Source organism: Dicentrarchus labrax, unplaced genomic scaffold, assembly GCF_905237075.1.
Source record: "Dicentrarchus labrax unplaced genomic scaffold, dlabrax2021, whole genome shotgun sequence".
NCBI classification, from domain to species: domain Eukaryota; kingdom Metazoa; phylum Chordata; class Actinopteri; family Moronidae; genus Dicentrarchus; species Dicentrarchus labrax.
The window spans coordinates 7,095,853-7,584,974 of NW_026136721.1; the positions used below are offsets into that span (position 1 = coordinate 7,095,853).

General features: G+C 40.7%; 31 protein-coding genes, 7 long non-coding RNA genes and 2 other non-coding genes across 60 annotated transcripts; 20 read left to right on the top strand and 20 right to left on the bottom strand.

Annotated features, from left to right (window-relative positions):
• Positions 1-8,575: 8,575 nt before the first annotated feature.
• On the top strand, positions 8,576-14,337 carry LOC127355355 (uncharacterized). Its single transcript, XM_051386160.1, has 2 exons — positions 8,576-8,721; positions 13,198-14,337. Exon 2 carries the CDS (start codon positions 13,203-13,205, stop codon positions 14,073-14,075), a length of 873 nt encoding a protein of 290 aa, XP_051242120.1. The 5' UTR covers positions 8,576-8,721; positions 13,198-13,202; the 3' UTR covers positions 14,076-14,337.
• A 1,932-nt stretch (positions 14,338-16,269) lies between these two features.
• LOC127355377 (ladderlectin-like) lies at positions 16,270-17,481 on the bottom strand. Its single transcript, XM_051386193.1, has 4 exons — positions 17,323-17,481; positions 17,080-17,205; positions 16,829-16,925; positions 16,270-16,668 (listed from the first exon to the last, which is right to left on the bottom strand). Exons 1-4 carry the CDS (start codon positions 17,464-17,466, stop codon positions 16,598-16,600), a joined length of 438 nt encoding a protein of 145 aa, XP_051242153.1. The 5' UTR covers positions 17,467-17,481; the 3' UTR covers positions 16,270-16,597.
• A 162-nt stretch (positions 17,482-17,643) lies between these two features.
• Positions 17,644-40,002, bottom strand: LOC127355365 (regenerating islet-derived protein 4-like). Its single transcript, XM_051386178.1, has 13 exons — positions 39,903-40,002; positions 39,713-39,766; positions 39,235-39,285; positions 38,812-38,856; positions 38,672-38,722; positions 38,525-38,557; positions 37,946-38,040; positions 20,975-21,100; positions 20,781-20,880; positions 18,870-18,969; positions 18,688-18,788; positions 17,799-17,846; positions 17,644-17,685 (listed from the first exon to the last, which is right to left on the bottom strand). The coding sequence occupies exons 1-10, from the start codon at positions 39,970-39,972 to the stop codon at positions 18,902-18,904; spliced, it is 693 nt and encodes a 230-aa protein (XP_051242138.1). The 5' UTR covers positions 39,973-40,002; the 3' UTR covers positions 17,644-17,685; positions 17,799-17,846; positions 18,688-18,788; positions 18,870-18,901.
• LOC127355385 (uncharacterized) lies at positions 26,464-27,138 on the top strand. Its single transcript, XR_007881743.1, has 2 exons — positions 26,464-26,879; positions 26,984-27,138. It is a non-coding gene; the product is annotated as an uncharacterized LOC127355385 (long non-coding RNA).
• Positions 33,198-35,370, bottom strand: LOC127355374 (ladderlectin-like). Its single transcript, XM_051386189.1, has 9 exons — positions 35,253-35,370; positions 35,071-35,171; positions 34,729-34,776; positions 34,574-34,615; positions 34,435-34,485; positions 34,247-34,338; positions 34,003-34,128; positions 33,752-33,848; positions 33,198-33,591 (listed from the first exon to the last, which is right to left on the bottom strand). The coding sequence occupies exons 2-9, from the start codon at positions 35,132-35,134 to the stop codon at positions 33,521-33,523; spliced, it is 591 nt and encodes a 196-aa protein (XP_051242149.1). The 5' UTR covers positions 35,135-35,171; positions 35,253-35,370; the 3' UTR covers positions 33,198-33,520.
• An 11,696-nt stretch (positions 40,003-51,698) lies between the features above and the next one.
• On the bottom strand, positions 51,699-54,717 carry LOC127355371 (galactose-specific lectin nattectin-like). The gene is made up of 10 exons (XM_051386185.1): positions 54,606-54,717; positions 54,438-54,507; positions 54,248-54,277; positions 54,109-54,153; positions 53,817-53,888; positions 53,677-53,709; positions 53,493-53,584; positions 53,107-53,232; positions 52,879-52,978; positions 51,699-52,008 (listed from the first exon to the last, which is right to left on the bottom strand). Exons 2-10 carry the CDS (start codon positions 54,484-54,486, stop codon positions 51,938-51,940), a joined length of 618 nt encoding a protein of 205 aa, XP_051242145.1. The 5' UTR covers positions 54,487-54,507; positions 54,606-54,717; the 3' UTR covers positions 51,699-51,937.
• A 932-nt stretch (positions 54,718-55,649) lies between these two features.
• On the bottom strand, positions 55,650-182,038 carry LOC127355362 (uncharacterized). 3 transcript variants are annotated; one of them, XM_051386174.1, is made up of 7 exons: positions 181,758-182,038; positions 173,343-173,741; positions 170,875-171,006; positions 169,236-169,286; positions 168,269-168,334; positions 168,047-168,138; positions 55,650-55,665 (listed from the first exon to the last, which is right to left on the bottom strand). In XM_051386174.1, exons 1-6 carry the CDS (start codon positions 181,807-181,809, stop codon positions 168,068-168,070), a joined length of 771 nt encoding a protein of 256 aa, XP_051242134.1. In that variant the 5' UTR covers positions 181,810-182,038; the 3' UTR covers positions 55,650-55,665; positions 168,047-168,067. The 3 variants fall into 3 exon arrangements, with proteins under 3 accessions (XP_051242134.1, XP_051242133.1, XP_051242132.1); XM_051386173.1 differs by lacking the exon at positions 55,650-55,665 and adding an exon at positions 147,605-147,622; XM_051386172.1 differs by lacking the exon at positions 55,650-55,665 and having other exon boundaries at positions 166,028-168,138; positions 181,758-182,037.
• On the bottom strand, positions 57,788-60,176 carry LOC127355370 (ladderlectin-like). The gene is made up of 10 exons (XM_051386184.1): positions 60,060-60,176; positions 59,892-59,961; positions 59,702-59,731; positions 59,563-59,607; positions 59,271-59,342; positions 59,131-59,163; positions 58,947-59,038; positions 58,561-58,686; positions 58,343-58,442; positions 57,788-58,064 (listed from the first exon to the last, which is right to left on the bottom strand). The coding sequence occupies exons 2-10, from the start codon at positions 59,938-59,940 to the stop codon at positions 57,994-57,996; spliced, it is 618 nt and encodes a 205-aa protein (XP_051242144.1). The 5' UTR covers positions 59,941-59,961; positions 60,060-60,176; the 3' UTR covers positions 57,788-57,993.
• On the bottom strand, positions 64,949-65,037 carry trnay-gua (transfer RNA tyrosine (anticodon GUA)). The gene is given in 2 exon segments: positions 64,949-64,984; positions 65,001-65,037. It is a non-coding gene; the product is annotated as a tRNA-Tyr (tRNA).
• On the bottom strand, positions 68,320-75,504 carry gstt1b (glutathione S-transferase theta 1b). Of its 2 annotated transcripts, none has more exons than XM_051386177.1 (5): positions 75,337-75,504; positions 74,370-74,457; positions 72,760-72,910; positions 70,122-70,298; positions 68,320-68,869 (listed from the first exon to the last, which is right to left on the bottom strand). In XM_051386177.1, the coding sequence occupies exons 1-5, from the start codon at positions 75,446-75,448 to the stop codon at positions 68,672-68,674; spliced, it is 726 nt and encodes a 241-aa protein (XP_051242137.1). In that variant the 5' UTR covers positions 75,449-75,504; the 3' UTR covers positions 68,320-68,671. The 2 variants fall into 2 exon arrangements, with proteins under 2 accessions (XP_051242137.1, XP_051242136.1); XM_051386176.1 differs by having other exon boundaries at positions 68,320-68,887.
• ddt (D-dopachrome tautomerase) lies at positions 78,171-84,012 on the bottom strand. The gene is made up of 3 exons (XM_051386197.1): positions 83,843-84,012; positions 80,645-80,820; positions 78,171-78,534 (listed from the first exon to the last, which is right to left on the bottom strand). Exons 1-3 carry the CDS (start codon positions 83,948-83,950, stop codon positions 78,462-78,464), a joined length of 357 nt encoding a protein of 118 aa, XP_051242157.1. The 5' UTR covers positions 83,951-84,012; the 3' UTR covers positions 78,171-78,461.
• chchd10 (coiled-coil-helix-coiled-coil-helix domain containing 10) lies at positions 84,771-88,221 on the bottom strand. The gene is made up of 4 exons (XM_051386196.1): positions 88,041-88,221; positions 86,537-86,762; positions 85,778-85,919; positions 84,771-84,982 (listed from the first exon to the last, which is right to left on the bottom strand). Exons 1-4 carry the CDS (start codon positions 88,076-88,078, stop codon positions 84,963-84,965), a joined length of 426 nt encoding a protein of 141 aa, XP_051242156.1. The 5' UTR covers positions 88,079-88,221; the 3' UTR covers positions 84,771-84,962.
• LOC127354987 (uncharacterized) lies at positions 90,335-109,788 on the top strand. The gene is made up of 9 exons (XM_051385403.1): positions 90,335-91,077; positions 92,582-92,712; positions 95,657-95,842; positions 101,496-101,562; positions 102,846-103,797; positions 105,778-106,046; positions 107,564-107,712; positions 107,948-108,053; positions 108,420-109,788. Exons 1-9 carry the CDS (start codon positions 90,783-90,785, stop codon positions 109,613-109,615), a joined length of 3,351 nt encoding a protein of 1,116 aa, XP_051241363.1. The 5' UTR covers positions 90,335-90,782; the 3' UTR covers positions 109,616-109,788.
• Positions 110,433-119,684, top strand: LOC127355339 (zinc finger protein 358). 2 transcript variants are annotated; one of them, XM_051386126.1, is made up of 4 exons: positions 110,433-111,287; positions 113,683-113,759; positions 114,544-114,655; positions 115,391-119,684. In XM_051386126.1, exons 1-4 carry the CDS (start codon positions 111,011-111,013, stop codon positions 116,455-116,457), a joined length of 1,533 nt encoding a protein of 510 aa, XP_051242086.1. In that variant the 5' UTR covers positions 110,433-111,010; the 3' UTR covers positions 116,458-119,684. The 2 variants fall into 2 exon arrangements, with proteins under 2 accessions (XP_051242086.1, XP_051242085.1); XM_051386125.1 differs by having other exon boundaries at positions 110,434-111,287; positions 114,541-114,655.
• Positions 124,455-140,816, top strand: si:ch211-89o9.6 (protein sister of odd and bowel). The gene is made up of 8 exons (XM_051386119.1): positions 124,455-124,944; positions 128,666-128,769; positions 128,907-129,024; positions 129,737-129,876; positions 132,799-132,895; positions 134,039-134,154; positions 137,402-137,801; positions 139,586-140,816. Exons 1-8 carry the CDS (start codon positions 124,650-124,652, stop codon positions 140,275-140,277), a joined length of 1,962 nt encoding a protein of 653 aa, XP_051242079.1. The 5' UTR covers positions 124,455-124,649; the 3' UTR covers positions 140,278-140,816.
• Positions 140,859-154,049, top strand: LOC127355392 (uncharacterized). Its single transcript, XR_007881750.1, has 2 exons — positions 140,859-142,136; positions 153,677-154,049. It is a non-coding gene; the product is annotated as an uncharacterized LOC127355392 (long non-coding RNA).
• Positions 144,654-159,932, bottom strand: tmem132a (transmembrane protein 132A). Of its 2 annotated transcripts, none has more exons than XM_051386090.1 (14): positions 159,390-159,932; positions 156,418-156,509; positions 155,237-155,463; positions 154,416-154,628; positions 154,100-154,299; positions 151,885-152,025; positions 151,504-151,767; positions 151,248-151,400; positions 150,210-150,405; positions 149,972-150,115; positions 148,193-148,395; positions 147,676-147,895; positions 147,363-147,554; positions 144,654-147,254 (listed from the first exon to the last, which is right to left on the bottom strand). In XM_051386090.1, exons 1-14 carry the CDS (start codon positions 159,443-159,445, stop codon positions 146,301-146,303), a joined length of 3,255 nt encoding a protein of 1,084 aa, XP_051242050.1. In that variant the 5' UTR covers positions 159,446-159,932; the 3' UTR covers positions 144,654-146,300. The 2 variants fall into 2 exon arrangements, with proteins under 2 accessions (XP_051242050.1, XP_051242052.1); XM_051386092.1 differs by having other exon boundaries at positions 159,711-159,931.
• Positions 182,039-195,201: 13,163 nt separating the features above from the next.
• Positions 195,202-213,834, bottom strand: vps37c (VPS37C subunit of ESCRT-I). The gene is made up of 5 exons (XM_051386146.1): positions 213,313-213,834; positions 212,794-212,903; positions 201,715-201,886; positions 199,997-200,079; positions 195,202-199,030 (listed from the first exon to the last, which is right to left on the bottom strand). The coding sequence occupies exons 2-5, from the start codon at positions 212,884-212,886 to the stop codon at positions 198,305-198,307; spliced, it is 1,074 nt and encodes a 357-aa protein (XP_051242106.1). The 5' UTR covers positions 212,887-212,903; positions 213,313-213,834; the 3' UTR covers positions 195,202-198,304.
• A 1,382-nt stretch (positions 213,835-215,216) lies between these two features.
• Positions 215,217-224,101, bottom strand: si:dkey-9i23.16 (uncharacterized protein LOC571915 homolog). 2 transcript variants are annotated; one of them, XM_051386191.1, is made up of 6 exons: positions 223,947-224,101; positions 221,542-221,647; positions 221,347-221,457; positions 218,353-218,409; positions 217,876-218,037; positions 215,217-216,907 (listed from the first exon to the last, which is right to left on the bottom strand). In XM_051386191.1, the coding sequence occupies exons 2-6, from the start codon at positions 221,626-221,628 to the stop codon at positions 216,800-216,802; spliced, it is 525 nt and encodes a 174-aa protein (XP_051242151.1). In that variant the 5' UTR covers positions 221,629-221,647; positions 223,947-224,101; the 3' UTR covers positions 215,217-216,799. The 2 variants fall into 2 exon arrangements, with proteins under 2 accessions (XP_051242151.1, XP_051242152.1); XM_051386192.1 differs by having other exon boundaries at positions 221,551-221,647; positions 223,947-224,098.
• Positions 224,102-224,138: 37 nt separating this feature from the next.
• On the top strand, positions 224,139-236,597 carry tmem176 (transmembrane protein 176). Its single transcript, XM_051386186.1, has 7 exons — positions 224,139-224,289; positions 226,008-226,136; positions 226,299-226,409; positions 226,756-226,812; positions 229,008-229,154; positions 232,171-232,287; positions 234,527-236,597. Exons 2-7 carry the CDS (start codon positions 226,011-226,013, stop codon positions 234,584-234,586), a joined length of 618 nt encoding a protein of 205 aa, XP_051242146.1. The 5' UTR covers positions 224,139-224,289; positions 226,008-226,010; the 3' UTR covers positions 234,587-236,597.
• Positions 236,598-243,945: 7,348 nt separating this feature from the next.
• On the bottom strand, positions 243,946-244,018 carry trnat-ugu (transfer RNA threonine (anticodon UGU)). Its single transcript has one exon. It is a non-coding gene; the product is annotated as a tRNA-Thr (tRNA).
• A 1,839-nt stretch (positions 244,019-245,857) lies between these two features.
• tmem109 (transmembrane protein 109) lies at positions 245,858-250,393 on the top strand. Its single transcript, XM_051386180.1, has 3 exons — positions 245,858-246,270; positions 246,907-247,009; positions 248,719-250,393. Exons 1-3 carry the CDS (start codon positions 246,067-246,069, stop codon positions 249,096-249,098), a joined length of 687 nt encoding a protein of 228 aa, XP_051242140.1. The 5' UTR covers positions 245,858-246,066; the 3' UTR covers positions 249,099-250,393.
• Positions 250,394-251,724: 1,331 nt separating this feature from the next.
• On the bottom strand, positions 251,725-280,734 carry wu:fc21g02 (histone-lysine N-methyltransferase SETD1B). Of its 2 annotated transcripts, none has more exons than XM_051386135.1 (14): positions 280,594-280,734; positions 269,243-269,288; positions 268,371-268,518; positions 268,218-268,275; positions 267,980-268,061; positions 265,768-265,883; positions 263,513-263,681; positions 260,443-260,570; positions 258,207-258,290; positions 258,079-258,108; positions 257,880-257,945; positions 257,390-257,524; positions 256,532-256,663; positions 251,725-256,220 (listed from the first exon to the last, which is right to left on the bottom strand). In XM_051386135.1, exons 2-14 carry the CDS (start codon positions 269,286-269,288, stop codon positions 256,116-256,118), a joined length of 1,299 nt encoding a protein of 432 aa, XP_051242095.1. In that variant the 5' UTR covers positions 280,594-280,734; the 3' UTR covers positions 251,725-256,115. The 2 variants fall into 2 exon arrangements, with proteins under 2 accessions (XP_051242095.1, XP_051242094.1); XM_051386134.1 differs by lacking the exon at positions 280,594-280,734 and adding an exon at positions 270,772-271,231.
• Positions 280,150-293,916, top strand: stx3a (syntaxin 3a). Of its 3 annotated transcripts, XM_051386161.1 has the most exons (12): positions 280,150-280,762; positions 284,062-284,329; positions 285,404-285,441; positions 286,712-286,786; positions 286,896-286,995; positions 287,082-287,156; positions 287,976-288,046; positions 289,632-289,740; positions 290,814-290,887; positions 291,069-291,203; positions 291,707-291,817; positions 292,034-293,916. In XM_051386161.1, the coding sequence occupies exons 3-12, from the start codon at positions 285,412-285,414 to the stop codon at positions 292,109-292,111; spliced, it is 858 nt and encodes a 285-aa protein (XP_051242121.1). In that variant the 5' UTR covers positions 280,150-280,762; positions 284,062-284,329; positions 285,404-285,411; the 3' UTR covers positions 292,112-293,916. The 3 variants fall into 3 exon arrangements, with proteins under 3 accessions (XP_051242121.1, XP_051242123.1, XP_051242124.1); XM_051386163.1 differs by lacking the exon at positions 284,062-284,329; XM_051386164.1 differs by lacking the exons at positions 284,062-284,329; positions 285,404-285,441.
• A 15-nt stretch (positions 293,917-293,931) lies between these two features.
• On the top strand, positions 293,932-294,919 carry LOC127355391 (uncharacterized). The gene is made up of 2 exons (XR_007881749.1): positions 293,932-294,394; positions 294,512-294,919. It is a non-coding gene; the product is annotated as an uncharacterized LOC127355391 (long non-coding RNA).
• A 192-nt stretch (positions 294,920-295,111) lies between these two features.
• Positions 295,112-312,499, top strand: kdm2aa (lysine (K)-specific demethylase 2Aa). Of its 4 annotated transcripts, none has more exons than XM_051386071.1 (26): positions 295,112-295,261; positions 298,162-298,300; positions 298,545-298,623; positions 298,732-298,778; positions 299,095-299,273; positions 299,549-299,655; positions 300,108-300,201; positions 300,726-300,879; positions 300,974-301,089; positions 301,176-301,302; positions 301,401-301,639; positions 302,160-302,237; positions 302,426-302,553; positions 302,651-302,774; positions 302,853-302,981; positions 303,205-303,288; positions 303,572-303,826; positions 306,682-306,717; positions 306,911-307,016; positions 307,156-307,758; positions 307,846-308,011; positions 308,776-309,027; positions 309,133-309,296; positions 309,652-309,798; positions 310,646-310,864; positions 311,689-312,499. In XM_051386071.1, exons 1-26 carry the CDS (start codon positions 295,256-295,258, stop codon positions 311,868-311,870), a joined length of 3,960 nt encoding a protein of 1,319 aa, XP_051242031.1. In that variant the 5' UTR covers positions 295,112-295,255; the 3' UTR covers positions 311,871-312,499. The 4 variants fall into 4 exon arrangements, with proteins under 4 accessions (XP_051242031.1, XP_051242030.1, XP_051242033.1 ...); XM_051386070.1 differs by lacking the exon at positions 295,112-295,261 and adding an exon at positions 295,591-296,295; XM_051386073.1 differs by lacking the exons at positions 295,112-295,261; positions 303,572-303,826 and adding an exon at positions 295,593-296,295 and having other exon boundaries at positions 306,685-306,717.
• A 1,013-nt stretch (positions 312,500-313,512) lies between these two features.
• On the bottom strand, positions 313,513-316,500 carry spcs3 (signal peptidase complex subunit 3). The gene is made up of 5 exons (XM_051386190.1): positions 316,238-316,500; positions 315,397-315,472; positions 315,039-315,113; positions 314,374-314,489; positions 313,513-313,777 (listed from the first exon to the last, which is right to left on the bottom strand). The coding sequence occupies exons 1-5, from the start codon at positions 316,378-316,380 to the stop codon at positions 313,645-313,647; spliced, it is 543 nt and encodes a 180-aa protein (XP_051242150.1). The 5' UTR covers positions 316,381-316,500; the 3' UTR covers positions 313,513-313,644.
• A 1,144-nt stretch (positions 316,501-317,644) lies between these two features.
• LOC127355390 (uncharacterized) lies at positions 317,645-321,939 on the top strand. Its single transcript, XR_007881748.1, has 2 exons — positions 317,645-317,695; positions 318,302-321,939. It is a non-coding gene; the product is annotated as an uncharacterized LOC127355390 (long non-coding RNA).
• A 6,272-nt stretch (positions 321,940-328,211) lies between these two features.
• asb5b (ankyrin repeat and SOCS box containing 5b) lies at positions 328,212-334,806 on the top strand. 2 transcript variants are annotated; one of them, XM_051386154.1, is made up of 7 exons: positions 328,212-328,396; positions 331,883-331,962; positions 332,353-332,460; positions 332,612-332,765; positions 333,346-333,480; positions 333,930-334,121; positions 334,233-334,806. In XM_051386154.1, the coding sequence occupies exons 1-7, from the start codon at positions 328,276-328,278 to the stop codon at positions 334,358-334,360; spliced, it is 918 nt and encodes a 305-aa protein (XP_051242114.1). In that variant the 5' UTR covers positions 328,212-328,275; the 3' UTR covers positions 334,361-334,806. The 2 variants fall into 2 exon arrangements, with proteins under 2 accessions (XP_051242114.1, XP_051242115.1); XM_051386155.1 differs by lacking the exon at positions 328,212-328,396 and adding an exon at positions 328,457-331,360.
• Positions 334,807-335,001: 195 nt separating this feature from the next.
• Positions 335,002-353,787, top strand: galnt7 (UDP-N-acetyl-alpha-D-galactosamine: polypeptide N-acetylgalactosaminyltransferase 7). Of its 2 annotated transcripts, none has more exons than XM_051386121.1 (15): positions 335,002-336,069; positions 338,994-339,105; positions 340,549-340,867; positions 342,410-342,576; positions 343,432-343,562; positions 343,849-343,928; positions 345,624-345,806; positions 347,799-347,916; positions 348,036-348,158; positions 348,500-348,615; positions 349,812-349,914; positions 350,058-350,156; positions 350,643-350,771; positions 350,885-350,915; positions 351,881-353,787. In XM_051386121.1, the coding sequence occupies exons 1-15, from the start codon at positions 335,947-335,949 to the stop codon at positions 351,985-351,987; spliced, it is 1,941 nt and encodes a 646-aa protein (XP_051242081.1). In that variant the 5' UTR covers positions 335,002-335,946; the 3' UTR covers positions 351,988-353,787. The 2 variants fall into 2 exon arrangements, with proteins under 2 accessions (XP_051242081.1, XP_051242080.1); XM_051386120.1 differs by lacking the exon at positions 345,624-345,806 and adding an exon at positions 346,090-346,272.
• A 974-nt stretch (positions 353,788-354,761) lies between these two features.
• saraf (store-operated calcium entry-associated regulatory factor) lies at positions 354,762-360,742 on the top strand. The gene is made up of 7 exons (XM_051386152.1): positions 354,762-354,977; positions 356,076-356,254; positions 357,924-358,122; positions 358,211-358,504; positions 358,730-358,883; positions 359,008-359,105; positions 360,143-360,742. Exons 1-7 carry the CDS (start codon positions 354,911-354,913, stop codon positions 360,166-360,168), a joined length of 1,017 nt encoding a protein of 338 aa, XP_051242112.1. The 5' UTR covers positions 354,762-354,910; the 3' UTR covers positions 360,169-360,742.
• A 747-nt stretch (positions 360,743-361,489) lies between these two features.
• si:dkey-9i23.6 (uncharacterized) lies at positions 361,490-371,819 on the bottom strand. Of its 5 annotated transcripts, none has more exons than XM_051386111.1 (9): positions 370,800-371,812; positions 368,315-369,897; positions 367,041-367,198; positions 364,580-364,944; positions 364,033-364,100; positions 363,833-363,935; positions 363,542-363,651; positions 363,344-363,461; positions 361,490-362,792 (listed from the first exon to the last, which is right to left on the bottom strand). In XM_051386111.1, the coding sequence occupies exons 2-8, from the start codon at positions 369,818-369,820 to the stop codon at positions 363,381-363,383; spliced, it is 2,391 nt and encodes a 796-aa protein (XP_051242071.1). In that variant the 5' UTR covers positions 369,821-369,897; positions 370,800-371,812; the 3' UTR covers positions 361,490-362,792; positions 363,344-363,380. The 5 variants fall into 5 exon arrangements, with proteins under 5 accessions (XP_051242071.1, XP_051242070.1, XP_051242067.1 ...); XM_051386110.1 differs by having other exon boundaries at positions 368,315-369,980; XM_051386107.1 differs by having other exon boundaries at positions 368,315-369,986.
• Positions 371,820-374,161: 2,342 nt separating this feature from the next.
• tmem187 (transmembrane protein 187) lies at positions 374,162-376,568 on the top strand. The gene has a single exon (XM_051386168.1). The coding sequence runs from the start codon at positions 374,276-374,278 to the stop codon at positions 375,068-375,070; it is 795 nt and encodes a 264-aa protein (XP_051242128.1). The 5' UTR covers positions 374,162-374,275; the 3' UTR covers positions 375,071-376,568.
• A 1,902-nt stretch (positions 376,569-378,470) lies between these two features.
• Positions 378,471-387,317, bottom strand: si:dkey-9i23.8 (beta-1 adrenergic receptor). 3 transcript variants are annotated; one of them, XM_051386150.1, is made up of 8 exons: positions 387,214-387,314; positions 383,410-383,549; positions 383,201-383,264; positions 382,881-383,006; positions 380,232-380,370; positions 379,978-380,142; positions 378,805-378,889; positions 378,471-378,681 (listed from the first exon to the last, which is right to left on the bottom strand). In XM_051386150.1, coding segments are annotated over exons 1-8 (930 nt in total). In that variant the 5' UTR covers positions 387,215-387,314; the 3' UTR covers position 378,471. The 3 variants fall into 3 exon arrangements, with proteins under 3 accessions (XP_051242110.1, XP_051242107.1, XP_051242109.1); XM_051386147.1 differs by having other exon boundaries at positions 378,471-378,889; positions 387,214-387,317; XM_051386149.1 differs by having other exon boundaries at positions 378,471-378,889; positions 383,410-383,516; positions 387,214-387,316.
• On the top strand, positions 378,501-482,697 carry LOC127355388 (uncharacterized). Its single transcript, XR_007881746.1, has 3 exons — positions 378,501-378,606; positions 379,939-382,299; positions 481,168-482,697. It is a non-coding gene; the product is annotated as an uncharacterized LOC127355388 (long non-coding RNA).
• ndufs8a (NADH:ubiquinone oxidoreductase core subunit S8a) lies at positions 390,032-396,190 on the top strand. The gene is made up of 9 exons (XM_051386182.1): positions 390,032-390,151; positions 392,130-392,185; positions 392,659-392,724; positions 393,241-393,330; positions 393,612-393,720; positions 394,739-394,802; positions 395,126-395,254; positions 395,490-395,625; positions 395,659-396,190. Exons 2-8 carry the CDS (start codon positions 392,143-392,145, stop codon positions 395,619-395,621), a joined length of 633 nt encoding a protein of 210 aa, XP_051242142.1. The 5' UTR covers positions 390,032-390,151; positions 392,130-392,142; the 3' UTR covers positions 395,622-395,625; positions 395,659-396,190.
• On the bottom strand, positions 409,797-427,276 carry LOC127355387 (uncharacterized). Its single transcript, XR_007881745.1, has 3 exons — positions 426,360-427,276; positions 420,183-420,748; positions 409,797-409,840 (listed from the first exon to the last, which is right to left on the bottom strand). It is a non-coding gene; the product is annotated as an uncharacterized LOC127355387 (long non-coding RNA).
• Positions 421,672-427,668, top strand: LOC127355393 (uncharacterized). The gene is made up of 2 exons (XR_007881751.1): positions 421,672-421,865; positions 427,484-427,668. It is a non-coding gene; the product is annotated as an uncharacterized LOC127355393 (long non-coding RNA).
• Positions 430,482-463,937, top strand: gpm6ab (glycoprotein M6Ab). The gene is made up of 7 exons (XM_051386165.1): positions 430,482-430,670; positions 446,099-446,291; positions 448,146-448,302; positions 449,989-450,142; positions 452,888-452,964; positions 453,066-453,131; positions 457,475-463,937. The coding sequence occupies exons 1-7, from the start codon at positions 430,634-430,636 to the stop codon at positions 457,625-457,627; spliced, it is 837 nt and encodes a 278-aa protein (XP_051242125.1). The 5' UTR covers positions 430,482-430,633; the 3' UTR covers positions 457,628-463,937.
• On the bottom strand, positions 468,658-478,178 carry dok1a (docking protein 1a). The gene is made up of 7 exons (XM_051386124.1): positions 478,025-478,178; positions 477,071-477,149; positions 473,395-473,534; positions 473,195-473,305; positions 472,981-473,050; positions 471,175-471,347; positions 468,658-471,018 (listed from the first exon to the last, which is right to left on the bottom strand). The coding sequence occupies exons 1-7, from the start codon at positions 478,079-478,081 to the stop codon at positions 470,083-470,085; spliced, it is 1,566 nt and encodes a 521-aa protein (XP_051242084.1). The 5' UTR covers positions 478,082-478,178; the 3' UTR covers positions 468,658-470,082.
• Positions 482,698-489,122: the final 6,425 nt, after the last annotated feature.

Here is a 489,122-nt window from a genome sequence, read left to right on the forward strand (position 1 = left end):
AGCTCTGTAAAGCCACTTCAAATATTACTGTACAGTAAGTATGACTACATATGTTGAAAAGGATTAGTACAAAGGTAGATATTTGAAGGCTAACAATTAGCAATTATCATTCTTACTAAGTCATATCATCATACTAACCAATCCCTCCATTGAGTCGCATCTAAGCATCTGACCATTATGCTTTGTGAGCAAAGACCTTTTTTCCCTGTGTCATCTGAGAAATTAGCTAAAGTTAGCTCATTTAGGTTAAGACAGGGCTTACAGAGATACAGTCTCTAAGTGACAAAGTAAACTCATATTACAAAATACCAATTCAATGCAATATTAAAATAATAGTAATACTATAGATGTAAATGCTGAGAAGAAAACCTAACCAATATGAGCCATTTGTTTTCCAATGATTCATTTGACTTTTTTAAACTGTCACAATGCAGAACCGCTCCAATGAATTATGTAAAGAAGTTTCAAACAACATTCAACAACAACAACAACAACAACAACAGTAACAATAATAATAATAATGAAAGGGGATTTACACCCAAGAGCTTCACAGTGAAGGGGAGAAACTCCCCTCAACTATATATAGTGCTAACATGCTAACTGCCATAATGACAAGCCAACCACAGGGGATGCAGGGGAGTAGATAGTGAAGATACTGAACCCCAATTTGCTCCCAATGTCTGGTGCTGTCGGTGTGTGAGTGTGTGTGTATGGGTGAGCTCAGTATCATTGTGGGCGCTCTGGACAGGAAGCGCTATATCGCTCCTGAAGAGCAGGTTGGTACCTTGCATGGCAGCCTCTCCCATCAGTGTGTGAATGTGTGACAAAATGTATAAATACGAGTCCAGCTTTTTCACAGCAGCCATTTTGACAGGAAATAGTAGGGTAAATGCAGGCATTACCAATGACACTAATTAAGGTTCTGTTCCATTCAGGTCAAACAGAGTCACGGTGCTATTAAAGTATGTGTTGTAATACCCTGTGAATTGCCCTGCCACTTCATGTCAAAATGGTTGCTGTGAAAAAGATCTGTACCTAAATGACAGCAGGGGGAATTACATTAGAACCCTATATGTACTATATACAGATACATATAGTATATATCTAGTACAACCTCAAAATGCTGAAAGATTTTGGAGGTATCTGACTGTTAATCAATTGAGCACAGATTACAGCCAAAGCCAGCTCCTCTACATCTAATAAAGACATCATGTTTCTCTCAGAACCAGTGCCTGAAATGGGGCAGTATTCACAGGTACTGAGTACTGGCACTTAAGATTTTTGTCCATGTGAGTACCCTTACTTCTTATTGAGTACCACCACCTCTGTTGAGCATAGGCATACCCACCATTGAGGTCACCAAGGTCTGGACCTCAGGTATATACAAAATTTGTGAAATAATCGCATAAAAATAACTAACGTTTTAACGTATGCCCCAAAGCCCCCCTAGAAAGTTCTGAATTTGGACCTCAATATTTCTAAAACCCCTGCATACAGCAGTGCTGGTGAGGAACTACTAAAAGTCTGTGTAACATTTTGGATTTGGGTACCTGGCACCTTTTTTGATCCAATGTAGGCACAGCTCAAAACTGTCTAAAGAGGAGTGGATGTTGACAACTGTTTGAAAGAATAATGGACAGAGAAGTATGTGTTTATCTTAATTTTATTTATATAGTGTAAATTAATTTAAGTCTTGTAATATTCTGTATTTTTGTTATTGTCAACAAATCTCATGCAGCCTCAAACGAGACAGTGAGAGAGAGAGAGAGAGAGAGAGAGAGAGAGAGAGAGAGAGAGAGAGAGAGAGAGAGAGGGGGGACAATGAAAAGTGATTATAGTACCAATAGTAACTGTAGTAATAATAATAGTAATAATAATAATAACAATAATATCAGTAATATTAGCAATGGGAGTCAAGCAGGACCATGGCAGGAGGCTCCATCAAGATCCATGAGAACCTGCGAGACAAGAAAGCACAAGAACCCCCGGGAAAAAAGTTAAGTTAGTAACATGCATTAATGGGACATGAATGTGTCCAGAAAGAGAGAGAGAGGAAGAGAGGATCTCAGTGCATCATGGGAAATCCCCGGATAGTCTAGGCCTATAGCAGCATAACTAAGGGATGGTTCAGGACTCACCTGATCCAGCCCTAACTATAAGCTTTATCAAAGAGGAATGTCTTAAGCCTACTCTTAAATGTGGAGAGGGTGTCTGCCTCCCGAACCACAACTGGAAGTTGGTTCCACAGGAGAGGAGCTTGGTAACTGAAGGCTCTGGCTCCTGTTCTACTTTTAGAGATAGGAACCACAAGTAGCCCTACATTCAGAGAATGCAGTGTTCTAGTGGGGGAATAGGGTACTATGAGATCTGTAAACTAGGAAGGGGCCTGACCATGAAGAGCTTTGTAGGTGAGGAGGAGGATTTTAAATTCTATTCTGAAAATATTCTGCCAGTGCAGAGAAGCTAGTACAGGAGAGATGTGATCTCTTTTCCTAGTTCCTGTCAGGACTCGTGCTGCAACATTCTGAATTAATTGGAATGTCTTAATGGACTTATTGGGGCAACCTGATAATAAGGAATTGCAGTAATCCAGCCTAGAAGTAACAAAAGCATGGATTTGTTTTTCTGCATCCGTCTGTGACAGGATGTGTCTAATTTTTGTAATATTACCTAAATGAAAAAAGGCAGTCCTGGAGGTCTGCTTTATGTGGGAATTAAAGGACATGTCCTGATCAAAGATAACTCCAAGATTCCTGACAGTGGCGCCAGAGGCCAAGGTAATACCATCTAGAGTAACTATATCTTTAGACAGTGATTCTTGGAGGTGTTTGGGGCCAAGTACGAGAATTTAGTTTTTTTCTGAGTTTAGAATCAGAAAATTGCAGCTCATTCAGGTTTTTATGTCCTTAAGACATGTTTGTAACTTAAATAACTGATTAATTTCATCGGGCTTGATCGACAAGTATTACTGGGTATCATCTGCATAACAGTGTAAGTGATTCCTAATAATATTGCCTAAGGGAAGCATATATAGGCAGTACAGAACCTTGTGGAAGTCCATGACTAACTTTAGTATTTATGGAGGATTCATCGTTAATTTGTACAAACTGAGGACAATCTGATGAATATGACTTAAACGGGCTTAGTGCGGTTTCTGTAATGCCAATTTGATGCTCAAGTCTCTGTTAAAGAATAGTATGGTCAATGGTGTCAAATGCAGCACTAAGATCTAATAATACAAGTACAGAGACAAGTCCATTGTCAGAAGTAATCAAAAGGTTGTTTTTAACTTTAACCAGTTCTGTCTCTGTGCTGTGATGGACTCTAAATCCTGACTGAAAATCCTTAAATAAGCTATGATGGGAATAACGGCGTTATAAATAATTTTTCAGTAACAAGTAATCTAATTGATTACTCTTCCCATCTTAATAACACTGTTACCGTTACTGCCAAAAAATGCTGTGCATTACTATAATTGAAGCTGTTTTTTTCATCAGACCAACTAGATCTCTAAGCCGAGAGGCAAAGATTTTTTTTTACTGTTCTTCCTTGGTTAGTGGGCAGTGCACAAAACAAGCGCATACATGCTGACGATTGGCTGAGGTTGAGTAAAATTTCATGGTAAGCCAATCAGAGGTAGAGTTGGGCGGGTGTTCGAAAGCGAGAGAGAGAGGGAGTGACCGGAGTCTATCTCTTATATCTTTTATTCTGGAGGCGGAACTGGACGAGAGGAGCTGACCGCGCGCGTCACTTCCTTTAGCGGTATTTTGATATTCGTAATTCTGATCTGTGGAAAAGTCAGTGTTCTGTTAAAGAGGATAAAACAAATTGACACCTAGAGATCCCACCTGAGAATCTGAAAAGAACCAGGCTTTCTGTGCAGGAGACTGTCGGTGCCACAGTCTCACCTCCCCTCCTGGGTCAAAAAGGTCAAAGGGAAAGAGGAGGCCTCAAAAACTCTCCTGGTGGAACATAATCAAAATAATATGATGATTGTTGAATTAAGAGACGGAAAGCTTCTCTTGTAGAGGAAGACGAGGACAAGGTCCTACAGTGCTTAACAAGCATAGTTTAATTTTGCCCAGTTGTGGCCTGTTGAGGGGCAATACATTTCAAAAGTTCCAAAACATCTATTGTGTTATTTGTATCGATCCACTATATAAACATAATATCTACATACATGGCATCTGACTGTAGGCTAATCTCACTTTGTCCCACAGCAACATTAAAAAAGTTTGGATTTGTGTACATTGTTTCTGTTAATAATGTATTGTATTAAGTGTCCATTTCATTATAATATTCAGATTTATCATAAATAATTACACAAATCAGGATCAAATAATCAAATAATATAGTTTGTGGACTGTCCCACCAGGGAAAACAAAACACTGGACCTGCTGTATGTCAATGTTAAGGAGGCTTACAGCTCCACTGCCCTTCCTCCTCTTGGAAGATCAGACCACAACCTCATCCACCTGCAGCCCCTGTATAAGCCCCAAGTCCAGCGGCTTCCTGTGACCACCAGGACTGTGAGGAGATGGTCACAGAAGACTGATGAATCTTTGCAGGGCTGCTTTGAACTAACAGACGGGGAGATGCTCTGTGATTCGCATGTAGAGGACCTTGATGATCTCACAGACTGCATAACGGGGTACATCAACTTCTGTGTGGACAGTGTTGTTCCTACAGTGACTGTACGCTGTTTCCCCAATAACAAGCCTTGGGTCACCAGAGACATCAAGGTCCTGCTGAATGAGAAGAAGAGGGCCTTCAGAGATGGGGACAGGGAGCAGATGAGGTGGGTTCAGAGGGAGATTAAGGAGAGGATCCAACAGGGTAAAGACAGCTACAGGAGGAAGCTGGAGCACAAACTCCAGCAGAACAACTACAAACCATCTGGCAGCCAAACAATAGGAGGTGGTACTGAACGAGCCAACGAGCTGAATCTGTTTTTCAACAGATTTGATGAGAGGGCTCCGGACTACCCCTCCCCCAGCTCCTCTACAACCATCCACCTCCAAACTTCCAGCCCTGCTGCCCCCCCTCCCCCTCCGTTCCTTCCTGACTATGCTCTACCTGTCCTATCTCCCCCACCAGCACCTCTCCCCACCCCCATCAACACACATGGCAGACAGACCTTCACTGCAGAACAGGTGAGGAAGGAGCTGTGCAGACTCCGCCCAGGCAAGGCAGCAGGTCCCGACAGTGTCAGCCTGAGGGTCCTCAAAACATGCACAACCCAGCTGAGTGGAGTCCTGCAGCACATCTCAACTGGAGCCTGAGTCTGGAGAGGGGCCCTTTGCTGTGGAAGACATCCTGCCTGGTACCAGTACTGAAGAAGGCACTTCCCAGCACCTCCGCCAACTACAGACCGGTCGCGCTGACGTCTCACCTGATGAAGTCCCTGGAGAGGCTGGTCCTGTCACTTCTTCGGCCCCTGGTCAGCTCATCACTGGACCCTCTTCAGTTTGCCTACTAGCCGAGACTAGGAGTGGAGCATGCCATCATCTTCCTGCTCCATCGTGCCTGCGCCCACCTGGACAGACCGGGAAGCACTGTGAGAATCATGTTCATGGACTTCTGCAGTGCGTTCAACACCATCCGGCCTGCTCTGCTGGGGAGAAAGCTGAAGGCAATGCAGGTGTACCCTCCCCTGGTTTCCTGGATTACGGACTATTTGACGGGTCGACCACAGTATGTCAGACTGCAGGACGGTGTGTCTGACACTGTGGTCAGCAGCACTGGGGCTCCACAGGGAACTGTTCTTTCCCCCTTTCTGTTCACCCTGTACACCTCGGACTTTTCAGTTCCTCTCTGAGTCCTGCCACCTGCAATTGTTGGCTGTGTCAGTGAGGGGAAGGAGGAGGAGTACAGGGGCATTGTGGACTCCTTCGTCGAGTGGTGTGCAACTAATCATCTGCATGTCAACTCCACCATGACTAAGGAGCTGGTGGTGGATTTCCGCAGGAGGAAATCTGCCCCCACACCCATCTCCATCAACGGTGTGACTGTGGATGTTGTCCAGGATTACAAATACCTTGGAGTATACCTGGATAACAAACTGGACTGGGCCAAGAACACTGAGGCTGTTTACAAGAAGGGCCAGAGTTGACTCTATTTCCTGAGGAGGCTCCGGTCATTCAACGTATGTAACATCATGCTGAGGATGTTCTACCAGTCGGTGGTAGCCAGTGCCATCTTCTTTGCTGTTGTGTGCTGGGGCAGCAGGCTGAGGGCAGCAGACGCCAAGAAGATCAGCACGATCATCAGGAAGGCTGGCTCCATCCTGGGGGTCCAACTGGACTCTTTGGTGGTGGTGTCTGAGAGGAGGATGCTGGGTAAACTGCACAGTATCCTGGACAACAACGCTCACCCTTTCCACCAGGTGCTAACCTCGAGCAGCAGCACCATCAGCAACAGACTCATTCCCCCCCGATGTAACACTGAACGCCAGAGGAAGTCTTTTCTTCCTGTGGCCATTAGACTGTTTAACTCATCTACCTCCGGCCGCAAGAGGGACAGTGGAGACACTGTGTCCTGAGCCAAATGTCACTTTGTCACTTTATCATCTTTACCTATCATATCACCTTGTCACTTTATTTTGGGTGTAGTTTCTGTTTGTGATGAGTGTTTGCCATCATTATATAAATGTGGGTGAATGTGGCATGTAGTGTAAAAGCACTTTGAGTGGTTGAAAGACTAGGAAGGTGCTATACAAGTACAGTCAATTTACAGTGACCTATAGAATATGAGACACCCACTTTGTTTCCCAAGGAAAATAAACTTTTCATGCTCCAAACGATTAAAAACTAGGTGCCTGAAAAGGAAAAGGCCTAACAGAGACTCCAGTCAGCCAAGTAGTTCACATACACTTCCCTGATAAACCAAGGAATTATTGAAAGTTACATCAGGCTTCATGATGAGTCATCAGTTTTTGTTTTGTGTCTTAAACATTAATAGGCTGTGCCAAACCTCAAAGAACTGTTGCAACCTCCAGTTACCAGATATATTTCATAACCTAGATTGATAAAATCTCACCTGTTGGCCTACATGTGTTACTGTATAGTGGCAGTATCTGCAGTTACCTTTTGTACTTTAGCTGTAGTCAGCTGGCTTGAACATATTATATACATCTTTATTATGGTCTAATACACTATTTATTATAAACAACAGATGAAAATCAAAGCCAAAACCTTTTTCTACCACCAATACTAGTGCTTTATAAATCCAAGTAAAAAAAAGGAGAAAGTCATTAAAAATGGATACAGAAAGACTTAGAAATCAGGACAGCTGAAGCCCAGCTGACATGAAGAATATAAAATCAAACATTCTTAATAGAATTGACCATGACACACATCTATTTGTGTATTTTAACAGTGAAATACAATGCATGTGAGTGCAGAATTTCAAATATGTATTCTGGTTTAGCTTGTAGGCTAATCTCTTCAGTGTAATGTATATATGGAAAATGGAATGGTAAATGGACCTGTACTTGTATAGCCTTCCTTTCTAGTCTTCCGACCACTCAAAGCGCTTTTACACTACGTGCCACATTCACCCTTTCACACACATTCACACAGTGATGGCAAAGTCCATCGAACAGAAACTAACATTCATACACATTCACACATTAAGACGTATAATATGTGACCTGCTCCATCATTTTGAGTCACTTTGACCCAGAAACATTTTGAGTTTTCTTCATGGCTGTAAAGAGGAAAGTCTCAGCTTTATGGCGATACCAAAATTATTTTTCTACTCCAAAATTGTATGAGACACACTCCGAAGGTTGACTGTCACCAAACCTTGTTTTTGAGAAAAAGGGCTCTAAAGATAGCAATCAACATTCCACCATATTCCAAATGAATTGAAAGACATTTATAAACAGTTTATATTCAAATAAATAAACTTACAATTCAAAATGCTTTATCTAAACTAAACTAAACTGACAGTTCACAGATGACGCAGATGACACAAACACGCTAGCCGGTGTTTTGAAATCTGACACCTGTTTCGTTTTATTTATGCTAGCTATATTTATCCTTTGTATTTTACATTAATTTTGACATTGTATTAAAGCTGAGACTTTATTTAATTAGAAACATGTAAAAACTGAAAATAGCCCAAAATTGTATTTTCTTGTAAAAACGTGTTTCTACACAAACGGGCCGCTGCGACGTCCGACTCATTTGATGGAACGCGTCACATATGATGATTTGTTATGACCAAATTGACGAATTTACTCATCGATAGGCTTAAGTTAAATGAAAAAAATATATATATTTAGAAGATTTGGAAATAAAACATTGTATTGATTTCTAATGCCACCTTTAGATATCAGTGCTTTACTAATGTGCCACAGTAATGTTTTTGAGTTCAAATATCTTGAACTGGGGGCTTTTCCAATCAAATATTTATATATGTTTTTATTTGTGATTAAATCAGCATATATTCTGCCACCCCTTAAAGTGTCCATGCTATATAATCACTGTGTTTGTAGGACAGAAAAATAAAATGTCACTGAACTGACTGACTGTTGTTCCCCGACCCTCCCCCGTTACCTCCCTCCCTTCCTCCCTTCCTCACCTTTCACGTGCCTAATTTTTTACTTTTACTTACTAACACTCTCCTCACATCCTCGTCTATAGCTTCACTTCCATCACTCTTTCACTATATTAATTCTCTTTATCTCATCACCTGACTGGATAATCAGCTCAGCGAGTAAGTAAACACTCTTTTCATTATGATTTCTTCAGCAACTCACATAAACTGAAATGTTTGGTTCTTTGCTAATGATGTTTCCCTCTTATTCTGACTCCATTCTTTTGCTGCTGCCGCTCACGTTTCTTAAAATTGGAATCCATCGACTTTTTTAATTTGATTTCCATTATCTCTTTTATTTAAATATCCTGCCTGGTCAACCCTTTGACCCTCCGCTCACGCTCAGCCCTCCCCTAATTCATGAGTTCTCTCTCTTAACCTCCTTATTTTACTTACTTCCTTTCACCGCGTGTGATTGACTGAATCCATACATATCAAATGAAAAAATAAATAACAGATCAGGGGAAACAGCAACTTTTTTCCCATAATTTAAATATTCCAGTAATACAAAGAAAATTCATTTAGAAAATGTGTAAAAAATTAGGTCAAACCTAAGGCTTTATGTGTCAGAAAAATGTACTACGTAAAATACAAAACATGATGCAACCATCGTTTAGAGTCACTAGTCCGGCTAAAAGCGTACAGAGATTACTCATTACCTCCTACCAGAATGACTGAAGGTATGATTTCTTTATAAAGTGGGTGTTAGTTGCCTTTGACAGTGTTACATTAGTGTTGTAATTGACTTTTAAACAAAGACTCACTCACAAATGATTTACTCACTTGTCAGTCAGCAGGGTAAAAGCAGTTAGGATATATCTGAAGAAATATCTGATTAGGAATGAAACTACAATGGCTTTGATATCAGGCTTTGGAGTCACATTTAAAACAGCTCATGGTTTACAATGGTTAAGCATTTCCCCCACACTGAATATGATGTATTGATGCAGTGGTGCAACGATGCCCGTTACAGAACTCCGTGCTTATTGGCAGTTGCTCATAAATGCAGACCAGTTGCAGGTAGCTGCAAAACCTGATTTCCTGTTATTTCAGGTACAAGGCACACAGACGCAACCACATCCTGAGCCCCTTGGTGCGAGTGTTATGTTTACCTGTCTGGTGTTTTTGTGCTTGAGAGATGAAACTGGGCAGCATATATAAACGTTATGTATGAAAGGCTTGTTTTTCTATGTATTATATTCTACTGTCATCAAATGTAAGCATCACAAACACCGTCCTGAAGATGGCAGCGGGCTCTAGGTGGAGTTTTCATATTAGTGCACTGTTTTACATATACAGTGTTTTGTCATTCAGAGAGAGTGACTCATTTAAAAAGTGGGCTGTTGCACTGTGCTCTTTATGCCCTCCTATACCTGACCAAGTGCAATGAAATGCAGGGCAGCATGCTGCTAAAAAGGCTTTTGAGCAATACTTTTTTTTTTAAATAGTAAAAATACGAAAAATAAAGGATACAAATTCATAGATAAAGACCTCTACATAATATTCAAAATGCTAAAATGTATATTTGCCCAATGTGGGGGTGGGATGTGATGTATTTCAGTATATAAAAATGTAAAATGCAGGCTACATGTCACAATTACAAGGCAAACTAGACAATAAAAATGTGTACATACTTGACTTCAAATATGCAATGTACAGGGCAGTGTATATGATTCTAAAGTAAAAAAGTAAAAATATGAAAAATAAAGGATACAAAGTCATGTATAAAGACTTCTAAATAATATTCAAAATGCAAAAATGTATATTGGCAAAGTGTGGGGGTGGGATGTGATGTATTTCAGTATATAAAAATGTAAAATGCAGACTACATGTCACAATTACAAGGCAAATGAAAGCTGCAAGCAAATACAATAGGGACCCCCAGCGGTCGCTGGCTCGGCCCCTAACTAGACAATAAAAATGTGTACATGCTTGAGTTCAAATATGCAATGTACAGGGCAGTGTATATGATTTTCACTGGGCTTCATTCACTAATATGTGAAGATGTTAGGCATATGCAGTAGATAGAAATTCTACATAACATTGTGTCACTTATTGTCCAAACTCAACCTTCAGGCATTGACAGTTTATATAATGGACAGACCTTCCGGGTCTGAAAAGTATAACCAACACGGAAGTATCTTAAAACCTGCATTCTGTGTAATGGCCAGAAGGGGGCAGCTCTGTTGGCTACAATAACACACCGATACCATTCACTCTAATGGAGAATGAGCCAATTTTTCAGTTCATTTATGAGCATTATCAGAGCAGATCAACACGCAGTACGTCATGTCCGCTGGTTCGCACTGGCTCCGTCTAACTGTCATAGCAGCGGCCAAAACGTGGAGGCTTCAAAACAATACTCCATAAACCAATTGGTGACATCACGATAGGTTCCTTTCAGGTTAACTATAAAAGTACTCTGTTAGGGTATGAATTTATACTCAGTAACATTTTATTTATTATGTAACATTATATATATTATTTATTTATTTTAGTCCTGCAAACATTTCAATGCGTCTAAACCTAGATGTTATCAGAAGGATAGCCAAAATGGTTCTGTGGTTAGGTGCAACCTGCACCAAATTTCAACCTGTTTCCCACAAGGGGTTGTGCTCAATAGATCTGCAACCCCAGGTTGATGAAATATTTGCAGGGTTGACCTTCTTCTGTCTGAGGACATTTGAAATCAAATCCACCCATAATTTCTCAACCTAACTAATTTGGATTTCTACTTTTAGACTGCAAAAAATACCAAGAACAGTAAGCTGCTAGCATTCTCCAAGGTGTGCTCATGTGAGTGACGTAGTGAAGAGATGTGTGACACAGTAGAGCTTCCCCACTAATCTATAGATTTTCACATAGTGAAGTGATTTACCTTGGTAAATTGGTGCATAACAATAAACAAATACAAAATATAAATAATTAAAGCTGCAAGCAGCGATGATTGGGCCTTCGCAGTCCACGCATGTCAGGGTGTGCTGTGGTCACCTCATGCGGCAGCATGCCATGTGTAGTAGTGATGTGTCGGTCGTGAACAAGCCGGCTCAAAGAGGCAGAATGATATGATGAATTTTTATGCTTTTTATAGGTGCTTCTATTTGCTTTTTCTAGCAGAATGGTTCTACAAGCAGGTTAGTGTATTCATTGGGTGGTTTCAGAGAGTTACAAGGGTCTGTAAATGGAATGAAAACAATTGGCTACAGCAATTTATTGATATTAGAAAATTACATTTTTACTTTTGAATACTTCAGTACAAAAGATGTATTGAATATGGTAAAATGAAGAGCCGTTTGGTAGCCGAAAGAGCCAGCTCTTCTTGGTGAACTGAGCCAAATGATCTGGCCACACAAGATTTACTTCTTGTTGCCAGAAGGGGGGCACTATGAATGGATATTGGCATGTAGATGTGTTCAGGGTGGCACTCTCATCAAACCTATGAAGTTTGGTGGAGATTGGACAGCCGTTTTTGCTTGTCTGAACATGATACACTTGTGTACCAATTTTCATATATGTCGGTCGGTCTTGGGGGCTGATTCTAGGGGACATGGCTTAGCCATTTTGCAACGCACATGTGTGGGACCAAAAGAATACTTAAATTTCCCCTACCTTTAAATTTTGTGCCAAATTTCATGAGTTTTTGAACATGCTAAGGCTTCCAAAACTGAGATTCTTCTGGCAGAAAAATAATAATAATTCCTTGCATTGCAATAGTGTCCTTAGTGCCCTAAAGATAAAAATAGAGACAATAAAAAGGGATAATGTATACAAATATAAAAATTAAATGAAGGAAGTTTGTGGAAATCAAGTGATTTAGATTAATTTTGAGCAGATTATTTCCTGAGAATATTGATCAGAGAGATATTTTTAGAAGCCTTTTATACAGCTTTTTACAAATTCAGTGTTTTCTTTTCCCTGACGCTGGCTCTACAACACTGAAAAACCAGATAAGTTAATTTAACTCAAGTGGTTGAAACTGATTACACCAAAAAAATTAAGTAAAACTAACTACACTTTGTAAGTAGTAAAATAAAAAAATATTCTTGATTAAGTAGCTTTAGTAATTTTAAGTGAGAATGTTTGTTCATCAGTTTCAGAAGTGTTTTGAGTTAAATTCTCATCTGGTTTTACAGTGTAGCTCTTAAAACTGCATACTGTTTAATGCAGGATGATTATATATAGGCCTACTGTGTATATTTAGGGAATTTCTATTGCTTTATGTTTCGTTAGATTCATCCAGAGAGGGAGGTTGTGATGATACAGCAGGCTACAGTACATAACAGCAATGTTCCTAAGATAGTTGTAAAATAACACTATTGGTGATGCTGCAACGTGGTAGTGAAAGTAGTGGAACTTTTCAGCTAGCTTATTAACTGCTGACACATCCCAAATTACATGAAGTCACTTTGTTTTGTCAGTGATAATTATGGTTGCAAATTACTGCTGTATCTGATCTTGTTTGTATTCTTTCTGTTGCTGCTTTTCCCCCCCTCTAGAACAGTACTTCATATTATTGTATAATAATGTGTCTTTATAGCGTGCTGCCATTATTCTAACTGGCATTTCTGTTTTTTTGTCTTTTTACTGCCCATACAGTCACCATGGAGACCAAGGCCATCCTAGTTCTGACTGTATTCATGTCAGTTCTCCTGATCCCTGCATCTTCTGCTGCTCATCAAACAAACAACAGCAACACCACCCTCTCGACTCTTTCCATGACTGTGAATTATACATTTGATTCTGCATCTAACAAGACTCAGTTTGTCATGGGAACAGAGGTAATTAATTCATCATCCACAGTGACATCAAGTTTCCAAACAACCGCCCAACTTCCTCCAAAGTCCTCCGCAGCACCGACCATAAGGACAACCCCTGAAGCCAAGAAATCTAAGGAAAAAAAGTTAATAGTCCTTTGGATTCCTTTGGCCATCATAGCTGTGGCGCTGATTGTGGGATTCCTTGAGACCATGAGGAAGGGGGATTTAGGCCAAGACAAGTCTGTCCCAAGGCTCCTACTGGGTGTGAGGCACAGGCTGAGGGCAGCCATCGGTAACCTAGAGCACCAGATGGGGCTTCGCCTCTGGCCAGGGGGGAAGACAGGAGGGGAAGATGATGAGGAAGCAGAGGGAAGTCAAGGTGAAGATGGTGGACAGAGGATGGATGACAAGGGAAATGGATGGGGTTGTAGAGCAAGAAACGAAGGCAAAGGGGAAGACGAGGACGACAGCGACAGTGATGACTCCTCCATTACGGAGGAGGACAAACCAGGGGAGAGCAGACGAGAGGTAGAGGAGAGGAAGCAGAGTGGGAACAAGTACGAGGAGGAAACAAGCAGTGAGAGTGAGGGAGGCCAAAGTGCCGGGGAAGGAGAGAGCTGTGGTGATAAAAAGGTAGGCTCAGAAGAGATAGCACTAGTCAGCTCTCCACAGGAGGATGACCTAAAGGCTGATTTATGTGATGTCACTGTCCTGTAGTAATAAAAGGAGGGATTGAAAGAAGGAGAAAAAGATGCTAGGATTTTAACTGGATGAAATTGCTGATCAGGGATCAAATGTAGAAGAATAATTGTGTTGTGATGGCTTTATACGCATGCTTTCACTGAAGGTTAAAGGTTTTGAATACTTCATGGCATTCTTCATTTTGTGATCATGATTTATAAACTGAACATCTTCTGATGTGTGTTGGGAATCAAGTCTGTGTGTTTTTGATGATCTTCAAATAAACTGTTGAAATATCTTCTGATGTATTAATTCAACATACAATGTGTAATTTCTGCCACTAGGGTGTCTAACATCAAAACAATAGCAAAAGATGACGATGTTTGATGATGATGTGAAGTAGATGGGATCATGGGAGTTGTTGTCTTTACCACCATTGCGGTCATTGCAAGTCAGCTTATCGCGGTTAGGATTCCTTCAGTGTTCATGGTTCAGGAGGTTTCTACCGGAAGCCCAATTATCCACAGAGTTCTCCTCCTCACGCTGATTAAAACCGCTAAAAACACTGAATAAAACAGTTCCACCTTAAAAATTGCTGTTTCACCCACACAGTTGGACAAATTGTGCTGCGAGCCGAGGTGCTGCCAACGTTAGCTCAGCTTTTTCTTCTTCTCTGATAACTTAAGATCCAGACGTCCTATAACTAAAATCCTTCATCAGGTTCAAATCTAGAGTTAAAAAGCACCAAGATCTAAACAGTGGATGGTAACAATGTGGCTTCAGACTGGATAAAAAGTCAATGTATGACAGCTTCTGGCAGACAACCACAACACTGACGCAGGCACAAAGGGGATATGACACCAGCGTTATCTGAATAAAATGACAGATTTCTCTGAGTTTGAACATTGTTGGAAACATTTGGGATAATGGAAGTACACAACTACATATAGAACATAGTTTTAGACTGTTTAATGCAGAAACGTTACAGATTATAGCTTTAATACTGAACAAAAAGTCTTCAATGCAGTGTTTACTTTGGCATCTGATTTTGATTTAGTTTCAGTCAGTTTTAGTCACCAAGTTGAAACTTAAGCTCTAGTATGACATAATATTATTAAATTTGACATTTCAGGCTTTCCAAATGAATGACTAGGTCTAATAATGTTCATGTGCAGACCATAAACTCTTAACAACAGGTGCTTAGGGTGAGAAAATCTTGGATCTCAGTTGCTCTTAAAACCTTTTGAACGTTCTTTTAAATCACTCTAAATATGGAGAATATGTGACAATGCTTGTGGAGTGTAATCAATGGCACCTTTTTGGGCAAGCCAATGTTTGCTTCTCTTGCACAGGGGGAAGTGCCTAAATAGTCACAAATAACCTCAGCATCACACCTCACTGGTGGTTTTAGAGAGAATTTCAGTAAAAGGAAAAATATTTTTAGACAAAGGTGCTTTTTGAAATATTTCTATAGAAATACAGAATTGGTCCTCCAGCAGAAAAAAATACCTTACAGTTCTCCGGAAATCAAGTAACAACATAAATATTACACACTGGAAAAACGTATAAATTGCATCTCTATGAAAAATCTATCCACCTCCTTCAATCACAGTAAAACCTACTCCATCCTGGCCATCATTCATTAATTTCCTACAAACCTAATTCCATTCATCTTGCTGCATGTGTGTATATAAGTGCACACCTTTCGGTAGTAAGAGGCAAAGTGGATTGATTGTATTTCATATAATAACACGCATAAAAATACTGATGTAGTTATAGTGAATTTAGGATTTCATTGTACAGAAAAACAACAAGTTAAAGTTTTAGTTACAACTGAAAAAAAACTGAAAGCAATAAATAGTTTAATAATTTAAGAATAGACCATTGTTTGGGTTAAAGTAAGTACATTAGCTATGTAATTGAATTTACATTATATAAGCCAATGTTGACTTTTGGTTTCACACAAGACACTGACTTATTTTTAGTTGGATACGTAACATAACTTACAATCTTAGTGTAACCAGATGTTGCATATTTGTTATTGCTAACTTTAGCACAGAATGAGCATGTGTTGAAAATATGACACTGCCACAGTGGACCAGTGTGTGTATTATACGCTTTGGCAAGATACCGGGTAGGTAGTAATTTTTATTCCATTTAGCATCCATACTAGGACACCAAGTAGGTAACATTTGCTATCAGGTGCAAATACGGCACAAGAATAACTTAGTCCATCAAACATTGTTTATTATTTGACATGTATTTCAATTTCTAATACAATGTTTATGTAAAACACATATTCTAAAGTTTAAAAAACATCAAAACTGGACGGTGGCCTCTTTACAGATCTGATTTTGCAGTAGTTTGTTTTATATGTACAGCATGAAGTCATCAACAAATCTCATTCAATAATGTCTTATAATACATACAACTCCTCTGATTCTTTTTGCTGAACTCAAAGCTAAGTTTTTATGCGAACACCAATCCTAAATGTCCTGCACCACATTGCAATGAATATGATTAAGATCAGCACACACAGCTGTATCCTGGTGTCAGGGTTAGCAGGTGTCAGTCCTCTTCATGCAGATAGACGGCCATGTATTACTGCAGGCATGATTGGACCAGCCCCCTGCAATAGAAAATGTTCATTCATCAACACTACATGAGCTAAATATTAACTGTAATCATTTATCATCATTAAAATAAACTGAAATGCACTCCCTTAAATCAGGAGTATCATTAGCTGAATGTAACTAAAGTTGCAGTGACAGATGGCAATGTGCTCTTACCAGAGACTCTAAGGTAGACGCATGGGTAGCTGCTGGCAGAATTCACTGTACTCCAGTACGTGTAGCTGAAGGAGCTCTGGTCCACCCACCTCCAGCCCTGGACACAAGACACAGCAAGTCTAACAAGCAGCAGACTTCGACTGGAGATTTCTGTCCACAATTTTCATATTTTTATGCTGATGCAGCCTATCTAGGATGGTGATTCATCTGATATAGTGGCTTTTATAAAATATGTATGAGGGTCTAATAACCTGGAAGTAGAATCCTCCCATCCAGGAGATGGTGTATCCTGCTCTCCTGGTGAGCTCCTGGAGGAAACTGTAATCAAACTGATCATGGACTGAAGCCAAGGAGGCTCCCAGACTGGCACAGTGGGCCTGGAAGGAGCCAGAATGGACATTTCAATGTTAGTGAATGTGAGTTTTTCAGATGTACAGCAAAGAAATACACTTAAAAATTAGTAAAAGTGTGTCTTAATAAAGAATGTAAAGTACCGCAGCACTGCTCCAGGATCTGCTGGAGCTCACTAACTGATAGCAGCTGCTCTTATATCTGACCCAGCCAGAGGGACATGCGAAAAAACGACCTGCAGAGGAGAGAGAGAGGAGCACATGCTGGAACAAAGGCTTTGATTCCATTACACTGATGGACAGACTCAATGTTATATTCAAAGACAGTAAACCTTCAGCTGATGGAGCCATCTCTCCAGCAGAAAACCTCCCAGGCTTTTCCTCTAAACAGAGATGAACAATCCCATTATGACCATGTCACTAATATGACCCAAGATGTGGTGAATTATCTGTTCAGCTATTTACCTTCAGGAACAAAAACTCCAGCTTCATTTTCTGCCTCTGATACTGAAACAGAAAACAGGAGCTGTGTTACAGTGTGATGATACAGTCAGTTCACAGCATCACATAACTTACATTAGAACTGTATCGCAGCTGTTTTCTACCTGAGAGCAACTTACTCTGGTTGTCCTCCTGCAGCTCCTGTGGTGCAGCTTCAGCAGCTCCCACTGAGAAGAAAACATAAGGATTAGGCTGCTGTGTGTCACCTGTCTCTGACACTTCATTCATTTATTCATCCATGTATTCAAACCAAAAAGTACGGAGCCCCCCGGATGTCATTTGGTAGAAAAATAATGACTGACTAGTGATTATTAAACCACTAAACAGATGAATAAACTGTGGGCACTCAGTCAGGTTGTGTTCATGGAAACTTTCCAATATTTCCCTGTGTTGTAAATTACAATAAAATAATTGAATTTTGCTATCAAAACACACACAGTCACTCAGTCAAGATGTTTGCTTTGATTCGATTTTGTAGCCTGCTTTTAAAAGAATATCTGAACTCTCAGAATGTTCAGAGTTTGTACAAGAACCAAATGTGCAAAAGTCAGAGAGAAACAGACCTACTCCTATGCACATTCCCCTGGACAACAGTTTGCACATTCCTGCAAACTGTACAGCTCTTCATTCATTTATTTAAATAACAGTTGTATTGTACATATTGTCTCTTTTCATATCTGTATATATCATCTCTTTTTATTGTCTCTATTTTATCTATATTTGTATTTTTCTATGTTTATTGTTATGTAGCAATTTATCAAGGCAGATTCCTTGCATGTGAAAACCTCCTTGGCAATAAACCCGACTCTGTTACTGTGTGGTTCCAAACCCAGTTCTGCCCCCATCTGGCGGTTAATAAATCAGCCAGAACTCATCAACCATGAAGCTTAAAAGTCAAATTCTGGATAAATCTACATCAGAATCAGAATCAGAGTTAGGTTTGTTGCCAAGGAGGTTTTCACATACAAGGGACACAACAAGGTTTAAATAAAATTTTAAAAATCCGACCTGCTGCAGCTGTGGCTGTAAGAGCCCCGCAGAGCAAAACCGAGAGGAGCAAGAGAGCCTTCATGATGAAGATGAAGATGAGGATGATGAAGTCTGAAGGTCTGCGGGGAGTCAGAGGCAGTCAGACACTTCCAGCATTCACTAACATGGAATGAGACAGAGAGACAGAGCAGGGGTCTTACCTGTCAGGTAAATGTGAGGTGGTGCTCAGGTGTCAGGTGAGTGATGCAGTGATGAAGAGGAGGCTGTCTTGTTCTTTATGTACACACACCTGAAGCACAGCTGGTGCACAGAGCAGCATGTGAATGAATGAACTTTGACCATTGACTGAAGTGGAAACGTGAGTGTGTTTGTGTTCCAATGAGGGCCAATAAGGAAACAGTGACATAAATAAGACTGATATGACTGATAGAGATCTGACTGATAGCATTATATGATACAACACTCATGTTAATGATGTTTTCCTCCAGAAAGACACATCCTAAACCTTCTGATATATTATAAACCTTAAATATAATTTAAATTAACATGTAGTCGAGTGTCCTGTCAATCAGTTTGTTCTGTTCTTCTTGCTTAACTCTGTGTGTGTGTGTGTGTGTGTGTGTGTGTGTGTGTGTGTGTGTGTGTGTGTGTGTGTGTGTGTGTGTGTGTGTGTGTGTGTGTGTGTCCTTAGCTCCCATTAAAGGTCCAGTGTGTAACAAAATGGAAACAACCCAAAAAGATGTTGACTACTTCCCCCTGACTGTAAAAGCAGATTGTATTATCCGGCTGATTTCTTTGTAATCTGAAGGTCGTTCATAAAGACACCTCCCTGCTGTCCTTGAAAGTCTATGTTTGATGTTTAGTCTGCAAATCCTAAGTCAATGCAAGGAACATTTATTATGGCTGACTTTGTCCCAGCTGTTGTTCTTTATGGCACACAGGAAACAGTAAACAGTCTGAACCAGGTTAATTTGTTTCTGCTGTAAACTGCAATGTGATTACATTCAAACAAACTGTTTGTGTTTCCCTGACTGTTCACAGCAAATCCTGTCAGAGGACGTTTCCTTATTATGTGAACAACTCCTGCAATAAATCCAGATAAGGATTTTATACAGCAGTAAACCACTACTGTGGTTGTAATGGAGCTCATATTCTAACAGGGCCAATGTAATAAATCAATCATCCTGTGATTGTATCAGTGGACCAAAATATCATCAACACCCTCATAAAGTTACAAATAAACATAAGGGCACCAACACAGTCACACGTGTACATGAACACACAGCAGGCTGTAGTTTTCATATGAATCATGGGATATTTTGGTATCTTGTCACAGTTTTGTAAATGTTTGTAATCCTGAAAAACATTAAATGACCCAACGTCCCCACGTCATGTCGGACTATTTTTTTCTTCTTTTCCTCATTATAATCAGAATCAGAATCAGAATCAGAAATACTTTAATAATCCCAGGGGGGAATTGCTTAAATTGCGAAATTACTCAAATAATAATAATAATACTAAATTAAATGACTCATGAAGCTTTGGAAATTTTAAGTGACACTGACTTAGAAACTCTATGTTTCTGTACCTTACATAACTAAGTTAGTAGTAAAACGCTGCTTCAAGATAATTTACAATAATGAAATAAAATAATCTAATACATTTTTTTCAAATGTAATCTGGGCTGATTATAGTTACTTTTTTTTTGTAAATTAATGAATCCTTATTACATATAATCCATAATAATAATAGTATCTGTAGTAATAATAATAATAATAACAATAATATCAATACTATGCAATTACATTGTATCCTGTGCAATGACAAATAAAGGCTTCTTCTTAAATAATATTAGCGATGACAGTCAAGCAGGACCATGGGAGCAGGTTCCACCAGGATCCATGAGAACCTGCAAGACGAGAAAGCCTTGGCCCCCCCATGAACCTGTCTCCAGTTCTTTTCCTTCCTTGGACCCCTTTTGATACTGACCTCTGCAGACAGGAACACCCCACAAGAGCTGCAGGTTTGGAGATGCTCTGACCCAGTCGTCTAGCCATCACAATGTGGCCCTTGTCAAAGTCGTTCACTCTCACCTCAGTGTGTTTCCTTACCTTGGCTGTTCAAGTAGATACAGTCATAGGAGCTGCTGCTGGTGTGCTTGTACCAGTTGTTGTAGTTGAATGGTGTGCCATCATCCCACTTCCAGTAGCCCTGTGTGTGTGGGGGAGGCAGTCGACTTACAGTAAGTGTTTGTTACAGCACTGTGGAAAAGTGTCTTTTTGTAAAGCTTGATATCATCTCTGACCTGGAATCTGTATCCACCGAGCCAGGCTGCTAAGAAACCAGCCTTCCAGGTCATTTGCTTCAGGAAATTGTATTCCCATAAATTGTGGGCCAACGCCAGGCTCGCACCCAGACTCTCACACAGGAACTGGACAGAGAGAGGGAGAAGGACACACAAGCAAAGGCATGAATAGAAAAGTGGACAGAGAGCAGCTTCAATGGTTGACTTTGTACTGAAGAAACAGAGGAACAAGCACTAACAGTGGCTGTGGTTGCACAAGCACTAAAGGAACAGTCCAACATTTGGGAGAAAATCTGAATTCAGTTTTGGTGGTGCTGTTGTAGTCTTTGTGCTAAGCTAGGCTATACACAGCCTGAACATACATCAATAAACCAGATAAATCACCTCATCTGACTCCAGTGAAATTATCAGAGCTGTCAGAATGTTCCTTTAAGATGATACGTACAGCGAAAACCTTCAAAGCACTCAGAAATGTTGAAGAAAAAGTGAAGTAATCTATGTTAGTAACCAGTGATGTCTGAAGATGTTTCTTGGACAGGTTAGCATTTAACAACTGTTTACACCTTCAAACGGAAAAAAGATCATTTATTTTCTTTTGTTTCATCTTCCATGTTGTACCTCTGCGTTGGTCCAGGTATATGTAAGGTTGACCAGCAGGTAACAGCTGTTGTGGTATGGCTGCCAGCCTTGAGGACAATGTGAAGATGCTCTCTCTGAAGAAAAGGATTCAAGTGAACATTAAACATTTATTTAGACACTCAGGTAAATCTCCTCTGTGTGAACCTCATGTCAGTAAAGAGCAGCATGCTAACTGTTAGCTTCCCATTTGTCATGGCTCTGCTCCCCTCCTGCTCCCTTTGCTCCTCCCCTTCCCTGTGTGCCTGAGGGTGCGGCCTCCATTCTCCTCACCTGCTGCCTGCTGTCTCACCTGCTCTCAATCATTCATCATGCTCCAGTCTTCAAGAACCCCGGTCTTCCTCCCATTCTTCGCCAGATTGTTTCAGCCTATGTGGTGGTAACTCTCGTGGCTCCCTTCAGTATTTAGTTAAGCGATTCAAGCTCTCTTGTGTTTTCCCTGTGCGTGTCCCCTTGTCTAACCGTTTCTCTCCCGTGCCCCAGGGTCCCTTGTGCTGTTTGGCTTCCTGTGTCCGCTCTCCTGTGCCTCTGTGTCTCCGGTCTCTTCCTCCATCTCACCCACCCGTTCCTGCTCTGGCCGCCCCTCATCCCCCCCTGTGTGTGTGCGTGTGCGTGGAATAAAACCCCCTTTAAACCTTCCATACTGTCTGGGTGTCTGCTCCTGGGTCCAGTCCCAACACCAGCCCTGTCAGAACAATCTGGCCAGCATGGACCCAGCGGACCCAGACTCCGTCCGAAGCGCACTGGCCTACCAGGGACAACGAGTGGGCCAACACGAGAAGGTCCTCGACGAGATCGTGGCAGCCATCCAGGACCTTCGCTGTAGTGTGGCCGCCCTTGGATCCAAGCTCGATCAGGTCTCCACTCCTCCCACAGCTCCTACCACCGCCACTGAAGCAGCTACTCCCTCTGCCTCCCCAGCCATGCCGCATGCAGCCTCTCCTCCCCCCCCGCCCCGGGAACCACACGTTCCTACACCTGAACGGTATGCTGGGGATTTGGGGGCTTGTGGGCGGTTTCTGCTTCAGTGCTCGCTAGTTTTCCAACAACAGCCGCTTACCTACAGCTCAGATAGCGCCCAAGTGGCTTTTGTGATTAGCCTACTGTCAGGGAAAGCAGCTCAGTGGGCTACCGCCCTGTGGGAGAAGCACTCCCCTATTTGTGACTCCTTCCAGCGGTTTTCTGAGGAACTAAGAAAGGTTTTTGATCATCCTGTGCAAGGCAAGGAGGCAGCTAAGCGTTTATTGAATCTTCGTCAGGGATCAGGTTCAGTAGCTGAGTTCTCCGTCGAGTTTAGGATTTTAGCGGCCGAGAGTGGTTGGGGTGAAGAGGCGTTACAGACTGTTTTCGTGCATGGGCTGTCTGAGGTTATGAAAGACGAGTTAGCGGCTAGGGATAGCGCTGCTAGCCTCGATGAGCTAATCTCACTAGCGATTAGGCTCGACAATCGTCTTCGTGAGAGACAGCGTGGAGGAGGGGGGGGCGACCACTAGCCTCTCCTTTCCCTGCTCTACCCAGAGCCACCATCTCGGTAGGTCCCCAGTTAGCAGCCCCATCCAAACACCCCTCGAGCCAGATACCCCTCGAGCCCGTAGAAGAGCCGATGCAATTGGGCCGCACCCGCCTCACCCAGGCGGAACGCCAACGCCGGATTAGGTCCGGTTTATGCATCTATTGTGGCCAGCACGGTCACTTCTTGGCTGCCTGCCCCCAGCTGCCAAAAGATTAGGCTCACCAGAGAATGGTGGAACTCTTGTGAGCCAAGTCGCCACTTCCACCTCAGCCCCCCTTTCTCGCTTGCAATTAAATGCGTCCCTTCGCTGGCAGTTAAACTCCATTCCCCTCACAGCTCTGGTCGACTCGGGTGCCGAGGAGAGTTTCATTGACTCAGCATTCGTGCTTCAGGCAAGAATCCCCACTGTCAAACTCCCAGACAACCAACCCGTTAATGCCCTAGACGGAAAACATCTAGCCAACATTACTCGACAAACCGTTCCTCTCACTCTTATCCTTTCTGGTAATCACCGTGAGGAGATCAGTTTGCTAGTCATTTCTTCACCCAACGCTCCCGTAGTATTAGGCTTTCCCTGGCTTAAGCTCCACAACCCCCAATTTGACTGGTCTACAGGTTCACTCTCTAGTTGGAGCGCCCACTGTCATTTACATTGTCTCCAGTCTGCCAGTGTTTTGTCATCTCCCACTGTTTCCAAGCCTCCTGAGCCCCCCGATCTATCCGCTGTCCCTGTAGAATACCACGACCTTGGGGAGGTTTTCAGCAAACGTCGAGCCGTCACATTACCTCCGCATAGGCCATATGATTGTGCTATTGAGCTGCTTCCTGGTTCCACTCTGCCAACTAGTCGCCTGTATAACCTCTCCAGACCAGAACGCGAGGCCATGGAGAAATATATAGGTGACTCGCTAGCGGCAGGGCTAATTCGACCCTCTTCGTCTCCGGTAGGGGCTGGTTTCTTCTTTGTGACCAAGAAAGACCAGACCCTCCGCCCTTGCATTGACTATCGAGGGCTTAACGACATCACCGTTAAGAATAAGTACCCTCTCCCTCTCATTGATCCGGCATTTGAACCCCTTCATAAGGCCCAAGTGTTCTCGAAATTAGACCTCCGAAACGCATACCATCTTGTCAGGATCAGAGAGGGAGACGAGTGGAAAACTGCCTTTAACACCCCCTTAGGCCACTTTGAATATCTGGTGATGCCGTTTGGCCTGACCAACGCGCCAGCTGTGTTCCAGGCTTTAGTCAATGACGTGCTGAGGGACATGCTGAACAGGTTCCTATTCGTTTATTTAGATGACATACTCATCTTTTCCCAGTCTCAGGAGGAACACGTTCAGCATGTTCGGCAGGTCCTTCAAAGACTCCTTGAGAACAAGCTCTTTGTGAAAGCCGAGAAGTGTGAGTTTCACGTGACATCCGTGTCTTTCCTGGGGTTTATAATTGAGCGGGGGGCAGGTTAAAGCAGACCCAGCCAAGATTCAGGCCGTGGCTGATTGGCCTAGTCCAACCACTCGCAAGCAGCTGCAGCGCTTCCTGGGGTTCGCTAACTTTTACCGTCGCTTTATTAGAAATTATAGCAAGGTAGCTGCTCCCCTGACCAAACTCACCTCAGTGAAAGTACCGTTTGCCTGGTCCCCTGAAGCAGAAACAGCCTTTCTAGCCCTGAAGGAACTGTTTACTTCTGCCCCGGTGCTGCGGCATCCTGACCCCTCCCTCCAGTTCGTGGTGGAGGTGGATGCCTCTGACACTGGCATTGGGGCAGTACTCTCCCAGCGATCCCCCAAGGACCAGAAGCTGCACCCCTGTGCCTTCCTCTCCAGACGCCTGTCCCCAGCGGAGAGGAACTATGACGTTGGGAACAGAGAGCTGCTGGCGGTGGTGGTAGCCCTTCAGGAGTGGAGGCATTGGTTGGAGGGCGCTGCTCTCCCGTTCATCGTGTGGACGGACCACAAGAACCTGGCGTACCTCCGCTCAGCCAAGAGGCTCAACTCCCGTCAGGCCCGGTGGGCTTTGTTCCTTGACCGTTTTGTTTTCACCCTCACCTACCGACCTGGGTCCCGCAATGCCAAGCCAGATGCCCTATCACGCCAAGCCGACCCCGAGACGCCGGGGACTGAACCAGAGACCATCCTCCCGGCTTCTTGTGTGGTGGCTGCAGTGAACTGGCGGATAGAGGCTCTGGTGAAGCAAGCACAACGCTCACAACCCGACCCAGGTAACGGCCCCCCTAACCGGCTTTTTGTTCCAGACTCTGCCAGGTCCCAGGTCCTCCAGTGGGCTCATGCCTCTAAGATCTCTTGCCATCCTGGTTACCAGCGGACACTGGACTTCCTTCGGCGGAAGTTTTGGTGGCCTTCGATGGCGAGAGACACAAGAGCTTTTGTGGCCGCCTGTTCTGTCTGTGCCCGCGGAAAATCCTCCCACCAGCCTCCAGCTGGACTATTACACCCCTTGCCCGTTCCACGTCGCCCTTGGTCCCACATCGCTGTGGACTTTGTTTCCGGACTGCCTACCTCTGAAGGTAATGACACTATTCTCACCATTGTTGATCGTTTTTCTAAGTCAGTCCATTTCGTGCCTCTGCCCAAGCTCCCCTCGTCTCTGGAAACTGCCAAACTCCTGGTCACCCACGTGTTCCGCCTACATGGAATCCCTCAGGACATTGTTTCAGACCGTGGTCCACAATTCGCCTCCCAGGTTTGGCGAGCCTTCTGCCAGGCCTTGGGCGCCTCTGTCAGTCTCTCCTCAGGTTACCACCCACAGTCCAACGGCCAGACAGAACGGGCTAACCAGCAGTTGGAGGCTGCCTTGCGCTGCGTCGCCGCCCGACATCCGGTCTCCTGGTGCACATTTCTTCCGTGGATTGAATATGCTCACAACTCCCTCACCTGCGCTGCCACAGGTATGTCCCCGTTCATGGCAGCTTATGGTTTTCAACCTCCATTGTTCCCATCTCAGGAAGGGGGAGGTGGCGGTCCCGTCAGTACAGGACCACCTGCGCCGCTGTCGCCGGATTTGGACTGAGGCTCGTGCAGCCCTGCTACGGACAGCGGCTAGAAACCAACGCCTGGCGGACCGCCACCGACTCCCTGCCCCCGATTACGCTCCTGGTCAGAAGGTATGGCTGTCTTCTCGAGACCTGCCGTTGCAGGTAGAGTCTCGGAAGCTAGCTCCACGATTTATTGGACCTTTTGAAGTGGACAGAATCATCAATCCTGTGGCGGTGAGGTTAAAACTCCCCCGTCATTACATGTGCATCCTGTGTTTCACGTATCTCTCCTGAAGCCTGTCTCCTCCAGCCCTCTGTGCCCTCCGGCCGACCCCCTCCCCCCCCCGGCTCATTGACGACCACCCAGCCTACACAGTTCGCCAGATCCTGGACGTCCGACGGCGGGGCCGGGGTTTCCAGTACCTGGTGGACTGGGAAGGGTACGGGCCGGAGGAGCGTTCTTGGGTTCCCCGGCACTTCATCCTGGATCCCTCCCTTCTTTCGGACTTCTACCGATCCCATCCTGACAAGCCCGGTAGGCCGCCAGGAGGCGTCCTTTGAGGGGGGGGTACTGTCATGGCTCTGCTCCCCTCCTGCTCCCTTTGCTCCTCCCCCTTCCCTGTGTGCCTGAGGGTGCGGCCTCCATTCTCCTCACCTGCTGCCTGCTGTCTCACCTGCTCTCAATCATTCATCATGCTCCAGTCTTCAAGAACCCCGGTCTTCCTCCCATTCTTCGCCAGATTGTTTCAGCCTATGTGGTGGTAACTCTCGTGGCTCCCTTCAGTATTTAGTTAAGCGATTCAAGCTCTCTTGTGTTTTCCCTGTGCGTGTCCCCTTGTCTAACCGTTTCTCTCCCGTGCCCCAGGGTCCCTTGTGCTGTTTGGCTTCCTGTGTCCGCTCTCCTGTGCCTCTGTGTCTCCGGTCTCTTCCTCCATCTCACCCACCCGTTCCTGCTCTGGCCGCCCCTCATCCCCCCTGTGTGTGTGCGTGTGCGTGGAATAAAACCCCCTTTAAACCTTCCATACTGTCTGGGTGTCTGCTCCTGGGTCCAGTCCCAACACCAGCCCTGTCACCATTTACCCAAAAAACTTACAGGAATAGTTGGATTCTGTGGTTTGGTAGGTAGGTACACCTATTAATTATCTTATCATGAGTTAGATGAGAAGATTGATACCACTCTCATGTCTGTTCATCAAGTATAAAACCCATAGTTCCCATAGTGTCAAACTATTCTTTTTCTGACTTTAGCTTTCACTTCCTGTAGGATATTTTCATATGTATATACAAGATATGTATGTAAACTGCTTTCTTTTACAGCCTGAATAACTAGTGAAAAACTTTTACTTTTGATTTAAAAAATAACAGAATTGTCATTTTTAGATACAATTTTTTTTATTTAAGATTTTGTCATACAGACGTCAGCAGTATCGAGTGACATGTAATTTACCTTGCATGAAAGGAGGAGGAGGAATTCCATTTTCTGGTCAGTGCAGGGAGAGAATACACATTATTTCATTTATTATTTTGTTTTGTTTTGTTTTTCTTTCTGTCTACATTTTAACACTGTGTTTAGTCTTTCCTGAAATGAGCTTACGCAGAGTGTTGTCCTTCAGTAGATCCTTTGGTGCAACATCTGCTGTGTTCTACGGCAAGAAAGACCATGTTTAGGAGACTATTTATGAGAGCAGCAATGATCAATAAACTATTATATTTGTTGTTGACAGACACTGACCTGTGACTGAGAGTTCAGTTTTCTCTTCTTGCACATCTTCTCCTTCTGAAACAAAGTGAGAGTGAAAATATATGTTTCTGTGTGGCCTCAGTGCCCCCATATCCCAAAATGTCCTCACAGCTCACTGTTGGTACTGATCCAGTATGCAACTTCTACAGTGTGAGCCACCAGTGCACATACACTGAAAATGGTCATCTTGTGTCCAGCAGGACAACTTGAAATTGACTAACAACATTTGCATATTCAGATTGTGGGATTTTTAAATCCCATTCATCTAACTTAAAAAGTGATGGAGATGATGCTGAGCATGCTGATAATAATGGCTAACATGTCCAGCGTCCCTCGACTGACAAATCTGAGTACGACCTTTGTCATAGTCTGAAAATAAGACAAAGAACAGAAAGCAGGTAAACAAACACTGACCTGAGGCTGGAAGTTCAGCTTCCTCCTCTTCCACATCTGCTACTGCTGCAGCTGAGAGGAAAACACCGTGTATATATTAAAGAAACAATTCACAATGTAAATACAAAACACATTTCAATTGAGTTTCAAAGTTTCAGCAGTGAGCTGGGATAATAATGTATGTTTTGGGGCTCCAGAGACCTTTTTCACAGCAGCCATTTTGATATTACCCTACTATTTAATGTCAAAACGGCTGCTGTGAAAAAGGTCTGTCAAGATCTGTAAGAAAATCAGGGAGTGTGTCGTTGTGTTCTGATATTATCATGGATGATAATTGTTCAGTTTCCAGCCTGTATGATGCTGATGAAGCAGCAGCACTCATAATCTAATATTATTATTAATAACATTAAATAGACAGACAGTGACAGCAGCGTAAACAAACAGTAGAAAGAAAGGACAGAAGTCATAGAGAGAATACAGGTGTTAAATAAACACTGACCTGGAACTGAAACCTCAGCTTTCTCTTTCTGAAGAATATTTTCCACTGGAACAACTAGGAATCCAAACAGTAGAGTAAACACATCATATTATCAAGTAGTCGTTCATATTAATATCCATACATTTTGAGTTTGTTTGATGCACCCATACAAGAATAGTCAAGGCTGCTGTCTGGAGTCTGATGACTTTACCTGCTGCGGCACTCACACACAGTGTGACACACAGAAGAGAGACGAGTAGATCGGTCTTCATGATGAACATGATGAAGGTCTGGAGGGAAGGAGGCAGACAGTCAGGACATTTCATTGTTTCATTTTTCCTAAATGTTCAATATTTATCCTTAACATAAAATGTACATCAAACAACAGCTGCTACACTTCCAGAGGTTGGAAAAGAGAAAACGTTCAGAGAGAAAGAGAGAATGAGTGCATTTCCAGATCAAAGAGTCACAGTGAGTGTAAGCAGGCCTTACCTGGTTGGAATTAGTGTCAACTATAATGAAAATAAAGCTTGCTGTGCTCTTTATATACTGTCTTTCAGCACAGACTCAAGTGACACTCCAGTGTCACCAGAACAAGAGCTGATAAAAAAGGTTTTCATGTCAGTTTACAGGAAGTGATTTAGATTAATTTTGAGCAGATTATTTCCTGAGAATATTGATCAGAGAGATATTTTTAGAAGCTTTTTATACAGCTTTTTACAAATTCAGTGTTTTCTTTTCCCTGACGCTGGCTCTACAACACTGAAAAACCAGATAAGTTCATTTAACTCAAGTGGTTGAAACTGATTACACCAAAAAAATTAAGTAAAACTAACTACACTTTGTAAGTAGTAAAATAAAAAAATATTCTTGATTAAGTAGCTTAAGTAATTTTAAGTGAGAATGTTTGTTCATCAGTTTCAGAAGTGTTTTGAGTTAAATTCTCATCTGGTTTTACAGTGTAGCTCTTAAAACTGCATACTGTTTAATGCAGGATGATTATATATAGGCCTACTGTGTATATTTAGGGAATTTCTATTGCTTTATGTTTCGTTAGATTCATCCAGAGAGGGAGGTTGTGATGATACAGCAGGCTACAGTACATAACAGCAATGTTCCTAAGATAGTTGTAAAATAACACTATTGGTGATGCTGCAACGTGGTAGTGAAAGTAGTGGAACTTTTCAGCTAGCTTATTAACTGCTGACACATCCCAAATTACATGAAGTCACTTTGTTTTGTCAGTGATAATTATGGTTGCAAATTACTGCTGTATCTGATCTTGTTTGTATTCTTTCTGTTGCTGCTTTTCCCCCCCTCTAGAACAGTACTTCATATTATTGTATAATAATGTGTCTTTATAGCGTGCTGCCATTATTCTAACTGGCATTTCTGTTTTTTTGTCTTTTTACTGCCCATACAGTCACCATGGAGACCAAGGCCATCCTAGTTCTGACTGTATTCATGTCAGTTCTCCTGATCCCTGCATCTTCTGCTGCTCATCAAACAAACAACAGCAACACCACCCTCTCGACTCTTTCCATGACTGTGAATTATACATTTGATTCTGCATCTAACAAGACTCAGTTTGTCATGGGAACAGAGGTAATTAATTCATCATCCACAGTGACATCAAGTTTCCAAACAACCGCCCAACTTCCTCCAAAGTCCTCCGCAGCACCGACCATAAGGACAACCCCTGAAGCCAAGAAATCTAAGGAAAAAAAGTTAATAGTCCTTTGGATTCCTTTGGCCATCATAGCTGTGGCGCTGATTGTGGGATTCCTTGAGACCATGAGGAAGGGGGATTTAGGCCAAGACAAGTCTGTCCCAAGGCTCCTACTGGGTGTGAGGCAGAGGCTGAGGGCAGCCATCGGTAACCTAGAGCACCAGATGGGGCTTTGCCTCTGGCCAGGGGGAAGACAGGAGGGGAAGATGATGAGGAAGCAGAGGGAAGTCAAGGTGAAGATGGTGGACAGAGGATGGATGACAAGGGAAATGGATGGGGTTGTAGAGCAAGAAACGAAGGCAAAGGGGAAGACGAGGACGACAGCGACAGTGATGACTCCTCCATTACAGAGGAGGACAAACCAGGGGAGAGCAGACGAGAGGTAGAGGAGAGGAAGCAGAGTGGGAACAAGTACGAGGAGGAAACAAGCAGTGAGAGTGAGGGAGGCCAAAGTGCCGGGGAAGGAGAGAGCTGTGGTGATAAAAAGGTAGGCTCAGAAGAGATAGCACTAGTCAGCTCTCCACAGGAGGATGACCTAAAGGCTGATTTATGTGATGTCACTGTCCTGTAGTAATAAAAGGAGGGATTGAAAGAAGGAGAAAAAGATGCTAGGATTTTAACTGGATGAAATTGCTGATCAGGGATCAAATGTAGAAGAATAATTGTGTTGTGATGGCTTTATACGCATGCTTTCACTGAAGGTTAAAGGTTTTGAATACTTCATGGCATTCTTCATTTTGTGATCATGATTTATAAACTGAACATCTTCTGATGTGTGTTGGGAATCAAGTCTGTGTGTTTTTGATGATCTTCAAATAAACTGTTGAAATATCTTCTGATGTATTAATTCAACATACAATGTGTAATTTCTGCCACTAGGGTGTCTAACATCAAAACAATAGCAAAAGATGACGATGTTTGATGATGATGTGAAGTAGATGGGATCATGGGAGTTGTTGTCTTTACCGGAAGCCCAATTATCCACAGAGGTCTCCTCCTCACGCTGATTAAAACCGCTAAAAACACTGAATAAAACAGTTCCACCTTAAAAATCGCTGTTTCACCCACACAGTTGGACAAATTGTGCTGCGAGCCGAGGTGCTGCCAACGTTAGCTCAGCTTTTTCTTCTTCTCTGATAACTTAAGATCCAGACGTCCTATAACTAAAATCCTTCATCAGGTTCAAATCTAGAGTTAAAAAGCACCAAGATCTAAACAGTGGATGGTAAAAATGTGGCTTCAGACTGGATAAACAGTCAATGTATGACAGCTTCTGGCAGACAACCACAACACTGACGCAGGCACAAAGGGGATATGACACCAGCGTTATCTGAATAAAATGACAGATTTCTCTGAGTTTGAACATTGTTGGAAACATTTGGGATAATGGAAGTACACAACTACATATAGAACATAGTTTTAGACTGTTTAATGCAGAAACGTTACAGATTATAGCTTTAATACTGAACAAAAAGTCTTCAATGCAGTGTTTACTTTGGCATCTGATTTTGATTTAGTTTCAGTCAGTTTTAGTCACCAAGTTGAAACTTAAGCTCTAGTATGACATAATATTATTAAATTTGACATTTCAGGCTTTCCAAATGAATGACTAGGTCTAATAATGTTCATGTGCAGACCATAAACTCTTAACAACAGGTGCTTAGGGTGAGAAAATCTTGGATCTCAGTTGCTCTTAAAACCTTTTGAACGTTCTTTTAAATCACTCTAAATATGGAGAATATGTGACAATGCTTGTGGAGTGTAATCAATGGCACCTTTTTGGGCAAGCCAATGTTTGCTTCTCTTGCACAGGGGGAAGTGCCTAAATAGTCACAAATAACCTCAGCATCACACCTCACTGGTGGTTTTAGAGAGAATTTCAGTAAAAGGAAAAATATTTTTAGACAAAGGTGCTTTTTGAAATATTTCTATAGAAATACAGAATTGGTCCTCCAGCAGAAAAAAATACCTTACAGTTCTCCGGAAATCAAGTAACAACATAAATATTACACACTGGAAAAACTTATAAATTGCATCTCTATGAAAAATCTATCCACCTCCTTCAATCACAGTAAAACCTACTCCATCCTGGCCATCATTCATTAATTTCCTACAAACCTAATTCCATTCATCTTGCTGCATGTGTGTATATAAGTGCACACCTTTCAGTAGTAAGAGGCAAAGTGGATTGATTGTATTTCATATAATAACACGCATAAAAATACTGATGTAGTTATAGTGAATTTAGGATTTCATTGTACAGAAAAACAACAAGTTAAAGTTTTAGTTACAACTGAAAAAAAACTGAAAGCAATAAATAGTTTAATAATTTAAGAATAGACCATTGTTTGGGTTAAAGTAAGTACATTAGCTATGTAATTGAATTTACATTATATAAGCCAATGTTGACTTTTGGTTTCACACAAGACACTGACTTATTTTTAGTTGGATACGTAACATAACTTACAATCTTTTCTTAAACCTTACCAAACTGCGACCTCTGCAAGCTTTATTTTGAAAGTGTAACCAGATGTTGCATATTTGTTATTGCTAACTTTAGCACAGAATGAGCATGTGTTGAAAATATGACACTGCCACAGTGGACCAGTGTGTGTGTATTATACGCTTTGGCAAGATACCGGGTAGGTAGTAATTTTTATTCCATTTAGCATCCATACTAGGACACCAAGTAGGTAACATTTGCTATCAGGTGCAAATACGGCACAAGAATAACTTAGTCCATCAAACATTGTTTATTATTTGACATGTATTTCAATTTCTAATGTTTATGTAAAACACATATTCTAAAGTTTAAAAAACATCAAAACTGGACGGTGGCCTCTTTACAGATCTGATTTTGCAGTAGTTTGTTTTATATGTACAGCATGAAGTCATCAACAAATCTCATTCAATAATGTCTTATAATACATACAACTCCTCTGATTCTTTTTGCTGAACTCAAAGCTAAGTTTTTATGCGAACACCAATCCTAAATGTCCTGCACCACATTGCAAGGAATATGATTAAGATCAGCACACACAGCTGTATCCTGGTGTCAGGGTTAGCAGGTGTCAGTCCTCTTCATGCAGATAGACGGCCATGTAGTACTGCAGGCATGATTGGACCAGCCCCCTGCAATAGAAAATGTTCATTCATCAACACTACATGAGCTAAATATTAACTGTAATCATTTATCATCATTAAAATAAACTGAAATGCACTCCCTTAAATCAGAAGTATCATTAGCTGAATGTAACTACAGTTGCAGTGACAGATGGCAATGTGCTCTTACCAGAGACTCTAAGGTAGACGCATGGGTAGCTGCTGGCAGAATTCACTGTACTCCAGTAGGAGTAGCTGAAGGAGCTCTGGTCCACCCACCTCCAGCCCTGGACACAAGACACAGCAAGTCTAACAAGCAGCAGACTTCGACTGGAGATTTCTGTCCACAATTTTCATATTTTTATGCTGATGCAGCCTATCTAGGATGGTGATTCATCTGTTATAGTGGCTTTTATAAAATATGTATGAGGGTCTAATAACCTGGAAGTAGAATCCTCCCATCCAGGAGATGGTGTATCCTGCTCTCCTGGTGAGCTCCTGGAGGAAACTGTAATCAAACTGATCATGGACTGAAGCCAAGGAGGCTCCCAGACTGGCACAGTGGGCCTGGAAGGAGCCAGAATGGACATTTCAATGTTAGTGAATGTGAGTTTTTCAGATGTACAGCAAAGAAATACACTTAAAAATTAGTAAAAGTGTGTCTTAATTAAAGAATGTAAAGTACCGCAGCACTGCTCCAGGATCTGCTGGAGCTCACTAACTGATAGCAGCTGCTCTTATATCTGACCCAGCCAGAGGGACACGCGAAAAAACGACCTGCAGAGGAGAAAGAGAGGAGCACATGCTGGAACAAAGGCTTTGATTCCATTACACTGATGGACAGACTCAATGTTATATTCAAAGACAGTAAACCTTCAGCTGATGGAGCCATCTCTCCAGCAAAAAAACTCCTAGGCTTTTCTTCTAAACAGAGAAGAAGAACAATCCCATTATGATCACACTGTCACTAATATGACCCAAGATGTGGTGAATTATCTGTTCAGCTATTTACCTTCAGGAACAAAAACTCCAGCTTCATTTTCTGCCTCTGATACTGAAACAGAAAACAGGAGCTGTGTTACAGTGTGATGATACAGTCAGTTCACAGCATCACATAACTTACATTAGAACTGTATCGCAGCTGTTTTCTACCTGAGAGCAACTTACTCTGGTTGTCCTCCTGCAGCTCCTGTGGTGCAGCTTCAGCAGCTCCCACTGAGAAGAAAACATAAGGATTAGGCTGCTGTGTGTCACCTGTCTCTGACACTTCATTCATTTATTCATCCATGTATTCAAACCAAAAAGTACGGAGCCCCCCGGATGTCATTTGGTAGAAAAATAATGACTGACTAGATAATAAATCAGCCAGAACTCATCAACCATGAAGCTTAAAAGTCAAATTCTGGATAAATCTACATCAGAATCAGAATCAGAGTTAGGTTTGTTGCCAAGGAGGTTTTCACATACAAGGGACACAACAAGGTCTAAATAAAATTTTAAAAATCCGACCTGCTGCAGCTGTGGCTGTAAGAGCCCCGCAGAGCAAAACCGAGAGGAGCAAGAGAGCCTTCATGATGAAGATGAAGATGAGGATGATGAAGTCTGAAGGTCTGCGGGGAGTCAGAGGCAGTCAGACACTTCCAGCATTCACTAACATGGAATGAGACAGAGAGACAGAGCACGGGTCTTACCTGTCAGGTAAATGTGAGGTGGTGCTCAGGTGTCAGGTGAGTGATGCAGTGATGAAGAGGAGGCTGTCTTGTTCTTTATGTACACACACCTGAAGCACAGCTGGTGCACAGAGCAGCATGTGAATGAATGAACTTTGACCATTGACTGGAGTGGAAACGTGAGTGTGTTTGTGTTCCAATGAGGGCCAATAAGGAAACAGTGACATAAATAAGACTGATATGACTGATAGAGATCTGACTGATAGCATTATATGATACAACACTCATGTTAATGATGTTTTCCTCCAGAAAGACACATCCTAAACCTTCTGATATATTATAAACCTTAAATATAATTTAAATTAACATGTAGTCGAGTGTCCTGTCAATCAGTTTGTTCTGTTCTTCTTGCTTAACTCTTGTGTGTGTGTGTGTGTGTGTGTGTGTGTGTGTGTGTGTGTGTGTGTGTGTGTGTGTGTGTGTGTGTGTGTGTGTGTGTGTCCTTAGCTCCCATTAAAGGTCCAGTGTGTAACAAAATGGAAACAACCCAAAAAGATGTTGACCACTTCCCCCTGACTGTAAAAGCAGATTGTATTATCCGGCTGATTTCTTTGTAATCTGAAGGTCGTTCATAAAGACACCTCCCTGCTGTCCTTGAAAGTCTATGTTTGATGTTTAGTCTGCAAATCCTAAATCAATACAAGGAACATTTATTATGGCTGACTTTGTCCCAGCTGTTGTTCTTTATGGCACACAGGAAACAGTAAACAGTCTGAACCAGGTTAATTTGTTTCTGCTGTAAACTGCAATGTGATTACATTCAAACAAACTGTTTGTGTTTCCCTGACTGTTCACAGCAAATCCTGTCAGAGGACGTTTCCTTATTATGTGGACAATTCCTGCAATAAATCCAGATAAGGATTTTATACAGCAGTAAACCACTACTGTGGTTGTAATGGAGCTCATATTCTAACAGGGCCAATGTAATAAATCAATCATCCTGTGATTGTATCAGTGGACCAAAATATCATCAACACCCTCATAAAGTTACAAATAAACATAAGGGCACCAACACAGTCACATGTGTACATGAACACACAGCAGGCTGTAGTTTTCATATGAATTGTGGGATATTTTGGTATCTTGTCACAGTTTTGTAAATGTTTGTAATCCTGAAAAACATTAAATGACCCAACGTCCCCACGTCATGTAGGACTATTTTTTTCTTCTTTTCCTCATTATAATCAGAATCAGAATCAGAATCAGAAATACTTTAATAATCCCAGGGGGGAATTGCTTAAATTGCGAAATTACTCAAATAATAATAATAATACTAAATTAAATGACTCATGAAGCTTTGGAAATTTTAAGTGACACTGACTTAGAAACTCTATGTTTCTGTACCTTACATAACTAAGTTAGTAGTAAAACGCTGCTTCAAGATAATTTACAATAATGAAATAAAATAATCTAATACATTTTTTTCAAATTTAATCTGGGCTGATTATAGTTACTTATTTTTTTGTAAATTAATGAATCCTTATTACACATAATCCATAATGATAATAGTATCTGTAGTAATAATAATAATAACAATAATATCAATACTATGCAATTACATTGTATCCTGTGCAATGACAAATAAAGGCTTCTTCTTAAATAATATTAGCGATGACAGTCAAGCAGGACCATGGGAGCAGGTTCCACCAGGATCCATGAGAACCTGCAAGACGAGAAAGCCTTGGCCCCCCATGAACCTGTCTCCAGTTCTTTTCCTTCCTTGGACCCCTTTTGATACTGACCTCTGCAGACAGGAACACCCCACAAGAGCTGCAGGTTTGGAGATGCTCTGACCCAGTCATCTAGCCATCACAATGTGGCCCTTGTCAAAGTCGTTCACTCTCACCTCAGTGTGTTTCCTTACCTTGGCTGTTCAAGTAGATACAGTCATAGGAGCTGCTGCTGGTGTGCATGTACCAGTTGTTGTAGTTGAATGGTGTGCCATCATCCCACTTCCAGTAGCCCTGTGTGTGTGGGGGAGGCAGTCGACTTACAGTAAGTGTTTGTTACAGCACTGTGGAAAAGTGTCTTTTTGTAAAGCTTGATATCATCTCTGACCTGGAATCTGTATCCACCGAGCCAGGCTGCTAAGAAACCAGCCTTCCAGGTCATTTGCTTCAGGAAATTGTATTCCCATAAATTGTGGGACTCTCACACAGGAACTGGACAGAGAGAGAGAGAAGGACACACAAGCAAAGGCATGAATAGAAAAGTGGACAGAGAGCAGCTTCAATGGTTGACTTTGTACTGAAGGAACAGAGGAACAAGCACTAACAGTGGCTGTGGTTGCACAAGCACTAAAGGAACAGTCCAACATTTGGGAGAAAATCTGAATTCAGTTTTGGTGGTGCTGTTGTAGTCTTTGTGCTAAGCTAGGCTATACACAGCCTGAACATACATCAATAAACCAGATAAATCACCTCATCTGACTCCAGTTAAATTATCAGAGCTGTCAGAATGTTCCTTTAAGATGATACGTACAGCGAAAACCTTCAAAGCACTCAGAAATGTTGAAGAAAAAGTGAAGTAATCTATGTTAGTAACCAGTGATGTCTGAAGATGTTTCTTGGACAGGTTAGCATTTTACAACTGTTTACACCTTCAAACGGAAAAAAGATCATTTATTTTCTTTTGTTTCATCTTCCATGTTGTACCTCTGCGTTGGTCCAGGTATATGTAAGGTTGACCAGCAGGTAACAGCTGTTGTGGTATGGCTGCCAGCCTTGAGGACAATGTGAAGATGCTCTCTCTGAAGAAAAGGATTCAAGTGAACATTAAACATTTATTTAGACACTCAGGTAAATCTCCTCTGTGTGAACCTCATGTCAGTAAAGAGCAGCATGCTAACTGTTAGCTTCCCATTTACCCAAAAAACTTACAGGAATAGTTTGATTCTGTGGTTTGGTAGGTAGGTACACCTATTAATTATCTTATCATGAGTTAGATGAGAAGATTGATACCACTCTCATGTCTGTTCATCAAGTATAAAACCCATAGTTCCCATAGTGTCAAACTATTCTTTTTCTGACTTTAGCTTTCACTTCCTGTAGGATATTTTCATATGTATATACAAGATATGTATGTAAACTGCTTTCTTTTACAGCCTGAATAACTAGTGAAAAACTTTTACTTTTGATTTAAAAAATAACAGAATTGTCATTTTTAGATACAATTTTTTTTTTTTAAGATTTTGTCATACAGACGTCAGCAGTATCGAGTGACATGTAATTTACCTTGCATGAAAGGAGGAGGAGGAATTCCATTTTCTGGTCAGTGCAGGGAGAGAATACACATTGTTTCATTTATTATTTTGTTTTGTTTTGTTTTTCTTTCTGTCTACATTTTAACACTGTGTTTAGTCTTTCCTGAAATGAGCTTACGCAGAGTGTTGTCCTTCAGTAGATCCTTTGGTGCAACATCTGCTGTGTCCTCTACGGCAAGAAAGACCATGTTTAGGAGACTATTTATGAGAGCAGCAATGATCAATAAACTATTATATTTGTTGTTGACAGACACTGACCTGTGACTGAGAGTTCAGTTTTCTCTTCTTGCACATCTTCTCCTTCTGAAACAAAGTGAGAGTGAAAATATATGTTTCTGTGTGGCCTCAGTGCCCCCATATCCCAAAATGTCCTCACAGCTCACTGTTGGTACTGATCCAGTATGCAACTTCTACAGTGTGAGCCACCAGTGCACATACACTGAAAATGGACATCTTGTGTCCAGCAGGACAACTTGAAATTGACTAACAACATTTGCATATTCAGATTGTGGGATTTTTAAATCCCATTCATCTAACTTAAAAAGTGATGGAGATGATGCTGAGCATGCTGATAATAATGGCTAACATGTCCAGCGTCCCTCGACTGACAAATCTGAGTACGACCTTTGTCATAGTCTGAAAATAAGACAGAGAACAGAAAGCAGGTAAACAAACACTGACCTGAGGCTGGAAGTTCAGCTTCCTCCTCTTCCACATCTGCTACTGCTGCAGCTGAGAGGAAAACACCATGTATATATTAAAGAAACAATTCACAATGTAAATACAAAACACATTTCAATTGAGTTTCAAAGTTTCAGCAGTGAGCTGGGATAATAATGTATGTTTTGGGGCTCCAGAGACCTTTTTCACAGCAGCCATTTTGACATTACCCTACTATTTCATGTCAAAACGGCTGCTGTGAAAAAGGTCTGTCAAGATCTGTAAGAAAATCAGGGAGTGTGTCGTTGTGTTCTGATATTATCATGGATGATAATTGTGCAGTTTCCAGCCTGTATGATGCTGATGAAGCAGCAGCACTCATAATCTAATATTATTATTAATAACATTAAATAGACAGACAGTGACAGCAGCGTAAACAAACAGTAGAAAGAAAGGACAGAAGTCATAGATAGAATACAGGTGTTAAATAAACACTGACCTGGAACTGAAACATCAGCTTTCTCTTTCTGAAGAATATCTTCCACTGGAACAACTAGGAATCCAAACAGTAGAGTAAACACATCATATTATCAAGTAGTCGTTCATATTAATATCCATACATTTTGAGTTTGTTTGATGCACCCATACAAGAATAGTCAAGGCTGCTGTCTGGAGTCTGATGACTTTACCTGCTGCGGCACTCACACACAGTGTGACACACAGAAGAGAGACGAGTAGATCGGTCTTCATGATGAACATGATGAAGGTCTGGAGGGAAGGAGGCAGACAGTCAGGACATTTCATTGTTTCATTTTTCCTAAATGTTCAATATTTATCCTTAACATAAAATGTACATCAAACAACAGCTGCTACACTTCCAGAGGTTGGAAAAGAGAAAACGTTCAGAGAGAAAGAGAGAATGAGTGCATTTCCAGATCAAAGAGTCACAGTGAGTGTAAGCAGGCCTTACCTGGTTGGAATTAGTGTCAGCTATAATGAAAATAAAGCTTGCTGTGCTCTTTATATACTGTCTTTCAGCACAGACTCAAGTGATACTCCAGTGTCACCAGAACAAGAGCTGATAAAAAAGGTTTTCATGTCAGTTTACAGGAACTGACAGAGGTAGCTAATATGTGTGAAAGAAGGTCAATGTATGTAGTTGCATTACTGCTTTATAAAATTTAGATCACTGCGAAACAATCCCGTCATTTCACTACACTGCACAGCTGAATGAACTCTTCCTGTAAACTGAAACAGTACAGAACTCCCTGCTCCAAAGTAAGAGCAACAAACCACTCAGAGACTTTAATCACATAAAATCTACTAGATTATATATATACTATACTTATAGTTGCATGTTAGTTTTCATCTGTATTAAGGTGTTAATTAGTTTAGCTAGCTGTTTCAACCTGCTTCCAGTCTTTGTGCTAAGCTAAGCTCATCAGCTCCCTGCTGTTTTTAAGTTTTCATCCATATTTAGCTCATTTTAAATTAAGAGTTTCTCGAAAATAATCAAAAGACAATGAAATGTGAATTATTGAGCATTTCCATTCATTGCTGTGGATGAATATGAGTTAATTGGTTAATGGAGATACACAGGTGGTGGAGCTAATTCTCCATTAGCAAATGCAGAGGACACAACGAGTTGAAAAACTTTATTGTCATTGCACATTGCAAGTACAGGTACTAGGCAACAAAATGCAGTTAGCATCTAACCAGAAGTGCAAAGCAGTGAAGTGCAGAGTAATGTGCATATTTACAAAAATATGTAAAAAAGTAATAATAACGTTATAGATAGATATATGAATATACTGGCAGGATATTTACATAATGAACAGCATTAACAGAATGAACGGAGTGAGATTGACATTATATACAGACAGCGAGATATGATTACACTATAGGTAGTTATGAATACACTATGGGTAGATATAAAAAAAACACAGAAAGAAAGACAAAAAAGTAACAAAATAAATAAATAAATAAACAGTAATGGAAACAGTTGTACTAAATCAATACTCTTGTACAGTTAGTTATTTCCAAAATATCTTTTTAATCCTTTAAAAGTTCTATATGTGATTTTTTTGAAGCATTTTATGTTTTGTATGATTGTGATTGTGTTGTGCATTGATACAGACGACCACCCACCTAGAGCCGAAGGATCTGTCCTAGGTTTCTGCCTTTTAACAGGCAGTTTTTCCTTGCCCTTGTCTCCAAGGTCTTGCTCATGGTGGTACTGTTGGGTCTCTGTAAATAATGTTATAAAGAGTTCGGTCTAGACTTGCTCTATTTGAAAAGTGTCCTGAGATAACTTCTGTTATGAATTGGCGCTATACAAATAAAATTGAATTGAAATTGAATTGATAACTTTTAATTGCCAACGTGTGAACGGGTTGTAATGTAACTTAAAAGACGAGACTTTCTCTGTTTCTATGTAAGGATATTTTTCTGCAAAAATCCAAAGATGCCTGCTCCCTAGTGTCTCTTCTCTGATAGTGTGCAACACTAGCTGATGTTAGCTCATAAATGGAGCCCACTAACATCTGCAAACAACACCCGCTGCAAAGTCCAACACAAAGTCAAAGCTGCAATGGTTGAAATATATCGTAATAACTTGTTTGCTAACAAGAATTGCTAGCTTGCTAACGTAGCAAAATTCTGTCATCTGTCATCCAGACTCCCAGGAATGATCGTTGGTTGCTTTGTGGTGTTGGCTGATGGGGTGATTTGTAAACAGCAAGCTAGTAAGTGGCATGGAGTCAATGATCCAAATAACAATCATAGCTTTGTGATGAGCGCCCCACAATACTCCAGCCTAAGTCCGTTTGTACAGCATAGGGTTCCTCATCTCCTCCTAGAATAACCTGCCTTGGTGCCATAGCTCTAGAGCAGTTGTAGCCTATCAGGAGCCCTATTTCACAGTCCTTCAGTTGTTGGATTTCTTCTGCTATTTCCCTGAGGTGACTCCATTGCTTAGCCATCTCACAAGTGGGAATATGAGCACGGTTTACAGGTATGTAGTCCTTTGTGTAGGCAACTGGGAGATCAACCTGAATGGCAGAACTGTATCCCCTTACACGGAGGCCAAAAACACTCTCACTTGAGAGAACTGTGTTCATTCCAGTCATGGTTGTCAGCTTCAACTTCACTGGATACTTGTCAGCATTTAGACTGTCACTCACTTCTCGGTCGATGAATGTCGTATCGCTTTGAGTGTCAAGTAGAGCGTAGACAAGTTTCTCAGCAGTTGGGTTGTTTTTGGAAGACACCCACACTGGCATCACCATCGATGTGTAGGATGAGCCTTCGCCTGCAACACTGAGCGACGTTGCAGCAGCCCTTTGATTTGTCCCTGCTTCGGATGAAGACTTTTCCTTCCCATAGTTGTAATTGTGGAGGACTGTCGGATGTTTTCCTTTACAGTTGTCGCAGAAGTGACGATGACGTCTTTTGCGCTGTGGCCGAATTTTAGGCATCCATAGCAGAGTTTCTTCTCCTTTACATAGTTACGTCGCTCTACCAACATCAACATCTCTGTAAACTTGGGACACGCATGAAGCTGGTGTCTATTATCTTGACAAAGAATACATGGAGTCTTAACCTTTCTCTGCTCTGACCCTTTGTTCATGATGTCTGTAGCTGCTTGAGTGGTGAAAACACTGGCCTTGTTTCTCTTTGTGTCTCTGAGATTTCTCTTCTCAGCGTTAGAGTCTGATGAGCGAAGAGCGTAAAGAGACGTAATTGGATTGCAGGCAATCTCAGCTTCAGTTGACACATATATTGCAAAGTCCTTGAAACTTGGGAATTCTTGCCTATCGTTCAGGCTTTGTGTGACTTGTCGGTTCCAGCGTGAAGCTGCCCAGTCTGGTAGTTTATGGACAAGCTTCTGGTTCTCCTCGCAGTCGCTTAATATGTCGAGACCCTTGACATGAGGCATGGCATCTTGACAGGCATTCAGAAAATCAGAGAAGTTTCTGAGTCCCTCTGCATCTTTAGGTTGTATCCTTGGCCAATTGGTGAGCTTCTCTCTGAATGCTCTCTGAATGGCAAATGGCTGGCCAAAGCGTCGAGTGAGCTTGTTCCAGGCATCCTGGTAGGCTTCAAAGTTTTTCAGCTGGAGTAATAGCTCTTTGGTCAATGAGCGAGGAAAACGCTGACTTCCATTCAGTGAATCGTATTGGATCACCATCGAAGACGAATGGCTCTGGAACAGGGAGTCTATTCAAGGCTATGCTGTCTTGAAAGACCTGAGCAAGAGAGGAAACGTCTTTATGAGAGGGTGTTGCAACATGGGATAGCGGGACGGCAGTTACAGGCATGTTCTTTGCTTCCTTATCCTTTTCAATGTTGATGCAGTCAGCAGCTTCATGTTCTGTCTCTTTATTATACACCTTCAGCTTGGCCTTAGCTGCTCGCACTTCCTTCTCTGCCTGCAATCGCTCCAACTTGTGCTTTTGTGCCTCTAGAGCTATCCTCTGTTGTTCCTATAACTCTCGAATCACTTCCCTTTGTCTTTCTTTGGCTACCATCATCTCATAATTGGTTTCCTTCACTGCTAGTTCTGCTGCTGCATCCGCACGCTTGGCCGCCATAGACAAAGTCATGGAGTGATGGTCAGACTTGCTGTGACTTGTCAATGACGCAGCGGATCCAAAGACAGACTTTGCATAGTCACGGTGGAGCAGTTCATGAAGGTGGTGTCTTTCTTGCTCCTCATTAAACTCAACTTCATCATCTATTGCTCTGTTGTGGGCAATGATAATGATTTCTGTGGTGACTGATTCACAGGTATCGACTCGTCGTCTGACATCAGTGGAAGGTGTGGCGAGATCTCGCATTTCAAAATACATGTTCATTATGTCTTCCTTACTTTTCTTAAGTTCTTCAATGAGAGGCCAGAGCTCACCATCTGGCATGTAGGACTTCAGTTGATCTCTTGCTTTGCGTATGCTGAGTTTCCATTGCTCGTACATGGAGAGCAGCCTTTTCTCCCTTTTCTTGGCCTCCTCCACTTGTAGTGCACAAATCTTCTCTGTAGATTTCCGTGCACGTTCAGAGCGTCGAGGACGTAACCTGACTTTGACATTATCAACTCAAAACTCAGAATTATTAAGCCAGAAGAAAGCCCCTAAGCAGATACGATCAAACTCTTTCAATAAGCAGCATAAACATAGAATATCAGAAGCTCAGCACAAAAATAACTAGCACAGTTACATTAATGTGCAGACACTCAAATAACTGTAAACGTTCAGGTAAGTACCATGATAAACACAATTTTCAGACAGCATGAAATGTAGAGTTCAAAAAATGTGAAATGTCCTTAATTATAGAGTCCACATGAATGTGTCCGTGTGTATAAAACGTATAAACAGTTCTGCCTTTGTTGTAGATGAGCAGGTGAGTATTAAATATTCCCTGGTTCAATTCAATTCAATTCAATTTTATTTGTATAGCGCCAATTCATAACAGAAGTTATCTCAGGACACTTTTCAAATAGAGTAGGTCTAGACCGAACTCTTTATTACATTATTTACAGAGACCCAACAGTACCACCATGAGCAAGCACTTGGCGACAAGGGCAAGGAAAAACTGCCTGTTAAAAGGCAGAAACCTAGGACAGATCCTTCGGCTCTAGGTGGGTGGTCGTCTGTCTCGACCAGTTGGGGTGAGAGAAAGAGAGAGAGCCAGAGAGAGAGAGAGAGAGAGAGAGAGAGAGAGACAGACAGACAGACAGACAGACAGGTGCACAGCAACAACAGTATTGGCAATGGCAATCTAGCAGGACCATGGCAGGAGCCTCCACCAGGATCGATAAGAACCTGTGAGACGAGAAAGCACAAGAACTCCGGGGAAGAAGTGAAGTTAGTAACATGCATTAATGGGACATGAATGAGGGCAGAAAGAGAGAGGAAGAGAGGAGCTCAGTGCACCATGGGAAATCCCCCGATAGTCTAGGCCTATAGCAGCATAACTAAGGGATGGTTCAGGACTCACCTGATCCAGCCCTAACTATAAGCTTTATCAAAGAGGAATGTCTTAAGCCTACTCTTGAATGTGGTGATGGTGTCTGCCTCCCGAACCACAACTGGAAGCTGGTTCCACAGGAGAGGAGCTTGGTAACTGAAGGCTCTGGCTCCTATTCTACTTTTAGAGACTATAGGAACCACAAGTAGCCCAGCATTCAGGGAGGGGTAATAGGGTACTATGAGCTCTTTAAGATATGAAGGGGCCTGACCATGAAGAGCTTTATAGGTGAGGAGGAGGATTTTAAATTATATTCTATATTTTACAGGGAGCCAATGCAGAGAAGCTAGTACAGGAGAGATGTGATCTCTTTTTCTAGTTCCTGTCAGTACTCGTGCTGCAGCGTTCTGAATTAATTGGAGCGTTTTAATGGACTTATTGGGGCAACCTGATAATAAAGAGTTGCAGTAATCCAGCCTTGAAGTAACAAATGCATGGATTAGTTATTCTGCATCTGTCTGTGATAGTATGTGTCTAATTTTTCTAATATTACGTAAATGAAAGAAGGCAGTCCTAGAGGTCTGCTTCATGTGGGAGTTAAATGACAAATCCTGATCAAAGATAACTCCAAGATTCCTGACAGTGGTGCTAGAGGCCAAGGTAATGCCATCTAGAGTAACTATATATGGTTCAGTTTAAGAAGCTGTTCATGTGTTGCTCACCTTATTGGCAGTACCGTAGACCGTATAATATGGGGTAATACTCATAGTTCTGCGTCAATGAATGTAACTGTACTTGACCATTGCACCGAATCCACGAGACCGCTGCCTGGATTGCCGTAGTGGATCATGCGTTGATATGCAGGAACATGTGCTGCTCGATGAATCCATGTGAACAGCATGGGGTGATGTAGCAGCAGCAGCAGGCATGCAGTGAAGACCCTCCGTCGTGGCCCGTCATGGAGGCAACAAGTCGTCAAATCGATGTGGGTCAAGCTCTTACTGTAGCGAACCCCAGCCAGACAATGGTGAAGCTTACAGATGTTTCAGAAGCCTGGGGCGGCTGGGGCTCAGGGGCAGAGCAGGCCCTCCCCCAAACAAAAGGGGGGGGGGTGCCCCCCCCCCCTGGTGGCCCCCCCCCCAAAAATCCCCCAGAAAAAAAAAAAACACCCCAAAACTCCCCCCGCCCCCCGGCGGGGGGGGGGTGTGTTTTAATGTTTGTTTTTTTTCGATGGACTACCCCCCCCCTTTTGGAAAGAAGGGAAAAAGGAAAGTAAAAAAAAAAAGTTTTAAGAAAAAAAAAAAAAAAAAAAACTTTATTTATGTTCAGCCGTCAGCCTTATTTTGAGCATAAATATTCTTTCCTTCACACCTTTCTTCATAAACACCGTAAGACAGGACAGATAAATAACATAAATTAGCTCTTACACATATACAATTATTACCTGAAGCTAACATTTGCATGGCTGTACAGCAACAACACATTTAAACACATTTTAACTAAAATAAAGTCATAAAACAAATTAAAACACACAATACCTTGTTCCCATTCCAGCTAGGCGCTTATTAATTACTACAAATCGTTTATCTTGCAGAGCAACCCTGTAACCTGGTTTCCTTCCTTCATCACATGAACTCTCTGACCTTTCCGTGTGATGTCAAGTTACCTACTGTGCAATTCAAACTTCCTGCGTCAAAATAAAAGACCCATGACAACAAAAGACACTATCAAAATAAAAGCATGGAGAAAGTGGTTATTTTAACAGACCTTCATAAGAATCATTTACAGTGATGTCCTTAAAATCATTCCACCCCCACAGCCTGTGACAAAGCACCATGTAGAGATCTTGAATGAGGTGTGTGCCAGACTTTCAGGATAAATGCAAATAAGGAAGATGCACCTTGACAAGACAGGAGGAGAGGAGAGGAGAAGACAAAAGAGGAGTGGAAGGAGAACAAGGGGAGAGAAGAGGGAAGGAAACAAGGGAGAGGAGGCATGAGGAGGGTGATTAAGTCAAAGGATGGGTGACAAAAGGAAATTAAAGGAAAGTACAGAGGATGAAAGGTGATAAGAAGAAATGAATATTGAAATGAAGGCACACAAAGGAGGAGGAAGAAGGAAACAATGAGAGTAAAGGATGAGAAAAGAATAGAGGCAGGAAAGACAGGAGGACTGTCCCACCCATCGTTTACTGTTTGATATGTTTGGTCAGTTCACAAGGTTAAGTGCATGTGCACAGACACAAGGTGTGTTTTAGTAAACCTCTCTCTGAGGCCTTGTAACTTTTGTTAGGCCAGAGGCTTGTCTCTGCATGCAAACAGACAGACAGACAGACACACACACACACACACACACACACACACACACACACACACACACACACACACACACTGTTACTGTTATACTTTCCTGTAGTTTGGTTATTAAAATTCAAAACTTCAGTTACAATGTATATCTATTGTGAATTGTGTGAATGTGTATGGATGATTAGTTTCTGTTCGATGGACTTCACCATCGCTGAGTGAATGTGTGTGAAAGGGTGAATGTGCCATGTAGTGTAAAAGCGCTTTGAGTGGTCGGAAGACTAGAAAGGCACTGTTATATTGGGAGTTATATTTGTCCCTTCAACCCCATTACCCTCTTCAACCCTGTTACCCTACTACATCATTTTAATAAACTATTTTAAATATGTTTATGAAAAAGTAATTAAATATTTGTTGAAATCTGTATGAAGGAGGAAACATAAGAATATACATTTTAGTTCAAATTCTGAATTTACATCTTTGATCAAAATTGAGGATGTCACTGTCACAAAATGTGCCCATTTCAGTTTTCATGGAGAAAAAGTGTGAGATTTTATGTAATTTTTATATTTGCAATTATTGAATTAGTGTGAGGGACATCTGATTAATAGACAAATTATAATTTCATTACAAATACATTTTATAATCATATTCAGATACTTCCATTAGTGTCTGTAAAGGGGTTGAAGACTAATATTGCCCACACCATAAAATAAGGACCAATAACAGTAGAGATTTGATGCCTGAGATGGGAATTTATATTTTTCTGGAAGTTGAATATGTAGTAAGTTATGGGGTGTTCAGAAAGTCATACATTTTGGCCGCATGCCGTACCGCATTCGTGGAATGATCCAGTAACAACTGGGCAGTTCATTGATAACTCTATCTATCTTGGCTACGCAAGAACAGTAAACAAGTTACAAAAAAAAACCAGATAAACATGACAAGAACATTACTATGGCTAACATACATAACCAGTGTTTCTCAGTTACTCTGTGGTTAATGGATAAGGACATGTATATGACTGTATGTATACTGTATATAATGAATGTGTCCTAAGCTAGTGTTTGCATTAGTGATCTTATCAAAATACCACCAAGGAGTTGATCCAGGTGTATTTGCAAACAGTGTGTCAAATCCAAATTTGGTTTGTTTTTCAGCTAATAATAGGTTGTCTGACTATTACTGAGGGTAAGAATACTGTAATGAGTTTATTGTGGTTACTAACAATTTTATGTTTGCCTATAGAACTGCATGAAAAATTAAGCTACGCTGGGTTAGCTTACTGTCAGTACAGGGATGGACCACTGGCATAAATATCGACGTGCAACCGGTGCAGCTGCACCGGGGCCCAGACTGTGTCCGGACTGTGTCGTCACGACCGTCAGCAAGCTCTTTTGTTCTTATGCCTTAAGTTTTTTTTAATTTGTGGCACAGGGCTGTAACACTCCTGGTAGCCAGAGGCAGAGTCACATTCAGAGTCAATGTCTGACTGAATATGACCATGTTCTGAACTGCGATCAGAGATGTTGAGTCATAATCTGAAAAGTCCACTCTCTGATCATAATGTTTGGGGTTCACATCTGAGTATGGCTTTCAACAGCTTCTACTTTGAGAATGCCTATCTCGACACAATTGGTGGACCCGGTGGTTGCGCTGGGTGTCCTTATACTGCAGTTTGTCACCTCCCATCGAGCTGTTGTGAGGGTGATTGTAAGATTGCTCGAGCGGCGAAGGCAGGAAGGAAGGGACCCTGAAACTGTTCAGTCAGTCCAATACAGTGAGGATCAGCTCGGCCCAAACCAAAGAAAACAACAAACTAACTAAAAATGAAAACAACTTAGGAAAAAGGTATCTAGAGGTATCAAAAAGAAAACCTCAACTATGCTCTGGTCTATATCCCCTTTTAAGCTTGGGCCCCTGGCAGCCAACAAACTGTGTGGCCTGCTCACCGACATCCTCAAAAGTAGTCTCTCCTGGAGAACCCTCAACTTCTGCTTATATGTGCTATAGCTCCTACTACCACAGGAAGCAGCAATTAAGAAAACAATTAACCTTTAGCATTCATTAATCTAATACCCAATAGTTAAGTGGTATAGATCAACAATAGAAATAACTCACTACACATATCAGGAGAGTAAAATAGATCCCAACTGTTCAAAATAATCAATCTCCCAAACGCCTCCTAAATCTCCCCCTCATCTATAGGACACTTGGCACATTCCCCCAGGAACCTGACCATTAAAGGAGTCCACCTGGGCAGGGACTGGTTTTCCAGTTCCTGGGTCCAAATCAGAAGAAGGCCAAGTGCAATCTAGAGGAGAGGTGAGAAATACACAAATTAATCAAATGGAATATTTTCTTAGGCTTCCTTCTAGAGCTAATGTAACTCAAACATAAACATAATACAATTTCCCTTATCATGTTTCAACCCAATATCTGTACTAATTAGCAAACCCAGACACCTGCCAGCTAGATGGTATGTAAAAAGTGGCTGAGGTGGACAAGCACTCTATGTTGTGTCTCATTTAAGTTACAAGTCAAGTGGCATCCTCATGACAGTTATATTTTGGGGCATTAGGTTTGTGTGACGCTTTAACATTTAAGCTGGCTGGTTCATTTGTTGAGTTGCTTGTTTTCCAAGCGACAACAGTTTCCCAAACCACCTGTGTTATCTTCCTAATGTCTGGCATTGAGGGTTTATCATGCTGTGTCCTGAGTACGACGTGTGTGCGTACACATGGATGCATGTTCCGCAAAAACAAGGATTTAAAGAAGGTGTTGTCTTCTAAACCTGGTGCATTCTTACAGTCTTCTTATAATCTCTGGGATTTTCATGTCTGGAATGTTTAATTAGGGAGGCTGCAACTATTGCTGAGATCTCATCAGCAGGAGAAGAGAACTCTTCTGTCAGGGCTTGACAGAGCTCAGTGTAGTCATTTCTGACGCTAGGAGGTTGAGACTGTATAAACCTGTGCACCGCTTTTGAGCTGGTCTTTCTTTCTCCCTCTGGATTGCATGGGGCAAGGATCGAACCGACAACGTTCTGATTAGTGGACAACCCGCTCTGCCTCTGAGCCACAGCCACCCCTGTGCCATGTCAGGGGGATCTAAGCTAATATTGTACCACCACTGGAGCACTCAGTTTGTGTTCATCGTACAGATTATATCGGGCTGCTTATTCAGCACAATTTGGTATAAGCAAGCGATAACTTAATGCTAACAGCCCACAATCGAAGCACATTTTACGCTACTGAAATCTTACTTACTTTAGTTTACTCCTCAAAAGGAAAGCGGTCTCTCAAAGTTTTATCATAGCTATTGTCTTGGCCCCCAAATGTAAAGTTTTAGTTGTACAACTAGCTACAACAGTGGAGCAGAATACAGTATTGGTGGCTCACCAGGTGCCAGTATCGATCTCAAAACATAACATTAACAGAAAGTACCAAAACCTCATTTACTTACAATTTCAAGTTAAAAAGGATGGTCAAAAGCAAAGTCTGTAATTTTCATGACCAGGAGACTCTGGGTTCAGTCCGTGTGTGTACGGCGACAATAGGGTGATAGGGTGACGATAGGGTGAAGTGTCAGAGCCAGGTTCAGAGTTCAGAGTAAAAGGTTCAGCGTTAATGTTACTGTAATGACACTTACAGTTTTGATTTAGAGAGACTTGGTTTTGACACTCAGTTTTTGTCTATTTGTCAGCTGAGAGTTAAATATAAGGGATTTTACTCTATCCAGAGTATAAATAACTCTGCTTTTGCTCAAATTTCACGTTAAGTTTCATGTTATTTAACATCAAAGAAAGGTAGACTATAAATCTGTATTTACTCGTGCTGCTGGATCATAGCTGGGCTATTGCGATTATCTGTAATGGACAGTTGCTATTAATATTTGCAGGCACGATTGTCGGAGGTACTAGTAGTTATGTTAAGCGTGTGTAAATACATTACAATTACAAGAGTAAGACCGTACAACAACACCTTTTAGTATAATGCAATACAGTTCAACAACAGAATCAACATGTTACACTTACATGCACCTTATTTCATCCAAAAAAAACTTGTTGGGTGATTTGTTCACTTTATAGTCTACAAACAAACCTTGGAGGAGATTTGTTGTTGTTTTCTTTCTTAGAGGGAGTATCAGTCTCCTTTCTTTCCTTCTGGCTTTTCTTATTCAGCAAGTTCTCTTCAACAAAACGTTTACCGCACATGGTCCCATTTTATGTCTTTATTATTGAAAAGCAACAACAAACGCTATTACACAAGTTTATTTGACACTGATCTATAGACAGAAGACAAAACAATAAGAGAGATCATTTCTATAATAATAGAGATTTCATCTTTATAATCAGGAATACACAATGGAACATATGGATTTTGTAAAACTGTACAACAAAGTTGACAAACAAAGTATGGCAGCCCATCCATCACAAGACCCCAGATGTTACCGTGTTAACAACTGAATGGACTTTTAGAGCAGATGAAGCGATGGGAAGTGCTACACGGGGTGTTGACCCAGCCACCTGAAATTTGAAAGAAACCAAAACTTTAACTGAAACCAGGGTGAAGTTCACTGTGAATTGTAATATAGAAGAAAGGAGGAACCTGATATTAGGAAGTTGACTAAAAAATGACCTCTTTGTCAGATTAAAAGCTGGCCTACCCTGATATAGCAGTGAAGGTGAGCTAGTTAGCATAACAGCTTTCCTGGTTCTAGGCCATGAAATACTGAAATACTGTGTGATTTATTGTGTTAGGCTATATAAATAAAACTGACTTGACTTGATATTAATGTTCACCCACTTTTAAAACAACTGAGCAGCACCTTTATGAGCGACATTGCTCGTTTTTTTATTAATCTAACATGTTAGCTACAACTACAATGCTGTGCCAATCCCAACCCACTTGTGTTCCTCCCATAAAAAGTGAAGATGAATGTCTGTTCCTTTGGAGGGAACATCAGGACCTGAAGCAGCAGCTACAAAGTTAGCTGAAATAGCTAGCTAGTAAAAGTGAGCCTTTTAGCCTCCATCTGCTAAATGGAGAAACATTTATTCATCATTATATTCTTGAGTAATATTTTAATTGAAGTGGCTATAGCTAAATTGTTATGTCCTTCAGTGTGATTAACTTCACTATTTACATGCCTATGAATGTCCTGTTTTAGGACACCCAGCCCTAAAACTAGTCAAGGCAATAACACCATGTGCTATAACCAAGAAATGATTCCCTACACACACAATATGTATTGTCTTAGCTAAATTCCATTCATTGGTCTGCAAAATCAGTATTTGTTGAATCCAATGCAGCTCTGCCTCCAAAAACCGTGTGTAATCAATTTAGTAAAAGCATAAACATATAATACTGTGAGCTTTGACAAACAAACTACTTACCGGCTGTGCGTAAGTAGAGGCAGGAGTTGCTACTGGTGGAGTACAGGCAATACCAGTTGGTGTAATAGAAACCTTCACGGTCAATCCACATCCAGCGGCCCTGAGAGACAAAGAGTGTAAGGAAGAATTGTCTTAGTCTCTTTATTTGCTCTTATATGAATCTGGTCTAGACGCCTTTGGACCAGGTCCTGGGCTTGACTGAGGTGGTTTTACTTCATAAATTCAGACCTGCAGGTTGAAGCCTCCCAGCCATGCGATGCTCTGACCAGCTGTTTGTGTGAGCTGCTGCAGGAAGCTGTACTCTCTGGGGTTGGTGGCTGAGGCCAGGTGGGCACCCAGGCTGTTGCAGTGCTCCTGTTGGACAGAGAATGATTATTAAACTTTTTAAAATGTTCCTTATGTTCTATGTGAACATAAAGATCATGGACTGACCTACTAACAGATACCATCACCATCCAGAGGCTTTAGCCATCCATGTAGTAGAACATGTCACATTCATCATGTACCCATGGTAAGTTCTGAAGTATCTTAACTGAACGAATAAAGTCTATCAGATGTTCACAAGCTAACTGTGGCTGAATGTTCATAATAACAGGATACAGACGTTACAGTACCTCAGCACTGTACCAGGACATGGGACTATTGATGAACTTGAAGCAGCGAGAGCCCTGGCTGAACCATCCGTCAGGACAGAAGTTATAACGGGCTACAGAGAGACAGAAGAGAGACAGCATGGACTTCACTTCAACTGAACACTTGATAATCATGAATGAACAGAAATAGTGATGTGGCTCTTACATTCAGGTGCTGCTGCCTCCTCAAACACATGTGCTGCACAAACACAGAGAAACACAGTCAACACAATGTACAGGTATAGCAGCTATGTATTATAAGATACTGCAATATTGTTAAGAGTGACATGTGTCCTTTCTGATTACCGTTTCTGGGAACAAGGACAGAATCTTCTGGCACAAATATTTCCTCATCTTTCATCATCTTGTCCTCCATCTCTGAAACATAAATGGCTTCATCAGACCTCTTTTTAGTTGAGAGTGTTTGACTGTACAGTAAATCACAACTGCACGTCATATTTATCTTCAATTAGTTATTCATATGAATTAATCCAAACAACGTAAAACAAGGAACTGGCCATCCTAAACTTCCTTTATCAATTCATTGAAGCCAAAACCTGGTTCTGTTGTTCTAACACACTGTAAAGAGGACACTAACCAGGTGCAGCACCCATCTGTTCCTTCGGAGCTTCCACTGCTGCTTCTGTGGATGAATCACATTAGTGTTGGTGTCAGATAGATACAGCTCTGACTATCTGTCTGTGTGTGAATGAAAGCAAAGGGACTTCAGTACTGACCTTTAGTCTGTTCTTGCTCTTCAACTGGAGCTGCAGAGAGAAACACAGCACCGTCAGTAACAGCAGTGCAATAGTGTCTTTACAACAGAGTGCACAAGCACCACACCATGGTAGAGGCTTGCTGGCTGACTCATGAGCACATGGATGATAGTGTGTGTGTTCTGTCTAAATGTTCTATGTTGAATCTGACCTGCAAATGCAGCACAGAGGAGAACAGAGAGGACCAGGACAGTCTTCATGGTGATGATCAACAGATTGTTCTGTGTGGAGAAAGAAGAACCACCAATAAACATACAGAGAGAGAGAGAGCAGAACCAGGAGCTCCACTGAGAGAAGAGAACTGCAGCAGGGGTCTTACCTGTCAGGTAAATGTGAGGTGATGATGTTCAGGTCTCAGCTGAGTGATGCAGTGATGACGGTAGGCCGCCCTGCTCTTTAAATACACACCTGAATATGCTGATGGTTGTTTTCTGTTTATTGGGGTTTTGATCAGAAGCGAAGTACAGTGAAGATTTAACCTGTATTCTGATTTATGACCATGCAGCTTGTAAACACTTTTCACAAACAACTTCCGTGGTGTGCAGGATGATGCCAGGTTACTGATTAGAAAGATGCTGGCAGACTTTGGATCTGCAGGTACAATGCGTGGGTTAAATGTGGGTTGGGAATGTTGTTTGGCTGTCTTTCACTCATAGACTGAAGAACTTGGCTGTAAATGATATCATCAGAATACAGTTCCAGTAAAAGTTGATGAAGATGCTGTTAATAAGTAAACGGAAGGCTTGAAAAGGAAACTTAGCCGATATGGTGTTTCACTTCCCTATTATCCCTGTCACCTTCCAGTAAAATAACAAATCGATCAAAACAGGCCACTTATCACCGCCTCAGTCAAGGAAGCAAGATCCATTTTAAGTCAGATCATAAGGAAATATGCTTTATTGGATGGTTTGTTAATGGTACATCGGGGAGTGTGAGCTCCATTTATGAAGACACATGACCTTATGTCATTCAATTCAATTCAGTTTCATTTGTATAGTGCCAATTTATAACAAAAGTTATCTCAGGACACGCTTTAAATAGAGCAGTTCTAGACCATACACCTTATAAAATGATTTACAGAGACCCAACAGTTCCCACCATGAGCAAGCACTTGGCGACAGCGACAAGGAACAACTTCCTTTTAAGAAGCAGAAACCTCGGACAGACCCCGGCTCTAGGTGGATGGTTGTCTGTCTCGACCAGTTGGGGTGAGAGAGAGAGAGAGAAGAGAGAGAGAGAGACAGAGAGACAGAGAGACAGAAAGACAGACAGAGGCAAAGACAGAAGGACAGGGACAGAGGCAAAGACAGAGGTGCACAGCAACAACAGTAGCAACAACTACACTAATAGTAGTGACTGATGGTGATGATGATGATGATGAACATTAAGAAGAAGATGACGACGATGACAACAGCCACAACGATGGGGGACAATGAGCAATGATAATAGTAATAATAGTAACTGTAATAATAATAATAATAATAATAATAATAATAACAATAATATCAGTAATATTAGCAATGGGAGTCAATCAGGATCATGGCCTGATGATAAGGAATTGCAGTAATCGAGCCTAGAAGTAACAAATTACAAATAACACTGTTGATTCTTCATATTACACAGGTGTGATTATGCCTTCTTTCAACAGTCTGCCTATTTCTTTGTGTACTTTCATGCACATAGCATATCTGATAGAACAGATTCGATGGTAGCTTTAATACCTTTCAGGCTGCCCAACTCCTCTTTGAATACATTCTCATGTTTTCTTAAAAGCTATTGTAGTGTTTTTTGTCTGTCTTTATGTGACGCACTGCTCCTTTTAACCACAAGGGGCAGATCTAACTTTTATGCTTGTATTTAACCCTGAGAAGTCCTGCTCCTATCACATTAACAGGGTTGTCCATATAGGTCTCCAAGAGTATTTTTACTGGCTTCAAACAAGGGCCTTTTGTGTCTTTCCATTTCTTTTGTAATGTGTGTATACCGTAAAACTTCTAATAATAGCCCGGGCGTTTATTTGCTTAAATCCCTGAACTCCCCCTGCCTTTATTGGGGACAGGCCTCTATTTGGGACAGGCCTTAATTCCTTTAGCACAAAACTAAACTAAACTAACTGCTGCTTCTCTTGAGTTTTGTTCAGCAAATTTGACAACTAACATGATTATTATGATCGCTTCAGAGGTTTTTTTCCATCTCTCTTGTTTACCATGTTACCGGTAATTCAGAATGAATTAACGCTATACTTTGGTGTTGATAGTTTTCGTAAAATATAGTGAAAGATTGAATTGTGGAGAATCTAATTGATCTGCACAATGTGCATTATGTACATATTGACAGGAGTTTAAACATTTATATTTCTATAGGAGATCAAAACAACTTAAAACTTGCTCAAGCAGGTGACCTGGTGGGTTTTAAGAGGTTTTATACATCAAGATAATTTCTATAAAATCCAGACCACGCCTCTATTGGAGACCTACGTTTATTTGTCAAAATGTGTAGCCACGCCGGGCTTTATAAAGAGACCTGCGTCTATTAGGGACCCTGCTTTTGTTGGAAGTTTTACGGTATATATATTGCTTGGACTTCCACTTTGCCTCTATTGCACTTTTTGGGAACAGCAAGATGAACTCTGCCTCTGTTCTTTCTTGTTCGGCAAGACTGTGAGCTGCTGGTAGCTTTTTATTTAGTATTTGTACTGCTGGAGTGCCAACATGTTTTCCCTACTGATTGACTCTCTCCCATTCTCAGCTAAAGACAATCTTTTTCCACCTAGCCAGAGACTACTAGCAAGCAAAACCTGCAGCGCTGGCTTCCTTCTTGCCATCAAATCCGCAAAAGATACTTTTGCTGTATCTTCTTGCTAGTTTATAGAATCCATTTATTACATTTTCTTGGTAGTACTGACCACACAATTCTTTTGCATTGGTCAAGTGCATTATTTATTTGTATCTCTTGATATTCTCTTGGCAATGAATATACTGAAAGCAATTTTTATTGATAGCATGACTAATAACACTATTAGCTATATGTTTAGTTTGTTTTCAGAAACCATATCATGAACTCAACCTTAATCATTTGAACACAATACTCTGCTTCCGTGTCATCATTGTTTCTCATTGGAGCCCCCAGGGTGAAACAGGCATATGTTAGACCATCACCTCCTCTGAATAATTCCCTATAGGTTCCTTATTTACCTTACAGGGGAAGAACAGGTTGAAACGCTTCAGTCTCCTTTTCCACTTCTAACCTTCATACTTTATTTATTCTGCTGCAAGGCGTTTTTTTATTTTCTGTGATTTATCACACCATTTAAAGCACACAAACCATGCGTCAAAGCATTCTGACATTCATATGTGGGACAATATTTGAACTGCTTTGATACAAGCCAAAGACTCAGAAGAAGGTTTCTTCCCTCTGTAATGACTCAAGTTACTCTTCAGACTACAGCTGGACTTCCACAACCACTTTTCAACCAAGCTCTTAAAGGAAGATCACACACTGTTCCATTCTCACAAGTCTTTATTTTGGAAAGGAGCCAACTGACACAGTCACTAACAAAGGTACTGAACACTTCACACTCATGAAAGCCTTTTAAAAATACACAATGGAAAATACAATAATTCAGCAAGACACACAACGAAGTTTATGAGCTGCTTTTAAACAGAGAAACAATACCAGCTGATCCATCCAGATGTTTAGCATGTATGTTAACAGCTGAATGGGTTCTTGGAGCAGATGAAGCGATAAGCAGAGCCACACTGGGTGTTACCCCATCCATCTGAAATTGAAAAAGAGGAAGAAAAACATTAACACTAGATTCCACATATCCCATAGGGTTAACTGCTAAAACCCTTATTTGCTTTTTTCCACAGAGAATTGAGTGAATCAGCAAAGTACAAGTCAAGATTGACTGTGAACTGCGTCACTTATCAAACATATAAAAACTTGTCCATGACATGAATATAGTTTCACATTATATCCTCTGTGAGAAACTGACAGTAGAAAATAATAGTGAAGGTTTAGCTGACGTAGCTGTCCAGCCAAACTCAGACTTACTGGAGATGCGTAAGTATACGCAGGGGTAGCTGCTGGAGGAGGAGGGCGAGTACCAGTTGGTGTAATAGAAACCTTCACGGTCAATCCACATCCAGCGGCCCTGAGAGACAAAGAGTGTGAGCAAGTGTTGTCTTAGTCTCTTCATTTGCTCTCATTTCCATCTTTGTGTAAGACTAGACCTGGACTGACTGAGGTGGTTTTACTTCATAAATTCAGACCTGCAGGTTGAAGCCTCCCAGCCATGCGATGCTCTGACCAGCTGTTTGTGTGAGCTGCTGCAGGAAGTTGTACTCTCTGGGGTTGGTGGCTGAGGCCAGGTGGGCACCCAGGCTGTTGCAGTGCTCCTGTTGGACAGAGAATGATTATTAAACTTTTTAAAATGTTCCTTATGTTCTATGTGAACATAAAGATCATGGACTGACCTACTAACAGATACCATCACCATCCAGAGGCTTTAGCCATCCATGTAGTAGAACATGTCACATTCATCATGTACCGATGGTAAGTTCTGAAGTATCTTAACTAAACGAATAAAGTCTATCAGATGTTCACAAGCTAACTGTGGCTGAATGTTCATAATAACAGGATACAGACGTTACAGTACCTCAGCACTGTACCAGGACATGGGACTATTGATGAACTTGAAGCAGCGAGAGCCCTGGCTGAACCATCCGTCAGGACAGAAGTTATAACGGGCTACAGAGAGACAGAAGAGAGACAGCATGGACTTCACTTCAACTGAACACTTGATAATCATGAATGAACAGAAATAGTGATGTGGCTCTTACATTCAGGTGCTGCTGCCTCCTCAAACACATGTGCTGCACAAACACAGAGAAACACAGTCAACACAATGTACAGGTATAGCAGCTATGTATTATAAGATACTGCAATATTGTTAAGAGTGACATGTGTCCTTTCTGATTACCGTTTCTGGGAACAAGGACAGAATCTTCTGGCACAAATATTTCCTCATCTTTCATCATCTTGTCCTCCATCTCTGAAACATAAATGGCTTCATCAGACCTCTTTTTAGTTGAGAGTGTTTGACTGTACAGTAAATCACAACTGCACGTCATATTTATCTTCAATTAGTTTTTCATATGAATTAATCCAAACAACGTAAAACAAGGAACTGGCCATCCTAAACTTCCTTTATCAATTCATTGAAGCCAAAACCTGGTTCTGTTGTTCTAACACACTGTAAAGAGGACACTAACCAGGTGCAGCACCCATCTGTTCCTTCGGAGCTTCCACTGCTGCTTCTGTGGATGAATCACATTAGTGTTGGTGTCAGATAGATACAGCTCTGACTATCTGTCTGTGTGTGAATGAAAGCAAAGGGACTTCAGTACTGACCTTTAGTCTGTTCTTGCTCTTCAACTGGAGCTGCAGAGAGAAACACAGCACCGTCAGTAACAGCAGTGCAATAGTGTCTTTACAACAGAGTGCACAAGCACCACACCATGGTAGAGGCTTGCTGGCTGACTCATGAGCACATGGATGATAGTGTGTGTGTTCTGTCTAAATGTTCTATGTTGAATCTGACCTGCAAATGCAGCACAGAGGAGAACAGAGAGGACCAGGACAGTCTTCATGGTGATGATCAACAGATTGTTCTGTGTGGAGAAAGAAGAACCACCAATAAACATACAGAGAGAGAGAGAGCAGAACCAGGAGCTCCACTGAGAGAAGAGAACTGCAGCAGGGGTCTTACCTGTCAGGTAAATGTGAGGTGATGTTGTTCAGGTCTCAGCTGAGTGATGCAGTGATGACGGGAGGCCACCCTGCTCTTTAAATACACACCTGAACCACAGCGGGTCACATCTATGTGGGCGTGTGGCTGGCAGAAAGTGCCGATGATAATGACTCATCTGTGTGCGGAAAGGTGATTGCAGCATGCACATAAGGATCTGAACTCTGATCTGTTTCCTGACAGCCCGTAAACAGTGTGCAAAAACCACTCTCTTGTTGTTGTGGATTCAGATCAGGCTAATGGTTTAAAAAAGATACGTTATTATTCCGGCAGCTGGGGCGCCAAAAAATACTATAAAAATATGTAAGAAGATAACTAACTCATAAAAATATAGTAATTTCCTTTCATTAAAATACCGTTTACAGCTTTAATTTACATAAATTCTTCATAATTGTAATGTTTTTGACTTTTTACACAAAAATAATGAAATTTGCTATAAATTCAGACAAACACTGCTGTAATACAAATAATCTGGCTTAAATGTCATCATCACTTTTACAGTGTAGTCATATGGGAAGAATATGTCCCTGTCAGTCTTATATTACCATACATGATATTATGGGAGCAATCTTACTGATACATTAACATTTTAATCTTCTAATTGTGGTATCTATCACTGTGTACATGCTGTAGTTGCTGTCACTGTTCCACTAGCTTCTGTAAATCAGTGTAATCTATTCCTGAAATGACTTTGGACAGAAGTGCCTTCCAAATGAATGCATTGCAGAGATGTTTGACATGTGAGTTGGAAATGATATTTGTTAGAGCTGAGGTATCATCATCGGGCAAAACGTCCATAATAACCTTTCAGAATATTGTCATTGAAATTGTCAAGTAGTCGCAAAGAAAACTAGACTTCTACATCTCCTCTTGGCTCTGTTTTCAGGCTTTGGAAAATCCAACTCTTGACGGGAGACGTTGGCCAATCACAGATCATTTCAGAGAGACGGCGTTCCTATTGGCTGTTATACAAATGCAGCTGGTTGATGAGTTTTCCCATACCTCCTTCTCCTAAAATGACACACAAAACAGGTGTGTGAACACGTCTCATACCGAGCTTCAGGTTCATTATGTTCAATCCCACAGTCCTCAGTTCAATTTCAATTCAATTCACTTTTATTTGTATAGCGCCAAATCATAAATGGGAAATCGACCTGAACTTGTATAGCGCCTTTCTAGTCCTCCGACCACTCAAAGCGCTTTTACACTACGTGCCACATTCACCCTTTCACACACATTCACTCAGTGATGGCAAAGCCCATCAAACAGAAACTAACATTCATACACACTTGGGGTTCAGTATCTTGCTCAGGGATACTTTGACATGTGGCACCAGGAGCCGGGGATCGAACCCACAACCTTCGGACTAAGGAACGACCCACTCATAACAAAAGTTATCTCAGGACACTTTTCAAATAGAGTAGGTCTAGATTGTATCAATTATAAAATTATCTACAGAGACCCAACAGTTCCCACCATGAGTAAGAACTTAGCGACAGCCGCAAGGAAAACAACCGTCTGCCTCGACTGGTTGCGCAGTTGAGTCCTTCTGCTGCTGAACACTCACATGCCGAGGATTCTTTCACTTGTTGAAAATACTTAACCAGACACAACAGGCTTTTAGTGTATAGCTTTAAGCTGAAACTGAAATGACACTCCGCAAATAAGTGATTGATGAGTTATTAACATTAGTTCTGCTCTCCCAAACTGTTTCGTCATAATGGTCAGTCCTTGAATAAAGCTTATCATGTGAGGCCATGTCATTCCTTCCCGTCAGTAGTTACATATGTAACTGTGTCCACATCTGAAGGATCAGGGTGGGATAAAGAAAGTCTAAAGTCTGTTTATTATTCCTGTATGTCTCCAGTAGATTATCCGATAGAAACACCTCATGTCACTGCCCCAAACAGGGAAGCAGGACTCCTACTTAATTATTATTACGCAATAATTATGATGTTTTATTGTCTGTTTCGTATGGGTATACAGCCATTTATGACTTTAAAGACTCTTTAAAGACTACGTAAATGGTTACTGGATGCTGGGAATGTTACTTTATGATCTGAATGCCCCGGGGTCACTGTGGAAAGAGATGGTCTTCTTTGCCAGTGTGTCTGTGGGAGTGCTGAGGTGCTGAAGATGAATATTCTCAGAACATACTCATTCATCATGTCTGTCTTTGGCCATGAATTTTCCTTCAAGTTGGTTTAAGAAGATAAAATCTTTGTTCTCATCCTTTCTGAGGTGTAATAAGAAATCTAAAATAAGCTTAACTTAATAACTTTGAATGCCAAGAAATACAGGTCAGATATTTACTAATATGTATTGTATAACAGCAGATACCCTATCGCATAGAGTTATGGTATAAGTCTGGCCCACCATAAAGTTTGATTTGGCCCGCCAGACAGAAAACGGAAAACAAATTAGTTATGAAAAATCAAGGTTCATGATATTGTATTTTAGGAGGTAAACATGCACTTCAAATATGTAGGATCTCAAATTTTTTATTGTTTTTCATAATTTAAGGTGGCTGGCAGAGTGACACTAGCAGGAAGTCAGTCAACTAGGGGAACTTGGGATTCCAGTACCATTTTTGCGTCATAACAAAACAATGTGGTTGCTTTTGTCCAGTGGCCTACCATTAAGTGTCACGACCTCTGACTATCTGAATATTGGTGGACCCAAATGCACGACTCTGGCATGGATGAAGTTGCAGGAAAAAATTATATTTATTTATCAAGAAAAGGTGCTCTCTAGGAGGATATCAAAAGGCAAACAAAAGTCAAACTTCAATTGACACATGAAATAACCCCTGGTATAGGCAGTTAGGAATGGCTGGAGTGGCCAGTTATTGCTGATCTTAGCAAAAAACAATCTTAGGTTATCCAAATCCTCCAGTAGAACTTGATAATGCAAGAATGAATTTCTCTTTTAGAATTGGTGGTGTTTCTACAGCAGTCCACAGCAGTGGTAACTAACCTTTTTGCTTAAGGGAGCCCTTATGTAACACTGAATAAATTGACACTAATGCACAATGAATCCAAACAGTGGACACAACAACTGCAGGAAGTTTGCATAAAACCAGAGGTTTAGGGGAATTTTAACATTTTTTTCAGATTACTTCCTGTGAATACTTCGTCAGAGATGGGTTTTTCTGATAACTTTTTATAAAATCCTCTGTCTGATACTGGGTGATTGTTCTAATACATCTTGTTTTCAGGTCATCAAAGTTTAGATATTGAATAATTCACTGTAAAGAGATAAGTTATTTTAACTGAGAAAATTTGTTTTTTTATTTTAATTAATCGTTTAAGATTAAGTCATTTACAGATACTTGATGAAAAATGATTTTTGAACTTGAGTTTTAATCATTTTTTAGTATAATGAACTTATCTGATTTTACAGTGTAATATAAACTTAAAAACAGTTGCATTTAGTTTTCTTTACAGAAATGAATGAAATGTTGAGTTTTGGACTACTGTGTATATTTTCTAAGTTTCTAGTATGCTTTAAAATCAAGAAGACTTTGCAACCCTCTTTGAAGTGTCCAGCTCGAGCTCGGTCAAACGTTTCAAACTTAAATTGCTTTTGAAAGGAGTTTGGAGCAGTGGTTTTGGAGACAGGAGGAGAAAAGAGGAATATCTCGTCAGTTCTTCATGCGTTAACATCTCAGCCATATTCTATATTGTAGCTGAGCCTGATTACGCCTTCACTGGTGGTCAGTTAAATGTTAATTTATTGTTTGTTTCAATTGTAAAACTTAAACTATGAACTGAAGTTACAGTGGGATAAAATTATATTATGTTGTTTCCTCATTCTGATTCTGATTTATGATTGAGGGTTGGAGGGTGCGGTGGAGTGTTGGGAGAGTTCTGACCTCTGACTGAAAGAGATAACACAATTAGTGTGGAGGAAAAGAAAAAGTTAAAGATTTACTGTCATCAAGTGGGTGCATGGCTTCCAAAATAAGACATTATTTCTCTACTTTATCTGTATCTGTATTCTAGGGAGAATATGACCAGTCGTGGTATTAGGACACCCAAAAATTCCCTGACACCCTGAACGTACCCACTGGAACCATTGACATATAAAAGATGGACATTGCGTCTCCGCTTCCTCCCACTGTACAAAGACGAAAATGCCAAAATATCCCAGATATGGATGTTGCCATCTTGCACTAGCGATGTCATCACCACTTCACAGAGCAACGGCACATGTTAATATAGTAGATGAAGATAAAGATCATTCAGAAGGGACTGACATATATAAACAGATTCCAAATATAAATGCAAATGCAAAGTCTATATAGCAGATGTTTCTGTAGAAAAAATATCTCTCTTTTCTCTTTTATTTTTAAGTTTTCACCACGTTATTGAAACAGGTATCATTCAAGTTCAAACATCTTGTGTATGCAGCCTAAAATGACAAACACAGCAGGGGGACTAAAAGTTGTAATAAAAAGCTTAAAATGTAGTTTTTTTAAATTTTACATTCAGATAAAGGAGAAATTTATTGTTTGATAGGGACAGTGAGCTGTGAAAAGTTGAATTTGGATTTGTGAATATACAATTTGGTGACAGTAACAAGCAGATTCATTAAATAGAAGTGTAAATAGATTACATCACATTCAGTGAAATCCAATCGAAACATTTCTCCAAAGTAATATACAGTAAGGACATATGATCAGCAATAAATGGTGATAATTTAAGCAAGACCTAAACAATTGTAGCAGCTTTCCCTGAGTTCTCCACGAATGGATTTCTGTGGCTTTGTTAGTGGGGAGGTTGGAAACGCTCAAGCAGCGCCCCTGTGGGTCAACCGTTCGCGCTGCTTGAGTCATCGAGAAAAGAAACTCCTTCGAGCCGGATTCGAACCAGCGACCTAAGGATTACAGTGGAATACACGCTACAGTCCTCCGCTCTACCAACTGAGCTATCGAAGGGGCGCTGTTGACTTTGGGAATGTCAGTTGACAACAGTCTTTTCCTGTTATTTATTTCAGCAAGCATTGTCCCGACGTATCAAATGTTGTTTAAGGCGAGACGCTACAGGCAATACGCTAATACGCTGGTTAATTTTGATATCCCTAGGCTGTTTTGCCTCCATTAAAAAAACAAGACAGTACAAAACAAACTTAACAATAAGAAGTACGAGTCTGGTCCGTGTATGTTTTGGTCATTGGATTTTCCTTTCAGAAAGGGGTAATAAAAAACAGAAAACGAGTGGTTATTTGATTTTCGTTTTAAAATACAAAAATGAAAATTGAAATACAAGGCGTTTTTCTTTTTCATGGTCAAAAAGGGATGAGAGAAATTTTAAAAATGATTCGATTTTCATTTTCTATGTCATATAACAAAAAATAAAATCACTAGAAAACAGAAACGGAAAAAAGGCCTGTTGTTTCATATTCTGAGACCGGATGTTGTCATTAACAGGACCGTGCTGTGTAGAAGAAACAGTAGGCTAGTAGACTGCGGTCAATCCAGCTGTGAGTCCGATCTCCGTGGTCAAATCAGCCGCACTTAAATTTAGAGTGTACAAGTATTCTCAGCATTATGGTAAATGCGGAGAAACGCCGTATTTACTTCCGGTTTTCAAAATAAAGGTATTTAGAGCCGTAAGCTATAATTAAAATATGTTACATTAAAGTGTTGTGTGCCCCTGATGAATAAAAAAACACTTTATATCAAGTATCTTTACTGCACCAGTGTGGAGAAATACCAAAATAAAAGTCCATATTTGTATCTCCAAGTGGTATTTTCATATATTTGAGCTACTGTAAAAACACTTTGCTCAATAATTCCTGGCTATGGAAGATATATTTGACTTCTACACATCTAAGACTACAAGTATACTTAATATCAAGCATTTTTACTGTACCAATGTGGAGAAATTGAAGAATAAAAGTCCCATATTTATACTTCCAGATTCCATATTTTCTTATATTTGAGCTACTGTAAAAATGTAAACTGTATGTGGAACCACCTGCAACAGCTGTCACACTGAATAATATAAAAAATAATATGTGAGGAAGAGACAGTAGGTACAATGGTGTTTTGAAGTTAAAACTAATTATTTTTCCCTTTTACCTACAAATGGACACAGCAGAGCAGCAAAATAAGAAGAATGTGGACTGGCATTGCATTTTGTGTGAAAAGTAAACAAATTAGAATTGTGTAGGGATTTTGTGTTTAGTGTTTATATTATCAAGATGTTATTAAACATTTGTGTGAAATTTTGTCATTATTACTGCAGCATTATTGAAGTATAATGAAAATGCTTCACCCATAGCCAGGAAATATTGAGCAATATGTTTTTACAGTAGCTCAAATATATGAAAATACCACTTGGAGGTACAAATATGGACTTTTATTGTTGAATTTCTCCAAATTGGTACAGTAAAAATGCTTGATATTAAGTATGTTTGTAGTCTCATATGTGTAAAAGTCAAATACACCATCAGTAGCCAGGAAACACTGAGCAATATGTTTTTACAGTACCTCAAATATGGTCAAATATGCAATCTCTGGAGGCATAAATATGAGGCTTTTATTTTGGCATTTCTCCACACTGGTGCAGTAAAGATACTTGATATAAAGTGTTTTTTTATTCATCAGGGGCGCATGAAACACTTTAATGTAACATATTTTAATTATAGCTTACGGCTCTAAATACCTTTATTTTGAAAACCGGAAGTAAATACGCTGTTTCTCCGCATTTACCATAATGCTGAGAATACTTGTACACTCTAAATTTAAGTGCGGCTGATTTGACCACGGAGATCGGACTCACGGCTGGATTGACCGCAGTCTACTAGCCTACTGTTTCTTCTACACAGCACCGTCCTGTAAATGACAACATCCGGTCTCAGAATATGAAACAACAGGCCTTTTTCCGTTTCTGTTTTCTAGTGATTTTATTTTTAGTTATATGAAATAGAAAATGAAAGATCGAATAATTTTTTAAATTTCGCTCATCCCCTTTTGACCATGAAAAAGAAAAACGCCTTGTATTTCAATTTTCATTTTTGTATTTTAAAACGAAAATCAAATAACCACTCGTTTTCTGTTTTTAATACCAGTTTCTGAAAGGAAAATCCAATGACCAAAACATACACGGACCACAGTGTTTCACAGTTTTTTTTTTATAAAACTCGACGATTTACGCAACGAGTTGACTTGTAATGAAATGTGCTGTGTAATTGCAGTATACTTGTTTTGCCCACCAGGTGGCAGCATTGTTTGCAAATTACCAAGAAACAAGCAGGCATCATTATCCACATGATCCCCCTGCTGCTATATTTTATATAAAAATATAAAAGAAGTCCACTCCAGATGTACCAACCGTTCTTAACCACCCAAATCTGCTCTTACCATGGTGTGCTCTTAAACTGGAGGTGTGTGGTCAATTGTAAGTAACATCACCTAAACACATGCAGATGGTGTGTCGTGTGCAAATACTCTACATCAAGAACTGGAGAAATGCCAGCAAAAAAGCCACCAGATACAGATATAGTGAGTCCTGAACCATCCCTTAGTTATGCTGCTATAGGCCTAGACTATTGGGGGATTTCCCATGATGCACTGAGCTCCTCTCTTCCTCTCTCTCTCTTTCTCTCTTTAATAAAATTGAATTGAATTGAATTGAATATAGGGTATAAGTAAAATAACATAATGCTGACATATTGATGATACATATAAGAAACTGAATGCACACAATATCATTAAGTTTTCAATGGAGCAATATTTCCTTAGCCCACAAATGTAATAATCCTCTATATCCACTATGGCTCTGATTGGTTGTTTTAATTCAGTACCAATGGATTCTTGCGAATGCCATTAAAAGCACTGGGAGGAGTCAGAAGAACCTGATTGTTTCACAGATTATCTGTCTCATGTTCTACTGTCAGGATATAGGGAAAGATTCAGCAAATATGACATTGAATTGATTTATAAAATTGACCTACTGCAGCTTTAAGACCAATGTTTCCTTGCGTTGTACAAACAGCTTGTGGTGGAAACTAGATGTGAGTGCTCTCAATCACTCATCTCAAGAGCAAAACTAGGAAAAACATTATTGAATCCCAGAATGCAATGGGTACAAATCATGGATACGAACAAAAATAAGATAAAATGTGTTCGTATTTTGCTTCTTGCATGAGGCCCATTAATTACAGTGTGATCAACTGATCACCATAAGTGACAAACACAGAGAACACAGTTGGGTTCAAAAACACAAACACTGTTTATTAAGGCCGACAGAGCACAGCTGATGAACTAACTACGTCCACAGTGAAGCATTCAGGAAATATCTCAGCTCACAGAGGAGCAGTTATCTCACATTTCACATTCCTCTACATTACACAATGAGTCCCGGACTGCCTCCTTGGCCCACTATCCTGCACATCACATGCTATCATACTAAACCACTCTAGTGCTTTTTACTTTCCAACAGAGGGGTTCTTCGTACAATAAACTGGGAAAGCATGTCCCATATAATCCAGTCTAACAGTGACACATGATGTAATGAGAAGGAAACTTTGCTAAGACAGTTTGAACATAACAGGCGTTCTCCTCTTCACAAGAATAACTTGAGAATCTTGGGCTTGAAGAGCTGAAGCTTGCTGTGGTCCATTAGCTTTACACTCTCCCTGGCTCCCAGGATGATCTGGTGGGCGTCGTCAAACAGCTCCTTCCCGATGGCGGCCTGGACCCTGTCCCGCCAGGCGCTCAGCTTGGGCCTGCCCTCGAATACGTCCAAGCCGGAGCCCACAGGCTGTCGATGAGAGAGGGCCTGTTAGTGTAGAGTGACTACTGAACCCATATCATTCCCAATTCATTGTTTTAGATCAATCAGTCTATCAGGCAGCCATTGGGATAATTTTTCTCCAGCCACCCAGACATAGTCATTACCAGAGACAGTGTTATGTTATACACTCAAAACACATCAGCCATCCTGAAGGCATTTCCTGTTCTAAAAGCAAAACAAACTGTGAATTTATCCCCTCTAAAATCGGTATTAGTCTCAAAAACCCCCATATCGGTCAGGCCTCTAGTTGGATGGAAATGTATAATTACAAATTCAATTATTACTTTTGCGCATCATGGAATATAGCATTTTAACCGTTCAAATTTTAAAAAAATATGAGGGGGCATGAGCTTAGTAATTTTTCAGACTCTCATAGCGACTTTATTTCTAAAAAGCAACTTGCAACAAACGTCAGAAGAGACCATCAGAAAAAAGAAGAAAATAAATTCAAATATATTGTAATTCATCCCCATGCCTGCTACTCAGAGTAATCGCAGTGCACGGCTCTTCTGCCAGCAGCACTGGGGTCTCTACCTCTCCTCTCGGGCTGTGTGCAGGCAGTCAGTAGGTGTGGAACATTTGACCTTTCTCGCTCTTTCATCCCGGATCTCTGGATTAGAGTGTTCCTATAGCTAAACATATAAATATTTGTTTGACCTTTTCTCTCACCCGTTCTCTCCGGGATCTCTGGATTAGTGTGTTCCAATAGCATATATATATATAAATAGTTATTTTTAAACAAACACTTTCGTGTCTCTTGTGTCTTTGTGTCTCGAGAACATTTCACATTTAATATTAGATGAAAAATATTTATTATATGTTTTCCTGCTTAAGGTATTGGCACTGAAGCTCAGGTGTCATACTGGTACAATTTAAATAATAGAGACTGTAAAACAGAGACACAAAGAACTACCTGTCTCAGATGTAGAAACAAATACATTGGTAAATTGACTGTACTTGCACACCAATGCACAGGTTCAGTATCTTGCTTAAGAACACTTGCAGCAGGAGGATCTGGGGATTGAACCACCAACCTTCTTATTAGTGGATGACCCACTCTACCTCTGGAGCCACAGCTGCGCAGGTAGTTACATATATATCTAAAGCATTGTGATATTCATTAGAAACTGGGTGGCAGTAAATGGACTAAATTGTACAAACACACTGGAGTGGCCCTGAACAATGCTCTAAACTTGCGAGGAAAAACATTTCTGCACACCTGCATGATTTCCACAATGGCGACCAGGTCGGCCAGAGAGATCTGATCTCCTGCGATGAAGGGCTTGTCCTGGATGAACTTTTCTTCCATGAGTTTCAGTGAGCCATTCAGATCCTCCAGGGCACCGTCCAGCTTGTCCTGCGGGACATCCACGCCCAGAATTTTGGGAATGAAAACCTACAGCCAAAACACAAAGATGTGATCAAATAACAACACTATCACTTTGTATTAAGAACAAGCTCAGTTACAGAGGTGAATACAGTGGACGTAATAGTTGCAGCGGCTGGAATGAATGTCCAACACTGGTAACATTATTAGGAATCACTCCATTAACTTTCACTGTTATGCAGATGATATACAGTTATATCTATCGATCAAGCCCGATGAAATTGATCAATTATCTAAATTACAAACATGTCTTAAGGACATAAAATCCTGGATGAGCTGCAATTTTCTGATGTTAAACAAATGAAATTCTTGTTCTTGGCCCCAAAAACCTTAGAGACTCACTGTCTAAAGATATAGTTACTCTAGATGGCATTAACTTGGCCTCTAGCACCACTGTCAGGAATCTTGGAGTTATCTTTGATCAGGATTTGTCATTTAACTCCAACATGAAGCAAACCTCCAGGACTGCCTTCTTTCATTTACTAATATTACAAAAAAGAAAAACTAATCCATGCATTTGTTACTTCAAGGCTGGATTACTGCAACTCTTTATTATCAGGTTGCCCCAATAAGTCCATTAAAACGCTCCAATTAATTCAGAACGCTGCAGCACGAGTACTGACAGGAACTAGGAAAGAGCTCACATCTCTCCTGTACTAGCTTCTCTGCACTGGCTCCCTGTAAAATGTAGAATAGAATTTAAAATCCTCCTCCTCACCTATAAAGCTCTTCATGGTCAGGCCCCTTCATATCTTAAAGAGCTCACAGTACCCTATTACCCCTCTAGAACACTACGTTCTCTGAATGCTGGGCTACTTGTGGTTCCTATAGTCTCTAAAAGTAGAACAGGAGCCAGAGCCTTCAGTTACCAAGCTCCTCTCCTGTGGAACCAGCTTCCAGTTGTGGTTCGGGAGGCAGACACCCTCTCCACATTCAAGAGTAGGCTTAAGACATTCCTCTTTGATAAAGCTTATAGTTAGGACTGGATCAGGTGAGTCCTGAACCATCCCTTAGTTATGCTGCTATAGGCCTAGACTATCGGGGGATTTCCCATGGTGCACTGAGCTCCTCTCTTCCTCTCTCTTTCTGCACTCATTCATGTCCCATTAATGCATGTTACTAACTTCACTTCTTCCCCGGAGTTCTTGTGCTTTCTCGTCTCGCAGGTTCTTATCGATCCTGGTGGAGCCTCCTGCCATGGTCCTGCTAGATTGCCATTGCTAATACTGTTGTTACTGTGCGTCTGTCTGTCTGTCTGTCTGTCTGTCTGTCTCTCTCTCTCGCTCTCTTTCTCTGTCTCTCTCTCTCTCTCTCACCCCAACTGGTCGAGACAGACGACCACCCACCTAGAGCCGAAGGATCTGTCCTAGGTTTCTGCTTTTTAACAGGCAGTTTTTCCTTGCCCTTGTCGCCAAGTGCTTGCTCATGGTGGTACTGTTGGGTCTCTGTAAATAATGTTATAAAGAGTTCGGTCTAGACCTACTCTATTTGAAAAGTGTCCTGAGATAACTTCTGTTATGAATTGGCGCTATACAAATAAAATTGAATTGAACTGAATTGAATTGAATTAACAAGAATGTATTGTTTTCATGATTTTGTCTTCCTGTTACTGCTCTCCCACTGATACAGTCAAAGTGTGCACACACCAGCAGAGGACTGAAAGCAGCAGGAAACCTCCCTCAGTGGCTTTCACTCAGAACAACACTGGCCTGGTGTTTTCCTTCTGGACATGTTCTGATACCATTTTTCCCTTCCTGATTCCAATACCTACACTTCAGCCAATACCGGCCACTGATTTAAAACAAATGTGTTTAAAAAAAATATATCACAGCTCCAGACTGGGGCCACTTAGTCTCATTTTGTGACCATTGGTTATTTTAAAAGGGCCAGTGTGTAGGATGAAGTGGCATCTAGTGGTGAAGTTGCAGACTGCGACAAACTTGAATACCGCTCATCTTCCAAGAAACTATGGTGTAAGAGAAACTATGGTAGATGCAAAAGTCGTCAAAAATATCAATATCAACAAAATTAACACTTGAACAAACATCTGCGTGATAAGAACTACATAAAATGCCAGAAACCATCCTTTAAGCTTTATGACCTATACTGCAGTCAGCCACCAGGGGGCGAGATATATATTTTGGCTTCACTATTGGACAGCTGTCATGTCATCCAGCTTTATATATGTGGATGGATGACGTGATTGGTTCGGGTTAGGTAAAGAATATCAGGGTAAGCCAATCAGAATAAGAGTAGGATGGTTTATCATCCTGGGGGGACAGTGCTGGTGCACAGAAACGCCTACTTGCTGACAAGCTTTTTAGGTCGTATTGGAGGCATTTCCGACACCGGTATTAGTATCGAACAACTCTTCCAGCTTCCTTTACTCCTCAGTCTCTCAGTCTGGAGAGGAGCTGGAGGTTAATAAATTAAAAAAACAGAACAGCATGACATGTGTCAGTGAACATACCCGGAGCCAGAAAATCTTGGTTCCCTGCCAGCGCAGCCCCGTGTGCTGCCATGACAGATACTCATTGACGCGAGCGCGCTGCTGGAGGTCGGCTGGGTACCAGAAGTCTGGAGTCTTAAACTTCTCCGCCAGATACTGCAGGATGGCGACACTACGGAGGCAAACATCACCAATGACACACGCATGTACAGGGTTAGTATCAGAGTGATTATATAATTATGGGTACATACCATGTCCATGGGGTGTATTTATCAATTTGACTAAATATTCATTTCAAGCAACGACCAAATTTTATATTGGGTGATATTTCTCTTTCGTTTAATACAGAAAGTTAAGTTAATTTATTTTGTAAAATATGCAAATTATATACCGGAATTTGCAGTTTTTGTGCCGTCCGATTTCATACATTTCAAGTTTGCTCTTCAAAATTAACCCTAGAAGACATGTTTGTGTATATTATTTTTAGCATTATTTGTTCAAAAATAATCATTAAAACACGATAAAGGTGTTTTTAAAACTATCCTTAATCCTTAATAAAAAAATTAAAAAAAACCTGCAACAAAACTTCACATGTTCGATAAGAGTCCCGCCCTGAACATGTCTATGTGATAATATTCGGTAATGTGCCTAGTGGCAACAGGAAGTATCACGTTTTATACTTTCATGTTCTACTCCTAGCAGGATGATCAGACCCAGCTGAAATTTACTTATAAAATGCAAAACACATTGTTGATTATATGTGATGACTGCGGTGAGGGGGCGTGTCTGTAGCGTGGCGGGAAATTTTGATGTACCACCACAAAACACGAATTTGCTATAACTTGAGTGTACATTGTCCAATCGGCTCCAAACTTCACATGTCTGATAAGAGTCCCGCCCTGAACACGTCTATGTGATAATATTCAGTAAAAGTGAGAGCGCCACCTAGTGGTGAAAGGAAATGTCATTTTTTTATACTTCCATGTTCTACTCCTAGTAGGATGATCAGATCAAGCTGAAATCTAGTCAGAAAATGGAAAACATGTTCTTGATGATATTTCTTGATTGTGGTGAGTTTTTGTTACAGGGCGTGTCCGTGGCGTGGCGTCAAACTTTGATTGCCAGAACACACAAAGTTGCTATAACTTGAGTGTACATTGTCCAATCGGCTCCAAACTTCACATGTCTGATAAGAGTCCCGCCCTGAACACATAGTGATAGCGCCACCTAGTGGCAACAGGAAGTAAGTGCCGCGTGGCGATTTTGAGCTGATTTACGTGAGATTTTCATGTCGTTGTCCGCACGTGTTACGACGGCACATGACGCGGCCGCAGCACGCTACGAGTTGCGTGGAGTGCGAGGTCCCGTCCATCGCTGCTTGCAGCTTTAATTTTAATATGTTCTGTGGAGAAGGGAGACTGGCATTGGTCACGGTTTGGAACGAAAGGGAGAAAACAGGATAGAGTAACACGGCAGATATCACTCATATTGCTCATATCACTCGGCCTATTTTTTATTTTTTTTGACGACGTAGTTAAGCCAAAGTGCTGCGGGAAACCCTGATTTAGCAAATAAGCACAGTGATTTCTTCACTTATAGGTTGATATGAAATGTACCCCTAATTACATCACCTTTCAGCCAGGCAGAAGTCTCCATCTCGCAGAGCGGGGACTTTTCTTATCGGGGTGATCTTCCCAAACTCCTCTCCATAGTGCTCACCTGAAACCAACACACACACCTTCAGTCTGGAATGATCTAGAAGACACTACATGCTGCTCTGCTCTGCATCACAGCGGCAACCACTAGTCCATTCATCCATTAGTTGTCACATATTAATCGCCAACTATTTTGATCACATTTGAAGAAGTCACCTCAAAGTGGGCTCACCGAAACTTTTTTTTTTCCATTTTACGGAACAAACAGCTAATTAATCAACTGTGAGAATGATGACAGATTATTCCATAATGAGAATAATCCTTTCAGCCATAGTCTGCATAAATAGCTACCGGCTGATAGGGCTGAAACTTGACTACTGTCCTATACTGTCCATGAGTACTAAGTACCAGTGCTATAGTCAAGACCACTTTTGCTGAGTCCAAGACAAGTCCAGGACCAGGATTAGTCAAGTCCAAAGAGGTCTGAGTCCGAGTCAAGGCTGAGACAGAAAAAAAGAATGCTTTTGCCATTGGCATTGAGACGGGTTTTGACAGCCAGTCCACTCAGCCTCTGTCCCATTGTCCCCAGTCCACTCAGTCTCTGTCCCACTGTCCCCAGTCCACTCAGTCTCTGTCCCACTGTCCCCAGTCCACTCAGCCTCTGTCCCACTGTCCCCAGTCCACTCAGCCTCTGTCCCACTGTCCCCAGTCCACTCAGTCTCTGTCCCACTGTATACTCCTAGAAGGTTTTTTCACTCTTTAACTCTGCAGGCAGAAGATCTCAGTGGACTCAGCAGTCAATGCTGGAGGCTCTAACATTAGCATTTGAGCATTTAGCATTCAGCCGACCGTCAAACGACAGTGAACGTTACCTCCACCCCCGCTGGTTGGGAAAAGGATAGGGAGTTTTTTTCCCCTCCTCTGTGAGTGAACCTGAACTCACCTTCCATCAGCGAAACTGACTTGAATTCAAAGGGAATGTTGTTCTTCTTGGCGAAGATATAAACGGAGCGGCAGGGCTGAGAGAACATGTCCAGGTACAGCTCTAACGCCATCGTTACTCCCGAGTGCAGAGCTTCCTCCTCTCAGACACTTAGAACTTTATTTGACGAACCAATTTACTTGTGTAGATACTTTACGCCCTCCCTCCTCCTGTGGAGGAAGCAGAGGCAGATTCCTCATTGGCTGCTGCTGTGCGCCTGCGCGGTCCCCAGCTAGTTAGTTAATCAGCCAAAACATTAACTTTCTGAACTTCCACTGGGACATGCAGGCTCTGATCTATGAACAAGCAACATCAAAGTCAATTATTTAGGGTTTTTTATTTTTGCTTTTTATGTGTATTATATTGTTATAAAGCCACCTGGTTGCTTGTTTTTGGAATTACAATTATTATTATTTCATTAATCAAATAAACAAGACATATTTTGACTGATCACTTTGGTTTACCTGGCATGTGTTTTGGTCACCATTGATTCAATGTTTGCACAGATCTTTAAATAAACAGACAGAGTAAATACAGTCTAATAGGAACAACCTCTGACTGTATGTGTGCCTTGTAAGATGTCCAACATTTCTGTCTCCAGTCTTTATGCGGGTCATCTTTATTTTCTAGTAAACGTAGACCTAAAAGGCAGAGGTTGTTGTTAAATGTTTTGCTCATTCTTGAAATTGTGTGGTTGGCAAGAACTGTTCAAACCCACTTAAAAGATCATTTGAACACTGTCAGATGTGTACAAATGCAACAGTTTATTTTCTGGGTGTATAATTTGTGACAATTTCAGCTGCACATGCAAAAATGTGTCCACAGGAAAACATTCTGAATTTTTTCTTTATCTAGAGCAGGAAGTGTCGTCAGCTACAGCCTCTGACCCACAGACCTCAGCTAAGCTTTCTCAAAGACTCTCCACACTTTAAGAGAAATGACAATCCCCAGGCCACTGTAGCTTACTGGACAGTCACATTTAAGCTCCATTTAAAGCAAGATAAAGCAACAATAGACCTTTTTCACAGCAGCCATTTTGACATTAAATAGTAGGGTAAACACAGGTTTATGGTCTAAAGGGGCTCGGCTTTTACATGCTTTCTCCTGCTGATTTCATTCATAGATTGAAACATTTTTGAAACAGTAGCCATTCTTTTGTTGTTTTTTACTCTGTAAATGATTTCCATGTATATTTACAGTAAGTGACTGGCAGTGCAGCTACTGTTATTGTACTGTAATGCAATTTACAGTATACAATACTATATCACGGCAAAACAGTATTTTACTGAAATTCTGCCTATTTCTGATGCATTGTATTATATTGTGCTGTATTATATCCAGTTTTATTTAGATTAATATATTGTTATTACAACAGTACTGTACTGACTAATAATAATTTATTATATAATATTCAGTTACTAATATTGTAATGTTACTATCCTAAAATATATTGTAATATATGATGCATGACAATGCAATATAAACTACAGTATTTTACTGTAATATGAAGAAATATGGTATTTTACATTAGGTTTCTACAGTACTGTGCATCTATATCTACAGTGACATCTAAGAGTGTAGCCTTTCTGAAACTATTGCATTGTTAAATTAATACTTATTACTTTAGAAAAATAACTGCCCCCTCACTATTTTTAACAGCCTGTTCACTCTAAAAAGTAATCCAGTGGACCTTTGTCACTACTTAAATAAATGCATGGTTTCAAGCTAAAACTTAGAATTTATTGATTTTGATAAACCTTTTAAGTTTAACATTATTTTGATGAGTTGCGATGACATAACATGGAAAGACTAGTTGGAAGTTAATTTCTATCAACTAATCAACATTGTAACACAGTGTAGTACCTTTGTTTAACATAATAACACAAGTTGCCATAAATCGTAAGGATTGATGCAAACTGTTACATTATGTTCCCCAAAAATAAAACATAACAATGCTAACATGTGAAATCAGTTGTTTTGGGATGCCGGTAAAGTCAAATCAAATTAATACAGATATCAGGTCATCAAAATTAGTAAACTAATCATTGAATACACTAATTAGTGAATATGTACATGCTAAGCTATTTGTGAAATGGCAACCAAACTAAGCCTGGGATCTACCTGCTGGTTAAATGGCACCAAACTCTATAGTAAAATGTCTACAGGCACACAAATAGCAACAAATATAGCAACTTATTCAGACCATATAGTAAGACGCCAGTTATATATTAAAATATTTGGTAATCCATCCCTATGCCTGCTGCTTCTGCCAGCAGCATGGGGGTCTCTACCTCTCCTCTTGGGCAGGTAGACGTGGGGCACTTTCTCTGTCACTCTTTCTCCACAGATCTCTGGATCAGGGTGTTCTTATAGCTTGTAAATAAGTAAATAGTTTGTTTGAGAGAAGAGAAGAAGAATCCACTGGGCCTGAACGAAAGCAGCCAATCAGAGCCGAGAAAGATAGAAAGACACTTTTGGCTGGTGACTTGAAGATAGTTGTTAGTTTTACTGTCGGTACTTGACGACCTGGGAATGAGACTCAACAATCAACAATCTTTCTTGGCTCTCACAGAAAGGTAAAACTCAGTGTGGATCCTTTCAAAATAAATCAATTACACACACACACACACACACACACACACACACACACACACACACACACACACACACACCAGATAAATAAATGAATTCAATTCATGGAGGCTACATGATTCACTCAAGAGAGTCCAGTTCATCTCAGGAATTGAAGGGAATATTTTGAGGAAAAAAACTTACAACAAAATAAAGACAGAATCTAGTCTCTTCTCCCTCTTTATTCCATGTTCTTCTAGTGTGATCTTCTTCAATAGTGTGTAACACAAGTGATCTCAGAAATGGTAACAATAATAGGGCTTAATCATTAAAAAACAGGACTGATTAACATCACGTTTTACAGCCGTCGGAACAACTGCAGATGTGTAAACTGTAGTACACAGTGGCCTGAAAAGAACTAGCTTTACTTCATTGAGTGATTAATACTGAGATCCAATCTGCTTTCTTCGTCTTCTTCTTCTTTTAGGAATGCGATCGTGTGTCAGAAACATGCTTCACAAGAAGCTCATGACAGTCCCCTTCTTTCCGACCTGGTGTGGCTGCAGTGCGTGGAACTGGATAACAATCCTGTGAATCAGAACAAAGCCATCAATTATTTACTCTGTGTTCGCTCAAATGTGAGAATACAGATTAGGTTCAAATGCAGCTCCAGGTCCCTGCGCTGCTTTTTACTGGTGTGAGGATTAAGGAGTGCTGCTCCTGGTTTTGCAGAGTTAGTTTAACATCTGATAAATAACTTTCCTGTGAGATTATTATCCAAGGTGAGAGTGAGTTACTACACAGATAACAAAGATTATTTCTAAGCATGCAATAATAAAACATGTTAAGACAAGCATCATTCTGAAAACCCTCATTACATTTTCAGGCAAGGTTTAAAGCTGCAGTAGGTAAAATACTATATGTCATATTCACTGAAACTTTCACTATATCCTGACAGTAGTACATGAGACAGATAATCTGTGAAAAAATCAGGTTCCTCTGGGTCCTCCTAGTGCTCCTAATGGTATTTGTAAGAATCCACAGGGCCTGAATGAAAACAACCGCTCAGAGCAGAGAAACATATAAAGACACTTTGGGTTGGAGGCTTGAAGATAGTTGATTGCTGAGTATCAATCCCAGGGTCTGTATTTGACGCTCTGCTCTGATTGGTTGTTATTGTTCAGGCCCAGTGGATTCTTACAAATACCACTAGGAGCACTAGGAGGAACCAGATTAACCTTATTTTTCACATATTATCTGTCTCAGGATACAGTGAAAGGAAAGCAAATATGTCACAATTATTTTCATAAACATTACCAACTGCAGCTTTAAAACAAGAGCCTCATAATGCAAACACACATACAAAACAATAGAATGGTGGGTATATATGTTAGTAGTAATATGGACTAAATAAGTCTGCATTGTTAGACACTGACTAAAACTTGCAGAGCAGAAACACAGACATAAAAAGCATGCACTGTATACATCTGACACAATAAAAGGAATGCATGAAGGTACATGAGGGCAGAGGTTCATTCTGCATAACACAGAGTTCTGCCTGTCTACAGACAAAAAGAGTGCAGCCATATTATAAACAAAGAGTGATGATAACAGCAAAGACCGGGACAAGGTCACATACTGTATCTGGTGAGACGCAACAGTCTTTGGTTCATATAAAGAACCGTGATCTGGTAAGTGTGAGATTGTTCTGAAGCCTTATTGTTAACTGAATGGGTGAACCCAAGCTGGGCAATAATTGCATTATAACTGATTTTTAGTTAGTTTGAGTTGGAAGGAAGTTAGCTTTAGAATTAAGGCTAATTATAAGATAAACCTACAGACCTGTGGGCTGAACTCAGAGCTGTGTTTATACTATAAGGGCAGAGTCAGACCCAGGCCAGCCGCTAGGAATTGGCCTTTCCTAAGTCCCGCCCTTTTTTTCTCTGTGCTCCAATTGCAGTTGAGCAAGCCTTGACCAACTGTCTCCTTTACTGTACTTAAATATGTTACGTGCTAGGCTCGTCTTTGGTGAAAAAACAACCACATTTTGAAGATAGCCTGCCTCCAGCAGGTGGCAATATAATATAAAAGAACATAGCATAATATTATATAATATAATATATAGCCTTATAGGTTGTTTTTTTAAGATAAGATAATCCAGCAGTTACAGCAGCAAGGGAAGTAGAACAAATATCCAGAAAAAAATAAAATAAGTACTATATGAAAAATATACAACAGTGAATGGGGATCCAAGAGTAAACAATGTCACTAAGTGAATTGTGGTGCTTGAGCCCACTTAAAGGACCAGTGTGTAGATTTAGTGGCATCTAGCAATGAAGGTGCAGATTGCAACTAACTGAACACCGCTGGCCCCTCTATTTGAAGACCTGGCAATGAGAACAGGCTGTGAAGCCTGTAGGAGAAACTATGGTGGCCGCAAAAAATGTGAAAGGCCCTATCTACAGCCAGTGTTTGGTTTGTCCGTTCTGGGCTACTGTAGAAACATTGTGGTCAACCGTGGTGGACTATACACGAATGAAAACCTACCTATGAATATTATATTCCATTTCTGCTAATAGATCCTCCTAAATGTTACACACTGGATCTTTAAGGGGCAACCATCGACCTTTGTATCGCCGCAGTGGCCGGCGGGCCTGGTCAGACCATATTACAGTGACAGTCCCTCCTAAGAGCTCACCTGTCTTCTGGCAGACGAAGTTCTGTGGTCAGAAACTCAAAGATCTTGGCACTGTGTTCCTTGTTCTTGTCAGCAGTGTCAGTCACGCCAATAGCAGACACCGACAGCATCACACACGGAGAGCAAGAGCCAGCTATCATCATCAGCAGCCCAGCCTTCACCACCACATTCATCCTCTGAAAGACAAATAATATTGGTAAGGGTAAAACATGACAGAGAGGGAAACAAAAAAACACAGTACTTCATGTGAAAGCTGTACATGTTTTACAAAGTAAGCACATTTCCCCACCAACAAGGTCAGAGTTTATTCTCCAGTGCGTCCTTAAACAACACACTGGCCTCTACCCGACAGAGCCTTTACTTTAACTGTGTGAGAGGGTGAATTTTGAAACATCAAATCCAGTTATTCAGAGTAGAGCCGTTTATGGTAACTGTGTGAGCCTGTTAATCTATAATGAAAATAATCATTAGTTGCAATCCTATAGTAAACATATGTGAGCTATATCACACACACATACTGCTCTACTGTATGTTACTGTATGTTACTCTATGTCACTGTATGTTATAGGGCTGGGCGATATGGCTTAAAAATAAAATCTCCGATTTTCTCACACCAAACCCGATTTACCATTTTAATCGTTTTTTTTGTAGACTGTTTTTTAGCGGGTGTTTGAGGGCTGCGGTCCTGTATATCTCGCAGAGAGCAACATTTCTCCCGCTCGGCTGTATGCCTCTGCTTGAGGTGCTGGAATAAACTTGTTGTACTGCTAACTTTGGTTGCAACAGCTTTCAAACAAACTTTGCAGTGGGTCGTGGTTTGTTCGCTGTCGGACGCCACAAAACCAAACCAGTTCCAAACAACCGACGACACTCTGCCTTTTTTGGGGACGAGCTCATCCTGGCTTGCTGCCATGTTGTGTTTATCTGTGGAGAGGCGGGGGAAGGGGTCAGCACACTCTGACCTACGGGAGCCCAAAGGGAGCGCCGGTGTTGTGAAAGTTCAAGAGAAAACTGATTTTAACCAGAAATAAATCGTGTTTAACTACGAATTCGAATTAATCGATAAAATCAATTTATTGCCCAGCCCTAATATGTTATTGTATGTCACTGTACTGAATGTTACTGTATGTTACTGTACTGAATTTTACTGTATGTCACTGTACTGAATGTTACTGTATGTCACTGTACTGAATTTTACTGTATGTCACTGTACTGTATGTTACTGTATGTTACTGTACTGTATGTTACTGTATGTCACTGTATGTCACTGTACTGAATGTTACTGTATGGTACTGTATGTTACTGTATGTAACTGTATGTAACTATGTCACTGTATGTTACTGTATGTTACTGTATGTTACTGTATGTTACTGTATGTTACTGAATGTTACTGAATGTTACTGTTTGTTACTGTACTGAATGTTACTGTATGTTACTGTATGTCACTGTACTGAATGTTACTGTATGTTACTGTACTGAATGTTACTGTATGTCACTGTACTGTTTGTCACTGTACTGAATGTTACTGTATGTTACTGTACTGAATGTTACTGTATGTCACTGTACTGAATGTTACTGAATGTTACTGTATGTCACTGTACTGAATGTTACTGTATGTCACTGTACTGTTTGTCACTGTACTGAATGTTACTGTATGTTACTGTATGTTACTGTATGTTACTGTACTGAATGTTACTGTATGTCACTGTACTGAATGTTACTGTATGTCACTGTACTGAATGTTACTGTATGTTGCTGTATGTCACTGCACTGTATGTGACTGTCTGTCGTTGTACAGTAATACCACTGCTGCTCTAATGGCATATGACACTTGTAAACAGTATGTCACCCAAGGTCCACAGACACATACAACTTGGTAACCAACCTTGGTACATGATCCATAAATGGCTAAGGACTCTAATCTCTCTGTAAGAGATAATACAGATAAGTTGTATGTTCCATGATTGTAATGAATGGTGAGGGGTCAAAGAAGCACACATCAGCTCCACTAGCTAACATACATTATTTCAACAGTCTTGTGATATGGACAAGAACTCACACACATATCCAACAGGTTTATCCATATAGGTTTCATGGGCAGTTGGCTCTTAAACTACAGGTCCTTAGCTTGAGCTAACACTGGCACACTCATGCAGAGGCACAAACAATAATCCCTGTGTCAAGGTGTCCAGTTACACTGAATAGTTAGTAGAAATGAATAGACACCTTTCAGCCAATTACAATCAAGAATTTCCGGGGGCGAGGATACAGTCCAATAAGATGGCAGCAATAGTGGACGTGCTGGAAACGCCTCTGTTCCATTCACACTAGAGCTAAAGGCTGCTTAGGTTTGGAGTTTGTGGCAAATAAATGTAAAGGTTTCTGCAGAGAATGTCTAATAAGGGGAGAACTTCCACTCTCGGTACACTTCCAACTTCTGAACTGTTGCAGTTCCACTCTGGCTCCATATGAGGGCGCTCACAGGATGAGTGCAGAATGAATGGCGGTCTATGGAGCTATACCCTCAAAATCCACTTTTCTCAGGATAGAATTTTTCGTCTAGTAGTTTGAATGTTGCATTCGAAAGGGGATGCAAAGAAATGACACATTGCTGGGTGTCTTATTTATAGTATATTAGGTTATAATACACAGTGAGTTGTAAATTATAGTATCTAGTATCTGAAGTACACATAAAATAAATCATTTGATGGTCAGGCTTCATCTGTCTAATAGACATAATTGAAGCCAGAAAACAATCACAGTGATCTTGATTTTGGATATCGACGTTTATTTAGTTCGACTAATTCCATACCAGGAGTTGAATTACAGCGTGTTATATGTCAAATCACATGAGGAAATGATTGCCTTGGTCTTTCCGTTCAGTACGTAGTACGACGTTACGACGTACAAAAGAATAAAAGCATTTATTTTGATGGGTGGGCCATGTTGCAAAACCTTGTAGATAATTACAACAGCAGAACATTGCATTAAACAATGCAGTTGTTGTTAGTTTTAATTATTTGGCTGAAAGCAAGAGCAGCGCTGTTTCTCCGTCTTCGCTGAATGAATGCGCGCTCCCGCGGCAAGGGGGAACACTTTCTGTCGGGGATACCTACATTGGCACAACACCGGCAGCAGCTTTGACATTGAGTAAAGCTCCAGTGAAGTGTCAGAGAGGCAGGGTAGAGGCGTACTCACGTCCTCGGGTTTCCCCAGAGCAGCCGCGACGCACGAGCTCAGCTTCTTCACAAAGTCCTCCGAGAACGAGCCGGCCGGTAAATTCGTCTGGAAGTCTATGAAAGGCATGTTCACAACCGAGACTCAGGTCTGCCGACAACTCTGTGTGGGGACGAGGACGGAAGACCAGTGACAGGACAGCGAGCTTAGCCTACTTCCGGTGTAACCTTCAAAATAAGTGAGGTGCGTTACAATAATTAAACTACACTACTGATGAATGCGTTCTGCTAATTTGTTGCGAAGGATGATATAAATGTGTTTTTGTCACATTTGCTATCTGATATTTCACCATGTCCTATGGATGCCCCTTTACACCAGTGTGACAAAAAAAGGATGTTGTTAATCATTCTAATGAGAAAGTTTGTCATTATTTTAAGAAAGTTGAACCCTGAATGCATTAGTTTGTTTAATGGGCTTTACCATCACTGAGTGAATGTGTGTGAAAGGGTGAATGTGGCACGTAGTGTAAAAGCGCTTTGAGTGGTCGGAGGACTAGAAAGGCGCTATACAAGTACAGGTCCATTTACCATTTACCTTGGCTTTCATAGAGCATAAAGCCTATCCATCATTTCACATACTAATTAAAAATAAATTATCATTATGGACCAATTATTTATCGTTTGTATTTAAATAATTTATCGCGCATCCCTAAAGCAAAGTTAGTCCCTTAGGACAGGTAAATCCTACTCGGAGAAACCATTCTTTAAAATTTGGAGTTAAAGTTTGTTTTCTCCAACTTGGGGTTTTATTTTGAAAGTAGAACCGGATGGAGCCTACAGCAAGGGGCCGAGCTCCAGCCTCCTCAGCAGAACCAAGCAGGAATGCCTCTGCTGGCAACTTCATTCATTAGAAATTCCTGGCAAATAATACGAAACAAGACTACACATGGTGGGAGTAGATAGCAGCTGTTTATTAAAAGGTTTATCGCTGTACATTAGCAAAAACATTTCATACATTACATAGTCATCAATCAACAAGACAAACAACAGGCTCACTTCCTGAGGTACAGCGTTCAGATTTGTGTCTACAACATGTCTACAGTATGTTTCATTACTGAAATATGACAGCTGACACCCATCCTTCACACCAGTGATGTCACACCTAGAGAAAAAGAGAAAAGAAACAGGTCATGGTGATAAATACCAAAATCATATTGTGTTGTTTGTGCAAGCAATTGTTGAATCAAAGCAGCACAAAACTGTACAAAAAAGCAAAGCTGGTTAAGTTGGGACAGTTATACATGAAGCTTACATGGAGAATATTATAGAACTCAAAAACAGGTACCTTCTGTTAAAGGGACAGTTTACCCCAAATCAAAAATACCTGTTGTGCCATTTATTCATCTGTGTGAGTTGGTGTGAGTTGCTGAGTTTTGGAGATATCGGCCGTAGAGATGTCTGTCTTCTCTCCAGTATAATGGAACTACACAGAACTGAACTTGTGGTGCTCAAAGCGGCAAAAAAAAAAACATTTGAAAAACTCAACAGCAACATCTCTTTCCAGAAACCATGAGCTGGTTACGCAAGATAGTCCACAGAGCTTGTTGTGAGACGTTTCATGTAGGAACTTTCTTTCTACTATTTTCTTTCTACCGAACAACATCTGCAAACTGGAGCTGAATGTCAGCTACCTCACTGGTGCCAGGTGAGCTTGCTAACGTCTGTGCGGCGATACGTAGAAAGAACATAGTCCCTACGTGAAACTGCTCATAACAAGGACTGTTGAGTTTATGATTTCTGGAAAGAGACATTATACTGGAAAGAAGGCAGACATCTCTACAGCCAGTATCTCCAAAACTCAGCACCTCACACCAAAACTATCTGAATGGTTAAACAGCTCTACAGGTAGGAGGAAAAGTATTTTGTATTGTGGTGCCATCGTTCACCACAGACTCACCGTGGGAGTACTTGCACTGTTTGAGCGCCTCGTTGAAGCCCTCACATAAACTCAGGTCAGACTGGTTGGTGGCACAGTCCAGGAACTGTCTGACCTCAAATTGACAGGGGCCTTGTTGGGCCGTGGCGGGCCGGGGGGGCTCCTGGAATCATACGAGGAAAGAAACACACCTCACATTTATTCAGGGGCTGCTAGAAAGTTAGAAAAGGGCTTCTTTGTGGGAACTTTCTGGTTCGGCCACAACTTCACAAGTTTCATATTCAGATTGTCTCCAGATATTAGTCAGTTAGTGAATCACTGCTACATACATACATACATACATTACATATAGTACCTGAAGCTAAACGAGACCCGGCTTCTGATGTCTTCTTCTCTTAAAAAACAGGTTTATAAGAAAAACTTGACAAAATAAGCCAAAGTTTTCATATTGAAGACATTTTAACATTATTGGATTTAAAACCGCAGTAGATCATTCTTATAAAATAACAAAACAAACATACTAATAATAAGAAAGAAAGTTGTTTGCTGAGTGTCATTCCCAGGTTGTGAAATATCGATGCTTGTACAATGAGATTCAACAAGTGTCTTTTTTTTTTACTAAATCCAAATCCAAATGTTACACTGTATTAAAACAGAACATTTCCATCCAGGTGAGGGGAAAAACAAGTGCAAGACCTAGAACAACCCAGTGATGACCTATTTAAGTTCAGCTAGGTTCAGTGATCCACCTTAATCGTCTGTCTGATCACACTCTCTCACCTGGTATGCAGGCTTGGCTGGCTCTGGACTGCTGCTGCTGCTGCTCCCGCTGAACGCTCCGGTGAGGGCACTGCCGACAACGTGGCCCACAGCTGAGCCTACTGCCACCCCGGCAGCTGTGGTAGCCATCTGGGCCATGAGGCCTGGCCCCTGGGACTGTGTTGGAGCTGGGGCCAGAGCGGCGGGAGGCGGATGAGCGGGTGCTGGAGCATGGGATGGAGCTGGACTACAGACAGGAAACAAAAACAGACGGGCTTAAAGGGATTTAATCTGCAGTAGCCCTTGTGTCCCAGTAGCACTCCTTTCATTCAGCTGTATCAGATGTGTCGTCGCTCTGAAATCAGGGATCTGTTTGATGATGTTTCAAGACTAAAATGTGTCCAAGCTGAGGACATGTTGAGTTACCCAACTGTTACTAGCTCACTCTAACTCTAATGTTAACGTTGTAGCAGGTTCAAACTCCACCTGTACGTGATAAAATTCTGGAAGGCAAACAATGGAGACTGGTGGACATCTTTGGAGAACTGTTTAGTAATTAATTAATTAAGTTAACATTTTGGCTATGGGCTTAAAATTAAAGAAGCATCAGACTATGGAATCTGGATTGGTACGTGATATGCTAAATATGATTATAATATATATTAGATGGGATCAGTCCCATCTCTAGAATAAAAGTATGAATTATATATTCATACAAAGCTCAGCAATAATGATATTTAATCTCAGCCTTTCAGCCTCAGTTGCAGAGAAAATGCCTGCCTATTAGTTTTCTCTATAAATTGTTAAAAATGAAGGTCAAATGTCCATCACAAGGTACCAGACACTACCTTGTTGATCCCAAAAAAAGCGCCTGTCAAACTAAATGATTAATTGTATAATTGTCCTCCCGGGATCAGTTATCCAGATAGTGTTACCTAACTAACCACACAGCGTTACCGAAGGACAGAGTGGGAATTCTAAGTCATTATAATGAGAAACGTTCAATATATATATATATATATATATATATATATATATATATATATATAGATAGAATGTCTCAGTATTTTGACTTATAAGTCAGTACTTTGTGATGTTAAGACAATATTTTGAGAACGTTTCTCTTTGTAGTGATGTACAGAATTTTTCCCATCACTTTACCTTCCATAGTTTTTGATGGAACCTGGATACAGCTGAGAGCCATTTAAAAACTCTTCCTCTTCACTGTACCACCTGACGGGGTTGCCTCACAGAAACCGTTATCTTTAACGTAGTGACCTTGCAAGCCCTAACGTCACTGTGACATGGTGTCACAGACTTGTGACGCAACAACAATTAGACCACGTGCCTTCAGGTGAATAATGTAGTTATATTAGTTTGACTACAAGCGTTACTGTCAATATGTCTGTCAGTCTCAATACAGGAATTAGCTCTACTTCCAGGGCTTTAAATAGAACACACAATATTCCTGAGCACGGACTGAGCCAGCTGTGAAAGTGATGTCAGTCAGTTAACGGTAGTTTACCTGGCTGCTGAGGGACGGCTGCGGCTTCCTCTGGCCATGTCTGAACCGAAACACGCTTCTCTTCACTGGTGAACCGGACTGAAGACCGGGAGAGCTCTGTCCGCTTCTAGAAAGTGCTCGGTTGACAGACCGCTGCTCGCGTAAGTGCCGCTGACCTTGTGCAACAAGTCGGCTGCGCACGAACCAACTCTCGCGAGACTTCGTCTTCTGCTGTGTGTTGAGCATTGAGACTGCGGGCACAGCGCCACCTGCGGGACTGGAGCGCAGCCGCCTCGCCACAGACCAAAGTTAATACTTTATGCCTATTTACCACACATTTCTTCTGGGACAAGGAGGTCTGCCTTTATCCGATAGGAAATGTAGTAACAAAGATGTTGTTGTTTATCCTAACAATAAACCATACATTACAAAATAAATTAAAGATTGTATTAATAGGGAAAAGGTAGCTTTTAGAAATAAAGACAGGGCAGGACTGTCAGTAGTTCAAAAAGAACTGAAACAGCTCCTTACAAAAACAGCACAGGCAAACAATGGAACAGAGCTTTTAAACTTCAAACCATAAAAAACTTTGGGACACTATGAAATCACTTACAAACATGAATTCTGCAAAACAACAAATTATCACTGTGGATGAACAACAAAAGTCAGATGAGCTGAATGACTTTTACTTGAGGTTTGAGACAGTATGTTGTTGTCTTTGCCAGATACTGATGCCACCCACTGGCTGGAAGTGGACCCGCCCAGTGTAGAGTCCCTTTTTAGTAAGGTGTGCACTAATACGTCCACTGGGCCAGATGGACTGCCAGCTTTCTTGCTTAAAAGCTGTGCAGTGGAACTAACACCAGCATAGTGTCCAATATTCCAACGGTCTTTGGACACTCACACTGTCCTAGCTTTGTGGAAGAAGTCAATCATAACACCAGTGTCTAAAAAGCCCTCTGCCACAGTGAATAATGATTTTCGTCCTGTAGCTTTGACCTCTATTGTAATGAAATGTTTTGAGAAATTTGTAGTGTCTCTGCTCAAGAAAGAAGTCGAGCCAGACTTAGACACATGACAATTTGCCTATAAGCACAAACGTAGCAGTGAAGTTGCCATCCTCTGCATTTCACTTTACTTCTAAGCACCTTGAGAACACAAACACCTATGCTAGAATTGTAATTATTGATTTTAGTTAAGCATTTAATACCATGCTTATACAATATGATACCATACCGTACAGTACAGTACAGTACAGTACAGTACAGTACAGTACGATATGATACCATACAGTACAGTATGATATGATACCATACCATACAATACAATGAGATGAAATAGACATTGTTGTTCCCAAACCAGGGAAATTTGCTTGTCACTGCAGCTCAAGATACAACTCAACACAATATATAAGAAAATACACATAAAATAAAATAAAACATAAAAATAGAAAGAAACAGAAATCTTTTATATATACAGATATGTTTGATGGAGCACTGCACAGAGATAAATGCACAGATTATTGAAACACACGTGGGCAGTATTGTGCAGTAAGGCATTACTTGTAATAATATTAGTAACTAGTAGTGTAACTAATTACTAATAAACTTTAGTAATAATATTACAGTTAATCCCCTAAAAAATAATTAGTTAGAACATTACTTTTGTTGACACCTCCCTACTGATTAGAAATCCAACACTCGAGTCACATCCCTGGATTCATTTTTGTAATGGTGGAGGAAACTAGTTTGGAAGATGGAAACACTTCCATTCAGCAGCTGGAAATATTCCATTACTTTGATTTTAACAAACAGAACTGGATTTAATAAGTTTAAATCTGTATTTGGGGAGAAAGGACACAATTACCACTTTAATGGGGAGTAGCAGAAAAGTAATATAACTAATAGTGTGTATAACTGTGAAACTAATTAGTGTTGGCAGGGAGTAATAACTAAAGTAATAATAATACTTTTGAAATGAGTAACGAGTAATGAGTAATAAATTAAGTTTGAGTAACTAGGTCAACACAGTATGTGCAAGTCTGAATTTATGGAATGATTAATTCCATATATTCATCCTTCATACAATAATTTCCTAAAAGGCATTTGTATATATATATAAGATAAGATAAGAGTACCTTTTTTAACACTCTTAGGAGAAATTCAAGTCAGACACAGCAGCATAGAGGAATGTAGTGCAAAGAGTACAGAAGTGTACAAGTACAATAAGAATCACAACATAATAATATTATAAAATATAATAGAAAATATAAGACTATAAATGAAAAATATATACACTGTATGTAATATGTGGTAGTGTGCAACATATTTTGAGCAGTGTATAACTAAAACATGTGCACTTTAAAGATAATAGTTTGTCCACATATATGTATGTAGTGTTGAAGGAAGTGATGATGTTTCTATTTATATATTTATTTGCAGCAGTCACTTTATTTTACTGTCTGTGTTGTATGTTTTCAGCGACCCAGTCTCCCCATATGGATCAATAAAGTTGTACTGTACTGTGGGACAGGTCCGCTCCTGAACACCGGGGGCGCTGTTGCACTTTATTCATCGTTCCTCCTGGAAAAATACTGTCAATATTATCGCTTCCGTGTAGCCATCATATCAACAAAGACTCCACAGCCCCACACGGCTAGCTAGTTATGCATTTCAGATAGCACTGCGACGTTTTTTTAGACCTGTCGGGGTTGTTTTTTAGGACTGAATAGGTTTCTTTCGTCCAAAAGGCCGAGTGTCGACAATGACAATGTCGATAGCCATGGACTTCCATTCTCAAATTGCCTCCATCATGGAGGTGCTGGCTAACGCTGCCGTCGCAGAGATTTGTAAAGTTGTGGACGACGGCTACTCGGTGGTTCATCTGGAAATGTCCCGGAGCCAGAAGGAGAACGAGTTCCTGCGGAGGAAGATCAAACTGCTGGAGCTGCAGGTCGCCAGGTACCGAGCGGAGAGAGTGAAGGGAGCGGAGGGTTCCATCAGCAGCCGCTTCCCCGGATTCCGCCTCCTCCACCGGCAGAGCAGGGACTCGCTGGCCGGTACGTAGCCCCGGTGCTCAGCTCGAACTCCGCTCAGAAATGTGTTCAAAATGTGCTAATAGGTATGTGAGCGCTTTCTGGTGTCAGCATGATGGATAAAGCTGACAGTGTCTTATTTCAGGTTGGTAGGTGGTAGGTTGTGAGATGTCTGCCTCCACCCAGTGCAGTGCAGGTGAATGCTATTTCTTTTATGCTACTCTCCTCATTAAAAGTCTCAGGCACCATGGCTGATTTCAGGCATAGAGTAGTTTTAAATGCATACTATACTTCATTCAAAACAATGCACAGATTTCCTCCTGGACAACTTTTCAGGCTGTGTTTCACCCTGTGTGAACAGTCCCTATGAATATCGTATCGTACTGTATCATGGACAGTAGGGCTGCAAATTGTAAGCTCTTTCCTTAATCGATCATTGGTAATTAACCAATGTCATTTAAAAAACAAAAATGTAGCTTATTTTAAACACCAAATGTGTATTTTTGTCATCAACCAAAGCTTTATTTCAACAGCAATATATCACATCAATTGCATAATGTATAGAGTTGGAAAGGTATAAACATTAAAGCTGCAGCAGGTAACATTTATTAAAAAATAAAATGTCATATTTGCTGGAACTTTCACTATATCCTGACAATAGAACATGAGACAGATGTGTGTAACAATCAGGTTCCTCTGGCTCCTCCTAGTGCTCCTAATGGTATTTTCAAGAATCCAGGGGCCTGAACGAAAACAACCAATCAGAGCCGACAAAGATAGTTAATTGCTGAGGTTATTGGTATTTTACAATCTGGGAATGAGATTCCACAATCAACTAGTGTCTTTCTCGGCTCTGATTGGTTGTTTTCATTCGGGCATGGTGGATTCTTGCAAATGTCATTAGAAGCACTGCACTAAGAAGCTCAAAAACAATGCTCTGAAGATCAATTCTGAGGCTGATCTGTAAATAGTTTTCTAATAAATATAGCTGATCAACTCATATCAATATCAGGGCTAAATTTACAACTTATTTTTGTTTAGTCCTGCCGACTTCCGGTTTAACCCAGAGCATGGAAACAGATCATTTTGTACTCACTCATACCTAATAATGACATCAAATGTGGAATACTACAAGGATAAGTTCTGGATCCTGTTTGGTTTTCTTATGTGTACATGCTTATGTCATCATAACCTCTCTTTACAAATCTCTGACAAAGCTGAGGTTGGAATAATAAGCCACGAACACCTCTTTAAATAAGTACAGCCACTCTCTGGCTCCCTCAACAACAAGTTTGCCCTTAAAAGTGTTGGTGTTAACATGCCTTTAAGTTTCTGTCAACTCTTAAATATCGGTTTCCCCAGGACAGGGAGAATGTGAGGAAGATGTGTGATAGTGAAAAGATAGTGAAAGTTTCAGTGAATATGATAGAAAGTTATTTTTATATGAGTCCTACTGCAGCTTTAACACTATGCAGAGATACATTGAGTTCAGTTGTGGCTAATTATTCTCCTTTTAATGCTCCACAAGGCCCCTCTCTGCAAGGCAGGACCAGGTTTCTGAACCGAGGTCCAGGGACTCAACAGTCCATGCAGAAGACCCAGCCTATCAACCTGGACCAGGATCCTGATCAGGAGGTCGTCACCACCACCAAAACTGAGGTAGCTATCCAACAGTGCACCAGCCCCAGAAAACCATCTTCATATAGGCCCCTTCCAAAATGTCTGACATAGCAGCAGATAGCATCCACGTAGAAACACAACGACTGCCAGCAGTAGGCTCATACACAAGTTTAGCCACAGCTGAACCATTTCCAAATTAAACACTTACAAACCCCATTACTGCTGTCCATCATGTCAGCAGAGTTGACCCTCTTCTCAGTGTCGCAATCCAGAAGGTTTTTAGGGGACTCTCAGGGACAGAATTCATGCTTTTTGAAGGTAGAATTCAGTTCATTTAAGCTTACGCCGGCTCTAAGATTACCGTCTCTGCTAACAGTTTCCTGGAGGAAACCTGCACTTTCTACAGTTGCTGACTGACTGTTAACTGAGTGGCTTCAGTGTATGGAGTAATATTTGGTCAGTTATTGAAAGGAAATTGGTACAGTCCAGTTCTTCAGATGGCCAAGACGCTTAATGTGACAATGACCACTGGAAGTACTGCTCTGCTGCAGTCCCTCCAGAAAAACACGGAGTTGGTTTGTGATTGTTGCGGGGCGTTTTCTTAAAAAACGCGATGGAATATGCAGCAATTTATGCAATTTTATGCGATGATAACGTTCCCATGGCAACAGGGGAAAATGGCTGCTCTTGTGTGAAGTAAACGCAACATTTTTCAACTTTCTGCTAAGATATATGTGACTTTTTTGCAACGAAAATGCGGGGATTATGAAATTGTGCAAGCCGTGCGGAAATTGGCAATTTATGCGGCGAAAGTGCGGCGTATTTGAAAAAATGCGGCCCCCGCATAAATATGCGGACTTTGGCTGATTATGCATTGAATTATGCAATCGTATAATCACGTTTTCCTGGAGGGACTGTCTGCTGAATTATTATATTGGTTTATGTCAGTAAAATACATGTTGCCAATGGCAACACAGTGACTGTGTGTATGAGAGAGAGAGATCTTATTTTATTCCCCACCTTAGTAGAATGCTCTCAACTTAACTGTGGACTTTATAGTGGTCTAAGACACAGCAGTTAATGTCAATTGTTATTATTAGTAGTAGTAGTAATAGTAGTAATAGTTTATGGTAGACATTCAAGGAACAATTTTTGGCAACAACTTTGAGAAGAAGCAGAGAAGAAGAATTTTTAGTTGGTATTTGTGTTGGACATTTGGGACAGTAATCTGCAGTGCTGTACGGCCTTTTAGTCAGATTCTGATTATTTCGAGGCTAAATCAGATTTTATCAAGGTATCTGCATGTCTTAAGGACTTATAAAAGCATTTTGTTTCCTCAAAAAAGTCCAAGTCTTACATCTTGGCTCTTTGCTGTGCAGACATACTGTGGCAGACAGTATGTTAATTTCTAAAATGTCTCGTCTTAAATCTTGTCTCCAGCCTATCCTAACCCTCACTTGACGGTTGGACTGAATGGTGTTGGCTTAACATACTCTGTGTTTTGGTGTCACTTGATGTATGTTTTATGTACCTTGGTCTGTGTGTGTTTTCTCTATTTTCCAGAGACCAAGACAAATTTCCCCCTCTGGGACAAATAAAGCTGAAGTTGAGGTTGAAGTGTAGATCTTGGAGAAGTGGTTCAGGAGCATTTTCCGGTAGTGAAGCCAATGAAGTTCCAAAATGGCTGTTAGTGCTTTTTTTTTTTTTTTTTTTTTTTACTGTTACTGTTGTGGAGCTTCCGCCTGTGCGCAGGGTTTAAAGCAACATTATGTAAGAATTAGAATTTTTGCGATGCCCATATAGTTTCAGAGTGCAATTAAATTAAAATCAGTGTGGTGGACAGCTGTACATGTGCATTTGTTATGATTACATTACTTAGGATCAAGTGACTGGTGCTAAAGTCACAAGCTTTACTTGTGAAAGTAAAGTGTCCATCAAAAGGATTTTGAAGCTGTCATTTTAAGGTTAAAAAGTTGACCAATGGGCGCCCGGTTAGCTCAGTCGGTAGAGCTGGCAACCCATATACGGAGTTGCTGCACCGGCCCGAGTTCGAATCCGACCCGCAGCCCTTTGCTGCGTGTCATCCCCTCTCTCTACCCACCTGAGCGGGTCGTTCCTTAATCAGAAGGTTGTGGGTTTGAACCCCGGCTCCTGGTGCCACCCGTCTAAGTATCCTTGAGCAAGATACTGAACCCCAAATTGCTCCCGATGCCGTGCATCGGTGTGAATGTGTATGAATGAGTTAGTTTCTGTTTGATGGACTTTGCCATCACTGAATGAAGTGTAAAAGCTCTTTGAGTGGTCGGAAGACTAGAAAGGCGCTATACAAGTACAGGTCCATTTACCATTCCTGTCTATCTTCGGCTGTCCCTGTCTAATAAGGCATGAAAAGGCCAAAAAAAGAACTTTAAAAAAGTTAAAAAAAGTTTAAAAAGTTGACAGGATTAGGGCCAAAATAATAATCACGATTCTTTTGATCAATATTGAGATTGCAATTATTTCACAATTGTAAAGCACTGCGCATTTTTCTTTTACAATAGTGGCCAGTGTCAAGCTAACATTGCTAACACAATTGTTGCTTTGTCCTTCTTAGTTCCCCAACTTGAAAAATGCTTGCTAACTAGCTACCTAACAATTGATGTAGATTAGCTAGCTAACCAGTTAGCTAGTGTTTTGCTCTGTAGCAAAGTGCTAACTAACTAGCTAGCTAACATTTCATGTAGATAGTTGATAGCTAGTTTGCTAGCATTTAGCTTACTTTAGCTAGCTTAAGATGTGACTATGTTGCTCCATCTTCAAAGTGTGGTTGTCTTTTCAACATAGATTAGCCTAGCACATAGCATATATGAGTACAGGGAAGGAGAAATTTGACCGAGGCTTGCTCAACTGTTGGAGCACAGAGCAAAAAATGTCGGGAAGGATCAGTTTGTTTCTTTCTGACAAAAAACATGGACCATTATTTTTAATCAGTTTGTCCTCTCAGTCAGCAGAGCCTGAAGATGAGGGGGAGCTGCTGATAGTGAAGGTGGAGGGAGCGGTTGAGACCGGAACCACCAACCACGGCGCCTGCATCAACAGCAGAGGAGGTTCGGACACCGGCACGCGGCTCCCTGACGCCTCGAAGGATGCGAACGACAGACGGCCAGCCAGAAGCCGCAGCGGAATGGAGGTCAGTGGATCCGACGTCATCACCTTTGTTGTCGGCAGGACAGATGAAACTGACAGCATCAATGACAATACCCACAGTTCCCGGCCGGAGCTAACAGGAAGTGATGTCAGAGCAGGGGACAGTGAGTCGCTGAACATGGACGCTGACATGACGCCACACAGGGACACCGTGCCACCATTCTGTGGTGATGTAATGGACAGTGGGAAAGATAATGAGGCTGTGTTAGACACCTCCAAGTCCTCCCTGTCAGAGGTGATAGTCATTGATGTTGACAAGGAGGTGGGGGAGTGTGAGTGGTCAGATGTAGACCAGATAAAGAGAGTAGCAGGCAGAGAGAGAGATAGACATAAAAACACTACATCACCCATGATTCAGTGTCCTGGGTTGGAATCAGCAGGACCCAAGTCAGTGCAGGTGAAGTCCTCTCTGCAGGTAGGGTCTGTTCCCCTTCGTGACACCCCAGGAACGTCTAGCGGTGGAGCAATCTCCAGTATCAACTCCTCCAGTGACACACGCAGCGTGGCTCTGCACCGCCCCGCGAGCAACCAAAAACCCTCCTCCAGCAGCTTCCATCTGGCTTTTTACCACGCCGTCACCATGGAGCGGCCGTACGGCTGCACCAGCTGCACCAAGCGCTTCTTCCTGGAGTCCGACCTGCAGAAGCACATGGCCAGGCACACCAGGGAGAAGCCCTACACCTGCCTGCTGTGCGGCAAGAGCTTTGTATGCCAGAGCCAGCTGGACATCCACCGCAACGTGCACACCGGAGAGAGGCCCTTCAGCTGCTCTGTGTGCAACAGACGCTTTTCCCATCCCAGCAACCTCAAGAGGCACCAGAAGATACAGCACGGAACACAAAGACCAGACCTCCCACAACACTGCTGCACCAATGTTTTACACCCTGAAGAGGACTAGACGAGGCTTTTTTACAGTACTAACCACTTCACTTTTTAACCATGTGACTTAGTTTTTAAGGCTTTTAAGAGCACTTAATTTTTTATTATGGAAGGACATTAGTGCCAATAGCATCGTAGAGATATTGTGTTTCATGACAACATTAAAATGCATGCAAACACTTGGAGTTTGGTCGTGTTAATGGTGTAAAATGAAATTACATTTTACGTGTTAAGGCAACAAATATGTACACGTCAAGTCATTTTGGCATGTTCATACGCAAATACCTGTCACAGTCAATGCATTGTTCAGTTCTTTTCTAAGAGGTGTGTTAGAAGTCTGAAGCACAGATAGTTTTGGCTATTGCTTTTCCCAGCTGAATAGTTTGTGGAGCACACAAACCAAAATATTAGGCTAAGCTATGGCTCAACTTGAGTGCCTGCACTTAACTTTGCCTAACGATGCACTGTTTATTGCATTCAATTTCAATAACTATTCCAAATCTTTGTCTGCTTGCGATGTCGCCAATCCTACCACTAGGCGTCTCTATGCACATTCACGTTTGTGCCATCAATGAATAAAGATGAGTAACCAATACGGTTGTAATCCCACACAAAATACTACAGCGGCATCACCAACCAACATCACCAGCTTTCTTCTGCTTCTGAATCTTCACCCCTGGTAGTTCAAATTGGTTTCTTCTAAACCGCAGCTCTGGCTTCATACGCATAATTTCCTTTGCAGTGTACATAGGTGCCTATAGTGTGTAGGTGCCTGCGTCTGTAATTTATGCACAATATATTCCTTTTCATTTATGTTTGACATAATTGATACAACCCTCCTCATAAAAATGCCCTCATTGGCCCCAACCAGAAAAGACACAGTACCGTATACATTTTTGTGTTAATGTGTAGAAATATGGCCTGTTAATGTGACCAAACTCTACATTACCACGCAGTTTAATGTTGTCTCAACAGAAACTTAATGCATATGGTATTTTATATTTTATTGGACAGGGGACGAGATGGAAGATGCAGTAATCAAGCTCTGATGTTGCATTAACTCTGTCCTTTGACTTGTCTTAGTGCTTCTCCAGTTTGTTTCGTCATCCGATCTGAATCTAGTGCAGGGATGGCAGACTCCGCCACTAGCAACGAAAATTACTATACAGACAGGACGCATTTGAAAATTCTGTATAAAGATGTCGAGTGTGTAGAAAAAGCCGGCTTGTGACCACCTGGTTAACTGGATCTCCATGATTTGACACACTGACATCATCTCTATAGACAAAGAAAATACAATCAGACCATGAAACACTGTGACGGAGCTCATTTTAAGCTGATGAGAAGATTGTTCTCATGTCAGATCTGAGACATCTGTATAATAATGCAGCAACGAGGAAACGAGAAAAAAGAAACCCACAGCAATGAGTATAATCAGACCAGCTGTCAACCTCCTTTTTATTTCCGGCTTTCATGCTGCATCCACGATTTCATGAAAATCTAGCAAAACCCTTTACATACAGCATGTGAGCAAATAGGAATCAAACAAGAGTCCCAACGTGACATCTCATCATTCTGTGTGTCAGATGTGGTATAATATCAGAAATGATGAAAGGTAGATTCACTGTGAGAAGAGGGATGAGCATCCCTCACACACAATGTGTCATTAATTAAAGCTTTAAAGGTCCAGTGTGTAACATAGAGGAGGATCTATTGGCAGAAAAGGAGTATAATATTTATAGCTATGTTTTTAATTAGTGTATAATCACCTGAATGTAAGAATTGTTGTGTTTTCATTAGGGCTGGAACACATCAGATCTCCACACAGTCAGAGACGGTAAAAGTGTGCGTCTTGCTCATAGTTATAAAATCCCAGCTCACCACAGAGCGTCTCTCCTGCCGGGCTGCTGCAGCACAGTCAGCCAAAGAGTCAGTCACAGTGGTCGGCAGCAGAGGAGGTTGGACCACCATCCGTCTGAAGTGGAAGTGGTTTAGCTGACTTTGCTGACAGTTAGCACCGGAGCAGCCAACAGGTCAGAGTTCCGCTGCACTTCTCGTCTCCGCTTCCACAGTTAGTTTTGTTAGACTCTGTAAAGTTTACAGCCTGCCATCATGTGTCAGCTCTGTGTACAATGACACAGCTAAAAGACAATGTGCAGAGAAAGGACCGAGCTGCTTTCAGTTGGTTGCAGTCTACAACCTCACCACTAGATGCCACTAAGTCCTACACACTGGTCCTTTAAAATAGGGTTTGTCCATCAGAGATGCAGCCTGTGAAAGAACACTCCTCACCTTTCATATTATTGCTTTTTACTCCAACTCACCACTGGTGTGATGGCGCTCCCAAATGTGACTGAGCCCTGTCACTCTTTCTGTAACATCCTGTCATATCTGAATGAAGCCTGAATAGTAACAGACACATGTATGTGGAGAGGTTGCTTTTATTTTATTTCCTTTCATGATGTCATTGGGATATATTTTGTGAAATCACACATCAGTTTTTTAGTGTGTGTGTGTGTTTGTGTGTGTGCTAGGGCTGTGTATTGGCAAGAATAAGATACGTATCGCAATACAGGGGTTACGATTCAATGTATTGCGATATATTACAATGTTGTAAACAAGCCGATATATTGTGAATTTTTTTAAAAAAGTCATAGTACTAAGAACACACCACAAAATATATAAAATTGGGGTAAAAAATATATACTATATAGACACACATATATATATTGATAGGGGTGTAATCTCAAAAACACTAAATTGTTATGATTTAACCCCTAACTACTAGACAGCAGTGTTATTAATATAAACTGAGAGCTATAATGTTGGATGTTACAGGAACTTTTTGCTAAATGTTTATGCATTGTGGGCAGTTTTTTTCTTAAATTAGGTCGAAAATAAATCCCAATATATCGCCTTGTTTACAGTATTGCAATATATTGAATCGTTACCCATGTATCGTGATACGTATCGTATCGCCAGATTCTTGGAGTACACCAATACACCAATAAATACCACATTAAACTCTGACCACCTACCTGTAATGGACCTGAGGCTCTTCATCATGAACCATGCAATGTTAAATTATTAAATTATCAATAAAAACTCCTGGAAAATGAACCCATCCAATTCCATCCAGTTAATAAAGATTTGAATGATTTTCGTTATAACACGTTAACCCAGTATGATCACAGTTGTGATGATACTGTCCAGTATACTATATATCTGAATATATACAGCGACATATTCGCATGGACATGGATACTGCATGTGAGCAGTTGTACACTGTAAAATCATATATGTTCATCTAACTCAAAACAAATTTGAAACAGATAACTTCGGATGTTGTAAATAACCAAAACAAAATTTTGTAAATTAAAAAAGCAGCTTTTACCAGTAATTTTAAATGACGTTTAAAAAACAATCCTGATTAAGTACTCTTTACTAGGTATTTTGTACCCTTGTGTCCCTTAAAATAACTGAAGCTACTTGATCAAGAATGTTTTTTTAACATACAAAATTAAGTTAGTTTAACTCGATGTAATCCGTTTCAACATTTTTTGGAGTTAAATTAACTTACCTTTTTTTTTTCTTTGGATTCTGCAGTAAGCCGGTTTAAAAACTATGCTTAAGTTTTCCATGTGTTGATCTCTGTGTGGACTGCTTTTACACTTACTACACATTCTGTCACTCATCCTCTTATTCATCCCATCAGTTGACATGTAACTGCATGTTTAACCATTGAAGTGTGTCCTTATAATCAGAGCTATGAGCTCACCAAAGAAGAGAGGGCAAAAACAAACATTTGTACTCATGTATACAAACAGTGTAAATATGACAATAAATGATATTTTCAACAGTTTCATTGTATGGTGTAGTTTCATCTATTATTTTCTGCTTTAGTCATAGTGAGATAAAGCTCTCTGTTGCTTCTGAAAAGACGATTTATACAAACTGATATGAACTGTGAAATCATTTGATTATGGCTAGCACGAATATCTAACAAATCAACCCTACACTGTAATAAAAATCTGTAGGTTTTTATTTTTTGAATACATTGAAATAGTAATAAAGTGACAAAAGAATTTATAAATTTACATGTCTAATGTAAAATAATGTGAAAATCTCTTACAGTAAACCATAAAATTAGTGCTTGTTTAAAGACAGTTTCCTTTTTTTCACATAAAACATATTTACTGTTTATTTAATAGATTGTGATGTAATTTTGCATGGATTGTTAATTGACAGATATCTTGTATGAGGTTTTATTAATTAAGTTTTCACAACAAAAACATTGACTAAATGTTTTTTTATCAGTGTATAAGCAATGGTAAACTGTCAAAATACAGTTTAACTGAAAACATCATCACGCAGTTCTATAACTTAAAATTCAGATTAAAATAAAAATCAAATTATACCAGCAGTCTTCTGTAAATAAAACCTGATTATTAGCCTGTATTTATAGGTAATTTTTTTGTTTTTACTGTAAATATCTTTTAATAAACATTGAAAAGCCAAAAAGTTACACAAGATTTTACGTAAAATGAAAGCTAAAAACTGTATTTTAATTAATAATAATTAATAAGATAATTGCTGTATTTTACATTATTATTTTTCTTACTGTTAGTGTTCTTTTTTGAGTTATTTTTTAAAAATCTTTTGTTGTTGTTGTTGTTTTTACAGTGTGTTTGAGATAATAAGTCTTACTGTGTCAGAGCATTCTTTGTGTCAGCTAAACACCTCCCTCCTCTTTCTAGGGCCAGAGATACGTGACAAACACGAGCAGCTCTCAGAGCGAGGAGGAAAAGATGGATGGAGTGCAAGGTATCAACCCGTTCTCCTTTCACACCGCCATCCAACCACTGCAACCTGCACCAAGCAACCTCACACACTCACTCTCCAGGCCGCAGTGAGGGCGCTTTATTTTCCCTGTTTCAGTCATTTTGCCAAACTGCACAGAGCATGTCCATATTTACGTCCTCAGTTGTTCCGTGACGCAGAAAACACTCAAACCAACAGTGTGTGTTAGTCCGTCTCTCAATACCTGTGTCTCCAAGCCCATTGGTTCCTACTGAGGACGTAAATCTTTCAAAACACCTCATTATCCCCTCTCTCTCTGCCCCCCTTTCTTGTCTATCTCTCTCTGTCAAATAAAGGCATAAAAGGCCCCAAAAAATAATACTTTAAAAACACCTTACAAATATATAGTTCCTTTAAAAAAATAAAAAATAAAAGCTCTCCTAAAACGCCTGGGGCTGGCCAAAGCTTCATAGGGGGTCGCAAGGCCTGCTTGGTTTTAAGGGGTGCCAGAAAACGTATAGAAAAAAAATATACACAGTAGGCCTATATTTCAACATTTCATTCACTGCTGTTAAGAAAACAAAATGTAACTATTAAAGTTTAGATTACACTTTTAAACCACATAAGTTCATTTAACTGAAAACATTTTGAAACTCATCCTGAAAAATGCTGAATATCAGCAGATTTCTAGTCTAACCAACTGATCTAACGATGTGCAGTATGTCCATATTGACAAAAGTTTAAACATTTATATCTGTGTAACCGATCCAAGCTGCTTAGAACTCGCTCAAGTGGGCGACCCGGTGGGTTATAAGAGGTTTTGTACATCTAAAAAACCTAAAAGAGACCTGCCTCATATTGAAAAATCAATTTAAATATAAATAAATTCGAGATGTCATTATTGTGCATCATTTTATGTCATTTTCATGTAATTCAGATATTTATGATAATGAACAGTGGTGGGCCTGCCAAAGGGTCCATGAGAGTAACAAACATTACCTCTCAGTTTGCTGATAGATTTTTTACAGTACCATCAGCCTTTAGTTCCACTTTAGTTTTTAATGAAAATCAACCTGCAGTGACTGGAACCTTAGCATTTATACTGTAGGTCATCATCTCATCAAATGTCAGTGCTGTAGCAGGAACTACTATACTAATATCCACACTTTCTTACTCAGGAACAATGAACATGATCTGTTCAAAATGTCCATGTATTTAGGTTTTGTAGTTTGTTTTTATGACACCATTTCTCACATTGTTTTCTAACTCTGTTGTCTTTGCTGATGGGTCATTCGGTGAACCCCCAGAGGAACACAGTCCCTCCCAAACGCTGCTGGAATGGCAGGAGAGCGGTGAGACTGAAGATATGGAGCGGCCATCATGCTCCACATATGCACCAGAATCCGTGGCAGGAAACTCATCATTTAACCAAATAGGGACAAACCCCGCCTCGGTTTTCCCTGTGGATTCTAAACAGCCGCAGTGCGCCATGGAGCAGGCGAGGTCCACGTCTAAGCTTGAAGTGGTTGTTGCAACCAACTCGCTTCCACATGCGGCGGAGGACGGCTGCGGCAGGGCGTTGCCGTCCGGACTAAGTGGAGAGGAAAGAGCTGAGGAAGTGACGCCTCTAATAGGTCAGGGCAACAGCAGCCCAAGGTCGCAGTATGGGCCACTGCTGTGCATTCAGATCAACGAGACGCCCAGTGAAGTGTTGTTTGACGGCAGTACAGCCTACAGTAATCACATCTCTACCTTTAACAATCCCCCTGTCACAATGGCAACCGTGGACTCCCAGCAAACCCAGCATTCTTGGTCCAGAATCCGGGACTTAGACAGCCTCCACTTCTCCAGTCAGAACCACCTTTATCAAGCATCTAGCAGCCAGAACCCAGAGTCTGGGTCAGCACAGTCTCAGCAGCCCTGCCTCCCCTACGCCTGCACCTTCTGTTCTCGCCGTTACGCCCACCAGTGCCAGCTGCGCATCCACGAGCGTGTCCACACGGGCGAGAAGCCCTACCAGTGCGTCCAGTGCGGGAAGAGCTTCGGCCAGGTCTGCAGCCTCAAGCGCCACCAGATGGTGCACACGGGGGAGAGGCCGTTCCCCTGCCCCCACTGCGGGAAGCAGTTCTCCACCTCCACCAACCTAAAGGTCCACCAGAGTGTCCACACCGGGGAGAAGAGGTTCCACTGCTCCAAATGTGGCAAGAACTTCTCTTTCCTCAGCAACCTCATTAGGCACCAGGCCCTGCACACCGCCAAGTAGAGCAAGTTATACAGGGACGCCACATCGACCCCCAAATGAACACAAGCAGCCTCCAAAAGACCACAACCTGACATTAAACTGTCCATATTATTGTGAATAGATAAGGTATGTCTGGTCTTCTTTTCAGCAGCATTTGGTCAGTGTCATTTTACATTTAGTGTGACTCTGCTGTTCTTTGGATTTACTGTGTTAAGTTTTAGATAGCATTCTGACAGTCTATGTTAGTCTTCCTGAATCAGCTTTAGGTCTTAAAGGATTTGATGAAAAATGAGCCATGTATTCTGCATGCATTTAAGGTAACTCAAACAGAACGTCTCCTCTGTCTTCACCGCTGCGGGTCATGTTAACAGCTCTCTTTGCTTTGAGGTTGTGTAAATTTAACTGACATTTGCTCACCTTGTTGCCTCCAGGAAAAGCAAGCTCAAAGAGTTGAACAAGCAGCTGAACAGATGAGGTCACACTGAGACCCCGTAAATTTATTACAGTTCTCACATACGGAGGATGATTTCGGCCAGAAATCAAATTAAAGAGAAACGGGGTAAAAACAATAGAGCAGTGAATAAATGAATATTGCACCAAAAGAAAAAAGAATACTAAAAGATACAAATAGATACTGGTATTAGGTTGCTGCAGTATCTACTTCAGCTTATCTACGGTATTGATTTCTACCATGTTGGTGTTATTGAAATAATCTAGGACATAATATTTTGTGAAATTATAATAAAGATTTTGTTCAAAAAACAGCCAATGTGTAATACATTATAATGTTCAACTGTGAAACTGATATTTTCTGAGAAAATGAGAAAAGGTCATACTGTAGCAACCCTAATAATGAATAGAATAAAATGGTCAAATGGAAAAACATGAAATAGAAATGCTCAAAAAAGAAGAAAATACAAATGCAACGTTAAAGCAGCACTAACTGCTGTTTGTCCACTTGGGGGCAGCAGAAACAAACGTGTAAATACGACATTATCACCATTTAAGCTAACGTTAGCAAACAGTTGCTTATTTCCACATCCAGCTAACACAGAGCAACTTTAGCATTGGTTGGAGTTGTGTTTGTGTCCACCTGATGAATGTAAGTCCAGTAGTCATTGTATTTTAGTTCTGGTTTCGGCCTCCTGAAAAAACATCTGGCTCTTCAGCTGCTACATGCTCCATTATGTTCCCCAGCGAACTGCGACTGTGTGCTGGTACACAACCAGCTCATAGGAACCATGAAGCTCTGGAAAGCTGCAGTTATGTGACCCGCTGTTAATATTGGTATGATGCAGTTTTACATTTAAATTTAAGTTGGAAAGGGAAAAAAAAATTCTGGGTAAAGCTAGAACACTACAGTGTCTCCCGTCCACACTGTCCGTGTTGTTTGGGCATTATATCGGGACTGGAAGCGTTGGTCCAACGGGAGTCGTCCACCTCTTATCATCGGCACACAGACCTACTAGGGTTTAGGTCATGTCTTAGCAGCTTTACATTGTACACTGAGAACATGACACAAACATTTCATTGTTATTCAATGGATGCAGTACTTTTAGGATCAGTATTTTCCAAATACATTTGGGTAAAGAACCGTAAACAAGACATTGTCTTTGGTGAGTGGAGGGTAATTCACAGGACTCATACATTTATTTTCGTTCTGACATTAGGAAACAAAAATCGGGAAACAATCCCATGTTTTTGTTTTGAAAATAAAAAGCAGGAAACGAAAAATGTATAAAATATATCTGTAATTCTATTTTTATTTAAGTTTCTTTGAATTTGAACATCCCTCTTTACTCTGGTAATTACGGTAGAAGAAGAAACGACCTTGCGCCACACCCGGAAGTAAACAAACAGCGTTTTCATTGAGAAGAACCGTTATTAGAACGGCAGTCGGTGCGGAGAATGACTCATTGTCTGCTCTCACGGGTCTCCAGTGGGGCTACATGAGGCTGCTTCCATTTCCAACAAACGATTGAAGCCGGACTGTAATTGTGTGGGGACCGTTACAACAGGATGGGGAGCTGCGTGGATTTCCACTCTCAGCTGGCGTCCATCATGGAGGTCCTAGCTAACGCGGCGGTGGCTGAGATCTGTCAGCTCGTGGACGACGGCTTCGCCACCCTGAGGCTGGAGATATCCCGCAGCCAGAGGGAGAACCAGGTCCTGAAGAGCAGACTGCGGCTGCTGGAGGTCCGTTCAGGAGAGCAGGCCCACAGAGAGCCCACCCCCCCGCCTCTGGTGGTGACCTGTGCCAGGAAAGGTTAGACCGCTCCGCCAGCTTTTAAGCCACCAGGGTCCACTCAAAAATATGACATTTTAACAGCATAACGTTGTAGGTTCTCACTGCTGGCCTTGAGTGATGATGCACTCTTTCTCATTCTAACAAGATAGTTTGATGTTAAGAGAACTTTTTACTGTTATGATGACATATTTACTTAAAGCTGCAGTCGGTCCTCTGGCTCCTCCCAGAGGCTAATGGCATTTGTGAGAATCCACCGGGCCTGAACGAAAACAACCAATCAGAGCTGAGGAAGATGCTTTGGGTTGGAGGCTTGAAGATAGTTCATGAAGTCGTGGTGCTATCCATTTGTCTCGTGAACTCGGAGCCCGAGTTGGAAAGTGTAAATCTCGCAGCTATCTCGCGACATTTCACAGAGACACACCCCCTTTTGGTCGTAATTTCAGCCGTCCCAGGGCTCACAGTACACCGAGCTGAACGAGGACCAACATACGACCCGCAAAACAAAGATGGCAGTGCCCATATTAAGATGTATTTTCTTTGTATTTGTACTACATTGGTCATCTTAATGTCGATTTTAAATGCTCTAACACTTGTTTACGGTGCTGCTTTAGTCCGGTCACCAATTTATGTATTGCACGGTGTTGCTGTGCGTGCAATACAATGTAAAGTTTTGTTTTCGAGCTGGTTTGCTAAATAGGCTAATGTAGCTAACAATAACAGTAGCCTGCCACTGCCCCTGGTGGTGGGCCCCTGGTGGCCCCTGGTGGCCCCTGGTGGCTCGAGACAAATGCCACAGCACTTGTTGAAATTGAAATAGGCGAAAATGGCAAAATATTATTGAAATGTAAGACTTGCAATAACGGAATTACTTGAAATGTTAGTGTTTCTGTAGAAAAACTATATTATCTCACATTGAGCTTGTTTAGATGAGCCACAAACAATAACAACACAGCTGCTGCACTTCTTTCCGACTCGTAATGCCCAAAGACAAACTGGAACGTTATAAGTGGTACAAGCCAGGCAATGACGCCACGTTCTCACGGCAGAACAACTCGGCTCCGAGTTCACGAGACAAATGGATAGCACCAATAGAAGTACTATGAACATAAAGTTAAACCAACCAAAACATTGATAGAATATTCTGATCAGTCAGTGAGTGAGAAGACTTTATTCAAATTAAATGAAAAGGTATGATGTAATATAATAAAAAATGTCATTGTTACAGGATGTTGTTGATGCTCCTTTGTTTATGACAGACACTTAAACATGACAATCAGAAGCCAGAACTATACTCCTCACGTGATATATTTATACATTATTCATTATTATTTTCATATTATTTTATATCTAATGAATACATTTAAAGATAGAAAGTGCTCTGTGTTTTAGAGTAGCGAGGGTTACCCAGGCTGAACAGAGACAGCATGGACAACCCTGGTAAAAACTGTTCTGGATAACCCAATGACAGTCCTACATGGCAAACTGTGGAACACAGAACATATTCTAACAAACTCCAGTGATTTTACTTTGAACAGATCATCACTTAGGAGAAGACGGTCTTGTCATCGGCAAAAAAAAAGTCACTCTGGAGAACGCTCAGCGGTCACAGGTCAGTGCTGCTGTCACTGCAACGGTCAGCTTCTCTTCTCTTCTCCCACCTTATCATATCATACAACTGACAAAGGTGAGAAATCCATTCTCACTTGTAACCAGAGGATGTAAAGATTATTATTATATCATAGATTATATTAAGATTACGTTAAAGGGGCATTGAAAGAAGTGTGCGTGTGATTTAATGAATGAAAAACAGACAGAAAGCATCCTAGAACAGTCTCAGCTGCTGATTACTTAGCCAGCACGTATCAGATTTGTAGCTCGGCAGCAGTAATAACTTTACATGCATGTTTCCTGTCTGTCAGCCGTTGGAGCCAGAGGTGGTGGTGCTGATAAAGAAGGAACGGCTGGAGGAGGAGCTGCCAGGCTGCAGTGTGCTGGAAGACCGTCAGACAGTTCCCAACAGCAGCAGTATGTATGAACACCAAACACCAAAAAGAGAGACAGAATTTACATACAGCTCACTACAGCCTCTTTCAAACATGCACTTTATGTGCTGCCAGTCTGCTGCCCCAGAGTCAGACCTGGTAACATTTCTGGCTTGAGTACGAAGTTATTATTTAAATGCTTTTATTATGAATCAGCGAAATTAGGAAGCTAGAAACATACTGAGAGCTGAACAAAGCCCAACATGACTCCTCTATATCTTTACAAAGCACAGAGTTGTGTGCTACTATATTAATGTTTTAAATCTCACATATATTGAACCTTTGAGGAAACACACCATGACCACCCATGGTTCAATAATAATCTGTCTTCTCTCTGTTCATTCTTCAGTTGGACCTCCGTCTCTCTCTCTCGCTGCTGAGGGCGACCGCCCTCTGAGTGCTGAAGCAGAGACCCCCAGAGTCAGCACGTCGGGTCAGGATGAAAAACAGGACTTTGACAGACCTGAAGCTCAGCAGCAGGCTGAGAACGAGGGAGTGGGGGAGGGTCGGTACTCTCATCCAGCAGACCAGAGCCAAAGAGCCCCCCCGAGGGGTTCTGGTCCAAACAGAGCCGGGGAAATGATGCACTCGAACGTAGGAGGCGACAGACAGGTTGTGGATGCCAGTGACTCTCTGTCTGGTCCCGATGTGGAGACTCCAATGATCAAGACCCTGGATTCAGAGCTGTCACTGACAGCAGGAGTGAAGGGTTTGTGTGGTGCTGTGGCAGACTGGAGGGGAGAGGCAACAAAAGTCAAACTGGAGACGCAACCTTCCTGGTCTGAAGCCTTCAGGACCCAGAATCCTTTAGTCGCGGGAACAGAATGTGTGAGTAACTCTAACAGTCAGCACCCAGAGAGCGGACCGGCAGATCTGGACACCAGCAGCCTGGACTCTTCCTCCTTCGATGACCTGTTCTCCTCCCCAGAGGTGGCCAGGTCCCTGACAGCTTCCCTTAGACACTCTGCGGACGGAGTCACAGGCGTAGAGGAGCCGCTATCATCCTCGTCTTTTCCTTTCCTGAGCAGTGGAAGCAGCTTCGGGAACTCTTCGACGTCGGACTCTCTAACCGCCTTCAGCAGCGCGTCCTCTGACTCTAGGAGCTTTCCCAGAGGCACGCAGCGAGCATTCAGCTGCCAGCAGTGCGGCCGGCAATTCTCCACCTCCAGGGACCTGGCGGTGCACCAGCGCTGCCACGGCGGGGAGAGGATCTACCACTGCCACCTCTGCAAGAAGCCCTTCATCCACCCGCACCAGCTGAAAACTCACCAGCGGGTGCACACCGGGGAGAAACCTTTCAGCTGCGCGCAGTGTGGCAAGCGCTTCTCCCAGTCCAGCCACATCAAGAGACACATGAGCGTCCACACGGGGGAGAAGCGCTACAGCTGCGGCCTGTGCGGGAAGCGTTTCTCGCAGGCCTGCAGCCTCAAGGTGCACCAGGCCGTGCACACAGGAGAGAGACCCTACAGCTGCACCAAGTGCGGCAAGAGCTTCTCCGTGCTGGGAAACCTGGTCCGCCACCAGAGCGTCCACATCAGCAAGTGAACACAGAGAAAGAAGCAGAGGGGGACTGAAGTGAGGCAGACATGTCATCATGTGCATATGAAGTCAGTAGGGCTCATTCTAACGTCAGAAAGTGTTTATCAGACTGAATGTTGTCCTGTGCTGTTGTCATTTATACACCTTCATGTTTACAATAAAAAAACAGCCTCAGATGACTGCTGGGTTTTAATTCAGCCTGTGTGACTAAAGTCAGTCCTGGTCCAGTATGCAACCTGTACAGTGTGATCCACCAGTGCACATCCACTGAGAATGGACTTTACAGTGAAGGAGGAGACATCTTGTGTCCAGCAGGAAAATGAACAACATTTACATATTCAGAGATTCTGGAATTTAGAGGTAGAAAATTACTAGAAATTACTTTTTAAGGATTTGAATTAGGAAATTCTACTTTTATGTGGGGGAAGAACAAGTGAGACACACGTTATTGTTCCATATATTTTATTTATAATGCATGCAACTGGAATGAATGCATTTGTTATTTATTTGTTTTGATAATGCACTGTAAAATGCACAATGTAGTTTACTTTAGCTCATAATAAACTATTTAAATGATTTATTTTAAATACGGGTCGTGCTCAGACCCAGGTTCAAAACTGGTCGGGCCTGATTTTTAGGTCCCGACCAAAAGCTCTAGTCTTAATACAAGTCTGGGGGTATCTTAGAAACCGAATCAACAGGATAACACCTGTACTACATTGTCATGGAGACTTTGAAACATCTGTAGGGAATTGGCAGTGTTTATACCAATAAACAGTATACGATGGAGGCCCATTCCCACTAATGTGACCGGGGGGGGGGGGGGGGGGGGTTCTGTAAGTCATTATATGAGACACTTTCTCTAAATATTTACTTACTAGCTCAAAATAATGAGAAACCTTGTGAATAGTTTGACTTTGAGATATTTTCTCATTAGAATGACTTACAGAATCCTCTCCATCACATGGGTCAGTGTTATTCCAGAACCAAAGGCAGCAGCAGGTTCACTGTTCCTCTGGATTATGTCCATTATGTTTCTGATCTGGGTTCCTGGTGTGTGACCCCTGTGAATGTTAAATCACTGTCTGGATCCACTTCATTGGAGAAGAGTACAGCCTGGAGCCAGCAGCCTCCTGTCTGTCTGTCTGTCTGTCTGTCTGTCTGTCTGTCTGCCTGTGGACTGATGCTGAACAACAAACTGACGTCATCAGGAGGCGACTCTCGCACCTCAAGGAGCCAAAACATTGTTGAGCACATCAGAGAGGGCAGACGGTGTGCGTTAGACACCTGGAGCTTGTTGCACAATCGGTGTGTGGATCCGCTCACGCCCGCGCGCCGCAGCAGCCGCAACCGTCCGCCGCGCGCATCTGTCCGCGCAGGAACCGACAGACAGACCTGGCGATGATGGCGGACTGTGTTGGCTTTCAAGCGCAAATCGCCTCGATTATAGAGATATTGGCCAATTCGGCGGTGGCGGAGATCTGCAAGCTGGTGGACGATGGCTACGCGGCGCTGCGCTCCCAGATGGAGCAGGAGCGGCAGAAGAGCGAGAAGGAGAACGACGTCCTGCGGCAGAAAGTGCGAGAAATGGACGTGAAGATGCGGAGCTACGAGAGGAAAATGAGGAGACGGAGTCAGCGGGAGGAAATGCACGCCGTTCATTTTAGGCCACCCGAAGGTAAACAGATGGAGGTGGCAGGAGGCAAGAGGCAGGGCTGCTGCGTGGCAGGAAACATCCTGACAGATCCACATACATCATACAGACAGACAGACTGACAGACTGTCAGACTGACTGTCAGTCATATGCTTATTGATGAGCTGATCGATATGACAGCAGACGGTAGCTTCAAGTGTCCACACTGCTCTAACTTCTGCAGCTCTGCTGTCACACACACACACACACACACACACACACACACACATACACCATTGTCCTCTAATGGCTCCTGCACTAATGTGGACCTCAACATCAAACAGGCACACATTATATCACGTGTCAGTGCATCATATGGCCTTAATCATGGTTACACTGGAGGGAAAGTTTGTCAGAGTTGTGTTCTTGGTGTGGAACAGACTGTATTTGTGTCAGTTCAACAAGAAGGCTGCATTCTAATGTTCCTCTGTATCTTACTACAGTGGGGCAGTTGAGCATAACAATTGTGTATTTTGCAAAGCAACACACTTGGCCTGGATGTAAGTTTATATGTTATAAAAAGATATGTGTATGTGCAAATTGGCTGCCAAATAGATGAAAAATATCCCTGAAAGTTGCAGAAAACAGGTTGTTGACTCTTGGTGATTGCCAAAGTGTGTCTGAACTGATCAGAGTCCAATATCAATACCAGTATTGAATATTCCTCCGATACTGCCTAAAATTGGGTATTGGGTATTAAAACGCAGGTTTTCATTGTCGACAAAACTGTATTATTATCTCGGAGTCTGAACACAGTGTGTAACACAGACTAGAGGTATAGTAGGTAGAGTTTCTTTGTGAGGTGAAACCAGGCTTTCTTCCGTTTCCTCCTTTCTGCCATGGCTCCTTGTTGCAACTATTCCAGCAGAGTAGACTCATGAGTTTGACGTCATTGTTTTGCAATGTGCAACTGTGAGAGAAACATGCTGGCATTGGTAAAAGGAACTGATAAGCTTGGAGGTCTACAATTCTGATGGATTGGACCATTTGGAACCTCGACTCCCACTGATCGGATATGAACCCTTGCTACTTCCCAGCCAGTGTCCCATTTGTCTTTGCTTTTTTCCCCAGGATAGCGAAGTCATGACCCGCCCTGTTCTGACTCTGACAAAGGGTTTCACCAAAGGCAGGCCATACAACAATGATAGCAATCATACAAGCTTAGTAGTACACGCTTGTTAAGAAATAATAATGTATATATAAATATATATTATAAACACACATAACAGATCTGTACTCGAATCTGGTATCGGGAAGGAAACAATGGGAACATCTTTAGATTAGAAATGTTTAACCTCAGAAAAACTTTAAAACCAGATAAAGGAGCATGGTCCCTTCCTTGACTTTGTGCTAGAATGACAATCAGCAAGATCTTCAGCTTTCTACTTGTCTTTTCATTAGCAGTACAACTGGCATTGCTGGAAAAGGTTGTGCGTCAACATAACTTTTTTTTGTTTGGGTATGTGCTTCAGCTTCATACTATATGTTTTATTTTTGCATTGGAATTCAGAACGGAGCAAAGGAGCTGATATTCCTCTGGTCTCTAACCTGTGACCAAGCTGACTTAGTTGAACGTATAAGGAAAGTAAAATCAGTCAGAATTGCTCACAGGATCCCAGAGACAAGCGAGCTAATCCATTGCGGCAAGGGGCCAGCTCCAGTCCCGACAATCAGCTCAGACTCGAAGACCTGTGAGTAGATGTTACAATGTGACCCAGAACTTTATCCAGAGATATCTCTGTTAGAGTAATGCACCGATAGAAAGCTGGAGATCTTGCCCGTCGTTACTCTAGCACGAAGACAAGGGTTTGACCTTGATGTGACCATGCTTCTTAAATGATCTTTTTGTGTTTTTCTCAGGTCAAAAGCTTTTAAATGCACACATTGTTGTAGATATATATCTATATTTTGTAGTGTGTTGCTTTTATTACCTGTTTTTTCCTTTTTAACTTATGTGAAGTGTCTTTGAGTTCCTAGAAAAGCGCTCTATAAATAAAATGTATTATTATTATTATTATTATTATTATTATTATTATTATTATAAGTACTTTTGGGGAACTTTAAGCCTTTGGTTCCCTTTTTGCTGCTGTACACTGATGCTTGTATGTATGTTAGTTTGTTGTGTTTTGTACTGTATAGTACTACATTCACTACATTTTCCTCCCAGTGACAGACTGCAAATCAGATGACATTTGTACATAAGAACAGAGCATTCAAGCTCAGGAAACAGATGGCACGATGTGACTGTCTGAGGAACCTACATAGGAGCTCATTCAGAAGCTAAGAAAGGATTTTTAAGACGGTTGTCGTGCTAAATTGGTAAGCCAAAATCCCATACCTTCAGAAGGCAGGAAAACCTCAGTATTCTGTTATTTTTCAGGACCTGACGACCATCAGCCTCTGGCACCGCCTCTTCCCACCTCCTCTGAAGACAAACCCTTCCATCACATTTCGAAGGTAAAGATAATCAGCAGAATGTTTTAGGCATTCGCAGCTATTTCAGGGCATCCCTTCTACCCTCTGAGCATGTAGACATGAGCGCAGATGACACATACTCACAGGTGACCTGGGAACTTAAACCTCTCTGGTGTAGTGTTTACTCAAGTAGACCAAACCGCTAAAACCACACCGACACACAGAACACACAGAGTTTACGAACGTGAATGTCATGTGACACCTCAACCTCAATTACGACAGGGAACTAGTGCTGCGTATCACGATACGAGGGTCACGATTCAATATATTGCGATACTGTAAGAAAGGTCTTATATTGCTCTTTTCTTTCAAATCTAATTTGAGCAAAACTGTCACAGTATAAAGAACACACCATCATATGCATAAAATCTGAGTCTTCTTTATGCAGCCAGAACAGCGAGATCTACATGGGATCTAACCCTAACCCTATTTATCAGTCCCTGTAACATCCAACATCATAGCCCTCTGTTTTATTTCCAACACTGCTATCTAGCAGTTGGGATCATGGACATATATAATGATGGATGTCATGATAGCTCCCTAATAGTGAAGCCAAAACATCTCAGTCGCCCCCTGGTGACTGACTTGGTGGATGAAAGGTTTTTGCATTGCCTCCTGCTGCTTTCCCCACAATCACGTATAGCACAATGTGTGGTGGAGGATTTCTAACTTTACACTCATGTCTGCTACAACGTTGAATTTCAGCTCGAATTTCAGTGTAATTAAAGAATACATCTTCCAACTGTCTTTCACTGTGTCACAGCAGGATGAAACCAAGGTGTTGCCACTGGTGAAGCAGGAGAAAGTGGAGAGAGACGACTGCAACCTGGACCTCAAGGTGGAGGTCAACATCAGGGCAGAGTGTGGCCTGTCTACTGGTGAGTGATGCATTGAGTGGTCCAGTGTGTAACATTTAGGAGGCAGAAATTGAATTTAATATTCATAGGTATGTTTTCATTGGTGTCACCTGAAAATATTTCATATGCCATGTTGAACCGCCATGTTTCTACAATAGCCCAGAACGGACAAACCAAACACTGGCTGTAGATAGGGCCATTTATGCTTTATCGCAAGTTGTGCGGCCACTGTAGTTCCTCCTATGCACTTGGAAGGATGAGCTATTCAAATGCTTGCAATCTGCAACTTCAGTGGTGATGTGAAGGCTTTACAGATTCAGTCTGAAACCTCCAGACCTGCCCGTCACATGTCTGATATTTAGGTGGTAAGCTTTTTAGCCCTTGAGGCTCACGTTAGTTAGCATACAACTGTTGATATCAAAAAAGTTCTCGCTGAAGAATACAAAAGCCGTGTTGACAACATATTCCCACTATCTCTCAGCCATATTTTATATATTTTTATTTCAAAAATGTAATTTAATTGAAGCAACTTTTTTGAGACAGCGAAAGCAGAATATCTTCTGATCTGACCTAAATTTGTCCCAGAGTCTGATTTATTTATAGTTTTGGATTTCACACTCTCCCTGTCAGTTCTCATCAGCACTCTCTGTCTGGCTGTGAAATCCAGCTGAGCAGAACAGTACAGCAGTAACGTTCTCTAAATGATTCTCTTTTCTTCTTCAACTGCACTCTTCCTGTTTCCCTGTGCCTCCTCAGCCCTGGAGCCCAGTGAGGAACCCCCCCCCAGTGACCTGGTCCTTGACACCAGTGTCACCAACATCACCTCTTCCGTCACCCAGCCCTCCTCCTCCCCCCCCACTGATGCCACAATGGACCTGACCTGCAGACCTCGAGCAAAACGTAAAGCTGCCAAGCCACTGGGCAACAGTTTACCAGTTGGCTGTGGGGGGGTCCAGGCCCCCGACGCCACTCGCAGGGACCTTGGAGGGAGCTTAGCAGACGGTGCTCTGAAGCCAGAGATCCAGACGGATGATACTATTACAGAAGATGAACTTCATCCCTCTCAGCTGTCAGCCCCCGTAGCCTCAGATGAACCCAGCCCTGACCGCCTCAACAGCCTGGGCCTGGACCTGGCCTGGATGCAGGAGAGGGTCAGCCATCTTGGCGCAGCATATGCAGTAGCACAGCTGGGTTTGGGGAACACAGAAACTGGCCACCCCTCTGCATCCTTCCCTTCACAGGGGGGAGGAGACAGTCTAGATGGTCCTCCAACAATGCTCTTCACAGGTGGTGCCCACGAAATGGCCGCTTTTGCTGCTTCCTTTGACATGGCAGCTGCTGCCGCCGCTGCAGCCGCCGTCGTGGCTGCACCGCCTCCACCGCCTCCTCCTCCCCCTCCTCCTCCCCCTCCCCCTACAGCTCCGTCTGCCACCACAACCAGCCAGAGGCGGCCTTACAGGAGCGGCGCCACCGCTGCTAAAGACCCTGTGGTGTGCGCCGTGTGCGGGCGTGTCTTCCCCAGCGCGGCCGCCTTGGAGCTGCACCAGCGAGTGCACACAGGGGAGAGACCATACACCTGCCCCCACTGTGGAAAGGGCTTTGCCCAGCCCAACAACCTGCGAGTCCACCTCCTTATCCACACTGGGGAGAGGCGTTATCGATGTACACTGTGTGGGAAGAGTTTCATTTCATCCAGCCACCTGAAGAGGCACCGCACAGTCCACACGCAGGAGAAGCCCTACAGCTGCTCACGCTGTGGACAGTCCTTCAGCCAAATGTGTAGCGTCCGCAGACACCGGCAGCAGTCCCAGTGTGGCCTGTAGACTGGAGGAGTGGACAGCGTCTCAAAGTGATCCTTGGACTCTGAAAGGGTGAATGATTGAAATCCCTGTATATGGGAATTCTAGCATCTTGTGTAAGCACGAAGAAATGAGAAGCAAGGCTGTATCCTGTGATATCATGGCACGTAGAGTTGATATTTGTCATAGATCATAGCAGTAATATGTGAATTCAGTTTTTTCCCCCAAAGCCCTCTCAACCTTTTCTTACTGCTTGTTTCAAACTGAGAGGATCACAGATTGGAGTGTAAAAGAGTGCCTGAGACAGTGTTGATAACACTGAATCTATCCGTTAGACGTTAAATTCTCTGGACTATCTGGTTTACACTAACACGTGGGGGCTGACCCAGGAGGAGGGGGTCATAGTTTATCTTACATCAATTTGGCTGATCATGATGGTATGCCACCAACATTGCAGTGTACCTGCACTGTCCACTGACCACCTGGTGGAACAGGATGAACACAACCATATTTTGAACACCTGCCAGCTCTATAGTTGACTTATAATAAAAGGGATTTACGTAATTCATCAGCTGATGAAGGCATACTATGCAGGATTTTCCCCAAAATCTATGTGTAGATTCGGCTGCATTGAAACGGCAAATGTGGCTCCCTCCCGCAGGGTTGTGCGAAGGTGTTGCTGTGTTTATTTATGCTTTAGAATGTAGCCGCTGTGAAAAAAAATCAGTAAATAACGTTTTATTCCCATGATTCACTGCTTTGTTCTTGCTAACTTGTTCCCTCTCCTCATTCATTCTCTATGTAGCTCGACCAAAGGTGCTCTCTCTAGCTCACTTGAGCCGGGGAGGAGGGGCCAACTTTGAATAGACAAATCCTGCTCAGTATGCCTTTAAGCACCTGTTCACAAAAATCTATTCTTGCCTTATCCTGTTGTGATTTCTAAAGCCAGTTTCACATTTACTTACTTTTATTGTTTGTTTTAGGACTGCTGGTTAGAGCTGCAACAATTAGTCGATTAATTGATTAGTTGTCAAATATTGAATTAATCACTAACTGTTTTGATTATCGATCAATCATTTTGAGTCTTTTTTTAACAACATTTTTTTATTTTTTTTTATTTCATGGACCAAACAACTAATGGATTAACTGAGAAAATGATGGACAGGTTAATCGATAATGAAAATAATCATTAGTTGCAGCCCTACTGCTGGCACCACAAGATTGAATCTCTCACACTGCAAATGTTGATATGAAAGGATGCAGAAACATCCTCAGTAGAGTTCTGATTGAATTGATGGGATTTAGGATTGTTGCAGACAGTAAGCTCACTGGACAACAAAGGTTTATGATACTTACACTCTTCACAAATCAAAACCACTTATATGATTTTTGAAGTGTAAATGCAGTCGCCAGAAGTAAAAAGCTAACATTAAGCTATAAAAAAGCTACACCACAGTAACATGACTTTAATGTCAATTTCCAACTCATAATTAAATCTTACAATTAAAATCTACAAGGTGGAGTAGATTCAACCAATCTCTGTGAATTCTGTGCAAACTTGCAATTTTGTCCAATCACCTCAACTTTTCCACCAATTTGAACAATCAGTTTTTAATGGATTATACAAAAAATAATTTTTGCAATTTTCACTTTCTCACATAATTTCAGTAAAAATAAATGCCTAAAAACATCGCAACATGCATCGCAAATAAAAAAAAAAAAAAAAAAGCACATTTAGCCACTTGTTAGCATCAGCCTTTTTTAAGATAAGTAAAAGCTTAAAATTCACAGGTGGGGTATCTACTGACGTAGTTTGTGTCATAAAACTAAACATGAAAATCTCTCAAGCTTGTGTTAACCACAGACATCATTTCAGTCATCTGACCAATAATAAGCTAACAAGCTAGCTACTTCTGCTTGCCTCTAGTCTTTGTGTTACGGTAAACTAGACTAACCACGTCCTGGACTTCTCTCTCGACCAGACGCTCAGAAATGATTTAATATCCATCTTCCTTTCTGACTATGGGTAAGACAACAAGACTCTTCCTTTAAAGCACTTTACATGTTCCCATAGCTATGTGTTAAGGCCATGGGCAAAATTTGGAGGCAGCACTGCCGATACACAGTTTTTTGTATTTATCTCATGTAGTCCTCCCTGTTACTCATATTGTAACAGTATCATTAATGAGTGGCCTTCTCCGGGCAGCCTGGTTTTGAAAGGTAAATGTTGGCACTTCTTGTAGTGCAGGCCTGCACTTTCTCATGTGTGATTGTGTTCACTGTTACATCTGTCAGTATATTTATTTACTACTCATTTCTCAATAATAGACGGGATGCTGTAACGTGTTGTCCAGAGCAGTGGTTCCCAACCTGGAGGTCGGGACCCCCATTAGGGGTCGTCAAAGCTTCATGAGGGGTCATAAGGTCTTCTTGATTTCAGGGGGTGCTAGAAAATGTAATAATATACACAGTAGGCCTCTGTATCTCAACATTCCATTCATTTCTGTGAAGAAAACTAAATGTTACTGTAATTTTTACAGTTTAGATTATACTGTAAAACCAGATAAGGTAATTTAACTCAAAAAGTAGTTGAAAGTGAATAAAATGTTATGAAAAACTAACTCCGTTTTGTAAACCTTCTTGATCAAGTGATTTAGTTATAGTAGGAGAGAATTGCATAAACAAATTCCTTAAGAGGAAATAATCTGCTCAAAATTCATCCAAATCCCTTATTTTACACAAACTTCTTACAGTTACTCAGTTCACTGTTTGGGTTCATTGTACAGTTTTGAATATAATGTCACTTAGTCAGTTTATTAAATGTAAACTTAAGGAAAAAGGTTGGGAACCACTGGTCCAGAGGGTTGACCTTTAGGTTTGTTTCCAAAATCAGAATTTTTATTTGTTTTTAGGTATGGTGCCCAACTGTCGCAGGCCTGCAATGTTTCAATCCCCCTTTGTCAACTTTTCACAGGTTGAAGCCTGAGATGTGGTAGTCTTTTTAATGTCAATCATTCTTTGTTCTCTGTTAAATATCAAAGAACAAAGGACTGTACAGAAGATGTAAAGTAAAAACATATACTGTATATCAGAGAGTCGTGTTTGTATGTGTAGGTGTTTGGATGTAATTGGCACTAGCTGTAGGTCGCACAGCTGAAACAAATATTTTGCCTTTTAGTATTCTTTCATGACATGTTCCGGTGTTTTAAAATGTGTGGGTATCATTAAACGTGTAAAAGGTTTGCAATGAACTCGGCCGTGCTGTGGGCATCTTTTGTGTGATGTGATCTCATATATAAAGGACTGGACCTCCTCTCTCATCTAGACTTTTCTGTTATGTTTTCAGATGTTCTAACTAAAATAGGTATGCAAGGAGAACCAGAGGGACGTAAGTCTATCCAACTTTACAGGAGAGCTAAAACAAAAAATGTCAATACTTTGTTTATTGAATTCAATCTTTAATATTAAAATTTAAAGAGCATTTGGATTGAACATGTGTTTAAAGTCCCCCTCCAGTCAAAAAGTAAAAGGAGCATTTGTCTTTTTAAGGATTTTAATATATGTTATATTTGGCAAGAAGCTCCCATCAGGTCTGCAGTGTCACTGCTGGGATCTGTCCTCTGAAGCTGTTCTAGTTAATCAATATCAGATTATGATATTGATTTACTTTGTCTTACTGAGACCTGGTTGTCCCAGGAGGAGTATGTTAGCCTAAATGAATCCACCCCCCCAGTCATATTAATTCTCACATTCCTCGAGGCACAGGCCGAGGAGGTGGAGTAGCAGCTATATATGATTCGAGCGTTTTAATGGACCCTAAACCTAAACTAAATTATAATTCATTTGAAAGCCTTGTTCTTAGTCTTTCTCACCCAAACTGGAAAACACTGCAGCCAGTTCTATTTGTTATAGTGTACCGCGCTCCTGGACCGTACTCTGATTTTATATCTGAATTCTCAAAGTTTAGTCCTTAAATCAGATAAAGTAATTATTGTAGGTGATTTTAATATTCATGTGGATGTTAACAATGACAGCCTTAGTAACGCATTTCTATCATTAATAGACTCAATTGGCTTCTGTCAGAGTGTAAATAAACCAACTCATTGTTTTAATCACACTCTCCAATCCAACTTTATTTGTTAAGCACTTTAAAAACAACCAAAGTTGACCAAAGTGCTGTACAGGAGAATAAATAAGACATCATAAATGTAAACAGTGATGGTGATGATGAAGACCACTGTGAGGAATATAGACAGTGATGGCGACAACACTGGAAAGTTCCCGTGGCAGATAACATGGATGAAGTCCGACGGCGACGAGCTCGATGTCCGGGCTGCAGACGCTCTTTCACACAGTCGTGCCCGGCGTTACACCACCTGTTGTTTATGAGCACGGACAGTCCCCCTCCTTCCTTCATGCCGGTCGCGGTGGTGTCCCTGTCGGCTCGAACCGTCTGGAAGCCGGGAATGGTGACGGTTGGAGTCCGGTATCTGCTCGTGTAGCCACGTTTGTAGGGTTTAAAGCTCCTCTTCTTCATCCTCCGTTTAACCCCCGCTCTGCAGCCTCGTCTCCTCCTCAGCTCCTCCGGTATGGAGGCTCTCTCTCCGGTCAGGATGCTCGGGTACCTCAGGGCGATCATCTGGTCGCGGGTGTAAACAATGCGACTCGCCGTCGCCATGGAGACCCGTGCAAACAAAAAATAAAAAAGTGCTCAAAAACGCCAAAAAAGTATTTAGGCGACGTGAACAAAGTAGTAAGAAAGTAAGAAAGTAAGAAAACAGTTAAAATAGCAAAAAAACACAACACACTGAAAACACACTAAAACTACAACAATGATAGGAGCTGCCACCACAGGCTGCTGCCACCATTCCATGGATGCATGGATGAATGCTGGACCTCGTTCTATCATATGGCGCCATTGATATTGGACATTTAATAGTCTTCCCACATAATCCTTTTCTATCTGACTATTATTTAATAACTTTTGAATTCCTATTATTAAATTATAAGCCACTAGGCAAAACTTCCTGCTGTAGGAAGTTTTACACCATGTCTATCTGACAGTGCTGTAGCTAAATTTAAGGAGGAGATTCCATCAGTGTTTAATTCAATGCCATGTCTGAATGTAGGGACATGAATGAGTGCAGAAAGAGAGAGGAAGAGAGGAGCTCAGTGCACCATGGGAAATCCCCCGATAGTCTAGGCCTATAGCAGCATAACTAAGGGATGGTTCAGGACTCACCTGATCCAGCCCTAACTATAAGCTTTATCAAAGAGGAATGTCTTAAGCCTACTCTTGAATGTGGTGAGGGTGTCTGCCTCCCGAACCACAACTGGAAGCTGGTTCCACAGGAGAGGAGCTTGGTAACTGAAGGCTCTGGCTCCTGTTCTACTTTTAGAGACTATAGGAACCACAAGTAGCCCTGCATTCAGAGGACGCAGTGTTCTAGTGGGGTAATAGGGTACTATGAGCTCTTTAAGATATGAAGGGGCCTGACCATGAAGAGCTTTATAGGTGAGGAGGAGGATTTTAAATTCAATTCTACATTTTATAGGGAGCCAATGCAGAGTAGCTAGTACAGGAGAGATGTGATCTCTTTTTCTAGTTCCTGTCAGTACTCGTGCTGCAGCGTTCTGAATTAATTGGAGCGTTTTAATGGACTTATTGGGGCAACCTGATAATAAAGAGTTGCAGTAATCCAGCCTAGAAGTAACAAATGCATGGATTAGTTTTTCTGCATCTGTCTGTGATAGGATGTGTCTAATTTTTGTAATATTACGTAAATGAAAGAAGGCAGTCCTAGAGGTCTGCTTTATGTGGGAGTTAAATGACTAATTCTGATCAAAGATAACTCCAAGATTCCTGACAGTGGTGCTAGAGGCCAAGGTAATGCCATCTAGAGTAACTATATCTTTAGACAGTGAGTCTCTAAGATTCTTGGGGCCAAGTACAAGAATTTCGTGTTTAACATCAGAAAATTGCAGCTCATCCAGGATTTAGTAATTTAGATAATTGATTAATTTCATCGGGCTTGATTGATAGATATAACTGCGTATCATCTGCATAACAGTGAGAGTTAATGGGGTGATTCCTAATAATTTTGCCTAAAGGGAGCATATATAAAGTAAATAGTATTGGTCCAAGTACAGAACCTTGTGGAACTCCATGACTAACTGTAGTATGTATTGAAGATTCATCGTTAACATGTACAAACTGCGAACGATCTGATAAATATGACTTAAACCAACTTAGTGCGGTTCCTTTAATGCCAATTTGATGCTCAAGTCTCTCTAAACGAATATTATGGTCAATGGTGTCAAAAGCAGCACTAAGATCTAATAATACAAGTACAGAGACAAGTCCATTGTCTGAAGCAATCAAAAGGTCATTATTAACTTCAACCAGAGCTGTCTCTGTGCTGTGATGAACTCTAAATCCTGACTGAAAATCCTCAAATAAACTATTGTTATGTTAAAAGTCACACAACTCTTTGGCGACTACTTTCTCCAGAATCTTAGAGAGGAAGGGGAGGTTAGAGATCGGCCTATAGTTGGCTCAAACCCCTGGGTCAAGAGTGGGCCTTTTAAGAAGGGGTTTAATTACAGCTACTTTAAAAGGACTGTGGTACATATCCTGATAATAAAGAAAGATTAATCATATCCAGTAAAGAAGTGCCAATTAAGGGTACGACTTCTTTAAGCAGCCTAGTTGGGATGGGGTCCAACAGACAGGTTGATGGCTTCGATGTAGAAATTATTGAAGTTAACTGATGAAGATCGATAGCAGAAAAACAGTCTAAATATATATCTGAGTTTACATTAGTTAAAGTTCCTAAACTTGGAAAGCCACTGATAACTGTTGATGGCAGTTGGTGACTAATTTTCTCTCTAATAGTAATAATTTTATAATAAAAGAAGCTCATAAAGTCGTTGTTACTTAAGGTTATGGGGATATGTGGCTCAATAGAGCTGTGACTCTCTGTCAGCCTGGCTACAGTGCTGAAGAGGAACCTAGGGTTATTCTTATTTTCTTCTATTAGTGCTGAGTAATAGGCTCCTCTGGCATTACGGAGGGCCTTTCTATAGGTTTTAAGATTATCTTGCCAAATTGAACGATATTCTGATAATTTGGAAGAGCGGCATTTCCTTTTTCCTTGAGGGAGCCCTAATCTATCACTAAGTAAATTGACAACCCCTGACTATATTCAACAAATACAGAACAACTGATAAACTGTACATGAATAACTGCAGGAAGTTTGTATAAAAGAATTTTAGCATTTTTTCTGATATTTTAAGGAACTTTTTATACAAATCTTCTGTCTGTATTATGTTTTTTTAATTTTATTTTCTATTCAGTATTTTCTTCTCCCTGACACTGGGCCATTGTTCTAATACAGCTTGTATTCAGGTCATCAGAGTTTAGATATTAAATAACACACTGTATTGTGTTAGTGTTAGTTATTTTGACTGAAATTGTTGAAACAGTTTACATAAAAAAATATAAGTTACAAAATTAAATTTTGTTAGTTAAAAACATTCTTGATTAAGTACTTTTACCCGTTTTTTTAAGAATACAAATGAAAATTTCAAAATGAAGTCAGTGTCACTTAAAATGACTAAAGCTACTTGATTAAAAATGTTCTGAGATGTAGGCCTACTGTGTATATTTTAAAAAAGGCCTATAGTGACCCCTAATGGGGGTCCCGACCCCCAGGTTGGGGACCACTGCTCTAGGATAGGGCTGCCCAAAGTGAAGCCCATGGGCCACAGTGGGCCACCATGAGGTTCAATTCAGTTTCAATTTTAACTGTAAAACTACTTTTCAAATGTGTATGATTTTATTATCATTTGTTTTAACTTAGCAATACAACACAATACAACACAGCAGAGTTCGGTACAGTACAATAGAATATAGTACAGCACAGTGCAACACTTCGCTTTTGGCCCTCCAAGGGGAAAAGGTCCTGCCCCTGCTCTCGTACTTACGGTAATGTTTCTATGACCGGAAATGACGCCGGATGTTTGCCGTGGAACTTATGCGGAACAGAGCGGAAGCTACTTTAGCGTAGCCGTATTGTACCTGCTCATCATAAAACGCATATACTGTCTCCTATAATGGTCTGACCGACCCCCCAGCACACCCTAACCCTGCGAGAGGACTCTAACGGTATTTTCACAGCGAGGGAGCAGCCAGCGAGTCACCGACCGGGGGAACAATGTCCAGCCGCCTGGCCTTCCAGACCCAGCTGGCCTCCATCATGGAGGTCCTGGCAAACGCGGCGGTGGCGGAAATCTGCAAGCTGGTGGACGACGACTACGCGGTGGTGAGTTTACAGATGTCTCAGTGCCAGAGAGAGAACAAAGCCCTGAAGAGGAAGCTGCATCTGCTGGAGCTGAAGATGGCCCGGGGGAACGCCGAGAGGAGGCTCCGGGAGAGTGCCATGAACAGCAGCCGACCGAGGGTGCAGATCAACGCCAGCGACAGGCTCCGAGAGTGCTCGCCCTCCGCCGGTAAGAGGACCGTAACAGGAGCAGTGCGACTAGGAGTTGCCATAACTTTATAAGGGGTCGCAAGGCCGTCTTGATTGTAAGACATTGTAAAACTAACACGATTTTGTAAGTAAAAAAAAAAACACTCTTAAACGTTGTGAAAAAAAAAAAACTAGTAAAAAGTTTAGTAAAAAGAATATGGTCAGCGGAACCACTGGCCTATATAGTGTTAACGTTATATAGCAGTTAGCTGCTACACTTTAAATGACTAAAACGTGGCTTTAATACACCTAACTGAACAGAAACAGTCTCCATTTGTATTTCATTAATTGTATGTATAAATGCGCTTATTTACAATTCAATATATTGTGATATGTATTGTGGTATATTCTGATACCGTAAGCATGGTGATATATTGCAGTTTATAAGAGTGAACATTTTTGGAAATTAGAAGAACACACCATCATATACCAAAAATCTGAGTAACTTAAGTTCTACAGTGGGATCTGCATTTGTATCCCTGTACCATCCAACATCACTGCCCTCAGTTAACGTTTACAACACTGCTATCTAGCTGTTGGGGGTTAAAACACCAAAATCAATACAGTGTTTTTGTGAATTGATAAAATATCACAAAACAAACAATATTTTCTTACACCCCGAGTTACAACCTGTCTATCTCAGTCAGGACAGCTTTGTCATCAGGTATGTTTGGTATATAAGGTTAAATGACGTGAAACCATCTCGCTATAACAATAAAGTTTCTTTTTCTGGTGTGGCAGCAGTATGCTGCCGTAGGTAAGTAACACAAATAACACAGGAATCAGGGATTAACCAATACAATTTTTTGAGTGCAAGTACAGATACCGATTATTAGTAATGAAAAAAAACAGTAACCGATATTTGCCACCGATGTCTATTTGCAGGAAAAAAGATACACACTCAACCTTTTTTTAAAATGTAATCATTTTATTGACAATCAGATTAGAAAGGAAAAAAATGGCTAGAAAAAACCCTGAACATCAGATCCATTAGTCTGTCGAACACTAACAGGAATGCCAGTGTCAGTGTCACCATTATTACAAATACAGTATCAGCTCAGACTTTGATATGGTAGGGATGGGAATATTTTATTGTTACAATTATTGATTCTGCCTATCGGTACAATTCTTTGTTGATCTTTATTATTGATTCCTGATCACACGTTTTCAGCCTCAACACAGCTGATTATGTCTGAGTCAGAACGCAGTCCAAATGGAGTGATAGTAGTTTGAACGTTGGATCGTTTCTTCCTCTCCACCATGTTTCCAGCAAGGTAGACTCATGAGTTTGACATCATTGTTTTGCATTGATGAAAGGAGCTGATAAGCTCTGGGACATAGAATTGCGATGACTCCGAAAATGTTTAACTGGTTGTCGATAACCATCTCTAGTATTTAGCCAGTGGCAATGTTGGTTAATTCATTCGCACTTTAGCCGCACTACAAAATATCGATTCTACTACGTAAGTTATATTAACAGTAACCCTTTAGATTATTAGGGCCTGAGTAGCAACAGCTGCAACAGGAAGTCACGCATTTTGATTTTTATGGTCATTTTCGGCCCTTCAGCGTGTCTATATGCCAATATTCAGTCATACTCATAGCATGACCTACTGGAAACAGGAAGTAAGCCTGGCAATCATCTGATTTGTGTGACTTTTAATTTTTCACAGTGTTGTCCACACATAATACTGGTACATGAAGCAACCGCAGCAGCGCACAGACTGCGAGGCCCTGATTATCACTTTAATTATTATTATTATTATTATTATTCAAAAACAATATTGTCACACCGCTGATCCTGTCCTCAACATACAGAGATGTTTCATTTCTGAAGCTAGAATCAATCAGGAAACTAGATCCTGTGTGTGTGTGTGTTGTGTGTGTGTGTGTGTGTGTGTGTGTGTGTGTGTGTGTGTGTGTGTGAGGCAGCTTGATATAGCAGAATGTGGCAGAGTTGGGGACCACACTAAGACACTTCAGGCAAAAGAGAATTAAAATACAAAATGTATGTAAAAATCTAAACTTCCAGCCATATATAACCAACACTGAAGTCATCAGTTCATGCTGTCCTGCTGACTCTAAAGATGTGATTGTTCAGATATTCCATCATTTCAGCTTGAAACACATTACCGGTTTGTCAGCCCCACACATTGAAATCTATTAACGCTCAGTGGTGTTACCGGCATTAAAGAAAGGCTGTCACTACATTATAATAAAATGAATTCTTTCATTTGTTGTTAGGGTTTGTCCTAACTGTCAAACCCCAGCAGTCAGCGGCCAGGTGTACACTGTGGCATTGCCCCAGGTGTTTCATCGCTGTGCAGCACTGTGAGGAGAATACTGCAGTTTTCTGGAAGGGTGGAGCTGAATGAGCCTTCTCGCTTCCTTCTCATCTCTGTTGAGAATTGCTCAGTTCCAATTAGTTCCATTGTTAGTGCATGAGCACAATACATAGTTTCACCCACATCCTCTGTTTGCTGCAAGTGTGAGAGCAAGACCGGTTGAATCAGAGACACATCAATTTCTCGAAGAACATTGCTGGAGTGCCATAACAAGAGCCAACTACATCTCGCTTGCATGAAAGCTAATATGGTCTAACCTCAAACAATAAAACAATTAGTTATGGCTGCACAATTAATTGAAATATTATCAAAATCGCAATATGGCAAATTACAGCATGCTAATTGTAGAAGCTGTAGCTTTTTGACAATGATGATGACAAAATGTCACATTTTACCTTTAAAATTCTCACACTAACTCATATTTTTTATGGGGCCAAGTAGAATTTGACTCTGGGCAAGCAGATTTCTTATCAACTTGGGTAAGTGAAAGAAACTAATGCACCCTGTATCATATGTTGCATTATATGCCTCTTCCCTGAAGCTGGTCAGGATTTAGTGTCAGATAGCGGGAAAGTTGCAAATTGCAACTAACTAAAAACAGCTTGCCGTCCAAGCGTGTAGGAGAAACTACAGCAGCCCTGTAACTCGCGCAAAGGTCAGAGCTAGAGTAGAGGTGTGAATTGTCACTGATCTGCCGATTCGATTCGATTATCATGTCACCGTCACTTGCTGTTCTTGCCTCTGACGTCTCCTCCGTTTTTTTTTTACTCCTGTCAGAAACTTCTCCATCTCTCCTCCCCCGTCAGTCCCCCCTGCCTCTCACGCCCCACAATTTGAGAAGTACTGGTCTAGATGAAACGGGTTAGGCTACTGAGAATGATATTTTTCATTTGAATGTTTATGCCGCGGCCGGAAAATTAATGAGCGACATCATTGCGTTATAATCGATTATGGTCGGCCACTGCATCGATGCAGCATCGTCCATGTCTGCATCGTGATGCATCCATTATTTGATTAATTTCAACACCTCTAAGCTAGAACCAGTGTTTGTCCGTTCTGGGCTACTGTAGAAACAGGGTGGTTCAACGTGGCGGACTCTGTAGATGAAAACGACTCATTCTAAGGTAATGACAACACAACCATTATTTTCAGGTGATTATACAGTAATGAAAACATACCAATAAATATTATATTAAGTTATAAATAGATAGATCCTCCTAAATGTTACACACTGGACATTAAATGGTGAGCAAGACACATTCTGTTGTGTATTTTCTCATCTCTGCACTGCCACCGATCACTGAAGTGTGCACGGTCAAAGTTTCTAAATAGACATTTTTTCTTGTTTTTGTGTAGATGGTGTGTTCGAGCGACGGATGGATGTGGCTCTGTGGTCTGGCAGAGCCACTGCAGGGGACGCCACCAGCAAGCTGATTTACTCTGAGAGCATCCAGAGTAAGGTAAGCACACCACAAGGGAGTCAATGTGACTGTGGAGGACTGGAGACATTAATGCTTTGTGTAGAATAAAAACTGCATTTTGAAACTCAAGAGAGCTCCGGTCTTTGCTTGAGTGCCAAACCTGCCTTGTTGTGCAGTCTCCAGATGTGGAGCTGGTGGAGCCAGAGGAAGTGCTGGTGAAGGAGGAGAAGGTGGAGGCAAACATGTCACAAATTGAAGAAATAGTGGAAGACGTCCCGCTCATAGGAGATGATGGTGAGTACAGGCGACGTGCTGATGCATGTGTACAGTAGACTACCCTGTGTGCAAAGCTGAGTATTAAAAATCAGTGGCCAGATTACTCATCAACGTTATCTCAGCACGTTAGCTGCTACAAAACAAATGTATAATGAGACAAACTGCTGGCAACAAGCTTGAAAGACATTGGTGCTTACATCCAGCAATTAACAAAGAGATGCTGTTGAGTTGCATCATGGGAAATGTTGGTCTACTACAGACTTTTTTTTGAATCTGTCACATTAGAGGCTCTAATATTATGAATAAACACGCTAATTTACCAGTTGATGTAGACTAGCGAGCTAGTTAGCTAACATTTTGCTACCATTTACCTTAAGATGTGATCATACTGTCTGATGGCGCAGACAAGCCTAGCACATAGCATATCTAAGTTCAGGAAAGGAGGAAGTTGACCGAGGTTCCAAAAGGGGCGAGGCTTATGAAGGGTCAGTTCATGGAAATACCCTAACCAAGAAGTCTTTAAGCTAAGTTCAAGCTGTTGAAATGATACAAATACTCTTATCAACAATCTGTAGGCGGACCCTGCAAATAAAGTGGAACCAAAGCTCGTTAGTTCCAGTCTTGGTTTCATATGAGGAGTAAGATTTATGTAAGGAATGTAGTCCGCACACAGAGAATAAAGTATTAACTATTCAGTTTTCTTCTCCATTCTTTGTCCTGTATCGTAAAGGAGTTGTGGAGCGTGTCCCTTGCGGAGCTGTGGGACAGAGACCCGGCCTCGAACAGCAGGACACCCAGTCCACTTCCAGCCAGTCCCAGATCCAGAGCAGCAGCACGAGGCGTGCCGGCAGCAGCAGCAGAGGAGTGGAGGTCAGTGACTCCTCTCCTCTCCTTAAGTGTGAACTCAGTGCCTCTGTTGAGGGCAGAGACTCACTGCAGGAAACTATAGACCCTCCTCAATATATCGATGACGGCAGCAATGACTCACAGTTTGAAGTGTTGTACGACAACGATAAAAGCGCTAACTCGCTGGTTGAGGAGTTTTTTGACGAGCGGTCGGAGGCTCATATGGAAGGAAAGAGGCCATCTTGCTCATACTCGATGGCAGCGGCTGATTTCCCCTCAACCTCTTCCAGTATCAACGGCTGGACTCGCTTCGGCCCCGGTTTACCCCTGCCCCAGTCCTTCGGCGACAGCGGCGAGGTGCGCCGTCGATCCAACGCCAAGGAAAGACTGTTTGTTTGCAGCTACTGTGGCAAGGCTTTTAACCGGCCCAAGAAGGTGGAGATCCACCAACGCGTCCACACGGGGGAGAAGCCCTTCAGCTGCTCCACGTGCGGGAAGACGTTCTCTGAGGCCGGGAACCTGAGGAAACACCAGAGAGTTCACACCGGAGAGAAACCGTACAGCTGTGGGATGTGTGGCAGAGGATTCGCCTGGATAAGAAACCTGAAAACGCACCAGCACAAAAGCCACCCTGAAATGTTTACTGAAGTGGAGACCTGGGATCAGTCCTGAACTGTCTTCTTACCTCAAGGCTGCTGTAGAGTGTCAGTGTTGGCTGTAGAAAGAGACTCATAGGACCTTCTGAAGAACTTTTTTTAAACAGATTTCTACATGTTTCACACAGTGATTAACAAGAAACATGTTTTAAATGTGGCTTTCAAAGAGAGAAATATAGTATTTCTGCCTCTGGTCTCTTGCTATGGAAGATGATTAGGGCCAAATTTGAACATTTCATTAGAATTCTAACTTTTTTTAAACTTTAAACTCAAATAAAAATGTTCACATTTGTCCCTAATCCTCTTCCATACTCAGCCAAGATGCTGAGGTAAAGCAGCTTTTGGACGGACAATTTGAACTTGAATTTATCAGTCTGGTCAGGTGAAGGTTTTCAGTAGTGTATAGGCCTGAAGTGTGTTGTTTCATTTATCTGTTCCCTACACACACGCTTTGGTTGACCCACCCAGGACGGAGCTGCACACAGCCGGAGCTTTGCACTATGAAACATGTTAAAGCTGCGTCCAAAAGGTGAGCCGAGAGGAGCTTTTCTGCTGGATGTCCTTATATGGAGGGGATTTTAAAATGTGGTTTGTTTTCTGTGTGTTCCCCCATTTCCCATCTTAAAGGAAAAGGCTGTTTATAGTTTCATTAACCCTAACCCTGTGTGTGCTTGAGTCCAAATAAACTACTCTGTGTGTGTGTGTGTGTGTGTGTGTGTGTGTAAGGGACATCAGCCACTGCAGCATTGAGACTCATAACTGTATTATATGTTCCGTTGCGATTACAGTATGCTGTATGGTATGCATCGCAACCACTTGGCTTTAACAACACCCCCTCTTCAGCCATGCTTTCAAACACACAGGCTGTGACAGTGCTGCTCACATTTCTTAAGTAAAGCTGCTATTAAAGCTCAACCAAGTCACATAAAGATTATCCGGCACAAATTAAAAGAAGATTTAGAACAAGCAGTGGTAGGTGAAGAAACGCTGGCTGCCTGGTCTGAACATGGTGGAACATAAATATTTAAGATGTACAAATATAGTTTATTTTTAATTAAGGCTCAGTAATGCTCACTGTAGTTTTTAACAAACTGTAGGAAATAATTATTGGGGACTTGTTGTATTCATGGGTTATATGGTTAAAGTAAATAATTAGTACTGGTGTTGGAATTCAGGCTTGGCCAGCATTCAGTCACTTCCTGGGTCTTAAAAGGCTCTCCATGTACTCCTTTGGGAGCATTGTTAAGTGCAACGCATGTCATGTGTTTTATAGTTGAAATATTCCATTTTGTATGCAATATTTCATTTCTGGAATAAAATATGACTTTTAAACCACAAGGAAGTCTTGTTTTATGAGCCTCTTTAAAAGCGGAGTTGAATGATCTGAATCTCCGATGAACATAATCAGATTTGAATTGCGGCTATGAAGCAAAATGGACCTTTTTTAAATGTTTTTTTTATGGTTCCAATTTTATTTTTTTTGCCCCTTCTTCTTAAACAGCTCCGGTCTGCCTTTATTTTTTTTGCCCCTTCTTCTTAAACAGCTCCGGTCTGCCACTGCCTTGAATGTGATCACTGGTCCCGACATGACACACTGTCTCTTATACAAGTCTTTCTATAGCATGAAACGTGCACTCTGGTGGCAACAAATCAAACTGGGTCACACAGTGTATGTACAAAGCAAACTGTCACTCATGATGTCCTGTTAACTAAAATATTTTTAAAACGGGCCTCATTTATTTAACTGTATTTGTTTTGCTAGTAGCACAGTGTTTGCTGTTATTTCTCTTGCGTGTAACTCTTAGTCACTGGTTCGATCCCAAAAACACTGTTCCAAGGGCACTGCACTGCACAAATTTGAAATGCCTTGTGTACATTGACAGTAAGCTATGACTTAATTTAACTTAAGCCCAGTACTGGGTTTGTGGTGCCAATATTGATAATTAAGAGTTAAAAGAAAAGCCAATAACGATACATCTACCAATTCTATTTTTTACAAAAACTCTTATCAATTAGTCCTGATCAATTTCTTTAATCTACTTTGGCTGGTAAAGCTGCGCTAATCAGTAATTTTGTGAAGAACTTTGGAATTTAGAATTACTACCTCACTCTGCAGTCTGATGTGATATTGACTGCATATGCAATTGGATTAATCTCCCTCAAGCAAAGGTTCTCAAATCTTATGGCGTCTCTCCTGATCACATTTTGAAACTAAGCTGTTTCTTTTTCAGTCATCAGTGTGGTGTGTCTGCGCTGCCATTAACGTTTCCTCTCTTCATTGTATGTGCAGAAGGAGGAGGAGGAGCCGGATGTGGTACTGGTGAAGGTGGAGGAGGTAGAACCGGTGACGGGGACTCAGAGCCAGACGGGCCTCAGCATACAGGAGGGTGAGTGCACACACAATCCCAATCTATAATCACACTCTGAGGTGATCTGACATCACCCTTACAATAGGAGGTCCTTTTGCCTTACCCAGTATGGCCACTTGGAAGTACTTATCAGTTTCGGACTGAAAAGCATCTGCACACTCAATCTGTACTATAAAAGGTATTTATGTTTGCGAGCTTTCAGTCAGAGACCTTCTGCAAGGCAGCAAGTGAAAAGCAGCATTAGCTTTAATGCAGAACACTTGTGTCATTAGTTGTATCAGTTGGGTTTGTGTGGCTAGACATCAAGGGAATTGTAGTCCTAGGTAAGATAGACTACAAGTTAAAGACACAGTGGCCCAATCCAAGTTTCCACACTCAGGCTCAAAGACTTTGAGGCACATTCCTGTTAAGTCCACTAGCTGTCCCAGTGATAAATCGTCAAAGGGCGCTCTGGCAGACATTTTAAGCACTTGTTATCCACACTTTCTGACTCAAGTAAATTTACCCATCAGAACTAGGGTCAACTTCCTCCTTTCCTCTACTGAGATATGCTATGTGCTAGGCTAATCCATGTTGAAAAGACAACCACATTTTGAAGATGGTTAAAAGATTAAAGAAGAAGTTAGAAGAAGTTACATATATAGTCACATCTTAAGTTAACTAATGTCAGCAGCTAACTAGCTAGCTAATCTACATCAATCGTTTGACAGCTAGTTTGCGGGTTAGTTAGCTATTTTTTTGCTACAAAGAAAAACACAAGCTAACTAGCTAACTTATCTCTATTCATTATTAGCAAGCTAGTAACATCTGATAGCTGATGTTAGCTATCTAGCTAGCTAAGGATTGAGGTAGATTAGTTAGCTAGTTGGCTAACCTAATATGTGACTATGAATGGACCCCCTTTCTGTGTGTGTGTAAAAGAAGACCTAACCTTGAAAATAAATTGGTTGGAGTCAACATATATTATCTTTTGCTACCCGTTTTTGCCTTGAAGAAGAACTCGAAACAAAGGGCCACGTTTTTCATAGTTTTCCACTGTTGTCCCTCTCAACATGCAGGCTGAATAGGCAGTCCAGAAGTTCCTGTGAAACCTGTAAATGCTCCATTTTATCCTAGCTACAGCGTCTGACAGAGAAAAGCCCTCTCTCTCTTTGTACCCAGGGCTGGTGGAGTCAAGCACCGATGACTACAGAGCAGTTCTGCCGTTTGATGAAACCACTCAAGCCTCCACCAATCAGCTATCTGACCTGCAGGAGTCTGGGCGGGGCTTCTCAGAGGTCAGCTATGGCCGTTCTTCGCTGTGGACTAACGGGGGGGGAAGTTATTGTCAGGACGACAGCCTCCCGGGGCCGTCGTCGCACTGCGCCCCCATCTCATACCTGCCCAGCACACTGATAGGAGCGGAGCCCGGCAGCTCTGGAAGGGGATTGGCTGTTGAAAGCTCCAGAGGCTTCCACACCTCTGTGTCCTTTCAGCAGCAGCATCCTCTTATCGATCTGTCAGAGGAGTCCAGCCCCATTCAGGTTTTAGGTCAGATTGAGGGCCCACAGCAGTTCCTGGACCCAGGTCAAAGTCAGGGTCAGGAGAGTTATAGCAGTGCAGATATGCAGCAGAAAGTCCCCAGGAAGAGGGTGTGCATTTGTAGGTTCTGCGGTAAAGGGTTCAGCTCCCCGGCAAATTTAGAATCCCACCTCAGGACCCACACAGGAGAGAGGCCGTATGGCTGTACCATCTGTGGCAAAAAATTCTCCCAATTCTGGAACCTGAAGATCCACAAGAACATCCACACCGGGGAGAGACCTTACCAGTGCTCGCTCTGCCCCGAGAGGTTTTCTGACCCCAGCAACCTGAAAAAACACCAAAAGAGACACCACCCACAGACATAGACCAAGACCCTAACATCCGTCATTAAAAAGAGCCCCAAATTATAAGCCTTATACAGTAGTTCAAAATCATATCACTATTGAAATATAATAAAGATAAAAAAATAAAAACAAGTAGCTCTCTATTTTCAATTTATTGGTTTCTTGTAAATACCAATAGGAGCACTAGGAGGAGCCAGAGGAACCTGATTGTTTCACAGATTATCTGTCTCATGTTCTAATGTCAGGATATAGGGAAGGTTTCAGCAAATATGACAAAAAGTTATTTTTATAAAAGTTACCTACTGCAGCTTTAAGGACAGGTGGAATTAGCTCTGCTATAATGGCTCACATGGTAAATTTCAACAGCTCTCAGTACAACCACCACAACATAGTCACTGCTCTGCTGAGAACACTTTCTCTTTATTACAAAAATACTGTTTTTATTGAAAAATGTATTTATTGTTGAATGTGACCCGTATCAGATTGCAGTGTGAACAGGTCACCCTCATTCAATGACCCACCTGATGAATGTCAGTCTAGTGTGATACTAGATTCTGAAATGACTGTTCACACTAAGGTCACATTGTAAAGAATCAGACCTGAATCTGATTTGGACCAAATATGAAAGTGGCCCAAATTTAGATCCAGATTTGTGCTGTTCACATATACTGTATACATACATATTAGCCCAAAAAATAGATTTGAGTCACTTGTGCCTGCAGTGTGAACGGAATATACCTAATATAAATGATATTAATCCTCATGGACTATGTGTATTAGAAACAGTATCACTGCTGTTTTTGATTGAGTTTTTAAATGACTTATTCCACATATTTGTCAGTTGTAGAGCAAGAAGGTTGAGCAGACACACATACAGACTGGTCCTTTTAACTTTATTGTAGAAGAAGCGATGTTCCATTAAACACATCAAAAGCTTTGCGTTATAAATCTGCAAGGCTGTTCTAAAGATCAGCTGTATGTGTGATGAGAGCAGAGGAGCAGAAACACTTGCTGACCAGTGCAGAGGAATGCACCTCTTACTCTGAACCAAACATTGGCAATGTTTCTGTTCAAGAATAGGTAATGAGAGCAGCAGAGCGGCGAGAAGGATATTATTATTCTACAGTCTATGAAACTCCACACCTCCTGGACTGATTTTTCACAATAAAAGCCTGCCAGTAACAGGAGTTTAGCTTTTTGAGCTGCTAGAAGGCTCATTGTCCAGGCTTATTGTGAAAAATCTTGTTGACAATAACAGCAATTTAAAGATGCAATTGGAAATAATTAGTGAATGAAACAGTATTTGTGTAAAAAAGCAAAACTCAGAGCAGCAGAGAGAGTATGTTATCAAATATACTTGGGGAACATGGGAATTTAGAGATGTATTTGTACAGATGTACAAAACCAACCAGACTACAGAAACTGGCAGTTACTGACATAATAAGAAATGCTCAATCAGTAATGTGGTGTGCAGTTTTAACATATTTGAATCCTGCTCTTCCAGTAGACCTCAGATACATACTTTGTCTTTGTTTTATCTGCAGGACCGATTCTCTTCTCGAGCAATGTGTTATTTTAAAGTGTGACCTCTTATGTAAAATACAAGCCATTGTAGCATAAACATATACTGCAAATGTAACACTAGCTTTTTTCTATTGTGTCACAATTTTGTAAAACCCTGCTCAATGTCAGTTTGCAATGTAAATCATTAAAACTTTTTTAAAACTCAACATGTGAATTTGTGTTTTTATTATAAATCATACATTACAAAATTGTGACACAATATTATTATCAAACCTGTAACAATTTGTACCAATTATAATTCCTAATCACCATATTTACAGGTTCCTTTAAAAGTCTGTATGCCTCCTAATAGAATTAGATTTAACCAAATATCTGAAGCACATACCTTCTTTTTTTCTGATTTCCAGCCAAAACATTACAGTGCATTGTGATGCAAGCTGCTGTAGTTGGTGCCTGAACATCAGCAGGGAAGTTGTAGTTGAAGTGTGTCTTAGGGTGTTAATGCTATTAATTCTTTTAAAAGGTTTTAAATAAATAATTAAATAAAGGACGAGCGCTGTCATATTTGGGCTGTAAGAGCCTTTGTTGTAGGGATATAAGACTATATGGGACACCAGAACAATCATTGGAGGAACCAGTTTGTCCCTTAATTCTCACTATCAGGATGATTAGAGCACATTAAAACAATAGTCCCTCATTTAAAAAAAAAAAATACACAAGATTAATATAAATCTGTTGTCTGCAGTGTAATTGCATGCGTGGTTAGCTTAGCATAAAGTCTGGAATCAGGTGGAATCAGGTGGAAACAGCTAGCCTGACTCCGTACAAAGTAAAAATATACACCTACCAACACCTCGGAAGCTAACCACTTAACATGTTATATGTTACTTGATTAAAGCTGCAGTAGGTAGGAAAAAAATCGTTTTGGTATATTTACTGCATTTGCAAGAATCCAACAAAAAGAACCAATCAGAGCCAAGAAAGATGTTCGATTGTTTCCGAGTTATCAAATACTGATGCTATGCTTAAAGATAGTTGATTGTCGAGTCTCCCAAAGCAAGCCATTGTTTGTTTCAATGTCATTAACACCTGCTCTTATTGCACCTCTCTTCTGCTCACCCCTCCCCCTCTCCAGTCCACAGCACCTCAGTCGACCCCCGTAACCTCGCAGGACCTCAGCAGTGTCGTGGCAGTCCAGCTGCGGGTACCAGACACCAACACACCAGCTAGCCCCAACACACAGCAGAGATCCAACAACCCTCTCAGCTCGGAGTACTCTCTGTTTGAACTGGAGACATTCTTCACCCGCTGGGCCCCCGACAATGACTCTGTATCGGCCCCCGGTGGCCCTTCGTGCTCTCTGACCGCCGATGACTCGGCAGAGTGTGACCAGGATGGAGTTATCATTGTAGAGACTGAACCTCAGCATGTGTCTCAGCCAGCACAGGGCTCCATTTCCTCAGCGGGGAGGGTGAGTGGAGGGCAGAGTTTCTCCTCTGCATCCAGAGTTCACATCCAGCCGGCGGCATCACAAGGTAAGATATCACCTCCTTCCTTCCGTGGAGGCTTCATGTGTCTTTTGTCTTTCTTTTGTTGTTGTTTTCGCAGTCATGTCATCATGAAGTCTGTGGACTGAGGATGAAATGGAGATGTGTGTCCTCCTTTAGACACAGACATGCCATCAGAGCATCATGGGAACTGCATCTGATGAAGACTAACACAATAATGGTCCTATTATCTATTATCTATTAAAATGACATTTTGTTCATGTTTTATTGTCCACTGCAGCAGGTTGCCATGGGTCTGGAAAATACTAGAAAGGCCTGACCCGAAACTCTACTTAAAATAAATAAATAAATAGTATAAATAGTTTATTACAAATTAAAGTAAACTATGTTGTGTATATAATATAGTGCACATTCTTATCAAAACTGAGCAATAACAAATTCACTCATCAATTACATTACAATTCTAATTTTGTCCCAGCCCGTCTACAGCAGCAGTTTTGGAATGTGTGGGCTTTGTACGGCCCGTCATCTTAAAATTCACATTTGATGCTATTTTTAAATGCTGGGCCAAGCTTGATACACTTTCTCCCTGTCTAAGCATACAGAGATTTGCTGATGGCTGTGCTGTGTCATTGGCTGTTGTGCTCTCTTGTAGGAGTTCCGAGCTCAAATATGTGGCTGACCCCCTTATTTTATTTTATTTATTTATTTTCCTTTCCTTTTATGAGGCATTCATATGTGAAATAAATTGTGTTTTTCTGCACTTTTTTCAACAAAAGAACATTTAGAACAGTATCTTGACAAAATCATTTCCAGCTATTTAGTAATTGTTCACAATAAAGCAGACGGTAGACATAACCTAATTTGCATAATTATTTATCTAAACTAAAACAAAAAAGCCTTGTATTGGGGTATATATTCATCTGGCAAAGTTTCATCCTGATGGAATTCCCTATGTTCCACCATATTCCTGGGTGGTGCCTGGCCTTAAATCTCTACTACTATCTAATTAAGGCTGTGGACACACTTTACTGTTCATGCTACACAACTTTCAGTCTTGTAATCTAGATTTTAAAGGTTGTTGTGGTTTTCACACTATGTGACTGATCAGCAAAAGGGGGTCACACACTGCAAGGTCTTTCACAACCAGTCTGTCTGGTCTCATCGTTTCATCCGGAGTCATTAATAACATCATTACCAGTAGTAAAAAACAAGCACAAAGGGCAACCATTTACAGCATACTGCCATTAGAACCTGAGCACAATTAGCTGATAATGATCCTGATCAGCCAGCATCAGTAATCAATACACATATTATTAAAGCATTAATCAAACTAATAACTAGCAGCAGTCAACATCAGACAACCTCACCATACTTTAGCAGTTAGCTAGTGTTTCTGTAGCGGTTCCAAAATGTAAAACATTATACATATTAGCATAAAGCTCCCTGCACCAAACTCCCTTGAAGAAATATCACATTTTAACAATTCCTAATGTACTCGTAAAAACACGTAACTGTAGAAACACGAGCTGAAGGCCGTCATGTGTCAGACAGTCTGACTGTCAATACAGGATCAATGTCATCCATAAAGATAAACTGTATTCTGTACAAACCTGTCTCCTCAGCTCACTCAGCCTCTGTTGTAGCTGCACTCAACTAAAGGTCAACCATTCAAATCTGTGAATAGCACTGCTGGTTTGTATATGTGAACATCTATGTGGAAAGGGCAATCAACCCAGATTGAAGAATACAGACAGAGAAGCCTAGTGTCATGTTTCCATCATTCATTTCCTCACTCCTTTTCTTTTCAGCGGGGACATCTGTGTCCATACCTCTGAGGATACAGGCTCCATCTTCCCAGCCTCCCTGGACCAGAACATCAGCCGTGGTCCGAGGTGCACAGGCTCAGCTGCTGCAGCATCGTAACAGCAGCAGGATCTCTCAGCAACACCTCAGCCATCCCTCTGCACAGACCTCCACCACAGCTGCCGCCGCTGACACTCACGGTGCTGATAAAACACATGTCTCTGGTATCAGCTCAACCAGTAGGACTCTGAGCTCCACGATGGCTCTGCAGTCAGCATTACCTGCGAGGGGCTCCGCAGCAGGGTTGGCCAGCATTGAGGTGGCTATCGCAGCTCAGCATCAAGCCAACCCCCTTGCCTGTCACAATAAAGGCCAGGCCATCAGCACTGCGTCTGGCGAGCGCCGCAGAAAGAGCTACGTGTGCCGGGCCTGCGGCAAGGCTTTTTCCGGCCTGTCCAACCTGGAGGCCCATGAGAGGGTCCACACGGGGGAGAAACCCTTTAGATGCGACACCTGCGGGAAGCGCTTCTCGGAGGCCGGGAACCTGAAGAAGCACCAGAGGGTTCACACTGGGGAGAAACCGTTCAGCTGCCAGCAGTGTGGGAAGAGCTTTGCTTGGATCTGCAACCTGAGGACACACCAACAGTCTGCCACAGGCTGTGGACCACAGGCCAGGGGAGGGTTGGGTCTAGGCTGATCACACAGCGTGGACTGTGGAGGACAGGACTGTTATAGCTAGTCGTATTTTATTCACACACAGAGGCCATTTCTTCATTCTTAAAGTTGACTAAACCCCTGAATTCTGCCAGCTCCCTTCCAGCTAATTTAAAAATGTGAGCACAGAGTGACTACCGGTCAGAGTAGCAGCTGCAGTCAGTCCGCTGGAGCTTTTACAGTCACTAGAAGCACATTCATGGCCGTTTGTAAAAGTTTCTGTGTGGTAGCTACTTATGTTGTCACATTAGCTAAGCTAGCAGCGCAGAGGAGTGTCAGGTAACGGCTACGTAGCAGGCCACAGTCCTGCAGAGTCGAGACATTGGTTTCAGACATTGCCTCCAGATCATATAGTGAAATCCAATTGCAATAGCCGGGTTTCACCCAGTAGAGGGCGGTCGCTGTCCTTTTTTATAGCACAATATGAAGAAATCAAATACTGTGCGTTGAAATGTCCAGATTTGGAACTATACTTAATACCAATACACACATGTTGTCAGCAGAAAACTGCAGATTTGGGGCTTAAAATTTAAAAGAAAAAAAATTTTTAAAAAAAAATTGCGTTGTTATAGTCATTGTATTCATTTAATGCAGCTTTAAGTGCAGACTGATTTGAAAGTCAGCACTGCAGTTTCAGCAAATATGAATGTTTTATTTTATATATATTTTTAAAAAAGTAACCTACTGCAGCTTTAAGGTTCCATTCCATTCCGGTCCGAGTCTGGGTCCTGCTATTGTGCACTACTCTGCCGCACTTAATGAACAAACCCTTGGTAACATCTGTGTTTACCCTCTTAGTTTATGTCAAAATGGCTGCTGTGAAAAAGGTTTGTAAGCCGACTTACATTAAAAACAAAATCTGACATGATTTTCACTGTGATGCTTTTATTTCTCCAAATGTCTTCAAGTTGATCTGCTGGATCACAGCAGCCATTTTGGCATATAATAGTAGGGTAAACACAGGTGTTACCAATGATACTAATAAAGGTTCCGTTCCATTTTTTCAAAAAGATCTATTGTTGGTAGTAATGTCATTTATACTTGACTCGCGCTAAATGGGATAAACAGCTGCCCGGCCTTCCTCTAACTTGTTAGACAGGTGTGCCACCGCCAGTTAACCTCCCGACTGCAAACACACATGTCCTCATCTTTTGCCCTCTTTATACGTCCCACCACACCACGAGCCTTCGTCGGCGCCCGGGTTTGGGAACCGTTGTTTGAAATGATTTTGTACTGTGAACACATCAAGTATATTTTGTTAATATGTACAATAAACATTTTATGAGGCACAAAGAAAGGATCTCAACCCTCATCCTTGTTAGCTAAGTTCTACCAGCGTACATTGTTGGGGTGGTCTTTTGTCATTAATGGTCACAGCAATAAAATAAGACTCCATCTGGTACATATTATCCATAAAAGGTGGCCTGAGCACGTGTGTTAGCCATTGCCTGGAGCATGTCAGTGTGGTTTTGCCTCTGCTAAATTGGCAAATTACCCGGCAGGTGACAGAAATGCACTAGGAATAACAATCTATGCACTTTGTTTTTTACTGAAGTACCACAGAATTATTCATTGTTGCAGGGTGCATTATTTTGGAATGGCAAGATTTTCTGTTTACAGTACATGACACATTGCAACACAAAAAAATGTACTGTATGCATACAGATGTGCATATTGACTTTCCCCAGTAAACCTTTACCTGCTGTTGAAATCTGAATGGAGCTCAGTGCAGCAGTCAGTGGCAACAAAAGAGTACAATAAAACAGATTTGTATTTGTCCCATTAATGCATGTTACTAACTTCACTTCTTCCCCGGAGTTCTTGTGCTTTCTCGTCTCGCAGGTTCTCATGGATCCTGGTGGAGCCTCCTGCCATGGTCCTGCTTGACTGCCATTGCCAATATCACTGATATTATTGTTATTATTATTATTAATATTATTACTACAGTTACTGTTGTTGCTGTTGTCACTGCTCGTTGTCCCCCATCATTGCTGTTGTCATGTTCATCATCATCAGTCACTACTATTAGTGTAGTTGTTGCTCCTGTTGCTGCTGTGCACCTGTCTGTCTCTCTCTCTCTCTCTCTCTCTCTCTCTCTCTCTCTCTCTCTCACCCCAACTGATCGAGACAGACGACCACCCACCTAGAGCCGAAGGATCTGTCCTAGGTTTCTGCCTTTTAACAGGCAGTTTTTCCTTGCCCTTGTAACCAAGGTCTTGCTCATGGTGGTACTGTTGGGTCTCTGTAATTAATGTTATAAAGAGTTTGGTCTAGACCTGCTCTATTTGAAAAGTGTCCTGAGATAACTTCTGTTATGAATTGGAGCTATACAAATAAAATTGAATTGAATTGAACTGAATTATTTAGAAACATTTCCATGTTTAACTGCTATGGTGAAAAACGTCTAAACATTCTGACAGTGTTTCATTTTGGTGGCCTTTACCAATTTACTGACACAATAACTCAGTTTTGAAGCATGAATTAAATGTTTTGGGTGAATTACTACTGTTTGCACACAGGCAGTAGAGTTGTGAGGTCCCATGAAACAGCTGTGACAGTTGCATTTACAGTTTAGAGAATGTCAGGAAAAACTCATTGTCAGCTGAACTAAACAAACACATGGTTTCCCTAGTGGAGGTGTACTTGCCAGCATGGACATTAATGTTCAAAATATTATTTATCATAAAACCAGCCTGAATAATAATGATCAGTTTCCCTTGACATGTCTGTCTTCCTATGGGCCATGTGGTCGTGGTGATGTCCTTGTTTTGTCTCTCTCCAACCTTTAAAATATCTGGTTGAGATCTAGTGACTGCAAATGTTTATGATTCCATATTTATTTTACCTGAGTATAAAGAGCTAATTACAACAGTTGCTCAACATGCAGCTCCATATACTATACTGCTACTACTACTATACTATAAGTAGTATTTCGGTGGAATAAAGCTTTAAAAAAGGAATGTAGTATTGGGGTATCTTCCGGCTACAACAAGTGTCAAATGGACTCCGCCTCCTCGGCGCACACCGGCGTCGAAAAGGTGCGGCCCCACTACAACGCCCGTGAGTCGACCACTTTAGTATGTAAAAAAGACGTTTCTAGCTAAATGTCACTCTGTAGCAGTTCGGGTTTCCCTCTTCAGCCAAAAGTGTCCTTTTCCAAGTCCTATATAAGGACTGTGGTCAGTTTGATCGTCCATAGATGTGCGCGCGAAGCCCGTTTTATGTTTGTGAATCTACTGTTAAAATATATAGTGATACTATGTAGTGAAGAATAAGTATTTATAGGGAATCTATATTTTAGTAGTTCAAACAGAATCGCAGCTGTACTGTACTAAAACGACTGGATTTAATTTAAAGGAGAAGAAAACGGTTAGCAGAGGATGGTTTCGATCCATCGACCTCTGGGTTATGGGCCCAGCACGCTTCCGCTGCGCCACTCTGCTCACGGGAATCATACCGTGAATATCTTACTACTTAATGTTGGACACTGTCCGTGACTGACTGAATGTCTGGTTATATGACTGAGTCTCTACTACTTGCTGTCATGTCAAATGAGTGTGATGCTTCTTTTTCTTATCTGGCTCTCCATATTAAGTTTGGTGTCTCTATACGCCACTAGAAGGCATGACGAGCTAATGTTTTTGTTATGGTATTGCTATAAAGAACACAAACAGTAGGCTTTTATCTAGTTCAAATTAAGCTGTCACTACATTGCAGGTGGAACATTTGAATTATATGTGTTTGTTTATTCTTAAAATATATTAAAATTGTATACTGTGTAGTTTGTATTAATATTTATGGCTTTTACAGTATATACTGAAAAACACGCACAATTTCTGGAGTGTATTTCTCACACACATTTGTCCATTCAGAATTTACATTTTCAGAACAGTTCACACGCAGGCTGAAAATCGCTTTGCAAAAAAGCACATCATAGTATGAATTGTATCCTTTTCTCCAAAGATGATTTTACAAGAGATAACAAACCCTGCTGCACTCTGCATCTGCATCTTTTTACACTTTTTTCAGATGCACTGTTCTGTGAATTCTGTGAAATGTTTCTATATTAATTGTATTCTTGTGTGCTGGTCGTTCCATGCCTATGAACTGTTGTCAACATGTAAAGCCCAATTCAGACCAGTTCAGATCGTCTGGTTGTATTGGTGTGAACTGGCAGGATTTCAGAATGTTACAGACCAGGGCGCTGCAAGTAGTTGCAAGTCTTTGGTCTGAACTGGGCTTAATACCCACAGTAAGCACAGAGACTAGACTAATTCAGATATTCATTATGATGCAGCTTTCGTACTGCATTCTTTCTTCACCAGAGAACCAATAAAGAATTTCACCCAAACTTAGAAATACTCAGAAACAAACAGTTTTATTGTACTGTATCAGTTTTTTTCACGTCATTCTTTTTGACTGAAACATAACAGCATGGCCCGCCCTATAAATAGTCTGTGAGTGACTGCAAACTCCTCTTCCTCAGGCCCTACCTTCATGGCCTCTCCCCTCAGGTGTCTTTGACCTCTTCAATCCATGCTTGCAAACAGCAACACAGAGGTGGCAGCTTTTATCAATGGATAAGTACGGTGGCCGACAAGGGCAAACGCGCCGCAAATGGAACAACGCTGCAAACACGGGAATGATGCAAAACCAAAACCACACAAACACATAAAACAAATGCAACAGAAAAATGCTGCAATCACAGAAACGAAGCAGAAGCTAAAACTTAGAAACCCAGAAAACAAATGCCAAAGAAAAATGCTGCAAATACCAAAAACACACAAAACCCCAAAACAACTGCAAAAGAGAAACACTGCAAATTCACTCCTCAAAACGGAAGTGCGCCAGGCCACCAGGGGGACCCGACCTGAGGGATGGACCAGTCTTGTGGGACCAGACCCGAAAGACATGAAGAAGAAGAAGAAGAAGAAGAAGAAGAAGAAGAAGAAGAAGAAGAAGAGGAAGAAAAAGAAGAAGAAGAAGAAGAAAGTTGGCTAAGTTTTGGAGAGGAGAGTAAAAAGGTACGTTTTCCTTTATGTCTTTTTTAAACACTTGGCCGTAATCTTTTATAATATTATAATTATAATATTTTATTATATTATTATAATTGTATTATATGTTTATAATAATATAATATTATAGAATAATATTATAATAACTTCTTCTTCATGTCTTTCGGGTCTGGTGTTTCTGTTGCTGTGTTTTTCTGTTGCATTTGTTTTATGTGTTTGTGTGTTTTTGGTTTTGCATCATTCCCATGTTTGCAGCGTTTTGCCATTTGCGGCGCGTTTGCCCTTGTCGGCCACCATAGACAAGGACTGACTGCTGATTGAAGAGTTGTGCAAAGAAGTTTCAAACAGATGCATTAGTGATTCATAACAAGTCATTTCTATCAGCTGTCAATAGATGTTTTCTTTTTGTTCAACGCGGTTAAACACAACACAACATCTGTGTTAAATGTTTTGAAAAAAGGTGTGAAAAACTGTGTGTGACATATAACATATTCTGAAAATAAAACATTCAAGTTTAGAGTTAAACATATAGTTTAACTCTAAACTACTAAGTAATTATTTAACATATTTACACTGTATGGTACGCTGGCTGCCCTCATAGGGGCTGTGAAGATTTTACAAAGTATGATTTATCAGTTTTATATGTGTCAGTGAGGCTGAATATCAATTATCTGAAAACATACTCCTCTAAGTTCCGATTTGTTCAACAGAACCAATTAAATATCAATAAATTCCATTGATGTGTGTAACTAACCACGGATAATACATGGACCAAAACACACTACCTGGATGGACTGAATAAAGACGGGATAAATGGACTGAATAAAAACTGGATAAACGGATTGAATAAAGACTGGATAGATGGACTGAATAAAGACTATTAAAACTAGCTCACTGTTATAATGCAACAATGACTGCTTCGTGTTCCTTGTGATCATTCTATCAAAGTGAGGACAGATTGTGCTGACACTAAGCTCGGCCTGCACATATATCAGCAAATGATCTCTACTTCTTTAACTTCATTGTTCTCCTCCTGCTGCTGCTTTATATTGTCTTCTGCCTTCTTCCTCTCTTCTGCCCCCCTGTCCTCTACCTCTGTCTTCTTCCTCTCCTCCTCCTCTTCTTCCTTTGCGCCTCGCTCTAGTTCTCCTTCCCTCTCCTCGTCTTTCGTAGCCCTCTTCCTGTCTCGCAGGGCGCAGGGCAGACAGTTTGCCAGGAAGAGGACAGCAGAGAGGCAGAGCAGAGAGAGGACAGCGCCCACGCCAACCTCCAGCTCTCGAGCTCCCTGCCCTTCCTCCTCCTCCAACTTCCTCTCTCTTCCTTTCTCCTGGCTCGGGGAGAAGTACACAGCGCCCTCCTCCTGGCTAGGCATCAGCACAGCTCTTTCCAGATTGTTCCGACTGACCATTCCTCCATTCCCCATCTCGTTCCAGTTCCTGTTAGTCATCTTCCCACTCATTTTGTTGTAGTAGTCACTGCTTACATTCCCACTTTCGTCCTCGTCAAAGTTCGACACATAGATATCGCTCTCGGACTCCACCAGTGTGTCTGAAATGTCAAACTCAAACACCTCACCCTCCTCATTCGTGTCCCCAACTGGCTGCAGGAAGCCCAGGTCTAGGTTGACTCTTATCCAACCAGATCCTCTCGCCAGCCTCCTAGTCCCACTTCCTCCTCCTCCGTTGTCCACCCAATCCCCGTCTCCTTCACTGATAGAGTTGGAGGTGATTGGTTGGTCAGCACAGATCGAAACCAAAAGTTCTGCACGAAGTAAGGGCCCGCCTCCATCGCCCTTTGCAAAGATGCGTTGGCTGGGACCAGGCGTCACCACAACCACGGTCTCAGCCAATGAGGAGAGACGCAGGAAAAAGGGAAGGTCGCTGAAGGAGGAAAGGAGGGAGGCTGTGTCGTCACTGAACTGGAGCCAGACGCTAATGGACGCCTCCTGGAGAGACAGGACAGGATATGGATTGAAAGATATCTTGCTTTGAGAATGTACAGTGCCTGCACTCTGAAGCATTCACACATCACAAATCAACCTCTCTTCTCTCACCTGGTGATGGTTGTACAGGATGTTGTAGGCTGTCACTGTTGTTGTGATGATGGAAGGGTGGGCGGGGCTTGCCGCCACTGACATGCCAAGTCCGCTGACCAGCTGTACAGACAGATCCCCGGGGGTGACGGGGTCGGAGGTCACAGTGATGTCACATCTGCCCAGCACACCATCCCACTGCTCAGAGATGATCTGAGAGAAAGAGAGAGAGAGAGAGAGAGAGAGAGGATGATAATGATGAGGATGATGATGATGATGATGATGCTCAGTAAGTGAAGATTTCCAACTGAATTGATGTCCAACTATCACCTACATGGAGTGATGTCTTTCCTGGTCGTAAACCAATCAGGTTGTTCTGGGTGCCGAGGGAAGCCACTCGAGGGTCTTCTATTCTCATTAACTTAATGACCAGCTCGGTAACATCCACAAACCAATCAGATGAGCCCAGGAGGTATGTGGGTCTGCTGCGGGAGTCCTGAGCTGTGAACTGAGTCAGGACCTGGATTGAGGAGCGCTGATACACTGGCACACACCTGAGGAGACAGGACATACATGAGGACCTAAAGGTCTTAACATATGTCTGTGTGTGTGAGATAATACACAGATGCATATGGTCATACTTGTGTTACCAATCCATCAGATAATATATCAATGGTTATTAATGGTAACCCTGAGGATTGTTAAAGCTTTCAGGCCTTAAAGGTTTGCTATGGAGTTTCTGACCACTAGCAGTGAGTGGGAAACACTGCACATGTAGAGAAACACACAATCAAAGGCCTGTAAAGAGGCTAAATAAACCACAGTGAAGACACACTGAGGCTGTCTCCTACCCTTTCTCTGTGAAGTGGTTCCACCCATCAATGGCATTTAGAACAGGGTCTGCCAAGGAAACCCGCAGGGGCACTGAAGGAGCCCACACCTCCAGACATACAGAGCCATGGAGCGCGCCCAGAAGAAACTCCACCACTGCACAGGTATTACCCAATCCCGATTCGCTGCCATCCACGAAGAGGGTGGAGCAATCGCTGGACACCTGTAGTTAGGATGGAGACAGACAGAGGACAAGAGCAAAAACTGGTGATAAAAGGACATACATACATGTATAGTAAGTCAATCATAACATTAGAGAAGATGAGTTTATTAGTGTTTGCCGTGTTCTAAAGCTGCAGTAATCCATATTTTTATATCAACGATGACTCTAACAATAATGTGTAATGTGTTGCTCATAATGACAAACGTACGGAGAATTACAACCAACTCTGCAGTTCCCTTCATCTCTACTGTAACTGCCCCTGGTCCCTATGATCGTACTTGTTTTGGCCCACCTCTGCTTCCTCCTTCCAGGTTCTCTCTGATTGCCTGGTCCCTCCCACCTCACCTGGGAGCCTAATGCTGAGTTACAAGCATGTCCAGATGCTCCGTGCATTGTCCGAAACTTTGGGGATGTACAACAAAGTATTCTGTGTATAAGCAAGAAGTCGACGAGTTTTAACAGCATGCCAACATGGATTCACACACTGAGCTCGTTTTTGCTGAAGAAGAATTTAGCTGCTAATGGCTTTTAAAACGATAAAGGGGACGCAAGAGGAGATGGTCTGTCTGTCCCTTACGTCCCTTATACCCGTATTGTGAGGTGCATGCTTTTTTTCTGATTGCTGCACACATGTAAATAAAAATAAACTATGTAGGCTAACAGGAGCAGCTATCTCTGTTTTATTCCTTAGGGAAGTCTAGTGCCTGAAGCCTGGTGTACATATAATTTTTTTTTCCTTGCAGGAGAATTTTAATAAGTTCACAAAATATGCAAAACCCCCTCTTCCACAATATGGTAATGAAGGCATTTTCCTAATCCTGTTCTTGAGAAGAGAGATCTCAAGATACTTCATCACAATAGCCTAGTCTAATGCCTTTTAAGGAGGGAATTTATAAAGATATATCACAGGCATTCACAGAACGTTTTGTGGTCCATCTTGCTTAGTGACTAGTTCAACTTTGTACTTTTAACACGTTTAAATCTTTCTGTAGCTTTGACATAGTGTGACAGATATATCCCCCAGGAGTTGGTGGAGACCAAAACAGAGCTAAAAGGAGAGTGACTAATGTGGCAACTCCAACTGAATGCTAATGTTGCTCTATGTCTGCCGGATGTGTAAATGTGTAAGCAACTGTTTGGTAGCTAATTAGCAACTGTTTGGTAGCTAATTAGCCACAACAAGTTCATAGGGTGGTTGTATGTTGGATGTTGTGTTTACAGTTTGTTGAGCAGCCCCAGAGTAGACAAAAAAATGTGTTACTGCAGATTTAGCCAACTTTAATTACCGAATATATCCATGACAGCAAACAACCTCTGTCCTCTAGGAAAGGTCACTACTACAGGCTACTGTTGCTTATCTAGTTAACCTATGCAACCTGTCCCTGCTTCCAGTCTATATGCTAAGCTAGGATAAAGTTCAAGTACTAGTTCATTCTTGGCGTTTTTAAAATCGTTGTCTGAGATCAAAGAAGATCCTTGAACATGGGTAAAATTGTTGTTGTTGAGTGATCTTTAAGTTAACCTTTTACATGAAATTATATTTATTTAGCGGAAACTTTTATTAAAAAAAGTGAACCTTGATAGTGTTTTCATTGGTGGAGTGACACGTGACTGCAGAGGTGACATCCGACACCTTCCCATCACGACTTATGGCCAGCACGATGACAGGAAGTGACACCGGCTGGTTTGTCAGTATGGCTGTGTTGATGATCGTGTTACTCTGACGAATCAGAAACACACAGTATATTTAATCAGATTATATGGACCGTTAAAGATTTGAGACATTCTAGGGGTTGAATAAATGAATGAAGCACCTCTGTTATGGGAGCGATTCCAAAGATGTGTCGATCAGCGAATGAGAAGATGCTCATTGCTTCCCTGCGTGGCGATAGGGGTTTACTATGCCCGGAGTACTCCACCCACCAGTTAGCAGGCACCGCCATTGCAACACCAAAGCTCTGCCTCAGGCCATCGACTGACAGACACACCACCTGCTGGAGGAGAGTGGGGCTGCGGGGGGACAGAGATTGTTGCACTCAGTTGAAATAGTCATCATTCTGACACATACAGCTTTACGATCACTGAGGGTGTGCTTGTTGGATTGTCAGTTTCTGAAAGTTCTTTGTGTGTTTTTTTTATATATGTATCCTTTTTGCTGTCTGGATGGTTAAATGCGATGAAAACGTTTTTGATGACGACTGTATTTTCCAAAGGTATGGACTTTTCGAGTCAGACTTGAGCCACAAATTTGATGACTTTAGACTCGACTTGACAAAATCCAAAAACATGTGCAACTCTACTTGGACTTCAACAACAATGACTCGTGACTTCACTTGGACATTTCTCCATACAGTAGATGAGTAACGACCAGTTTGTGGAATTTGAAACTTAATACCACTCACAGTGGTTTCTGACAAGCTGGGAATGAGCACTACGATGTAGTGTTTTCATGCGATATGGCTAAAGTCTAAGAGAAGTCACAAGTCATTACTGCTAAAGTTCAAGTCGATTTGCAAGTCTTTTTTGATTTTGTCAAGTCCAAACATCAAAATTGTGATTTGAGTCCAAATCATTACATTTGTTTAGGACTCAAAACTCAAAGTTTAGGATCTGGGACTTGACTTGAGACTTGTCAGCCTTGACTTGGAATTTGAGTGCAAAAACTTGAGCCTTCCTTGTGACTTGCAACAATAATGACTTGGTCCCACCTCCAAAAGATGGTATTTTCCGACGTTGGAGGTGTCGTTCTCAGTTATCAGTGGATTACCTAAATGAACTCCCTCCGTCTGCCTGTCTTCATTTAATGGCTCACTGACGCACTGAACAGAGGTGGAATCAAGCTCTTGACCTACTTGTGTGTGTGCTTGGGTGTGCTGTGTTTGTGGCAGAGGATAGACACCACGTCGTGTTTGGAGCCTTGGCTTTTCTCCAGGGTCACAGTCCACAGGTCAGAGGTCAGAGTTCTCTGAGCCACCATCGACACCAAGCCCTTCTTCACCTTCAGCCTGAAGACAGATTTTGATTGTAAAACTATAAGAATTAGTTTATCCAGAGTGTGAAAGACAGCAATTAAAGAATGTGAAAGGGTTGTACTAATTTTGTGTTTACCTTATGATGACAAAGTCAGAGCTAAAGTTGGCTCTCAGATTCACAGACACCCTGAGTGGCTGTCCTATCAGGACCGGGCCCCTGTGATAGCGAATCACCACATTGGAGTCCAAGCTAAGCTCCTCCTCTTCCTGCCCATTCAAACAGGTTCCTTCTTGTTTGATCCTGCTCTCCTCTCTTTCTTTCTCTTCCTCCTCCTTCAGTGTCACTGCTTTGATGTGGAAAAGCTGTCTCTGGGACTGAGCCTCTCTGTCCTCTACACATCTGGATTGACGGTCAATGGGTTCAAGGAGATTGACAGATGTTGGGGAACGACAAACAGAAATGAATGAATAGCATTGAAAAAAACTCAGAAGTCAAAGAGTATCTCTCACCACATACCCTTGTGGCGTCAGTCCTCGGTTGTCCACGGTGTCAATGGAGGAGTAGTAAAGCTGTATTTGGTTTCTCGTGGGGCCACGTTGGTATCTAAGGGCCTGTGGAACATCCCCCTGGGTGTCCCCACCAACATCTGAATAGTATCTGAATGAAGGCAAACATTAATCTCACACAGGCAACTGATAAAGGATCATCATCACCCACAACTCATTAAGGAAAACAAGGATCAGTGGAAACTCCTACAAACACATCTGTCCATGCACAGTTTTCATGTTATAACCGTACCAGTTCCTGTCCAAATACAGTGGGCTCCATGCAACAACATTCTCCTATCCACTTTGCAAACCCTCACTTTTTTTGTTTGCCAGTATGTGGCCTTTGTTCTCGACTTTTCTTTGCCTCATTGTGTTGCATCAAGCTCTAATGGTTACATGGATTAAGTAATGGGCTCCCGCCTGAGACCTCCTGAGTCCGGAGACTGGAGAAAACACCAATATACCAAATACCAGCACCAATCACGGGGAAGGCCAATCAAAAAATAAATTAAAAAAAAATACCAAGTTATGGCATATATATATATAGGTATCAAAACACAACCCTTCTTATTTTCAGATGATTGTACACTAATAAAAACATTGAATATTATATTCCAATTCTCACAATAACACATTCATATAATGATCTATTCCAAGTGAGTTTACTGAAATCTTAAAGAATCTTTAATAAATACTACAGTTAGTCATGGAGTTCCACAAGGTTCTGTACTTGGACCAATACTATTTACTTTATATATGCTCCCTTTAGGCAACATTATTAGGAATCACTCCATTAACTTCCACTGTTATGCAGATGACACACAGTTATATCTATCGATTAAGCCCAATGAAATTAATCAATTATCTAAATTACAAACAAAATTCTTGTTCTTGGCCCCAAAAACCTTAAAGACTCACTGTCTGAAGATATAGTTACTCTAGATGGCATTAACTTGGCCTCTAGCACCACTGTCAGGAATCTTTGAGTTATCTTTGATCAGGATTTGTCATTTAACTCCCACATAAAGCAAACCTCCGGGACTGCCTTCTTTCATTTACGTAATATTACAAAAATTAGACACATCCTATCACAGACAGATGCAGAAAAACTAATCCATGCATTTGTTACTTCAAGGCTGGATTACTGCAACTCTTTGTTATCAGGTTGCCCCAATAAGTCCATTAAAACGCTCCAATTAATTCAGAACGCTGCAGCACGAGTACTGACAGGAACTAGAAAAAGAGATCACATCTCTCCTGTACTAGCTTCTCTGCACTGGCTCCCTGTAAAATGTAGAATAGAATTTAAAATCCTCCTCCTCACCTATAAAGCTCTTCATGGTCAGGCCCCTTCATATCTGAAAGAGCTCATAGTACCCTATTACCCCACTAGAACACTACGTTCTCTGAATGCTGGGCTACTTGTGGTTCCTATAGTCTCTAAAAGTAGAACAGGAGCCAGAGCCTTCAGTTACCAAGCTCCTCTCCTGTGGAATCAGCTTCCAGTTGTGGTTCGGGAGGCAGACACCCTCTCCACATTCAAGAGTAGGCTTAAGACATTCCTCTTTGATAAAGCTTATAGTTAGGGCTGGATCAGGTGAGTCCTGAACCATCCCTTAGTTATGCTGCTATAGGCCTAGACTATCGGGGGATTTCCCATGGTGCACTGAGCTCCCCTCTTCCTCTCTCTTTCTGTCCCATTAATGCATGTTACTAACTTCACTTCTTCCCCGGAGTTCTTGTGTTTTCTCGTCTCGCAGGTTCTTATCGATCCTGGTGGAGCCTCCTGCCATGGTCCTGCTAGATTGCCATTGCCAATACTGTTGTTGCTGTACACCTGTCTGTCTGTCTGTCTGTCTGTCTGTCTGTCTCTCTCTCTCTCTCTGTCTCTCTCTCTCTCTCACCCCAACTCGACCACCCACCTAGAGCCGAAGGATCTGTCCTAGGTTTCTGCCTTTTAACAGGCAGTTTTTCCTTGCCCTTGTCGCCAAGTGCTTGCTCATGGTGGTACTGTTGGGTCTCTGTAAATAATGTTATAAAGAGTTCGGTCTGGACCTACTCTATTTGAAAAGTGTCCTGAGATAACTTCTGTTATGAATTGGCGCTATACAAATAAAATTGAATTGAATTGAATTGAATTGAATTGAAAGGAATAATGAAAATAAAAGTGTTTAAGATCTCACCCCAGGGAAGGAGAAGTTGCGTGATGACGCTTGACAGAGTTACTGGGATGATGTCCACCCTGTGGCCATTGCCGCTTCTGCACCCGGCGACGAGAGTGAATGTACCACTTGTCCACATCCTGATGTGACTGGTTGGCATGTTGTTCCTTGAACCATTCACTGGGCAGTGTCAGAGTTACCACACACAGCCCTAGAGGAGGCTGGGAAACAGGAAAGAGACAGAGAGACAAAAAGAGAAGCAGAGGGACATACTGAAGTGATTGAGAGAGAAAGATGGAGAGAAAACACAAAGGTTGAGAGAGAATCTGGTTTTCACCTGTGTGACACAGAAGGCCTTGTGCTCTTCTGTCTCCTTGAAGGCATGCAGGGTGATGCAGGTCCCTCGGGTGCTCGTGTCACCCCACTTGTGGAACAGCGTCCTCACGTTGAACTTCTCCTGCCCTCCCTCATCCCTCTCTCTCTCCACATGCTCGGAAAGGACGGAGACGGACAGAGGGGGAGAGAGAGGGAGGACAGGCTCTGATATGAGCTGTGGAAAGAGGAGAAAGGTACGTAGCTAGTTAGCTTCATCCGTTGATTGGACTTGACCCTTCCTAAGTCCCGCCCCTTTTTTGCTCTGTGCTCCAATAACATAAACTCAACATAATAAGTTGAGCAAACCTCGGTCAAATTTCTCCTTTCCTATACTTAGATATGCTATGTGCTAGCCTAATCTATATTGAAAAAGACAACCACCTTTTGAAGATGGTTAGTTACAGCTGAAAACTAATGCTAGCAAAATGTTAAACCAAACTCAATTTTGAAGATGGTTAAATGATGAAAGCGACATTCACATCCTCCTTTAACTAGGATTTTTCTAACTTTAGTTCTTAGATGTGATTAGCTACGATGAATGTAGATTAGATAACTAGCTAGCTAACCATTTATGTAAACTGCCTAGCTAGTTAGTGTTTTGCTAATATTAACTAACTCACTCAGCCTAGCACATAGCATATCTAAGTACAGAAAAGGAGAAACTGACTTGCTCAACTGTTATTGGAGCACAGAGCAAAAAGGGGCGGAACTTCAGAAGTGTCAATATACATTGCCATCTTCAGTCAACTCACCCACACATCGGTCCTCTCCATTTCTTCTTACCTGCGTTACTGAGTAAGGGCCAAATGAGGCCTGGAGGCCTGGTCTGGGGGCCCGGCCAGGTGGGGACGCCATGAACAGACTCTGGGAGAAGGAGAAGGGGCTGGAGTTGGAGAAAAGAGGGCCCAGCTCTGCCTGGGACAAAGGGAGGAACTGCCATGGAGGAGGGAGGACTGACATGTGGACTGGCAGGGAGAGGGGGAGTAAAGGCTGCAGAAGGGATGGAGGGACTGAAAAGGAAAGAGTGGAAGGAGGTGTTAGAGATTCAGGCATATTAGAAAATCAAGAAAACACAAACCTTGCTCCAAAAATATACTTAAAATGCAAATAAATAAATAATAATAATTTTCTGAAGTGAGTAATAAAAGCCATGCCCATGGGCACGGATACACAGATTACAAAACACAGATTAGGAATTTGTAAAGCGATAGTAGAGATTTTCACACAGCTCTTTTTATTTTCCTCAGTTGACCTCAGGGGGCCTCCATACAGATTAACACCTGCAGGATTCAACACAGAAACATCACAACTACTTTGGAGCCAGTCATGGCCCAGTAAGCAATATACACAGTGTGATGTGGAAACTTGAAGCCACCAGTTCACATACACCATATCAGACACTAATTATTATTCAAAGCAGAATATTAACTAAATACTAAGTGCAACATCCATCATGTAGGTTTAATATAATTGTCATCTAGTTTATTTTATTAGTTTTATCCTAAAAATTACGTTGCACTATGTGTGTTGTACTTTCCCTCTACTTAAAACGTATCAGTACATATACAACAATATATCTTTAATAAAACTAACACTATTTATTTGAGTAGTTTTAAAGTTAAATATCACATGCATGTGAATTACCTTTACCAAGAAAATTAAGTTAATCTAACAATGTAAACTCAACATGATTTTATAGGGTTCATGTTAAATAATGTTAAATGATATAAATAATAGTGTTCATTCAACTTAATAAAGTCTTAAAGTTAATTCAACTAATTCAAAGTTCTTAAGTCACTTTTATGAAGTTAGAGAAAAGCATTACTTTTTTTTTGAGTGAACAGCACTAAAGCTGGAATGAAGATTTCCACAAAGAAATACACAAGATGATGCAAAAGTCCACCCTTCTGTGACTCTCTACCAGAGGCAAAATAACAAAAACAAAACCCACAGTAAAGACTCACGTTCTATGAAAATCCAAAAGAGCGGCAGCATGCCAACTCCTCTTCTGCCCCAACGCGCACTGGCCCAGCTGACATCTGCCATCCCTGCAGACCTGATAAACACAGTATCATGACAAAACGTCACTGAGAATTAAATCAATATGAAACTATTCTGCATTAAATTTTGTCATCCAGTAGCAACATTCAGTACCAGTGCAGGAATTTTTAAAGGTGCACTGTGTAACATTTAGGGGGATCTATTGGCAGAAATGGAATATAATATTCATAAGAGTAAGTTGCCTTCTATGAAGTACGCCATGTTGAACCACCATGTTTCTACAGAACGGACAAACCAAACTCTGGCTCTAGATGGGGCCTTTCACATTTTTTGGCCACCATAGTTTCTCCTACACACTTCACAGCCCAATTTCATTCCCAGGTTGTCAAATACAGACGCCAGCGGTGCTCAGTTAATGGCAATTTGCAAATTCACCGCTAGATGCCACTAAATCCTACACACTGGTGCTTTAATTATTCAACCATATTTCCCTTACCTTTAGGACATAGGGTTAAGTTACCATGAACTCTAACGTTTACCAGGTGCCTGTGGCTGTTATATTTTACTTAATGCTGTTTCATCACTGAATGTTGAGGAAACAGTTTCCACTTGAGGTCAATTTACTCTCTTCTTCTGTAGCTTTCAACAGATCACATATTAATTCATCAGCAGATTCATTTTTGTTTCCAATTGAACTGTCAAGTTCAACTTTTAAGACATTGTGGATGGTCTTAAAAGTGCTCTAAATATTGAAAGTTTGAATAACTTTTCAATTGCAAAGGAAGACTGTGTGATACGAAAAAGTCAAATCAATTGTTTTATCAACTGATGTTTCCATATATACATGTATATTCAATTCAATTCAATTCAATTTTATTTGTATAGCGCCAATTCATAACAGAAGTTATCTCAGGACACTTTTCAAATAGAGTAGGTCTAGACCGAACTCCTTATAACATTATTTACAGAGACCCAACAGTACCACCATGAGCAAGCACTTGGAGACGGGGGCAAGGAAAAACTGCCTGTTAAAAGGCAGAAACCTAGGACAGATCCTTTGGCTCTAGGTGGGTGGTCGTCTGTCTCGACCAGTTGGGGTGAGAGAGAGAGAGAGAGAGAAATAGAGACAGACAGAGACAGAGAGAGAGACAAACAGACAGACAGGTGCACAACAACAACAGTATTGGCAATGGCAATCTAGCAGGACCATGGCAGGAGGCTCCACCAGGATCAATAAGAACCTGCGAGACGAGAAAGCACAAGAACTCCGGGGAAGAAGTGAAGTGCAAAATAGTTGCAGCCACTGTATAAATGGATTTAGTTATGGTAGCCTAATGAACTGAACTAAGCACCCCTTCCCTATTTTCAGTTTCAACAGTTTGATTGGAATCATTCATTCACACAACAGAAATATTGTTAGAAAGTGTCACTTTAAACACTAGCCAACTGTCAAAACTCTAAATAAAGTAAATCAAATGTACCCCCATTGAACATTTTGTTCAGCCATGTACCCATGGCATTGAAGTTGCATTGAACTGCATCTTATTGGTAAGTTGCACATTTAGTGAGAAACATAAGCTCTTTCTTGGTTGCAGGGAGGTGACTGCAGTTGACAATTGATCAAGCTGCAGTCATTACTATTACATATGTTCAACTTATAGTACAATTATTTAAAGAATTATGCATGACTGATATTTATTTATTTGAGAGCTTACAGTCAGGGTTGGATATACAGTCAGGGCGTCCTGGATGTAGAGGCCTGATGTGGTCTAAAAAAAGTTAGAGCTAAGTGGGAAAGTTAATTCTTAGCAAATGGGTACAAGCGACAACTCATGTCTTCATTCTGATATGTTCAACAGAGTTTCAAACAGAAGCTATTTGTATTTGAAAGACATAACAGCCCTTATCTGTTATATGTTGTTAGATTTTTACCTATGGGGCCCCAGAAAGGCTTAGGTCAGCTCTACATATAATAACCTGTTATATAGCCTATTATTGTTATACATTGTAAAAATTGATGAGTTAGTTTAAGTCAGATTGTTTGAGGAAACTGATTGCCTTAAACTGTTTAAGTTTATTAACTCAAACTATTTAAGCATGAAAGACATTTGATTGTACCAATTCCATTCAGTTAATTGAACTTAAATATTATATTATTAAAAATTATACAAAATAAACTTTAAGAAAATGAGTCAATGGAACAAACTGGAATTATATCAGCAATACTTTAAATACCGCACAAATATAAGTGCACTCAAAACAACTGACTTGATTCAACAATACATTCTGAAATAAAAATTAGTGACTCCAATTTGTTTGGAGGATTTATTTTATGTTAACTTATTTTATTAAGATGTGTTGTCAGGTTTTACAGTGTGCAGGAAATTGATGAGAGCCATTACATGTAGCATCATGGACACTTTATAGGCTAACAGTATTTTACAAGAGTGAACATACACACACATACATTCACTCACACACCTCAGCTGGATGGAACTGGGTTAAATTCGGTCAATGTCTGTTCTGCACAGGATTAAAGACCCCACAGTAGAACACAGCTAAAAATATACAATGTGTATGTCATGTACATGTTCCCATATGACAACAATCTCTCTCTGAACAGGTCACATGATACATAAGGTGCAGACACACACTCTCTCACTCCGTTACACACGTTTACTTCACTTTTGCGGACATTGCATAGACTTACATTCATTCATTCATTAAACAAAATACATTCGGTGTGTAATGGCTACACATTTTTACAACTGGAGAATCTAAGAATCATTTTAGGCCTACGACAATGATAAATTAAAATAATATATCTTTATATATATATATATATATTTTCTTTCTTTTTTTGTCAAAGCCACAGGGAGCCAGTTGAGACAGGCTAAAGAGCTGTAAGTTGCCTTACTCCTGCTCTAACCCTTACCCTAATTTACTTGTCCCCTTTTTTAGTTTGTACACTTCTCCCTGGATCCTGTCCATACGGTAGCCTGCTGTGCTGACATTGAGTAGTTAACCAGAGCCAGAGTCTTCCAAATGCTTTTAGGTATTTGTAGTCCCCTGACCTAAGCCTAACCAGCACTTGCCTAACCCTGACCCTAAGCCTGACACTAACCCTGGCGACATAGCTTTTTTCCCCAATCAGACAAGCAAATGAACAAACTAACGGGTCTTTGGTCTGAAATGTGTCCCTGAAGGTAGCATAAGTCAGACTCACACACACGCACACTCCTGTCCTTTTACCCACCTGTATCTATTTCAGCTCCAGATTACATCTTTTCCTCGAGGCATTTTAAGCAGGTTTACAAATAAATTTCACAATGAAATAAAATGAAAATAAAATAAACAGTTATATGCTCTTTTTTGTCTCCCTCGTTCTTCTTCGCTGCTCTGCTGCTGCTATAAACCTCCTCTCTCTCTCTCTCTCTCTCTCTCTCTCTCTCTCTCCCCTCCCTCTCTGTGCCAGATTCACACAATACAGATTTATTCGTTCAAAACGGTAAATAATCCTCCTCCCCCCTCTCTCTCTGTCTGTTATGTCCCTCCTCCCTCCCATTCTTTACAATCATATTTTTTCTTCCAGGTTTTGCCTCACCCCACCCCTTTGAGTTACTCCTTTTGTCCATCCTTATCTGTTGTCCCTCCTCCCCCTCACTCTTGAACTTGTGAAATAAATGCTTTCCTTAATGCTTGACTGTGTGTGTGTGTGTGTGTGTGTGTGTGTGTGTGTGTGTTAGCACTACAGTGTCTGGATGGTGGAGAAGGAGGATTTCTCCATCACACACCAGCTATAATAGTACATATAAAGTTAGGGGTGCACATGAAGTATGTGCTGTAATTGGAAACAAACTGTTTCTCTAAGCCTCAGACAGTGTACTGTATAGCAGCTGTGCATTCAGATGATAATGTGTCATTTTAAGCTGAGCAGTTAAAGCCAAGTGCTTGTCGGAGCGGCCAACTGTAAAGTCTCTATACTGCAAATCCCATCTATAACACTGTCAGCTGGACTCGGACGAGCATGACGGCTCCACATTAGTGCTTCATTTCAGTTGTCACATGGTACGTATTGGATGGCAGCCTTTACCGGTGACCATATTATTTTCATTTATTGTAAATGATCTTGGGTAATTAAGACAAACTACCGCACTGGTAGTTTGTTCAAAAGTTAAGATGTCCTCAGTTTAATATGTTTCTCTGACAAGGAGCTGTAATTAACCCTTCCTAAGTCCTGCCCCTTTTGGAACCTCGGTCAGCTTTCTCCTTTATCGTGCCCGCCTTGTCAGAACCGGTACCGACTAATGGAGGCCAACTGATTTACAGCCAGCTCCGAACAGACACTGGGGATGAAGACACGGCCGGTTCAGGCAGGGACAGGAGGGGCATGAAACAGAGAAAGAGGAGCAAAATGGTAGCGAGTTAATTAGCTAACTAGCTAGCTAATCTACATCAATCGTTAGCAGGGTGGCCATTTCCTCCACATCATAAAGGAGGACACTTTGCATACACGGGGACACGCAAGCAGATATTTGTTTGGTATGATCCGGTTTCAAATTGTAATGTTTTTCAGATTACATAAAGGTGCATACACATACCACATAGCTAATAATAAATATACAAGATACAGCTCATGACAACGTGGCCTTCCAATTCAGATTACATAGGTCTAATAAACATCATACAGAAACTGTTCTTAATGTTTTTATCTGGATAGATAAAGGGGAAAACAAATACAGCACCTTCTGTTTCAGATGTATAGACTTTACCTATCTACATATGAGTATGAGCATTTTCAGAATTTCAGTCCAACAACCGACGTTAGCTCACGTTACGTTCTCTGTCGCTGAGAGTTTGATTGACAGCCTGGTGGTAGCAACTGGTGATCGCGAGGCGAATCAAAGGAGGACAAATGAGTGGGCCTGCAGCCGGACAGGGCATTTAAAAGCTGGACGAATGGCCACCCTAATCGTTAGCTAGCTAATCAGCTAGCATTTTGCTAACATAGCTATTAGATATATATTAGCTTACCATTAATGTACATATTCTACACTTACAGAATAATCTTTTCTGAGTATGGTGGCTGGCTGAACTGTAGCATTGTTAGTGGCACAGGTCTGCTCATTTTCAGTTTGACCCTCAAATAAAGTGATTTATTTATATAAGACTTTACTGCTTTGAAAAGTGTCCTGAGATAACTTCTGTTATGAATTGGCGCTATACAAATAAAAAAGAATTGAACTGAATTTAGATAATTGTCAACTGCTCCGGTGTCTTAAGTCACCGACCTATTACCAAATCTCCACAATTGCTTTGGTGTTTACAGTGTTATCACAACAGAGAGCACCAATGGCCAACGCAACCAGATTCAAATGAAAAGTTATAGGTGTAGCACAAAATTCTGGACCCTTTAAATATGCATTCTCTATGGACCCCTTCCCAGATCCATGGCTAGTCATTCTAGCTTCCCCCCTTACATGATATACGCTGTATACTCATAGGCCTTATCCATCGGCAGGGAACTGCACCTAGTTTTAAACCATTCGGAGCCTTTTGACCAAAAATAAATTGGTAAATTAATTCGGAACCTAAACAGTTGGTTCCCAGCTTGGGAAATATTCTAGAGGTCGTTGTGCAGCGTCCTCTGTTGATTATGCATCCAACTAAAATGGTTCCACTGAAAACTGGTGGGATTCGCGGGCTGGTTCGCTAAGGTTCCCAGAATTTTGAACTTATTTGGTGGAAAAGGGACCAGTATCCTCTGACCAATCTAAACCGTGCCAACAGGACAGCTTCTATCAGCAGACATACAAATGAATGAATGAATGAATGAATGAATGAAACCTTTATTGCCCTTTTGGAATTTTACTGCTTAATCATCTTCATACTCACTGCCCAAAAAACTATAAACAATTCATAATTAAAGAGATAAATATTACTATATATTTCTCTCTCATCGCTGTCCTCTTGCTGTGACAGCTGTGTGTATGTTTGTGTGTATGTGTGTGTGTGTGTGTGTATATGGTGAGAGTGGTAATAGAGGAGCAGAAGGGGCTTAGAGGACAATGGATCCGACAAAGAGAAGAGCTTAACAGAGGAGATACAGAAAAAAATGAAAAACAGCATCAAAATTTCACTAAACAAACCTCCACCTACTCACACTGCCACCATACTTATAACACAGTCCATTCATTCAGCAGTGCTCTGTATTTCCATTACACTAAGGGTATAATAATCAAAAGTTTATGACAAGATGTCGTACAAATGCTCAGTATTACAAGACTATATCCTCTGATAGAGTAAAGTAGAATAAAGTTGGACATTTCAATAGCTATAGTAACAAGTCTTGTTCTAGCTGGGAAACACTGTTACTGCGACAATAAACATGTTTTTTAGGGTGTCAATTAGCCGCATTAGAAATCGCTAACTAACTAGCTGGCTGGCTAGCTGACCTATTTACCGACGTAGTAAACGGCATCAAAGCAGAAAGGAAGTGGTAAAGCCTCTTGCTTGTTTTTATTGGCTGTCTGGGCCAAGTGTGGCGACGTCGAGTGGCTCTGTGCTTTGTGCTGAAAGTTGAAAATGTTGCAACATCTGCACATGTCAACTACATTATGGAACAGTAAGAATTAAACTAAGGTTAAGGTTTGGAAGGTTAGGGTTAGACATTATCAAGGTATTAAGTGTCTCTGCTGATACTTATTGAGCTGCAGGGGAGTCCTGACCTGTTTGAAGTAGCCCGGAGATGGCAATTGTGGAGAGATATTTTGGAAACACTCATGACAATGAGTTATTTGAAAATGTCGTTTTTGCAAGAAACAAATAATATTTGAGGCTGACCTTGTGTGAGATGTGTGTCTGCAGAAACCAATGTCCTCACAAGGCTGCACTGAACAGGGAAATGGCCGCTGTGTAACAGTAAAGACTGTCAGAGCCAACAACCAACAGTCCCAAATCAAACTTTGCTCTTAAACTTAAACACGATCATGTCCCCATGGCTGGATGTCAGCCCTTTTAGAAACATAATATATTTAGATTAAATGTAATCAAATGTTCTTGTTTTAAGCAAAAAAATCTGCCAGAGGGGTAAGAAAATTTGGCTTGGCTAGATTTCTTAAAACTAACATAAAAATCTAACCACTGAAAGACTGCAATGGGCCTTAAACACTTTTTTAAAATAAGTATTTTGGTCACCTTATTGAGCTGAGTTTAAGAATTTGTACCTTTTTATTAACGTTTTTGTCAACTAAAAGGGGGGGAAGAGATAACAATGCAACAAAACAATAAGCCAGAGGTTACAGAAAAGAATATAAATAAAGTTAGAGCTGAAACTTAACGATAATTTGCAACATCGGTCAAACTGTCAATCAAATGCTCAAATGAATAAATAAATCAGTCAATTAAATTTATCAAAAATAAAATAAAAATTTGCATCTAATTGACCACAATCCATTAATATCAGTCAATAAATTATTAGTTTAAGCTCTAAATAGAATTTTGTCTTGACCAGACTTACATGGTCCATATACACTGTACAGACTTTTTATGTTGAACTGTGAATTAATAATTAAAAAAAATTCTTAAACTAAATGTCTTTTATTTATATAATCTTTCATAAGTGTCCATGGTCCGTCTAAGCTGTGATCTCTATAATGCCTCTGCAGAGCTGCGGCTAAAGAAGAGAAGAATATGTATCTTAATCTTAGATTAATATTTCTAAAAAAAAACTAAACAGCTGCTTCATTTCCAACACTGGGACAGGACTACTTGACTACTAATTGAGAAGCTGTGTAAGTGGTCTTCCTCTTACGCTCCAGTCCATTCTGTAATATGAAACATAATGCCCTCCAACTGCAGGGGGCATTATTTACTTCTAACTATATCTACCAACTTTGCTGCGTCATTATTTGCAAGTACCTATGCACATTCACTTGCTCATTTCCCCCAAAACAGAGTTTACTGGGCTTAACGTTCATGCAGGCCCAATTTAGGTTATCGTTTCATTTGCTCAGTGACCTTCTGCTGCGTGAAACACTGACTGTTACACTGCTAATCCCCAAGAACCACCCTTTATATTTTTATCTGCAACTAGCAGTGAAGTCATGTGGCCGGCCTGTCAGTGTGCTCATGTGGGGATCCTGGTGTTGAATTTGGTTTCGCTGGGCCAGATGGCTCATAGCTTACTGTGAATGTAATTTTTTATGTTTTGGGTTTTTGTGCAGCTGTCAATCAAACTTTAACAAGTACAGTTTTCATGATATGAGGATATGAAATGGATGTATGTCTTAATGATCACTAGTAAAAGGGACTGCAGAAAACGTAAAATGTCCTCTCCAGTATATCTACAGCCTATCCTGCCCAAGCTGCTCCTTACTCTTCCTGGTTTTCCTTCATTTTCCGATATCTCTTCATCTCTGTATATGTCTCTTCCATATTTCTCCCCTTCTTCTCCTCCTCTCCCTCCATTTCTATCCCCCCTGTGTCAATCCCCGGCTGGATAATCTGCAGCTGTAATCTGCAGTCATCTGTCATTGTTTCTCTGGATGGGACATTTGCAATGGGCCCAGATTATCATTTCATACCGTGACCTGACTAGGGGAGGACGAGGCACAATACACCCACTCATACACAGATGGACACACACACGAGACACATGCACTCACACACCGAAATGTGACATGTGTGCTGTCGGCTACACACGGGCAAACGGGACAGGATGAAGTACAGATAAAACTGTCTGTGTGTGTTACAATAGAAACAGGCCTGTTTTGGGGAGATAAAAGAACTAGGCAGTCAATTAGAGAGACAATTAAAAATAGATTTTGTCCACTTGGGGGCAGCAGAAACAACCTATGATAAATTATGAAAAATATAAATTAATTATGATGTTGTGTTGTAGTTCACTCAATTCTGAAATATTTAAGCCCCTCAGTCATAGATCAGTGTTTGCTTTTGTTCCTACAGTGTGATGTTTAAATGATGTTTGATTCTAGAAGGATGTTTTCACATTCATCTCTGATCTGATTTTAAATGGCAGGGCAAATAAGCACTGAGAATGGACTTTACAGTGAAGGAGGAGACATCTTGTGTCCACTAGGAAAACTTTAGAGGCATGTCAGCCAAGACAGCACGACAATGTCCAGAGCGTTTAGCTTCTCAAGTATCTCAGGGATATGGGTGAGGTTTCTTCCAAGAAACGCTGCCTCCACCACTGAGGATGTGTTGGACGGGTTCAGCAGTTCCTCAAAAAGGCTCTTGCCCCAGACAGTCGGACCCATGGCCACTGCAGCTAGCACTCACTGCTACATTGGGTGCCAGCTCTACCAGGTTGATAATGTTTGCTTTTAGTGAGTTCCAACACCTAAAGAGCTTTACAGTCATTGGTGTAAAGTTCTTGTATACCAGCAAAGTGTGAACTGATTGTGATGTCATCCATCGGCTCGTGGAATACTGTTTCGAAGCCTCGAGTTTGGTGTACTGCGAGTTGATCTGCTCTCATTGGCTGTGCAGTTTCTGTAGCAGGAAACAACAACACACAATCTCATATTCCAGATAAACAGTACACGAAAATGTTTCTGAAAAACCATTTTAATTTCTGAAAAGATACCATCAATGATACCAGCTGATGATGCTGTTGATTGACAAATTACAAATTCAAAACAATCCTCATTTAAATTGAGCCAGCCAAGAAACAACAACCGGTGAGTCTCTAAATCTGCCTGTGAACCACCAGCATTGACCAACCCGGCCTCACTCCCAAGTCGTAAAATACGGCACTGCCTTTAAAGAACTTTCCATCAGTGTAACAGGAACTATTCAGGGGCAGCTTTCCACAAAGATTTGTTCAAATCCAATCAGCGATGATGATAAATGAACGATTAACCTCAAAGCTGACTTCAACACTTATGAGACGAAAAGAGAAAGTGGGAGGAAGAAAAGAAGAGAAGCAGACAAAAGAAAAGACAAGAGACGGATGAAAAGAACGAGGAGGGACTGGAAGAAACATGAGAAGACTACAATGAAGAAAGAAGAGAAGGAGAGGGGCAAAGTTATCGAGGTTATGACAGAAATAACACAAACAGGAAGTTGGTGTCAACGGCAGAGGAAACCACATCTCTGCACTTAGTAACCACCTTCGTCTCTCACTCTCTCCTCCTCCTCCTCCTCCTCCTCTCTGTCTTTCTGTCTTCTCCAAAATCTACAACATTTTCCATTCACCTACTTCAAAGACAACAAATCAGGTCAAACACGACTTAGATCCTGTTTACTGAAAATACATAGTTCACAATATTAATCAAAAATCACAAGCTGTCAACAAAAGAAATGCAGTTCATTATTACAGTGTCAGTGAATCACATGTTATTGAATCAATGTTCTCAGTAGGTTTTTATGAATGTTTTTATGATTAAAGGAACCTTCTGCCATTTTGGAAACTACTCTTGCTGGTAGCTGCCACTTGTTGAGTTTCTCAGTTTTATTGCCGTTTGCCGAGAGAGGTCCTGAATGTGTTTAGCTAAGCACAAAGACCGGAAGAAAGGGCAGCTAAAAGTGAAAAATACACCTTCTAACAACTTGTTGTTGGAGCTTGCTAGTGAACAAGCTAGTCGGGCAAATATCCAGGAGTCACCTGGACAGAACTTGAAACTGCAGGGCAACACCATTCAGGACAGTTTGAGATGCTTTGTGATTGCTAAAACCAGAATGTACGAGCACAATATACAATGATGGCTAAAAAGTGTGTAAAATATCTCACAGTTATCCCCCAAAATAAAAAATACATATTTTTAACTGAAGTGTTATTTATCCATTCAGATTTTTTCTCAGTTTTGTTGTGAGTTGCTGAGTTTTGGAGATATCGGCCTATAGTTGTCTGCCTTCTCTCCAATATAATAGAATCATTATTTTTTTCTACGTATCGGCATACATCCAATCATGAACGAGAGGCTTGTGGCTGCGCAGAATGTAAACATTGATGATGTCCTCCTCCACTGAGGTGTAATGTTAGCTCACCAAGCACCACTGGGATAGCTAATGTTCAGCAACGATTTGCGGGTGTAGTTTGGTAGAAAGAAAATAGTTCTAACATGAAACCACTCACCCCAAGTTCTGTGGATTAGTTGTGAGTGGTAACTGGGTCATGATTTCTGGAAAGAGACGTTGCTGTTAAGTTTTGAAATAATTTTTTTTTATATCTCCAAAACTCGGCACACCAAAACAATCTAGATGTATAAATAGCATTACAGTTGCTACAGGGTTGGGGTTTAACTGTGCGTTCAACATAACTTCAGTGAGGTTTATGTAACGTTCTGGTTTCATTTTACAAGAGCTGATAAACTGAGTTTAGATACAATATTATACATTGATGGCTGTAAATACCAACTACTGGTTATTATTACAAAACGTTCAGTATCTGATGCAGCAAATGCAGATACACAAAGAGATGAATTATCGCTTTTACATGATCTTAACAGGTCTGATATTACTGCGCAAAGATACAATCCAGAAATAGTCAAGTAAGAATGCTCAGCCCATGTATAGAGGATGACGATGATAATGATGATGATGATGATGATGATGATGATGATGGAGGATGGAGGATGACAAGACGTGTCAGTAGTTGTAGTCACTGTTCCTGTTGGATGAAGGCTCCCTGCTGTCACTGACCGCCAGTCGCTCCAGAGCTGATTTGATGACACACAGGAAGAGCAGCCAGATTTAAACCAACAGAGCGACTGCTGGGGGAGCAGTGAGCTCCTACCATCTGACTGTATGCATGGTCTAACATTGTAAATGTGTGTGTGAGTATGTTACCAGGGTAGGACAGCCTCTTCTCCCCATCATTGTTTTTAACTGCAGTTTTTCCTCGATGGTAGGACACTGAGACAAACGTTAAAATGATCAGTCTGGTGTCATTCTGCACTGTAAAACTGACTGCCTTGAACCGTTTAAATGATTTATTACCTTCAACAATTTAAACATGAAACATATTCGATTAGAGTACAGGTAACTCAAGCATTTATTGCTACGGTAACTTGGGTAATTTAAATTAATTTAAAACTAGAAAGTACATTACACTCCACTTATTGCAACTGCAAATGTAACCACCTAAATTGAATGTACTCAGTTTTCTTCCACTAAAGCCAATTATTACATTACCTGTCAAAACAGCTGACAATTAATCAATTATCAAAATGGTAGCCAAATAATTTTAGGGTTTTGGGGCTTACATTTTTGTAATGATATAAAGTAAATTTAATGAAACTGAGTTGATGGAACAAACTGGAATCATATCACCACTGTACAATGATTGAATACAATTCAATTCAGTTCAATTTTATTTGTCTAGCGCCATTTAATGACAAAGGTTATCTCAGGACACTTTTTAAATAGAGTAGTTCTAGACCTTACTCCTTATAAAATTATATAATTATTATAATATTTACAGTGTATATTATTCTTATTGTTACTGTAGTTTTCATCAAACGCCACTCAGACAGTAGGAAATAGTGCATTTGTTGAGGATAGTTTTTTAATGAATCCATATTTGGTGCTCTAGTGCAGTGGTTCTCATCAGGTCCCACATTTTCCTGTGGTCATTAAGTCTCAACTCATTTTTATAACATTTAAACAAATATGTTTCTCAAATAGGCCAGTAAACAATATATATATAAAGTGTCAGCTAATTTTTAGCATAATATAAACACATACCATCATCCCTGCAATCAGAGCACATAATCTCCCTGCTGCTTATTCTTATGAATATGTGTGAGAGACTCACCACTGTGACTCTGTGTAGGTCCGATCCAGCGATTCTGCCTCCTGTCTGACACTGAAAACCAACAACAGAGCAATCAGACCACTGAACATGCATGTGAATACTGCAGGGCACAGAACTATCATAGAACTACAAAGTCATCAGCAGTGGACTCTAGGGGGCTCTGTCTGTGTGAAACAGGATGAGACCTTGTGTATCTTGAACTGCAGTGACCTACTGCAATATGTGCACCTTTTGTTGACAGTATGTTGGCCATACATTTAAAGGGTCAGTTCAATTTACAAGAAGAAATCTTTTTCTATCTCACCCTTGGTGATATTTTTATCTTGTTTGTGTGCATTAATTAGAAAGTAGACAGAAGAAGCAGACAGGAAATGATGGGAGAGGTGATGATATGCAACTAAGACCCCAGATGTACTTGAACCGGGGTTACAGGACACCCTAACTAATCTATGTATACTGGACATATCAAAGCAGAGCTATCTTTATGACTCTATACCTGAAAAGGTAAATGCGTGGCTTTCTGTGTGAGTGATGGGTTTCTACACGTTCACAACCAGGGACACTGGACACCAGTCAGAGTTGTCCTACTAAATGCTAAATACATGACATTCATAGTTTTTTAAATAAGTTAAATGGAACATGAATTAATAGTTAATGACAACATTTTATAAAACGATGGAAACTTTTTAGCAGACAAAACAAGGCACACCCTCCAATTTTAGGAGTTAAAATAAAATAATACGTGAAAATGTATTTTAGCTTATTGTTGCTTATGGTGAAGTTCTCTACATGCAGTACAGAGCTGGCGCTTTCGGGGCCTTTGAACACAAGGTCTGTTTTTTTGTCCTAAATTTTGCACACTGACTATGACACTTCGTCCATCATTAAAAATTTCAGAACAGGTTCGATATTTTTTGTTTTTGCATTGGACTGAGTGTGCAAGGTTTCTATGTGTAACAAATTTAATCGGATGACGGATTAAAAAACTCACTGCTGTGCAAAGACCTTCAGCCTGGTGTGACGTTCTACAGAGGTGACCTTCCTTACACTGCCAGCTGTCTCTGCTGCACAGCTCTCTGTCTGTTATATCCGACACTGGACCAGAGACCAAAAACCAAATGTCTCCTGTCCTTCTGAGCTGGCAGCATTTACAATGGCTCTATACCTCCCACACTAGGACATCAGTTTCCTGCTGGACGAATCTTTTGAAACACAACCAGAATGTTCTGTGACTCACACCTGGTGCAGACACCCACTGATGATGACCAACAGCTACAGCTTTGACCACACCTAAAGAGCTCTGACTTCTTTCTCCAGACCAAATCAAACCAAAGGCAGCAGGAAGACATGAGAACTGATGGCTTTATACAGGCAAATTGATTTCTGACCAGTAACAGGTTTATTAAGACATCACACTCATTCATATTGTATTATATTGTGTTGTGTATTGCTGTTCTGCTCTGCTGTGTTGTGTCTGACAGAATCTTTGGATTTAAGACTTTCTTGGACATAATCTTTAATCTGAAGAGTCTTAAACTGAAAATATCTGCGTTTTCAGGTCAGTACTGATTGCATGAAATTGCATGTGTGCATATGTACATATGTGCTATGTGTTTGTTGTGTGTGTGTCTGTACTCACATCTCTTCTGCAGGGCTTTGAAAGTGGGTCTGGTGAAGCGGAGCAGTAACAGGACCAGCAGCACACAGCAGAGCAAACCTGTCACCACTTTGTAGGACTTCAGCTGCCCCTGTAGATCTGGGAGGACCTCAGCTGGACACACAAACACACACACACACACACACACACACACACACACACACACACACACACACACACACACACACACACACACACACACACACACACACACACACACACACACACACACACACACACACACACAAAGCAAAATATGGGTGTTGTTCTGGTAATTTCTCCTAACTAAACAGGCCACGCAGAAGCATTCTTTGTTTTCTATCTAAGGCAGCTCTGAGGAAAGCCGATTTCATCCAAAAATGATTAAGGTTCAGAATTTTCTGGTTACTTCTCCTCATGACCCCAAACCTAACAGACTGCTCCAGTATAATCTGCAGGGAATTTGCAATCATTTCCTCAAAGCCCTCAGTCTTTAACACTTTGTAAATATTACAAAACGGCCAATTTTATTGGAGCCTTATAAACACAGACTACATCTCTGCATGCAAGTCTGGAAAACATCCACTGAAAATCTGACAGATGAGTTAGACCAAGATTGTGAGTGTTTAGACGGTTACAGTACACTATTTTAAAAAAATGTTATACAGAATAAAGTCGTTTTCTTATATTATAGCCTGTAAATTACACAGAAAACCACCATCATATCTCATGGCAAAAACCTTTTATACAGCATAGGGAAAAACGGTTTCTTAACTTGTATTTATATGGTAAAAATGTTTAAATCAACAGTACTGATATCATTTTACTGTAATAGTAGAAAAAGTTCTGCCGTATTTATTACAGTACAGTTCTGGCAACCACAGCTGCTAGTTTTTTACAGGAAAAGTAAACCTTTTTTCTTTCTTTTTTACAGTGTACTGCATCTTGAAAATTCAGAATCTAGAGTATCACCCCATATTTATTCAAAAAGTGCTTTAAGTGGTTCCATTCGCCAACATTCGCAGAATGTTTTTCCCGTTTTGAGGCAACCCTGCCAGAATGCTTCTGTTCAATCAGCTGTAGATGAAACAGGAACAGATTTTTAGCCTGTAATTATGATCTGATCAGTGTATCTGATGTTGTTGTAGTAGTACACAGAACAAACAAAAGCAGACAGAAAGCCTGTTTTTGAGGATAAAACTCTGCTCAAACAGCAGCTGCAGGGCTCTCTCTGTGTTTCACTGCTGAGTGTGCGTGAGCAGAAAAGATAGATATCTTTGTTCCAGTTTGATCAGAGGGATCTACACACTACTCATCAGATCAGACGCTATTCAATTAAATTAGATTAAATTTAATTCAGTTTTATTGATATAGCCTCAAATTATAACATCTCAGGACACTTCACATGGAGCATGTCTAGATTCTTTATAAAATAATTTCCAGAGACCCAAAGATTCCCACCAGCTACATCAGCGTTACAGTACGGCTGCTGATTGGACTGGGTTGCTACGGAAACAGCTTGGGTCCAAGTTCATTGCTAGCAAACACTTAAATAGCAAAAACTACTTCTAAAGTTAAGATTGCCATCTTTAAGTAGATGAGACATACTAGATAAAAAGAACTCATTCTAAGGTCACAGATGTAACTTATGATGTTTTCCTAAACCTAACCAAGTAGTTTTTGTGTCTTTTGTGTCACCCATTGGTTTGTAAAGTACTGTTTTGGAGCCTCGAGTTTTGCATTATGGTTGTCGCCATGACAGTTTGACGGAGCCAGCAGAGGTGACATACTGCAAGTAGATTTTCTCTCATTGCCTGCATATTCGACTCGTCCGTAATAACAATGGCAGCTCGCCTGGTCACACACGTTCTCGTATTTCAGATAAACAGTACAGTAAAATATGTTTGTGGAACGATTTTAGAAGAGAAATAGTCAACACAGTAACAGAATCTTAATTCACATTTGAGCAGCACTGCCTAGTTTGACAGTTTGATCTGAGTTTTATGTGTTGAGCTTAAGACACTTCTGTGTTTGCTTCACTTCACAGACCCGGATGTTCTGTCTATTATATATGTATACTGTCAATGGTTGATACCTACCTAATACTTGATTTTCTATTTCTGCCAATAGATTAAGACCTTAAATGTTACACAATGGACCTTAAATTGAGACAATATTAAACACAGATGCATCTTAAAAATTATAGAAAAACAGCATTGTATGTGTTGTTTAATCTGTAGGTGGATTAAGAGTGGTGTTTCACATTGTGACAATATCAGGGTGTCCTCTTCTTTCACATCTCCTGTCATTAAACACTGCATCATGTTTGCTGCTGAGAGTAAAATGTCAAACTACAAGAGGATGTGAAATTAGCTAATTTACACACATACACACACACACACACACACACACACACACACACACACACACACACACACACACACACACAGATGAACAGACAGTGGACCAACCTGTGCACTGCACCCGGAGAGTCTCATAGTGGGACTCAACCATTGTTCCATTCTCTGTGATGTAAGAACAGTTCTGCGTCTTGCCTTTTCTCCAGCTCATTGGGCCTTTACAACCTTTCTTGTTCTTACACACATCTTCCAAAAGCCACTTGTTTGTGTTACTGTTATAACAGATGGGCTGGAAGTTGGAGGCTTTGTAGGAGATCAGCTCAACGTGTCCTTCACAACTACCCTTTTTTTCCCATTGGATTCTGAGGAGGTGCAGGGTAGGTGCAGGGCTGTTGGATCTGGTGGTGGGGCTAGGACTGGTTACTGGAACACTGCTGTTGCAGGAACAATTCCTGGTGCTGTTGGCTTCATTGGTGTTGGTAGTGCTGTTAAACACTGTTTGGTATGATTCTGTAAGACAGAAATAAGTTAGTATGGAGGACACAGAGGTCAACAGTGCTCACAGCACTTAAGCTGTAAGAGTAATAGTGAGTTATTGTGGAATTATTTGCCCTGTGTCTCGCCTTTCAGATAACATACACGCAAGACTAGCTTCCTGGTGGAGAATTTTGGGGTGTTTGCAGCCTGAAAGGAAGGCCTGCCGACAGTAATCTGGGTTTAAAAAAATTCCCCCTTCTCCTCTGCATTTTCAGAGAAAAAAAATCTGTTTTTATTTATAGATAATACTCCTAAAAAGACGCTAGAAAGAGAGGACGGTGCTTTTGTAGTAAAGTTGGAGACATTTATTGAGTTTATAGGTCCCATTGTTAAAGTTCAGAATAGTAGTAAGTAATTGAGGGTTGGGTTGAGATATGTTTCCGGCACATATAATGTACTTTTTACAAAAATAATCCAACACTGACCTCTGAATTTGATTTTGATTTCTCTGAGTTTGAACCATTTTGGAAACATTTGTTGGTAACTTCAAATAAATAAATACATTTCAAGTTACATGAACCTTCATACAATACTCATTTTATGATTTAGAGAAAGTGATTATTTCGCTTTCATGTGCTGACCGGTTATGATTTGTTGGTTTGCTAAAGTTGCTGCAAGCCTAGCGTGTCATTTCACACAAAAGGAGAAAATAAAATATTTATATTCAATATTCTTCTACAGAATATTCTTCAAATATTCCAATGGTTTTGAGTTTGTGGTGTATGCCTGGAGTCACAAACCTTTTGGTTCCAGCAATGTGGAATTACCTTCATTCTGGGTAATAACTGTCTTTATAATCTAATCGGAAGGTTGGTGGTTTGATCCCCGGCTCCTCCCACCACATGTCGAAGTATTCTTGAGCAAGATACTGAACCCCAAATTGCTCCCGATGCCATGCATCGGAATGTGAGTGTGTATGGTGGGTGAATGTGTGTGAAAGGGTGAATGTGGCACATAGTGTAAAAGCACTTTGAGTGGTTGGAAGGCTAGAAAGGCGCTATACAAGTACAGATCCATTTACCATTTACCATTACTAACAAATACTGTCTGTGTATTAAAGCCTCTAAGCCACAGAGCTCCACTGTTGTCCAAAATCTCATCAGCCACACTTCCATTGGTCTGGGTTCTTTCATTACCATGAACACACACACTGCTGTTTATTTGTACTCACAATCCAATCCCTGAGAAATGCACTATTTCCTCCTGTTTGAGTGACGGTTGATGAAAACTAGTGAGATATATATTTGTGAGCCTTTGAAAGATATGCATCTTCAGTATGAACCAATGGGCAATGGAGCTGACAATAACCTTTAAACCCTGTGATAGTCTGGTTTAAACCTTGATCACAGTTATACAGTCCGAACGTCCCGTAGCCTCCCACACTGCACTACTGCACGCCCTGAGGAGGCATCTTTAAAACAAACAACCAACAGAAAAACCTAATTTCTTAAGCTTACTTACTGTATTACTATCTCATTTAATATTCTCTGAAGCCTGACCTATAAAATGTGTGTGTGTGTGTGTGTGTGTGTGTGTGTGTGTGTGTGTGTGTGTGTGTGTGTGTGTGTGTGTGTGTGCATATATGGAACTCAGCTGACACTGAGAACTGTGCTATGCGATCAACAAAACAGCATTTGGTAAGGCCTCTCACAATGAATAAGAACTCTGAGGTGCCAGTACAACAAAATCTTGAACGCCTCTTTAACTTGAACCTGAACTCTGGAACACTTAAGACCTAACTGGTAGATCTAAGAAGCCTCTCTGGACAGTGGAGGCTAAAATTGGGTGATGGTGCAGTGGTCAGAATTTGCACATTTTGAAGCAGAGCTACAGCTCATGTGTTAAAGCAGATTAACAAGGCGTTAATGTTAGTCCAGGTGCTTGAGTTCAGCTGCAAACAATCTGACATCCAGTCTACCACATGGCTAAGCAGCTCTGCTGTGGCCCGCTGTAACTGACATCTTCCTATGACTAATTACATTTCCTAAAATTAGCATTCAGTGTGGTCTGAGAATACAATTGATCCTTGATGTACACCATATAGTATAGACTAGTATACAGTAGTTAGCGCTGTCGTGGACGAACTGAATGAATAATAGAAACAACAAAAAAAAATGATTTAACTTGTCGGATGACAACGCCAGCGCTATTCCGTAAATACCCACCCATTGTTTTAATTATCAAAATCAATTGGAAAGAATGGATTATTTCTACATTATTAACTAAATAATAAAATAAGACACATTCAGTACACTTGACACCAGTAGGTCTTAATTATTAGTTTTCACTTTTATAATACAAAAAAAGGAAACATATTTTCTCATTCACACACTAGAAATGCAGATACTGAGTTTTCACCGGGAACTTTTTAAACTGTTTTCTCAGTAGAAACAGTCACAGCTCTGTCAGTTTTAAAATGTCACTTTTTGATGCTATAAACACCACAAACCTGTTTCGATTCAGCTCCGCTGTGTTGGGGTGGCGCACAGGTTTCAGCGGCATGGATTTCAAAGCCTCTGCAGACAGAACTGAAACCGTCTGCACGGCTAGTTACTATGGGCAAATCTGAAAATATGCTGTTTTTTTTTTTATTTGGGTGGACCAACGTTTGAAAGTTCTATAAAAGGTTTTAGAGACCACTGAAGGTTTGTTTTTTTGTTTGGAGTTTAGAGAGTGCGATTGATGGAGTCAGCGAGCTGTCTTTGTTTCTCGTTGCCTTTGTTCTGTTCCTAGCCCATCACTTTAGATGTATATTATATATGTTTGGTCATTAATCAGACGGCACCCTGCCTATCAGTTCAGAATTGATCAATGCTATCTTCTCTAACTTATTCAGCACTAGTTGAGGCTGCTCTTTCAGCACAATTCAACAAGCTCAGCTCATTTGGTTTGATGTGTTTAACCCATGAATTATATTATTGTACTCACACTGTAATTCAGTGCACAGAATCTACTTCTGCAATTACATTCTGAGAATTTCTAAACACAGAAATGCTTTCTGTAAAGCAGTGACATTTGCTACTATCAAGCCAAAGTGACATTAAGTGTCTCAGTGTGTTGGTGCACTTTGTTTTTTTTTGTTTGGAAATTAATTTTTTGCTGCAGAACCCGGATCAGAAGGTTAACAACAGCAACTGACTTATTTTCCACTTTTCTCTTGTTTGTCAGTGGAATTATTGGACTTCACCTCACATTGTGCGTGTTGTTATTATAATAATTTTTCATGTTATTCTCATTTTAATTTTTTATGTATGCTTCTTGACTTGCAGTAGTTGCTGTCATCTTTATTTATATTTTCTCGCACCGGGTTTATCATTATACAAGGCAAATTCCCTGTATGTGAAAACCTATTGGCAATCAACCTGTTTATGATTCTGGAAAACAAGCAAAACAAGCTTTTAATAAATTGAGCCTCTCTCAAATACATGACTTAGTTTGAAGCCTGATTACGATTATCTTAATATAACCAATTCAGATGCTTAAACTGTAAATGTTTTTAATAGGGCTGCACAATTAATTAAAACATTTTCGCAATATAGCCAAGAGCAATATGCAAATCTCAAGAGCTGCAATATATTGATAAAGATAAATTGTGTGACAAACAGCATTGTAATGTAATGTAGTGCTGCAGAGGCGCCCTGAACTACACATCTCGTTCTGCAGATTTAAGAAAACATGTTTGTTTGGTACAAACCCCCCAAAAAACATTTTTGACAATTTGTGTGAAAATAACATTGTGATAAAAGATAAAAGAATGATAATTACAATGATAAAAACGTGATTGCAATTGCAATATCTGTGAAAAGAATATAGTTCAGTGCAAAAGTTCATATCTTACAACACAAAAGAATTAATATAAAATGTTTAAATAACAGGAATTTGACAGGAAGGGTGGTAACCAGTGGTGGCAGAAGTACTTTGACACTTTTCTTCAAGACAATAACACATTTTACAATTACAAATACAAATTTGAAAGCACAAAAAATGCTTTGAAAATCTTAACTTGAAATTGTGAAATTTTAAAAGTAGGTTGTCATAAACTGCTCACGTTTTGTGCGTAGAGCCTGAATAATAACTAAGTATTTACCTATGTAATGGAGTACAGGTATAAAGTACTTATACATAACAAAAATACCTGAACAATTACTTCAATATACTCCTGTTACTGTTACCTCCCACCCACAAGAGTAATGCCGCTGCCTCCAGATCCCACCCCGACTGACCAGGATGATTTATTGGTACATTTATTAGTTTTTTTCTTCACATATTTGCTGAGTCAGGTTGAAAATTGATTTCAGAGATGGTCTTTCTTGCTTTCATGTCCTTATACCTACATACAGATATATAGTGTGAAGGTATATGAGTGCACTTCACAGATATTGATGTGTGAATGTCTGTAGGGTTAATAAATAAAAAATAAAGAATAATTGTTATTTATACATTGTGGGTAATTATATTATCGTAACTTATTTGTTACATCAGTTTTGCTCCTGAGGGTGATGTTTAAATGTATATTCTGCATATGTGTTTTTGTATATTGTATTTTATATATTTTATATTTTTATATATTTTTATTCCTTTTTTTCTTTTTCTTATTCTTTTTTATTCTTTTTTTTTTTACCTAGAAAAGGTTAAACCATTGATGGTTTTTTTTTAAAGTTTTTTGGGTGGGCGACCTAGCTGTAGGCCTGCTCTCTGCACCATTACCATAGCGGCCTCTTTAATGAGACACAATCAACCTTTAGTATCAATCTACCTTATTCTCTCCATTCATACTGGGAATAGGCGCAAATAATGTGACTGCTGACACATCTGATAAAATGTGTAATTTGTGATTTATTTTTTCCCTGAGGTGTATCTGAATAATGATAAATTACACAAAGATAAAACTTTGCACGAACAATAGCAGCACCCTAAAACATATGAAGCTAAATGGAATTAAGCCTTTATTTATTATTTAATTATCAACACCTCTGCTCTTCATGCTGTCACATGGCAAAATGCGTGCAGTGAAAAATGGCTGTTTAGAAAAGGCAAGCTCAGTCGGAGTCACAAGCAGTCTCTCAACGGTAGGCGCAGAGGTCCCTGATCGGATGTTATCGCGAGAATGAGTTGGCTTTAGATATTCTTTTCATTCTTAAAACGAGTCCAACTAGATTTAAAATCCAAATATAAACTCATCTTACTTCGTTTGTTACATTGTTTTTGCAGTTTAGGTGTGCATTCTGTTTCATGCAGTATCTCTCATCCATGCCCAAAACAATCAGGACGGAAAGCGAAAGCTTGGAAAAGTTTTCCAAAAGATTTCTCCATATTAATTTTTCCAGCCACATTTGTGCCTTGAAGGATCTTGAACTGATGATGAGAATTGAATCAACAAAATGTGTGTGTGTGTGTGCGGAGGTGGTTTTCTTTCTTTCTATTTGACTGTTTGGGAGTGGTGGGTAACGTCCGGGGATCAGTTTGATTCCAGTCAGTCAATCAGTCAAATATAAACAGTAGTGACAAAGTTAGAGAAGGCTCTGGATTCGTCACACACTAATGCGGATATCTCTTATTGTATGACGAGCCAACGCTTGGTTTCAATTTACGGTCAGAAATCAAGACTTTATAGGAAGTCAGTTCTGGTGTGTTTCAAGCTGATTTAAAAAATGAAATCATCATTTCTCATTTAATATTTGATTATATTTACCTGCAAATAATTATCTGCTTGTCAACTAATTGTAATACAGTATCATTTGTTGTTTGTTATGCCTGTTGTAATGCTGTCATAGTGACTCAGTGATGCCTTCAGGGCCCCACTCATAGCAGCTGTTAGGGTTCTAAAACTACCTCAAAGCCCTTGCACTCTGTTCAGACAGAGAACTGCTCTGTATTACAACTGTATCTATGGGAAGGTGTTGTTTTAGGGGAGATGAGGTAATATGACCCAGGATCAGTAGTTTAAGTGTGGGAACCATGAAGTATCAGACAACACTGCCCAGAGGTTCACAATACTGCAGACAGGATTAATATCTGTGGAAAGTTATCACACTGTCTCCATGGTACTGATCCATCAATATTTTCTGCGTTTATGTTCCAAATATTTGCTTCAGTGCATCAATGCAACGCCTTGAAGGACATATTGTTGTGCAGAAAGTTAGGAACAATTATACGTGCATGCATTCTGACCCTCACTGTGCCAACAATGCTTCTCATCAACGTGAATGAGGGACCTGCGTTTGAGCTGTTGGTCTTAACACAGTTTTACCTCTGAGCAGGCATTTTACACATAGACGTTGTCGGGCGTATGTCCAAAACTATTCAGGAAGTGAAGAAAAACCCTGTATTTCTACAATAATTGACAGTGTCGTCAAAGTTAGCTAGTTTTAATACTTTTCATTGGTTGAATATTTGTATTAAAACCCACAGTAAAGGGTGACCGATAGCACTCATTTTTGGGAAAAATAAAATAAACATGACAAAATATGAAAAAACAAGGTTTCCGCCCAACGGAAATGTGTAATCATCATTCTTCTGTTAAAAAATATGTAAGTATATGCATGTTGAATCTAGGGACTGATAGATGCTTGTTTTTTTTCATCCATTTATTTTCTTTATGCAGGCAGACAAATAATTCACGCCCTCAGTGTTTCACTGAGTGTCACAGAAGGCGATTTGACCTGATGTCATTAACATAAACTGTGACACTGTTCCACAACACACAGGAGCAATGTAGTGGTGCAAGACCACTAAATGGAAAGCAGCAATCATAATAAATGTTATCAGTCTGCTAATTAATGAGTCCAAATATCTGCTGTGAGAAAGGTCTCCTCGCTTTGGTAGAATGTTGAGGCGTTCACTGTTGAAGCAGCAGGCCAAGAGGCCTCCGACAGTCTGAGGCGAACGACATTCAGCACCAAAGATACGAGAGGTTGGGCCAACGTGAAAAGTGCTAACGACGTGTGCACTTCATACACACAAGAGGAGACTTCATCACCGGATTGTCCGTTTGAGAGGATGAGGACTGGAAGGGACCATTTCAGAGGATGCTACAGCGCTATTGTTAGCATATAGCAACGTTCGCTAACATTAAAGCAAACAGCATAATATTCATCTGGATTTATAAACAGCTTTGTTATTTGGTAAATAGTTTATATAGTGAACACAGTTGTTGCTAAATCTGCTATATCCCTGGAACTGAGCGTGAATGGAGCCCATGCTATATTTTGATGCAGCCCGACTCTTGAGGTGATTTTACAGGCAGGACATTGGTAGGTAGAACTGGGGGCCACACGAGAAAACATGTTACATTATCAACATGCTCCGACTAGCAGCCCTCGGGCTAGCTTCAGGCTAGTGTCTGCACCCAGGAGTGGACGATATTCAAGACTTTTGGTATCGACACAGGAAACACATTTGTACTATCTGGGTAAGACCTGGATCCAAAATGGAGAATTTGTCATGTTACGTCTTTCATATTCAGTATTGTTTTTCCTCATATTAGTCTCATTTGTTGTGTATTGGATGCACCAAAGCTATTTTCTGTATTTTTGTACAAATCATGCTCAGGTGTCTCAGTGGTAGCCTACTGCTTCTAGTTTTTACACCCAGTCAGTGGGCTAATGCTACCATCACAACCAAACCAGTGTATTATGGCCGCCATAGTCTAACTTCCCGTAAATATTTTTCCACTTCACTCTAAAATTGTGTTTTGCACCGTTGCTTTAGCAAAGCATCTCTCACTCACATTTCAACCGACTGACTAGTGGACAAATTCAATTATAGAGCAAAAAGAAATAATTCATAAAATCAAGAAAATGTAAGAAAACCAAAACTTTCCCCTGTGTGTGTGTGTGTGTGTGTGTTTGATGGAGACTGTGGAAGTGTGTGTTGAAGTTGTCTGTGTGTGTGTGTGTGTGTGTGTGTGTGTTTAAAGTTGATGTCTGTGTTTGTGTGTGAGTCTATTGTTCAATGTTCTACGTGTCCCAAAAGATAAAGTGCACTTACCAGCAGGCACAAGTAAAAGAGCTGAGATGGTGAGAACAGTCCTGAGATCCATCACAGTGCCAGTGAACAACAGGTGGAGAAAGGAGACAGACAGACAAACAGCAGACGACAAATCAGATCAAGACGTCCAACAACAGAGAAACTGATGAGAAAGGAAACGGTGCAGAGGTGTAAACTCCTCAACCCCTCTCTCTCTCTCTCTCTCTCTCTCTCTCTCTCTCTCTCTCTCTCTCTCTCTCTCCATACAGTGAATCACTTCATCCCCGGCCTGCTGCTGCTGCTGCTGCTGCTGCTGCTGCTGCATGTGCAAAAGTGCAGATTTCCTCCCTTCAAAGCGAGCTGGGTGAAGAGAGGCAGAGAGGGGTGGGGAAAATAAGAAATGGTGATAAGAAGGGAGGAAGGAGGAAGAGGTAGGAGGAAGAGGTGAAGGGAAGAGTTATGTGACTCTTGAGTGAATTCACTTTTTTTTCAGCACGCTGTTGAGTCACAGGCCTCCGCTCGGTGAGTGCAGCAGCGCTTCAGTAGGAGAGGCCGAGGGATGAAGAGGAGCATGCGTGATGGAAACTGTGTGTTAGTGATTTTACACAATGAAACAGTTGTACTGAATAATAAATGCAATACTGCAAATGAATAATAACACAATATGATTAATTTTTAATTTAAACAAATAAATAACACATTCATTCATTACAGTTGCATGCATTATTAATAAAATATTAAATATATATTTTAAAATCTTATGACAGCAGTTTTGGGCCCAAACTGGGCCTAAACCCAGTTGGGTTTGGGCAGACTATCAAAGCTCTAGTTTGTTTACCAAATTTAGGTTATATATATGAGATTTAAAACGTTATCATAGCAGCAAACACCTATTGGCTATGTAAAGATACAGTGGAGTCATGATGAGTCCCAAACAGAGAACACGTTACACTCCCTCTCCCAGAGTATTGTTTACTGCTCTGGTCCAGCTAAGCGTGCAAATAAATGTGCAACTGTTGGAGAGCCACTAACACTGCTTTTTCTCAGCCAACTCGGTGTATTAAATATTTATTTTGACCAAAACAGAGCTGATGACTCTTGGAACAGTGGAAAGACTAACAAAGACAGTTTTAGTGAGTTTTATTTTGTTTCTGTTCACTTTGAATGAAGTTATGATCTTACGATTATCTGTAAAGTTAAATTAACATTTTTGTCTATAGAGTCTGGTGGAGAGTGATATTACAGCTGTTTGTGGTTAAACAAAAGGTCTGTCTCTTTAGGGATCCTTTCCATAATGTTGTCAGACACTGAGAATAACAATCTGAGGCTAGAGAAACAGGAAGTTTTACTGGACATATTTTGAGTTCCTGCCCTGTAGCGTGATGTCTAGTCTGAAAGTTAAATACAACACCTTTAAAGTGAACTAGAAGGCACCCAAGAATGTAGACCTCTGTCAAAGCTTATAGCCCAGTCTTCTGTGATACACCAATCTGCACACCATTCATAACAAATTACAATGGCTTTGCAGAGGACAGCAAACCCAGAATTCTGGATTAATCAAGAAGAATCACTCCCCTGATATCTTATTTCTTACATTCCTGCTGCATTTGATCCACAGTGATGTTTGAGGTGTTATTATTTGTTATATGTTTAGTCACAGCATACCCATTACTTTAATTATGTCAGGTTCGCCCATGCACAAAAAATACAGTTAGCACTGCCATGGGAAAGTGGAAACTAATTTGGGTATCAGTCCTGTGATTTGGATCTGCTCCAAAATGGAATGGGTTCTTCCTCGGCCCATGCCACCCCCTTCCACCAAGTTTCAAGAAAATAGGGCTAGTAGATTTTCCGTAACAACAAACAATCAAACATATGGTACTGAAAACATATCCTCTTTGGCAGAAATAACCATACGGTCTATAGTGCTGCTGCTTTATGAACTGGTTTATCAAACGAAAATTTACTGAGGTCCCAGTTTTTGCATTTGCAATTAGCGCCTACATGTAATTCTATAAAAATGACCACATAGCCAATTCAGTGGTTCACTGTATTAGTTTGTACTTTTGTCCCAGACTTTGGCTGTAAAGGTGAGGATCACTTCAGGACCGTGACTTGGAATCTGATATGGGCCACATTTAAAAGATAGTGTGAACAACCAAACAAAAACTGATTTGAGCAATAAATCAGAATTGAGCGCAAAGGCTTGCAGTGTGAACGTAACCTTAACGGCTGGAGAATGACGTTATTCCACACTGTCTGACAGGATCACATATATTGGGGGAATGGGTATAAAATAAGGAAAAAAATAAAAAATACTGACATTTTACTCTGTGTAAACATATATTCATATCAATGAAGATCTGCAACAACAACGACACACATATACAATCAGACAGTGTGGAATAAGATGATTTTAACAGATTCGTGTGTTCTTCATACCGACGTTCTCACTGAGTGAAATCACTGGAAGTATTTTACATTACACATTTCCCCCATACCACGGCTGACATATGACATACTGTATGCCGACAGTGTGTGGGTTTGACTGTTGGTTTGTGATGAGTTTGTAATGACGGGACTAGTGGTGGGCTGCTGAAGGTTCATCTAATGATGCTGTGTTACATATGCAAGGCTTACCTCACACATGGCACCGTAACTATTGCTTTATTGTATTCATTTATTTTGGGGGTTTATTATAGAGGGTATACACGTTGCTGTTGTTGTTAGGACTGTTTTTAATAATATATGCAAATGATCTAATCTAGTGTTTTCTACAGTGTTTGTTTTTTTTATTCAATAACAAAACCTGAATGTGAGCAGTAATAATGCCCCACATACACAATATTTGACATAGGAGGAAAAAAACAACAACGAAAAATGATGTGGAATGACAATACTTTTAGTAAAGTGTCCAAACACTATAATAACATCTGACAGTTGTCTTGGGAAAATCTGAAGAATCTTACCTCATATTTTTCATACTTAATGTATGTATTGTATGTAACATATATATTGTGTATTTGTTGTTTTATGCCAACTGGTAAAAAGAAAAGGAGTATATGTAACTTTTCAATAATATAATTTTATAATAATTCTATTTGAAATGTTGAATAGATAATTTATTTATACACAGGTATGTACATGTATGCAATTTGAACAGTATGTAATATTCATGTAAGAATGTTTGTAACACAATACTGTATACTGCTAACATATGCTAATGCTAAAAATGTATGTAGATTTGCTTCCTAGTTAGATAGTGTTAATGTTAGCTATGCAACTATGTGTCTCTTGTATGCTTTAACCATCTTCATCTTCATATAGCATATCTAAGTACAGGAAAGAAGAAAGTTGACTGAGGTTCTGAGCGAGGGGTCAATTGGTTAAGGAACTCCCCAGCTATACATTTTTGGTTCTAAAAATGTTCAAAGAATGGTACATGCAATTTCTTACTAATGTTTTCAGTGCCGTTTTTATTTGGTTCCCAGAATGTTCTTAAAGGTAGGGTAACATTCTCTAAAAAAACATTAGAAAAAAATTTGGTGATAACTTAAAATGTGTAGTAATAATATATAATAATAAATAACATTATGCCCTAACATTCTTAAACGTTTTTTAAAAAAACAAACTTGTTTGTTCTACAAAAGCTCTGATGTTACCATGCAATGTTCTATGTTACTAGTAATGTTTTCAGCAGAAAGTTTTAATTTATTTTTATTTCCCACAACGTACTTCATCAAGGTAGTGTAAGGTTCTAAACACTGTAGAAATGTTCGGTGATGAACATGATTCCCCAACCATCCTAACAATGTTCAGAGAATAATTGTTGTTATTTTAGAGTAGGATAACATGCTCTAAAAACATTATACAAATGTTTTATGGTAACATTTTTCAAAAGCTAATTAAAGTTGTAAGGAATGTTAGCCGACATTCCTTTCTAGCTGGGCCATTTGTGCCATCAGTTAGAGTTTTAGCAGTAGTGTAAAAGAGGAAGAGGTTACGGGTCAGTGTACTTCGCAGCCAGCAGATTTTCATTTTGAAATGAGAAAACCAAAATCGGGAAAAATCCCGTTTTTGGTTTTTTTGGTTTTAAAACAGAAATATAAAACTGAAAATTAAAAAAAAAACCTGACCCGTTTTCTTCCACATATTGATATATGATAGTCTGGAATTTAGTTTTTCTCATTTCAAAACAAAAATCTGTTGGCTGCAAAGTACACTGACTGTTACGGAGGCTGTACTGTCCATAACCACAACTGATTGATGCCTAACTGATAGGGTATTTTTGTATTTTATTTTATCTCTAACATGCCTTAGCAGCTCTACACAGGGTGACTCACTGAGGGAACTATGAGTCTTGTTTTCATGTTGTTGTTTGCCTGTTATTGCTGAAGATTGTCGAAGTCAACACTAATATACCCTGATGCAATGCTTCACTCCTGTAAGTTTCCAGATGTACTACTAAAGCCTTGTTTATGTAGGAAGAGTGAATGAGGGAGTGCTTTCTGTTCTCAACTCATCATCATCTCCCTCTTCTACTACTGAAATATCTTCTCCTTCCTGACTCATCTCTGGTTTGACTTCACTCAGCACTCTACTCCATCACCTCCGTCATTCTCGTTTTCTCTCATCCTCCACCTCTGGTTTACGGCGCCGTAAAGCCGACAAAAGCCCCGCACACTTTCACCTCCTCCCCCTCCACGTTTCTCATGAGGAGGAAGCTGCTGCTGTTCAAAGCCGGCACGTATCACTCGCTCTCTCTGCTCAGGAGTCAGTAGCATTTGAATAGAATTTGGGAAATGATGGGTGTGCAGTGAAGTTTGAGTTTCCGCTCACAGGGATGACCTTCACTTAAGACGGTAACAAACAGCTTTATGTCTAGAGGACTTAAATGTTAACCAATGAATCTCCTGTCAATCGCTTATAGCTGCACACCACCATATCTAACAGCTTTCTTTTCACACACTCAACACAGAGAGATCGTCAAACCACAGATATCAGTACGTTATGAAAGAAATAAACACATGTAGTTTTAGTCTTGTGAAATCCTGTTAAGTTTACCCGTCCAGACCTCCAATCAAAGAACTTGAAAAGGAAAAATCAGTCTTTGATTCTGTGATTAAACTGTTCAAAACTCAGAGTAATGTGTCCTGTGATGTGGGGAGGATTTGCTGCCTTAAAAATATAGAAATGTTGTCGAGGTATTGGTGGAAGAAGCACTCAGATCTTTAGTAGTAGTAGAAGTTGCAATACCACAATGCAATACGGCATTTAATATATAAATCTAAATATATCTAATCTAATATTTAAGTTATTGACAAAATATACTTAAAGTACCAGAGGCAAAAAGCCCATTTCATAATAATAAACACTATATATATATATACATTATATTACTGTATTAATTAATTATTGATGCATTCATGTGTGCATCACTCTAATGTTGCAGTTGATGAAGGTGGAGCTCATTTTAATGATACTGCTGAGTAGATTCATCCATAATTATACTAATTAACAAACAAAATATGATGGTTACTCTGGTAAATGGGAGTCAGAAACACCTATTAGTAATTTCAATCCACCATTTACGAGCCTCACTTAATGCTACTTAAGGTTATCATTGTAAATGAGAATTGGTTTGAAATGGACTTATCTGGTTAAAAAAAGGTAAATAATAAAATTAATGTAATTAATTAATTTATATTTTATATTAATAATTTGAATTTTGAAAGTAGCTAGTAACTTATTTTGTCAAAAAAAATAAAAACCAAACCAGCAAAAGCTCCTTTCATGTCAGTGCTGTGTGGCAGTCATCATATTTTAAACTGGTCTTACCTGAGTTTTGTGTTTGCAGTTTTATGCAGCTTTCTGATTTTGTTTCGTTTTATTCTGCTGTTTGCTGTTTTTGTTTATGCTCTTAAATGTTATATTCTTCAATTTGTTCTTATTGCTTGCTGTTATGATTTTAAAAATAACTTGAATAATAATAATGTTCAGAGATTTAACAGTAAGCTGAGTAATCAATTAGTTGATAGACTTTAAATGAATCATCAATGATTACGTTGAAAAAATCAGCAGCAGTTGTGATGATTTCACTATTTTCTCACATTTTATGGACCAAATGATTGAATCGATTAATAGAAAATTCTTGGAGGTATACTCTGTGGGGATGGTGCGTAGATGTAAAGGCTCATTAATTGCAAGGAAAGTGATACTTATTCCGTGGCTGCAAAATCAACCCCCTACAGTGGAACAATGGAGACAAATGGCCCCACAATTACAAAATGTAATTCAGTATCTGGCTGAGAATTATTTAAAGACAATATCTATCCCCAATATCTATTCTTAACTTGTGTCATTTTCCTGAGTAATGTTTTTGCCTTTTCTTTGTAATTAAAAATGTTGGACAAGCTTTGAATGTGTGAGATTGTATGTGATTAACTTGATTCTAAATAAAACTAGTTTAAAAAGGGAAATACTTGGCAGATTAAGTGATAATGAAAATAATCATTGGTTGTAGTGGTAAATAGCTCTGTATGTTAATGTATGGCACTGAAGCTCGTCAATCATATTGAATAAGGCACATCTTTTCTTGTCATCCTTCTGCAGAGCGTGGTGAATGGTTTCTAATTTGAATCGTGGTTCATGATTCAAATGGTTGAAATTGTGCAGAACTTGTTTGCTCTGCCAAAACCACATCCTGCTGATAGATCGAACAAAGGGGACAACAGAAATAGAAGAAGAGGGCCGAGGTTTGGCTGTGACATGCTGAGAGTTTGTACTGGAGCTGCAGAGGAGAGAGAGAGAGAGCAAAAAGAGAGACAGTGAGGATGGTGTGAACGGAGAGTGGATAACACTGAACATCATCTTCACAGCTCCTCTTCACAGAAACCATGTCCCCATTACTAAACCAGTATTAAACAGGGCTGCTGGACTGTCCACTGTGAACCCTTTGATATTGGGAATAATAAAAACTATATCTAAATTTCATTTTACAACCCTGTGTTGTAAATGACAATAAAACAACCTTGAATCCTTAAACTAACAAAAACAATAGTTCCAGAGCCGCCCATAAAGGGGAAAAATGGAAGCTCACTGGGGTCCAGCTGCTAAGGGGTTGTTCATTGTAAATGTAGGAGCCATGTTTCTAATTTCACTAAAAATGAAAATGTTATCTTTGTTTCTCCGTTTAATATAAGGTTTCTTAAATTCTTTGTGCTATGGGTTTTTATTTTAGATACAGCAAGCTATTGGGGCTGTTGTATAAACCATACTTTATTTTTTCCCCCTCTCCCTGTCCTCTCCATTTTTCTACCAATCACCTCACAGCTGGGGACTGTCACCCCCCAATCACTGCCACAACCATCCCAGTCATCACAAGATGCCAGGTGAGACAGCAGCTCACCAGGACCCGAATAAACAATGCCAAAGGTCCCGACAACGTCAACCCGAGAGTCCTTAAGGTGTGCGCAGAGCAACTGGCAGGAGTGTTCCCGCATCTGTTTGACCTCTCCCTAAGGTTGAAGAAGGTGCCAAAGATCTGGAAGACTTCCTGCTTCGTTCCTGTTCCCAAAAAAGGATGTCCCAGTGCTCTCAAAGACTTCAGGCCTGTAGCCTTAACATCACATGTTATGAAGACCTTTGAGAGACTGGTTCTGCAGCACCTCAGACCCGCTGCAGTTTGCGAACCAGGCCGACATCGGCGTGGATGATACCATCATCTACCTGCTTCGCAGAGCTTACACCCCTGGAGAAGTCACAGAGCATTGTGAGGATCATGTTCTTCGACTTTTCCAGTGCCTTCGACACCATCCAGCCTCTCCGGCTGGCAGAAAAGCTCTCTGTGATGCAGGTGGATCAGGATCTCGTGGCCTGGATTACAGACTACCTCACTTACAGACCACATTATGTCAGACTGCACAGCTGCTTGTCAGATGTGGTGATGAGCACTGTGCTGTCACCTCTGACTTCTGCTTCAACTCTGGAGCATGCCATCTACAGAAGTTCTCTGATGACTCCTCCATTGTCGGCTGTATCTCAGATGATAGGGAGGAGGAGTACAGAGATCTGATCCAGAACTTCAATGGATGGTTCAACAGAAACCACTTACAGCTCAACACAGGAAAAACCAAAGAGCTGGTGGTGAACTTCCGGCGGACCAAGAGGACCCCCTCCCCAGTTGAGCTAAGGGGGGAGAAGGTAGAGATGGTGGACACCTACAAGTTCCTGGGGGTTCAATTCAATTTTATTTGTATAGCACCAATTCATAACAGAAGTTATCTCAGGACACTTTTCAAATAGAGCAGGTCTAGACCGAACTCTTTATAACATTATTTACAGAGACGCAACAGTACCACCATGAGCAAGACCTTGGGGACAAGGGCAAGGAAAAACTGCCTGTTAAGAGGCAGAAACCTAGGACAGATCCTTCGGCTCTAGGTGGGTGGTCGTCTGTCTCGACCAGTTGGGGTGAGAGAGAGAGAGAGAGAGAGAGAGAGAGAGAGAGAGAGAGAGAGAGAGAGAGAGAGAGAGAGAGACAGACAGACAGACAGACAGACAGACAGACAGACAGACAGACAGAGGAGGGGTTGACACTCAACAACAAACTGGACTGGACGGATCACACTGAGGCCCTCTACAGGAAAGGTCAGAGCAGGCTGTTCTTTCTGAGGAGGCTAAGGTCATTCAACGTGTGCACTCGGCTACTACAGATGTTCTACCAGTCTGTAGTGGCCAGTGTCCTCTTCTTTGCGGTGGTCTGTTGGGGGGATGGCATCGGCACTGGGGGTGCCAAGGCCAGCTCGGTGGTAGGGATGGAGCTGGACAGTGTGGAGGCTGTGACTGAAATGAGGATGCGAGGGAAGCTGAAAGCCATCATGGGCAACCCCTCTCATCCTCTCTACACTGAGCTGAGGCAGCACTTATGGTTCTTTATTTCCTGATCCTCCACATCTTTGTTTTTTCTATTGTTGACTGTAGAATGTCACGAAAAAGTACAGAAGACATGACATCAGTGTCCTCATACGGCTGGAGTGTGGCGGTTCTGTGTGACTGCTGGGGTCATAAAGGTCTGATGAGATTAAAACCCTGGCTAACATGGCTTAAAGGTTTCCATCTGACTAAACACTTACATTCACACTTTGTCAGACACTACACTTTTCTACCCTAGATCTCTGTTGTGAGCAAGAAGGAGATTCACATATTCATTGATATTCCGCCATATAACGCAGCGAGCATCTGACCCTGCTGATAAAGCTCACTCTGATCAAACCTAGTTTTGCTTTTACACTTTGTTCATTTACCAGAAACGCCTTGCTGGCTGGGTGTCACCACAGATCGTGCTGTGTAGGTGAGAATAGTTGTGTAGTGTAGGTGGATGTACAGTAGGTGTGATCGGTGCTCACGCTGCAGCTCACAGTCAAATAATCTAAAATGTCTGATTAAAGTGCTTCACTGTTTAACGTCATTTAATGAGACCAGGCTGACTTCATACAAATTAAAGATTCCCTCCAACTTATAAGACATACATACAGTATACTCCTTCTACCTCATTAAAGAATCTCTGAATATTCAAATGTTGTTTTCCTGCTGGACACAAGATGTCTCCTCCTTCACTGTCCAAGTCCATTCTCAGTGGATGTGCACTGGTGGATCACACTGTATAAGCTGCTCCTAGCGGCACAAATTACATATTGTACATTTAAAAGGATTTGTATTAAAATAACAGACTAACCCCAATAAGTGTCATTTCCTCAATGTGGACCAACGGGCAGCACTTGGAAATGAAGACTCAGAGAGTTCTGATTTAGATCAACTTCTGTTTAATTATTCACAACCCCAAAAGAGACAGAAAACAAAAACAAAAAAGGCTCTTTAACAATCCACAGTCATCATTATCATTATATAATTCATCACCACCAGAAGAACAGATAAATCCATCTGAATGTTATTTCCCTCTGGATAATATTAATGCTAGACTATATTAGAACATCTCCCTTGTGCTTGGTCTAAACACTGTAATACTATTATTACTGTCATTCTTGCTCTAAAGGGACACTGACGTCCTCAGCACAAAGCCACCAGAATCATTCACGTCTTTAAGTCGGATACGTAAAGCTCGCCATGCTCAAAGTGATTCGCCTTTGCACTCACTGGTCTGTGTGGTGAGTAAGAGGTTATAAGACTGAAGTGGAACACAGGCGATATGGAGGGAAGGAGGATGATGTCAGCACCATACTATCAGTAGTGCAGCAACGGGACATCCTTCCTCAGCCTTTTACTCTTCATGCATCATTTCCTGCGAGCAGACCGATGCCTGACTGATCCTCGCACAGCTTCTATACCACGATTTATTGACAGCAGGTCACACCTGAACCCGGCCGGCGTCAGTCTGCTGGCTTGCGCCACCGTGTGGAGCTCTGTGGCTGCAGCGGCGAGTACAGGTGGAGCATGCACCGTCACATGCAGGAAGCATGCTGATAGATAGCATGTTTGTGTACTGTGGGTGAACAAGGCAACCCTTTGTAAAGTGAAGCTAATGGCTTATTAACTGTTCATGAATCATTGACTAATGTTTAAATATTGGTTATTAATGAGGACACATTTTGGGTTGGCAGCTTGTGAAAAACCCCACTGACCTGCTGTATGTTTAGCCTTTCTAGAAGGTAATAATGCAGTTATATAATGTTAATACACGATCATACTCAAAACTGTACATTAACCCAAACGGTGAATTCAGTAACTGGAAGAAGTTTGTGTAAAACCAGTGACCTGGATTCATTTAGAGCAGATTATTCCTTGTTTAGGGAACGTTTTCTACGTCTGCATTTTTATTATTTTTAACAATCATACAAACTTAATAGGATTTTTTTTTTTGGACAAAGTCAGTGTTTGTTCCTACTCATTCCAAACCGCATGAATACTACTAACTTGGAAACACACATTTCTTCACGTGAAAATAAGATGAACATTTAAAAAGACTGCTGGTTCAGGTCGCCTGGTCAGCTCAGTTAGTAGAGCTGGTGACCCATGTACAAAGTCCCGTGTATCTTTGGCTGTCACTATCCAATAAAAGGCCAAAAAAAAAAACTTTAAAAAAATAAAATGACAGGCTAATGGGAAATTTTTCAAGCTGCCAACCCAAGAAGTCGTTCTTATTTATGACCTATAACTTCTTAGATAAACTGATCTATGACTCATTAGTACATCATTCATGAAGCCTTCAGTTACTATGCTTTATAAACGGTGGCTTATCAGAAGGTGGTACCCATGACTTGCATCAGAAATAACTGCTGTCATGCTAGTGGTCTGAACCATCACTCTCAGGCTACAATTCCTCTTTCCTAACCTTCTGTTGATGACATTTTCCCATACTAGCAGAGGGCAGTTGGGCCTGATTCCATCCAAACCCCTGCCCTGTATCACAGCCTTTACTCTGCAGATCAGGTCTGTGATCGAGAGCATCTGGACTGCTGCAACCAGTATATCAGTGATCAGCGACACTTTCTGCTGCAGATTCAACACAATCAGTTGTACTGTCTCTTATGTGCTGTTCTTCTCATTGACAGGTGTAATCAGGGATGGACTGGGCACAAGTATCGATATGCAAACAGATGTTCAAAGGCTTTTCTTGGATTGGAAATGAAGCTTGTGCTCTCGGCCCGTTTCAACAATGAATCTGACGAAAAGAGTTGTGGAGCTACAGAGTTTTATGCATCTGGCCAGGTTTTTCTCGTCACGTTGCTCATCATTTCTATCAGATATGAGAACTGACAGCTCATTCACAGGGAAACAATATGAGCTGTCCAACGGGCAAAAAAAAAAAAGTCTATGCCTAAAAGATCAGTTATTAGCCTTTGAAACTCGAATCAAGATTATAAATATTAATAATAAAAAAGTACTACAGCAATTTACTGATAACAACCTCAGTGGTATCCTCGGTGATGAGGTCACCAGTCGGCCGGTAGCAGGCTGTCACGTGATCACTGATTGGCTGTTGGTCCTGCAGATACACAATGATGAATTTCAAGCTACGACAGAGTCATCACTGCTAAGTCCCGCCCCTTTCCCAACTTGGTCTCGGTCAGATTTCTCCTCACCTGGACTTAGATACGCAACACAGATACATTTTAGCTACCTAGTTAGCAAACGATTGATGTAGATTAGTTAGCTAGTTAGCTAGCGTTCTGCTATATGTAGCTCTTATAACCCTCTTCAAAATGTGCTCGTCTTTTCAGCATGGGCGAGCCAAACACAAAGCACATCTCAGTACAGGAAAGGAGAAAGGGTGAAGTCCCTCCTGACGTAAAAAAAAAAAAAGAGCACATGATTCTCTTTTGAACCCAGTGGTCAACCAGTTCGGACATGCAGTGTCCCGACACCAAAATGACCTGCTGATAAAAGCTGTGTGTTGCTGCTCTGTGGTTGTGTATACGGCACACTGCCTTCCCTTCAGTCACACAAACACTTCTAACTTCCTTCATCTGGCTGCATTAACACCTACCTGCAATTTAATAACCCCAAGTCAATTGTGACCTTGCAACTTGAGCTCCATGCAATGATACCCTTGCTTTGTTTTTGGGGAGTGTTACACAATTGTGGAGGCCAGGGTACATTTGGATTCAGTCTGGTCACTTTGAGATACAGTTCGGCTCATGCTGTGCACGTCACAATATTGGCACTTCAGTTTAAAGACTTCCTGACACAGTTGCGGCAACCCCTGATTTCCCTCGCATCTGCTCCCTTCACTCCTGATGTTCTGAACTGGGAGGAAACTTTACTGTACTGTATAGCTGCTTTTTAACTATAGTGATAATACTAATAAAGTGCTCTGAGATGTAAAAGAGAAAGTATGATTAGTTTAATGAAATGTTACACTGCAGGGTAACAATCGCATGTGATATTCTAGTCAGGTGGTTATTCCAAAGTGAAATTTAGAGGCAGTGTCTATTTGTAAACCATCCATAAATGACCCTTCATCAATCACCTATCGCAATTTCAATGATATTATTAGAATTGATTTATATGACACAGAACTGATCGCCAACCTTTATATCCTCACTCCATTATACTATACACATCATATGTATTCTCACTGATAGTGTGAACTTACAGAAATAAAACTATTTTCTTCTGGTTATCATTGTCAAGCATCAGTTCATGTTCAACGAGCAGATGTGGAGAGGAGGAGGAGGAGGAGGAGGAGGAGGAGGAGGAGGAGGAGGAGGAGGATGGAGTGATGGAGAGGACAGAGGAGTGTTGGCTGGTGGGGACGATAAAGACAAAGTGGGCACAGAAGAAGTAGTGGGGGAGCGTGTTTGGTTCCAACCTGGTCAGTGAAGGACAGAGACTCCAGCAGCTATCATTGTCTCATATATAGTCAGGGTGTTACTACAGGACTACAGTGCTCCCAGCTCCCCCTAAATCTCCATCAAACTATCTATTTCATCGCTAACACCTCCAACCCGTGTAAGACTTTATTATTGGTCTTGCTCTGAGCACAGAAACGCCACACTTTATCAAACAAACCTGTCTGGCTGTTTGCTGGAAAAGGTGCAGTCCTGCCAAAACAAGCTGGAAACCCAAGAATTTAAAAGGTGAGAAGAGCATTAAGACTCAGAAGTCCTGACGTGGTGTTATATTTGTTGGACAGGTGGGCAATCTGCAACATTAGCTGCTTAAGCTAGCTTGCTGTATGCTGTAGTAAACATCTGCCGTCCACAGCAGCTCGTTCTGTAAGCCTTTACAAACATCTGGTAGCTCTACATTCCTGCCCTATCTCGCTAGCTGTTTGTAAGGTTTGTGGAATAAGCTACATGTACTAGAATGTGAGCTATCCTACTGAAGACTGAAGGCTAACAACTGAAAATGAAAGCTCCTTACATGTCTGGCTGCCATCTTTATTTGGGTCAAGGGATGGAGACACTACTGAATTCACTATACACGGGACAGAGAGGTTCATAAGACCCATCCATTTCTTAAAGCTGCACTAATCACTATTTTTATAATAACAGCAGATCAGATGTGTAACGTGACAAACTCCCCTCAGCTCTACAGTCTTTTTTAAAAGCCACTTTGAGCCTACAAACGCAACCCCAAAATAATAGTAATGTTGCTCTGTGTCTGCTGGATGTGGAAATAGACAACTGTTTGCTAACAAGGATTGCTGTATCGGCTTTACAAGGTCGGTGTCGTTACAGTGGAACAAGCTCTCCGCTGCCCCCAAGTGGCCAAAGAAATAAAAATTAGTGCAATAGCTTTAAAGTTTTTCTTCTCTTTGTTTTTGAGGAAAATGGACTCGAGGACTCTAATGTAGGGTTAGCATGCACCATGGAAAAACACATGAAGACTTGGTGTGGTTTAAAATAGCCTTTCCAAAACTATTGCTGGGGCTGCTAGGCAGCTCTCGCTCGGAGCCTGTGCAGTCCCGGCACCAGGCTGATATGTGGCTTACTGAGAGGCATTTACAGTAGCTGTTAACACATTTGTTCCCTCTCCTGCAAATGATTAACAATCCTGAGAACAAAGTACCAAGGACGAGTAAACCAGCACATAGAAAATAGAAAAGAAGCTTGGTTCACAACTGTTGTTCCCAGCTGCCTTGTGTGTTAGCTGGTCAGCTAGCCCTGCGAGTAGTCATGCTTGAATAAAATATTTTTCTGTGCCACTTTCTGGTTTGACCGACCCTTTAGTGATGGCAAGGAAAGTACGGCTGCAGCTAACTTCCTCTTTCAATGTTAAATTAAAAGGAAAAGGTTCTTTGGTTGAAGAAACTAAAGGGTGACTGGTTTGTGGAGTTACTGGTGGTTCTTCTGCCCACTGTCCATGGGTAACTGTGCATAATGAAATGCACCTGCCACCTTTCTGTTTGGAGTAGGTCAGTGTCTGGAAGAGCTGACAGACCAGGCAGTTCCACTCAAAACCCTAACTAAACTGAACATGAGAGCCATATTTTGTGACAGCCATCTACTTTTCCAATATAATCCTTAGTTGCCTGGATTCCACCGCGCACAGCTCTGTGACGCTGCGTCTGCTACTCACTTTTGGTTCATCCCGCATGCAGCTTTGTAACCCACGAGGAGCGCTTCAGAAGCGGAGCGTTTTTGCCCGCCAATTCGGAGTTGATTTCGACATTATTCCTTGATAATGTAAAAGCTAACTTAATAAAAGAAGTAAGTTCACATAACTTTTTCCTCAGAACATTATTTAAATCCATTCATTTCCCATTAATTAAACCCAACTCAAAAATTTTTGAGTGCACTTAAATTTATACAGTATTTTAAGTATTGGTGATATAATTCCAGTTCTTCCATTGACCTATTTTCTTTAAGTCGACTTTATATCATTACAAATATGTAAAACCCACTGATACAGTGCTATAATCCTGTATAGCTTAGGACCATTCATTTTTTTGTTTTTAGTTTAGTTTATAAATCATCATATGCCCAAATATGCATCCAAACCGTTCTAAATGATCCCCTGTAGCATAAATATGTGATGAAAAAACAAGTAGACTATTGTTGACAACTTAATTACAGCAGTAACAATTAGATTAATTGGCTGCTGTTTTCCCCAAAAATGGTAAATAGTTTTAAAATTTCTATAAAGAACGTGCATTTAAGTTAGTTAATTAGTACAATTAACTTAATTTAGCCAAGTTACCTTAACAATAAATACATGAGTTACTTTTCCCTCGGTTTTTTGTTTAACTCAGTCAGGTTTTACAGTGTGTTCAGCCGTTTCCTTTTCGTCCGTTTTTACGATCAGAGGTCGGCACAGGGTGTTTTATTTTGAAAAGTGGCCAGATTCTCTATGCCGTTTCTGTGTCTGAATTCCTTGATTCCGTCTTGATCGTGGTGTTTTTTAAGCGGAGCAGAGCAGAGAGCCGCTTCTGAAACGCTCTGCTTCTGATGGAATCTCAAGCCATGTCTAGAACGGTGGTCACAGCCAGAATGTGTCGCAGCCGGGCCCAGTGGAATCAAGCAGTTAGTTACTGAAACCAGACCAGGACATAAACCTTCCATTACGCAGACTGTGCTCATGAATAATAATGTGAATCAGACAGCTACTGGACACAGATGCAGTGTTACAAAAACTGATTTTTTTTTCATGTATTCGTCATAAGGGGGAGTGCACTTATGTGTTTATAAGGACTTTCTGATTGCCAAATAGCAACACACACATTTGAAATGGAAGGGGAGGAGGGAGGACAGTGAGTGTATGAAGATACAAGTGTTTGAACACCTAAACACAACGCAACAACCTGAGACTAGTGTGGGGGAGTTGGTGGGTTGGAGGGTGACAGAGAAAGGGGGAAAGGAAAGAGAGAAAGACAGAGAGATCAACAGATTGATAATTAGAGAAAGAGAGAAATAGTGCAACAAAGAGAAGTAAAGCAAGAGACCTCTTGAATCTGGGAGCGTGGGAGAAAGGAAGAGGGACTGTAGAAAAGGTAAAAAGACAAGAGGAGGAGAGGGAATTAGGGGTGAGGATTTCAGGGAGGCAGGGAGAAGAGAAGGGCGAGACAGAAAGAAGGGAAGAATTGAGACAGAGGAGCAGTAGTGCTTTCAGGAGTACGGCTGTGGAACTCCGTATCCTGGTCTGTAGATCGGTCTCCCCGTTGGCGACTGAGAATTGGAGTAGGCGGGCCCGGCTGGGTAGCTGTAGCCGCCGTAGCTGTAGGAGGCCGGGTAGGGCGCGGGGCCACTCTGGGGGTGGCTGGGGGTGTACTGGCCGAACGCTGAGCCCGGGTGCGGAGCAGGGAAAGAGGGCTGGGTCGGGTAAGGGCAGGCAGCTGAAGCCGGAGGCCCGAAAGCAGGCCTGGGGCCGGAGTAGCTGCCTCCTGGGGTGAAAGGTGAGCCGGAAACCGGGTAGGGAGGGAACTGTGGCGTGGGGTTGGCCGGGCCAGCGGCTGCTGCTGCGGGGGCCGAGTTGGGGGGGGCGACGGGGTACGGGCTGTAGGGGAGGCCGGAGGAGCCCCCTGCAGATGAGGAGGCCGGCTGCGAGGCGTTTTGGTAGCTGGAGGACTGAGGTTTGGAGTTCGGCTGCTGCTGATTCGTCGTCGTTGCTGTTGTCGTTGGCTGATTCCACGGTGAGGGTGTGGCGGCAGGGTCCTGGCAGATGCCTGCTGATGATGTCATGGCGGTGGGATTGCCCTCACTCCTCTGTCGCAGGATCTCCTGCAGCTTCTCTATCCGCACCCGTCTTTTGTGAGCGAGGGAGCGCAGGGAGAGGAAGTGGTCGAGGAATGAGTCCAACGGCAGAGAGCCCTCCAGGAACTCATCGGCTAGAGCCTGCAGTCAGACAAACACAAACGCTGACAGTGATGCTAACGGCTAAGTACTAACATCCCTGTAAAGCAGCTTTTTTAAAATAACTTGCTTATACATAATACGGCATCTACGTCAGACTGTCCAGTCAGAGTGGAGTATGTATGTATATACATATACATATACATATATATATATACATATATATATATATATATTTCAAAAGTGTCCAATAGCAAAGAAGTGTCTTTGGTTGAAATAGCAGCCAAGAGAGGTTGGGAACCTCTGACATACAATGATAACCATTATATGACCTTGGAGGTGAATCTGAAACCATTAGACATTGTATGTATTCAGATTATCTGTGTAACTGAGGAGGAAAACGCCCCACTGAAAAGACAATATGATGCGGCAGGAATAGTACACTATATTATTTCAGTGCATTACAGAGAGCTTTCAGACAGGCTTTAGTGCATTATAGACAGCTGCGATTAAATAGTTTTATAACAGAGTCTCTGCTGTTTTTCTACACAGAGCCACAGGAAGGCACCAGTAAACGTCTGACAGAAGTGCCAGAGAGCAGAACAGTTTATGGAGGAAGTGTCTGCAGATACGGAGGGAATGTTCTCATAACGAGCGGCGGACAACTGGCATGGCAGGGAGTGTCTGTTTGAGCACTCAGGAGTTGAAGGGTGTATGTCATGTGTTAAACCAGCCACTCTCTTTTGTGTCTGCATTCTTACTTAGAGTACGGACTATAATGTGGTCATTTGTTGCTTTCACCTTTGACCTCCTTACAGCTGCATGCTCATAATATTTATGGAAATATACTGATAAAAATGTGCACTCACATTTAAATGGGCCTCTTTTTATTTATACACTACAGAGCTGTTTAAGTACATTTAAGCCTAATACACTGTGTGTGTGTGTGTGTGTGTGTGTGTGTGTGTGTGTGTGTGTGTGTGTGTGTGTGTGTGTGTGTGTTCTGACCTCTGACTCTTCCTCTGTTTTGCTGCTCTCTGTCTGTAGTCTGGAGAACAATGCCTCTGGGGACACCTGACCAACCATCCCGTCTGAGGAGGAGGTAGAGGAGAGCAAGAGTCGGGGAGAGAGACATAGAGAGTGTGTTAGACATCAAAATAAAAATACATCCCAGCGCAGCACAGCAAAAAGGGTTCTGTTCATCTGGACATCAATAGAATTAGAGTCGATTAGTGTTCAACTATGAAATGGTAATTCATTTTGATAATCATTGAGTCCTTTTTTAAGAATAAAATCTCCAAATTCTCTGATGTGAGCTTCCCAAATCTGAATATTTTCTGCTTTCTTTAGTCCTCTTTGACAGTAAACTGAATCTCTTTGGGTTGTGGTCATCACCAAAAATGATCGTTAGGTTAATCGATAAGAAAAACCATTGTTAGTTGCAGCCCTAGTTATATTGGTGAGTGAGTGTGACTAGAGACAAAGAAGTAGACAAAGCACAGTCAGTCTACATCCAGACCATGTCATACACTGAGACATGATGATGGTGACTTCCACAGTCACGGATGGTGAAAGACTTTTTATCCAACTATCTCAGTAGTTTCGGCGAGTTGACTGTTGTTACTGTGTTTCAGTAGTCACACTTGTCTTTGGGCATTGTGGTCGGTGTACTGTGACATCACTGTTGGGCGTGGTTATAGCTACAACAGAGCGCACTCATGACCACACCCATCGCTGATGTCATATTCAGTTCACCTATTGATTTTGTCTTCTTCTCTATTTATGTGACTAAAAATAACAATCAGAGCTCAAAGTCTTCAAACTGCTTACTTTGTTTTAGTCTGAAAAACCCCAAAAGAATCCATCTGGCAAAAAAAAGAAGCAAATCCTCTCAAAATATGAATCACTTATCAAATAGTCTATGCATTCTACCAGTCAACAGGTGAAAGGTTGAACACACAACACACACCAGCTTGGGGAACTAAAATATAGGGAGAATGCATTGGAAAAATAATACAGAAACAAATACATAAATACATTTTCAAATGAATAAATAATATGCCTATATATTATTTATAATAATAACAATAATAATAATAATAATAACCGGGTTAATACAAATGTACATTTAAAAAAAATGTGTCACATTTACAAATTAATTAATGCCTACATTTATTTTTAATATATTTTTTGGCATATTAATTTATTAAATAAGTCATTTTTTTTATTTTGGCAGTTTTGGCCCTCTGTAGAATGGCAGATAATGCGTTCCTTAATATTAGATAGCTGTTTTATAATTCAAACAATGAAGTTCAGAGTTTAGTTAGTGCAAACCTGCTGGTGCTCTTGTCTCTGTACTGATTCATGATGATATGAGCTTCCTGCAGGGTTGCTCATGTCTGTCCTCCAGCCAACATAAAGATGGAAAACTAATGTTCTTATGAGATGACATTAGACGACGGTGTAGCTGCTTGTGTTGTTAACTTGTTAGCTGGGAATACATCCCCCTCCCCCACAATCAACATTTGATCAGTCAGTATGAAGAAGACTTTCTAGTCTTTCTGGTGGATTGCAGGACAAACATTTTATTTGTTGTGACATTTCCAAGGTCTGCTCCAAGCTGCTCGACAGTCAGACACCATTACAGCTCATGAGTCACTGTTTGAAAGTCCCAGAAGTCTCCATCTCTCACTCTTATTCATTCACCCTTTGTTCCTCCCTCCTACCTCTCAGGGAGCAGTGTTGTCTGTAGGTTTCTCTGACGGCCTCTAGCTGAGAATATCTCTCCACCAGCACCTCCTTCTGCAACTCCAGACGGGGCTTCATGTCCAGGTTTTGCTCAGCCAGGCTGCGATTTGATGCCAGCGCCATCTCTCTCTCCAGCTGAATGTTCTGGATCTGAAGGGGGAAAAGTGAATGTATATATATAAAAAGGGAAATGTGATCGTTATTAGGCTGTACGCTGGAAGGTTTGACTGTCTATAGCATTTCCTCTGGGCTTCTCTGAGAATTCAGCTTGCAGCTCAGAAAAAAATAAACTCACACTGTAAAGGTAGCTGTAAGTCCATTCCACTTCACATCTGGTGTGAACAGCTGGATTGACTGGCAATGGAGCTAAAATGAAATGAGAGCATTTCTCCGTTCTGCTTTGTGTCTGGTGTCGTAGCTAACACTACCAACAGTCGAGTTTCAATCTAAATACACCCCAAAGTTTATGCTGCCAATCTGAGTGAGGGGCTGAAATTAGGGCTGTGTATTGTGTATTTCAATATATTGTGTATAATGTAAGCTAGGCAATATATTGTAATTTTTAAAAAAGATCACATTTTAGGAAAAATGTCACAGTATAAACACACCACCATATGCATAAAATTAGAGTAAAGAAAAAGTTAATATTTTTATGCAACCAGAACAGTGGGATCTGTATTTGTATTGATCACAGTCCCTGTAACATACAACAACACTGCCCTCAGTTTAAGTTTAAAACACTGCTATCTAGCAGTTGGGGCTTTAAACATAAATACACTGTGAAAATCGACATAACATCACAAAACAGTAATATATTTTACAATATTTTCTTACACCCCTAGCTGAAATGAAATTCCCAGGACAACATGGTGTATTTCCAGGATGGCCATTCCATGACTGAAGTACTAGTCTCTAATATTCCAGGACATGTCCAGCATCCTGTCTGCTTATTCTTTCAGATAGTTCCTGATATAAATCAGAGTTTTGCCAGTTTGAGACAATTTTATTTAAGATACGCTGAAACTGCAAGCTTTAGGACTCAATTAATATTTTTTTTCAATTTGTTAAAAGGTGGCTCATATCAGATTCTGCCCCGCATAATGAATGTAGATCTAGAGTTTCGTAAAAGTTACATTCTGATTCACATGCTGATCTGATCTGATCTGATTCACAGGTCAGAAAGCAAACAAACAAATCTGAAATGAAAGTGGCCTGAAACAGGATTGGACAGATCAGATTCCATGTGCTTTGTGCTGTTCACACTATTGTGGAAAAACAGACCATGAGTCAGTACCTGTGTGAATGTACCCTTAGACAAAGTTCTTGCTAAAATTTGTATGTATTGAATGTATGATTCCAGTGAGATGTTTCCAGTGCTGTATTTCTTGACAGAGAACTGATCGAGAGCTTTGTCACATGGTGCAATGACAATCAACATCAGCAAAACCAATAAAACCACAAGTAGTGGTGGACTTCAATGTTGCTGCAAAGAAGCTACAAACAAACATACAATCAGCACAGTTTGAAGGTGGACAACCAAGATTAGTGTCACCAATTCAGTACTTGACCAACTGTGAAATATGATCACAATTTCACAATCAGGAGTAGCATATAGATGAATCTGGGGTAATGGAAGTAAACAAGTCGCCATTACTGCAGTGTTGTCTCCCTACAGTATTGTGTGTGTGTGTGTGTGTACAAAGTGTAACATTTTCTACTTACTTTCTATGTAATCTTACTTTTACAACAATGTGTAGGAATTGGGGAAGAAGCTGTGCAGGTTTCAGCTGATCCAACAGTAGAGGCAAACTTGAGACAAAAACTGAATGTGAAAGACACAAGCCTTTACTTCCTGTCTGAGACCATACAATTGCTCGCATGCTAGGCGATTCATTAATTAATCTCCAAAAAAAGAATTCATATTTGCAACATTTTGACTAAAATAACTAGTCTGTGATAATTAAATGCAACTCTTGATTGATTACGCTAGCCAGCTGGTACATTAGAATTACACAGTACATCACTTGAAATCTAGCTGTCAATATGTCAAGTTTGAATAATGCTAGATTACCATCCATATAAAAGGGCCTTCATCAGTAACTGGGGGCCACTGCTTACCCAACTACCCATGCTGCTGTCACAGAGTCACTACAACACGCCACCTCACTAACGGTACTGCTAGATGGCAGGACACACAAACCGATCACCGGATTTGTGTACTTAGCATGTAGCAGATACATGGGGATAATAATAATAAGGGGATGTAGGAGTTGAAGTCAATTTTAGGATGGGAAAGGAAGATCCATGTCAGATTTGGGTGAAATATGGGTAGCATTTTGTGAGAGTTTGTGGTCTCTCACTATAGTCAGATAGCCAAAGGTTTAATCTAATCAGTTCATCCTTGAGTCCAAGTGGATGCGTGCCAGGTAAATTAAAAATAACCACAACAAGAGAGGAGAGGGACTGCAGATTGGGATTGATAGCCCGCAACTGCGGAAACAAAGCCAGGACAGAATCACTTATTAACAGCTGGTTAACGTAGTGTCATTATAATAACTTTCTGAAACAGACAACAGAAAAAAAAAAAGTAAAATTCCCTCCAAGCGTTCCTGAGATGTGACGTTAAAGAGAATGGGACGGTTGGACAACTCATTAACATAATGCCTCTGACCAAGGCTGCTGCCAGCCCGGAGACTTAAAACTAGTTTCGGTAAATCGTTTTAGTATTGGTGGCAAAACCTGGGTATCATGTCGATACCAGTACCAACAAATATCGAACGAAACCCAGTCCTAGTGGGTAGAGGGCAGGGTGAAGCACTTCTTAAGCGCCGGTGGAGAGCTATTAGAATCACATTACTAGAGGTAGATGTTAGAAAATACATAAGATGTAAAAGATGTGCTTCCAGCCCCATTTCCATGTAGAGCATTAGCCAGTCATAGGGGTAAGAATCTGTGCAGTCCTTTCAGACGTTACATAACGCTGTTACAGAAAGAGTGACAATGCTCAGTGACATTTGGCACCTGGTGCACAGAGGGAGCGCTGTCCCTGCAGTGGTGAGTTGGACAGTCAAAACATGAAGGGTGAGCAGTGTTCTCTCAAAGGCTCTGAGGGACTTTAAACCCTCTTTTTCATTGACTATATTTACATATACAAAATATTCAGTTTTTTCCCCTTATTCAAAAAAAGACAATATTCCAACATGGAGTCCACAATACAGTAATCCTTTTATATTTAAACAATGTCATGTGGTTGTTAAACATGCTATTCAACATTTGGTGCTGTTTCTAATTTAATTTTTATTTGTTTTAATTTTCTTTTCTACCTCTCCCTGCTATTTATTCCCTCTCTGCAACAGTTTTGTTTTAGGTTAATTTTGTTTTTGCTTGGTTGTTTTATGATATACTGAAGGCTTGTATTTACTCTTACTTATTTTACTCCCTTTTTCAAACTGCAGGTACAACATCTGGAGCTGCAGCCATTTAGCCTCTTCGCTTCAAAAGAGTATCTTTTAAAAGTTTTTCACCAGTGGGGGACTTGTTCGACCGTGCAAACACAGCCGGCCACCTTCTTGAAAAGTCTTTTGTACTGTTTAAAAGTAGGCAGGTTTCTCCTTCTGAACAGAAATGTGGGCTTTTCTTTGTGCATGCATTTCTACTCCTGCCTAACAAACAGGGTTCTAGGGCTGTAATCTCCCAGTCGACTAGTCGACAATTAATTTTTTGCGTGTTAATTTATCGTAATTGTCAATTTAAATTAGATGTATATTTAGACTGTTTTTCTGCTTGGCTCCACCAGTTAAATTCATTTTTTTGATTGGTCAATTTTTTGCCGTGTTAATTTCTTATACATCAGGTTGGAAAGCACTAAATTGGCATTAAAGGAACTGCCCTAACCTGGTTTAAGTCATACTTATCAGATCTTCTCAGTTTGTACATTTAATGATGATCTCCATAAATATAAAGTTAGTATGAAGTTCCAAAGTCTAATTGAAAAATATTTACATTATATACCTAAAAAAAAATTAAAAAAAAAAACTTTTAAAAAAAAAAAAAAAAAAAAAAATATTAAAAAAAAAAAAAAAAAAAAAAAAAAAAAAAAAAAAAAAAAAAAAAAAAAAAAAAAAACATAAAATGGGGGTGCAATTTTCTGATGTTAAACTCAGAAAAAGCACCCCTGTTCTTGGCCCCAACTAGAGGCTTGATCAATTTGTATTTAACTAAACAGACCTCTAGACTGCCTTCTTTCATTAGTAATATTAAAAATTACAATTCACAGGTAGATGCAGAAAAAAAAATCAATATTTTTTTTTTTAAAGGTTGTTTAACTACACTTTTTTTTATCAGTTTGTCTTCAATAAGTCCATTAAAACGCTCCAATTAATTCAGAACGCTGCAGACGAGTACTGACAGGAACTAGAAAAAGAGATCACATCTCTCCCTACTAACTCCATTGCCCATAAAAAATAAAAAAAAAATTAAAACTCTCTCCTATAAAGCTCTTCATTCAGGCCCCTTCATATCTTAAAGAGCTCATAGTACCCTATTACCCCCTTAAAAAAACTAATTGCTACTTGTGTTCCTATAGTCTAAAGTAGAACAAGCCAGAGCCTTCAGTTACCAAGCTCCTCTCCTTTGGAACCAACTTCCCCTTTTTGGTTGGGAAGGAATTCAAGTGCTTAAGACATTCCTCTTTGATAATATAGTCCTGAACCATCCCTTGTTTTGCTGCTATAGCCTAAACTATCGGGGGATTTCCCTTGGGGAAATAAACTTCCCCTCCCCCCTCTTCTCCCCCCCCTCTTCCTCCCCCTTTTTTTAATTTTTTTACCCCCCCCTTCCCCCCATTTTTTTTTTTTTTTTCTTCCCCGGTGTTTCTGGTGGTTCTTGGGGGCCCCCCCCCCCCTCCCCCTTCCTTCACACACCCCAAAAATTTTTTTTTTTGTTTTCTTTTTTTTTTTTTTTTCTTTCCCCCCCCCCCCCCCCCCCCCCCCCCCCCCCCCCCCCCCCCCCCCCCCCCCCACCCCCACCCCCCCCACCCCCCCCCAGACCTTTCTTTTTTTGTTTTTTTTTTTTATTTTTTTTTTTTTCTTTTCTTTTTCCCCATTTTCTTATTTTTGGTGTTTTTTTTTTTATTTTTTTATATTTAATATTTAAAAAAACTCCTTTTAAAAATATATATTTAAAAAATTTTTTAAAAATTTATTATTTTAAAATAAAAAAAAAAAAAAAAAAAAAAAAAAAAATAAAAAAAAAAAAAAAAAAAAAAAAAAATTTTTATTTTTTTTTTTTTTTAACAATTATTTATTTTTAATAAAAATCCTTATTTTTATTTTTTTTTTTTTTTTTTCCAACCCACTGGAGACAGATTGAAGATAGCACTAGAAGGCCTTGGTCTGGTGTAATTTACAGTCAGTCCTCCTCTACCAGGTCAAAGACATCGGCAGTGTGGCAGAATTTTACAAAAATAGATATCGGAAAAAAAGTTGAATGCAACAGTTTGCATATCACAGCTCGACTACAAACATGGCATATCACCTAAAAACGGTAAGCTAACTTGTCTGCGTTAGGTTGCCCCGTCTGTTTTGAGTAGGCTATATGAACATATCAGAATTGGCATATTTCAATGTTTTAGTCTAATAATCGTTTCATAACTGCAGGCGCACCCGCCCACAACGACGGTAGCAAAGACACACCCAGACCACGCTGGATGTGAAGCCTCCTCTATCATCCAAACGCAAAAATAATATCACGGAAGGAATTGTCGACTTTATTGCGAGTATTGAGGCCCATTGCTGTTGTGGAGGGCCAAGGTTTTAAGAACTTGTTAAAAGTTTTGGAACCTGGATATACAGTGCCAGCACGCCACACAATCATGCATGCACTAACCGCAAAATATAAGGGACTCAAAGAGAAAGTTTCAGAGTTAATACAACACAGCGAGGCACTGAGCTTGACCACAGATATGTGGACATCTCTTAGAATGGAGTCCTATATGACAGTGACTGCCCATTTCATTGATGAAGACTGGAAAGCACGGAGTCTTGTGCTTGAGACAAAACAAATACAAGAGGCGCACACAGAAGGAAACACTGCTGCGCGACTATCTGAAGTTGCTGGTACCTTTGGAATTCCAGAAGCAAAGAGAGTTTCTGTTGTATGTGACAACGCGTCTAATATGGCACTCTGTGTGGAAACACTAAAGGAATCATGAATGGCCAGAGATGCAGGGCGTCAGGTGCGCCGGGCACACTTTGCAGCTCTGTATTAACACTGCACTCAAACCAGAGCCAATTTGTCATGCCGTGGCAACATCACGTCATCTGGTGGGACATCTCAAAAAGGGGCACAAAGCAAAAACTGGGCTAAAACAGAAGCAGGAGCAGCAAAATGTCCCTCAGCATGAACTAATTCAGGATGTGTCTACACATTGGAAGCGACTGCTGGAGCAATGCATTACCGCAGTGCTGTCTGACCCAAACTTTACGAAGAAGAGCGACAGCAGTACACTGGACCTTACCACAGCAGACTGGTAGAGGACATTAAAAATGTGCTGAAACCGATGACAACCCTGACCGAGCTGCTGTCTGAAGAGGACAACACGTCCCTGTCTGCAACAGTACCCATGCTGGCAAACTTGAAGAAACGTCACCTGGCTATCACGGATGATGACTGCCCCATTACCAAAAAAATGAAAAGCAAGCTGGTCGAAGAAATTGACAGTAGGTGGGAGTTTAAAAACCGAATGATGATGACTAACAGTGTATACATTACAGCTGCAGTAGTAGACCCTCGTTTTAAGCAGCTGTCTTTTCTGGATGATGCCAAACGAGACGAGGCCTATACAGTAGTTGCACAGCTGGCAGAGCGACTGAGTGCACTCAGCGCAGCCACAGGCACAGGTGAACCTGGAGGTGAGGAGCAACATGTGTCAAAAAAACAGAAAACCGACAAAGAGAAGGAGATTGCTATGCTGTTGTGCGGAGATGAGGAAGATCTGGTTTCTACAGAATCAGGTGGGAGAAGCACAGAAGAAATGAAATACTATCTTCAGGACAGAACCAAAATTGACTCTGGACCATTGGGGTAGTGGAAAAAAACCCAAGACTGATACCCGAGCCTGGCCCGAGTTGCAAAGCGACTGCTCTGTATCCCTGCAACATCCACGCCTTCTGAACGCATTTTCAACAAGGCAGGATTTATTGTCTCCTTCCAAAGAATGTGGATATGCTGGTGTTTCTCGCACACAACACAAAAAAGTGTGGATAGTTTGTGGACAGTGGACACTGATTGTACTCTCTGTGAGTGAGTAGCCATTTGTTTATTTAATTGTTTTTACATTATTCCGTTTTGGACATTAATAACATTTTAGAATTTTGCACATTTATTTGAAATACTTGTGGATTTGGGCATTTGATTTATTTATTTTTGTATTTGTTCTGAGTGAGCCTACCTTGTTGTTGTTATGCACTTTATTTTGTTTCGGTTTAAAATTTGGCTAAATAACATGTACTTTTATGGTTCCCTTTTATTATTGTGCACATTTATTTCTAGTATTATTTATTGGATTTGGGCACTTTATTTTTTTTATTTTTTTCGGAGCCTAATGCGCAATTGCACTGTGTCCACTGTTTGTATTTGTTTTGAGCCTATGCTTTATTTTTCAGTTATGCACTTTATTTTGTTTCTGCTCTCGTCTTGATCTGGTTCATTTAATAAATATTATTTTTTAATTAAAGTGGACGTGCCTTTTGTGTTTAAGAGTAAAAGCTTTAAGTTAATAGTCTATTCGTGTCTCAGCCGCGAAGCTGAGCTCCTATGTTGCACAGAGCGGCTGAAATGATAGTGTCTGTCAGTTATTATAACATATGACAAAAACAATTGTCTAAATTATGTTGCATATTCCTCAACAGTTCTTGTGCTGATATCACTAGTTGACATAGTACTATTTTCGGAAATCATAGGCTATGATATTGCGCAGGTGCACGTGATGCAACGCTGTCAGAGCCGACAGACTCGAGTGTGTCATTTCAGTGCAAAATAATTAGGTCAAAAACGATTTAATATACTGCAAATAGCCTACTAGTTTTTTATGCTTATTTATAATTAATTTAGGCAGACAAGGCTACCAAGTACTGCGCAGCTAATTAATGTAACATTTACTCTGACGCACTTCAGGTAAAATACAGGATGTGGTGTCTATAAGACAGGAAATGGACACTAGTTTACATGGATAAAATTATGCTACTCTGTGGTTACAACTTTGCTCTGCAACAAATGATTTTGTGTTAGCATTTAAGTGCCCGGCTGGAACAGGAACAAGGTGCCGGAACAGGCTAATGTATGTCTTATCTATGGTGTGAACATAGAGGCTGAAGACCTGAACATAAAATAACTCTTATAAAACAGCGTCACCATTGTCTGGCCTGAGTTCACTACACACCACAGCTGATCGTTCTGCTGTGGTCTCAGTTTTCCTCCTGCTGTAACATTAATTTGGCCACAGTACCCATAAGTAACAAGTTCAAATCAACTAATAGTGCCAGTTCCTAAAAATAAATGCATCTATCCCATCATTTGAATATGGAAATAGCAACACACATCTCTCCTAGATGATACTCACAGGTGTTCAAATGAGAAGTGAAATAGCTTTATGAAGAATGAAAAAAGAGAACTGAGAGAGAAGTTCAAGGCCCAGCTCCTTTCTCATCTCACTCCTCCGTACAGCAGACCAATCACTGAAGTGAAGTGGATGTGATGTCAGTTTCAGAAAGTTACAGAAACAGTTGGACACAGGCTCCCCTAATCTGAAACTGGACAGGCGTGAGGGGAGGGGCTTCTGAAGCTATTCCATGTGCGACAAGCAGTTCTGACTGAGAATACTGTCTGCTTCATATTGCTGTGTGTCTGTAGCCAGTTCACGCAGCCTAACTGCCGCCCACTGACTAATTATAATGTCCAGAAAATAAATTAACCAGCTGTTAATGAGTGACTCTGTGCTGGCTCTGTTTCTGCAACTGTGGACTATCAGTCCCAATCTCTTGTTGTGGGAAACTAATAGCCAGTTGACCGGATGGAAATGAATCAATGATTGATCAGCTATTAATTATTTACTTTAAAAACAACATCAGTAGTATTTGCTGCTTGCCAATGTGAGTGTTAGCTCACAAAATAAGTCTCCTCGGGCTTTGGTAACTTTGCAATCATCAGTATTAAAAGGGCAAGAAGAGTAACGTGTATACACCATCAGCTGTCTCTTGGTTGCCCACACAGCTTAGCATACACTCTTACTGATGCCGTTGTTTCTGCACTTTTAATATTTTCAACTGTTTTATTGTCTCTGTGTCTGTTAATGTGTCGTTTATTTTTCATGCTGTCTTTCTGCAAAAAAGATTTGCTCCTTGACTTATGGGACAGGTAAGATCTGAACCAGACTGATGGACATTTGTTATCAGTTTAATCCATTTTCAGAAAAGTATTTTGTTAGCAGCTTAGCTCACTTATCTAAAGAATAATCGACAGGTGAATCGAATGTTTAAAGAAATTGCTGTTGTAGCCCTAGTCTAAAAGCTAGGTTCTGGTGGGGTTTCTTTTTAGAAACCCCACTTAATCAATAGATTAGTTGTGTGTTCCATAAAATGTCAGAAAAAGCCCATGGTGACGTTCTCAGAAGTAGGCATGGGACAATGTGAAAATATCATGTCATGATTATCTTGGCAAAATAACTGCATTACATGATATTATCATGATAATGATGAAAAATATACTTCATACTTTAAAAATGGCACTAAAACATATTGGAATATATATCTATTGCAATACAGATAAACACCTCATCTCCATATTCTTTATTTACTATACTATACTATTTCCACACACCAGGTTTTACTTTTTTTTGTGGGGGATCCAACTGGCAAGTTGAGCCTGCAGCCATGGAGACAGAATTTGGATTTTGGAATGACTGAAAAGATTCGGGCTCCCCCTTGTCCCCTTGTAGGTCTAAAGAAACTAAAAAAATATTCACACTGGAGAAGCTCAAATCTGAGAATCTGGACATTTTGTTCTTTAAAAAATGACTTGATTATCAAAATAGTAGGTGATTAAACTGTTGTCAACTAATGCTGTCAGTAATCCAATTAATCACTAATTAATCAATTAATGTTGCAGCTCTAGTCTTTTATCATAATTCTGGTCTTTATATAGACTAAATGATTAACTTATTCATCAAAATAATATACAGATCAAAGGGTGATGGTAGGAACTCTGTATGCTGTGGTATTTATTGCGGTTTGTGTAATGAAACTAAACCAAGTTATCTTGTGTGAGAGATCAGTAACTCTTGTTAGTGCATGTCCACACTTCTATTCCGATTACAGCTGGTTCTTATTCAGTTGCTTACTTGCATGCAATTTTGTCCTCTCAGAGGTGGACGCACCGTTTTCAATCGCACGCTTTGATGGAAATCAACTACGTATCGTTTAAGAATGTCACCATCATTTTTGCAAACATCATTTCCAGACATTTATTATAACTGCCTGTTAAGGAATATTGACCCCATAGCGACCACTGCGCCATTTATTATTATGCTTATCATTATATCAGCAGCATAAAATGGTCTTAAAATGACAATAATATCGTCTATCGCAGTTATTTCTAGGAAAATATATGTTGTTATATTGTTATATTGCAAGTTGGGATTATAAATAGCAGAGTGACAACACCCACTACACCTAAACGTCTCCAGTGGGTGGAGAGTGTTTAAACAAGCAGTGTGAGAGTAAAGAGTAAGGGGAAGGAACACAAGGAGGAATTTACATTAACAGAAACTACCCAGTACAATTACAGTTTTGTACAGTTGGACAAAATTGCTTCTGGTTTCCTCAGTTGTTGCTGAAGAGGGAAACAGTCCAGTACGTTCGAGGCTTAAACTAACCGTACATTTCACTAGCATGTCAGTTTGGGTGGTTCGTATCAGACTTTTAACTTCTCACAAAACCCCTTCATCTGAGAGCTCAGACTCAGACCTGAAAATGCTGCCTTCAAAACAATTCTTTTTTTACCTCGTCAGACTCCAGAGCCATTGACTCCACCCTCTCCGGGTTGTCCAGGAGCTCCTGTAGCTCTGATTGGCTCAGGTCCTGGAGCTTCTCCATTTGATTTGCCAGGATGGCTGTCCGTCATAAAGCAACCAGGAAATCAGAGTTAGAAACAATGTTTGGAAACAGAAAGTGGACAATCAGAGGCCTAAATTACGTGTTTTAATGTAACTAACCTCGGGTAGATACTTATTAGTCACTGACTTATCAAGCTCTTGTTGACAAGTCAAGACAAAACAAACAATCTCACCTGCAGCCACTGTCTTAATACAATAACCAACATGTCGGTGAGATGTAACAAATATTGGCCCTTCCATCAACAGAAGTGGTAGGAACACATTGACAGTGCATTGTTTTGTACACTGCTGGCTAATAGCTAGCTAGCATGTTAAAGTCATACTGGAGGTAAGTGACTGTAGGCCACAAACAGACGAACAGTAGTCAGCGAGGCGGGAAACAGGGAGGAAACAAACAGGTACTTACACGATGCTAGCAAACCAAATTCCGCCTGACACTGACTGGTGGTGACATCCAACACCACGTATTAATTTCAACTGACAGGCGACGTGACACGTCCTCAGGGTCTCCGACCTCAGCCCCGACGGAATCCAGCCGAACGAAAAGCCGTCGAGTCGTTTTCGACGCTCTTTGGCCGGCAGGCTAGCTAGCTACTCGGCCGACGTCCAATCTCACCTGGTGGTTCCGCGTTGAGCAGTCCGATGACAACAACAGTCGGTATGATCGCAATGTCAGGCACTCAGCCACCGTCAACTTCGAGGGAAGCCCAGCAAATTGGCGATTAAAAACAGAGCCCCGGACGACTCCACTCGGTCCCGACGTCGAGTGTCTGACGGCTCTGTATTTCGTTAATGCTTACGTTAATAAACAGACGGCTGAAGTCCACAGAATGTGTTAGAAAATGATAAATCTGTCGTTAAAAATAGGAAAGTTTCATTCCACACTGACAGAAACCGCCGCCATTTTAGGAACCATCCACGTTCCAATGTTTGCGGGGGGGGTGCTCGGGCAAAACAAACATTTTCTGACACAGCACCGGTTAACTGTGACGAACTCTTGATTTACGCGTATATACGTTTTGAATAGTTAGTGTTTGCCGACATATCTAGGTGTAATTATTTAAGTCTGGGCCGTTTTCCCCGCTGCTGTCCCCTATGTCGCTGGGTAATGGTGGGGCCCTGTGCTCAGCTGATATAAGGGGAACCCCTATGTGACGGTAATGTTCCATCTACTGCTGCCAGTGTGCTCCCAACACTTCTGTCAGTGGCAAAATATCAGTGTGAGCTACTCAACGCTGCTTTCTTTAGAAACGAGGACCGCTGAGTCACAACTGGAGGAATGAAAGGGTTTTCTGTGTAAAGAGTTGGCGTAGAGAGGAAGGAAACACTGGACTGGAGACAGGTTTATCCATTAGCTCTGTGTGTCCATGGAAAGCCATAATAAGGGCTCTAATGAGACATTTAGCCTATTGGAATCCTAAAGGTTTTTAGCACATAATGAGAATTCAAATTGTGGTAGAAAGACAGACAGATGTATTGAATGCTGGCACAAATGTATCAGCTGATGAGTCTTGCATGTGAAAACCTCTGTATTGGTATTGGACCTTGAGTCAGTCAAGGAAATCTGATTTGCAGTCACTCATTAGACCCAAAAATGTCTGATAGATGAAGCACAAAAAAAGACATTTGTAGATTCAGCCTCTAAGGAATAAAAGAGAGACTTGTGTGTTGTGTCTTTGTTCTGAGCGTCCTACGGAGAACATATAGTGAGAACACTGCTGGACAATCATGTCAAGAGAACAGGAGATCATTAAAGCTGCAGTAGGTCATTTCTATAAAAATAACTTTTTGTCATATTTGCTGAAACTTTCACTATATCCTGACAGTAGAACAGGAGACCGTTTCCTCTGGCTCCTCCTACTTCTAAATCTTCCAATTTTGCAAGAATCCACCGGACCTGAATGAAAGCAAGCCGAGTAAGAGATACAGATGCTTTTGGTTGGAGGCATAGTTGATTGTTGAGTCTCATTCCCAGGTCGTCAAATGTCAAATATGGACACTTTGGGAGCACTAGGAGGAGCCGGAGGTCTCATGTACTACTGTCAAAGTGAAACTTTACAATGAATATTTCAGGAGATATGACTAAAAGTTATTTTTATCAAAGTTACCTACAGCTTTAAGAATTCAATGAATACATTTGAAGCTGTGATCAGGGGCCTACGTCAGTGCATTTGGAGTCATAGACAGGTGCCAGTGATGCATGTGAACAGCTAATAACAGTGGGCAGAGAAGGAGCTGCTCATTGGTTGGCTGCCCAGGCTCCTGCCATGGAAACAATCCACAGTTTACAGTACAGAATAACACTATCAGTCTTAGTAACGGTTTATTGCATTGCAACAGTTATCACCCCATTGAATAACGCAGTATGGACACATTAACAACACCTGTGTACACTATCATGTAATCTATTACAGCATTCAGCCCTGCAGTCAATGTTATTTTTGTGAGGCGTATATAGTAATGCTTTGTGTAAGGTGTTTGTTATTTTGTCCTCCCCCAACATACATACAGAGGTACAAACAGCAACAAGCAAATGATTATTGAGTTGACTAATATAGATTCAGATACATCATGTATATGTTTAGGATATTTGATTTGTTATAAAATTGTTATACATATAAAACATTATAAAACACGATTTAAAAATCCATGTGAATACAAAATTAACAGGTGTATGTACGACAGTATGTGTCTCCAATAGGGATTGTACATTCTCATAAAACTGCAGTTACATCGGCTAACTTCTATTTCTGTCCCCAAACTGGATTTTTTTATTCATAAAGGGCAAGATTCTGTTTGAATATTTACAGTGATACACTTTTGTCACAGCCTACTCATATTTCCTGCCCTGTAAAGGTAAACCAATCACAGATTAGACATATTCAATCTCTAAATTTGGTCCTATGATCAAGACAATTCCAGATCAAGATCTGAAAGGTCACTGATCGTAAAGAACCAGTGTGTAGGATTTAGTGGCATCTAGTGGTGAAGTTGCAGTAGGCAATTATTTGAACAGCTCTGCCTTCCAAGGCATGTAGGAAAAACCACTGTGGCTGCAAAACTCCTGAAAAACTAGACTAAACTACCTCGTGCAGCATCCATATCCAGGATATTTTTGGATTCATTTTTGTACAGTGGGAGGAAGTGGAGACGCAACGTCAAGCGTATGTCAAACTACTATTCCTTTAAAAATATGAACACATGACATTAACAAAGTATCTCAATAAGGATCCCTTAGATTTGTTTTTTGCTTTTTATTGAGACACATACTGATATGGACATTTTACAGTGTAAAAACCAACTTGTCAGTGCTCTCTGGTGGACAAACTCTAAATTGCCTACTTTGGCATTTCTGTACTGACATTTACCACATAACACTCCTACTGTACAGTATCTGCAATATGCTTACATCAGCCCATATACCAGCTCTCTAGTCTAGCTCTAATATTAGTGATGGTACAAAAATAACATTTTCGTGTATAACCTCACTTATGCCATGGCCACTTTATGTCAAATGATAGTCCAATTTTCAAAGTTAGTTTTATGGCTGGCGGTTAAATCCATTTATTTTCATCATGTTTATTCCGATTATGTTTCATCATTTATTTGTTGACTATTTGATTTATATCATTTTGTCACATCCATGCTGACTGTGCTAAGAACTGATTTCTGCCTGACTCTGTTGTTACCCTCTCAGGACACATTTTGTTTTGAACAGAGCACATTGGATCATGCTCATCTATTATGAAAACTCTCTGCAGTGTCACCAGATCCACTGAAGCACAAATCTGCAGTATTGACACATCTGTGACGGAAAAACAAGCTAGCCTACTGCTGATGAGAAATAATTCAACATGTAGGGCACCTGTGTTTCCCGTATGTGCGTGTGTGTATTAGTCTCTTTTGAGTGCTTTGAGGGCCGAGACAGACAGGAGGCAGTGCAAGACCACGGCCACGGTGTCATAGAGCAGCAGCAGCAGTGTCAAACTCCAGCAGTACCCCTGCAGGAGAAACAGAAAACACATCATCTTCTGCAATAATACACCAGTGATTCCCAACCTTTTCCCCTTATATCATCCTTTTGTCAAGTGACATATTTTAAGGATAGTTCATGTTATAGTCAATGCATAACAATAACAGTAGAGAACATCTAATAAACTGTACAATGAACCAAAAGGTGAACACAATGACTGCTGGAAGTTTGTGTAAAACAAGTTAAGTTCCCTTCAGTTTTATTTATTTATTTGTATACCAATCTCTGAACAAAAACAGCTAATCAGAGCTAAGAAAGACATCCACCAATTTGGGTTAGTGGCTTGAAGATAGTTGACTGTCAAGTCTCATTCCCAGTGTTGGTATTTAACGATCTGGAAATGAGACTCAACAATCAACTGTCTTTCTCAGCTCTGATTGGTTGTTTTTGTTCAGGCCCGGTAGATTCTTACAGATCCCATTAGGAGCACTAGGAGGAACCAGAGGAACCTGATTGTTTCACACATTATCTGTCTCGTACTACTGTCAGGATATAGTGAAAGTTTCAGCAAATATGACAGAAAGTTATTTTTATAATATATATAAGGTTACCTACCGCAGCTTTAACTGCGTACTTTTCTGATGCAGGACATGTCTGTCTGTTATATATTAAATAATAATCTTATAAATAAATGAATAAATAAATGAATCAAATGTTGCGTTAAAGGCCTACTGTTAAGTTGTCTTAAACCCCTTTGGGAACCAGTGATCTACATTATGTAATCTGCACTGGGTCTTATAAGACAGGACTATCTTCCACTTCTCCGCATCTCTTACGTCAGAAACGTGATGTTGCTGCTACCTTCTCATGCATCTGTACAGCGATTTATTTCTCCTTATCATCATCACAATCCTTCCTTCTCGCCCATCTCTTGATAATAAAACAGTTTTTTTTATTTTTGTCTTCCGAGAAGTTTGAAGAGAGCAGCACACTGACCGACAGGATATCCCCGGGACAGCGAAAATACGAAGGTCTGTAGCCACCTTCAGTATGCTCACACAGATCTTTGGGTACAATGCTGAGGTTGTAGCTGTAGAGGCAGAAGGCAAGTGTTGCCCCCAGTAGGCCAGCCACATTACTGCACACACAACCTTGAAGCTGTGAAGGGAGGAAGCAATCAAGAGCCATCACTGTGCACTTTAAAAACACTGATTATATTGTTGTATTGTTTATCATTATTATTCTTATATTACAACAGCCCTGAAAAGACTTGAGCTGCTCCTATGTTGATCTTATATATTATGAGTTTGTATTCTTAGATTATACGATACTAAGTATACAAACACTGAAATTTTACCTACAGAAGTGAGAACACTTCAGGAACTAACCTATAGTACTGCTAGAACCTTCCTAACTTGCTGTTAGATCAAACTCTCCCATTAGCCTTCACATTAGCTTGTTATCTGTACACACCAGTAGTTTGCTGGGGTTCCTCTCACTGGCCATGGTGAACGATCCTGCTGCCACAATCTGCAACACACACACACAAACAGACTGTTAGCATTTTGATCACTTTCTGACATTATCAGACACGAGTCACAAATTTGATGACTTCAGACCCGACTTGACAAAAAAAAGGACTTGCAGTTTGACTGGGACTTTACCACCAATGACTTCACTTGGACTTCAGACTTGATGCCTTCCCCCAAATCCAAAGATTCAATAGTATGTTATTGCATAACCATCAATCAATTTATATCCCCATTAGTGCTTTTCAGCAAATTGATACTCAATTGCCAAAGATCCACTGTGTTTGAACTGATCCAATCAAGTTGCAGGAGAGAACCATAAAGATGTAACTTTACATTACTGAGCACAAGTTGAAAAAAATTATACCAAAGATCATTTTGTTTTATTCTGAACAAAACCAGGTCTATCACTGTTTATAACTCAGCAACAGTCTACAATGCTGTCATTCAACCAGTATATAAGTCCTTTATTTTCAGTCACTTACAGCCATTGTGCATACAGTACAGTATGTGGTGCATCTGCGGTATCATTTTGGACACGTATTGTGCATTATTTTACACAAGGGTCGCACAGCTTGGGTACTGTGCTTTTGTACACATATAAGATCAGTTTCACACTGTCAAACAAAAAGAAGATTTTTAATTGATTAATAATAGAGTTTTTTTAACAGTGCAGTAAAATGCTATATGCCTAGTATAGCCTCACTTTTTTAACTTTTTAAGTAAAGGGTAGTAGGGGAGACCGGGGCTTGTTGTCAAACTTTTTACACTCATATATTTCTTGGAATCAATACATCATATAAAAAAATGTGTACCAGATAAAAATAAGCTATAAGCAAAAAAAGTTATAAATATTTATAAAGTTATAAGCAATCAAATAGAGAGTGTGAACATGTGACATGTTTCCCCACCATCGGGTAAGTTGTCTCACTATATGGGGTAAGATGTCACACTGGATTTTGCAACTAATAAAACAAGGACAAAATTTATTGTTGTTGTTCTTTTTTACTTGAAAGTGAACATTGAAGTAAGAAAAAGTTTATCATTGAACTTGAAAAAGCCATTGAACAAACGTTAACATAAAATAATATGCACCATGCACTGGATTAAAGTCCTTAGGAACTGCTGGCACATAGGCCATGGCTCTCAGACTCAAATGCCTGTTTTACCTTTCTTAAACTCAAAATTCCAGATTGAATTGAATTACAGAAAAAGAAAGCATTGGTTCATTATCAAACTTAAACCGGTCCTGAAATGTGGACATAGTTCCAACAACAACTGGAAGATCCATTCATAAAAACTCAAACAAAACCTGACAAACAAATGTCCTCACTAGTCAGACTCATCATCTGCATCGCAGTTCTGGCATACGTAGACTGATTTGCCAGAGGTGCATTCTTCATGGGCCCATCCTTTGCATAATATTGTATTATATTATATATTATATTATATTATTGTTATATTGCATAATATTCTTATTATAGTGCATAATATAATAATGCACTATAATAATAGTGTTAAAAAATTGCAAGTCAATACATGCAGTGCATTTTCATCAAAATATGCCTGTGACAACTAACCCCAAAATGACTGAGACATGTTGCCCCAAACTACAATGTTTGCTAAGACTAGCTCTAGCTTAAAGTTATCTTAAAACAGAACAATGAGTGAGGTATGACAGGATGCCTTAATCTCTCCTCTAACAAGTCCACATGTATCACTGTTAGGATTTGTATCTGAACGAAGCTTATTTTGAAATATATAAAGTTGATATTTTTACTTTGGGTTGTGCAAAATGGTTACTTGGTGCTCATCTCAGCTCACTATGTGCTATCCTCTTCTCAGACAGGACATGACACCTGACCATGTAAAGGAAGAAAACTAGTATTCCACTTTTTAGTTGCGCCCCTTGGTGGAGAAGATAATTGCAATGTGACAACTTACCCGTGTGACAACAAGCCCCGGTCTCCCCTATTTATCTTATAAGCAGCCAGACATTTGCTTTTCACATTACAGTAGTGAAATTATTAAGCACATTTCAGATACATCATAGGCCCACACTGTAATTCAATAAACTTGAAACCAGGTTGAATATTGTTGCTTACCAGTGAGGGGAGCTCTATAGCAAAGAACCTTTGATTCAGTTGGTGACACAGTCTGAGGACTGAGTGATAAACAGCTGCCAGACCAAGATTGAGGAACATGTGCAGTAGTGACCCCTCTTATGGGTCAATAGCGGTTGAATGACCCACATTTTGATGTATTTGGTGTATTTTGACGATGCATGTATCTAAATGTTGCCTGATCATGGCCTTATGACTAAAAGGTTAAATCCGCAAGGGCTTTTCACCAGGGGTGGATCTAGAGAAATATTCATGTTGTGTCCAGAAGGCAGCATGGAGATTTTAAGGGGTGGCAGAAATATATGCTGATTTTATCATAAACAATAACATATATCAATATTTGCTTATAAAATGAAAATACTTGAACTGAAAAACATGACATTATTGTGGCACATAAAACACTGAATAGAAATATCTAAAAGTGGCATTGGAAATCAATACATTGTTTTATTTCCAAATGTTCTTCATTGAAATTGCATTGTCTCTTACTCCATAACATATCATTAAATACATTTCTCTTTTTTTAATTTTTAAAATTAATTTAAAAAATGTAATTAGTTAGTTAAATTTGGGTGGCCAGGCTTTTTTTTAGGGTTGACCACCCTATGCCACCCCTGCTTGTCACCTTTTGGTATTTTTAACCATGTTTCTTCCATTTCACCAACACTCTTTTAAGAGTGCTAACATTCTTTATTAGCTAAAGTTGACGTGCTTTTCCTTTCTGTGCTAAAATCTTCATCGGATATAAACATATTTACTGGAGGGTGAAACTGCTGTCAGACTGAGAACCAGAATAAGAATCATGGGGTACATACTATAAGTCCTAAGACCAGTGGCAGTATGTAGAGTCTTGGCAGAGTTTCATCTGCAAAAGCGAGCGGAACAGACAGCAGCACCTGGAATAGCCCCAACAGGACAGTCACCACCTGCATGGATACAGAGATTGGGAATTACACTCTGATCCTTTTAAATTTAAATAAAGTTGACTCCTCTCATACTGACTGGTGTACCGAGCTCACCGCAGTAGCTTCAGGGTCAAACCAGGTGAACAGGCGATGTAACCTGGGTCCAGCTGCCGGCCCCACCTCAGAGACCATCTTACTGCACAACTGGAAGCTAAAGTCAGAGACAACAGAACAGTAGATGGAGAAAGGGGGGTATAGAATATAACTTATGCTCTTTAAATTACAGAGTACATATTTCACACATTGGGGGTACAGATGAAATAGCTACAGAGGACTGAGGAGGGACCTGGAAATAAATTAGAACATTAATACTTCACTACTACCTGATACACATTAAAGGTCCATTGTGTAGGATTTAGTGGCAGTGCAACTACGGTGGCCGTGAATCACTGAAAAGCAGCTGCCACTACCTTGGCCGAAATTCCTTAAGAACGCTGTATATCAGTTACATCACATTATAGTCATTTGGCAGTAGGCATGCAGTAAGAGAGTAACCACAGCACTGACAGCCTAGGTACACCACCATGACTGAAAGGGTGCTTGGATAATGCTGCATAGCGTCAGACATAGGGCTGTGGATTTGATACCACAGCCTCCTGTGTTGTAGTCTCTACTAATATCCCTGTCTAATGTAAACTGTGAGCACCTGTTGAAATGTTAACCTTAAGCCTTGCATTAAATATTTATGTTCCCTCTGATTTCCCCTACATTACAACTTGCAGGTTGGATGAAAATGCAACGGTTCATTAAAGTGATTGCACTGTGGGAAGAAAATCTTTTCCAGGGAAATAATGTAGTTGTTAGAGAATAATGTCTGAACAGCTATAATGAGAGAGAAAGAGGAGCAGACTGTACTAGAGAAGAAGAATGAATACACCCAAAGAACAACAGAGACAGACCACGTGATTATGAGACACTTCACTGAAACTGCAGATGGCAAGGATCAGTGGGAAACCGCGAAAGCTAAGTTGTATTTGTGCAAGTGCACTCGTGTGTTTCTGTTGCTGGACAGGGAAGAGGGAATTGAGAAATAGAGACGAGAATGAGGTAGTGAAAGAGGGGAAAAAAAGGAACAGAGAGTGAGTGTGTGAGTACGTTAGTTCATCAAAACCACATGTCGGAATCCTCTTAGGAAAGACAGGAATGCTGCAGGATGAGAAGCAGATGTGGTGGGGGGTGGTGTAGTAAGAAAAGATTGGGGTCTGTGGGAGAGTGGGGGGGGCATGTTGATGATGAAATGGACTGACAAGGCCCTGTGGAAGTAATGGGAAACGTTTTACCATTACTAATCTACAAACAAAGTCACAAATTTTTCTTCACACACACATCTGTCCATATGTTGGCACATTTGTATTTTCACTTAACCTCACAGCTATCAATGTGGGCCTTTTGGTCAGGGAGTTTGAGGATTTACTCGGAACTGGATCTCTATGTGGTCGTTTTCTGTGTCACAAAACAACAGAATTTGTAGGAAGTGCAATTCAAATTTGTCTTTGTCAGCACAAAAATGCTGCAGGTATAGACCATGTGCATTAATATACAGAGGTATATAAAGGTATAACTGTACAGGTACAGAAAGAGGGCATATGTATAGGGTACAGATATACAGAATAAAGACAGGGATGTACCCTAGGTATAGACAAGGTAAATACAGGTATGACAGGGCACATACAAGTACAGACAGGGTATGTATGGGTATAGACAGAGGGCATACAGGGTACACATACAGAATACAGACAGGGTACGTAGAGATATACACAGGGTACATACAGGTATAACAGGGCACCTACTAGTACAGACAGTTTGCCTATGGGTATAGACAGAGGGCACAGAGGGTATACACAGGTACAGAATACAGACAGGGTGCATATGGGTACAGACAGAAGACATACAGGTAGAACAGGGTACATAGGGGTATAGACAGGTTGCATATGGGCATAGACAGAGGGCGTACAGTGTACACACAGGTACAGAATACAGACAGGGTGCATAAAGGCATAGACAGTGTACATACATGTATAGACACAGACACAGTGCATGCGGGAAAAGACAGAGGTGTATTTTTGGTAAAACCATAGAAACCAGAGTTGTTATTCAGCTACTGAACACAGGAGGCAAACCCTATGATACACAATTACATGACACTATGAAGGTAAGAAGTCCCAAAATCAGGTAAGAAAGTGTCACTGACGCACCAAGCTCTATCAAACCTTAATGTGTCCAACACATTCTCGTCAACTAAAATTGTTGTACGGTGAGAAAACCACATATTATTATATTTTCCCATCTGATGTTGACTTAAATGAGGAATCTGACACAGTGTTTAAATGGTGCCAAAACAATAGAACGTGTCACTCTCCCACTTTTGGACTACATGGGCCACTTACTGTTTTCTGTTTACCTTCCAAACGGTCAAATAACCATGTCACAGAAAGCAGTGTGTCACTTACCTCAACTGCAGAGATGCCTGAGATGTCTCCAGATGATACCAACAGAGCACTTTCCTCAAGTCCTTAATTTAGAGAAACGTATAAGGGTGAGAGCGCCGACAACAAAACCATTTCTGGAACTGAAACTAGGAAAGGAAGGGAAGGAGGAGCTCTGCCAGATCTCATCCAGAGGCACAGAACAATACCCCCCCCCCTTCTCTCTCGCCCTAATAAACACATCCCCGCACGAACCCGCTTGCCAAAAAAGAGAAGTCAGGGAGGCGCATCATAAATTCGGAGTGGTCGAGAGAAGCCCAAACTTATAAAGGAGGACATATTTGTTAACTAATCTCGAGAGAAACAGGTAGGAATAAAACATTTTGTGCTTTCTAATACCTTGACAACAACCTACATTTATCTTGTTATCTTGTTCTAAGCTTACGCAAAAATTTGTGCGTAATGTGTGCGTAAATGTGAACGATCATCCAGACTGATCGCAGCGCCCATCGTATCCTTGCAAGATGGTAGCAGCCGTAATGGTGCTGTGTAATGCTCTGACTGGACTCAGGCCGAGGTGGGAGATGGTGTTGGACACATCCCAGTATGTTTTCTGTCCAAAAACAAAGGCATACGCTACCTCCAACTGTATTTGATAAGATTGTTGTACAGTAACATGCTGCGCCACTGGATCATCATCATGTTCTATATGTCTTTAACACTGTGTAACACTGGGCATTTACCCTGGGGAAATAAACCTTTATCGTATCAGAAGGTGGAGACAATGTTCCTCATGAAATGGTCCTTTGCTTTTAGAGAGGCAGCCAAACCCAGCACAAACCTGTTACCACTGGGGATAAAAATATATCATGTATCATGTAACAAGCATGCTGTGATCACTGTTAGCTGTCACAAGTCTCCAGCTCACAGTCTTAAAGGACCATACCAATGAGTTTTAGATCATGTGTCCTTAATGCCCCCATCCAGTCACAACAGTGTTCCTTCTTGCTCCTACAGCGTGCTGTTTGAATGCCGTATGTGCAGAGTTTGACTCTAGAAGGATGTTTTCACATACATCTGCTGAAAGTGGAAAGTTTCTCTTTACTCATTGAACACCTGATTTTTAAGGGGCGGGGCCTACCAGCAGGATTGGTGACATCACAAATAGTTTGCAAGTCAACCTGGTCCAATATGCAACTTAAATGGAAAGGTCTAAAACAGCAATATGGTTGGAAAATGATTAGTTATAGTAGACGTGATGTGTACTAAACAGGCTCAAACAAGATGTTTCAGACAGTTTTAAACAGCTAAGATTTGTTCACATATTTGTTTATCTTTATGAAAATATATTTGAACCTGAACACAGATAAGCTTCAAGTAAGGTTAAGTTAAAGGTCCAGTGTGTAACATTTAGGAGGATCTATTGGCAGAAATGGAATATAATATTCATAGCTATGTTTTCATTGGTGTATAATCACCTGAATATAGGAATCAATGTGTTTTTGTTATCTTTGAACGAGCTGTTTGTATGTACAGATCCCACTAAATCTTACACACTGGACCTTTAAAGAAGTTCAAGAAATCGGGATGATTTAATTTGTTATCCCGAGATAACGGCCGTTCTCGGCTTCCGTAAGTTTCAAATTCATGTCACAACAAATTCATTTAGTTATTACGTGACAAATGCTAAATGCTAATGAAAAAATTGTCCTTTTTAACATTTTTTTCATCATTAACTTTTTTTTAAATTTAGCTATAACACAGTAAATGCATACACGAAAAAGAAATACATATGCCTACAACAATGTTTATTTTATTTCACTTTATTCCTTAGTATGATTTATTTTTATTTAAGCATTTTAAATCTTCTCACAGCAGATATATCCCCTCAGGAAATACAGAGGCGCACATAATAACATTAATGAGGATTGCATGTAGGTCATCCAGTTCTCGGGCCCCGGTATTGTACATGATGGCTTGCTGGGACATTGCAAAGGACCATTAATGAAGTCTCATGTCTGATGTGGGAAAGGGCTACATCTCTGATCGTGCTGTTTGGAAAGTGAGCTCTGCTGTCCTCTGCAGGTGATGGCGGTGGCGGTGGCCAGGGATCTGACAGTGCAGGTGCTGGAGGATGTGAACGTTATGAAGCTGAATGACAGACAGCAGGCTCTGCGCGCTGCCATCCAGAGAGGAGAGCCCAAATGTCTGGGGGTTAGTCTACAACTCGTACACTCTGAAAATAAGAATTGTTGTGTTTATGTTACCATAGAATGAGCTGTTCTACCTACAGAGGCTGCCATGTTGAACCACCATGTTTTCGTGTTGTGGTGGTCACTGGAAATTGATTTTCTTTGTGTGTACGTGTGTGTGTAGGTGAGTCAGGTGATGCTGGGGCTGATGGTCATGTCCTACTCCATTCCTCTGCACTTCACTGAGGCCACTGAGGTGGTCAGGCTGGGAGTTCCTTGGTGGAGTGGCCTGATGGTGAGTCTTGTGTGTGTGTGTGTGTGTGTGTGTGTGTGTGTGTGTGTGTGTGTGTGTGTGAGAGAGAGAGAGAGAGAGAGAGAGAGAGAGAGAGAGAGAGAGTCTTATTCTGCTTTTTCATCTGTTTTGATTTATATTTCTGCTAAAAGAAAAAAAAGTCACAACACAACCTTAAACCTCTTCTATTAAACCTCTTTGGTTTTAATATTGTGATGTAATGTAGTGTTCCTCTGTGCTGACTGTCTTCCTTTCTCCTGTATGTGTGTGTGTGTGTGTGTGTGTGTGTGTGTGTGTGTGTGTGTGTGTGTGTGTGTGTGTGTGTCTGTGTGTGTGTGTGTGCTCCCAGTTCATTACAGCAGGAGTGGTTGCAATCATCTTGGACAAGCAGTGCACCATGAAGATTGTGAGTCTATAAACAACACATACACACACAAATGCAGCTAGACAGTGTGTGTATATCACTGACAGACACATAATGGACAGAGCTTCCAGGTCTGAAAAGGGAAAAACTATACCATGCAGTCTTCTGGAGAGATGAGCCAACTTCACACTTTATTTATGAGCTCAGTAAACAGTTTCCTGATGAGTTTATGATCTCAATCTCTAGTTTCAGTCTTCTTCCATACAGCATGATGTTCATTTAGTAAATGATGGTCCCAGTCAGAGTAAAACAGACCATAAAGCAGGGTATACTTTAGGGCGGGGCTACCTTGTGATTGACAGGTCACTCTCAGTGAGTCCAGCTCAACACACCAAACTCAGATCAACTGTCAAACTAGGCAGTGCTGATCAAATATGAATCAAGATTCTGTTACTTCTGTTATTTCTCTCCTAAAATCGTGTCAGAAACATATTTTAGTGTACTGTTCTATAATACAAGATTGTGTGTGACCAGGCGAGCTGCCATTGTTTCCTCCTACATAAACTGCGCAGCCAATGAGAGCAGATCAACTCACAGTACGTCACGTCTGCTGGCTCCATTTAACCATCATGTTGATGGCCATAAGGCCGAATTTGAGACTTAAAATGAATTATGTGAAACAATCAGGTTCCTCTGGCTCCTCCTAGTGCTCCTAATGGCATTTGTGAGAATCCACCGGATCTGAACGAAAGCAACCAATCAGTACCAATACTACTGTCACACCCCGTTCACATAGGTCGTCCGAACAGCACATAACGGCTGCGTCTCCTACGCGTGTTCAGTTCACACCGAGAGCGGGTCAGCTGCGTGGCAGCTTCAGAGCTACTGCTGACAGCCCTGTGTTTGCCTGTAGACTTTACCCTGTATAATGTTGTCCATGAAAAATTTCAATCATCTTCATTTCATTTACAATATATAGTTTAAACATAAATGTGAAGAGTGGTAACCAAAAAGCATGTGTGGTTTGTTTACCATAGAGAGAGAGAGAGAGAGAGAGAGAGAGAGAGAGAGGGAGACTGAGAGGGAGAGAGAGAGAGAGAGAGAGGGAGATGGGAGATGGGAGACTGGGAGAGAGAGAGAGAGAGAGAGACTGGGAGACGTGCACCGCTTGCTGTAAAAATAGGCGAGACATCAACTCTCTAGTGAAGTGTCACTACATCACGCTAACATCAGCAAACAACCAACATCCACCACAACACAGAGTCCAGCTCAAAGTCAACGCTAACATTACTACAAAGCTTTAAATATATCTTGATAGTGTAGGTTTAGCTAGCTAACGTTAGTTTACTTGCTAACGCAGATGAATTGCTAGCTAGCTAATATAGCAAAATACTGTCAGCTAGCTTCATCCAAACTCCCGGGGCTGATGGAGCTGGCCTGCCGTTTGCAGGTCAGCAGCGGGGCAGCCAATGCCGGATAACGTTATTCAGCAGGGGGCTGGGTTGCAGCTGGCTGGCTAACCTTTGCCTGCTCGTTAACGTTATCGCTTGTAAAATACTATCTGAGTGGATAGGTCAGTTGGCTATGGATAGGTCAGTTGGCTATGGATAGGTCAGTTGGCTATGGATAGCTTGCAAAATTGCTTTACCAGCTAATTGGTTGCGTCGTAGTGATGGCTGGTGGGGTGATTTGGCAAGCTAGTTAGTAGCATGGAGTCAATGGTCCAAATAAAACATAAGAACATTGCAGATAGTAACACTATTCTGAATATGATTGTCATTTACTTTCAGTCTGTCACTTTTGGCCGATGTCATGGATGATGCTCGCTCGCACCTATGCACTGTGTACAGAGTGTGAACAGTTCGCTGACTGCAGTTCACTCAACGGCCACTGGTGTCACAGTGAACAGTCTTCTGAAAGTATAGAACCTTTAAGGTCAAAATCAAATAACTGTTACATAAAACAAAAACTATTATTATTACAATATTTTTAGCTGGAACTGATAATCAGGTATTGTCCATTGGCAACCGGCTCAGATACATGGGAGGCCTCCTCCCTGTGTCTGCAAATATTCAACACATCCAAAGGTCTGTGACAGGACAAAAAAAAAAAAAAAGGGTTAAAGTCCAGCTATGTTACTGCTGTCGTGTTTATATTACTGCAGCTGCTGCTCATATATCTACACTACTACTTCTCTACTCTCTCTAAAAGATGAAATGTTGTGTGTGCTTTTTCAGCTGCAAGTGTGTTTGATAGTGAGCGTGGTGTCCACTGTGCTGTCAGTGGTGGCTGTGATCATCTACTCTGTGGATATAGACCAGAACATTGTAGTACCCTGCACCAACATGCCACTCAACCAATGTCCTGAGAAGCACTACGCCACGGTGGGTACCATCAGCTTCATTTCTCGTCAGTGTTCCTTCTTGTTCCTACAGTGTGCTGTGTGAATGCTGTCTGTGCAGAGTTTGACACTAGAAGGATGTTTTCACATTCATCTGCTGAAAGTGGAAAGTTTCTCTGTGCTCATTGAAAATCAGATTTTAAGGAGCGGGCCTACCAGCAGGATTTGTCAGTCCTGGTCCAGTATGCAACTTGTACATTGTGATCCACGAGTGCACATCCACTGAGAATGGACTTTACAGTGAAGGAGGAGACATCTCGTGTCCAGCAGGAAAACTTGAAACAACATTTGCATATTCAGAGATTCTGGGATTTAATTTTCTGGGATAATGAGGTAGAAGGAGTAGATAACGTTTTAAGTATTTAAATGTGGAAATTAGACAGAATTGCAAAATTCAGTCTAAACAGTCCAAACAGTCAGAGGGCAGAAGGTCAGGGACATACTGGCACTCTGAAATAATGATGACTTTGAAAATAAATTGCTGACTCTCAGCTTTATTTGGCGGATGTGTACACACGTCCTGCAGTTTTAGGGAATAGAAAGCAACTGAACCAGTTAACATTAACTTGGATATATAGTCATATATATTGCCTTGCAAATACTTATGAAGCACGTTTCTGCCTGAAAATGGTTTATGCTACACTGTTTATATATTCCTGTGTTTTTATGTGTTTATGATTGGTTTTGTAAAAGACAGTGTTGGTAGGCATCTCCTGCTATAATGCTACCAAGAAACTCTGTGCCGGGACAAAAAAAAACATTTCTAAGTATAGTGCAGTGAATGTAGTGGACCACTTAAATAAATGCATTGTTGCAAAATAAAACTTCTAATTTACTGAGTTAGATAAACCTTTGAAGTGAATTGTGTTGACATAAATAAAACTAGTTGAAACAACTTAATTTTTATGAGTAGTCTAATCAATTTAATTCTGAACATAATTGCCATAACTCAAACAGACTGATGCGTTTTGTTTTTTTTGCACCAAAACATTCGTTTTTAGTGCGATAACAACATCTATAGTGTATAATACAGCACCAGTATACAGCACAAACTCCTTTAGAATTTTAAAATGCTCAGTATTGCACACTGATAGACTGTGAATGAGCTCATTACAATGACATATACAGTTTATGAGTTATATAATGCATTAAAGCCTAATGCCCATTTGCTCCCATTGGCTCTTCAGGAGAACTCGGACAATAAATGAACATCAGTAACTTTAATAGGATTATAAAGTCATCCAAAAGTGATACCACTCAGCATTAATGCACACAGAAATTGCATGCATTTCTTCAAGATATGATTCTGGAGTTATTCAGTGTTAAATCAGTTTCCTGACTGTGTGAACAGAAGTCACTTGGTATCCTGAGCTGGCTCTGACAGACCTGAGTTGACATCCCCATTTCTAGCTTGTTTCTGTGTCTGTTTTTGCCTTCAGTCTGGCCTGCAGAAGGGAAACACACCATGTTTAATTGAATTGAGGTCAGTTTGAAAAGCTTGGCCAGTCAGTAACATTCCACTGGATGCCACTTAAAAGTCCTGAGTTGCTATGTCTGTATCACAGCCCGCTCCTTTGTCCTAAACCTGGGGGTGTGTGTTATACATTACATCCCATTAATTCAGCTGACACTTTTATCCAAAGCGACTTACAATAAGTGTTGTTTTACAATAGAAGCCATATGTGTTATAAAACACAAAGAATACAGAAAAGGGGGTGGGAGCTCATGTATATACAGTCAGTGGGTGAGACAATGTGAATATAGCTACAGTTAAAAACAGCGCCTTACAATCTCATCACAAAGTAAACGGGTCTTTGAAAGGAATCATGTTCATCATAAATCAGAGATCTTCACTGAGGTCTGTGTGAGGCCTCAATGAGGATTTTGATATCAGTGTTATGCTATAATCTATGTATATGTGGTGAAATTGTAATGCTTTCTGTTTATGTTCTTTTTTCATCATAGCGCTACATTTACCAAGAGGTGGAGCTTCTGCAGCCAGGATGAACAAATAATAAAAATAATAATAATAATACAGTGTCTTTTTAAACTGCCACTTTGTCAGTGTTAAAATGTATAGTCAAATGTGTCTTTCATATTTTAAGATTTAATGTTTAATGCTGATTTTGTGATGGTTTTCGGATGTAGGTTTGTTTTTGTGAACAGATTGTAGCATTCAGAGAAATAAAATCACACAGAAGTGAGGTAGAATTTAAAGAATAAAAGACCACCATCAGTAAAAACAAGTACCAACAATTAAAAAGATAAAACATATTGCAAAACTAACCGCACCAGGGCAAATTCTTTTAAACAATTAAAAGATAAATAATGTAAAGCATAAAATACCCATTGTAATACTAATATAATAGATAAGACATGATGGAAAATTAAACAGTGTGCTAGAATACATAAAAGGCTTTTTTAATAAGATATGTTTTAAGAAGTGATTTTAAAGATGTCACCGATTCAGCAAGTCTTAGACTCTTGGGCAGGAAGTTCGGTCTCCTTTGGTCCGGAGCCTGGACTCAGGAACAGCCAGCAGAGCCCTGGCCGAGGATCTGAGACTGCGCCCTGGCTCATAGGAGTGCAGCAATTCAGCAATGTTGGTGCCGGCTAAACCGTGAAGTGCTTTACAGGTCCAGGTGCAGGTCCATTGCTGTATTCTGTACGCTCTGATGAAGGTCAGACAGGCTGAAAGCTTGCTAAATAAAGGGATATTGATCTAAGTGTGGCAGAAATCCACCCAGCACCATAACCAAGATTTAGCAGGGTAGGTCTTGTCTTCCTGCATATCTATAAATGAAATAAAATGAAACACACTGAATGCCAGTAAATAACATTTATATGCAACTGCTGATAAAACCAATGACTCAATAATCTCTCCTTCCTGATGTCCTTCCAGCTGCTGGCAGGATGAGCCTGCTGTCATACCTCCTGAATGTGTTGTGTGTGTTGTAATGGCAAAAGTCAACATGAGTGCTGTGTGTCTTTTACAACAGAGGCTAAGCAAAGGAGTGAAGTCGTCCCTCCTCCTCTTCACCCTGGCCCAGACGGTCATCTCTGCCATCCTCTGCTTCCTCCTCTTCAGACAGAGAAACGGCTTCGGACAGTACACTGTAAGACTCCGACTCTGTCTCGTAATTAGCAAAGACCTGATTAACCTAATTCTTCTTTTTATTCATATTTTTACATAACCTGGCTTGACCTTAAAGAGTCCCTCTGCTCAACAATGTGTTTTTCTTATGTTTATGTCGTCTAAAATGACCTTGACTTTGTTGACTTAAATGAGATTAATACAATTGTATTATCTTTTCACCGTTATCTTGCTCATTTACAATAGGAATGTGTATCTCGGTCCTTCCATGGTGGATACCCGACTGATCGAGTAAAAATCAAAAAAGTCCCTACTGTAATAACAATATGACCACACGGAAACATCGTAGCAGATATTACATGTTCTGGAAACATTACACATTAAGTTATTTGCCAGCGTGTTGAATACAACCTGAAGTTACCCAATTTGTATCATTTACCACCTAATTTCTCACAGTTAACTGTCAAAGCATGACATGTTCGCCAGACTCTTGTAACATGTTCATTGGTTCAATAGGCAGAGGGATCATTTCCACGTTCACTGCTTTCTCTCTGGGCCTATCAGTGTCCAGTAAACATCCTTCTCTATGGTATCATCCCAGTGTCAGTGCTTGTGTGACAGCATCATTAAATATTGTATCAAAGCTAAATGCGCAGTGTAGCTGAACTGAAGCATAGGGGAATAATAAAGTATATATATCTTCTTTTCTTCTTCTTCTTGTAGCCAGTCAGCTAGTAAAGCTGGTTACTAAAACAAATGAAAGCACTGTCAAGTTAATGGAAGGATAGTCAGCTCTAAGGAGTTGTGCTCAGTCCCTCTTTGCCGTTCAATGGCTAACTTCTCCTCCGTTGTCACTCCTTTCTCACACCACCAAAGCCATAGCAACCTGATGTTAGCTAAACGGTGGAAATCAGGCTACTCGGCCACTAAGGGACTAGCTAACATTGCTAACGTTAACGGTTATCTAGGACACTGAGGTGATTATCAAAATGATAAAAACATAAACAAAAATGTCAGTATTTACCGATTACTGTTTATTTAATCATTTGAACTCATTTGAAAACTCTTTTTACCTCCTTTTTTGGCCTTTTTTAGCACAAATGTCAGTGCACATGAACAGTGCCAGCTGCTGGTTGCCGTCCATGTTTTTTTTGGCACAAGAAAACGCATCAGTTGGGGTTCTTGTAGGATTTTGTCTCCTCTGCTGCCAGAACTCCAGAGTGTTTTCTAGAGTATCTCCTCAGTCGTAAGGTTTATGCTCCTTCCTGTCTGTGAAAGACAAAAAAATCTGTACAAGTCGGTGCAAACAATCTTTCTGTGTTGTTTGTCCGGTCTTTGTAGGTTATAGCTAGTCAAATTTTACATCACAGCAGGCAAGAACACTGTTCAATCCATAGTTTACATTTTTGTTCTTTAGGAAAGGCTATAACATAAATAAACAAACCTTTGTATACAGAGTATCTCTCTTGCACATGGCTTCAACATGTGGAGAAATCCAAAGCTTGACACACAACAGTGGCTAAACTGGGATTGGACAGTCGCTGTTCAGGAGGACAGGTAGCTTTGTGTTTAGATATGTTTCCTGGAACTATGCAAAAAAACTATGTAATATGCTACTAAATATGAGGGAAAATAAAGAAAGTGTTTAATGGGTCCACCTCCAATTAATTAATTTATATTCTCAAGACACACATGCCAAAATGTAATTACTTTTCTACATATATGGAGTATATATAATGATTGAAATTGAGGTTTTCTTTCAAGGAAATTCGAACTTTTCTTATAATTAATACCAAAATGACATACTTTTCTTCTCGGTTACTTCTCAGCAATTATTAGAAAATTACAGACCTCTAAGAAACAGGTCTGTAATGTCAGTTTGATTGCTGAGTCTCATTCCCAGGTTGTCAAATACAGACACTTCAGGACGCCAATGAGACTCAACAATCAACTATCGTCAAGTCTCCAACCTAAAGTGTCTTTATATCTTTCTCAGCTCTGATTGGTTGTTTTCATTAGGGCCCGGTACATTTTTGCAAATGCCATTAGGAGCACTAGGAGGAGCCAGAGGAACCTGATTTTATCACAGATTATCTTTCTACTGTCAGGATATAGTGAAAGTTTAAGAAAATATGACAAAAAATTATTTAATAAAATGTACCTACTGCAGCTTTAAGATACTTAACATTTTGACATGACAAAAAGAGCAAGATGTCCAAAGTTCTGATATGAATGCTGATGCTCTTTCTGTTGTTTTACAGACTCTCACTCAAGCTGCTCAATCAAGCCCCACATCATTCATACCCCCCGACCTGAACTAATCAACCATTGGACCAGTAGTCCCCTAGGTGATGGTGATGGTGGTCACTTTTCATCAGGTGACTAATTACCTGTTGTTCAAATTGAATTTGTCTATCTACTTGTATCAATCACTTATCCACTGTGCTACCTGACCAGCTGAAGAGCATCTGCTTTCAAATTGTCTTCATGAGTGGGATGAAAGAAATAATAACTTTAACTAAACATTGGCGTAACGATTAAAATGTGACACAAATGCATTAAACGAGACAGGGGAAAGATAGAACAAATAGATTCTGATACATGCAGAGACAAAGATATTGTTCTTTCTGGTGGTAGAACTGTCACAAGACACTTCTGTTGCCATGAAATGTGAAAATGAAACCTGACAATGGTGGCTGAGTAGTACAGGAGGGAAGTGGTTGGTATTTTTGTGGCTGCACAGTACACAGTAGCATCCGGAAGATTTTGTCATATAGAAAAAGTAACTGATTGCATAGGGATCCCCCTCCTTTATTACACTAAGCCATAAGACACACATTAAAAACTATGCCCTCTTCTTCTGGTTCCCCGACCGGAGAATTGGCTTCGCCTACTGCTTATCTCGATGAAGCAACTCTCCTAATGATGCCATAGTCAGTAATTCGGCCGTATCAGCTCCATCCACTGATGAAGACAGTGTGATACGGTTAAAAACACCTGGAAAAGCTAGTGGACATAAAGTTAATGTCATGGATTAAATGAGTCAGAGCCGAGCTCAGTCCACTCTGTGGATTTGTGAAGATGAATGGATAAATCAGGATGTCCTCTTGTACAAAGCTGATACGGCCTTAGACTTAAGACTAACTGCTACCAGTGGCCCCCTCTAAATATCGACTTAAATGAGAGGAATACTTATACAATCAGTTATTTTGTGTTGTCTGTTTGTACTTAATCTTGGCCAGAGTTGGATGGATCACCAGTGGCACTGCACTGCACTGGCACTAGTAGTGATGCATGGACTGAACCTACTTATATTATGTGTGTAACATAACTTAAGTTACTTTATATATGTTCGCACTTATTAGAACCCAAGCTACAAATTTTTCTAAACCAAGTAGTTCTCAAACCTAACCAAACTGTGACCATTTAAACTCATAAAATGTGAAATTTTTCTCAACAAGCATTATTTTCAAAGTGTAACTGGATATTGCATATTAATGGCTTCTAACTTGACTGCAGAGCCCTGTACATGGAAAACACATAGGGGTACCTACAGCCTCATAGTTTGAAGTATTGGGTCACTGACAAAGCTGCTGTATTTGACAAGTTGGGAGTAGAACGTGTTAGCGGATCACAGTTATATCTGTTGATAGCGGATGGGTTTGCGGCTGGGTGAAGAGAGACGATGTGTGCAGTTATGCATGACACACAGCAGAGTCTTCATTGATTATTTAAATCTGCCGACGCCTGTCTGTCCTGTTAAGTTTAGTACTACAGTTTAGTTTTGACGATTAAATGTTGCAGTGACATTGCTGCATGCATTAAAACATTCAAAATGACTGAAAGCAGCCTTTCTAATCATTTAAGTGAATTGTTAAAGAAAACACTGGTACATCAATATAAGAAATCACCTGTCACGTTGCTTGACATCTTTTAAAAGGCAATATAGGCTACAGGGATCGGTAGAGGTGGAGAGAATCATTTGTTTTGGTGGCCGATGGGTGGATGGTTTATACACACATGCAGATTTGGATGACATCAGATCCATGTATCACTACAGCCTAGTTCAGCTGAAGAAGAAACCTCACTTCACTCCTTGTACCCACACAGACACAGAGTCCTCTAACTTCTCCTGTCTCTTGATTTGAAAATGTTTCTGTCTCTCAGTTTTGGAAGAGATGTGTGTATGGTACAACATACATTACTATGTGCACTGTTATACTTTGTTGACACTGTTATAAAAGACGTGTTCATCCATTTTGTACTAACTCTTTGACATAGTTTTGTGTATTTTATACAAATAAAATTGTATGTACATAAATATGAATGCAACCTGTGGTCCAGTAAGATTCATTTTGTCATTGTTTGTGAGTGTGCGGCAGAGGAAGCATGGGGCTGTAAAGCCAGCTGAAGGGGTGGGCTGGTGGGATAGAAAAAAGGCCTTCAATTGCATGCCTTTCACATGCAAGCAAAATAAAAACAGAACAAACACACTGCTGTGGTTTACACACAGCTCTGCTTTATTAATTCTAGCAAAGCCACATATGGAACAAATGGAAACATCTAGATTTCCATCAGGATGCCAGATGTTAGTCATGTCAGCTGTGCATAAAATGCTGTTTTTATAAGACAGTTGAGTTAAAAACATCAACAACTAGTGTGTGTTTCAGGCGGTACAGAGTTCACAAACACTTTTTTGTACTTTTGCCTGTGTTAAGTAGTTTCCCTTACACTATGGGGGTATCAGGCAGTCAAAGATATTGTTTTGGGTCAGTGCACTTTGCGGCCAATGAATTCTTGTTTTGAAATAAGCCAATGAATTCTTGTTTTGAAATAAGACACAATGGGGAAACAAGCTTGACACAATGTCAATTACCAATCTAGCTGGATTTTTTATTAAACCAATACCCATTTAGGGAGTAAGTTACTGCAGAAAAACAACATGTTAGAACTAGAATATTTGGTGAGACCACTGACCAAGTCCAAGACAGTAGAAAAAGTAAAAGTACTGCAGCAATGGTTTGGGAATGTAGTCTGGAAGGCAGATCATAGTGATCATTGGAAAATCTGCAAGTATTCTTGGGCAGATTGGAGCAAATAATTCAAGGACTGGCTGAATTTGCATCACAGCAATTCTTGTGATTGCAACATTACAAATTCCTGCTAGGACCGGGTGTAAGCAACTGTTCCCAAACAAGATAAGTCAAGTTATTGGATGGATTTCCATGTTTTGTACATTCATGTTCCCCAGAGACGCCCGCCTGAAGGCAAACTCCACATCGTTAGCCCCCCCTGTGGGGCTCTAAGAATAGTATGTTTCTATTTGCTCTCTCTCTGTCTGTCTCTCTGTTCTGGCCTTGACCTCCTCTTCCTGCCTGTGCACAGAGCTTTCTTTCTTTCTTTGTCTTTCTTTTGCTGAGGAGGAAGTTGGTGTGTCTGCAAGAGTGGCCCAGTACTGTTCTGTTGATCAGCCTGCTGGGAAAAAAAGAGTTGAGTTTTATTCTCAACCGTATCACATGAAGCAGTGTGTAGTGGCTGTTTTACCATGCTCCAAGTTCCAAGGCCAGTCTGCAGTGTGTCTTGTTTTGACTGGTGTTCAACTGAATTCAATTCAAACCCAACGTACTCACAATTCAAAGGCGCAACTTGAATGGTTCACTTGAATATGAATTACAACATCACACCAAGTGATCCAAACCTACATCTAAGTTACACATTCTCATCAAACAGTCAAAAACCTCAGACTTCTCTGCACCTTATTAGCACCACCATGTCCATACTTTTAAAAACTGCATTATGGCGTTATCACCTTTCGTCACCTGCAAAATTGTATTCTAACAATTGGGTCTGACCACAGACACATAGGCTGTGTGCCAGAGCTGCAGCTGATGGATGGTTACACAGTCTGTGTATCTACAGTCCATGTTTCAAATCTAAAGCCTCGTTTTAATGTTTTTAGGATAGGATTTATATTATATACTGCCTATAATATTTTGACACATGGCACTCTTAACTGAAACCGTGTTCATTGTGAAGTGAGCATTTTTCATTGTGTGTGTCAGTGGAACATTGTTGAGTAAAATGCAAACATTGCTGCAACTCAGCAAATAGACTCCAGAGAAACACAAACAGGGAACTTTGTACTAAACAGGCTGTAACTTTGGGAGATATCCACTTGAACTGTTTACTCAGATGGCTGAAGGGGACCTATTATGCTAATTTAAAGCTCTAAATTCTTATTCTGGGACTCCACTAAAGTAGCTATACATGATTCAGCATTTATAAAAATCCTTATTTATCTTATACATGCCTTTTATGCAGCCCCTCACTTCATCCTCTGTCTGAAACAAGCTGTTTTAGCTCTAGTCTCTTTAAGGGCCCCCTCCTTTCTTCTGATTGGCCAACTTGTAGAAGCACACCAAGGGGCAGCGGCTAGCCGGCACAGCACTAAAACTAAGTGTGGAGATCTGGCTTTGTGATGCTCTGCAGCAATCAGTGCTTATGAGCACCGCCCAATCCACTTGCTGATGTGCTGGACAGCTACAGCAACTTAGCTTGGAAAATAGCCGTATGGGACACTGAATTTGATTAATTGTGTATCAGACCACAAATGAGACAAGAATTATGTTGGTAAAAGGACAGACACCACTGGAGCAAAGTGTTTCTGGGGGCTGGGCCTCTGTCAGCTAATAGGACGGCTAGCTACACGTCTAACTAAACTAAGGCACTATAGGCTATATGATAAAAACTAAGGGAAAGCATAATAGGTCTCCTTTAACTTCAGCTCAACTTGCCACAGAATGCTGTGGATTTCTTACTGTAGTTGTGTCACTCCACAGCCAGCAGGGAGAGGATGCTTGCAGACAAATGGGACCTCCATGTTGCTGCAGTGTCACTATGCACTGTCTTACTGACAATATTAACACATTTCCACAATCCCTGTTTTTGTTATTTACTCACCTACAACTGACTGAAACTCCAGACTAACACTGAGTCTCTGGGATTCTTTGGAATCATGCTGATTAATCAGATTTATGAAAGGGGCCAATGAATGAGGGGCTGGACGTGGAAAATACACACTGCAAGAGGCAAGCACTGGATTGTCCAATGTTGCCACCTATTGGATCTTTCTTAAACCTCATCCTGTCACATGTAGAACAGAGTAAACCTTTGGGTTCGTTTGTGTCAGATATAGTTTGTGGTAAAGAACTGTTGACTCTTGAGGCACTCAAGAGGGTAGTGATTTAAAAATCCTCTCATATCTCACTGCCGTTTACTCATAGCTGTCAAAAAACATACCTAGGCGTTTCAGGGGAAGGCAACCATTTTGCCCCTGATGAAGTCCTGAATGGCTGAAACACGTAGGCGTGTTTTTTAACTGTTACTATGAGTAAATAGCAGCGAGATATTTAAGGCTTTTTTAATTACTACCCTCTTGAGTGCCTCAGATTTTTTCAACAGTTCTAACATAGTAGGATGCCCTAAATTAATAGTTTGTGGTAATTTGGTTTAATACAAATGTATTCAGGAATATGGGCTATATAAGGACAATATCAACCAAATGTCTTCTAACTAGACTTCCAGGTCCCTTCTATGAGACAAGGCTTCATAATTTGGTAACAATGTAGGACTCTCGTTTTGGGGAATAGGCAGTGGTGTAGCGGTGCATGCGTGTTTAAAAATAAAAAATTAATTAAAACCATTTACCATACTTTCAACAATCCTTAATGGAACCCATAGTCTTACGAAGAACCCTTATAGAGCCCTTTTTTCAAAACATGGTTTGTCAGAAACAAATGGTTCTGGGGAGAACCTCAGCCCTTGAGGAAGAACCCTTATTTCTAAGAGAGTGTGTGTGTGAGAAGTTGATATACTCTACCCCAAATTTTTTTAACATGGCCCGTCCAGCAAAGGACAGACACCCTCTGTTAGTAAACAGTGACCTGTAAGACTATTTTTAATTTAGCTCACCAAAAACTGCCCCAGTTGTGTTTTCACATTGTCTCTTAACTTCAGGCAGTAAGGAGTGAAATTAACATTAGACAGCAGAGGTGACAGTTTTACAGTGTGGCAATGGGAGAATGGCAATGCCAACATACTCATATTTTTTACCATGTTCAGGGTCTTATGTCAGCATGCTAACATTTGTTAATTATCACACCATGTACAGCTGAGGCTGGTAGGAATTTCATCCGGTCTGCAGGTATTTGGTCATCAACCAAAGTATTGGACACATTAAAATGTTAATGTTAGATGGCGCTAGATGCCAGAGCAGACAGGCTTGTTATTGAAGGATGGGGAGAGTCTCTGTATTGGGAACAGGCCTGCACAAGTGAGGTATGGGTTGGCAAGAGTTTCACTTTCTGTTTCTTGTACTTTCTGCAACAATACTTTGTAGCAACTTTGAACAAACCTGATCGTGGTTATTTTAAAATTTGGATGGAGGGTGAACAACACTGTAAAATCAGTACAGTTAATTTATCTCAAAAAAATTACATCAAAATCTTTAAGCAACGCAAACTTAATTTAAATTTTAGTTTAAAAAAAAGTTATTTTAATGACATAACTTAATTTTGTAGGTTCAATAAACATTCTTGATTATGGACTTTTTACTTTTTGTTTTCACAGTACAAATACAAATTACAAAAATTAAGTCAGTGTCACTTACTAAAGCTACTTGATCAAAAAAAAATTTTTAACTTACAAAATTAAGTTAGTTGTATGTGTTTCATGTGATCAGTTTTAACAATTGCTTGAGTTAAATTAACTTAACTGGTTTTACAGTGAAGAAGAAGAAAATCAACCACGACACTAGTATAGCTGTTACAGTCTGCGTTACAGTAGATATCCTACTGTTCTCGGGCCCTTAGTCCCGGCTAAGGCTCGAAGGAACACTTTGGGAAATGATAGGAGTGAACAGATTCATTTGTTAACCACACTGATTGGCAAAGCAATCTACGCCTCTCCGTGTGTCGCATCGCAGCTCACAGTAAGGAGTTCTAGGATAAGACTGTTTTAATTGGTGTCATGTGAGAGATAAAGGGCTCCTGATATCAGCACACTAACACTGATAGATGATGAATGAATACTGAATACCAACCAGCGATCTGATGAATGAATGAATAAAACTGACCACAGTTCTTCTTCAGGAACTAATGAGATCCTCTACCCACCTGTATATACTGTATTTCCTTGAGCAACACACAAACTGCAAACTGCTTCCAGTGGTTGTTCTGGACAACATGAATACAAGACCTTGATTCTTGACTTCCAGCACACGAATGAAGCCCTACTGTTAATGGATTAAAGCTCTACTCTGCAACATTTCCTCATTAAACAGTCTATAAACTCTAGCTCTATGTTCTGTATGTAGTTGAGTTTTGTCCTTACATTATCCCAAATGTTTCCATTTGTGCCTGTCAATGGCGTTATATCCCCTTTGTGCCTGCGTCAGCGTTGTGGTTGTCTGCCAGAAGCTGTCATACATTGACTGTTTATCCAGTCTGAAGCCACATTGTTACCATCCACTGTTTAGATCTTGGTGCTTTTTAACTCTAGATTTGAACCGGATGAAGGATTTTAGTCATTGGACGTCTGGATCTTAAGTTATCAGAGAAACAAGCAGAGCTAGCAGCTCGGCTCGCAGCCTCACAGACTTTTATTCATTCTAGCATGCTGTTTAACTGCCAACATGTCTTACCTGTTTCATTATTACTATTTATGTTTATTTTTGGGGGTTTACTTCATTTTATTTCTGTATTATTTATAGTCCCTGATTTATTTGCCTCAGTCCTGAGATGCTAATCCTGGTTCAAAGATGGAAAACACTCTGTCACTTTGTTTGTTTGAAAAGTGCTGTATAAATAAAGTTTATCATTACACTATATGATTATATCATGTTACCTTGACGATGACAAAACGTGTTATGTAGCCTACAGTTGTGGATTTGGGACTTTTTATTTTATGTTCAAAAATATGATGGTGCCTTATATTTACTTGTTCAAATATATTTCATGAGTTTGCTATAATATTCTTTTTTTTAATTAAATAACCTTTATGACGACTTACTGAGGAATTATTAACCTATTGTCCTTGTTGCTAGCACAGCACTCTGATGGGAATGAAAAGAAAACTTAAAAGCACTGTAAGTGATCTTTTTGTTATAATAAATATTAAATATTAAATAGCTCTACATTCTGACAGTCATCACAGTGTTTACTCAGTAATATGTCTCCCAATCCCTCCTGTAGTAAACAGAACATAAATGTTCTGGTATCCTGTTTTCATGTCAGGCACCCCCACAATGGATGCACATTAGATCATGGACCCCCAATCTGAGGGATTTTGTCTTGCCAAAGTAGTCATTTTTTAGGTTTGATGATAATAAAGTCTTCATAGTCAATCATGATCAAATTAGAATCACTATACCTTTAACTACCATCCCTATTTCTTTTCTTACTGTACTTTCAAAAATGTGATGTAAAGTATTAAATTCCTCTTTTTGCTGGGGACCCCCTAGAAACCTACTCAAGCCCCCAGTTTGAAAACTACTGGCCTGGTAGTGGTTCCCAACTTTTTTACTGACGGGAGCCCTTTTCTATCATTGAGTTAACTGTCAACCCCTTTTATCAGATCAGAAATACTTTATTGATTCTTTTTTTTCCCCAGCCGCTCAAGGTGCTCACACAACATTAAAGAATAGAAATAATAATTACAATATCTAACAATATAAAAAAATTTATAAATCTGTATATACATATGAAATAAAAATAAAAATAGTAAAAATATAATAGTCCATTATAACACAGTATATGACAATATATAGAGATAGAAGTAAGTGTATGCTACAGTATATGACCAACAGAAGTGTAATGAAAAAATATTAGTGAGTACTGATCATTTTAATAATAAAAGACTGCAGTATTAGTAACAGGGTAAGTCAGAATATTGTACATTCATCCGAGTATTGCACATTAACCAGAGAACATTACAAGTACCAGTTTATTGATTGATTTATTTATGGCCACAGGCAGGAATGACTTCCTGTGGCACTCTGTGGTGCATCTCGGCGGAATGAGTCTTGCACTGAAAGTCCTCCTGTGTTTGACCAGTTCATTGTGGAGTGGGTGGGAGACATTGCCCAAGATGGTTTGAAGCTTGGACAGCGTCCTCCTCTCTGACACTGCTGTAAAGAGTCCAGCTCCACTCCCACAGCATCACTGGCCTTGTGGATCAGTTTATTGAGTCTGTTAGCGTCCGCTACCCTCAACCTGCTCCCCCATTAGACAACAGCAAACAGGATAGCACTGGCCACCACAGACTCATAGAACATCCTCAGCATGGTCCGGCAGATGTTGAAGGACCTCCGCCACCTCAGAAAATAGAGACGGCTTTGGCCCTTCCTGTAGAGGTAGCCCTGTCCAGTTTATTGTCCATCTATTTGTAGTTCTCCACCATGTCTACACTACCCTGCATGGAAACAGTCAGTGGAGCCTCAGATCTAAAATTGACTCCTTAGTCTTTGTCAGGTTGAGCTACAGATGGTTCTGCACCATGTGGTTACCAAGTGATCTCATGTTGTCCATGATGGGAGACTGATATCTCCTCTTCTTCAAACCCCATTGTTTCTCTCCAGCTTCAGCACGATCAGCTGATCCCTGGAGTAAACAAAGTGAAACACAGGCCCTAGTGAGGCTTGAACTCACGACCCCTGGTTTACAAGACCAGTGCTCTCACCACTGAGCTATAGAGCCACATACAATGAGAACTTCTTACTATATTCAACACATAACAATAACAGTAGCAAACAAGCAGTAAATTGTACAATGAACAGTGAACACAGATAGATAGATAGATAGATAGATAGATAGATAGATAGATAGATAGATAGATACTTTATTTATCCCGAGGGAAATTCAAGTATCCAGTAGCATACAAAATACAAAACATACATTAGACCAAAATTAAAATCCCTAACCTTAAGAATAGAATTAAATATAAAATAGAAGATAAAATATAAAGTATTTTATATATATATAATATATAAAATTAACAGTAGCTACAATAAACGGTGCAAATAGTAAACAGTGTAAATGAAAGTAAGTAAAACAGTGCAAATGGATGTGCAAAATACAGATAGAAATTGTCCATTGTCTATTATCTGTTGTCCTCCCTGCCTTTACTGAGAGCTGTTGTACAGTCTGATGGGGGATGAAAGAGTTTTTGAGTCTGTTGGTGGAGCTGGACTGGGACAGCAGTCTGCCACTGAACACACTCCTCTGCCTGGTGAAGGTGTTGTGCAGAGGGTGGTGGCTTGTTTTTGCGTCCATATTTGCTGTCCAGTCCAGCTTGTCGTCCAGCTGCAGCCCCAGATATTTATAGGTCCTGACCACCTCCACATCGACCCCCACCCACCCACCTGGACACAGGTTGGAGATGTGGTTTCTTCCTTCTGAAGTCCACCACCATCTCCTTGGTCTTGGAGGTGTTCAGCTGCAGATGGTTGGACCCGCAACACCTCACGAAGTCCTCGACCAGGCTCCTGTGCTCCCCCTCCCGTCCATCCTTGATACAGCCAACTATCGCAGTGTCGTCCGAGTATTTCTGCATGTGGCAGAGCCCGGAGTTATACTGGAAGTCAGATGTGTACAAGGTGAAGAGGACGGGAGAGAGCACGGTCCCCTGTGGTGCTCCGGTGCTGCTGACCACAGTGTCTGACGTGCAGCCCTTCAGTCTGACGTACTGTGGTCTCTCTGTGAGGTAGTCCGTAATCCAGGTCACCAGGAGTGGGTCCACCCTGATCTCTGTCGGCTTGTCTCTCAGCAGGAGCGGCCGGATGGTGTTGAAGGCGCTGGAGAAATCAAAAAACGCGATTCTCACAGCGCCGCTCTCCTTGTCCAGGTGAGTGTGGGCCCTATGGAGCAGATAGAGGATGGCATCCTCCACGCCCACCTTCTGCTGGTATCCAAATGACTGCAGGTGTGTGAAATATGTGTGTTTTGGAGGAATTTAATTATTTATTTAGATTAGTTTTCCTGATGATTCTAGTATTGTGTATTTTTTCATTTTTAACAATTATACATGATCGGTATCTTTTTTTTGACAATTTCAATGTTTTCTTCTCCCTGACACTTGGCCACGAGCTCTTTGCCTGTCCTGCTTTATCCATGCAGGATGAGGCTGTTTAGCAGAGTCTCTGTGAATATCACTTGTGTTCAGGCCTTCCAAGTTTAGATCTTTTAACCTTTAAAATAACGGATTGAATTGGTGAGATATTGGCCTACTGTATATATTTTTAAAGTTTCCTTACCCTCCTTAAACCTTTCCCAGCAGCATCGAACTGCCAGTCAATGTAACTTCTATGATTTTGAGACCAGAACCTATTTTATACAGTCTATGTTGAGAAGAAAGGATGTTCAATATGGAAGCCCATTTCCAATCTGACGGGAGATACTTTCTCAAAATAAGGACTTTGAAACACTAAGTCAAAATATTAAGAATGTTATTATTTTGAGTAATAAGTTTCTCATTTGAATGACTTACAGAATCATAACATTGGCATACATAGGCTTCCGTAGGTACAGTAACTTCCCTGAGTGAAGAGAGTAAAGTGGTTGTGGACACGTGTTGCACACTGAGCCCAGTGGGTGGCACACTCTTCTTTCCATTCCAACTACAAAGTTTTTCCACATCCTGTGCAGTCTCCTCCCGTTCGCTCCTTCCCTTCAACTTCTCCCTGCCCGTCGTTAATGTCTGTGTTCTGCTGATACCTTATCGTTATCACAGCCTGCACGCTTTCACTATGTCCACCCCTCTGAAACAAAGAGCTCTCGGCGGGCTGTGTGTGCTCGGCGCGTTGTTGCTGTCGGTGTCGGGGGAGAAAGTGTACGAGAGTCGCTCCGGGATGATCCACGAGCTCCGGACGGCGCTGGCTGAGCTGGCCGGGGAGGGAAGGACCTACCTGGGCAGGCTGGCCGGGGAGCAGACGGTGCTGTCGGTACAGAAGGTGAGAGGGAGAAATGGAGTTTGAAGTAGTGATGGGGTTCCGGCTCTTTTTAGAGAACCGGTTCCTTTGGCTCGGCTCACTAAAAAGAGCCGGCTCTTTCGGCTCTCAAGTGGCTCCTCAGATTCTTTTGTTGCTTAAATTAATTTATTACCAAATTATGTGTAAAATGAATAACTAATGTAAATGCATACATTATATCAAAAGTTTATCATTTATATGGATTTATTAATATACTCTACATGGAACAGAGTGCTACAAAAATAAATTATAAAACACAACAACAAAGACCATCTCAGACAAAAAGCTGCTCGATATGAGATTTTCATTTCATTTTTTAGTATATGAGCTTTGCATAAATGTTTACGTTGTAAAATATCCTTTCATACTATTTATGGGTAATTAGACATGTAGCTCTGAGCTTTATTGCCTAACATGAACATTGAATGAGGGCAGGTTGACCTCAGAGTGAGTGTGTGTGTGTGTGTGTGTGTGTGTCAGTGGAAAGTGAGGAGTATGCAGAGTGAAGGGTGTGAACATACTGTGGGTAGAGTAGGGAAAGCAGGCTGATTTCACTGTGTCAACCCTTCCTTATGTAACCTTCAGCACTCACTGTCCTTACACCGCTCTCTCCTCCAGGCTTTCTCTCAGGTTCTGGGCGTTGTGGCAGGAAGTTTGGCTGGGGGTCTGAACGTGCTCCTGCAGTATGTTTCACACTTCCTGCAGGCTGCTGGAATCCAAGGTAAACCTCACACACACACACACACACACACACACACACACACACACACCAAAGACTATACTGTCAATCACCATCATTTACATCATTGGTCTTGGTGTTCATTGACTCACTGTAGTCAGCCATGGAAGCTCTGCTAGTTGTTCCCTGCACTCATATCGGAATAAAACATTGAGTGTTTGGCCACAAGTGCTCATTATTCTTAGTCATTGGTTGAGTTGCTGTTTCTTGTTTATTTCTCACTGTTTGTGCAGTAAATGCAGCAAATTGCAGAGCAAATGCAAACGTGTTTCATAAGTACGTGCAGGGGTGCTTTCCAGAGGGGGGGGCCTGGGGCGGCCCCCCGGGAAATCTCATTGGTCACTGCTTTATCCTTACCTCTTCTACTGCGCACAGTGTTTCAGAGGCTGTAGTAGGCTTCGTATTAAAGCTAGAGTGAAGAGACTGGTATCATATGAAACCTAAATGACTTAACGCATCTGTCAGTACTAGCCATGTTAGCGTGTTGGGAGGGGTGGCTAATTAATGCTCCAAAGTGGGGCAAACTTTTGGCGATGGAAAGATAGCACGGCCATTTTCAAAGGGATCCCTCTGAACTCAGACCTCAAGATACCTGAATGAAAATGGGTTCTATGGGTACCCGCAAGTCGCCCCCATTATAACATTTTTGTGCAGTTTTCTCCACGTGGTATATATCTGTTATTTTCGTCTAGTGTATTTGAATATTTCTGCAGACTGGGGTCCATAAACAGTGTTGGAATTACATAAATTGGGAGTGACTGGGAAGCTGAGACACATACTACGCCTGCATAAGTTAGTGCCCCTCTTGTGCCACTCCAGTCAAAAGGGCATGGCCCTGGGTATATGGCGAACTTTAAATACACACAGTAAATCATCACAAATTTACTACAGAGACATTGTATATTTGAAAAGGTAAAAAAAAAATCTAGGGATGGAGAAGATCAAATGACTATTTAAATATTTACAAGTTCAAACTAAGTGTTTACATATGTAGGTTAAGCTATAGGAACACACTAATCCAGAGATCCGGGATGAAAGAGCGAGAGAGGTCAAATGTTCCACACCTACTGACTGCCTGCACACAGCCCGAGAGGAGAGGTAGAGACCCCAGTGCTGCTGGCAGAAGAGCCGTGCACTGCGATTACTCTGAGCAGCAGGCATGGGGATGAATTACAATATATTTGAATTTATTTCTCACCTTTTCTCAGAGGGTCTAAATTTGTTGTGAGTCGCTCTTTAGAAATAAAGTCTGAAAAGTTGCTAAATCTAGTGCGTAAGTCGGCAAGTTTGCAACTTGCAGGCTGCCTGGTTGATTGTGTGCATCGTAGCATAGAGCTAATGCCCCCTCACAGTTTTCATATTTGAACACCCAACAAGTAAAAGGATTTATATTATATGTGTGTATGTATGTATGTATGTATGTATATATATATATATATATATATATATATATACATAAACGAGACATCCTTGATTTCGAGCACTGAAGAAAACGCCCAAATACACATTTAGGTGTTATTTTACTGCACATTGTCTGTTTGCGTCTGTAGATTTCACCAAAAGTTAGCATTAGATAATGCATCGTTTGCATATTAAACCTAATATTTTATATTAATTTCACAATTAAATAAAAATGTCTTTGTAATCCTCAGTGAATATTCTTGCTGTCCTTGTGTTCCTGTTTTCCACAGGTGGCATTCCCATCAACAAGGTGACCCCAGAGGGCCTGATATTTGTTGTCCAGTGGGTTCTCGTGGCTCTCGTTAGCTACTGGCTGCTCTCCCTCGCCTTCCGATTGGTTGCCTCCACTGTGAGGCGGACCCTGTGGCTGCTGAAGGTGAGCGTGGCTTTGGCCTGTTTCGGACTCATCCTGAGCGACCACAGCGTGGACACGGAAACCATGGCCATCCGATTGGCCGTCCTGGTGTGCGTCTGTGTCCTGTTCGGCGTCGGGACTTTGAGGAGCCAGCCTTCTAGTGCGGCTGATAAAACCGCTCACCTGGAGGAGCAAGTGAGGATCCTGGAGAGAAGGCTGAGGGAGATGGAGAGGTGGAGGAGGACAGAGGAGTGAATTGAGACAAGTGTTTGTCTGTCGTCTTCCCATACCTGGCACCACACGAGGGAGCGCTGCTGTCCTTCGGGGCCTCTGGAACTTCAAGGAATGTTTTTACAGTTTTGAGGTTTTGTACGTGTTCCAAAAGTTATTATTACTCATGATTTTTTCATTTTTAATTAATATTATTACTTCCTGGAGGCAGTGATTTGTTTTTTTTTTACTGCTTCTCCTTTTAAAATGGAAATTTGATCCTGCGTGTTGTGCTGCAGTGGGAAGGTGCAGAGGATGAAACGTTTTCCGTCCAGCGCTCTAACCGTCCTTTAACCACATTAAAGAAACATTTAGAGAAATACTTATATTTGCTTTCTTTTCTGGAGTTTTTCGCTGAGTTACTTGCTGGAACATTTTTGAAGTGGTGCATCCGTCTGCCCAGCACTTCTGTGCAGCATCTCCAGCCAGCGCGGGCTCCCTGAGCGGGTTGATGAGCAGCAGTGTAGAACTCCCTCTGAAACCACAAATGTTTTATTATCTCATCTTTAATATATCCGAGGTGCTGTTTGGAGTACTTTTTAAACTTTTGATAAAGCCAGGCTATCTGTTTCCACAGTTTATGTTAAGCTAGCCTAACCTATCCTGACTGCAGCTCTCTGTACATGATGCACTGCCAGGATATTAATCGTCTTACTCTTGGAAAGAAAGCAAATTAGTGTATTTTGCGAATTCTTTGAAAATGTCAAAATTCTCTTAAAGCTACAGTAAGTAATTTTTCTACATACTTCTTTTAAATATGACAAAAAGAAATAGTAATAATCCATTATTAACCAATAATCAATCCACTGCTATTTCTCATAATGGTTGAAATGTCTCAGGACCGGCTGGTGGGTTACAGCTCGTGTTATTCAGCCTCAACCTGATAAGGTTGGATCCGTGCTCTGATTGTGTGTGGTTCTGTTGAAAAGGTTTTGATACCATAATGCTTTAAAGCCCTTCTGAGAAAAACAGCATGATTCACTTTGATTCAGTGTGATCCAACCAGTGTTTTGACAGATTCCGATTCTTCACTCATCATTTTCAACCATCCTAAATGCTGTTTAGTGCCTTAGATGTCGCTCATTTACCAGTAGTAAGTTGATTTGAGCTCAGAGATTAGCAGGTCATGGTCTGCTGGGATGTATTATCATACTGCTGTAGTGTGTACTGTATGTGTGTACCTTGTTATACACATCACTGTTAAACTCTTGTTATACAGGTACTTTTGGAGATAAATGTGCAGCTATAAATGCCCATAATAAAAACCAAATATAACATTTCACAGGTGTTGAGATGTGATCCTGATGAGAAAAGATTGTGTTGACTCGGCGTACCGAAACACTGGCCCATTCTCAGGTCGTTGAACACACACGTTACCGGGCCCCTCAGCTCAAGGTACCCTGTAGTGTCTGTATGAGAGGCACGTTAACCTCATGTTAAAAAGACACGAGCTGGCTAACTAATGTGACGCTGACATTGAACATGATTCAGATAGTTCAGCTGTCACTAGGTGTGAGACAAATCTGTCAGACCAGTTGTCCACAGGAAGAAGAAAACCATGACTGACCATGACTAAATTGATGCAATAGCGCAAAGTCATTACCAGTGGTGTGATTTTGTGGCTTACAACGTGTCAGCTGACAGCGCCTGCTAAATTGAAACTGCTGACCAAGATAAGGTCAGACTGGATTCTTCTGGATGGAGAACATAAAAAAATTTAAGTTTTTTCACTATATCCTGACAGTAGTACATGAGACAGATAATCTGTGAAATAAATCTGTATTTGACACTCTGTGAATCTTTCTATCTTTCTCTGCTCTGATTGGCTGTTTTTGTTCAGGCCCTGTGGATTCTTCATTAGGAGCACTAGGAGGAACCAGAGGAACCTGATTGTTTCACAGATTATCTGTCTCATGTTCTACTGTCAGGATATAGGGAAAGTTTCAGTGAATATGACAAAACAATATTTTTATAAAAATGAGCTATTGCAGCTTTAAGTGTATCTGCTGGTAAACAATGTTGAAATGGGCCAGAAGAACAGTAGAGTGTTTTTGAAGTTTATTAACAGTAACATATATGGTTTCCAGCTTGCACATTTAAGGCTCGTGTATACTCGCCGTTCCCGCCCTGTCGTGAAAAATGACGTCAAAATGATGTAGCTCTCACTGGCACGCCAGGATTTTGGCCCAGACGCTCACCACTCTTTTTTTCAGCTGAGTGTGCCAAAGCGGAAACAGGAAGATGGACGATCTGTACGATCCTTCAGTGAAGGAACACAGAGATGCCCAGAGGTGCCAGATTTCTCGCCATCAATGTTGGAAAAGAGAAAATTTGGAAGAACCTCAAAAACAAACTTTTTCTTCTTCTTCTAGTGCCTAGAAGTAGCAAAGTCGGTAGCCTCTCCTCAGTAGCGACACCTGTTAAAGAGAAGACTGCATCTAGTGTCATGACCACCATGCGCAAATATAAATAGTTACGGCGCTCCTGTGACGTCACGTTGTCGCGCGACAGGTCGGCAACGGTGAGCATACCGAGTGCTTTACTCTCCAACTCTCTCCTGTAAAAGAATTTAATGGTGAATTTCTTGAGCAGCCAACAACAGCTCCAGAACTTCAGAACTTTCCTTTATTTATGCACTGACACAGAGTTGCACATACGTGTACAATATAAATAGGTATAAAATGAGAGGTAGGAAACCAATTTCAGCGTTCATTGGCATAAAATCCAGAGGTGGATGTGGAGCCAACTCCATCGGCACCCGTAACTGTCAACTACAACTACACTTTGTGAATATCATTGGTTATATTTACACAAAAACAGTACAAATCAGTTCATCTCAGCATTGCTACATGCGAGGAAAATCAGATCTAGGACACAAAGGTACAAAAAACAAGACCTTACTTTGCTGTTCATGTGACAATCTACCCAAAGACACAAATGTTGAAGAGAAAAGAGACCAAAGTCAACTTCACATTGAGAGATGAAAAGGCACCTAAAATGGAATCCTCCCTTTAGTGGAGCACACTGCTTATTTTGTTGTGAACTGCAGACAAGAGTGCAGTCCAGAACTTGTTTGTTCCAGTTTAACAGGGTGTCAGTGGGGTCTTAAATTGTCTTTATTATTTGATTAATGAAGTGAATGTACAAAGTTATAACGTTTTCAGTCGTGCTTTTAAATGTGTTTTGGGGAAAGAATTTAATCATATATCATATCCTTTATACTTTTTTTGCGAAAAAGGTGCATTCATTGCAAGCATGATGGTCTTAAAATCAAACCTGTTAAAACCCGCAGAAACTCTGGTTTAAGGTGTCACGCCGAAGACACTTTTTTTTTTTTTTTTATGGTCAGTGTACTTTGTGGCCAACTGATTTTTAATTTGAAATGAGAAAACCAAAATTAGAAAATGGGCATTTTTTATTTTCGTTTTGAAAATAAAAAACAATCCGTTTTGTTCCACACATTTCTAAATGTTAGTCTGGAAATTGCTTGTTTCATAATTTTGGTTTTCTCATTTCGAAACAAAAATCTGTAATCTCACCCATTATCATATCCAAGAAATAAAGACAACCCAGCCGACCTACGACTGACAGGCCTACATTTGGTCTGCATACCCTGTGGAGACAGCGTGGTAGAGCGGGTTGTCCACTGATCACAAGGTTGCCAGTTTGATCACAAGGTTGCCAGTTTGATCACAAGCTCTTTCTTGTGTCCTTGGGCAAGACACTGAACCCCAAAATGCTCCCAATTGTTAGACCAGCACGGTAGCTCACTGCCATGTGTGAGTGAATGGGTAATTGGGAGGCAAATTGGAAAGGCCATTTACACTGCAGTATCAAGGTTCACTGTATTTACTCACCTCGACAAACAAAATAAAACACTAAAATATGGTAAATAAAATCAGACTTTGGCAGAGAAAGGCATTGTGATGATATTTACAGTTTAATGAGGCCTCTTAGTGGTTTTAATGTGAATGTTCTAGATAAGTGGGAAGGTTTCTGACCTCCATCGTCGATAAAAGGACGGACACGGGAACACTCATCAGTCTACTGTTGGTCAAACTGTGCATTCACTTTTGTAATTATATACAACGGCATCGACCAGTCGGGTAAATCAATTCACAAGTGATAATTAAACAATAATAAAAGAGGATGACAGATCAAAAAGGGGGTGGTGGCCAAACTACATTTCCCTGATCTAGGGTGATAACTGACAAACATGCAGTTGCTACACTGTTTAGTGAATGCTGCTACTTCCTGCTCCACTGTGATGATATACGGGTGGTGTCAGAGGCTCTGATTGGATAATGAGTGATATGTTTTTTTGCTGCAATAGTAAGGAGGCACCCTGAAAGGCAGTCAAAGTGTTTTTTCTGTTAGCATTCCTACGGTTTAGTGGGTTACAAGAGCCTTCACACCAAATCCAGATCATCTGAATGGAATTATCACTAACGGACGAGGGGTCGGGGGGGTTGTGGTGAGTTCAGTTCATCTCATACCATCAAACCCAGACTGTCCCGACAGTGTTGACCTGTGAAGAGGCACAGAATCCAAAAATGAGGTAGCTAGCTCATAAGAAAATCTTATCATGATTAGAGTTCTGATGATTTGACACCCAAACCTGACTCAAGACCGGGGGCCAAGACTGGGTTACCAACCAGGTCTAAGCAGGCAACCGAGACCCCAAAAGCCCAAGGATGACAATTTGTCAGTTGGATTGTGATTTGTCAGTAGCCGTTCACACCGAGATGTGTCTAGAACAGTGGTTGCCAAGATCGCAGGGCTGCGCACAACTTTGTCTGCTGAGGTTGTGAGGTTACCAAAATTATTATTTACAAAAATTAAATTTATAAAATCCCAATAACACACCCAATTGGATAATCAAAACTCTGTATAATCCAAATCAAAACATATTTTTGGTCCACATTTAAATTCATTAAGCTATTTATTACCTATTTAGTGCCTGTATGCGAGTAGGGGTTGGGGTTGGGGGGGCCTGACTTGTCTTGGACACAGGCAAGGGGGGCTTCAAGGAAAAAAGGTTGGGAACCACTGATCTAGACAATAGAGAGAGCCCAACGGCAAGAGCTCAAATTTTTTTTAACGGTTGCGCTTGCGGCCCTGCTCCACAATCTGTGCCCAACGCACTTTACCAAGGTGTTTGGTAAAGGCTGTCGGACCGGCCCCTTAGTTGCGAATATGCACCGCTGAAGCACCACTTCAGCTGATATACTAAAGGCCATGAGGCAGGTTCTGTGTTACCCGGGGCCTATACTCATACGGGGGCCAAAAGACGTATAAAAAAACTGTGAGACATTTGTGAAGATTCTCAGTCATCCAGATCTATTTGGTGTACACCGATCAGCAACACTGTGAGCACTGACAGTGAATAACAGTGATTATCTTGTTATCATGGCTCCTGTCAGTGGGGGGATCTGAGCGACTTTGACAAGGGCCACATTGTGATGACTAGATGACTGGGTCAGAGCATCTCCAAACCTGCAGCTCTTGTGGGGTGTTCCTGTCTGCAGAGGTCAGTATCTATCAAAAGTGGTCCAAGGAAGGAAAAGAACCGGAGACAGGGTCATGGGGGGCCAAGGCTCATTGATGCAGGTGGGGAGTGAAGGCTGGCCCGTGTGGTCCGATCCAACAGACGAGCTACTGTAGCTCAAACTGCTGAAACAGTTAATGCTGGTTCTGATAGAAAGAGGTCAGAACACACAGTGCAGAGCAGTCTGTTGGTATGGGACCACCAGGGTGCCCAGGTGGTCACAATGTTATGGCTGATCGGTGTATCTACAATGCTACTGGACAGCAAACCTGGGACCTAGTAGTATTCCAGGATAGGAACACTGGTTGTTGTCTGGGGCTCCAGGCCAAATATAATTACTGTAAGATAACCCTCAACTAGTTTTTGCTGTCTGGGTCTATACTTTACCAACAACAAAAAGCCACACAGGACTGATGCTATTTCACTGTATGTGGCAGTTTGGGTACAAAGCTTGACAACTTTGTCTGTGACTGGCTTCTTCACAGCGGCATCATGCATGTTCCAATGCTGTCTCACAGTATGTCAGAGGAGTATGGCAGTATCTACACTGTAGTGGGGTTTTTAGTTTGTTTTTTCATTGGGAATTGTAAGAGGCTCACCATCAGACCTGAGGTTGCTCAAGGCCGATTTATTAGCTCCAGCTGACACAGTTTCTAAATATCGTATATATATATACGTAGTAAATATATGTTTTGCAAAGCTGTATGACTCTCCTTCAGGAAATTATGGAGACAACGGAAGAAATAATAAGGGTACAGAGGTCAAAAGTAACAGGAGCTGTATGAATATACCTCAAGGCTGAAACATTTCTCATCTAAGACATCTGTTAGCTACTACTTACTATTGAGTGATTTTCAGTCAATCATTTTCCCAGTGAACTGCTTTGCTTCCTTTTGTTGCATCTATACTGACTGGTAAACCTAAAGTTTTTGTCTTGATTCCTTTGTTTTCCTGGCACTTTAAATTGGGAGTCAGCTTTCGCTAATCGTAAATAGAAACAAGGAATCAAAGAAAAAGAAAAACAGGGCTGGAATCAGTGAAAATGTAGATAGAAACAACAATTATGTGCTAATGACATCTCTTAAACAATTGGTAAACTGAACCTAGCCCTGTATTTAAGCTATTTTATCTCTGTTCCAGTTGCTAACACGTAAAAACCTTTTTTTGTCTCCTCGCCTCTGGAAATCTCCACTAACTCCTACATGCTGACTGCAAAAACACAGCTAAATTTAATACCAGAGAATTGATCATTTGGCCTAAAACACATCATCAAGGCAAGGAGGCACAGAATAAAATCTAATGTCCACATGTTGTTCATCGTATCCACCTGCGCCATTACGCGTCCCTGATTTAAATGCTTGGAGAGAGGAATGCAAAATGGCCACAGAGGGGCACTGTAACATCAAAGTGAGGAAGGACCGGTGAGGAAGCTGCTGCTGCAGTAGTTGGTGTCCCTACAGGAAGTTGGTGGTGGATTTGTCGACCTGGAACTTGTAGGCATCGTCAGAGGAGGGGGCCACAGGAGCTACAGGGGCCACAGGAGAGTATGCAGCTTCAGCCTAGAGGGTGAAAACAGAGTTTGTCAACACATTCATATGAAAACATGTGCATGCCCACAGCATTCATGCACTAGGATTGGCCAGGCACCCATGCTCATCAGGTGACATCCAGAAAGCTTTTTAAAAAAAGCTTTATATGTAGTATTAATAGTGCCAACGCCAGAAAGAAAGTAGTGGTGGATGACAATCGCCATGTGGGTCATTTCAGGACCATAGTGTGTGTTTGTGTGTGTGTGTGTGTGTGTGTGTGTGTGTGTGTGTGTGTGTGTGTGTGTGTTGTGTGTATCTGTGTGTATTCTGTGTGTACATACCTGTGGTGTGGCAGTCAACAGGGGGTCAGCAGGTGAGGGATACATATTCTCCATCTTGAGCTCCTCTTTACCAGGTTCACTAGCTGCTGCTGGTGGAGGAGAGCTATACATGACTGGACCTGGAGCATAGCCCTACCCACACACACACACACACACACCACAAATGAAACAATTAACAACAATTAAAATAACTTTCTGTCATATTCACTGAAACCTTCACTATATCCTGACAGTAGTACATGAGACAGATAATCTGTGATACAATCAGGTTCCTCTGACTCCTCCTAGTGCTCCTAATGGTATTTGCAAGAATCCACCGGGTCTGAACAAAAACAACCAATCAGAGCTGAGAAAGACAGTTGATTCAGCAAATATGAAAAGCTAAATATAAAAGCTATTTTATAAAGGTTACCTACTGCAGCTTTAATAAAAGGCTAGTTTGAGTATGTGTCAGAACTTGAGGTACTACTGGGGTCAGTCTGATTTTTTTCAGATAGTTTTCAAGTCAGCCCTTGATTTAAATTAGCTGAAAGGTCAATGGCCAAATCCTAAATTGACCTGAGGTACATCCCAAGTCTCTAATTTGTCATTTCCTCGATCCTCACTTAAACCAGAAGTTGTTCCGGTCCGCCATCTTGCACCGAGTAGCGAGGAGTGATCTCTGAGGAGCTATGAGCGAGGATACACAAGAGAGAAAGTGTTTTGCCGATCGGCGCGCCCCTTTATTGGATATCAGTTATTATGGAGGGACTAAGATGCAAGGAAATGATACAGGATAAAAGAAAAGTGAGGGAAACATGAATGCAATTAAGCAACATGAGACGCCCCCCAGCATTCCTGTCAGACTAAGTGTCATACCATTGGAGCTCCAGGTCCAGGAGGGTACTGGCCTGGTGGTGGACCGTTCCATTGTGAAGGCAGGGTGGGGGGGTTCATAGCTGGACCGACAGGAGGATAGCCAGGGTTCTGGGGTGGGTAGGCTGGGTTATAACCCTGGAGAGGGAGACATTTAGGGAGGGAGAGTTAGATCAGTAAATATTGAGGGAGGAAGAAGGCAAACAGGAAATCTGGGGAGTCAAAGAAAACATATTAGGCTGGATCAGGTTTATCTATATGTAAAGATCCCCTTCACACATTTTTTAACATAGTCTGCTTGGAATAATAATGTGTGTCTGAATTTCTGCATTTAAGTATATGTTAATGTTGTTCATTTCAAGTTTTAGACATCCTTCTAGATTCACACTCTGCACAGACAGCATTCAAACAGCACACTGTAGGGACAAGAAGAAACACTAAGTTCTGACTGGAGGGGGGCTTTAAAAAAGCAGGCTTGTGGTGTGATACTAACTGGGGAGGGTGGGGGGCCGTTCCACTGTCCTGGGCCTGTCATCGGAGGAGGGTGGAATGAAGGACCCTATGTAGGAACACATACATAGAGGCATATACACAAGTGGAAAAATCCATTAAATACAGTGGTAAGTTGCATAATGACTGTGTAAAAAGATGTTACAGTGTAATAAATGTGTGTTATGTACTGTCTTACATACCATGCTAGGGTCAGGGCCATGGTAGTACACCTGCAAACAAAACACATTCAGTGAGTAAACAGCAGTTCAATACCATATTTTGAGACAGTGATATTAACATATACATTAATGTGTTGGTATTTTCTCACCGCTCCTGGTTGTCCAGGAGTGCTGTAGGGAGGAGCAGGTCCAACAGGACCACCGGGAGGAGGATGGACTGCTTGTGGGGTAGTCTGGAGAGAGAGAGAGAGAGAGAGAGAGAGAGAGAGAGAGAGAGAGAGTGAGTGAGAGTGTGTGTGTGTGTGTGTGAGAGAGTGAGAGAGCGAGTGAGTGAGAGAGTGTGTGTGTGTGTGAGATAGAGTGAGTGAGATAGCGAGAGATAGAGTGAGTTAGTGAGTGAGAGAGCGAGAGAGAGAGTGAGTGAGATAGCGAGAGAGAGAGTGAGTGAGTGAGTGAGAGAGAGTGAGTGTGTGTGTGAGAGAGTGAGAGAAAGAGTGAATGAGAGAGTGAGAGAGAGAGTGAGTGAGAGAGTGAGAGAGTGAGAGAGGGAGTGAGAGAGCGAGATAGAGAGAGAGTGAGAGAGAGAGAGCGACAGAGAGAGCACACTTCTCTTTAGCAGTTGTAAAACTACCAAATATTTAGATTATTGTGAAAAAACAATAAACTATTAATTGCAAAAATAAAACTCTTTTCCAGCCAGTTTCAGACACAGAGTCTCTATTACACACAGAGTGATGGAAACATGAAACCCGGGTGGACACACTAAGTTTGGCCCTCTTTTCCAGGTCTGATGAACGCTGGAGTTCCCGTCATTGGTGCGTAAACAGCCAGGAACATGATTTACTGTTAGTTACAATCTATGGGAACAACAGGGAGAGAGAGCTTCTACTGATTCAGCGGTGTTAAGTTTGAAAGAGAGACTGAAGTAAAGATATAAAACAGTAGCCATTGTAACAAAGGTCCCTGGCCTCTCTGCTGCTGCTGTTGGTGATGTCTAATCCAACGTCTGTGCATGGCTGTCTCAATCTTCTTGGTGTGGAACAACAGCAGAGAGGATCAGCGATACTGAATATAATTTTGAAATGTGTTTCAGCATTGTGTATATGCAATTAGATCGAGTACGCAATACAATAATGAAATGGCTTTGTGAGCCCCTGTACCTTACCCGCATTGCTGTAAACATTGCCTGAATTCCCTGTAGGATAGAATTCTACATGTTACTTTTCTTTGTTTGGATATTGGCATTATATATCAGCCATGGGCAGCTGTGCTTTTTTTAAATATCAGACCTTTAATATTATTTTGACCTTTAAACCAAAAGCCTCATTGTCTCCTGGCAATGGGGTTTTTTAATTTTTTGTATTTTTATTTGTAAGTGGTTCTACCTGCATTTAAAAACCTGTATGCGTGCTAAGCTTGGGGTAAAAAGGGTATAAGTCTACAGTGTGTAAACATGGTATGTTATTCTTACCATAATTCAGTGCTTATTGCTTCATGGTTAATACCTATATTGATTTTGGGGTAAAAGTAATTAATAAAGTACACAGATGCCAAAGAAGCAAGACAACGTGTTTATAAGGACAACTGGCTCATGTAAAAGGATTATTTTGTCAATGTAGAATATTTACAATAATAGAATAGGCACTGATATTTGGGGTTTAGGTGCTGCTCTCACCACTCCCCACAAAAAGAACCAGCACCTCACCAGGGGAAGGTGGCTGCTGGATGGAGGAGCAGAATTTTAATTTCAGGGAAAACATTTAAATTTAAAACATGTTTAAGGTTCCCACAGGGTTCACATACCTATTAAAAGAAGAGGTGGAAAGTATGTGTTTGTTGCACGTACAATAACAAATTATCACCACAACAACAACAAATATAAATTTGATCATTATTATCAGGCTGCATGTACGTGTGACCGTCTGCAGCGTTCCCAAAATAGACTTGATGCCCAAAGTTCACTCTAAGTGGTCTAAACAGCTCTTAACTGACAAAAATGTGCATTCTTCCATTCCACTCTGCATCTGGTAAACCCGCTTTGAATTGTCAATTTATTCTACCAACAGTGGAGTTTCAAATAAAAGATGCACAGGTTTACGTAGTGAGTCAGGGGCTAAATATAATTAAAATGATCCAGGACAACATATTTTATTTCCAAGTGATTCCATGACTGGAAGGTTTCTAAATTTCTAGGTTTTCTAGGATGTGTGGGGAACCTGATTTAATTAGCCCCAATATGTGCCTTTACACTTTGACCAAATGCCAAATTATGGGACATTCCCTGAAAGAGATGTTCACAATAGAGATGTACATTATTTATGTAACAAGTTTGTAAAAAAAGCATCTCCAGATGGAGTCGTACTCGTCTGTGCCTTCTGTTAGTACCTGTAGCGTTGCAGCAGTGTTGGCTTTCTTCTTGAAAATCTTCTTCCGACAACAGCAACAAATCCCAGCCGGGATGCCCAGCAGTAAGAGGAGAGCAATGAGAGGGTTTCCCTGGGACTCATGATGGTCTGCATTGGAAATATAAGTGGGGAGGGGGGTCACAGGTGAGTATGGTTGTATATTTAATAGTGCTGGGGTCTAATTGCCAAAGACAGAACGTAATCTCGGAACCCGCTGGCTACCATCTGATCATGACCATTTAGCTTTTTAAAAAAAGTATCTGCATTCATATACAGATATCTGTTTTAAATTAGCCAAAATGTGTCTTTTTCATCACTGTAGCATATGAAGTTGCTAACTGGACTCCAGAGGAAGTCTTGGCTCACTGGCTACACCATAAGGATGGGACGATATACAATATCATTGCATATAGTATTGGGATAAAAAGCACTTATTATAGCCAAGATTATCGTGACATAAAATGTTCATATGGTCCCATGCCTACTACACTAGAAGCCCCAAAACAGTGGCCATTGCCCCAGGAAGCTAAATTGTTATCAGAGGATAGCCAGTGGGTTCCGAGATTGCTCCCTATCTGACCCTCTGATCAGGACACCAATTCTGGTGACTTTCTCACTTTTGTAGGTTATAACCATGTCCGGAGTCTCTTCAAATTCTCCTAGCACTTTTTCCTTTTCAAACTTACTGACATGTTTCATATTTAATTAACTATTCATTCTCATCTCAGCTGATGGTATGGTCCCTGCTCATGAACTGCATGTTCATGGCTGGTTTAGTTGTGTAACGGATTTACATTGTCATCAATGCTAATTGTATAAAAATTATTTTCAGTAAGTTGCTCAAAATAACATTTGATACATGGAGCATTTGGTTTTATCAAACAAGTGAGTTCATGTTGTTGTGTTTAATTTGCTTTTTCCCTGAGAGTGATCATTTTGCCGTCAGCCCTGCACACTATACAGGTACTTCTGAGTAAAACTTTCTCTATGTAACCTGCAGTTAAATATCAGCAAGTGCAAAATCCACGAGCCTCCATGAGGCTGCCGGTATTGAGAGCTGGGGTTGTTGACATATCAGCAACAGTTAAGTGAATATGGACAGTAGAAACTGGTTTAGCAAGAAAATCACATAAAAAGCAGAAAATCACATAAAAAGTTCAGGCAGCTGCGGAAATATTAATGAATAATGAACACTGTTCAGCCTTAAAATAAGGTTAGCTTTCTCTGGAAGCAGGTCTGGAGTGTTGGAGTAAAATAGGTGGGAGGAAGAGGTTGTTAAAAATAGCTCTAGTTAAAATACCCCCTATTAGTGCACACACACGTCAACTATCAATCAACATGGGTCCCTTCACCTTGGAGGGCGCTATTAATGGCACTGCTGCTGTGTAAGGACTGAGACTGCGGATTATCTTGTTATATTGATGAACTGATCCATTCTTGTACTTCTTTATTGCAATTAAATCATTATCAACTGCAAGCAAACTCCAACTGTGCAGTCCTGTGAGAGCTATTTCATTACTCTGACAGCCTCACATCGTTAATTAGAGATGAGCTTAAGAGGCAGATATAGGACTATTCAAGCCTTTTTGTTAGCAGGAAGCCGGTCTCATTCTCTACAGATCAGAGTCTGACAAGACAGCTGGAGGAGGCAGTGAAGGCACATTCACAGCTGATCAGAACCAGGGTTTGGAATTTGACAGCTTGTTCTGTGCTTCTAAACCTGTTAATGCTCAGTGTCAAATTTACTGGCTGCAGGCAGGGTTGGAAGATTGGCTAAATCAGTCATTTTTTGGGGGCAATTTTTGTGATTTTTATGATTTTTATGTTCTTCCCAGGGTTCCCACTCTGTTTAGGAAATGTTTTTCCAAGACCTTTCCAGGACATTTTCCAAGACAGCACTTGTTCACAAATGGTTAGATATTTTACTGGTAGGTCAAATATTTACACATTTAGTTTTATTCTTCCATTTTTAATGATACACTGTATTAACCACAACAACAAGAAATTCTTCCACTGGGCTTTCATCGGAATTCTAAATGCGGCTCTGGAAAAAATACACTAGACCCTAAAAAGGTCGCTCTGTGTCTGGTAAACCTGCTTTGTGCGATCTGAGTTAGTAAATAAAATTGAAATAAATTTCCCAGGACAACATTAATTATTTCCACGATATTTGGGCATATCAATTTCCAGGTATTCCAGGTTTTCCAGGACACATGGGAACCCTGTCTTCAACCAAAGAATGAGTGAGAGTTGCTCTCATTCAGCAAGCTAAGATGGTAACGTCAGCAAACAGAGGATGGCAATGGCAGACAGAGGTGTGTGTAGAGCCTATAATCTATAATTATCGCATATAATTAAAGGTTTATTTCAACCAAACCAGAGCTGGTGTTTGAACAGTGGAGAGACTAACCAAGACGGTCTTGGGGAGTTTTATTTAGTGTTGGTTGAGTCTGAATGACTCGAATGAAAAACTAGGTTAGGTAATGATGGACAAACTAACAAGAGACAGCCTCCCTCCAAAGCCACTCCTCCAACATACATGAACACGTAGTGCCTGAGAGGAGCACAGTGCATCACTGTCATCGCTAACAGTATCCAGTTGTAGTATGCAGAGGTAAGTAGACTGGCTGGTCAGCCAACCATTGAAATGACTGACAGGACTTACTGCACGCCTGTGACCGCTACAGACACCAGATTTGTTTTTTTATTTGAGGATTTAATGGGGAAAGAACTTCAGCCAATATAACAAAACCCTAGCTTTAACAACGCAATTTAGCTGGTCTTAGTTCAGTGAAAGAGAGAAACTTGAATTCTGAAGGCGAACGGTGGCATTTTGCTGTTTAATAAGAAAAACAGGTGTAATAATAATCTGTAGCAAACTTGGCACTAAGACGTTTCCCAGCTGAAACTACGTGTAAATATATCAGCAACTGCTTGGATTTTAACAACCCTAACTGCAATCACACAATTGTGGACCCCAGGAAGACTAGTGACCACTTGGTGGAACCTAATTTGGGCTCCAAACGAATAATAAAGATCGAGGGACCCACCTGTCAAGTCCATCCTAGTAATAGACACCACCCGGTCCCTGCGATCTTTCAGGGTGTAACGTCCCTCATCAGTGTAGTTCACATTCTTGATTGAGATTGTCGTGGAGTGGATCTCAATCCGGTCCAAGTAATCCGGAAAGCTGTGGGGCACCCAAGTACCATGTTGCACCTGAGGGAGACAAAACTCCTGTCAGAACATCACTCAGGATCGCCAATCACATTTCCATCTGAATCACATTCAGGGAATTTCTTACGAGCTTTTAAAATGTTACAAAATTGGCATCCATGGAGGTGTCTATATACACCTGAAAAGCTTTCAAGAAGTAAAAAAAAGCCTCTTTGCTTACTCTGGCACATTTACAGCAATGTGTGTTAATGTTATTGAAGCTTAAGTAGGTAACTTTAATAAAAAAAACATTTTATCGTATTTGCTGAAACAAACAACAAACAAAGCTGAGAAAGATAGTTGTTTGTTGAGTCTCATTCCCAGACCGTCAAATCAACGCTGGAAATGAGACTCAACAATCAACTATCTTCAAACCACCAGCCCAAACGTCTTTCCATCTTTCTGAGCTCTGATTGGTTGTTTTCATTCAGACCCAGTGGATTCTTGTAAATACCATCAGGATCACTAGGAGGAGCCAGGGGAACCTGATTGTTTCACAGATTATCTGTCTCATATACTACTGTCAGGATAAAGTGAAAGTTATCAGCGTCAGAAAAAATTGATAAAAATTAAATAAAACAAATAAAATCCACTTCCTGTAGGCAAGAAATATTCCCCATCCCACTCAGCTAAAAATGTATCTGCATTCATATACGGATAAGTTTTAGATTAGCCGAAATGTGTCTTTTTCATCACTGTAGCATATGAAGTTGCTAACTGGACTCCAGAGGAAGTCTTGGCTCACTGGCTACACCATAAGGATGGGACGATATACAATATCATAGCATATAGTATTGGGATAAAAAGCACTTATCATAGCCAAGATTATCGTGACATAAAATGTTCATATGGTCCCATGCCTACTACACTAGAAGCCCCAAAACAGTGGCCATTGCCCCAGGAAGCTAAATTGTTATCAGAGGATAGCCAGTGGGTTCCGAGATTGCTCCCTATCTGACCCTCTGATCAGGACACCAATTCTGGTGACTTTCTCACTTTTGTAGGTTATAACCATGTCCGGAGTCTCTTCAAATTCTCCTAGCACTTTTTCCTTTTCAAACTTACTGACATGTTTCATATTTAATTAACTATTCATTCTCATCTCAGCTGATGGTATGGTCCCTGCTCATGAACTGCATGTTCATGGCTGGTTTAGTTGTGTAACGGATTTACATTGTCATCAATGCTAATTGTATAAAAATTATTTTCAGTAAGTTGCTCAAAATAACATTTGATACATGGAGCATTTGGTTTTATCAAACAAGTGAGTTCATGTTGTTGTGTTTAATTTGCTTTTTCCCTGAGAGTGATCATTTTGCCGTCAGCCCTGCACACTATACAGGTACTTCTGAGTAAAACTTTCTCTATGTAACCTGCAGTTAAATATCAGCAAGTGCAAAATCCATCCTCCATGAGGCTCCATAAGTAGAGCTAAGGCTGTTCTACTTAGATATACACCGATCAGCTATAACATTGTGACCACCTGGGCACCCTTGTGGTCCCATACCAACAGACTGCTCTGCACTGTGTGTTCTGACCTCTTTCTATCAGAACCAGCATTAACTGTTTCAGTAGTTTGAGCTACAGTAGCTCGTCTGTTGGATCGGACCACACGGGCCAGCCTTCACTCCCCACCTAAATCACTGAGCCTTGGCCCCCCATGACCATGTCTCTGGTTCTTTTCCTTCCTTGGAGCACTTTTGATAGATACTGACCTCTGCAGACAGGAACACCCCACAAGAGCTGCAGGTTTGGAGATGCTCTGACCCAGTCATCTAGCCATCACAATGTGGCCCTTGTCAAAGTCGCTCAGATCCTCACAGTGCCCATTTTTCCTGCTTCTAACACATCAACTCTGAGGACAAAATGTTCACTTGCTGCCTGATATACGCCACCCCCCCCCACAGGTGCCATGATAACCAGATAATCAGTGTTATTATGGCTGATCGGTGTACACAAATACCTAAATAACATTTGTTATATTCCAGTGCACAGAAACATGCGGGTTATGAAACAAAAGTAACCTCATACTTCTGCACCTTTATCAATCCATCCATAAATACTGCATCCCTCCATCCATCCTTCTTACCAGTGTAAAGTTGCCAGCCTCCCCGGAGAATGAGAGGAATGAGTCAGCCACGTCAATGCCCTCCAGTGAGATGTGGAGACTCTCTCCTGCTACACACTTCACATAGTTATGTCTGGCTAGAATAGAAAGAATAAGAAAACGGAGAGATGGAGAGAGATAGAAATATGGAGTATTTGTGCCTCCATCCAAGGACACATTGCACAGAATAAGGTTTTTGTAAGCACATAAATTATATTTTGCACAGATTATCCGTTACTAGATAAGTAGGGAAGCACAGGGAGAATGGGAAATAGGCACATCATAACCACACTAAGAAATAAATAGCTTTGTTTCATACTTACTTTTATGAACCTTTATTCAATTCTGTGTATGTTCGTCTGTTCCTTAATAGCTCGCAACATTTCTATTTAGGTAGCTAGCTAGGCTCTAGCCCGGTTCACACTGCCTGCTTCTGCCTGCTGCTGAACATTTTTCTGGAAGTGAGCCACACCGTTTTCCCGCAACATATACACCTTTTGCCACAGTTTCAATGTCTATATATGTAGAATATGTTACAGACATGGAAAACATATAAATGTATTATATAAACTCAACAACTTTATCTATTTGAGATCATGTTTCTGTGGACAGAATCCAGTCACATGTTAACGAAGCTTTTATTGTACTGTGTTTGTCAAAGGCTAACTCAGTATAGAAAGACAGGGCTGGCAGCATCAGCTCTGCAGCAGAAACACTCTCTGTGTGGATACCACAGATAGCGAGCTGCAGCAGTTCAGCTGCCACACACTGCTCAGGCAGGCAGTATGAACAGGGTGTGTGACTTCCTGCCCGGCTTCATCGAGACTAGGCACTTGAAAGCAGAGTGGAGCGGAGAGCCTCTTCTGGGACTAGGGCTTGGTAGTATGGATGTTGTATGGTTTCAACAGAACCAAATCACAACCCAGATGTCAGTGTCTCATTTTGGTACCAGAGCTGTCTGTTGTAATAGTTGCTCTCTGCAGATGTTACAGGCAAAAGAGGCATCACCGAATGTGCCTTTGCTAGTTAACCTTACAGCAACTCTCTCACTATACGGCTCTGGCAGCAGGTAGTCTACCGCTAGCTAGTAGCCACTTTAAACTCAAGTGCCAAGCTAATTGCTGCAATCAGCCTCAGCAGCCGTCGTTTTTGTGCCTAGAACGTAATGCCGGTGGAATAAAGTCCAAAAAAACACAATACCGTCTCGCACACTCAGTATTGATGCACAAATATGACACTGTGACATTGTTGCTACATTGTGGTAACAATAAACAGAGACAAAGAAAGAAGGAGAGAGAGATAGAGAAGGTTTGATTTAAAAAAAAGTCTGAAAACCCTCAACCCTCGCTTACTGTATGTTAACATCACTGTGGATTAGTGGGCATCTGAGTGAAAATCCATTTGGGACAAGGGATATCTGAGATCATATGGTTGTCAGCAGGCTCTGTCATTTGAGGAGCCATGAAAGAGCCTCGTTAACACAAACTATACCCCGGGTGGGTCAGTTCACACAACTTCTAAAAAAAACAGCACTTTTTCTCACTGACTGTTTGTGGTATCTAACCTTGCAGATTCACGTCACTGAATTATATCTCAATTCTACATTTCCAAAAAAAAAAAAAAATAATTCTGTTAATCACTTTTTTATTATGAGGGTCCTCAGATACTACGTGAAAAATGTTGTGCGAATCGGACAAAGCGCATGGGGGGACCACGGAAACGTAGTTTATGGACATTTCGTGCTCTAGCAGAGAAAAATTATAGGCGGAAGTGGGCGTGGCCTATATGGGGAGATTCAGCTCCACTCACCGAACGTGTGGATAGTTTTTCTAATGTGCGACAAACTATGCAGAAGTTATTAGCCTAAACGCATTTTTTTATGATAGTAGCGCCACCTAGTGGCCAACCCGAAAGCGATGCATAGAATATCAAATTTTTCACCAGGCCTGACCATTTTGCCAAATAAAATTTACTTTTCATATATGTTCAGGGGGGCAAAAACGCAACCAAAGGCGCTAAAAATAATAGGTAAGAATAATAAGAAACATAGCAAATACAATAGGGACCTTGCCGGTCGCTGGCTCGGTCCCTAATCATTATATTAGCAACAGTTGTTAAGTAGAAGAAAATCAAACAAAAGAACCAGAAGTTATTAGCAACCATGGCTAACTAATACAACCCTCGGCTAACTCACGTATGACGGCCACTTTGACAGTGGAGATCTCTTTATTCCAGAAGTCTTTCTGAGTGTACGTCCCCTGGTCCTCATAGGTCACCTTAAATAAACCCACAAACAGACCACATAAATGCACAATGAAGACTTAGAGTCCGTGGCCATATTAAAAGCAGGTGTTTCGATTTCAACAGCTCATGGAGGACTAAGGTTTGCCTCTAAGGTTTAGGACAGACTCTAAACAAATGACTCTGGTTACCTTGTCAATGTACCAGCGTCGGTCGCTGCCAGTGCCAGACACCCTGCCTCTGTGTCCCCTGTAGGGGACAGAACAACAGACACATGCAAATACATAAACTGCAACAACACTGGAAGCAACAAAGAGCTTCCCTCCATGCTGTGCAGAACTGACCTGTGAAAGCCTTTCTCCCAGTACACCATGACCTGGCTGGGATAATCAGCTGGGATGAACTCCAGCTTTTCAGCACTTTTGGGCAGGTAGATCTTCAGCTGGCGACCGTGGGCCAAACGCTCATGGAGATCATGGACAGTATAGGACTCTGAGTCAAAGGCAGGAGGAGAGAGAAAGTGAGGCAGAATGTCTGCTACTAACATCATTTTGAAAAACAAATCTGGGGAAATGAAAGATGCAGATGGTCATTTTTATTAAAATTATTTTTTTGCTGAAACTTTCCCTATATCCTGACAGTAGTAAATGAGACAGATAATCTGTGAAACAATCAGGTTCCTCTAGCTCCTCCTAGTGCTCCTTATGGTATTTACAAGAGTCCACCGGAACTGAACAGAAACAGCCATACATACGGCATACTTTTTCATGATATTAATAATGATGAGTATTTATGCCAGGGGCAATTTCTCACACCACCTCAGTTTAACTCAGATAAACAGGGTTCAAAGAAGTGGTCCATTAAATCATAGCAGAAGCAATGGCTGACTTCGTGTAAAGAACATTTCCATACAAATTAAGCTGACCTTTATTCTGATTTTGTAACTCTGCACAATGCAGCAGACACTTGTGTGTAGGTGTAAAACTGGACACAACTCTAAAGAATGTACATGCCTCACATTCCTACCATCACTGTCCCTGTTTGTGAGTGCAGATCAGTAGTTCAGAACCCCCCCCAATTAAATCTTAGATCACCTTCAAGTAATCTGTCACATTTAATATACTGTTAATGTACTTTTTGCTGTTGTCGAGCACAAATCCACTAAACAGAGATGTTAGACTGCCTTTCAAAGACAGCAATATGAAACAATACTCACCCACTCCGAGGGCAGCGGCCAGTAGAATCACAGCGCTCCACATCATCTGCACACAAGACACAGATGAGATTTCATGAATCACTAGTCTATTAAATCCACTATGTGATCACTGTAGACAGATGCTCAAAGTACTGTATGTAAAGAGTGTGTCTGAACAATCAGATCAACAACCACTAGCCAGTTCACCATGAAATGTATTAACACCTTGCTCCACATAAGGTGGACCCCTCCCATTTGCAGTGTTTCCTCTATGTTGATTTTGGAGCGGCGGCCTGCCGCTGTTAAATTTCTGCCACCACGGTATCAGAAATGGGGCAGACACACAATGTAGTCCCGGTTGCCTTTTAAATGATCCTGCCGACATAATGCACCCCCGTTGGCTGCCGCTCACAGTGCAATTTAACAACAAGTAGAACTATTCAAAGGTTATTGGGGCTGTCCAGTTTAACTCCACATACTGTTGTGTTGATGGAGCTTATTGTCAAAACGTTCGCTTTCTTCCAAGTCGACTATTAAACTAACAGCTCCACCAAAAACATCACCGCGGTGGGTCTGTTTTAATTGGACAACGTTCAACTTGTCAGTTCTCAGCTCAACGTCCTGATATCAAACATCTGGAAACATTAAAACGGTAAATATATTTGTTGGGCCTGCCCCAACTGCTAAAAAAAATCCTGGAGGAAACACTGCATTTGGTTATCTGACAGCAAACCAACCAACAAACCTTACCTGTATGGGTAAGGGCCTAATAAGCACAAAGCCATCAGTAGGTTTGTTTTATCAATTTTGTACAGTGGTTGCAACAAACATTTTAACATTCAATTCATCATCAAGTTTCACACTGTATGACAGTGTCATCTACATATTCAGGGTTCCCACATATTTCTGCTGCATACTCTCCCGTGAATTGACTACAGTTTATTACAGCTTTCCTTTAACGGTAACATTACTTTGAGCACATCACATGAGTAACACTTCCAAATAATTTTCTATTAGCCTACTTAAAGTTTTTTTTTTTTCGCAAGTACAGTTAACATCGCATGAGGACCCTGATATTGGGTATCAGCATTTGTGTTGTTGTAAAGAGATAACACAAGTGTCCAAAATGTCTGAGTCCATTAGGAGGCAGGACAGCTGCGCAACGAGTTGACAGACACACACAGTGTTGTCGCCTTATGAATTCGATACGGCAAACTGTGGAAACAATTGCTCAGGCAACAAACAAAGCAGATAACATCAGTTCCAGGGAAATTAAAGTGTGTGCTGGCAAGATCACAGCAGTCTTCCAGCACCTCTTCAATCTTTCATTGAGGCTTGAAGAAATCGCCTGAACTATGGAATAGGTGTTGCAACAGTAAGATAAGATTTTCACAGCGTAATAACCATGCCAGAAAATATCACGGTATATGGTATTACACTAATTCAATAGAATGCAGTACTGCAGATAAGCAAATTTACACAGTTTGACATACATTTTCATACCACAGTATACCATGGTACTGGTGTACCACTGCCCTACTATTACTGACCTCCTGCATCGTTCCAGTGCCAAGGATGTCCAAACACTCTCAATAACCCCTTTTACACAGCCTGTTCAAGGTGGAACTGTAGTGTAGCTTACAGTTTGTTGGTGAGTAAAGACCAATACCAATAGCCAACAGTGTGAAGTGTGTTGTTTCCAGACTGAATAGTGTCATACTGTTGAAAAAGCCCCTCTTTTGCTTCCTCACGCCAGCACACTATCTATAACTCACACACTGGGGTGGCATTATGCCAGCGGTTTTTGGTCAAGTGTAAAAAACTGTATCACTCCTGGGTGCCCAGTTAGCTCAGTGGTCCCATGTACCGAGGCTGAGTCCTTGCTGCAGCGGCCCAGGGTTCGAATCCGACCTGCAGCCCTTTGCTGTGACTCATCCCCTTTCTCTCTATGCCCCTTTCCTGTCTATCTTTAGCTGTCACTATCAAATAAAGGCAAAAAAAAGGCAAAAAAAATTACTTTAAAAAAACTGTATCACTCCTAACCCTGCTCAACATCAGCAGCCTTCCACTCTAACCTTTAGATTCCACACCCAAAACCCACTCAAAAGTGCACCCACACACATACCAGAGGTATGAACCCTTGGTTACCGTTGAGAACTAACCATCCCCCATCACTGTAGTCAAATGACATTTAATGGTTTCCCAAGAAACCCTCTAGCCTTTACAAGAAAAAACAAGCCACAAAGATGAAAATGAAATCAAACACACCCACAAGCCAACATGCTGGGTTTAACATGAAAATCGTTGTCCCTGGTGGGGCCTGAGGGTGGTGGCTGGTCATGGTGTTATGGCTGCAATGTAACATTAGCAAATTCTTGGTGACAATAGTGCCCTAAGTAAATATCCTCGGTTTAGGAATAAAAAAGGAATACAAATACAAGCATATTATGTAAAACCGTCCCAGTAATGTTTTAGTAAATTATTTCATAAAAATGGGGCAAAATATCTAAAGGCTGTCTTTCTAAGTTTTGTATTTACTGCAGTAACATTTAGGGTCAGCCAGTCCTAAGGCCGGGTGTAATGACTAATGATGTGGTTTACACACATGAGTGACAATAAAAAAGGTGGTCATTTTTTGTTTTTCCTTTATATGCAAATAGATAAAAGTGCTGATCTCACCAGCCCACCTTCTGAAACAAGACACAATGTCGTCACTGATAAATCTCAGAGCTGAGAGACAGACATCAACATATTTAAAGTTAGAGATCGAAGCATGACTATAAATACCTGCCACAGTATAATACAGAGAGAAAGGTCTCTTCCACAAGACTTTTCCTACAATAAAATGGGAAACAGGACCTGTTTCTATCCAAAAAGCCAAGATTCAACCTCAGTTTGCAACTTCAGTTGTCTAAATAGGTTGTATTTATAATGAGGAGCTTTTCTAAATCAGTGTACCATTTAAAGTGCAGATCTGAAGATTACTGTCAATTTACTAAGTGTTTTTGCCCCATACTGTTGCTACTAGGGAAACCTCCTTATCTCTCTGCAAAGCACTCCACCTGTACTGAGACAGGTCACTAATCTGCTACAGTGTTCAAACATTCAAAAGCAGCACTCAGAGAGGATAAGATAACCTGTGAAAACAAAGCTTCAGTCCACAGGCTGCTCATCTAGGAGTTCTTCTCTACTCAATCATTTGGCTATTCATTCATCATAAAGGTTATCCTTGTTGAGACTTGTTAATGGGATTAAGTAAATAATTTAATTTATATCCTCCTCCGCAGTGACTCTAGGGAGCTGTTTGAATGGGAACTAAAGGCCTAGCGGTTTCAGACATGCACAAAAAAAAAAACAGCCGTTTTCGGATGCTGCTGCCAATGTGTTGTTTGACTTTCACAAATAGTTTGGAGGTCAACCCAGCTCGAGTGGAGTTTCCATACACACCTCTCTATTACAACAGGGCTACCTGCTTGAAGGTGTGTCTTCACAGGTAGAGAGAGCCGCAGTGGTCGAGAGAGTTCAAGATTGAATAAAAAGAGAGGGACCAGCATTTTTTGTTTTCAAAGAAAAAAATGCAATCTACACTCTGCTGATTTGGTGATAAACACATTTAACTTCCTAGAAATTCTTCACAATAAAAGTCTCTGGTTATTTTGTTATTTAAATGCTTTAATTGGGAATCAGCATGGCTAATGGCAAAGCTCTACAGTATGCAACCTGTACAGTGTGATCCACCAGTGCACATCCACTGAGAATGGACTTCACAGTGAAGGAGGAGACATCTTGTGTCCATCAGGAAAACTTTAGAAATGAACAACATTTACATATTCAGAGATTCTGGAAGTTTTAACGAGGTAGAAGGATGAGATGACTTAAAGGAGACATATTATGCCCCTTTTCAGGTTCATAATTGTATTTTGTGGCTCTACTACAATAGGTTTAGATGTTTTAATGTTTAAAAAAAACATTATTTTTCTCATACTGCCTATAGCTGAGCACCTCTTTTCAGCCTCTGTCTGAACCAATCGGTTTGAGCTCCTGTCTCTTTAAGGCCCCCTCCTGAAAAGCCCAGTCTGCTCTGATTGGTCAGCATTATGACGCGTATGACGCTCTGGCCCCTCCAACTTCCACCTCAGCGGGTGTTTTGGCAGGTAGCTCCTCACTGTTACTGAGTTTAGCTGCATTTATATATATACACAGTGGGTACGGAAAGTATTCAGACCCCTTTAAAATTTTCACTCTTTGTTTCATTGCAGCCATTTGCTAAAATCAAAAAAGTTCATTTTATTTCTCATTAATGTACACTCAGCACCCCATCTTGACAGAAAAAGACAGAAATGTAGAAATTTTTGCAAATTTATTAAAAAAGAAAAACTGAAATATCACATGGTCATAAGTATTCAGACCCTTTGCTGTGACACTCATATTTAACTCACATGCTGTCCATTTCTTCTGATCCTCCTTGAGATGGTCCTGCTCCTTCATTGGAGTCTAGCTGTGTTTAATTAAACTGATTGGACTTGATTAGGAAAGGCACACACCTGTCTATATAAGACCTTACAGCTCACATGCATGTCAGAGCAAATGAGAATCATGAGGTCAAAGGAACTGCCCAAGGAGCTCAGAGACAGAATTGTGGCAAGGCACAGATCTGGCCACGGTTACAAAAGAATTTCTGCAGCACTCAAGGTTCCTAAGAGCACAGTGGCCTCCATAATCCTTAAATGGAAGAAGTTTGGGACGACCAGAACTCTTCCTAGACCTGGCCGTCCAGCCAAACTGAGCAATCGTGGGAGAAGAGCCTTGGTTAGAGAGGTAAAGAAGAACCCAAAGATCACTGTGGCTGAGCTCCAGAGATGCAGTAGGGAGATGGGAGAAAGTTCCACAAAGTCAACTATCACTGCAGCCCTGCACCAGTCGGGGCTTTATGGCAGAGTGGCCCGACGGAAGCCTCTCCTCAGTGCAAGACATATGAAAGCCCGCATAGAGTTTGCCAAAAACACATGAAGGACTCCCAGACTATGAGAAATAAGATTCTCTGGTCTGATGAGACCAAGATTTAACTTTTTGGCGTTAATTCTAAGCGGTATGTGTGGAGAAAACCAGGCACTGCTCATCACCTGCCCATACAATCCCAACAGTGAAACATGGTGGTGGCAGCATCAGGCTATGGGGTGTTTTTCAGCTGCAGGGACAGGACGACTGGTTGCAATTGAAGGAAAGATGAATGCGGCCAAGTACAGAAATATCCTGGAAGAAAACCTCTTCCAGAGTGCTCAGGACCTCAGACTGGGCCGAAGGTTCACCTTCCAACAAGACAATAACCCTAAGCACACAGCTAAAATAACAAAGGAGTGGCTTCAGAACAACTCTGTGACCATTCTTGACTGGCCCAGCCAGAGCCCTGACCTAAACCCAATTGAGCATCTCTGGAGAGACCTGAAAATGGCTGTCCATCAACGTTCATCATCCAACCTGACAGAACTGGAGAGGATCTGCAAGGAAGAATGGCAGAGGATCCCCAAATCCAGGTGTGAAAAACTTGTTGCATCATTCCCAAGAAGACTCATGGCTGTAGTAACTCAAAAGGGTGCTTCTACTCAATACTGAGCAAAGGGTCTGAATACTTATGACCATGTGATATTTCAGTTTTTCTTTTTTAATAAATTTGCAAAAATTTCTACATTTCTGTTTTTTTCTGTCAAGATGGGGTGCTGAGTGTACATTAATGAGAAATAAAATGAACTTTTTTGATTTTAGCAAATGGCTGCAATGAAGAGTGAAAAATTTAAAGGGGTCTGAATACTTTCCGTACTTGTACTACGTATGTATGTGTGTGTGTGTGTGTGTGTGTGTGTGTGTGTGTGTGTGTATATATATATATATATATATATATATATATATATATATATATATATATATATATATATATATATATATATAAACCTCTATCTATCACATAATGTTAGTGTTTATACCTTAACTATGAGAACCAACACTGTGTTTTATGCTTGTCTTTACAGGTACAGCAGTGAGCAGTGACCTACAGTCTACACAGCCCAGTTAAGTTAAACATATTATATATTACATAATATTAACAACATTAGTCAAGCAGTTGTTTCTAGTGAAGAAACAGCCAGTAAATGTACCAAAGTAATCAGAGTAATAGTATGATGATTACTGTAACCTCCCATCTGTTATATTCTTTATACACATTAGTTTACTGAGACCATGGAAACAGAAACCTGGAATACTATATCCTGTACAACATGTCAACATAACTGAAGCAATTACTCATCTAATAAAGTAACTTGTATATGTGGTTTAAAAACAGCTAAGTAACCAACTGTTAACGGTACTGTATCCATATTTCATAGTCTGATATTTTAACTTGAAAGTATTATTACCAAAGATAACCTTCAGATATGTGTAAAAGCTGCAATTATGTTTGAACACCATTAAAAATACTGTATATATACTGAATATTCTATCATTTATATTATACATTATGATGTAATTTATCTTCCAACATACTAAAGTTATAATTATATAAAACCACAATTATTACTGAATTTAAAAATGACCAAAACTCTTTTTAAAAGTAAAACACTTTATTTATGTTACTTCATATTCCAGTTATACATGTTGCAAGTAACAAAGCTAGAACTTTGATGTAAGCTGTGCAGATCATGTTCTCCATCAAGGTTTATGGTTTCTAGTATATTGAAGTGTGAGCTGGTAATGGAGCTCTGCAGTCAGTGTTCATCTTCATGCGTCTTCCTTTGGATACCCAGACTGTCCTGATGCTGCAGCTGTCTCTGTCCTCTGATGGGTCCAGGAACACCTGAGCTTCATCAGGTCACCCGTAAAACAAGGCAGATTCAGTGTTACTAGTAAGGCAGCATATAATATACAGTGTAATATAATACAGTACAATTACAACAGCTCATTGTGGCACAAAGTAGTCCTAAGTTATAAACTAAAATAATAAGCAGTGTCTCTGGTGGTTCCTTGTTGCAGCTAACTGTAGTGATGTGTTGTTGAAACAGTCTGAGGTTACCAACACAATGTCTATCTAATGGCAGCAGATACACACACAGGACATTTACTGACTGTAACTGATGTTGTGACAAGTTCCCGGTGCAATAGACATTTAACAGTGAGGCTCTGTGTTTATAATACAATAGGAGATGATATGAGTATGAGATGTTACACTGGACCTGCACTTATATCATCGGTAATACCAGTACTGCAGTAACACTAAACATATGGATCAGAAAACCTTTATTAGTCGCGGTTTGACTCCACAAAACAGCCTCGAAGTTACACAATATTACTAAACTAATGAATCCCTGCAGTTCGACTATTTCTCTCTCACAGTAGCTCTATCGTTAACTCCGGTGCACGTAGATCAAGTTAATTTACACACTGTAACACACACACACACACACACACACCGCAGCGGACCAGAAGTACGGCTCTGGAAAACAACGAAGCTAGCCTCAGCTGGTTAGCACTTTAGCAAGTTACACAAGAAGACAAATAATCACCATAACTCACTCCTGGTATTTTGGTAGCTTCTAACAAGGCCTATCGATCACACTGCCCCTCATATTACAACATAAAGTCCAACAGACTCAGTAACTATAGTAACACAGTGACATCACAGAGCTGCTGTGTGCTAATCAAAGCTACAATGCTACCAAACTAATGACCTCCGCTGCTGAATTTATACACTGTACAAGTACAGTGTCTTCTGATCACAGCTGTATTGATCCACATGGTGAACAGATACCAGCAGATAATAAGTTACCAGGTTAAAGACAATGAAACCTAACTGACGTTATCTTCCCTGTTCTATGCAGCTCAACGAGCTAACAGCTACAGTTTGTTCGCTCAGAGGTTTTCTGCTCATTCTAACAGCGACACACAAACATATTACTGACGGAGCACGTTTAACTAAATACAGACCAACATAAAGCCAATTACCCCGACACAAAACCCACAACAGTTACGGAGTAACGGAGTAACGGAGTCCCCCCCCCGCACGAAGCTTGGTGATTCACGACATAATCTTTGTGTGAATCTCTATAAAAATATCAGCAGGGGAGAATATGGAGACATCTGCTTAATAAATTAACTTCACCTTATAAGTTTCATGTTCATCTTGCACACATTTAACAAACATTTAACAAACAATAACTACGTTAGCATCACTGAGGCTCCTGTTAGCATGTGCTAGCGGTACACGAACGATGAAAAACAGCATCAATTATTAAAAATACTTACAGTTACTTCCTCTGCCGTCTCTCCACAGACAGTTGGTACAGTCCTTCTTCCAGTCCAGTGTTGTACTGACCGAGGTTGTGAAAACAGTCCGACATGAAGTGGTTCACACACGTTCTGGTTTTTCCGACTCTAGCCGGACATTGCCGTCAAAAATAAAAATAAATCCACTGAGCTTATAGATATGTAGAGATTAGTGTTGGGCTGTGCAGCCAATGACTGAACAGTTAGCGTGCTGAAGCCTTTGCCCAGACATTAGGCTGCAGGCTGCTGGCTGGACTTGCTTGTTCTCTGCTAGCTTGCCTTTTATAGTAACAATGGCGGAGCTCCGCTAGACAACATCGAAGTAAAATGCGGTAGGTGGCAACAGTTGAGGTGAAAGGTCGCAATCACGGACTGTGATGTCACAGTCACTGCGAAGTCTACATTGAGTGTTTTATCTCCTGTATTCTGACTGAGGCAGCCCACAAAAACATGACTGAGTCATCTTTTTTCACACTTTGCCTGCTGATAGGCCCTCCAGAGTCCTAAATGCACATATGCATAATATGTCCCCTTAATGTGGAAATTAGACTTTTTTTCAGATACAAATTATTGTTCCAAGCAGACTATTGGTGTATGTGTCTGGATACATGTCTGGAACCTCAGAATCCGAATCAGAAATACTTTAATAATCCCCGTGGGGAAACCTGCGCTTACCTTCATTCACAGCAGACCCCTGATGTGTTTAATGTCACAGCAATTAACTGGTTTCATTTGAACTCACATGACAATGATTCCAATCCCACTGAGAGGGAGATTTTAAATGCGGGGAAGAGAAAGCACTGGTAGCCCTGGGCTGAGACTCAACCTGAGGAATATGGTACGTACATGTTTTTCCTGTTTAACAGAAGCCAGACCTCTAAAATGCATCAGCGTTCTGTTTATTGTATTAACACAATGCAACTGTAAATATGTATAATATACATTACAGTAAAATAAAAATGATGATTTAACTCAGGAACTATATCATCAAATCTGACACACAGTTGACGTTACTCTGTGCTACAGCCTCATTTTGTCCTTTTCCTTCAGACAGAACGTGTTCTATGTTCACGGTTCAGAGGTATCTCCTCACACTGCAAACCGTTAATAGAGCTACCAATGACCAATCACATAGATCTAACTTTTTTCTTCATTTACTCTAACTGGAACAAAAGGTGCAATTATCTTTATTAGTTCTTTAACTAGTAAGTTATCCGTTAACAGAAAGAGGACTGGTCTTTTCCGTCAGTCCGGAAGTGTGTGCACAGGGCTCTGTCTGCAGCTGTCTGCATTTCAGCTGCTTTGCCTGCTGCCTTTCTATTCTGAGGCAGCCCTGGGTCTTTATTTAGCAGAACTGAGCCAATAACATTCCTCAAACTGTTTCATCTCATGCAAATAAATTACAGTTTAGCCAGGGGGAGGTAAAATACAAAATTAACCACAGGCTGGAAGGACTAGCGATCACATCTGTAGTTATATGAAGCTTGAACTAATGATAAACAGAACTACAAAGAAACACCTTAAGGTGCTATGATATTCCAAAGTCATTCAATTCTTCTCTCTAATGGCAATGTACAATTAGATGTTCAATGAGCACTGAAAACTTTCCATTTTCAGTAAATGAATGTAAAAATATCCTTTTAGTGTCAAACTGTGCACAGACAGCATTCACACAGCACACTGTAGGAGCAAGAACAAACACTGAGTTCTGGAGGGGGACATGTATTATGTGAATTCTCCGGGTGGCGCACAGTGGCTATCCTCAGCTTCTAACTGAATCTCCTAAACAGAGATAATATATTAATAATGGTGATTTGGCACACAGACTGCGTGGGACTAAGAAAGTTAGTTTTCTTCTGATATATGTTTTATGATATTGGGCCGCAATGTTTTAATGGTATATATATAATGGCATGCTGGTTAGATGCATGGCGGTATCGTGAATTATTGAATCACCCTCATACATGAATCATAAATGAATAATAGCCTAACTTTACACATGACCCATGATGATGAAGATAAAGAAAGACACAAATTAAAGACATCTGCTAGTCTACCTAAAGTTGAGAGTCTCCCTGAGTCATCAGTGTTATTATTTTACATCTCTGCACCTCTACAGACCAAACTCCACTTACAAATATGGCATTTTAATACTAACATGCATGCTGACAATCACACCTGCTTCCTAAAGGTAAGAGCTACTCTCTAAAATAGCATATGGGCAAGACTCACCATATTTTCACAAATCATGTTGTATGGGGAGTTCCCCCTGGCTGCCCTGTAGTTCGCAGCATGCCCTTGTTACTAATACGTTCTACGGCACTTGAAAGCCTCACAGGCCCCAGCCCGGAGAGGGGGTCTCGCGGTGTCCCCTCGGTGTCCCCTCGGTGTCCCATAAATGTAACGTTGGATAAACATGAGTAAAACAAAGGATGAAAGCATCCAGCAGCGGTTCTCCCGCCGCCTTTAGAGCCGTATGAGCAGTATCTTGCCTCCAGAGAGATGTGTTCGTCAGACGAACAGCGCGGGAGAGGTGTGGCCGCGTGCACAGATAAATAAAAAAACCCGTCGGAATCTGGGTACCGTCCATTGTCGGTGGTCTTCTCACCGAGCGTGCGCTGCACGAAGGGAGGGACGGGGAGGAACGCGCCCTTTAATAACGGGCTAAACCGAATTTAACAAACACTGCACGGACTTCAGAGGCTTTTTGTTGTCGTATTGAGTGCAGAAAATACAAAGCAGAGCAGCAGTCCCCTGAGGATAGACAGACCGACAGACCGGAGACACACGCAGGACGGCAGAGAGCCACATTAGGCTCCCACACGAACCAATTAACGTTAATAAACAATGGGTTGTTTACTTTGTTTCCAATATAACTTCGTCTCTGAATGCGCCCTACTGGAGCAATTCGCTTTATTTTGTCTTGTTGAACCGGCTGGGCTCGTGTCTGACTCCAACCGGTTTGTTATGGTGGACGTTTAGGAACAAAATGTATCGAATCATTTAGTGTTCTCTTCGTTTCAGAATCTTCACAGTAGCCATTAGCTCGTCTCACTTACCTTCAAAGTGTAGATAGTGTGTCTACTGAGAGCTGCTAACACAGTTTAGGTTAGTGTGTCAGTGAGACCGCTGCATCCAGCCAATCCTCCCAGACCGGAGCGGAGATAGTGGGGGAGCGGCCAACAAGTGCTGCCTTCAGGACACTCCCGGAAATATCAGACATATAAGGTAAATGATGTGATTTATGAAGGTCAACGCAGCACATCAGAGATTAGAGAAAAATTAGACAAAATGGCTGTGTGCATATAGGCTGTGCTGTGTATATTATTAAAGTTTTCTTACACCTCTGTGATCCTTTGGCGACCCCCAGGTTGAACCACTGCATCAGGTTAATATTTTACACATTCCTGCAAACTGTTAAATAATGGCTATATTGTATTCTCCCTCTTTTTATATTTGTGTATATTGTCTTTTTTATTGTCTCTATTTTTTATTTTTATCCACTAATTTACCAAGGCAGTTTCTTTCTATGTGAAAACCTCCTTGCCAATAAACCTGATTCTGACTCTGAGGTTTCTCACTATTGTGGTAAAAATGATCACAAAATGGCACTTTGACACACAAACCCCAGTTGATACATGTGGAAGGGTGCTGATAAAGATGTCATGCATCATAAAATAATTGTCCATCATTTTTTTAACAGGTAAATCCTGATACCAGCAGCTGTAGCAGCGAGCAGCATATATATATTTCTGACTCGTTTTCTATGATTAAAATACAGTTTTTAGCTTTCCTTCTATATGCTATACAAATAAGTGCTGAGAGTGCTGGTATGATTCCATTTTTCTTATTTTAATCTCAATTTTAACTTTAAACTTCTATAATTATACAAGATATCTGTCAGTTAACAAATCAACGTAAAATTACAAACAATAATTTTACTTAATTTTAGAAATGTATTAACAGTATTAAACTTAAATTTAACAGTTTTCTCTATTAAATAAGCAGTCAATATAGATTATAGATTTGTTTATCTTATTTTATTTACAGTTCCAGATTTTGACACAATGTAAAAGCTCCTTGGCTTATTCGCATATTTCTCAATAAATACAGGTCAGGTTGCACAATGTAGTTAAAGTTATAGCCCCTTCATGCTACACACACATAGAACACATACACAAATATTCAAAGATACCCTACAGACATGTATTAATGCACATATACAAACAATCTGCTTGGAGCAATTATGTGTGTCTGATATGTTTTTCCGCAAAACATAAAATAAAATTCCACATTAAAATCCTTAAAAAGTAATCTATTCCTTCTACCTTATTAAATATTCCACAATCTATGAATATGTAAATGTTGTTCATTTCTAAAGTTTTGATTTCTGGTTTTAATTGAGACAACTGCTAAATACATTCAGAAGTACCCTGATAACAGAATAAATGATAACAATATGTCATACAAGTGTTTTGAACTTAAAATAAAGATGTCACCGGAAATGAACCCCAGGACCAAGTCCTGGGATGAATGTGAGATAATTGTGTAAAATTACTCTTGCTCCACTAGAGGGAGACACTGACCTTACCTGACTGTAGTCTGCTTGAGAAGGATCACAGTCTGGTGATGAACTAAACTCTTTCAGTAACAGCCTGGCTCTGTTTACACCTGGTATTAATATAGATAGTAGACGGCTATGATAGGTGACCTGATGATGGCGCTAGATGTCAGTTTGACTGATTTGTTCATCCCAGATGAAGCTATCTTGAATAACAGTGCAGTCTTATTTTGCCATAGTACTTTTATTTAACAGCATTTCTGTTATATGAATACTCCCATTCACTTCTATTATAGCTTTCACAAACAGATGAAGACGATGAATATTTAGTGCTTCTACTGCAGCCAGGAATACAATTCTGCAACTTTGGATAGCCACTGATTTACTGTGTGAAAGTTTCTGAGTGGAACACAGTTAGCTTTAACAACTAGAATTTATTGGTAAAAAGGCCCTTAAGCAATAGTTGGAGGGATTGTTGTCTTTATTTTATTTTATATATCTTCTTCTATCTTTGTTTTCTTTTCTTTTTACTTCATTCTTTTAATTTTGCTTGTTACTGTTTTCATATGTTAAAAACTGTCAGTAGGTTGATGGATGCTGTATGTTATTCAGGCTGTACTGAACTGTAACTGCTGAACCAAGATGGCGCTGCGGAGGGCAGCCTCATTGTAGCCCTCTCTGGTACTTGCCCTTTTTTGTTTATCTGTCCAGTTCCGATTACATTCACCAACCTTTGAACATTCGACCATTTAGTTCCAAAACTCCGACCTTTTCAGCGCTCTTCACTGAGCCAGAGTGAAGCGCCTGCTGGAAAAGGGCAGGCACTCTCTGCCTGATGCAAAAACATTTAAACTGAAATGTTTCAAATAATTCTCCTGTTGTTAGTTACCTGAAGATGTAATATTAAAAACCATCAACCAAAACCTTCAACAGCCTGCTTTAAAATGTATATAGCTAGAAAATGACCAAATAGAGCTCTTCCTTTGGTATCGGCTGGTAATTCTGCAGTTCTCATTCGAAGATGTGTGAAAACGCCCAGTTTGACTCCTACAACCAGCAGCCACAATGGGCCACAATGACATTCCAGACTCATAGGGCATTACCTAAGGGCCACTCTAGGTTACTCAAAGGTTTAGTTGTCAAACTACATTTCTGAATTATTTAACCACCTATGTGTAGCCAACACCCTTTTGCAAGGTTCAGCGCTCAACAGTCTCCAACATATCGTCACCAGTGAAAATGGGTTTTTAAAAGGTGTATGTTTACTGTCGATTTAAACATAACAAAATAGAGTAATGATGAAAGATTCTTCTCAGATTATTGGTGCTGACTTTGTACTGAATATAAGCATATGTAGCACTTCAATCAAACTTTAGCTACCAAAAGCACATTTTAGAGGATAGCTAGCAAGCTAATAGTTACATATATGGATTTAGGTCACTTGGTGGATCAAAGAAATATCTGATCAAGCTGAATATGTTAATTTAACTCTTTACTCTAAAAATCAATATTCCAACCCAGAAAGTAACAGCCGGACATCCTCTTGCTTGCTTAGTGTACTTAACGCATCACTTGACATTGTTCACAAAACATCAGTTTTATTTTTGTTGTGTGTTCAGGCTCATTTCTGTTGGTCTGAGATGCTAGTGCTCTGGTGCTCCATCTAGTGGTTCTCAAAGTAGTATATTATTATTATGTTTGGATCACTTAAAATATCATTGTATTTGGATATGTTCTGGTGTGCTGTGCATAACAATATATTCATATTATAGTTTATAGATGTGCCTTAATGAATGGAGTTATCTCAAACTCATTAAATAAAAATGTACTTATGTGTATAAAGACCAGAGATGAGTTTCCACTGATGCTCTGTCCATTCATTCCAGTCTATTCAGTCACTCACCACCACTTACTGTCTGCTTGCACATGCCTGGAATAAAGGATTTCTTTGCTGTTTATCCAATAGTTTCTCAGTTCTGTTGATGGCACTACACAACCCAGCTAAGAGGCTGCTGCAATGCAGACTGTGGCCCAAAGAAGTGGACATGGAGAGATTTGGAGGGAAGCTATAATCACAAACTCATGAAACCACCTCCCTTCTTCATGTGACCAAAGGAGGGAGGCTCAGTAATTCCATTTAGAGAGAAGAAAGGAGGACGCAGTGAGGAAGAGAGAGTTGCTTGCGGTGTAGAGACCACATTGATTAAACGTGCTGTTTTTACATGCTGCTGTATGTAAGTAGTACATATATATATACTATAGTGCAAAATGGCTATTGGCTTTGGGCTCCTTGGTTTTCGTGTTTTTAATGAATTCGATTTTCTTTCTTCTCTGTCATATTCTTTTTATGAGGAAGAACATATTTGTCACATCTGAATTAAATAAAAAACAAAAAAAGCATGGTTTTTGCCCAAAACTGAATGGGATTAGCATAAAGTTGTGTGTCCCATGTTCATTCAGATATTTTGAGGTCAGAGGTCAAGGGATACCTTTGACAATGACCATGTCAGTTTTTCCAGCCTGACTTTGAAGTGTTGTGACACCAGTATCTTCACTCTAGCTTTACAAAGAAGCTTTCTCCAACCTCTGAAACACAGTGGAAGAGGAAGAGGTAGGGATAATGGGGTGGCCAATCAGATTTCAGGGGTGGCCAGTGTCACTGGACACACCCCTGTAGAGGCCTAGAGGGTGCTTAAGTCAATTAGTTCATTGCAATAGTCAATCAAAATAGCAAAAAATAAAATTAATATTTGCTGAATAGGTCTTCTCATAAGTGAAGATTTGCACACTGCACATACTGAGTTTTCTAGCATGCTGGAAACATTTGTTATTTTTTATAAGGTTTGGAATAATATCGAACACTATACCTAATACCTAATAAACACACTTTATTTAAATAGAAAAACCTAGTCAAACCTCGGAGGCTACATACAGCGTACAGTGGACGTGGGAGGGATGAGGGGGGAGAGAGGTTTATCGTCCTGGAAACTGTTGTCCTAATCCGTTCTTAGAGGATAGAGGCTTAGTGGGACTTCAGGTTAGGTTGACCACAAACATTGTCTCAGAGAGGGACGTCCAACCTTCTGTTCATGTACACTTTTGATTTATTCCTTATTCTAACTCACCTTTTTGCACGCTGGCTCTGACAACTCGCTTCCGGTCAAATCTCCTGGATTCATTGAGGGAGCTATGCTAATGATTTCCACTGGGCTAATTTGGAGGCCATTTTACTAGCTGTTGTCTGTTGCTACAGAAAGCTATCTATCTATCTATCTGTCTATCTGTCTGTCTGTCTATTTATTCTTAAGTTATCAAGATGAAGGACCGACTGGCGCAGCTGAAGGAGGTAGGTTTAGGCAGTTTAAATATTTCTCATAGTTAGCCTGTGGAGCACCTGTTGCTAGCAAAGGCCCTAACGTAGCCTAGCTGCTACGATCCACTTACTTAATAATTGGTAGCATAAACACAAGTTGACTCAGGAACATTTACTTATTCCAACTAGTTTTTCCATGTTATTTATGTCAAAACAACTCATTAAAATAATGTTCGCAACTTGTTTAGGTCTTAGCTTTAGGTTGATCTAACTCAGTAAATTAAAGGTTTTATCTTGCAACCATGCATTTATTTAAGTAGTGATAATAGGTCCACTGGATTACTTTTTAGAGTGATGGCATTTTATGAATGTATCAGTTCTCAAGTTTTTGTCGTGCAATATTCAGTAAAAGCTTGTCATATAAACCCAAGGGGTTCAATAAGACCGTCACGTGACAGTGGCATGCACACATGACCTGAAGCACCCACGCAGACTGTAGCTTTCATCATTTTTTTCTTCTGTTCCTACTGCCTCTAAGTCAATAACTAAGAAATCCTCCATGTTTAAAGCTCCCTCCGACTGGAATAATCTACCTGTAAATATTCAGTCTGCTTCATCTTAAAAATATCTTTTTATTTTAGGATCAAGTGTTCATAAAAACACCTTTATAGTTCTGTAAATAAGGTTTGTAATGCTATTATAGCTTCTAATACCACCACTCTAAACTATGAATGAATGATCCATTTTAATGCTCTGCTAGGAGTATGATCTGATCTTATATTGATATTTCCTGTTTTGTTTTTGTCAAATTAAAATAATTAATATATAATTTTTATGTACTATCGGACGCAGATCCCTGAGACCAAAAAGGTTGAGAACCACTCATTTAAAATGATCGAAACTATAGTAAATGTGCTATAGCTGGATTCCCATGTGTCCTAGAAAACCTGGAAAATCTGATTAAATTTTCCAGTCATGGAAAAACCTTAAAATGACTAAATATCCTAATCTATGTTGTCAGGAAACTTTGAACTGTATTTTTGCCCCCCACTCAGGTCTGTGCCTCAGATTGTCTACGTATTTAGTTTGAAACTCGACTGTTGGAAGGATAAACTGCACGGTGTGACACTTCAGAGCAGGAACTTCAGGAGAAAAACTCCTGAAAAATGTCCTGGAAAATGATTTATTAAAAAGAGCGGGAACCCTGTGTAGTTATTCTGTGTGTTTCTGATGTAGAGCGGCTGTTTAATTCGTCCTCGAGTTCAGTATTGACCCCCTTTGTGTGTGTGTGTGTGCGTAACAGAAGAGTGATGCTCCAGGGGATGCTGTCGAGGTTTCCATGGAGAGCGAGGCCTTTATGGATGATTTCTTTGCTCAGGTATTCTGTTTATGTCCGTCTGTCCATTCCTCGCAATCCAGAAAGGAACAGATATTTCTTTCTTACTGATCTGGGCCTTTGTGCATCTGTGTGTGTGTGTGTCTTTCAGATCGAAGACATCCGCACCAGCATTGACAAGATTGATGAGAGTGTCACAGAAATAAAAAAACTCTACTCCACCATCCTGTCAGCCCCCACATCTGAGCAGAGTGAGTGTCTCTGACACAAACACGAACACATTCAGTGCTTAGGTCACTTCTTGCTGCTCCTAATCTGCTCTCACGCTCTCTTTCAGAAACACAAGATGACCTTGAAGCCCTCACCAATGAGATCAAGAAGTCAGCCAACAATGCAAGAAACAAACTTAAGAGTCAGTATTTCTTCCTTTTACCCTTGACAGAAAATGGTTGTCAATTAAAACAGGATGAGTAGTAGAGGTTTATGGAGAATGGTTAGATACACTTGGGCTAAGAGTGGAAATGTGTTTGTGTTTTGGGTGAAGTCACACTTTAATGCTGACCAACCTGTCCTATATGAGAAGCATCTTGAGATTCAGTCGAGATGCTGCAGTGTGAAAACTGCCGCTGTTCCCTGGCTACCTGGCTGCTAGAGTAAATAAATACTTGATGGTAATTATATTTCAGCATTGTTGGAAAAAGAATGTTATTTATGTTTTTACATGTGCACAGTTCTGTGTATTTCTGCACAATTAATCCAAATATTATCAAATTCAAATATGGCCCTGTGCAATATCCAAATAGCAGAAGCTGCAGTATTTTTGATTTGAAGGTAAAATGTGTGACAAACAGCTTTATAATGGAGTACTGTAGTACTGCAGAGCTGCACTGGTCGACAAATGTTGTTCTCCAGTAAAATAGCATGTTTGCATGATTGGTGTAGACCTGTCACATCCTCACAATTTTAGTAGTTATCAGTGAAAATTAAATGAAAATTGTGATGGTTTAATATCTGTCAAATTATTGCAATGTGATTTTTTTTACCATATTGTGCAGACCTAATTTCTAATGAGAAATTTGAAACCCTCAAATTCTCAGTATCTGTGGACTGTCTCTTTCAAAGTACAACAGAATCACAATTTGTCTTTTGTGTGTGTGTGTGTGTGTGTGTGTGTGTGTGTGTGTGTGTGTGTGTGTGTGTGTGTGTGTGTGTGTTTGTGTGTGTGCATCAGCTATTGAGCGCCAGCTTGAGTCAAACACAGATGAGAGGGCGTCAGCCGACCTCAGGATACGCAAATCACAGGTCAGACAATATTAACAACACTGAACTGAGTTTACTTGACCCAGCGTCTACAATATACAGACCCTAACCCTACACTATTATTTCAGTGACTAGAAGTTAGCCCAATGACACAATGTATAATAATGACTACTCTGTTCATGTGTTTCACACTCTTAATCTTCCCTGAGATTACATCTTATCAAACACGGGTTTGCAGCCTGATGTGGATAGATTTGGGGGTCCTTGACCACTGACCTGCAGTACATAGTGTTTGAACTCAAAGGTTAAAGTTGACACATTCTTACATTTCTTGAGGAGGTGGAAGTTCTCAGCCTTCTTCCCACTTGTATAAGCTGAAAAAGACCCTCAGCAAGAACCTGGTGCCCTCTGTGAATCAAAGAGGTTTATAACCTAAAACATACAATAAGAATATATAGAAAGGCTTAGGGCCTGTCCTCACAAATACGTTTTTCTCGAATCCGGATAAATACTTTATCGTAAAGGCCTCTCGTCCAAACGGATACGGCGTTTTCGGGGTGTGAAAACGGTATTTTTTGGAAACGGGTCCCAGAGTGGGAAAATCCGAAAACGCTGGATTGCCCGGAGTCGTCTGGACGGCGAAACGGATTTTTTCCGAAACGATGACGTATTAGCCCCGCCTCTCTAGCCTTTAACCTCAGCCGCCGCTAGACGCATCATAACAACAACAACAATGGCGTACTACTACTACTTGTTTGTAAACAGCGCATGCTCCATGGCTTCTTTTCCGGTTTTAGTGTTTTGGTGTGGCGGCGTCACAGCGCCACATACAGGCCTGGCATATGTACTAAAGCGTTTTGGGTCGTTTCAGTGAATCTGTGTGGACACAGATATTTCTGGAGACGACGCCGTGTTTACGGAGATTTTTTTCTAAACGACATCGTATTGGGTGAGGCCGCGTATTCGTCAGGACAGGTCCTTAGATGGACAGAAGGGAAACCAACTGGGGAGGAAACTATGATTTATTGTGAAACTGGCTCCACCTATCAAATGTATCATATTAAGCAACATGTATCATATTCATTGTAGCAAGGCTCTGACAGTGTGTTAGACTACACTTCCACCCACTCCTGGTGCTTTTCAGCACCATGGATAGCTAACTGAATGAAGCTCTGTGCCTGAGCACTTGCTCTAAATTCTGTCTTTGGTTGTATTTAAACATTTCAGAAACTAAAAAAAACAGAATTTAGGAAATTTTAAGATGACTCTTTACCTCAGATCAGTCATTTTTAGGAAAACTTCCAGAGCTGGATCAGGATCAGACAGGAGTTTGGGTATAAAAGTGTAGTTTTCTCACTTTCCCATGATGGTTTAAATGTGATTGCAGAGGTGTTTGCACCTTGACATGACTACAAAAATGGAGGGTCAATCAGCACATTTATGATGGTTTGAAATTCCAGCACACAATATGATCCCTCAGCCTCCTCCAACCACAAATAGCAGCTGAAAAGATGAACTGGAGATGATCAAAATAATTTCTTAATGACATTCAGGGAAAACTCTAAATCCACATTATGACATATGTTTCATGTAAGTTAACAAGGTATCTGCATTTTCATTCCCCCAGCATGCTATCCTGGCTAAGAAGTTTGTGGAGGTGATGACAAAATACAACGAGGCCCAAGTTGACTTCAGAGATAAGAGCAAAGGACGAATCGCCCGACAGCTGGAGATCAGTGAGTTCCAACTCATTATTACACATTCAGACTAAAGGAGGACATGTTCACTCACATGTGGTTTTGTTGTTGAGTTGAGTAGAAATACTTCATACTGCTTTACAGTCAAACATTGTCACATATCCTTCAAACATGACTTGGTCTTCTGATTACTTTTTTGTATGGCCCATTTCATTTTGTAGTTGTCATCTGTATTTCTGTACAGATCATAGTTTGGAGCAAGGGCCTTAACGGCTTGTGACATGTGATAACATGCAGTTGTCGGGTGTGATATGAAGGCAGTTCTGAGCTGTTATAGTCAGGGTAAACACACTTCTGATTAATCATTTCAATCATTTCACAAATGAACAGGGCTCAGGGCTGTCAATGCTGAGGCCAACCCCCCTTTTTAGAGCTTACATTGAGATATGGCTATTATAACCAAATCTCACATGATATTGGCAGTAATCCACTGATCACTGTTCACAACATAGTCTTTTAAAAGTTCAGGAGGACATAGATCATATATATACAGAACAGCTTTTATTTTGTTTGTCAGTGTGACGGTTCCTCAGATTTCATCGTCATGACTGTGAGATTGCACAGAAGACTCAAACATGAGGTTGTGCATCACTCATGTACCTTTAAGTGTACCTTGTGCCTCTGTCACGTATGGGGTGTTCCCCCGTTAAACTGGCTGTTATACGTGATTAATGAAACTCTAATTTAATTATACACCAGTATATTGTCACATAGGGCTGTGTATGAACAGGGCTCAGGGCTGTCAATACTGAGGTCAACCCCCCTTTTTAGAGCTTCAAGTAAATATATAAAACAAAACCGATCAGAAAGATTAACACTTGAACAAACATCAGTTTGATAAGGACTTTCTAAAATGTAAATAAAATTTCCGCACACCCCTACTGTCACATCTCATGCTTCAGTGTTATGTGTGTCTTATTTTTCTTGAGTCAGGGGCCTGGAAGTTGCTTTAGTATATGATTGTTTCTCTGTCAGTCGATCTACCTTCTGTATTGAACCAGGCCTGTCAACTGTTAACAGTTATTTATTGAAACACTTTCTGCTCATCGCAGCGGGGAAAGCAACGACTGATGACGAGCTGGAAGAGATGCTGGAGGGAGGAAACTCAGCTGTCTTCACTGCCGGGGTAAGGCTGACACTGTGTGGATCTGTGAGGTACAGTAACACAACCAGAGCTGAAACCATCAGTCAATCAATCAATTAGAAAGGACCAGCTATTTTATTATCAGTTCTGCCTCAGATCTTTTATTCATCTTTTTTTTTTTTACGTATTCTTACACTGACTTTGTTTTGTCCTCCCTGCCCAGATCATGGACTCTAAGATCAACCAGCAGGCCCTGAATGAGATTGAAGCTCGTCACAAAGACATCATGAGGCTGGAAAGCAGCATCAAAGAGCTCCATGACATGTTCGTCGATATCGCCATGCTGGTTGAGAACCAGGTACACACACACACAACACGACAAAAACGATACACAATGAAAAATCTCATTCAACATTTCAAAACAACATTGTCTTACACCTGCATTGTAGACAAATGGACAAATTTGACATGAAGAAAGGGTTATGTTGTCTTTTTTTAGCTTGTTTCCTTTTTTAGAAACGAAAACCATCATCATCCACTTTTTGGAGTCAGTTGAACTAATCTTATAATCATTGTGGAAGAAAGTCCTTCCAGCACTGTCAGACCTTCACGCTGTGCGTTAGATTATAAAAGTACTCAATGTTTGATAAAATGCAGGTGAAGTAGACATCCACCAACACAACACAACACATTCCCACTTCCTGTGAAGACAGGAAGTTAAAAGACAAAACAAAGGAGTTGGAGCACTTGTTAGTGAAATGCACAAAGCCAGCATCACAAACATATGCCTGCCACTGTTATCTGTCTGTCTTCCTGTGTTGTCTTCTCCTGCATTATTCCGTTTGTCCTGCCCTCCTCCAGGGTGGCATGATTGACAGAATTGAGAGTAACATGGACCAGTCGGTGGGCTTTGTAGAGAGAGCAGTGGCTGACACCAAAAAAGCAGCCAAATTCCAGCAGGAGGCCCGCAGGGTGAGTTCAACCTGATCCAGCAGGGACATTTTTTAAATCATAACAGTCCCATAACTGATTACAGAGTTTTCTGTAGTCTTTTGTTTATTACTATTTTACAATAAAAATAGGCATTAATAATATTTGCTTACAAATTCATTTATTCATCTATAAATAAATATAAAAAAATAAGAATTAAATATTAATTCATCTCTCTGTCTCCCTCCTGTCCTCCAGAAACAAATGATGATCTTCTGCTGCTGTGTGGTTCTGGCCCTCATCGTCGGTTCGTTTCTCTACAGCTTCATCAAATAGAGGACGTGAACGAGTCCACACACAGTACAGGATGAGAGGCAGGGCGGAACCGCTCTCTCACGGTCGCAAAGCAGAGCCTGTGCTCACTTTACTGTCACCTCGACTCATTCAAAACAGAAATAGAGGCCGAAAATATTTGCATTCATTCTCAGTTATTTCTCAGTGTGTTATGACAACTTTTTTTAACCGTCTCAGATCCACATTTAAAATTCAGTGTCAGTGCAGTGTCTGGATGATTAAAGTTAAATGGAGCTTTGATGAATAAGGTATAAGAGGAGCTTCGAATAAGACTCAAAGGCAATTAGTTTGGATTTATCTGCCTCATACAGATTTAGATCAGTATTCTTGGACAGCTGCAGAACTCATGGAGGGCCATATCACCCCAGAATAACCACCGTTGAACCAACAGAACTCTAGTTCCAACAACAACCTGAATATTATAGGCTGCATAAATGTGAGCTGTACTGTAGAGCAGATAGATTGTATAGCAGTAGTAATGAAGTGTATCGCCCAACAAGCTATCAAGATGAAGGATCAAAGAACACGTAACATATGAGCAGTGATTTCTTTCTTCCCTGACTTCAGCATAATTACTGGTGCAGCATGAGTTTGAATGCTAATAGCTGCAGAGTGGAAACGTTCACCAGACAGTGGCACCAGATTAAAGGTGAACGAGTCGCCAAGATATTTACGTTTTACTTACCTAGGGGCCATGAATACCTACAGCAAATATCATGCTAATCTGGCAGCTAGCCTGTTGTAGCTTTGTCCATTTTTATCATATGAAACAAGAGGATTTCTACATTTCACCTGTGTTTCCCAGTCTCCCTTTAAGATTCCTGACAAAGCTCTCAAACCTGGACGTATTTCTTAAGTGAGCTTCTATAGACTAAAAGACACTGATAAATTGTTTGGGTCCACCTTCACAAATACACTGAAACTGAAAAACTAAGGAGACAGGAATGTTGTCATATCCAAGAAAGAACTGAAAATGATTCTAAATGAATACCAACTGAATGCAGTGTAAGTGAAGCTGTGACCTCTGACAGGAACCCCTGTACTACCACACTGCCCATCATCATGATGCATATCTATGAAGTCCGTATCCTAAGTATTGAGACAGCTGTTCCTATTCTTTTGTACATTTGTTGTTATTTGTGTTTTGATGTGGAAATCATACCACTGTGCCAGTACTTATGCTATCGACTGCATCTAATGATACAACTCATATCATGTTTGTGGATAAGCACCTGCTATGACTCCATAGTGGGCCTTTATTCAAATCACTTTTCAATTTAATGAAGGAAGAAAGTCACTTTCTTTAAAAAAACACATATTGGAGTTTTGATGTTGAAATGATTATAAGGTGACCGATAGTAGACGCTGTATGAGCTGAGAATAGAAGTACATTCTAAGGGTGTTAGAGTAGAAATGGAAACAAACACAGCCCTGCTTCATTTGATTACACTGACACTGCCTTGGGGGTGTTTTACTGCTTTAGGTCTTCGTTGTTTGTGTGTTTATTACAAAGATTGCTTTCATTTTTAATATGTGTGTGTGTGTGTGTGTGTGTGTGTGTGTGTGTGTGTGTGTGTGTGTTTGTGTGTGCCCCCCCCGTCCTTTTTTTAAAGACTACAGCTATATTTCCAAAGAGGCTGTTCTTGTTTCATGCCATGGTCTGGCTCTGGTTAGTCTTCGATGTTTGCAGCCTTCCTCTTTGCTCTGGATCCACCAATGCAGTCGGCTCCATTGCAGGTGTGGGCAGGCACTGACACTGCAGCCCACTCCTGTAGTGTCAGCCTACTCCTAACCCACATTTTGGATTTTATCTTTTGCAATGTTAGCCTTCTTGAGACTAAAACTGGTCACTGGCTCATGCACACATCAGATCAAAAGTAAATGTCAAAGAAATGGGATCAGTATTATGTTATAATGTGGATCCCAAGATAACAGCATTAATTGAAATGAGTGCAGACACAGTGGTAGGTTGTTGAACTATTGTGGGGAATTATTTGGGAGCAATACAAGCAGTGGTGTTTTCTATGGAAAGCCCTTTTCTGCCAAAAGTAAATCATTGTAAAGAGAAACGATCTCAAATATTGACTTAGCATCTCAAAACAGTGAGAATATTTAGAATTAGTATCTCTTCCTCACTTTATGATACTAAGTCATTATTTTGAGATGCTAAGTAAAAATGTTTAGCAACTTTCTAATTATAATGACTTACAGAATCCTTTTTTCCCGTCACATTGACATTATATGGCACAATTCAATGGATAAAATGTATGTCCCATCAATGAGATATGACATCTGGGTAACTGGGACTCTCATCTTCTCACCTGGGTTGCATTTGACCTGTAAATATGGTGACCTTGCATGTTGTGGGTGTCCACATGGCAGCAGGAGGAACCCAATTTACTGACCAGGTTTCCAGAAGGCTATATGTAAAAAAAAATAATAAAAAAAAATTAAAAAATTAATAACCTTAATAGTTACATCTTACAATTAAAAATAAAAACCTTCGGGTGTGAAGTGTGGATTCAAGGGGGGCAGGTTGGAAATGAGTCAAGACTAATGGTCAGCCATGGTTCAATCAGCACTCGCCAGCCTGTTCACCTTTCTTATTGTTAGCTTGTGTGACACTTCGGTAACATGTAGTGTGATTTTGTGTGTCCTCCCTTTCCTGCTTCCATTATTTAAGGCCTGTCACTTTGTAGCGATTTATAAGGGACGTTATTCTATTGTAAAAAACACGTTTTTGTAGTTTTGTCGCCCCCTTTGATGCAAATAAAACCAAGTTGTTATTTATTTCGCTTATTAGTGATTATTTACATTATGTTTTATTCCTAGTGCGCGTCACAGCTTGGCATGTTCCTCTCGCTCGCCGTATTCGAGCAGTACGTATTTGACGGACAAGCCGCTTCCACCAATCACGAGAGCCTTGCAACATTTTCCAGCCAATCGGCGACAGTTTTCTCGCAGTACACTTCCATGTATGGACCTGCACGCACTTCCTCGTTGAGGTGAAGGCTACAAAACGTGTCCCTCCGATGCGAGCCTTCGGGAGTGAAAACACAGGCCGCAGAAGGCGTCACACATCTCGGATTACTGAAGGCGTTTGAAAGTGGACGGGCCTGTGTGAATATGGGGGTAAGTTTTGTAAAACGCATTATTTTTTTTAGCTAATTCGGGTTATCTATGAATGATGACTAGTTATATTTGGGTAATGGGACGGTGGTTAGTGCGGTGTACTATCGCGTGATTGGCCACTTCTCTTAACTGATTGTTCTCTTGTCCACTAATTAACGTTATTGGGATATATTAACCAATGAGGCATACGGTCGTTTTCGAATTACGCTGTTATTGGTTGCTTGCCAGACCTTTTATATGTCTATTGGATATTCTTGTCCAATCACGGTTTACACATATTCCGTGTGAGTGACACTGCTCTAGTCCAATGAATGACCCGCTGGGGGCGTGACATGGTGATGGGACGGAAAATGGCGGCTGTTACACCGCATTAACTTTATGCCATACTAGTATTAACAGCAGCATGTACGCCCTTTTATTGTAGTGTATTAGAAATATCTGAGTATTGTTATTTTAATAAGACTTTAGGTCATGTTGTTTTTTTCTATCTGTACGAGCAGGACGTTTCAAAAAGCTGGATACGACTTGGTATGGTGAAGACAAGGAACAAAGCTCGAGTATTCAGACAGGCTTGATTTTATCATAACGATACATTTCTATACATTTTCACTTGTTACTGAAATTGGCCTCTTTAAATGAGTTTGGCTCCACATTAAGCTTCCCATACCCAGCTGCCTTTGGTTCAGCAAACCCACTGTGAAGTCAGTGAGGTTAGGTTAACGTGAGATGAGTTTTAAAGCTATCCAAAGACAACAAATGACTTACGTTCGTCTCAGTTAGCTAGCCAGGAGACTTTCTTCTGTTTCAACTTAAGCTAAGTTAGCCGAGTAGTAGAGCCACCGTTTGAACAAACTCCCTTCAGCTCCTTGTTTACTATCCGATGGAGCCGAGCGGCGTTACGGTACAGCCGACGGTGGTTGTTCGGAACCCTCTACGTTAACACTCTGCGCTGTTAAATACCCGCACTTGGTTGGGCAGAGCTCCTGTTTCCTGTGATAATGGATGATTCCAAGCCACGGTACAGCAGAAGGCTGGTAAGTTTAAAGAGAGTTTGGCCACAATTGCAACAATTACTCTCGAGATGAAGAAAGTTCTGTCTCATGTTATTTCTCACTGCCCAGGAGGACATGGCTCAAAAAATGGCTCCCACTGTGTTCATCTCATATTTGTAAACAAAAGAAGTTGAAGCTGCAGTATGTAACGTTTATTAAACTAACCTTTGGCAAGCTTGCTGAAACTTTCCCTATATCCTGACAGTAGTTCATAAGACAGATAATCTGTGAAAAAGTCAGGTTCCTCTGGCTTGTTTTAGCGCTTCTAAAGGCATATACAAGAATCCACCGGGACTGGACAGAAACAACCAATCAGACAAGATAAAGATGCTTTGGGTTGGACGCTCAAAGATAGTAGATTGTTGAGTTTCATTTCCAGTGTCCCAAAGATTCGATGCCAAAAGTCTTAAATGTAGTCTCTCGGCTGTAACGTTAGTTGTGAAGTGTTTGTGTATGTTATTGTGGCTGTCTGGTGTAAAGTGGGTTGTTGTTACAGCGGATTGTGTTACAGGAGGCTGTGAAGTCCTTTTTGTGGAGTTTTAGACCCCTACATCAGATCTGTAGCACACAATGTGCACTCTGCTGGTTATAGAAAGCTAGGAAGCTCATTAACTCAGAATGGAACAGTGAACATTTTAGCTAAAAGTTTAATTAGTGAAACATTTTTTAATTGGTTCATCCATCAATCAAGGATGCACGATAATTTATGAGTCGGTAACGAGATCATTCAATTACAGTTAACATCCAACATAAGTTGTTGGTCCATAACAACTAATAATAATAATAATAATAATAATAATAATAATGATATTATTATCAAAGCTAAAGTCTGTCTGTGAAGCTTTAACCTTTCTTACTCATGTGTGTAAAAACTACACGTTATCAACTGATTTTTTTTTAAATGCAAAAATGTGAAATTATGGTCATCTTATTGGCTGAAAAAAGTTTGTGTTGGTGAGACCTGAGTGACACGCTGGCACTGAAGGACACAGGGGCACATATGACACCAGTGTAATAAGAAAAGACTGTATTAAGCTAATCTTATTGCATGGTGGAATGCAGACACTAGTAAAGAAGCGGGAGAGATTATGCAGAGGGGGTTGGGGCCTCAGCCTGGGATTATCCCTTTGTCATCTGTCCAGACCTGGGACCCCAACTGAAGCAGTATTCTCTCTCCATCAATTAGTGCCAATGTGTGAAACCAGTGTTAAGATATTTAGTCTGTTTGAAGAGAGACACATTTTCTAATGTGAGGAGTCATCTACTGTGTGACAGTTGTACCTGATGGATGTTCTCATCCAGTTTTGGGTTCTGGTTTCATCTCCATTGAGGCTATTTTTGCTTTAGTTATTTAATACACAGTGAGTATTTAAAAATGAAGGCTGTATGAAGTATAAAATCCACTTTTAACCACTTCATTTTATTGACTGTAGTAGGGCTGAAGCTAACCATGATTTTCATTATTGATTAATTAATTAAACATTTTCTCGATTAATCAAATAGCTATTTGGTCCATAAAATGTCAGAAAATTGTGAAAACGTGCTTCCCAAAGCATAAGGTGACATCCTCAAAGGTTTGTCCAGAGACATTCAGTTTACTGTCAGAGGACTAAAGAAAGCAGAAAACATTCACATTTCAGAAGCTGAAATCAGAGAATTTGGACATTTTTTCTTTAAGAAAAATCGAATCGATAAATCGATGTTCAAAATAGTTGGCAAGTAACTTTATAGTTGAGTAGTGGTGTGATTGTCTCATTCTTTGACCATTATGCCCGTTCTCTGTCACCTGTCTTTACCATGCCTTTTTATTATATTCTCATCCATCCACCCTCCTTCCCCCTTCCCTAGCGGGCCGGCACCCGGCGACGTTACCATGACGACGGCATCTCAGATGAGGAGATCGATGGAAGGAGAACGTTTGACTTGGAGGAGAAAGTCAGCAGTCAGAGGTTCAGCTCTGACCGGGTCCTTCGCATGGAGGGAAGAGGTAGGCGGGCACAGTCTGTAAGTATGTGGACACCTGATCTCAGGTCAGAGAAGCTCAGTGGTCTAATGTTTCGTTAATAAAGCTGTGGCAGAGTTGAATGAGAGTAGACGTAAAGGCTGTTTGAATCGGGTATCTTAAAAAATCAAACGGCCAGCAGTGAATGATAGAAAACCAGAAGTAAAATGGACGATAAGAAGGACCATACCGTGGTCACATTTTGTTGTGTGTTTTCTCTGTTTCTTAGACTTCACATATGAGTTTGTCCAGAGAGGTGGCCTCAGGGACCCAATTGTCTTTGAGAAGCCTGATGGACTGGGACTGAAGTAGGCGTCCTCTTTATTTCTCTCTACTCCTCATCTACATTACGTACATTACTACGTCTTGTGTTCATTTGCTTGTAATGTGTTGTGTGACCTCTTGTTGTTCCGTAGGATGCCCGGTGCTGACTTCAGTGTCAACAGTGTCAAGATGCATGTTGGTAAGACTTCAGACAATTAATTAGATGCTCTCAGGTTTAGTACTGGCAGTAGCTGTAGGTCCTTCAACAAATTATATTATCAGCTGATGCCTGCACTCCTGGAAAACATGGGAAACCTGGGAATTTAAAGCCTAATTTTCCAATCATGGAAACGCAAAAAAATAAATAGAATTTAAAAAAGTTGTCCTGATAAATTTTAAATGTATTTTAGCCCTTTAGCTTTTGATTGCCTAAGTATTTTGTTTCCAGTTTGTTCAAACTGTTTCATGTCAACCAGATTTTTTTGCTGTGTCTAACCCAAAACATATCCTCTCAGGTAGCAGACGTATGATCGATGTGATGGACGTGAGCACTCAGAAGGGGACAGAGATGTCCATGGCCCAGTGGACACGTTACTACGAGACCCCTCCGTGTCAGAGAGAGAAGCTCTATAACGTCATCAGCCTGGAGTTCAGCCACACCAAGCTGGAGAACCTGGTCCAGAGACCTGCCACAGTACGTACACACACACATCATTAAGGCTTGTGTTTGTGTATTATACATTTTGATACATACCGCATGCAAACAGAAGCATTTTAGCAGCTACTGTAAGTGTGTCTATACCTCTGAGGATAGTTTGAAATGAAAACTGGAAGTGTAATCAATATGTTGTTACCTCAGACAAACTGTAAAGATGGATAGATATACTTTATTGATCCCAAGCTTCTTTCTTTCTTTGTCTTTCCGTCTGTCTTTCTGTCCCTTCCTCCATCTTGTATTGGTGTGTATAGGTAGATCTAATAGACTGGGTGGACAACATGTGGCCTCGTCACCTGAAAGAGAGACAGAGAGACTCGACCAACTCCATCAATGACATGCAGTACCCCAAAGTACAGAAGTAAGTCCCCCACGTTTACGTTCCTCAGGAGTCAAATCTATAGAAGTGTGGCCTGAAAAATGACTCAGAGAACCAGTGTGTAGGATTTAGTGGCATCTAGTGATCAGATTGCTGAAATCCCTTGACTCAACCAAGAACCATGGAGAACCTACAATGGCTGTAAACTGGCCCTATCTAGAGCCAGTGTCTGGTTTGTCAGTTCTGGGCTACTGTACTATGAAATATAGTAGTTGGATACGGCAGACTCCATAGAAGAAGACCTGCTCCCTCTTTAGGTAAAAACGTCTCATTCTAAGGTAACAGAAACATAACTGTCAATAGACCCTCCTAAATGTTACACACTGGACCTTTTTTATTCATCATTTAATTTAATCTCAAAATAAATAAATTCCTGTATTGAATTTCCTTGACATTTGAATGTAAATGCTGCTGCTGTTGGTGTGATCCTGCAGGTACTGTCTGATGAGTGTCGAGGGCTGCTACACAGACTTTCACGTTGACTTGGGAGGGACGTCGGTGTGGTACCACATACTGAGAGGAAGCAAGGTGGGACCAGACGGGGTTTAGCCTGTGTTTGGGAAACACTGTCTCCTGTTGCAGCCTCATATAATCTGATACAGGTTCAGTCAGGGTTCCCACTCATCCTGAAAAAAAAATATGTGTGTGTGTGTGTGTGTGTGTATGTGTGTGTGTGTGTGTGTGTGTGTGTGTGTATATATATATATAGATATAGATATAGATATATAGAGAGAGAGAGAGAGATCCTGGAATAAATAATCTGTTGTCCTAGAGAAATTTCATTTTATTTTAGCCCTCACTCATCATGAGCCCTGCATCATTAAAAAGGGAGGAATCCAACTGGGAATATGTGTAAATATCATGCATAGTTATATGACTGTGCTGTCCTGTATTGTTAAGAAAACCCCAAAAATTATTTCTTAAAGAGTGGGAACCCTATTGGTAAAAGACTGTATTTGAACTAAAAACATGAAAGTTGTTGTAAAACCTATAATAAATAAATGATTTAAAATGTACAGAGTGTGTTCTGAATTCCCGTTGTGTGTTTTCAGGTGTTCTGGCTGATCCCTCCCACCCCTCAGAACCTGGAGCTGTATGAGAACTGGGTGCTGTCTGGGAAACAGGGAGACGTTTTCCTCGGAGACCGGGCGTCTGACTGCCAGAGAATTGAACTGAAACAGGGCTGCACCTTTATCATACCCTCAGGTATACACTCAGCTCTCTCTCACACACTACAATGCTGAAGGATTTCAGTGACATAACAGAAATGCAATATAAATGTGTATATGTGTATACTCAGGTTGGATTCATGCAGTCTACACTCCTGTGGACTCCATGGTGTTTGGAGGAAACTTCCTGCACAGCTTCAACATCCCCATGCAACTTAACATCTGTAATATAGAGGACAGAACGCGGGTAGGTGCAGACACGCTCGCCTATGAGCTGTACATGACAGGAAGTGATGCATTTTGTGATTAAGTGCCTTTTCACCTCCACCTCAGGTTCCAGTGAAGTTTCGTTACCCCTTCTATTACGAGATGTGCTGGTACGTGTTGGAGCGCTACGTCTTCAGCCTCACCAAGACCTCCTACCTCACACCGGAGTTTCAGAAACACTCACTGGGCATTGGTACGTGCACAAACATGGAGGGTAGATGTATGGAGAAAATGTTTTCATTATGGGTTTTTTTGTGTGTGTTGTAAACCAAATGTGTTTCTTTCTGTCAGGTCTGAAGAAGCCGTCTGGCTCAGATCTGGCCAATGAGCAGGTGGAGGAGGAGGTTGGTGACAGTGATGAAGAGGCTTCAGAGCAGCAGTCTGACAAGGCCGCAGTAAAGGTTCATATGACTCCCCTCGAGCTGGAGGGAATGTGGAACCTGCTGGGTAAACTGGAGGCTCTACCCTCCAACAAGAAGTGTGTCCCAGCAGGGATACACAACGCCCCGGCACTCATTACACACATCAAGGTATGACTGTTGTGTGTGCGCTTGTCTTTGTAACATTTAATGTAGTCCTCTTAACTTTGCTGATTTTATATTATTACAATGTGGCTGGTATGCAAATGAACATGTTCCTGTCCATTTCCCAACAACATTCCGCATGCAAAACTCAGATCCAACCTTCAAACTAGACTGTGCGGTTACTGCATTGCCTATATCGCGCCTCAGATGTGTTCAGAAACATCTTTTGGTCTCCCGTTTAGCTTTAATTCTAATAAAAGTCCTGAAATGGAGGATTGGACATGTGTAGCAACGATCGGGCAGGATGTACGGCTCATGAAACTGAGTCAAGATTCTGTTATATCATTGCCTACTTCTCAAATCTTTTCAGAAACATTTTAATTATGAGAACTACATTTTTTTTTCTCTGGTCATGCACTAAAAAAATATTAGCAGATTTCTACAACCCAGTGTTGTGAAAAGAACATCTTTCCTCTTTTTAACAGCTGCTTTCAGTCCCACCACTCTTGTATGTGTTGTCTTGCAGGCCCTGCTGAAGGAACATGCCAATGACAATCCCAAACTGTCCTACACAGGAAAGCCCATCGTCAAGTGGCCAAAGAGAGTAAGCAGTCTTCACTTTAAGGCACACCGCACATTAGTAATGATGGTAATGACACATTCACAAGTGCTAAGTCAAAGACCGATATATGACTTGGATGAAAAGAGTGTAGTGCTGAAAAATGGTAAATTTTATAATGTTTGTAGGTTAACGAGTGTGTTAATGATGAATGTTCTATACTGTATAATCAGCCCTCGTGGTACCAGCCTCCTCCTCCTCCACCGCCACCTCCTCGTCCTAAACTGACCTCCACTCCGATCATCCCACGACCACAGAAGCCAGCCTCCTCCATGTCTGTGCTGAGACGACGCAGGGTCAGGTAACGAAGCGCGCGTGAGAGAGAAATCAACTTTGGCCGATTGTATACCGTTGTTAGCTTTTTGTGCAGTTGTATGATTTATTTGTCGTCTCTGCAGGTGTAAGCGCTGTGAAGCCTGTATGAGGCCAGAGTGTGGGGATTGTAACTTCTGCAGAGACATGAAAAAGTTTGGAGGACCAGGGAAGCTCAAACAGACCTGTGTACTACGACAGTGTATGTCTGTAAGTAACTGTTATTTATTTAGTTAATTGTTTATTTTAGATATGTCTGTTTTGTAACTCACCCTCTGTCCCCTACAGCCGGGCCTTCCTTTGTCTGCAGTGTGTGAGATCTGCAAGGAGCCCAATCAGGAGGAAACTGGAGACTCCTCCCTCACTCTGATGGAATGCTCCAACTGTGCTCAGATAGTCCATCCTGCCTGCCTCACGGTAATACACACACACACACACACACACACACACACACACACACACACACACACACACACACACTACCGTCTGAACTAATTTCTGACACTCAAGTGCGCTTTATTCAGGCTGTAAATAAAATGATTAATATAACATGGGAACTGTTATTACATTTTGAACAGCAGACACTCGATCCTGATGTTATTTCATCCTTTTTCTAATATGGCTGCATCTGTCTCTGCAGGTTCAGGGAGAAGGACTGGTGAATAAAGATCTGCCCAGTTGTTGGGAGTGTCCAAAGTGTGTCCAAGGAGTCACTGACCCAGAGGTACACAATGTCTTATTAAAACATACACACACACACACACACACACACACACAGTTTCAGACTTCTTGTATTGAATACACTGCTGCACACACACACACACTCTTGTGCTCTCTCTTGAGCACAGTCTTTGAACCCGGCGTTCACACACTTGGTTGCAGTGTCAAAGCTAATGGGTATTGTGTGTCTCCTGTCTGTTCGTTTTTCATTGTTTATTTATTTATTTATTTTTTGTTGTTTGGTTGCTTTATTTTCTGTTTTTTTGAATTTAATTTGACTCCGTCAGTCATCAGGCAGCGATGAATCGTTGGCTGCCGGCCACCAGCAGCACATCCGTCCTCATGGCCCCCTGGTCCTCAGGCTGGGCCCCGGGCCCTCTGCTACCATAGGGGGTCCTGTGGGCTCCCAGCATGATGGGGAAGTGGTCCGCTGTGGTTTCTTCCCTCCTCCTCCTCCTCTTCCTTGCTGCTCTTCCTCCTCCTCAGCGTCACTTCTATTGGTGGCGGCCCCTCTGCCTTCTCAGCCAATCAGCTCGAGACTGGTGAGAGGTGCCGCCTACTCTGCGTACTTCCACCCGTCTGTCGCGTGCACCCCACCCCGTTTTCCCTTCCATCTTTTTCAAGAGAACAGACACAACTCTTGATGTAAATATTCCTATTCAAATAATCTTACTGGCAGAGGATGATTTCCTGTTTGATTTCTGTTTCCATGGTTTCTACAAGAGTAGTGCCTCTTCTCTCAGACTGTCAGCTCTTTTCATTTTGGAGCTACCTTCAGCTCTGATTGGTTTCTGTCCAATTTTCCCTTATCATACTTTGTAAATGATTTTTCGCATGGCTCATTTTATGGACATAGTGTGCCCTGGTTTTAAACACTGTTTGACAAAACCAGCACCCTTTTCTTCAGGTTTGGACCACATTCAAACCTTGAAGAGTTGAACTGCTGTGATTTTGTGACTGTGGACACAGCATATTATGCTGTAGCGGATTTCAGCACCTTTAAAAGTGTATCAGTGTGCTACTGGAGTCTCCCCTTCTGCAGTGATCAGTGGCTCTCTTCTCTCAACTTTCAGTTTGAATGCCTGGAAGAGCTGCTGTTGTGCACTGTCCATCCTGTTCACTGGTTTTCCATCACTGCAGTAACCGTGTGGTGTCTGTATGACTTTCCGTTGGGACTGCACAGTTAATTGAAATATTTTGAAATACGGTAGTTCTGAAGAGATGTCCACACAGAACTCCATATCATGATTTTAATGTTTTTTATTTAAAGTGAAATTTTAATTTGTGATGCAAAAACAGTTTTACCATCTTACAACCGTGCTTTTTCACAAATTTGACCAATAATTTTGGTTTCCTGAGCAAAATGTTGAGCCATACGTCACCCAGTCATTTCCTTGTTTCTAATTATTGAGATGCAGATATTTGGGCAGCTCTGATTGGTTACACATCACAAGTAATAGCCAATCAACACTGAAGGCTGCTGTGCCACAGACAGGGAAATGTAAATACTCAAGTACAAGTGCCTTAAAAATTACTTGTGTACAATACTTGAGTAAATGTACTTAGTTACCCTCAACCACTGTATACATTTTTTTTATTATTTATATTTTATTTAATTATACTTGCGCACATTTGAATTATACACAGCTGCCTTGTCATGTAATGGAAAAAAATAGAAGAAAAAGAACTACTAACAGTTTGGCAAACAAACATCAACGATCATGGCATCATGTACATCCACATAGAAAAAACTTAAATAAGTAAACAAAGTTAGTTTTGGCCAAATGAACCTTTAAGCACCTCCTACTGGTAATCCAAAGTAAGCTGTTACAGGAGCTTTGAAAATAGATCTGCCTTTACATGCAGTTTTGCTGTAATTTTCTTTCATTAAATACACTTTCATTAACCTGTGTTGCCATTGATCTATAGTAGGTGGCAGTGGTTTGAGCCAAGAGAGTTATTTTTTTTGCCACCAATAAAAGGATGTGCAATTAAGCCTTTCTCTTTCCACCACTTTATTCAGATTTTCATTTTTACTGCAAAAAGTACACCAGTTCCAAGTATCAGTTATCAGTTTCCTTGATTACTAATAATCAATATCTATATCGTTTGAAACCTATTAAAGATAAGTCACTCCCAGTTTTGTCTCCCACACAAACAACATGAAATATCAGTAACAGAAATACGGTGAATATTCTCTTCATTATGCCGTTGTAGCTCTGTTTCATGTTCAAACTGTACAACTTGGTCCATCTTATTTTTAAATACTTTTCAGTTGGAAATATGATGAGTTATAATGATTTTACTTTCACATTCTGAAGTTAATCATATCCAGTTAAATGTTTGACTTTTGGAACAGTGTGTTTGAAGTTCTGAACACTGCTAGTAAAAGTCTAGTTATTAGTTTCTCTTTCTGAGTTTAAAGTGACTATGTAGTGTTGGAGGAGGTTGTTAAATCAGTGTAAGATATTGTCACCATATCAACTCTTTTATGTTTGGTACATGTGGTACTCAAGGAAACACTGTCCCTTAATGTTTACTCCCTGCACCCTGTTTTGTGATGCTCAACACAACCGTAACTGCAGTTCTGCTTGAATGTCTGTCTGAGAACTTCTCTATTGTTTAATCATTATTTCTTTATTTTAAACCAAACTAGTATTTGTTACATGAAATAACCGGTATATGTTTATCAATTCCGTTTGTTTTTGTAAACTTGTAGAAGCAAAAGTTAGTGAACCCTGAGCTGCATTGCTTAAAACAAGCAGGTAAATACAAACAAGTGGCACAAGATTGTTTGCTAAATGAACCACTGAAATAAGATCTTTAGGGAAGAGACTGGGCAGCACTGTAACAGATTGAAAATTACATTTGTGATGCAAAAATGATCCTTTCCACAATAATTGTGAGTCATATCACAATATCTGTCAAAATATTAGCATTTTGATGTTTTTACCACATCGTGCAGCCCTAGGTGAGAGGAAAATAAATGTCAGACGACCTTAGGAAGAGCAGTAACGGCACATTAGACTGGGGAAAGCTGGGCAGACTGACCACACACACACAAACGTCTGAGCAGCACTCTATATTTAATGTTTCTGCAACTATACTTGATGAGTGTGAGTACATAATAGCAATCCTTCAGTTCTGGGTAAACAACAAAAGCTATGCTGGCTTTCAGTGGAGACTTTATATTGTTTCATGATATGAGGCTTTTCCACAAAACACTTTTTTGTTTATGGGCTTAGAAATGATCAGAATTAGCTATTGATCATCAGCACAACATATTTTTTATCAAAATGTCAAAAATGTCTAATAATGCAGAGCCAAAAGTGTCAGAAGAACTGGCAGCAGGCTTTTTTCTTTTTTTTTACATTTTATATTTCTCCTCTTCCTCCAGCAGTCCAAAGGAGACAAAGGAGAAGGCCTTCCAGTGGTGAGTGTTCTGTGCACTATTTTAACAACTTGAGTTTATTTCTGAATACACTGTTTCTAAAACGTCCTTTTTGTGTCTGTTGTTCTCCATACCTCTTTCCCTGTACTGTCCTTCTTCGTTTTCATCTTTTTATTCTTCTTTCTACCCATCCCTCCATTTTTCCCTCCTTTTCCTTCTTTCCCTGCATATCCAGAAGCGAAAATCTTCCTCCCTGCTGGACGCGCGCATGGCTAAGATTTACCGACGACAGAGACATAGCCGCGATGGGGACGACTCTGCCAGCGATGACGATGACGAAGGTTTGGAACCCACCAGATCACAAAAAATATAAAATAAAAATGTTTTTCTAAAAAGGAAAAAAAAAGAATAGAATTTCAGATTTCTCTTGTTGTGATTGTGACATGATCGTCTGTCCCGTCCATCCGTCCCTCTCCTCAGCCTCTCACAGAAGAAGGATGGTGCTCACTGCCCGAGGGGGGAGCCACTCTTCCAGGAGGGGGTTTGGTGCCAACAGGAGAGGCCTGCTGAGAGGAAGCTCGGCCCACAGAGGAAGCAGAGGAGGTCTCATGACTCCCGGTTCCTCCTCCGCCCTCAAGCTAAAGCGAGGGATGGGTATGAGGGAGGTCGGGCGGAGGGGACGAGGGGTGAGGCTGCGGGGGGGCTCCAGGATGCAGCGAAGGGGAGATGAGTCCGAGGAGTCGGACGACGACGACGAAGACGACGATGATGAAGAAGAGGAGGAGGAGGAGGAAGAAGAGGACAGCGAAGATCAGCGGCATCGTCGACGCAGGAGGAGGCGCAGGACTGATGATGACGAAGACGAAGATGAGGACAGCGAGGGGCAGGAGTTTGACCCTGAAGAGGAGGAGATGGACACGCTGGAAGATGAAGAAGAGGAGGAGGAGGTGGAGGAGGAAGGGCGCTGGGATTCAGACCCAGAACCTCCGGTCCTCCTGGTGTCTGATCTGAACGATGACCTGCTGAGTGGCTCGTACCTGACTGTCACTCTACAGCGCCCCCACAAGGCCAAGAGACAATCTGGTAAGACCGCAAATCCCAGCAGTGACAGCGTAATCAGTTTAACATCCAAAGTTCCATTAATGAACCGGAAGTGTTGTCCCTGCTCAGGCTCCATCGTCCCAAAGCTGGAAGCAGCCATGGGTCCGAGGACCGCTGCAGTGGGTGCCGGTGGTCAGCAGGGCTTCATCCAGAGAAAGACCGCTCTGTCCAAACCTTCGCGACTCAAGAGCGGCGATACCACAGGCGACAGCGTAACCCCCAGAGGACCCGGCAGGTAGAGCTCAACACACGGTCAAACTCAGTTCAATACACTTCTACTACTACTGCTATCTTGTTATTTAGTTCTTTAGGCCTAGTGCCAGTTGAGACACATGGATTATTTAGACATTTAGACTCATGCATGTGTGGCCAGATTTTCAAACAAACCACAGAGAGGCTGCGATAGCAACACAGGCAGAGGGAGTGTGACATCATTCTCTGCTCAGAACACCATGACCTCCCAAATTGCTATAGATATTTACTTGGAAGCAGCCAACAAACAGCCCGGTCACAACAGGTGATGGGAGGATTATATAATCAGGGTCATTTTAATTGATGAACTTGCTATGTAACATTGAAACTATTCTCTGTTAAAAGTATCAGGACTATCTGGGGATGTAAATGACTGTTTTTGTGATCATAGTTTAGTATAAAGGTAACAACTATACTATTGCAGATGTATCGCGTATACAGCATGTCACCTGATAAATGACCAGAAACTGCAGTACAGATATGCCAAAGATATGTTTGAGATCTGCCTTCATGCAGGCTGCATGGCAGAGACCTGTCTTTTTGAGAAGCAACCAATCCAAAATGTCCCATGACAATGATAATATTTTGTTAGGTCAAGCCCTTATGTGATGTTAGTCTTCAAAGAATGGTTGAATAGTTCCCAGTAAATATGTGTTAAGTGTTTTTTTGCTTTATATGTCCATCCCTAATATGCATGTGATGCACTTCATAAACCCAAAACACCGTTTGATATCTTTGATCGTGTAGGCCACGCCTGCGGGGTAACCATGGCGACAGAAGTGCTAGAGATCACTCCGCATCTTCTTCAGAGGAGGGTGAAGCTGCTGCTCCTGCTGCACCCTCCTCTCTGTCACCTCCGTCCCTGCTGTCTCTGCCGTCCTTTAAGGACGTGGGCAACGAGAGAGGAGGGGAGAAGGAGGTGTGGGTGTCCGTGTTCAAATACTTGAACAGAGCCGAGCTGCTGGCCTGCATGACCGTCTGTAAGGCCTGGTACAAGTGGTACGTCACAATTCCACTAACAACTTAGCAACGTTCAGTATGTGTTTGTGTCTGAGTCCAGCTCGTCCTCTCAATAAACCCATCATGCCTCACTGTCCTGTGCAGGAGCTGCGACAAGCGTCTGTGGAGCCACGTGGACGTGAGCCGGTGCAGCCCACTCACTAACCAGGCCCTGGCAGGCATCCTCAAACGCCAGCCCACCTCACTAGACCTGTCCTGGACCCCCTTGGCCAAGAGACAACTAAACTGTCTGCTCACCAGGCTCCCAGGTAGACACACACACACACACACACACACACACACACACACACACACACACACACACACACACACACACACACACACACACACACACACAGAGAGAGGATCCCCTGGGCCCTAACAAAGTGGGTATTAGACAAATTAGGACTGAAAAATATTCCTTTCGTATAGAATTCTTTTTTTATTTCTAGGGTATAAACTGTGCAAAACAATGAATATTTCTTTGTAAACATAAAACTGATTTCTTTGTGCCTTGATACCATGAATTATATTGTTTCATCTGACCGATTTGAGTCTTCACATATTTGAATTGCGATATATCTTTACATTGCTAGTCTCATCACACCTCCTCTGTCTGTTCAGGTCTGAGGGAGCTGAGGGTGACTGGTCTGTCCTGGTCCTGTCTGTCAGCGATGGTCTCTCCCACTCTGCCCTACCTGCGGCTGCTGGATCTGCGCTGGTGTGAAGGCCTTAAAGACGCCCAGATTAAAGAGCTCATCAGCCCGCCTGGTCAGTTGCAGCAGAAATTAGCTCACTGTACACCGAATTTTTCGCAACCAGCATCAGACTGGTGCAGAATAACCACAGAAACATTTGTGTGAATGTGTGCATCAGAGTTGTCTACTTCTACTGTAAATCACTAAACGGTTCACACAGCTCCACAATTAATCATGGGTCAATTAAAACTCCTCTGTAAGATAATAACTCCATGTTCCTGCCAGTCTTCACCCAGTGTCTCCATTAAAACACTGGGTAACTGGGGCAACGGCTGATCACATCTATTCCACAAGTCTGGCCAAAATGTTGCCTGTAGCTCCGTGTCATTATTTACACTACAGGTAGAGATCACAGATAGACAGTGGGTTAAATGTTAGAGTTGTGTTTGCAGAAATGAGAGTGATCCTCATTTATTTGTGGATCATTTCAGAGAAAACTAAGCTGTATATTAAATCCAACTTCCATGTAATTGTTTGGCACTATGGTGGCATTAAACTGCAGGTGGTTATTGTGTGGATCATTGTGATGACACATGAAATTGTGCACTATAACACATGATGACCGAAGGCTCTTGAACATATCCAACAACAGTTTCTGAGAAGAACTTTCCACAGGGTTCCTAAACTGTCAGTGTGTCATTACGGGGAGAACTGGGATGAAAGTGGTGAATGTGATGGGCCACCATTCCCACAGCCTCTACCCTGTCAGCCTATAATGTATTCTTTCTGGTCTCGCCTCACAGCTGTTGGTGGGTGTGCCCCTCTGGCACTGGGCACGGCGATCTGCACCGCGCTGCTGGGTTCGCTAAAAACCTCCATATTGACCTTTCCATGTCTTCCATCTCTGTCCGTCCCTGCAGGTTCAGAGTCGTCTCGCAGCAGACTGAGAAATATGGTGACGCTGCGTCTGTCCGGTCTGGACATCAGCGAGTCCACTCTGAGGCTGCTGCAGCGCCACATGCCCCAGCTGGAGAGGCTGGACCTGGCTCACTGCAAGGACATAACCGACTCGTCCATCGCCCTGCTGGCAGCAGCCGGGACTCACACCCGCAACAACCTCACTGAGCTCACGCTGGCGGGTGGGTGTCTGAGCACAGTCCCCATCCATCTGATTGATCACATGGCCTTTCGTCTAGGTTACAACGCAGTTTGTGCTTCTCCACGGGGGTTTCTCCTCCAGTCAGGGCTTCTCTTTACAATGCCTGGCTGAGGGGTGGTTCCTCCAAAGAGCTGCCATTATGAACTGTCAGTACCGATGATTGATTTAATCAGTTATTTACTTTGTACAGTAACAAGCATGTCATATTGCATGTTCTAAAAGTACAAAAAATGATGTCTTTAGCAAAAATATTCAGTGAGATGAACTGTCCACTAAAATATTGAGTTTATGAAGGCTGCAGTCAACAAAAAAATCTCTCAAATTCAACCTGCTTTAAAACCAATGGATTCAACGATGTCGATGAACTACCACAGTGGAGTGCACTCTACCTGGTGGCTGCTAATCAAACTTACACAACGTTGCCAAAAAAATGAATTCCTGCAGTTTAACCATTTCTTACATAATCAATGTACATCAACATATGTCAGCTCTGCATATCTCCCCCTGAAAAATAATCTAGACGCCTTTTCTCCTTATTAAAGTAACACCGGCGATTGTTGGACAAATGCACATCAACCAAACAAGGTGTCGGCCCAATAGTTGATATGATTCATTCTAATTGATAAGGACATCCTAGTCAAGTTTTCTTGGCCCCATAGTGATCGGAGTCCTTTAAATATTGGGTATCTGCCAATACAGAGTCCGACCCTTACATATACACAGAAAATACTTCAAGTATACGTTATAGATGTGATTTGAAGGAAAAGTGTTTGATTTGCCATGTCTCTGCGTCTGTGTGTCCAGGTTGCAGTGAGCTGACAGATGGCTGTCTGTCCTACCTAAAGCGTCTCTCCTCCCTGACTCTGCTGGACCTCAGAGGCTGTAAGAGCGTCAGCAGGCGAGCCTGTGACGCCTTCATCTCGGACCTGTCCCACGTCGCCCTGTACTGTATGATGGAGGAGAAGCTCATCCAGCGCATAGACTGACAGGAGCACCTCGTTACAGCACAACTTTGTGTATCATGTTCTTAAAATCCTGGAAAGCACCAAACCTGGGGTTAGCTGACCCAACCAGCATCTGTGGCAGTACTTTGGAGACGTCTCCTTTGGGTGCCAGAGCTCCTAAAGACCTCCACTTGCTCAATCTTCTCTGCAAGACTACAAACAAGCATTTCCCAAAGTGACAAAATATTCCTTTAAAAAGATTTATCTTGAATGTTCCCATTCCCTCCATGTCTTCTGTCATGGTTGGAATGTATGTGACGTTTAATAACCAGAGGTCTGGTTACGTGTGAAACTACCTTTATACAGACTGACACAGGATGGAGCGCAGCTTGGAAGGCCATTATTTTTGAGAGTAAGAAAATGGAAAATAGAACACTGATCCTGTTTTCTCACTAAATAGTGTATTATGGAGTCTGTGTGTGTGCGCGCGTGTGTGTATGTATGTATGTGTGTGTGTGTGTGTATATATATATATGTCTTTTACTTTATGTTTCATCCAGGTTAACATTCACACAGACAATTGACTTTGTACATTTTTTTTTTCTACTTGTGTAAAAAAATGTGAATTGTTGGACTTTGTGTAATAAACGGTGCTTCAGTTTATATAAGAATAGCCAGCGAGTGTTCAGTCTGTCCGAGTAGCTCCAGACACAGGTTCATCTATGCGATTAACTCAAGCTACTTGCGTTGAAGCCGCAGTAGGTCATTTTTCTAAATGTTACAGTTGAGTGTAATCCACTTGCCAAAAAAGAGATGTTCCAATATCATTTTTTTTCCTTCCGAAACCTTAACTTTGTATCGACTGATGCAAGTAACAATCCGATACACATAGCATATCCTACGAATTGCTGTGATTGTAAGGCCTGACCGGGTTTTGAGGCTAATGAATGATGTGGTATTGGATCGGCACACAGATGCACACACTCGCAGATTTCTGCATTTTAGGCAGTATCAGGAATTTCTGATACTGGAACAACTGTAAAACACAGTAAAGGTTAAAGATGAATCTGATTTATGGCATTTTGTTTCTCAAATAATCTATAGATATCGCTCATCTGTAGTATTTCTTCAGTAGCTAAAATGTTACATTTACCACATAAAGTAGACCTATGTAGGATAATAGAGTGGCCACCTTCTCAGCTATAGTCTGAGCTGGAATAGTGGGGTTTGTTATATTTCTTTGCCTCACTGAGATAGGACAGCTGAAGACCAACAGGAAGGAGAGAGGGAATGACTCACAGTAAAGGGCCACAGGTTGGACTTGAACCTGTGGCTGCTGCAGGAAGGACTCTAGCTGGGCACCTCAGAGCTGGAGTCAGTGTCAGCACCTGTGTCTGTTAAACCTGAACCTGGGTCTTCACTGGGAACACGGGTGTCATTACAGCTCACTATTACTGAATCCATTCACTCTGATGGTGTCAGCAAACAATACTCATCCAGACCTCTGGAGCTCACTATGTGATAGCTTAACACCGACTGTATGATTGGCTTCACAGTGGGGTTGAATTTGGTGTGTTACATCATGGCTGACAGACCAATAATATCTGCATGTAGGGTAAGTGAGAGCATGTGTTTTTATATATCAACAGTTTACTTGTTATTTATCCTCACAGAGACACAGACGTTCCACTCTCAACTTTTATTACAAACCAAAAATTCTTTTACATCTATGAAGAAACGTGTGTGTGTGTGTGTGTGTACAGTGTGAGTGAGTCTGGTTTCATCAGTACAGTGTGTGCTGGATGTGTGTCTCAGTCTAGTAGCTCTTGGTGGTCTCGTATGTGTCTGGGAACGGGAGGCTGACGTGTCCACTTCCAGCAACAAGAGGCAGGATTCCGGCATTGGGAACAACGTTCCATGACAGTGTCAGAGTGATGTTCTTGTTGGCCCTGGAGACAAGATGTGACAGTTAGTCGATCGCAAACTTATAGTGTAGCTTAACTCCTAAATTCTGCCGTAGTTTGTGACAGCGGCCAGAGTGACAGTCGATGTATATATGTAGAATTCACATACTTTGCATTAAAATGTCCAGATCTGATTTTATAATGACTCACTGGCTGCAAAAGGGGCACAACGGCCATTTTACTCATGAAGTTCATGAGTTTACTCGTCATGAGGAGTACAGCTCAGACTACGAAAACAGAAGCGTCTGTCTCTGATGATATAATGCTGTCATACACTAAGGATGTGGCAGACCATACAGTGAATTTCTGAGCTTTTCTATGTAGATGTTGCACCAATATGACTCAAAGGTTTTATAAAGTGCTTTAAGAGGTACTCAAAGGCAAAGATGGTGGCATTACAGTTATGTGTGAAATGTAGTGAAGCAGAAATAACGTACCACCACTACTACTTTTTATTCATGGTGCCAAAAGATTAAAGCAGTATGATTTTGGTGTTTGACAGTTTATCTAGCGCCACTGCCAGCTCAAACTGGTCAGATTGCCACCAAATGTTCAGTGAATGCAGCGTGTGTGTGTCTAACCTGAGTCCATTGCCGTCATCAAAGAAGAAGTATTTGGACTTCATGTCTCTGAGGTTCAGCTTGGTGTTTTCACCTCGGAGGACAATCTTGTCCCATAGCACCACCTGGTTCAGAGACTGACACACACACACACACACACACACACACACACACACACACACACACACACACACACACACACACACACACACACACACACACACACACACACACACAGATTATTTTCACTCCCAGTATGTTTGTCACTAACAAGGTCCATTCATCAAAAGAGCTGTGAATGAGAGTTAGCTCATTTTCATACATGTATTAAATGAATATGTATTACATACTGTACTGTTTTGCATATAGCGACATTTAGACTTTATTAAGTACACCTGTAACCTCTAATGCAATCCAGCAGCAGCTCAACCATGAATTCTGCTCTTACAAAGACAATAATGATCACTATGGATTGACCCGTCAGAGGGGTTCATTATTGAGGTTGTAGTGTGCAGTGGTGCTGCGTTACATCTAACAAATCTAACCCACAACCGTTCCTGGGTAGCGTTAAATATATATCATGTTATAATGTCTACAATAGTGCAGTTGAATGATGTCTCTGCTAACATACTGTACACACGTGTGTGTGTGTGTGTGTGTGTGTGTGTGTGTGGACTATGACTTACATTGCTCTTTGAGGAGTACTCAGCAGACAGGTAGAGAAACAGCTGTTTTACGTTCCAGTCAAAAATTGGCTGCAAATGTAGGAAAAGTTGAGGAACAACCAGAGAACAGACACTGACACTAAATTGCTTTGGAACCTCAAAGGTTGGTTCCCAGCTGGAACCCCAAAAACAGCAGGTTGTCCATGGGAACCAAGGGTTCTAAGAGTCATTAATGGAGCTGATTTGGTGGAAAAGAGGCCACACAACAGAGTATGAACTCAAAGTGTTCAGACAGAGACAAATCTATTTCTTAGGGACTTCTGCACAAAGTGATCTGAAACTAAAATAAGATCTTTCTTCATTTTGAGTAGCAAAGGATATCAGCTGAGAGGTCAAAGGTGATGAAGCCCAGATCACTGCGCTCCCTGGGTCCTGTGAAGTCGTCAACGTTCTTCCTGTTAAACAGGGAGAGAAGGAAGGATGAAGTGATGGATGAGTTAAACGACAGCCAGCAGACTGGCAGCACAGAGCTGCTGGTATTCACAGTTTAAAAAATATGCTCCTTTGGAAGCTGCACGGCACAGACAATATCAATACACAAGAAAGATAGCTCACTGTGAGTCTTACTCCCAGGGCATCAAACACAGATGTATCGGGACAGTGGGAATGACACTCAACTATCAACTATCTTCAAGCCTCAGTTTTTAGATCCTTCTGGGTTCTGATTGGTTGTTTTCGTTCAGGCCCGGTGGAGCTCTAGGAGGAACCAGAGGAACCAGAGGAACCAGACTGTTCACACATTATCTGTCTCATGTTCCACTGTCAGGATAAAGTGAAGGATTCAGGGAATATGACAGAGAGGTCGTTTTTATCCCAATGACCTAGAGCAGCTTTAAAGCAGCGGACCTCACTCTACAGCTAGCTGCTGAAACTGTAGTCCGGTATCCAACTCCAAACAACAACAACAACAACAACTTCAAACACAGTAAACATCAAACTGAAGCCTGACCCAACACCACCACCACAAGGCCCTGCCAGCTGAGCAGCCCCTCCAACCACCGAGCTAACAGCGGCAGCCACCGAGCGGCTCACTTCCGTGTGCAGTGAACAATGATGGCGGTAATGCACCGGTAAGAGATGTGACACAGCTGTAACACCGTACACTGGGCTCACGTTAACGCTAACAGCTGTGACACACGGTGTTCGACGGTGAACCTTACAGCATGACTTTAGCGACGTGGATGTCCACAGGAACTCTTCTGTCTTTGAATGCTGTCGTGATAAAACAGCCGAATGTTAAGGCCGCCATGACGCTCAGAGAGAAAGCGAACAGAGAGTTAGCTCTGGACAGCACCGTGTTCATCTTTACCGAAGCACTAACGTTACAAGCACAGGGCTGATGGGAACCGCGGGGTTAATATCAATGTATCACACAGGCTGTCTGCGGGAGCTAGCTGCTGGGACAAACAGGAAGCGGAAAGCTGGGACGAATTAACACGTACTTCCTCTTCGTGCGTTTCAAAATAAAGACATTTTGGGCTGCTGGGCCGTTTTTGTGAGCGAAAGATGTGTTGTGGGACAAAAGGGAAATATTTTGTTTAAGAAGATAAACTTTGTATTTAACTCACTGCAGTGTAGTGGTGTCTTAAATTAGTTTTATTCTCCTCTGTGAAAGGTTTTTTAGGTACTTCCGTTTTATGTATCACCGTTAACTTGACGCGAAACATTTGAACGCGAGCGATGAGTAGGCGGAAGCAGTACATTCTTTTTCTTCAATAACTTTATTCATAACCAATTCAAGAACAAGTCTGACTAAATCTGCGCATGTCTGGTGAAATGAGCTAAAATCGAGACTGTATCAAAGCGAGGCATCAACAAGACCAGAGAATTCCTGAATAAAAGCGGTTAGTTCTGGGTTCTGTGGCTTAAAACACAAAGTAAAGGGCCCTTGCCATTTATCATAAAACCAAATGATTCAAAGCCCGGTTTCCCCTCAGAAATGACACATTTTCTCATCTTCACCTCTCTCCTCTCATACTGTAGTTCTTTAGTTGTGCATAAAATAAAATAAAACAGAAGAGCGCGGCCTCTAGTGGCAATCACAGGGAACTGCAACACAATCTCTGGAACAGTCCCTGTCCCTCTTAAGGTAATGGCCTTTAAATCTAAACTTTCTACACATCTCAGGTTGGCCTCTTTCTACACATCTACAGTTCAGTAGGCTTACATTTCTTAAAGTCAATCCAGTGCAACACAAAGTCAATGTGTATATATTCACTTGTATATGAGAGCTTCAGTGTTAGTCAACCCTGTCTTCTGCATTTGCCCACATGTTCTCATCCCCAAAATATTTCATTTCCTCTCTTACAGTACACCTGGGAAAGAATCTGTTTGCATGCCTGATCCATCCCTGGCAATCTTCTGCAGATATTTCCGCACATTCACATTCATTGTGTCCAGGAGAGACATCTGATGGTGTGGACGCCGGTGGTCAGAAATGTTTCACCTCCACAAGGGGAACACTTCCTCTATGAGGGTTGAGGAATGGCAAGTATGAAGGATGCAGCATAGCGTAGAAAGCTGAAGTCTACTTTACATTCATTTTAATGTCCTGTTCTGTGTTAATACAGAGTTTAGCTGGTTGAGAAAACTCCCAATGAAATCCTTCATCAAGTTAGGTATGCATCTGCTCTCATGGAGCTCCACATTCATCTTCTGTCTTAAGCACTCAGTATACTCGCCGTTCTCGACCTGTCGCGCGACAATGTGACATCACAGGAGTGCCGTTAATATTTATAGTTACGCGTGGTGGTCGCGACACTAGTTGCAGTCTTCTCCTGAACAGAGGTGTCGCTACTGAGGAAAGGCTACCGACTTTACTATTTCTACGCACTTTTTTTTTCCAAATCGGTCATGGAGGTTCTTCCAAATTTTCCAGCATATCCTCTTTTCCAACATTCATGGCGAGAAATCGCCATGAATTCTGGCACCTCTGGGCATCTCTGTGTTCCTTCATGGAATGGCGCCAGCGACAACGGCAGCCTGTCATGGCAGCTCCTATCATTGTTGTAGTTTTAGTGTGTTTTCAGTGTTTTTAGCCTGTGTTTTTTGCTATTTTTAACAGTTTTCTTACTCTCCTACTTTCTTACTACTTTGTTCACGTTGTTGCGCGACAGGTCGGGAACGGCGAGTATACAAGAGCCTTTACTCTACCCTACTTTTCCTTCTTCAGCTTCCTTTTTCTGATTCTCTCCCTGACATGTCTTATCCTGCTGCACCCCCAGGTGGTGGAGGACTGATAACGACACCCTGAAGGAATACAGCTTCCAGTTTCCACTTAAAGTGACCTTAGACTGGCTGAAATGTACTTAATACAAGAAAGGAATTGGGCTGAATTGACTCCATTTCTCAAAAATATACAATTTCAAGATGAGATCTCTCTGTAAACTGCATATCTTTCATAACATCTGTGTAAAGCAGGACTGGATGATCCTGTTGAGGGCCCCAGGGAAGTTTACTGCAGTCTGTACATGCTAACACTATCTGGCTTCAGGTTTTCTATGTGTCACTTTGATTGTATTCATTTGATTAAACGCAACTTTATTTAGCAATATGCACAAATAGAGAGTAAAATAATACAGCTCATAAAACTAAATTTTGACACTCTTAAAGACACTCAGGTTGATGGCACTGCAATGGACTGTACTGCACCCTCATAACAAAATAAGCCTTTAAAGCTGTAGTAGGTCATTTTAAGTCATATTTGTTCTTTCACTATATCCTGACAGTAGTACATGATACAGATAATCTGTGAAAAAGGCCACTCTGGCTCATCTTGGTCCAGTTTGTTGTGGCATTAGCAAGAATCCACTGTATCTGAAAGAAAACAACCAATCAGAGCCAAGAAAGATAGTTTCAAGAGTCTCAAGAATCAGCAATCAATTATCTTCAACCCGCCAATCCAGTGTCTGTATTTGATGACTTAGGAGTGAGACTCAACAATCAACTATCTTTCTTGATTCCAGAATAAGTCTACCATGTACTGCACCTGTTTCCAACGGCATCTTACGAACAGGTCATTCTTATCAAAGACTCCAGGGGGCAGAATTGGCTTGGTGTTTAAGAGCCAGATGTGGTTTGGGGTAAGCGGTTCAACGACTGTTCAAGATAACCTCTACTACACACAATAGAGTTTGCAGCCTCTCTTCATCTAGAGTCTGCTGTTTCAAAACAGAATGGAGCACCTGCCGAACAGATCTTATGAGATGCTCCCATACTCCTCCATGGTGGAATGCTCCTAGGGGGTTGAAACTGCACTGTATCATGGTGAAAGCAAGGCTCTTTGAATCCTGTGCAGAGAGGGCTTCTCTCATTTCCCTCTGGGCCCCAACAAAATTAGTCCCATTGTTGGACCTAATATGCTTTGCTTGTCCTCTTATACAAATGAACTGTCTCAAGGCATTGAGACATGAGTCTGTGTCAAGGGAGTTGCCCTAATAGTCATGCAAGTGAATAACACGCCATAGCTCTTCAATATGGTACGTCCTAAATAATAATCAACACCAAACGTTGGTAAATGGGGGCGAATCTGGCTCAAGCCTTTTTCTGTGGCATTCACCTATTGTTTTCCTTACTGCTGAGTTGGCTTTGATTATCCAATATCTTTTGCCAACCTCAGACAAAATGTGGGTTCTTCCCCCATGTCCAGTCTTTTCATGCATGTGTCAATTTTTGTCTCTTCCAGCATAGCTGCCCTACTCAGGCGTCCTCCACTCTGAGCACACCATCCTTTGACACTGGGTCGAGCTTATAGATGTTACTTGTCTTTTTGACACCATTTGTCACCACTTGCAATATTTCCTCTGGAAAGTACTGCTTTTGGGTTTGACAGATGATTGTGTTCTCTGCCTTCTCTAGATCTTTCAGACAAATGATCTGTTTACCCAATGTGGCTTTGACACTTTTCCTTTTCTGGTCAGAAACATTGCCGCTGCCTCCAGTGCTTGTATTTCAGCCACTTGCAGTGGAATGAAACTCTCTGCTTCTGTGCGACAGCAGTTTCAACATTTCTTTGAGCTTCAGAAACCATGCTACTGCAACCTTCAGTGTACTCCAGCTGGAGAATGCATGAGGGGCTTGTCTGTAGGATTCTCATTGCTTACAGTAGAGTTTCTTTTGACTTTTCTGACCACCACAGTATATCATCCCAGATTCTTCATAAATGTGTCTGCATTCTTCCCCCTAGAGGGGGCATCAGTAGGATTTCGCTTTGGGTTCACGTATCTCTGATGATATGGTAAATGGTAAATGGACCTGTACTTGTATAGCGCCTTTCTAGTCTTCTGACCACTCAAAGTGCTTTTACACTACGTGCCACATTCACCCTTTCACACACATTCCTCCAGTGATGGCAAAGTCCATCGAACAGAAACTAACAATCATACACATTCACACAGCGATGCACGGCATCGGGAGCAATTTGGGGTTCAGTATCTTGCTCAAGGATACTTCGACATGTGGCACCAGGAGCCGGGTATCGAACCCACAACCTTCCTCTGAGCCGTAGCCGCCGGATATCTCCCTGATAATGGAGATCCTGTTAGCAATAAATGTGTGGAACCTCGGAGTACTTTATCCACTCTAGTGGCCAATACCTGCAGCAGCCAGCTCCATCTGGAGTGTATTCTTCTTGAGGGGAGCCACTTTTCTCATCATCATTAATGAAACATGAAGGGTGTTTTGTCATTCATCACTCTCAAATAGCCAACAAACCTTGCGCACTTAGTTGTGCCTGCATGTGTCAGCCAAAGTCGTTGGGTGTGAGGCATCTTCTCACCTTGAAGTCAGTGATCCTCAGGATCTTCCATTTAACCCACAGTTCAGAGAACATCTTGGGTACTTCCTCCTCCATAGTTCAGTTTACATAGCTCCTTTAGCAGTTTAGCAGGCAGAGTGAAGGTAGTCCACCACTAAATCCTTTATAATGTTTTTTTCTGCGCGTTATCTGTCCAAGATAAATTCAAGATTAGATTAATTTAATTAATAATAATTAATTTCCACTTCTAAATCAATATGAATACTTCAGCAGACTTGCGTTTAGCATCTTTCTGTTGCAGTCACATCATTCCAATCCCGGTATGAAGTATTAAATTAGGCGCAGGGATGCATTGTAATTTCCTTGCACTGACAATCCGAATAAATTAATAACAATCCAACGTGGAGTAAAATTCATTCATTTCTACTTCTGATTCTGATTCTGATAAAAATCATCTCCTTCGTCTTGCTGGTGTTTAACTGAAGCTGGTTGAGCTCACACCAGCTGACAAAGTCCCTGATGACCGTCCTATGTTCCAGTTCGTTCCCCTCATAAACACATCCACCAATGGCTCGCTCTTCCATTTCTTCCATCAAAATTCTCTCCTTGCTTTTACAAATGTTGCATAAAAAAACAACCACTAAATTATTATTGTAAACAAAAAATAATAAGTAATAATAATAATAAATAAAAAATAAGTAAGCAGATTTAGAGATGACATGCAAGCTGCACAGTCTAAAGACTGTCAGCCACAGCACTGGCTCGCATCTTCCTGCAGGGTTACACACAGTATTAATAAACACACACACAATACAAAATGGCCAATATAAGAAGTGATACATTAAAATATATGAATAAAATAAAATGGGCTCCTACATTATTCATTTATTCTTATATATTTGGGGGGGTCTGTAATAGGTTTGCTTCAGTTGTGAGACCATCCTCTGTGAATGTGTATTTGTTTTAAAATAAATAAAAACTGATTTGAAAAGAAAAGAAATGGCTTTCATGTAAAAGGCTTTGCACTCTGTATCTGCAGCATGTTATTTGATGGGAGTGATGGTTGAGCTGGAATAAAAACACAACTGCCAGTTTGGATGAGATAAATGACCAGTGTAATAGTTAATATGCGGCCCATCATATAGACTTGAGACTGGAAGAACATGTGTTCCAAATGGTGGTAAAGGGGTTCCATGGTTGCTTTGTTTGTCTCCAGGTGCATCATTTATATACAGCATCATTTAAACACAAACAAAACCTCTAACTCTCAAGAAAAGTTGTTCACGACTTTCACAACTTTCACTCGAGGATTTCTTCCAAATGAACCATTCTACTGAGGACTTCTCCCATCCATCAAGACCTAAAGACTCCCAGAGACTGAAGGCCAAACGACAAACTACCATCGTGGAAAATGTAAGATCTGAACACAATCACAGATCAGTGTTCATTTCAAAAAGACCAAACATGTGCAGAAATGGCTGATTCAAGCCTAATAATAATAATAACAATGTCATCTTTCTATGTAACTAATAAATCCTGGCAAAAAGCACAACATAATCTGGGGCCTTATGGTGGGTCCTGCTTCGTTACCTACTTTTAAGACTTTATTTCAATTTTGTTACCATGTTGATTATATATACATATTAATCATTGATAATTCCTGAATATGAATTCTGTTTGTATTCCAGCACAGAAGAACTGTGCACACTAGGAGTTAGTTTAGTTCATTTGATGTGAGCTGTTGGTTTCTTTAGCAGGGATGATGCACATTAAAGGTTCATGGCTACTTTATTTACCCAAACATTGCTGTAAATGAGTCCTGTAGAGCTGTAGTCCCTGGACAGACACTAATGAAATAAAATAGAAGCATAATTCTGGACACCCTTACACTATTAGAAACATTCAACATGAAACCCAGAGGCTCATAATGCAAGAGCACATACAAAAACAATCAAATGATGGGTATTGGTGATAGATAGATAGATAGATAGATAGATGGATGGATGGATGCATGGAGCCAACAGGCAGTGTTCATGCTGCAGGGACAACCAGGTTAGACACTTGAGTTATTGTGAAAAAGAGCTGATGTCCCAGATTGTTCAAAATGTAATCCTGGAGAATTTCAGAATTCGACAGCTTTTTAAAAAAAAAAAAACACATTGTGGATTATCTTTGAATACTTGGAGACACTGTACAGGCCTATTGCACTGCTGATATGACTCTTTTACATTACAGTAACTTTCCTGTTCAAGTTCCCATCAAATCCTTGACCAATTCATAACTTTACTCTGTGACAACTTCAGTTTTCAACTTCAAGTTCATCTAAACTGTCCTTGAATTGAAAAATAAATAAAAAATCTTGGAGACAATCTGTGAAGGGTCTTTTAATTTGAAAAAAAAGGTCCTCTGCAGTGGATCTGATCTAGATTTTTCTCTTGGGAGACTGTAAAAGTATGTTGTTAAGGAAGGAAGCTTCAGTCCACACCTCCACCTGCTGACTCTACCGACAAACTGCAGGGAGCCTCCACCTGCATTGAGAGCAGGTGAGACAGCGCACAGGTAAGGTGAATGGAGGCCACACCCTCATCAGTCACACACAGGGAAGGAGGAGGAGGAGTAAAGGGAGTAGGAAGGGAGCAGAGCCATGACACCTTCTCCCTCCACCTGAAGATTCTGCCAAACAGCTTAAGTCCAAACCTCCACCTACAGCCTAGACCAACAGCTCCATGAAGTGCAGTTTGTGGCATCAAGCTGCAGTACACACCTGCAACTGCAGATTTGTGAAGACAGTCTACTTACAGCCTATACCAGCAACCTGCAGCAGCTACCTCCATCTTCAGATTGTGGCAAACAGTTGTACTATAAACATCTGCCTACAGCCTGTGCCACAAACCTGCACACTCCCTCCACCTGAAGATTGTGTCAGGAAAGCTGAAGTCCAAAGACACAACAACAACCTCTGCCAGAAACCTATAGCTTTCACCTCCATTTGCAAATTGCAGCAGAAGGTTTCACCTTCTTCTACACCCTCTGCCAAACCTCCATTTATCTCTGCAATCAACCTGTAAGCTGCCTCCACCTGTAGATTGGGGTGGAAAGCCCTCCTCCATCTGTAGAAAGTCCTCCTACATTTTCCCAAACATCTAAAATCTGAACCCCCACCTACCTACAGCCTCTGGCATCAACAAGTTAGCTTGCTGTGTTACTTGTACTTGTTCTATAATCCTTTGCGCTGTTGCTCAATAAAGTCCATCAGTCTCTGCAGTCATCAGATCAGTTATTCGAGTCCACATGAATTAGCAAAAGATACCTTAATATTTGAGATTTTAGTAAATTTGTGGAATTTTGAATGGTATTTTAATATTAGAAAAAACGTTTTTATTGCATTTTGCCAGGAGCCATTTGTAATTAGCCTAATTAAGGAATGCTAAAGCCATTGTGACGTTTAAAGGCCCGGACACACCAACCCGATTATCGGCCGTCGGACGTCGTTGGACAGTCAGGCAAGGTCGGTGACTCGAGACAGTTCGGTGTGTCCCGTGCCGTCGTTAGTCGGCGTCGGCGTTCATTTTGGCCAATTCGATATGTAGAATCGGCCAGTGGCCGTCGGCCTCAATGACCAATCTGACTGGTGGAGTGCTAGCCCTTGACTAGCGAATCAGTGAGTGCACGAGAAAACCAGAAGTGACGATGGTAAACATACTACACCAACGCCAGTATCTTGTTATTATTAGCCATCGTATTTTCTGTTCAGCGAGTAATGACAATAACGATCCTTCTTGACTACTATCAACACTCTGATGAAAACAATGACTGACAACAGCGTGCTCTGTGTTTACTAGGTCTAGAGTGATCCGTCAATTATGGTTTTCATTTTTTTTGGGTGACAACACAGATTAGCGTCGCCTGCTGTTATGGGGACGTATTACGCCTCACGCACGCGCAGAACGTACACTCCAGTCGGCGTCGGTTTGGTGTGTTCGGAGGCACTTTTTTGACCAACTTGGGGAGACGTGAGCCGACTGATCAGTCCGACTGCTTTTCTGCCGACGGTCGGCCGTCGGGTTGGTGTGTCCTGGCCTTTAATGTATATGGACTAGTTTACTACAGTAAATTAGTCCTTATAAGGCTTAGTAAATAGTATGTATACATAAGCACAATCAAAGCTAAAATAAATTAAAACCAGTTAGATGGGTCTGTAGCTTAAAACAATGTTTCCTAGTGAGTTTTGGGAACATTTTAAATTCTTTTTGTGGCATTATTACTGGGCTGCAAATTGCACTGAGGTTCCCCTAGTGGTCTGATGTCTCCCCACGCTGGTTAAAACCTGAATCCATGTCAGTTTCACATTTTTTATGATGTACTTCTGTCACAGCCAAATTCTGAAAATTTGTTCTCCCGGTTGTCACAGCATTTACGGTACCAGTGGATGCCAGTCATCTCAGGGAAGCCTAAGCTGAAGCACTGGACGTTCCAGTATCAGAGGGCTCGTCTGGTATACGGAGCTGTTCTAACAATACTAGATATAGATTAATTAAATTTAATCTGGGCACCTTGGTGGTCCCATACCAACAGACTGCTCTGCACTGTGTTCTGACACCTTACTATCAGAACCAGCATTAACTGTTTCAGCAGTTTGAGCTCTGTAGGATCTGTTGGATCGGACCACACGGGGCAGCCTTTACTCCCCATCTGCATCAATGAGCCTTGCCGCCCCCCCACTGACAGGAGACATGATAACCAGATAATTAGTGTTATTCTGTTCACCTGTCAGTGCTCACAGTGTTATGGCTCATCGGTGTATTCTGGCACTGTCCAGGCGGCTGTGGTGCAAAGGCAGAGCGGGTCGTCTGAAGGTTTTTGGTGAAGCCGCAATCTTGTAGTATTTATTTTGTAAACGATTTACATCTCTTTTACGTAAATGTGATTCTTGTATAAGCGCTACATCTATAGTCTTTCTTCTCAAGTAGTCCAGGAATTTAGCTCGTTTGATCGGCCCATCCCTCTTTTAGTCCAACGATGCGTACATTGTTGCGTCGAGATCTGTCTTGCATTTCAGCTAGCTTATGCTCAAATTTCTTCTGGTCATCAACACAGGCATTCACTATTTTTCTCATCTGCCTATTATCCCCCTGTGTCTTGTCCATTCGTTGCATCAGACCACGTACAGTAGTTCCCTGCATCTCAAGCTCTGTCCTGATGTGTTGCAGCGAGGTATTCATTTCTGTTAGCGCTCCCTTTACTGCATTGTGGACCCCTGATTCAAGCACACTTTGTTGCTTCTCCAAGACCTGAGCGATAATGTCCTCCATGCTTAGGTCCGCGCTAGCATCAGTCGCCACGTTAGCAGATTTCTGTTTCTGAGTAGATAGCTTAGACGACAGCGAGACCTGCTTTCTTGCGCTTGAAGGCATTTCACTGAGTCACTGTGATAACTAATAAATCAGAATCAGAATCAGAATCAGAATTTGTTTATTGCCAAGTAGGTTTTTATGCCTACGAGGAATGTGACCTGGTGCAGTTGGTGCATAAAAATATATACATATACATAAAACGATTTGACGTCAAAGAAAAGGGAATAGACCTGATTTTTCAATTAAATAAGGAGGTGGGTGAGGAGCTCTAGCTCTCAGCAACCATTGCGGTTGTTGGTCACGTGACCACCACTCTGTCCAGGTCATTTCTGATGTGACATATTTAACTGTTTTTCCAAATAATGGAAAAAGAATTGGAAATATTTGGTTGCTCTAACAAGACAAAGGCCCTGTGATTTATTTACCTAAGATTTAATTTGACAACCCAAACTTGAGTGACAAGATGGTTATGTAACAGGAGTGGACTGTCAGATATAGTCTGACAATGTTTTTTAGTTCATATTCTTTACAATAAATTAAAAGATAATAAATATATTTTGTGCTTTCTAAAACTTGTGCATAGACTCCCGCATAGTTACTTTGTCGATCACAATCAAGTATACACAGCTTAATTAACCCTATAGCTCTACATAAGAGAATGAGGCTATCAGATTAAGGTGAGGTGGAAGTCCAAATGGCTTTTCCACATGCAGAGAAAACTGTTTTTTATTTGTTTGTTTATTTGTCATATACAAAGTTGAACATTCCCACAGTGATTGTTCATGAAGGAAAAATTACTTTTTGATAGATCACCAAATATAACAAATGTGAATCTGTTAGATTAGAACTGGATCTGAAAGTACAACTACTTTTTAAATGAATGAGAAAGATTTAATTATTGAGAATTAAGCTCCTATTTTTGAATGAAATGAAAACATGAAATTCAGACTGAGACTACCACAGTTTGACCTACTTTGTAAAGTTGCAGATAGTAGCTCCAGTCTATATATACAGCTGCTGCTTAAGTTACACTGCTGTGTTACTTGCGTGTGGTGAGGGGGAATACATACCACTTACCAAGCCTTGATGAGGCTGTTTAAAGTTAGACTGATGTATAAGACTGATATTGGTTATTTGGTGTACCTTGGGGGTGTAATGGAGGCTCCCTCCTGCCCACTACAAACCACTTCTATTTTTTATTAATATATCAGATGTCAGAGAAGACAAATTATGTGGTCTGAAAAGCATTAGAGTAGTGATTCTCAACCTGGGGTCTGGGGACAAAAGGGGTACATATATATACAAGAGATAAATATAGATAATATAATATAGAAATATGACAAAATATACAAAAATAATATTATGAATAGGTATAAATAATATTTGAACTAATAAACATTACATTATTGTGGCAGATTAGTAAAGCAGTGGCATTAGACATCAATAATTAGTTTTATTTCTGAATCCTTTCCTGTCTTTTTTTTATTGGACTATTATAAAACTCATCTATAAAAGATGTAAATTCGTTTGTTAAATTGGACAGCACTTGACACCAAACTGGTGTGGCAGCTGGGGTGGCCAGGCATTTACTAGGGGTGACTGTCACCACATGCCACCACTCTAGATCCGCCCTTGCTGAAAAAAAAAATAAGCCATGATGACACACAATATTGACCACTGGCACATTTAGTAAAAAAAATAAATAAATAACTAAATATACTTCACGTAATGTGTGTAGAGATTGGGATCTGATCAGAAGTCAGATTTGGTGAGAGTCAATGAATGAATCCTACATGGATGACAAAGAGTTAAAGATGAGACAGCGTGTGTGTTGTTATCAGTCAGATACACACACAGTGCTGAAGGCTGTGTGCACATCAGGGTTTGTCCACTTCAGGGACAAAAATAGTCCCTCTCGTCCACACGTGGGAGCGCATGTGAGATGGTCATGTGCGTTGAACACAACAACAACAAAGCCGTTCAGCCAATCAGATTGCTCCTCTCGCTCTCGGCCCTGGCTCGCGCTCCGCCGCTGCAGTCTGTCGCGGTCGTTTGAGCGGTAAGCGCGTGAGCTTCAGCCCTGTGGAACATGCCAGAGGTTCCGCCCGGAGCTCCGGAGATGTCCCGGAAAAGAGCCGCTGAGCCCGGACCAATACTCGAGCACGTCCCGGAGAGGAAGAAGGCCTGCTGGGGCATTCTGACCAGCCAAGGTCGGTACATTGCTGGATCGAGGTACAGGTTGTTTATGGTGCTGGTGCGGGCAAACCTTGAGGATAGAGCAGTCCGGTAAAAAAATAAGTGTAAAATTAAATAAAAAAAACCGTTCTAGTTTGTACAAGTTCTTGTAGCTCAAGGGCTACACTGTGTTTGACATTTGATACTTGGGCCTCACACTAATTTTGCTCCCCTTATTTACAACTCTGACAGCCTCCTTGGCTTCGAGGTCTGTCGAAAAGACAGAAATATGAAAAAAAAACCCAACATTTTTTATATCAAACCTCTCAACAAAGCTTTTATAAAGCACTTTTTATAAATATATATAGAATTATACATTTTTATAAAGATATTTCCTATCCGACATTAGTGAGTGAGTGATATAGACAGTGCAAAGCTCTTTTTCTGATCATTTGAACTGAAATGTAAAAAGGGATATAGTTACAGGCAGGATCCCTTTAATAAGTAATCATACTGTGCATTGTTCTCTTGAAAATGAATTTAAAATTACACAACTCTTTCATTATCCATTCAGGAAGGGCAGTACTGGGAACACATTCTTCCTAACCGTTAATACCTGTGTCCCACTGCTATCAATCATCATATCACTGTCTGCCTGTATCTCCAATCAAGTCTATTCTATCTGTCAAGTAGAGCATTGTGATTAATGTCTGATTAGGCCCTACAGACAGACAGCTTCATAAAACTGTTTAGTGCTGTTCAGAATGTCTGATAGAGTTGGAAAGGTCCTTGGAAGTGGTGGTGGGGTGTGTATTATTGTAATCCTCAGAGTGTAGTGTCCAGCCACTTCCTGCAGCAAATGTTCCTGGCATTGAATTGCTGTATCGTTCCTTACTGTGAATTTATTTAATGGAATGTGATCTGCCAAAAAGTGCTGAAAAATGTAAATGTAGGTTTAGAGAAACTTTTCTTGACATCTCAAGATCTGAGTGACAGATGTTACTGTATAAAGTTGCATTATTTCAAGCTCGTTTTATCACGCTGTAACTACTGCAAAATGAACTGACATGGAACCAATACCCATTTTCTTTTATATTTGTTGTACTTTTCTGCCAGTATAAACGTAAAATGGGTCTTAAATTGCATTCATAAGGGTCTTTAAAAGGTATTAAAAAGTCTGCTGAAACCTGCAGAAACCCCGGAGTGAGAGAGTAAAATGGCATTATTCCTAATTCTGATTTAATGCTTCTTGTCCCAACATTGATTTTAGCCATTTTAAAAAGGTATATTTTAGGTTAAAACTCTAAATAAAATTCAGAATACCACTACTGCTACTGCTAATACTACCACTAATAAAGATATAATATATCACAATTTGATTCAAATATCACAGTAGGGTCAGTTCAGTATAATTTAGGTTAATACTGATTGTAATAATTGTACAATAAATAAGTCAGGACACTTTCACATCCATCATTTCAGAGGTGGATAATAATAACAGCATCATATGTGACTTTTGGGCAATATCAACACCTAATACCTATATATGGTAGGCTACTGCTACAGCTCACATGTCCTGAACATGCTCAAATTATTCATGAACAGAGAGAGACGAGGTGCCGGGGTGGGGGTAAGGGACAGTGGTAGAATGAGAGAAGGAGGAAAATAGAGGAGAGAAGATGGGCTGTGTATTAACTTTGCGCATGTCAGCGTTAATTGCAAGTAGGCCCTTATCTTCTACAAGCCATGCTATTTGCTTCAGATACATGTTATTTCAAGCAAGCTGTGTAGAAGGATGGACAAAATGACAATACTGTGAGATGATATATATTTGACAGATTTAGCATTGCACTCCTGTAATATTGACTCGTGATGGACAGTTTACAAAAAGGACAAGTAGAACCAGAGATATCGTCTTTTTATTACACAAACTCTATTTCCTTGTCAAAACCCAGGGCCTACATCACCCACAATCCAACTTTACTTCTGACAGTTGGATAGAAGACTGGGGGGCCTGAAATCAAGTCTAATTTGTGCCACTTTCATATTTGGTCCAAATCAGACTGGAACAGATCAGATTCCATGTGGTTTGAGTTGTTCACACTGTCATAAAGAAATCAGATCTGAGTCACATACGAGCAAAAGAATCAGATTAGGGTCACTTCGCAGTCTGAGCGCAGCCTTTGACTCCAGCCCAATAACCAATTAAGCAATTCGTTTTCAACTATTAAATTAATCACTAACTATTTTTGCCTTAAGTCATTTAAGACAAAATGTCTAAATTCTCTGATTTCTGCTTTCTTTAGTCCTCTGTGACAGTTAGGTGAATATATTTGGGTTGTGGACAAAACAGGACGTCACCCTGGACCAAACAACTAATCAATTAATCGAGAAAACGATTGACAGATTAGTCTATAATGAATAGAATTGTTAGTTGTTATTAGCATTTTTTCATACATATAATATAGAGCATAAGGTTGCCTTAAAATGTGCGTGAACTGGGACCAATGTGTACTATAATAGATGATATTCAGAAAGGTAGTTAATGTGGGTGGAGTGGAGGAGTCTTCTGTGGCAGTCTGTGCTCATGACCTTCCCAAGATGGCTGCTGGCATGTACCACGCAGATGAGGCACAGGACAGAAATGAGCTCACAGACCATCTAAATATGGCCGCCTCCCTCTGTAAGTGTCTACTCTGAGCAGATTAGATGAGAATAAGAAGGCTTTAAAGCATGTTCTGGTGGTTGAGTCAGTGCGCTGAGCAGATAGGTTGGGTTAGTGTGTCAGAGATTGCTCTGCTTCTGGCAGAAGCATAGATCCAGTTATTTATTCATGTAGCTAGTAAGCTAGCTAGTTGTTATTTTTAGAATTTGCAGGTTGTTGTCAGCGTAGCTGCGAAGGTGGTCTTCCAGTCTGACAGACTCTGCATAAGGACACGTATTCAAAATGTCTTACATCTACCAGTGGCTGGACGTGCCGTGGGGAGACGGAGATATGGGTATGTTGCAGATAAGACTGTGTGTTTATATGGTGTATACTGAGGTGCACTTACTGCTGCCACAGCTGTTGAGAAAAAGCTCACTAGCACTAAATATACCCATAGAGAGCAATGCTAGAGGCCTGCTACACATTCAGCACATATTTTCCTTTCATTCAAAATGAATGGGGCTACCAAACAGCTGTTGTCATTATAAGATATTTTTAATTGAAGCTACTGTAAGTGCAATTTTATGTGATTTTGGTGTTTTAGTTTTGTATCTTTATGTTTTGGCTTATATAAAAGTAAGAAAACCCTGGTGAAAATGAGCTCATTCATCTCAGTGTTATGTGCCACATCTATCACAGTTGATACTGGGAGTCACTAAAGCCAGAAATCTTACACAACTGAAACTCAGTGGCATACTGGAACATTGGAGAGTGAGAATTAGTCTGTTATTATGTCATTTAATGAAACATTTTGCTACAAAACCAATTAACAAACTGTTTTCTTGTGTCTGTGTTTGTGTGTGTGTCCATCCAGGGTCGTGGGCAGATCGCTCTCCTCTCCATGAAGCAGCTTCCCAGGGTCGACTGCTCGCCCTGCGCACTCTGCTGGCCCAGGTAACGGCCTTATAACCAGGGTTGGGGAGTAAAGGATTACATGTAACTGAGTTACGCAATCGGGATACAAAAAAAAAGGTAACTGTAATGTAACAAAAGCACCTCCAACTCCAATGTGAGAGCCATCTGCTTTGTACACTTGAATCTGAATAGAGTTAGTGTTTCAATGTTTGCAGAATGTATACATTTGGAGAGAACATGAAGAATATGATAGAAAATCATATAGTGTGTGATATGTCATGGCGGATGTTTGCAACTGATGTCTCAGACCGGTGACAAGTTTAGCACAGTGTTCTTCCTGAGATACACAAATGCTCAGAATTCATTCAAGACGGACTCAAATGAGGATTTTAAACATCTAAGCACAGTGCTGTGTGCTTTCATTTTCAGGGATATCACGCCAACATTGTCACCATCGATCATGTGACCCCTCTCCATGAAGCCTGCCTGTCAGGACATGTAGCCTGTGTCAGAGCATTAATAAATGCTGGAGCTAATGTAAGTATTCCTCCACTTATCCCCACCATCATTACATAATCACTGTGTCCACACTAGAACACACTTGCATTTGTACACTGCTATATGTGTGTGTGTGTGTGTTCCTAGATATACTGACTATATTGTATTGCTTACATCCGTGTATGTCTAGGTGAATGCTGCTACCATAGACGGCGCCACTCCTCTGTACAACTGCTGTGCCTCCGGGAGCGTCGGTTGTATGGAACTACTGCTGCAGAATGGAGCGCACACACACACGCCGCACACACACTTCCCCTCAGCTCTGCACGAAGCCTGCAAGAGAGGTAAATACTGTTAAACAGTAGCAGCTCAGCATCCAGGGGTCATGTGTTATAGTTGGATTAGTCTGTGTGTGCAGGTGTCCATCCATCATGCATAATATCTCAGACACTACCACAGATTTTGATGGAATTTGGCTGAAGGACTCAACTCGTGCTAAAGGATGCTACGACATGTGTAGCTCCGGTTGTTTTACAACAAACTGTACAGTAGAGACGTCACATCCTGAAAACAGAGAGCACGCATGTACTTCTCACTAAGTTAAAGGTGTTGTATACGACTTTCAGACTAGATATCACACTAGACCTCAGCATCTCTGTCCAAAACTAATAAGCAAGAACTACAGCCCATCAGACTGCATTGACAAAAATACAAAATTTACCTCCCAGATCATAAAACGAGAGAAAAGAGAGAGTGAGTGTGACTTGATTCTCTACTCAGGACACCATGATTCCACTGTATCTTTACATAGCCAATAGTTGTTTGCTGCTGTATTAATCTTCCAAAATATATAGTCTTTAAGAAGCTGGTGCAGCATAAATTGTACCCAATTATACTGTGTGTGTGTGTGTGTGTATGTAATAGGTAATAGCCAGTGTGTGGAGTCCCTGCTGTCTCATGGAGCAGATCCAGACTATGACGTGTCCCACTTGGGCTCTCCTCTCTACATGAGCTGTCTGCACCGACACACAGCCTGCTCAAAGATTCTGCTGCACAAAGGTGTGTGTTTGTCTCATGTGCTGCAACTTGCTGCCATTTCAACTAGTAGCACACCTATGGTACCTCCTGTTACACGAGCTGTTATTGTTTTAGTTTGGATGGTTCAACCAATGAGCTCTCCTCTGTGATTGTTTCGTCTGATGGATTTTTTAGAGCATTTAACAAGAAAAAATTGTACTACAGAAATATTTCTTTTGGAATCCATTTTATGACCTCTACCTCTATGATTATCTTGGGACCCCTTTGTTGGTCCTGGCTCTGTTGTTGGGAACGACTACCTCTGTGAAGAAGTAATGTTTCATTGCTTTCTTCTGACATCTGTGCAGTGGTGTAAAGGGTGCAATTTGACCCTGTCCCACTGCAGTTTCTATCTACACTATAACTGCCTTTACATTGAATCTAATTCATTACATTTTCTTCATCTGTCCTCTTGTCCTTTTCTTTTCCAGGAGCTAATGCAAATATAGGCAGAGGAGGTGACAGTCCTCTGCATGCAGCTGTCAGACAGGACAGTGCTGATCAAGTGTCGGTGTTACTGGACTATGGAGCTGATGTCAACATCAGAGACAGTAACAATCAGCGACCCGTGGAGCTAGCGCCTCCTGGTGGAAAAACACAACAGCTGCTGATGACATTTGAAGGTACTGCAATATCCTCTGCTACCGATTCTCAATACTGATGTATGGCACCACTTGAAAATCAAGCTGAACTGTATCACAACAGTAAGAGGAAATCACTCTGTCTCTCTCCAGTTTCTCCGAGGAGTCTCTGCCAGCTGTGTCGTCTCCAGATCAGGAATCTGATCGGTCGGACCAGACTGAAGCTGCTCCCCGTCCTCCCTCTCCCTTCCTTGCTCACTAACTATCTGGAGCACACGTAGTATGCAGCATGGCAGTGAAAAGCAACCACAATCCAGATTTCTTTTAACATTTTTAATTTGGATATGCCAAGCCCCTTATTAACCACATTTCATGTTAATATATCACCATGCTTTGTCTGCTACATCATTACATCAAAAACACACACTCAAGATTTACTCTGCTGCACACTGTACTGTACTCTGGTACATTGCCTTTGTTTGGGCACAACTGGCACAACCTCGGTTTATTTTAAATATATATTTTTCTTTATTTTTTTCCCTGTCAGACGATTGTCTGACTGATAGTGACAGCTGATCCAGACTTTGAACAAATTTTGTTGGTTGAACACAATATGTCCTTATGTGAATATTGGAATTTAGTTTCCATTGGCAAATGCTGGCCTTCAAGTATCTGTGTGTGTGTGTGTATGTATGTAAATACAAATAAATGATCCATGTTGACCTGAGTAACAGTCTAAACAGTGGGTTCACTGTTCAGCTGCAGGCACCTCAGTCCCTGAGAACACTGTTTGTGTATGTTATCAACATTGTCAAAAGGTCGTTTATCAATGGGGGTCATTGTGTGGATAATCCTTCAGGTGGCTGTATACTCAAACAAACATTTAGCTCGTAGTCTAGGAAGAGTCCAAGTCGTAGGGACTGGCAAGTAGGTTTAACTCATTTCCTGAAGCCATTGTCTAAGGAATGGCGACATGTTAAATGATACCTGAGGATGTGATGTCTTTAGATTGTGTTGAAACTGTCAACGGAATTTACATACACAATCATCTATTGTTGTTCTAATGCTAACATCATCCCGTCCTCTACACTATACACAGTTAGTTATCTCCTTTATTTTTTGATTCAGTTGTGAGTATAACCCAATTGTCATTCCCTGCTTGCTGTTACCTGGGAGTCACTTTAGAGTTTCTCTGCATACCTATTACTATGTGGGCGTTACAACAATGAGCCACATCCTTTATAATAATGAACCTGAACGTCACTTGAGCTAAAACCAGACAGACCTCTTGTTTCTCTTTCCACACCCAATAAAACAGTACAACCTGCTTTCAAGTCCTTGAGGGAACCCTTTTGCACACCACTCCATGTCAGGAACTGCGGGACATGATTGGGATATGTGGATATTAAGAAATATATAGAAAAGATTACAAAAGAATTAATATCTCAGGCAGCATTCTTGCTTGCCAGTCTAAGCTATCTAATTGGGCTACCGACGCGTGGCACCCAGCTAGGCAGAGCTACATCGCGGGGGGCTGCTGCGCTGGAGCGGTGTCAGCAGTAGCAGTAGCAGGTCAGGGAGACAAACTGTCAAGAAGGAGACGGGAGACGGGAGACAGGGATAAGAACCCGGATAGGAGCAGTTTCCACCAGCCTGGAGAAACAAAATATAACTTTAGCAGACATACGCAGTCGCACCGCTGCCTGTCGTCGAGTTACCAGCCTTGTAGTTCAAACTCGCAACATCAGCAGCTAACTAGTCGTTAGCTACCCTGTCAGCAGCCGGTTAGCCCTTCCTTATAGCGGTAGCAGCTAACCTAGCCTAGCTAGCTGTTGGCTGCACGGGCTCCCCGCGAACAGTTACCAAGATGCGGCTGAAAGTAGGGTTTATTCTGCGGAGTTTGCTTGTCATTGGGACGTTTCTTGGCTTGGTGGTGCTCTGGTCTTCTCTGTCCCCGAAACCCAACGATGAAAACCCATTTGGAAAACGGGTGAGTGGACAACAGCAGACGAGTCTAACCGGGAAGTGCACAACAGTTATCAGTGCTAGCATAACTCCAACCCAACACGTCAAAATGTGGGATACTTTTAGCTATGCAACATGAGTGCCAAGTCTGTGGATGGGGACTGATGGCGGCAGAAGGGTCGTAGTGACAGGTGTGCGTGTCTTTAATAGAAAAAGCCTCAGTCCTAATATAACAAGCATGAGGACACGCTTTCATTCAACTGTTTGGCTAGCTTTACCACATTGGTTGTCATGGAGATTGGTTCCTAGCTAGCTAACGTTGCTAACCCTAGCTCCCTTGATACTGAGGTATGTTAATGAATAAACACATTTGGATGTACTGCTATATCTTCCTTCCTTTAGTAGCTCTATTCACATTTTACTGTCAACAGTAACGTTACATTCCTAAATCCCACACATCCAGGATACACATCCGCATATGTCACCACAGTGGTGGCAGGCGTCGCTAAGGCGGAACTGTAGAGTAACGTTAGATCAACAGTTGACAGGAGTTCAGTCAGGGTTTTTTGTATGTATGCGACCAGAAAAGTGGACACTGCGTTTGACTTGACCATGCTGATGACTTTATGAAGGCAGTTGTTTGAATGATTCATCCCTGTATTTACTTATAAGATCAATAAGACCATCAAATTGTGTTGCCTCTTTGTTTTCCTCTTGTTTTTGTTACAGAAAATATGTCCTAACTAGGTGGGATATTTGAATAGGTTAAGGCACATTCTAGGTAAATGCTCCCAGTATATGAAGTAGCATAGTTAAATAGTCTATAACTCATCTATAAATGCTGCTATCATAAAACAATATTTTTCTAACAGCGTTTGATAAAACATCCCACAGGCAGGAAAAAAAGTAAAGTAGATTGATATCTCTGTGCAATCTATAACCTGACTAATCACTATTATTAGATACATTTAAAGCTGCAGTAGGTAATATTTACAATATTTTATATTTAAATGTTTTTGTTATATTTGCTGAAACTTTCACTAAATCCTGACAGTAGTACATGAGACAGACATGGCATTTGCAAGAATCCAACGGGCCTGAACGAATACCACTAATCAGAGCAGAGAAAGATAGTTAATTGTTGAGTCCCATTGCCAGGGTCCCAAAGAATCTGTATTTGATGCCCTGGGAATGAGACTCAACAATCAACTATCTTCATGCCACCAAACTAAAGTGTCTTTCTATCTTTCTCTGCTCTGATTGGTTGTTTTCGTCCAGGCCCGGTGGATTCTTACAAATGCCATTAGGAGGAGCAACAGGAACCAGCAAATATGATGATAAAAAGTATTTTTTATAAAAGTTACTTACTGCAGCTTTAAGGGTATACATGAGTAAATATGTGCAACAAGCTGCCCCTGTTTTCTCTATGTAATCCATTCTCAAATGAATAATTTACAGTAAGATCATTTACCTAATATATTTTAATTACTTTTTAAGCACATCTGTGTTGATTTTTTTCATACCCAGCATTAAAAGAACTAATTGGTTCTTTTAGTCCCATCTGGATATACATCTTGTGTTGACAAGGAGTTCTGGGAACTTGTGAGCTCTATTCCTGTTATTTCATTGCATCAGTTGAAGATGGTCAATCACATCAGCACAAAAATGAAAAGAAAAGCCATTAAGAGTGGAATATTATAATGTCAGCTTTAGTTAAGCAGTCTGTCCTGGCTGTACTGCCTTTCTTGTGAACAACCTGATGTGGAGGAGAATGTGTTATCTGTTACAAACTATAATTAACCTTGGATAAGCACAGTATAGTTATGAGTGAAGTTAATAACAACTTAAAATCTTGCATTTTGCCTTTTCAACCTCATCTGTACCAAGATCTGCAACAGCAGGTCTGTCTCTCCACTAAATGCAGCTTTCTGTATCAGTTTCATAAAGGTATTTTCAGTGTGTATGAATTTCTGATAGTACACTACAAAATGGCCATATGAAGTACAAACACCAGTAAATTTACTACAGCGGGAAAGTTCAGCAAGGTACAGCATATTATCATGACACCAACACTTAATTGGTGTCTACTTATTGCCCAAAGCAAAAGCATCAGAGTTCAGTACTCACAGTTAAGTGTACATGCTTGTCATCTCCACATACTTCTTTCATCCATAAGGTGACATCAAAGTGCAGGGGAGCAACAAAAACATTTGTACAACTTCAGATTTTTTTTGAATGTAGACTTTGCTGATATAGCTATTACATTAGCTTTCTATGGCTGACTGAGCTTTTTTGTCAATTTAAATTCAATCAGTAGGTGCCTTTTTTGTATTGTGTCTTTCTAATCAGTAATCTAGGGATCAAATGTGACACCTGTGAAAGCACAATTTGGCTTATTATTGCCACCTGTAGATCAGTGGAATAATGTAAAACAATTGTGAACAGTGTCACCTGCATGTGCATCCAAAATCTGGTGTCTTCAAAGCTGCATAATCCAGTTTTGGCTCACTAGGCGTGAGTCATTTTATTAGTGCATTTTATTAATGTAGTTTTTTGGGAAGGTAGTGTGCTGTGTGTCTGGCATTTTTGCTGGAAATGGAGGCCCATAGAGGTTGAGTTTGGGTCAGACTCAACCATAAAGTAAATATGCATGTAGATTATAAGATATAAAACCAGATAATGAGCCTTTAAGAGCTCTGTAAGTTTGTTCATATTGACGAACCCTCTGACAATGATGTACCTTGCACTCAGCAGCCCCCAACTGATACTTATAGCTGTTTGGTACTGATCCAAATTGTGTTGTTGGCCCATAGCCACATTAAATCATACCACTTTATTATTTTTTTCATTTCTTTGTCCCTGCATGTTCAACCATACTTGCAAATAATTGTTAATAATGTGCATCTGTGCAGTGTATAATAATAACCTCTGTCGTATCCCTCCATACAGGATGACAGTTTGCTGCCCAAAGGAGACATAGCAGATCAGTTTAAGCCTGTGGTGCCATGGCCTCATGTGGAGGGCGTCGAGGTTGACCTCAACTCCATCAGACTCAAACATGGTGAGACACAGTTCTATTAATAAGCATTCCATAAAGAAACTCTGCTCTGACATTCTCTTGAAATGATGGTGGCTTAAGCAGGAACAAGTGTAAAGGCAACCTGCCATTTTAGAGGTTTTTATACTTCATACAAAAGCAAATGTGTTGATTGTGTGGTCATCACAAATTAAATCAGGCCAGAAAGCCAGGAGGAATGGAGGAGTGAGGCCCTATCCAGAGCCAAAAAAGCAGCCTTTTAGTCAGGTGACAAGGAAGCATAGCGCTCCGCCAGACCAAGACTGAAAGGACACAAAGTGGAGACACCAGTAGAGACTGGAGAAAGACTTCAACACCTCTTGGGTGGTGTTAACTAAATATATGTGGCAGGCAACCCAGAGCTAGGCCTCCCCAATCATGTGTGAGACCACGTAAAAGATGAGCCAAACACATTTTATGCTCGCTTTGATCTCCTCAACAAAGAGTCCACTGTAGAGTCTACTCTGCCTGCAGAGCACCAGCCACTGCCAGTATCCACAGTGGATGTGAGAAGAATCCTGCTAAGAGGGAATATGAGTAAAGCTGCTGGGCCTGATAACATCCTTTGCTATGTACTAAAAACATGTCCCAATTATCTAGTTGATTCTTTTTATCAACTAGCTTATTCTGTCGATTATTCCATCGAAGTAAAGGATCTGGTCCTTTGTCCACCGCTGTTGGTACACCCGCAGCCTAACTGCACCTGTGTGTTACTAGCCAAGCCTTCCCGTTTAAGAAATGTGGAGTGCAGCGGATTTGCTGTGAAAGTCTTTCCCGGTGTGTGAGGGGTAGTTTCGTTACCTTAGTCAGCCATACAGTGTGTGGATAAGCTCAGGTTGCAGTATGCTGTGTTTCCTGCCACAGAAAAGAAATAAAAAGTCCCCATTTCTGTAATGATACAAAAACGTTGTCTTGTACTCTCACAGCAGAGTTGTCAGACTGCGAACAGCTGAGTTAGCTACTAAGCAGCTACGAATCAGGTTAAAAATGATTGATTGGTGGATTTTCTCTTGAGATTTCTTTCCATGATAGCTGCAAGCTAGCTAGCTTTTCACACATGTTTTACTATTGTGGTAGGCTAGTACGGATTTTGTTTTGTTTGAGCTGGAAACAATCCCAAGCTTTGGACACTTTGTTGTTCTCTCTGGCCTGTCTCTTCTCTTCACCCCTCGATATTTTCTCTTTCTAAAGCGTGTTGTGCAACAGTAATTGTCGTCCCTGCAAAACACACTGCACTGTATATCTCTATATAGTTAATATGCTTTAAATTAAGTTTAATTCATATAGATTTTAAGTAATCGAGTCAGTTGAGGAATCATTTTAGTCCAAGTGTGGTCTAAACGACTATCGCTCTGTAGCATTCACCTCAGCAAAACATGTTATAAACAGTTTTTGAGTCATCTTTTGGAATCTACTTATCGTCTCTAGGAGAGGCCAACCGTCCCCAGGACCCTGACCAGCAGCCCAACCAGAACAAGGTGATCCAGCAGCAGTATGTGACATTCAGACCCGACACTCACGCCTACACCAGTCCCATCCTGAAGAAAGGTATTCTGGGGAACTTTGAGCCTAAGGAACCTGAGCCTCCAGGGGTCCCCGGTGGTCCTGGGGAGGGAGCAAAGCCTTTTGTCCTGGGTCCAGAGTACAAAGATGCTGTCCAGGCTTCCATCAAAGAGTTTGGCTTCAACATGGTGGCCAGTGACATGCTCTCACTGGACAGAACCATCAGTGATATTCGTCATGAAGAGTGAGTTCACACTGACTGCAAATTTGACACATTTTTTACTTATCGAACTGTTTGTTTAAACTGATACCAACCCTTGATTTATGTCACCCTTCCCAAATCCTACATCAAATAATACAAGGCCAATCAAATAAAAGCAAACATAATACAAGAATAAATATCACCTCTGCTTGTTTAGCTTAAGTAAAAGACCACATCAAAGGCCAGCCTGGATATGACACTGAGTTTAAATAAGTTATACTAGAGACGACCGTTTCAGTCAAAGACCAGAGGAAGAATTCATTCATGCTTTTCCAATTAAAGTAATATGTCTGCAGATACATACACACGCCCGCCTGATTGTTTGTCTAATATATCCGTCACCAACCAGCCCAAACACCTGATGATTAACTTGTCTTTTCAGCAAATACACACACCCCATTGAACAAGCTGCCTTTAACCGGTCTAACAGATGCAGGTTACACAGGTCTGTTGAGTCAGTTCTTATGTTGCCACATTTTGGATGCACCATATGTGGTATCAGTTCACAACTACTTTTTATAAGCTGTCATGTAATCTGTCAGCTCAAATGATTCCACTGTTTTTCCAGCAATATATTTAACTATTGCCTCAAAGGTAACATCCAGCATGAAACACAGAAAATACATTAACATCCAGCTAAAAAGGACAATTGGATTGGATTTGTATTACTTTAGATATGAGGAGAAACATACTCTACACCCTCTACAGACAAACAGCAGTGTATACGTTGTATTTCAGACAATAAAATGCTAAGAATCCACAAGTGAATGAAACTAGAAACTAGTATAATCTACAGGACAAGTCAGATACCTATTCATTATCCCTGTAGAGGAGGAGATGTGTATTTAAGGGTGGGTCCATATTTGTGGCGCCTTAACAAAATTGTTTATGTGGATTTTGCTGTCATTATGTTTCATAATATCATCAACAGTGTGTTGAAATAAATGTACTGACAGCTGTGTTTTATAAGGGCAGGCAGTAAATCCCCTGTGTATCAGTATTCTGTCACAGCCCCACTTACTGTAATGTGTTTGGCAGGATTTTACAACTGGTTTATTGATGAATAGTAGATATACGATACTCATGCTACACAGTAATTTACCAGGAATGTGTGCTTGCATGTATTTGCCCACCAATGCGCCACGTCATCTGGCATAATTTGAACCAGGTTCAACTTCTTTACTGGGGCACCTTGTACATTTCTGTGGGAGCTGTCTTCATTGGCACCTCTGCTGTTAGCTAGTGTTATGCTAACATTAGCTATCAGACATAACTAGCTTGCCAACGATTAATGTGAATTACTTTGTTGCTCTGTTGCAAAACGCTAGCTAACTAGCCACCTATCTAGCTAACAATTGATGTAGATTAGTTAGTTAACATTTTGCTAAAATTGGCTAACTTGACTTCAAAATTTGGTTGTTTTCAACACATAGATTAGCCTAGCACATAGCAAGTACAGGAAAGTACCTGTACCATTTCTGAATGTAACTGACCTGCTCTTGGCACTCTGTCCCACCTCTCCAGGTGTAAGTATTGGCATTATGACGACAGACTGCTGACCTCCAGTGTGGTGATTGTCTTCCACAATGAAGGTTGGTCTACACTGATGAGAACCATCCACAGTGTCATCAAGAGGACTCCCAGAAGATACCTGGCTGAGATAGTCATGATAGACGACTACAGCAACAAAGGTGTGTTTGCTTTACATTACAGGGTTGTAAAGAATGTCATCAAGATGCATTGTGATTATCTCTTCAACAATTCAGATTTCAGAGGGCTCCCTAAGGACCGATGTTTGTCTGAATAGCTGACTACTCACCTTTGTCACCATGGTGAAGTCGCATTTTGTAGCAAGGTTATTATTAACTGATTGTGATGTTAATCAGCACAAGCTGTTCTGCTTGTTTGCACAGTGCAAAATCATGTGTTTGATCCTGTGCACTAAGAGGAAAGGTATGAATATGATCTTCTTCTGCTTTTCATACATGAAATATCAAGTTAAATTCACACTTGATTGTTAGCTATGTTATTTTTGTAGTCCAAATCTGTCCGGTGCTCCCATTTATGTCTGGAGTATGAAATTCACTGTCTTCTTATACCTCCAGTTTCTCACACTGATAAGATGTTGACCTTTTTTTTCAGTTAAAGCAGGGTATAGTAGAGTACTATAGTAGAGCATGCTGCTGTATAATTGAAGGAGACTGAACTGTCATGGATATATGAGATGTAGTGTAACACTCTGTCTCTCAGATAGTGTGGTTAAGATGGAGATGGAGAGCTAATGCAACCTTTTGTAAACATTACAGCTGGAATTGCTTTATTAAATTCAAATATTGCAAACAAGCTCCTCTGGTGGCGGTTTACAAAGTGAAATGTAATGGTGTAACATGTAGTACTGACAAGCAGCTCCATCACAATGAGGATGACCTATTCTGTGTGTGTGTGTGTGTGTGTGTGTGTGTGTGTGTGTGTGTGTGTGTGTGTGTGTGTGTGTGTGTGTGTGTGTGTGTGTGCACGCATGCGCGTTTGTGTTTGTGTGTGTGTAGTCCATCTGAAGGAGCGTTTGGAGGAATACATAAAGCAATGGAACGGTCTTGTAAAACTCTTCAGAAATGAGAAGAGAGAAGGATTGATCCAGGCCAGGAGTATTGGAGCCCAGAAGGCTACTAAAGGACAGGTATCATATGATCTTATTGCGACTGCTTCACTATGGCTGCTCCTACTAATGCAACTGCTCCTACTACAGCTCCCTGCTACTAGTGTGTGAATATCAGTGGCTTTACCTTCGAAGGTTTTGAGTAGTTTCTAACTTTGTTATGATTTCTGGAAAAATACGTTGCTGTTGAGTCAAAAGGTTTCATTATATTGGAGAGAAGACAGACATCTCCGAAATTCACCAACTGAAACCAAAACAATCTAGATAGATAAATAGCACAAGGTTTTTGTGTGTGTTTGTTTTTAAGGTGCTGATCTACTTGGATGCTCATTGTGAGGTTGGAATCAACTGGTATGCTCCTCTGGTTGCTCCTATTTCAGAAGACAGGTAACAAGCACACACACACACACACATTCAGCCACATACATGTAATAATAGCTGTCAATGACATTTGAGTTTATGAAGGCTGGCCGTCATCTAACAGAGATCATTTACAGACTGTTTTATTACTCAATTTATTACATTACTGTTTATTAAATGAACTTTCTTTTCAGCATATCCCTCTTTTTATACATTTGATACTTCTTGTGTTGGATGGTATATGGTACAAATACAGGCAAAATTATTCAGTGGCAGCTTAGATGTTTTGTGCTACAAATTTTGTTTATGTTTTGTTTATAAGTAACCTATTGTGGATTCATGCAGGCGTGGATTCATGCAGGCATGCACATGGCACTTTTTACACTTATCATCAGGGTTAGTGTGTCAAATAGTAGTAAGTACTTAGATATTCAGGTCTGTGATCTAAACTAAAGGCTCACTGTGCAGCTCATTCAAAGACATGATAATCGCTATGTTAAATGTAGCTTTTCTTTTCCGTCTTGATCCAGTGATAGAGATTTGTGGGTCACTTGTATTACACAGATGTCTACATCTCCATCAGTTGCTCCAGATGTTTCACTCAGAGAAAGTTTGTATTCATTCTTATCACTGCATTAATTCTGCTTTTGCTCGCAGCTCTGAAACCTGAAACATCTACAGTGAGTCTACAGTGATTTTGGGCATACATGTTCAGTAACAGTATTTTAGCAGACTGGCAGGTTTGACTGAATGCAGTATTCTGCACCATGCATGTAGTATATATGTGCACAAGAAGGGTCTGGCCACAGGTGCAAATAAGCATTGCTCCATAAGGACACACACTAGAGATGGTTCTACCTTTTAATATCTATCACTACCACAGCATTGAGTAGTGTAACTGCTGATACCAACTGACCCTTCCGAAGTCCCACCCCTTTTTTGCTCTGTGCTCCAATAACAGTTGAGCAAGTCTCAGTCAGAACTTCTGTCAACTTTCTCATTTCCTGTACTTATGTACTTGTATATGTTATGCAACACAATTTGAAGATAATTAAAACATATATAGTCATCTCTTAAGTAAGCTAATGTTAGCAAAACATTAGGTAACTAACGATTCATGTAAATTAGCTCGCTAGTTTGTTCTAGCGTTTTACTGACATTCATTTTCAGATGTAACTAGCTAGCTGCTAGCTAATGACATGTATATTAGCTAGCAAGATAATGATTTGATTTAGATTAGTTCGATAGTTAGCTTGTGTTTTGCTAACATTGGTAGCTAACTGAAGATGTGACCATATATATATATATATATATATATATATATATTTGTCACTTTTAAACTTAAAACTCTTTTGAACATCTTCAAAATGTGGTTGTCTTTACAACATAGACCAGCCTATGTCTATCTATGAACTGTATAAGCAGTTATAATCAGGAATAATCCTGTGAGCATTTAACATCTCCTGCATAGCTTCTACAATGGGTTCCCCCCAAGTGTAAGCCACTGAACTGTGTAGGCCGCAGCACTGTAGAAATGGCACAAGACGCATATGTCTGAGCTCCATAGATCAGCTGTAAAATTCCCCTCTGCAACATTTTCAACAGGGCATTGAAGGAAATTCACTTGTATGTAGTGTTCAACTAATCATCACAGCCCAATACAGACAAAGGTTTGTGTGTGTGTGTCTTTGTGTGTGTGTGTGTGTGTGTGTGTGTGTGTAGGACAGTATGTACAGTACCACTGATAGACTATATAGACGGTAATGAGTACAGTATGGAGCCCCAGCAGGGTGGAGATGAGGACGGCCTGGCTAGAGGAGCATGGGATTGGAGCCTGCTCTGGAAGAGAGTACCACTTAGCCAGAGAGAGAAGGCCAAGAGAAAACATACCACCCAGCCTTACCGGTACACACACGGCAGCCAGCATGCTAACACTCATCCCTGTTCTGTTTGTGTCTCCATCTCCCATCCCTTCATCCCACCTGTCCTATCCTCCACTGTGTCTTGCACTGTCTTGGTCTCCGAAACCCCACCCCACGTCTTTGTGTTTTCACTGGCATTGCTGTCCGTATTTGCCTGTTTTTTTTTGTTTTTTTGTTTTTTGTTTTTTTTCCCTGCATGTACACCACCCCTACACCTCTTCCCCCCCATGTATTGTGTATGCATGGCCCCACCCCCACCCTGTCAGAACGGTGTGCACGGTGCCTCTGATCGACTCCATCCACGGCCAGAAGTTCACCATCGAACCCCAGGGTGGAGGAGATGAGGACGGCTTCGCTAGAGGAGCCTGGGATTGGAGCATGCTCTGGAAGAGAGTCCCTCTGGGAGACAGAGAAAAAAAACTCAGAAAAACTCGGACTGAGCCATATAGGTACAGAAAACTACTGCCTCCTGACTAATCTGGAAACAGAAGACAAACTAACCTGGACAAATGCTTACATGTCTGACATTTATTCTTCAACTAAAAAAAATGCTAATCTTAAACCAAGTGGACAGGGACCCAGCAGAACTACCTCGAAAAACATAATTATATTAAGACCAGTGTGTCTAAGTACTAACAGCTGATGATCTTTAACTTTACTTAATCTCTTGAGATATTTACATTTGGAAAATTTTAAAGGTTATGTATGCAAAGTTCACTACCACTAGATGTCGCACTAGAGCAACAGCATCTCAGACCAAAACAAATGGGACATGAACAAAATAAAACCCACCAAACCAGTCTATAGTTGCCATGTAATGTTATCTGATCCTTGGGGACAAAGGCGCCCATGAAAGTACGTCCACTAAAAGTTGTTTTTGCCACTGAAAGGCTTAGTTTGTTATTCTCAATGGCTGACAACATTATGGAAAGGATCCCTGCAGAGATAGACCTTTTTGTTTAACCAGAAACAGACACAGAGAGGCTGCGATTGCAACACAGGCAGACGGAGTGTAACGTCATACTCTGTTCAGGACACCATGACTCCATTATATCTTTAAATAGCTAATTGTTGTTTACTGTTTAAAGTTAGAGTTAAAATCTCATATACAGTATGTAACCTTTAAACATATCAAATTGAGTCTAACCCTTGCACATCACAACTAACCAACTAAATGAAAACTATCCCCGCCTCTGATGGGGAGTAGCTTACTACTGTCCTGTCCACTGACTGCCTCTGTGCTTTATTGTTTCTACTATTGGGAATTAATTGGTGTTTCACCACAATGTGGTGTGGGTCCTGTTTGTGTAATTTAGTGGGATTTCCTCTTATACGACTTCTACTCTTAGTCTGACGTTCTGATATATTTGGCGTAATCAAGGCCAGTTTAGAAAGCAATTTCCTGTTTTTCTGTGAGCCTACCTTTTCTTTTCAGCTTACTTGAACTAAAGGGACGTGGGCTATGACAGGGTAACAGCACTGTCTTCAGTGAGACATGCCTAGGTCCTAACCGAAAAGCCAATCGGGAGAGATTAGTTTGTGTTGGGACATTTTGTCGGGTCTACAGGGGAGCTTCTGGTGTGAATTGGGTTCGGAATGGGGCACCATCACCTCCCACCTTCCCCAATCTCTTTTTCATTTATCGTGTCTTGCTGTCATTCTTTTTTTTACAGCTTTGCTTTCACTAATTTTCATATTTTGCTGAGACTTTATTTGTCTGACTGGTCTTATGTGCTCTGTGTTCTCACTGTTATTAATACAGTAACTGACTGCTTTAAGTAAAGGCGATGTAGATGGCAATGTTTGGACACAAATGAACAGTTTTCATTTCTTTCATTTTCATTTCATTCGTATAACAGATACTTGGAAAATCTTTAATGTGAAAAATAATCTTGAACTTCACAGTGATGCACCTGTTTGAGTAAGTGCCTGTATATCTGTTTCTGGATGTGTGTGTCTGTCTTTATACCTGTAGGTCTCCGGCCATGGCGGGTGGTCTCTTTGCTATAGAGAGAGACTTCTTCTTTGAGCTGGGTCTGTATGACCCAGGACTGCAGATATGGGGAGGAGAGAATTTTGAAATATCATACAAGGTAGACATTAAGTAGCCCCAATTATACACAGTGAGGCTACATGACCTCACACACATCATTTATAAAGGTTAAGAGTTATATTCAGTTTGGATTTTTCACATTTCTCTGTGTTTATGTAGATCTGGCAGTGTGGTGGCCAGCTGCTCTTTGTACCATGTTCTCGTGTCGGTCATATCTACAGACTTCAGGGATGGCAAGGCAACCCTCCGCCTGCACATGTTGGATCATCACCCACTCTGAAGGTACAACAACTCACGCTTTGAAACACAAGGAGCCAGTCACAGCTAAAATTCACACAGTACACGCAAAGACAGACATACCCACATTCTTCTTTTATAAATACCAGTTTGTGTGTAGGAAATGGTGTATGCATCATTTCATCTGGACCCAGGTGTGCAGTTTCAGAGCCACTGTAGCAGCAGTCTTATCTGTTGTACACAACATTTTTTAAATTATTATTATGAAGTGTAACAAAATCTGCTAAATGTAATCAGTTATTAGAGCACATAAACTCGTAATGTTATAGCTCTGAATGCAAAACTTGTCATGTCATATGGCGCATAATACTTTTATGTGTGTACAGAACTATGTTCGTGTGGTGGAGGTATGGTGGGATGAATATAAGGACTACTTCTATGCCAGTCGTCCTGAAACTCTCACTTTAGCCTACGGAGACATCAGCGAGCTTAAACGCTTCAGGTATAACACACAGACAACAGTATATTCTTGCTTTTGATTTATGACTAATAGATATTTCGACTTGTATTCTTTTGTCTTACTTAATCACACTTTTCCACAGTTACCGTTTTACAACCATTTTAAGGCCCTTGTCCACAGTGCGATTTTTAAGCTGTCATATCAGGAAATGTTTTATCACTGCACTACAAGTACTGTGTGTGCACTGTACACAACAGGATGTTCACAGGGCCTTAAAATCCAATAATCTGAATCTTAGGCCTTAAAATGACTTTGACAGGTCTTACAAATTGACTGGATGTCGAATGCATTTTTCAGTCTCACTTTGAAATTTGTTATTGGGAAAAATTTGTAATTGCTGTAATTACAAAACAAAACCGACATGGAATCAATACAGATTTTCCGCTGTACTTTTTTGCCAGAATGGACATTAAACGTGTCTTAAATGGCATTAATAAGGTCTTAAAAACGCTCTTTGTATGGAAAAAGAGTCCTTTGAAGCTGATTGGTTAATTCTTGTCACATAAACTGTGGTGCGCTTGCTGCATTTAATTTAGAGATTTTTCCATCGTGGTGGGACATCTACCAACGAATGCATGCCTTTTGGTCTTGATCACTTGTTGCATGTCTCAATTCCAAATAATGAATTTGCACGTGCAAAAGACATTACACTCTGACACACTGAAGAAAGAATTGAATTTTCATGCAAACTGGTTCCAAATAGACCTAGGACGATATGAAAATTTCATGTCACAATTATCTTGGCCAAAATAATTGCATTTCACAATATTATTGCAATATTCATCAAAAACGTACTGGAATCCCTTTACCTTACATTTAAGAAACATTTCTATTTATTGCATCACAGACAGGACACCTCAGATAGGCACCTCATCTCCCTGTCGTTCTTTAGTTTGGATCCCTAGTATTTCTACACAGCTGGTTTAACTTTGTTTTGTGGGGGATACATTGGGTAAGCCAAACCTTCATCCCAAAAATAAATCAGGAAATCAAGACTGTACGCTAGCAAGCTAGACAGAAAGCAAATTCACCACAATATACTTGAGTGTTTTTTATTGCGATATGCAATAATATTATTCCATTACTAGGTCTGAATGAATATATCATTAGCTGACAGTTAAACAGTACACAGGTTGTAAATGAATTGTTGGCTCTTTGTTGTCTGAACTTTTTGTCAGGGAGGAACATCGATGCAAGAGCTTCAAGTGGTTCATGGAGGAGATAGCGTACGACATTCCACTGCACTACCCTCTGCCTCCTAAAAACGTAGAATGGGGGGAGGTAGGCACACACACACACACACACACACACACACACACAGTTAATTAGTTCAGTTACTGTTTCTTGCATGGTTGTAAAATCCATTTTGTGTAATATTCTGTGTCATAAGATTGTGTGTGTGTGTGTGTATCCTGTGTGTGTAGGTTCGGGGCTTTGAGACAAGTTACTGTATTGACAGTATGGGACACACTAATGGAGGCAATGTGGAAATAGGACCTTGCCACAGGATGGGGGGCAACCAGGTAATGAAACACTCAACGTCTCTCGAGGTGTGTTGCGCTGTCTACTGTAGCTCTGTGCAGTCCAGATAGAGATGGTCTGGATCTGTTTCAGTCTTTAAATAGGAGAGCAATATGTAGCCATGACGGTCAGTGAATAGCCCGTTTCTTAATCTGCCATGTTCAATCAGAATTTAGCAGTTTTCCTTCACTCAGAACGAATTCTTGTACAGGAGTTGTAGCTGTTGTTCAGACAGGTTATTTTTTCCAGATGTGCAACTACTGGAGTGCATTGCTGTGTTACAGCCTTTCTATTTTTTGATAACTCTGTTTCCCTCAATGGAACAAACCACTGATAAGGTCACAGAATGGAAAGAATGCAGAGTTGTCCAGGTTGCCGGGGTCAAGTTTTGCCAGATGAGGGTTTTAATGGCATCAGGACATCTACACTTAACCATTTAACTAACCAATGGTCACATCACTCACATTAAAATGTTTGTGTGTCTGTAGTTGTTCCGTATAAATGAAGCCAACCAGTTGATGCAGTATGACCAGTGCTTGACCAGAGGAGGTGATAATTCAGCTGTCATCATCACACACTGTGATCAAAACCAGCACACTGAGTGGAAGTACTTCAAGGTGAGATGCACACACTTGCTCTGCTCACCAGTGTGTGGAAAATATTGGAATGAAGAATTCATCTAGTCTCCCTGCTTCTCTCTCTTTCTCTCTCTTTCTGTCTGTCTATCCAGGATCTCCATCGGTTCACTCATGTGCCAACAGGTAAATATCTGCACTACTTTAAGACTAACAACAGTTTTCGTATAGTTTCACACAGTGATCCCTCGCCATCACTGACAGACATCATTTTACCAGTAAAAGGAAGATTAGGAAGCCTTCATTTCTATGAAGTTTCTACAGTTAGCCTAACCAGTCAGCCACTGATAAAGTCACACTACTGCTTGTGTGGTCTGTAGTACTTACAGTTTGGTTTGTACAGTTAGAAGAGAAAAACCCTGACCTCTGATCAGACAGAACATGCAGCAGCCACTAGATTGCAGCACAGGCTGTAGTTAAACTAGAGCCAGTGTCAGCCAGTTGGAGCACAGAAACGTCCAATATATATTTGAGGACATTTAGTTGTGTTTACTGTTGTTGTTTTCTCAAGTTCAATATATATTTGTTGTAGTATGTCATTGTTAATATAGTTTTTTTAAATACTATATTAGTTATTATAGTAGTATAATAGTTTGCTGTTACATTTTGTGTGTAAGGTTGGGTTGTTTTTCTATGATTTGTGAGACCATGAATGGGCTCATGGACACGTTGTGTAATAGGACAGATTTAATTTGTTCGTTTGTTTTAGATTCATTATAGTACTTTTCTTAAGCAGTCACTACTAAGTTCAAGTCCATCACACAGTGTGTGTGTGTCATCCAGTGAACCACAAGGAGGCATTGACCAGTTTTAACTGCTTCAAGCATCATTAGTAACAGAACTGTTCACCTGTTCATTTCCAGGTGAACAGTTCTGTTACTAGTGGCTGCCATCTAGTGGTTGCTGCATGTTCTTTCTGATCAGAGGTCAGGGATTTCCTCTTCTAACTGTACAAACCAAACCGTAAGAACTACAGACCACACAAGCAGTAGTGTGATTATCAGTGGCTGACTGGTTAGGCTAAATTGAAATATTCCTCAGAATCCCTGGAACAACCACAGTAGTAATGGCCATCTGTGTTCTCCTAACAGGGAAGTGCTTGGACCGCTCCGACCTGCTCCACAAAGTGTTCATATCGGACTGTGACACCAGTAAAACCACTCAGAAATGGGAAATGAACAACATAGTGGCTGTATGAAGACTGTGAGCTTGGAGGAAAACATGGTGACTTTATGAGGACATACACACTGATTAACACATGCCAAGAAATACATCCATACTATAAGTTTACAGATATATCAAACTGATACTGTCAAGAGTCTTTGATATGAGCCGGTCAGTGTCAGTAAACCTCCAGAGTTGAAAGAGTATCAACTATTGACAGCTTCAACCCAACACTGTTGGTATCAGCCAAAATGAGCCTCTGTCACTCCATATGGTCATGTATTATAGACACATTGACACTCCAGATGGAGGCTGAAGCTACTGGTCCTCAGAACGAGCTGTTGGACAAACACTGAACTGGAAACATGTCCTTCATTGTGTTTACACGCCGTCTCTCTGTCTGTTCTTTTGGGCTCTCAGGTCTTTTCTAAACCACTACACTGATTTATGAAATTAATCACATCAGCTCCAACTATTCAGCCATGCTCTTATTAGTCCTTCTCAATCAACTGTTAGCTCTTTCACCAAAGAATCATTTTTTATCGGTGGAGGATTCAATCGCGTCATCATCATCATCATCATCATCATCATCATCATCAGTGTGTTGGACCAGGTGAAGTGTTGGTACATGCACTGGCTGGCGTAATGCTCGCTTCTGTCTGCGAGTCGGGTTAAGATTCAGGCTGGAGTAGTGGATTGAAATGGGATATCCTAAAGAAAGCGCTGTTGGATATATCATTGATATATATCAATGGAAGAACAATCAACATGTAAAAATTACCTGTTAGCACTTTCCTGCTTGGTTTGCGTCTCAAAGAGCTAAATGTCACCATGTCAGTAATCCTTCGTCTGGGGCCAGACACAAGGTGGAGAGACTGTCCTCAGCTCCCAGCGAGACGCAAGTAAAGCTCCTGCAGGCACATGCTGAGTATGCTAAAAAAAGGACACAGACATATCGTATTGTATTTGTGTTTTTTCTTAGGCTGTGAAAGGCATTTTTAGTACTTCCAATTAGAGGGCCACTTCTAGCTCGGAGCTAATGCAGTAATCTAACAGGCTAAATTGGGTTCCAGAATAAGCTAAATTCAATTAAACACACTGTATCAGGATACAAAGGAACAAATGAAAATAAATCATGCAACACTTGTGTCCTCTTGTATAAAGCTTCATACAGCCAGCGTTAGTTTCTCATTCCCAATGTGCCATGTCTGAAACCAGCCCTACTAGAAAATGCTTTCAAATGCACAACAGCATAAAGAAAACTACCTTTATTTTCTTAACTTTGATTGGTTTCCAGTTACTTCTATTGACTACCGTCTGCTTGAATTAATTTCCATCAACTTGAGCACTGGGATGCTTTAGAGGAGCTTAAATGTGGAGGAGAGCACATCTTTAAAAACAATGACCTGACTGACTGACTGACTGCCTTACTGACAGTCTTGATGAGTAATTCAGTAGCTGACCAGTTGACTGTGATTTAGCAACTGCCTATGTAAAAACTGAAAATTAAAAAAAAGGAGACAAAAAACCACTGGGTTGTTGGATTAGGGGATGATACCGCTGAGAAATACATAACTGATGGTGGGGGTAACAACAAATGAAGACAATGTGACTGCTTTTTTGTTTGTTTTTGCAAGGGGAAGAGGGTTTGGTGTACGGATGATCGTGTATGCAATGTTTTGTACAATGTAAATAGATTTCTTTGTAAAGAAGATCATGATGCATTTTGTGAAGGGCCTTGAATGATGTTGTAAATATCTAACTTATAGCAGAGATTTAATATGGGCTGAGCTATGGGTGATTGAGCAAATAAAAGACCTGGTTTCTACTACTACCACTGTCTTCTCTCTGTTATTGTGATTTCAGGGAAATGAATGACTACACTTTGAGAGAGGATGCTGCAGTGAGGCCAGAAAAACTTAATCTGAATCATAAGAAGTGTTACTCCTTGTGGTATCTGTCAGAACAGTTTTGCTTCCAGCCCATACAATGGTGGTGAGTGGAATTTTGTTTGTGATGCATCTGGATGTGTGGAGTAAGAAAAGAAAGACATTTACCAGACCTCAGAAGCTGCTCCTCTGCTGGCTAGATTAGTAGCTGGCACAACACACCCCAACCTCCAACGTAAACTGTGTGCAGTCAGAGTCGCATTGTGGGTAATGTAGGCATCCCGTTTTGACAAGACAAAAATAAAACTCATTCCCAAAATTTCCATTCTTCAATCACATCCTGAATATAGAAAATATAGCCATTTGTTTCCTCCCTACACAATTGAACCATGTAACAGGACATCTACTGCTCCTACAGTTATAAGCTTATGAGAGAAGTAAAATGTCAAAGTAAAGTAAGTCTACCTTTGATTTCTAGTTGTATTACACTCTCAACAAAAACAGTAGTGACCTAACTTTTTAATTGCGATTATTCTTACATTTCTTTACACTGTGTCCCAGAGGTATGGACTTGGCAAGACTTGCAATGCAACTTACACTATAACACCAGTATATTTTAAAATGTGACTCCCCTATATGAAGTATGAGCCTGGAAAAATGCAATAAATGGCCTCTTCCATATATTAATACTTGGCTCATGTGCCAGTGAACAGTCAGTAAACTTTGCTGATCTATATTAGATGGACATTGAGAGTAAGAGAGTTTTTGAGCCAAGACAAAACTCAGAAATGTGTAAAAACCCCACTGCTTGTTGCAGATTTCACACATCATGTATCAATCCACTGGGTGAACTGGGTGAACTGCACAACAGTCGTGCGCGTTCCCCATTGGTTGACGACAGTATAAAACAGATGACGCAACACGGAAGTAAACGTTTGTAGTGTTGGGGTTTGGTTTCACCAGCAGTGAGGTTGAATGTAACGCGGATACTTCCACCTCAATAAGTTCAGTCAGTCACTGAGAGAAACAGCGGCCGGCGGAGCTCCTGAGGAAACACACAGCAGCCAAATGAAACGCTTTATTACAGTCGTGTTGCAGTTTTTGTTGGTGGGGCTCACAGTGAGTTGGGATGACGGTAGGTTTCGCTTTCTTCGACGGCTTAAGTATCTTTAACGTTGCCAGTTATTTGAATTCATATTTGAGTTACAGTGTTTTTAAAGACAGCCGCCATGTTTAGGAAACGTTACAACAGTGAACTACGGCAACCAAACAGACAAAACACCACGACTTCCGCCCACAGCCGCTAACGTTAACATGTTCAAATTTCAAACTAAATTAAATAATATATGCCAATTCAAGTAACGTTACAGAAGTTATTTTTAATGCTAACAGTCTTTTTAATGCAGCATAGTAGAAACAGCCGACGTATAGACCCTACACGGATGTCCGGATGATACAGCTGCTAAAAGTGCTATTTAACGTTAGTCTCGAGTTTAAGGTGTAATGAGTTTGTATCAGTGACCCTTGAGTTCATGAAACAGTCTAGTTATTATATTCCTGTCATGTCCTGCTAGTTTAACTTACATTTTATCTGCCCGTATCTTTACATAACATGACCTATTCCGTACAGTACATATTGATACGTGCGTCACAGAGTTATTGTAGTTTTTATTTCGTTTTTTTCAGTGTAGTTTTTTATTGTTTAAACGTTGTAGTGTCAGTGTTAGTGTTAGTAGTTGTACTGTAATAGGGCAGTGTTTGTCAGGGGACAGATTGAAGACGTTGACAAATTGGACCAAATTTCCAAAAGCCTACAAACACATTTCCTGTATATTGGAATTTGTGAGTACACAATGTCTTTTCAGTCATTTTTATATTTTTTACATCAGTTCGCAAAAATATTTTCTCACTCTTAGTTTTACTTTTTAGTTTAGTTTTAGTTAATTATAATACCTTGGTCTGTCGTGGTTATCTCTAAGAACAAAATCAACAAAAATCTCCAATTCAAAGTAAGAAATGTTCTATTATAATGCTATTTAGCAGCACCAGTACACCACTTTACTGCAGGACTGTTGTATCCACCCACCATGTTCACTGATCAAAATAACTGAAGCTCCATTCTCTAAAAGTTGCTGCCTTTATGTTTAACTTGGCATTATGAGCTTCTATATGTTTGCAAAGTGACTCCTACTATTATAATGGTAACTCTCTCTTTCTGCTCCCCCCACTGCAGGCAGTGTGCTGCTGCGGGACGTCCAGGTGCTGACTCTGTACAAGGATCGCTACACCACAGCAAGGCGCTCCAGCCCCGTCCCTCAGCTCCAGTGTGTCGGAGGCTCAGCAGGCTGCCAGGCCTTCGTCCCAGAGGTGGTCCAGTGTCAGAACAAAGGCTGGGATGGAGTGGATGTACAGGTAAAAGAGGAGGGGGGCACTGGTTGACAGAGAGATGAAGTATATATGGAATATACTGTTTGCTCCGAGTTGGGCTGCAACTGTTGATTAATCTGAAGATTATTTTCTTGATTAATTATTTGATTGATAAAATGTCACAATATAGCAAAAAGAGACCATCACAACTTCCCAAAGTCCACACTGATGTATTCACATTGCTCATTTGATCTAAAACCCAAAGACCTTCAATATACTGTCACTGAGCTTTTTAGAAGCTGCATCCAATGGTTGGTTTGGGGGCATTTTTCCTTTTAAAGTCTTAAATGATTATTTATCAAAATAGTTGACTATTCGTTTTCTGATAATCGATACATCACATAATTGTTTTAGCTCTAGTTCTGAGTGCCAGTGGGTGGGTGGGAAGGTAGGTAGATAGTGAGGTACGGAGGGATGGAGGGAGTTACTTACTTTATTGGTCAAGCTGCAAAATCTGTGGCTGAAAAAGTAATAAAAACTGCAGTTCTTCTAACAGCCACTTGAGCCTGGCGCCAGCAGTGAGTCAGTCTCCATAAGGCCCCATATTAAAATGGCCAACTTTACAGCAGAAATAAACATGTTTACAGCCTGCTGCAAAAAAGGTTTTGGTCTCTGTAGCTCATTTCCCTGTTCATGACGACTGTACGGGGGGGTTAATGTTAATGTTAATGTTAATATTAAGGTGACCAGAGCCACCACACTGAGCTCTTCAGAATCCTATGGGTGACCTCACACCATACACCCACACTTCAACCTTTTTCATTATATAGTTGGATTTGATGTACTGGGTGTGAGGTCATGTAGAAACAGTGTGTCCATTATAGAGGACTGATAAGTTGATCTTTAAGCCAGGAGGTGTGACTGTGAACAGAGTCATACTTAATATAACATTGTAGAACTGATATGTGCTGATAACAAAGTCCTTGATTTTGGAAACAGTTACAAAAGAGTAACACTCTGAATTTTGCTGTGGAACCCCATAAAACCAAAACCAGGAAGTCAAGACTGAAATAAAAGCATCTGTATTCACAGTTCAAAACAATCTTTAATGGGCTATTTACAGTATATACACCCGGTCCTCACTCTGCTGTCATCAGTCGGGTTTTCAGCATCGGCCTTGGCTCCACCAAGAAGAGCAACTCCTGGAGACACTCCAACTGGGAAATAAACAATCCACCGGGTTATTCCTCCTCTACCTAGACTCCAGAGACAGGGCGATGAGACAGGGCTACAATACACTGACTTGTGATGAAATGTGATAGAATGCCAAAAGTAAAGCTGGCATCTGTCCCCCACTGACCAACAGCAGCTCCCTAACACATTTCATGGAGTTGATGTCACACAGCGTAGGGTTTTTGGGAGGGTGTGATTGGATTATTGGATGATTGTGGGTGTTAACTGTGGGAAACATGAATGAACTCTTAACAGTTGGACAGTGATGTAATTCTGACAGCTGGTTTCTACTGTGTGTGTGTGTGTGTGTGTGTGTGTGTGTGTGTGTGTGTGTGTGTGTGTGTGTGTGTGTGTGTGTGTGTGTGTGTGTGTGTGTGTGTGTGTGTGTGTGTGTGTGTGTGTGAGGAACTCTCAAGCTTGTTTGAATATGAAAACAAAGTTTTGAATGACGTGTTGTCATTTTCCTGCATTCCCCTCGCAGTGGGAGTGTAAGACTGATATGGACAACGCGTACCGATTTGGTCGCATTGAGGTGAGCTGTGAGGGCTATGCCCACCCCACTGACGCCTACATACTGAAGGGCTCCTGTGGGCTGGAGTACACACTGGAACTGACTGCACAGGGCCAGAGGAAGAACCAGGGTAGCTGGGGTTCCAAAAGTGGATTCAATGGATTTGGAGGTAGGATGATAGAGATGTATGAGGCTTCAACTTCAACAGGACTAGATATATTCAAAAACATCATTTTTTTCCTGTCTGTCTGTCTCAGATCTTGGTGGCTTTGCCTCCAGTTTCTTCAGCGGTTTCTCTGGAAAAAAGCATCAGCACCACCAGCACAACCAGCAGAGCCGTCAGAGCTCGCACCCATCCAGCAGCGAGGACTCAGGAAGCCTGCTGGTAGTGGTCGTGCTTCTGCTCTTAGCCTACGGCGTCTACAAGCTGTTCCTCAGCGGGAACACGGCCCAGTGGGGGCAGAATGGTGGGCAGGCTGGTTACCCCAGAGATAATCACCATGGCTCCACCGCAGGACCACCTCCCCCGGGTTTCAAACCGGATTTCACAGGTAGCTGATTCACGTTGTGGTTAGAGCAGCAGTAGATGTCTTGTTTGCGCTGCAGAAAACATCCTCAAAGCAATACAGGGTCGTTGTTTTCCCTCGTAGAAATAGCCCGGATACACTGTGGGAAATAGCCCCGATACACTGTGGGAAATAGCCCCGATACACTGTGGGAAATAAGAGTACAGCTACCTTGCTTAAACCTTGAATCCTTTCTTGTTTTGTGCTCAGGGTATTCTGGTGCCAACCCAGGTTACGGTTTCCACAGTAACTACACTCAAGGACAACAGTACCCAGGAGGCCACGCTGCTCCTGGCACAGGTGGAGGATTCTGGACCGGCATGGGGACAGGAGGGGTTCTGGGATATCTCTTTGGTCGTCAGAGGTTAGTAAAGAGATGGAGAAGAATGAGTGACCGCAAGAAGCCCCGAAAGCAAACTGTGATATCATTCCCGTTCTGTTCCATTCAGAGCCTTCGGGTTATGTGTGCTGTGTGTTTGTTTTTGCAGAAGCCAGCCCTACAACCAATACTCCCCCGGCTACACTCACAGCACCCCTTCTTCTGCTGGACACACCTCCTCTTCCTCCGGGACACGCACTGCTTCAGGTAGAGGGACTGCATGTTAAACCAACAGAGCCACACACAGACACCTGTGAAACCAGACCGTCAGCCTTTTACCACCTCTGATTCAAACAATTGATGTGATTAGTTATTGATAGGATAAGGATTGATACTGATACTAGTATCTAGTTGACTTCTTGCCTGTAGATTGTCTAAAGGAAAGCTATGATCAGACATGATGATGATTGTGATTGGGGTGATATTAGGGTGACAGGATGAGAATGGGTGACATTCAGGAAACTCAGGGCAGTTGGGGGTGGGCGTGGCCACGTATTCTGAGTGCGGATGAATGAAGCACAGCGTCCTGGCTGTGTTTAGACGGTGACCCATTGTACACAGGTGACAGGTATGTTCCACTCAGCAGCTAATGTTGTCATTAAGCTGTAGGAGCTTACACACACATTGTTAGATATTTTATCACAGATTCCTCCTGCAGTGGAGGCTGAGCTCTCCCTCTTCTGGTTTAGAACAGGTCCAATGACACCAATAATCCTTTATTTATGAAAAACCCATCAATAATACTTTTACACATTTCTAATAACTAAAAGCAGGATTTATAGCCTATAGAAGCAAATTGATATTTGTATATTTAAATCACTGTTGATGTACTGTCATTCATGTATGAATTGATAATTTAATGAAAGGGTTCTCTCACTCAGCAGCTTGTTGCACATGTCTCCATTATGTTAATTATTCATGACAATTTAGCAGCACTCCAAAATAGATCATTCTCAGTGCAGCATTTTTCTTTAAGATTATTTTTGGGCTCTAATTGCCTTTAATATATAGTAGCAGATGAAGAGTGACAGGATAGTGAGGACAGGGAGAAGTGATGACATGCATGACATGTTTATAAAAATACATGGATGGAAACACGGCTACTGTCTCAAAACAAGATCGGATTGTTTCCATTGGTTAGTTGTTACAATGTCTCTGGATACTAACAACAGTTGATTAGCATCCAGAGACCTGCTGTAAATATAGCTGGTGGACTAAGGTTGTTGTTGTTGTTTTTTTGTCAGGTTTCGGAGGAACCAAGAGAAGATAGAAGCTGTGGAGGTGGACGGACTCTCTACAGTGGATGGCAGTGACAGAAATTGAACTGATGTACTAATAAGATGTGTTTGACTTGCTGGTGGCAGGTCAAACACGGCAAAACCACCATGAGAAGACCCTCTCTTCCTGTAGAGATGAACTTCCAACAGTAGAGTAACATTGCTACTCAGTTCCTCTGGAGGTCCATTTGATGTCAGCTACAACAGGAAGCACTTGTTTCTCTGTGAATGTGTTTGAGCTTTAGCCTGAAGGCTTTGTGTTTGGAAGAACATGTATGACTTTGATTTGTGTAAAGAAGACAACAGCATTGCAGTTCACAGATTTTTTTTGACATTTTGTAGGTAAGATGAGCATTTCAGTGGGAATCCATCCTTCAGTTTATATGTTTTGTTCACCTGGTCTTATAGAGTTATCTCCATCTTCTGTCCCATTGACTTTGTGTGAATGAGTGTGTGACATCTGAAATCTCAAGGAATCAAGGAAATGTATTTATCTTTATACAGTACAAGGTTGTATCAAATTTTCATATAACATAGGATTAATAAAATAAATCAATATATACATAATTTGTAGAGCCGGTTTTGAGGTCGCATCTGCGGTTGTAATTTTTGCATTCACATAAAACAAATGACGGATATGGACAAAATATAATAAGCACAGCTTCAGAATCATGACTGAAATTTAAAAAAACTTTACTTCATGTTCTTTTGTACATGCACTCATCCATCAGTCTCATTAGCTCTTCATTTGCCTTCACCTGCAAGCTGTCATACCTTTCCTTTCTGTATCAATGTATATAGCATTTTGAACCTTATTAAGCGTTGCTGGGGATATGGTATGGATATGATTTTGAGGACATGATGTGTAATATTTTGGTAACTAATAAAAATGAGAAACAAAAAAGGTGCTTTTTCTCTTTTCCCAAAAGTAGATTAGAATATACCTTAGACTCCTGAAGAGGATCTTCCAGGATGCCTCTCGCTTTCTTCCTCATCCTTTCTAAAACAAAAGTTGAGTCAGGGGCTTTTGGAGTTTGCGAACTATTTGGCACAATCCTAGAAGTTTATTCTTAGATCTCTTCAGGTGACTGAACCAGACAGAGAGGTGGAAAGTTGAATGATGAAGCAGCATCAGCTGCAATTCAGATAGCAATATATATAATATATAGATATCAATTCTATACATTTATTATAACTGATATGTTTCAGCGACTCAATGTGATCTTCCAAATTTAACAGATTTTAAATCTGTTAAAAAAATGCTGAAATGACAAAAAAATCAATGTAAAAAATAAAATACAAACAACAACTACATTATGTAGTGATGCATTTCCCATCAAGTACCACAATTTATTCATTTAATTTTGCATTTGATTATGTATTAATGTACCCGTTTCAGCTTATATATTATGTATTATTATTATAACTGTTTTTCCCACATGGGGGCAGCAGAAACAACTCTGACATACCATCACCTTTTAAGTTGATGTGCCTAACATGTTAGCAAATGTTTTACACATACAGCAGACACAGAGCAACATTAGCATTCATTTGGGATCATGCTGACACTGTCACTGACACACACTCCTCATACAGTCAACACACTGTGTCGCCTCCTTTCATTCCTACAAGCATTAAAGGTGCTCTAAGCAAAATTGGCATTTTGGCTCCTGTCTGCTCTTTCAGTTAGCAGTCCCCTCCCTCGTCCCCACATCACTGCATTCAGCTCTCTTTGTGGAGTTCTCTCTCCTGATTGGATAAAGTGGGAACAGGATACCAGAACATTTATTCTCTGTTTACTACAGGAGGGACTCGGAGACACGTTACTGAGTAAACACTCTGTATCAGTGATGGCTGTCAGAATGTACAGCTATTTAACACTTATTATAACAAAAAGATATCACTTACAGCGCCTTTAAGAATCTACATAACTGTAATGAGAAGGGTAAACTCAAAATGGTACAGTAAGTCATGAAGTCATTTAGTATTCCTTGTAACAACAACAATATGTCACTTTGACTAATATATACATAATAAGGAAGTAAGAGATAAGACAGACTCTATTGCTACCCATCTTTATATAGTGCAGTACAGTAAAAAGTGCAACATTCAATGGGAGTGATCAGACCACACATAGGTGCAAACAAGATTAAAGTAAACAAAAACAAGGTACAGACCTGTAGTGCAATATACAGGAAGTAATCATGGTTACTGCACATTGAGCTCCTGGAACATATATCCATCACATATTCATCAACGACTGACTGATTAACGTGCGTCAATACTTCAGTTTCAAGTTGGGCCCTATAGGCCTTTTTCACAGCAGCCACATGAAATAGTAGGGTAAAGACAGGTGTTGAATGATGGCCCAGGTAACTTTTGTACTCAGACAAACTATTTTATATGAATAAAAGCCTAAGTTGTATCTGTGTTTTTACGAGCCAAACAATACCAGTCACCACACACCTTCACTCACTCTCACCAACTGCTGCCGATAGACTCCCACTGACTGCTGCTTTATGATTTGAAATGAGTGTGCACTGTTTATCAACTACGTCATGTGTGAGCGTCGTCGCGAGCTAACGGCGGGCACCTGCCAAACCGCTGGCTGCATTACCTGAGAAAATGAAGAGACGGAAGTCAATATCCGATTTTTTTACAAACAGGCAAATCAAAATGAGCAAACTACTCCAGCTTCCACTGTGGCCTCAACAACAGACCCGGAGCGTCCATCTCCACCACGGACTCCGACGACGTGTGTGTGTGTGTGACTGTGCACATCAGTCTGATATGAGTGTTGACTTGTGATGATAATGACTATGATGTTGATTTAGATTCAAGGCAGCAAGATGAGTTTTGGTTGTGGTTGTGGACTGGATGTACTTTGTTGTTTGCTATAGTTTCATCTGTGCGTTTATGTGTAAATGGACTTGGCCTGTGTGAATGTTAGAGTGGGATCAGAGGGGTTAATCCGAGCAAGCATGTGTGCGTGTTCATCATGCGTGTACTGTAGATGTGACTGTGTGGTGTTGGAATAAAAAAAGTGCTCCGCAACATTATTTAATACATCAGTAATATTGTCTGTTTCAATGCATTTGCCCCCCCACCCCCTCCGTGTGACCTGAAATTATGGCCCCCCCTTGTTCAGATGTGTTCCGCGGTCCATACCTTGAACACACTGTGAATAAAATGGATTAAGCATCCATTACTTTCCTCTGTCCTCCTTTGGTGATGATCCTCTCAGTATGGTCTTTATCTTGGCCAGACTGGGACTGCTTGCTCCAGGCTGACACACACACAGACAAGATCAAGACATCAGATGAAAAGGGTTCATCAGAATAGTGAAATAATGGGTCTTGTACTAACCTTTACTGTAGAGAGCAGCTCCTCTCCTCCTGAAGGTGGGACGTTGTAGAAGATGGAGGTGGAGAATACTTGTGGAGAGGTGGAGGTAGTAGACTGGTTGAGGGTATCCGCTTCAGAACAACATTCAACATTTCATTTTTGCATATTCTCTTATATAGAATGACATTCCATTGTATTCCATTATTTTCAGTTTCCTACTTTGTGTGTGTCAAACTTCAGAATGTATATGTGCAGTAACCAGGCTGGACAGTAGGCTGCTCCACAGAGATTGATGATAGAAAAGAGTCTGACCTTGGTTGTTATGGCGATGCCATTTCTGTGGTGGTCTGTGTTTCCTCTTCTTGCTCAGCTTGATGATGTACTTCTGAACTGAAGTGCTCAAAACACACTGCGACTGTTAGAGAAACACAAAGGAGTATGACAATTAAAGCGTGATCTGATATTTAACTCAGGGTATGGAACTGACCCATAGTTTTAGACCTCTCACCAACCTTGACATAGACTGGCTGCACAGGCTCTATAAACACCACTGTATCATAAATGTCTTTGGTCCCGGGGCCTGTTTGGAAGAATCAAGACAGTAACCGTACAATGCTACCAACGATTCTGAGGTGAACTTATTATTATCTAACTTAATTATTAACCAAACGTTTTTAACATCTATCCCAGTTTACAGGCTTACTTCCTGCTTCAACTCTGAGCTACTGTACTAGCAGCCAACTCATGTGGCTTATTAATATAAAGGGAGCAGGGAGGGAATGGATATTTTGAATGGGTTTTTGTTTAGATGCCTGAAATAAGGTCAGGCAATAAGAGATTTTCAAGTTTTGTTCTACGACATAAAATATGTCAGTTAGTTCCCCACCTGTGAATATTGAACCTTTTCTTAAAAAAGGTTAAATGAGACTCGAGAGGTTGTCTAATACATTAAACGTCAGCGTGCTGAACACAGAGACTTGTATTTTTAGCAAAGCATTAGCTAATTAGCTGACTTCTAATAACCAACATCAACTCATCGCCCACCCTGGTTTTACTCACTCATCGGATTTGTTTCCCTCTCCAGCAGTATACTTGGAATAGCAGTGCTGCGTGCTCTGTTCTCCTGTTGCTCACGTGTTTGCTGCTCTTCTTTGTTAATAGTTGGCAGGTCGATATCCTCATAGACGGGATCTTCTGGGACAGCATGGTCGCCTTCAAACACATCCAGAGTGAGGCCCTGTTCACCACTGGAGTTTAACTGGAAGTTCGCACTGAGCTGTCCCGTGTCCTCCAAGTGTGTCTGGCATGGAGGGGGGTCATTCATGGGGCTCTGGTCTCTGTGCAGGAACTGTGACCACTCATCACCCGACAGGAGCTCTTCCACTAGCTTCACTGGACTGGAGACTTTAAAGGAGCTGAAAGGACTGTGTAAAATACAGGGCAAGTAGTATTGTAGAGGAACCATTTGTATAAATATGTTTTTACCCTTTGTTGCCTGCTGATAGATCACCAATTGGATTCAGCTTAGAGCCACACCAAGAAAGCTTTTTCATGTTCAATATGAATATTTATCTCTGACAGGTAAAACTAAAAGGGTCCAACAAAGCTAAATGGTTGCATATGAACATAATTTGTAGGAGATAAGGTTAATGAACGCATTAGTGACCATCTGTCTAAAAGCAGCCCAGTCTTCTTGGTCCTCTTTTTCTGTAGTATTTTGCAGGAGCCGGGCGAGCGGGCATTGTAATAGGGCTCAGCTGCTTTTGTGGACATAGCTAATGGTGAAAAGACCAAAGAGCATGTTGAAACTACAGAGAAGAACGGAGAGACAAGCTTTTAGACATTTTGTGAAATAAAAGGCTGCAGACAGACGGCGAGTGGCCTTCTTGCTGTTGGACTAGTCAGTGATATTAGCTCCTTGCTAATTGTGTTTAAGGTAACCTGGCTCTGTCCAAGCGTGAAGGAGAAACTAAGGTGGCCGTGGCCACAAAACATGTAGAAAACTCAAATGTCCCTATCTGTGTTGTGTTTGGTTTTTCCGTTCTGGGCTACTGTAGAAACATGGTGGTTCTATTCCGTAGAATGAGCTTTTTATCTACGTCTTCCATTAAGCTGCCATGTTTCTACAGTAGCCCAGAATGGACAAACCAAACACTGACTCTCGATAGGGCCATCTGAGTTTTTTGTGCATTTTGCAGCCACCATATTTTTTCCCTCACACTTGGAAAGGGAGGGTGAAGCAAGTGAGTTGAAATCTGCAACCACAGCGCTAGATGCCACTAAATCCTACACACTGGTCCTTTAAGTTCAAATTTGAAGTACTTGTACTTTACTTATTATCTTTTCATGCCACTTTATACTTCCTTTCCACTACATATCAGAGGGAAATATTGCACATTTAACTATAGTTACAAGTTACTTTACACACACATAAAATTTCAGGTTACGGTAATGAGCAGCCACTGCTTAAAACAATGCACTAATGGTTAATGATCAATGTTGCTGAACTGGGAAATGAGGCTGTGTCTGCTCCTATTTGTATCCTAATCTGTATGCAGTATTTCTCTGTATTTTCAGTATTAATAATTAAACCATGTTGGTTGTTCAGTAAAACACACACACATAAGGACTGTGCCCCACAGTGCACGGAATTGCCACTCCCGAATGTGCACACTTTTTTACCACACAACACAATGATGATGAATTTATTTGATCTGAGAAGCAGAATTCCCAGCTGCATTCACAGGCAAACTATGCTATAATGTCTGTGTGTGTGTGAGTGTATGAGAACAGAGAGAGGAGGGAGGAAGAATAGGCGACAGGAGCATGGGAGAGAGGGAATCAGGAAGAGGAGGAGCAGTGGAGAGGAGGGGAGTTGGAAGAGAGAAAGTAAGAAGGAGAGAAGAAAAAAAATTCAATATTGAAGTGAGACGAGTATGACTATCATTTCCTGATGAACGATGCAAACTCCCAGACTCTCCGTGAAATATAATACGCCTGTGATAAGACGAGGACTTTGAGACTTGTGTGTGTGTGTGTGTGTGTGTGTGTGTGTGTGTGTGTGTGTGTGTGTGTGTGTGTGTGTGTGTGTGTGTGTGATTAAGAGAAAGACAAAGGAGGAAGTTTTGGCAAGGAAATACAAGTGGGATTTTAACATAGTAGGGTGTATGATACTAGGGCACTATCTTTATCCTTAATATACCAGAATATATTTATTTCATTCATTTGATTCAGTAATTGTATTTGAAGGTGTTTTTTTAACTGTAATAGAAACATGACTGGTTACTACTTTATATGTTTAACTTTAACAAGGAACAATGTTAAATACATTGAAGAAAATAGACTACTAAATATAATATACGATATAAAAACAAGCAATAAAATGAACTACTTTTCTTCTGCTTGCGTCAGTACCTTGGTAGGCTGATGCCCATTGAATTCAATGTTTTTTAACACTAGATGAACTGAATGTATATACACCTGTGAGTAAATGAGTGAGAGAAGGTAAGAGTGTGTTCACCTTTCAGATGTTGCATTTCTTCTTGCAATCCTCCCTTTCATCCGGTCAGCATAGCTCTGTGTCTCTGTCACTGCTGATTGGTCCACAGTAACTGCATCATTCCCTTCCTCTTTCTCCTCATCCTTCATTCCTCCTTCTTCCCCATGCCACTTTTCATCCTTGATAATATGCATGTAAAAGAAGCTTTTATTTTTCAAGAGTTAAACTACAGATTGTAGACTGTATCACAACTAATTAGTTTAATTAGTTCCTAAGCCCCACCCCTTTTTGCTTTTGCTTTGCTTTGATTCGCTAGCTAATAACATAGTGTTTTACTCTGTAGTCTCCTCCTCGGTCTGCCCTGCGGCCTCCTCCCAGCTGGACGTGCAGGAACACCTCCCTCGGGAGGCGCCCTGGACGCATAGTCACCAGATGCCTGAACCACCTCAATTGGCTCCTCGAAAGAGCAGTGGCTCTACTACAAGTCCCTCGCGGCTGAACGAGCTTCTCACCCTGTCCCCAAGGGATACGCCACCCTCCTGAGGAAACCCGTTTCCTCAGGCTTGTACACGTGATCTTGTTCTTTTGGTCATGACCATAGATGAGGGTAGGAACAAAGATCAACCGGGAGATCGAGATATCCTTTTGTGACAACAGTGTGATAAAGCGACTGCAATACCGCCCTTGCTGCCCTGATTCTCCGGCCAATCTCCCACACTATTGTACCCTCACTCGTCCTTCACTTGGGGTATGTTGTCAGGCAGCCCCCTTAAAAAAATGCAAAGGGCTGCATTGATGGAGACGTGTTGTTTCAGATACAACAACAGTTCAATACAATCAAGGAAGGCTGTGTACTGTCTACTGAGTAGTAGATATTTACAGATATTTATCTGAGAAATACTGTAAAGTTACCATGGTGGCAACTATTTTATACTTCCAGACAGTAGCACTCCAGTTAACAGTAGAAATTACTTGGGGTCTGAAGTCTGACTCAAACACAAACTCAAATCTATACAATAGATGTGGTGAGTGAAATGTTTACATTTACAGTGTCCCCTGATCTAAGGCACAAAACCCCTACATGTTCCTGTAGAACTGCTTGGTTACCAACAGTAGAGAAAATGGAAGGTGTCGTAACCATAAGGCTGAGGTTGTATTGATGTTGGTATGACTCTGCATAACTGAGAATGTAAAGCCAGACATTGCAGAAAGTTACTGGCTTTCCCTGACAAAATACAAGTTTCAAGGTGAAAGAGGGTGACATGTTTTTTAGAAGTAATTTAAGTGAAACATACCTGTGTCAGTTCAGTATCATCTATTTCCATCTCTAGCGCTTTGCTTCTTCTTTTGTCCTCTCGTCCCTCTTTCAATCTACCGATCACCTTCTTGGCAAGCTGTTTCACCTTTCCTCTTGCATTGGTCTTCTGGTTTGTTTGCTTTAGTTCTCCATCCAAAAGCATCTCAGCAATTTCCTGTGCATCCAGCTGATGTGGATCCAACTTCGACCCCACCACCTCTGTCCCTTCCTGATGTCCAGATGGCAACTTAGAAATTACTTCAGAGTCTTGTACCCATGGGACAGGAATAGGAATCTTTTGTGGAAGAGGACCAGGATGGACTTGTCCATCTGCATGGTTCAGGTGTTGTTTCCCTGGGAGCTGAGACTGATGAAGAGTTTTGTTCTCAGTTGTGATTTCTGACGGTTTGTTTCTACAAGGGGGCATGAGACAAAATCTTTGCCCTGCTCTTGGCAGTTCCACCTCCTGATACACTGAAGACTTGGGGATGGACTTCATTACTATTTCTTTTGGTCGGGAAGGCATTTCTGTCATGGTTGGTGTCATTGACTCTGTATCTACATTTACCTTTCCTCCATCCTTTCCTTCGTCTTCCTCTTCATTCCTTTCTTTGTCCACCAAGCCATTGTCTCTTAACCATTCATCCACCTGCTTCCTACTCTCTGTTTCCTCTTCTATCCTGGACCTCATGGCGCTGAAGAGCTGTAGAGGTTTGATTGGTGGTTTTGGGGGACACTTCTGATGTGTCTTTGGAGGAGGCTGTGGTGGAATTGTTGGTTCTTGTTTCACTGAAACTATAGACTTTCTGTTTGTTGCTGCCATGTCAGGTTCTTCATCTGAGGTAAGGTCTGAGCCTTTCATTGCTAGCAGGAATGAATTTTCTGTCAAGGTAGTGGTCAGCTCAATATTATTAGGTTCTTTATCTTCCTTTCCCCTGTCCTCTCCACCTTTCTCCCGTAGATATTCTGTAAATATTACTAAGATCTGCCGTGGAGGTTTACCTACGTGCAGATGACTTTCTATTTTAGATGTTTCTTCATTCTCTTCTGTATTCTCATTTCTTTCCATCAGCTCTTGCTCATGCCTGTTCTTCTTGTCTCCTGTCTTTTCTTCCTCTAGCTCAGCCTTTTTTGGCTTATTAGGCCGTGGAGGTTTTATAGGTGGTGTAAGAGGAGGTCTTGGAGCAAACTGTGTTTGTTCATTTTTGTGGCATTTTTGTTCCACTTTTGGTAAAATTCCAAATATGCGGCTACTGTGAATGTCATGTACTTCCCCTGGGACTTCCCCAAGAGAAGTCTGACATGCCAGTGAGCTCTCTATATTAAAGGCTTTCAGTTGTGGGCCCTGGCTTAAAGTTGTCTCAAATTCAGGTGACCTCTGGTGGCGTTTGAGAGGTAGTGGGGGAGGAATCAGTGCTTTTGCATCACCCACTTGAGGAATAAAAGCAGAGGTGGAACCCTTCAATCTCCCAGAAGTACAAATATCTAGATTTGGATCTGACATGGTGCAGAGCCAGTATGTGGGCAACTTGTTTGAGCGTATGTGGTTGTGTCCAGCAGTACTCTGAGTGTGACCAAAGCCTGTGTGTGAGGTCATTATCAGTGTTTAGATTTTTCTTGTCAGGGAGAATTTTTGAGCATGTATCCATTTAATGTGCAGGTGACTTTTTCTGTGTAGAGTATCCAATGTGAGAGAGACAAAACATATTATCCATATAACACATATTACTAACAACAAAGCAAAAGCATAATGCAGCCCAGTCTCATGCCAATGCGTATAAAAGACCTGTAAATGGACTAGACCAATGTTTCTCACATTTTTCACAGCACGTACTACCTCAGAAAATATCAGGCTCTCCAAGTACCACCATTATGATATGTTATTCCAGATTGTTCCAGTTTGAAGACACGATTGTGATTTTTTTAACAATTCATTTAACCTCTGCTTACTACCTGGCCATCACATGAAATCAAAAGTCAACACTGATTTATTTCAGGTGCATAATGTAACATCCCACATTAACAGGATATTTTTCATTTATATCTTTCTGATCTACAGCATTGCCTATATGTATGTTCAGTATTTGTTAATACCTCATATTAGATCCCGTTGTGGAAATTATTAAGTACATTTACTCAAGTTACATACAATACAATTTTAGGGTACTGGTACTTTATTTGAGTACTGTTTTCTGCTAATTTATACTTCTACTCCACTACATTTCATTGAGAAATATCGTGCTTCTTAGTCAACAGCTACATTTATGTGACAATTATAGTTACAAGTTAGTTACTTCACACATAGATTTTATAAAGAAAACATAAAGTGAATTTGTAATGTGTTTTTACAGATTAAACAGAATATTAAGCAGTTAAAATGTAGCTAATCGCTACAGCAACAGCTGAATCTCCCAACATCATTCATATTTAACCAGTTTACCTCACTGTATCAATGTATTTTTTGATAAGGTGCAGTTTCTTACCACTTCTCTCTCTTAATGGCAGGTTCTTTGTGTGTGTTCCTTGGTCGCTCTATCTTTGTCCCTCTGCTGCGATTTTATGCTGCCTTATGTTTTCCAGCCTTTGTATTTTGATCCCTCCTTCCTTCTGTCTCAGTTTCCTCATTCTCTGTGCCCAGAGCATAGCATCATTAACTGACAAACCAGTTCTTCCTCTTGCTCTTTTTCTTGATGTTACCCCTCAGAGAGGGGAGAGCTTTAAAGTTGGAAGCCACTCTTCCTGAGGCTGGGGCGCAGTGAGGGAGGGGTCTAGTGAGCAGAGTAGACATGTCTGTGTATGAACAATGACACATCATGTAATAACAATGGTTATTGTCATGACTCGTGTGCTTTCTCAGGAATCAAACTATTCTACGTCACTACAGGTACTGGTAAGGAGTTTGACTGCAAATAACTACAGGTGCTCTGACCAGGAAAAAAGGAACAATTGATCAAACCTGATAAAGCACCTTAAAGCTGGCTATCCTGTTGTGAATTTCTGTGCTGCTGGTGAAGAATGAAATAGAGAACTTCTGCTGGCCGACAAGGTTTTAGTTTCTTTGCAAAGAAAAGGTCAATCAACACGCGAATGGTCAAAGATGAAGAAAGACCTCGAGCATGGGGAGACCTAAACATTTATACCTGAGGAACACCTCTTTCACATCCCTTTGTCTGCTGCAGGGGTCTGCCCCTCCAGGAAGTGTTTTCACTCCCTTTTGTCTATTGCAGGTATCGGTGCCGACCCCCCGTTGATGTGTTTTACATCTGAGGTATCCTGCAGGATCTTGTATTTATGTGCAAAGTTGCGTCTAGACATTACAATATAAAAAACACAAAAGGACCTGGTATCTTGTGTTAGGAAGGGGGAGGTTGGGCATCTGTAGTGGCTGAAACAAAGAAATTGTACAAGGAGAGACAGCAACTGTTGCCCAAACAGGTGAGTGCAAGGGAAAATGACTGAATATCTGTAATACATTCAAACTTCTTTTTCTACGTACCCACACAGCCCAGCTCAGTGAGCTCACGTACCCCTTCATCAACACTACGACTTATGTTCCACATTTGTTCATTTGAATTAATTTTAAACTGGATGTTATTTAACTATTAACTGCTGAAGCAAAATGTACCATTCCTTGTGTGTTTCCTATTATCATGTATTGTTGTGCATTTTATTATGAGCCCATGTAATTTTCTCAGTACACCTGTGACCTGAAGTACACTTTTATATGAAACATTTGTGTGTGAGAAACCTGCTTTGCTGCCTACAAAAGGTTAGATTACATTCTATTGTTATATTCCCTTTTCTCCCGTCCTGAGATCATTTTCTGGTGTATCTGCCTAACAAGTGGATCAGAATATTGTGTAAATACAAGAGACAATATCATCAGAGATAGGGAAAAGTCAGAGTAAAAGTCTGGAGGAAACAGGTCCTAAAATCCATCTACCAATTGTAAAATAAATAACTAAAAAGATAAGCATCAATGAAACAATTTGATAAGTGGGTATGGAAGCTTCAGTCTAAAAGAACAGGACGAGCTTAAGACATGTTTGAAGACTAACAAACAGACAGATGCAGAGGACTATGCAACCATGTCCAGTGGGCAGCAAATGAAAAATAAACAATTTAAAACATATTGGAAAGATAACCGTACATGGAGAGAAGAGGAAGAGTAATACAAGACATGGATTCTCCCTCCCGAAGCCAAGTCCATGTACTGCCAATGTAGGAAGCACCGGGACAAGAAGGTCCAGTTTTAGTTTTCAGACCGCACTCAAAACAGGACATTGTTGAGGCCATGGCTCAACTGACAATTTCGACTACACCGTTGGGGCAGTTTGTCAGGGAAACAGACCCACAGTGCCTGAACTCAGAAGACAAATGAGCAGAATGACTTTCACAAAATACTCCAGCTATTCTAGAAGACTATTGCTTTTGATCCTCCCAGTGGTCTGACATGAGGTGTAATATGGCACGCCCACTGGAGCCCTATGCTATTCAGCTGAAAGAACATTTCCTGGGTCAGATGAAACCAGAAATTGCTGCTCAAGTAAGAAAGAGCTGTATTCCATGGAACAAGAGGGCGGCCAGACCAGAGGACGTGGCAGAGGCGGTCATGGTGGACCACAGGGTTCCTGTGACCCGTATTTTTGACACAGCCAAACTGGACAACCCAAGACGCTGTACAGCAAAGAGGTTTATGTAAGTGCTTTGAGTGGTTGTAAGACTAGAAAGGCGCTATACAAATACAGTCCATTGTATAGAAGACAGTTTTTACATCGACCGCTCTTGTTAAAAGAAGTGTTGAGTTCATTCCTGTTGTGCATTTTTTCACACACCATGGTTAAACATTTACCTGTAGACATGGATAAAGGGTGCCACACCTCTGGTGGTTCACCTGAAATCTGATTTCTGCCTCTGCATTAAACAATATCCACTCAAACAAGAAGCACTCGAAGGTATTAAATCTGTTTTTGATTGTTACAGGCTGGAGTCAGTGTTCCCTGTGATGATTCTCCTGTCCACACACCCATTTTTCCCGTAAAGAAAATCTGTGATAAGGTTGGTTGATTTGGCAAATAAGTTCCTCTCCGTCCCGGACTCCAAACTACTCACAGAGAAATTCAACCTTCAGTTTACAACACTGCTATCTAGGTGTTCGGGGTTTAACACAAAAATCACTACAGTGTTTTTGAGAATCGATACATCACAAAACAAAATACTGCAATTTGATATTTTTCGATATTTTCTTACAAGCAATCTTACAGCTGTCATCCACAGTCTGAAGCCAGGGACTGGGTACCGATTAAGGACCACATATGGCGTCATTGGAAGCAGAGGCAATACCATGGTCTTTTCAAGTTGCTGCTAAAACCAAAACAGGTGTCAGCTGGCTCAGGAGGAGAGGTTACATCATATTAGCATATATGAGCAAACCAGAGGGGACTGGATCAAGGACTCTTGTGGGCTCACAGATACCAGGTTAATTTAATGCTCATTTTATAACCCAGGGTTGCAGAATGAAATCCAAGTTGTAGTTCCCTTCATGCTGCTCATTAAAAGCATGATACAAAAATCATATACAGTCTATGGTGATTATTAAAACATTTTCATGATGAAGTGCTGAGGATGAATTCAGGAGTCTCAGCTTGAGGGCAGTCGGAGCGGTTCTGACTGCTGCTATCTGTTAAGAAAGCTTTCCAAGAAACTCTTCTCTAACAAGTAGTCCAGGGTGGTGTTTTACGCGTGTTTGTTCAAGAAATCCGTATTTTGGACTATACCTAGAAGGGTCGGGGTGAGCGGCAAGGCAGCCAATCAAAACCCGGCATTTTCTAACATGTGATTTTGAAACCCGGAATAACAACAGTCGCTCCGACTTCTGATCCCAGTCTCTGAGGAAACTTCGAGAGAACACAGCAGCGGGTAGAGCTCTACTGTAGGACGTGTTTCAGAACAGGCAGTGATGAAGTCGGCTCTGCTTCACGTTTCAGTGCCCTTCGTGCTCTGTGTCGCGCTGGCGAACACCAGTCTGTTCGACGGAGTTGAGGTGGACTTGTCTTACGACCACTATGCGGAGCAAAGGGTCGACTATCTGCCCGGGTTCCTGGCGATGCCCTGTAACTGCCTGGTGAACATGGCGTACATCTTCATGGGGCTGTACTGGCTGCTGTGGCGCGGAGGCGTCGGTGAAACGCGGGAGAGCCGGTACATGAGAGAGGTGTTCGTCTTCATGGCTGTCCTCTATGCGCCTGTGCAGTGGACGCGCTTGGCGGTGCTGCGTCGCGCTCCCGCCGTGCTCGACCAGTGGTTCACGTTACCGATCTTCGCGTGGGTTCCGGCGTGGATCAGCTTCATAGAGCGCGGGCCGGCGAAGTGGCGCGCGTCTGACGCGATGGCGCTCGAGCTGCTGTCTCTCCTCAGCTACGGCTTGGCGCTGGCGCACGAGCGGGGCTTTGAGGGGGCGCTGGGCTGTCACGTTGCCCTCGCGGTGTACAAGGGAGTGCGCGTGCAGCGGGAGCACGGGGATGGCCGCACGCGGGCATACCTGCTGCTGGCGGTGCTGTCGTGTGCAGGGTTCGTGCTGCTGAAGCTGCTGGACCACTGGCTCGCTCGGTACCGGCTCTTCCAGCGGCTCACCGGACACTTCTGGTCCAAAGTGTGCGACGTGTTACAGTTCCACTTCAGCTTCTGCTTCCTGACCTCGCTGACCCAGAAGACACAGGGGACACAGGGGAAGACAGCAGCACAGCGGGACTGACAGAACAGCAAGTGAGGGAAAGTCATGAGACACTTTAATTAAACTGTGATTCCTCTGTGGAGTATATTAAAGCAGCACCAGCTAAACATTCTCCATGTATACACATTAACACCCTTGTCCAAATATTAGGGCAGTGGGTCCCAACCCCCACTAGGGGTCACCAAAGCTTCATAGGGGGTCACAAGGCCTTCTTGATTTTAAGGGGTGAAAGAAGACTGAGAACACACACTGGGGCTGTAGCTCTGCATTTCATTCAATTCTGTATGGAAAATTGAAATAAATTATTTATTATTTAAGATTTAAGCCCAAAGAGCTAATAGAACAGTAGCCAATTGAATTTGTCCACAAAAAAAGCCTATTAATTATGAGAGATTGTTTAAAATCATCAGGATAACTCATCCTTAATGCGATATTCACAAGAAAGAATCTGTTCAAAATGTGCTTGTTTTACATAAACTCCATTAACTGAAAACCTATTGCCCTATATTAGGGTTTTCATACTGGGGTCCACTGACCAACATGAGTCCTTGAGTGGGTTGAAGGGGGTCCCCATCAAAAGGAGAAATAGAATTAAATAGAAATATATAAATATATTTCTATATATTTTTTTAATCAATTTTTTTGAAAGTTGCAACAATGAAAGAAATAGGCTTGATTGATTGTAATTTATAATGATCCAGTTTGATTCTTGATTCACCATGAAGACTTAAGTATCTTAACACATAAAAATAAGACAAATGAGTCAGAAGGGACGCCTTAAGACAAAATCCTCTGAAGTTGGAGCCCCATGGTCGAATGTGCATCTATTGTGTAGGTCCTTGACATGACCTAATAGGCTTAATGGCTGTAAGAAGAAACAAAGATTCATTCCATTCTTAATGGCTGTAAGAAGAAACAAAGATTCATTCCAATGTTGGACATGGACATATGAAAACAAAAAACACTACAGGTTAAAATCACTGAAATATTCCAGAGGCCCTGCAGCCCCAAATCATGATTACAACACAGACCACTGAGTATCTGCTGCAGTACAAACCTTAATGGGAGTTATCTGTAATAAAAGGTTTTTACACTTCTTTTTAAAATAAACTGATAGATTCAGAACAGGGGTCTTAAACTCAGATTGTCTTGGGGCCATGGCTGGTATTGTCATCTCATAGGAGAGTATGTGACATTGTGTAGCAAGCTATTCCAAGTCCCACCCCCACCTATTGACTAGATTTAGATCCAGAAGAACTTGGACTCGGTTAGTTAGTAAGTGTCTGAGTGTACTCAACAATTAGCCAAATCAACCCATCCTAATAACTGAAATAAAAAATGTTTTATAATCAGTGATTATGTAATTTTGTACAATCTGTAGGCTTGTGGTTGCTTGATGATGGTAATGTTACTAGACCAATGTCTCATCTGCTGCATCTGTTCTGAGTTTGTGGTTGAATTTGTGTCTGAAACTGTATAGATGAGTGCCTGACCATAAAAAGTGACATTTACATTTAAATGCTGCTCGTGTCATGTACTAAATCTTGTGATGTTTCTGTGAATGTGAAGTTGTGTTGATCGCCATATCTGAGGATAAAGCTAAACTTGATGGACCCGACATGATGGAGCACAGAGATGGAGCTTGTGATGCACAATTTCACAAATTAGGTTTTAGGACAGTTCACATGGGATAAATTGACATGATGTAGACGTGTGCCTTTCAGATATCTTACAAATGAAATGTTTGAGGGCCATGCTTATCAGCTAATGAGTTGGTGACCTCATGCACTATAGGGCTGCACAATTAATCGCAATATTATCAAAATCATAATATGGCCAAGTGCAATATGCCAATCGCAAGTAGCTGCACATTTTTGATAAAAGTTAAGTCATATATATTCATTATAATGAAGTACTGTAGTGTTGCAAATTTTCCCTGGCCCACAAATCTTGTTCTCCAGATGTAAGAAAACCTGTTTGATACAGACCTCAAAAGTGAAAATTAAAGATAAGATAGACCAGTCCACACTCCATATTGTGGTCTGTTGGATTTGAACCAGCAACCCTCCAGTTCCCAAACCAAGTCCCTACACACTAAGCTACTGCTGCCCCAAAATTAAATTTGTAATGCAAAATGATCATTCCCCACTCTGTGGCTCTTTTGTATCTGTCAAACAGTCATGTTGGGGTTTTACCTATTGTGCACTTCTATGTTCCCACTGAGATACTGTAAACTGACCATCTTGTCATTCTGTTTTCTAATGAATTGCTGTTACTACCCTATCTATCTTCTCTCAGGAATGATCAGTACATGTAAAGGTTTGGTATTAAATCATTTAAAATAACCTACTAGACGAGAATAAAATGCAATCTCGTATATTCTACTTAGTGGCTCCTGTCCTGGGTTGGTGTTTGCTGGCTCGTCCACTGTCTGGACGGCAAACGAGATTTGCGGCTTCAAGCTCCAACCAATGGGTGACGTCTGATGGGTTCCCTTGGTTTAAACCCCAACCGTTGGATGCGTGTTGTAAATGGGGCTGTGATGTTGGACACCCCTTTTTTACTGAAATCTTTGCATTGGTGGTGTGTTTTCTCCTATCACGTTTTCCTAAATAAAATGAAAATTGCATTATCCGGTTATTGATCGTAACCCTGTTGTGTTGGATCTTTTACCGTTTTCCATACCGCCTTACGTGGTATTAATGCTTGGCCCCGGTGGTCCCTGGCGTATTGTCACATCTGTGTTCATTATATTTTGTCATATTACTGTCAGCAACCTGTACTCTTGCAATCATCTAAGAATGGGTTGCTACGACTCGCATTTTTGGGGGTTTGGTAATTGGGAATTTTTTCGCATGTTTAGATTTTTAATTAATTATACAAAATATATAATATATCCTACTGCATGCTTTGCAATTTTCTGGAAAGGCTGCTGTGAAATCAGGCATTTTAGGCTGCAACAATCCCAAAATAAGCAAAATCCTGGAGGGGCTGATATTGTCTTTGAGGGACCTCCCAAAATTTCATAAACCATGCGTTTAGGGGAGCTCATGTCTTATTTAAGAGGAGCTGAGCTCGCCCTGGCTCCCCTGCAGTTGACACCCTGGTTGCACACTACATCCTTGTTTCAAAAAGTGAAAACAGGTATAAAAAACCTCCTCAGCTGGGTCTTTATGATTTAAATCCATGTTGAAAAGGTTCTGATAGAACTTTAATTGAAACATTTCCAGGGGAAAATTGGACGGAAACCAAACATAGCAGTTAGAATATACAGTATATTACTGTATGCACATTAAGAAGACAAAGACCTTTAATTTCAGTAGTTACATACTGATGTAAGATAAATGTGGATGCTTTTGAGATGTGTCATTGTTGGCTTCTCATGAAATTTCAGTAGAATAAATGTGGAGCCCTTCACATGTTCACAGGTCATGTTTGGTGATAGCAGTGAGGACGGGCTCTGACGGTGCTTTCCTATTGGTCCACAGCAGGGCCAGGCCCGCCTCCCGGAAGTCCTGATGGGAACAGTAGATAAGAGGGTTCAGACTGCAGTCCAGGTATGACATCACCGATGACAGGGTCCTTAACCAATCAGGCGCCGGTGACAGGTCCAGCCTGCCCAGCAGGATCAGCTGATTGGTCAATGTAGAGGAAGAAATAGACAGTCTGTAAGTGGACAAGTTTGTGTTCACTCTGTGTGCATGCAGATACAATGGCTCATGTGTTGTTTCGTGTGTGTAAGTAGTGAGTGTCACCTCAGACACAACAAAGGGAGTGTAGCAGAGCGTGTAGGAGGCCACCAGCAGAGGAGTGATTGCAGACAGATCTGCATCATCATCACTGAGACAGACAGGAAACAAGATGGAGAGAGAGAGGGAAGAACACTGGCTTCATTAACGCAAAGAGAATTCCTTTCTTAAAGGCTTAGTTCACATTGATGGAAGTGGGGTTGTATGAGGTACTTATCAGTCAGTCAGTGTATTACCCACAGTAGACGGTGGTCAGAACACCCCCAGTTTGGAGAAGGAGACAGGAGTACCAGCACAGAAGCTATAACCATATCAGTGTAAGTGGAAGCAGCTAACGTCAGTTTGGATCCGAACCAACTTGTACAACAACCTAACCAATCGAGGCAGCGGTGGACCAGCAGCTATTGTGTTCAGCGAGGTGAAAAGATGGAGTCTGGTGGCTTTGAAGAGAGCATAGATCAACGTTTCAGTTTACCATTGGAAAGGTAAAGCAGAGAAAATATTCGCAATATACGTACACTTAAACCGAGTTTCCCCTGCCCCCCTCCACAGCAGTATATTGCTTATGGCTTCTGTGCTGGTTCTCCCGTCTGCTTCTCCAAACTGGGGGTGTGCTAACCTCCATCTACCGTAGGTAATACACTGACTGTGAGTAACTTTATACAACCCCACGTAAAAAACCTGAACTATTACTTTAACTTGGGCAAGCCTGCTTAGTATAGCATAGCCTTACACTGTAGCTTTTTCAATACATACTACAGGTATTTCTGTATGATGGAGGGAGGTATTGTGTTAGGTGGTTTAGTCATAGTATCAGAGGCCATTCCTTAAACTCCAAGGACATCTCAACTCCTATCTTACTTGTCAAAGGTGTCAAGTCTAGAGTTGCAACTAACAATAGTTTTCAGGTTTGACCTTACTCAGCAAGCTTTATTTTGAAAGTCTAGGCGGATGTTGCATATTTATTATTGTAACTTGACCGCAAAATGATAACATGTTGAAAACGTGACTCAACGTAAATTACACACTTTGGCGTGATACCAAGTTGAGCGCAACACAGTTCAATGCCAAATCAATAGCAAATAAAGGATCACTGGACTAAATCTGACCTGGGTCCCTCTCTTAACAATAACATTTTAGGTCCCTTGGCATTAACAGTGTCATTCTCGGATGGTTTACCTGTTGCAGCTGGAGCGGCAGCTGCTGGCACTCAGTAGAGTGCAGAAGACGATGAGGAGGAAAGGGAGGAAGATACAGATGGAGAAAGCACATAGGATGTAGACCAACATGTCTGAGTAGCTGCTCTCCCAAAAGACAGCACACAGCATCTCTGCAGGGTCGTACCTGAAGGATAATGAAGACGAACAGAGTAGAAACAACATGGAACACTAACCATCATTGATGGAAACCATCAAGTAAACTATTGTACATACTTGATCCAGGCGTAGACAACAGGGACACTCCCAAACACCACCCCTGTCACCCAAGAAGCCAAGCATGCTGTCATCATGAAAACAAAGGGAGCACTTTTTGTGGAGACCATACCAATCAGCCGCTGCACACACAGTATAGCTGTAAAGGAAAAAAGAAATCTGCAAAATGACTACATCAAAGGAATTATGGGACTGTTACTATAATGGCACTAATACACCATTGCTATGGCTACTACTGTAGTACTGCTGCAAGAATCTAGCTGTATTTGAGTAAAGCAGGTAGGTGCATCAGAGGCTATTGTTAACAAGAGTATCAAGATGGATTGATGCTGCTTTCAGTCTTAGCTTGGGTCAACAAGTTCGCTGTGTTTTCTTAGGGCGTTTTCACACCTAAAAGTCTGGACCAAGGTCCGGACCAGCGTTGGTATTTCATTACATTGTGTACATTTGATCCCGTTATTTTCGGTTTCACATAGTCATTTTGCTAGCGCACTAAAGAACTTTCCATGACATACCTACGGCGTGTTGTCACCACGTACGTGTGTTGCGTCTCCCTTTGATTGGTGAGTAGACGGGCTTGCGTCTGACGTTGGCGTGTTGTCATTTTGGCGGGTAGTCTTTTCCGTATGAATGAAAATGAATGAGCAAATCCCGATTGCGTTATTATGGTATTACTACCAACATAAACATATAATCTCCTCCTCTCCCCACGTACTTCCACGACTCATTTTTGCTTATTCTGGCGGCGAATTTACAAATCCTACTATGGCCACGCCAAGTCCCGCCCTATGCCTACCTCTGATTGGCTTAAACTTACACGTCGCCCTTTACGCGCTTCAACACACCTCCAGCACTGCCGACGTTCACAGCGCAGTTTGAAATGTGTGTCTCTAGACTACAACGCTACGCGGGGAGAAGAAACTAAAAGAAACAAATTCAAGAAAGGAGACGCTAATATTGCTAATAAAAATGAAACAACCATAAAAGACGTATATTAACATCGTTTGCAGCAACCGTAGCCTTTACCACCATAGCTTATTAGCTGCTAGCAGCATTACTGACAGGAGACTAGTATTTTACTCTAATTAGAGATATTAATAGCTAGATAATAATAATCTTCTAAAGTTACAAAAGTAGTCAATCAACACTAATGGCAGGCGTATGTGTCAAAGACGACATTTTTGTTTAATGTATGCATGTATTCAACATAACTTATCCCAATAGCTACAATACAGGCTATGTATAGGACATGTATACTGTAGGAATTCTGTCATCAATATTATGGTCATTCTGAGAGTGGTTATTAGGCTACTGATAGTCTGTTAACGCAATATGGCATAGATTATGATATTACATTTAGTGCTAAAAGCATGATTGTCAGAAGTAAAAAGAATAAGAAACATATATTCCTTGGTAGTGTTTCGGCGTACCAGCACACGCGAGAATGTAGCGTACTTCCTCATTGAGCTCAGCCAATCAGAGGTAGGCATAGGGCGGGACTTGGCGTGGCCATAGTAGGATTCGTAAATTCGCGTTCTGGCAGGGGTTTTCCTCCGTTTTTTTTCTTCTTCTTCTATGGTACGTATGCCTAACTTCCTGTAATTGGTCCGAAAGTCCGAACCATCCAAAAAGTGTTTTCATACTGTAAACGAACCGAACCATGGTTCAGTTTGATCCGGACCGAGACCACCTCTTTAGTTCGGATAAAATTTGGTCTTTTGATCGGGACCGTGGTCCGTGGCACCTTTCTCACCTACAATTTTGGTTCGGACCAAACTGAAAAGTCCGAAGGTCCAGACCAAATGTGGTATGTGTGAAAACGCCCTTAATGTTACCTTCACATATCAGATCTTCTGGGTGCAAAGAGAACTGGTCGAATCAAGTGCCAAATACCAGGGTGCCTCACCTGGGCCAGGACCAGCATTAACTGTTTCAGCAGTTTGAGCTACAGTAGCTCGTCTGTTGGATCGGACCACACAGGGCCTTCGCTCCCCACCTGCATCAATGAGCCTTGGCCCCCCATGACCCTGTCTCCGGTTCTTTTCCTTCCTTGGACCACTTTTGATAGGTACTGACCTCTGCAGACAGGAACACCCCACAAGAGCTGCAGGTTTGGAGATGCTCTGACCCAGTCGTCTAGCCATCACAATGTGGCCCTTGTCAAAGTCTCTCAGATCCTCACACTGCCCATTTTTTCTGCTTCTAACACATCAGCTCTGAGGACAAAATGTTCACTTGCTGCCTGATGTATCCCCACTCTGACAGGAGCCATGATAACCAGATAATCAGTGTTATTCACTGTCAGTGCTCACAGAGTTATGGCTGATTGGTAATCTTAAAGGGTTAAAAAGGCAACCATTAGAATACAGCTCAATCCTCAAGGTGTCGGAGAAACTATGGCAGCCACGAAACCTCCAAAAATGCAAAAAGCCTTATCTAGAGCCAGTGTGTGGTATTCTGGGCTGCTGTAGAAACATGGTGGACTCAGTAGAAGAGGACCCGCTCCCTCTGTAGTTAAAAACGGCTCAATTTACGGTAACGAAAAACAACGATTCCTACAATCAGGTAATTATACACGAATGAAAACATACCGATGAATGTTATATTCCATTTCTAACAATAGATCTTAACAAAAGAGCTGTACAGTACCTATGCTCCCTATAGAGGAGGTGATGAAGGCAAACTTAAGCAGGCTGACGACCTCACACCATGGTGACCTCTGACCTCCCGTCAACATGGCCAAAAGGGAGCCGGAGATGATGAGGAGGGAGCACCCTGGACAGCACAGTATCATTATCAGAAATGATGACTTCCTGCTCTCAGAGATTAGATATCAAACGCTGTGAAGAATGTGTTATAAGACTAGAATCAAATGATCAGGTGAGCCGAGAGATAGTAAGATACTCCAAGAAAATAATGTACAATATAATCCTGTAATGCACTAGCATTGGTGTCAGTGTAAGCTGTACCGAAATCTGACAAGGTGAGACTGATGAAAGGAAACCAATAACGACAGCAGAATTGACCCCTGCACTGTAAATACAAGACAGAAGAAAAGAACATACTGCATGTTGAAATTGCATGAATTCATCTCAACCATTGCCTTTTATGATCTTACACAACTAACATGGATAAAATGTCCTACCAGTATGAGGAACAACCTTAGTTACCACCTTACCATGACTTTGACCAGCAGAACAAGACAGTTTCCCACAACTCCCATGACCATCTCCAGTCCCAGTACGGCCACCAGCAGCCACTTCTGTGCCTCTGGCCACGAACGTTCTGTGAACACAGTGCCATTCAACCCCTCACTCACTGGAAGACAAAGAGCACAAAGCTTAGCAGCGTTTATCATAAAGTAACCACTAGAGCTGCAACCATTAGTCGATTTAAGGATTTTCTGTAAACTATGAAATCACTAAGCAACTATTTTTATAACTGATTAATCGTGTTGAGTCATTTTTTAAGGAAAGAAAATCTAAATTCTCTGATATCAGCTCCTCCAATGTAAACATTTTCTGGTTTCTTTAGTCCTCTATGTCAGTAAACTGAATATCTTTGGGTTGTGGACAAAACAAGACATTTGAGGACGTCACCTTGGCTTTGGGAAACACTGATTTTTCAGCATTTTATGGACCAAACAACTAACTGAGACAATGATGGACAGATTAATAAATAACGGAAATAATTCACTGTAAAAAAGGAAACTCAAGAAAGTAAAAAAGCCTTGTTTCTGGCAAAATAGTCTTATTTTTTGTCTAAAAAGAAATAATCTTGTCCAGCATGTTTTGCATGAATCTGGTTTTAAGAAAATCTATCTAACTGTGTCTTAATGGGATATTACAGCTAATACTGAGCTAGATATAACCACTTCACTATGGTTCCAATCCCAGATAGAAGATTATTGTCTTCTATCTTCTATATATTGAGAGGAAGACCACTTGCACAACTTAAACTCAGTTTAAGAGAAAGTAAATGAAGCAGCTGTTGAGTTTTCCATTTTTGAGATTTTTATTTTTATGCTAGTTTTAAGAATTCTAGCCAAGCAAAATTGCCTTACCCCATTGGCTGATTTTTTTTTGCTCAATACACGATTGGGCTTTTTTTTTTTTTTTTTTTTTTACAGTGTTGATAGTAGCAGTCCTACACTGTAATGAACAATCTATAGAATTTCCCAATAAAACTGAGGTAACAATTTGCACTCACTTTGTTTGGGTAGATTTGACTCCATATTTTGGGTAAAGATTACCTTAAATCAAAAAAAGCTATAAAATACTTATACAAATATAATACAACTAATTACTCATTAAAATTGGGTAATATTAACCCTTGATTCTTAATAGGTATTTACTTAATAATTACTATTCAAAATTTATTAATATGAGTAATTAACTGTTACTTATTCAAGGAAGGTAAGATTTACCCAAAAACTTACTGTCAGACAGTGATGATGTTGTAGTGATTATGTTTTTTATTCAACCACATAAAAAACACGTGGACCATGAGAACAACAGTTTCAAATGTGCAAAGGAACAACTGTATCACAAAATATTTCCACCTGAGGATAAATTATTGCTACAGGGAACAAGAGTAGAGCATGGGAGAGATGAAGCACCTTCAAAAGTGTTCAAAAGTTTTAAAATAATATGCAACGTTCTGCACAGCAGGATCACAAAACATTTCAAACACCTGTTTTATAATAACATGTAATAATATATAATCCATGTTGTTCCTGAACAAATAGACAAAACATGTTTACTTGCTTGAAGTATTTAGGATTGCTCAAATAAAATAAAATAAATTAAAAATTACACAACCCCATCCAACTGTGTCCATCTACAAAAACTAAGTGCTATGCTCTGCAGAATGCTATGTATATGAAGCAAGTTTCTGAAATTATATGAACGAAAAACCTCATTAGAACAAGAGGGGAAATGTCAGATATGCCAGAACTTTCATATAAACAGTTCATTCCATGAGCTTGCTTTTGAGGCTGTGGTCAGGGAGGAGAGGAGAGGAGGGGAGGGGGGGGGGGGGGGGGGGGGGGGGGGGGGGGAGAGGGGGAAAGGAGGAAAAGAGGGGGGGGGGGAGGGGGGGGGAGGAAGGGAGAGACTTTACATAAACAGTTCATTCCATGAGTTGCTTTTCAGGCTGTGGCCTTTTCAGAAAAAGTTTCTGGAATACTTCCAAGGTATTTTTCAGTGTCTTGGGATACTCAAGGTTGAGGGCATAGATCAATCCCATGAGCAGCACACATGCCTTGGTTCGATTTCCACACCCAATCAGCACTTGGTGTCCTCGATGACAATGGCCACTTCTGCTGGATCTTCCTCAGCCATGACATCATGGATCACAATGACCTTAATGGTTTGGTTTGTGCAGTCCTCCATGTTAAAAAGAAAAAAACAAAAAACATATACATTTTAATTGAAATATATGATATGAGGTGATGTTCCAATACATTTGAGTCTTATCATCTTGTCAAAGGAATTTATTTCAACTCATGCAGTTTATTTTGTATTAATCAGCAATTCAGTAAAAGTAGGTGACATTATAAGGATCAACATTCCACAATTGGTACATCTAGATTTTCCATGATGCAATGTGGAAAGGAGAAGAGGAAGAGGAGAGGAGAGGCGAGGAGAGGAGAGGAGAGAAGGGGATCAGAGAGGAGAGGAGAGGAGAGAAGGGGATCAGAGAGGAGAGGAAGAGGAGAACTTCACTGTAAATGACTCTTTAATGCTGTCTTTTAGAACATCGACAACCACTTGAGAGTGAAAAGATATATTTAGAAAATATATTTAGCGGATGACTAAAGAGAAATGAATGTTAACAAGATGCGCGGAAAGTAGGCCTACACTGCTCTCCATCAACACACTGTGGAGGCTCTGCACAGCAAACACACACAACGGTATGATTGCTAATATTGTAAAATACACAACGCGAACAAATTTCACCGCAAACCCTACTTACCGACTGTTATTTCCAGCGTTTTATCCCGACGTTAGACAGTGAACGACCGGCGCTGTCGCCGATTCAAACTTTCGGTTCAAGCATGCATGGCACGTAACACAGAAACACTCCGACTACAACTCTTGTGAAACAACTCGACAATTCTTAAACTGTCCTATGCATTCGCGATATTGTACACAGCAACACATAAAAGATTAAAGTGAGTTTACCTTGAGTTCAGACGGCAGCGGGAAGCAGCACGCATCCTTCACAAATTCTAATCCCGCTCATCCAGGTCTGATGCATGCGCACATCGCAGAGTAGAACCGGTTGCATTTGGGTAAATGTTACCCTATTTTTCCATGTAACACTTGTTACTGTTAAAAAATGGGTAGTGAAGGTATAATTTACCCATTGTTTTATAGTTTCTTTGATAACTAGAATAATGTGGTCAATTTTATACAATTTGCATGGTTTATATTTACCACCCACAAAAATCCTTTTTTACACTGCAGTTACACCTCAGACAGTTAGAGGAACTTGTGTCCACCAGACTAGAGCTGGTATTGCTGACTGAGGTTTATAACTGTTCCTTTAGGTTTGGTGATGCCAGGAAATGGTTACCTTTTGCACATTAAAAGAATAAGTAACTATTACATTTTAAATAGATGGCTTATGGAAAGTGTAAACTAACCATCCTGGTTGTAATGTGTTTGTAATATTTTATAATACATTTTTTGGATGCAGTAATTTTATCAATGATAATTTAGGTTAGGGACAACTAGATTCCTGCATCTTTACATCAAGGACCACAATGGAACTCTACAGACTCTTTTGTGTCATTCTTCACATTTTCTAGTTGTGTGTGATTTAATGTCCTCCATTCTTATAATGTCATACAAACTAAAACTAATAGCTAACAAATTCTAAAAAGGCTAAACTGATAGAAGACAACTTTAATAAGCGGGTTAAATCTCAATCTCAGTCTGATAGTATGTGATATTAGAAAAGGAAAGGCTACACTTACTTTTACGGTGAGCTGTCAGTCCGCAGCCTCCAACAATGGTTACTAGGCGTTTGTGGTGGAGAGCTCAGATAGAAGTGTCATCAGAACCATTTTCAATTAAAATTGACATGGTCCATTTAACTGAACTAGAATGGCTCTGACGCACGTTGTGTGTCTGTAATTCAGCTTCTACTACTATCATTATCCTGCAGGTGATGACACATCAACAGTGAGGAAAATAAGCTGCTATTCGGAATCAAATGCAAATGATATGTCAAACAGTGTGTCTGTAGCAGGAACATGGGGTCATTTCACTTTTAAACTTTTAAATCAATTGTGATGTTGTATTTTAACAAAGTTATGCCAGTATTACAACCATATATTAAAGCTGCACGTAGCGATGATTGGGCCCTCGTAGTCCACGTGTGTCGGGGTGTGCTGCGGCTGCGTCATGCGGCAGCATCATATGTAGACCACACTGTGGAAATTTTATGTAGATGACATCACGATTACCATACAAGGCTTACTTCCTGTTTCCAGTAGGTGGCGCTATGACTATGACTGAATATTGGTGTGTAGTCTGATGGAGATTGGACAAAGTACACTGAAGTTATGACAACCTCCTATTTCATGGCGAAATGTCAAAATTCGACGCCAAGCCATGGACGCACTGTTGGATGCACAGTCACAAATAAGTCTTTAGAGTAGACTGACCAAATTTGAAGTGGATCCAATCAATTACGCATTCAAATCGCCAAAATAGACCACCAAATTCAAAATAGCCAACTTCCTGTTGGGTTTGAGGTATGGGTTGAGAGGCTGTATTATTTGTCTGGTCATGATACACATGTGTACCGATTTTCATACATATCGGTTAACGTGTTATGGGGGCTAAGTCTAGTAGCTGGGGTTAAACAATTTGCCCTGCCTATTCCGAGACCCATAGAACACATTTTCGCCACCAACGAATTTGACGCTGTGTTTTCGAGCATGCTGCAGCTTCTAAAGATGCGGTTCATTGGGTAATAAAATAATAACCAGAGCAGTATCAAATTCTACTTTTCCACATGCTGCCATATCTAACCTTTGACATTTATGACCTATAGAGATAAATTGTCACTGAAATAACATGTTTGTAAGACGTACCCCCACAGCCCAGTCAGGTTGGGAATCACTGATGTAACACACAGACCCTGATACAGCAAACAGACAGAAAGATATATCCTTCTTGTATGAACTGTGATATTATTAGGCCTATTATATTATTACTGTAATATTGCTTAGAACCTCCAACCATTGTTCGGAGGATTAAGTTTACTTCATTTATTAAGATATGCTGTTAGGATTTACAGTGTGGTTGCAATAGTTGTATTAGTGCTGGTGTGTGTGTAGTAGATGTTTTTTGTACTATTTTATTAATACAATTCAATTAACAATGCAATGACACAACTAATGAATACCAATTCAGTTTAAACAGACACATATACAAACAATTAAATAAAGGATCAATTAAAAAATAGACAAAAGATTACCGTTAAACATAAAAATAATGAGATTGATTAGAAAGTACTTTTTTTCATATAGCATTGGTTCTTAAGAAAAAAAAAAAAACATTTTCCAGTAGAAGCTCAAAGTTACAGATATTATCCAAAATAAATCTGCAGACCTCTTGCCACAGTTTGTGTGTGGGAGGAACCAGCAGGTCAACAGGGGCCCACTAAACATTACCCCAGAGAAACTGTGACAAATAACTGATTTCAGAACATTTGTATTATTTAATTGTTTTTGTTTTACTTGCTAGCTTGACCATGACACTGAGCAAGACATGGCGCTTTATTATGTTTTTTATTCCCTCCACAAACAGAAAACGTCAAACTTATTACTTAGCTATTTATGTTGTGTCAGTCAACAGTCCTTTTGTCAGCATTGCCCATGGTCACGGCACTTTCAGTCAGTAACACCTGAGGTCCTTCCTAATATCTGGAACAATCATTACCATCCCATAAGGTTCTAATGCAACAGAAACGTTCACTACTGAAACTAAAAGGACGAAGCATGAATACGACTTGACAACAGGTGATATTTCTAGTTCCCTCCACTCATAGAACGCTTAGCTCACCTACGCAAAACTCTTTACCACTTATTGTAACAAAACTCTTTACATATGTGTGTGGAGAGTTGTGAAACTATGTTTCAATCCGTATGTGCATAATCAGATTTGAATATGTGTAAAATCATCTGTAAATATGTACTTAGATTTGTGTACAGGAATCTGCAAAAGTGTGTTCAGATTCCATATGTCCGTAATCAGGTTTGCAGATGTATTGAGATTTTGTAAATGCGTATCTAGATCTTAAAATGTGTGGACAATATATGGACTAGTATATTTCTAGAGAGTGAAACTAATCAGATCTTGTGTGGTTGGTAATAATAATACAGTTTATTTCTATATTTGAACATGGTCTGCAAACTACAGGCAGCCTAAAGATGATCTAACAGGGTGCAAACAATTCTGTGACTTCCTCTCTGAAGGCTGCTGGAAACTGTCAGAATGACTTGCAGCTTTTTGTCCCCTCCTCCTGCTGCTGCGGCCTGATCTCGTCCACATTCCAGGCGAGGCGCAGTTCATCTCAAATAAGCCTATTTACTTAACATCTCAACATAATGACTTAGTGTCTCAAAATAATATTAAAGTTTCTCAAAGTCATTATTTTGAGGTACTAAGTCAAAATATTGAGACATTAATCCAGATTATTGAGAAACTCATTATAATAATTGATAGAATCCTTTTGGGAGAAGTGGGCTGTGTGTTGTACAGCTTCTTGGTCGCGTCAAATATGTAGTTACGTCAGTCAGACGTCCACGACGTCATCACGTTGTCTAACTTCCTGTAGACGCAGGGTCCGTTCTGCAAATCGTCCGCTGTTCTGGTTCAGAAGGCCAAATAGCGACAACTGCGGTGAGTCTAAAACTATTTAAATGAATCAAATCTTATTTCTTACAAGGTTCCTTTACCTCGGATTACATTTTTTATTTATTATCATCCGTCGCTGATCTTGACATGAACAGAATTACCTTTAATTCACCTCACGCGACCTTTGCGCAAAAGTCCTTGACAGTATGTAACCGGCTACTGCTCGGTGCTAGCTTAGTTCAGCAGTAAACATATACCTTTCCCAAATTAAACTGAACCACAGTTCATATTGCACAGTACGGCTGTAATGTGGTGCAGTCGAGTGGGCATAAGAGTGTTCTGTGTGTACTTTGCAGGCTAGTGCTGGCTAGCTAACGCTAACACCGCCATGCTAAGTGGCTTGAAGTGCTAGCGGTGTACCGGGAACTCAAATAACGCTCAGGTTGAGGTCACATCACGGTTAGTTTATCAGTGTGCCTCAGTGTTCACACACAGACACACAGTCAGTGGGCTGAGGTTAACGTTAGTAGCTGGGAAACGGTAACGTTACATTACCGTTTACAACAACGATAAACAGGTGGCGCAATAACAACAAACAACGATAAACAGGTGGTGTTTATCGTTGTTTGTTGTTATTGCGGTGGCGGCAACCTCACAACCTAAAGGTGAAGGTTAGCAATAGAGATCGTATTGGGACCTGTAATGTCACAGTGCCACTGTTCAGTGTTTGTCAGAATCAACCTTGCACTGTTTACATCACTGGGTCTCGAGCTATTTGCCCCCAAGGCACACCAAAGGGACAGCCAAGAGCTCAAAGCCAGTGCTGGGCAGCATGACCAAATATATATATCTCAGTATGTGTTAGGACTCTGGCGGTTTCACTGTATATCACTGTACTGTATTCATTCTGTTTTTATAGGTTTATTTCACTGTCAAAATACACACACCGATCAGCCATAACATTGTGACCACCTGGGCACCCTGGTGGTCCCATACCAACAGACTGCTCTGCACTGTGTGTTCTGACCTCTTTCTATCAGAACCAGCATTAACTGTTTCAGCAGTTTGAGCTACAGTAGCTCGTCTGTTGGATCGGACCACACGGGCCAGCCTTCACTCCCCACCTCCTTCCTTGGAGCACTTTTGATAGACACTGACCTCTGCAGACAGGAACACCCCACAAGAGCTGTCAGCTGTCAGTGCTCATAATGTTATGGCTGATCGGTGTAGGATATAAAAACCTTTTAATGTCATTCTGAAGGCTTTGATTACTGTAGGGTTTCCTTGGCCATACAAAATGACGTAAAACGTAATAAAAACAGAACTTCAAAATAAAAAAGACGCCAACTTTAACATTGCTTACCTTGTCAAAAGTTGTATAAACACTGACATGAAATACTCAAAGTATTTCAGTATTCCAAGAGATAGTTCTCAAATGTTCTATTACACAAGAAAGAAACAAATGATCACAAATTGTTGTGCCACAGTGTTTGTCCCGTTAGAGAGGGCTAGTTAAGGGTTAGGAGTAGTTAGATCATTGAGAGGATGCACTTTCCCACTATATTGTTTGTGGTGTAAAATTGTGCTGCACAATTAATCTAAAAAATATTGAATTTGCAATTTGCAAATCACAGAGGCAGCAGTTTTTTGATAAAGGTCAAATGTGTGACAAACAGCATTTCAATGTAGCACTGTAGTGCTGCAGAGATGTTCTGGCCTAAAAATCTTGTTCTCCTCATGTAAGAAAACATGTTTGTTTGGTACAGACCCCAACAAATGTCACATCTTTCCAGCACTACTGTTTACCGTATCGTGCAGCCCTACTGCTAAACCAAAGTCATAGGAGTCAATTCCATGAAATTGAGATAAGTCAGCTCTTCGCAGCATGAACAACATTGCTGTGTACTGTACTGATATAAAAAATGAAAAACTCATTCCTAACGTTTTGTATGGTTGTACATTGCGATGATGCAGGGGCTACTTTTGACCTGATCCTCACTGTTATTATTGTGTCTGGTTTTAGCTTCAAGGACGTGATGGCTGCAACGTTGCGTTTACTTTACTCCGTGTCAAGGCCAGGTAAGATTTGTCAGCTAGAGGACCAGTTGCACTTACACAAATACTGGTAATATGTGTACAAACAGGTTAAGACAATTCTCCAGTCCAGCTATTGTGACTTTATTATACTAGATAGAATTGATTCATCGTATACACAGTCCCCTTGAAATCATGAAAAGAGGCAGTAGAAACACTCCTGCTTTTGTCCACAGGGGCGCCAGAATTAACACTACATGAAAAGGCTTTAAACATTTTAACATTTAAACAATGAGTAAAAAAAAAAAAATAGAAACACTTTGGGAATTACACAAGAAAAAGTTGTAAAATCTCAAAGCACATGTGTGTGTCAATAATATGAACCACGTTAGATTCAAAAACATCAGTCACCTGTGTAGTCTCCTTCATTTGTATAGGTAATGAAACGTATTACAGCACTGAGCAATGGATGTCTACACTGTAGCAATCCTAATGATAATGCTCCTTTCTGCTTTCAGGCACTTTAGGGGCCAGCCAGAATCTAGTGAGGTCCTTCAGTGTGTCCGCACAAAGGGAGGGATTCAGTAAGTAGCACTACAGCACACAAACAAACAAACAAACAGCTCATTGTGATGTATTGTTGTCAGTGATGTGTCTCCTCTGTCCTAGTCCAGGCCCCCGAAAGTCTGGACTAGGAAGTGAGATTAGTGATCTTTTTGGGCTTAGCTTTCTGGTATCATGAAGCTGGATCACTTTTAGCCGATGTAGATCACCATGGTAACCTATGTTGCACAGTTAACCTGCTTCAGAACACGTTCATTTCACAGAAAAACTCACAGGATCCTGCCATGGACATAAATACAGAGTTTGCAACGAAGTCCAAAGTAAAAAAGAGCAATAGATATTTTGCTGTTTGAGGCCTTTCATGTTTCACTCTGGGTTAAAACGGAGCTTCTGACAATAATTAACTGCACAGATGTCATAATGAATGCAGTGTGATTTTGTGTCATGGTGAACAGTCAGTACACACACACACACACACACATACACACCCCCTCACTATCAGCAGCTCTCTCACCTGATTGTGTTTGTGTGTGCAGAGTATGTGAATGCTCAGGACATCCCCACAGACATGAAGTCCATCACAGACCGAGCCGCTCAGACGCTGCTGTGGACAGAGCTCTTCAGAGGTCAGCTCAGCTACACACATACAGTAAAAATAACATTTTACACATGGACACACTGAAAGTATGAAATGGAAGTTCTCAGCAGTCTGTCTCTACAGTCAGATTCTTTGTCTTTCTTTACTGAGTTTCTTTTGGAACCATTATAACATGATCAGAATGTATTTTGCAGTCACACGGTCATGTTGGCTGCTGTTTTTCCCTGGACAATTCTTTGTCTGTGTGATCTGCATGAGTCAGTCTGAGAAATGCTCATTCACACACCAATGATTGTGTCGTGATGTCAGGTCTGGGCATGACAATGAGCTACCTGTTCAGAGAGCCCGCCACCATCAACTACCCGTTCGAGAAGGGCCCGTTGTCGCCTCGCTTCAGAGGAGAACACGCCCTGCGCAGGTGAGGATGACCTTGCAACAGCTGCCCAGTGTGTTGTGTGTCAAATGACAGACTTTTGTTAGGTTGAAAATAATTAGAGCTGCAACCATTAGTCAATTACCAACTATTTTGAAACTCAATTAATTGTTTTGAGTCATTTTTAAAAGAAAAAATGTTCTCCAATGTAAATATTTTCTGCTTCCTTTAGTCCTCTGTGTCAGTAAATTGAATGTCTTTGGGTTATGGACAAAACAAGACAATTGAGGACGTCACCTTGGGCTTTGGGAAACACTGATCAACATTTTCCACCATTTTCTGACATTCTCTGGACCGAAAAACAAATCAATTAATGCATGAAAGAAAAGGATGGAGGCTGAAAAAAATCTGTAGTTGCAGCCTTAAAACCAATGACATGCATTGTGATTCTGTCAAATGTATTCAAAATAAACAGCCACTGAAAAGTTAGAATGTAAATAACTGATAACAGTATAACAATATGAAACCATGTTCCCTGAATATTGAGTAAAACCATGACTTGCTGATTGCCTGTGCTAAATAAAATGTGCTCAGTGAAACACTTCGCCTGTTCCCCACAAACTCAACAGGCATTACAAATGACAGCACAGTGGAAAGCTGGAGATTTTTTTTGTACTAAGCAAATTGAACAGTGGGTATGTTTGCTCTGTGCTTTGTCTCCTAATGTTAGTCACATTTAAATATCGCCATGGTCTACCCATGGAAAGCATGAACCTGTTAGAGTCCGTCCATTCTTGATTCCAAGCTCTCTTTTCCCTTTTTCACGACACTCTGCTGTCACTCATTCAAAACACAGAACGTTGACGCTGTCAGGCGGTAGCTACGGCCGTGACAGCTTACTGTCTGAAAGCGCATCAAAACCTATAGCTAGATTAAACTGTAATGCAGTAGCTCAGTAGGTCTTTTAATCATGACTCAAGGTGACATATTAAAGGGGCCCTCGGTGCAGGAGCAGCACTCAGGATCAAACTTTAACAAAGTGTTTGTAATGGTGTCACACCAGGTATCCTTCAGGAGAGGAGCGCTGCATCGCCTGCAAGCTGTGTGAAGCTATCTGCCCTGCCCAGGTACACACACACACACACACACACACACACACACACACACACACACACACACACACACACACACACACACACACACACACACACACACACACACACACACACACACCACTAGATGTGTTGATTGCATCATGTCAGCCTTTAATATGAACAAGAGAAAACTACTTTAGATACATGCATGCTTTAACAATACATTACTGTGAATACATTTAGTCAGTTGTGATTAAACCTGGTTATTTCTATTCAGTCTAAACACAAGATAACAGAGCTATAGAGGTAGCGCTCTCTCTGTGTCACTCTTCATCTCCCACAATGTGTGTGTCCAGGCCATCACCATCGAAGCAGAGACTCGCGCCGACGGCAGCAGGAGGACGACTCGCTACGACATCGACATGACCAAATGCATCTACTGCGGCTTCTGTCAGGAGGCCTGTCCTGTGGACGCCATCGTAGAGGTGCGTATGTGATCCACAGCGCAAACCGTGCTGGTCCCCATACAGTAAATTAAGTTTTTCATGTCACATGATGGTTCTTTAAATAGTCTCATTTTATCCAACTTTCACACATCCTTAACATGCAATACCAATGGTTGCCCAGCAGGTGTCCTTTTTAATCCTGCTCTTACCTCTGATCCCTGTCTTCTCTCTTCCATTCCCTCTCTCCATCCTCTCTCTGTCCTTCTCTCCTCAGGGTCCTAACTTTGAGTTCTCCACTGAAACCCACGAAGAACTGCTCTACAACAAGGAGAAGCTCCTCAACAATGGAGACAAGTGGGAAGCAGAGATAGCTGCCAACATACAAGCTGATTACCTCTATCGATAGACGCCCACACACACACACACACACACACACACACACACACACACACACACACACACACACACACACACACACAGTGTACAGTTGGCACATACCAGCATAACCTCTCACACACATACGTCCATACTGTACATACTGTAAGAAGACAGCAGTGAAGGATGTGCTTCACAGTTGGATTTGGGTTTGCATCTTTTATTTCAAACAGAACATTACCAACACATTTCCTTCGCTGTCAGTGTCATCCCCTTCTAATATGGTGAACATATTTATTGTGCAAAGAGAAATATTGTTGGCTGTACTGCCTTGGCATGGTTCACTCTGTGAGCGTCCAGTGAGGACCGTGTGGTTGTGTCCGTACAGTCCCACTGGACTACAAAGCACAGAGTCATGCTGTGACAGTATCAGCGCTGTACACTGATTGCAGACTTCATCCTGGTTTTCTTTTGATTCCGATGTCCCACACATGTATACCTTGATTATTGTTATTATGTTGGGTGTCCATGCAGAGTTTTATGGTCTTCGTGCTGTTTTCACCCTGACTCAAATAATAAAATTCTGGGGGAAACACTAAATGTGTCGAGTGTGAAAGTTCAATTGTGACTTTGGAAAAAGTAGAAGACAAATGACGAGAGTAAACCACATCTCAACGTCACCAAACTGAGTAGTAACTAGGCATGGCACAATATGAAAAGTTAATGTCACGATTATCTTATCCAAAATAACTGCAATACATGATATTATCACGATAATCAGGACAATAGAAGAAACACATTTCTTGCATTATTGGAAAGATGTGGGCTCCTCGTTGTTGGAAGTCAATATAGGACTGTATGTTGGAGAGCTAGAGCAGCTTTTTCAAGTCAAGCGATGTGAGAAAATTGACGATTATCACAATAATGGAAATTAACCACAATAAATTATTTTCATCACAAATTTGAGTTGGCTAATCTCCTGAACAGGTAAGCATTGAGAATCAGCTAAGTTTATTTGGCTAACTATCATGCTAACACTCTTTATTCAGACCAAAGTCAGGTGTGTGTGTGTGGGGATGTTTTTTGTTAACGTGACTGCTGTGAGACAATCGGAAAATACACTTTGTTTTCTCTGATTCAGCGGCTTTTTACGGGCGCTCCCTCTACTCCTCAGTCATCATCTGTGTCTCTCAACCATACAAACAGTTTGCCATGTTTCTGTGGTAGCCCACTGTAGAGCCCACTATCTACACTGGCTGTAGAGAGGGCCGTACAATCTGCAAGTACACAGGTTGGATTATCTCGACAGCAAATACACAAATAAAAACGAGAAAAGAAATATCAATAAGAAGTATTGATGTAAGTGTATTCTATAAGACAACAGAACAATGGAAAGCAATATTTTTATTAAAACTGTACCTTCTGTGTTTTTACAGAAGGACATATTTTAAAATTGCAATGCTGCTAACAATCCCCACTTCTACTAAATGTAACTAATCTGATTGTCTTTTTTCCCCAGTACCTGTAATGGATTACGGTTACCTTTTTTTGTATGCTGATTACATAACTCAGTTACATGTAATCCATTACGCCCCAACTCTGCATATTCAGTCCATCATCAGAGTTAATAGACTTGATAGTGGGGGCCGGTGTGAGAGTGCTGTGCACAGAAAGAGGTTATAAAAGGAATCACAGTGCCCTCTACTGGCAGAGGTAGGAATCCCTCCTGTAATGTTGATGGTTGATTACAGTGTACAACACAAGGAACACAGGCCCCAAATCAGAAGCATTAGCTAACACTAAGCCTTTGGAAGCAGCTTTAACTCTGATTGCAAAATAGAAGAACAAAGATAATGGTATTTAGGAAGATGCATACTGTGTATCACAGTGTAGAAAAAGCACAGAAAATCAACTTAACTTTATTTATACAGCACCTTCTTCAGTGCCTCACATAGAAAATTGAAACAACCTAAAAATGAGTAAGTAAAAGCCAGATTAAAAAGATAATTAATTTCCTTCCTCCAAAACTGAGAGAGCTTTCCCTTCTGATATCAGTTTAGGGGCCCAATAAACAGAAGGCCCTCTCACCAGAACTTATATGGGACACATAATGAACATTTAAAGTAGGGTTGCATACTCTTTATTCAGTCTCTGACTACAGCCTATGTTCAGTATGATGATGAGTCTCACCAACATTAAATATCAAACAGCATGTGGACTTGAATGACAGACAGACTTTACCTCTCCCTTTTTATTGAGGTCCCTCTAACACAGTAGTTCAACCTTTTTACTTCGTTCTTTAAACTGAGTGACATATTTTACGGAGTTTGTGTAAAACAAGCGATTTGGATACATTTTGATCAATTATTTCCTGTGAATATTGATCAGAGATGAGTTGATGATACTTGATATTTTTAGGAACTTTTTATACAATTCTCTCTGTATGTTTGTTTTGTTTAGATTTTTAACCATCATACATATTTAATAGGCTTCTTTTTTATACTCTTTGCTTTGCAATTTTCTAGCACCCGTTACAATCAAGAAGGCCTTGCACCTAGGGTGGGAAAATGTTAAAGGGGAACTTCGGCAGATTTTTACCCGAGTCTTGATCACTAGAGGTCACCGAGTACTGTCGATACGTACCTTTTCCATCGCTCGCTTCACTGAAAGCCCAGAAGAGTCGATCACGGAGGTCATGCCTTAGCGACGAAAACTTGAAGGTCATTTCCCCCTCAAAAATGTCAATGTCTTCACACACCACGCTCCAATCTGCACACTACAACTTCCTGCAACAACTGAATTCCCATGGGACTTCAGCGCAAGTCTCGTGATCGACTCTTCTGGGCTTTCGGTGAAGCGAGCGATGGAAAAACAGGTAGGTGACAGTACTTGTAAACTTTGAATTTAAACGGTTTCTGTATGAGTTGAAAAAGCATGATGTTGTCACGTAAGGGCCCTGATCATGTTGCACAGACATTTTAATTGCATTTTGTGTCTGTTAAGAGGAGCAAAAGGCACTCTTTAGGATATGCCCCCAAGAAGTGTATTATAACTAACTGGGAGCTCTGGCTATTAGCTGCAGGATCTCCAGTTTGCTAGCACCGGTTTTGGTCATTGTTTTTCCTATCGACAGTACTCGGTGACCTCTAGCGATCAAGACTCGGGTAAAAATCTGCCGAAGTTCCCCTTTAATTTCTCTAAGCCTGGGCATGAGGTGAGGAAGTGTAGCTCTTTCTCTATCTCAGTCTTCAGCTTCGTTCTACCAGGTTCCAAAGGTTTTCACTGAGCTGGGGGAGAAAGCTTTCTCTTACTTTGGTCCCTTGACTTGAAATCATTTGCTAAACTTACTGCATCTTAGAGATCTAGTCCCACTGGGAGAATTCAGCGATGTAACGATATACATTATTTTCTCAAACAAAAAGCTTCCTAATTCTTTTCTCTGTGCACAACTTGTCTCCACACTGCAGGCAGGTTGCCATGGAAACACAATCCTCCACAAGCTGCACCAATCACAGGAGGGGGACTGTACAGTTGTATTTGCATGCAGCCTGTATAAAGTGAGTCCCTCTCCCGCCAGACATCTGCCATCTTTACTGTTAGGTACTACAGAGGAAGAAGAGGAAGAATGCCTCAGCCATCGAAGTCCGCGCCCAAGAAGGGCTCCAAGAAAGCTGTGACCAAGACCGCCAGCAAGAAGAAGCGAAAGGTCAGGAAAGAGAGCTATGCCATCTATGTGTACAAGGTGCTGAAACAGGTCCATCCCGACACCGGCATCTCCTCCAAGGCCATTATCATCATGAACTCGTTTGTGAATGACATTTTTCAGCTCTGATTGGTTGCTTTTGTTCAGGCCCGGTGGATTCTCACAAATGCCATTAGGAACACTAGGAGGAGCCAGAGGAACCTGATTATTTCACACATTATCTGTCTCATGTACTGCTGTCTAGACACAGTAAAAGTTACCTACTGCAGCTTTAAATCTGATTGTTACACCCTCGTCTGGGGGGTAGGAGCACAACCCTAATAGTGTACAAAGACTGTCCCTCCCCAGTCCCTAAATCACAGTCCGAACACTTATTTATCAATAAAGTTAAATAATTTATCACTATTAATGTTAAAGTGTAAAAAAAAATAGAAGCAATGACGTCAGGGTGAACCAAGGCCAAAAACAATGAAGTAAAAGGGAACTGTCTCTTTAAAGAAGTGCTGACTCAACCTAGGTTTATAAGCTGAGAACCGAACCGAGCTGCTCCTGTCAGGTTTCTGTCACCGGAGCACTGGAAAGCCCAGGTATTTTAAACTGCAGGATGTTTAATGAGCCAAACACGGATCCAGCCAGTCAGGAGGAGACCTACAGGTACAGTTGCACAAAACACAGTGCAAAACTAGACACAGGTCGATATTACGGCCAGGGCTGAAACACCCTCACTACGACAAATCAAACATTTCCTCCCAAAAAAACAAAAATCTTTTTTGGCGAATTTTCAAATTCAAGTCCTGCACTAGCAATAACCACCTCACAGGTCTCTGTCTGGAGTTTTGCATTTGGGCCAAAAACCTTTTTTCAGTAGTGCTGTATTCACTTGGTTCTTACTGAACTTATTAGAGAAATAACAAATTGGGTGAACAGTAGCTTGCTCATCCTCCTGCAGCAACACCACACCAGCACCACTGCCATCCACCTCCAGCCTAAAGGGACACACAAAGTCAGGAGCCTCAAGGGGAAGAGCTGCAGACAAGAGCTTTGGCAGCCTCCAAGGTGTTCTGACATGCAGGTGCCCAGACAAAAAGTTTAGTAACACTGGTCAAACTGGTGATGAAGACTATGTACACGCTGCACACAGTCGAGACAGAGACACAATTTTTGCTACACTGTGACAAATATGTAGAAATTTGAGCTTTATCTTCCCTTCAATTTCTACACAAATATCCAGAATTTGAATCACAACCTGAAAAACACTAACTCAAGTACCTATTAGGTGAAAGACAAAATTGCTGTACATTGGCAGGTAAATGTTTGAGCTCTTGCCACAACCTGAGGGACATCTCTTTTTTTGTTTTCTGTTTTAAAACAAGAAGAGAAAAACAAAGGAAAATGTTTTTTCAACAGATTTTTGTTTTGTTTGAGTGATACTTTGTGCTGCCCCTCTCTGGGTGTCTGTAGGACTGCTGGGCTGCCCCTCCACACACGCCGAGCACTTCTTCGAAGTTGTTCTCAAGGGGACTGGACCCGGACCTGGCACCAGACCTGGTTCCGAACCCGGACTGGTACACCTGGCAGCAAAGTGTGCTTCCGGAGGGTGTCTTTAAAGGCATACTATGCAGTTTTCCGGTTTTGTCAAACAGCTACCCCTAGAGTCGCTGCGGAGTACTTGTATTTAACGTTAACTGTTGTAAATACCACTCACCAGAGCCGTCTCTATATACGGCTGTGCGTCTCTGCACTCACGGTCTGATCCCCTCCCCCCTGTATACCGGTACATGTTCAGTAGGATGGAAGCGTCGGACATCGAGCAGGCAAAGATAGACTCCGAAGATGTCTACTGACCAGGTAACGTCTGAGTGAATGCCTGCTAGTGTCTTCCATTGAGGCTGCTTCTTATGTCGCTGATGTATGTCACGTTGCACCGTAAAACAATTTGTGATTCTTGCAAGATTTTGCTGGACGCCACCTTTCAGACTTGCATTGCTGGTTCTGCCAACGGCGTCCCTCTCCTGCTTTGCTATCCGTTATATTAAGGTAAGGCATAGTGTGCCTTTAATTTTCCAACCCAGTTTACATGGTACACTAACATATGATGAAAGCCTTGACGGTATATCCACTACAATTCAATTCAATTCAATTCAATTTTATTTGTATAGCATCAATTCATAACAGAAGTTATCTCAGGACACTTTTCAAATAGAGTAGGTCTAGACCAAACTCCTTACAACATTATTTACAGAGACCCAACAGTACCACCATGAGCAAGACCTTGGCGACGGCAGCAAGGACAAACTTCCTTTTAAGAGGCAGAAACCTAGGACAGACCCTTTGGCTCTAGGTGGCCCTCTGCCTCGGCCAGTTGGGAGAGGGAGAGAGAGAGAGAGAGAGAGAGAGAGAGAGAGAGGAGGCTCCACCAGGATCCATGAGAACCTGCAAGACGAGAAAGCACAAGAACTCCGGGGAAGAAGTGAAGTTAGTAACATGCATTAATGGGACATGAATGAGTGCAGAAAGAGAAAGAGAGGAAGAGAGGAGCTCAGTGCATCATGGGAAATCCCCCGATAGTCTAGGCCTATAGCAGCATAACTAAGGGATGGTTCAGGACTCACCTGATCCAGCCCTAACTATAAGCTTTATCAAAGAGGAATGTCTTAAGCCTACTCTTGAATGTGGAGAGGGTGTCTGCCTCCCGAACCACAACTGGAAGCTGGTTCCACAGGAGAGGAGCTTGGTAACTGAAGGCTCTGGCTCCTGTTCTACTTTTAGAGACTATAGGAACCACAAGTAGCCCAGCATTCAGAGAACGTAGTGTTCTAGAGGGGTAATAGGGTACTATGAGCTCTTTAAGATATGAAGGGGCCTGACCATGAAGAGCTTTATAGGTGAGGAGGAGGATTTTAAATTCTATTCTAAATTTTACAGGGAGCCAATGCAGAGAAGCTAGTACAGGAGAAATATGATCTCTTTTCCTAGTTCCTGTCAGTACTTGTGCTGCAGTGTTCTGAATTAATTGGAGAGTCTTAATGGACTTATTAAGCCTGATAATCAGTGGCGGAACTAGACTTTTATACAAGGGCTGGCCAGAGGGTGGTCAAGGCTTTATCAAGGGGGCCATATACTAGGCCTAATAAAGGAAAATACTGGGATACTTTAATCTGATACCTAACATGCCTTCTTGACTGTTGAGTTAAAATCAGGAATAGAGCTTTATGAAGAACGAAAAGTGGCTAGAGGAAATGGACCGAAGTTTCACTTTCAGTTTCTGGCGCAGCAATTAAACCGGCACACCGTCATTCATTCGGAAAATTAAAAACACCCGTGGGAAAAGTCGGTATCTTGGCAAAACAAAGAGAAGGCTGCACATCCCGGACACTAGACACAAGACTCAGAAAGACGTTTATTCTGCCTTCTCTGTTTGCCTCTAAAAATCGTGCTGTTTTCGACGTGACATGCAGTGACCTGTCAATCAACTGGGGTGGCACCCGAGGTGTCCAATCAAATTCCAGAGGTGGCCAGTGCTCCCCCGGCCACCCCTCTAGCTCCACCCCTGCTGATAATAAGGAACTGCAGTAATCCAGCCTAGAAGTAACAAATGCATGGACTAGTTTTTCTGCATCCGTCTGTGACAGGATGTGTCTGATTTTTGCAAAAATTACTTAAGTGAAAAAAGGCAGTCCTGAAGGTTTGCTTTATGTGAGTTAAAGGACATATCCTGATCAAAGATAACTCAGAGATTCCTGACGGTGGTGCTGGAGGCCAAGGTAATACCATCTAGAGTAACTATATCTTAAGACAGTGAGTCTGGGGCCAAGTACAAGAAGTTTAATATCATAAAATTGCAGCTCATCCAGGTATTTATGTCCTGAAGACATGTTTGTAATTTAGATAATTGATTAATTTCATCAGGCTTGACCGATAGATATAACTGGGTATCATCTGCATAACAATGAAAGTTAATGGAGTGATTCCTAAAAATGTTGTCTAAGACCCAACAATTCCCACCATGAGCAAGCACTTGGCGACGGCAGCAAGGAAAAATGTCCTTTTAAGAGGCAGAAACCTCGTACAGACCCCGGCTCTAGGTGGGTGGTCGTCTGCCTCGACCAGTTGGGATGAGAGAGAGAGAGAGAGAGAGAGAGAGGTGCACAGCAACAACAGTAGCAACAACTACACTAATAGTAGTGACAGATGATGATGAACATGAAGAAGATGCTGCCTTGTTTACTGATTATGCTCTGCTATATTGCTACATAATGGTTTCTGCATTGATGTTTCTGCATGGAGTATCATTATATTGTCGTGATCCAATTGTCAGGTGTACATTGCTGGTTGAGGCCTGGAGGGGAGGGTGACCCCAGCCTTCATTTTGAAAAAAAAGTTAGGTTTCAAGCAGAAAAGTTGGTTGACTCTTTTCACTATTTTAGACATATTACAATTCTTGTGCAGGAATCAGCCCTTAGTATGTGAAAAGTTGTAAATTATTGGTTGAGTAGATTAAGAGGTAAATTAATCATCGTCATACATGTTAGCCCATTTACTGTTTCTATTAAGCACAACTAATACAGCACTAAGCACTAATCATAGGGAATGACTAAAAGGAATGCCTTGCTGGCCTGCTCTCCACAGGACCTGAAGTGCCCTCAAACTGTGGTAAGCACAAAGGGGGCATTGGACCACTGCTGCATCTTCTAGATCTTTAGCCATCACAAATAAATGTTCACATGCAAGGCAAGTTAAGTTTTATAGCCCATACAGCAAGACAATTCAAAGGATTAAGACACAGTGCAAACACTAAAGAACATTTCTATGCAATTTCATATGGGTATAAAAAATGTTCCTTTATTTTTTAGAACAATAACATGATTGATGACATGAACATGAGTTGGTTGTGGAGAGGCTGTCTCTAAGGTATCATGAGGTTGAAAGGCTATCTGACCAATGATGAAGGAGCCTGGTGAGGGGTATTTCTGCAGGGAATAAATGGGGCTGTGCTTCAATACCCTCACATTTTGCACCAACCTAGGAAAAACATTTGTGTCCTCTGCTGGTGGCATAATGTCGACATGGCAGCCATCAATGCTGCTAACAACCCTGTTAAAGGCTGCTGGCCAAACATGCAAAACCTGCCCCTAGGAGAGGAAAATCCTCCTCAGCAGCAAGGCAGATGACCTGCGGGTAGAGGGAGGATTTTACTGCTGGTTCTGTGGACTGCATTGTGGCTCAGGGCGTGTCAAAAGCTCTGTCAACGACACGATAGGAGGTACCAAAATAAGAAGACCAGGGCCTCAATGACAGGTCCGCATATACACCCGTATTTTGCATGCTAAGCAAATAGTTATACATTCATTGATCCTGCCCTGAAACTGAAACTGGGAGGCTCCCATTTGAAAATCTTGGTAGCCTGTTGTCTACGTAGATCACAACAAAAACAACTGAAAATCAAAATACTGATACAGTAGGAGGAGTCCATGTCGGCATTTACGGTGTAATTTCCACCTTGCAAACGGGAAAGTTAAGGTAGAAGCAGGTAAATTTTTTATTAGGACTGTTGAAAAAAAAAAAAAAAAAACAAGCCGGTATTTGGGCAGTCAAATGTTAGCGCTAATGCTCTGCCCGGTTGCAATTTGCGGAAGAAGAAGGGGAACATGTTGCCATCGTCACTTGTGGTAGGTGCATAACGGAGCTCCCACTGAACAGCATGGCCAGACCGGGGCCAAATACTGCATCCAATGCCAACAGAGGTCAGTTTGACGGGAAATGCAGTACCTAGGTGCTCTTTGGGACTGAGTCTGCTAATGTTAGTTGCATAAGCTAACTAACTAACTAATGGCATCTAACATTACCATTAGCTAATTTTAGCAACAAGTCCATCAGGAAACAACATAAATCATCCCATGTTCTGTCTGACCTGTTTGGTTGCACGCTAATGGCATGTTGCATTTTATTGCTGTGGATATTTCAGGTTGAGCTCATTTTTACTACTTTATATACTGATGGGTAGTTTATTCTACAGCAGTGCATCATGTTCTATAAGATTGTCACATGTTTGTAGTGTGGCTGTCCTGTGAGAACCACGTATCTCTAAAAAGTCCAAAAAACCTGCTTGTTTTCAGCTTGGTGATGATTAATTTTCCAGCTAATCCAAGAGGGTTTTAATAGCATAACTAGCTCCACCCACAAAAGGAACACTTCATCTTTCAGTTTATCACAAACATTCCAAATCAACACATCTGGAGATGCTTTTTACTGGACAGGAAAGGTATAAAGTAACTAATGCTTTCCAACAAATTTAGTGGAGTAAAATACGACATTTCCCCCTGAGATGTAGTGTTATCTTAAAGTATAAAGTTATATAAAATATAAATACAAGAACCTCAAATTGGTACATAATGCCATAATGGCCCTAATGATTACTGAGTTTCTCACACCAAAGTGTTATTAACCATCCTTTTAGTTTTTTTTCCATTTATGTTAGTTAGCAGTCTGTGTTACTGACTACCATAACCTAGCCAAACAAGGTTAGGCTATTAGTAAATAACTGATAAAATACAGAACTTAATAAAGCAATAAAGTGCAGCCAGTGCCAAAGTTGAAAGAACATACATTGTATAAAGCACTATCAGTTCATGAGTTTGATGAGAATAAAAATGATGCGAGTCTATTGAACGTGTGTGTGTATTAAATTGAATATATCAACTGGTATTTGATAAGTGAATGAAATAGGAAGAGGGGTTGATAGTACATCCAGCAGGTGGTGGTATACACTGCAAAATACTTTTACTCTAAGGAGCCATTACTGCATAATGTGGAGCTGATGGACTATGTTTTCTTATTTTGAAGGACAGTAGTATTATACTGTATGTGTTTTGTGTTTACAGTGAGAAGATAAAAGGTCAGACTCTGGGAGAGCCTATCACACTGCAAAGTCAATCATTTTGCCTCCTTGGACTGTTCATTTCAAGACATTTACACATAGATTGGACATACAGGTATTCATATGACACTTTTACAGACGTAAAAACAAAACACATAAAACAGGATGTAACAGAGTGAATTGGAACACAGCAGCTTCAATAAAGAGGCCACAGCAGTCAGTGTGGGTTAACTGCCATAACTGGCCATTTAGTGTTTACAAAAAATTGTTAATAAGATAAGAAAAGATGTTCCTTTATTGATCCTCCGTAGGAGAAATTTAAGTTAGACACAGCAGCATAGGGGAATGTAGTGCAAAGAGTACAATAAAAATCACAACATAAGAATGTTACAAAATATAATAGAAAATATAAGATAAATGAAAAATATAAATACACCATATATGCAGTAAAGTGGTGTGCAAAATATTTTGAGCAGTGTATAACTAAAAAACTAAGCTGTACATAGATAAGATAATAGTTTGTGTGTTTAACCAGTCTCAGTCAGTCAGTGGGGGTGGGAGGTACTGGGAGCTGTGGCGTTATGGAGTCTGATGGCCGATGGTACAAACAAGCCTCCAAACCGCTTTGAGGCACGAGGCTGAATCAGTCTGTGGCTGAAAGCGCTCCTAAACAGCCTCAGCTCAAACCCAAAACATAATTCAAATAAAACACCTAATAATAAATAATAGAAATGTGCCAACACAAACCAGACCACCATCAAAAGTGAGTGAACTCCCAGTTGAGTTCACTCACTTTTGATGGTGCACCAGCACTGAAGCACTAGAAAAAAAGGTGAGTCTTTAAAAGAATTAAAACCCTAAACTATATAAAATCAACTATACAAAAAAACCACTAAGCTTTTAAAACTAAAATACACAATGTTAAAAATAATGCAAAAATAGTCAGTGCTCTGCCTGTTTTCCATATTTTTACCTACAATAGAGTTATGGCAGACCCACTGTTAAAATAGAACACAAGAGCTCAGGTGCTTGTACCTTTACAGTGCCCAAACAATAACAATCCTAAAATGAACATAACAGCATTACTATTAAAAAACAAAGGCTTGGCTTACCAGAGGCAGAACCGTATAAAATAGTCCAGGCACATGAAAGGAGCACACAAAGCAGCACAGTCTGCAGTCTCTACACCTGCTGACCACGAGCCTACCTATCACTCTGTGGCTCTCCACTGATTGGCCACTCCCCAAACAGGTGTTCTAGGGTTCCTGTGCTACAACGATAATTCTACATATCTCATTATATCCTCTGGTTTCAGATCTCAGGTAGCACACTTATTTTGGATAGACTGATGTATAAAATAATTCAGCCTATTGCGTTTGAATGGAGGGACTAAATCGCCTGTTGTGAAGGTTTTTTTTGTTTGTGTTCTTGTGCAAGGAGTCAGAACAGATACTTTTAGCAAGCAGGCACATGCTCTTGTTGTGAACTGCTTGAAAGAAGTTTATCACAGGTTGGCCAATAATCTTTCAAATGTTGGATTTGATTATAGTGTTTAGTTTTAAAGATGCCCTACTGACATGCATTAAGATACAAATAGTCTGCTTGGAACAATAATGTGTCTGATGTTTTTCTGCAAAATTTCTACATTCCACATTCAAATTAAAAAGGCATCTACTCCTTCTACCTCAATAAACAATCTCTGAATATGCAAATGTTCATCTCTAAAGGTTTCCTGCTGGACACAGGTTCCTCAGTCCATTCTCAGTGTATGAACACTGGTGGCTTCAAGTTTCTACATCACACCAGCAGTCAAACCACCTGACCACACCCCAGGTGGGATAGATTTCTACAACCTGAAATTAAATGATCACATAATTCTACAAAAAGTGAGCCTGTCTGTCAGCAAACACATGACTGTGAAAATGATAAAAGCCCAGCTACTTAGTGATTAACAAGCCTTTTTAACATATAATTATACAGTATATGGTTTATGAAGCACCACAGTAAGAGCACTCAGAGCCTTCTGCATGTTCGGGTAACCTTCAAAGTGTTCCTACCAATATACGATACTCCCTAATGAGGCACACAGTTGAGTCGAGCACTGAAAAGAAGCTCACCTTTGAGGGTCAGTGTACTTTGTGGGCTACAGTTTTTTTCGTTTTGACGTGAGAAAACCATTTATAAATATGGGAAAGAAAATAGGTAATTTCTTTGTTTTCACTTTTCATTTTCAAAACAAAAAAAAAATTTTTTTTTTTTTTTTTTTTAAATTAAAAAAAAAAAAAATTTTTCTTATTTCAAAACAAAAATCTGTTTGCGGCACTGACCATTGAGTCACCTACGTAGAGTAAGTCATCAGTTCCAATGCCAACTGTCATTGTAACAGCTGGTCTCTGCTGAAGATACAGCAGATAATATCTCTCAATACCAGCTGCTAAAAGTGAATGGGCTTTTGGTTAACAACAGACCTTTGGCTAATCTGATTTATGACATCGCATCACATTTTACGGAGAGGGTGCAGTCACTCTATTAGTGTGTTTAAGGCAGAGTTGAAAAGGTCAGCTGTCGACACCACATTTCGTTAAGTTCTGCCTACAGGTAGAGAAACCTGCTTTGTATATTCCCATGACACCTTCACACCAAGGAGTCTAAATCTGGAGACAGATTCGTGGGGACTTCTAAGTGAGGGGCAAGCGGCTCCATTGACCCTGTCATTTATTTAAGTGTTTTTTTGGTTGTTTTTGTTTTTTACTGTATATTGATTAATCTTTTTCATTCATATGCATACATTTGTTGTAGTAGGCCTTTGGTAGGGGTTAAATTTTTCACTTGTACTCTGGGGTGGGTTGTATAGTATATTCAGTCTAAACACTGAGGTTATTTCTTGTTTTTCGATTTTTATTTTTTGTATGATTAGCCTTCCTTCCTTGGCTGAGTTTTTTTGTCTCCCTCCAATGGGCTGCATTCATGCTTTTCTCTGTATTGACAGTCTTAATGTGTATATAACCAGGGTTGTGTCTGAAATCACTCCTTCACTACTCCCTATATGACAGACACTTACTGGTTCACTCTATAGTGAGCTTAAATTGAGACCGAACACTTATGAATCATTGTCATCACTGATTGGCACTCTTCCAACTATTAGAATCACATTCAATCTGGCAAGATAGTCTTAAAACCTATAGAAAGGCCCTCCGTAATGCCAGAGCAGCCTATTATTCAACACTAATAGAAGAAAATAAGAACAACCCTAGGTTCCTCTTCAGCACTGTAGACAGGCTGACAGAGAGTCACAGCTCTATTGAGCCATGTATCCCCATAACCCTCAGTAGTAACGACTTTATGAGCTTCTTCTTTGATAAAATTATTACTATTAGAGACAACATTTAAAAAAAATGTAAAATCAGATATACTCTTAGACTGTCTGCTATTGATCTGCATCAATTAACTTTAATCAACAAAGCCATCAACCTGTCTCTTAGACCCCATCCCAACAAGCTTGCTTAAAGAAGTCTTACCCTTAGTTGGCACTTCTTTACTGGATATGATCGATCTTTCTTTATTGTCAGGATATGTACCACAGTCCTTTAAAGTAGCTGTAACTAAACCCCTTCTTAAAAAGCCCACTCATGACCCAGGGGTTTTAGCCAACTATAGACCAATTTCTAACCTCCCCTTCCTCTCTAAAATTCTCGAGAAAGTAGTCGCCAAACAGTTGTGTGACTTTCTACATAGCAACAGCTTATTTGATCAGTTTGTACATGTTAACGATGACTCCTCCATAAACACTAAAGTCAGTGATGGAGTTCCACAAAGTTCTGTGCTTGGATCAATTCTTTTCACCTTATATATGCTTCCCTTAGGCAATATTCTAGGAATCACTCCTTTAACTTTCATTGTTATGCAGATGATACCCAGTTATATCTCGATCAATTATCTAAATCTTCTGGACATAAAAACCTGGATGAGCTGCAATTTTCTGATGTTAAACTCAGACAAAACTCAATTCTTGTACTTGGCCCCAAACACCTCAGAAACTCACTGTCTAAAGATATAGTTACTCTAGATGGTATTACCTTGGCCTCCAGCAACACAGTCAGGAATCTCGGAGTTATCTTTGATCAGGATATGTCCTTTAACTCCCACATAAAGCAAACCTCCAGGACTGCCTTTTTTCACTTAAGTAATATTGCAAAAATCAGACACATCCTGTCACAGACAGATGCAGAAAATGTAGTCATTTTTTTACTGGATTACTGCAATTCCTTACGAGTACTGACAGGAACTAGAAAAAGAGATCATATTTCTCCTGTATTAGCTTCTCTGCACTGGCTCCCTGTAAAATATAGAATATAATTTAAAATCCTCCTCCTCACCTACAAAGCTCTTCATGGTCAGGCCCCTTCATATCTTAAAGAAGTCATAGTACCCTATTACCCCACTAGAACACTGCGCTCTCTGAATGCAGGGCTACTTGTGGTTCCAATAGTCTCTAAAAGTAGAACAGGAGCCAGAGCCTTCAGTTACCAAGCTCCTCTCTTGTGGAACCAGATTCCAGTTTGGTTTGGGAGGCAGACACCATCTCCACATTTAGGAGTAGGCTTAAGATGTTCCTCTTGATAAAGCTTATAGTTAGTTATGCTGCTATAGGCCTAGACTGCCGGGGGATTTCCCATGATGCACTGAGCTCCTTTATTCCTCTCCCTCTCTTTCTGCAAACAGTCCTGTCCCATTAATGCATGTTACTAACTTCACCCCCCAGAGTTCTTGTGCTTTCTTGTCTCACAGGTTCTCATGGATCCTGGTGGTGCCTGCTACCATGGTCCTGCTTGACCCCCACTGCTAATATTACTGATATTATTATTATTATTACAGTTACTATTACTGCTATTATTGTCCATCGTCCCCCATCCTTGTCGCTGTTGTCGTTATCATCATCATCAGTAGTCACGTTTTTCCTTTCCGCCGTTGTTAAGTACTCATGGTGGGAACTGTTGGGTCTTTTATTTTATAAGGAGTATGATCTAGACCTGCTTTATTTGAAAAGTGTCCTGAGATAACCTTTGTTATGAATTGGCGCTATAAAAATAAAATTGAATTGAATTGAATTGTTTGGTGGAGTATCACACAGTAGTCATTTTATTATTAAAATATGACACCTTGCATTTTGGGATATCTAGCAGAAAATACTTGGGATCACTTTAGGCCACTATATAAGTTACATAAATTTGTACTGACTATATCAATTTTAATAAATAGGGAGTGATACTGGACACAGCCCAGAAAGTTTGAAGCCGTGCAGACACTGGGAGAAGGACCTGAGGCTGTGGGGCACGACCATTATTAATCACCTGTACTGGGCTGCAGCGTCCACTCCTTATCGAGATCCAGATGTGATGGTGGCCAAGTGGCAAAGCATGGTCAATTCCCGCATTTCTATGCTGTGCACATTGAACTCTGGTTGGAGATGCATGGGACAAGGAATGGTTAAAGCCAGGTACAAACAACAGTTTGTAGCTGAATATTATTAGCGGCACAGTGGTTAGCTCTGTCACCTCACAGCTTGAAGGTCCTGGCTGGGCAGAGTGTCTTTGTGGAGGTTGCATGGGTTTTAGCTTGGTGTATCTAATCAACTGGGAAGTATTTCCTGTCAAGCTAAGCGAGTTGTGTCATTCTTGTGAATTTAACCAGAGCACCATGTTTTTTATCAACTATCTGTAGTTTATTAATTTAGGTAGTAATACAGTACAATTTGTTGGTACAACAGTGGTTTTACTGTATTAGTGTAATCAATTAATTTTGGTTATCAAAAGATAATAGAAAATTACTTTAATATTAAAGTTCCTCGAGGCACCACCCTTAAATAAGGTAAACGATAGCCAATAACTTATTGATCAGTCTCATAAAAAAACATTAAACTATTAATTCAGAAATCCAATTAATAATCAAATGAATAACTATAACCAAAATCACTATTAATAGTTAAAGTGGAAGGCTTTTGAGTTCTGCATAGAAGAGGTTGGTATCACCCACTCTTGTACAAAATGGTAAAGGCCAGCATGTTTAAACACAAACATTTATTAAAGGGATAATAAATGCAAATAGAGGAAGAAGGTGTGTCTGTGTGTGTATGGGTGGGTTGCACGCCAGAAAAGGTGTGTGTCCTTTTTCCTCTGACCAGATGTTTCAGCTGAGTATGAAACGTGTTGGTGAGAGACACAGAGCATAGAGGAGCGGGAGGGTTTGAGTTCTCTCTCTCCTCGTGAGTGCTGAGGTTTAGGCTGAATATGTGTGTATGTGATCGTAGATTAACGGTGCCGTTAAAATGGAGTTAGTTGCATGCAAGACGGTGTCTGTGTGAGGCATAACATTAAACTAACATCACCTTAACACTGTCTCAGAGACTAGTTACTATAGTAACCTGAGTTAATCAAATCAACAACACAAAACAAAATCCTGGGTTGTGGTTCTGAAGTCCAAACAGTCTCTGCTGTGCGATGTCCGCTGGTGCAGGTCGCAATAGGAAAGGAGTTTCGCTCGTTGCTCTGCCGAGTTAGCGACTCGGCGTTAACGTCGCGTTGCTCTGGTAAAGTCAGCTGGCAGACTCTCTTTAAAGCTGAAGATATTGACTCCTGTTAGCGGTGCACTGACCAGGGATCGCAGGAAAAGGCATGCTCTTATGCCATGGTATAATCCTTTTTTTTGCGTTAGGGGTGGGCTGCCCCCACACGCTTCATCTCCCCCCCCCACTTTTTATTTAAAAAAAAAAAACTAAACAAAAGGGGGGAAAAAACAAAGTGGGGGGACGGGAAAAAAAACAAAAGCGCCGGGAAGGGGGGCCAAAAAAAAAAAAAAAAGAAAACTACCCGCACGGAGTGGAGAAGGCCATTTTTTCCTTGGACTCTGGAGACAAGGGAATCTGCCAATAGCCCTTGGTTGAATCCAGTGTCGAGTAGTTTTCTTGTCTTTCCATGTTATTGCTTTTGCAGGTTGCCTGTCCAGTATGTCAGATGGAATACCCACTAAATTATTTAAGTCCATGCCAGTTCATGCTCTCCATAAGAGAGAAACATTAGATTCCTCCTCACGCCCAGTTGAGTCTCAGTGTGGTGCTGTATGAGATTTGTGTGTCCTGGCAGGGTGGAGAACACATCAGCATAGCGCTGTTGCAACATAGCAACGTCTGCTCTCTGGGACGTTGTGAGATGGTCATCACAATGGAGCGAGGCAGGATTTGTGGAATTTGGTACCTCAGGCCCCAACTCATCTCTCTTATTCACTGTGGTCACCAGAGAAACAGACTCTCCATGCTTTGAGGAGATTAAGATGGTAAATCTGTGTTGTCCCTTCCCTGTCAGAATGCACAACCCCATAGTTGACATCACCCACTCGCCATGTGACCACAAAGGGTCTTTGCCACTTGGCGAGTAATTTGGAGCTGGAAGGAGGGAGTAATACAAGCACTTCATTTCCCTTTGCAAATTGTCTCAGTCTAGTTCCTCTGTTGTACAGGTGCTGTTGACGCTCCTGGGCCCTGAGCAAATTCTCCCGTGATAACTATCCCAATGTGTGGAGTTTTGCTCTCAAGTCCAGGAAGTACTGAACTTACATTTTACTTGGGCTCAGTCCTTCCTCCCGGCTTTATTTAACCAGGTCCAGAACCCCCCATAGTGTCCTGCCAAACAGCAGTTCAAAGGGAGAAAATCCCATGGAGGCCTGGGGTACCTCGTGCACTGCAAACAGACGATCTAGCCACCTATCCCAATTGTGGGCGTCATCATGAACAAATTTACGGATCATGGACCAAACTGACCTGTTGCCCAATAATCCATACAGTTCCTGAAGTGTGGAACCTCGATGAGTGGTAATGGATGCAAAGGCACTCTTGGGATGATAGATATATAGATAATAGAATCAGGCCTTTATCCGGTTTAGTGTTTTGTCATACCCCATGTGCCCTGCCATTGGGTTATAAAGAGCCCTCTAGAAAACAGTTTCCTGGCGGCTTTCCAGTACCAACAACTGGTTAATTTCCTCTGCTGACTGAGTGTCACATCTCACTCTGTAGAGACTGTCCCTAACCAATGTAAAATGTGAATATGTCTGCGCTGCATCAGGGCGGACCAACTGACCATCAGTTTTTAAATCAAACAGAGTATTGTCACAAGACTGCTCGAGTGGAAAATCTTCCATGGAGTGCAACATGGGAACCTGTGGAACCTCTTGCGGAGCACCATAGGTTCCCCATCCCCCTCTGCAGTGCCTGACAAAATCAGGTCACCACTGAGCACAGCGTACATATCCAATGTCTCTACAGGTCGTGAGCGCACCCCACCACACTTCCCCACTAATCTATTAAACCCAAAATCATGGGCTACATCAGACGGGAACTAACTGCGGCCTTTTTCGAACGGCACAACCGGATATCTGTGAACATCCCAGTGCACACACTTAATATCCACCCATGATGCCTCCACCAAAGCCCCGGGTCAAACTGGATTCTGATGAATTATAGACCGAATACAGCCTGAATCCACCATTGCCTGATGTATACCCCCTTGAATCCTTACCAGAACACTGTATGTCCCTCCTGGACCAGGGGAGGGTGTTGGTGGGCCAGCAACCCGGATCACTTGACTGACCTCCATGAGTGGGCACTCCCTGCGGAAGTGTCCAGGTCGCCCACACCTCCGAAACTCCTGCCCCGACGCCTGAGGGACCATCTGTGGGTTGAGAGGAGCACTTGTAGTTGCTAGACCCTAAGATTGAGAGAAAGGGGAAGGTTAGAGCAAGGAAGAGGAAGGCAGAGTGAATGTGTCTTGTTGATGGCTAGGTGGGGGTTTGGATTTTCTGGGGGGTGCCGGTATTTGTCAGGTGGATGCAGAGGGCCACCTCTCCGCCGCTGGCTAGCCACATGCATTCGCTTCAAAAATCTCCAAGAAGGTCTGGGGGTCATCTGCCATTGTCATCTTATGCAGGGTGATATTGGAGAAGGAGGGAGGTAGAGGAGATGGCAACTGAGCCCCTGGTCATGGAGTACTTCCAGATGCTGCCTGTTCACAGCCACCTGCTCACGGTGCATTGTAGCAATGTCCCCCAGCATTTCCCCCAGCAATGCCACCAACGGTGGAGACTGCTGCGGGTCTGAAATAATGGGTGCTATTTCCCAGGTATGTTGGGCACCAGTGTAGCAAGTCTCTCTAAAACTGTGAGTTCCTTCAGCACACAATAGAGCACCACAGGTCAGTTAATCAACATACATTTATTGACTTCTCCGCCACACACACCGTCAATACTTTACAGCTCTTATAAGGCTTCTATAGGCCTCTTTCAAAGTCTGTGACAGTTCACTCCAGACGTCCTTTCTGGTTTGTGTGTAGCGGTCCAGCACACTACTGCCTTAAGAGAGGAGAGAGTGATTACTCAATGAGTACCAGCTGATCTCATCAACTCACCTGGTGCTGCTCTCACAAGCTGTCCCCACACCCCTCTCTCTCTCCTGCAGCTGAGTGTAAACCACACCAACCTCTACAGTAAATTTTAATTAGTTACGATATATGGAATAATTTTTCTTTACATATTACAGTCAGCTGCCAAACATGTTGGATGCTGTTGTGTAAAATTGCAAAGAAATTACCATTATCTACATTTATAATTGCAAAGAGCATCCATTCAAGCCTTTATGTTGCTGTAGAAGTAAATAGTACAAGGGAAGAAGATTAGCTACCAGAGCAGGGGTGGGCAAACTTTTTGACCACACTGAGTTCTAAAATTTGACAGGAGGGCCAGGCGAGGAGCAGATGGATGAAGTGTTTATGCGAACTAATGTATAGGACATGTACAAGCCATTATATAAAAGGATTGGCCTTTAAGAGGCAGCAAAGCGTGAATATGCCAGGCTCATTTACAAATTATTTTACAAATGCATTTATTCATAACAGTAGAGAAACTCAAGTTCAAATTCAGTGGGAACAGTCTTGTTGCTCTCCCTTTTTTTGCTACTGCATCAAAGTATGGTGTTAGTTTTGTTGTGGCAATTCTCAGGATGGATCTGAGGTGCTGGTCAGTTAACTTGGATCTGTGATGGGTTTTGTTGACGTTCATGACGCTGAACGTCTGCTCACACAAGTAGGTCGAGCCAAACAACACCACCATCTTCTGTGCCAGAGGTTTCGAAATGTGGCTTTGTTAAGTGAAGCATAAAAGTCATTCAGTTTAAGAGAGTTAAACTTTTCCTTTAAGATGGAGTCAGACTGAAGATCGATCAGTTCCAATTGCAGGTGGGGCGGCTGTGGCTCAGAAGCAGAGCGGGTCGTTCCTTAATCGGAAGGTTGTGGGTTCAATCCCCGGCTCCTGGTGCCACATGTCGAAGTATCCTTGAGCAAGATACTGAACCCCAAGTTGCTCCCGATGCCGTGCATCGGTGTATGAATGTGTATGAATGTTAGTTTCTGTTCGATGGACTTTGCCATCACTTTGTGAATGTATGTGAAAGGGTGAATGGGGCACATAGTATAAAAGCACTTTGGGTGGTCGGAAGACTAGAAAGGCGCTATACAAGTACAGATCCATTTACCGTTTACCATTACCAGGTCAGGTGGTGCTGTGACGAGGTCGTTCAGCTCATTCATGTGGGGAAAATATGTCCACAGCAAAGATAAAGCCACAAAGCCAGTTCCTGTCACTCAACTCAGGAAATTCATCTGATTTCCCCTCTGACTTCAAAAATGTGCTAATCTCCTCTTTGAGCTCCCACACTCTCTGAAACACTTTGTCCGAGACACGAGAGTGGCAAAGTAAGTCCTGGTGATCCGCATCGGTTTCCTCCATGAACGCAATGAACTGACCGTGCTGGAGTCCTCTTGCTCGTATACAGTTCACAAGTTTTACCACTGGATTCACCACGATTAAACTGCAATACAGACTTACACAGAAATTCCTGATGAATGATGCAGTGAAGGAAAATAACATCCTGGTCAGGGTTTTCCTCTTTCCAGTTAAATTTGGCGATCCATCTGTGGTGACATTGGCAAGTTTACTCCAAGGTAGCTTCGTTCTCTCGATGACAGCAGACACACTGTCATATAAGTCCTCTCGTCCACATAAGTGATCTAGACGTGTTAGAAAAGTGATTTATCAACACCAGCTTGGGATTTAACCTTAAATAAACCTGAATGCAGCATAATACACCACACTCCAACCAGGGTAATTGGGCGCCAAATGGGGAAACGTGATAATTGCAGGGACGTCAAAATGAATGCGATTTAATAATAATTAAATGTAATAATATAGTTTGAACAAGTCAGACGAGCCGGATTAAAAAGCTTAACGGGCTGTAGTTTGCTCATGCCTGTACTAGAGAGTCTCTGTATCGTTAAACTACTAAAGGTAATGCATCTCAGAATCTGTGCGGGATCGGGGAGGGGATGACACACAGCAAAGGGCTGCAGGTTGGACTCGAACCCTGGGCCGCTGCAGCAAGGACTCAGCCTCGGTACATGGGTCACCAGCTCTACCCACTGAGCTATCCGGGCACCCAGGATCTGTGCTCTGTCTGTCTCTGTCTCTCTCCCAGGCCATATACACTGATCAGCCATAACATTGTGAGCACTGACAGTGAATAACACTGATTATCTGGTTATCATGGCTCCTGTCAGTGGGTGGGATATATTAGGCAGCAAGTGAACATTTTTTCCTCAGAGTTGATGTGATAGAAGCAGGAAAAATGGGCTGCGTGAGGATTTGAGCGACTTTGACAAGGCCAAAATGTGATGGAAAAGCAGTGAACTGGAGACAGGGTAATGGGCGGCCAAGACTCATTGATGTGGGGAGTGAAGGCTGGCCCATGTGGTCCAATCCAATAGACGAGCTACTGTATCTTAAACTGCTGAAACAGTTAATGCTGTTTCTGATAGAAAGGAGTCAGAACCAGTGTTGGTCAAGTTACTTGGAAATAGTAATTAGTTACTGATTACTGATTACTTCTGCAAGAAAGTAATCCAGTTACTTTACTGATTACTTAATTTCAAAAGTAATTAGTTACTTTACCAGTTACTTTACTAGGTTACTTTTCAAAAACATGATGCACAACCTGAATACGCCATAAAGCAATAGAACTTTTTGTCCGACTTTTTGGGGAAAACCTGGTCTGATTAGGAGAGACGGCATCCATCCCACTTTGGATGGAGCGGCTCTCTTATCTAGAAATATGGCGAAATTTATTTCTAAAACCTGACAGTCCAGAGTTAGGACCAGGAAGCAGAGCTGCTGTCTTACACACTCCTCTGCGCTTTCTTTAGAACAGTCACCCACCCAAAACCCCATAGAGACTGTGTCTGTCCCCGACCACCTAAATTATTTAAAGAAATAAAAACAAGAGGAGTTCAACATAAAAATCTAATAAAAATTAAAACCAACTCCTCAGTAGCACAAAATAAGAGAATGAAATGTGGGCTGTTAAATATCAGGTCTCTGTCCTCTAAAGCTGTTCTAGTGAATGAATTAATATCAGATTATGATATTGATTTACTTTGTCTTACTGAGACCTGGTTGTCCCACGATGAGTATGTTAGCCTAAATGAATCCACACCCCCAGTCATATTAATACTCACATTCCTCGAGGCACAGGCCGAGGAGGTGGAGTAGCAGCTATATATGATTCGAGCGTTTTAATGGACCCTAAACCTAAACTAAATTATAATTCATTTGAAAGCCTTGTTCTTAGTCTTTCTCACCCAAACTGGAAAACACTGCAGCCAGTTCTATTTGTTATAGTGTACCGCGCTCCTGGACCGTACTCTGATTTTATATCTGAATTCTCAGAGTTTCTATCAAGCTTAGTCCTTAAATCAGATAAAGTAATTATTGTAGGTGATTTTAATATTCATGTGGATGTTGACAATGACAGCCTTAGTAATGCATTTATATCATTAATAGACTCAATTGGCTTCTGTCAGAGTGTAAATAAAACAACTCATTGTTTTAATCACACTCTTGACCTTGTTTTATCATATGGCATTGATATTGAACATTTAATAGTCTTCCCACATAATCCTTTCCTATCTGACCATTATTTAGTAACTTTTGAATTCATACTATTAGATTATAAGCCATTAGGCAAAACTTCCTACAGCAGATGTCTATCTGACAGTGCTGTAGCTAAATTTAAGGAGGAGATTCCTTCAGTGTTCAATTCAATGCCATGTCTGAATTTAACAGAGTCCTATAACAACTTTAGTCCCTCTGAAATTGATAATCTTGTCGATAGTGCTACAGGCTCACTACGATCAACATTAGACTCTATCGCTCCTATAAAAGGAAATTATTAAAACATAGGAGACTAGCACCTTGGTATAACCACCAAACCCGCCAGTTAAAGCAAATAGCTAGGAAATCTGAAAGGAAATGGCGCTCTTCCAAATTATCAGAATATCGCTCAAATTGGCAAGATGATCTTAAGATTTATAGAAAGGCCCTCCGTAATGCCAGAGGAGCCTATTACTCAGCACTAATAGAAGAAAATAAGAACAACCCTAGGTTCCTCTTCAGCACTGTAGCCAGGCTGACAGAGAGTCACAGCTCTATCGAGCCACATATCCCCATAAACTTAAGTAGCAATGACTTCATGAGCTTCTTCTATAATAAAATTATTACTATTAGAGAAAAATTAATCACCAACTGCCATCAACAGTTATCAGTGGCTCTCCAAGTTCAGGGACTTCTGTCAATGTAAACTTAGATGTATATTTAGACTGTTTTTCTGCTATCGATCTTCATCAGTTAACTTCAATCATTTCTTCATCGAAGCCATCAACCTGTCTGTTAGACCCGATCCCAACTAGGCTGCTTAAAGAAGTTGTTCCCTTAATTGGCACTTCTTTACTGGATATGATTAATCTTTCTTTATTATCAGGATATGTACCACAGTCCTTTAAAGTAGCTGTAATTAAACCCCTTCTTAAAAGTCTACTCTTGACCCAGGGGTTTTAGCCAACTATAGACCGATTTCTAACCTCCCGTTCCTCTCTAAGATTCTGGAGAAAGTAGTCGCCAAAGAGTTGTGTGACTTTCTACATAACAATAGTTTATTTGAGGATTTTCAGTCAGGATTTAGAGTTCATCATAGCACAGAGACAGCTCTGGTTAAAGTTAATAATGACCTTCTGACTGCTTCTGACAATGGACTTGTCTCTGTACTTGTATTATTAGATCTTAGTGCTGCATTTGACACCATTGACCATGATATTCTTTTACAGAGACTTGAGCATCAAATTGGCATTAAAGGAACTGCCCTAACCTGGTTTAAGTCATACTTATCAGATCGTACTCAGTTTGTACATGTTAACGATGAATCCTCCATAAATACTAAAGTTAGTCATGGAGTTCCACAAGGTTCTGTACTTGGACCAATACTATTTACTTTATATATGCTCCCTTTAGGCAACATTATTAGGAATCACTCCATTAACTTTCACTGTTATGCAGATGATACGCAGTTATATCTATCAATCAAACCCAATGAAATTAATCAATTATCTAAATTACAAACATGTCTTAAGGACATAAAATCCTGGATGACCTGCAATTTTCTGATGTTAAACTCAGAAAAACCGAAATTCTTGTTCTTGGCCCCAAAAACCTTAGAGACTCATTGTCTAAAGATATAGTCACTCTAGATGGCATTAACTTGGCCTCTAGCACCACTGTCAGGAATCTTGGAGTTATCTTTGATCAGGATTTGTCATTTAACTCCCACATAAAGCAGACCTCTAGGACTGCCTTCTTTCATTTACGTAATATTAGAAAAATTAGACACATACTATCACAGACAGATGCAGAAAAACTAATCCATGCATTTGTTACTTCAAGGCTGGATTACTGCAACTCTTTATTATCAGGTTGCCCCAATAAGTCCATTAAAACGCTCCAATTAATTCAGAACGCTGCAGCACAAGTACTGACAGGAACTAGAAAAAGAGATCACATCTCTCCTGTACTAGCTACTCTGCATTGGCTCCCTATAAAATGTAGAATTGAATTTAAAATACTCCTCCTCACCTATAAAGCTCTTCATGGTCAGGCCCCTTCATATCTTAAAGAGCTCATAGTACCCTATTACCCCACTAGAACACTACGTTCTCTGAATGCTGGGCTACTTGTGGTTCCTATAGTCTCTAAAAGTAGAACAGGAGCCAGAGCCTTCAGTTACCAAGCTCCTCTCCTGTGGAACCAGCTTCCAGTTGTGGTTCGGGAGGCAGACACCCTCACCACTTTCAAGAGTAGGCTTAAGACATTCCTCTTTGATAAAGCTTATAGTTAGGGCTGGATCAGGTGAGTCCTGAACCATCCCTTAGTTATGCTGCTATAGGCCTAGACTATCGGGGGATTTCCCATGGTGCACTGAGCTACTCTCTTCCTCTCTTTTCTGCACTCATTCATGTCCCTTTAATGCATGTTACTAACTCCACTTCTTCCCCGGAGTTCTTGGCTTTCTCGTCGCAGGTTCTCATGGATCCTGGTGGAGCCTCCTGCCATGGTCCTGCTTGACTGCCATTGCCAATACTGTTGTTGCTGTGCACCTGTCTGTCTGTCTGTCGCTCTCTCTCTCTCTCTCTCTCTCTCTCTCTCTTTCTCTCTCTCACCCCAACTGGTCGAGACAGACGACCACCCACCTAGAGCCGGAGGATCTGTCCTAGGTTTCTGCCTTTTAACAGGCAGTTTTTCCTTGCCCTTGTCGCCAAGTGCTTGCTCATGGTGGTACTGTTGGGTCTCTGTAATTAATGTTAAAGAGTTCGGTCTAGACCTGCTCTATTTGAAAAGTGTCCTGAGATAACTTCTGTTATGAATTGGCGCTATACAAATAAAATTGAATTGAATTGAATTGAATTGAACTTTCAGCCTAATTCTATTCTTTCTGCATATTCCATCATCTAAAATTGATTCAAATGAAACATTCTCTTTTTTAAAACTTGTTTTATTAGTTTCAATCTTTTAATTTTATGCACATTGCATCAAGCAAAAATTTAATTAAATGCAACAGTCTCTGACTTCAAGAAAATTTAAACCTATTTTCTACACATTCCACCATATTTTAATGAAATAAAGCAAGTCCTTCTTCTTATATTTCTGCATATTCCAGCATATAACATAAAAATATTTTTTGTATAATCCTTCATTCGAATAGATGTAAATAAAATACAGCAATAAAATAATTAAAATCAAAGTCTCTCCTGACTGTATTCCAAATTATTAACATTTATGTCTTTTAACAGTTGGTGAAGTGCAGAGAGGAGTAATAATGAGTTTACCAAAACAGAAAATGCTGTTGCATGCCACATTTAGGCTGTTAGTCCAGTCTCATTTTATGGCTACCCTGACAAGGCCCATGTTTTTTTGTTTTCTTTCGGAGTGAAACAGTGGTTGTATCGCATCAACAGAAGCTTCTCAAACCTCCTATTACACAGTCTGTTCCTTTTCGGGGAAAGCACCAATCCGCATAAACTGAACAGCCGTTCCACTGGTGCACTGGATGGAGTTGGAGTGTTGTATTTCATGTACATCTTTTTGAGGTTTGGGAACTGATTTAATTGTGTGTGATGCACACCTGTAGTGTGGAGGGAGGCTAAACTGTCCATCACCAGATGCAGTTGAAAGAGCTTCTATGACATCTGTAAAAGTCGGTTCCTCATCATCACCTTCTTCTTCATTTTCAGATTCAGACTCCAAATTACAGGACTGACATACTCTGAATGCTTTGGCAAAATTAGATGCATTATCAGTTACAGTGGCAACAACTTTGCGATGCAGTCCATATGATGAATAGATTTCTTCAATCTCTGCTCCAATTACATCATAGGTGTGCCTGCCTCTAATTCTCTTACATGCTAGGGCAGCCTTGTTGCGCTGTAAAGTGGAATTAATCCAGTGAACTGTTACACCCATAAAACTTTTATTATTCACCGTCCAGATGTCAGCAGTGGTGGAAACAAAGTCTACATCTCCGAGTGCAGCCTTCAAATTAGCGTCCATTATGTCGTATTCTCTCTCAAGGTATCCTGCAAATGACTTTCTCTGCGGCAGCTTGACACCGTGTTTGGTCGGTATTTTTTCTACGATGCGTCGGAACGATTCAGAGTCTACAGTGGAAATGGGCAACATGTCCTCGACAATATAGCCAGCGACGAGCTTCTTCAGTTCAGCGGGAAGTCTATTTTCACCTGTTTAGCAGAAGAGGGGCCCTCGGAGGTTCGCCCGGTGGAATTGGATATGGTAGCTGCAGCGGTCATGTCAGTTGGGGGATCTGGGTTTTTTTCAGTGAGTTTCACATTCCTGTGCCGGCTTGCTAGGTACTTGCTCAGATTTGAGGTGGAATTTTTCGCTGTAGATAAAAGTTTTCTTCCCACGCAGAGTGTACAGCGGACGCTGATGTTTTTGTCACCTTTTACTGAGTCAAACTCAAAGTAATGTCGGTACTTCCAAGCATTAAACGCTGCATAGTCCTGCTCTCTCCCGCGCTCCATGTTGTCTCTTGTTGATCACTACACATGTCAGTGTTTACCACTGACGTCGCGGCGCTCATACGTCATTGTCACTCAAGAGACAGCCTCACAAAACAAAATCACGGTTAAGTAATGCAGTAACCTGTAAGCCTGCTTGCGGGAAAGTAAAAGTAATCTAATTACTGTTTTTGCAATTGTAATCCCTTACTTTACTTGTTACTTGAAAAAAGTAATCAGATTACAGTGGTCAGAACACACAGAGCGTCACAGGCTGTTGGTATGGGACCAGTCTGGGTGCCCAGGTGGTCAGAATGTTATGGCTGATAGCTGGTGTATGTTAATAACACACATTTTCTCCATCCAGTCCCTCAACTTTCAATGATCCTGTGCTTTATTCTGAATTTCACACATTCTAAGTAGGAATTGTCTGTTTCTCTCTTATGGAGAAACAATAATGTATCTATTTTTACCTGTCTCGGCATGAGCTAGCATGGACTTAAATAATTTAGTGGGTATTTCATCTGACGTACTGGACAGGCAGCCTGCAAAAGCAGTAACATGAAAAGACAAGAAAACTACTTAAATTCATTAGGTAATTGCTATTGGTTGCAAGCCAAATCTTATCTTTACAGGGCTTGTATTAAATATCCTTGTATTACCAAATTTGGTCTCCTGGTTGTGCTTAGAATGGTAGTTCTAGTCCCTAGTGTAGATTCTGCTGGAATCAACTAAGCAACAATTATCCCATCAGGGGAAGACTAAAACAAGATATGGTCAGGGTTTTTTAGAAGTGGGCATCGTAACCTAATGTTTCTGGGAGAATAACTGACGGTTTGCATTTCCTGATCCCCCTGAAATAAACAGTAAGTGAATAAGTGAATAAATGAATAAAAACATTAAAACTTTTTTATATCTACAATACAGAGGGCTTTATACAGCAGCCAGCCTCCTATATATTCTCAAGTTTCATGTACTGACTGTTCGTGAGTCTTAAAATCTGAACAAAACACAGTGCGACACATTGTATGAAAGAAGTGCTCTCTTCATCAGTATTCTAGATTTGAAACATTTGTGTATTTAGATACTACACCAAATTTTAGGTAGAAGTGTTATATTAAGGATACGTACATTTTCGATTCTCAAAGTTTTGTACAAAAACAAAATAGTTGACAAATCCAGGTTGGCTAAATTTCCCTCAGGTCAGTAGGCTGTTGGTGTCCTGTCTGTGTTTCCTTTAACATTTAATCTTTTTCTTGCCCTTGCAGGAAAAAGAATCCTGAAGATGACCTGTGGATTCATATAAAGTAATATTCATTAGGTCAAATCCTAACTTTATTACATTATCTTATTCAATTCAATTCAATTCAATTCAATTCAATTTTATTTGTAAAGCGCCAAATCATAACAGAAGTTATCTGCTGTAACAAGGACACTTTTCAAATAGAGCAGGTCTAGACCAAACTCCTTGTAACATTTACAGAGACCCAACAGTACCACCATGAGCAAGCACTTGGCGACGGGGGCAAGGAAAAACTGCCTTTTAAGAGGCAGAAACCTAGGACAGACCCTTCGGCTCTAGGTGGGTGGTCGTCCAGTTGGGGTGAGAGAGAGTGAGAGAGAGACAGAGAGAGAGAGAGACAGACAGACAGGTGCACAGCAACAACAGTAGCAACAACTACACTAATAGTACTGACTGATGATGATGATGATGAACATGAAGAAGATGATGACGATGACAACAACAACAATGGCCATATGTCATATTACACTGACTGTCTTAACCTTTCAATGCAGACACTGCTCCCATAATCTTTCAACATGGAAATAAATGAACTTCTCTGTAAGTGTACGACTGTGCTTTATTAATGTGTCTTTAATTTAGTTACACTGATTAAACTTAAATAGGATGTGTGCTACACCCATGGATGAAGGGAAAATTCACAGAAACATACATTACTATCACATGCTGCAGCAAAATAATCTGTGGATACCTTTTAATCACAGGTTGCACCCTGGGACAGAGTGCTTAACGGAACACAGATCACCAGCCTGCGACAAATGTCCATTGCATAACAAAGCTAATTAATTATTTCAATTTACAACCAATCTCTACCTTGGTTATTTTCAGGGTTTACACCAGTATCTGGCAAGAGGGGGATGCTGTTTTTACCACAACCTTGCACAGCAGCACATCACAGCAGTCATTTTATATGGCACACATCAGTGTCATATCAACCAACACTTGCATATGCCATTGGATATCAGTAGACTGCATCTCTGTGAACAGTGGTGTGGACTTGTCTCTGTACTTGTATTATTAGATCTTAGTGCTGCATTTGACACCATTGACCATGATATTCTTTTACAGAGACTTGAGCATCAAATTGGCATTAAAGGAACCGCACTAAGCTGGTTTAAGTCATATTTATCAGATCGCTCACAGTTTGTACATGTTAACAATGAATCTTCAATAAATACTACAGTTAGTCATGGAGTTCCCCAAGGTTCTGTACTTGGACCAATACTATTTACTTTATATATGCTCCCTTTAGGCAACATTATTAGGAATCACTCCATTAACTTTCACTGTTATGCAGATGATACGCAGTTATATCTATCAATCAAGCCCGATGAAATTAATCAATTATCTAAATTACAAACATGTCTTAAGGACATGAAATCCCGGATGACCTGCAATTTTCTGATGTTAAACTCAGAAAAAAACGAAATTCTTGTTCTTGGCCCCAAAAACCTTAGAGACTCACTGTCTAAAGATATAGTTGCTCTAAATGGCATTAACTTGGCCTCTAGCACGACTGTCAGGAATCTTGGAGTTATCTTTGATCAGGATTTGTCATTTAACTCCCACATAAAGCAAACCTCCAGGACTGCCTTCTTTCATTTACGTAATATTACAAAAATTAGAGACATACTATCACAGACAGATGCAGAAAAACTAATCCATGCATTTGTTACTTCAAGGCTGGATTACTGCAACTCTTTATTATCAGGTTGCCCCAATAAGTGCATTAAAACGCTCCAATTAATTCAGAACGCTGCAGCACGAGTACTGACAGGAACTAGAAAAAGAGATCACATCTCTCCTGTACTAGCTTCTCTGCATTGGCTCCCTGTAAAATGTAGAATAGAATTTAAAATCCTCCTCCTCACCTATAAAGCTCTTCATGGTCAGGCCCCTTCATATCTTAAAGAGCTCATAGTACCCTATTACCCCTCTAGAACACTACGTTCTCTGAATGCTGGGCTACTTGTGGTTCCTATAGTCTCTAAAAGTAGAACAGGAGCCAGAGCCTTCAGTTACCAAGCTCCTCTCCTGTGGAACCAGCTTCCAGTTGTGGTTCGGGAGGCAGACACCCTCACCACATTCAAGAGTAGGCTTAAGACATTCCTCTTTGATAAAGCTTATAGTTAGGGCTGGATCAGATGAGTCCTGAACCATCCCTTAGTTATGCTGCTATAGGCCTAGACTATTGGGGGATTTCCCATGGTGCACTGAGCTCCTCTCTTCCTCTCTCTTTCTGCCCTCATTCATGTCCCATTAATGCATGTTACTAACTTCACTTCTTCCCTGGAGTTCTTGTTCTTTCTCGTCTCGCAGGTTCTTATTGATCCTGGTGAAGCCTTCTGACATGGTCCTGCTAGATTGCCATTGCCAATACTGTTGTTGCTGTGCACCTGTCTGTCTGTCTGTCTCTCGCTCTCTCTCTCTCTCTCTGTCTCTGTCTCTCTCTCTCTCTCACCCCAACTGGTCGAGACAGACGACCACCCACCTAGAGCCGAAGGATCTGTCCTAGGTTTCTGCCTTAACAGGCAGTTTTTCCTTGCCCTTGTCGCCAAGTGCTTGCTCATGGTGGTACTGTTGGGTCTCTGTAATTAATGTTTTAAAGAGTTCAGTGTAGACCTGCTCTATTTGAAAAGTGTCCTGAGATAACTTCTGTTATGAATTGGCGCTATACAAATAAAATTGAATTGAATTGAATTGAATCAGTGGACTAAGTTAAAGTCAGTGGCACAGGTATGGCAGTGAGAATCGGCAGTGGGGACCAAGGTTATTATAGTTAACTAAAACTAAAGAAAAAACTACAACTGTTGAAATGCTAGTTAATTTCAACAGTAATTAGATAAAAACTAGACTTTAGAAATAAACAAAAACTAACTAAAATAATATCATGTAACTAACTAAAATTAAATAGAAATATACAGGAAATGTCTTTAGTTTTAGTCTAAGTCAGGGGGCAGCTTTTCATATCAAATTTGGCCAAAAAAGAAAAGAAAAAAATCTGGAGCCGAAAAACATATTCAAGCTCTATAATGTGAGCCTTACCGGTGAAAGCAAACAAATCTGTCCATACACCATTAAATCCACTATTTTCCTTCAAGTCTTTCTTTTTTTGGATTTGGAATCTATAGCTTTCTAGGGAGAGTCAAAACTAGTAAACACCATTATTGAGGTTCAGCAAAATATAGTGTAATTTACACCCATCAGCCATAACATCGTGGTGGTCCCATGCGAACAGACTGCTCTGCACTGTGTTCTGACCCCTTCCTATCAGAACCAGCATTAACTGTTTCAGCAGTTTGAGCTACAGTAGCTCGTCTGTTGGATCGGACCACACGGGCCAGCCTTTACTCACTATTGGAAAAACATAACGTTAACTGCATGAAGCTGTCTGTGAATGAAAATATAGCACTTTTCAGCATGAATATGTTCAGTTTAAACATGGTTTAGCTGTCAGTGAGCACAACCTGACTTGGTTTATTTCATGGCATCCCTGCCAGTGTACAGAGTAGGGATGAGTGAATACACCATTATCTTTATCTGTTTGACCAACTAAATTATCTGTATTCATATCCTTACTCAGAATGGGCGGGACTTCAATCTGAAGTGGGTGGTGCTTAAACATAAAATGGGAGGAGCTAACTAGAAGTTGCTAATTTAAGCCTGAATTTGATATGGGTTGATCAGAAGTTGCTACATTTATAAAAAAAAAAAATATTTACAGAATTTATCTTTACAGTATGTAGCTACTAGAAAAAAAGTGTGTGCACTGGTATATTTAATAACTGTCCTTTGTCGTCTTAAGCAAGAGAAATGCATATAAAGCCGCGAAGGGCAGGAGTGGATGAGGTTGGAGCACAGGAAAGTGCAAGCATGCAGCTTGAGCAGAGCAACTGTAAGCACAAGCAAGGGCTATTTGAGTGTGAGGGCAGGGTTTGAGGGAAAGCATTCAATAAGTACTGTTCTTAGATTGCAAGACTCTTTTGGATAAAAAAAAAGAAACCCCATACCACTTGGGTGGCAAGCTAACATTAGCAAGTGAGATGGAAGATTTGTTGTTGTAGAGTTAGACAGCTGCTTAGACAGACACACACAACTTCTCAGATGCTTTGGTATTGGTAAATGGACCTGTGCTTGTATAGCGCCTTTCTAGTCTTCCGACCACTCAAAGCGCTTTTACACTACGTGAGACATTCACCCTTTCACACACATTCACACAGTGATGGGAAAGTCCATCGAACAGAAACTAACATTCATACACACTCACACACCGATGCACGGCATCAGGAGCAATTTGGGGTTCAGTATCTTGCTCAAGGATACTTTGACATGTGGCACCAGGATCGAACCCACAACCTTTCGATTAAGGAACGGCTATGAGCCACAGCCGCTTGAGACTTTCCACTCAAGATATTCTGCTCCATGCTTTGCCTGCTAATGTCCATTTTCGTAGCAAACAACACAATATTACTAAGTTAGTTTGTGGATAGGTCCATAGGGTATAGCCATAGGTCAAGCTTTGACTGTAAATTTTATAGAGATTCCAATACAATTTTTTCCTTCCCAATACCAATTCCGATACCTGAACTTTGCATATTATTATTATTATTATTATTATTATTATTTCTTTTATTTGAACAGGGACAGTGCACAATAAAACATTGACCCTGTATATAACAAGGAGAGATGCATTGCACCGGGTTTTAGCAAATTGCTATTTTCCACCCGTAGTCCCTGGGCAGGTAGATGGAACATACAATAAATGAGCTGATATGAGTATGTACATTAAAAAACTTGGCTCTCCCTTTTTATTCAAAAATGTGTTCACTGTTGAAGTGTAATGTCAAAATTGACTGTCTATGAACGCAACAGACCATTTGAAGTAGTTATCCTTATGATTCAGCAGTGGGAGCTACAATATGAGCTTGACCCATAGCATGCCCTATTGACAGTAAACTAAGCTAGTCAATCAATATTTTGACTTAATATCTCAGAATAATGACTTAGTATCAAAAGTCATTATTTTGAGATGCTAAGTCAATATTTGACAAAAAAAGTTTTTTAGTACTGACAACTGTATCAGTAATGGAACAACTCTAGTAAATTTTGAATTCTAACAGGTAATTACTAATTATTAATAATTAACCACATTCTGACGAAATTTCGGATAAAATTGGTAGCCCTATGACATAATCATTTAGAGTGAACATAGACAGACATCATCCTTTTTTAACTAGTTTTCTCTGTCATGGCTCATTGGCATATTCCTTATGTATTTGACATTTCATTTCTATTATGTATCGAATTATGCAAAAGAATCTTTACATAAAGTTAAAATAAAATTTTCTGTTTACATTCATTTTTTCTATTTTTGATGCATAAATTATAAAAAAAAACCTGTAAAGCTAAAGCTGTAGATAGATACAGAGATAGGATGCTAGAGTGGAGAAAGAGAGAGAGAGAGAGAGAGAGAGAGAGAGAGAGAGAGAGAGAGAGCAGTGTTGAAATAGGGACTTCCCTGAGCCTCCATCATCTGCAGGGAGGGAAAAAAACACACACACACAGCCTCCCACATACACACACACGCACACTGTGCTGAGAGCTAGCAAGGGGCTTTAAACAGCTTCACACAAAATAAGAGACAAAGGGACTGTAACCTGCCACAATGGAGGAAAACATGGATGAATCGCAAAGCCAGAAAGGTAGGATGGAAGAGCAATTTGTTAATTTTTATCTTTCATCAGCTGTGCCATTCTGCCATTGTTCTGTCCTTCCATCCCTCTCGGTATCGTGGGATTCCTTTGTGTGTGTTGTGGGCAAAGAGAAAGAAGACAGCATACATGTCCTGCAGGGAAAAAAAGAGAAACTACAGTTCATTTTCACATTTTCTTGCCACAATTTACAGACTGTTTTCCTAGTAAGTAGTAATGTAAAGATAGGCTGTGAATTTTAATCGTGCCATCTATACGTCAGCTCATGATAATACCACGGATTATGCAACCCTATTTTTTTGTGTGTTTCAATGAATGGATGCATAAATGAGCAGATTGTTTGGGCTGGGGATGAGAGGAGATGGCAGACACTGGAGGGTTGGTGTTGTTTTGGAGGCTGGACAGATGGATGGACAGATGCATGGATGGATGGATGGATGGAGGAGGTGGGAGTGGCAGGGGGGGTAGGGGGGTAGAAGGGGGTGTTAGAAGAAGGGGAGCGTGGGGCAAAACCTTGGAATAAAGACCAAAAATCAGAGGGAGGAGGGATAAGTGGAGCAGTGATTGATGCCTCCATTGGGATTTTCTTTGTTAGCCTCCATTGTTGATGCTTCACGCTTGTCTGAACGCCTTTTCCTCTCCTCTCTCCCTCGCTCTCTGCATGTGTCCCTTTTTTCCCTGCTATCTGTGTCGCTTCCTACCCTTTCCCTCCATTTTCTTTATATCTCTCTATCACTAGTCCTCTCCCTTGATTGAATTTTTAGTCAGTCATTTTGACTTCAAAATTGATTTTCTGGGTCCATCAGTCTATTTCTTTGCCTCTGCAGGTGTCTGTCTCCCGTTTCTCTCTGTCCCTAAACCTCTATTTTGACTCATCTCTCGCTCACCTCCATCTCACTCTGCCAGTTCCCTCCCTCATTCCCAGCCTTTTTTCACCTTTTCTCTTCCTCCATCCATCCTTTACCTATATGCATCCCATTTAAATCACAGGTAATCTCTCACTGTGTTTTTTTCAAAAAGCGTATTCATGTTTTTTTTCTCTCTATCACATCCTCCCATTTTATTGTTGTTGTTGTCGGAGGTAAAAATGGGCGTGTCCATTTTCTTCATCGCACCTTCAGTCTGAAATCAGACATAAATGCTGCTGTTTGCACACATTCTGAAAATACAAACGGCGACGGGCACATTCAAAATAAATGATAATTTGCTTTTACCACATTAACACTGTATCTATGGTAATACCGTTATGGAATTGTCTTCTGGTGTGTGATAGGCGGATTCATGTGTTTTCTGTGGAAGGAAGCCGTTTTAGCCAATCAGAAAGCCAAATGTGGAGGCATGATGTTTCAAACAAACATGATTTTAATTATTTTTTTTATTTTTTGGTATCATCCCACTCCTTCTGTCCATCTGTTCAACTAGTTCCCATCCCACATTCGTGTCATTCTCTCCATCTTCATTGCTTTTTTTATACATCCTTGTTTAATTTCACTGTCACCGGCCTCCCCGTCTCTCTTCCTCTTCTTTAATAAATGGGATTCACACAGCTGACAAAATACAGGCATGTGTTTGTGATAAAATGTGGCAAGACAGGAGAAAATGAGAGATGGAGGAAAATGTGAATCTATAAGGCAGGGCAGAGAGAGTGATGCAGAGCGGCTGGTAGACAGAAGAGAAACAGTCGCGTGCGATGTATATGGATTTGATATATTGATATATTACCTTTAAGATATTACTTTAATTTTATATATAGTATTGATAATTGATTGAATTTTAATGCTTAAATGCACTGTCAATTTGTCTGTCAGCAGTTAGACTTAGGTCTTAAATCAGTTTAATTCAAGGTTAGGCACAAACACTGACATTTTAGAGTAACTGGCTGTTTCTTTGCTTATTTTGCTGAACATGGCCAAACGATGACTGATGGTGTGTGAATTGCAAACAAAATGTAACATTAGGGTTCCATCATTAGAAAATAATAAATAAATAAGTCCAGCAGTCTAGCCAAGTCCAATTTCATAATAAAAATGTGTTAAAGGTCCAGTGTGTAACATTTAGGATGATCAGTTGTCAGAAATGGAATATAATATTCATAGCTATGTATTCAGTAGTGTGTTATCACCTGAAAATAAGAGTCATTGTGTTTTTGTTATCTTAGAAGTTTGGTTTTATCTACAGAGGGAGCGGGTCCTCTTTTACCATGTTGAACCAACATGTAGCAATCTGCAACTACACCGCTAGATGGCAATAAAACCTACACAGTGGCCCTTTAAATGAATAATCTTGAATTAGTTATCAGTTGTCAAAATAAAATTTTGAAACACAATTAGAATTTTTCTGCATTTGGTTATAAAATAATATAGCCTGAAAATGATCACATGGCCAAGTGTTCCTTACCAGGTGTTGCTTTGAGTTACCATTGGTTACGGGCAAATACATCGCAACAACTGGACCAATGAAAAAGACAGGATATAAATAATGGAAGCCAGACATAACCTTCACTGTTAGGTCTTATCAGCAGCCTGGATACATTTGTTATCCCTGTGCAGGCTGTTAAAATCATCTACACATCCACAATGTGTTTGGCATACATTATTTTCTAGTTGTTCTAGTGTTGAAGTGGTATCATAGAACCAGTTTACTATTTATTTGTACCCCTTTGACAGCCCAGATGTAGTGAAAATTGATCTTCCAAGATTTGAGGATACTTTCTGTTGGCTTTTTCTCTTTTGAAGGGGATTAACATTACAGGCCGAGATGTGAAATTAGAGGATGTGGTCTATAAGTGGACATTCAGGACAGAGCCAAAAGATGTGAGGCTGCATGAGGTGGATTTGAGTCACTTTCTATGAGATAGGTGTCTGTACATCGATGGGTACACTGCAAACAGGAACTGCTAACAGCTAATCTAGAATACTTTTAATGGGGCTGATTTGACAGAATGTAAAGAAATATAAGCTAAAAAAAAGGGGCCTCAATAGAAAATATAGTACCTACGTGTAGCTGACATTACAGCCCATTAGATTCTTCTCCTGTTGTCATATTTCCAAATAGGCCTCCATGTTTCCATGTTAGCAAAAGCTTTTGACTTTTTTTGAGCAGCTCTTAGCGCGTAAAACACATCCACTTTAAAACAAAAGGAAGTCTGTCTGCATGGGGTAATTATTACTTGGGTAGGGGTGAAAATGAACCCTCCAAATTCGAATCACTGAACAGCACAGTTATTGTTAATATCACCCAACCTCCCCTAGAGAAATAAATCCAGTCCGAATAGGGCTTTAGGAGTTATGATTCTCAGCTACATGATCAGTGGGAACTTTGTCTCAAACCTCATCATCAGCTGTATCATCTTATATAGGAATTTCCTATGTATGTTATTTACTGTATCCTTTTAGAGCTTGCAGAAGAAACAAACAAAATCCACTCCACAGGGATCAGTAACGTTTCATGTTCTCTGATCTGAAGAGGAAGTGTGGCAGAGACACACTGAGAGGTTTTGATCTGCATTTTCTGTAGCAGGTCATCCTGCTGAGGACTTAGTCCTGCTTTTAGAGATTTGTGGGGCTTAATTGGGAATGGCAAGTTCTTTATCTGGATCCTGGGCTGCTTGTTTGTTCATGTGCAACTTTTGGGTCAATTGGAAGTCTCAGGTTGATTTCTTTTCACGTCATTAACAATGAATACCGCGAGTGCTAATCTGTAGTTTAGATTCAGCACTGTTGCTATTAATGATGATGTTTTTATGACAGATAATCGTCTTTTTATGTGAAACTATTTCACTGCCAAAATCATTTAGACACTAGCCAAAGTGACCTCGCAGGGCTTATAACTGTTACAGTTTTAATGGTATTTGCTTCTTACACATTTTACATGAACTGATTTTCAGTAAAGTAATAGAGCAGGACTAAAAGCCTCTTTTCTGTTTGGAGGAAGACACAACTGACACAAGTGAACCCAGACGCCATCACTCACCTGATGTATGCAGAACGTGACTGAAAAGTTCCTTTGAATTTAGTTATTTTCTAATTATTGAACATTTCTGTGAAGATTTACACTGCTGCTCACAATTTATCAACTCATGCTCAGAATGTGTTTGTCCTATCTCTTAGACAGGCATCAGTTTCCATTAATTTCTGAACAGTATGAAAATCAATTAGACTCCTGGAACTTTGAGTAGTGTAATCCATCCAAAAAAAAAAAAAATACTCATAGGTATTTAATTCACTTTGTGATGTCTGATAATGGATTATCTTAGATAGAAATGAGTGGAAGCCAATGGCTGTAGGAACAAACAAATTCCTTTAAACCATGTAAAATATTTGTATTAAATATGCAGTATAACTGGTGTTGTCGGTTGAGTCTTAAAATGTCCAACTGATTCAATTGATTCAAGTCCTGTGCAATTCAGCAACTTATGAATGTTGTCAAAATATAAGCCACTAGATATGCTGCCTTAAAAAACAAACTAAACTGACTGTTTTATGGCATAATGGAAAAATAATTAATAGAATTAGAATGATCTTAAGCAGAAGAATTGTTTATTTCTTAAAACTTATGGAATGCATCATTTATTTTATCCTGCAATTAATACCAGTGGCACTCACTGTAATTAGTTTTGCTCTGTAATATACAATCCCTCTAATAGAATGCTTTTCTTGACACATTTTAAATTATGTGCATATCAAAGTTACATCTAATTCTCATAATAATGCTGTTGTTGAGTTCTGAGTAAGTGTGTATTTTCGGGTACTGCCTAGTGTTCTTTCGGCCCATTATCCTGAAACCGCAATAGTTTGTAAAGTGTCCCTTTGGTCTGAAAGTCCATTATCCTGAAGATAAACGCACATTTCTCCAAAGGCAAGGCAAAATGTGACACTGACACGGTCTCCTCTAGAACGGTCAAGTTTGCATTGATAAATATGCAACAGTTACGGTTTGGTTAGGTTTAGGCACCAAAAGTACTTGGTTGTGTTTAGAAAAGGATCATGGTTTGGGTTAAAATACAACCCAAAGCGTGTAATATGCATGCCGGCCCACTGTGTACCTTTCATACCTTGGCGAGGCAAAATGTGACACTGACATGGTGCAACCGCAGGGAGTTTGTAATTTTGTGTGTTGTTTTTGGTACAATGGGACTTTTTTTGATTTTGATTAGTAGTTAGAAATTTTCCCTTTGTCTTCCTCTGAAATAGATATTGCCATGAAGGGTGTTTTCATTAAAAAAAAGTCTCAATTTATTAACCAAAACAGATATTGCACATGGCTCCTCCAGTCCCCAGCTGTGGTACTGAAGGACTTGAGAAAAATGTCATTATATGCAAATAATTTCTATCTTTAAATATGTTTTCTCTAATTAGAGCAAACAAGAAAACCGAGATGACAGGGTAATAGGTACTAGTGATAAAATCACACTTCCTTATCCTTGTTTCATATGAGAAACATTCAGGTGACCTTTCTCGACAAGAGTGAAGAAATCATAGAACTTCAGTAATTGTGCTCATTAGGTGAATGATGGCATGTCCCTAAAGTCTCCACTACAGTGACTTCCCACGTTCCAATAAGAAGGGCACCTTGTCCACAAATTAACAATGGGACTGATATATGCTGAAATATGTGCAAAGTACTTAATTTGTGCCTCACTTATGATTCCAACGTAATTCTTACAGTTAACTAATGGTATTTCGTCTTTAATCAGTGTTTTTAACTGGGACACTTGGTTGGGGGGGCAATGTGATTACTGGGCACAGCTCATCATATCCCCTCATGACAAAAATACCACAACAAAAACTTCAAGACCCAGAAAAACAAACACAAGCCTAAGAAACCTGCTGCGGTCTGAGTGCTGCATTTGTTTGATCTGTCTTTTTGTTCTAGTGTTTTCTGTTTGTTTGTCAGGTTTGAGTTTGTAGCACTCCGTTCTTTAGAGACTGTCTCTTCTCTTTTCCAAACAGGGTGCGCATCACAGTTCATGCTAGATAACCAGTTATTGTTGAATTTAGTTCAATCAGGCAGGAGGCATGAAACACATCACTTCATGTGTGTTCAAGGACTTTTTCTAGGAAATACCTGCTTGTTGCTGGGTGTTTCACACTGAACATGTTTTCCTGAGATTGACTCACTCTTAATAATGATTAAATGTGTGTTAGAATTAAGAAACATTATGAAGAACTTTTCAGGAAAAAGTAAGAAGGGGATTATGGTATGTATTTAGTTACTGTAATGCAATAAGGTATTTCAACACAAAATTGTTAAAACGGATTACATTGAAAATTTACACAAACTAAATTTTGTTAAGTTAAAAAAGACTCTTGATTAAGCAGCTTTTACTAGTAATTTTAAGTAACTCTAACTTAGTTTTCTAGGTTACAAATAACATTCTTGATTAGTTACCTTTTACAATGTATTTTGTTTTCATTATACAAATAGAAATGACAAAATTAAGTCAGTGTCATTTAAAATGATCAAGGCAAAATTGAGTTATTTTTACTTAAAATCTTTGATGAAATCAGTTTCAACAATTGTTTTAAGTTGAATGAACTAGTTGTTAATTGCCCAGGACAATTTGAATAATTCATTTCTAATTTATTGTAAAAGTCAATGAGAGTATTGACAGAAGTCATATAACTGAAAGTGGACCTTATGTATTTGCCTGGTATCCATTTCATTATTATGACCGCTAATAGAAAGGGACTTAATGGACAGAGGAATAAGTCGATACAAATTGACTTAGCAGGCCCACAGTGGTTGTGAATGGAGAGAGGATGGGAGATGGAGAGAAACAGACACTGGAGAGGGAAAGAAGCAGAGGAGGACTCCTTTTCTCTCTCTGTAAGTAATTTCATTACCTTCCACTGACACAAGAAATGAAAACCAGCTTAACATAAAGTCAATTCTGCTGCCTGTGATTGTTTCGCATTTACACACTGTGAGCAGCTGGCTAACTGGGCTGTATTCGGACCCATAGTGGGTGGAAGAGGTTCTCTCACCCATATTATTACTCTGCTTGTTGGTTTGTCCGACCAAGATATCAGCAGTTTCTGGGCACACTGCAATGAAAGTTCTTGCATCAAAATCAGGCCAAAATTACTATTTTTACATCAAAAGATAATGGACAGATTGCGGTGAAACATTCATGCTCCCCTGAGAACAAACCTTTTCCATATTGAACGCTCAGTGAGCACCCTGCAGGTCAGAATGTCACCTTTGTGCATGAGATGTACATATACACATTTTTAGCCCCACTACTTGAAAGGCTAAAGGACCAAATATTCTTAGAGAGCTGTTTTTCTAAATATTCCAAGCAAGAAGTCTGAGTTATGAGCCATTGTTCTGTGTAAGCTGGGAGGTGACAGAACATTTATCTCAGGGAGGAGTTGTGGCTGACCCCATTGCTGAGTACAGTGGGCTCTTTTAGTTAAATTTTTGTTTTTAGACGCTTACTCCTCCTTTGAATTATTCATCAGTACACAGAGGAACATACCCCACATAGTCACACAAACGTTAAGGTGTGGTTTAGTGACAAATAAGTGGTTGTGCTAAATCAGCATGTGAGCATGCTGCACATATGTAGTATTTGAAGTAGCTGAATCAGAAAATCCTCCCTTATCACTGTAAAGTCACCAAGGCTGCTGTCATAGAGTCCTGGCAGTGTTTCCAGTTTTCACCGTGTGGAGCCGCTCCAATGTTAGTTGGTGGATGACATCACTACAGTCTGTCTCTGTGCCGTTTAGCTTGGGGAGGGAGTGGTTCACATTCTCCGTTTACACATTAACGATGAAGAAGAAAAAGAGAATTGAATGCAAAGAGCATAAATTCTATTCCTTTCAACTGGAAGAATATATTGCAAATGAACTATTAGTCTAATGGCCTTGTGTGTTTTATCCCTGTGGTGTTGAGTTGGGTGAAAGAGCTGTTTCAGTGCCCTGTGATGGTCTAAAGTAAACAAATACTAGTTTTTATCAATAGGGAATAGCAGCTTTAAAGCAAAATAAAAAAGAACCAAACACCGGCTCTTTAGGGCCTTTCATATAGGGACTTTAGCGTCTTCACAAGTTTCGTGGTCACCATAGTTTCTCTTACATGCTTAGAAGGCTGAGAAGTATTAGTATACAGTTGGTGGCAATCTCCAACACAGTGCTTAATGCCACTAAATCCTACAGATTGGTCCTATATCTACATTAAATACTGTACACTTTACATTTCTTTCTTTCTACCTTTTGCACTCATTTCAGTACAGAATGAGTTCTTCTTTTGTGAGTCACTTTTAAAAACTGCTTGGTCGAGCTTTCATGGACACTTGTACATCGGGTTTGGAGAGTTGGCTGACTCAACAGCAACACAACAATGACTAAATAGGTTTTTTCATATGAATTGTTATTGGAGTATTTACAACAGCAGGGTTTGATTTTTGTTTTAACTCTACCGATCAGGGAACTACATGGTCCCTCTGGAATATTGGTGTTTTTTAATGACTGGAACGTGAAATGAATATATTTCCAGTAGCTTTTCAGATCAATTGTGATGCAGTTGTTTAACTTGTTTTGTTTACAATTTACTGCTGTAGTTATTGCATTTCTGTGTCAGCTGTGAAAATATCCAGATTGTTTTAACACCCTCTAAAATTACCCCAGTTCACCTTTGAATGCAGGCCTATTATTACTGCATTTCTTTTAGTCAGGTAAACATGTTCAGTACATGGCCATTCTAATGGTGTGACCTTTCACAACATCAGCTGTTTAATGATTGAAATAATTCCCCCTGTTTACAGCCTGCCTGGGTACTGTGTGCCTGTCTGAGAGGCATCCATCACTGGAACGTGATTAGTCTCACTGGGGCTTCCCTCGCCTCCTTCCTCCTTTACTGCTGCTCTGTATCCTCTCTCTCGTGATTATCATAACTCTTGATACGTCCACACAGATGTGTGCTGTAGTGGACAGCCTTTCTTGCACGTATCACAGTCGCGGATATTTTCATTACCAGAAAAGAGGAAAAATGACTACATAGGATAATGTAGTCATTTTTCCTCCTTTTGCTCAGCCATTGTGGGAGCCGAAACCAAATTAGAGCTATAATCTCTCTTTGACAGGCTGGTGAGGAAGCTTCCAGGATTCTTATGTCACAATGGTCTGGTCACTGACTCACTATGAAAATGCAGAAAGCCTTGCAGATAGTGTAGCAGTAAAAAGATTACAAAACAAATGCACTGTAATACTTTTTCCATAACTATCAATACCGAATGAGTAGCATCTGTATATTATTGAGTATTGTTTCTGGATTAGTGACTATTCTCTAATAGTGATTAGCCAGATAAAGGTCTGTTGTAATGTTTAGTGCATTTAAAGACCCCCTCCAGTCCGAAATCAGTGTTTCTTGTTCCTACAGTGTGATGTTTGAATGGTGTACAGTATGAGCAGAGTTTGACAATAAAAGGATGAAGTAGGAGACATCTTGTGTCCAGCAGGAAAACTTTAGAAATGCAACTTTTGCATATTCAGAGATTCTGGAAGTTTTAATGAGGCAGAGTAGATTCCCTTTTAAGGATTTTTATGTGGGAAAATCATATTAGACACACATTATATTTGTATACGTCTTAATAAATGTCTGAGGGATCTTTAAGAATCTTGGTATGTCAAACTCACAAGAGGACTTAAAATTGAGGCTTTATTCTTAGATTCTGTGAGCGAGTGTTGGACAGAGAGATGGAGAGGCAAGGAGGAATTTGTGGATGAACAGACAATTTGATTGGCAGCTAGGAGAATCATTTCAGGAGGCCATGCCAGTAGAGGCTACCACCAGTAAGTGTGTGTGTGTGTGTGTGTGTGTGTGTGTGTGTGTGTGTGTGTGTGTGTGTGTGTGAACATATCCATATAATCCATATGAAAAAGGGCCTCCTGTAAATCCACTTCAGACTTGAGCAAATCAGAGGTATCACCTTGTTTTTTGAATCCCAGTCTGAAGATAAATTTGACCTGCAGATGAAGTTTGATTCCTTTAAGTGCACATAATGTATATTTACATTTGTCTGGGTTATACCGTGCTGACTGCATCTCACTCTAAATGGTGCAGTGGGGCTGAACTTGTCATTTTCCATTAGAACAGGGCTTTGATTCTTGAGTGCATCTTCAGGCCAGTGTCTCTCTCTCTCTCTCTCTCTCTCTCTCTCTCTCTCTCTCTCTCTCTCTCTCTCTCTCTTTCCCTCTTTCTCTCTCTCTCTCACTGTCTCACTCACTTTCCCTGTACGTGTGTCTGTGTGAGAGACCTCAGTAATCCTCTCAGAACTAAGACACAGTGATCCAGACACACACAAAAACACATCAGCCGCTATGTTGTCTGTTAGACAATCAGGCTAGACAGAGCTGTCCAAATTGCTGCCTAATGAGCACCAAGACTTAGTGTGGAAAGTGTGAATGTGTGTTTGAGTTTGGACAGCTCGAAAAGAACTGTGTGTGAACCACTGCCAGATAACACACAATGATCACAAACAGCGCGTTCATTCCGATGATTTGTTAAAATCTGGTCCTATAGATGCAACTAGAGGAAAGGTCAGTTTATGATTCAAATCTAAAGAAGTCATCTATGTTCATGTACTCAGTAAAATTCATCAGATTATTGCTGATTGCATTCAGATGTTCTTGTGAATATGAGGCAGTTCTGTCCTGGTGGTGATTGTACTAGATTAAGACTTAAGTTAAAAATCATCCTCTGAGAACTTCTATAAAATCTAATATCAAAAAGAAGACAAAAAGGCTGATGGACATTAGCAAGTTGAATGTCATCTGCATATAAAGCACCAGGAATTGATAACGGGAAGTTCTTGATCCAGGACACTCACATTAAAGGTGCAGTGTGTTGGATTTAGTGGCATCTAACAATGTAGTTGTCGACTGCAACCCCCCTCACCCTCACCCTCCCATTCCAAGCATGTAGGAGAAACTACGGTGGCCAAGAAAAACACAAATGGCCCCATCTGTAGCCAGTGTTTGGCTTGTCTGTACTACAGGGCTACTGTAAAAATATGGTGGTTCAACATGGCCGACTCTGTGGAAGAGGACCCGCTCCCTCTATAGATAAAAAAGGTCTAATTTTAAGGTAACAAAAACACAACGATTCTTATTTGCAGGTGATTATACACCTACATACTACTTATTAATATTATATTTATTTCTGCCTCCTAAATGTTAAACACTGGACCTTTTAAACCAGACAAATCCAAATGTTCAAATAGAGAATATATAAAAGATGTCTTTTATGTTGTTACATAACCTAAACATCTCATTTATGTAACAGTTTGTCAGGAGGTCAAAAAGATAAAAAAGCATAAAATGAATAAACAAATTAACAATAACTAATAATGTTGCTAAACACATTGTAAAAACGTATTTATTCAAATCTTCAGCTTTTTTTCCCACAATAATATGTCATCTTTTATCTTTAAGTCTTATTTTACTGAATATTTAAGCCCAGTCTCTTTCCAAAGTGTGCAATAGATCCACTGATCCAGTGTCAAGTTGATCTTTAACTAAACCTAACCAAACTTCAACTTAATCAAGCTTTATTTTGAAAGTGTAACCACACGTTGCATATGTATTATTGCTAACTTGACCGTGAAATGAGAACGTGTTGAAAACGGGACACTGCCACTCTAGACCGGTGTGTGTATTATACGCACTGGCGTGTTCCCAGGTTGAATATTTACCAGTTTTATTTAGAAATCTAAAGAAATTTACAATTTACATTTGTCAGAAATAAAAAAATCTGAACTGTTTTAAAGCTTCCCACTCACTTTCTGTTCTTTTATAATGATTACTTTTTTAGTTATGATCATGTCATTTTGTTTTATATACAACTATGTATACTGTTTGGTTTGGCCTATTGACAACATTTAAATTCAAATATCTATAACGTACAACATATTAGACATTGCCAGCGATACAACAGTAAATTGATGGACTTTCGTTGTTCCTAGTGTTTTCACTGTCCACCAACCTTTTATAAAGATGGAGGGAGGCATTACTGTGATGACAATGCTGCAGACGAAAATGAAAAGAAAATTGATGCTTATTGTCACATCACGTCTGAAAATATTCACCTCATCTTAAACAAAGAAAACAGCCACACACTCATATAGACGCTGTATACAGTTGTTTTTGTTTAGCCTGTCCCAGTTTTTACCAGGTCACTGGGTCTTTTCTGCGTTCAAAGCCTAAATATGGAAATATGACGAGGATTATAACATGGCAGCAATTCAGGACACACACACAGTCAGAAACACAACTGCATCGTTATACACATGCAGATATGGAAATATTTAGACCCAAGACACTAAACAATGCACAATGCTTAAAAAAACGCTTTCTCAGAAACACCTTCACACATGCTCATAACACATTTATATCACACTTCTCCTCTCTATGCCAGTCCATCTGCCTCTGAATCTTATTCTTTATGTGTAAAAGTGAGGGCCAAATGGACATGAATTGACTCAGATCTGTGCATAAAGAACCAGAATTAGCATGTAGCACATTAGAGGTGAGCGTTTTATTAAATGGAGTCAAAATAATAACATCCCACTGGGCACAGCGGAGATTTCTGTTCCTCCGTTATTGTCTCATATTTTGTGGAGAAACACACTGAAATTGTACATTGATGGTTTCCAAAAGCGGAGACAATAACAAAGAGAGCAGACTTTGTGTCTTTGCAAATGGACACTGTGTGAGAGCGGGTGTGTGAAAATGTGCATTAGTGTGACTGTAACGCTCGCAGAGCCGCGCTGTTGCCATGACAACGCTACAGGCAAAGTGGGTCAGCAGGCTCCTGCCACACCCCTGTTGGCATGGCAACAAGGCTGGTCAATTAAACCTGAGCAGCACGATGACTCACACACACACACAAACACACACACACAAACCCCTTTCTGTGCAACAGGGAGGTGAAGGAGGGAGGCAGTGTGTGTGTGTGATTCTCTTTATCTTTCTCTGGCTTTCTGTAGGATTGCCGCTCGGTCTGCATGTAGGCTTCAGTGAGTCAGTGAGGCTGACTGTGTGCTTAATTTGAAGACTGTGTGTGCTTAGGCCTATGTGTTCAAAATAGAGACTTTTGAATTGAAAGCTTCTGATATCATTATTATTGTTATGATTATTATCATTCCTGGATAGGCAAGTGCTGAATGGAGCTTGGTGAGCAGCAGTAGAGATCACAACTGGCTGTGATAGGCAGAGACACCTGTCAATCAAGAAAATAAGTCCCAAAATATACCTCTTCTCATGGAAAACTATTACTATCTGTGTATTTTTGTTCTAAAAGTTGGGATTTTTTAAAAATACATTGCAATACGGTTAAGAGATTTTGGTCGCATCTAGAAGCACTTTAATTTAAGACACATCCACAGAGATTTTACCAGACAGATGTAGTGTTTGCCGCTTGATTAAACCCAACGACCTCAACCCTGCCCTCAAAATTTACTCTAATTCTCTCCTGCATATGCTTGTCTACGAGACCGATCAGTTAAACACATTAAATCTACTTATTTAACTATTTGCACTGTTCTAGTTGTACTGGAGACATAATGTGAAGGTGTGTTTATGTTCAATAGTGGAAGTGCAGGAGGACCTTTCTACACCTGAAGAGGACATTAACGTTGACATGTTTTCAAGGGTAACACATTGACATGACATGTGGGGTGTTCTCTGTCCTCTTCATCGTGGTCTATTCTAAAAGAGGAGAGATTAGCCTTTATCTGGCAGCAACTACAGTAAATCACAGTCACAAAGGCGGCCACACAAGTGAGTCATTTTGAAATGCCTGAATTGTTGGTGCATCATTCACAGCCACTGCACAATTATGTAACATGGCAGGTGAAAAACTCTAATTAAGCACATCGACACGGGAGGATGGCAGAGAAATAGACAGAGCGATCACAAGTAAATCTTCACTAGCACTGACTGGCAGACACTGAAAGATCGCATTAGCAATAAAGGATCTGGTCCATCTAGATTTAACTCCAAGTAGCCGGCAGGTTTATATGATTGAATTCAGCTCCGTCACAATGCATTGTGCAGCAGAGCAAACATCTCTATTGTAATTCCACTAATGTCTCCTGCCCGGGATGCTTTTAAAGTGCTGTAAAGTGTGTTGGTAGAAACTGTATGAGGTCTCTGTGTACAGTAGAAGGATTTATGTTTGTCTGTGTAGCTTTCTAATAATGTAAAGATGCTTTGGATATGCCCCATCAAAACTGCAAATATTTCTGTAACTGAGAATATTTTTTCTTCTCTCCTAAGTTATGAAAGTAGTCCTCTCACAGAGTGCACTTCACAAGATAAAGGGTCAGTTCACCCAAATGAAAAACACATTTTACCTTTATCAGCATCAAGCCAACACATTCTCACTCCCAACTCGTCAAATATGGCAGCTTGGCCAGTGCCCCTATGCCTTAAAATATGATGCTCTAGGTACTGCTCGAGGGTAATTTCTGGAAATGCAGGGCTCAGTAGTCAGATTAGCAATAATAAATGTTCGGTTAGACTTTCAAAATTAGGCTTTAACATTGTGAAATAGTCGCAATTTGGTTAGGTTTAAGCACTAAAATACATGACTAGGTTTAGGAAAAGCTCATAAGTTATATAACAAACCTAAAGTAATACGTTACATGAGGTAACTTATGTAGCCTATGTGACTAAAACGAAGTCACGGTTACTTTTGGTTTCACACGAGACACAATTAGCAGTCTCCTGAGTCTACCATCCTATCTCATCCATATACAGGGACTTTCTTGCTCTTTATACTACATCACCAGACTTCAACGGTATATCGAAATATATGCTAGAGGGGTACCTACAGCGTAATAGTTTAAAGCGCAGGGCCACTGACCAGGCCCTCTAGCTGAGATTTGGTTTTATGTGACTGGGTTTTGATATCCTGCCTCCATCCTAATATAGTCGAAGTGAATGGAATTTTGTTTGTGGTGCTTGCAGCACAATAATTTGACAATTGTGTCTCAGTTGCTCTGGTTTAAACTACAGAACAAGCTGTCGACAGTTAAAAAGGGACTATTTCCTCCATGAAATGATGGAAAGTACTGTTCTCACCAGCTTTCTTGCCTCACCTCTTTGATTGCCCCACGGTGTAATTGAAACAGCCTGGGGAGCTGTAGGAAGGTACAGGAGCTACGCTAGAAATTTCGCCTGCTTTTATTCTTGAAGCTAAACTAAGCTATAAGAATGTTGGCACATTCCTGGAAAGTAAGCCACTTCTCTCAGCTGTGCCTACCTTGTACATGTTTGATATCATCATTACCATTGTGTGTATACTTGCTTTTCTCCATCAGCATTCTGAATCATCTGAATAGTACATATGAGCATTCTGCTGTTATCATCCTGCTGAATATGTTAAAGATGCTCTGTCTCTTTGTGTACATTTAGGCTGTAAGGAGTGCTGTGAGCGATGTGTGGGCAGCCTGCCCTGGGCCTCTCTCATTGCCACTATCCTCCTCTACATGGGCGTGGCCTTGTTCTGTGGGTGTGGCCACGAGGCTTTGAGCGGCACCGTCACCATTCTCCAGAACTACTTTGAAGTCATCAGAGCCCCGGGAGAAACCCTGGATGTGTTCACCATGTGAGTGACTTGTTTTACCTTCATTTTCATTTTCAATATTAAAGGACCGTGGACGGAGATTCAGGGTCTGAAAGCAGGTTAAACCTGCATTCTTTCTAGTGGCCAGCAGGGGGTGACTCCACTGGTTGCAACAACAACAAAAAATTGTATGGATGTCTATGAAAAAAATATTACTTGTCACTTGATTTATTAGCTACTTTACAGTCTCAATCTCTAGTTTCAAGCATTCTTCCATACAGCATGATGTAAATTTAGTAAATTATGGTCCAATTTGACTAAAATGGACAATAAAGCAGGGTATGCTTTTAGGCATGGTTACCTTGTGATTGACAAGACGTTACAATGGTGTCCTGTTCTCAGTCAGATCCAATCAGGAAAGAGGCATAGCAATGCGTGTCCTCCCCAGCTCCATCTTCCAAACTCTGGTCCCAAAAGAACAAACAGATGGCGACAGCCATTATGCCAAACTCTTCGAAACGGTAGTCCACAAATCAATGGGTGATGTCACAAAAGGTTTACACTTGAGTTTAGCTATTACTATGAATAGCAAAATACATCACATTACACTCACGTCACAAGTTTCTCAGTCAGTTTCCTGTCTTGCAAGCATAGATTCAGTGTACTAAGGAAATCAACTTGCTTGAGATAATCCATCACACTGAAGAACTCATCATAGTTAAATCTTCTAATAAATACACTAAATACTGTCAGCTTGGCTACCAAATGGGGATTCTATTCCTCTGGTGTGTTCATCAATGTGTAGAGAGCACTTTGATTTTCTCAGTAGTGACAAAAAAAAGCAACAATAATCCAAAACCAGATTTAGCTGATTTTGTCAGAAAGCAGACATCATGTATGTACACTTTAAACATTACAATTTGATGCACCACTGAGCCAGCTGAATCAGACACTTATTTCTCATATCTTGTCAAATCTTTGCATTAATGAATCTCTTTGACGGTTTAGACCCAAACAACCCATTCTCACTCCCAAGTTGTCCATTTCAGCCGCTTGGTCAGTGTCCTTCTACTTCAAAATATTCAAATTCAGGTGACATAGTATAAAGAGCCATGAAGTATGCATAGGGAGGTAGTGGGGCTGATGGATGGACTTCACCCCAGGAGGCTGCTGTTCATGTCAGATGTGAAACCATAAGTAAAACATTTCTTTATAGTTACATTGAGTATGTTATGTGATTGATGTTTTATGTGTTAACTTATAATCCTTTCCTAAATGTAACCATTATAATAACAACATTAACTGCTCTCTCAGCTTTATTTCTATATAGAAATTGCATATTTATTGTTGCTTACTTGACCACTATGTTGAATCATACCCCCTGTATCGTGATATGTATCGTATTGCCAGATTCTTGCTAATACACAGCCATACTTGTGAGTGAGAATGTCTCTACCCAAAATACTTACGCCTATTTCTATGCCTATTTCTGAAAAATAAAGACTAAAATAGGTATCATGATTAAAATAAAAACTGTTCAAACTGACCCAATTTAGATATATATGGAAGCCTATTTGCCACCATACATTTTTTCTTTTTTAGTCTTTTTAGTCGAACTACTATATGTCATAATCATGAGAAAGCTAATCATTTTTAGATATATAGTTATGTGTTTTTTTCCAAATGTCAGAAATCTCCCAATCCAAAGACGTGTGATGAGTTTTCAGTCCCTCATGGAAATAAATTTGACAGGAATTGGACAAATGTTAAAATGAGTAATCTGAACATAATTACACAGGGTGAACTCCAAGTAACACCTCAAGATGCAGTTTAGTATGTAAATAAACAAATACTCATTAATCACTGACACTGTGGTTGTGTGTGTTCTCTCCACAGTATCGACATCCTGAAGTACATCATCTACGGCCTTGCAGCTGGATTCTTTGTGTTTGGAGTGCTGCTGCTGGTGGAGGGCTTTTTCACCACTGGAGCCATTAGGGATCTCTATGGAGAGTTTAAGATCACTGCCTGCGGACGCTGCCTGACTGCATTCGTAAGATATCTTTGTATTTAATGTCATATACTGACATTTTAAATTGTATAGTCACACTTTCAGATATATGAGTACTTGAAGCTAGATGTTTTTAGGTAGTTGGCAATAACTTATTATGGTGTCAAAGGACGGTAGTATTATATTTTATAATATTTTTCTTCTTGTCAACAAATTCCATGGAAAGACCAAAAACCAACAATGGCTTGATCCTACAAACAAATATCATCTTATTCCTCTGTGTCATAGAGCTCTGTTGTTGTCTAAACACTATTAAAAAGACTCTCCAGAGCACCAAATGTGGGTTATTCCACAGCTGAAAATAGTCCCCGACAAATGCACTATTTTCTTCAGTTTTAGTAACATTTGCTAAAAACTACAGTGACAGCTCTTATAGGAAATGACTTTCTTTTGTAAAACAAAAACAAACATAAACACATATTTGTGCACCGTTTTTAAAGATTTACATTTACAGTAGGAACTAACAGGCTTGTCGCTCAGATCCACAGAGAGGGTTGGGACATTAGAAGGTATTAGAAGTGATACACATTGCTGGTTTTGGTATTTCCACAGTAAAAATCTACTGAGCAACATTATATCCTGATGAAGTGATACCTTTGCGTTGTCATTCATAAAAACACATTATAATTAAGATGGCCTCATAATACGACTTAAAAATATTGAAAAATATTTTAAACGTGAAATGTAATTTTTTTTACAGATGTAGTCGAAAAAATGCACAATGTGAGCAAAATGAACAGATGTTGCTAATGTATGACCAACGCTCCATCAGAGTGGCTACAAGTGAATAAACACTTCTTTTATTCACTCAACAATCTGTGACATATTAACAGTAGTAGTAGTGTACAGTGGAGCTGGTTAGGTTTTAATGTCTATCTTTGCACATATTGTATTGTATGGTATTGTACTTCTTGTTGTTCCAGCTTCGATAAAATGTAATAAAGAGTAAAAAAATACTCTATTCCTGTTTTTGCTGGGGACCCCACTCAAAGACCCCAGTTTGAAAACCACTGCTATATACTGTACATTATATTATACGGTGATTATGTTAGACAGCTCCGCCAGCTGAAGCAGAGCGAACATGGACAGAGAGTGTTTCTGAGAAGTAGATACATTTTGGAACAAAGACTGGCCATACTCAATATATCAGCCTGACAGACCTCTCAGCAGTTATTCCCTGAAATATTTTATTTTTGTCTCACTGTGAAACCCAGTCTCCATGTGGCAAATGTCTCTTAGGTCTGATTCATGTGGAGGGAGACAGAGAGAGAGATTAGGCATTGTCCACATCTGCTGAGGACATTTTCCCCCTCACATCTGTAGCTCTGTCTGTGCAAAGCTGAAAGGCAAAAGATAGAGGAGCAAAGAAAGGGTAGTCAGTTGTATAGAAGGTGTTTTTATGCCTCAGTGTGAAATGATAGAGAGAATTGACACAATTAGCATCACACTCAATGCATCACAGATGGCATAAACTTAATTTATAAGATGCAGGTGTTAATGTGAGCAAAGAAATGTTGTAATTTTTGCATAATGTGTATAAATAAATGAGTGAATGTCATTTAGCCACACCTGTTTGTCTTCAGTCTGGAACACCTAAGTGTTTTTAAGGAGGTTAAATAACTCGTCATCCTCTCTGCCACTCGCTGTGTCTTGTCTCCCTGTTTGCAGCTGATGTTCCTCGCCTACCTGTTCTTCCTGGTGTGGCTCGGAGTGACGGCATTCACCAGCCTGCCGGTCTTCATGTACTTCAACGTTTGGTCCATGTGTAAGAACATCAGCTTGGTGGAGGGAGCCAACCTCTGCCTGGACCTGCGTCAGTTTGGTATGTGCCGTCATAATGTCTCTGCGTGTGTCCTATCTGAGTTTACCATCTCTGCAATATGTTGTGTAATGGTCTTAAAGTTATATCAGCTGATGGTCTTTACCTGCAGTATGTTTGGCGTAAGAAAAACAATTCTGACAAAAGGGGCACAGAATCTCATATCAGGATTCCCAAATGTTCTGGAAAACCTGGAAATTTAGAGTCTTGTTTTCCAGTCATGGAAACACCTGGAAATTGATTAAGATAACCAAATATCCTGGAAATAATTTATGTTGTCCTGGGGCGAGTCGTTCCTTAATCGGAAGGTTGTGGGTTCGATCGCCGGCTCTTGGTGGTGGTGCCACATGTCAAAGTATCCTTGAGCAAGATACTGAACCCCAAGTTGGTCCCGATGCCGTGCATCGGTGTGTGAATGTGTATGAATGTGTTAGTTTCTGTTTGATGGACTTTGCCATCACTGAGTGAATGTGTGTGAAAGGGTGAATGTGGCACGTAGTGTAAAAGCGCTTTGAGTGGTGGGACTAGAAAGGCGTTATACAAGTACAGGTCCATTTACCATTTACAGTCTGTCCGTGCATCTTGTGCTCTTGAAATAGCGGCAGTGAAGAAATAAAAGGTCCTCTTAATCCTGAAGTTTTCCCGCACTGTCCGTATAACACACACTGTGCGTATCCTCCCCCTGCTTAGTGCAAGCAAGTTGATGGAGACTCACCAAAATGCCAAACTGGCACACACGATGGAAAAAACCTGTGTGTGCGCGGCAAAATTGCCAGATTACCAGTAGAAAGCCCACAGTGAGCCATGTGCCACAATGAACCCAGAATCTCTCACCTGCTCACAAAGGCTAATTCAGCTGAGCTAACCTAGACGTTATTAGTGGTTAAATGACAGAAAATGCAATCTGTGTTTGTAGTATATGTTATTAGTGTTGGGATTACACAGGTGGGCCTGTAAGTTTAAGGTTAGATATGAGTACTAGGAAAATGTGGATGTGAAAGCGATTGAACATCTGTTCCCTTTTATCAGAAGTCACTATTCAGGCACACCAAGGGTCTGATGGTTCGATGTTTAGCTGTGGATACATTTTGGGGAATTTCTGCAAATGGACTGAGTTTATAGGCTTCTAAGTCAGGAGAGTTGTCAGGTCAAGGGAGTCATTAAAGCATGCTTCCTGCAATTAATAACTCTCCAAATTAAAATCCTTTCTGTCCTTTGGTGATATAGTGAAGGCCATAGACGCATTTGTTTTTTCCAGACTAGAATACTGCAACTCCTTGTATTGCTGTCAGAAGCAACTATACGGATACAGTTGGTTCAGAATTTGGCTGCTGGGCTTCTAACGATCATTAAAGGTCTAGTGTGTAGGATTTAGGGGAATCTACTGGTGAAGTTACAGATTGCAACCAACTGAACACCACTCGCATCTGTATTTGACGACTTGTGAATGAGAATGTGCTGATAAGTGTGTAGGAGAAACTACGGTGGCCATGAAACTCGCAGGGCCTTTCAAACGCGAAAGGCCCAATCTAGAGCCAGTACTGGGTAAACTGTAGAAACAAGGTGGTTCAGCATGGTGGACTCCATGCAAGGCGAACTGCAGCCTCTGTAGAAGGTCCGTTCAATATACATTTATGTGCATACCCGTAATGAAGCACATGTACACATACACACATACTGAATGTATACATGCGTGTAGTTATATTCTGTATTTCTATTTGTGTGTTTATGCATGTATATATTTATGTGTCTTACTGTATATACATATTAACTTTATCACCCTTTTTCTGTTTGTACTACTTCACTGCCATTATTATTAGTATATTGTTCAAAACTGATTCACTTTTAATATCTTTTTCATTGTTTATTATTAACTTTTATTGTCTTGTGAAGCATTTTGTGACATATGTTTTGTACTATATAACATTATTATTATTAGTATTAGTATTAGTGTTAGTATTAGTATTATATAGCCCTGGACCCTTATATAGAGCTTTTCTAGTCTACCGACCACTGAAAGCACTTTTCAACAATCACCCCCTAATCCATGTCACCCCATTCACAAAAATTAAAGTTGGAGTAACTGCCATTTATCTGCAGTACACAGAGCTATTATGAACAGAAAGGGTTTTTAAAAAGTCCAAAAATGTACAACAGAGGACTCACTGCTATTGAGAAATAACAAATATAACCAAATAAATAAGCCACATTAATTTCTAAATGTAGAATATAATGTTTAATTTTCACAACGCCTACACAAAAGTGAATGATTCACTTTTGCCATGTGGGACCTTATAGAAAACATACTACGTCTCAACCAGATATTCTAATGGTTATGTATTATTTCACATGATGCGGTCACAGCTCTTGCCACCATGTTGTTCTCCAGGATGCCCACATAAAAGCAAAAGACACACGCCGAGAGAGTCTCTTGCAGTGCTGCCATCTACTGGCCGGACAGCCTCCTGTCAGCAAACTAATTACTGTATCTAATAAACATTCGGCATGGGGAATCATTACTCTGTTCATAAAGTTTTGGATTCAGTGACAATTTCACACTGTGGTCATACTGGCAGTTCCCAGTGGCCAACAGTGCAAGACCAGTGAGGCTTTAATATCTGTCAGTTTCAATAGAGTACATCCAGAGATTCTTTCAGTCATATCCAGAGGTTCTTCGCTGTATTCAGCAGCAAAGTATGGATGGGTAAAGAGAATAAAGAGTCTGTTTTTGATGTTTCTGCTTATCAGGAGCCGTTACAATCTCTGAGGAGAGGAAGGTGTGTACAGGATCTGAGAAGTTCTTCAAGATGTGTGAATCCAATGAGGTAAGAGGAGACAGAATTTGTAGTCAAATACAATGATTTGTGACCTGCATCGAGACAGCTGAAAAATCCACAAAAAATGACTCCTGTGTTGTGTATTACAGCTGGACTTGACCTTCCATCTGTTCGTGTGCGCACTGGCAGGAGCAGGAGCTGCTGTCATCGCCATGGTGAGGACCGTTATACTGATTGGCTACGGGCCTGCAGTACTAATTGGTACTGATTGGTGTGACCTCAAAACCGTGGTTCACTGGGGTTTGTTTTTTTAAACAAAATGTTCCTTCTTTTTCTTTATAAGTGTAAATGATAGAAATAGGCCTCATTTTCAAACCCACATAGAGGGAGACAGAGAGACGCAGAGAGGAGTGAATCTACTCTTGTGTGTCTGCAGTAATACAGACGGTGAGTCACTGAGCTGTTGCGAGGTGCGGGGGGGATCAATTCTGTCAGATACCCTCTGCACACTCTATGCCTTCAGCAGGTATTTACTAACCCGGGCCCATAGTGTTCCTTAATGCTGTCTCTCTCTCCTGTCCACCACCAGTGTAAAAAGCAGAGCGTTTCACACACAAGCATCTATTTTCTGTAGCTGTTTATCCCGCTCAGAGTCATAGGGGGTTGGAATGGATCCCAGAAACACTCTCCATCTCCCCCACCGTTTTCTTTCAGACACACAAATTGAAACGTATGTATGTGAAACGCTAAAGAACCTCAGCAGAATGAGGGACGTCAAATTTGACAACATGTACTGAAAGTAATGAATTAGATGTATTTCTGCTTTATGGCAGCTAGTGTGGTAGGTTTTTCTCCAGCTAGGGAGATGTCAAAGCTTAACATATAGAGTATATGACAAAGAATCCCCACCAATGTGTATTCTTAAGCCTGTTTGTATGCCAATCAGTTTTTATGACTTAACCCTCTTCAGTGAGAAGCAGTAGAGTATGGTGTAGTGTTGTTTTTGGCAGCCTGTTTTAATTTTAGTTTTAGTCTAGTCTTTGTGTCAAACTGTCATTTTAGTTTTTATTAGTTTTAGTCACATTTATACTCTTTTTAGTCTAGTCAAGTTTCAGTTGACTAAAAGTCTGAGCATTTTAGTCTTTTTTTTGTCAGAATTATCCTTGACTATTTTCGTCTAGTTTTAGTCGACAAAAACTGATGACATTTTAGTCTCTTTTTAGTAATGCAATTCTATTTAACCCAGTTAATATAGTACAAGTACCTAGTATAGTATAGACAAAACCAAGATTTTCTTTAAGTCACCCATTTCTCAAGTCAAACAAGGTTATCTTATTATTATATTATTGTTACCTTATAGACTCAAGAATACATTCAATTCCAGACACGGAAGATGCTCTGATTTGAATTTACAACATATTTATTTTACCTACCAAACATGTACTAAGAAGTGCACAAACATAAATTTAAATAAAATAAATAAATAAAATAGCTTCAAATGACAATGCCAGAAAAAAATTACATTACATTCAATTTTAACTTAAAGAGAATCAAGGTGCTTGATTGCTCGAGCTACAATGACATAATAAAAAAGTGCAAATAAAATGTGTGTGTCTGTGACTTATGTTAACCCACCGCAGCTGCGTCTTCTAAATAATGCCGTGAGTGGGGATTGAGGAGTGACGTAGCCTACGTCTGCGCAGTGCGCTGATGCAGCCCCGAGACTCAGGAAACAGAAATATTGCAAAATAATAATAATAGCGAGACGAAATAACGTTATAACATTTCGCCTCGTCTCGTTTTGGTCAATGAAAATGAAGAGATATTTTAACTGAGTTTTTATTTTGCAAACCACATTTAGTCCAGTTTTTATTTGTCAACAACATTGCATTATATATTTGATTATAGTTTCAGTCACATGACCACCATTTACGTTGCGTCTCGTCTCATTTCCGTCATGTGATAACGGTTTGTTGACGTCATAATTTTCGTTGACAAAAGCAGCACTAGTATGGTGACCATGCAAAAGGGTGGATTTGTGGAAGAGAATCAGAGTACTACTGGTTTCAGTTTGTTCAATTACCGTAAAACTTCTAATAATAGCCCGGGGGCGTTTATTTGCTTAAATCACTGAACTCCCCCTGCCTTTATTGGGGACAGGCCTCTATTTGGGACAGGCCTTAATTCCTTTAGCACAAAACTAAACTAAACTAACTGCTGCTTCTCTTGAGTTTTGTTCAGCAAATTTGACAACTAACATGATTATTATGATCGCTTCAGAGGTTTTTTTCCATCTCTCTTGTTTACCATGTTACCGGTAATTCAGAATGAATTAACGCTATACTTTGGTGTTGATAGTTTTCGTAAAATATAGTGAAAGATTGAATTGTGGAGAATCTAATTGATCTGCACGATGTGCATTATGTACATATTGACAGGAGTTTAAACATTTATATTTCTATAGGAGATCAAAACAACTTAAAACTTGCTCAAGCAGGCGACCTGGTGGGTTTTAAGAGGTTTTATACATCAAGATAGTTTCTACAAAATCCAGACCATGCCTCTATTGGAGACCTACGTTTATTTGTCAAAATGTGTAGCCACACCAGGCTTTTACAAGAGACCTGCATCTATTAGGGACCCTGCTTTTGTTGGAAGTTTTACGGTACTAATGTTACACGATACAAAAAAGTCTCAAGGTGAAAAAAGTCTCAAAGGAAAATAAAAGTAACAAAAGGTTTGGAGAAGCATGGTCTAATTCCAAAATTGTTCTGAAATACCTTAGGATTAATAAAAGTGCTGTCCTGTATTTGGTCACCAGGGGGCACTATAGTTCAACAAGCCAAAGAGTGACTATATACTGTACACAGTGCTGTGCTGTTGTTTGACAGATATTTTGATATGATTCACAGTTAGTGATCGTTTCTGCATCAATTCTTACTGAATTATTTTTTCTGATGATGTGACATTTGTTTGGTCTGTAGTATTAAAGAAACATGTTTTCTTACATTTAGAGTACAATATTAAGTAGGCAAGGGCATCTCAGCAGCACAACAGTACTTCAGTATAATTCTGTTTTTTTTCACCTTCATCAAAAAATTGCAGCTTATGCAATTTGCATATTGCACTTTTGATAATATTTCAATTAATTGTACAGCCCTATACTAATTCTATTCTGGTTTTGAGTATGACACATGTTTACACTAAATAAGTGACAACTATTTAAATTTAAATCATATTTAAAGGCTATGTGTACGCAACTAGATGTTGCACCAGAGCACCAAGTTCTCCGACCAAAACAATGGGTGCCACAGTCGACCAGACGACATAGAAAAAAAAACCTGTTAGCAAACTGTTACTTGTTTACACTTCTTGCAAATGCTGAGTAACATTAGCATTAATTTGGAGTCGCTTTTTTTTCTATTCCCTCTTTTATCTCTTCTCTCTTTATGCTCTGTCTTTGGTCTCCATCAACTCCTGACGAAAATGTTTGGCTCTTTTGCTGCTAGATGCTCCTCTGTGTTCACCAGCTCTCTGACTGTGTCTGTCTGCTGTATGGTGCTGGTTTGATTGCTTTCATGCTGAAAACCCCTGCCAAAACGACACTATGAGAGCGATGAACTAAAACACTAAAGTGACAGTCCTAAAAAACAAACACTGTGCTGGAATATGCTCTAAAGCTGCGTAGAGCTGACAGGAACGTTTACATATGCTTCAAAGTACAGCGATTGATTTAATTACAGAAATTTTTTTTTCAAAACGTACTTACTGAAAACCATTGAATTAGGGTCTGACAGTAAATATTACTACTCGCACCTGATTCAACACCTTGTCTATACATCTAGTATGTATTGCTTTAGTACACTTCATCTAAGCATTACCTGTCTCTCATTCAAGTACCATGTTGACTAAAGGTTTCAGTATACTTAAAACAAACCAACCATTAACCTATTGTTACATCAGCCATTGGTTTGAAGCGTCAAGTTTGTCACTATGACCTACACCATGACATTTTTTTGCAACCAGCAGCGGTGACGTACTACAGTAACAGAATCTTGATCCATATCTGATCAGCACTGCCTAGTTTGACAGTTTGATCTGAGTTTTATGCGTTGAGCTGGACGGACTCACTGAGAATGACCTGTCAATCAAAAGGTAGCCCTAAAGCATACCCTCCTTTATGGTCTGTTTTAGTTTAAATGGGACCATAATATACTAAATAAACAATAAATCAATTGAGATACACATATACAAACAAACTTTTTTCGCAACCAGTGGAATCACCCCATTAGAAAGAATGCAGGTTTAGAAAACTGTTAACTGAGCTTATAAATCAAGTGCGAAGTATCGAAACTTCTCCAATAGGCTCAATAGTCTCAGACTTCTTTTTTGCAGCTCATGGAGATGCCCCCTGCTGGCCATTTGAAAGAATGCAGGTCTAAGACACTTCACAGACCTGGAAGCCCGGTCCATTATATATACTGTCAGTGAAACGAACTAATGGTTGTTTTATGCAGTGCTCCAGATATTAACCCCAACTGTTCCTCTCCTCCCTCAGGTCCACTTTCTGATGGCCCTAGCTGCTAACTGGGGCTACCTGAAGGATGCCAGCCGAATGCAGAAGTACGAGGACATCAAGTCGAAGGAGGAGCAGGAGCTGCATGACATCCACTCTACACGCTCCAAAGAACGCCTCAATGCCTACACATAAACACACACCTATGAGAAACGACACATACACACTTAACCTGTAAGACACACACAAGATGATACATGCACACAAACGCACTCACACACACACACACACACACACACACACACACACACACACACACACACACACACACAGGGCCTGAGACAACCCTGAGGATAGTAGAAACATACAGTATACATATACATGAGTAAAAAAACAACATACATTCAAAGACGAGTAGGCAGAAATGAATAACAATAAAATGATTAAAACACAGACACCACCATCATTCTCGTGTCCGCAGCAGATCACTGGCTCAGGTGCTCTGTGCTAACACTTTAGCATCCACTATGTTGGTTTGCTCCATACATACTTTTATTAACCCAGACATTTGCTTTTGAGTGAAAGGAAACCTTTAGCTTTAGCCTCACCAGAAGATGTGGTTAAATACATGAAATAGTTCCAAAAGAAGACATTTGGCTATATAAACTTTAGTAATATAAACATGTAAATGTTCTAGGGCCGGCCTCAGCCTTTTCGAGGCCTTAAGCGCTCCATCCACTTCAACCCCCCTGTTCCCCGGAGTGTGACTGTGCAGAACAATCAACTACAACTGACCTAAAATCACAGAAAGAAACGTTAGAACATAAAAGTTACAAAAAAATTTGTGAAACAAAAAAAAAAAAACGAACAAGATAACACTTTAAGAAATACCAAAAAACAAATAATGAACATAAGAACCCAAAGAAATGTCTTTGCATGTTTGTGGCCCCATCTGATTACTCTGTTTTTCCAGTTTTATCCTTTAAAATAGCAAATATTTATTTTGTGATTTACTTTTGCCATTACACGTCATGCTAATCTGCTGTATGGATATCATCACGGCTAACTACTACGAGCTGTTAGCACTGCACACTGAAGCCAACAATCTACAGCAGACACATGAGTGAGTTTGGTGTCTGTGAGCTCATTATTTAATGTGGGGGGGCCGTCCAACAGGACAACGTCACTGTAACCCCCTGTCCAAAAAGCCTCAATACCTGCAGCACACACTCAGACACTCACTCACACACACACACACACACACACACACACACACACACACACACACACATACACACACATAGATGTGGCTGAATGGTCGGTGTTGTGCAGGCAGTGTTGTATGGTGGTGTCATGCTGTGTCGTGTCGTTTCGCCACATTATGATGACTGGTATTGCAGAGAAATATGGTCCCCGAGGAAATTTGTACCTCCCGGGTGCAAATGGGTAGCTTTGCTAACTTTCCCCTCCCCTCTCCTCCCCTCTCTTTCCCTCTCCTTTTTCCACCAGCCCTGCCCCTCCTCTTTCTCTACTCTGTGACCTCTTCATCTCAAGCCCAGTTTCATTAGTTGTTCCACGTATTCTTGTTACAAATATCGACCGGTGTGTCCCACAAGTGGCCATTTGCAGGGCGGGGTGGGGGGGTGGGTTGAAATTAAATGCAGGCCTAATAGTTTATTGTTATAATAATAATAATGAAAGCATATATATTGATTGATAAAATATGCAGATAAATTGAAGTCATAAATTCTTCTTTTCCAAATTGCCCTAACGTTATTTTTAATGTATATCACATGACGGGCTCTCTTGAACTTTCAGATTAAAAGCACTTAAAATGGCGGTGGGGATTTCAAAGAGGCCATTTAAAACAACTTGTGAAACAGGGCTTTGTGTCCCTCCCTTTCCATCCCCAGATTGTATAAACTTGTGATTTGTCCTCAGAAACAGCACATCTTAGCAGCACAAAGTCTTTTTAACGTGTGTCATGTTCTCATCAGTCTGACAAATAATGTTTTTTCTCACTTTTTGGAATTTTTGACACATTTTTATCAGTATTATTTATGTGTAATTTTAGCATTGGGGGTTATTTAAATGGGGAAGGCGTGTGTGTGGGGGGGGAGGGGGAGGGGGTTGTATCACTTTCACATTCTAATGTAATGATTATGTATTACAGTGGTTCTGCACACACACAAACACACACAAACACACATACACATGCGTATACACCAATCATCTCGAGAGCATTGGTTCTCGCGTCGTCATTGTTTTGTTTTTTTCTTTCAGCGAGCCCTAATGTGACCAAAACTACCATTTAAATTGCTAATAGTCAGCTCGCCATTGGCGACATGAACAGATGGTTACTGTGAATTCTGGGCGGCCTCACTGAGGGTTGTAGGTTATTTTTGGCCTAAGCAGGATGTGCTTCAAGATGGAAGATCCGTTCCCCTGAAAGCATTTTGAGGTGTGGATATTTGTAACATCTCAGGAGGAGTTTCGGTTGTGCGGCGCTTGAAACGGATGGGTGAGATGGGAATTTAAACCGGTCTGGATGTGCTGAAGGAAGCAGGAGAGAACGCACCATTAGTGGCTGCAGGGATTGATCGGAGGAGTATTATTGGGAGAGAAGACCATAATGAATGATGTCCCAGCTAATAAGCTCATTGTTTAGGAATGATTTGCTTTACTGGATAGGTTTGTGGTTTTAAAGGATGTTCCCAGCTTATATTTGGTGTCTTTATTATCTCCTCAGGTGCTTCAATATTAGGATGCAACTTTCTTGTAGTTTAAAAAAAGATGAGAAAGGTTCTACCTGTTGCTATGTTTTTTTAAGAGGCCGATTAGACTAGTTAAAATGTGAAAAATCAGAGTGGTAACAACTTCAAACCTGACTTTATTTTGCTATAATCTAATGCAGTGTATACAGCACTTGTGTGCAGGGCTTTTCTGTTTGTATTCTATGTTCTGTTGGGCCAGCCATTAGAATAAGAGGATTGTATGTCACGTCCTGGTTGTAGCTGTGAAGGAATGCGATGATTCTCTATCTGCCAGTAGAGATGACCGAGAGAGGATTCAGTTCCTCCTGACAGTGAAGATGGTGGCGAGGATGGTGGTGATGAAGGGTTCGATTTGATGAGACTACCAGCACACACACACGCACACACACACACACACACACACACGCGCACACACACTCCACCACCGCCATCACTCTGAGCCATAACTCTTTGCTCTTTTACTTTTCACCAATAACATTTCACTATTTTATTATCAACTTTAAATCTTTGAAACTTTTTAAATGTGAAATCATTTAATTAGAAAAAAAGGAAATGTGTTTCTTTTTCTTTTATTTTCTCGTGTGGGCAGTATTAAGCACTGTTCCTGCATTAACTCTGTATAAAGATATACATATATGTGAAACAGTTGAGGTGAGCAGCCGGGAGAATGATTTCCTATTGGTTACAGAGTCTGGAGGAGGTGGTTCAGTCCCAATGTCCTGAGCTTTTACTCCCTAAGAGAGCTGCATTAACACACACATGAAAGATATGATGTCTTTGTATCAAACTGCTTATCCAAAATTTAAAAAAAAACAATTATGTGCCACAAATTTTGCTTGTCTGCGAGATGATTTTCACATGGTACTGTAGTGGATATACTGGCTGGTTTAAAGGCAGTATAAACAAGTCTAAAACTAATTGTGTACTGTGGAAAAGGTTTGGCAGTCCACAAGAGGTTAATTGCAGTAAAAGTGGTAAAACAAAAACACCTATATAGTAAAGAGGCAATGGTCACAAATTAACAACCATGAGCGAATCAGAGCAGTGTCAAACAACATATGTTAAAGCTGCAGTAGGTAACTTTTATAAAAAGGATTTTCTGTCATATTTGCTGAAACGTTCTCTATATCCTGACAGTAGTACATGAGACAGATAATTTGTGAAAAAATCAGGTTCCTCTGACTCCTCCTAGTGCTCCTAATGGCATTTGCAAGAAACCACCGGGCCTGAACGAAAACAACCAATCAGAGCCGAGAAAGATTGAGTTGATTGTTGAGTCTCATTCTGTCTTAAGTGGCCAACTAAAATCGTTTGTATTTGACGGCCTGGCAATGAGCCTCCACAATCAACTTTCTTTCTCGTACAAATGCCGTACACACAGGAGTCAGAGGAACCTGTTTTTTTCACAGATGATCTGTCTCAAGTTCTACTGTCAGGATATAGTTAAAGTTTCAGCAAATATGAAAAAAAGTTATTTTTATAGAATTGACCTACTGCAGCTTTAAGCAGAGCAGAGACCAGAATTAATTCCAAACTGACTGAGACAGCCAGTCGGCAAAACATGGAGTGTCCATACAGGCACTAACGTTGTGCTTGTTTGGGGATTTCAAGCCAACAATTTCTTCCAGGAGTTTGAATCTGGTTTTGTGTGTCATGTAAATGCAGCTGAATTTGACCAAAAAAAATTAAAAACCTTCCATCAGTGTCGATGACGGGAGACTCCACCGGACTCGTGTCCTGTTCAGGTGTGTCTCGGCTGCATACAGTCAGTATTTTTAAGGGTCTAGTTTTACAGTAACAGTATTTTATCATTTCATTGCCTGACAATGGATGTCTTGTCAGTGTTTTTAACCTCAGATAAAAGAAAAAAATAGTTTTTTGTGCACTTATTGACCATTGTGAGCTCTCTCTCTTATTCTTGGTGTGTAAGTGCATTGAGATCCCGATTGTGGGACCTGTGTATAGTCTTGCAGCATTGGTTATAACCTGAAGAAATAACAATGATGAAAACGAATGAATTCATAATAATGAAGATAATCTTATACTAGGTTAAAAAAAAAAAGAAAAAAAAGACAGTGAATCTAGTTGTTGTTTGTGGCATGGTTATGCATTCAATGGTCATAATTTTAATGATTAAAACAATACAAAAAAAGTAATTCTTTTCCACTGGCGCTGTTCTGCTGTTTTTGTTTTGTTTTCAACTTCTCAGTGTGCAGTATTGCGGTTCCTGTTGCTAATGGTGTTGCTAAGCTAGCTTGCTTGCTCAGTTGTTTACCACCAGAGCAATATATTGTAGCAGTTTGACGAAATCAAGACATAAACAAGAAATCCATACCCGTAAGTTTCTGGCATACAAGTGCATGAATCTATGATTGCAAGTCTTAAGTGATATGATCATGGTGTTCTTTATTGTTTATCCTAATAAAGCGGATTTGCAGATGTGGTGTAATGTATTGCTCTGGCCACCCATTATCCTGCACCCACCTCCGCTCACATCCTCCTCCTCCTCCTCCTCCTCCTCCTCCTCATTTGGGGCCATTTAGGCTGCAGTCGCACCACAGCTCAGGATGTCCAATTCATATTTGAATTCAAAAGTGACTCATGTCTGATTTCCTGTGTGCTAGAAACAATCTGCATGTGTACAGGAGAGTCACTGTTGCATAAGTAAAGCTCTGTGTAACCAAGCAACAAGCACAGTCTGCCCAGCTCACACTGCCAAATCACCATCTGTAATGGATGCTAACAAGGCAAACTAATACTTCAGGCTACTTCCAAGGCATATTTAGAGCTGCCCAATCACATTTGAAGGTGAAGAAGAATGCCTGTGGGCCGCAGTGACTGAATACTGGGAGATCCACATGTGGATACAGTCCAAAATATGTAGTTTTTCACTTGAGCAAAAATGTAAAATTGGGTCATCTGTGCCAGGTGGTGTAAATGTAGCTTAAATGAAACCAAAGCAACTAAAATCTGATATTTACTGCTTCGACAGCCGTGAGAAGATCCGGCTGCTGCTGCAGTCAGGAGGAGGATGAGAGCGGCTGCTCTCCATTTGATTAAGTCTCCTCATTTACTCTCAAACCCACGTCTCCTTGTAAAGATGAATATGTGTATTGCCACGTGCTAATCCTGCGTTCTTCTTGTCTACCCACTGACCACAGCTGAACATGGACTCACTTTACCATTCCACGATCCGCACGCATTCGTGACAGGATTCCGAAAACTGGCCGTGTCAGTGTTAATAAAGCATGAATTTCAATGACATGAAATCTGATTTCTGACCCTCTGTGAGAAAGATTTGATCTGTTTTTGACTGTTTTTGCAGCTATAAAACCTCAGTTCTGTACCACAGGATGAAAAATCAGATCCTCTGTGCCTGAACAAATTCAGCTCTTGTCCATCATGAACTGAACCCCAGATCTAAAAGCTGATGTCAGTCTGTGACCTCCAACTGATCATCACATGTTTCAGATCCATGCATTATGTCAGGTTGGACATTTTGGACGTTGGGAGTAGTTATTTTTTTCTGTTTCTCCATCAGTATTCTAGACTTTTTGTACTTCACTCTGGTTGCTTAGTAGCAGGCTTTATCTGATTCACTCCTCCATTTTTGTACATATCTGTGCCAACAGCTTGGGCAGACAGTGGCTTTTTTATTTGTAAAGACATAAACTTGCTTGCATATATAAATAAAATGAAATAATACACTTGTGTACTTGTTAATAAGGGAATATTTTGAGTTTGCGTCTTCATTTCACATGATATATAACCTTTGCAGTTGCCTAAAAGGCTTTGTAGATAATAGACCTTTTTCACAGCGGCCATTTTGACATGAAATAGTAGGGTAAACAGGGTTTTAGCGATAATACTAATTAAGATTCTGTTCCATTTGGTGTACAGAGCCTTTTTAGTGAGCCAACATGCAAAATAGCAGCACCCTGACTCTGTTTGACCTGAATGGAAATGAACCTTAATCTGTACCATTGGTAACACCTGTGCTTACCCTACTTGTGCTTACCATGTCAAAATGGCTGCTGTGAAAAAGGTATTTTGTAACATTTATGGAATTCTATTGATATACCAAAAAGTATAGTGCTCCAGGTCTTAAGATTGGGTTTTCAACTACGTTCAAAATCCAAAATATCTACTACAACATGAAAGCACAGAGCAGTATGAGTTTTAATTTTGACTATTGAATAACATATCAGTTACTTGATACTTTGGTGCTCATGGTTCTGCTAAATGAACTGAAGGATGGAACTGTGAAGAATTTAACTAACAATGTCTAGCATGTCAATATTGACAAAAGTTCATACATAATGTGTAGGAAATCAAAGCAGATTAGAACTTGCTTAAGCACCTAAGATGTTTTGTACTTCCAGATAAAATCCAGACCAGGCATCTAATTGAGACCTGTGTTTATTGGTCAGAATACCCTGCTATTAAGTTTTATGGTGCATAAATCCCAAAGGATATGGTCTTTCTGTGTGTGTAGAGATAAATGTTAGACATTTAATTACAGTTACAAAGTTGTATTGTAGCTCGATCTTACCAACAGAGCAGAACTGTCAATTTCACTTCAATACAGGAGCAACAGTAGGAACCTGAACAATGTCCACCGTGGTATGAAATGCTGCTCTGATGCCACATTCTGAGGGTAAAGTCTCAAAATCTCCAGCATTCAGAACTTTTACAGTGTTTGCAGAATATTCTGTAGTTCTGCACTAAAATAGGCAGAATTCATCCAAATGTACAGCCTCATCTGGTGGGGAATTTAAAACAATACATTTTCAATAATTTAGATTATTGTGAGTGTAGTCATGATCTTCATTGATAGATTATGTACATGACTAGACCAAAATCTATGGAACCCTACAGTAAATTTTGGGGAAATTTTTTTTACAGGGCAGATCTTAATGGCGTGGCAGAAATATAATGCTGATTTAACGCAATCACATATATCAGTGTTTCCCAACCAACCAGCCAGAGTTTCACAGTGTGTCGCAAGGCCTTCTTGAGGGTGTAAGAAAACTGTAAAAAAAAAAAAAAAATGCATTTACAGTAGGTTTGTAAATGGTTTGTGTGTAAAAAAAGCAGCTTATTAAGTATGTATTATTGTTGAAAATGTTAGAAGTACATGAAAAAACATATAAAACTATCAGCTGTTCCCTATTGTTTTTGTTGAATATAATATGAAAAACCCATAAAATATGTCACTTAGTCAGGGGTCGTCGGTTTACTCAGTGATAGAAACTGGGTCCCTTAAGGAAAGAGGTTGGGAACAACTGACCTATATCAATATTTGCTTGGAAAAGCCCCCAAATGAAGATATTTGAACAGGAAAACATTTAATTATTGTGGAATATTAGTAAAGCAGTGAATAGAAGAATCTAAAGGTGGCATTAGAGATCAATAAATTGTTTTATTTCCAAATCTTGACACATTTTTCCCCCAAAAAAATGTTTCATTAAACTTAAGCCTATCGCTTAGTCTAAAATGTGCACATAACAGATCATTAAATTATTTATTTTAATTTCTGTTTTTTAACATTTTATTTTAAAATAAATCTAAATACATTTGTTACATGTATTACATTGTCACCACAGCGTAATGATATACATTCACTAACTTAAGGAGACTGGTTTGACTTGGCACAATACCTCTGTTACAATCTGGCACTGGTAGTTGATATAAAATACTAACTTAAAGAACAAAAATCCCCTGTTTTTAGGAGCTCTGTACAGATGCTGCCGAGCTTTGTGAAACAATCAAAGCTGTCATCTTGAAAAGTTACCTCCCCAGTGTTCCTGCCTTCACAGTGCCGCTCCTTGAAGTACATTTTAATGTGCTGTGCTAAAAAGTCCTGGCAACAAATCTGGTTTTCATCTGCTGATGTAATAGCAACACTGAAAACATTTAGCACATATGCCTCGGGCTCAGCGAGCGTGCTGGCCATCAAATAATCACATTTCTTCAGTCTGGCTGCAGATAAACGCCAAAGATGCAGGACTAACAGAACTTTAAAAAATTGTTCAAATAATTAAATTATTATGTGTAAATAGTTAAAATAGTTAAATAACTCTGTGATCTTGTATTTATTGTTTGTTAATTGATTGTTATGTGGTTACTGCTACTGATATCCTAGATCAAATAATCAAGCAGCGTGTATCCACTTAAAAGGAAAATATTCTCATCATACCAGATCCCATAGATGCCAGAGAGAACTGGAAATTAAAGCTCAGTCAATCTATGATATAGACGTATCTCACTTATTTAAGAGGCACTTCACTGGATTTGGAAATGGATTTGCTTCTACAAATTCAGTTTATATTTTAGATGCACACATAAAGATGGAACATTTGCCTTTAAAGCTGCAGTACATAACTTTTATAAAAATAACTTTTTGTCATATTTGCTGAAATGTTCACTATATCCTGACAGTAGTACATGAGACAGATAATCTGTGAAAAAATCGGGTTCCTCTGACTCCTCCTAGTGCTCCTAATGGTATTTGCAAGAATCCACCGGGTCTGAATGAAAACAACCAGTCAGAGTTGATTGTTGAGTCTCATTACCAAAAAGTTATTTTTAGAAAAGTTACCTACTGCAGCATTAACTATATACACAACATGAAAAATATAATTGAATGGAAAAAGTGCATGTTTATTTTGTCTGTTGAAAAATCTGTGAAATTAATTTCTAAAAACTGAGGATTTACCAGTGTTAGCTTAGTTTCATTATTCATGTTTTTTATCAAAAACTTGTAAAAAACAAAAAATGTGTAAGTAAAAGTAAATGTGGTGAAACAGTAGCACAAGTAGAGTCAATAAATTAGTATAATTTCTATAAATCACACACATATCAGACCAAGTAAGGAGAGAGCTGACCAACGGTTCTTTTTTTTCATTTTCAATTCACTGTACAAAGGGGTTGAGTTGTGTGAAATAGTTTTGACCAACACATGAATGAAAAATATACGTTATTTATATACAAAAACATTATGTACAGTGGGTACAGACGAAGGAAAATTCAAATACTGATTTCATCTTCACTATTTACAGCACTATACATAATTCAATAAAAACAATCTAACAGATGAAAAAAAAATGGAGTGAAGCCTGCGAGCTAGTTCAGGCAGTCAACCCGAGCTGCGCTGCTATACACACATGACATGCCTTATTCCATAATCACTAACCAAGCGCTCCCTTCCAATCTGGCGGTCTATTTAAGCGGCACAATTTCACAGCTCTCCCTCTGCTGTGTTGCCTTGCATCACATTGCTGCTGCTCTGTAAACTATTGCTGCCTGCTTGCGCTGTAAGCCCCACCACCCCCCCAGCATCCACCTGTAGGCTCCGACTGGGGGTTAAGGTATTTGCGCATCACTCCCCAATATCTCTTTGTAAACATATCTGCGGGGGAGTGATGAGGTCGGAGCCTAGACGACAGAATCTAAATATGCTATACTGCTTAATAAACATTTCAAACGTGAGTTGTCTGACTGAACTGTAAGTAGTGCATGAATTGGACCTAAAAAGGTGCCAATACCCTATTTCAACATAACTAACATTTCAAAAATATTTTTTAACAAGGACATTTTCAGCACTGTCTTCTCAGCATTAAGCTGGCTGTGTTTACACAGAGACGCAGTTACGCAGGCATTTAGTAGTATCTCACCAGCTCTGCTGTACGGGCATGCATCAAAGCATCAGAGTTAGTTATTTTTAAGGTCCAGACCTTGGTGACCTCAGTTCCGGGTACGGTCATGCTCACCTGAGGTACTGAGTAAGAAATAAGGGTACTCGTATGAGTACTGGCCAATTTCAGGCACTGACTATAAGACAATTTCTTGTAAATATTCTTATCAACAGAACAATATCATAGGTAAACAATTGTCAGATATAAATATATAAAAGTCTGAAACTTACCATTAAGTGCATGGGCCTGATCCTGCCACTTTAGTTGAAATTTGTGGGGGGGGGATTGCTATTATCATAATATTCATGAAATCGTTTTAAAATGGGGCTGTATTTATTTAAGGGGGAAACCCATTTTACACATCAGACTCTGTTTACAAGTGTTATAGTACTACTACATTATGTAAAAAAGTTGTATGATGTGGCCCCAGCGGGAGCTGTGTGAGGTCCTCAGAGTCAGCGTCAGTTGGCGTGGAAGTTTGAAAATAAAATAAATCTGTTGGTGTGGAATTAGAAAGAGGTGAGCATACCAGACCTCTGTAGCTGCTCCTCATCCCTGCTTAATGGTAGGCTACATTGGGTGCCACTAGCATAACACACTCGAATCTAGCTGTAGATGCATTGTGGGTAATGTCGGTACCAGGTTTTACCAAGTAAAAATGTGTGAAATTAAAAAAGATGATTCTGCTGCATCAATTTGAATACTTTTTAAAAACATTATAAGTCCGAAAATTTTACAGAAAAGCAACAAGCACTGTGGTGGCAATTTGTTTAATAAAGCATACAAAGTATGATCTTGTCTTTCTGTAAGGTTTTATTCAAGTCATCCATGAATGGTTTAAACGCAACCATCCCACACTTTCATATGTGAAAGTCAGAAAGAGCCCTGATTCGAAGAAACAGTATAGTTTTATCCCTGATGGAGTGTCACTCCAACACAGTTACACATTCCTGAGTTGTGGGACAGTAAACAGACAGATAGTGTGGTGAGATGATCATGTCCTTGGCTTCTTAGTGAAGTCTCAACATCCCACTGTTAATTGGACATAGAGTGTAGTTAGAAACAGGGCTAAAGGTTATATGGATATAATAGCCTCTTTAATAGTTGCATATGGTTTTACAATGAACAGGTCAAACGGTTGTATAGGTTCTTAAAAAATGCCATTACAGTACTCTTTTAACTAGAAATCTGGCCCTCTGCGATTATTGAGCCGACAATAATATGATTGTTACAAGTTTAACTTTGTTTACAATTATTTGTAAACACATACATGCAAATCCATGCAAGAGAAGTGCTAACCAGGCATGATATAATCTTTCGCTATGAACTTCCACAGTCTCTAGCAGTCATTGTCATGTCAGGCTCTAGGCTGTGGCTCAGGGGTAGAGCGGGTCATCCACTAATCGGAGGGCTGGCGGTTCAATCATGCTCCTCTCGCTGCATGTCGAAGTGACCTTGAGCAAGACACTGAACCCCAAATTGCTCCCAATGCTGTGCATCGTTGTATGAGTGTATATGAATGATTAGTTTCCGTTCTGGTGAGCAGTTGGCACCTTGTGTGGCAGCCACTGCCATCAGTGTGTGAATGTGTGTGAATGGGGATGAGTGTGGCATGTAGTGTATGGCGCATTGAGTGGTCCAAAGAGTAGAAAGGCGATATATAAGTACAGTCCATTTACCATTTTAGTAGGAATTATGAGACTCACCGACTTGTATCGATGCACCGGCATACATTCAGGATGTGGCTGCCCTGATAAAAAAAGTTTGCATCAAATAATACAATATGGGATGAACTCAGGATGCCCTGTTTTGAACATCTTTAAAATCTTTTCTATATCATTACTTACAGAGGCTCAGTGCCTTTATTATTTTGAAATGTGACTAACAATTGTATATTCAGATTGATTCCTCCTCTCTAAACTGTTTTTCAAGGAGCTCTAAGAAGAACTAAAGAAATAAAATCAAACTATCTCTGCCATACTGAATTGCATAGCATCATAACAAAAAATGTGGAATCTCACTGCATCGCAAGAGGGGTGAATCGTATCACTGGTAGCTGCTTCATATGTATCTTTACTGTATCGGATCATTGGCAATGCATCAAGATGTATATCGCATCAGCTTTAAATGGAAATGCACATCCCAACAATTTAGTATTAAGCTACTCTTGACAACTGAATTAAATGATGCCCAGGTTTTCGTAGATTACATCATCAAGAGACTGGTCTGTGGCATTTGTTGTGCTCATACTGGCAGTAGGAGAGGCAGAAGAATTGGTGTTAGAGGATGAAGAAGGACTAGATGACGGTGCTGTTTTGCAGACTTGAGCGTAAAGGTGGGCAAATGGGTCTGGTTTGCTTTCTTTTTTATGAGACACTTCTTCCTTGTTGCTCACAGGTTCGGTATAAATGGGTTCATCATCTGCAAAACACTTTGTTTTCCCTTTTCTCTGAATGAGAGTTTGTTTTTTCTGGACTGGACTGATTTTGTCATAGACCTCTGAATAGACTGAATCCGGGTGATCGATGTTAAAGTTGGAATGTGAAACGGAGGAGTTGGGTGGGGGGGTGAGAGTTCTTCTTGAACTTGGGGGTGTGAGTGGGAGAACACTTACAGGGTCTACATACAGAGCCATGGTTGGTTGTGGTTTTGGTACGGGTTGAATGCAGTCAGCTGGGTCAGCATATACAGCTTCTGATTGGTTATCAAGATGGCGTCCAGAGTGGCTATCATTTGTGGGTACCATTGGAAGAGGCATGAGGGTGATAGGAGCTGGCTGTGCTGATACACACTCTGATGAACCAATCAGACCTTCTTGAGCATGCACACTCTCATCGAAAGCAGCGGGTTTCCTCTCCTGTGTCCTCAGTTTGCTTTCCAGACTGGCAGCCATACTGGTCATATCAGGTATCTTGGGGAGAGGGGAATGAGCCTGTATGTTGGTTACAATAACTTTATCACCGTCTTGGTTTTGGTTGCCGGAAGTAACAGTTGAAGTCTTCCGTTTGATGGTGCTCTGAATCAGGGAGAATATGTTCTCAGCCTGCTGCGTCTCAAAGGTGAAGGTTCCAGGACCAGAGTCACAGCGTCTACCTGCTTCAATGGTTATGGCCAGCTGGTAAGAACAAGAGGCACATAAATCCTTTTCTTAAAACCAGTAGATCTAAGAATGTAATAATGCCTACCCATGTGAAATTTGTATAATTCAGTTTTAATCAACACCATATAAGCAGTAAGAGGGCAAGCTGGTTTATGATATTGGAAACCTTACCTTATCTTTTCCATATCGTCGCAGCAGTTCGTAGGGCCATTCTCTAACTATTTTCTTTTTCTGTGTTTCTCTCAGCAGCAGTGATTGTGGCCCCACCTGCAGCCAGTATGACCCCTGCAGACCGCAACGTGTTGCTGCGTCGGTCTTCTGAACCACCACCCAGAACTCTGAGGCTGGAAAGAGGAAAGAGAATATTCTTTGTGTCATTACTATGCAAACAAAACAAGTTCGCTATGACGCACTTGCGTATGCATATTTTTTGCCTGAATGTTTTCATCCTATTCACAGCAAAGTGGTTAACTGGTATAGGTACCAGATGTGCTCACCCTGTCAGATCTGCTCAGAGACCTGCATTTACAGATGACCAAGCACATTAACACATTATGATTTGGTTTGCTGCCCGATCCTTACATCCTGCTCAATTGGTACCGCACATGTGCAGCTCTGAACAGAGATGCAAATAAAGAAAGATAGCTTGTTCTTTATCAACTACTGTCATTTGGTCCGGAGAAATGATGAGTTGGATTCAGAATGTTATTAATTAAGACTTTTTTTAATCGGCTTTTGGATGGAGTCTGATGAGGTATAATATAGGAGCACAGGTATTATGGTGTCATATATGTACATCACATCTGTAAGCAAATATGTGAGAGACAAGCATGGACCATACACTACAGTGACAAGCACAGTCGTCAGATAACTTAGCTAACATTAGCAAAAGTGCCACCAGATTTGTTTAAGGTTCAGTGTGTAACATTTAGGAGGATGTATAGGAAGAAATGGAATAAAATATTCATAGGTATGTTTTCATTGGTGTATAATCAGCTTGAATAGAGTGGTTGTGTTTTCGTTACCTTAAAATGAGACACACACTTTACAGCCCGTTCTCATTCTCGGGTTGTCAAATGCAGACTCGAGCGGCGTTCAGTTAGTGGCAATCTGCAACTTCACCACTAGATGCCACTGAATTCTACACACTGGCCCTTTAAGTTATTAACAGTACCTTAGCTTATTTTGAGAAGTAAGCTATTTTTACATTAATTAAAATGATGTATCCTAACACATCCTTTTTTTCTGAGCTGATTATGGAAGTAGCTAACAAGTTCACTATCTTGTTTTCTTCTTATCTCTATTGAGAGTTGCACATCACTGATTGGGCAGGATGTACTGCGGCATGAACACAAGGTATCCGTTCACTTCCCGAAGTACAGCCATTCATAATGTGTTAATTTGATATGGCATCTGTAAACGCAGGACCCTGAGCAGATCCTCCAGGCTACATCTGGTACCTATACCAGTTCAATAGCAATAAGTTCACAGCCAAGGCTTGATGATGATCTTTTAGTCCTATGAGTCGCTGTTAGTGTCAGCAGCTACTACTAACCCTCATCTTAATGCTACATCCTTCTGGGCTGACGCTGCTGTTGAGTCTGACACCACTGTGGATGATTTAAGAGAAGTTGGGCCTTTTTTGCTGCTTGGGACTGGCTGGAGTGAGGTGCTTCTCCTTGCATTTATTTACACCTAAGTGATCCCTTCTTGTGTGTTTAGTCTGATTGATAGGAAATAAAGTGACAAGAATGCATTTTTGTGACATTTTCATAGTATTTTGTCCTGGGGAGCAATTTTTTTTTTTTTCACAATGCATGACTACACTGCCGCTTGCCAATAATTTGGTGCCCCCCTGCTGATATTTGTTCCAGCTCTGACACTGACAGTTGGTGAAAGGTGGGGAGCAGAGATAATGAAACTCAGACAAGGGGAACAAGGTGAAGAAGATGAGAAGATAAACCATAGGAACTTTACCATCATCTGCTGAGGCATATATCTGGTTTTCCTCCATTTGAAGCTTAGCAGAGCCTGAGCCACCACCTCTCTGAGAGAGACAGAGCAAGGAGAGCAGAGGGAAGTTAAATCAGATTAGAAAATAATGCCTGTGTATCTGTAAAAAACTGAGTTATACGCTTGCTACAAAAATGGCCTGTTTTGCCTTTACAATTAGCAAGGTACGGAATCTCACCTGAAATGTGCTGTGACACAGTTTTTCTACCCACTCCACACAGTCGTCTTTGAGTGCAGCAAACACCATCGTTCTGTCCCGTGCCTCCACACAAAAGGCTGACATGTTGTCCTGCAAACGGCACAGATGGCAGCTTGAAGTATTTATCTGCCTATATTTCTGATACGTGTGAACATTATAAAACAACCAGAGAGGCTGACCATGGGACAAGCCTCAGCGTTTGGGGGGAGCCTGAGGACACTGATCAGCTCGGACAGCAGGACCACCTTCAGCTTCCTGTCCGTGTGAGGCTGGTGGTGTCTCCGGACCGCAGTGCTGTGCTCACCTCCACCACCAATACCTGGAGGATACATGATGGACAAAGAGACACAGGAGTGTTAAAGGCATACTATGCAGGACATCATCAGTGTCTGTACCTGCAGAGACCCTGCAGCCCTTGAATATGCACCTGTAATGTATTTATGTTATATATCAACTTATTTTATTTACTTTTTTTTCCCAGTTATTTTTTTGGCCTTTTACTGGCTTTATTGGATAGTGACAGCTGTAGATAGACAGGAAAGGTGGGTAGAGAGAGAGGGGATGACACGCAGCAACAACCAGCCAGCTGGTGCCCATATATCAACTTATTATCATTTGGGCAACCACTCTATTAATGTGGAACTAATTATTAATTAATGTGAGTAGTAGTTGCTTCATACATCTGCCAAATTTACCTGCTGTAGTCACACACAGTTTGCATTGTGAGCAGAGAGAATATTGTGCACAAACGCTCTCAGGGAGGAGAAACTGCATGAGGCAACTTGCTTTCCTGGATGCCAAATAGCCACAGGTGATAGCTTTAAGTAGGAGGCGTGAGGAGTATTTTGGCTGGATGAGAAATGGAGCAAGCCTTACTCAAAAGGAACCCAGGTGCTTTACACCAAGAAACAAATGACATGTGTCAGTCAGGAGACACATTTTTGCTCTAAAATTATGAAAATATCCTTAACCCATAAAATCACTGAGATAAATGGAGAAGCTGTCGATAACAGCATTTCTACAGCTGATGTGCTGACTTGTTTTAGCAATGGAAAATTAATCTTGTGTATAGGAATTGTTTTAACAGATGAGGCTCACAGACCGGCTCATCTTCTGTTTATGTGTGAGCAACTCAGGTGTTCACACTAGGGATGTGCCGATCCGATAGTATCAGTTTTTTCCGTTTTCATTTTCTTTTCGAAGCTTACATTGTATACATACAATACACTTGCACCAATACTTCTTATTGACTTTTCTTTTCTCTTGTCTTTATTTGTATATTTGCTGTAATCCAAAAGTTACGGAAATCAGGTTATATTACTTTTGGATTACTTACTGGATTAGGTTACTGACATTTTTTAACAGGTAATTAAATATCGGAATACATTTTTGATGTAACCCTCCCAACCCTGGTGTCATGTGAACATTAGCCTGACCCTGTCAACAGTGCTGTCTTCTTGTCAGGCGAGTGCAATGCATTTTTGCAATTCATTTAAATTTGATAAATTATTCAATCAGAAATGCTGCAAACAGCTATGTGTTATGTGTTTAACTAAAAAGAAGCGGCAGTATTTACCATGGATTCATTTATCTACACAAGTGTACTTTGATTTCTCAATTTCTCAAGTTTTAGGCAAAACCATGCATGTGAATGTGTAATTTTTTGCCTTGTGTATTTGAATATTTCTGCATACTGGGGTCCATAAACAGTGTTGGAACATAAATTGAGAATGACTGGAAAACTGAGACACATACTTCATGCCAACCCTGCATAAGTCAGTGCCCCACTTGTGCCACCCCAGTCAAGAAGTCTGGAAACGCCCCTGTATCGCAGGCCTGCCAGGTCTTATTGAGTCCTGCTGTTTATTTTTCGTTTGTTTGTGGATTGCAGTTTGGTAGCCCTGCTGGACTTTACCCCCAAAGACAGTTACCTGTCTGAACAATGTCAAGCCCCACTAAAAAAAACATCCTCAGGTCGGAAAAAGATCTAAAAAGTGATTCATAAGCTGACAGGAAAAAAGAACGTCTCATTGCTAAGAGACTAAAACTGAACTGAGCTCCGATGTGTAAATGAGACAGATTATTCAGGTTCACTCTGGTAATTTAAATTAAAAGTCAAAAACTTAAAAAGACAAAGTAATACAAACAGATGCCAAACATCTTGAGGATTAAAAAATGACAAATAAAAGAACACATTAGAAATGCATTAAATGGCCTGAATAAGTTGGAATCAAATGAAAACTCAGACAAAATTAAATTATACACAAGCACAAATAACAAACACTAGAGGTCGTCATTTTCATTTTTATGTCCTCACCTAAGGCTTTTAAAAACACAGGTCATTTTATATGTATTGTGTGTGTGTGTGTGTGTGTGTGTGTGTGTGTGTGTGTGTGTGTGTGTGTGTGGGGGGGGGTAACTCCATAAAAAAGGTTGATAGGTGATTAGTTTATTGTATTTTCTATACATTCTATATTATTCTCAATCTTAATTATTATTCATTGAATATCATATTGAATGGAAATGATCTGGCATTAAGGAATCTCTTTTGCTTTCACACAAAAATTCCTAAGTAGGATAGAGGAAATAGAAAAGAGAAGCTCCTTCCTTGTCTTCCCTTCCTAATTTAACCGACTCTTAACGCAGCAGCCACTTAGACACTTTGAGGTCAGCTCACAAATCAACTGCGGTCCTACTGTCCTCTTGAACCCCGTCTCGGTGTTCATCTCATCCTCTGGGACCTGACTCAGCTGGCACATGGTCATCACACACATGCGGGCCATCATTCATGCCTGCAGACTCTAACAGTGTTCTCCAGCCCTTATTGTGTCTCAGCTTTCATCACTCCAACGTGTTCCTCTTTTATAGTAATTTGCTATGGTTTTAGGCCCAGTTATCATTCTAAAACTCCATGTCACTTTGTGTTCCTTGGATTATTTATATGTGCATCCAGTAAATGTAAATCTGCACACAAGTACAGCTTTCGCACATCGTCAGAGAGATAACCCCGAGAGGAGCTGCGTGTTGAAGATGCATGGCTGAGCTTGTATAATGCCATCACCAATTCTGGGCTCTATTTAAGCTGTCAAACTCTCTGCGCATGTTTGGCTGCTGCTCTCTGTTGCTGTATTCATGTCAAACGTATCCCAGCATCCACCTGTGGGCTGACAACGGTTGTACTCATCTCTCCCTGCTCGTGTTTTTTCTGGATTCACATTTGGAAGTAATATGAAAAGGTTTTTCAGGCATTCTTCTAACTTCTGAAAACATGCAGCATTTGGGATGCACTATATGTGTTTTTTCCAAAGCTTTCATTCAGCTGGAAATAACTTTAGAAATATATCTACATATGCAATAACCCAAGCTCATACAACTGATATTTATTAGCACTTTTAATTATGTACCCAAATAAAACTAAAAGCAGACTAACTGTAGTCTGTATTACAGCAGTGTTTCCTAACCTCACACGCATACACCGATGTCACACCACCAACCTTCGGATTAATGGATGAGCCGCTCTGCCTCCTGAGCCCCAATTAAACATTAAAAACACACATTAAAAAGAGAATGGTCAGAATCGATATAGTAGTGGCAGAGCTGCACTGAATTGCATTCCCTAGTAATGGGCCGAGCTCCAAAAACACTGGATCCTATATTTCCCATAATGCAACTTAAAAGCATCTTTTAGTAGACTTCCCCTGCCTGGTGACCTTTCTGGGAATGAAACTCAACAATAAACCTGGCTCTGATCGGTTGTTTTCGTTCAGGGCCGGTGGATTCTTGCAAAAATTTCCAACTGCAGCTTTAAAATTTGAAGTTTTAAAATGGTGACTGAAGTAGAAAACTTTTCTGTACCTCCCATATCCTGGATCTCCAGTCGACCCACTCCACTGGCACTGGGGGGAAACAGAGACAACCACACTGGCTTCCATTTCTGAAAGGGACGGAGAGAGATGGATAGTGACAGAGGGAGTAGAACTCAGGATAACACTGGCTACAATGACCTCAGTAGCAGTAAATGTAAATATACCTACGTCACATACAGTAGTTAGAGTTTATGATAGATTACATAATTTCACCATACACACTTGCACCACCCTCAACCTAAACATTAGTCACATCCTCTCTGTCCAGAGGAGTGTCAGAGTGCAAATAAGGACGAACAACCACAAACCTATGACCCAGTCTTTCCTTCAAAATAAAAGAGGGAATGCCTGCCTGTGTATGTGAGTTTTACAGTGCTGTTAAGGAACAGCTGTTACAGAACTACAATGTCATATTTAAACCCTCAGTGTATAGTTAGTAGAGTACTTTTGGTTCTCTACTAACTATACCAGTTTTGGGTTATAGGTGTGATGGTTGCGATTCAGTCACATGGCCATTGCCTTGGTACCAGCACTGGTAACAGTGTGTGCTTTCTGTCAGTGCTGCACAGGAATGTGCAATGTGGAAACTGCGTTATGTTCCAACTTGTTCATTTGGATTCCTGCTCTGCAGTTTCATCTGAGCAACACTCATAAAGGCTGCTTCTACCAAAACTATAACTCATTCTTCACTCCCTCAGCTGGGAAAATAATACTTTACACACATTAAGTCTAACCTGTTACAGTATTTACATAAGCCAGTATTGCAGCACATCATCTTTCAGTCTATCTCAGTTACTTATTACTGTAGCGTCTTTGTGATTATGTTTTTATGACTGTAATCAGAGCACAAACCAAGGAGAAGAAAGAAAACAAAGCCAAATATTTAAGCTTATATCCCAGGCTCATTAATGATCACTATGAAAAAGTTTAAATCTGTACTCACTTTGCCAGCTTTGTGTGGTTGGAGGTAAACCTTCCCTGTTTTGGTTTGAGAGTCCATCTGGGAAGCAAATGCACTTCACTTGTTCTGGACTTTGGATTCAGAAAGGCGTACAAGGCATTCTTTCTTTTCTTTTTTTCCTGCTGGTGAATGGTGAAGTTGGGGCGTGCCCACGGTGAGACATTCTTGTAACATGATCCTCACCTGAAACACATACGCACGTAGAGGTGATTGCAAAGGTGACGGGGACAGAGTTCAGGAATAAATCAGTTTAAATTTACATGATGACATCTATATCTATATGTACATATTTTTATATATAAACAGCAATCAACCGTTAAAAGGTCTGTATTTTACTATGGACCAAAACAGAATCTGTAGATTTTTTTTTTTGCAGTTTTGTGCCATGACCCAGAATGAAAATCTGCGGAATTTAAGTTATTTTATTTCTAGATAGACAATATTCATTTAAAACAACAAAGATTGTTTTTGAGTAAAAATCTCACACACTGCATTAGACTGCTGAGAGAAATATTAAGTAAAATTTGAAAGAACTTCTGAATGAGAGATTTTATTTCATTAACATCAGTTCAAACCAAAGTGTGAACATTTGTTGGAAAAGGGTTAGGGTGAGAAAGTGAAGGACATGTGGCCACTGAAATGCAAGGTTCAATATGGAGCAAACATTAGTTTAGTGAACATTCATGTTCAAATTGTCCAATACAAGGAATATGATTATGGGTTTACGTTACTCTCAATGTACATCGACATATATAAAGATGGACGACATGATAGCTCTCCAAAAGTTAAGCCAAAACATCTGGATCGGCCCCTGGTGGCTGACTGCAGTATAGGTCATAAAGCCTGCTGCCTCAATGTTAGCAGACAGAACAAATAAAGAGAACTGGATACAGCATTTGAGGCGGCTCCTATGAGAGCTCCTCAGTGGCACATTAAGTAGAAAAAGCCCCTTCCCGCTCCAAAAAAAGGACCTGCACGAATACATACTACACAAACTCTCAGAGGAGACTTCTGCTGGCCAAGCTGGCTAACTTCCCATTTACTTTACGTAAAAGAAATGGTTTGGTTAAGCGTCAGTAGCCCATCTGTTCTGGGCTACTGTAGAAAGATGGCGGTGCAACACGGTGGACTCTGTAGAACAAATCTTATTATACACTAATGAAACTAATGATGTGGTTCTTTCAGTTTGTGTACTGCCAAACCTTTTCTCCTGAGACATTCACTATGGCCTGTAGTATTCGCTGACCATCAACTATATGGTGAAATAATCAATTCCAATTGGGAGTTTTTATTTTTGTTTAGGTCTACGCACCCGTGTTACAGTGCAGGCTACAAATCTTTGTCAGTCTCCACAAGGACATGTGTCCTGACTGGTCTCTCTCTCTCTTACACCCTTCCATATTCAGGGTCAGTGTTAAGAAACCCTGAAGGTTTATAGGCTGACATGTTGAACTCCGATAGGCCAAAGCATTCACATTCTTCTCTGCAGAAGCACTATGATGCTATTGATTTCAGTTCAGATGTCATATACTACAAAAAAATAAAAAATCTGTCCAATGTTGGCCATTATGCACCGCTATTGCATGTTTTTTAGGAACTAAGATTAGATAAGATAATAGACTTGATCCCACACTGGGGAAATTCACTTGTTACATACAGCAGCTCAAGATACAACAGAATATACAGAAGATACACATTAAATAGAACAAAAATAGAAAAACACAGGATGTAATAGAAATAGAAAAATAAGAATTACGTACACTATACACATATGTAATTGATGGAACAGATAATTGCAGAGATTATTTATTACACACATATGTAAAATATTGCCTTGAAAGATGGATGGAATGTGCACAAATATTACAGCAGGAGGTAGTGGCACAGTGTAGAAATAAATATAATTGCAGGGGACAAAAATATACAGCAAGTGTAATTTAATGGAAACATATGCTATCAAAATAAGGATTTATGTAGAGACTAATATATATACACACATATACGGTGGCCGACAAGGGCAAATACGCCGCAAATGGGCAATCGCGCTGTAAACGGCAAAACGCTGCAAACACAGGAATGATGCAAAAACCAAAACCACACAAACACATAAAACAAATGCAACAGAAAAATGCTGCAATCACAGAAACAAAGCAGAAGCAAAAACTTAGAAACCCACAAAACACATGCCAAAGAAAAATGCTTTAAATACAAAAAACAAACAAAACCCCTTATGTCTTTTTTAAACACCGTAATCGTTATTATATAATAATATTATAATTATATTATAATATTCTTTCTATAATATTGTAATATTATTATAGAAGAATATTATATTATAATTATAATATTATAAAAGATGTGTTTAAAAAAGACATAAAGGAAAACGTACCTTTTTACTCTCCTCTCCAAAACTTAGCCAACTTTCTTCTTCTTCGTCTTCTTCTTCATGTCTTTCGGGTGTGGTCCCACAGGACTGGTCCATCCCTCAGGTCTGGTCCCCCTGGTGGCCTGGTGCACTTCCGTTTTGAGGAGTGAATTTGCAGTGTTTCTCTCTTGCAGTTGTTTTGGGGTTTTGTGTGTTTTTGGTATTTGCAGCATTTTTCTTTGGCATTTGTTTTCTGGGTTTCTAAGTTTTTGCTTCTGCTTCGTGTCTGTGATTGCAGCATTTTTCTGTTGCTGTGTTTTTCTGTTGCATTTGTTTTATGTGTTTGTGTTTTGCGTCATTCCCGTGTTTGCAGCGTTTTGCCGTTTGCGGCGCGTTTGCCCTTGTCGGCCACCGTACACATATATATGGGTATAATCACACAGTGCAGGTTTAATGTAATCCTAACAATGTGTTATCATCTTAACAAGAAGAACTAAACTATGTTTAGGCTATCAGCCATAACATTGTGAGCACCTGGGCACCCTGGTGGTCCCATACCAACAGACTGCTCTGCACTGTGTGTTCTGACCTCTTTCTATCAGAACCAGCATTAACTGTTTCAGCAGTTTGAGCTACAGTAGCTCGTCTGTTGGATCGGACCACACGGGCCAGCCTTCACTCCCCACCTGCATCAATGAGCCTTGCCCCCCCCCATGACCCTGTCTCTGGTTCTTTTCCTTCCTTGGAGCACTTTTGATAGATACTGACCTCTGCAGACAGGAACACCCCACAAGAGCTGCAGGTTTGGAGATGCTCTGACCCAGTCATCTAGCCATCACAATGTGGCCCTTGTCAAAGTCGCTCAGATCCTCACAGTGCTCATTTTTCCTGCTTCTAACACATCAGCTCTGAGGACAAAATGTTCACTTGCTGCCTGATATATCCCCCCCCCCACTGACAGGAGCCATGATAACCAGAAAATCAGTGTTATTCACTGTCAGTGCTCACAGAGTTATGGCTGATCTGTGTATGTATATATTAGGTATTATATAAAGGGTTTGCATAAGGTGTGGGTATAAAATGAATGTGTATGTATAAGAAGTAAGTAGGATGTGGTAAATATATGAATAAATAGTGCAAATAAAGTACCTGTGATGTTGTAAGCAGTGGGTGATGAGACAGAGACAACATACAGTGCTACATTATGTCATGCTGGTGTTAATGACTGCTGATGGAATGAAGGGCCATTGGTAGCCCTCCTTCTTGCACTGCGGGGGCAGCAGTCTCTTGCTGAAGGAGCTACTTAGGACCCACACAAGAGCTGCAGTAATTGCCCATCATGCAGCGCCATCTTGGATTATCACTTTTACTTAACTGTGACTCATTCTCTTGGTTTTATTTATACCTTAATTCACCTTTCAAATGAATGAAAATATTTAGTTTGGTCTTAAGGAATGCACTGCATTCCTGTTGTGATTCAGGTTAATCAACAGTAAAGTCAGTCCTACCTATGAAGTTACATACTGTTAGGAAATGTAGCTGCTACATGCTCCACTGCAACCCCATCTCCTATAAATAACATTTGCCTACTAAATTGGTTTCATAATTATGTTGTGGTGACAACAAAATACCATTCTGATTACATTCAGAGACAACATTTTTTGAAATTTTCTTTATGTAACACAGTGATGATGTGGTTGGGATGGATGGTGAAGGAAAAAAATGTGATTTCAGTTAAATGTTATACTAACTATCCAATAGTCACTGCTGTATTTTGAGTAATGCTGCTGTCACAATAATGCATTAATTCCCAGACATGGGTCGATTTTGTTTGTTTGCAAATAAATTTTTTTTAGCATACATTCTGTAAGAGGCAGACAGGTTTTCCAAATAACTGCTACTGGGGGAAAAAACAAAACTATGTTTGCCTAAGTGCTTTTATTGTGTCTCATTTATAAATTATTTAAAATGTGTACTTTGTTTTGTTGATGATGGAAAAATGAGATCCTTAACATCTGCTAAATGCAGTTGTCTCGTTTATAAAGTGAATGTACATTCTGTAAAAAGGAGATGGGGTCTCCAAATTACTGCTACTATGAGGAAAAACAAAAGCCTGTTAACATAAATGCATTTATTGTGTCTCATTTATAATGTATTTAAAAAGTGCACATTGTTTTACTGATGAGGTAAAAAACAAGAGCTTTAACTTTTCTTAAACACATTTGTCTCATAAAGTGAGCGCACATTCTGTTTGTCAAACTGAGAGGAATAAACAACCTCAATGCCTTTATTTTGTTCCATTTATAAAGTATTTAAATGTGTAATGTTTTACTAATGATGAAGGTGTGATTTATCAAACATATATCGCCTCAAAATGGCTGCTTTGCCGGTTGAAGAAAATATAACATGATGCAGAAATAGCAGTAAAAATGGTCAGTAACGTTTGCTCTTCTCACTGTGAAGTGGGAAGCCATGGTTTGTCTTTTCTAAAAAGTGGGTCCCCAGAAAGAAAATTGAAAAAACGACCTGGGAGTCGGGACATCCACTAGGGATCACCAAAGCTTCATGATTCATGATCACCTTCTTGATTATAAGGAATGTAAGAAAACTAAATCAAAAGATACACAGTATGCCTATATTTCAGCATTTGGTTCACTTCTGTGAAGAAATGTAAATGTAAAGTAAAGTAAATTGTCTAAAAGAACAATGAAATATCCATAAAAGATGCCATTTAGTCAGGCGTCCTCAGTTTACAAAATGATAGAAAAGGGTTCCCTTAAAGACAAAGGTTGGGAACCCCTGCTAGTACAGTAAGATTGTCTATTTTATTTATAATATTTAACAAATGAAGTACGTTATCAGCGAACATTTTACTGATATGTTCAGTGGCAACATTTTTGTGGCTTGCCAGGTACTTTTATTAACAATATTTCCTTACTATGTTAAAATACATTTTAAATTGGTGGGCATTACGTTTCCTTCAAAACGTATTTGCTGCAAATTAGTTATATAAGCGCATGTTCACCAGCTAGTCACTAACTTTGACCAGTAGTGGATTTATCAGAACTTTTTCTATGAAAACAGCTGCCTGTTGTGGCTGAAAATTACACTGATATGGGCGGTGAAAAAACCAGTAAAACTAGATAAGTTAATTTAACTCAAAACATTTTTGAAACTGTTTACATCAAAAATGTAAGTAAAGTTAGTAAAACTAACTTAATTTTGTAAGTTAAAAAACATTCTTGATCAAGTAGACACCTTGCACAGGGAAGTGAAAGGTAAATGTTGAACAAAACATAATGAACTCTCTACTCCTTATGGTTATAAGACCAGTATCCGGCAGGACTAAAGCAGTTACACCCATATTCCTGACCATAAGAAACCAATAAGAACAAGTTCAGTCAGAGTCAGGTGGTCTGTGACCCAAAAAGATTCTCTTTAGTGGTTAATCATGATCTGACAGATTGACTTTTTCTATGCCAGGGAATCCTAACATACAAACATGATGATCTGTATAATTAAAATGTACTGTAGCAGGATAACACCTTATGGTCCTTTGTTTATGTTACCTCTTGATGACCTCTTTATAACAAATGTATCACCACAAAGCCATATTATCCTATACATATACATACTTATCCTTATAGCCTTAAAAAAACTTTCTTTTGGTTCATTTATTTTTTTTTTTAATAGGACAGAATATCCATAAAGTATGCCACTTAGTCAGGGGATTTTATCACTGAAAAGGGCCCTTTAAGCAGCCATAGCAAACTCCACCCACAAACAGATTGATTTATGAGCTCTAAGGCTGCTGTGGTTATCAAATCACTAATGACAATCCAAGAGGTCTGTGACTGGAAGCTACTTCTTAAAGGTTATTCAGAATCCCTTCGGCATGGGCATGTAGAGCGTACAACCTACCTGGTTTTATACACTCTGTACAGTATTTAGTAGGTTAATTTCCAAGTTTGGCACACCGCCGTGACATGTAACCACTAATGATAAGTGTCTGTTGATTAACGCAGTGTGTTAATAAAGTGCTGGCAGCATGTTCAGCTCCGGCAGCTGTGAGAGGGCAAAGAGAATAAAGGAGAGAGAAAAAACCACAGGGTAACACACTAGAGTAGAGGAGTGTGTGTGTGTGTGTGTGTGTGTGTGTGTGTGTGTGTGTGTGTGTGTGTGATGAGGCATAACCTACGATTTGTTCAACATTTCACTGTCAGCCAGAGAATGGCCTAAATGAGGGTCATCCTTCCCTCAGAGGAAGGGCACCTCTATAGACCCACACACACACACACACACTATAAGCACACAGTGCCTGCTGTATGTTTGTCTAACATATCATGACTGTTTTCCTCTTCTGGCTGAAATACTACAGAGACATCCTCTGTGTGCAGATATGTGATACAGATGAAATGATGTGTCTTAGTGGTGACTGGGATGAAAGCAGCACAAACTGGCTGCAGGGGCAATTAATACAGCCAAGGCCAGAGCCTGGATTTTAGTAATACTGAGGTCATAAGTCAACCCGCCTCCCAGCACTGGAGCAAGAGAATAAATGGAAAAAGGAAGTGTAAGATAGATACCTGTTCAGGCATAAACATTTATTGCGGTGGTTGCCAACCTTTTTGCTTATGGGACCCATTTTCTATCATTGAGTAAACTGACGACCTCTCACTAAGGGACATATTTCAATTACATTTTTTAATTCAGTTTTATTTGTATAGCGCCAATTCCTAACAGAAGTTATCTCAGGACACTTTTCAAATAGAGTAGGTCAAGACCAAAGTCCTTATAACATTATTTACAGAGACCCAACAGTTCCACCATGAGCAAGCACTTGGTGATAGAAACCTAGGACAGATCCTTCGGCTCTAGGTGGGTGGCCGTCTGTCTCGACCAGTTGGGGTGAGAGAGAGAGAGAAGTAAAGACAGAAGGACAGAGACTAAGGTGCACAGCAACAACAGAAGCAACAACTACACTAATAGTAGTGACTGTTATTGATGTTCCACATAGGGATGCATGATATGGTTTTTTTTTAGCTGATACAATAACTGAAAATTAGCTGCTTCTAATGGCCAATACTGATAAGATAACTGATAATGTCACATTTTTGTATCTAAAAAGTTTATAAGCTGTTTTTTTTCACACACCTGAGGGTAAGAAATGCTGAGATTATAGTGAGCAAAGATGGAAAGGTTCTGTGTTTGTTTGAGCCATACATCCACCCCACCGCCTGCATATGCATATGCATCACAAACAGTTGCCTGCTTCAGCTGGAAATGAATTTCTAGCAAACCAACCAAAACAGTGAGTTAGTGATGATTCTCTGTATAAAAACCTGCTTTTTGTTATTACACATAAAAAAATGTATTAGTTCATTTTATCCATTGTTAATAAAAAAGATATTTGTAAAATCAGCATTAAAGTTGTGTATGTAGAATAGTAAAATCTCTGACTTTATCACTATGGCAGACAACAATGCACACATCCTGCCCAGGGACACTGAGAAGAATGGGCTGAAATGAATGCACTATACTTTTTAACATTGACTTCATTTCCCAACAGAAACCAAATGCCAAATGGGGCCCATGTGTGCTTCTGCTGGCACTGAGGTTGTGTGTTATCATTTTTATTTACTCCAAAAAGAGTTTGTCTTCCTGCGAGCCTCATATGTTCACAGTAAATAGTTACATCTACAGTGAATTCAGCCTCGAGGGCTTCAGTGACACCAGATGGGCACATAAGGCATAATGCCTGCTGTAATCTGAAGGACAGACGGGCTGCTGTGCTGCATGTTCACGATGTCTACTGTGAGAACAGGAAGGAGGTCTGAGAGGGCCAGGGGCTGCTGGCAATGCTCTGAAAAGGTATTTGTAATGAAAAGTGTGACACATTGCAAGTGAGAGCTGAGAAGGAGAGACTGGGATGAAGTGATATGACATCCGCTGTTGGTGAGCAAGGAATATCTTCCATCAGATCGAGTTAATGTTTTTGTAAGTGTGAGACAATGTGCAGGAATTTATCTTTTCTACTTTTGGATACTTATTTTAGTTACTCCTACGCACCTGCCACATGAAACAGATTCAAAAGCAAATTTTTGCTGTATGAGACAATGACAAGGATTCAAGCTCTCCATACTAAAAATAACTTTTAGAGAAATCAACCTGTATTAAATCTATAGGTCAATCCTGGAATGATTCCAACTTTATAAATTTATAAATTGCCTCTGTCTGTTGATGTGCACTTAGCAGTGCTACCTGTTTTTCTATCTGTATCTGACGACCTGGGAAAAAGACTCAACAATCAACTATCTTTCTCTGCTCTAAATGGTTGTTGGTTCTTTTTTCCCCCCACAGATTATCTGTCTCATGTACTACTGTCAGGATATAGTGAAAGTTTCAGCAAATATGACAAAAAGTAATTTTTCTAGTTCCCTTCTTCAGCTATAAAATGATCAATAATTTCCCTCAAACCTCTATGAACTGTTGTAGAAGTATTGGGACTGTTGTAGAAGTATTGGGACTACTTCCATAATAACCTTTCTGTTTCTTTTCTTTTATTCTGTTTTTTTTATTTACTTTTCCCCTTTTTTCATTTTAATCATGTGTATGTTAAAATATATACAATATAATATTATCAGTAACATCTATACTGGTACTATACACGTTATTGTTTACATATACAGTTTTTTTCACTGTGTGTTTTCTGTGTGGGTTAAGATAAGATAACAAAATGGACGCCAACTATAATGAAACAAAAAGGAAACTAACGAAACCCAAATCCCCCCATGACATATCAGCCAGGGGTTTGGCCCAATGAGCTGGCTCCAAGATTTAAGAGTCCTGAACCCTCAGTTACAACTTTTGCTTCAGCAGGAAAGAACCGCCCCCAGCAACCAGGTAACTGAGGAGACAAAGAAACAAATAAAATGTGTGCGCTAAAACAATGTAAGGCTAATAAGCATACTAATAGACAGATTTCAAATCAAACAATGTGTCTTATGTTAATAGTTTGGGTGTGGTTGACAGCAAATGAAATTAACCTGTGTAGATAGCAACTAATGAGGCGAGGTGAGTTTGAGCTGGGGTGATATTACCCTGTGTGGCTGTGGCCATCACAATGAATGATATGTATTTACACAATAAAGTAATATGGCTAATTCACTTTGCTGTGGTGTTTTATTAAATAATATATAATATGGATGACTATTGAAAATATCAGCAAAGAAAAGCAAGAAAACCATTAAATAAAAATAAAAAAGAAGGCCAACATTTAAAAGGGATGATAAGCGAATGATAAAACTAACAAGCTGCTGGCCTTACATTGCACTGTGGGGATTTACTGATCTAGTATGTTTGCAGCAGTGTACATTGTAAACCCACTTTCATTGCTGTATCATTGGTTTTGAGATGACTTTGAGTTGAAGTGTTGAATTGTTGTGGGACAGTCCTGACTAGTTCCTGGTCCGCTCTGGGCTGCCAATTTAAAAAATCCCAGGTTCACCCTGATGAGACTCAAGTCAGTCTGGACTCGAAAGGCATCAACATCACCATCAGCCGAGTGTATCGCCACTAAAGGTGATAAGGATAGAAGAGAAAACCAGTGGCTTAGTATTCATAAGTTGCATACTCAAAGCTGCTCAATGGATTTCAGAGTAAAGAGAGTGTTTCCATAAGGTCCCATATTAAAATGCCACACTTTATAGCAGAAGAAATTACGTCTCTACAGCCAAATTCCCCATTCATGACTGTACAGGAGGTAAATCTTTATATAACTATACTATATAACCATTTAAATTATATTAAGGATTAAAGTAATACATTATTAAGAGCGTTGCCACTTTGAATGACGTTTCAGTAACCAGGCTTCATTCAGCCGCCTCGGTTCCACCAATTCTTAATTGTTTTATTGGTGCAAAAACTAAACAGCAGTGACTTTACAGATACAGCAATGATAAACAGGAATAAGATGCACAAAGACAAACAAACAAACAAACAAAAAATACAAAAGATGACAGACATGGAGAACTATATGAATATATGAAAAACACAAAAAAATGAGGCCAGTCATAATAAATGTAATAATGATGTTGATGTAATGCAGTTACTGCACTTTAAATGGGTGTTTTAGGTGGGATTTTTTATGACACGTTGGATTTGTTTGGATCACACTGACCTTCACACCGGCTCTTCAGAAACCTGTGGGTGACGTCACAGACTACGTCCATTTTTAATTATAGTTTGGTTTTGGGATATTCCACCACACTGATGGATTCTAAATACTGTACATCCCTACTTTACCTAAAACTGTGTTGAGTTGATGAATTATTACCAGATTTCAGTTTTTATTCTGCATTAATTATATATTGGTTCCATGTCAGTGTCCTAACTAGAGCCCTTTTTAGACATGGAACACGTAACATTTCTGCCTTAATCTTTCTGAAGCTCTCAGTTACATTGTTTGTTATGGCTTTATGGCCTTTTTCAGAGCAGCAATTTTAATAAAGTTGTTGGGTAAACACAGGTGTTGCTAGTGATAGTAGTATAGCAGTCTTTACAGTGAGCCAACATGCACAATAGCAGAACCCTGACTCTGTTTGACCTAAATGGAATGAACTATTATTTCATGTCAAAATGGCTGCTGTGAAAAAGATCTGTTGTCGCACAACATTTGGCATATTTGCACAGATTGACAGATTTTTTTTTCTTTGT

Excerpts from the sequence above, each read along its gene's own strand:
- galnt7 (XM_051386121.1), top strand. The coding sequence starts at position 335,947 with ATGCGGCTGAAAGTAGGGTTTATTCTGCGGAGTTTGCTTGTCATTGGG. Across the intron at positions 347,917-348,035 it reads ATTTTGAAATATCATACAAG|ATCTGGCAGTGTGGTGGCCA; the intron begins GTAGACATTAAG and ends GTGTTTATGTAG. Across the intron at positions 348,159-348,499 it reads GATCATCACCCACTCTGAAG|AACTATGTTCGTGTGGTGGA; the intron begins GTACAACAACTC and ends ATGTGTGTACAG.
- gpm6ab (XM_051386165.1), top strand. The coding sequence starts at position 430,634 with ATGGAGGAAAACATGGATGAATCGCAAAGCCAGAAAG. Across the intron at positions 450,143-452,887 it reads CCTGGACCTGCGTCAGTTTG|GAGCCGTTACAATCTCTGAG; the intron begins GTATGTGCCGTC and ends TCTGCTTATCAG. Across the intron at positions 452,965-453,065 it reads AGATGTGTGAATCCAATGAG|CTGGACTTGACCTTCCATCT; the intron begins GTAAGAGGAGAC and ends TGTGTATTACAG.
- LOC127355339 (XM_051386125.1), top strand. The coding sequence starts at position 111,011 with ATGATGGCGGACTGTGTTGGCTTTCAAGCGCAAATCGCCTCGATTATA. Across the intron at positions 111,288-113,682 it reads TCATTTTAGGCCACCCGAAG|GACCTGACGACCATCAGCCT; the intron begins GTAAACAGATGG and ends GTTATTTTTCAG. Across the intron at positions 114,656-115,390 it reads AGAGTGTGGCCTGTCTACTG|CCCTGGAGCCCAGTGAGGAA; the intron begins GTGAGTGATGCA and ends GTGCCTCCTCAG.
- LOC127354987 (XM_051385403.1), top strand. The coding sequence starts at position 90,783 with ATGACAATGTCGATAGCCATGGACTTCCATTCTCAAATTGCCTCCATC. Across the intron at positions 106,047-107,563 it reads GGTGACCTGTGCCAGGAAAG|ATCATCACTTAGGAGAAGAC; the intron begins GTTAGACCGCTC and ends TACTTTGAACAG. Across the intron at positions 107,713-107,947 it reads ATATCATACAACTGACAAAG|CCGTTGGAGCCAGAGGTGGT; the intron begins GTGAGAAATCCA and ends CCTGTCTGTCAG.
- asb5b (XM_051386154.1), top strand. The coding sequence starts at position 328,276 with ATGCCAGAGGTTCCGCCCGGAGCTCCGGAGATGTCCCGGAAAAGAGCC. Across the intron at positions 328,397-331,882 it reads GGGCATTCTGACCAGCCAAG|GGTCGTGGGCAGATCGCTCT; the intron begins GTCGGTACATTG and ends GTGTCCATCCAG. Across the intron at positions 331,963-332,352 it reads TGCGCACTCTGCTGGCCCAG|GGATATCACGCCAACATTGT; the intron begins GTAACGGCCTTA and ends TTTCATTTTCAG.
- tmem187 (XM_051386168.1), top strand. The coding sequence starts at position 374,276 with ATGAAGTCGGCTCTGCTTCACGTTTCAGTGCCCTTCGTGCTCTGTGTC.
- vps37c (XM_051386146.1), bottom strand. The coding sequence starts at position 212,886 with ATGGAGAAGCTCCAGGACCTGAGCCAATCAGAGCTACAGGAGCTCCTG. Across the intron at positions 201,887-212,793 it reads TGGCTCTGGAGTCTGACGAG|ATCCAGAACATTCAGCTGGA; the intron begins GTAAAAAAAGAA and ends TTCCCCCTTCAG. Across the intron at positions 199,031-199,996 it reads AAACAGAGGAAGAGTCAGAG|GCTCTAGCCGATGAGTTCCT; the intron begins GTCAGAACACAC and ends GTCTGACTGCAG.
- LOC127355362 (XM_051386174.1), bottom strand. The coding sequence starts at position 181,809 with ATGGATCTCAGGACTGTTCTCACCATCTCAGCTCTTTTACTTGTGCCT. Across the intron at positions 173,742-181,757 it reads TCTTTTACTTGTGCCTGCTG|AATCATACCAAACAGTGTTT; the intron begins GTAAGTGCACTT and ends TCTGTCTTACAG. Across the intron at positions 169,287-170,874 it reads CAAAGCCCTGCAGAAGAGAT|TGTCAGACAGGAGGCAGAAT; the intron begins GTGAGTACAGAC and ends GTTGGTTTTCAG.
- ddt (XM_051386197.1), bottom strand. The coding sequence starts at position 83,950 with ATGCCTTTCATAGACTTCCAGACGAATTTACCGGCCGGCTCGTTCTCG. Across the intron at positions 80,821-83,842 it reads CTCTGGGGAAACCCGAGGAC|AGGATGAATGTGGTGGTGAA; the intron begins GTGAGTACGCCT and ends TTTGTCTTTCAG. Across the intron at positions 78,535-80,644 it reads CTTCGTCTGCCAGAAGACAG|GATTGTTATCCAGTTCCACG; the intron begins GTGAGCTCTTAG and ends TCTGATTCACAG.
- dok1a (XM_051386124.1), bottom strand. The coding sequence starts at position 478,081 with ATGGACTCTCAAACCAAAACAGGGAAGGTTTACCTCCAACCACACAAA. Across the intron at positions 473,535-477,070 it reads GGAGATCCAGGATATGGGAG|GTATTGGTGGTGGAGGTGAG; the intron begins GTACAGAAAAGT and ends TGTATCCTCCAG. Across the intron at positions 473,306-473,394 it reads ACGCTGAGGCTTGTCCCATG|GACAACATGTCAGCCTTTTG; the intron begins GTCAGCCTCTCT and ends TGCCGTTTGCAG.
- wu:fc21g02 (XM_051386134.1), bottom strand. Across the intron at positions 258,109-258,206 it reads CTCCTGGACAACCAGGAGCG|GTGTACTACCATGGCCCTGA; the intron begins GTGAGAAAATAC and ends TTTTGTTTGCAG. Across the intron at positions 256,221-256,531 it reads TGTTGACTGCCACACCACAG|GCTGAAGCTGCATACTCTCC; the intron begins GTATGTACACAC and ends TTCACCCTCTAG.
- saraf (XM_051386152.1), top strand. The coding sequence starts at position 354,911 with ATGAAACGCTTTATTACAGTCGTGTTGCAGTTTTTGTTGGTGGGGCTC. Across the intron at positions 356,255-357,923 it reads GGGATGGAGTGGATGTACAG|TGGGAGTGTAAGACTGATAT; the intron begins GTAAAAGAGGAG and ends TTCCCCTCGCAG. Across the intron at positions 358,123-358,210 it reads TGGATTCAATGGATTTGGAG|ATCTTGGTGGCTTTGCCTCC; the intron begins GTAGGATGATAG and ends TGTCTGTCTCAG.
- tmem132a (XM_051386090.1), bottom strand. The coding sequence starts at position 159,445 with ATGGACAGGATCCAGGGAGAAGTGTACAAACTAAAAAAGGGGACAAGT. Across the intron at positions 156,510-159,389 it reads AAGGGGACAAGTAAATTAGG|GTCTGCAGGGATGGCAGATG; the intron begins GTAAGGGTTAGA and ends TGTGTTTATCAG. Across the intron at positions 155,464-156,417 it reads CTTTTGGATTTTCATAGAAC|TCCCTCCATCCCTTCTGCAG; the intron begins GTGAGTCTTTAC and ends TTTCCTTTTCAG.
- LOC127355365 (XM_051386178.1), bottom strand. The coding sequence starts at position 39,972 with ATGTTCATCATGAAGACCGATCTACTCGTCTCTCTTCTGTGTGTCACA. Across the intron at positions 38,857-39,234 it reads AGCTGAACTTCCAGCCTCAG|AAGGAGAAGATGTGCAAGAA; the intron begins GTCAGTGTTTGT and ends ACTTTGTTTCAG. Across the intron at positions 20,881-20,974 it reads TCGGTGGATACAGATTCCAG|GGCTACTGGAAGTGGGATGA; the intron begins GTCAGAGATGAT and ends CCACACACACAG.
- si:dkey-9i23.16 (XM_051386191.1), bottom strand. The coding sequence starts at position 221,628 with ATGGTCTCTGAGGTGGGGCCGGCAGCTGGACCCAGGTTACATCGCCTG. Across the intron at positions 218,410-221,346 it reads CACTGGTCTTAGGACTTATA|ATTGTGGCAGCAGGATCGTT; the intron begins GTATGTACCCCA and ends TGTGTGTTGCAG. Across the intron at positions 218,038-218,352 it reads GGAACCCCAGCAAACTACTG|CTTCAAGGTTGTGTGTGCAG; the intron begins GTGTGTACAGAT and ends CTCCCTTCACAG.
- LOC127355374 (XM_051386189.1), bottom strand. The coding sequence starts at position 35,134 with ATGAAGGCTCTCTTGCTCCTCTCGGTTTTGCTCTGCGGGGCTCTTACA. Across the intron at positions 34,486-34,573 it reads TGGAGTTTTTGTTCCTGAAG|AAGAAAAGCCTAGGAGTTTT; the intron begins GTAAATAGCTGA and ends TTCTCTGTTTAG. Across the intron at positions 33,592-33,751 it reads CGTCTACCTTAGAGTCTCTG|GGGGCTGGTCCAATCATGCC; the intron begins GTAAGAGCACAT and ends TTTCTATTGCAG.
- LOC127355377 (XM_051386193.1), bottom strand. The coding sequence starts at position 17,466 with ATGGAATCAAAGCCTTTGTTCCAGCATGTGCTCCTCTCTCTCTCCTCT. Across the intron at positions 16,926-17,079 it reads TGGGAGGATTCTACTTCCAG|GGCTGGAGGTGGGTGGACCA; the intron begins GTTATTAGACCC and ends TCTTGTGTCCAG. Across the intron at positions 16,669-16,828 it reads CGTCTACCTTAGAGTCTCTG|GGGGCTGGTCCAATCATGCC; the intron begins GTAAGAGCACAT and ends TTTCTATTGCAG.
- ndufs8a (XM_051386182.1), top strand. The coding sequence starts at position 392,143 with ATGGCTGCAACGTTGCGTTTACTTTACTCCGTGTCAAGGCCAG. Across the intron at positions 392,186-392,658 it reads TTACTCCGTGTCAAGGCCAG|GCACTTTAGGGGCCAGCCAG; the intron begins GTAAGATTTGTC and ends TTCTGCTTTCAG. Across the intron at positions 394,803-395,125 it reads AAGCTATCTGCCCTGCCCAG|GCCATCACCATCGAAGCAGA; the intron begins GTACACACACAC and ends GTGTGTGTCCAG.
- chchd10 (XM_051386196.1), bottom strand. The coding sequence starts at position 88,078 with ATGGCCAGAGGAAGCCGCAGCCGTCCCTCAGCAGCCAG. Across the intron at positions 86,763-88,040 it reads AGCCGTCCCTCAGCAGCCAG|TCCAGCTCCATCCCATGCTC; the intron begins GTAAACTACCGT and ends TCCTGTCTGTAG. Across the intron at positions 85,920-86,536 it reads CAGCCAAGCCTGCATACCAG|GAGCCCCCCCGGCCCGCCAC; the intron begins GTGAGAGAGTGT and ends GTATGATTCCAG.
- gstt1b (XM_051386176.1), bottom strand. The coding sequence starts at position 75,448 with ATGGCGTTAGAGCTGTACCTGGACATGTTCTCTCAGCCCTGCCGCTCC. Across the intron at positions 72,911-74,369 it reads GACTTCTGCCTGGCTGAAAG|TGTCGCCATCCTGCAGTATC; the intron begins GTGATGTAATTA and ends TTGCCTCCGTAG. Across the intron at positions 68,888-70,121 it reads CCATTGTGGAAATCATGCAG|GCCCTCTCTCATCGACAGCC; the intron begins GTGTGCAGAAAT and ends CTACACTAACAG.
- spcs3 (XM_051386190.1), bottom strand. The coding sequence starts at position 316,380 with ATGAACACGGTGCTGTCCAGAGCTAACTCTCTGTTCGCTTTCTCTCTG. Across the intron at positions 315,473-316,237 it reads CACGTCGCTAAAGTCATGCT|GAAGAACGTTGACGACTTCA; the intron begins GTAAGGTTCACC and ends CCTGTTTAACAG. Across the intron at positions 313,778-314,373 it reads GATGACGGCAATGGACTCAG|GGCCAACAAGAACATCACTC; the intron begins GTTAGACACACA and ends TCTTGTCTCCAG.
- kdm2aa (XM_051386070.1), top strand. The coding sequence starts at position 296,260 with ATGGATGATTCCAAGCCACGGTACAGCAGAAGGCTG. Across the intron at positions 303,827-306,681 it reads AGCCAATCAGCTCGAGACTG|CAGTCCAAAGGAGACAAAGG; the intron begins GTGAGAGGTGCC and ends CTCTTCCTCCAG. Across the intron at positions 307,017-307,155 it reads CAGCGATGACGATGACGAAG|CCTCTCACAGAAGAAGGATG; the intron begins GTTTGGAACCCA and ends CCCTCTCCTCAG.
- tmem109 (XM_051386180.1), top strand. The coding sequence starts at position 246,067 with ATGTCCACCCCTCTGAAACAAAGAGCTCTCGGCGGGCTGTGTGTGCTC. Across the intron at positions 246,271-246,906 it reads CGGTGCTGTCGGTACAGAAG|GCTTTCTCTCAGGTTCTGGG; the intron begins GTGAGAGGGAGA and ends TCTCTCCTCCAG. Across the intron at positions 247,010-248,718 it reads GCAGGCTGCTGGAATCCAAG|GTGGCATTCCCATCAACAAG; the intron begins GTAAACCTCACA and ends TGTTTTCCACAG.
- si:dkey-9i23.8 (XM_051386147.1), bottom strand. Across the intron at positions 383,265-383,409 it reads TTCTGCTGGTCAAAGTCATG|TGCAGGGGTCAATTCTGCTG; the intron begins GTAAGGTGGTAA and ends TTGTATTTACAG. Across the intron at positions 383,007-383,200 it reads TCTCACCTTGTCAGATTTCG|GGTGCTCCCTCCTCATCATC; the intron begins GTACAGCTTACA and ends TGTGCTGTCCAG.
- LOC127355371 (XM_051386185.1), bottom strand. The coding sequence starts at position 54,486 with ATGAAGACTGTCCTGGTCCTCTCTGTTCTCCTCTGTGCTGCATTTGCA. Across the intron at positions 53,585-53,676 it reads GGAGGCAGCAGCACCTGAAT|CCCGTTATAACTTCTGTCCT; the intron begins GTAAGAGCCACA and ends GTCTCTCTGTAG. Across the intron at positions 52,009-52,878 it reads CCTCTACTTACGCACAGCCG|GTGGCTGGGTCAACACCCCG; the intron begins GTAAGTAGTTTG and ends TTCAAATTTCAG.
- si:dkey-9i23.6 (XM_051386110.1), bottom strand. The coding sequence starts at position 369,913 with ATGACCTCACACACAGGCTTTGGTCACACTCAGAGTACTGCTGGACAC. Across the intron at positions 364,945-367,040 it reads AGAAATGCAACATCTGAAAG|TCCTTTCAGCTCCTTTAAAG; the intron begins GTGAACACACTC and ends TATTTTACACAG. Across the intron at positions 363,936-364,032 it reads TGCAGCCAGTCTATGTCAAG|TCGCAGTGTGTTTTGAGCAC; the intron begins GTTGGTGAGAGG and ends TTTCTCTAACAG.
- stx3a (XM_051386161.1), top strand. The coding sequence starts at position 285,412 with ATGAAGGACCGACTGGCGCAGCTGAAGGAG. Across the intron at positions 285,442-286,711 it reads GACTGGCGCAGCTGAAGGAG|AAGAGTGATGCTCCAGGGGA; the intron begins GTAGGTTTAGGC and ends TGTGCGTAACAG. Across the intron at positions 288,047-289,631 it reads TCAGGATACGCAAATCACAG|CATGCTATCCTGGCTAAGAA; the intron begins GTCAGACAATAT and ends TCATTCCCCCAG.
- LOC127355355 (XM_051386160.1), top strand. The coding sequence starts at position 13,203 with ATGGAGACCAAGGCCATCCTAGTTCTGACTGTATTCATGTCAGTTCTC.
- si:ch211-89o9.6 (XM_051386119.1), top strand. The coding sequence starts at position 124,650 with ATGTCCAGCCGCCTGGCCTTCCAGACCCAGCTGGCCTCCATCATGGAG. Across the intron at positions 129,025-129,736 it reads CCCGCTCATAGGAGATGATG|GAGTTGTGGAGCGTGTCCCT; the intron begins GTGAGTACAGGC and ends TGTATCGTAAAG. Across the intron at positions 129,877-132,798 it reads GCAGCAGCAGAGGAGTGGAG|AAGGAGGAGGAGGAGCCGGA; the intron begins GTCAGTGACTCC and ends TTGTATGTGCAG.
- LOC127355370 (XM_051386184.1), bottom strand. The coding sequence starts at position 59,940 with ATGAAGACTGTCCTGGTCCTCTCTGTTCTCCTCTGTGCTGCATTTGCA. Across the intron at positions 59,732-59,891 it reads CCTCTGTGCTGCATTTGCAG|CTCCAGTTGAAGAGCAAGAA; the intron begins GTCAGATTCAAC and ends TTCTCTCTGCAG. Across the intron at positions 58,065-58,342 it reads CGTATACTTACGCATCTCCA|ATGGATGGGGTAACACCCAG; the intron begins GTAAGTCTGAGT and ends TTTCAATTTCAG.
- tmem176 (XM_051386186.1), top strand. The coding sequence starts at position 226,011 with ATGGCGGTGGCGGTGGCCAGGGATCTGACAGTGCAGGTGCTGGAGGAT. Across the intron at positions 226,813-229,007 it reads AGCAGTGCACCATGAAGATT|CTGCAAGTGTGTTTGATAGT; the intron begins GTGAGTCTATAA and ends GTGCTTTTTCAG. Across the intron at positions 229,155-232,170 it reads CTGAGAAGCACTACGCCACG|AGGCTAAGCAAAGGAGTGAA; the intron begins GTGGGTACCATC and ends CTTTTACAACAG.